Source organism: Eumetopias jubatus, unplaced genomic scaffold (genome assembly GCF_037043125.1).
Source record: "Eumetopias jubatus isolate StellerSeaLion01/CBP00866 unplaced genomic scaffold, mEumJub1_p1.0 scaffold_14, whole genome shotgun sequence".
NCBI lineage: Eukaryota > Metazoa > Chordata > Mammalia > Carnivora > Otariidae > Eumetopias > Eumetopias jubatus.
Genome location: NW_028274820.1, coordinates 14,794,461 through 15,371,176, shown reverse-complemented (window position 1 = coordinate 15,371,176; position 576,716 = coordinate 14,794,461). Strand labels below are relative to the sequence as shown.

The 576,716-nt window shown below is 44.2% G+C and overlaps 1 protein-coding gene across 5 annotated transcripts; it reads right to left on the bottom strand.

Annotated features, from left to right (window-relative positions):
- Positions 1-287,629: 287,629 nt before the first annotated feature.
- Positions 287,630-553,452, bottom strand: AMPH (amphiphysin). 5 transcript variants are annotated; one of them, XM_088018243.1, is made up of 23 exons: positions 553,384-553,452; positions 435,583-435,663; positions 402,769-402,823; positions 392,661-392,755; positions 390,428-390,523; positions 376,067-376,174; positions 373,821-373,906; positions 363,942-364,017; positions 363,191-363,273; positions 355,316-355,454; positions 354,109-354,237; positions 330,612-330,728; positions 327,152-327,175; positions 324,925-324,948; positions 324,426-324,662; positions 324,141-324,329; positions 322,144-322,176; positions 316,678-316,734; positions 311,875-312,000; positions 297,800-298,009; positions 295,576-295,818; positions 293,514-293,615; positions 287,630-287,737 (listed from the first exon to the last, which is right to left on the bottom strand). In XM_088018243.1, the coding sequence occupies exons 1-23, from the start codon at positions 553,450-553,452 to the stop codon at positions 287,630-287,632; spliced, it is 2,487 nt and encodes an 828-aa protein (XP_087874369.1). The 5 variants fall into 5 exon arrangements, with proteins under 5 accessions (XP_087874369.1, XP_087874368.1, XP_027964746.1 ...); XM_088018242.1 differs by having other exon boundaries at positions 324,141-324,662; XM_028108945.2 differs by lacking the exons at positions 324,141-324,329; positions 324,426-324,662.
- Between the last annotated feature and the right edge of the window lie 23,264 nt (positions 553,453-576,716).

Below are 576,716 nucleotides of genomic sequence, written 5' to 3'. Positions count from 1 at the left end.
TGAGTCTTCTGGCCATGCCTACGCACAGACATTCACTGCTTGCAGGCTTCCAATGCCTTAGGCCTCCTCAGGCCAACATAGTTCTGAACAGCATTCCCATGGGGCTCTGTGGCCAACACGTCCCCACAGTGACAAAAAATCTTCCAGATCCTCTAGCTGCATGAACAGGATATTGCTCTGAGACACTGGAGCACAAGGCCCACAAGGGGAACCTCGGCAGAAAAACAGCAAGAGGGTGGAAGTGGGTAAATCCTGGGCCAAATGTGTTGATTAGAGATGCGATGAGACACCATGTTTAGATTGAGGTGACTAGGCCCATCTCCTCGCCACCCAATTTTCATTCCCAGGAATGAGAAACCACTGCGGCCTTGGGGAAAGGGAAACCGAGGTCTAGGCCTGGGGGCCCTGTCACCAGGAACTCTGCGTTCTTCTCTTAAAATGAGAGGGACATTTGGCAGTAGTGTTGTGGTGGTGCTGGTGGTGGTTGTGGGTGTGTTTGTTTTGCCCTTCCCATGAATGGATAGAGGCTGCAGTCATTCAGCTATACTAATGGGACTCCCAGGTGATGCTCAAGGTTTCAGATGCAAGCATTGGTGCTATAGTCCTGGAAAGGGCACCTCCTGAACGTACCAGATGCTCCAGCATGCAGCATATGGGTGAACTTCTCTTCCTCAAAAGGAGGGCATCTCAAGGTCAAGGAGAGAAGAGCCACCTTTCCTTTCCTTTGGGCTATCACATAAGGAGAGGCTGACTGAGCACAGGACTGAAGTAGGAACTCACGACCAATCGTTGGGTCCTGGCTGCTTGGGTAGAATCCCCTCCTCGCCGTGCGTAAACCAGCTCTAAATTTTAAAAAGCATCGGCAAGGGCATGGAAATGATTCCAGTGAAGGCCGAAATTTGACAATACAATTGGGACTAGGATACATCTGGTTAGGAAGTGTGTCACTTCATTTCCTTTTACCCAAGAAAGGAGGCCCAGTCCCTCTAAAAACCTGGGGCCAAGCCTGCACAGAAACATTCCTCGCAGGGCACGTCCAAATGGCTTAAGCTCTGAGGTCCCCATAGTTCTGAAAGCCCGTTACAAGGGGCAACGTGCCCCAATCTCTCCCACAGTCACAAGGACTTAGCTGGACCTTCTTAAATAGAGGCTATTACTCTGAGACACTGGATCGGAATGACGCCCAGGGCAATCTTAGATTGAAAAAAGAGCTAGAGGGTGGAAAATGATGCATGGAAGGCCAACGTTCTTCATTAGCGATGAGAATGGGCTAATGTGAAGAAAGCACAGTCTGCTGGCAAGCAGTCTGCCGCAGGGAAAGCGTACACCTGTGGGCTTGGGCCAAGGTCAACGTTCCTGCCCTGCACTTGGGAGCCCTGTCATTAAGAGGCCGGCATTCCTCCTTCAGAAAGCGGAAAGTCTGCTCTTGGTTTTGTTTTCTGTTTTTAAAATGGACCTTACCGTGCATGGGGAGACACAGAAGCAAATGAGGGTGACGCTTTTGTCCTCTTGGCTGATGTTCAAGTGTTCCAAAGCAGGCCTTTGGTGTAGTATTCCTTGAAAGGGCTCTTACTGTGCTGCTTCCTGTCTAATCTTCAGCATAATGGCACCTCAATCATCTAGGGGAGAACTAGAAGCTGGCTATCATTCAGCAGGCTTATGCCCCGAGAGCTCAGAAGCAGCTCAGGAGCAATAGGGCAATCTTCCTTTAGGATATCAGACCCTGAGACTCTCTCCTTGCACAGGACAAGGATGTGAACTTTCCAGCAATCCCTGGGTACGGCCTATGGGAGGAAAATCCCCTGGCTCCTTGAATGTAAAGCTAAACTTAGGAATTCAACAAGGTTTTGGAATTGTCTGGATGGATGGCCAAAAATCAACAATTTAAATGAAAATGCGACCAAGTCCCCAAATGAGAGGTGTCACTTCATTTTCTTTGAGCCCAGAAATAAGGAGAGCTCCTTCTAAATACCCATGGCAGAGCCCATATATAAACACCGTCCGTTGGGCAACTTCAAGTGCATCGGGACTCCAAATGTTAACAGATTTCTTCCAAGAAAAAGAATTTAAATACGACCAATTTAACCTAGAGCGCGTTACTAGGATCAGGGTTAGAATTTAGCGATCCATCTGTTGTGTATAGCACCCAGTGCTAATTACAAGTACTCTCCTTAATGCCCATTCCCCACTTTCCCCATTCCTCACCCACCTTGCTTCCAGCAACCCTCACTTTGTTAGCTGGAGTTAGGATACTCTTACGGTTTGTCTTCCTCTCTGGTCTTGTCTTATTTGATTTTTCCTTCCATTTCCCTTAGGTTCATCGGTTTACTTTTTATTTTTTATTGTATTTTTTCATTTAGACAGCATATAGAACAGCCGAGAATTCTGTCGTAGTGCTCAACAATGATTCCTAAGTTGCCGATAATACTCAGTGATCATGCCAACACCTGCCCTTCTTACTACCCAACACCTGTGTCGGGCTGTTTAGCTTCCCTTTCAACAGGTGTGAGCCCTAGACCACAACTGCTGGTTCCTGTTCCAGTGAGATTTCGAAGAGATCACACGAGATTTGGAGGGAAATCTCACCCGACGTCCATAACATCTCCCGAGTTTTGGAGTGAATTCGCGCCCGATGTCCATGAGATCTCACGGGATTTGGAATGAGATCTCACCCGACATCCAGGAAATCTCAAGAGATTGCAAGTAAAATCTCGACCGCGGTCCATGAGATCTCACGAGATTTACAGTGAAAACTTTTGCAATATCCATGACATCTCACGAGATTTGGACTGAGCTCTCCAAGTTGTGATGAGATCTCACGAGATGTGCAAGAATATCTCGCCCGATGGCCATGAGATCTCACGAGAATTGGTGTGAAATCTCACCCGATATCATTGAGACCACACGAGATTTGGATTTGAATCTCGCCCAATGTCCAGGAGATCTCACGAGATTGGGACTGAAGTCTCCAAGGCTTGGATTGGATCTCACGAGACTTGGAATCAAATCTCGCCCGAACTCCAAGAGATCTCACGAGATTGAGAGTGAAATCTCGCCCAAGGTCCCTGCTATCTCACGAGATTAGGAGTGAAACCTTGCCCAAGGTCCCTGATATCTCTCGAGTTTTGTAGTGAAATCTCGCCCGATGTCATTGTGACCTCAGGACCTATGGAGTGCAGTCTGGCCCAAGGTCCATTATCTCACGAGTTTTGGAGACATATCTCACCCGATGTCCATGACAGCTCCCAAGATTTGGAGTAAAACCTCGCCTGATGTCCTTGAGATCTCACGAGATTTAGATTAAATCTCCATCCATAGCCATGAGATCTCAGGAGATTGGCACTGACGTCTCCAAGGTTTGAAGGAGCTCTCACAAGACTTGGAGTTAAATCTCGCCAAAGACCAAGAGACCTCATGAGGGTTGGAGTGAAATCTCGCCCATGGTCCCTGATATCTCCCGAGATTTGTCATGAACTCTCACCCAATGTCATTGAGACCTCACGAGATTTGGACCGAAATCTCGACCAAGGGCCTTGATATCTCACGAGATTTCTTGAAACCTCGCGCCATGTCATTAGAACCACAGGAGATTTGGAGTGAGTCTCGCCCAATATCCATGAGATCTCGTGAGATTGGGACTGAAATCGCACCCGATGTCCATGGGATCTCACGAGATTTGGTGTCAAAACTCGCCGGATATCCATGAGATCTCACGATATTTCGATTGAATACTCACTCAATATCCATGAGATCTCATTCGATTGGCACTGACGTCTCCATGTTTTGGATGAGATCTCACGAGACCTGGAGTCAAAGCTCACCCACAGTCCAAGAGATCTCGCGACAGTTGGAGACAAATCTCACCCAAAGTCCATGATATCTCAGGAGATTTGAGGTGAAATCTCGCCCGATGTCCCTGTGACCTCAAGGAGATTTGGAGTGAAATCTCGCCCGATGTCCATGAGATCCCAAGATATTTGGAGTGAAATCTCAGCCGATGTCCATGCGATTTCACGAGATTTGGAGTAAATTCTCGCCTGATGTCCATGAGGTCTCACGAGATAAAGATTGAAATCTCGCTCAATATCCACGAGATCTCACGAGATTTGTACTGATGTCTCCAAGGTCTGGAGGAGCTCTCGCGAGACTTGGAGGAAAATACCCCGAATTCCAAGAGAGCTCACCAGAGTTGGAGTAAAATCTCAACCAAGGTTCCAGATATCTCAAGAGATTTCTGCGGAAATCTCGCCCGATGTCATTGGTACCTCACGAGATTTGGAGTGAAATATCGCGCAAGGTCCCTGATGTCTCACGAGATTTGTAGTGAAATCTTGCCCAAGACCCCTGATAGTTCAAGAGAAGTATAGTGAAATCTCGCCCCATGTCATTGTGACCTCAAGAGATTTGGCGTGAAATCTCACCCAATGCCCATGATCTCACGAGATTTGCAGAGAAATCTCACCCGATATCCGTGAGATCTCACGAGATTTGGAGTCAAATCTCTGCTGATGTCATGAGATCTCACGAGGTTGAGATTGAAATTTCGCTCCATATCCATGAGATCTCATGAGATTTGGACTGAATTCTCCAAGGTTTGGATGAGATCTCCGAGACGTGGAGTCAAGTCTCGCTCAACGTCCAAGAGTCCTGGTGAGAGTTGGAGGTAAATCTCGCCCAAACTCCCTGATATCTCACGAGATTTGTAGTGAAATCTCACGCGATGTCATTGAGACCTCGCGAGATTTGGATTGAAATCTCGCCCGAGGTCCCTGAATATTACGAGATATGTAGTGAAATCTCGCCCGAAGTCATCGGGAACTCAGGAGTCGGGAGTGAATTCTCGCCCAATGTCAACGAGATCTCACGAGATTTGGAGGGATATCTCGCCCGATATCCATGAGACCACACGAGATTCAGATGGAAAACTCGCTCGTATCCATGAGAATTCACGAGGTTGGCATTGACGTCTCCAAGGTTTGGAGGACATTTAACGGGATGGGAGTCAAATCTCGCCCACAGACCAGGAGACCTCACGAGAGTTGGGGTGAAATCTCGCCCAAGGTCCTTGATATCTCACGAGATTTGGAAGGAATCTCCCCCGATGTCATTGAGATCTCACGAGATTTGGATAGAAATCTCGCCCAAGGTTGCTGCTATCTCACGAGATCTGTAGTGAAATCTCGCCTGGACTCATTGGGACCTCAGGAGATTTGGAGTGAAGTCGAGCCCAACATCCATGAGCTCTCATGAGATTCGGAGTGAAATCTCAGTCGATGTCCCTGCGATCTCAGGAGATTTGGTGTCACATCTCGGCCGATTTCCATGAGATCTCACGACATTTAGATTGAAACCTCGCCCCGCGTCCCTGATAACTCACGAGATTTGGAGTGAAATCTGCCCGAGCTCATTGAGACCTCAGGAGATTTGGAGTGGAATCTCACCCGATATTCGTGAGTACTCACAAGATTTGCAGTCATCTCGCCTGATGTCCCTCAGTGCTCACAAGATATAGATTGAATTCTCGCTCCCTATCCTGAGATCTCACGGGTTTTGGACTGAAGTCTCCAAGGATTGGATGAGATCTCACGAGACTTGGAGTAAACTATCCGCGAATTCCCAGAGATCTCACGAGAGGTGGAGTGAAATCTCGCCCTAGGTCCCTTTTATCTCACGAGAGTTTAGTGAACTGTCGCCCAATGTCATTGAGACGTCCCGATATTTGGATTGAAATCTCGCCTGAGGTCGCTGATATCTCACGAGATTTGTGGTGAAATCTCGCCCAACGTGATTGTGACCTCAGGCTATTCGGAGTGAAATCTCACCTGATGTCCATGAGATCTCACGAGATTTAGATGGAATCCTCACTCAATATCCATGAGATCTCACGAGAATGGCACTGACCTCTCCAAGTGTTGGACGAGTGCTCATGAGACCTGGAGTAAAATCTCGCCCAAAGTCCAAGAGATCTCACGACATTTGGAGAGAAATCTCACCCAAAGTCCGTGACATCTCACGAGATTTGGAGGGAATTCTCGCCCGGTGTCCATGACATCTCACGAGATTTGGAGGAACATCTCGCCCAATGACCATGCGATATCTCAAAAGTTAGAGTGAAATCTCACCTATTTTCCATGAGATCTCCAGAGATTTGGACTGAGGTCTCCAAATGAGGAAGAGAGCACACGAGAGATGGAGTAAAATCTCAGCTGAATTCCAAGAGATCTCACGGGATTTGGAGTGAAATCTCGCCCAAGTTCCCTGATATCTCACGACATTTGTCGTGAAATCTCGCCCGATGTCATTGGGACCTCAGGATATTCGGAGTGAAATCTCACCCGAATGTCTCTGAGATCTCTCGAGATATGCAATAAAATCTCACCTGATGCCCATCAGTCTCACGATATTGAGATTGAAATCTCGCTCAATACCCAGGAGATCTCACGAGATTGACAGTGACGTCGCCAAGGTTTGGAGGAGATCTCACAAGACTGGGAGTAAAATCGCGCCCAAATTCCAGAGATCTCACGAGAGCGGGAGGGAAATCTCGCCCAAGGTCCCTAGATCTCATGAGATTTGTAGTGACATCTCGCCCAATCTCCTTGTGAGCTCAGGAGGTTTGCAGTGAAATCTCGCCTAAATTCCATGAGATCTCATGAGATTTGGAGTGAAATCTGAACCGAGGTCCATGAGATCTCAGGAGATTTGGTGGCAAATCTCGCCCGATGTCCATGAGATCTCGCGAGGTTTAGGTTGAAAGCTCGCCCACGGTCGTCCCTGATATCTCCCGAGATTTGGACTGAAATCTGCCCGAGGTCATTGAGACCACACGACATTTGGAGTGAAATCAGGTCCAAGGTCCATGACATATCACGGGATTTGGAAAGAATTCTCACCCGATGTCCATAGGATCTCACGAGTGTTGGAATTATCTCGCCTGATATCCATGATTTCTCACGAGAGATAGAGTGAATTCTCCCTCACTATCCTGAGATCTCATGAGATTTGGACTGAAGTCTCCAAGGATCGGATGAGATCTCTCAACACCTGGAGGAATTGATCCCCGAATTCCAAAGGATCTCACGAGAGCTGGAGTGAAATCTCGCCCGATGTCCATGAGATCTCACGAGATTGAGATTGAAATCTCGCTCAATATGCATGAGATCTCATGAGATGGGCACTGACGTGTCCACGTTTTGGATGAGACCTCACCAGACTGGGAGTAAAAGCTCACCCAAACTCAAGAGATATGACCAGCGTTGCAGGGAAATCTCGCCCAAGGTCCCTGCTGTCTCACGAGAATTGTAGTGAAATCTCGCCCGATCTCATTGTGACCTCAGGTGATGTGGAGTGAAATCTGGCCCCAGTTCCATGAGATCTCATGAGATTTGGAGTGAAATCTCAATCTTGTGAGATGATCCCAAGGCTCACGTGAGGTCGGGATAGGACAGAGGTATCTTTCCTTTAGTTACACTGGGGTTGTGAGTTTAGTAGACACACTTCGTGGTTTGAAATCCTTTTTTTTTTTTCATGAAGCATTCTCGTTCCAGGAAGAGAGGATGCTTACAAATGTATGCGTGGAAGCCAAAGGAAGGTGCCAACTACTTAACTCTCAGATATCACACTGTGAGGGAATGCATATTTCAACTACCATCTTGTTTCATGAAGAGAGAAGCGCTTTCTTGGTCTTTTAATAAATTGTACTTTTACTCACCATACAGTACATCATTCGTTTTGGATCTGGGATCCCTGGTTCATTGTTTTCCTAGAACACCCAATGGTCCATTCGATACCTGCCGTCCTTATACCCACCACTGGGTTAACTCATCCATCCACCCGTCCCCTCTAAAACCCTCCATTTCTTGGAGTCCGTACCGTCTCATGGTTCGTCTCCCGCTCCGATTTGCCCCCCTTCATTTTTCCCTTCCTTCTCCTCACGCCCTCCATGCTATTCCTTATGTTCCACAAATCCGTGAAGCCCTATGATATTGGCTTTCTCTGCTCGGCCAATTTCATTGAGCATGCTCTCCCCCAGCCCCATCGATGTTGATGACAAAGTTGGGTATTCATCCTTTCTGATGGGTGAGTATTATTCCCTTGTAGAGATGGACCACATCATCTCTCTCCATTCATCTGTTGAAGGGAATGTCGGCTCTTTCCACGGGTTCGCTCGTGTGGACCTTGCTGCTATGAACATTGGGGTGCATGTGGCCCTTCTTTTCACCCCACCTGTGTCTTGGGGCAAATACCCAGGCGAGCAATTGCTGGGTCAAAAGCTAGCTCTGTTTTGAATTTTCTGAGGAAGCTCCACTCTGTTTCCCAAAACGGCTGTTCCAACGTGCATTTCCAATGCAGGGTTCGATCCCAGGACCTTGTGGTCATGAGCTGAGCCGGAGGCAGACGCTTAATCGACTGAGCCATGCAGGCGTCCCCTTTGCCCTTTGTTCGAACAAGAACTTGAGTCGCCATCAGAGGCCATCGTGCTGTCCCACACGCAGTCAGCACCCAGGGACGGGTGGCCAGTTCCAAGCGTGATCCCGTGCTAAGCAAGAGCTGACGTCCTAAGGGAAGTATGGCTCTCCTGTTCCTGAGCACTTGGACTTTGGCCAGCTAAGTGCCGTGATTCCTAGCCGGCTTCCCCACATCCGCTGGATGATTGAGATGTCTTCATTTTGAAGAACAGACCATCACCACAAGGGCATCGTGTTCCTGGAGCTGGTCAGTGCAGACACAAAATTTTTCAAGGAATATGGCACCAAGAATCAGTTCCCAATACTTGGTCGTCAGGTGGCAGAACCAACAGGCTACCCCTGAATCACTGCTACCTCTAACCACTGATGGAAAAGGGCAAATAACAGCCAGCACCAGGAGCATCCCTTCCCTTTATGGAGGAGGAAGACAGGCCTCGAGCTAAAGCTTACCTGGGGTGGCACATGGCACTTTCCCTGAAGCCAAGTCCACAGCTGATTCTTATTCCCAAAAGTGCCAACCTGTTAGGAGAGTGAGCTAGTCACTTTGTGTCCCATTTGCGGTTGACATGGGACTCTGGCACTCTTTGTGCTGTTTCCCATGGCCTTGCCTGTTTGTTGAACAAAGGCTACGGGCACCTTCATGGGCCAAGGTGTTGTGACTCACCTTTAGAGCACCCAGGGATTGGTGGTGAGTTCCCACTCTGGACCTCTCCTAAGCTAAGACAACCAGAGTCTCCTCTTTGAAAGAAATGTTTGCCCTTCTGGCCCTGAGGACTTGGTACTTGGCCGGCTGAAGACGCACAGAGATGGGGGTCTAGCTTGCCATACTGGCTCCTGGGTGGTGGAGATGCCTTCATTCTCAAGAACAGATGGGATGTGGACGGCCTACTATGCTCTAGGGCCTGTTGAGGGCAGAAATAGCTTTCTTCAAGGAATAATGCTCCAAACACCCATTCCAAACATTGGATCCGCAGCTGGGAGTTGCAGCCTGCCACCTCTGAATCACGGCTGCCTCAAGACACTGATGGAAATGGCGGAAAACCTCCAATGTCAGAAACTTTCCTCTCCTTGGAGAAAGCTCAAGAGATTGGGTGTAGGCATGGCCAGAGGGTTTGGGAGGGAGCTTGCCTCCATTTCTGGGGCAAGGGGAGCTGAAGTTAGACACCTCACTCTCAGATAACTTTCATTCCCATTGGAAGAGTTGAACTTTGGTTTTCCTTGAAGCCATCCCATCCTCTTGCTGATTTGGTAGCTACGTTGTTTCACATGGAGGAATACTCTGGGTGGCATCTCACAACCCGTGTGTCCACCATACACACACGGTTGGTGCAGGTTCCCATTGAGATCCTGTGCTAGGGGAGAGCAATGTGTCTGAGAGCCGAAAGGAACGTTTCCCCTTCTGCCTCGGAGTGCTTGGTTCTTGTCCCGATCTTTGAAATGCTCTGTTTGGCAGCCAGCTGTTCTCCCTCCCCTGGCTGCCAGAGATGCCTTCGTTCGGAAGAGCAGACAGTTGACACATGCGCGGTGTGCTCCGGGACCTCCTCAGTGGAAAAAGAGCTCGTGCCAGGAATGCTCCTCCAATGGCTACTTCCAAACGCATCATCAGCTGGGAGAACCAGTCTGCTAACACTAAAGCGTTTCTGGTTTTGTTGTGTCCCCCCTCCCCGCCACAGACGGAAAGGCAGCAGGAGTGACATCCGATTCCAGGAGATTTCCCACTCTTTACCAAGGAAGAATGAAGGCCTCTTGTTTCTGTGGCTCCCAGGGGGAGGCCCTGGAGTTTTCCCATTGCCAAAGCCAACAGGCCTTTCTGATCCCAGAGACTAACAGGTTTTGCTAGGTATTTTCGTCTCAACATTGGTTTATTCTCAACTCTAGGAAAGTCCGCATTGCCTCTCTGTCCGTTTCCATTCTTTGAACGCTATTTCGAACTAGGTTGTCCAGAACGGAGGCATCTCACCGAGCTAGGGAGGCAGGTGCCTTTCCTACCTGTCTACACACTTACCCAAGGGAGCCACACCACAAGCTCAGGGATAAGAGGGCCAGGGAACTCCCCAGGAATCCTAGGCGCTGCTGTGAGGAAAAGCACCTTCCAGTTGGAATGTGTACCAGGAGCGACATCAACAATCTGCGAGACTACAGGAATGTATATAAGCAGGGCCATTTTAAGTGAGATAAAACTGTAATGAGACATCTAATTTTTTCCCCTCCCGCAAGAAATGAGTCTTCTGGCCATGCCTACGCACAGACATTCACTGCTTGCAGGCTTCCAATGCCTTAGGCCTCCTCAGGCCAACATAGTTCTGAACAGCATTCCCATGGGGCTCTGTGGCCAACACGTCCCCACAGTGACAAAAAATCTTCCAGATCCTCTAGCTGCATGAACAGGATATTGCTCTGAGACACTGGAGCACAAGGCCCACAAGGGGAACCTCGGCAGAAAAACAGCAAGAGGGTGGAAGTGGGTAAATCCTGGGCCAAATGTGTTGATTAGAGATGCGATGAGACACCATGTTTAGATTGAGGTGACTAGGCCCATCTCCTCGCCACCCAATTTTCATTCCCAGGAATGAGAAACCACTGCGGCCTTGGGGAAAGGGAAACCGTGGTCTAGGCCTGGGAGCCCTGTCACCAGGAACTCTGCGTTCTTCTCTTAAAATGAGAGGGACATTTGGCAGTAGTGTTGTGGTGGTGCTGGTGGTGGTTGTGGGTGTGTTTGTTTTGCCCTTCCCATGAATGGATAGAGGCTGCAGTCATTCAGCTATACTAATGGGACTCCCAGGTGATGCTCAAGGTTTCAGATGCAAGCATTGGTGCTATAGTCCTGGAAAGGGCACCTCCTGAACGTACCAGATGCTCCAGCATGCAGCATATGGGTGAACTTCTCTTCCTCAAAAGGAGGGCATCTCAAGGTCAAGGAGAGAAGAGCCACCTTTCCTTTCCTTTGGGCTATCACATAAGGAGAGGCTGACTGAGCACAGGACTGAAGTAGGAACTCACGACCAATCGTTGGGTCCTGGCTGCTTGGGTAGAATCCCCTCCTCGCCGTGCGTAAACCAGCTCTAAATTTTAAAAAGCATCGGCAAGGGCATGGAAATGATTCCAGTGAAGGCCGAAATTTGACAATACAATTGGGACTAGGATACATCTGGTTAGGAAGTGTGTCACTTCATTTCCTTTTACCCAAGAAAGGAGGCCCAGTCCCTCTAAAAACCTGGGGCCAAGCCTGCACAGAAACATTCCTCGCAGGGCACGTCCAAATGGCTTAAGCTCTGAGGTCCCCATAGTTCTGAAAGCCCGTTACAAGGGGCAACGTGCCCCAATCTCTCCCACAGTCACAAGGACTTAGCTGGACCTTCTTAAATAGAGGCTATTACTCTGAGACACTGGATCGGAATGACGCCCAGGGCAATCTTAGATTGAAAAAAGAGCTAGAGGGTGGAAAATGATGCATGGAAGGCCAACGTTCTTCATTAGCGATGAGAATGGGCTAATGTGAAGAAAGCACAGTCTGCTGGCAAGCAGTCTGCCGCAGGGAAAGCGTACACCTGTGGGCTTGGGCCAAGGTCAACGTTCCTGCCCTGCACTTGGGAGCCCTGTCATTAAGAGGCCGGCATTCCTCCTTCAGAAAGCGGAAAGTCTGCTCTTGGTTTTGTTTTCTGTTTTTAAAATGGACCTTACCGTGCATGGGGAGACACAGAAGCAAATGAGGGTGACGCTTTTGTCCTCTTGGCTGATGTTCAAGTGTTCCAAAGCAGGCCTTTGGTGTAGTATTCCTTGAAAGGGCTCTTACTGTGCTGCTTCCTGTCTAATCTTCAGCATAATGGCACCTCAATCATCTAGGGGAGAACTAGAAGCTGGCTATCATTCAGCAGGCTTATGCCCCGAGAGCTCAGAAGCAGCTCAGGAGCAATAGGGCAATCTTCCTTTAGGATATCAGACCCTGAGACTCTCTCCTTGCACAGGACAAGGATGTGAACTTTCCAGCAATCCCTGGGTACGGCCTATGGGAGGAAAATCCCCTGGCTCCTTGAATGTAAAGCTAAACTTAGGAATTCAACAAGGTTTTGGAATTGTCTGGATGGATGGCCAAAAATCAACAATTTAAATGAAAATGCGACCAAGTCCCCAAATGAGAGGTGTCACTTCATTTTCTTTGAGCCCAGAAATAAGGAGAGCTCCTTCTAAATACCCATGGCAGAGCCCATATATAAACACCGTCCGTTGGGCAACTTCAAGTGCATCGGGACTCCAAATGTTAACAGATTTCTTCCAAGAAAAAGAATTTAAATACGACCAATTTAACCTAGAGCGCGTTACTAGGATCAGGGTTAGAATTTAGCGATCCATCTGTTGTGTATAGCACCCAGTGCTAATTACAAGTACTCTCCTTAATGCCCATTCCCCACTTTCCCCATTCCTCACCCACCTTGCTTCCAGCAACCCTCACTTTGTTAGCTGGAGTTAGGATACTCTTACGGTTTGTCTTCCTCTCTGGTCTTGTCTTATTTGATTTTTCCTTCCATTTCCCTTAGGTTCATCGGCTTACTTTTTATTTTTTATTGTATTTTTTCATTTAGACAGCATATAGAACAGCCGAGAATTCTGTCGTAGTGCTCAACAATGATTCCTAAGTTGCCGATAATACTCAGTGATCATGCCAACACCTGCCCTTCTTACTACCCAACACCTGTGTCGGGCTGTTTAGCTTCCCTTTCAACAGGTGTGAGCCCTAGACCACAACTGCTGGTTCCTGTTCCAGTGAGATTTCGAAGAGATCACACGAGATTTGGAGGGAAATCTCACCCGACGTCCATAACATCTCCCGAGTTTTGGAGTGAATTCGCGCCCGATGTCCATGAGATCTCACGGGATTTGGAATGAGATCTCACCCGACATCCAGGAAATCTCAAGAGATTGCAAGTAAAATCTCGACCGCGGTCCATGAGATCTCACGAGATTTACAGTGAAAACTTTTGCAATATCCATGACATCTCACGAGATTTGGACTGAGCTCTCCAAGTTGTGATGAGATCTCACGAGATGTGCAAGAATATCTCGCCCGATGGCCATGAGATCTCACGAGAATTGGTGTGAAATCTCACCCGATATCATTGAGACCACACGAGATTTGGATTTGAATCTCGCCCAATGTCCAGGAGATCTCACGAGATTGGGACTGAAGTCTCCAAGGCTTGGATTGGATCTCACGAGACTTGGAATCAAATCTCGCCCGAACTCCAAGAGATCTCACGAGATTGAGAGTGAAATCTCGCCCAAGGTCCCTGCTATCTCACGAGATTAGGAGTGAAACCTTGCCCAAGGTCCCTGATATCTCTCGAGTTTTGTAGTGAAATCTCGCCCGATGTCATTGTGACCTCAGGACCTATGGAGTGCAGTCTGGCCCAAGGTCCATTATCTCACGAGTTTTGGAGACATATCTCACCCGATGTCCATGACAGCTCCCAAGATTTGGAGTAAAACCTCGCCTGATGTCCTTGAGATCTCACGAGATTTAGATTAAATCTCCATCCATAGCCATGAGATCTCAGGAGATTGGCACTGACGTCTCCAAGGTTTGAAGGAGCTCTCACAAGACTTGGAGTTAAATCTCGCCAAAGACCAAGAGACCTCATGAGGGTTGGAGTGAAATCTCGCCCATGGTCCCTGATATCTCCCGAGATTTGTCATGAACTCTCACCCAATGTCATTGAGACCTCACGAGATTTGGACCGAAATCTCGACCAAGGGCCTTGATATCTCACGAGATTTCTTGAAACCTCGCGCCATGTCATTAGAACCACAGGAGATTTGGAGTGAGTCTCGCCCAATATCCATGAGATCTCGTGAGATTGGGACTGAAATCGCACCCGATGTCCATGGGATCTCACGAGATTTGGTGTCAAAACTCGCCGGATATCCATGAGATCTCACGATATTTCGATTGAATACTCACTCAATATCCATGAGATCTCATTCGATTGGCACTGACGTCTCCATGTTTTGGATGAGATCTCACGAGACCTGGAGTCAAAGCTCACCCACAGTCCAAGAGATCTCGCGACAGTTGGAGACAAATCTCACCCAAAGTCCATGATATCTCAGGAGATTTGAGGTGAAATCTCGCCCGATGTCCCTGTGACCTCAAGGAGATTTGGAGTGAAATCTCGCCCGATGTCCATGAGATCCCAAGATATTTGGAGTGAAATCTCAGCCGATGTCCATGCGATTTCACGAGATTTGGAGTAAATTCTCGCCTGATGTCCATGAGGTCTCACGAGATAAAGATTGAAATCTCGCTCAATATCCACGAGATCTCACGAGATTTGTACTGATGTCTCCAAGGTCTGGAGGAGCTCTCGCGAGACTTGGAGGAAAATACCCCGAATTCCAAGAGAGCTCACCAGAGTTGGAGTAAAATCTCAACCAAGGTTCCAGATATCTCAAGAGATTTCTGCGGAAATCTCGCCCGATGTCATTGGTACCTCACGAGATTTGGAGTGAAATATCGCGCAAGGTCCCTGATGTCTCACGAGATTTGTAGTGAAATCTTGCCCAAGACCCCTGATAGTTCAAGAGAAGTATAGTGAAATCTCGCCCCATGTCATTGTGACCTCAAGAGATTTGGCGTGAAATCTCACCCAATGCCCATGATCTCACGAGATTTGCAGAGAAATCTCACCCGATATCCGTGAGATCTCACGAGATTTGGAGTCAAATCTCTCCTGATGTCATGAGATCTCACGAGGTTGAGATTGAAATTTCGCTCCATATCCATGAGATCTCATGAGATTTGGACTGAATTCTCCAAGGTTTGGATGAGATCTCCGAGACGTGGAGTCAAGTCTCGCTCAACGTCCAAGAGTCCTGGTGAGAGTTGGAGGTAAATCTCGCCCAAACTCCCTGATATCTCACGAGATTTGTAGTGAAATCTCACGCGATGTCATTGAGACCTCGCGAGATTTGGATTGAAATCTCGCCCGAGGTCCCTGAATATTACGAGATATGTAGTGAAATCTCGCCCGAAGTCATCGGGAACTCAGGAGTTGGGAGTGAATTCTCGCCCAATGTCCACGAGATCTCACGAGATTTGGAGGGATATCTCGCCCGATATCCATGAGATCACACGAGATTCAGATGGAAAACTCGCTCGTATCCATGAGAATTCACGAGGTTGGCATTGACGTCTCCAAGGTTTGGAGGACATTTAACGGGATGGGAGTCAAATCTCGCCCACAGACCAGGAGACCTCACGAGAGTTGGGGTGAAATCTCGCCCAAGGTCCTTGATATCTCACGAGATTTGGAAGGAATCTCCCCCGATGTCATTGAGATCTCACGAGATTTGGATAGAAATCTTGCCCAAGGTTGCTGCTATCTCACGAGATCTGTAGTCAAATCTCGCCTGGACTCATTGGGACCTCAGGAGATTTGGAGTGAAGTCGAGCCCAACATCCATGAGCTCTCATGAGATTCGGAGTGAAATCTCAGTCGATGTCCCTGCGATCTCAGGAGATTTGGTGTCACATCTCGCCCGATTTCCATGAGATCTCACGACATTTAGATTGAAACCTCGCCCCGCGTCCCTGATAACTCACGAGATTTGGAGTGAAATCTGCCCGAGCTCATTGAGACCTCAGGAGATTTGGAGTGGAATCTCACCCGATATTCGTGAGTACTCACAAGATTTGCAGTCATCTCGCCTGATGTCCCTCAGTGCTCACAAGATATAGATTGAATTCTCGCTCCCTATCCTGAGATCTCACGGGTTTTGGACTGAAGTCTCCAAGGATTGGATGAGATCTCACGAGACTTGGAGTAAACTATCCGCGAATTCCCAGGGATCTCACGAGAGGTGGAGTGAAATCTCGCCCTAGGTCCCTTTTATCTCACGAGAGTTTAGTGAACTGTCGCCCAATGTCATTGAGACGTCCCGATATTTGGATTGAAATCTCGCCTGAGGTCGCTGATATCTCACGAGATTTGTGGTGAAATCTCGCCCAACGTGATTGTGACCTCAGGCTATTCGGAGTGAAATCTCACCTGATGTCCATGAGATCTCACGAGATTTAGATGGAATCCTCACTCAATATCCATGAGATCTCACGAGAATGGCACTGACCTCTCCAAGTGTTGGACGAGTGCTCATGAGACCTGGAGTAAAATCTCGCCCAAAGTCCAAGAGATCTCACGAGATTTGGAGAGAAATCTCACCCAAAGTCCGTGACATCTCACGAGATTTGGAGGGAATTCTCGCCCGGTGTCCATGACATCTCACGAGATTTGGAGGAACATCTCGCCCAATGACCATGCGATATCTCAAAAGTTAGAGTGAAATCTCACCTATTTTCCATGAGATCTCCAGAGATTTGGACTGAGGTCTCCAAATGAGGAAGAGAGCACACGAGAGATGGAGTAAAATCTCAGCTGAATTCCAAGAGATCTCACGGGATTTGGAGTGAAATCTCGCCCAAGTTCCCTGATATCTCACGACATTTGTCGTGAAATCTCGCCCGATGTCATTGGGACCTCAGGATATTCGGAGTGAAATCTCACCCGAATGTCTCTGAGATCTCTCGAGATATGCAATAAAATCTCACCTGATGCCCATCAGTCTCACGATATTGAGATTGAAATCTCGCTCAATACCCAGGAGATCTCACGAGATTGACAGTGACGTCGCCAAGGTTTGGAGGAGATCTCACAAGACTGGGAGTAAAATCGCGCCCAAATTCCAGAGATCTCACGAGAGCGGGAGGGAAATCTCGCCCAAGGTCCCTAGATCTCATGAGATTTGTAGTGACATCTCGCCCAATCTCCTTGTGAGCTCAGGAGGTTTGCAGTGAAATCTCGCCTAAATTCCATGAGATCTCATGAGATTTGGAGTGAAATCTGAACCGAGGTCCATGAGATCTCAGGAGATTTGGTGGCAAATCTCGCCCGATGTCCATGAGATCTCGCGAGGTTTAGGTTGAAAGCTCGCCCACGGTCGTCCCTGATATCTCCCGAGATTTGGACTGAAATCTGCCCGAGGTCATTGAGACCACACGACATTTGGAGTGAAATCAGGTCCAAGGTCCATGACATATCACGGGATTTGGAAAGAATTCTCACCCGATGTCCATAGGATCTCACGAGTGTTGGAATTATCTCGCCTGATATCCATGATTTCTCACGAGAGATAGAGTGAATTCTCCCTCACTATCCTGAGATCTCATGAGATTTGGACTGAAGTCTCCAAGGATCGGATGAGATCTCTCAACACCTGGAGGAATTGATCCCCGAATTCCAAAGGATCTCACGAGAGCTGGAGTGAAATCTCGCCCGATGTCCATGAGATCTCACGAGATTGAGATTGAAATCTCGCTCAATATGCATGAGATCTCATGAGATGGGCACTGACGTGTCCACGTTTTGGATGAGACCTCACCAGACTGGGAGTAAAAGCTCACCCAAACTCAAGAGATATGACCAGCGTTGCAGGGAAATCTCGCCCAAGGTCCCTGCTGTCTCACGAGAATTGTAGTGAAATCTCGCCCGATCTCATTGTGACCTCAGGTGATGTGGAGTGAAATCTGGCCCCAGTTCCATGAGATCTCATGAGATTTGGAGTGAAATCTCAATCTTGTGAGATGATCCCAAGGCTCACGTGAGGTCGGGATAGGACAGAGGTATCTTTCCTTTAGTTACACTGGGGTTGTGAGTTTAGTAGACACACTTCGTGGTTTGAAATCCTTTTTTTTTTTTCATGAAGCATTCTCGTTCCAGGAAGAGAGGATGCTTACAAATGTATGCGTGGAAGCCAAAGGAAGGTGCCAACTACTTAACTCTCAGATATCACACTGTGAGGGAATGCATATTTCAACTACCATCTTGTTTCATGAAGAGAGAAGCGGTTTCTTGGTCTTTTAATAAATTGTACTTTTACTCACCATACAGTACATCATTCGTTTTGGATCTGGGATCCCTGGTTCATTGTTTTCCTAGAACACCCAATGGTCCATTCGATACCTGCCGTCCTTATACCCACCACTGGGTTAACTCATCCATCCACCCGTCCCCTCTAAAACCCTCCATTTCTTGGAGTCCGTACCGTCTCATGGTTCGTCTCCCGCTCCGATTTGCCCCCCTTCATTTTTCCCTTCCTTCTCCTCACGCCCTCCATGCTATTCCTTATGTTCCACAAATCCGTGAAGCCCTATGATATTGGCTTTCTCTGCTCGGCCAATTTCATTGAGCATGCTCTCCCCCAGCCCCATCGATGTTGATGACAAAGTTGGTTATTCATCCTTTCTGATGGGTGAGTATTATTCCCTTGTAGAGATGGACCACATCATCTCTCTCCATTCATCTGTTGAAGGGAATGTCGGCTCTTTCCACGGGTTCGCTCGTGTGGACCTTCCTGCTATGAACATTGGGGTGCATGTGGCCCTTCTTTTCACCCCACCTGTGTCTTGGGGCAAATACCCAGGCGAGCAATTGCTGGGTCAAAAGCTAGCTCTGTTTTGAATTTTCTGAGGAAGCTCCACTCTGTTTCCCAAAACGGCTGTTCCAACGTGCATTTCCAATGCAGGGTTCGATCCCAGGACCTTGTGGTCATGAGCTGAGCCGGAGGCAGACGCTTAATCGACTGAGCCATGCAGGCGTCCCCTTTGCCCTTTGTTCGAACAAGAACTTGAGTCGCCATCAGAGGCCATCGTGCTGTCCCACACGCAGTCAGCACCCAGGGACGGGTGGCCAGTTCCAAGCGTGATCCCGTGCTAAGCAAGAGCTGACGTCCTAAGGGAAGTATGGCTCTCCTGTTCCTGAGCACTTGGACTTTGGCCAGCTAAGTGCCGTGATTCCTAGCCGGCTTCCCCACATCCGCTGGATGATTGAGATGTCTTCATTTTGAAGAACAGACCATCACCACAAGGGCATCGTGTTCCTGGAGCTGGTCAGTGCAGACACAAAATTTTTCAAGGAATATGGCACCAAGAATCAGTTCCCAATACTTGGTCGTCAGGTGGCAGAACCAACAGGCTACCCCTGAATCACTGCTACCTCTAACCACTGATGGAAAAGGGCAAATAACAGCCAGCACCAGGAGCATCCCTTCCCTTTATGGAGGAGGAAGACAGGCCTCGAGCTAAAGCTTACCTGGGGTGGCACATGGCACTTTCCCTGAAGCCAAGTCCACAGCTGATTCTTATTCCCAAAAGTGCCAACCTGTTAGGAGAGTGAGCTAGTCACTTTGTGTCCCATTTGCGGTTGACATGGGACTCTGGCACTCTTTGTGCTGTTTCCCATGGCCTTGCCTGTTTGTTGAACAAAGGCTACGGGCACCTTCATGGGCCAAGGTGTTGTGACTCACCTTTAGAGCACCCAGGGATTGGTGGTGAGTTCCCACTCTGGACCTCTCCTAAGCTAAGACAACCAGAGTCTCCTCTTTGAAAGAAATGTTTGCCCTTCTGGCCCTGAGGACTTGGTACTTGGCCGGCTGAAGACGCACAGAGATGGGGGTCTAGCTTGCCATACTGGCTCCTGGGTGGTGGAGATGCCTTCATTCTCAAGAACAGATGGGATGTGGACGGCCTACTATGCTCTAGGGCCTGTTGAGGGCAGAAATAGCTTTCTTCAAGGAATAATGCTCCAAACACCCATTCCAAACATTGGATCCGCAGCTGGGAGTTGCAGCCTGCCACCTCTGAATCACGGCTGCCTCAAGACACTGATGGAAATGGCGGAAAACCTCCAATGTCAGAAACTTTCCTCTCCTTGGAGAAAGCTCAAGAGATTGGGTGTAGGCATGGCCAGAGGGTTTGGGAGGGAGCTTGCCTCCATTTCTGGGGCAAGGGGAGCTGAAGTTAGACACCTCACTCTCAGATAACTTTCATTCCCATTGGAAGAGTTGAACTTTGGTTTTCCTTGAAGCCATCCCATCCTCTTGCTGATTTGGTAGCTACGTTGTTTCACATGGAGGAATACTCTGGGTGGCATCTCACAACCCGTGTGTCCACCATACACACACGGTTGGTGCAGGTTCCCATTGAGATCCTGTGCTAGGGGAGAGCAATGTGTCTGAGAGCCGAAAGGAACGTTTCCCCTTCTGCCTCGGAGTGCTTGGTTCTTGTCCCGATCTTTGAAATGCTCTGTTTGGCAGCCAGCTGTTCTCCCTCCCCTGGCTGCCAGAGATGCCTTCGTTCGGAAGAGCAGACAGTTGACACATGCGCGGTGTGCTCCGGGACCTCCTCAGTGGAAAAAGAGCTCGTGCCAGGAATGCTCCTCCAATGGCTACTTCCAAACGCATCATCAGCTGGGAGAACCAGTCTGCTAACACTAAAGCGTTTCTGGTTTTGTTGTGTCCCCCCTCCCCGCCACAGACGGAAAGGCAGCAGGAGTGACATCCGATTCCAGGAGATTTCCCACTCTTTACCAAGGAAGAATGAAGGCCTCTTGTTTCTGTGGCTCCCAGGGGGAGGCCCTGGAGTTTTCCCATTGCCAAAGCCAACAGGCCTTTCTGATCCCAGAGACTAACAGGTTTTGCTAGGTATTTTCGTCTCAACATTGGTTTATTCTCAACTCTAGGAAAGTCCGCATTGCCTCTCTGTCCGTTTCCATTCTTTGAACGCTATTTCGAACTAGGTTGTCCAGAACGGAGGCATCTCACCGAGCTAGGGAGGCAGGTGCCTTTCCTACCTGTCTACACACTTACCCAAGGGAGCCACACCACAAGCTCAGGGATAAGAGGGCCAGGGAACTCCCCAGGAATCCTAGGCGCTGCTGTGAGGAAAAGCACCTTCCAGTTGGAATGTGTACCAGGAGCGACATCAACAATCTGCGAGACTACAGGAATGTATATAAGCAGGGCCATTTTAAGTGAGATAAAACTGTAATGAGACATCTAATTTTTTCCCCTCCCGCAAGAAATGAGTCTTCTAGCCATGCCTACGCACAGACATTCACTGCTTGCAGGCTTCCAATGCCTTAGGCCTCCTCAGGCCAACATAGTTCTGAACAGCATTCCCATGGGGCTCTGTGGCCAACACGTCCCCACAGTGACAAAAAATCTTCCAGATCCTCTAGCTGCATGAACAGGATATTGCTCTGAGACACTGGAGCACAAGGCCCACAAGGGGAACCTCGGCAGAAAAACAGCAAGAGGGTGGAAGTGGGTAAATCCTGGGCCAAATGTGTTGATTAGAGATGCGATGAGACACCATGTTTAGATTGAGGTGACTAGGCCCATCTCCTCGCCACCCAATTTTCATTCCCAGGAATGAGAAACCACTGCGGCCTTGGGGAAAGGGAAACCGTGGTCTAGGCCTGGGAGCCCTGTCACCAGGAACTCTGCGTTCTTCTCTTAAAATGAGAGGGACATTTGGCAGTAGTGTTGTGGTGGTGCTGGTGGTGGTTGTGGGTGTGTTTGTTTTGCCCTTCCCATGAATGGATAGAGGCTGCAGTCATTCAGCTATACTAATGGGACTCCCAGGTGATGCTCAAGGTTTCAGATGCAAGCATTGGTGCTATAGTCCTGGAAAGGGCACCTCCTGAACGTACCAGATGCTCCAGCATGCAGCATATGGGTGAACTTCTCTTCCTCAAAAGGAGGGCATCTCAAGGTCAAGGAGAGAAGAGCCACCTTTCCTTTCCTTTGGGCTATCACATAAGGAGAGGCTGACTGAGCACAGGACTGAAGTAGGAACTCACGACCAATCGTTGGGTCCTGGCTGCTTGGGTAGAATCCCCTCCTCGCCGTGCGTAAACCAGCTCTAAATTTTAAAAAGCATCGGCAAGGGCATGGAAATGATTCCAGTGAAGGCCGAAATTTGACAATACAATTGGGACTAGGATACATCTGGTTAGGAAGTGTGTCACTTCATTTCCTTTTACCCAAGAAAGGAGGCCCAGTCCCTCTAAAAACCTGGGGCCAAGCCTGCACAGAAACATTCCTCGCAGGGCACGTCCAAATGGCTTAAGCTCTGAGGTCCCCATAGTTCTGAAAGCCCGTTACAAGGGGCAACGTGCCCCAATCTCTCCCACAGTCACAAGGACTTAGCTGGACCTTCTTAAATAGAGGCTATTACTCTGAGACACTGGATCGGAATGACGCCCAGGGCAATCTTAGATTGAAAAAAGAGCTAGAGGGTGGAAAATGATGCATGGAAGGCCAACGTTCTTCATTAGCGATGAGAATGGGCTAATGTGAAGAAAGCACAGTCTGCTGGCAAGCAGTCTGCCGCAGGGAAAGCGTACACCTGTGGGCTTGGGCCAAGGTCAACGTTCCTGCCCTGCACTTGGGAGCCCTGTCATTAAGAGGCCGGCATTCCTCCTTCAGAAAGCGGAAAGTCTGCTCTTGGTTTTGTTTTCTGTTTTTAAAATGGACCTTACCGTGCATGGGGTGACACAGAAGCAAATGAGGGTGACGCTTTTGTCCTCTTGGCTGATGTTCAAGTGTTCCAAAGCAGGCCTTTGGTGTAGTATTCCTTGAAAGGGCTCTTACTGTGCTGCTTCCTGTCTAATCTTCAGCATAATGGCACCTCAATCATCTAGGGGAGAACTAGAAGCTGGCTATCATTCAGCAGGCTTATGCCCCGAGAGCTCAGAAGCAGCTCAGGAGCAATAGGGCAATCTTCCTTTAGGATATCAGACCCTGAGACTCTCTCCTTGCACAGGACAAGGATGTGAACTTTCCAGCAATCCCTGGGTACGGCCTATGGGAGGAAAATCCCCTGGCTCCTTGAATGTAAAGCTAAACTTAGGAATTCAACAAGGTTTTGGAATTGTCTGGATGGATGGCCAAAAATCAACAATTTAAATGAAAATGCGACCAAGTCCCCAAATGAGAGGTGTCACTTCATTTTCTTTGAGCCCAGAAATAAGGAGAGCTCCTTCTAAATACCCATGGCAGAGCCCATATATAAACACCGTCCGTTGGGCAACTTCAAGTGCATCGGGACTCCAAATGTTAACAGAGTTCTTCCAAGAAAAAGAATTTAAATACGACCAATTTAACCTAGAGCGCGTTACTAGGATCAGGGTTAGAATTTAGCGATCCATCTGTTGTGTATAGCACCCAGTGCTAATTACAAGTACTCTCCTTAATGCCCATTCCCCACTTTCCCCATTCCTCACCCACCTTGCTTCCAGCAACCCTCACTTTGTTAGCTGGAGTTAGGATACTCTTACGGTTTGTCTTCCTCTCTGGTCTTGTCTTATTTGATTTTTCCTTCCATTTCCCTTAGGTTCATCGGTTTACTTTTTATTTTTTATTGTATTTTTTCATTTAGACAGCATATAGAACAGCCGAGAATTCTGTCGTAGTGCTCAACAATGATTCCTAAGTTGCCGATAATACTGAGTGATCATGCCAACACCTGCCCTTCTTACTACCCAACACCTGTGTCGGGCTGTTTAGCTTCCCTTTCAACAGGTGTGAGCCCTAGACCACAACTGCTGGTTCCTGTTCCAGTGAGATTTCGAAGAGATCACACGAGATTTGGAGGGAAATCTCACCCGACGTCCATAACATCTCCCGAGTTTTGGAGTGAATTCGCGCCCGATGTCCATGAGATCTCACGGGATTTGGAATGAGATCTCACCCGACATCCAGGAAATCTCAAGAGATTGCAAGTAAAATCTCGACCGCGGTCCATGAGATCTCACGAGATTTACAGTGAAAACTTTTGCAATATCCATGACATCTCACGAGATTTGGACTGAGCTCTCCAAGTTGTGATGAGATCTCACGAGATGTGCAAGAATATCTCGCCCGATGGCCATGAGATCTCACGAGAATTGGTGTGAAATCTCACCCGATATCATTGAGACCACACGAGATTTGGATTTGAATCTCGCCCAATGTCCAGGAGATCTCACGAGATTGGGACTGAAGTCTCCAAGGCTTGGATTGGATCTCACGAGACTTGGAATCAAATCTCGCCCGAACTCCAAGAGATCTCACGAGATTGAGAGTGAAATCTCGCCCAAGGTCCCTGCTATCTCACGAGATTAGGAGTGAAACCTTGCCCAAGGTCCCTGATATCTCTCGAGTTTTGTAGTGAAATCTCGCCCGATGTCATTGTGACCTCAGGACCTATGGAGTGCAGTCTGGCCCAAGGTCCATTATCTCACGAGTTTTGGAGACATATCTCACCCGATGTCCATGACAGCTCCCAAGATTTGGAGTAAAACCTCGCCTGATGTCCTTGAGATCTCACGAGATTTAGATTAAATCTCCATCCATAGCCATGAGATCTCAGGAGATTGGCACTGACGTCTCCAAGGTTTGAAGGAGCTCTCACAAGACTTGGAGTTAAATCTCGCCAAAGACCAAGAGACCTCATGAGGGTTGGAGTGAAATCTCGCCCATGGTCCCTGATATCTCCCGAGATTTGTCATGAACTCTCACCCAATGTCATTGAGACCTCACGAGATTTGGACCGAAATCTCGACCAAGGGCCTTGATATCTCACGAGATTTCTTGAAACCTCGCGCCATGTCATTAGAACCACAGGAGATTTGGAGTGAGTCTCGCCCAATATCCATGAGATCTCGTGAGATTGGGACTGAAATCGCACCCGATGTCCATGGGATCTCACGAGATTTGGTGTCAAAACTCGCCGGATATCCATGAGATCTCACGATATTTCGATTGAATACTCACTCAATATCCATGAGATCTCATTCGATTGGCACTGACGTCTCCATGTTTTGGATGAGATCTCACGAGACCTGGAGTCAAAGCTCACCCACAGTCCAAGAGATCTCGCGACAGTTGGAGACAAATCTCACCCAAAGTCCATGATATCTCAGGAGATTTGAGGTGAAATCTCGCCCGATGTCCCTGTGACCTCAAGGAGATTTGGAGTGAAATCTCGCCCGATGTCCATGAGATCCCAAGATATTTGGAGTGAAATCTCAGCCGATGTCCATGCGATTTCACGAGATTTGGAGTAAATTCTCGCCTGATGTCCATGAGGTCTCACGAGATAAAGATTGAAATCTCGCTCAATATCCACGAGATCTCACGAGATTTGTACTGATGTCTCCAAGGTCTGGAGGAGCTCTCGCGAGACTTGGAGGAAAATACCCCGAATTCCAAGAGAGCTCACCAGAGTTGGAGTAAAATCTCAACCAAGGTTCCAGATATCTCAAGAGATTTCTGCGGAAATCTCGCCCGATGTCATTGGTACCTCACGAGATTTGGAGTGAAATATCGCGCAAGGTCCCTGATGTCTCACGAGATTTGTAGTGAAATCTTGCCCAAGACCCCTGATAGTTCAAGAGAAGTATAGTGAAATCTCGCCCCATGTCATTGTGACCTCAAGAGATTTGGCGTGAAATCTCACCCAATGCCCATGATCTCACGAGATTTGCAGAGAAATCTCACCCGATATCCGTGAGATCTCACGAGATTTGGAGTCAAATCTCTCCTGATGTCATGAGATCTCACGAGGTTGAGATTGAAATTTCGCTCCATATCCATGAGATCTCATGAGATTTGGACTGAATTCTCCAAGGTTTGGATGAGATCTCCGAGACGTGGAGTCAAGTCTCGCTCAACGTCCAAGAGTCCTGGTGAGAGTTGGAGGTAAATCTCGCCCAAACTCCCTGATATCTCACGAGATTTGTAGTGAAATCTCACGCGATGTCATTGAGACCTCGCGAGATTTGGATTGAAATCTCGCCCGAGGTCCCTGAATATTACGAGATATGTAGTGAAATCTCGCCCGAAGTCATCGGGAACTCAGGAGTCGGGAGTGAATTCTCGCCCAATGTCCACGAGATCTCACGAGATTTGGAGGGATATCTCGCCCGATATCCATGAGACCACACGAGATTCAGATGGAAAACTCGCTCGTATCCATGAGAATTCACGAGGTTGGCATTGACGTCTCCAAGGTTTGGAGGACATTTAACGGGATGGGAGTCAAATCTCGCCCACAGACCAGGAGACCTCACGAGAGTTGGGGTGAAATCTCGCCCAAGGTCCTTGATATCTCACGAGATTTGGAAGGAATCTCCCCCGATGTCATTGAGATCTCACGAGATTTGGATAGAAATCTCGCCCAAGGTTGCTGCTATCTCACGAGATCTGTAGTGAAATCTCGCCTGGACTCATTGGGACCTCAGGAGATTTGGAGTGAAGTCGAGCCCAATATCCATGAGCTCTCATGAGATTCGGAGTGAAATCTCAGTCGATGTCCCTGCGATCTCAGGAGATTTGGTGTCACATCTCGGCCGATTTCCATGAGATCTCACGACATTTAGATTGAAACCTCGCCCCGCGTCCCTGATAACTCACGAGATTTGGAGTGAAATCTGCCCGAGCTCATTGAGACCTCAGGAGATTTGGAGTGGAATCTCACCCGATATTCGTGAGTACTCACAAGATTTGCAGTCATCTCGCCTGATGTCCCTCAGTGCTCACAAGATATAGATTGAATTCTCGCTCCCTATCCTGAGATCTCACGGGTTTTGGACTGAAGTCTCCAAGGATTGGATGAGATCTCACGAGACTTGGAGTAAACTATCCGCGAATTCCCAGAGATCTCACGAGAGGTGGAGTGAAATCTCGCCCTAGGTCCCTTTTATCTCACGAGAGTTTAGTGAACTGTCGCCCAATGTCATTGAGACGTCCCGATATTTGGATTGAAATCTCGCCTGAGGTCGCTGATATCTCACGAGATTTGTGGTGAAATCTCGCCCAACGTGATTGTGACCTCAGGCTATTCGGAGTGAAATCTCACCTGATGTCCATGAGATCTCACGAGATTTAGATGGAATCCTCACTCAATATCCATGAGATCTCACGAGAATGGCACTGACCTCTCCAAGTGTTGGACGAGTGCTCATGAGACCTGGAGTAAAATCTCGCCCAAAGTCCAAGAGATCTCACGAGATTTGGAGAGAAATCTCACCCAAAGTCCGTGACATCTCACGAGATTTGGAGGGAATTCTCGCCCGGTGTCCATGACATCTCACGAGATTTGGAGGAACATCTCGCCCAATGACCATGCGATATCTCAAAAGTTAGAGTGAAATCTCACCTATTTTCCATGAGATCTCCAGAGATTTGGACTGAGGTCTCCAAATGAGGAAGAGAGCACACGAGAGATGGAGTAAAATCTCAGCTGAATTCCAAGAGATCTCACGGGATTTGGAGTGAAATCTCGCCCAAGTTCCCTGATATCTCACGACATTTGTCGTGAAATCTCGCCCGATGTCATTGGGACCTCAGGATATTCGGAGTGAAATCTCACCCGAATGTCTCTGAGATCTCTCGAGATATGCAATAAAATCTCACCTGTTGCCCATCAGTCTCACGATATTGAGATTGAAATCTCGCTCAATACCCAGGAGATCTCACGAGATTGACAGTGACGTCGCCAAGGTTTGGAGGAGATCTCACAAGACTGGGAGTAAAATCGCGCCCAAATTCCAGAGATCTCACGAGAGCGGGAGGGAAATCTCGCCCAAGGTCCCTAGATCTCATGAGATTTGTAGTGACATCTCGCCCAATCTCCTTGTGAGCTCAGGAGGTTTGCAGTGAAATCTCGCCTAAATTCCATGAGATCTCATGAGATTTGGAGTGAAATCTGAACCGAGGTCCATGAGATCTCAGGAGATTTGGTGGCAAATCTCGCCCGATGTCCATGAGATCTCGCGAGGTTTAGGTTGAAAGCTCGCCCACGGTCGTCCCTGATATCTCCCGAGATTTGGACTGAAATCTGCCCGAGGTCATTGAGACCACACGACATTTGGAGTGAAATCAGGTCCAAGGTCCATGACATATCACGGGATTTGGAAAGAATTCTCACCCGATGTCCATAGGATCTCACGAGTGTTGGAATTATCTCGCCTGATATCCATGATTTCTCACGAGAGATAGAGTGAATTCTCCCTCACTATCCTGAGATCTCATGAGATTTGGACTGAAGTCTCCAAGGATCGGATGAGATCTCTCAACACCTGGAGGAATTGATCCCCGAATTCCAAAGGATCTCACGAGAGCTGGAGTGAAATCTCGCCCGATGTCCATGAGATCTCACGAGATTGAGATTGAAATCTCGCTCAATATGCATGAGATCTCATGAGATGGGCACTGACGTGTCCACGTTTTGGATGAGACCTCACCAGACTGGGAGTAAAAGCTCACCCAAACTCAAGAGATATGACCAGCGTTGCAGGGAAATCTCGCCCAAGGTCCCTGCTGTCTCCCGAGAATTGTAGTGAAATCTCGCCCGATCTCATTGTGACCTCAGGTGATGTGGAGTGAAATCTGGCCCCAGTTCCATGAGATCTCATGAGATTTGGAGTGAAATCTCAATCTTGTGAGATGATCCCAAGGCTCACGTGAGGTCGGGATAGGACAGAGGTATCTTTCCTTTAGTTACACTGGGGTTGTGAGTTTAGTAGACACACTTCGTGGTTTGAAATCCTTTTTTTTTTTTCATGAAGCATTCTCGTTCCAGGAAGAGAGGATGCTTACAAATGTATGCGTGGAAGCCAAAGGAAGGTGCCAACTACTTAACTCTCAGATATCACACTGTGAGGGAATGCATATTTCAACTACCATCTTGTTTCATGAAGAGAGAAGCGCTTTCTTGGTCTTTTAATAAATTGTACTTTTACTCACCATACAGTACATCATTCGTTTTGGATCTGGGATCCCTGGTTCATTGTTTTCCTAGAACACCCAATGGTCCATTCGATACCTGCCGTCCTTATACCCACCACTGGGTTAACTCATCCATCCACCCGTCCCCTCTAAAACCCTCCATTTCTTGGAGTCCGTACCGTCTCATGGTTCGTCTCCCGCTCCGATTTGCCCCCCTTCATTTTTCCCTTCCTTCTCCTCACGCCCTCCATGCTATTCCTTATGTTCCACAAATCCGTGAAGCCCTATGATATTGGCTTTCTCTGCTCGGCCAATTTCATTGAGCATGCTCTCCCCCAGCCCCATCGATGTTGATGACAAAGTTGGGTATTCATCCTTTCTGATGGGTGAGTATTATTCCCTTGTAGAGATGGACCACATCATCTCTCTCCATTCATCTGTTGAAGGGAATGTCGGCTCTTTCCACGGGTTCGCTCGTGTGGACCTTGCTGCTATGAACATTGGGGTGCATGTGGCCCTTCTTTTCACCCCACCTGTGTCTTGGGGCAAATACCCAGGCGAGCAATTGCTGGGTCAAAAGCTAGCTCTGTTTTGAATTTTCTGAGGAAGCTCCACTCTGTTTCCCAAAACGGCTGTTCCAACGTGCATTTCCAATGCAGGGTTCGATCCCAGGACCTTGTGGTCATGAGCTGAGCCGGAGGCAGACGCTTAATCGACTGAGCCATGCAGGCGTCCCCTTTGCCCTTTGTTCGAACAAGAACTTGAGTCGCCATCAGAGGCCATCGTGCTGTCCCACACGCAGTCAGCACCCAGGGACGGGTGGCCAGTTCCAAGCGTGATCCCGTGCTAAGCAAGAGCTGACGTCCTAAGGGAAGTATGGCTCTCCTGTTCCTGAGCACTTGGACTTTGGCCAGCTAAGTGCCGTGATTCCTAGCCGGCTTCCCCACATCCGCTGGATGATTGAGATGTCTTCATTTTGAAGAACAGACCATCACCACAAGGGCATCGTGTTCCTGGACCTGGTCAGTGCAGACACAAAATTTTTCAAGGAATATGGCACCAAGAATCAGTTCCCAATACTTGGTCGTCAGGTGGCAGAACCAACAGGCTACCCCTGAATCACTGCTACCTCTAACCACTGATGGAAAAGGGCAAATAACAGCCAGCACCAGGAGCATCCCTTCCCTTTATGGAGGAGGAAGACAGGCCTCGAGCTAAAGCTTACCTGGGGTGGCACATGGCACTTTCCCTGAAGCCAAGTCCACAGCTGATTCTTATTCCCAAAAGTGCCAACCTGTTAGGAGAGTGAGCTAGTCACTTTGTGTCCCATTTGCGGTTGACATGGGACTCTGGCACTCTTTGTGCTGTTTCCCATGGCCTTGCCTGTTTGTTGAACAAAGGCTACGGGCACCTTCATGGGCCAAGGTGTTGTGACTCACCTTTAGAGCACCCAGGGATTGGTGGTGAGTTCCCACTCTGGACCTCTCCTAAGCTAAGACAACCAGAGTCTCCTCTTTGAAAGAAATGTTTGCCCTTCTGGCCCTGAGGACTTGGTACTTGGCCGGCTGAAGACGCACAGAGATGGGGGTCTAGCTTGCCATACTGGCTCCTGGGTGGTGGAGATGCCTTCATTCTCAAGAACAGATGGGATGTGGACGGCCTACTATGCTCTAGGGCCTGTTGAGGGCAGAAATAGCTTTCTTCAAGGAATAATGCTCCAAACACCCATTCCAAACATTGGATCCGCAGCTGGGAGTTGCAGCCTGCCACCTCTGAATCACGGCTGCCTCAAGACACTGATGGAAATGGCGGAAAACCTCCAATGTCAGAAACTTTCCTCTCCTTGGAGAAAGCTCAAGAGATTGGGTGTAGGCATGGCCAGAGGGTTTGGGAGGGAGCTTGCCTCCATTTCTGGGGCAAGGGGAGCTGAAGTTAGACACCTCACTCTCAGATAACTTTCATTCCCATTGGAAGAGTTGAACTTTGGTTTTCCTTGAAGCCATCCCATCCTCTTGCTGATTTGGTAGCTACGTTGTTTCACATGGAGGAATACTCTGGGTGGCATCTCACAACCCGTGTGTCCACCATACACACACGGTTGGTGCAGGTTCCCATTGAGATCCTGTGCTAGGGGAGAGCAATGTGTCTGAGAGCCGAAAGGAACGTTTCCCCTTCTGCCTCGGAGTGCTTGGTTCTTGTCCCGATCTTTGAAATGCTCTGTTTGGCAGCCAGCTGTTCTCCCTCCCCTGGCTGCCAGAGATGCCTTCGTTCGGAAGAGCAGACAGTTGACACATGCGCGGTGTGCTCCGGGACCTCCTCAGTGGAAAAAGAGCTCGTGCCAGGAATGCTCCTCCAATGGCTACTTCCAAACGCATCATCAGCTGGGAGAACCAGTCTGCTAACACTAAAGCGTTTCTGGTTTTGTTGTGTCCCCCCTCCCCGCCACAGACGGAAAGGCAGCAGGAGTGACATCCGATTCCAGGAGATTTCCCACTCTTTACCAAGGAAGAATGAAGGCCTCTTGTTTCTGTGGCTCCCAGGGGGAGGCCCTGGAGTTTTCCCATTGCCAAAGCCAACAGGCCTTTCTGATCCCAGAGACTAACAGGTTTTGCTAGGTATTTTCGTCTCAACATTGGTTTATTCTCAACTCTAGGAAAGTCCGCATTGCCTCTCTGTCCGTTTCCATTCTTTGAACGCTATTTCGAACTAGGTTGTCCAGAACGGAGGCATCTCACCGAGCTAGGGAGGCAGGTGCCTTTCCTACCTGTCTACACACTTACCCAAGGGAGCCACACCACAAGCTCAGGGATAAGAGGGCCAGGGAACTCCCCAGGAATCCTAGGCGCTGCTGTGAGGAAAAGCACCTTCCAGTTGGAATGTGTACCAGGAGCGACATCAACAATCTGCGAGACTACAGGAATGTATATAAGCAGGGCCATTTTAAGTGAGATAAAACTGTAATGAGACATCTAATTTTTTCCCCTCCCGCAAGAAATGAGTCTTCTGGCCATGCCTACGCACAGACATTCACTGCTTGCAGGCTTCCAATGCCTTAGGCCTCCTCAGGCCAACATAGTTCTGAACAGCATTCCCATGGGGCTCTGTGGCCAACACGTCCCCACAGTGACAAAAAATCTTCCAGATCCTCTAGCTGCATGAACAGGATATTGCTCTGAGACACTGGAGCACAAGGCCCACAAGGGGAACCTCGGCAGAAAAACAGCAAGAGGGTGGAAGTGGGTAAATCCTGGGCCAAATGTGTTGATTAGAGATGCGATGAGACACCATGTTTAGATTGAGGTGACTAGGCCCATCTCCTCGCCACCCAATTTTCATTCCCAGGAATGAGAAACCACTGCGGCCTTGGGGAAAGGGAAACCGTGGTCTAGGCCTGGGAGCCCTGTCACCAGGAACTCTGCGTTCTTCTCTTAAAATGAGAGGGACATTTGGCAGTAGTGTTGTGGTGGTGCTGGTGGTGGTTGTGGGTGTGTTTGTTTTGCCCTTCCCATGAATGGATAGAGGCTGCAGTCATTCAGCTATACTAATGGGACTCCCAGGTGATGCTCAAGGTTTCAGATGCAAGCATTGGTGCTATAGTCCTGGAAAGGGCACCTCCTGAACGTACCAGATGCTCCAGCATGCAGCATATGGGTGAACTTCTCTTCCTCAAAAGGAGGGCATCTCAAGGTCAAGGAGAGAAGAGCCACCTTTCCTTTCCTTTGGGCTATCACATAAGGAGAGGCTGACTGAGCACAGGACTGAAGTAGGAACTCACGACCAATCGTTGGGTCCTGGCTGCTTGGGTAGAATCCCCTCCTCGCCGTGCGTAAACCAGCTCTAAATTTTAAAAAGCATCGGCAAGGGCATGGAAATGATTCCAGTGAAGGCCGAAATTTGACAATACAATTGGGACTAGGATACATCTGGTTAGGAAGTGTGTCACTTCATTTCCTTTTACCCAAGAAAGGAGGCCCAGTCCCTCTAAAAACCTGGGGCCAAGCCTGCACAGAAACATTCCTCGCAGGGCACGTCCAAATGGCTTAAGCTCTGAGGTCCCCATAGTTCTGAAAGCCCGTTACAAGGGGCAACGTGCCCCAATCTCTCCCACAGTCACAAGGACTTAGCTGGACCTTCTTAAATAGAGGCTATTACTCTGAGACACTGGATCGGAATGACGCCCAGGGCAATCTTAGATTGAAAAAAGAGCTAGAGGGTGGAAAATGATGCATGGAAGGCCAACGTTCTTCATTAGCGATGAGAATGGGCTAATGTGAAGAAAGCACAGTCTGCTGGCAAGCAGTCTGCCGCAGGGAAAGCGTACACCTGTGGGCTTGGGCCAAGGTCAACGTTCCTGCCCTGCACTTGGGAGCCCTGTCATTAAGAGGCCGGCATTCCTCCTTCAGAAAGCGGAAAGTCTGCTCTTGGTTTTGTTTTCTGTTTTTAAAATGGACCTTACCGTGCATGGGGTGACACAGAAGCAAATGAGGGTGACGCTTTTGTCCTCTTGGCTGATGTTCAAGTGTTCCAAAGCAGGCCTTTGGTGTAGTATTCCTTGAAAGGGCTCTTACTGTGCTGCTTCCTGTCTAATCTTCAGCATAATGGCACCTCAATCATCTAGGGGAGAACTAGAAGCTGGCTATCATTCAGCAGGCTTATGCCCCGAGAGCTCAGAAGCAGCTCAGGAGCAATAGGGCAATCTTCCTTTAGGATATCAGACCCTGAGACTCTCTCCTTGCACAGGACAAGGATGTGAACTTTCCAGCAATCCCTGGGTACGGCCTATGGGAGGAAAATCCCCTGGCTCCTTGAATGTAAAGCTAAACTTAGGAATTCAACAAGGTTTTGGAATTGTCTGGATGGATGGCCAAAAATCAACAATTTAAATGAAAATGCGACCAAGTCCCCAAATGAGAGGTGTCACTTCATTTTCTTTGAGCCCAGAAATAAGGAGAGCTCCTTCTAAATACCCATGGCAGAGCCCATATATAAACACCGTCCGTTGGGCAACTTCAAGTGCATCGGGACTCCAAATGTTAACAGAGTTCTTCCAAGAAAAAGAATTTAAATACGACCAATTTAACCTAGAGCGCGTTACTAGGATCAGGGTTAGAATTTAGCGATCCATCTGTTGTGTATAGCACCCAGTGCTAATTACAAGTACTCTCCTTAATGCCCATTCCCCACTTTCCCCATTCCTCACCCACCTTGCTTCCAGCAACCCTCACTTTGTTAGCTGGAGTTAGGATACTCTTACGGTTTGTCTTCCTCTCTGGTCTTGTCTTATTTGATTTTTCCTTCCATTTCCCTTAGGTTCATCGGTTTACTTTTTATTTTTTATTGTATTTTTTCATTTAGACAGCATATAGAACAGCCGAGAATTCTGTCGTAGTGCTCAACAATGATTCCTAAGTTGCCGATAATACTGAGTGATCATGCCAACACCTGCCCTTCTTACTACCCAACACCTGTGTCGGGCTGTTTAGCTTCCCTTTCAACAGGTGTGAGCCCTAGACCACAACTGCTGGTTCCTGTTCCAGTGAGATTTCGAAGAGATCACACGAGATTTGGAGGGAAATCTCACCCGACGTCCATAACATCTCCCGAGTTTTGGAGTGAATTCGCGCCCGATGTCCATGAGATCTCACGGGATTTGGAATGAGATCTCACCCGACATCCAGGAAATCTCAAGAGATTGCAAGTAAAATCTCGACCGCGGTCCATGAGATCTCACGAGATTTACAGTGAAAACTTTTGCAATATCCATGACATCTCACGAGATTTGGACTGAGCTCTCCAAGTTGTGATGAGATCTCACGAGATGTGCAAGAATATCTCGCCCGATGGCCATGAGATCTCACGAGAATTGGTGTGAAATCTCACCCGATATCATTGAGACCACACGAGATTTGGATTTGAATCTCGCCCAATGTCCAGGAGATCTCACGAGATTGGGACTGAAGTCTCCAAGGCTTGGATTGGATCTCACGAGACTTGGAATCAAATCTCGCCCGAACTCCAAGAGATCTCACGAGATTGAGAGTGAAATCTCGCCCAAGGTCCCTGCTATCTCACGAGATTAGGAGTGAAACCTTGCCCAAGGTCCCTGATATCTCTCGAGTTTTGTAGTGAAATCTCGCCCGATGTCATTGTGACCTCAGGACCTATGGAGTGCAGTCTGGCCCAAGGTCCATTATCTCACGAGTTTTGGAGACATATCTCACCCGATGTCCATGACAGCTCCCAAGATTTGGAGTAAAACCTCGCCTGATGTCCTTGAGATCTCACGAGATTTAGATTAAATCTCCATCCATAGCCATGAGATCTCAGGAGATTGGCACTGACGTCTCCAAGGTTTGAAGGAGCTCTCACAAGACTTGGAGTTAAATCTCGCCAAAGACCAAGAGACCTCATGAGGGTTGGAGTGAAATCTCGCCCATGGTCCCTGATATCTCCCGAGATTTGTCATGAACTCTCACCCAATGTCATTGAGACCTCACGAGATTTGGACCGAAATCTCGACCAAGGGCCTTGATATCTCACGAGATTTCTTGAAACCTCGCGCCATGTCATTAGAACCACAGGAGATTTGGAGTGAGTCTCGCCCAATATCCATGAGATCTCGTGAGATTGGGACTGAAATCGCACCCGATGTCCATGGGATCTCACGAGATTTGGTGTCAAAACTCGCCGGATATCCATGAGATCTCACGATATTTCGATTGAATACTCACTCAATATCCATGAGATCTCATTCGATTGGCACTGACGTCTCCATGTTTTGGATGAGATCTCACGAGACCTGGAGTCAAAGCTCACCCACAGTCCAAGAGATCTCGCGACAGTTGGAGACAAATCTCACCCAAAGTCCATGATATCTCAGGAGATTTGAGGTGAAATCTCGCCCGATGTCCCTGTGACCTCAAGGAGATTTGGAGTGAAATCTCGCCCGATGTCCATGAGATCCCAAGATATTTGGAGTGAAATCTCAGCCGATGTCCATGCGATTTCACGAGATTTGGGGTAAATTCTCGCCTGATGTCCATGAGGTCTCACGAGATAAAGATTGAAATCTCGCTCAATATCCACGAGATCTCACGAGATTTGTACTGATGTCTCCAAGGTCTGGAGGAGCTCTCGCGAGACTTGGAGGAAAATACCCCGAATTCCAAGAGAGCTCACCAGAGTTGGAGTAAAATCTCAACCAAGGTTCCAGATATCTCAAGAGATTTCTGCGGAAATCTCGCCCGATGTCATTGGTACCTCACGAGATTTGGAGTGAAATATCGCGCAAGGTCCCTGATGTCTCACGAGATTTGTAGTGAAATCTTGCCCAAGACCCCTGATAGTTCAAGAGAAGTATAGTGAAATCTCGCCCCATGTCATTGTGACCTCAAGAGATTTGGCGTGAAATCTCACCCAATGCCCATGATCTCACGAGATTTGCAGAGAAATCTCACCCGATATCCGTGAGATCTCACGAGATTTGGAGTCAAATCTCTCCTGATGTCATGAGATCTCACGAGGTTGAGATTGAAATTTCGCTCCATATCCATGAGATCTCATGAGATTTGGACTGAATTCTCCAAGGTTTGGATGAGATCTCCGAGACGTGGAGTCAAGTCTCGCTCAACGTCCAAGAGTCCTGGTGAGAGTTGGAGGTAAATCTCGCCCAAACTCCCTGATATCTCACGAGATTTGTAGTGAAATCTCACGCGATGTCATTGAGACCTCGCGAGATTTGGATTGAAATCTCGCCCGAGGTCCCTGAATATTACGAGATATGTAGTGAAATCTCGCCCGAAGTCATCGGGAACTCAGGAGTTGGGAGTGAATTCTCGCCCAATGTCCACGAGATCTCACGAGATTTGGAGGGATATCTCGCCCGATATCCATGAGATCACACGAGATTCAGATGGAAAACTCGCTCGTATCCATGAGAATTCACGAGGTTGGCATTGACGTCTCCAAGGTTTGGAGGACATTTAACGGGATGGGAGTCAAATCTCGCCCACAGACCAGGAGACCTCACGAGAGTTGGGGTGAAATCTCGCCCAAGGTCCTTGATATCTCACGAGATTTGGAAGGAATCTCCCCCGATGTCATTGAGATCTCACGAGATTTGGATAGAAATCTTGCCCAAGGTTGCTGCTATCTCACGAGATCTGTAGTCAAATCTCGCCTGGACTCATTGGGACCTCAGGAGATTTGGAGTGAAGTCGAGCCCAACATCCATGAGCTCTCATGAGATTCGGAGTGAAATCTCAGTCGATGTCCCTGCGATCTCAGGAGATTTGGTGTCACATCTCGCCCGATTTCCATGAGATCTCACGACATTTAGATTGAAACCTCGCCCCGCGTCCCTGATAACTCACGAGATTTGGAGTGAAATCTGCCCGAGCTCATTGAGACCTCAGGAGATTTGGAGTGGAATCTCACCCGATATTCGTGAGTACTCACAAGATTTGCAGTCATCTCGCCTGATGTCCCTCAGTGCTCACAAGATATAGATTGAATTCTCGCTCCCTATCCTGAGATCTCACGGGTTTTGGACTGAAGTCTCCAAGGATTGGATGAGATCTCACGAGACTTGGAGTAAACTATCCGCGAATTCCCAGAGATCTCACGAGAGGTGGAGTGAAATCTCGCCCTAGGTCCCTTTTATCTCACGAGAGTTTAGTGAACTGTCGCCCAATGTCATTGAGACGTCCCGATATTTGGATTGAAATCTCGCCTGAGGTCGCTGATATCTCACGAGATTTGTGGTGAAATCTCGCCCAACGTGATTGTGACCTCAGGCTATTCGGAGTGAAATCTCACCTGATGTCCATGAGATCTCACGAGATTTAGATGGAATCCTCACTCAATATCCATGAGATCTCACGAGAATGGCAATGACCTCTCCAAGTGTTGGACGAGTGCTCATGAGACCTGGAGTAAAATCTCGCCCAAAGTCCAAGAGATCTCACGAGATTTGGAGAGAAATCTCACCCAAAGTCCGTGACATCTCACGAGATTTGGAGGGAATTCTCGCCCGGTGTCCATGACATCTCACGAGATTTGGAGGAACATCTCGCCCAATGACCATGCGATATCTCAAAAGTTAGAGTGAAATCTCACCTATTTTCCATGAGATCTCCAGAGATTTGGACTGAGGTCTCCAAATGAGGAAGAGAGCACACGAGAGATGGAGTAAAATCTCAGCTGAATTCCAAGAGATCTCCCGGGATTTGGAGTGAAATCTCGCCCAAGTTCCCTGATATCTCACGACATTTGTCGTGAAATCTCGCCCGATGTCATTGGGACCTCAGGATATTCGGAGTGAAATCTCACCCGAATGTCTCTGAGATCTCTCGAGATATGCAATAAAATCTCACCTGATGCCCATCAGTCTCACGATATTGAGATTGAAATCTCGCTCAATACCCAGGAGATCTCACGAGATTGACAGTGACGTCGCCAAGGTTTGGAGGAGATCTCACAAGACTGGGAGTAAAATCGCGCCCAAATTCCAGAGATCTCACGAGAGCGGGAGGGAAATCTCGCCCAAGGTCCCTAGATCTCATGAGATTTGTAGTGACATCTCGCCCAATCTCCTTGTGAGCTCAGGAGGTTTGCAGTGAAATCTCGCCTAAATTCCATGAGATCTCATGAGATTTGGAGTGAAATCTGAACCGAGGTCCATGAGATCTCAGGAGATTTGGTGGCAAATCTCGCCCGATGTCCATGAGATCTCGCGAGGTTTAGGTTGAAAGCTCGCCCACGGTCGTCCCTGATATCTCCCGAGATTTGGACTGAAATCTGCCCGAGGTCATTGAGACCACACGACATTTGGCGTGAAATCAGGTCCAAGGTCCATGACATATCACGGGATTTGGAAAGAATTCTCACCCGATGTCCATAGGATCTCACGAGTGTTGGAATTATCTCGCCTGATATCCATGATTTCTCACGAGAGATAGAGTGAATTCTCCCTCATTATCCTGAGATCTCATGAGATTTGGACTGAAGTCTCCAAGGATCGGATGAGATCTCTCAACACCTGGAGGAATTGATCCCCGAATTCCAAAGGATCTCACGAGAGCTGGAGTGAAATCTCGCCCGATGTCCATGAGATCTCACGAGATTGAGATTGAAATCTCGCTCAATATGCATGAGATCTCATGAGATGGGCACTGACGTGTCCACGTTTTGGATGAGACCTCACCAGACTGGGAGTAAAAGCTCACCCAAACTCAAGAGATATGACCAGCGTTGCAGGGAAATCTCGCCCAAGGTCCCTGCTGTCTCACGAGAATTGTAGTGAAATCTCGCCCGATCTCATTGTGACCTCAGGTGATGTGGAGTGAAATCTGGCCCCAGTTCCATGAGATCTCATGAGATTTGGAGTGAAATCTCAATCTTGTGAGATGATCCCAAGGCTCACGTGAGGTCGGGATAGGACAGAGGTATCTTTCCTTTAGTTACACTGGGGTTGTGAGTTTAGTAGACACACTTCGTGGTTTGAAATCCTTTTTTTTTTTCATGAAGCATTCTCGTTCCAGGAAGAGAGGATGCTTACAAATGTATGCGTGGAAGCCAAAGGAAGGTGCCAACTACTTAACTCTCAGATATCACACTGTGAGGGAATGCATATTTCAACTACCATCTTGTTTCATGAAGAGAGAAGCGCTTTCTTGGTCTTTTAATAAATTGTACTTTTACTCACCATACAGTACATCATTCGTTTTGGATCTGGGATCCCTGGTTCATTGTTTTCCTAGAACACCCAATGGTCCATTCGATACCTGCCGTCCTTATACCCACCACTGGGTTAACTCATCCATCCACCCGTCCCCTCTAAAACCCTCCATTTCTTGGAGTCCGTACCGTCTCATGGTTCGTCTCCCGCTCCGATTTGCCCCCCTTCATTTTTCCCTTCCTTCTCCTCACGCCCTCCATGCTATTCCTTATGTTCCACAAATCCGTGAAGCCCTATGATATTGGCTTTCTCTGCTCGGCCAATTTCATTGAGCATGCTCTCCCCCAGCCCCATCGATGTTGATGACAAAGTTGGGTATTCATCCTTTCTGATGGGTGAGTATTATTCCCTTGTAGAGATGGACCACATCATCTCTCTCCATTCATCTGTTGAAGGGAATGTCGGCTCTTTCCACGGGTTCGCTCGTGTGGACCTTGCTGCTATGAACATTGGGGTGCATGTGGCCCTTCTTTTCACCCCACCTGTGTCTTGGGGCAAATACCCAGGCGAGCAATTGCTGGGTCAAAAGCTAGCTCTGTTTTGAATTTTCTGAGGAAGCTCCACTCTGTTTCCCAAAACGGCTGTTCCAACGTGCATTTCCAATGCAGGGTTCGATCCCAGGACCTTGTGGTCATGAGCTGAGCCGGAGGCAGACGCTTAATCGACTGAGCCATGCAGGCGTCCCCTTTGCCCTTTGTTCGAACAAGAACTTGAGTCGCCATCAGAGGCCATCGTGCTGTCCCACACGCAGTCAGCACCCAGGGACGGGTGGCCAGTTCCAAGCGTGATCCCATGCTAAGCAAGAGCTGACGTCCTAAGGGAAGTATGGCTCTCCTGTTCCTGAGCACTTGGACTTTGGCCAGCTAAGTGCCGTGATTCCTAGCCGGCTTCCCCACATCCGCTGGATGATTGAGATGTCTTCATTTTGAAGAACAGACCATCACCACAAGGGCATCGTGTTCCTGGACCTGGTCAGTGCAGACACAAAATTTTTCAAGGAATATGGCACCAAGAATCAGTTCCCAATACTTGGTCGTCAGGTGGCAGAACCAACAGGCTACCCCTGAATCACTGCTACCTCTAACCACTGATGGAAAAGGGCAAATAACAGCCAGCACCAGGAGCATCCCTTCCCTTTATGGAGGAGGAAGACAGGCCTCGAGCTAAAGCTTACCTGGGGTGGCACATGGCACTTTCCCTGAAGCCAAGTCCACAGCTGATTCTTATTCCCAAAAGTGCCAACCTGTTAGGAGAGTGAGCTAGTCACTTTGTGTCCCATTTGCGGTTGACATGGGACTCTGGCACTCTTTGTGCTGTTTCCCATGGCCTTGCCTGTTTGTTGAACAAAGGCTACGGGCACCTTCATGGGCCAAGGTGTTGTGACTCACCTTTAGAGCACCCAGGGATTGGTGGTGAGTTCCCACTCTGGACCTCTCCTAAGCTAAGACAACCAGAGTCTCCTCTTTGAAAGAAATGTTTGCCCTTCTGGCCCTGAGGACTTGGTACTTGGCCGGCTGAAGACGCACAGAGATGGGGGTCTAGCTTGCCATACTGGCTCCTGGGTGGTGGAGATGCCTTCATTCTCAAGAACAGATGGGATGTGGACGGCCTACTATGCTCTAGGGCCTGTTGAGGGCAGAAATAGCTTTCTTCAAGGAATAATGCTCCAAACACCCATTCCAAACATTGGATCCGCAGCTGGGAGTTGCAGCCTGCCACCTCTGAATCACGGCTGCCTCAAGACACTGATGGAAATGGCGGAAAACCTCCAATGTCAGAAACTTTCCTCTCCTTGGAGAAAGCTCAAGAGATTGGGTGTAGGCATGGCCAGAGGGTTTGGGAGGGAGCTTGCCTCCATTTCTGGGGCAAGGGGAGCTGAAGTTAGACACCTCACTCTCAGATAACTTTCATTCCCATTGGAAGAGTTGAACTTTGGTTTTCCTTGAAGCCATCCCATCCTCTTGCTGATTTGGTAGCTACGTTGTTTCACATGGAGGAATACTCTGGGTGGCATCTCACAACCCGTGTGTCCACCATACACACACGGTTGGTGCAGGTTCCCATTGAGATCCTGTGCTAGGGGAGAGCAATGTGTCTGAGAGCCGAAAGGAACGTTTCCCCTTCTGCCTCGGAGTGCTTGGTTCTTGTCCCGATCTTTGAAATGCTCTGTTTGGCAGCCAGCTGTTCTCCCTCCCCTGGCTGCCAGAGATGCCTTCGTTCGGAAGAGCAGACAGTTGACACATGCGCGGTGTGCTCCGGGACCTCCTCAGTGGAAAAAGAGCTCGTGCCAGGAATGCTCCTCCAATGGCTACTTCCAAACGCATCATCAGCTGGGAGAACCAGTCTGCTAACACTAAAGCGTTTCTGGTTTTGTTGTGTCCCCCCTCCCCGCCACAGACGGAAAGGCAGCAGGAGTGACATCCGATTCCAGGAGATTTCCCACTCTTTACCAAGGAAGAATGAAGGCCTCTTGTTTCTGTGGCTCCCAGGGGGAGGCCCTGGAGTTTTCCCATTGCCAAAGCCAACAGGCCTTTCTGATCCCAGAGACTAACAGGTTTTGCTAGGTATTTTCGTCTCAACATTGGTTTATTCTCAACTCTAGGAAAGTCCGCATTGCCTCTCTGTCCGTTTCCATTCTTTGAACGCTATTTCGAACTAGGTTGTCCAGAACGGAGGCATCTCACCGAGCTAGGGAGGCAGGTGCCTTTCCTACCTGTCTACACACTTACCCAAGGGAGCCACACCACAAGCTCAGGGATAAGAGGGCCAGGGAACTCCCCAGGAATCCTAGGCGCTGCTGTGAGGAAAAGCACCTTCCAGTTGGAATGTGTACCAGGAGCGACATCAACAATCTGCGAGACTACAGGAATGTATATAAGCAGGGCCATTTTAAGTGAGATAAAACTGTAATGAGACATCTAATTTTTTCCCCTCCCGCAAGAAATGAGTCTTCTGGCCATGCCTACGCACAGACATTCACTGCTTGCAGGCTTCCAATGCCTTAGGCCTCCTCAGGCCAACATAGTTCTGAACAGCATTCCCATGGGGCTCTGTGGCCAACACGTCCCCACAGTGACAAAAAATCTTCCAGATCCTCTAGCTGCATGAACAGGATATTGCTCTGAGACACTGGAGCACAAGGCCCACAAGGGGAACCTCGGCAGAAAAACAGCAAGAGGGTGGAAGTGGGTAAATCCTGGGCCAAATGTGTTGATTAGAGATGCGATGAGACACCATGTTTAGATTGAGGTGACTAGGCCCATCTCCTCGCCACCCAATTTTCATTCCCAGGAATGAGAAACCACTGCGGCCTTGGGGAAAGGGAAACCGTGGTCTAGGCCTGGGAGCCCTGTCACCAGGAACTCTGCGTTCTTCTCTTAAAATGAGAGGGACATTTGGCAGTAGTGTTGTGGTGGTGCTGGTGGTGGTTGTGGGTGTGTTTGTTTTGCCCTTCCCATGAATGGATAGAGGCTGCAGTCATTCAGCTATACTAATGGGACTCCCAGGTGATGCTCAAGGTTTCAGATGCAAGCATTGGTGCTATAGTCCTGGAAAGGGCACCTCCTGAACGTACCAGATGCTCCAGCATGCAGCATATGGGTGAACTTCTCTTCCTCAAAAGGAGGGCATCTCAAGGTCAAGGAGAGAAGAGCCACCTTTCCTTTCCTTTGGGCTATCACATAAGGAGAGGCTGACTGAGCACAGGACTGAAGTAGGAACTCACGACCAATCGTTGGGTCCTGGCTGCTTGGGTAGAATCCCCTCCTCGCCGTGCGTAAACCAGCTCTAAATTTTAAAAAGCATCGGCAAGGGCATGGAAATGATTCCAGTGAAGGCCGAAATTTGACAATACAATTGGGACTAGGATACATCTGGTTAGGAAGTGTGTCACTTCATTTCCTTTTACCCAAGAAAGGAGGCCCAGTCCCTCTAAAAACCTGGGGCCAAGCCTGCACAGAAACATTCCTCGCAGGGCACGTCCAAATGGCTTAAGCTCTGAGGTCCCCATAGTTCTGAAAGCCCGTTACAAGGGGCAACGTGCCCCAATCTCTCCCACAGTCACAAGGACTTAGCTGGACCTTCTTAAATAGAGGCTATTACTCTGAGACACTGGATCGGAATGACGCCCAGGGCAATCTTAGATTGAAAAAAGAGCTAGAGGGTGGAAAATGATGCATGGAAGGCCAACGTTCTTCATTAGCGATGAGAATGGGCTAATGTGAAGAAAGCACAGTCTGCTGGCAAGCAGTCTGCCGCAGGGAAAGCGTACACCTGTGGGCTTGGGCCAAGGTCAACGTTCCTGCCCTGCACTTGGGAGCCCTGTCATTAAGAGGCCGGCATTCCTCCTTCAGAAAGCGGAAAGTCTGCTCTTGGTTTTGTTTTCTGTTTTTAAAATGGACCTTACCGTGCATGGGGTGACACAGAAGCAAATGAGGGTGACGCTTTTGTCCTCTTGGCTGATGTTCAAGTGTTCCAAAGCAGGCCTTTGGTGTAGTATTCCTTGAAAGGGCTCTTACTGTGCTGCTTCCTGTCTAATCTTCAGCATAATGGCACCTCAATCATCTAGGGGAGAACTAGAAGCTGGCTATCATTCAGCAGGCTTATGCCCCGAGAGCTCAGAAGCAGCTCAGGAGCAATAGGGCAATCTTCCTTTAGGATATCAGACCCTGAGACTCTCTCCTTGCACAGGACAAGGATGTGAACTTTCCAGCAATCCCTGGGTACGGCCTATGGGAGGAAAATCCCCTGGCTCCTTGAATGTAAAGCTAAACTTAGGAATTCAACAAGGTTTTGGAATTGTCTGGATGGATGGCCAAAAATCAACAATTTAAATGAAAATGCGACCAAGTCCCCAAATGAGAGGTGTCACTTCATTTTCTTTGAGCCCAGAAATAAGGAGAGCTCCTTCTAAATACCCATGGCAGAGCCCATATATAAACACCGTCCGTTGGGCAACTTCAAGTGCATCGGGACTCCAAATGTTAACAGAGTTCTTCCAAGAAAAAGAATTTAAATACGACCAATTTAACCTAGAGCGCGTTACTAGGATCAGGGTTAGAATTTAGCGATCCATCTGTTGTGTATAGCACCCAGTGCTAATTACAAGTACTCTCCTTAATGCCCATTCCCCACTTTCCCCATTCCTCACCCACCTTGCTTCCAGCAACCCTCACTTTGTTAGCTGGAGTTAGGATACTCTTACGGTTTGTCTTCCTCTCTGGTCTTGTCTTATTTGATTTTTCCTTCCATTTCCCTTAGGTTCATCGGTTTACTTTTTATTTTTTATTGTATTTTTTCATTTAGACAGCATATAGAACAGCCGAGAATTCTGTCGTAGTGCTCAACAATGATTCCTAAGTTGCCGATAATACTGAGTGATCATGCCAACACCTGCCCTTCTTACTACCCAACACCTGTGTCGGGCTGTTTAGCTTCCCTTTCAACAGGTGTGAGCCCTAGACCACAACTGCTGGTTCCTGTTCCAGTGAGATTTCGAAGAGATCACACGAGATTTGGAGGGAAATCTCACCCGACGTCCATAACATCTCCCGAGTTTTGGAGTGAATTCGCGCCCGATGTCCATGAGATCTCACGGGATTTGGAATGAGATCTCACCCGACATCCAGGAAATCTCAAGAGATTGCAAGTAAAATCTCGACCGCGGTCCATGAGATCTCACGAGATTTACAGTGAAAACTTTTGCAATATCCATGACATCTCACGAGATTTGGACTGAGCTCTCCAAGTTGTGATGAGATCTCACGAGATGTGCAAGAATATCTCGCCCGATGGCCATGAGATCTCACGAGAATTGGTGTGAAATCTCACCCGATATCATTGAGACCACACGAGATTTGGATTTGAATCTCGCCCAATGTCCAGGAGATCTCACGAGATTGGGACTGAAGTCTCCAAGGCTTGGATTGGATCTCACGAGACTTGGAATCAAATCTCGCCCGAACTCCAAGAGATCTCACGAGATTGAGAGTGAAATCTCGCCCAAGGTCCCTGCTATCTCACGAGATTAGGAGTGAAACCTTGCCCAAGGTCCCTGATATCTCTCGAGTTTTGTAGTGAAATCTCGCCCGATGTCATTGTGACCTCAGGACCTATGGAGTGCAGTCTGGCCCAAGGTCCATTATCTCACGAGTTTTGGAGACATATCTCACCCGATGTCCATGACAGCTCCCAAGATTTGGAGTAAAACCTCGCCTGATGTCCTTGAGATCTCACGAGATTTAGATTAAATCTCCATCCATAGCCATGAGATCTCAGGAGATTGGCACTGACGTCTCCAAGGTTTGAAGGAGCTCTCACAAGACTTGGAGTTAAATCTCGCCAAAGACCAAGAGACCTCATGAGGGTTGGAGTGAAATCTCGCCCATGGTCCCTGATATCTCCCGAGATTTGTCATGAACTCTCACCCAATGTCATTGAGACCTCACGAGATTTGGACCGAAATCTCGACCAAGGGCCTTGATATCTCACGAGATTTCTTGAAACCTCGCGCCATGTCATTAGAACCACAGGAGATTTGGAGTGAGTCTCGCCCAATATCCATGAGATCTCGTGAGATTGGGACTGAAATCGCACCCGATGTCCATGGGATCTCACGAGATTTGGTGTCAAAACTCGCCGGATATCCATGAGATCTCACGATATTTCGATTGAATACTCACTCAATATCCATGAGATCTCATTCGATTGGCACTGACGTCTCCATGTTTTGGATGAGATCTCACGAGACCTGGAGTCAAAGCTCACCCACAGTCCAAGAGATCTCGCGACAGTTGGAGACAAATCTCACCCAAAGTCCATGATATCTCAGGAGATTTGAGGTGAAATCTCGCCCGATGTCCCTGTGACCTCAAGGAGATTTGGAGTGAAATCTCGCCCGATGTCCATGAGATCCCAAGATATTTGGAGTGAAATCTCAGCCGATGTCCATGCGATTTCACGAGATTTGGGGTAAATTCTCGCCTGATGTCCATGAGGTCTCACGAGATAAAGATTGAAATCTCGCTCAATATCCACGAGATCTCACGAGATTTGTACTGATGTCTCCAAGGTCTGGAGGAGCTCTCGCGAGACTTGGAGGAAAATACCCCGAATTCCAAGAGAGCTCACCAGAGTTGGAGTAAAATCTCAACCAAGGTTCCAGATATCTCAAGAGATTTCTGCGGAAATCTCGCCCGATGTCATTGGTACCTCACGAGATTTGGAGTGAAATATCGCGCAAGGTCCCTGATGTCTCACGAGATTTGTAGTGAAATCTTGCCCAAGACCCCTGATAGTTCAAGAGAAGTATAGTGAAATCTCGCCCCATGTCATTGTGACCTCAAGAGATTTGGCGTGAAATCTCACCCAATGCCCATGATCTCACGAGATTTGCAGAGAAATCTCACCCGATATCCGTGAGATCTCACGAGATTTGGAGTCAAATCTCTCCTGATGTCATGAGATCTCACGAGGTTGAGATTGAAATTTCGCTCCATATCCATGAGATCTCATGAGATTTGGACTGAATTCTCCAAGGTTTGGATGAGATCTCCGAGACGTGGAGTCAAGTCTCGCTCAACGTCCAAGAGTCCTGGTGAGAGTTGGAGGTAAATCTCGCCCAAACTCCCTGATATCTCACGAGATTTGTAGTGAAATCTCACGCGATGTCATTGAGACCTCGCGAGATTTGGATTGAAATCTCGCCCGAGGTCCCTGAATATTACGAGATATGTAGTGAAATCTCGCCCGAAGTCATCGGGAACTCAGGAGTTGGGAGTGAATTCTCGCCCAATGTCCACGAGATCTCACGAGATTTGGAGGGATATCTCGCCCGATATCCATGAGATCACACGAGATTCAGATGGAAAACTCGCTCGTATCCATGAGAATTCACGAGGTTGGCATTGACGTCTCCAAGGTTTGGAGGACATTTAACGGGATGGGAGTCAAATCTCGCCCACAGACCAGGAGACCTCACGAGAGTTGGGGTGAAATCTCGCCCAAGGTCCTTGATATCTCACGAGATTTGGAAGGAATCTCCCCCGATGTCATTGAGATCTCACGAGATTTGGATAGAAATCTTGCCCAAGGTTGCTGCTATCTCACGAGATCTGTAGTCAAATCTCGCCTGGACTCATTGGGACCTCAGGAGATTTGGAGTGAAGTCGAGCCCAACATCCATGAGCTCTCATGAGATTCGGAGTGAAATCTCAGTCGATGTCCCTGCGATCTCAGGAGATTTGGTGTCACATCTCGCCCGATTTCCATGAGATCTCACGACATTTAGATTGAAACCTCGCCCCGCGTCCCTGATAACTCACGAGATTTGGAGTGAAATCTGCCCGAGCTCATTGAGACCTCAGGAGATTTGGAGTGGAATCTCACCCGATATTCGTGAGTACTCACAAGATTTGCAGTCATCTCGCCTGATGTCCCTCAGTGCTCACAAGATATAGATTGAATTCTCGCTCCCTATCCTGAGATCTCACGGGTTTTGGACTGAAGTCTCCAAGGATTGGATGAGATCTCACGAGACTTGGAGTAAACTATCCGCGAATTCCCAGAGATCTCACGAGAGGTGGAGTGAAATCTCGCCCTAGGTCCCTTTAATCTCACGAGAGTTTAGTGAACTGTCGCCCAATGTCATTGAGACGTCCCGATATTTGGATTGAAATCTCGCCTGAGGTCGCTGATATCTCACGAGATTTGTGGTGAAATCTCGCCCAACGTGATTGTGACCTCAGGCTATTCGGAGTGAAATCTCACCTGATGTCCATGAGATCTCACGAGATTTAGATGGAATCCTCACTCAATATCCATGAGATCTCACGAGAATGGCACTGACCTCTCCAAGTGTTGGACGAGTGCTCATGAGACCTGGAGTAAAATCTCGCCCAAAGTCCAAGAGATCTCACGAGATTTGGAGAGAAATCTCACCCAAAGTCCGTGACATCTCACGAGATTTGGAGGGAATTCTCGCCCGGTGTCCATGACATCTCACGAGATTTGGAGGAACATCTCGCCCAATGACCATGCGATATCTCAAAAGTTAGAGTGAAATCTCACCTATTTTCCATGAGATCTCCAGAGATTTGGACTGAGGTCTCCAAATGAGGAAGAGAGCACACGAGAGATGGAGTAAAATCTCAGCTGAATTCCAAGAGATCTCCCGGGATTTGGAGTGAAATCTCGCCCAAGTTCCCTGATATCTCACGACATTTGTCGTGAAATCTCGCCCGATGTCATTGGGACCTCAGGATATTCGGAGTGAAATCTCACCCGAATGTCTCTGAGATCTCTCGAGATATGCAATAAAATCTCACCTGATGCCCATCAGTCTCACGATATTGAGATTGAAATCTCGCTCAATACCCAGGAGATCTCACGAGATTGACAGTGACGTCGCCAAGGTTTGGAGGAGATCTCACAAGACTGGGAGTAAAATCGCGCCCAAATTCCAGAGATCTCACGAGAGCGGGAGGGAAATCTCGCCCAAGGTCCCTAGATCTCATGAGATTTGTAGTGACATCTCGCCCAATCTCCTTGTGAGCTCAGGAGGTTTGCAGTGAAATCTCGCCTAAATTCCATGAGATCTCATGAGATTTGGAGTGAAATCTGAACCGAGGTCCATGAGATCTCAGGAGATTTGGTGGCAAATCTCGCCCGATGTCCATGAGATCTCGCGAGGTTTAGGTTGAAAGCTCGCCCACGGTCGTCCCTGATATCTCCCGAGATTTGGACTGAAATCTGCCCGAGGTCATTGAGACCACACGACATTTGGCGTGAAATCAGGTCCAAGGTCCATGACATATCACGGGATTTGGAAAGAATTCTCACCCGATGTCCATAGGATCTCACGAGTGTTGGAATTATCTCGCCTGATATCCATGATTTCTCACGAGAGATAGAGTGAATTCTCCCTCATTATCCTGAGATCTCATGAGATTTGGACTGAAGTCTCCAAGGATCGGATGAGATCTCTCAACACCTGGAGGAATTGATCCCCGAATTCCAAAGGATCTCACGAGAGCTGGAGTGAAATCTCGCCCGATGTCCATGAGATCTCACGAGATTGAGATTGAAATCTCGCTCAATATGCATGAGATCTCATGAGATGGGCACTGACGTGTCCACGTTTTGGATGAGACCTCACCAGACTGGGAGTAAAAGCTCACCCAAACTCAAGAGATATGACCAGCGTTGCAGGGAAATCTCGCCCAAGGTCCCTGCTGTCTCACGAGAATTGTAGTGAAATCTCGCCCGATCTCATTGTGACCTCAGGTGATGTGGAGTGAAATCTGGCCCCAGTTCCATGAGATCTCATGAGATTTGGAGTGAAATCTCAATCTTGTGAGATGATCCCAAGGCTCACGTGAGGTCGGGATAGGACAGAGGTATCTTTCCTTTAGTTACACTGGGGTTGTGAGTTTAGTAGACACACTTCGTGGTTTGAAATCCTTTTTTTTTTTTCATGAAGCATTCTCGTTCCAGGAAGAGAGGATGCTTACAAATGTATGCGTGGAAGCCAAAGGAAGGTGCCAACTACTTAACTCTCAGATATCACACTGTGAGGGAATGCATATTTCAACTACCATCTTGTTTCATGAAGAGAGAAGCGCTTTCTTGGTCTTTTAATAAATTGTACTTTTACTCACCATACAGTACATCATTCGTTTTGGATCTGGGATCCCTGGTTCATTGTTTTCCTAGAACACCCAATGGTCCATTCGATACCTGCCGTCCTTATACCCACCACTGGGTTAACTCATCCATCCACCCGTCCCCTCTAAAACCCTCCATTTCTTGGAGTCCGTACCGTCTCATGGTTCGTCTCCCGCTCCGATTTGCCCCCCTTCATTTTTCCCTTCCTTCTCCTCACGCCCTCCATGCTATTCCTTATGTTCCACAAATCCGTGAAGCCCTATGATATTGGCTTTCTCTGCTCGGCCAATTTCATTGAGCATGCTCTCCCCCAGCCCCATCGATGTTGATGACAAAGTTGGGTATTCATCCTTTCTGATGGGTGAGTATTATTCCCTTGTAGAGATGGACCACATCATCTCTCTCCATTCATCTGTTGAAGGGAATGTCGGCTCTTTCCACGGGTTCGCTCGTGTGGACCTTGCTGCTATGAACATTGGGGTGCATGTGGCCCTTCTTTTCACCCCACCTGTGTCTTGGGGCAAATACCCAGGCGAGCAATTGCTGGGTCAAAAGCTAGCTCTGTTTTGAATTTTCTGAGGAAGCTCCACTCTGTTTCCCAAAACGGCTGTTCCAACGTGCATTTCCAATGCAGGGTTCGATCCCAGGACCTTGTGGTCATGAGCTGAGCCGGAGGCAGACGCTTAATCGACTGAGCCATGCAGGCGTCCCCTTTGCCCTTTGTTCGAACAAGAACTTGAGTCGCCATCAGAGGCCATCGTGCTGTCCCACACGCAGTCAGCACCCAGGGACGGGTGGCCAGTTCCAAGCGTGATCCCATGCTAAGCAAGAGCTGACGTCCTAAGGGAAGTATGGCTCTCCTGTTCCTGAGCACTTGGACTTTGGCCAGCTAAGTGCCGTGATTCCTAGCCGGCTTCCCCACATCCGCTGGATGATTGAGATGTCTTCATTTTGAAGAACAGACCATCACCACAAGGGCATCGTGTTCCTGGACCTGGTCAGTGCAGACACAAAATTTTTCAAGGAATATGGCACCAAGAATCAGTTCCCAATACTTGGTCGTCAGGTGGCAGAACCAACAGGCTACCCCTGAATCACTGCTACCTCTAACCACTGATGGAAAAGGGCAAATAACAGCCAGCACCAGGAGCATCCCTTCCCTTTATGGAGGAGGAAGACAGGCCTCGAGCTAAAGCTTACCTGGGGTGGCACATGGCACTTTCCCTGAAGCCAAGTCCACAGCTGATTCTTATTCCCAAAAGTGCCAACCTGTTAGGAGAGTGAGCTAGTCACTTTGTGTCCCATTTGCGGTTGACATGGGACTCTGGCACTCTTTGTGCTGTTTCCCATGGCCTTGCCTGTTTGTTGAACAAAGGCTACGGGCACCTTCATGGGCCAAGGTGTTGTGACTCACCTTTAGAGCACCCAGGGATTGGTGGTGAGTTCCCACTCTGGACCTCTCCTAAGCTAAGACAACCAGAGTCTCCTCTTTGAAAGAAATGTTTGCCCTTCTGGCCCTGAGGACTTGGTACTTGGCCGGCTGAAGACGCACAGAGATGGGGGTCTAGCTTGCCATACTGGCTCCTGGGTGGTGGAGATGCCTTCATTCTCAAGAACAGATGGGATGTGGACGGCCTACTATGCTCTAGGGCCTGTTGAGGGCAGAAATAGCTTTCTTCAAGGAATAATGCTCCAAACACCCATTCCAAACATTGGATCCGCAGCTGGGAGTTGCAGCCTGCCACCTCTGAATCACGGCTGCCTCAAGACACTGATGGAAATGGCGGAAAACCTCCAATGTCAGAAACTTTCCTCTCCTTGGAGAAAGCTCAAGAGATTGGGTGTAGGCATGGCCAGAGGGTTTGGGAGGGAGCTTGCCTCCATTTCTGGGGCAAGGGGAGCTGAAGTTAGACACCTCACTCTCAGATAACTTTCATTCCCATTGGAAGAGTTGAACTTTGGTTTTCCTTGAAGCCATCCCATCCTCTTGCTGATTTGGTAGCTACGTTGTTTCACATGGAGGAATACTCTGGGTGGCATCTCACAACCCGTGTGTCCACCATACACACACGGTTGGTGCAGGTTCCCATTGAGATCCTGTGCTAGGGGAGAGCAATGTGTCTGAGAGCCGAAAGGAACGTTTCCCCTTCTGCCTCGGAGTGCTTGGTTCTTGTCCCGATCTTTGAAATGCTCTGTTTGGCAGCCAGCTGTTCTCCCTCCCCTGGCTGCCAGAGATGCCTTCGTTCGGAAGAGCAGACAGTTGACACATGCGCGGTGTGCTCCGGGACCTCCTCAGTGGAAAAAGAGCTCGTGCCAGGAATGCTCCTCCAATGGCTACTTCCAAACGCATCATCAGCTGGGAGAACCAGTCTGCTAACACTAAAGCGTTTCTGGTTTTGTTGTGTCCCCCCTCCCCGCCACAGACGGAAAGGCAGCAGGAGTGACATCCGATTCCAGGAGATTTCCCACTCTTTACCAAGGAAGAATGAAGGCCTCTTGTTTCTGTGGCTCCCAGGGGGAGGCCCTGGAGTTTTCCCATTGCCAAAGCCAACAGGCCTTTCTGATCCCAGAGACTAACAGGTTTTGCTAGGTATTTTCGTCTCAACATTGGTTTATTCTCAACTCTAGGAAAGTCCGCATTGCCTCTCTGTCCGTTTCCATTCTTTGAACGCTATTTCGAACTAGGTTGTCCAGAACGGAGGCATCTCACCGAGCTAGGGAGGCAGGTGCCTTTCCTACCTGTCTACACACTTACCCAAGGGAGCCACACCACAAGCTCAGGGATAAGAGGGCCAGGGAACTCCCCAGGAATCCTAGGCGCTGCTGTGAGGAAAAGCACCTTCCAGTTGGAATGTGTACCAGGAGCGACATCAACAATCTGCGAGACTACAGGAATGTATATAAGCAGGGCCATTTTAAGTGAGATAAAACTGTAATGAGACATCTAATTTTTTCCCCTCCCGCAAGAAATGAGTCTTCTGGCCATGCCTACGCACAGACATTCACTGCTTGCAGGCTTCCAATGCCTTAGGCCTCCTCAGGCCAACATAGTTCTGAACAGCATTCCCATGGGGCTCTGTGGCCAACACGTCCCCACAGTGACAAAAAATCTTCCAGATCCTCTAGCTGCATGAACAGGATATTGCTCTGAGACACTGGAGCACAAGGCCCACAAGGGGAACCTCGGCAGAAAAACAGCAAGAGGGTGGAAGTGGGTAAATCCTGGGCCAAATGTGTTGATTAGAGATGCGATGAGACACCATGTTTAGATTGAGGTGACTAGGCCCATCTCCTCGCCACCCAATTTTCATTCCCAGGAATGAGAAACCACTGCGGCCTTGGGGAAAGGGAAACCGTGGTCTAGGCCTGGGAGCCCTGTCACCAGGAACTCTGCGTTCTTCTCTTAAAATGAGAGGGACATTTGGCAGTAGTGTTGTGGTGGTGCTGGTGGTGGTTGTGGGTGTGTTTGTTTTGCCCTTCCCATGAATGGATAGAGGCTGCAGTCATTCAGCTATACTAATGGGACTCCCAGGTGATGCTCAAGGTTTCAGATGCAAGCATTGGTGCTATAGTCCTGGAAAGGGCACCTCCTGAACGTACCAGATGCTCCAGCATGCAGCATATGGGTGAACTTCTCTTCCTCAAAAGGAGGGCATCTCAAGGTCAAGGAGAGAAGAGCCACCTTTCCTTTCCTTTGGGCTATCACATAAGGAGAGGCTGACTGAGCACAGGACTGAAGTAGGAACTCACGACCAATCGTTGGGTCCTGGCTGCTTGGGTAGAATCCCCTCCTCGCCGTGCGTAAACCAGCTCTAAATTTTAAAAAGCATCGGCAAGGGCATGGAAATGATTCCAGTGAAGGCCGAAATTTGACAATACAATTGGGACTAGGATACATCTGGTTAGGAAGTGTGTCACTTCATTTCCTTTTACCCAAGAAAGGAGGCCCAGTCCCTCTAAAAACCTGGGGCCAAGCCTGCACAGAAACATTCCTCGCAGGGCACGTCCAAATGGCTTAAGCTCTGAGGTCCCCATAGTTCTGAAAGCCCGTTACAAGGGGCAACGTGCCCCAGTCTCTCCCACAGTCACAAGGACTTAGCTGGACCTTCTTAAATAGAGGCTATTACTCTGAGACACTGGATCGGAATGACGCCCAGGGCAATCTTAGATTGAAAAAAGAGCTAGAGGGTGGAAAATGATGCATGGAAGGCCAACGTTCTTCATTAGCGATGAGAATGGGCTAATGTGAAGAAAGCACAGTCTGCTGGCAAGCAGTCTGCCGCAGGGAAAGCGTACACCTGTGGGCTTGGGCCAAGGTCAACGTTCCTGCCCTGCACTTGGGAGCCCTGTCATTAAGAGGCCGGCATTCCTCCTTCAGAAAGCGGAAAGTCTGCTCTTGGTTTTGTTTTCTGTTTTTAAAATGGACCTTACCGTGCATGGGGTGACACAGAAGCAAATGAGGGTGACGCTTTTGTCCTCTTGGCTGATGTTCAAGTGTTCCAAAGCAGGCCTTTGGTGTAGTATTCCTTGAAAGGGCTCTTACTGTGCTGCTTCCTGTCTAATCTTCAGCATAATGGCACCTCAATCATCTAGGGGAGAACTAAAAGCTGGCTATCATTCAGCAGGCTTATGCCCCGAGAGCTCAGAAGCAGCTCAGGAGCAATAGGGCAATCTTCCTTTAGGATATCAGACCCTGAGACTCTCTCCTTGCACAGGACAAGGATGTGAACTTTCCAGCAATCCCTGGGTACGGCCTATGGGAGGAAAATCCCCTGGCTCCTTGAATGTAAAGCTAAACTTAGGAATTCAACAAGGTTTTGGAATTGTCTGGATGGATGGCCAAAAATCAACAATTTAAATGAAAATGCGACCAAGTCCCCAAATGAGAGGTGTCACTTCATTTTCTTTGAGCCCAGAAATAAGGAGAGCTCCTTCTAAATACCCATGGCAGAGCCCATATATAAACACCGTCCGTTGGGCAACTTCAAGTGCATCGGGACTCCAAATGTTAACAGATTTCTTCCAAGAAAAAGAATTTAAATACGACCAATTTAACCTAGAGCGCGTTACTAGGATCAGGGTTAGAATTTAGCGATCCATCTGTTGTGTATAGCACCCAGTGCTAATTACAAGTACTCTCCTTAATGCCCATTCCCCACTTTCCCCATTCCTCACCCACCTTGCTTCCAGCAACCCTCACTTTGTTAGCTGGAGTTAGGATACTCTTACGGTTTGTCTTCCTCTCTGGTCTTGTCTTATTTGATTTTTCCTTCCATTTCCCTTAGGTTCATCGGTTTACTTTTTATTTTTTATTGTATTTTTTCATTTAGACAGCATATAGAACAGCCGAGAATTCTGTCGTAGTGCTCAACAATGATTCCTAAGTTGCCGATAATACTCAGTGATCATGCCAACACCTGCCCTTCTTACTACCCAACACCTGTGTCGGGCTGTTTAGCTTCCCTTTCAACAGGTGTGAGCCCTAGACCACAACTGCTGGTTCCTGTTCCAGTGAGATTTCGAAGAGATCACACGAGATTTGGAGGGAAATCTCACCCGACGTCCATAACATCTCCCGAGTTTTGGAGTGAATTCGCGCCCGATGTCCATGAGATCTCACGGGATTTGGAATGAGATCTCACCCGACATCCAGGAAATCTCAAGAGATTGCAAGTAAAATCTCGACCGCGGTCCATGAGATCTCACGAGATTTACAGTGAAATCTTTTGCAGTATCCATGACATCTCACGAGATTTGGACTGAGCTCTCCAAGTTGTGATGAGATCTCACGAGATGTGCAAGAATATCTCGCCCGATGGCCATGAGATCTCACGAGAATTGGTGTGAAATCTCACCCGATATCATTGAGACCACACGAGATTTGGATTTGAATCTCGCCCAATGTCCAGGAGATCTCACGAGATTGGGACTGAAGTCTCCAAGGCTTGGATTGGATCTCACGAGACTTGGAATCAAATCTCGCCCGAACTCCAAGAGATCTCACGAGATTGAGAGTGAAATCTCGCCCAAGGTCCCTGCTATCTCACGAGATTAGGAGTGAAACCTTGCCCAAGGTCCCTGATATCTCTCGAGTTTTGTAGTGAAATCTCGCCCGATGTCATTGTGACCTCAGGACCTATGGAGTGCAGTCTGGCCCAAGGTCCATTATCTCACGAGTTTTGGAGACATATCTCACCCGATGTCCATGACAGCTCCCAAGATTTGGAGTAAAACCTCGCCTGATGTCCTTGAGATCTCACGAGATTTAGATTAAATCTCCATCCATAGCCATGAGATCTCAGGAGATTGGCACTGACGTCTCCAAGGTTTGAAGGAGCTCTCACAAGACTTGGAGTTAAATCTCGCCAAAGACCAAGAGACCTCATGAGGGTTGGAGTGAAATCTCGCCCATGGTCCCTGATATCTCCCGAGATTTGTCATGAACTCTCACCCAATGTCATTGAGACCTCACGAGATTTGGACCGAAATCTCGACCAAGGGCCTTGATATCTCACGAGATTTCTTGAAACCTCGCGCCATGTCATTAGAACCACAGGAGATTTGGAGTGAGTCTCGCCCAATATCCATGAGATCTCGTGAGATTGGGACTGAAATCGCACCCGATGTCCATGGGATCTCACGAGATTTGGTGTCAAAACTCGCCGGATATCCATGAGATCTCACGATATTTCGATTGAATACTCACTCAATATCCATGAGATCTCATTCGATTGGCACTGACGTCTCCATGTTTTGGATGAGATCTCACGAGACCTGGAGTCAAAGCTCACCCACAGTCCAAGAGATCTCGCGACAGTTGGAGACAAATCTCACCCAAAGTCCATGATATCTCAGGAGATTTGAGGTGAAATCTCGCCCGATGTCCCTGTGACCTCAAGGAGATTTGGAGTGAAATCTCGCCCGATGTCCATGAGATCCCAAGATATTTGGAGTGAAATCTCAGCCGATGTCCATGCGATTTCACGAGATTTGGGGTAAATTCTCGCCTGATGTCCATGAGGTCTCACGAGATAAAGATTGAAATCTCGCTCAATATCCACGAGATCTCACGAGATTTGTACTGATGTCTCCAAGGTCTGGAGGAGCTCTCGCGAGACTTGGAGGAAAATACCCCGAATTCCAAGAGAGCTCACCAGAGTTGGAGTAAAATCTCAACCAAGGTTCCAGATATCTCAAGAGATTTCTGCGGAAATCTCGCCCGATGTCATTGGTACCTCACGAGATTTGGAGTGAAATATCGCGCAAGGTCCCTGATGTCTCACGAGATTTGTAGTGAAATCTTGCCCAAGACCCCTGATAGTTCAAGAGAAGTATAGTGAAATCTCGCCCCATGTCATTGTGACCTCAAGAGATTTGGCGTGAAATCTCACCCAATGCCCATGATCTCACGAGATTTGCAGAGAAATCTCACCCGATAACCGTGAGATCTCACGAGATTTGGAGTCAAATCTCTCCTGATGTCATGAGATCTCACGAGGTTGAGATTGAAATTTCGCTCCATATCCATGAGATCTCATGAGATTTGGACTGAATTCTCCAAGGTTTGGATGAGATCTCCGAGACGTGGAGTCAAGTCTCGCTCAACGTCCAAGAGTCCTGGTGAGAGTTGGAGGTAAATCTCGCCCAAACTCCCTGATATCTCACGAGATTTGTAGTGAAATCTCACGCGATGTCATTGAGACCTCGCGAGATTTGGATTGAAATCTCGCCCGAGGTCCCTGAATATTACGAGATATGTAGTGAAATCTCGCCCGAAGTCATCGGGAACTCAGGAGTTGGGAGTGAAATCTCGCCCAATGTCCACGAGATCTCACGAGATTTGGAGGGATATCTCGCCCGATATCCATGAGATCACACGAGATTCAGATGGAAAACTCGCTCGTATCCATGAGAATTCACGAGGTTGGCATTCACGTCTCCAAGGTTTGGAGGACATTTAACGGGATGGGAGTCAAATCTCGCCCACAGACCAGGAGACCTCACGAGAGTTGGGGTGAAATCTCACCCAAGGTCCTTGATATCTCACGAGATTTGGAAGGAATCTCCCCCGATGTCATTGAGATCTCACGAGATTTGGATAGAAATCTCGCCCAAGGTTGCTGCTATCTCACGAGATCTGTAGTGAAATCTCGCCTGGACTCATTGGGACCTCAGGAGATTTGGAGTGAAGTCGAGCCCAATATCCATGAGCTCTCATGAGATTCGGAGTGAAATCTCAATCGATGTCCCTGCGATCTCAGGAGATTTGGTGTCACATCTCGCCCGATTTCCATGAGATCTCACGACATTTAGATTGAAACCTCGCCCCGCGTCCCTGATAACTCACGAGATTTGGAGTGAAATCTGCCCGAGCTCATTGAGACCTCAGGAGATTTGGAGTGGAATCTCACCCGATATTCGTGAGTACTCACAAGATTTGCAGTCATCTCGCCTGATGTCCCTCAGTGCTCACAAGATATAGATTGAATTCTCGCTCCCTATCCTGAGATCTCACGGGTTTTGGACTGAAGTCTCCAAGGATTGGATGAGATCTCACGAGACTTGGAGTAAACTATCCGCGAATTCCCAGAGATCTCACGAGAGGTGGAGTGAAATCTCGCCCTAGGTCCCTTTAATCTCACGAGAGTTTAGTGAACTGTCGCCCAATGTCATTGAGACGTCCCGATATTTGGATTGAAATCTCGCCTGAGGTCGCTGATATCTCACGAGATTTGTGGTGAAATCTCGCCCAACGTGATTGTGACCTCAGGCTATTCGGAGTGAAATCTCACCTGATGTCCATGAGATCTCACGAGATTTAGATGGAATCCTCACTCAATATCCATGAGATCTCACGAGAATGGCACTGACCTCTCCAAGTGTTGGACGAGTGCTCATGAGACCTGGAGTAAAATCTCGCCCAAAGTCCAAGAGATCTCACGAGATTTGGAGAGAAATCTCACCCAAAGTCCGTGACATCTCACGAGATTTGGAGGGAATTCTCGCCCGGTGTCCATGACATCTCACGAGATTTGGAGGAACATCTCGCCCAATGACCATGCGATATCTCAAAAGTTAGAGTGAAATCTCACCTATTTTCCATGAGATCTCCAGAGATTTGGACTGAGGTCTCCAAATGAGGAAGAGAGCACACGAGAGATGGAGTAAAATCTCAGCTGAATTCCAAGAGATCTCACGGGATTTGGAGTGAAATCTCGCCCAAGTTCCCTGATATCTCACGACATTTGTCGTGAAATCTCGCCCGATGTCATTGGGACCTCAGGATATTCGGAGTGAAATCTCACCCGAATGTCTCTGAGATCTCTCGAGATATGCAATAAAATCTCACCTGATGCCCATCAGTCTCACGATATTGAGATTGAAATCTCGCTCAATACCCAGGAGATCTCACGAGATTGACAGTGACGTCGCCAAGGTTTGGAGGAGATCTCACAAGACTGGGAGTAAAATCGCGCCCAAATTCCAGAGATCTCACGAGAGCGGGAGGGAAATCTCGCCCAAGGTCCCTAGATCTCATGAGATTTGTAGTGACATCTCGCCCAATCTCCTTGTGAGCTCAGGAGGTTTGCAGTGAAATCTCGCCTAAATTCCATGAGATCTCATGAGATTTGGAGTGAAATCTGAACCGAGGTCCATGAGATCTCAGGAGATTTGGTGGCAAATCTCGCCCGATGTCCATGAGATCTCGCGAGGTTTAGGTTGAAAGCTCGCCCACGGTCGTCCCTGATATCTCCCGAGATTTGGAGTGAAATCTGCCCGAGGTCATTGAGACCACACGACATTTGGAGTGAAATCAGGTCCAAGGTCCATGACATATCACGGGATTTGGAAAGAATTCTCACCCGATGTCCATAGGATCTCACGAGTGTTGGAATTATCTCGCCTGATATCCATGATTTCTCACGAGAGATAGAGTGAATTCTCCCTCACTATCCTGAGATCTCATGAGATTTGGACTGAAGTCTCCAAGGATCGGATGAGATCTCTCAACACCTGGAGGAATTGATCCCCGAATTCCAAAGGATCTCACGAGAGCTGGAGTGAAATCTCGCCCGATGTCCATGAGATCTCACGAGATTGAGATTGAAATCTCGCTCAATATGCATGAGATCTCATGAGATGGGCACTGACGTGTCCACGTTTTGGATGAGACCTCACCAGACTGGGAGTAAAAGCTCACCCAAACTCAAGAGATATGACCAGCGTTGCAGGGAAATCTCGCCCAAGGTCCCTGCTATCTCACGAGAATTGTAGTGAAATTTCGCCCGATCTCATTGTGACCTCAGGTGATGTGGAGTGAAATCTGGCCCCAGTTCCATGAGATCTCATGAGATTTGGAGTGAAATCTCAATCTTGTGAGATGATCCCAAGGCTCACGTGAGGTCGGGATAGGACAGAGGTATCTTTCCTTTAGTTACACTGGGGTTGTGAGTTTAGTAGACACACTTCGTGGTTTGAAATCCTTTTTTTTTTTTCATGAAGCATTCTCGTTCCAGGAAGAGAGGATGCTTACAAATGTATGCGTGGAAGCCAAAGGAAGGTGCCAACTACTTAACTCTCAGATATCACACTGTGAGGGAATGCATATTTCAACTACCATCTTGTTTCATGAAGAGAGAAGCGCTTTCTTGGTCTTTTAATAAATTGTACTTTTACTCACCATACAGTACATCATTCGTTTTGGATCTGGGATCCCTGGTTCATTGTTTTCCTAGAACACCCAATGGTCCATTCGATACCTGCCGTCCTTATACCCACCACTGGGTTAACTCATCCATCCACCCGTCCCCTCTAAAACCCTCCATTTCTTGGAGTCCGTACCGTCTCATGGTTCGTCTCCCGCTCCGATTTGCCCCCCTTCATTTTTCCCTTCCTTCTCCTCACGCCCTCCATGCTATTCCTTATGTTCCACAAATCCGTGAAGCCCTATGATATTGGCTTTCTCTGCTCGGCCAATTTCATTGAGCATGCTCTCCCCCAGCCCCATCGATGTTGATGACAAAGTTGGGTATTCATCCTTTCTGATGGGTGAGTATTATTCCCTTGTAGAGATGGACCACATCATCTCTCTCCATTCATCTGTTGAAGGGAATGTCGGCTCTTTCCACGGGTTCGCTCGTGTGGACCTTGCTGCTATGAACACTGGGGTGCATGTGGCCCTTCTTTTCACCCCACCTGTGTCTTGGGGCAAATACCCAGGCGAGCAATTGCTGGGTCAAAAGCTAGCTCTGTTTTGAATTTTCTGAGGAAGCTCCACTCTGTTTCCCAAAACGGCTGTTCCAACGTGCATTTCCAATGCAGGGTTCGATCCCAGGACCTTGTGGTCATGAGCTGAGCCGGAGGCAGACGCTTAATCGACTGAGCCATGCAGGCGTCCCCTTTGCCCTTTGTTCGAACAAGATCTTGAGTCGCCATCAGAGGCCATCGTGCTGTCCCACACGCAGTCAGCACCCAGGGACGGGTGGCCAGTTCCAAGCGTGATCCCGTGCTAAGCAAGAGGTGACGTCTTAAGGGAAGTATGGCTCTCCTGTTCCTGAGCACTTGGATTTTGGCCAGCTAAGTGCCGTGATTCGTAGCCGGCTTCCCCACATCCGCTGGATGATTGAGATGTCTTCATTTTGAAGAACAGACCATCACCACAAGGGCATCGTGTTCCTGGAGCTGGTCAGTGCAGACACAAAATTTTTCAAGGAATATGGCACCAAGAATCAGTTCCCAATACTTGGTCGTCAGGTGGCAGAACCAACAGGCTACCCCTGAATCACTGCTACCTCTAACCACTGATGGAAAAGGGCAAATAACAGCCAGCACCAGGAGCATCCCTTCCCTTTATGGAGGAGGAAGACAGGCCTCGAGCTAAAGCTTACCTGGGGTGGCACATGGCACTTTCCCTGAAGCCAAGTCCACAGCTGATTCTTATTCCCAAAAGTGCCAACCTGTTAGGAGAGTGAGCTAGTCACTTTGTGTCCCATTTGCGGTTGACATGGGACTCTGGCACTCTTTGTGCTGTTTCCCATGGCCTTGCCTGTTTGTTGAACAAAGGCTACGGGCACCTTCATGGGCCAAGGTGTTGTGACTCACCTTTAGAGCACCCAGGGATTGGTGGTGAGTTCCCACTCTGGACCTCTCCTAAGCTAAGACAACCAGAGTCTCCTCTTTGAAAGAAATGTTTGCCCTTCTGGCCCTGAGGACTTGGTACTTGGCCGGCTGAAGACGCACAGAGATGGGGGTCTAGCTTGCCATACTGGCTCCTGGGTGGTGGAGATGCCTTCATTCTCAAGAACAGATGGGATGTGGACGGCCTACTATGCTCTAGGGCCTGTTGAGGGCAGAAATAGCTTTCTTCAAGGAATAATGCTCCAAACACCCATTCCAAACATTGGATCCGCAGCTGGGAGTTGCAGCCTGCCACCTCTGAATCACGGCTGCCTCAAGACACTGATGGAAATGGCGGAAAACCTCCAATGTCAGAAACTTTCCTCTCCTTGGAGAAAGCTCAAGAGATTGGGTGTAGGCATGGCCAGAGGGTTTGGGAGGGAGCTTGCCTCCATTTCTGGGGCAAGGGGAGCTGAAGTTAGACACCTCACTCTCAGATAACTTTCATTCCCATTGGAAGAGTTGAACTTTGGTTTTCCTTGAAGCCATCCCATCCTCTTGCTGATTTGGTAGCTACGTTGTTTCACATGGAGGAATACTCTGGGTGGCATCTCACAACCCGTGTGTCCACCATACACACACGGTTGGTGCAGGTTCCCATTGAGATCCTGTGCTAGGGGAGAGCAATGTGTCTGAGAGCCGAAAGGAACGTTTCCCCTTCTGCCTCGGAGTGCTTGGTTCTTGTCCCGATCTTTGAAATGCTCTGTTTGGCAGCCAGCTGTTCTCCCTCCCCTGGCTGCCAGAGATGCCTTCGTTCGGAAGAGCAGACAGTTGACACATGCGCGGTGTGCTCCGGGACCTCCTCAGTGGAAAAAGAGCTCGTGCCAGGAATGCTCCTCCAATGGCTACTTCCAAACGCATCATCAGCTGGGAGAACCAGTCTGCTAACACTAAAGCGTTTCTGGTTTTGTTGTGTCCCCCCTCCCCGCCACAGACGGAAAGGCAGCAGGAGTGACATCCGATTCCAGGAGATTTCCCACTCTTTACCAAGGAAGAATGAAGGCCTCTTGTTTCTGTGGCTCCCAGGGGGAGGCCCTGGAGTTTTCCCATTGCCAAAGCCAACAGGCCTTTCTGATCCCAGAGACTAACAGGTTTTGCTAGGTATTTTCGTCTCAACATTGGTTTATTCTCAACTCTAGGAAAGTCCGCATTGCCTCTCTGTCCGTTTCCATTCTTTGAACGCTATTTCGAACTAGGTTGTCCAGAACGGAGGCATCTCACCGAGCTAGGGAGGCAGGTGCCTTTCCTACCTGTCTACACACTTACCCAAGGGAGCCACACCACAAGCTCAGGGATAAGAGGGCCAGGGAACTCCCCAGGAATCCTAGGCGCTGCTGTGAGGAAAAGCACCTTCCAGTTGGAATGTGTACCAGGAGCGACATCAACAATCTGCGAGACTACAGGAATGTATATAAGCAGGGCCATTTTAAGTGAGATAAAACTGTAATGAGACATCTAATTTTTTCCCCTCCCGCAAGAAATGAGTCTTCTGGCCATGCCTACGCACAGACATTCACTGCTTGCAGGCTTCCAATGCCTTAGGCCTCCTCAGGCCAACATAGTTCTGAACAGCATTCCCATGGGGCTCTGTGGCCAACACGTCCCCACAGTGACAAAAAATCTTCCAGATCCTCTAGCTGCATGAACAGGATATTGCTCTGAGACACTGGAGCACAAGGCCCACAAGGGGAACCTCGGCAGAAAAACAGCAAGAGGGTGGAAGTGGGTAAATCCTGGGCCAAATGTGTTGATTAGAGATGCGATGAGACACCATGTTTAGATTGAGGTGACTAGGCCCATCTCCTCGCCACCCAATTTTCATTCCCAGGAATGAGAAACCACTGCGGCCTTGGGGAAAGGGAAACCGTGGTCTAGGCCTGGGAGCCCTGTCACCAGGAACTCTGCGTTCTTCTCTTAAAATGAGAGGGAAATTTGGCAGTAGTGTTGTGGTGGTGCTGGTGGTGGTTGTGGGTGTGTTTGTTTTGCCCTTCCCATGAATGGATAGAGGCTGCAGTCATTCAGCTATACTAATGGGACTCCCAGGTGATGCTCAAGGTTTCAGATGCAAGCATTGGTGCTATAGTCCTGGAAAGGGCACCTCCTGAACGTACCAGATGCTCCAGCATGCAGCATATGGGTGAACTTCTCTTCCTCAAAAGGAGGGCATCTCAAGGTCAAGGAGAGAAGAGCCACCTTTCCTTTCCTTTGGGCTATCACATAAGGAGAGGCTGACTGAGCACAGGACTGAAGTAGGAACTCACGACCAATCGTTGGGTCCTGGCTGCTTGGGTAGAATCCCCTCCTCGCCGTGCGTAAACCAGCTCTAAATTTTAAAAAGCATCGGCAAGGGCATGGAAATGATTCCAGTGAAGGCCGAAATTTGACAATACAATTGGGACTAGGATACATCTGGTTAGGAAGTGTGTCACTTCATTTCCTTTTACCCAAGAAAGGAGGCCCAGTCCCTCTAAAAACCTGGGGCCAAGCCTGCACAGAAACATTCCTCGCAGGGCACGTCCAAATGGCTTAAGCTCTGAGGTCCCCATAGTTCTGAAAGCCCGTTACAAGGGGCAACGTGCCCCAATCTCTCCCACAGTCACAAGGACTTAGCTGGACCTTCTTAAATAGAGGCTATTACTCTGAGACACTGGATCGGAATGACGCCCAGGGCAATCTTAGATTGAAAAAAGAGCTAGAGGGTGGAAAATGATGCATGGAAGGCCAACGTTCTTCATTAGCGATGAGAATGGGCTAATGTGAAGAAAGCACAGTCTGCTGGCAAGCAGTCTGCCGCAGGGAAAGCGTACACCTGTGGGCTTGGGCCAAGGTCAACGTTCCTGCCCTGCACTTGGGAGCCCTGTCATTAAGAGGCCGGCATTCCTCCTTCAGAAAGCGGAAAGTCTGCTCTTGGTTTTGTTTTCTGTTTTTAAAATGGACCTTACCGTGCATGGGGAGACACAGAAGCAAATGAGGGTGACGCTTTTGTCCTCTTGGCTGATGTTCAAGTGTTCCAAAGCAGGCCTTTGGTGTAGTATTCCTTGAAAGGGCTCTTACTGTGCTGCTTCCTGTCTAATCTTCAGCATAATGGCACCTCAATCATCTAGGGGAGAACTAGAAGCTGGCTATCATTCAGCAGGCTTATGCCCCGAGAGCTCAGAAGCAGCTCAGGAGCAATAGGGCAATCTTCCTTTAGGATATCAGACCCTGAGACTCTCTCCTTGCACAGGACAAGGATGTGAACTTTCCAGCAATCCCTGGGTACGGCCTATGGGAGGAAAATCCCCTGGCTCCTTGAATGTAAAGCTAAACTTAGGAATTCAACAAGGTTTTGGAATTGTCTGGATGGATGGCCAAAAATCAACAATTTAAATGAAAATGCGACCAAGTCCCCAAATGAGAGGTGTCACTTCATTTTCTTTGAGCCCAGAAATAAGGAGAGCTCCTTCTAAATACCCATGGCAGAGCCCATATATAAACACCGTCCGTTGGGCAACTTCAAGTGCATCGGGACTCCAAATGTTAACAGATTTCTTCCAAGAAAAAGAATTTAAATACGACCAATTTAACCTAGAGCGCGTTACTAGGATCAGGGTTAGAATTTAGCGATCCATCTGTTGTGTATAGCACCCAGTGCTAATTACAAGTACTCTCCTTAATGCCCATTCCCCACTTTCCCCATTCCTCACCCACCTTGCTTCCAGCAACCCTCACTTTGTTAGCTGGAGTTAGGATACTCTTACGGTTTGTCTTCCTCTCTGGTCTTGTCTTATTTGATTTTTCCTTCCATTTCCCTTAGGTTCATCGGTTTACTTTTTATTTTTTATTGTATTTTTTCATTTAGACAGCATATAGAACAGCCGAGAATTCTGTCGTAGTGCTCAACAATGATTCCTAAGTTGCCGATAATACTCAGTGATCATGCCAACACCTGCCCTTCTTACTACCCAACACCTGTGTCGGGCTGTTTAGCTTCCCTTTCAACAGGTGTGAGCCCTAGACCACAACTGCTGGTTCCTGTTCCAGTGAGATTTCGAAGAGATCACACGAGATTTGGAGGGAAATCTCACCCGACGTCCATAACATCTCCCGAGTTTTGGAGTGAATTCGCGCCCGATGTCCATGAGATCTCACGGGATTTGGAATGAGATCTCACCCGACATCCAGGAAATCTCAAGAGATTGCAAGTAAAATCTCGACCGCGGTCCATGAGATCTCACGAGATTTACAGTGAAAACTTTTGCAATATCCATGACATCTCACGAGATTTGGACTGAGCTCTCCAAGTTGTGATGAGATCTCACGAGATGTGCAAGAATATCTCGCCCGATGGCCATGAGATCTCACGAGAATTGGTGTGAAATCTCACCCGATATCATTGAGACCACACGAGATTTGGATTTGAATCTCGCCCAATGTCCAGGAGATCTCACGAGATTGGGACTGAAGTCTCCAAGGCTTGGATTGGATCTCACGAGACTTGGAATCAAATCTCGCCCGAACTCCAAGAGATCTCACGAGATTGAGAGTGAAATCTCGCCCAAGGTCCCTGCTATCTCACGAGATTAGGAGTGAAACCTTGCCCAAGGTCCCTGATATCTCTCGAGTTTTGTAGTGAAATCTCGCCCGATGTCATTGTGACCTCAGGACCTATGGAGTGCAGTCTGGCCCAAGGTCCATTATCTCACGAGTTTTGGAGACATATCTCACCCGATGTCCATGACAGCTCCCAAGATTTGGAGTAAAACCTCGCCTGATGTCCTTGAGATCTCACGAGATTTAGATTAAATCTCCATCCATAGCCATGAGATCTCAGGAGATTGGCACTGACGTCTCCAAGGTTTGAAGGAGCTCTCACAAGACTTGGAGTTAAATCTCGCCAAAGACCAAGAGACCTCATGAGGGTTGGAGTGAAATCTCGCCCATGGTCCCTGATATCTCCCGAGATTTGTCATGAACTCTCACCCAATGTCATTGAGACCTCACGAGATTTGGACCGAAATCTCGACCAAGGGCCTTGATATCTCACGAGATTTCTTGAAACCTCGCGCCATGTCATTAGAACCACAGGAGATTTGGAGTGAGTCTCGCCCAATATCCATGAGATCTCGTGAGATTGGGACTGAAATCGCACCCGATGTCCATGGGATCTCACGAGATTTGGTGTCAAAACTCGCCGGATATCCATGAGATCTCACGATATTTCGATTGAATACTCACTCAATATCCATGAGATCTCATTCGATTGGCACTGACGTCTCCATGTTTTGGATGAGATCTCACGAGACCTGGAGTCAAAGCTCACCCACAGTCCAAGAGATCTCGCGACAGTTGGAGACAAATCTCACCCAAAGTCCATGATATCTCAGGAGATTTGAGGTGAAATCTCGCCCGATGTCCCTGTGACCTCAAGGAGATTTGGAGTGAAATCTCGCCCGATGTCCATGAGATCCCAAGATATTTGGAGTGAAATCTCAGCCGATGTCCATGCGATTTCACGAGATTTGGGGTAAATTCTCGCCTGATGTCCATGAGGTCTCACGAGATAAAGATTGAAATCTCGCTCAATATCCACGAGATCTCACGAGATTTGTACTGATGTCTCCAAGGTCTGGAGGAGCTCTCGCGAGACTTGGAGGAAAATACCCCGAATTCCAAGAGAGCTCACCAGAGTTGGAGTAAAATCTCAACCAAGGTTCCAGATATCTCAAGAGATTTCTGCGGAAATCTCGCCCGATGTCATTGGTACCTCACGAGATTTGGAGTGAAATATCGCGCAAGGTCCCTGATGTCTCACGAGATTTGTAGTGAAATCTTGCCCAAGACCCCTGATAGTTCAAGAGAAGTATAGTGAAATCTCGCCCCATGTCATTGTGACCTCAAGAGATTTGGCGTGAAATCTCACCCAATGCCCATGATCTCACGAGATTTGCAGAGAAATCTCACCCGATAACCGTGAGATCTCACGAGATTTGGAGTCAAATCTCTCCTGATGTCATGAGATCTCACGAGGTTGAGATTGAAATTTCGCTCCATATCCATGAGATCTCATGAGATTTGGACTGAATTCTCCAAGGTTTGGATGAGATCTCCGAGACGTGGAGTCAAGTCTCGCTCAACGTCCAAGAGTCCTGGTGAGAGTTGGAGGTAAATCTCGCCCAAACTCCCTGATATCTCACGAGATTTGTAGTGAAATCTCACGCGATGTCATTGAGACCTCGCGAGATTTGGATTGAAATCTCGCCCGAGGTCCCTGAATATTACGAGATATGTAGTGAAATCTCGCCCGAAGTCATCGGGAACTCAGGAGTTGGGAGTGAAATCTCGCCCAATGTCCACGAGATCTCACGAGATTTGGAGGGATATCTCGCCCGATATCCATGAGATCACACGAGATTCAGATGGAAAACTCGCTCGTATCCATGAGAATTCACGAGGTTGGCATTCACGTCTCCAAGGTTTGGAGGACATTTAACGGGATGGGAGTCAAATCTCGCCCACAGACCAGGAGACCTCACGAGAGTTGGGGTGAAATCTCACCCAAGGTCCTTGATATCTCACGAGATTTGGAAGGAATCTCCCCCGATGTCATTGAGATCTCACGAGATTTGGATAGAAATCTCGCCCAAGGTTGCTGCTATCTCACGAGATCTGTAGTGAAATCTCGCCTGGACTCATTGGGACCTCAGGAGATTTGGAGTGAAGTCGAGCCCAATATCCATGAGCTCTCATGAGATTCGGAGTGAAATCTCAATCGATGTCCCTGCGATCTCAGGAGATTTGGTGTCACATCTCGCCCGATTTCCATGAGATCTCACGACATTTAGATTGAAACCTCGCCCCGCGTCCCTGATAACTCACGAGATTTGGAGTGAAATCTGCCCGAGCTCATTGAGACCTCAGGAGATTTGGAGTGGAATCTCACCCGATATTCGTGAGTACTCACAAGATTTGCAGTCATCTCGCCTGATGTCCCTCAGTGGTCACAAGATATAGATTGAATTCTCGCTCCCTATCCTGAGATCTCACGGGTTTTGGACTGAAGTCTCCAAGGATTGGATGAGATCTCACGAGACTTGGAGTAAACTATCCGCGAATTCCCAGAGATCTCACGAGAGGTGGAGTGAAATCTCGCCCTAGGTCCCTTTAATCTCACGAGAGTTTAGTGAACTGTCGCCCAATGTCATTGAGACGTCCCGATATTTGGATTGAAATCTCGCCTGAGGTCGCTGATATCTCACGAGATTTGTGGTGAAATCTCGCCCAACGTGATTGTGACCTCAGGCTATTCGGAGTGAAATCTCACCTGATGTCCATGAGATCTCACGAGATTTAGATGGAATCCTCACTCAATATCCATGAGATCTCACGAGAATGGCACTGACCTCTCCAAGTGTTGGACGAGTGCTCATGAGACCTGGAGTAAAATCTCGCCCAAAGTCCAAGAGATCTCACGAGATTTGGAGAGAAATCTCACCCAAAGTCCGTGACATCTCACGAGATTTGGAGGGAATTCTCGCCCGGTGTCCATGACATCTCACGAGATTTGGAGGAACATCTCGCCCAATGACCATGCGATATCTCAAAAGTTAGAGTGAAATCTCACCTATTTTCCATGAGATCTCCAGAGATTTGGACTGAGGTCTCCAAATGAGGAAGAGAGCACACGAGAGATGGAGTAAAATCTCAGCTGAATTCCAAGAGATCTCACGGGATTTGGAGTGAAATCTCGCCCAAGTTCCCTGATATCTCACGACATTTGTCGTGAAATCTCGCCCGATGTCATTGGGACCTCAGGATATTCGGAGTGAAATCTCACCCGAATGTCTCTGAGATCTCTCGAGATATGCAATAAAATCTCACCTGATGCCCATCAGTCTCACGATATTGAGATTGAAATCTCGCTCAATACCCAGGAGATCTCACGAGATTGACAGTGACGTCGCCAAGGTTTGGAGGAGATCTCACAAGACTGGGAGTAAAATCGCGCCCAAATTCCAGAGATCTCACGAGAGCGGGAGGGAAATCTCGCCCAAGGTCCCTAGATCTCATGAGATTTGTAGTGACATCTCGCCCAATCTCCTTGTGAGCTCAGGAGGTTTGCAGTGAAATCTCGCCTAAATTCCATGAGATCTCATGAGATTTGGAGTGAAATCTGAACCGAGGTCCATGAGATCTCAGGAGATTTGGTGGCAAATCTCGCCCGATGTCCATGAGATCTCGCGAGGTTTAGGTTGAAAGCTCGCCCACGGTCGTCCCTGATATCTCCCGAGATTTGGAGTGAAATCTGCCCGAGGTCATTGAGACCACACGACATTTGGAGTGAAATCAGGTCCAAGGTCCATGACATATCACGGGATTTGGAAAGAATTCTCACCCGATGTCCATAGGATCTCACGAGTGTTGGAATTATCTCGCCTGATATCCATGATTTCTCACGAGAGATAGAGTGAATTCTCCCTCACTATCCTGAGATCTCATGAGATTTGGACTGAAGTCTCCAAGGATCGGATGAGATCTCTCAACACCTGGAGGAATTGATCCCCGAATTCCAAAGGATCTCACGAGAGCTGGAGTGAAATCTCGCCCGATGTCCATGAGATCTCACGAGATTGAGATTGAAATCTCGCTCAATATGCATGAGATCTCATGAGATGGGCACTGACGTGTCCACGTTTTGGATGAGACCTCACCAGACTGGGAGTAAAAGCTCACCCAAACTCAAGAGATATGACCAGCGTTGCAGGGAAATCTCGCCCAAGGTCCCTGCTATCTCACGAGAATTGTAGTGAAATTTCGCCCGATCTCATTGTGACCTCAGGTGATGTGGAGTGAAATCTGGCCCCAGTTCCATGAGATCTCATGAGATTTGGAGTGAAATCTCAATCTTGTGAGATGATCCCAAGGCTCACGTGAGGTCGGGATAGGACAGAGGTATCTTTCCTTTAGTTACACTGGGGTTGTGAGTTTAGTAGACACACTTCGTGGTTTGAAATCCTTTTTTTTTTTTCATGAAGCATTCTCGTTCCAGGAAGAGAGGATGCTTACAAATGTATGCGTGGAAGCCAAAGGAAGGTGCCAACTACTTAACTCTCAGATATCACACTGTGAGGGAATGCATATTTCAACTACCATCTTGTTTCATGAAGAGAGAAGCGCTTTCTTGGTCTTTTAATAAATTGTACTTTTACTCACCATACAGTACATCATTCGTTTTGGATCTGGGATCCCTGGTTCATTGTTTTCCTAGAACACCCAATGGTCCATTCGATACCTGCCGTCCTTATACCCACCACTGGGTTAACTCATCCATCCACCCGTCCCCTCTAAAACCCTCCATTTCTTGGAGTCCGTACCGTCTCATGGTTCGTCTCCCGCTCCGATTTGCCCCCCTTCATTTTTCCCTTCCTTCTCCTCACGCCCTCCATGCTATTCCTTATGTTCCACAAATCCGTGAAGCCCTATGATATTGGCTTTCTCTGCTCGGCCAATTTCATTGAGCATGCTCTCCCCCAGCCCCATCGATGTTGATGACAAAGTTGGGTATTCATCCTTTCTGATGGGTGAGTATTATTCCCTTGTAGAGATGGACCACATCATCTCTCTCCATTCATCTGTTGAAGGGAATGTCGGCTCTTTCCACGGGTTCGCTCGTGTGGACCTTGCTGCTATGAACACTGGGGTGCATGTGGCCCTTCTTTTCACCCCACCTGTGTCTTGGGGCAAATACCCAGGCGAGCAATTGCTGGGTCAAAAGCTAGCTCTGTTTTGAATTTTCTGAGGAAGCTCCACTCTGTTTCCCAAAACGGCTGTTCCAACGTGCATTTCCAATGCAGGGTTCGATCCCAGGACCTTGTGGTCATGAGCTGAGCCGGAGGCAGACGCTTAATCGACTGAGCCATGCAGGCGTCCCCTTTGCCCTTTGTTCGAACAAGATCTTGAGTCGCCATCAGAGGCCATCGTGCTGTCCCACACGCAGTCAGCACCCAGGGACGGGTGGCCAGTTCCAAGCGTGATCCCGTGCTAAGCAAGAGGTGACGTCTTAAGGGAAGTATGGCTCTCCTGTTCCTGAGCACTTGGATTTTGGCCAGCTAAGTGCCGTGATTCCTAGCCGGCTTCCCCACATCCGCTGGATGATTGAGATGTCTTCATTTTGAAGAACAGACCATCACCACAAGGGCATCGTGTTCCTGGACCTGGTCAGTGCAGACACAAAATTTTTCAAGGAATATGGCACCAAGAATCAGTTCCCAATACTTGGTCGTCAGGTGGCAGAACCAACAGGCTACCCCTGAATCACTGCTACCTCTAACCACTGATGGAAAAGGGCAAATAACAGCCAGCACCAGGAGCATCCCTTCCCTTTATGGAGGAGGAAGACAGGCCTCGAGCTAAAGCTTACCTGGGGTGGCACATGGCACTTTCCCTGAAGCCAAGTCCACAGCTGATTCTTATTCCCAAAAGTGCCAACCTGTTAGGAGAGTGAGCTAGTCACTTTGTGTCCCATTTGCGGTTGACATGGGACTCTGGCACTCTTTGTGCTGTTTCCCATGGCCTTGCCTGTTTGTTGAACAAAGGCTACGGGCACCTTCATGGGCCAAGGTGTTGTGACTCACCTTTAGAGCACCCAGGGATTGGTGGTGAGTTCCCACTCTGGACCTCTCCTAAGCTAAGACAACCAGAGTCTCCTCTTTGAAAGAAATGTTTGCCCTTCTGGCCCTGAGGACTTGGTACTTGGCCGGCTGAAGACGCACAGAGATGGGGGTCTAGCTTGCCATACTGGCTCCTGGGTGGTGGAGATGCCTTCATTCTCAAGAACAGATGGGATGTGGACGGCCTACTATGCTCTAGGGCCTGTTGAGGGCAGAAATAGCTTTCTTCAAGGAATAATGCTCCAAACACCCATTCCAAACATTGGATCCGCAGCTGGGAGTTGCAGCCTGCCACCTCTGAATCACGGCTGCCTCAAGACACTGATGGAAATGGCGGAAAACCTCCAATGTCAGAAACTTTCCTCTCCTTGGAGAAAGCTCAAGAGATTGGGTGTAGGCATGGCCAGAGGGTTTGGGAGGGAGCTTGCCTCCATTTCTGGGGCAAGGGGAGCTGAAGTTAGACACCTCACTCTCAGATAACTTTCATTCCCATTGGAAGAGTTGAACTTTGGTTTTCCTTGAAGCCATCCCATCCTCTTGCTGATTTGGTAGCTACGTTGTTTCACATGGAGGAATACTCTGGGTGGCATCTCACAACCCGTGTGTCCACCATACACACACGGTTGGTGCAGGTTCCCATTGAGATCCTGTGCTAGGGGAGAGCAATGTGTCTGAGAGCCGAAAGGAACGTTTCCCCTTCTGCCTCGGAGTGCTTGGTTCTTGTCCCGATCTTTGAAATGCTCTGTTTGGCAGCCAGCTGTTCTCCCTCCCCTGGCTGCCAGAGATGCCTTCGTTCGGAAGAGCAGACAGTTGACACATGCGCGGTGTGCTCCGGGACCTCCTCAGTGGAAAAAGAGCTCGTGCCAGGAATGCTCCTCCAATGGCTACTTCCAAACGCATCATCAGCTGGGAGAACCAGTCTGCTAACACTAAAGCGTTTCTGGTTTTGTTGTGTCCCCCCTCCCCGCCACAGACGGAAAGGCAGCAGGAGTGACATCCGATTCCAGGAGATTTCCCACTCTTTACCAAGGAAGAATGAAGGCCTCTTGTTTCTGTGGCTCCCAGGGGGAGGCCCTGGAGTTTTCCCATTGCCAAAGCCAACAGGCCTTTCTGATCCCAGAGACTAACAGGTTTTGCTAGGTATTTTCGTCTCAACATTGGTTTATTCTCAACTCTAGGAAAGTCCGCATTGCCTCTCTGTCCGTTTCCATTCTTTGAACGCTATTTCGAACTAGGTTGTCCAGAACGGAGGCATCTCACCGAGCTAGGGAGGCAGGTGCCTTTCCTACCTGTCTACACACTTACCCAAGGGAGCCACACCACAAGCTCAGGGATAAGAGGGCCAGGGAACTCCCCAGGAATCCTAGGCGCTGCTGTGAGGAAAAGCACCTTCCAGTTGGAATGTGTACCAGGAGCGACATCAACAATCTGCGAGACTACAGGAATGTATATAAGCAGGGCCATTTTAAGTGAGATAAAACTGTAATGAGACATCTAATTTTTTCCCCTCCCGCAAGAAATGAGTCTTCTGGCCATGCCTACGCACAGACATTCACTGCTTGCAGGCTTCCAATGCCTTAGGCCTCCTCAGGCCAACATAGTTCTGAACAGCATTCCCATGGGGCTCTGTGGCCAACACGTCCCCACAGTGACAAAAAATCTTCCAGATCCTCTAGCTGCATGAACAGGATATTGCTCTGAGACACTGGAGCACAAGGCCCACAAGGGGAACCTCGGCAGAAAAACAGCAAGAGGGTGGAAGTGGGTAAATCCTGGGCCAAATGTGTTGATTAGAGATGCGATGAGACACCATGTTTAGATTGAGGTGACTAGGCCCATCTCCTCGCCACCCAATTTTCATTCCCAGGAATGAGAAACCACTGCGGCCTTGGGGAAAGGGAAACCGTGGTCTAGGCCTGGGAGCCCTGTCACCAGGAACTCTGCGTTCTTCTCTTAAAATGAGAGGGAAATTTGGCAGTAGTGTTGTGGTGGTGCTGGTGGTGGTTGTGGGTGTGTTTGTTTTGCCCTTCCCATGAATGGATAGAGGCTGCAGTCATTCAGCTATACTAATGGGACTCCCAGGTGATGCTCAAGGTTTCAGATGCAAGCATTGGTGCTATAGTCCTGGAAAGGGCACCTCCTGAACGTACCAGATGCTCCAGCATGCAGCATATGGGTGAACTTCTCTTCCTCAAAAGGAGGGCATCTCAAGGTCAAGGAGAGAAGAGCCACCTTTCCTTTCCTTTGGGCTATCACATAAGGAGAGGCTGACTGAGCACAGGACTGAAGTAGGAACTCACGACCAATCGTTGGGTCCTGGCTGCTTGGGTAGAATCCCCTCCTCGCCGTGCGTAAACCAGCTCTAAATTTTAAAAAGCATCGGCAAGGGCATGGAAATGATTCCAGTGAAGGCCGAAATTTGACAATACAATTGGGACTAGGATACATCTGGTTAGGAAGTGTGTCACTTCATTTCCTTTTACCCAAGAAAGGAGGCCCAGTCCCTCTAAAAACCTGGGGCCAAGCCTGCACAGAAACATTCCTCGCAGGGCACGTCCAAATGGCTTAAGCTCTGAGGTCCCCATAGTTCTGAAAGCCCGTTACAAGGGGCAACGTGCCCCAATCTCTCCCACAGTCACAAGGACTTAGCTGGACCTTCTTAAATAGAGGCTATTACTCTGAGACACTGGATCGGAATGACGCCCAGGGCAATCTTAGATTGAAAAAAGAGCTAGAGGGTGGAAAATGATGCATGGAAGGCCAACGTTCTTCATTAGCGATGAGAATGGGCTAATGTGAAGAAAGCACAGTCTGCTGGCAAGCAGTCTGCCGCAGGGAAAGCGTACACCTGTGGGCTTGGGCCAAGGTCAACGTTCCTGCCCTGCACTTGGGAGCCCTGTCATTAAGAGGCCGGCATTCCTCCTTCAGAAAGCGGAAAGTCTGCTCTTGGTTTTGTTTTCTGTTTTTAAAATGGACCTTACCGTGCATGGGGAGACACAGAAGCAAATGAGGGTGACGCTTTTGTCCTCTTGGCTGATGTTCAAGTGTTCCAAAGCAGGCCTTTGGTGTAGTATTCCTTGAAAGGGCTCTTACTGTGCTGCTTCCTGTCTAATCTTCAGCATAATGGCACCTCAATCATCTAGGGGAGAACTAGAAGCTGGCTATCATTCAGCAGGCTTATGCCCCGAGAGCTCAGAAGCAGCTCAGGAGCAATAGGGCAATCTTCCTTTAGGATATCAGACCCTGAGACTCTCTCCTTGCACAGGACAAGGATGTGAACTTTCCAGCAATCCCTGGGTACGGCCTATGGGAGGAAAATCCCCTGGCTCCTTGAATGTAAAGCTAAACTTAGGAATTCAACAAGGTTTTGGAATTGTCTGGATGGATGGCCAAAAATCAACAATTTAAATGAAAATGCGACCAAGTCCCCAAATGAGAGGTGTCACTTCATTTTCTTTGAGCCCAGAAATAAGGAGAGCTCCTTCTAAATACCCATGGCAGAGCCCATATATAAACACCGTCCGTTGGGCAACTTCAAGTGCATCGGGACTCCAAATGTTAACAGATTTCTTCCAAGAAAAAGAATTTAAATACGACCAATTTAACCTAGAGCGCGTTACTAGGATCAGGGTTAGAATTTAGCGATCCATCTGTTGTGTATAGCACCCAGTGCTAATTACAAGTACTCTCCTTAATGCCCATTCCCCACTTTCCCCATTCCTCACCCACCTTGCTTCCAGCAACCCTCACTTTGTTAGCTGGAGTTAGGATACTCTTACGGTTTGTCTTCCTCTCTGGTCTTGTCTTATTTGATTTTTCCTTCCATTTCCCTTAGGTTCATCGGTTTACTTTTTATTTTTTATTGTATTTTTTCATTTAGACAGCATATAGAACAGCCGAGAATTCTGTCGTAGTGCTCAACAATGATTCCTAAGTTGCCGATAATACTCAGTGATCATGCCAACACCTGCCCTTCTTACTACCCAACACCTGTGTCGGGCTGTTTAGCTTCCCTTTCAACAGGTGTGAGCCCTAGACCACAACTGCTGGTTCCTGTTCCAGTGAGATTTCGAAGAGATCACACGAGATTTGGAGGGAAATCTCACCCGACGTCCATAACATCTCCCGAGTTTTGGAGTGAATTCGCGCCCGATGTCCATGAGATCTCACGGGATTTGGAATGAGATCTCACCCGACATCCAGGAAATCTCAAGAGATTGCAAGTAAAATCTCGACCGCGGTCCATGAGATCTCACGAGATTTACAGTGAAAACTTTTGCAATATCCATGACATCTCACGAGATTTGGACTGAGCTCTCCAAGTTGTGATGAGATCTCACGAGATGTGCAAGAATATCTCGCCCGATGGCCATGAGATCTCACGAGAATTGGTGTGAAATCTCACCCGATATCATTGAGACCACACGAGATTTGGATTTGAATCTCGCCCAATGTCCAGGAGATCTCACGAGATTGGGACTGAAGTCTCCAAGGCTTGGATTGGATCTCACGAGACTTGGAATCAAATCTCGCCCGAACTCCAAGAGATCTCACGAGATTGAGAGTGAAATCTCGCCCAAGGTCCCTGCTATCTCACGAGATTAGGAGTGAAACCTTGCCCAAGGTCCCTGATATCTCTCGAGTTTTGTAGTGAAATCTCGCCCGATGTCATTGTGACCTCAGGACCTATGGAGTGCAGTCTGGCCCAAGGTCCATTATCTCACGAGTTTTGGAGACATATCTCACCCGATGTCCATGACAGCTCCCAAGATTTGGAGTAAAACCTCGCCTGATGTCCTTGAGATCTCACGAGATTTAGATTAAATCTCCATCCATAGCCATGAGATCTCAGGAGATTGGCACTGACGTCTCCAAGGTTTGAAGGAGCTCTCACAAGACTTGGAGTTAAATCTCGCCAAAGACCAAGAGACCTCATGAGGGTTGGAGTGAAATCTCGCCCATGGTCCCTGATATCTCCCGAGATTTGTCATGAACTCTCACCCAATGTCATTGAGACCTCACGAGATTTGGACCGAAATCTCGACCAAGGGCCTTGATATCTCACGAGATTTCTTGAAACCTCGCGCCATGTCATTAGAACCACAGGAGATTTGGAGTGAGTCTCGCCCAATATCCATGAGATCTCGTGAGATTGGGACTGAAATCGCACCCGATGTCCATGGGATCTCACGAGATTTGGTGTCAAAACTCGCCGGATATCCATGAGATCTCACGATATTTCGATTGAATACTCACTCAATATCCATGAGATCTCATTCGATTGGCACTGACGTCTCCATGTTTTGGATGAGATCTCACGAGACCTGGAGTCAAAGCTCACCCACAGTCCAAGAGATCTCGCGACAGTTGGAGACAAATCTCACCCAAAGTCCATGATATCTCAGGAGATTTGAGGTGAAATCTCGCCCGATGTCCCTGTGACCTCAAGGAGATTTGGAGTGAAATCTCGCCCGATGTCCATGAGATCCCAAGATATTTGGAGTGAAATCTCAGCCGATGTCCATGCGATTTCACGAGATTTGGGGTAAATTCTCGCCTGATGTCCATGAGGTCTCACGAGATAAAGATTGAAATCTCGCTCAATATCCACGAGATCTCACGAGATTTGTACTGATGTCTCCAAGGTCTGGAGGAGCTCTCGCGAGACTTGGAGGAAAATACCCCGAATTCCAAGAGAGCTCACCAGAGTTGGAGTAAAATCTCAACCAAGGTTCCAGATATCTCAAGAGATTTCTGCGGAAATCTCGCCCGATGTCATTGGTACCTCACGAGATTTGGAGTGAAATATCGCGCAAGGTCCCTGATGTCTCACGAGATTTGTAGTGAAATCTTGCCCAAGACCCCTGATAGTTCAAGAGAAGTATAGTGAAATCTCGCCCCATGTCATTGTGACCTCAAGAGATTTGGCGTGAAATCTCACCCAATGCCCATGATCTCACGAGATTTGCAGAGAAATCTCACCCGATAACCGTGAGATCTCACGAGATTTGGAGTCAAATCTCTCCTGATGTCATGAGATCTCACGAGGTTGAGATTGAAATTTCGCTCCATATCCATGAGATCTCATGAGATTTGGACTGAATTCTCCAAGGTTTGGATGAGATCTCCGAGACGTGGAGTCAAGTCTCGCTCAACGTCCAAGAGTCCTGGTGAGAGTTGGAGGTAAATCTCGCCCAAACTCCCTGATATCTCACGAGATTTGTAGTGAAATCTCACGCGATGTCATTGAGACCTCGCGAGATTTGGATTGAAATCTCGCCCGAGGTCCCTGAATATTACGAGATATGTAGTGAAATCTCGCCCGAAGTCATCGGGAACTCAGGAGTTGGGAGTGAAATCTCGCCCAATGTCCACGAGATCTCACGAGATTTGGAGGGATATCTCGCCCGATATCCATGAGATCACACGAGATTCAGATGGAAAACTCGCTCGTATCCATGAGAATTCACGAGGTTGGCATTGACGTCTCCAAGGTTTGGAGGACATTTAACGGGATGGGAGTCAAATCTCGCCCACAGACCAGGAGACCTCACGAGAGTTGGGGTGAAATCTCACCCAAGGTCCTTGATATCTCACGAGATTTGGAAGGAATCTCCCCCGATGTCATTGAGATCTGACGAGATTTGGATAGAAATCTCGCCCAAGGTTGCTGCTATCTCACGAGATCTGTAGTGAAATCTCGCCTGGACTCATTGGGACCTCAGGAGATTTGGAGTGAAGTCGAGCCCAATATCCATGAGCTCTCATGAGATTCGGAGTGAAATCTCAATCGATGTCCCTGCGATCTCAGGAGATTTGGTGTCACATCTCGCCCGATTTCCATGAGATCTCACGACATTTAGATTGAAACCTCGCCCCGCGTCCCTGATAACTCACGAGATTTGGAGTGAAATCTGCCCGAGCTCATTGAGACCTCAGGAGATTTGGAGTGGAATCTCACCCGATATTCGTGAGTACTCACAAGATTTGCAGTCATCTCGCCTGATGTCCCTCAGTGGTCACAAGATATAGATTGAATTCTCGCTCCCTATCCTGAGATCTCACGGGTTTTGGACTGAAGTCTCCAAGGATTGGATGAGATCTCACGAGACTTGGAGTAAACTATCCGCGAATTCCCAGAGATCTCACGAGAGGTGGAGTGAAATCTCGCCCTAGGTCCCTTTAATCTCACGAGAGTTTAGTGAACTGTCGCCCAATGTCATTGAGACGTCCCGATATTTGGATTGAAATCTCGCCTGAGGTCGCTGATATCTCACGAGATTTGTGGTGAAATCTCGCCCAACGTGATTGTGACCTCAGGCTATTCGGAGTGAAATCTCACCTGATGTCCATGAGATCTCACGAGATTTAGATGGAATCCTCACTCAATATCCATGAGATCTCACGAGAATGGCACTGACCTCTCCAAGTGTTGGACGAGTGCTCATGAGACCTGGAGTAAAATCTCGCCCAAAGTCCAAGAGATCTCACGAGATTTGGAGAGAAATCTCACCCAAAGTCCGTGACATCTCACGAGATTTGGAGGGAATTCTCGCCCGGTGTCCATGACATCTCACGAGATTTGGAGGAACATCTCGCCCAATGACCATGCGATATCTCAAAAGTTAGAGTGAAATCTCACCTATTTTCCATGAGATCTCCAGAGATTTGGACTGAGGTCTCCAAATGAGGAAGAGAGCACACGAGAGATGGAGTAAAATCTCAGCTGAATTCCAAGAGATCTCACGGGATTTGGAGTGAAATCTCGCCCAAGTTCCCTGATATCTCACGACATTTGTCGTGAAATCTCGCCCGATGTCATTGGGACCTCAGGATATTCGGAGTGAAATCTCACCCGAATGTCTCTGAGATCTCTCGAGATATGCAATAAAATCTCACCTGATGCCCATCAGTCTCACGATATTGAGATTGAAATCTCGCTCAATACCCAGGAGATCTCACGAGATTGACAGTGACGTCGCCAAGGTTTGGAGGAGATCTCACAAGACTGGGAGTAAAATCGCGCCCAAATTCCAGAGATCTCACGAGAGCGGGAGGGAAATCTCGCCCAAGGTCCCTAGATCTCATGAGATTTGTAGTGACATCTCGCCCAATCTCCTTGTGAGCTCAGGAGGTTTGCAGTGAAATCTCGCCTAAATTCCATGAGATCTCATGAGATTTGGAGTGAAATCTGAACCGAGGTCCATGAGATCTCAGGAGATTTGGTGGCAAATCTCGCCCGATGTCCATGAGATCTCGCGAGGTTTAGGTTGAAAGCTCGCCCACGGTCGTCCCTGATATCTCCCGAGATTTGGAGTGAAATCTGCCCGAGGTCATTGAGACCACACGACATTTGGAGTGAAATCAGGTCCAAGGTCCATGACATATCACGGGATTTGGAAAGAATTCTCACCCGATGTCCATAGGATCTCACGAGTGTTGGAATTATCTCGCCTGATATCCATGATTTCTCACGAGAGATAGAGTGAATTCTCCCTCACTATCCTGAGATCTCATGAGATTTGGACTGAAGTCTCCAAGGATCGGATGAGATCTCTCAACACCTGGAGGAATTGATCCCCGAATTCCAAAGGATCTCACGAGAGCTGGAGTGAAATCTCGCCCGATGTCCATGAGATCTCACGAGATTGAGATTGAAATCTCGCTCAATATGCATGAGATCTCATGAGATGGGCACTGACGTGTCCACGTTTTGGATGAGACCTCACCAGACTGGGAGTAAAAGCTCACCCAAACTCAAGAGATATGACCAGCGTTGCAGGGAAATCTCGCCCAAGGTCCCTGCTATCTCACGAGAATTGTAGTGAAATTTCGCCCGATCTCATTGTGACCTCAGGTGATGTGGAGTGAAATCTGGCCCCAGTTCCATGAGATCTCATGAGATTTGGAGTGAAATCTCAATCTTGTGAGATGATCCCAAGGCTCACGTGAGGTCGGGATAGGACAGAGGTATCTTTCCTTTAGTTACACTGGGGTTGTGAGTTTAGTAGACACACTTCGTGGTTTGAAATCCTTTTTTTTTTTTCATGAAGCATTCTCGTTCCAGGAAGAGAGGATGCTTACAAATGTATGCGTGGAAGCCAAAGGAAGGTGCCAACTACTTAACTCTCAGATATCACACTGTGAGGGAATGCATATTTCAACTACCATCTTGTTTCATGAAGAGAGAAGCGCTTTCTTGGTCTTTTAATAAATTGTACTTTTACTCACCATACAGTACATCATTCGTTTTGGATCTGGGATCCCTGGTTCATTGTTTTCCTAGAACACCCAATGGTCCATTCGATACCTGCCGTCCTTATACCCACCACTGGGTTAACTCATCCATCCACCCGTCCCCTCTAAAACCCTCCATTTCTTGGAGTCCGTACCGTCTCATGGTTCGTCTCCCGCTCCGATTTGCCCCCCTTCATTTTTCCCTTCCTTCTCCTCACGCCCTCCATGCTATTCCTTATGTTCCACAAATCCGTGAAGCCCTATGATATTGGCTTTCTCTGCTCGGCCAATTTCATTGAGCATGCTCTCCCCCAGCCCCATCGATGTTGATGACAAAGTTGGGTATTCATCCTTTCTGATGGGTGAGTATTATTCCCTTGTAGAGATGGACCACATCATCTCTCTCCATTCATCTGTTGAAGGGAATGTCGGCTCTTTCCACGGGTTCGCTCGTGTGGACCTTGCTGCTATGAACACTGGGGTGCATGTGGCCCTTCTTTTCACCCCACCTGTGTCTTGGGGCAAATACCCAGGCGAGCAATTGCTGGGTCAAAAGCTAGCTCTGTTTTGAATTTTCTGAGGAAGCTCCACTCTGTTTCCCAAAACGGCTGTTCCAACGTGCATTTCCAATGCAGGGTTCGATCCCAGGACCTTGTGGTCATGAGCTGAGCCGGAGGCAGACGCTTAATCGACTGAGCCATGCAGGCGTCCCCTTTGCCCTTTGTTCGAACAAGATCTTGAGTCGCCATCAGAGGCCATCGTGCTGTCCCACACGCAGTCAGCACCCAGGGACGGGTGGCCAGTTCCAAGCGTGATCCCGTGCTAAGCAAGAGGTGACGTCTTAAGGGAAGTATGGCTCTCCTGTTCCTGAGCACTTGGATTTTGGCCAGCTAAGTGCCGTGATTCCTAGCCGGCTTCCCCACATCCGCTGGATGATTGAGATGTCTTCATTTTGAAGAACAGACCATCACCACAAGGGCATCGTGTTCCTGGACCTGGTCAGTGCAGACACAAAATTTTTCAAGGAATATGGCACCAAGAATCAGTTCCCAATACTTGGTCGTCAGGTGGCAGAACCAACAGGCTACCCCTGAATCACTGCTACCTCTAACCACTGATGGAAAAGGGCAAATAACAGCCAGCACCAGGAGCATCCCTTCCCTTTATGGAGGAGGAAGACAGGCCTCGAGCTAAAGCTTACCTGGGGTGGCACATGGCACTTTCCCTGAAGCCAAGTCCACAGCTGATTCTTATTCCCAAAAGTGCCAACCTGTTAGGAGAGTGAGCTAGTCACTTTGTGTCCCATTTGCGGTTGACATGGGACTCTGGCACTCTTTGTGCTGTTTCCCATGGCCTTGCCTGTTTGTTGAACAAAGGCTACGGGCACCTTCATGGGCCAAGGTGTTGTGACTCACCTTTAGAGCACCCAGGGATTGGTGGTGAGTTCCCACTCTGGACCTCTCCTAAGCTAAGACAACCAGAGTCTCCTCTTTGAAAGAAATGTTTGCCCTTCTGGCCCTGAGGACTTGGTACTTGGCCGGCTGAAGACGCACAGAGATGGGGGTCTAGCTTGCCATACTGGCTCCTGGGTGGTGGAGATGCCTTCATTCTCAAGAACAGATGGGATGTGGACGGCCTACTATGCTCTAGGGCCTGTTGAGGGCAGAAATAGCTTTCTTCAAGGAATAATGCTCCAAACACCCATTCCAAACATTGGATCCGCAGCTGGGAGTTGCAGCCTGCCACCTCTGAATCACGGCTGCCTCAAGACACTGATGGAAATGGCGGAAAACCTCCAATGTCAGAAACTTTCCTCTCCTTGGAGAAAGCTCAAGAGATTGGGTGTAGGCATGGCCAGAGGGTTTGGGAGGGAGCTTGCCTCCATTTCTGGGGCAAGGGGAGCTGAAGTTAGACACCTCACTCTCAGATAACTTTCATTCCCATTGGAAGAGTTGAACTTTGGTTTTCCTTGAAGCCATCCCATCCTCTTGCTGATTTGGTAGCTACGTTGTTTCACATGGAGGAATACTCTGGGTGGCATCTCACAACCCGTGTGTCCACCATACACACACGGTTGGTGCAGGTTCCCATTGAGATCCTGTGCTAGGGGAGAGCAATGTGTCTGAGAGCCGAAAGGAACGTTTCCCCTTCTGCCTCGGAGTGCTTGGTTCTTGTCCCGATCTTTGAAATGCTCTGTTTGGCAGCCAGCTGTTCTCCCTCCCCTGGCTGCCAGAGATGCCTTCGTTCGGAAGAGCAGACAGTTGACACATGCGCGGTGTGCTCCGGGACCTCCTCAGTGGAAAAAGAGCTCGTGCCAGGAATGCTCCTCCAATGGCTACTTCCAAACGCATCATCAGCTGGGAGAACCAGTCTGCTAACACTAAAGCGTTTCTGGTTTTGTTGTGTCCCCCCTCCCCGCCACAGACGGAAAGGCAGCAGGAGTGACATCCGATTCCAGGAGATTTCCCACTCTTTACCAAGGAAGAATGAAGGCCTCTTGTTTCTGTGGCTCCCAGGGGGAGGCCCTGGAGTTTTCCCATTGCCAAAGCCAACAGGCCTTTCTGATCCCAGAGACTAACAGGTTTTGCTAGGTATTTTCGTCTCAACATTGGTTTATTCTCAACTCTAGGAAAGTCCGCATTGCCTCTCTGTCCGTTTCCATTCTTTGAACGCTATTTCGAACTAGGTTGTCCAGAACGGAGGCATCTCACCGAGCTAGGGAGGCAGGTGCCTTTCCTACCTGTCTACACACTTACCCAAGGGAGCCACACCACAAGCTCAGGGATAAGAGGGCCAGGGAACTCCCCAGGAATCCTAGGCGCTGCTGTGAGGAAAAGCACCTTCCAGTTGGAATGTGTACCAGGAGCGACATCAACAATCTGCGAGACTACAGGAATGTATATAAGCAGGGCCATTTTAAGTGAGATAAAACTGTAATGAGACATCTAATTTTTTCCCCTCCCGCAAGAAATGAGTCTTCTGGCCATGCCTACGCACAGACATTCACTGCTTGCAGGCTTCCAATGCCTTAGGCCTCCTCAGGCCAACATAGTTCTGAACAGCATTCCCATGGGGCTCTGTGGCCAACACGTCCCCACAGTGACAAAAAATCTTCCAGATCCTCTAGCTGCATGAACAGGATATTGCTCTGAGACACTGGAGCACAAGGCCCACAAGGGGAACCTCGGCAGAAAAACAGCAAGAGGGTGGAAGTGGGTAAATCCTGGGCCAAATGTGTTGATTAGAGATGCGATGAGACACCATGTTTAGATTGAGGTGACTAGGCCCATCTCCTCGCCACCCAATTTTCATTCCCAGGAATGAGAAACCACTGCGGCCTTGGGGAAAGGGAAACCGTGGTCTAGGCCTGGGAGCCCTGTCACCAGGAACTCTGCGTTCTTCTCTTAAAATGAGAGGGAAATTTGGCAGTAGTGTTGTGGTGGTGCTGGTGGTGGTTGTGGGTGTGTTTGTTTTGCCCTTCCCATGAATGGATAGAGGCTGCAGTCATTCAGCTATACTAATGGGACTCCCAGGTGATGCTCAAGGTTTCAGATGCAAGCATTGGTGCTATAGTCCTGGAAAGGGCACCTCCTGAACGTACCAGATGCTCCAGCATGCAGCATATGGGTGAACTTCTCTTCCTCAAAAGGAGGGCATCTCAAGGTCAAGGAGAGAAGAGCCACCTTTCCTTTCCTTTGGGCTATCACATAAGGAGAGGCTGACTGAGCACAGGACTGAAGTAGGAACTCACGACCAATCGTTGGGTCCTGGCTGCTTGGGTAGAATCCCCTCCTCGCCGTGCGTAAACCAGCTCTAAATTTTAAAAAGCATCGGCAAGGGCATGGAAATGATTCCAGTGAAGGCCGAAATTTGACAATACAATTGGGACTAGGATACATCTGGTTAGGAAGTGTGTCACTTCATTTCCTTTTACCCAAGAAAGGAGGCCCAGTCCCTCTAAAAACCTGGGGCCAAGCCTGCACAGAAACATTCCTCGCAGGGCACGTCCAAATGGCTTAAGCTCTGAGGTCCCCATAGTTCTGAAAGCCCGTTACAAGGGGCAACGTGCCCCAATCTCTCCCACAGTCACAAGGACTTAGCTGGACCTTCTTAAATAGAGGCTATTACTCTGAGACACTGGATCGGAATGACGCCCAGGGCAATCTTAGATTGAAAAAAGAGCTAGAGGGTGGAAAATGATGCATGGAAGGCCAACGTTCTTCATTAGCGATGAGAATGGGCTAATGTGAAGAAAGCACAGTCTGCTGGCAAGCAGTCTGCCGCAGGGAAAGCGTACACCTGTGGGCTTGGGCCAAGGTCAACGTTCCTGCCCTGCACTTGGGAGCCCTGTCATTAAGAGGCCGGCATTCCTCCTTCAGAAAGCGGAAAGTCTGCTCTTGGTTTTGTTTTCTGTTTTTAAAATGGACCTTACCGTGCATGGGGAGACACAGAAGCAAATGAGGGTGACGCTTTTGTCCTCTTGGCTGATGTTCAAGTGTTCCAAAGCAGGCCTTTGGTGTAGTATTCCTTGAAAGGGCTCTTACTGTGCTGCTTCCTGTCTAATCTTCAGCATAATGGCACCTCAATCATCTAGGGGAGAACTAGAAGCTGGCTATCATTCAGCAGGCTTATGCCCCGAGAGCTCAGAAGCAGCTCAGGAGCAATAGGGCAATCTTCCTTTAGGATATCAGACCCTGAGACTCTCTCCTTGCACAGGACAAGGATGTGAACTTTCCAGCAATCCCTGGGTACGGCCTATGGGAGGAAAATCCCCTGGCTCCTTGAATGTAAAGCTAAACTTAGGAATTCAACAAGGTTTTGGAATTGTCTGGATGGATGGCCAAAAATCAACAATTTAAATGAAAATGCGACCAAGTCCCCAAATGAGAGGTGTCACTTCATTTTCTTTGAGCCCAGAAATAAGGAGAGCTCCTTCTAAATACCCATGGCAGAGCCCATATATAAACACCGTCCGTTGGGCAACTTCAAGTGCATCGGGACTCCAAATGTTAACAGATTTCTTCCAAGAAAAAGAATTTAAATACGACCAATTTAACCTAGAGCGCGTTACTAGGATCAGGGTTAGAATTTAGCGATCCATCTGTTGTGTATAGCACCCAGTGCTAATTACAAGTACTCTCCTTAATGCCCATTCCCCACTTTCCCCATTCCTCACCCACCTTGCTTCCAGCAACCCTCACTTTGTTAGCTGGAGTTAGGATACTCTTACGGTTTGTCTTCCTCTCTGGTCTTGTCTTATTTGATTTTTCCTTCCATTTCCCTTAGGTTCATCGGTTTACTTTTTATTTTTTATTGTATTTTTTCATTTAGACAGCATATAGAACAGCCGAGAATTCTGTCGTAGTGCTCAACAATGATTCCTAAGTTGCCGATAATACTCAGTGATCATGCCAACACCTGCCCTTCTTACTACCCAACACCTGTGTCGGGCTGTTTAGCTTCCCTTTCAACAGGTGTGAGCCCTAGACCACAACTGCTGGTTCCTGTTCCAGTGAGATTTCGAAGAGATCACACGAGATTTGGAGGGAAATCTCACCCGACGTCCATAACATCTCCCGAGTTTTGGAGTGAATTCGCGCCCGATGTCCATGAGATCTCACGGGATTTGGAATGAGATCTCACCCGACATCCAGGAAATCTCAAGAGATTGCAAGTAAAATCTCGACCGCGGTCCATGAGATCTCACGAGATTTACAGTGAAAACTTTTGCAATATCCATGACATCTCACGAGATTTGGACTGAGCTCTCCAAGTTGTGATGAGATCTCACGAGATGTGCAAGAATATCTCGCCCGATGGCCATGAGATCTCACGAGAATTGGTGTGAAATCTCACCCGATATCATTGAGACCACACGAGATTTGGATTTGAATCTCGCCCAATGTCCAGGAGATCTCACGAGATTGGGACTGAAGTCTCCAAGGCTTGGATTGGATCTCACGAGACTTGGAATCAAATCTCGCCCGAACTCCAAGAGATCTCACGAGATTGAGAGTGAAATCTCGCCCAAGGTCCCTGCTATCTCACGAGATTAGGAGTGAAACCTTGCCCAAGGTCCCTGATATCTCTCGAGTTTTGTAGTGAAATCTCGCCCGATGTCATTGTGACCTCAGGACCTATGGAGTGCAGTCTGGCCCAAGGTCCATTATCTCACGAGTTTTGGAGACATATCTCACCCGATGTCCATGACAGCTCCCAAGATTTGGAGTAAAACCTCGCCTGATGTCCTTGAGATCTCACGAGATTTAGATTAAATCTCCATCCATAGCCATGAGATCTCAGGAGATTGGCACTGACGTCTCCAAGGTTTGAAGGAGCTCTCACAAGACTTGGAGTTAAATCTCGCCAAAGACCAAGAGACCTCATGAGGGTTGGAGTGAAATCTCGCCCATGGTCCCTGATATCTCCCGAGATTTGTCATGAACTCTCACCCAATGTCATTGAGACCTCACGAGATTTGGACCGAAATCTCGACCAAGGGCCTTGATATCTCACGAGATTTCTTGAAACCTCGCGCCATGTCATTAGAACCACAGGAGATTTGGAGTGAGTCTCGCCCAATATCCATGAGATCTCGTGAGATTGGGACTGAAATCGCACCCGATGTCCATGGGATCTCACGAGATTTGGTGTCAAAACTCGCCGGATATCCATGAGATCTCACGATATTTCGATTGAATACTCACTCAATATCCATGAGATCTCATTCGATTGGCACTGACGTCTCCATGTTTTGGATGAGATCTCACGAGACCTGGAGTCAAAGCTCACCCACAGTCCAAGAGATCTCGCGACAGTTGGAGACAAATCTCACCCAAAGTCCATGATATCTCAGGAGATTTGAGGTGAAATCTCGCCCGATGTCCCTGTGACCTCAAGGAGATTTGGAGTGAAATCTCGCCCGATGTCCATGAGATCCCAAGATATTTGGAGTGAAATCTCAGCCGATGTCCATGCGATTTCACGAGATTTGGGGTAAATTCTCGCCTGATGTCCATGAGGTCTCACGAGATAAAGATTGAAATCTCGCTCAATATCCACGAGATCTCACGAGATTTGTACTGATGTCTCCAAGGTCTGGAGGAGCTCTCGCGAGACTTGGAGGAAAATACCCCGAATTCCAAGAGAGCTCACCAGAGTTGGAGTAAAATCTCAACCAAGGTTCCAGATATCTCAAGAGATTTCTGCGGAAATCTCGCCCGATGTCATTGGTACCTCACGAGATTTGGAGTGAAATATCGCGCAAGGTCCCTGATGTCTCACGAGATTTGTAGTGAAATCTTGCCCAAGACCCCTGATAGTTCAAGAGAAGTATAGTGAAATCTCGCCCCATGTCATTGTGACCTCAAGAGATTTGGCGTGAAATCTCACCCAATGCCCATGATCTCACGAGATTTGCAGAGAAATCTCACCCGATAACCGTGAGATCTCACGAGATTTGGAGTCAAATCTCTCCTGATGTCATGAGATCTCACGAGGTTGAGATTGAAATTTCGCTCCATATCCATGAGATCTCATGAGATTTGGACTGAATTCTCCAAGGTTTGGATGAGATCTCCGAGACGTGGAGTCAAGTCTCGCTCAACGTCCAAGAGTCCTGGTGAGAGTTGGAGGTAAATCTCGCCCAAACTCCCTGATATCTCACGAGATTTGTAGTGAAATCTCACGCGATGTCATTGAGACCTCGCGAGATTTGGATTGAAATCTCGCCCGAGGTCCCTGAATATTACGAGATATGTAGTGAAATCTCGCCCGAAGTCATCGGGAACTCAGGAGTTGGGAGTGAAATCTCGCCCAATGTCCACGAGATCTCACGAGATTTGGAGGGATATCTCGCCCGATATCCATGAGATCACACGAGATTCAGATGGAAAACTCGCTCGTATCCATGAGAATTCACGAGGTTGGCATTGACGTCTCCAAGGTTTGGAGGACATTTAACGGGATGGGAGTCAAATCTCGCCCACAGACCAGGAGACCTCACGAGAGTTGGGGTGAAATCTCACCCAAGGTCCTTGATATCTCACGAGATTTGGAAGGAATCTCCCCCGATGTCATTGAGATCTGACGAGATTTGGATAGAAATCTCGCCCAAGGTTGCTGCTATCTCACGAGATCTGTAGTGAAATCTCGCCTGGACTCATTGGGACCTCAGGAGATTTGGAGTGAAGTCGAGCCCAATATCCATGAGCTCTCATGAGATTCGGAGTGAAATCTCAATCGATGTCCCTGCGATCTCAGGAGATTTGGTGTCACATCTCGCCCGATTTCCATGAGATCTCACGACATTTAGATTGAAACCTCGCCCCGCGTCCCTGATAACTCACGAGATTTGGAGTGAAATCTGCCCGAGCTCATTGAGACCTCAGGAGATTTGGAGTGGAATCTCACCCGATATTCGTGAGTACTCACAAGATTTGCAGTCATCTCGCCTGATGTCCCTCAGTGCTCACAAGATATAGATTGAATTCTCGCTCCCTATCCTGAGATCTCACGGGTTTTGGACTGAAGTCTCCAAGGATTGGATGAGATCTCACGAGACTTGGAGTAAACTATCCGCGAATTCCCAGAGATCTCACGAGAGGTGGAGTGAAATCTCGCCCTAGGTCCCTTTAATCTCACGAGAGTTTAGTGAACTGTCGCCCAATGTCATTGAGACGTCCCGATATTTGGATTGAAATCTCGCCTGAGGTCGCTGATATCTCACGAGATTTGTGGTGAAATCTCGCCCAACGTGATTGTGACCTCAGGCTATTCGGAGTGAAATCTCACCTGATGTCCATGAGATCTCACGAGATTTAGATGGAATCCTCACTCAATATCCATGAGATCTCACGAGAATGGCACTGACCTCTCCAAGTGTTGGACGAGTGCTCATGAGACCTGGAGTAAAATCTCGCCCAAAGTCCAAGAGATCTCACGAGATTTGGAGAGAAATCTCACCCAAAGTCCGTGACATCTCACGAGATTTGGAGGGAATTCTCGCCCGGTGTCCATGACATCTCACGAGATTTGGAGGAACATCTCGCCCAATGACCATGCGATATCTCAAAAGTTAGAGTGAAATCTCACCTATTTTCCATGAGATCTCCAGAGATTTGGACTGAGGTCTCCAAATGAGGAAGAGAGCACACGAGAGATGGAGTAAAATCTCAGCTGAATTCCAAGAGATCTCCCGGGATTTGGAGTGAAATCTCGCCCAAGTTCCCTGATATCTCACGACATTTGTCGTGAAATCTCGCCCGATGTCATTGGGACCTCAGGATATTCGGAGTGAAATCTCACCCGAATGTCTCTGAGATCTCTCGAGATATGCAATAAAATCTCACCTGATGCCCATCAGTCTCACGATATTGAGATTGAAATCTCGCTCAATACCCAGGAGATCTCACGAGATTGACAGTGACGTCGCCAAGGTTTGGAGGAGATCTCACAAGACTGGGAGTAAAATCGCGCCCAAATTCCAGAGATCTCACGAGAGCGGGAGGGAAATCTCGCCCAAGGTCCCTAGATCTCATGAGATTTGTAGTGACATCTCGCCCAATCTCCTTGTGAGCTCAGGAGGTTTGCAGTGAAATCTCGCCTAAATTCCATGAGATCTCATGAGATTTGGAGTGAAATCTGAACCGAGGTCCATGAGATCTCAGGAGATTTGGTGGCAAATCTCGCCCGATGTCCATGAGATCTCGCGAGGTTTAGGTTGAAAGCTCGCCCACGGTCGTCCCTGATATCTCCCGAGATTTGGAGTGAAATCTGCCCGAGGTCATTGAGACCACACGACATTTGGAGTGAAATCAGGTCCAAGGTCCATGACATATCACGGGATTTGGAAAGAATTCTCACCCGATGTCCATAGGATCTCACGAGTGTTGGAATTATCTCGCCTGATATCCATGATTTCTCACGAGAGATAGAGTGAATTCTCCCTCACTATCCTGAGATCTCATGAGATTTGGACTGAAGTCTCCAAGGATCGGATGAGATCTCTCAACACCTGGAGGAATTGATCCCCGAATTCCAAAGGATCTCACGAGAGCTGGAGTGAAATCTCGCCCGATGTCCATGAGATCTCACGAGATTGAGATTGAAATCTCGCTCAATATGCATGAGATCTCATGAGATGGGCACTGACGTGTCCACGTTTTGGATGAGACCTCACCAGACTGGGAGTAAAAGCTCACCCAAACTCAAGAGATATGACCAGCGTTGCAGGGAAATCTCGCCCAAGGTCCCTGCTATCTCACGAGAATTGTAGTGAAATTTCGCCCGATCTCATTGTGACCTCAGGTGATGTGGAGTGAAATCTGGCCCCAGTTCCATGAGATCTCATGAGATTTGGAGTGAAATCTCAATCTTGTGAGATGATCCCAAGGCTCACGTGAGGTCGGGATAGGACAGAGGTATCTTTCCTTTAGTTACACTGGGGTTGTGAGTTTAGTAGACACACTTCGTGGTTTGAAATCCTTTTTTTTTTTTCATGAAGCATTCTCGTTCCAGGAAGAGAGGATGCTTACAAATGTATGCGTGGAAGCCAAAGGAAGGTGCCAACTACTTAACTCTCAGATATCACACTGTGAGGGAATGCATATTTCAACTACCATCTTGTTTCATGAAGAGAGAAGCGCTTTCTTGGTCTTTTAATAAATTGTACTTTTACTCACCATACAGTACATCATTCGTTTTGGATCTGGGATCCCTGGTTCATTGTTTTCCTAGAACACCCAATGGTCCATTCGATACCTGCCGTCCTTATACCCACCACTGGGTTAACTCATCCATCCACCCGTCCCCTCTAAAACCCTCCATTTCTTGGAGTCCGTACCGTCTCATGGTTCGTCTCCCGCTCCGATTTGCCCCCCTTCATTTTTCCCTTCCTTCTCCTCACGCCCTCCATGCTATTCCTTATGTTCCACAAATCCGTGAAGCCCTATGATATTGGCTTTCTCTGCTCGGCCAATTTCATTGAGCATGCTCTCCCCCAGCCCCATCGATGTTGATGACAAAGTTGGGTATTCATCCTTTCTGATGGGTGAGTATTATTCCCTTGTAGAGATGGACCACATCATCTCTCTCCATTCATCTGTTGAAGGGAATGTCGGCTCTTTCCACGGGTTCGCTCGTGTGGACCTTGCTGCTATGAACACTGGGGTGCATGTGGCCCTTCTTTTCACCCCACCTGTGTCTTGGGGCAAATACCCAGGCGAGCAATTGCTGGGTCAAAAGCTAGCTCTGTTTTGAATTTTCTGAGGAAGCTCCACTCTGTTTCCCAAAACGGCTGTTCCAACGTGCATTTCCAATGCAGGGTTCGATCCCAGGACCTTGTGGTCATGAGCTGAGCCGGAGGCAGACGCTTAATCGACTGAGCCATGCAGGCGTCCCCTTTGCCCTTTGTTCGAACAAGATCTTGAGTCGCCATCAGAGGCCATCGTGCTGTCCCACACGCAGTCAGCACCCAGGGACGGGTGGCCAGTTCCAAGCGTGATCCCGTGCTAAGCAAGAGGTGACGTCTTAAGGGAAGTATGGCTCTCCTGTTCCTGAGCACTTGGATTTTGGCCAGCTAAGTGCCGTGATTCCTAGCCGGCTTCCCCACATCCGCTGGATGATTGAGATGTCTTCATTTTGAAGAACAGACCATCACCACAAGGGCATCGTGTTCCTGGACCTGGTCAGTGCAGACACAAAATTTTTCAAGGAATATGGCACCAAGAATCAGTTCCCAATACTTGGTCGTCAGGTGGCAGAACCAACAGGCTACCCCTGAATCACTGCTACCTCTAACCACTGATGGAAAAGGGCAAATAACAGCCAGCACCAGGAGCATCCCTTCCCTTTATGGAGGAGGAAGACAGGCCTCGAGCTAAAGCTTACCTGGGGTGGCACATGGCACTTTCCCTGAAGCCAAGTCCACAGCTGATTCTTATTCCCAAAAGTGCCAACCTGTTAGGAGAGTGAGCTAGTCACTTTGTGTCCCATTTGCGGTTGACATGGGACTCTGGCACTCTTTGTGCTGTTTCCCATGGCCTTGCCTGTTTGTTGAACAAAGGCTACGGGCACCTTCATGGGCCAAGGTGTTGTGACTCACCTTTAGAGCACCCAGGGATTGGTGGTGAGTTCCCACTCTGGACCTCTCCTAAGCTAAGACAACCAGAGTCTCCTCTTTGAAAGAAATGTTTGCCCTTCTGGCCCTGAGGACTTGGTACTTGGCCGGCTGAAGACGCACAGAGATGGGGGTCTAGCTTGCCATACTGGCTCCTGGGTGGTGGAGATGCCTTCATTCTCAAGAACAGATGGGATGTGGACGGCCTACTATGCTCTAGGGCCTGTTGAGGGCAGAAATAGCTTTCTTCAAGGAATAATGCTCCAAACACCCATTCCAAACATTGGATCCGCAGCTGGGAGTTGCAGCCTGCCACCTCTGAATCACGGCTGCCTCAAGACACTGATGGAAATGGCGGAAAACCTCCAATGTCAGAAACTTTCCTCTCCTTGGAGAAAGCTCAAGAGATTGGGTGTAGGCATGGCCAGAGGGTTTGGGAGGGAGCTTGCCTCCATTTCTGGGGCAAGGGGAGCTGAAGTTAGACACCTCACTCTCAGATAACTTTCATTCCCATTGGAAGAGTTGAACTTTGGTTTTCCTTGAAGCCATCCCATCCTCTTGCTGATTTGGTAGCTACGTTGTTTCACATGGAGGAATACTCTGGGTGGCATCTCACAACCCGTGTGTCCACCATACACACACGGTTGGTGCAGGTTCCCATTGAGATCCTGTGCTAGGGGAGAGCAATGTGTCTGAGAGCCGAAAGGAACGTTTCCCCTTCTGCCTCGGAGTGCTTGGTTCTTGTCCCGATCTTTGAAATGCTCTGTTTGGCAGCCAGCTGTTCTCCCTCCCCTGGCTGCCAGAGATGCCTTCGTTCGGAAGAGCAGACAGTTGACACATGCGCGGTGTGCTCCGGGACCTCCTCAGTGGAAAAAGAGCTCGTGCCAGGAATGCTCCTCCAATGGCTACTTCCAAACGCATCATCAGCTGGGAGAACCAGTCTGCTAACACTAAAGCGTTTCTGGTTTTGTTGTGTCCCCCCTCCCCGCCACAGACGGAAAGGCAGCAGGAGTGACATCCGATTCCAGGAGATTTCCCACTCTTTACCAAGGAAGAATGAAGGCCTCTTGTTTCTGTGGCTCCCAGGGGGAGGCCCTGGAGTTTTCCCATTGCCAAAGCCAACAGGCCTTTCTGATCCCAGAGACTAACAGGTTTTGCTAGGTATTTTCGTCTCAACATTGGTTTATTCTCAACTCTAGGAAAGTCCGCATTGCCTCTCTGTCCGTTTCCATTCTTTGAACGCTATTTCGAACTAGGTTGTCCAGAACGGAGGCATCTCACCGAGCTAGGGAGGCAGGTGCCTTTCCTACCTGTCTACACACTTACCCAAGGGAGCCACACCACAAGCTCAGGGATAAGAGGGCCAGGGAACTCCCCAGGAATCCTAGGCGCTGCTGTGAGGAAAAGCACCTTCCAGTTGGAATGTGTACCAGGAGCGACATCAACAATCTGCGAGACTACAGGAATGTATATAAGCAGGGCCATTTTAAGTGAGATAAAACTGTAATGAGACATCTAATTTTTTCCCCTCCCGCAAGAAATGAGTCTTCTGGCCATGCCTACGCACAGACATTCACTGCTTGCAGGCTTCCAATGCCTTAGGCCTCCTCAGGCCAACATAGTTCTGAACAGCATTCCCATGGGGCTCTGTGGCCAACACGTCCCCACAGTGACAAAAAATCTTCCAGATCCTCTAGCTGCATGAACAGGATATTGCTCTGAGACACTGGAGCACAAGGCCCACAAGGGGAACCTCGGCAGAAAAACAGCAAGAGGGTGGAAGTGGGTAAATCCTGGGCCAAATGTGTTGATTAGAGATGCGATGAGACACCATGTTTAGATTGAGGTGACTAGGCCCATCTCCTCGCCACCCAATTTTCATTCCCAGGAATGAGAAACCACTGCGGCCTTGGGGAAAGGGAAACCGTGGTCTAGGCCTGGGAGCCCTGTCACCAGGAACTCTGCGTTCTTCTCTTAAAATGAGAGGGAAATTTGGCAGTAGTGTTGTGGTGGTGCTGGTGGTGGTTGTGGGTGTGTTTGTTTTGCCCTTCCCATGAATGGATAGAGGCTGCAGTCATTCAGCTATACTAATGGGACTCCCAGCTGATGCTCAAGGTTTCAGATGCAAGCATTGGTGCTATAGTCCTGGAAAGGGCACCTCCTGAACGTACCAGATGCTCCAGCATGCAGCATATGGGTGAACTTCTCTTCCTCAAAAGGAGGGCATCTCAAGGTCAAGGAGAGAAGAGCCACCTTTCCTTTCCTTTGGGCTATCACATAAGGAGAGGCTGACTGAGCACAGGACTGAAGTAGGAACTCACGACCAATCGTTGGGTCCTGGCTGCTTGGGTAGAATCCCCTCCTCGCCGTGCGTAAACCAGCTCTAAATTTTAAAAAGCATCGGCAAGGGCATGGAAATGATTCCAGTGAAGGCCGAAATTTGACAATACAATTGGGACTAGGATACATCTGGTTAGGAAGTGTGTCACTTCATTTCCTTTTACCCAAGAAAGGAGGCCCAGTCCCTCTAAAAACCTGGGGCCAAGCCTGCACAGAAACATTCCTCGCAGGGCACGTCCAAATGGCTTAAGCTCTGAGGTCCCCATAGTTCTGAAAGCCCGTTACAAGGGGCAACGTGCCCCAATCTCTCCCACAGTCACAAGGACTTAGCTGGACCTTCTTAAATAGAGGCTATTACTCTGAGACACTGGATCGGAATGACGCCCAGGGCAATCTTAGATTGAAAAAAGAGCTAGAGGGTGGAAAATGATGCATGGAAGGCCAACGTTCTTCATTAGCGATGAGAATGGGCTAATGTGAAGAAAGCACAGTCTGCTGGCAAGCAGTCTGCCGCAGGGAAAGCGTACACCTGTGGGCTTGGGCCAAGGTCAACGTTCCTGCCCTGCACTTGGGAGCCCTGTCATTAAGAGGCCGGCATTCCTCCTTCAGAAAGCGGAAAGTCTGCTCTTGGTTTTGTTTTCTGTTTTTAAAATGGACCTTATCGTGCATGGGGTGACACAGAAGCAAATGAGGGTGACGCTTTTGTCCTCTTGGCTGATGTTCAAGTGTTCCAAAGCAGGCCTTTGGTGTAGTATTCCTTGAAAGGGCTCTTACTGTGCTGCTTCCTGTCTAATCTTCAGCATAATGGCACCTCAATCATCTAGGGGAGAACTAGAAGCTGGCTATCATTCAGCAGGCTTATGCCCCGAGAGCTCAGAAGCAGCTCAGGAGCAATAGGGCAATCTTCCTTTAGGATATCAGACCCTGAGACTCTCTCCTTGCACAGGACAAGGATGTGAACTTTCCAGCAATCCCTGGGTACGGCCTATGGGAGGAAAATCCCCTGGCTCCTTGAATGTAAAGCTAAACTTAGGAATTCAACAAGGTTTTGGAATTGTCTGGATGGATGGCCAAAAATCAACAATTTAAATGAAAATGCGACCAAGTCCCCAAATGAGAGGTGTCACTTCATTTTCTTTGAGCCCAGAAATAAGGAGAGCTCCTTCTAAATACCCATGGCAGAGCCCATATATAAACACCGTCCGTTGGGCAACTTCAAGTGCATCGGGACTCCAAATGTTAACAGAGTTCTTCCAAGAAAAAGAATTTAAATACGACCAATTTAACCTAGAGCGCGTTACTAGGATCAGGGTTAGAATTTAGCGATCCATCTGTTGTGTATAGCACCCAGTGCTAATTACAAGTACTCTCCTTAATGCCCATTCCCCACTTTCCCCATTCCTCACCCACCTTGCTTCCAGCAACCCTCACTTTGTTAGCTGGAGTTAGGATACTCTTACGGTTTGTCTTCCTCTCTGGTCTTGTCTTATTTGATTTTTCCTTCCATTTCCCTTAGGTTCATCGGTTTACTTTTTATTTTTTATTGTATTTTTTCATTTAGACAGCATATAGAACAGCCGAGAATTCTGTCGTAGTGCTCAACAATGATTCCTAAGTTGCCGATAATACTCAGTGATCATGCCAACACCTGCCCTTCTTACTACCCAACACCTGTGTCGGGCTGTTTAGCTTCCCTTTCAACAGGTGTGAGCCCTAGACCACAACTGCTGGTTCCTGTTCCAGTGAGATTTCGAAGAGATCACACGAGATTTGGAGGGAAATCTCACCCGACGTCCATAACATCTCCCGAGTTTTGGAGTGAATTCGCGCCCGATGTCCATGAGATCTCACGGGATTTGGAATGAGATCTCACCCGACATCCAGGAAATCTCAAGAGATTGCAAGTAAAATCTCGACCGCGGTCCATGAGATCTCACGAGATTTACAGTGAAAACTTTTGCAATATCCATGACATCTCACGAGATTTGGACTGAGCTCTCCAAGTTGTGATGAGATCTCACGAGATGTGCAAGAATATCTCGCCCGATGGCCATGAGATCTCACGAGAATTGGTGTGAAATCTCACCCGATATCATTGAGACCACACGAGATTTGGATTTGAATCTCGCCCAATGTCCAGGAGATCTCACGAGATTGGGACTGAAGTCTCCAAGGCTTGGATTGGATCTCACGAGACTTGGAATCAAATCTCGCCCGAACTCCAAGAGATCTCACGAGATTGAGAGTGAAATCTCGCCCAAGGTCCCTGCTATCTCACGAGATTAGGAGTGAAACCTTGCCCAAGGTCCCTGATATCTCTCGAGTTTTGTAGTGAAATCTCGCCCGATGTCATTGTGACCTCAGGACCTATGGAGTGCAGTCTGGCCCAAGGTCCATTATCTCACGAGTTTTGGAGACATATCTCACCCGATGTCCATGACAGCTCCCAAGATTTGGAGTAAAACCTCGCCTGATGTCCTTGAGATCTCACGAGATTTAGATTAAATCTCCATCCATAGCCATGAGATCTCAGGAGATTGGCACTGACGTCTCCAAGGTTTGAAGGAGCTCTCACAAGACTTGGAGTTAAATCTCGCCAAAGACCAAGAGACCTCATGAGGGTTGGAGTGAAATCTCGCCCATGGTCCCTGATATCTCCCGAGATTTGTCATGAACTCTCACCCAATGTCATTGAGACCTCACGAGATTTGGACCGAAATCTCGACCAAGGGCCTTGATATCTCACGAGATTTCTTGAAACCTCGCGCCATGTCATTAGAACCACAGGAGATTTGGAGTGAGTCTCGCCCAATATCCATGAGATCTCGTGAGATTGGGACTGAAATCGCACCCGATGTCCATGGGATCTCACGAGATTTGGTGTCAAAACTCGCCGGATATCCATGAGATCTCACGATATTTCGATTGAATACTCACTCAATATCCATGAGATCTCATTCGATTGGCACTGACGTCTCCATGTTTTGGATGAGATCTCACGAGACCTGGAGTCAAAGCTCACCCACAGTCCAAGAGATCTCGCGACAGTTGGAGACAAATCTCACCCAAAGTCCATGATATCTCAGGAGATTTGAGGTGAAATCTCGCCCGATGTCCCTGTGACCTCAAGGAGATTTGGAGTGAAATCTCGCCCGATGTCCATGAGATCCCAAGATATTTGGAGTGAAATCTCAGCCGATGTCCATGCGATTTCACGAGATTTGGGGTAAATTCTCGCCTGATGTCCATGAGGTCTCACGAGATAAAGATTGAAATCTCGCTCAATATCCACGAGATCTCACGAGATTTGTACTGATGTCTCCAAGGTCTGGAGGAGCTCTCGCGAGACTTGGAGGAAAATACCCCGAATTCCAAGAGAGCTCACCAGAGTTGGAGTAAAATCTCAACCAAGGTTCCAGATATCTCAAGAGATTTCTGCGGAAATCTCGCCCGATGTCATTGGTACCTCACGAGATTTGGAGTGAAATATCGCGCAAGGTCCCTGATGTCTCACGAGATTTGTAGTGAAATCTTGCCCAAGACCCCTGATAGTTCAAGAGAAGTATAGTGAAATCTCGCCCCATGTCATTGTGACCTCAAGAGATTTGGCGTGAAATCTCACCCAATGCCCATGATCTCACGAGATTTGCAGAGAAATCTCACCCGATATCCGTGAGATCTCACGAGATTTGGAGTCAAATCTCTCCTGATGTCATGAGATCTCACGAGGTTGAGATTGAAATTTCGCTCCATATCCATGAGATCTCATGAGATTTGGACTGAATTCTCCAAGGTTTGGATGAGATCTCCGAGACGTGGAGTCAAGTCTCGCTCAACGTCCAAGAGTCCTGGTGAGAGTTGGAGGTAAATCTCGCCCAAACTCCCTGATATCTCACGAGATTTGTAGTGAAATCTCACGCGATGTCATTGAGACCTCGCGAGATTTGGATTGAAATCTCGCCCGAGGTCCCTGAATATTACGAGATATGTAGTGAAATCTCGCCCGAAGTCATCGGGAACTCAGGAGTTGGGAGTGAAATCTCGCCCAATGTCCACGAGATCTCACGAGATTTGGAGGGATATCTCGCCCGATATCCATGAGATCACACGAGATTCAGATGGAAAACTCGCTCGTATCCATGAGAATTCACGAGGTTGGCATTGACGTCTCCAAGGTTTGGAGGACATTTAACGGGATGGGAGTCAAATCTCGCCCACAGACCAGGAGACCTCACGAGAGTTGGGGTGAAATCTCGCCCAAGGTCCTTGATATCTCACGAGATTTGGAAGGAATCTCCCCCGATGTCATTGAGATCTCACGAGATTTGGATAGAAATCTCGCCCAAGGTTGCTGCTATCTCACGAGATCTGTAGTCAAATCTCGCCTGGACTCATTGGGACCTCAGGAGATTTGGAGTGAAGTCGAGCCCAACATCCATGAGCTCTCATGAGATTCGGAGTGAAATCTCAGTCGATGTCCCTGCGATCTCAGGAGATTTGGTGTCACATCTCGGCCGATTTCCATGAGATCTCACGACATTTAGATTGAAACCTCGCCCCGCGTCCCTGATAACTCACGAGATTTGGAGTGAAATCTGCCCGAGCTCATTGAGACCTCAGGAGATTTGGAGTGGAATCTCACCCGATATTCGTGAGTACTCACAAGATTTGCAGTCATCTCGCCTGATGTCCCTCAGTGGTCACAAGATATAGATTGAATTCTCGCTCCCTATCCTGAGATCTCACGGGTTTTGGACTGAAGTCTCCAAGGATTGGATGAGATCTCACGAGACTTGGAGTAAACTATCCGCGAATTCCCAGAGATCTCACGAGAGGTGGAGTGAAATCTCGCCCTAGGTCCCTTTAATCTCACGAGAGTTTAGTGAACTGTCGCCCAATGTCATTGAGACGTCCCGATATTTGGATTGAAATCTCGCCTGAGGTCGCTGATATCTCACGAGATTTGTGGTGAAATCTCGCCCAACGTGATTGTGACCTCAGGCTATTCGGAGTGAAATTTCACCTGATGTCCATGAGATCTCACGAGATTTAGATGGAATCCTCACTCAATATCCATGAGATCTCACGAGAATGGCACTGACCTCTCCAAGTGTTGGACGAGTGCTCATGAGACCTGGAGTAAAATCTCGCCCAAAGTCCAAGAGATCTCACGAGATTTGGAGAGAAATCTCACCCAAAGTCCGTGACATCTCACGAGATTTGGAGGGAATTCTCGCCCGGTGTCCATGACATCTCACGAGATTTGGAGGAACATCTCGCCCAATGACCATGCGATATCTCAAAAGTTAGAGTGAAATCTCACCTATTTTCCATGAGATCTCCAGAGATTTGGACTGAGGTCTCCAAATGAGGAAGAGAGCACACGAGAGATGGAGTAAAATCTCAGCTGAATTCCAAGAGATCTCCCGGGATTTGGAGTGAAATCTCGCCCAAGTTCCCTGATATCTCACGACATTTGTCGTGAAATCTCGCCCGATGTCATTGGGACCTCAGGATATTCGGAGTGAAATCTCACCCGAATGTCTCTGAGATCTCTCGAGATATGCAATAAAATCTCACCTGATGCCCATCAGTCTCACGATATTGAGATTGAAATCTCGCTCAATACCCAGGAGATCTCACGAGATTGACAGTGACGTCGCCAAGGTTTGGAGGAGATCTCACAAGACTGGGAGTAAAATCGCGCCCAAATTCCAGAGATCTCACGAGAGCGGGAGGGAAATCTCGCCCAAGGTCCCTAGATCTCATGAGATTTGTAGTGACATCTCGCCCAATCTCCTTGTGAGCTCAGGAGGTTTGCAGTGAAATCTCGCCTAAATTCCATGAGATCTCATGAGATTTGGAGTGAAATCTGAACCGAGGTCCATGAGATCTCAGGAGATTTGGTGGCAAATCTCGCCCGATGTCCATGAGATCTCGCGAGGTTTAGGTTGAAAGCTCGCCCACGGTCGTCCCTGATATCTCCCGAGATTTGGACTGAAATCTGCCCGAGGTCATTGAGACCACACGACATTTGGAGTGAAATCAGGTCCAAGGTCCATGACATATCACGGGATTTGGAAAGAATTCTCACCCGATGTCCATAGGATCTCACGAGTGTTGGAATTATCTCGCCTGATATCCATGATTTCTCACGAGAGTTAGAGTGAATTCTCCCTCATTATCCTGAGATCTCATGAGATTTGGACTGAAGTCTCCAAGGATCGGATGAGATCTCTCAACACCTGGAGGAATTGATCCCCGAATTCCAAAGGATCTCACGAGAGCTGGAGTGAAATCTCGCCCGATGTCCATGAGATCTCACGAGATTGAGATTGAAATCTCGCTCAATATGCATGAGATCTCATGAGATGGGCACTGACGTGTCCACGTTTTGGATGAGACCTCACCAGACTGGGAGTAAAAGCTCACCCAAACTCAAGAGATATGACCAGCGTTGCAGGGAAATCTCGCCCAAGGTCCCTGCTATCTCACGAGAATTGTAGTGAAATCTCGCCCGATCTCATTGTGACCTCAGGTGATGTGGAGTGAAATCTGGCCCCAGTTCCATGAGATCTCATGAGATTTGGAGTGAAATCTCAATCTTGTGAGATGATCCCAAGGCTCACGTGAGGTCGGGATAGGACAGAGGTATCTTTCCTTTAGTTACACTGGGGTTGTGAGTTTAGTAGACACACTTCGTGGTTTGAAATCCTTTTTTTTTTTTCATGAAGCATTCTCGTTCCAGGAAGAGAGGATGCTTACAAATGTATGCGTGGAAGCCAAAGGAAGGTGCCAACTACTTAACTCTCAGATATCACACTTTGAGGGAATGCATATTTCAACTACCATCTTGTTTCATGAAGAGAGAAGCGGTTTCTTGGTCTTTTAATAAATTGTACTTTTACTCACCATACATTACATCATTCATTTTGGATCTGGGATCCCTGGTTCATTGTTTTCCTAGAACACCCAATGGTCCATTCGATACCTGCCGTCCTTATACCCACCACTGGGTTAACTCATCCATCCACCCGTCCCCTCTAAAACCCTCCATTTCTTGGAGTCCGTACCGTCTCATGGTTCGTCTCCCGCTCTGATTTGCCCCCCTTCATTTTTCCCTACCTTCTCCTCACGCCCTCCATGCTATTCCTTATGTTCCACAAATCCGTGAAGCCCTATGATATTGGCTTTCTCTGCTCGGCCAATTTCATTGAGCATGCTCTCCCCCAGCCCCATCGATGTTGATGACAAAGTTGGGTATTCATCCTTTCTGATGGGTGAGTATTATTCCCTTGTAGAGATGGACCACATCATCTCTCTCCATTCATCTGTTGAAGGGAATGTCGGCTCTTTCCACGGGTTCGCTCGTGTGGACTTTGCTGCTATGAACACTGGGGTGCATGTGGCCCTTCTTTTCACCCCACCTGTGTCTTGGGGCAAATACCCAGGCGAGCAATTGCTGGGTCAAAAGCTAGCTCTGTTTTGAATTTTCTGAGGAAGCTCCACTCTGTTTCCCAAAACGGCTGTTCCAACGTGCATTTCCAATGCAGGGTTCGATCCCAGGACCTTGTGGTCATGAGCTGAGCCGGAGGCAGACGCTTAATCGACTGAGCCATGCAGGCGTCCCCTTTGCCCTTTGTTCGAACAAGATCTTGAGTCGCCATCAGAGGCCATCGTGCTGTCCCACACGCAGTCAGCACCCAGGGACGGGTGGCCAGTTCCAAGCGTGATCCCGTGCTAAGCAAGAGCTGACGTCCTAAGGGAAGTATGGCTCTCCTGTTCCTGAGCACTTGGAATTTGGCCAGCTAAGTGCCGTGATTCCTAGCCGGCTTCCCCACATCCGCTGGATGATTGAGATGTCTTCATTTTGAAGAACAGACCATCACCACAAGGGCATCGTGTTCCTGGAGCTGGTCAGTGCAGACACAAAATTTTTCAAGGAATATGGCACCAAGAATCAGTTCCCAATACTTGGTCGTCAGGTGGCAGAACCAACAGGCTACCCCTGAATCACTGCTACCTCTAACCACTGATGGAAAAGGGCAAATAACAGCCAGCACCAGGAGCATCCCTTCCCTTTATGGAGGAGGAAGACAGGCCTCGAGCTAAAGCTTACCTGGGGTGGCACATGGCACTTTCCCTGAAGCCAAGTCCACAGCTGATTCTTATTCCCAAAAGTGCCAACCTGTTAGGAGAGTGAGCTAGTCACTTTGTGTCCCATTTGCGGTTGACATGGGACTCTGGCACTCTTTGTGCTGTTTCCCATGGCCTTGCCTGTTTGTTGAACAAAGGCTACGGGCACCTTCATGGGCCAAGGTGTTGTGACTCACCTTTAGAGCACCCAGGGATTGGTGGTGAGTTCCCACTCTGGACCTCTCCTAAGCTAAGACAACCAGAGTCTCCTCTTTGAAAGAAATGTTTGCCCTTCTGGCCCTGAGGACTTGGTACTTGGCCGGCTGAAGACGCACAGAGATGGGGGTCTAGCTTGCCATACTGGCTCCTGGGTGGTGGAGATGCCTTCATTCTCAAGAACAGATGGGATGTGGACGGCCTACTATGCTCTAGGGCCTGTTGAGGGCAGAAATAGCTTTCTTCAAGGAATAATGCTCCAAACACCCATTCCAAACATTGGATCCGCAGCTGGGAGTTGCAGCCTGCCACCTCTGAATCACGGCTGCCTCAAGACACTGATGGAAATGGCGGAAAACCTCCAATGTCAGAAACTTTCCTCTCCTTGGAGAAAGCTCAAGAGATTGGGTGTAGGCATGGCCAGAGGGTTTGGGAGGGAGCTTGCCTCCATTTCTGGGGCAAGGGGAGCTGAAGTTAGACACCTCACTCTCAGATAACTTTCATTCCCATTGGAAGAGTTGAACTTTGGTTTTCCTTGAAGCCATCCCATCCTCTTGCTGATTTGGTAGCTACGTTGTTTCACATGGAGGAATACTCTGGGTGGCATCTCACAACCCGTGTGTCCACCATACACACACGGTTGGTGCAGGTTCCCATTGAGATCCTGTGCTAGGGGAGAGCAATGTGTCTGAGAGCCGAAAGGAACGTTTCCCCTTCTGCCTCGGAGTGCTTGGTTCTTGTCCCGATCTTTGAAATGCTCTGTTTGGCAGCCAGCTGTTCTCCCTCCCCTGGCTGCCAGAGATGCCTTCGTTCGGAAGAGCAGACAGTTGACACATGCGCGGTGTGCTCCGGGACCTCCTCAGTGGAAAAAGAGCTCGTGCCAGGAATGCTCCTCCAATGGCTACTTCCAAACGCATCATCAGCTGGGAGAACCAGTCTGCTAACACTAAAGCGTTTCTGGTTTTGTTGTGTCCCCCCTCCCCGCCACAGACGGAAAGGCAGCAGGAGTGACATCCGATTCCAGGAGATTTCCCACTCTTTACCAAGGAAGAATGAAGGCCTCTTGTTTCTGTGGCTCCCAGGGGGAGGCCCTGGAGTTTTCCCATTGCCAAAGCCAACAGGCCTTTCTGATCCCAGAGACTAACAGGTTTTGCTAGGTATTTTCGTCTCAACATTGGTTTATTCTCAACTCTAGGAAAGTCCGCATTGCCTCTCTGTCCGTTTCCATTCTTTGAACGCTATTTCGAACTAGGTTGTCCAGAACGGAGGCATCTCACCGAGCTAGGGAGGCAGGTGCCTTTCCTACCTGTCTACACACTTACCCAAGGGAGCCACACCACAAGCTCAGGGATAAGAGGGCCAGGGAACTCCCCAGGAATCCTAGGCGCTGCTGTGAGGAAAAGCACCTTCCAGTTGGAATGTGTACCAGGAGCGACATCAACAATCTGCGAGACTACAGGAATGTATATAAGCAGGGCCATTTTAAGTGAGATAAAACTGTAATGAGACATCTAATTTTTTCCCCTCCCGCAAGAAATGAGTCTTCTGGCCATGCCTACGCACAGACATTCACTGCTTGCAGGCTTCCAATGCCTTAGGCCTCCTCAGGCCAACATAGTTCTGAACAGCATTCCCATGGGGCTCTGTGGCCAACACGTCCCCACAGTGACAAAAAATCTTCCAGATCCTCTAGCTGCATGAACAGGATATTGCTCTGAGACACTGGAGCACAAGGCCCACAAGGGGAACCTCGGCAGAAAAACAGCAAGAGGGTGGAAGTGGGTAAATCCTGGGCCAAATGTGTTGATTAGAGATGCGATGAGACACCATGTTTAGATTGAGGTGACTAGGCCCATCTCCTCGCCACCCAATTTTCATTCCCAGGAATGAGAAACCACTGCGGCCTTGGGGAAAGGGAAACCGAGGTCTAGGCCTGGGGGCCCTGTCACCAGGAACTCTGCGTTCTTCTCTTAAAATGAGAGGGAAATTTGGCAGTAGTGTTGTGGTGGTGCTGGTGGTGGTTGTGGTTGTGTTTGTTTTGCCCTTCCCATGAATGGATAGAGGCTGCAGTCATTCAGCTATACTAATGGGACTCCCAGGTGATGCTCAAGGTTTCAGATGCAAGCATTGGTGCTATAGTCCTGGAAAGGGCACCTCCTGAACGTACCAGATGCTCCAGCATGCAGCATATGGGTGAACTTCTCTTCCTCAAAAGGAGGGCATCTCAAGGTCAAGGAGAGAAGAGCCACCTTTCCTTTCCTTTGGGCTATCACATAAGGAGAGGCTGACTGAGCACAGGACTGAAGTAGGAACTCACGACCAATCGTTGGGTCCTGGCTGCTTGGGTAGAATCCCCTCCTCGCCGTGCGTAAACCAGCTCTAAATTTTAAAAAGCATCGGCAAGGGCATGGAAATGATTCCAGTGAAGGCCGAAATTTGACAATACAATTGGGACTAGGATACATCTGGTTAGGAAGTGTGTCACTTCATTTCCTTTTACCCAAGAAAGGAGGCCCAGTCCCTCTAAAAACCTGGGGCCAAGCCTGCACAGAAACATTCCTCGCAGGGCACGTCCAAATGGCTTAAGCTCTGAGGTCCCCATAGTTCTGAAAGCCCGTTACAAGGGGCAACGTGCCCCAATCTCTCCCACAGTCACAAGGACTTAGCTGGACCTTCTTAAATAGAGGCTATTACTCTGAGACACTGGATCGGAATGACGCCCAGGGCAATCTTAGATTGAAAAAAGAGCTAGAGGGTGGAAAATGATGCATGGAAGGCCAACGTTCTTCATTAGCGATGAGAATGGGCTAATGTGAAGAAAGCACAGTCTGCTGGCAAGCAGTCTGCCGCAGGGAAAGCGTACACCTGTGGGCTTGGGCCAAGGTCAACGTTCCTGCCCTGCACTTGGGAGCCCTGTCATTAAGAGGCCGGCATTCCTCCTTCAGAAAGCGGAAAGTCTGCTCTTGGTTTTGTTTTCTGTTTTTAAAATGGACCTTACCGTGCATGGGGAGACACAGAAGCAAATGAGGGTGACGCTTTTGTCCTCTTGGCTGATGTTCAAGTGTTCCAAAGCAGGCCTTTGGTGTAGTATTCCTTGAAAGGGCTCTTACTGTGCTGCTTCCTGTCTAATCTTCAGCATAATGGCACCTCAATCATCTAGGGGAGAACTAGAAGCTGGCTATCATTCAGCAGGCTTATGCCCCGAGAGCTCAGAAGCAGCTCAGGAGCAATAGGGCAATCTTCCTTTAGGATATCAGACCCTGAGACTCTCTCCTTGCACAGGACAAGGATGTGAACTTTCCAGCAATCCCTGGGTACGGCCTATGGGAGGAAAATCCCCTGGCTCCTTGAATGTAAAGCTAAACTTAGGAATTCAACAAGGTTTTGGAATTGTCTGGATGGATGGCCAAAAATCAACAATTTAAATGAAAATGCGACCAAGTCCCCAAATGAGAGGTGTCACTTCATTTTCTTTGAGCCCAGAAATAAGGAGAGCTCCTTCTAAATACCCATGGCAGAGCCCATATATAAACACCGTCCGTTGGGCAACTTCAAGTGCATCGGGACTCCAAATGTTAACAGATTTCTTCCAAGAAAAAGAATTTAAATACGACCAATTTAACCTAGAGCGCGTTACTAGGATCAGGGTTAGAATTTAGCGATCCATCTGTTGTGTATAGCACCCAGTGCTAATTACAAGTACTCTCCTTAATGCCCATTCCCCACTTTCCCCATTCCTCACCCACCTTGCTTCCAGCAACCCTCACTTTGTTAGCTGGAGTTAGGATACTCTTACGGTTTGTCTTCCTCTCTGGTCTTGTCTTATTTGATTTTTCCTTCCATTTCCCTTAGGTTCATCGGTTTACTTTTTATTTTTTATTGTATTTTTTCATTTAGACAGCATATAGAACAGCCGAGAATTCTGTCGTAGTGCTCAACAATGATTCCTAAGTTGCCGATAATACTGAGTGATCATGCCAACACCTGCCCTTCTTACTACCCAACACCTGTGTCGGGCTGTTTAGCTTCCCTTTCAACAGGTGTGAGCCCTAGACCACAACTGCTGGTTCCTGTTCCAGTGAGATTTCGAAGAGATCACACGAGATTTGGAGGGAAATCTCACCCGACGTCCATAACATCTCCCGAGTTTTGGAGTGAATTCGCGCCCGATGTCCATGAGATCTCACGGGATTTGGAATGAGATCTCACCCGACATCCAGGAAATCTCAAGAGATTGCAAGTAAAATCTCGACCGCGGTCCATGAGATCTCACGAGATTTACAGTGAAAACTTTTGCAATATCCATGACATCTCACGAGATTTGGACTGAGCTCTCCAAGTTGTGATGAGATCTCACGAGATGTGCAAGAATATCTCGCCCGATGGCCATGAGATCTCACGAGAATTGGTGTGAAATCTCACCCGATATCATTGAGACCACACGAGATTTGGATTTGAATCTCGCCCAATGTCCAGGAGATCTCACGAGATTGGGACTGAAGTCTCCAAGGCTTGGATTGGATCTCACGAGACTTGGAATCAAATCTCGCCCGAACTCCAAGAGATCTCACGAGATTGAGAGTGAAATCTCGCCCAAGGTCCCTGCTATCTCACGAGATTAGGAGTGAAACCTTGCCCAAGGTCCCTGATATCTCTCGAGTTTTGTAGTGAAATCTCGCCCGATGTCATTGTGACCTCAGGACCTATGGAGTGCAGTCTGGCCCAAGGTCCATTATCTCACGAGTTTTGGAGACATATCTCACCCGATGTCCATGACAGCTCCCAAGATTTGGAGTAAAACCTCGCCTGATGTCCTTGAGATCTCACGAGATTTAGATTAAATCTCCATCCATAGCCATGAGATCTCAGGAGATTGGCACTGACGTCTCCAAGGTTTGAAGGAGCTCTCACAAGACTTGGAGTTAAATCTCGCCAAAGACCAAGAGACCTCATGAGGGTTGGAGTGAAATCTCGCCCATGGTCCCTGATATCTCCCGAGATTTGTCATGAACTCTCACCCAATGTCATTGAGACCTCACGAGATTTGGACCGAAATCTCGACCAAGGGCCTTGATATCTCACGAGATTTCTTGAAACCTCGCGCCATGTCATTAGAACCACAGGAGATTTGGAGTGAGTCTCGCCCAATATCCATGAGATCTCGTGAGATTGGGACTGAAATCGCACCCGATGTCCATGGGATCTCACGAGATTTGGTGTCAAAACTCGCCGGATATCCATGAGATCTCACGATATTTCGATTGAATACTCACTCAATATCCATGAGATCTCATTCGATTGGCACTGACGTCTCCATGTTTTGGATGAGATCTCACGAGACCTGGAGTCAAAGCTCACCCACAGTCCAAGAGATCTCGCGACAGTTGGAGACAAATCTCACCCAAAGTCCATGATATCTCAGGAGATTTGAGGTGAAATCTCGCCCGATGTCCCTGTGACCTCAAGGAGATTTGGAGTGAAATCTCGCCCGATGTCCATGAGATCCCAAGATATTTGGAGTGAAATCTCAGCCGATGTCCATGCGATTTCACGAGATTTGGGGTAAATTCTCGCCTGATGTCCATGAGGTCTCACGAGATAAAGATTGAAATCTCGCTCAATATCCACGAGATCTCACGAGATTTGTACTGATGTCTCCAAGGTCTGGAGGAGCTCTCGCGAGACTTGGAGGAAAATACCCCGAATTCCAAGAGAGCTCACCAGAGTTGGAGTAAAATCTCAACCAAGGTTTCAGATATCTCAAGCGATTTCTGCGGAAATCTCGCCCGATGTCATTGGTACCTCACGAGATTTGGAGTGAAATATCGCGCAAGGTCCCTGATGTCTCACGAGATTTGTAGTGAAATCTTGCCCAAGACCCCTGATAGTTCAAGAGAAGTATAGTGAAATCTCGCCCCATGTCATTGTGACCTCAAGAGATTTGGCGTGAAATCTCACCCAATGCCCATGATCTCACGAGATTTGCAGAGAAATCTCACCCGATATCCGTGAGATCTCACGAGATTTGGAGTCAAATCTCTCCTGATGTCATGAGATCTCACGAGGTTGAGATTGAAATTTCGCTCCATATCCATGAGATCTCATGAGATTTGGACTGAATTCTCCAAGGTTTGGATGAGATCTCCGAGACGTGGAGTCAAGTCTCGCTCAACGTCCAAGAGTCCTGGTGAGAGTTGGAGGTAAATCTCGCCCAAACTCCCTGATATCTCACGAGATTTGTAGTGAAATCTCACGCGATGTCATTGAGACCTCGCGAGATTTGGATTGAAATCTCGCCCGAGGTCCCTGAATATTACGAGATATGTAGTGAAATCTCGCCCGAAGTCATCGGGAACTCAGGAGTTGGGAGTGAAATCTCGCCCAATGTCCACGAGATCTCACGAGATTTGGAGGGATATCTCGCCCGATATCCATGAGATCACACGAGATTCAGATGGAAAACTCGCTCGTATCCATGAGAATTCACGAGGTTGGCATTGACGTCTCCAAGGTTTGGAGGACATTTAACGGGATGGGAGTCAAATCTCGCCCACAGACCAGGAGACCTCACGAGAGTTGGGGTGAAATCTCGCCCAAGGTCCTTGATATCTCACGAGATTTGGAAGGAATCTCCCCCGATGTCATTGAGATCTCACGAGATTTGGATAGAAATCTCGCCCAAGGTTGCTGCTATCTCACGAGATCTGTAGTGAAATCTCGCCTGGACTCATTGGGACCTCAGGAGATTTGGAGTGAAGTCGAGCCCAATATCCATGAGCTCTCATGAGATTCGGAGTGAAATCTCAATCGATGTCCCTGCGATCTCAGGAGATTTGGTGTCACATCTCGGCCGATTTCCATGAGATCTCACGACATTTAGATTGAAACCTCGCCCCGCGTCCCTGATAACTCACGAGATTTGGAGTGAAATCTGCCCGAGCTCATTGAGACCTCAGGAGATTTGGAGTGGAATCTCACCCGATATTCGTGAGTACTCACAAGATTTGCAGTCATCTCGCCTGATGTCCCTCAGTGCTCACAAGATATAGATTGAATTCTCGCTCCCTATCCTGAGATCTCACGGGTTTTGGACTGAAGTCTCCAAGGATTGGATGAGATCTCACGAGACTTGGAGTAAACTATCCGCGAATTCCCAGAGATCTCACGAGAGGTGGAGTGAAATCTCGCCCTAGGGCCCTTTTATCTCACGAGAGTTTAGTGAACTGTCGCCCAATGTCATTGAGACGTCCCGATATTTGGATTGAAATCTCGCCTGAGGTCGCTGATATCTCACGAGATTTGTGGTGAAATCTCGCCCAACGTGATTGTGACCTCAGGCTATTCGGAGTGAAATCTCACCTGATGTCCATGAGATCTCACGAGATTTAGATGGAATCCTCACTCAATATCCATGAGATCTCACGAGAATGGCACTGACCTCTCCAAGTGTTGGACGAGTGCTCATGAGACCTGGAGTAAAATCTCGCCCAAAGTCCAAGAGATCTCACGAGATTTGGAGAGAAATCTCACCCAAAGTCCGTGACATCTCACGAGATTTGGAGGGAATTCTCGCCCGGTGTCCATGACATCTCACGAGATTTGGAGGAACATCTCGCCCAATGACCATGCGATATCTCAAAAGTTAGAGTGAAATCTCACCTATTTTCCATGAGATCTCCAGAGATTTGGACTGAGGTCTCCAAATGAGGAAGAGAGCACACGAGAGATGGAGTAAAATCTCAGCTGAATTCCAAGAGATCTCCCGGGATTTGGAGTGAAATCTCGCCCAAGTTCCCTGATATCTCACGACATTTGTCGTGAAATCTCGCCCGATGTCATTGGGACCTCAGGATATTCGGAGTGAAATCTCACCCGAATGTCTCTGAGATCTCTCGAGATATGCAATAAAATCTCACCTGATGCCCATCAGTCTCACGATATTGAGATTGAAATCTCGCTCAATACCCAGGAGATCTCACGAGATTGACAGTGACGTCGCCAAGGTTTGGAGGAGATCTCACAAGACTGGGAGTAAAATCGCGCCCAAATTCCAGAGATCTCACGAGAGCGGGAGGGAAATCTCGCCCAAGGTCCCTAGATCTCATGAGATTTGTAGTGACATCTCGCCCAATCTCCTTGTGAGCTCAGGAGGTTTGCAGTGAAATCTCGCCTAAATTCCATGAGATCTCATGAGATTTGGAGTGAAATCTGAACCGAGGTCCATGAGATCTCAGGAGATTTGGTGGCAAATCTCGCCCGATGTCCATGAGATCTCGCGAGGTTTAGGTTGAAAGCTCGCCCACGGTCGTCCCTGATATCTCCCGAGATTTGGACTGAAATCTGCCCGAGGTCATTGAGACCACACGACATTTGGAGTGAAATCAGGTCCAAGGTCCATGACATATCACGGGATTTGGAAAGAATTCTCACCCGATGTCCATAGGATCTCACGAGTGTTGGAATTATCTCACCTGATATCCATGATTTCTCACGAGAGATAGAGTGAATTCTCCCTCATTATCCTGAGATCTCATGAGATTTGGACTGAAGTCTCCAAGGATCGGATGAGATCTCTCAACACCTGGAGGAATTGATCTCCGAATTCCAAAGGATCTCACGAGAGCTGGAGTGAAATCTCGCCCGATGTCCATGAGATCTCACGAGATTGAGATTGAAATCTCGCTCAATATGCATGAGATCTCATGAGATGGGCACTGACGTGTCCACGTTTTGGATGAGACCTCACCAGACTGGGAGTAAAAGCTCACCCAAACTCAAGAGATATGACCAGCGTTGCAGGGAAATCTCGCCCAAGGTCCCTGCTATCTCACGAGAATTGTAGTGAAATCTCGCCCGATCTCATTGTGACCTCAGGTGATGTGGAGTGAAATCTGGCCCCAGTTCCATGAGATCTCATGAGATTTGGAGTGAAATCTCAATCTTGTGAGATGATCCCAAGGCTCACGTGAGGTCGGGATAGGACAGAGGTATCTTTCCTTTAGTTACACTGGGGTTGTGAGTTTAGTAGACACACTTCGTGGTTTGAAATCCTTTTTTTTTTTTCATGAAGCATTCTCGTTCCAGGAAGAGAGGATGCTTACAAATGTATGCGTGGAAGCCAAAGGAAGGTGCCAACTACTTAACTCTCAGATATCACACTGTGAGGGAATGCATATTTCAACTACCATCTTGTTTCATGAAGAGAGAAGCGGTTTCTTGGTCTTTTAATAAATTGTACTTTTACTCACCATACAGTACATCATTCGTTTTGGATCAGGGATCCCTGGTTCATTGTTTTCCTAGAACACCCAATGGTCCATTCGATACCTGCCGTCCTTATACCCACCACTGGGTTAACTCATCCATCCACCCGTCCCCTCTAAAACCCTCCATTTCTTGGAGTCCGTACCGTCTCATGGTTCGTCTCCCGCTCTGATTTGCCCCCCTTCATTTTTCCCTACCTTCTCCTCACGCCCTCCATGCTATTCCTTATGTTCCACAAATCCGTGAAGCCCTATGATATTGGCTTTCTCTGCTCGGCCAATTTCATTGAGCATGCTCTCCCCCAGCCCCATCGATGTTGATGACAAAGTTGGGTATTCATCCTTTCTGATGGGTGAGTATTATTCCCTTGTAGAGATGGACCACATCATCTCTCTCCATTCATCTGTTGAAGGGAATGTCGGCTCTTTCCACGGGTTCGCTCGTGTGGACCTTGCTGCTATGAACACTGGGGTGCATGTGGCCCTTCTTTTCACCCCACCTGTGTCTTGGGGCAAATACCCAGGCGAGCAATTGCTGGGTCAAAAGCTAGCTCTGTTTTGAATTTTCTGAGGAAGCTCCACTCTGTTTCCCAAAACGGCTGTTCCAACGTGCATTTCCAATGCAGGGTTCGATCCCAGGACCTTGTGGTCATGAGCTGAGCCGGAGGCAGACGCTTAATCGACTGAGCCATGCAGGCGTCCCCTTTGCCCTTTGTTCGAACAAGATCTTGAGTCGCCATCAGAGGCCATCGTGCTGTCCCACACGCAGTCAGCACCCAGGGACGGGTGGCCAGTTCCAAGCGTGATCCCGTGCTAAGCAAGAGGTGACGTCTTAAGGGAAGTATGGCTCTCCTGTTCCTGAGCACTTGGATTTTGGCCAGCTAAGTGCCGTGATTCCTAGCCGGCTTCCCCACATCCGCTGGATGATTGAGATGTCTTCATTTTGAAGAACAGACCATCACCACAAGGGCATCGTGTTCCTGGAGCTGGTCAGTGCAGACACAAAATTTTTCAAGGAATATGGCACCAAGAATCAGTTCCCAATACTTGGTCGTCAGGTGGCAGAACCAACAGGCTACCCCTGAATCACTGCTACCTCTAACCACTGATGGAAAAGGGCAAATAACAGCCAGCACCAGGAGCATCCCTTCCCTTTATGGAGGAGGAAGACAGGCCTCGAGCTAAAGCTTACCTGGGGTGGCACATGGCACTTTCCCTGAAGCCAAGTCCACAGCTGATTCTTATTCCCAAAAGTGCCAACCTGTTAGGAGAGTGAGCTAGTCACTTTGTGTCCCATTTGCGGTTGACATGGGACTCTGGCACTCTTTGTGCTGTTTCCCATGGCCTTGCCTGTTTGTTGAACAAAGGCTACGGGCACCTTCATGGGCCAAGGTGTTGTGACTCACCTTTAGAGCACCCAGGGATTGGTGGTGAGTTCCCACTCTGGACCTCTCCTAAGCTAAGACAACCAGAGTCTCCTCTTTGAAAGAAATGTTTGCCCTTCTGGCCCTGAGGACTTGGTACTTGGCCGGCTGAAGACGCACAGAGATGGGGGTCTAGCTTGCCATACTGGCTCCTGGGTGGTGGAGATGCCTTCATTCTCAAGAACAGATGGGATGTGGACGGCCTACTATGCTCTAGGGCCTGTTGAGGGCAGAAATAGCTTTCTTCAAGGAATAATGCTCCAAACACCCATTCCAAACATTGGATCCGCAGCTGGGAGTTGCAGCCTGCCACCTCTGAATCACGGCTGCCTCAAGACACTGATGGAAATGGCGGAAAACCTCCAATGTCAGAAACTTTCCTCTCCTTGGAGAAAGCTCAAGAGATTGGGTGTAGGCATGGCCAGAGGGTTTGGGAGGGAGCTTGCCTCCATTTCTGGGGCAAGGGGAGCTGAAGTTAGACACCTCACTCTCAGATAACTTTCATTCCCATTGGAAGAGTTGAACTTTGGTTTTCCTTGAAGCCATCCCATCCTCTTGCTGATTTGGTAGCTACGTTGTTTCACATGGAGGAATACTCTGGGTGGCATCTCACAACCCGTGTGTCCACCATACACACACGGTTGGTGCAGGTTCCCATTGAGATCCTGTGCTAGGGGAGAGCAATGTGTCTGAGAGCCGAAAGGAACGTTTCCCCTTCTGCCTCGGAGTGCTTGGTTCTTGTCCCGATCTTTGAAATGCTCTGTTTGGCAGCCAGCTGTTCTCCCTCCCCTGGCTGCCAGAGATGCCTTCGTTCGGAAGAGCAGACAGTTGACACATGCGCGGTGTGCTCCGGGACCTCCTCAGTGGAAAAAGAGCTCGTGCCAGGAATGCTCCTCCAATGGCTACTTCCAAACGCATCATCAGCTGGGAGAACCAGTCTGCTAACACTAAAGCGTTTCTGGTTTTGTTGTGTCCCCCCTCCCCGCCACAGACGGAAAGGCAGCAGGAGTGACATCCGATTCCAGGAGATTTCCCACTCTTTACCAAGGAAGAATGAAGGCCTCTTGTTTCTGTGGCTCCCAGGGGGAGGCCCTGGAGTTTTCCCATTGCCAAAGCCAACAGGCCTTTCTGATCCCAGAGACTAACAGGTTTTGCTAGGTATTTTCGTCTCAACATTGGTTTATTCTCAACTCTAGGAAAGTCCGCATTGCCTCTCTGTCCGTTTCCATTCTTTGAACGCTATTTCGAACTAGGTTGTCCAGAACGGAGGCATCTCACCGAGCTAGGGAGGCAGGTGCCTTTCCTACCTGTCTACACACTTACCCAAGGGAGCCACACCACAAGCTCAGGGATAAGAGGGCCAGGGAACTCCCCAGGAATCCTAGGCGCTGCTGTGAGGAAAAGCACCTTCCAGTTGGAATGTGTACCAGGAGCGACATCAACAATCTGCGAGACTACAGGAATGTATATAAGCAGGGCCATTTTAAGTGAGATAAAACTGTAATGAGACATCTAATTTTTTCCCCTCCCGCAAGAAATGAGTCTTCTGGCCATGCCTACGCACAGACATTCACTGCTTGCAGGCTTCCAATGCCTTAGGCCTCCTCAGGCCAACATAGTTCTGAACAGCATTCCCATGGGGCTCTGTGGCCAACACGTCCCCACAGTGACAAAAAATCTTCCAGATCCTCTAGCTGCATGAACAGGATATTGCTCTGAGACACTGGAGCACAAGGCCCACAAGGGGAACCTCGGCAGAAAAACAGCAAGAGGGTGGAAGTGGGTAAATCCTGGGCCAAATGTGTTGATTAGAGATGCGATGAGACACCATGTTTAGATTGAGGTGACTAGGCCCATCTCCTCGCCACCCAATTTTCATTCCCAGGAATGAGAAACCACTGCGGCCTTGGGGAAAGGGAAACCGTGGTCTAGGCCTGGGAGCCCTGTCACCAGGAACTCTGCGTTCTTCTCTTAAAATGAGAGGGAAATTTGGCAGTAGTGTTGTGGTGGTGCTGGTGGTGGTTGTGGGTGTGTTTGTTTTGCCCTTCCCATGAATGGATAGAGGCTGCAGTCATTCAGCTATACTAATGGGACTCCCAGCTGATGCTCAAGGTTTCAGATGCAAGCATTGGTGCTATAGTCCTGGAAAGGGCACCTCCTGAACATACCAGATGCTCCAGCATGCAGCATATGGGTGAACTTCTCTTCCTCAAAAGGAGGGCATCTCAAGGTCAAGGAGAGAAGAGCCACCTTTCCTTTCCTTTGGGCTATCACATAAGGAGAGGCTGACTGAGCACAGGACTGAAGTAGGAACTCACGACCAATCGTTGGGTCCTGGCTGCTTGGGTAGAATCCCCTCCTCGCCGTGCGTAAACCAGCTCTAAATTTTAAAAAGCATCGGCAAGGGCATGGAAATGATTCCAGTGAAGGCCGAAATTTGACAATACAATTGGGACTAGGATACATCTGGTTAGGAAGTGTGTCACTTCATTTCCTTTTACCCAAGAAAGGAGGCCCAGTCCCTCTAAAAACCTGGGGCCAAGCCTGCACAGAAACATTCCTCGCAGGGCACGTCCAAATGGCTTAAGCTCTGAGGTCCCCATAGTTCTGAAAGCCCGTTACAAGGGGCAACGTGCCCCAATCTCTCCCACAGTCACAAGGACTTAGCTGGACCTTCTTAAATAGAGGCTATTACTCTGAGACACTGGATCGGAATGACGCCCAGGGCAATCTTAGATTGAAAAAAGAGCTAGAGGGTGGAAAATGATGCATGGAAGGCCAACGTTCTTCATTAGCGATGAGAATGGGCTAATGTGAAGAAAGCACAGTCTGCTGGCAAGCAGTCTGCCGCAGGGAAAGCGTACACCTGTGGGCTTGGGCCAAGGTCAACGTTCCTGCCCTGCACTTGGGAGCCCTGTCATTAAGAGGCCGGCATTCCTCCTTCAGAAAGCGGAAAGTCTGCTCTTGGTTTTGTTTTCTGTTTTTAAAATGGACCTTACCGTGCATGGGGAGACACAGAAGCAAATGAGGGTGACGCTTTTGTCCTCTTGGCTGATGTTCAAGTGTTCCAAAGCAGGCCTTTGGTGTAGTATTCCTTGAAAGGGCTCTTACTGTGCTGCTTCCTGTCTAATCTTCAGCATAATGGCACCTCAATCATCTAGGGGAGAACTAGAAGCTGGCTATCATTCAGCAGGCTTATGCCCCGAGAGCTCAGAAGCAGCTCAGGAGCAATAGGGCAATCTTCCTTTAGGATATCAGACCCTGAGACTCTCTCCTTGCACAGGACAAGGATGTGAACTTTCCAGCAATCCCTGGGTACGGCCTATGGGAGGAAAATCCCCTGGCTCCTTGAATGTAAAGCTAAACTTAGGAATTCAACAAGGTTTTGGAATTGTCTGGATGGATGGCCAAAAATCAACAATTTAAATGAAAATGCGACCAAGTCCCCAAATGAGAGGTGTCACTTCATTTTCTTTGAGCCCAGAAATAAGGAGAGCTCCTTCTAAATACCCATGGCAGAGCCCATATATAAACACCGTCCGTTGGGCAACTTCAAGTGCATCGGGACTCCAAATGTTAACAGAGTTCTTCCAAGAAAAAGAATTTAAATACGACCAATTTAACCTAGAGCGCGTTACTAGGATCAGGGTTAGAATTTAGCGATCCATCTGTTGTGTATAGCACCCAGTGCTAATTACAAGTACTCTCCTTAATGCCCATTCCCCACTTTCCCCATTCCTCACCCACCTTGCTTCCAGCAACCCTCACTTTGTTAGCTGGAGTTAGGATACTCTTACGGTTTGTCTTCCTCTCTGGTCTTGTCTTATTTGATTTTTCCTTCCATTTCCCTTAGGTTCATCGGTTTACTTTTTATTTTTTATTGTATTTTTTCATTTAGACAGCATATAGAACAGCCGAGAATTCTGTCGTAGTGCTCAACAATGATTCCTAAGTTGCCGATAATACTCAGTGATCATGCCAACACCTGCCCTTCTTACTACCCAACACCTGTGTCGGGCTGTTTAGCTTCCCTTTCAACAGGTGTGAGCCCTAGACCACAACTGCTGGTTCCTGTTCCAGTGAGATTTCGAAGAGATCACACGAGATTTGGAGGGAAATCTCACCCGACGTCCATAACATCTCCCGAGTTTTGGAGTGAATTCGCGCCCGATGTCCATGAGATCTCACGGGATTTGGAATGAGATCTCACCCGACATCCAGGAAATCTCAAGAGATTGCAAGTAAAATCTCGACCGCGGTCCATGAGATCTCACGAGATTTACAGTGAAAACTTTTGCAATATCCATGACATCTCACGAGATTTGGACTGAGCTCTCCAAGTTGTGATGAGATCTCACGAGATGTGCAAGAATATCTCGCCCGATGGCCATGAGATCTCACGAGAATTGGTGTGAAATCTCACCCGATATCATTGAGACCACACGAGATTTGGATTTGAATCTCGCCCAATGTCCAGGAGATCTCACGAGATTGGGACTGAAGTCTCCAAGGCTTGGATTGGATCTCACGAGACTTGGAATCAAATCTCGCCCGAACTCCAAGAGATCTCACGAGATTGAGAGTGAAATCTCGCCCAAGGTCCCTGCTATCTCACGAGATTAGGAGTGAAACCTTGCCCAAGGTCCCTGATATCTCTCGAGTTTTGTAGTGAAATCTCGCCCGATGTCATTGTGACCTCAGGACCTATGGAGTGCAGTCTGGCCCAAGGTCCATTATCTCACGAGTTTTGGAGACATATCTCACCCGATGTCCATGACAGCTCCCAAGATTTGGAGTAAAACCTCGCCTGATGTCCTTGAGATCTCACGAGATTTAGATTAAATCTCCATCCATAGCCATGAGATCTCAGGAGATTGGCACTGACGTCTCCAAGGTTTGAAGGAGCTCTCACAAGACTTGGAGTTAAATCTCGCCAAAGACCAAGAGACCTCATGAGGGTTGGAGTGAAATCTCGCCCATGGTCCCTGATATCTCCCGAGATTTGTCATGAACTCTCACCCAATGTCATTGAGACCTCACGAGATTTGGACCGAAATCTCGACCAAGGGCCTTGATATCTCACGAGATTTCTTGAAACCTCGCGCCATGTCATTAGAACCACAGGAGATTTGGAGTGAGTCTCGCCCAATATCCATGAGATCTCGTGAGATTGGGACTGAAATCGCACCCGATGTCCATGGGATCTCACGAGATTTGGTGTCAAAACTCGCCGGATATCCATGAGATCTCACGATATTTCGATTGAATACTCACTCAATATCCATGAGATCTCATTCGATTGGCACTGACGTCTCCATGTTTTGGATGAGATCTCACGAGACCTGGAGTCAAAGCTCACCCACAGTCCAAGAGATCTCGCGACAGTTGGAGACAAATCTCACCCAAAGTCCATGATATCTCAGGAGATTTGAGGTGAAATCTCGCCCGATGTCCCTGTGACCTCAAGGAGATTTGGAGTGAAATCTCGCCCGATGTCCATGAGATCCCAAGATATTTGGAGTGAAATCTCAGCCGATGTCCATGCGATTTCACGAGATTTGGGGTAAATTCTCGCCTGATGTCCATGAGGTCTCACGAGATAAAGATTGAAATCTCGCTCAATATCCACGAGATCTCACGAGATTTGTACTGATGTCTCCAAGGTCTGGAGGAGCTCTCGCGAGACTTGGAGGAAAATACCCCGAATTCCAAGAGAGCTCACCAGAGTTGGAGTAAAATCTCAACCAAGGTTCCAGATATCTCAAGAGATTTCTGCGGAAATCTCGCCCGATGTCATTGGTACCTCACGAGATTTGGAGTGAAATATCGCGCAAGGTCCCTGATGTCTCACGAGATTTGTAGTGAAATCTTGCCCAAGACCCCTGATAGTTCAAGAGAAGTATAGTGAAATCTCGCCCCATGTCATTGTGACCTCAAGAGATTTGGCGTGAAATCTCACCCAATGCCCATGATCTCACGAGATTTGCAGAGAAATCTCACCCGATATCCGTGAGATCTCACGAGATTTGGAGTCAAATCTCTCCTGATGTCATGAGATCTCACGAGGTTGAGATTGAAATTTCGCTCCATATCCATGAGATCTCATGAGATTTGGACTGAATTCTCCAAGGTTTGGATGAGATCTCCGAGACGTGGAGTCAAGTCTCGCTCAACGTCCAAGAGTCCTGGTGAGAGTTGGAGGTAAATCTCGCCCAAACTCCCTGATATCTCACGAGATTTGTAGTGAAATCTCACGCGATGTCATTGAGACCTCGCGAGATTTGGATTGAAATCTCGCCCGAGGTCCCTGAATATTACGAGATATGTAGTGAAATCTCGCCCGAAGTCATCGGGAACTCAGGAGTCGGGAGTGAAATCTCGCCCAATGTCCACGAGATCTCACGAGATTTGGAGGGATATCTCGCCCGATATCCATGAGATCACACGAGATTCAGATGGAAAACTCGCTCGTATCCATGAGAATTCACGAGGTTGGCATTGACGTCTCCAAGGTTTGGAGGACATTTAACGGGATGGGAGTCAAATCTCGCCCACAGACCAGGAGACCTCACGAGAGTTGGGGTGAAATCTCGCCCAAGGTCCTTGATATCTCACGAGATTTGGAAGGAATCTCCCCCGATGTCATTGAGATCTCACGAGATTTGGATAGAAATCTCGCCCAAGGTTGCTGCTATCTCACGAGATCTGTAGTCAAATCTCGCCTGGACTCATTGGGACCTCAGGAGATTTGGAGTGAAGTCGAGCCCAACATCCATGAGCTCTCATGAGATTCGGAGTGAAATCTCAGTCGATGTCCCTGCGATCTCAGGAGATTTGGTGTCACATCTCGGCCGATTTCCATGAGATCTCACGACATTTAGATTGAAACCTCGCCCCGCGTCCCTGATAACTCACGAGATTTGGAGTGAAATCTGCCCGAGCTCATTGAGACCTCAGGAGATTTGGAGTGGAATCTCACCCGATATTCGTGAGTACTCACAAGATTTGCAGTCATCTCGCCTGATGTCCCTCAGTGCTCACAAGATATAGATTGAATTCTCGCTCCCTATCCTGAGATCTCACGGGTTTTGGACTGAAGTCTCCAAGGATTGGATGAGATCTCACGAGACTTGGAGTAAACTATCCGCGAATTCCCAGAGATCTCACGAGAGGTGGAGTGAAATCTCGCCCTAGGTCCCTTTTATCTCACGAGAGTTTAGTGAACTGTCGCCCAATGTCATTGAGACGTCCCGATATTTGGATTGAAATCTCGCCTGAGGTCGCTGATATCTCACGAGATTTGTGGTGAAATCTCGCCCAACGTGATTGTGACCTCAGGCTATTCGGAGTGAAATCTCACCTGATGTCCATGAGATCTCACGAGATTTAGATGGAATCCTCACTCAATATCCATGAGATCTCACGAGAATGGCACTGACCTCTCCAAGTGTTGGACGAGTGCTCATGAGACCTGGAGTAAAATCTCGCCCAAAGTCCAAGAGATCTCACGAGATTTGGAGAGAAATCTCACCCAAAGTCCGTGACATCTCACGAGATTTGGAGGGAATTCTCGCCCGGTGTCCATGACATCTCACGAGATTTGGAGGAACATCTCGCCCAATGACCATGCGATATCTCAAAAGTTAGAGTGAAATCTCACCTATTTTCCATGAGATCTCCAGAGATTTGGACTGAGGTCTCCAAATGAGGAAGAGAGCACACGAGAGATGGAGTAAAATCTCAGCTGAATTCCAAGAGATCTCCCGGGATTTGGAGTGAAATCTCGCCCAAGTTCCCTGATATCTCACGACATTTGTCGTGAAATCTCGCCCGATGTCATTGGGACCTCAGGATATTCGGAGTGAAATCTCACCCGAATGTCTCTGAGATCTCTCGAGATATGCAATAAAATCTCACCTGATGCCCATCAGTCTCACGATATTGAGATTGAAATCTCGCTCAATACCCAGGAGATCTCACGAGATTGACAGTGACGTCGCCAAGGTTTGGAGGAGATCTCACAAGACTGGGAGTAAAATCGCGCCCAAATTCCAGAGATCTCACGAGAGCGGGAGGGAAATCTCGCCCAAGGTCCCTAGATCTCATGAGATTTGTAGTGACATCTCGCCCAATCTCCTTGTGAGCTCAGGAGGTTTGCAGTGAAATCTCGCCTAAATTCCATGAGATCTCATGAGATTTGGAGTGAAATCTGAACCGAGGTCCATGAGATCTCAGGAGATTTGGTGGCAAATCTCGCCCGATGTCCATGAGATCTCGCGAGGTTTAGGTTGAAAGCTCGCCCACGGTCGTCCCTGATATCTCCCGAGATTTGGACTGAAATCTGCCCGAGGTCATTGAGACCACACGACATTTGGAGTGAAATCAGGTCCAAGGTCCATGACATATCACGGGATTTGGAAAGAATTCTCACCCGATGTCCATAGGATCTCACGAGTGTTGGAATTATCTCGCCTGATATCCATGATTTCTCACGAGAGATAGAGTGAATTCTCCCTCACTATCCTGAGATCTCATGAGATTTGGACTGAAGTCTCCAAGGATCGGATGAGATCTCTCAACACCTGGAGGAATTGATCCCCGAATTCCAAAGGATCTCACGAGAGCTGGAGTGAAATCTCGCCCGATGTCCATGAGATCTCACGAGATTGAGATTGAAATCTCGCTCAATATGCATGAGATCTCATGAGATGGGCACTGACGTGTCCACGTTTTGGATGAGACCTCACCAGACTGGGAGTAAAAGCTCACCCAAACTCAAGAGATATGACCAGCGTTGCAGGGAAATCTCGCCCAAGGTCCCTGCTGTCTCACGAGAATTGTAGTGAAATCTCGCCCGATCTCATTGTGACCTCAGGTGATGTGGAGTGAAATCTGGCCCCAGTTCCATGAGATCTCATGAGATTTGGAGTGAAATCTCAATCTTGTGAGATGATCCCAAGGCTCACGTGAGGTCGGGATAGGACAGAGGTATCTTTCCTTTAGTTACACTGGGGTTGTGAGTTTAGTAGACACACTTCGTGGTTTGAAATCCTTTTTTTTTTTTCATGAAGCATTCTCGTTCCAGGAAGAGAGGATGCTTACAAATGTATGCGTGGAAGCCAAAGGAAGGTGCCAACTACTTAACTCTCAGATATCACACTGTGAGGGAATGCATATTTCAACTACCATCTTGTTTCATGAAGAGAGAAGCGCTTTCTTGGTCTTTTAATAAATTGTACTTTTACTCACCATACATTACATCATTCATTTTGGATCTGGGATCCCTGGTTCATTGTTTTCCTAGAACACCCAATGGTCCATTCGATACCTGCCGTCCTTATACCCACCACTGGGTTAACTCATCCATCCACCCGTCCCCTCTAAAACCCTCCATTTCTTGGAGTCCGTACCGTCTCATGGTTCGTCTCCCGCTCTGATTTGCCCCCCTTCATTTTTCCCTACCTTCTCCTCACGCCCTCCATGCTATTCCTTATGTTCCACAAATCCGTGAAGCCCTATGATATTGGCTTTCTCTGCTCGGCCAATTTCATTGAGCATGCTCTCCCCCAGCCCCATCGATGTTGATGACAAAGTTGGGTATTCATCCTTTCTGATGGGTGAGTATTATTCCCTTGTAGAGATGGACCACATCATCTCTCTCCATTCATCTGTTGAAGGGAATGTCGGCTCTTTCCACGGGTTCGCTCGTGTGGACTTTGCTGCTATGAACACTGGGGTGCATGTGGCCCTTCTTTTCACCCCACCTGTGTCTTGGGGCAAATACCCAGGCGAGCAATTGCTGGGTCAAAAGCTAGCTCTGTTTTGAATTTTCTGAGGAAGCTCCACTCTGTTTCCCAAAACGGCTGTTCCAACGTGCATTTCCAATGCAGGGTTCGATCCCAGGACCTTGTGGTCATGAGCTGAGCCGGAGGCAGACGCTTAATCGACTGAGCCATGCAGGCGTCCCCTTTGCCCTTTGTTCGAACAAGATCTTGAGTCGCCATCAGAGGCCATCGTGCTGTCCCACACGCAGTCAGCACCCAGGGACGGGTGGCCAGTTCCAAGCGTGATCCCGTGCTAAGCAAGAGCTGACGTCCTAAGGGAAGTATGGCTCTCCTGTTCCTGAGCACTTGGAATTTGGCCAGCTAAGTGCCGTGATTCCTAGCCGGCTTCCCCACATCCGCTGGATGATTGAGATGTCTTCATTTTGAAGAACAGACCATCACCACAAGGGCATCGTGTTCCTGGAGCTGGTCAGTGCAGACACAAAATTTTTCAAGGAATATGGCACCAAGAATCAGTTCCCAATACTTGGTCGTCAGGTGGCAGAACCAACAGGCTACCCCTGAATCACTGCTACCTCTAACCACTGATGGAAAAGGGCAAATAACAGCCAGCACCAGGAGCATCCCTTCCCTTTATGGAGGAGGAAGACAGGCCTCGAGCTAAAGCTTACCTGGGGTGGCACATGGCACTTTCCCTGAAGCCAAGTCCACAGCTGATTCTTATTCCCAAAAGTGCCAACCTGTTAGGAGAGTGAGCTAGTCACTTTGTGTCCCATTTGCGGTTGACATGGGACTCTGGCACTCTTTGTGCTGTTTCCCATGGCCTTGCCTGTTTGTTGAACAAAGGCTACGGGCACCTTCATGGGCCAAGGTGTTGTGACTCACCTTTAGAGCACCCAGGGATTGGTGGTGAGTTCCCACTCTGGACCTCTCCTAAGCTAAGACAACCAGAGTCTCCTCTTTGAAAGAAATGTTTGCCCTTCTGGCCCTGAGGACTTGGTACTTGGCCGGCTGAAGACGCACAGAGATGGGGGTCTAGCTTGCCATACTGGCTCCTGGGTGGTGGAGATGCCTTCATTCTCAAGAACAGATGGGATGTGGACGGCCTACTATGCTCTAGGGCCTGTTGAGGGCAGAAATAGCTTTCTTCAAGGAATAATGCTCCAAACACCCATTCCAAACATTGGATCCGCAGCTGGGAGTTGCAGCCTGCCACCTCTGAATCACGGCTGCCTCAAGACACTGATGGAAATGGCGGAAAACCTCCAATGTCAGAAACTTTCCTCTCCTTGGAGAAAGCTCAAGAGATTGGGTGTAGGCATGGCCAGAGGGTTTGGGAGGGAGCTTGCCTCCATTTCTGGGGCAAGGGGAGCTGAAGTTAGACACCTCACTCTCAGATAACTTTCATTCCCATTGGAAGAGTTGAACTTTGGTTTTCCTTGAAGCCATCCCATCCTCTTGCTGATTTGGTAGCTACGTTGTTTCACATGGAGGAATACTCTGGGTGGCATCTCACAACCCGTGTGTCCACCATACACACACGGTTGGTGCAGGTTCCCATTGAGATCCTGTGCTAGGGGAGAGCAATGTGTCTGAGAGCCGAAAGGAACGTTTCCCCTTCTGCCTCGGAGTGCTTGGTTCTTGTCCCGATCTTTGAAATGCTCTGTTTGGCAGCCAGCTGTTCTCCCTCCCCTGGCTGCCAGAGATGCCTTCGTTCGGAAGAGCAGACAGTTGACACATGCGCGGTGTGCTCCGGGACCTCCTCAGTGGAAAAAGAGCTCGTGCCAGGAATGCTCCTCCAATGGCTACTTCCAAACGCATCATCAGCTGGGAGAACCAGTCTGCTAACACTAAAGCGTTTCTGGTTTTGTTGTGTCCCCCCTCCCCGCCACAGACGGAAAGGCAGCAGGAGTGACATCCGATTCCAGGAGATTTCCCACTCTTTACCAAGGAAGAATGAAGGCCTCTTGTTTCTGTGGCTCCCAGGGGGAGGCCCTGGAGTTTTCCCATTGCCAAAGCCAACAGGCCTTTCTGATCCCAGAGACTAACAGGTTTTGCTAGGTATTTTCGTCTCAACATTGGTTTATTCTCAACTCTAGGAAAGTCCGCATTGCCTCTCTGTCCGTTTCCATTCTTTGAACGCTATTTCGAACTAGGTTGTCCAGAACGGAGGCATCTCACCGAGCTAGGGAGGCAGGTGCCTTTCCTACCTGTCTACACACTTACCCAAGGGAGCCACACCACAAGCTCAGGGATAAGAGGGCCAGGGAACTCCCCAGGAATCCTAGGCGCTGCTGTGAGGAAAAGCACCTTCCAGTTGGAATGTGTACCAGGAGCGACATCAACAATCTGCGAGACTACAGGAATGTATATAAGCAGGGCCATTTTAAGTGAGATAAAACTGTAATGAGACATCTAATTTTTTCCCCTCCCGCAAGAAATGAGTCTTCTGGCCATGCCTACGCACAGACATTCACTGCTTGCAGGCTTCCAATGCCTTAGGCCTCCTCAGGCCAACATAGTTCTGAACAGCATTCCCATGGGGCTCTGTGGCCAACACGTCCCCACAGTGACAAAAAATCTTCCAGATCCTCTAGCTGCATGAACAGGATATTGCTCTGAGACACTGGAGCACAAGGCCCACAAGGGGAACCTCGGCAGAAAAACAGCAAGAGGGTGGAAGTGGGTAAATCCTGGGCCAAATGTGTTGATTAGAGATGCGATGAGACACCATGTTTAGATTGAGGTGACTAGGCCCATCTCCTCGCCACCCAATTTTCATTCCCAGGAATGAGAAACCACTGCGGCCTTGGGGAAAGGGAAACCGTGGTCTAGGCCTGGGAGCCCTGTCACCAGGAACTCTGCGTTCTTCTCTTAAAATGAGAGGGACATTTGGCAGTAGTGTTGTGGTGGTGCTGGTGGTGGTTGTGGGTGTGTTTGTTTTGCCCTTCCCATGAATGGATAGAGGCTGCAGTCATTCAGCTATACTAATGGGACTCCCAGGTGATGCTCAAGGTTTCAGATGCAAGCATTGGTGCTATAGTCCTGGAAAGGGCACCTCCTGAACGTACCAGATGCTCCAGCATGCAGCATATGGGTGAACTTCTCTTCCTCAAAAGGAGGGCATCTCAAGGTCAAGGAGAGAAGAGCCACCTTTCCTTTCCTTTGGGCTATCACATAAGGAGAGGCTGACTGAGCACAGGACTGAAGTAGGAACTCACGACCAATCGTTGGGTCCTGGCTGCTTGGGTAGAATCCCCTCCTCGCCGTGCGTAAACCAGCTCTAAATTTTAAAAAGCATCGGCAAGGGCATGGAAATGATTCCAGTGAAGGCCGAAATTTGACAATACAATTGGGACTAGGATACATCTGGTTAGGAAGTGTGTCACTTCATTTCCTTTTACCCAAGAAAGGAGGCCCAGTCCCTCTAAAAACCTGGGGCCAAGCCTGCACAGAAACATTCCTCGCAGGGCACGTCCAAATGGCTTAAGCTCTGAGGTCCCCATAGTTCTGAAAGCCCGTTACAAGGGGCAACGTGCCCCAATCTCTCCCACAGTCACAAGGACTTAGCTGGACCTTCTTAAATAGAGGCTATTACTCTGAGACACTGGATCGGAATGACGCCCAGGGCAATCTTAGATTGAAAAAAGAGCTAGAGGGTGGAAAATGATGCATGGAAGGCCAACGTTCTTCATTAGCGATGAGAATGGGCTAATGTGAAGAAAGCACAGTCTGCTGGCAAGCAGTCTGCCGCAGGGAAAGCGTACACCTGTGGGCTTGGGCCAAGGTCAACGTTCCTGCCCTGCACTTGGGAGCCCTGTCATTAAGAGGCCGGCATTCCTCCTTCAGAAAGCGGAAAGTCTGCTCTTGGTTTTGTTTTCTGTTTTTAAAATGGACCTTACCGTGCATGGGGAGACACAGAAGCAAATGAGGGTGACGCTTTTGTCCTCTTGGCTGATGTTCAAGTGTTCCAAAGCAGGCCTTTGGTGTAGTATTCCTTGAAAGGGCTCTTACTGTGCTGCTTCCTGTCTAATCTTCAGCATAATGGCACCTCAATCATCTAGGGGAGAACTAGAAGCTGGCTATCATTCAGCAGGCTTATGCCCCGAGAGCTCAGAAGCAGCTCAGGAGCAATAGGGCAATCTTCCTTTAGGATATCAGACCCTGAGACTCTCTCCTTGCACAGGACAAGGATGTGAACTTTCCAGCAATCCCTGGGTACGGCCTATGGGAGGAAAATCCCCTGGCTCCTTGAATGTAAAGCTAAACTTAGGAATTCAACAAGGTTTTGGAATTGTCTGGATGGATGGCCAAAAATCAACAATTTAAATGAAAATGCGACCAAGTCCCCAAATGAGAGGTGTCACTTCATTTTCTTTGAGCCCAGAAATAAGGAGAGCTCCTTCTAAATACCCATGGCAGAGCCCATATATAAACACCGTCCGTTGGGCAACTTCAAGTGCATCGGGACTCCAAATGTTAACAGATTTCTTCCAAGAAAAAGAATTTAAATACGACCAATTTAACCTAGAGCGCGTTACTAGGATCAGGGTTAGAATTTAGCGATCCATCTGTTGTGTATAGCACCCAGTGCTAATTACAAGTACTCTCCTTAATGCCCATTCCCCACTTTCCCCATTCCTCACCCACCTTGCTTCCAGCAACCCTCACTTTGTTAGCTGGAGTTAGGATACTCTTACGGTTTGTCTTCCTCTCTGGTCTTGTCTTATTTGATTTTTCCTTCCATTTCCCTTAGGTTCATCGGTTTACTTTTTATTTTTTATTGTATTTTTTCATTTAGACAGCATATAGAACAGCCGAGAATTCTGTCGTAGTGCTCAACAATGATTCCTAAGTTGCCGATAATACTCAGTGATCATGCCAACACCTGCCCTTCTTACTACCCAACACCTGTGTCGGGCTGTTTAGCTTCCCTTTCAACAGGTGTGAGCCCTAGACCACAACTGCTGGTTCCTGTTCCAGTGAGATTTCGAAGAGATCACACGAGATTTGGAGGGAAATCTCACCCGACGTCCATAACATCTCCCGAGTTTTGGAGTGAATTCGCGCCCGATGTCCATGAGATCTCACGGGATTTGGAATGAGATCTCACCCGACATCCAGGAAATCTCAAGAGATTGCAAGTAAAATCTCGACCGCGGTCCATGAGATCTCACGAGATTTACAGTGAAAACTTTTGCAATATCCATGACATCTCACGAGATTTGGACTGAGCTCTCCAAGTTGTGATGAGATCTCACGAGATGTGCAAGAATATCTCGCCCGATGGCCATGAGATCTCACGAGAATTGGTGTGAAATCTCACCCGATATCATTGAGACCACACGAGATTTGGATTTGAATCTCGCCCAATGTCCAGGAGATCTCACGAGATTGGGACTGAAGTCTCCAAGGCTTGGATTGGATCTCACGAGACTTGGAATCAAATCTCGCCCGAACTCCAAGAGATCTCACGAGATTGAGAGTGAAATCTCGCCCAAGGTCCCTGCTATCTCACGAGATTAGGAGTGAAACCTTGCCCAAGGTCCCTGATATCTCTCGAGTTTTGTAGTGAAATCTCGCCCGATGTCATTGTGACCTCAGGACCTATGGAGTGCAGTCTGGCCCAAGGTCCATTATCTCACGAGTTTTGGAGACATATCTCACCCGATGTCCATGACAGCTCCCAAGATTTGGAGTAAAACCTCGCCTGATGTCCTTGAGATCTCACGAGATTTAGATTAAATCTCCATCCATAGCCATGAGATCTCAGGAGATTGGCACTGACGTCTCCAAGGTTTGAAGGAGCTCTCACAAGACTTGGAGTTAAATCTCGCCAAAGACCAAGAGACCTCATGAGGGTTGGAGTGAAATCTCGCCCATGGTCCCTGATATCTCCCGAGATTTGTCATGAACTCTCACCCAATGTCATTGAGACCTCACGAGATTTGGACCGAAATCTCGACCAAGGGCCTTGATATCTCACGAGATTTCTTGAAACCTCGCGCCATGTCATTAGAACCACAGGAGATTTGGAGTGAGTCTCGCCCAATATCCATGAGATCTCGTGAGATTGGGACTGAAATCGCACCCGATGTCCATGGGATCTCACGAGATTTGGTGTCAAAACTCGCCGGATATCCATGAGATCTCACGATATTTCGATTGAATACTCACTCAATATCCATGAGATCTCATTCGATTGGCACTGACGTCTCCATGTTTTGGATGAGATCTCACGAGACCTGGAGTCAAAGCTCACCCACAGTCCAAGAGATCTCGCGACAGTTGGAGACAAATCTCACCCAAAGTCCATGATATCTCAGGAGATTTGAGGTGAAATCTCGCCCGATGTCCCTGTGACCTCAAGGAGATTTGGAGTGAAATCTCGCCCGATGTCCATGAGATCCCAAGATATTTGGAGTGAAATCTCAGCCGATGTCCATGCGATTTCACGAGATTTGGGGTAAATTCTCGCCTGATGTCCATGAGGTCTCACGAGATAAAGATTGAAATCTCGCTCAATATCCACGAGATCTCACGAGATTTGTACTGATGTCTCCAAGGTCTGGAGGAGCTCTCGCGAGACTTGGAGGAAAATACCCCGAATTCCAAGAGAGCTCACCAGAGTTGGAGTAAAATCTCAACCAAGGTTTCAGATATCTCAAGCGATTTCTGCGGAAATCTCGCCCGATGTCATTGGTACCTCACGAGATTTGGAGTGAAATATCGCGCAAGGTCCCTGATGTCTCACGAGATTTGTAGTGAAATCTTGCCCAAGACCCCTGATAGTTCAAGAGAAGTATAGTGAAATCTCGCCCCATGTCATTGTGACCTCAAGAGATTTGGCGTGAAATCTCACCCAATGCCCATGATCTCACGAGATTTGCAGAGAAATCTCACCCGATATCCGTGAGATCTCACGAGATTTGGAGTCAAATCTCTCCTGATGTCATGAGATCTCACGAGGTTGAGATTGAAATTTCGCTCCATATCCATGAGATCTCATGAGATTTGGACTGAATTCTCCAAGGTTTGGATGAGATCTCCGAGACGTGGAGTCAAGTCTCGCTCAACGTCCAAGAGTCCTGGTGAGAGTTGGAGGTAAATCTCGCCCAAACTCCCTGATATCTCACGAGATTTGTAGTGAAATCTCACGCGATGTCATTGAGACCTCGCGAGATTTGGATTGAAATCTCGCCCGAGGTCCCTGAATATTACGAGATATGTAGTGAAATCTCGCCCGAAGTCATCGGGAACTCAGGAGTTGGGAGTGAAATCTCGCCCAATGTCCACGAGATCTCACGAGATTTGGAGGGATATCTCGCCCGATATCCATGAGATCACACGAGATTCAGATGGAAAACTCGCTCGTATCCATGAGAATTCACGAGGTTGGCATTGACGTCTCCAAGGTTTGGAGGACATTTAACGGGATGGGAGTCAAATCTCGCCCACAGACCAGGAGACCTCACGAGAGTTGGGGTGAAATCTCGCCCAAGGTCCTTGATATCTCACGAGATTTGGAAGGAATCTCCCCCGATGTCATTGAGATCTCACGAGATTTGGATAGAAATCTCGCCCAAGGTTGCTGCTATCTCACGAGATCTGTAGTGAAATCTCGCCTGGACTCATTGGGACCTCAGGAGATTTGGAGTGAAGTCGAGCCCAATATCCATGAGCTCTCATGAGATTCGGAGTGAAATCTCAATCGATGTCCCTGCGATCTCAGGAGATTTGGTGTCACATCTCGGCCGATTTCCATGAGATCTCACGACATTTAGATTGAAACCTCGCCCCGCGTCCCTGATAACTCACGAGATTTGGAGTGAAATCTGCCCGAGCTCATTGAGACCTCAGGAGATTTGGAGTGGAATCTCACCCGATATTCGTGAGTACTCACAAGATTTGCAGTCATCTCGCCTGATGTCCCTCAGTGCTCACAAGATATAGATTGAATTCTCGCTCCCTATCCTGAGATCTCACGGGTTTTGGACTGAAGTCTCCAAGGATTGGATGAGATCTCACGAGACTTGGAGTAAACTATCCGCGAATTCCCAGAGATCTCACGAGAGGTGGAGTGAAATCTCGCCCTAGGGCCCTTTTATCTCACGAGAGTTTAGTGAACTGTCGCCCAATGTCATTGAGACGTCCCGATATTTGGATTGAAATCTCGCCTGAGGTCGCTGATATCTCACGAGATTTGTGGTGAAATCTCGCCCAACGTGATTGTGACCTCAGGCTATTCGGAGTGAAATCTCACCTGATGTCCATGAGATCTCACGAGATTTAGATGGAATCCTCACTCAATATCCATGAGATCTCACGAGAATGGCACTGACCTCTCCAAGTGTTGGACGAGTGCTCATGAGACCTGGAGTAAAATCTCGCCCAAAGTCCAAGAGATCTCACGACATTTGGAGAGAAATCTCACCCAAAGTCCGTGACATCTCACGAGATTTGGAGGGAATTCTCGCCCGGTGTCCATGACATCTCACGAGATTTGGAGGAACATCTCGCCCAATGACCATGCGATATCTCAAAAGTTAGAGTGAAATCTCACCTATTTTCCATGAGATCTCCAGAGATTTGGACTGAGGTCTCCAAATGAGGAAGAGAGCACACGAGAGATGGAGTAAAATCTCAGCTGAATTCCAAGAGATCTCCCGGGATTTGGAGTGAAATCTCGCCCAAGTTCCCTGATATCTCATGACATTTGTCGTGAAATCTCGCCCGATGTCATTGGGACCTCAGGATATTCGGAGTGAAATCTCACCCGAATGTCTCTGAGATCTCTCGAGATATGCAATAAAATCTCACCTGATGCCCATCAGTCTCACGATATTGAGATTGAAATCTCGCTCAATACCCAGGAGATCTCACGAGATTGACAGTGACGTCGCCAAGGTTTGGAGGAGATCTCACAAGACTGGGAGTAAAATCGCGCCCAAATTCCAGAGATCTCACGAGAGCGGGAGGGAAATCTCGCCCAAGGTCCCTAGATCTCATGAGATTTGTAGTGACATCTCGCCCAATCTCCTTGTGAGCTCAGGAGGTTTGCAGTGAAATCTCGCCTAAATTCCATGAGATCTCATGAGATTTGGAGTGAAATCTGAACCGAGGTCCATGAGATCTCAGGAGATTTGGTGGCAAATCTCGCCCGATGTCCATGAGATCTCGCGAGGTTTAGGTTGAAAGCTCGCCCACGGTCGTCCCTGATATCTCCCGAGATTTGGACTGAAATCTGCCCGAGGTCATTGAGACCACACGACATTTGGAGTGAAATCAGGTCCAAGGTCCATGACATATCACGGGATTTGGAAAGAATTCTCACCCGATGTCCATAGGATCTCACGAGTGTTGGAATTATCTCACCTGATATCCATGATTTCTCACGAGAGATAGAGTGAATTCTCCCTCATTATCCTGAGATCTCATGAGATTTGGACTGAAGTCTCCAAGGATCGGATGAGATCTCTCAACACCTGGAGGAATTGATCTCCGAATTCCAAAGGATCTCACGAGAGCTGGAGTGAAATCTCGCCCGATGTCCATGAGATCTCACGAGATTGAGATTGAAATCTCGCTCAATATGCATGAGATCTCATGAGATGGGCACTGACGTGTCCACGTTTTGGATGAGACCTCACCAGACTGGGAGTAAAAGCTCACCCAAACTCAAGAGATATGACCAGCGTTGCAGGGAAATCTCGCCCAAGGTCCCTGCTATCTCACGAGAATTGTAGTGAAATCTCGCCCGATCTCATTGTGACCTCAGGTGATGTGGAGTGAAATCTGGCCCCAGTTCCATGAGATCTCATGAGATTTGGAGTGAAATCTCAATCTTGTGAGATGATCCCAAGGCTCACGTGAGGTCGGGATAGGACAGAGGTATCTTTCCTTTAGTTACACTGGGGTTGTGAGTTTAGTAGACACACTTCGTGGTTTGAAATCCTTTTTTTTTTTTCATGAAGCATTCTCGTTCCAGGAAGAGAGGATGCTTACAAATGTATGCGTGGAAGCCAAAGGAAGGTGCCAACTACTTAACTCTCAGATATCACACTGTGAGGGAATGCATATTTCAACTACCATCTTGTTTCATGAAGAGAGAAGCGGTTTCTTGGTCTTTTAATAAATTGTACTTTTACTCACCATACAGTACATCATTCGTTTTGGATCAGGGATCCCTGGTTCATTGTTTTCCTAGAACACCCAATGGTCCATTCGATACCTGCCGTCCTTATACCCACCACTGGGTTAACTCATCCATCCACCCGTCCCCTCTAAAACCCTCCATTTCTTGGAGTCCGTACCGTCTCATGGTTCGTCTCCCGCTCTGATTTGCCCCCCTTCATTTTTCCCTACCTTCTCCTCACGCCCTCCATGCTATTCCTTATGTTCCACAAATCCGTGAAGCCCTATGATATTGGCTTTCTCTGCTCGGCCAATTTCATTGAGCATGCTCTCCCCCAGCCCCATCGATGTTGATGACAAAGTTGGGTATTCATCCTTTCTGATGGGTGAGTATTATTCCCTTGTAGAGATGGACCACATCATCTCTCTCCATTCATCTGTTGAAGGGAATGTCGGCTCTTTCCACGGGTTCGCTCGTGTGGACCTTGCTGCTATGAACATTGGGGTGCATGTGGCCCTTCTTTTCACCCCACCTGTGTCTTGGGGCAAATACCCAGGCGAGCAATTGCTGGGTCAAAGGCTAGCTCTGTTTTGAATTTTCTGAGGAAGCTCCACTCTGTTTCCCAAAACGGCTGTTCCAACGTGCATTTCCAATGCAGGGTTCGATCCCAGGACCTTGTGGTCATGAGCTGAGCCGGAGGCAGACGCTTAATCGACTGAGCCATGCAGGCGTCCCCTTTGCCCTTTGTTCGAACAAGATCTTGAGTCGCCATCAGAGGCCATCGTGCTGTCCCACACGCAGTCAGCACCCAGGGACGGGTGGCCAGTTCCAAGCGTGATCCCGTGCTAAGCAAGAGCTGACGTCCTAAGGGAAGTATGGCTCTCCTGTTCCTGAGCACTTGGACTTTGGCCAGCTAAGTGCCGTGATTCCTAGCCGGCTTCCCCACATCCGCTGGATGATTGAGATGTCTTCATTTTGAAGAACAGACCATCACCACAAGGGCATCGTGTTTCTGGAGCTGGTCAGTGCAGACACAAAATTTTTCAAGGAATATGGCACCAAGAATCAGTTCCCAATACTTGGTCGTCAGGTGGCAGAACCAACAGGCTACCCCTGAATCACTGCTACCTCTAACCACTGATGGAAAAGGGCAAATAACAGCCAGCACCAGGAGCATCCCTTCCCTTTATGGAGGAGGAAGACAGGCCTCGAGCTAAAGCTTACCTGGGGTGGCACATGGCACTTTCCCTGAAGCCAAGTCCACAGCTGATTCTTATTCCCAAAAGTGCCAACCTGTTAGGAGAGTGAGCTAGTCACTTTGTGTCCCATTTGCGGTTGACATGGGACTCTGGCACTCTTTGTGCTGTTTCCCATGGCCTTGCCTGTTTGTTGAACAAAGGCTACGGGCACCTTCATGGGCCAAGGTGTTGTGACTCACCTTTAGAGCACCCAGGGATTGGTGGTGAGTTCCCACTCTGGACCTCTCCTAAGCTAAGACAACCAGAGTCTCCTCTTTGAAAGAAATGTTTGCCCTTCTGGCCCTGAGGACTTGGTACTTGGCCGGCTGAAGACGCACAGAGATGGGGGTCTAGCTTGCCATACTGGCTCCTGGGTGGTGGAGATGCCTTCATTCTCAAGAACAGATGGGATGTGGACGGCCTACTATGCTCTAGGGCCTGTTGAGGGCAGAAATAGCTTTCTTCAAGGAATAATGCTCCAAACACCCATTCCAAACATTGGATCCGCAGCTGGGAGTTGCAGCCTGCCACCTCTGAATCACGGCTGCCTCAAGACACTGATGGAAATGGCGGAAAACCTCCAATGTCAGAAACTTTCCTCTCCTTGGAGAAAGCTCAAGAGATTGGGTGTAGGCATGGCCAGAGGGTTTGGGAGGGAGCTTGCCTCCATTTCTGGGGCAAGGGGAGCTGAAGTTAGACACCTCACTCTCAGATAACTTTCATTCCCATTGGAAGAGTTGAACTTTGGTTTTCCTTGAAGCCATCCCATCCTCTTGCTGATTTGGTAGCTACGTTGTTTCACATGGAGGAATACTCTGGGTGGCATCTCACAACCCGTGTGTCCACCATACACACACGGTTGGTGCAGGTTCCCATTGAGATCCTGTGCTAGGGGAGAGCAATGTGTCTGAGAGCCGAAAGGAACGTTTCCCCTTCTGCCTCGGAGTGCTTGGTTCTTGTCCCGATCTTTGAAATGCTCTGTTTGGCAGCCAGCTGTTCTCCCTCCCCTGGCTGCCAGAGATGCCTTCGTTCGGAAGAGCAGACAGTTGACACATGCGCGGTGTGCTCCGGGACCTCCTCAGTGGAAAAAGAGCTCGTGCCAGGAATGCTCCTCCAATGGCTACTTCCAAACGCATCATCAGCTGGGAGAACCAGTCTGCTAACACTAAAGCGTTTCTGGTTTTGTTGTGTCCCCCCTCCCCGCCACAGACGGAAAGGCAGCAGGAGTGACATCCGATTCCAGGAGATTTCCCACTCTTTACCAAGGAAGAATGAAGGCCTCTTGTTTCTGTGGCTCCCAGGGGGAGGCCCTGGAGTTTTCCCATTGCCAAAGCCAACAGGCCTTTCTGATCCCAGAGACTAACAGGTTTTGCTAGGTATTTTCGTCTCAACATTGGTTTATTCTCAACTCTAGGAAAGTCCGCATTGCCTCTCTGTCCGTTTCCATTCTTTGAACGCTATTTCGAACTAGGTTGTCCAGAACGGAGGCATCTCACCGAACTAGGGAGGCAGGTGCCTTTCCTACCTGTCTACACACTTACCCAAGGGAGCCACACCACAAGCTCAGGGATAAGAGGGCCAGGGAACTCCCCAGGAATCCTAGGCGCTGCTGTGAGGAAAAGCACCTTCCAGTTGGAATGTGTACCAGGAGCGACATCAACAATCTGCGAGACTACAGGAATGTATATAAGCAGGGCCATTTTAAGTGAGATAAAACTGTAATGAGACATCTAATTTTTTCCCCTCCCGCAAGAAATGAGTCTTCTGGCCATGCCTACGCACAGACATTCACTGCTTGCAGGCTTCCAATGCCTTAGGCCTCCTCAGGCCAACATAGTTCTGAACAGCATTCCCATGGGGCTCTGTGGCCAACACGTCCCCACAGTGACAAAAAATCTTCCAGATCCTCTAGCTGCATGAACAGGATATTGCTCTGAGACACTGGAGCACAAGGCCCACAAGGGGAACCTCGGCAGAAAAACAGCAAGAGGGTGGAAGTGGGTAAATCCTGGGCCAAATGTGTTGATTAGAGATGCGATGAGACACCATGTTTAGATTGAGGTGACTAGGCCCATCTCCTCGCCACCCAATTTTCATTCCCAGGAATGAGAAACCACTGCGGCCTTGGGGAAAGGGAAACCGAGGTCTAGGCCTGGGGGCCCTGTCACCAGGAACTCTGCGTTCTTCTCTTAAAATGAGAGGGAAATTTGGCGGTAGTGTTGTGGTGGTGCTGGTGGTGGTTGTGGTTGTGTTTGTTTTGCCCTTCCCATGAATGGATAGAGGCTGCAGTCATTCAGCTATACTAATGGGACTCCCAGGTGATGCTCAAGGTTTCAGATGCAAGCATTGGTGCTATAGTCCTGGAAAGGGCACCTCCTGAACGTACCAGATGCTCCAGCATGCAGCATATGGGTGAACTTCTCTTCCTCAAAAGGAGGGCATCTCAAGGTCAAGGAGAGAAGAGCCACCTTTCCTTTCCTTTGGGCTATCACATAAGGAGAGGCTGACTGAGCACAGGACTGAAGTAGGAACTCACGACCAATCGTTGGGTCCTGGCTGCTTGGGTAGAATCCCCTCCTCGCCGTGCGTAAACCAGCTCTAAATTTTAAAAAGCATCGGCAAGGGCATGGAAATGATTCCAGTGAAGGCCGAAATTTGACAATACAATTGGGACTAGGATACATCTGGTTAGGAAGTGTGTCACTTCATTTCCTTTTACCCAAGAAAGGAGGCCCAGTCCCTCTAAAAACCTGGGGCCAAGCCTGCACAGAAACATTCCTCGCAGGGCACGTCCAAATGGCTTAAGCTCTGAGGTCCCCATAGTTCTGAAAGCCCGTTACAAGGGGCAACGTGCCCCAATCTCTCCCACAGTCACAAGGACTTAGCTGGACCTTCTTAAATAGAGGCTATTACTCTGAGACACTGGATCGGAATGACGCCCAGGGCAATCTTAGATTGAAAAAAGAGCTAGAGGGTGGAAAATGATGCATGGAAGGCCAACGTTCTTCATTAGCGATGAGAATGGGCTAATGTGAAGAAAGCACAGTCTGCTGGCAAGCAGTCTGCCGCAGGGAAAGCGTACACCTGTGGGCTTGGGCCAAGGTCAACGTTCCTGCCCTGCACTTGGGAGCCCTGTCATTAAGAGGCCGGCATTCCTCCTTCAGAAAGCGGAAAGTCTGCTCTTGGTTTTGTTTTCTGTTTTTAAAATGGACCTTACCGTGCATGGGGAGACACAGAAGCAAATGAGGGTGACGCTTTTGTCCTCTTGGCTGATGTTCAAGTGTTCCAAAGCAGGCCTTTGGTGTAGTATTCCTTGAAAGGGCTCTTACTGTGCTGCTTCCTGTCTAATCTTCAGCATAATGGCACCTCAATCATCTAGGGGAGAACTAGAAGCTGGCTATCATTCAGCAGGCTTATGCCCCGAGAGCTCAGAAGCAGCTCAGGAGCAATAGGGCAATCTTCCTTTAGGATATCAGACCCTGAGACTCTCTCCTTGCACAGGACAAGGATGTGAACTTTCCAGCAATCCCTGGGTACGGCCTATGGGAGGAAAATCCCCTGGCTCCTTGAATGTAAAGCTAAACTTAGGAATTCAACAAGGTTTTGGAATTGTCTGGATGGATGGCCAAAAATCAACAATTTAAATGAAAATGCGACCAAGTCCCCAAATGAGAGGTGTCACTTCATTTTCTTTGAGCCCAGAAATAAGGAGAGCTCCTTCTAAATACCCATGGCAGAGCCCATATATAAACACCGTCCGTTGGGCAACTTCAAGTGCATCGGGACTCCAAATGTTAACAGATTTCTTCCAAGAAAAAGAATTTAAATACGACCAATTTAACCTAGAGCGCGTTACTAGGATCAGGGTTAGAATTTAGCGATCCATCTGTTGTGTATAGCACCCAGTGCTAATTACAAGTACTCTCCTTAATGCCCATTCCCCACTTTCCCCATTCCTCACCCACCTTGCTTCCAGCAACCCTCACTTTGTTAGCTGGAGTTAGGATACTCTTACGGTTTGTCTTCCTCTCTGGTCTTGTCTTATTTGATTTTTCCTTCCATTTCCCTTAGGTTCATCGGCTTACTTTTTATTTTTTATTGTATTTTTTCATTTAGACAGCATATAGAACAGCCGAGAATTCTGTCGTAGTGCTCAACAATGATTCCTAAGTTGCCGATAATACTCAGTGATCATGCCAACACCTGCCCTTCTTACTACCCAACACCTGTGTCGGGCTGTTTAGCTTCCCTTTCAACAGGTGTGAGCCCTAGACCACAACTGCTGGTTCCTGTTCCAGTGAGATTTCGAAGAGATCACACGAGATTTGGAGGGAAATCTCACCCGACGTCCATAACATCTCCCGAGTTTTGGAGTGAATTCGCGCCCGATGTCCATGAGATCTCACGGGATTTGGAATGAGATCTCACCCGACATCCAGGAAATCTCAAGAGATTGCAAGTAAAATCTCGACCGCGGTCCATGAGATCTCACGAGATTTACAGTGAAAACTTTTGCAATATCCATGACATCTCACGAGATTTGGACTGAGCTCTCCAAGTTGTGATGAGATCTCACGAGATGTGCAAGAATATCTCGCCCGATGGCCATGAGATCTCACGAGAATTGGTGTGAAATCTCACCCGATATCATTGAGACCACACGAGATTTGGATTTGAATCTCGCCCAATGTCCAGGAGATCTCACGAGATTGGGACTGAAGTCTCCAAGGCTTGGATTGGATCTCACGAGACTTGGAATCAAATCTCGCCCGAACTCCAAGAGATCTCACGAGATTGAGAGTGAAATCTCGCCCAAGGTCCCTGCTATCTCACGAGATTAGGAGTGAAACCTTGCCCAAGGTCCCTGATATCTCTCGAGTTTTGTAGTGAAATCTCGCCCGATGTCATTGTGACCTCAGGACCTATGGAGTGCAGTCTGGCCCAAGGTCCATTATCTCACGAGTTTTGGAGACATATCTCACCCGATGTCCATGACAGCTCCCAAGATTTGGAGTAAAACCTCGCCTGATGTCCTTGAGATCTCACGAGATTTAGATTAAATCTCCATCCATAGCCATGAGATCTCAGGAGATTGGCACTGACGTCTCCAAGGTTTGAAGGAGCTCTCACAAGACTTGGAGTTAAATCTCGCCAAAGACCAAGAGACCTCATGAGGGTTGGAGTGAAATCTCGCCCATGGTCCCTGATATCTCCCGAGATTTGTCATGAACTCTCACCCAATGTCATTGAGACCTCACGAGATTTGGACCGAAATCTCGACCAAGGGCCTTGATATCTCACGAGATTTCTTGAAACCTCGCGCCATGTCATTAGAACCACAGGAGATTTGGAGTGAGTCTCGCCCAATATCCATGAGATCTCGTGAGATTGGGACTGAAATCGCACCCGATGTCCATGGGATCTCACGAGATTTGGTGTCAAAACTCGCCGGATATCCATGAGATCTCACGATATTTCGATTGAATACTCACTCAATATCCATGAGATCTCATTCGATTGGCACTGACGTCTCCATGTTTTGGATGAGATCTCACGAGACCTGGAGTCAAAGCTCACCCACAGTCCAAGAGATCTCGCGACAGTTGGAGACAAATCTCACCCAAAGTCCATGATATCTCAGGAGATTTGAGGTGAAATCTCGCCCGATGTCCCTGTGACCTCAAGGAGATTTGGAGTGAAATCTCGCCCGATGTCCATGAGATCCCAAGATATTTGGAGTGAAATCTCAGCCGATGTCCATGCGATTTCACGAGATTTGGAGTAAATTCTCGCCTGATGTCCATGAGGTCTCACGAGATAAAGATTGAAATCTCGCTCAATATCCACGAGATCTCACGAGATTTGTACTGATGTCTCCAAGGTCTGGAGGAGCTCTCGCGAGACTTGGAGGAAAATACCCCGAATTCCAAGAGAGCTCACCAGAGTTGGAGTAAAATCTCAACCAAGGTTCCAGATATCTCAAGAGATTTCTGCGGAAATCTCGCCCGATGTCATTGGTACCTCACGAGATTTGGAGTGAAATATCGCGCAAGGTCCCTGATGTCTCACGAGATTTGTAGTGAAATCTTGCCCAAGACCCCTGATAGTTCAAGAGAAGTATAGTGAAATCTCGCCCCATGTCATTGTGACCTCAAGAGATTTGGCGTGAAATCTCACCCAATGCCCATGATCTCACGAGATTTGCAGAGAAATCTCACCCGATATCCGTGAGATCTCACGAGATTTGGAGTCAAATCTCTGCTGATGTCATGAGATCTCACGAGGTTGAGATTGAAATTTCGCTCCATATCCATGAGATCTCATGAGATTTGGACTGAATTCTCCAAGGTTTGGATGAGATCTCCGAGACGTGGAGTCAAGTCTCGCTCAACGTCCAAGAGTCCTGGTGAGAGTTGGAGGTAAATCTCGCCCAAACTCCCTGATATCTCACGAGATTTGTAGTGAAATCTCACGCGATGTCATTGAGACCTCGCGAGATTTGGATTGAAATCTCGCCCGAGGTCCCTGAATATTACGAGATATGTAGTGAAATCTCGCCCGAAGTCATCGGGAACTCAGGAGTCGGGAGTGAATTCTCGCCCAATGTCCACGAGATCTCACGAGATTTGGAGGGATATCTCGCCCGATATCCATGAGACCACACGAGATTCAGATGGAAAACTCGCTCGTATCCATGAGAATTCACGAGGTTGGCATTGACGTCTCCAAGGTTTGGAGGACATTTAACGGGATGGGAGTCAAATCTCGCCCACAGACCAGGAGACCTCACGAGAGTTGGGGTGAAATCTCGCCCAAGGTCCTTGATATCTCACGAGATTTGGAAGGAATCTCCCCCGATGTCATTGAGATCTCACGAGATTTGGATAGAAATCTCGCCCAAGGTTGCTGCTATCTCACGAGATCTGTAGTGAAATCTCGCCTGGACTCATTGGGACCTCAGGAGATTTGGAGTGAAGTCGAGCCCAACATCCATGAGCTCTCATGAGATTCGGAGTGAAATCTCAGTCGATGTCCCTGCGATCTCAGGAGATTTGGTGTCACATCTCGGCCGATTTCCATGAGATCTCACGACATTTAGATTGAAACCTCGCCCCGCGTCCCTGATAACTCACGAGATTTGGAGTGAAATCTGCCCGAGCTCATTGAGACCTCAGGAGATTTGGAGTGGAATCTCACCCGATATTCGTGAGTACTCACAAGATTTGCAGTCATCTCGCCTGATGTCCCTCAGTGCTCACAAGATATAGATTGAATTCTCGCTCCCTATCCTGAGATCTCACGGGTTTTGGACTGAAGTCTCCAAGGATTGGATGAGATCTCACGAGACTTGGAGTAAACTATCCGCGAATTCCCAGAGATCTCACGAGAGGTGGAGTGAAATCTCGCCCTAGGTCCCTTTTATCTCACGAGAGTTTAGTGAACTGTCGCCCAATGTCATTGAGACGTCCCGATATTTGGATTGAAATCTCGCCTGAGGTCGCTGATATCTCACGAGATTTGTGGTGAAATCTCGCCCAACGTGATTGTGACCTCAGGCTATTCGGAGTGAAATCTCACCTGATGTCCATGAGATCTCACGAGATTTAGATGGAATCCTCACTCAATATCCATGAGATCTCACGAGAATGGCACTGACCTCTCCAAGTGTTGGACGAGTGCTCATGAGACCTGGAGTAAAATCTCGCCCAAAGTCCAAGAGATCTCACGACATTTGGAGAGAAATCTCACCCAAAGTCCGTGACATCTCACGAGATTTGGAGGGAATTCTCGCCCGGTGTCCATGACATCTCACGAGATTTGGAGGAACATCTCGCCCAATGACCATGCGATATCTCAAAAGTTAGAGTGAAATCTCACCTATTTTCCATGAGATCTCCAGAGATTTGGACTGAGGTCTCCAAATGAGGAAGAGAGCACACGAGAGATGGAGTAAAATCTCAGCTGAATTCCAAGAGATCTCACGGGATTTGGAGTGAAATCTCGCCCAAGTTCCCTGATATCTCACGACATTTGTCGTGAAATCTCGCCCGATGTCATTGGGACCTCAGGATATTCGGAGTGAAATCTCACCCGAATGTCTCTGAGATCTCTCGAGATATGCAATAAAATCTCACCTGATGCCCATCAGTCTCACGATATTGAGATTGAAATCTCGCTCAATACCCAGGAGATCTCACGAGATTGACAGTGACGTCGCCAAGGTTTGGAGGAGATCTCACAAGACTGGGAGTAAAATCGCGCCCAAATTCCAGAGATCTCACGAGAGCGGGAGGGAAATCTCGCCCAAGGTCCCTAGATCTCATGAGATTTGTAGTGACATCTCGCCCAATCTCCTTGTGAGCTCAGGAGGTTTGCAGTGAAATCTCGCCTAAATTCCATGAGATCTCATGAGATTTGGAGTGAAATCTGAACCGAGGTCCATGAGATCTCAGGAGATTTGGTGGCAAATCTCGCCCGATGTCCATGAGATCTCGCGAGGTTTAGGTTGAAAGCTCGCCCACGGTCGTCCCTGATATCTCCCGAGATTTGGACTGAAATCTGCCCGAGGTCATTGAGACCACACGACATTTGGAGTGAAATCAGGTCCAAGGTCCATGACATATCACGGGATTTGGAAAGAATTCTCACCCGATGTCCATAGGATCTCACGAGTGTTGGAATTATCTCGCCTGATATCCATGATTTCTCACGAGAGATAGAGTGAATTCTCCCTCACTATCCTGAGATCTCATGAGATTTGGACTGAAGTCTCCAAGGATCGGATGAGATCTCTCAACACCTGGAGGAATTGATCCCCGAATTCCAAAGGATCTCACGAGAGCTGGAGTGAAATCTCGCCCGATGTCCATGAGATCTCACGAGATTGAGATTGAAATCTCGCTCAATATGCATGAGATCTCATGAGATGGGCACTGACGTGTCCACGTTTTGGATGAGACCTCACCAGACTGGGAGTAAAAGCTCACCCAAACTCAAGAGATATGACCAGCGTTGCAGGGAAATCTCGCCCAAGGTCCCTGCTGTCTCACGAGAATTGTAGTGAAATCTCGCCCGATCTCATTGTGACCTCAGGTGATGTGGAGTGAAATCTGGCCCCAGTTCCATGAGATCTCATGAGATTTGGAGTGAAATCTCAATCTTGTGAGATGATCCCAAGGCTCACGTGAGGTCGGGATAGGACAGAGGTATCTTTCCTTTAGTTACACTGGGGTTGTGAGTTTAGTAGACACACTTCGTGGTTTGAAATCCTTTTTTTTTTTTCATGAAGCATTCTCGTTCCAGGAAGAGAGGATGCTTACAAATGTATGCGTGGAAGCCAAAGGAAGGTGCCAACTACTTAACTCTCAGATATCACACTGTGAGGGAATGCATATTTCAACTACCATCTTGTTTCATGAAGAGAGAAGCGCTTTCTTGGTCTTTTAATAAATTGTACTTTTACTCACCATACAGTACATCATTCGTTTTGGATCTGGGATCCCTGGTTCATTGTTTTCCTAGAACACCCAATGGTCCATTCGATACCTGCCGTCCTTATACCCACCACTGGGTTAACTCATCCATCCACCCGTCCCCTCTAAAACCCTCCATTTCTTGGAGTCCGTACCGTCTCATGGTTCGTCTCCCGCTCCGATTTGCCCCCCTTCATTTTTCCCTTCCTTCTCCTCACGCCCTCCATGCTATTCCTTATGTTCCACAAATCCGTGAAGCCCTATGATATTGGCTTTCTCTGCTCGGCCAATTTCATTGAGCATGCTCTCCCCCAGCCCCATCGATGTTGATGACAAAGTTGGGTATTCATCCTTTCTGATGGGTGAGTATTATTCCCTTGTAGAGATGGACCACATCATCTCTCTCCATTCATCTGTTGAAGGGAATGTCGGCTCTTTCCACGGGTTCGCTCGTGTGGACCTTGCTGCTATGAACATTGGGGTGCATGTGGCCCTTCTTTTCACCCCACCTGTGTCTTGGGGCAAATACCCAGGCGAGCAATTGCTGGGTCAAAAGCTAGCTCTGTTTTGAATTTTCTGAGGAAGCTCCACTCTGTTTCCCAAAACGGCTGTTCCAACGTGCATTTCCAATGCAGGGTTCGATCCCAGGACCTTGTGGTCATGAGCTGAGCCGGAGGCAGACGCTTAATCGACTGAGCCATGCAGGCGTCCCCTTTGCCCTTTGTTCGAACAAGAACTTGAGTCGCCATCAGAGGCCATCGTGCTGTCCCACACGCAGTCAGCACCCAGGGACGGGTGGCCAGTTCCAAGCGTGATCCCGTGCTAAGCAAGAGCTGACGTCCTAAGGGAAGTATGGCTCTCCTGTTCCTGAGCACTTGGACTTTGGCCAGCTAAGTGCCGTGATTCCTAGCCGGCTTCCCCACATCCGCTGGATGATTGAGATGTCTTCATTTTGAAGAACAGACCATCACCACAAGGGCATCGTGTTCCTGGACCTGGTCAGTGCAGACACAAAATTTTTCAAGGAATATGGCACCAAGAATCAGTTCCCAATACTTGGTCGTCAGGTGGCAGAACCAACAGGCTACCCCTGAATCACTGCTACCTCTAACCACTGATGGAAAAGGGCAAATAACAGCCAGCACCAGGAGCATCCCTTCCCTTTATGGAGGAGGAAGACAGGCCTCGAGCTAAAGCTTACCTGGGGTGGCACATGGCACTTTCCCTGAAGCCAAGTCCACAGCTGATTCTTATTCCCAAAAGTGCCAACCTGTTAGGAGAGTGAGCTAGTCACTTTGTGTCCCATTTGCGGTTGACATGGGACTCTGGCACTCTTTGTGCTGTTTCCCATGGCCTTGCCTGTTTGTTGAACAAAGGCTACGGGCACCTTCATGGGCCAAGGTGTTGTGACTCACCTTTAGAGCACCCAGGGATTGGTGGTGAGTTCCCACTCTGGACCTCTCCTAAGCTAAGACAACCAGAGTCTCCTCTTTGAAAGAAATGTTTGCCCTTCTGGCCCTGAGGACTTGGTACTTGGCCGGCTGAAGACGCACAGAGATGGGGGTCTAGCTTGCCATACTGGCTCCTGGGTGGTGGAGATGCCTTCATTCTCAAGAACAGATGGGATGTGGACGGCCTACTATGCTCTAGGGCCTGTTGAGGGCAGAAATAGCTTTCTTCAAGGAATAATGCTCCAAACACCCATTCCAAACATTGGATCCGCAGCTGGGAGTTGCAGCCTGCCACCTCTGAATCACGGCTGCCTCAAGACACTGATGGAAATGGCGGAAAACCTCCAATGTCAGAAACTTTCCTCTCCTTGGAGAAAGCTCAAGAGATTGGGTGTAGGCATGGCCAGAGGGTTTGGGAGGGAGCTTGCCTCCATTTCTGGGGCAAGGGGAGCTGAAGTTAGACACCTCACTCTCAGATAACTTTCATTCCCATTGGAAGAGTTGAACTTTGGTTTTCCTTGAAGCCATCCCATCCTCTTGCTGATTTGGTAGCTACGTTGTTTCACATGGAGGAATACTCTGGGTGGCATCTCACAACCCGTGTGTCCACCATACACACACGGTTGGTGCAGGTTCCCATTGAGATCCTGTGCTAGGGGAGAGCAATGTGTCTGAGAGCCGAAAGGAACGTTTCCCCTTCTGCCTCGGAGTGCTTGGTTCTTGTCCCGATCTTTGAAATGCTCTGTTTGGCAGCCAGCTGTTCTCCCTCCCCTGGCTGCCAGAGATGCCTTCGTTCGGAAGAGCAGACAGTTGACACATGCGCGGTGTGCTCCGGGACCTCCTCAGTGGAAAAAGAGCTCGTGCCAGGAATGCTCCTCCAATGGCTACTTCCAAACGCATCATCAGCTGGGAGAACCAGTCTGCTAACACTAAAGCGTTTCTGGTTTTGTTGTGTCCCCCCTCCCCGCCACAGACGGAAAGGCAGCAGGAGTGACATCCGATTCCAGGAGATTTCCCACTCTTTACCAAGGAAGAATGAAGGCCTCTTGTTTCTGTGGCTCCCAGGGGGAGGCCCTGGAGTTTTCCCATTGCCAAAGCCAACAGGCCTTTCTGATCCCAGAGACTAACAGGTTTTGCTAGGTATTTTCGTCTCAACATTGGTTTATTCTCAACTCTAGGAAAGTCCGCATTGCCTCTCTGTCCGTTTCCATTCTTTGAACGCTATTTCGAACTAGGTTGTCCAGAACGGAGGCATCTCACCGAGCTAGGGAGGCAGGTGCCTTTCCTACCTGTCTACACACTTACCCAAGGGAGCCACACCACAAGCTCAGGGATAAGAGGGCCAGGGAACTCCCCAGGAATCCTAGGCGCTGCTGTGAGGAAAAGCACCTTCCAGTTGGAATGTGTACCAGGAGCGACATCAACAATCTGCGAGACTACAGGAATGTATATAAGCAGGGCCATTTTAAGTGAGATAAAACTGTAATGAGACATCTAATTTTTTCCCCTCCCGCAAGAAATGAGTCTTCTGGCCATGCCTACGCACAGACATTCACTGCTTGCAGGCTTCCAATGCCTTAGGCCTCCTCAGGCCAACATAGTTCTGAACAGCATTCCCATGGGGCTCTGTGGCCAACACGTCCCCACAGTGACAAAAAATCTTCCAGATCCTCTAGCTGCATGAACAGGATATTGCTCTGAGACACTGGAGCACAAGGCCCACAAGGGGAACCTCGGCAGAAAAACAGCAAGAGGGTGGAAGTGGGTAAATCCTGGGCCAAATGTGTTGATTAGAGATGCGATGAGACACCATGTTTAGATTGAGGTGACTAGGCCCATCTCCTCGCCACCCAATTTTCATTCCCAGGAATGAGAAACCACTGCGGCCTTGGGGAAAGGGAAACCGTGGTCTAGGCCTGGGAGCCCTGTCACCAGGAACTCTGCGTTCTTCTCTTAAAATGAGAGGGACATTTGGCAGTAGTGTTGTGGTGGTGCTGGTGGTGGTTGTGGGTGTGTTTGTTTTGCCCTTCCCATGAATGGATAGAGGCTGCAGTCATTCAGCTATACTAATGGGACTCCCAGGTGATGCTCAAGGTTTCAGATGCAAGCATTGGTGCTATAGTCCTGGAAAGGGCACCTCCTGAACGTACCAGATGCTCCAGCATGCAGCATATGGGTGAACTTCTCTTCCTCAAAAGGAGGGCATCTCAAGGTCAAGGAGAGAAGAGCCACCTTTCCTTTCCTTTGGGCTATCACATAAGGAGAGGCTGACTGAGCACAGGACTGAAGTAGGAACTCACGACCAATCGTTGGGTCCTGGCTGCTTGGGTAGAATCCCCTCCTCGCCGTGCGTAAACCAGCTCTAAATTTTAAAAAGCATCGGCAAGGGCATGGAAATGATTCCAGTGAAGGCCGAAATTTGACAATACAATTGGGACTAGGATACATCTGGTTAGGAAGTGTGTCACTTCATTTCCTTTTACCCAAGAAAGGAGGCCCAGTCCCTCTAAAAACCTGGGGCCAAGCCTGCACAGAAACATTCCTCGCAGGGCACGTCCAAATGGCTTAAGCTCTGAGGTCCCCATAGTTCTGAAAGCCCGTTACAAGGGGCAACGTGCCCCAATCTCTCCCACAGTCACAAGGACTTAGCTGGACCTTCTTAAATAGAGGCTATTACTCTGAGACACTGGATCGGAATGACGCCCAGGGCAATCTTAGATTGAAAAAAGAGCTAGAGGGTGGAAAATGATGCATGGAAGGCCAACGTTCTTCATTAGCGATGAGAATGGGCTAATGTGAAGAAAGCACAGTCTGCTGGCAAGCAGTCTGCCGCAGGGAAAGCGTACACCTGTGGGCTTGGGCCAAGGTCAACGTTCCTGCCCTGCACTTGGGAGCCCTGTCATTAAGAGGCCGGCATTCCTCCTTCAGAAAGCGGAAAGTCTGCTCTTGGTTTTGTTTTCTGTTTTTAAAATGGACCTTACCGTGCATGGGGAGACACAGAAGCAAATGAGGGTGACGCTTTTGTCCTCTTGGCTGATGTTCAAGTGTTCCAAAGCAGGCCTTTGGTGTAGTATTCCTTGAAAGGGCTCTTACTGTGCTGCTTCCTGTCTAATCTTCAGCATAATGGCACCTCAATCATCTAGGGGAGAACTAGAAGCTGGCTATCATTCAGCAGGCTTATGCCCCGAGAGCTCAGAAGCAGCTCAGGAGCAATAGGGCAATCTTCCTTTAGGATATCAGACCCTGAGACTCTCTCCTTGCACAGGACAAGGATGTGAACTTTCCAGCAATCCCTGGGTACGGCCTATGGGAGGAAAATCCCCTGGCTCCTTGAATGTAAAGCTAAACTTAGGAATTCAACAAGGTTTTGGAATTGTCTGGATGGATGGCCAAAAATCAACAATTTAAATGAAAATGCGACCAAGTCCCCAAATGAGAGGTGTCACTTCATTTTCTTTGAGCCCAGAAATAAGGAGAGCTCCTTCTAAATACCCATGGCAGAGCCCATATATAAACACCGTCCGTTGGGCAACTTCAAGTGCATCGGGACTCCAAATGTTAACAGATTTCTTCCAAGAAAAAGAATTTAAATACGACCAATTTAACCTAGAGCGCGTTACTAGGATCAGGGTTAGAATTTAGCGATCCATCTGTTGTGTATAGCACCCAGTGCTAATTACAAGTACTCTCCTTAATGCCCATTCCCCACTTTCCCCATTCCTCACCCACCTTGCTTCCAGCAACCCTCACTTTGTTAGCTGGAGTTAGGATACTCTTACGGTTTGTCTTCCTCTCTGGTCTTGTCTTATTTGATTTTTCCTTCCATTTCCCTTAGGTTCATCGGCTTACTTTTTATTTTTTATTGTATTTTTTCATTTAGACAGCATATAGAACAGCCGAGAATTCTGTCGTAGTGCTCAACAATGATTCCTAAGTTGCCGATAATACTCAGTGATCATGCCAACACCTGCCCTTCTTACTACCCAACACCTGTGTCGGGCTGTTTAGCTTCCCTTTCAACAGGTGTGAGCCCTAGACCACAACTGCTGGTTCCTGTTCCAGTGAGATTTCGAAGAGATCACACGAGATTTGGAGGGAAATCTCACCCGACGTCCATAACATCTCCCGAGTTTTGGAGTGAATTCGCGCCCGATGTCCATGAGATCTCACGGGATTTGGAATGAGATCTCACCCGACATCCAGGAAATCTCAAGAGATTGCAAGTAAAATCTCGACCGCGGTCCATGAGATCTCACGAGATTTACAGTGAAAACTTTTGCAATATCCATGACATCTCACGAGATTTGGACTGAGCTCTCCAAGTTGTGATGAGATCTCACGAGATGTGCAAGAATATCTCGCCCGATGGCCATGAGATCTCACGAGAATTGGTGTGAAATCTCACCCGATATCATTGAGACCACACGAGATTTGGATTTGAATCTCGCCCAATGTCCAGGAGATCTCACGAGATTGGGACTGAAGTCTCCAAGGCTTGGATTGGATCTCACGAGACTTGGAATCAAATCTCGCCCGAACTCCAAGAGATCTCACGAGATTGAGAGTGAAATCTCGCCCAAGGTCCCTGCTATCTCACGAGATTAGGAGTGAAACCTTGCCCAAGGTCCCTGATATCTCTCGAGTTTTGTAGTGAAATCTCGCCCGATGTCATTGTGACCTCAGGACCTATGGAGTGCAGTCTGGCCCAAGGTCCATTATCTCACGAGTTTTGGAGACATATCTCACCCGATGTCCATGACAGCTCCCAAGATTTGGAGTAAAACCTCGCCTGATGTCCTTGAGATCTCACGAGATTTAGATTAAATCTCCATCCATAGCCATGAGATCTCAGGAGATTGGCACTGACGTCTCCAAGGTTTGAAGGAGCTCTCACAAGACTTGGAGTTAAATCTCGCCAAAGACCAAGAGACCTCATGAGGGTTGGAGTGAAATCTCGCCCATGGTCCCTGATATCTCCCGAGATTTGTCATGAACTCTCACCCAATGTCATTGAGACCTCACGAGATTTGGACCGAAATCTCGACCAAGGGCCTTGATATCTCACGAGATTTCTTGAAACCTCGCGCCATGTCATTAGAACCACAGGAGATTTGGAGTGAGTCTCGCCCAATATCCATGAGATCTCGTGAGATTGGGACTGAAATCGCACCCGATGTCCATGGGATCTCACGAGATTTGGTGTCAAAACTCGCCGGATATCCATGAGATCTCACGATATTTCGATTGAATACTCACTCAATATCCATGAGATCTCATTCGATTGGCACTGACGTCTCCATGTTTTGGATGAGATCTCACGAGACCTGGAGTCAAAGCTCACCCACAGTCCAAGAGATCTCGCGACAGTTGGAGACAAATCTCACCCAAAGTCCATGATATCTCACGAGATTTGAGGTGAAATCTCGCCCGATGTCCCTGTGACCTCAAGGAGATTTGGAGTGAAATCTCGCCCGATGTCCATGAGATCCCAAGATATTTGGAGTGAAATCTCAGCCGATGTCCATGCGATTTCACGAGATTTGGAGTAAATTCTCGCCTGATGTCCATGAGGTCTCACGAGATAAAGATTGAAATCTCGCTCAATATCCACGAGATCTCACGAGATTTGTACTGATGTCTCCAAGGTCTGGAGGAGCTCTCGCGAGACTTGGAGGAAAATACCCCGAATTCCAAGAGAGCTCACCAGAGTTGGAGTAAAATCTCAACCAAGGTTCCAGATATCTCAAGAGATTTCTGCGGAAATCTCGCCCGATGTCATTGGTACCTCACGAGATTTGGAGTGAAATATCGCGCAAGGTCCCTGATGTCTCACGAGATTTGTAGTGAAATCTTGCCCAAGACCCCTGATAGTTCAAGAGAAGTATAGTGAAATCTCGCCCCATGTCATTGTGACCTCAAGAGATTTGGCGTGAAATCTCACCCAATGCCCATGATCTCACGAGATTTGCAGAGAAATCTCACCCGATATCCGTGAGATCTCACGAGATTTGGAGTCAAATCTCTGCTGATGTCATGAGATCTCACGAGGTTGAGATTGAAATTTCGCTCCATATCCATGAGATCTCATGAGATTTGGACTGAATTCTCCAAGGTTTGGATGAGATCTCCGAGACGTGGAGTCAAGTCTCGCTCAACGTCCAAGAGTCCTGGTGAGAGTTGGAGGTAAATCTCGCCCAAACTCCCTGATATCTCACGAGATTTGTAGTGAAATCTCACGCGATGTCATTGAGACCTCGCGAGATTTGGATTGAAATCTCGCCCGAGGTCCCTGAATATTACGAGATATGTAGTGAAATCTCGCCCGAAGTCATCGGGAACTCAGGAGTCGGGAGTGAATTCTCGCCCAATGTCCACGAGATCTCACGAGATTTGGAGGGATATCTCGCCCGATATCCATGAGACCACACGAGATTCAGATGGAAAACTCGCTCGTATCCATGAGAATTCACGAGGTTGGCATTGACGTCTCCAAGGTTTGGAGGACATTTAACGGGATGGGAGTCAAATCTCGCCCACAGACCAGGAGACCTCACGAGAGTTGGGGTGAAATCTCGCCCAAGGTCCTTGATATCTCACGAGATTTGGAAGGAATCTCCCCCGATGTCATTGAGATCTCACGAGATTTGGATAGAAATCTCGCCCAAGGTTGCTGCTATCTCACGAGATCTGTAGTGAAATCTCGCCTGGACTCATTGGGACCTCAGGAGATTTGGAGTGAAGTCGAGCCCAACATCCATGAGCTCTCATGAGATTCGGAGTGAAATCTCAGTCGATGTCCCTGCGATCTCAGGAGATTTGGTGTCACATCTCGGCCGATTTCCATGAGATCTCACGACATTTAGATTGAAACCTCGCCCCGCGTCCCTGATAACTCACGAGATTTGGAGTGAAATCTGCCCGAGCTCATTGAGACCTCAGGAGATTTGGAGTGGAATCTCACCCGATATTCGTGAGTACTCACAAGATTTGCAGTCATCTCGCCTGATGTCCCTCAGTGCTCACAAGATATAGATTGAATTCTCGCTCCCTATCCTGAGATCTCACGGGTTTTGGACTGAAGTCTCCAAGGATTGGATGAGATCTCACGAGACTTGGAGTAAACTATCCGCGAATTCCCAGAGATCTCACGAGAGGTGGAGTGAAATCTCGCCCTAGGTCCCTTTTATCTCACGAGAGTTTAGTGAACTGTCGCCCAATGTCATTGAGACGTCCCGATATTTGGATTGAAATCTCGCCTGAGGTCGCTGATATCTCACGAGATTTGTGGTGAAATCTCGCCCAACGTGATTGTGACCTCAGGCTATTCGGAGTGAAATCTCACCTGATGTCCATGAGATCTCACGAGATTTAGATGGAATCCTCACTCAATATCCATGAGATCTCACGAGAATGGCACTGACCTCTCCAAGTGTTGGACGAGTGCTCATGAGACCTGGAGTAAAATCTCGCCCAAAGTCCAAGAGATCTCACGACATTTGGAGAGAAATCTCACCCAAAGTCCGTGACATCTCACGAGATTTGGAGGGAATTCTCGCCCGGTGTCCATGACATCTCACGAGATTTGGAGGAACATCTCGCCCAATGACCATGCGATATCTCAAAAGTTAGAGTGAAATCTCACCTATTTTCCATGAGATCTCCAGAGATTTGGACTGAGGTCTCCAAATGAGGAAGAGAGCACACGAGAGATGGAGTAAAATCTCAGCTGAATTCCAAGAGATCTCACGGGATTTGGAGTGAAATCTCGCCCAAGTTCCCTGATATCTCACGACATTTGTCGTGAAATCTCGCCCGATGTCATTGGGACCTCAGGATATTCGGAGTGAAATCTCACCCGAATGTCTCTGAGATCTCTCGAGATATGCAATAAAATCTCACCTGATGCCCATCAGTCTCACGATATTGAGATTGAAATCTCGCTCAATACCCAGGAGATCTCACGAGATTGACAGTGACGTCGCCAAGGTTTGGAGGAGATCTCACAAGACTGGGAGTAAAATCGCGCCCAAATTCCAGAGATCTCACGAGAGCGGGAGGGAAATCTCGCCCAAGGTCCCTAGATCTCATGAGATTTGTAGTGACATCTCGCCCAATCTCCTTGTGAGCTCAGGAGGTTTGCAGTGAAATCTCGCCTAAATTCCATGAGATCTCATGAGATTTGGAGTGAAATCTGAACCGAGGTCCATGAGATCTCAGGAGATTTGGTGGCAAATCTCGCCCGATGTCCATGAGATCTCGCGAGGTTTAGGTTGAAAGCTCGCCCACGGTCGTCCCTGATATCTCCCGAGATTTGGACTGAAATCTGCCCGAGGTCATTGAGACCACACGACATTTGGCGTGAAATCAGGTCCAAGGTCCATGACATATCACGGGATTTGGAAAGAATTCTCACCCGATGTCCATAGGATCTCACGAGTGTTGGAATTATCTCGCCTGATATCCATGATTTCTCACGAGAGATAGAGTGAATTCTCCCTCACTATCCTGAGATCTCATGAGATTTGGACTGAAGTCTCCAAGGATCGGATGAGATCTCTCAACACCTGGAGGAATTGATCCCCGAATTCCAAAGGATCTCACGAGAGCTGGAGTGAAATCTCGCCCGATGTCCATGAGATCTCACGAGATTGAGATTGAAATCTCGCTCAATATGCATGAGATCTCATGAGATGGGCACTGACGTGTCCACGTTTTGGATGAGACCTCACCAGACTGGGAGTAAAAGCTCACCCAAACTCAAGAGATATGACCAGCGTTGCAGGGAAATCTCGCCCAAGGTCCCTGCTGTCTCACGAGAATTGTAGTGAAATCTCGCCCGATCTCATTGTGACCTCAGGTGATGTGGAGTGAAATCTGGCCCCAGTTCCATGAGATCTCATGAGATTTGGAGTGAAATCTCAATCTTGTGAGATGATCCCAAGGCTCACGTGAGGTCGGGATAGGACAGAGGTATCTTTCCTTTAGTTACACTGGGGTTGTGAGTTTAGTAGACACACTTCGTGGTTTGAAATCCTTTTTTTTTTTTCATGAAGCATTCTCGTTCCAGGAAGAGAGGATGCTTACAAATGTATGCGTGGAAGCCAAAGGAAGGTGCCAACTACTTAACTCTCAGATATCACACTGTGAGGGAATGCATATTTCAACTACCATCTTGTTTCATGAAGAGAGAAGCGCTTTCTTGGTCTTTTAATAAATTGTACTTTTACTCACCATACAGTACATCATTCGTTTTGGATCTGGGATCCCTGGTTCATTGTTTTCCTAGAACACCCAATGGTCCATTCGATACCTGCCGTCCTTATACCCACCACTGGGTTAACTCATCCATCCACCCGTCCCCTCTAAAACCCTCCATTTCTTGGAGTCCGTACCGTCTCATGGTTCGTCTCCCGCTCCGATTTGCCCCCCTTCATTTTTCCCTTCCTTCTCCTCACGCCCTCCATGCTATTCCTTATGTTCCACAAATCCGTGAAGCCCTATGATATTGGCTTTCTCTGCTCGGCCAATTTCATTGAGCATGCTCTCCCCCAGCCCCATCGATGTTGATGACAAAGTTGGGTATTCATCCTTTCTGATGGGTGAGTATTATTCCCTTGTAGAGATGGACCACATCATCTCTCTCCATTCATCTGTTGAAGGGAATGTCGGCTCTTTCCACGGGTTCGCTCGTGTGGACCTTGCTGCTATGAACATTGGGGTGCATGTGGCCCTTCTTTTCACCCCACCTGTGTCTTGGGGCAAATACCCAGGCGAGCAATTGCTGGGTCAAAAGCTAGCTCTGTTTTGAATTTTCTGAGGAAGCTCCACTCTGTTTCCCAAAACGGCTGTTCCAACGTGCATTTCCAATGCAGGGTTCGATCCCAGGACCTTGTGGTCATGAGCTGAGCCGGAGGCAGACGCTTAATCGACTGAGCCATGCAGGCGTCCCCTTTGCCCTTTGTTCGAACAAGAACTTGAGTCGCCATCAGAGGCCATCGTGCTGTCCCACACGCAGTCAGCACCCAGGGACGGGTGGCCAGTTCCAAGCGTGATCCCGTGCTAAGCAAGAGCTGACGTCCTAAGGGAAGTATGGCTCTCCTGTTCCTGAGCACTTGGACTTTGGCCAGCTAAGTGCCGTGATTCCTAGCTGGCTTCCCCACATCCGCTGGATGATTGAGATGTCTTCATTTTGAAGAACAGACCATCACCACAAGGGCATCGTGTTCCTGGACCTGGTCAGTGCAGACACAAAATTTTTCAAGGAATATGGCACCAAGAATCAGTTCCCAATACTTGGTCGTCAGGTGGCAGAACCAACAGGCTACCCCTGAATCACTGCTACCTCTAACCACTGATGGAAAAGGGCAAATAACAGCCAGCACCAGGAGCATCCCTTCCCTTTATGGAGGAGGAAGACAGGCCTCGAGCTAAAGCTTACCTGGGGTGGCACATGGCACTTTCCCTGAAGCCAAGTCCACAGCTGATTCTTATTCCCAAAATTGCCAACCTGTTAGGAGAGTGAGCTAGTCACTTTGTGTCCCATTTGCGGTTGACATGGGACTCTGGCACTCTTTGTGCTGTTTCCCATGGCCTTGCCTGTTTGTTGAACAAAGGCTACGGGCACCTTCATGGGCCAAGGTGTTGTGACTCACCTTTAGAGCACCCAGGGATTGGTGGTGAGTTCCCACTCTGGACCTCTCCTAAGCTAAGACAACCAGAGTCTCCTCTTTGAAAGAAATGTTTGCCCTTCTGGCCCTGAGGACTTGGTACTTGGCCGGCTGAAGACGCACAGAGATGGGGGTCTAGCTTGCCATACTGGCTCCTGGGTGGTGGAGATGCCTTCATTCTCAAGAACAGATGGGATGTGGACGGCCTACTATGCTCTAGGGCCTGTTGAGGGCAGAAATAGCTTTCTTCAAGGAATAATGCTCCAAACACCCATTCCAAACATTGGATCCGCAGCTGGGAGTTGCAGCCTGCCACCTCTGAATCACGGCTGCCTCAAGACACTGATGGAAATGGCGGAAAACCTCCAATGTCAGAAACTTTCCTCTCCTTGGAGAAAGCTCAAGAGATTGGGTGTAGGCATGGCCAGAGGGTTTGGGAGGGAGCTTGCCTCCATTTCTGGGGCAAGGGGAGCTGAAGTTAGACACCTCACTCTCAGATAACTTTCATTCCCATTGGAAGAGTTGAACTTTGGTTTTCCTTGAAGCCATCCCATCCTCTTGCTGATTTGGTAGCTACGTTGTTTCACATGGAGGAATACTCTGGGTGGCATCTCACAACCCGTGTGTCCACCATACACACACGGTTGGTGCAGGTTCCCATTGAGATCCTGTGCTAGGGGAGAGCAATGTGTCTGAGAGCCGAAAGGAACGTTTCCCCTTCTGCCTCGGAGTGCTTGGTTCTTGTCCCGATCTTTGAAATGCTCTGTTTGGCAGCCAGCTGTTCTCCCTCCCCTGGCTGCCAGAGATGCCTTCGTTCGGAAGAGCAGACAGTTGACACATGCGCGGTGTGCTCCGGGACCTCCTCAGTGGAAAAAGAGCTCGTGCCAGGAATGCTCCTCCAATGGCTACTTCCAAACGCATCATCAGCTGGGAGAACCAGTCTGCTAACACTAAAGCGTTTCTGGTTTTGTTGTGTCCCCCCTCCCCGCCACAGACGGAAAGGCAGCAGGAGTGACATCCGATTCCAGGAGATTTCCCACTCTTTACCAAGGAAGAATGAAGGCCTCTTGTTTCTGTGGCTCCCAGGGGGAGGCCCTGGAGTTTTCCCATTGCCAAAGCCAACAGGCCTTTCTGATCCCAGAGACTAACAGGTTTTGCTAGGTATTTTCGTCTCAACATTGGTTTATTCTCAACTCTAGGAAAGTCCGCATTGCCTCTCTGTCCGTTTCCATTCTTTGAACGCTATTTCGAACTAGGTTGTCCAGAACGGAGGCATCTCACCGAGCTAGGGAGGCAGGTGCCTTTCCTACCTGTCTACACACTTACCCAAGGGAGCCACACCACAAGCTCAGGGATAAGAGGGCCAGGGAACTCCCCAGGAATCCTAGGCGCTGCTGTGAGGAAAAGCACCTTCCAGTTGGAATGTGTACCAGGAGCGACATCAACAATCTGCGAGACTACAGGAATGTATATAAGCAGGGCCATTTTAAGTGAGATAAAACTGTAATGAGACATCTAATTTTTTCCCCTCCCGCAAGAAATGAGTCTTCTGGCCATGCCTACGCACAGACATTCACTGCTTGCAGGCTTCCAATGCCTTAGGCCTCCTCAGGCCAACATAGTTCTGAACAGCATTCCCATGGGGCTCTGTGGCCAACACGTCCCCACAGTGACAAAAAATCTTCCAGATCCTCTAGCTGCATGAACAGGATATTGCTCTGAGACACTGGAGCACAAGGCCCACAAGGGGAACCTCGGCAGAAAAACAGCAAGAGGGTGGAAGTGGGTAAATCCTGGGCCAAATGTGTTGATTAGAGATGCGATGAGACACCATGTTTAGATTGAGGTGACTAGGCCCATCTCCTCGCCACCCAATTTTCATTCCCAGGAATGAGAAACCACTGCGGCCTTGGGGAAAGGGAAACCGTGGTCTAGGCCTGGGAGCCCTGTCACCAGGAACTCTGCGTTCTTCTCTTAAAATGAGAGGGACATTTGGCAGTAGTGTTGTGGTGGTGCTGGTGGTGGTTGTGGGTGTGTTTGTTTTGCCCTTCCCATGAATGGATAGAGGCTGCAGTCATTCAGCTATACTAATGGGACTCCCAGGTGATGCTCAAGGTTTCAGATGCAAGCATTGGTGCTATAGTCCTGGAAAGGGCACCTCCTGAACGTACCAGATGCTCCAGCATGCAGCATATGGGTGAACTTCTCTTCCTCAAAAGGAGGGCATCTCAAGGTCAAGGAGAGAAGAGCCACCTTTCCTTTCCTTTGGGCTATCACATAAGGAGAGGCTGACTGAGCACAGGACTGAAGTAGGAACTCACGACCAATCGTTGGGTCCTGGCTGCTTGGGTAGAATCCCCTCCTCGCCGTGCGTAAACCAGCTCTAAATTTTAAAAAGCATCGGCAAGGGCATGGAAATGATTCCAGTGAAGGCCGAAATTTGACAATACAATTGGGACTAGGATACATCTGGTTAGGAAGTGTGTCACTTCATTTCCTTTTACCCAAGAAAGGAGGCCCAGTCCCTCTAAAAACCTGGGGCCAAGCCTGCACAGAAACATTCCTCGCAGGGCACGTCCAAATGGCTTAAGCTCTGAGGTCCCCATAGTTCTGAAAGCCCGTTACAAGGGGCAACGTGCCCCAATCTCTCCCACAGTCACAAGGACTTAGCTGGACCTTCTTAAATAGAGGCTATTACTCTGAGACACTGGATCGGAATGACGCCCAGGGCAATCTTAGATTGAAAAAAGAGCTAGAGGGTGGAAAATGATGCATGGAAGGCCAACGTTCTTCATTAGCGATGAGAATGGGCTAATGTGAAGAAAGCACAGTCTGCTGGCAAGCAGTCTGCCGCAGGGAAAGCGTACACCTGTGGGCTTGGGCCAAGGTCAACGTTCCTGCCCTGCACTTGGGAGCCCTGTCATTAAGAGGCCGGCATTCCTCCTTCAGAAAGCGGAAAGTCTGCTCTTGGTTTTGTTTTCTGTTTTTAAAATGGACCTTACCGTGCATGGGGAGACACAGAAGCAAATGAGGGTGACGCTTTTGTCCTCTTGGCTGATGTTCAAGTGTTCCAAAGCAGGCCTTTGGTGTAGTATTCCTTGAAAGGGCTCTTACTGTGCTGCTTCCTGTCTAATCTTCAGCATAATGGCACCTCAATCATCTAGGGGAGAACTAGAAGCTGGCTATCATTCAGCAGGCTTATGCCCCGAGAGCTCAGAAGCAGCTCAGGAGCAATAGGGCAATCTTCCTTTAGGATATCAGACCCTGAGACTCTCTCCTTGCACAGGACAAGGATGTGAACTTTCCAGCAATCCCTGGGTACGGCCTATGGGAGGAAAATCCCCTGGCTCCTTGAATGTAAAGCTAAACTTAGGAATTCAACAAGGTTTTGGAATTGTCTGGATGGATGGCCAAAAATCAACAATTTAAATGAAAATGCGACCAAGTCCCCAAATGAGAGGTGTCACTTCATTTTCTTTGAGCCCAGAAATAAGGAGAGCTCCTTCTAAATACCCATGGCAGAGCCCATATATAAACACCGTCCGTTGGGCAACTTCAAGTGCATCGGGACTCCAAATGTTAACAGATTTCTTCCAAGAAAAAGAATTTAAATACGACCAATTTAACCTAGAGCGCGTTACTAGGATCAGGGTTAGAATTTAGCGATCCATCTGTTGTGTATAGCACCCAGTGCTAATTACAAGTACTCTCCTTAATGCCCATTCCCCACTTTCCCCATTCCTCACCCACCTTGCTTCCAGCAACCCTCACTTTGTTAGCTGGAGTTAGGATACTCTTACGGTTTGTCTTCCTCTCTGGTCTTGTCTTATTTGATTTTTCCTTCCATTTCCCTTAGGTTCATCGGTTTACTTTTTATTTTTTATTGTATTTTTTCATTTAGACAGCATATAGAACAGCCGAGAATTCTGTCGTAGTGCTCAACAATGATTCCTAAGTTGCCGATAATACTCAGTGATCATGCCAACACCTGCCCTTCTTACTACCCAACACCTGTGTCGGGCTGTTTAGCTTCCCTTTCAACAGGTGTGAGCCCTAGACCACAACTGCTGGTTCCTGTTCCAGTGAGATTTCGAAGAGATCACACGAGATTTGGAGGGAAATCTCACCCGACGTCCATAACATCTCCCGAGTTTTGGAGTGAATTCGCGCCCGATGTCCATGAGATCTCACGGGATTTGGAATGAGATCTCACCCGACATCCAGGAAATCTCAAGAGATTGCAAGTAAAATCTCGACCGCGGTCCATGAGATCTCACGAGATTTACAGTGAAAACTTTTGCAATATCCATGACATCTCACGAGATTTGGACTGAGCTCTCCAAGTTGTGATGAGATCTCACGAGATGTGCAAGAATATCTCGCCCGATGGCCATGAGATCTCACGAGAATTGGTGTGAAATCTCACCCGATATCATTGAGACCACACGAGATTTGGATTTGAATCTCGCCCAATGTCCAGGAGATCTCACGAGATTGGGACTGAAGTCTCCAAGGCTTGGATTGGATCTCACGAGACTTGGAATCAAATCTCGCCCGAACTCCAAGAGATCTCACGAGATTGAGAGTGAAATCTCGCCCAAGGTCCCTGCTATCTCACGAGATTAGGAGTGAAACCTTGCCCAAGGTCCCTGATATCTCTCGAGTTTTGTAGTGAAATCTCGCCCGATGTCATTGTGACCTCAGGACCTATGGAGTGCAGTCTGGCCCAAGGTCCATTATCTCACGAGTTTTGGAGACATATCTCACCCGATGTCCATGACAGCTCCCAAGATTTGGAGTAAAACCTCGCCTGATGTCCTTGAGATCTCACGAGATTTAGATTAAATCTCCATCCATAGCCATGAGATCTCAGGAGATTGGCACTGACGTCTCCAAGGTTTGAAGGAGCTCTCACAAGACTTGGAGTTAAATCTCGCCAAAGACCAAGAGACCTCATGAGGGTTGGAGTGAAATCTCGCCCATGGTCCCTGATATCTCCCGAGATTTGTCATGAACTCTCACCCAATGTCATTGAGACCTCACGAGATTTGGACCGAAATCTCGACCAAGGGCCTTGATATCTCACGAGATTTCTTGAAACCTCGCGCCATGTCATTAGAACCACAGGAGATTTGGAGTGAGTCTCGCCCAATATCCATGAGATCTCGTGAGATTGGGACTGAAATCGCACCCGATGTCCATGGGATCTCACGAGATTTGGTGTCAAAACTCGCCGGATATCCATGAGATCTCACGATATTTCGATTGAATACTCACTCAATATCCATGAGATCTCATTCGATTGGCACTGACGTCTCCATGTTTTGGATGAGATCTCACGAGACCTGGAGTCAAAGCTCACCCACAGTCCAAGAGATCTCGCGACAGTTGGAGACAAATCTCACCCAAAGTCCATGATATCTCACGAGATTTGAGGTGAAATCTCGCCCGATGTCCCTGTGACCTCAAGGAGATTTGGAGTGAAATCTCGCCCGATGTCCATGAGATCCCAAGATATTTGGAGTGAAATCTCAGCCGATGTCCATGCGATTTCACGAGATTTGGAGTAAATTCTCGCCTGATGTCCATGAGGTCTCACGAGATAAAGATTGAAATCTCGCTCAATATCCACGAGATCTCACGAGATTTGTACTGATGTCTCCAAGGTCTGGAGGAGCTCTCGCGAGACTTGGAGGAAAATACCCCGAATTCCAAGAGAGCTCACCAGAGTTGGAGTAAAATCTCAACCAAGGTTCCAGATATCTCAAGAGATTTCTGCGGAAATCTCGCCCGATGTCATTGGTACCTCACGAGATTTGGAGTGAAATATCGCGCAAGGTCCCTGATGTCTCACGAGATTTGTAGTGAAATCTTGCCCAAGACCCCTGATAGTTCAAGAGAAGTATAGTGAAATCTCGCCCCATGTCATTGTGACCTCAAGAGATTTGGCGTGAAATCTCACCCAATGCCCATGATCTCACGAGATTTGCAGAGAAATCTCACCCGATATCCGTGAGATCTCACGAGATTTGGAGTCAAATCTCTCCTGATGTCATGAGATCTCACGAGGTTGAGATTGAAATTTCGCTCCATATCCATGAGATCTCATGAGATTTGGACTGAATTCTCCAAGGTTTGGATGAGATCTCCGAGACGTGGAGTCAAGTCTCGCTCAACGTCCAAGAGTCCTGGTGAGAGTTGGAGGTAAATCTCGCCCAAACTCCCTGATATCTCGCGAGATTTGTAGTGAAATCTCACGCGATGTCATTGAGACCTCGCGAGATTTGGATTGAAATCTCGCCCGAGGTCCCTGAATATTACGAGATATGTAGTGAAATCTCGCCCGAAGTCATCGGGAACTCAGGAGTTGGGAGTGAATTCTCGCCCAATGTCCACGAGATCTCACGAGATTTGGAGGGATATCTCGCCCGATATCCATGAGATCACACGAGATTCAGATGGAAAACTCGCTCGTATCCATGAGAATTCACGAGGTTGGCATTGACGTCTCCAAGGTTTGGAGGACATTTAACGGGATGGGAGTCAAATCTCGCCCACAGACCAGGAGACCTCACGAGAGTTGGGGTGAAATCTCGCCCAAGGTCCTTGATATCTCACGAGATTTGGAAGGAATCTCCCCCGATGTCATTGAGATCTCACGAGATTTGGATAGAAATCTTGCCCAAGGTTGCTGCTATCTCACGAGATCTGTAGTCAAATCTCGCCTGGACTCATTGGGACCTCAGGAGATTTGGAGTGAAGTCGAGCCCAACATCCATGAGCTCTCATGAGATTCGGAGTGAAATCTCAGTCGATGTCCCTGCGATCTCAGGAGATTTGGTGTCACATCTCGCCCGATTTCCATGAGATCTCACGACATTTAGATTGAAACCTCGCCCCGCGTCCCTGATAACTCACGAGATTTGGAGTGAAATCTGCCCGAGCTCATTGAGACCTCAGGAGATTTGGAGTGGAATCTCACCCGATATTCGTGAGTACTCACAAGATTTGCAGTCATCTCGCCTGATGTCCCTCAGTGCTCACAAGATATAGATTGAATTCTCGCTCCCTATCCTGAGATCTCACGGGTTTTGGACTGAAGTCTCCAAGGATTGGATGAGATCTCACGAGACTTGGAGTAAACTATCCGCGAATTCCCAGAGATCTCACGAGAGGTGGAGTGAAATCTCGCCCTAGGTCCCTTTTATCTCACGAGAGTTTAGTGAACTGTCGCCCAATGTCATTGAGACGTCCCGATATTTGGATTGAAATCTCGCCTGAGGTCGCTGATATCTCACGAGATTTGTGGTGAAATCTCGCCCAACGTGATTGTGACCTCAGGCTATTCGGAGTGAAATCTCACCTGATGTCCATGAGATCTCACGAGATTTAGATGGAATCCTCACTCAATATCCATGAGATCTCACGAGAATGGCACTGACCTCTCCAAGTGTTGGACGAGTGCTCATGAGACCTGGAGTAAAATCTCGCCCAAAGTCCAAGAGATCTCACGACATTTGGAGAGAAATCTCACCCAAAGTCCGTGACATCTCACGAGATTTGGAGGGAATTCTCGCCCGGTGTCCATGACATCTCACGAGATTTGGAGGAACATCTCGCCCAATGACCATGCGATATCTCAAAAGTTAGAGTGAAATCTCACCTATTTTCCATGAGATCTCCAGAGATTTGGACTGAGGTCTCCAAATGAGGAAGAGAGCACACGAGAGATGGAGTAAAATCTCAGCTGAATTCCAAGAGATCTCCCGGGATTTGGAGTGAAATCTCGCCCAAGTTCCCTGATATCTCACGACATTTGTCGTGAAATCTCGCCCGATGTCATTGGGACCTCAGGATATTCGGAGTGAAATCTCACCCGAATGTCTCTGAGATCTCTCGAGATATGCAATAAAATCTCACCTGATGCCCATCAGTCTCACGATATTGAGATTGAAATCTCGCTCAATACCCAGGAGATCTCACGAGATTGACAGTGACGTCGCCAAGGTTTGGAGGAGATCTCACAAGACTGGGAGTAAAATCGCGCCCAAATTCCAGAGATCTCACGAGAGCGGGAGGGAAATCTCGCCCAAGGTCCCTAGATCTCATGAGATTTGTAGTGACATCTCGCCCAATCTCCTTGTGAGCTCAGGAGGTTTGCAGTGAAATCTCGCCTAAATTCCATGAGATCTCATGAGATTTGGAGTGAAATCTGAACCGAGGTCCATGAGATCTCAGGAGATTTGGTGGCAAATCTCGCCCGATGTCCATGAGATCTCGCGAGGTTTAGGTTGAAAGCTCGCCCACGGTCGTCCCTGATATCTCCCGAGATTTGGACTGAAATCTGCCCGAGGTCATTGAGACCACACGACATTTGGAGTGAAATCAGGTCCAAGGTCCATGACATATCACGGGATTTGGAAAGAATTCTCACCCGATGTCCATAGGATCTCACGAGTGTTGGAATTATCTCGCCTGATATCCATGATTTCTCACGAGAGATAGAGTGAATTCTCCCTCACTATCCTGAGATCTCATGAGATTTGGACTGAAGTCTCCAAGGATCGGATGAGATCTCTCAACACCTGGAGGAATTGATCCCCGAATTCCAAAGGATCTCACGAGAGCTGGAGTGAAATCTCGCCCGATGTCCATGAGATCTCACGAGATTGAGATTGAAATCTCGCTCAATATGCATGAGATCTCATGAGATGGGCACTGACGTGTCCACGTTTTGGATGAGACCTCACCAGACTGGGAGTAAAAGCTCACCCAAACTCAAGAGATATGACCAGCGTTGCAGGGAAATCTCGCCCAAGGTCCCTGCTATCTCACGAGAATTGTAGTGAAATCTCGCCCGATCTCATTGTGACCTCAGGTGATGTGGAGTGAAATCTGGCCCCAGTTCCATGAGATCTCATGAGATTTGGAGTGAAATCTCAATCTTGTGAGATGATCCCAAGGCTCACGTGAGGTCGGGATAGGACAGAGGTATCTTTCCTTTAGTTACACTGGGGTTGTGAGTTTAGTAGACACACTTCGTGGTTTGAAATCCTTTTTTTTTTTTCATGAAGCATTCTCGTTCCAGGAAGAGAGGATGCTTACAAATGTATGCGTGGAAGCCAAAGGAAGGTGCCAACTACTTAACTCTCAGATATCACACTGTGAGGGAATGCATATTTCAACTACCATCTTGTTTCATGAAGAGAGAAGCGCTTTCTTGGTCTTTTAATAAATTGTACTTTTACTCACCATACAGTACATCATTCGTTTTGGATCTGGGATCCCTGGTTCATTGTTTTCCTAGAACACCCAATGGTCCATTCGATACCTGCCGTCCTTATACCCACCACTGGGTTAACTCATCCATCCACCCGTCCCCTCTAAAACCCTCCATTTCTTGGAGTCCGTACCGTCTCATGGTTCGTCTCCCGCTCCGATTTGCCCCCCTTCATTTTTCCCTTCCTTCTCCTCACGCCCTCCATGCTATTCCTTATGTTCCACAAATCCGTGAAGCCCTATGATATTGGCTTTCTCTGCTCGGCCAATTTCATTGAGCATGCTCTCCCCCAGCCCCATCGATGTTGATGACAAAGTTGGGTATTCATCCTTTCTGATGGGTGAGTATTATTCCCTTGTAGAGATGGACCACATCATCTCTCTCCATTCATCTGTTGAAGGGAATGTCGGCTCTTTCCACGGGTTCGCTCGTGTGGACCTTGCTGCTATGAACATTGGGGTGCATGTGGCCCTTCTTTTCACCCCACCTGTGTCTTGGGGCAAATACCCAGGCGAGCAATTGCTGGGTCAAAAGCTAGCTCTGTTTTGAATTTTCTGAGGAAGCTCCACTCTGTTTCCCAAAACGGCTGTTCCAACGTGCATTTCCAATGCAGGGTTCGATCCCAGGACCTTGTGGTCATGAGCTGAGCCGGAGGCAGACGCTTAATCGACTGAGCCATGCAGGCGTCCCCTTTGCCCTTTGTTCGAACAAGAACTTGAGTCGCCATCAGAGGCCATCGTGCTGTCCCACACGCAGTCAGCACCCAGGGACGGGTGGCCAGTTCCAAGCGTGATCCCATGCTAAGCAAGAGCTGACGTCCTAAGGGAAGTATGGCTCTCCTGTTCCTGAGCACTTGGACTTTGGCCAGCTAAGTGCCGTGATTCCTAGCCGGCTTCCCCACATCCGCTGGATGATTGAGATGTCTTCATTTTGAAGAACAGACCATCACCACAAGGGCATCGTGTTCCTGGACCTGGTCAGTGCAGACACAAAATTTTTCAAGGAATATGGCACCAAGAATCAGTTCCCAATACTTGGTCGTCAGGTGGCAGAACCAACAGGCTACCCCTGAATCACTGCTACCTCTAACCACTGATGGAAAAGGGCAAATAACAGCCAGCACCAGGAGCATCCCTTCCCTTTATGGAGGAGGAAGACAGGCCTCGAGCTAAAGCTTACCTGGGGTGGCACATGGCACTTTCCCTGAAGCCAAGTCCACAGCTGATTCTTATTCCCAAAAGTGCCAACCTGTTAGGAGAGTGAGCTAGTCACTTTGTGTCCCATTTGCGGTTGACATGGGACTCTGGCACTCTTTGTGCTGTTTCCCATGGCCTTGCCTGTTTGTTGAACAAAGGCTACGGGCACCTTCATGGGCCAAGGTGTTGTGACTCACCTTTAGAGCACCCAGGGATTGGTGGTGAGTTCCCACTCTGGACCTCTCCTAAGCTAAGACAACCAGAGTCTCCTCTTTGAAAGAAATGTTTGCCCTTCTGGCCCTGAGGACTTGGTACTTGGCCGGCTGAAGACGCACAGAGATGGGGGTCTAGCTTGCCATACTGGCTCCTGGGTGGTGGAGATGCCTTCATTCTCAAGAACAGATGGGATGTGGACGGCCTACTATGCTCTAGGGCCTGTTGAGGGCAGAAATAGCTTTCTTCAAGGAATAATGCTCCAAACACCCATTCCAAACATTGGATCCGCAGCTGGGAGTTGCAGCCTGCCACCTCTGAATCACGGCTGCCTCAAGACACTGATGGAAATGGCGGAAAACCTCCAATGTCAGAAACTTTCCTCTCCTTGGAGAAAGCTCAAGAGATTGGGTGTAGGCATGGCCAGAGGGTTTGGGAGGGAGCTTGCCTCCATTTCTGGGGCAAGGGGAGCTGAAGTTAGACACCTCACTCTCAGATAACTTTCATTCCCATTGGAAGAGTTGAACTTTGGTTTTCCTTGAAGCCATCCCATCCTCTTGCTGATTTGGTAGCTACGTTGTTTCACATGGAGGAATACTCTGGGTGGCATCTCACAACCCGTGTGTCCACCATACACACACGGTTGGTGCAGGTTCCCATTGAGATCCTGTGCTAGGGGAGAGCAATGTGTCTGAGAGCCGAAAGGAACGTTTCCCCTTCTGCCTCGGAGTGCTTGGTTCTTGTCCCGATCTTTGAAATGCTCTGTTTGGCAGCCAGCTGTTCTCCCTCCCCTGGCTGCCAGAGATGCCTTCGTTCGGAAGAGCAGACAGTTGACACATGCGCGGTGTGCTCCGGGACCTCCTCAGTGGAAAAAGAGCTCGTGCCAGGAATGCTCCTCCAATGGCTACTTCCAAACGCATCATCAGCTGGGAGAACCAGTCTGCTAACACTAAAGCGTTTCTGGTTTTGTTGTGTCCCCCCTCCCCGCCACAGACGGAAAGGCAGCAGGAGTGACATCCGATTCCAGGAGATTTCCCACTCTTTACCAAGGAAGAATGAAGGCCTCTTGTTTCTGTGGCTCCCAGGGGGAGGCCCTGGAGTTTTCCCATTGCCAAAGCCAACAGGCCTTTCTGATCCCAGAGACTAACAGGTTTTGCTAGGTATTTTCGTCTCAACATTGGTTTATTCTCAACTCTAGGAAAGTCCGCATTGCCTCTCTGTCCGTTTCCATTCTTTGAACGCTATTTCGAACTAGGTTGTCCAGAACGGAGGCATCTCACCGAGCTAGGGAGGCAGGTGCCTTTCCTACCTGTCTACACACTTACCCAAGGGAGCCACACCACAAGCTCAGGGATAAGAGGGCCAGGGAACTCCCCAGGAATCCTAGGCGCTGCTGTGAGGAAAAGCACCTTCCAGTTGGAATGTGTACCAGGAGCGACATCAACAATCTGCGAGACTACAGGAATGTATATAAGCAGGGCCATTTTAAGTGAGATAAAACTGTAATGAGACATCTAATTTTTTCCCCTCCCGCAAGAAATGAGTCTTCTGGCCATGCCTACGCACAGACATTCACTGCTTGCAGGCTTCCAATGCCTTAGGCCTCCTCAGGCCAACATAGTTCTGAACAGCATTCCCATGGGGCTCTGTGGCCAACACGTCCCCACAGTGACAAAAAATCTTCCAGATCCTCTAGCTGCATGAACAGGATATTGCTCTGAGACACTGGAGCACAAGGCCCACAAGGGGAACCTCGGCAGAAAAACAGCAAGAGGGTGGAAGTGGGTAAATCCTGGGCCAAATGTGTTGATTAGAGATGCGATGAGACACCATGTTTAGATTGAGGTGACTAGGCCCATCTCCTCGCCACCCAATTTTCATTCCCAGGAATGAGAAACCACTGCGGCCTTGGGGAAAGGGAAACCGTGGTCTAGGCCTGGGAGCCCTGTCACCAGGAACTCTGCGTTCTTCTCTTAAAATGAGAGGGAAATTTGGCAGTAGTGTTGTGGTGGTGCTGGTGGTGGTTGTGGGTGTGTTTGTTTTGCCCTTCCCATGAATGGATAGAGGCTGCAGTCATTCAGCTATACTAATGGGACTCCCAGCTGATGCTCAAGGTTTCAGATGCAAGCATTGGTGCTATAGTCCTGGAAAGGGCACCTCCTGAACGTACCAGATGCTCCAGCATGCAGCATATGGGTGAACTTCTCTTCCTCAAAAGGAGGGCATCTCAAGGTCAAGGAGAGAAGAGCCACCTTTCCTTTCCTTTGGGCTATCACATAAGGAGAGGCTGACTGAGCACAGGACTGAAGTAGGAACTCACGACCAATCGTTGGGTCCTGGCTGCTTGGGTAGAATCCCCTCCTCGCCGTGCGTAAACCAGCTCTAAATTTTAAAAAGCATCGGCAAGGGCATGGAAATGATTCCAGTGAAGGCCGAAATTTGACAATACAATTGGGACTAGGATACATCTGGTTAGGAAGTGTGTCACTTCATTTCCTTTTACCCAAGAAAGGAGGCCCAGTCCCTCTAAAAACCTGGGGCCAAGCCTGCACAGAAACATTCCTCGCAGGGCACGTCCAAATGGCTTAAGCTCTGAGGTCCCCATAGTTCTGAAAGCCCGTTACAAGGGGCAACGTGCCCCAATCTCTCCCACAGTCACAAGGACTTAGCTGGACCTTCTTAAATAGAGGCTATTACTCTGAGACACTGGATCGGAATGACGCCCAGGGCAATCTTAGATTGAAAAAAGAGCTAGAGGGTGGAAAATGATGCATGGAAGGCCAACGTTCTTCATTAGCGATGAGAATGGGCTAATGTGAAGAAAGCACAGTCTGCTGGCAAGCAGTCTGCCGCAGGGAAAGCGTACACCTGTGGGCTTGGGCCAAGGTCAACGTTCCTGCCCTGCACTTGGGAGCCCTGTCATTAAGAGGCCGGCATTCCTCCTTCAGAAAGCGGAAAGTCTGCTCTTGGTTTTGTTTTCTGTTTTTAAAATGGACCTTACCGTGCATGGGGTGACACAGAAGCAAATGAGGGTGACGCTTTTGTCCTCTTGGCTGATGTTCAAGTGTTCCAAAGCAGGCCTTTGGTGTAGTATTCCTTGAAAGGGCTCTTACTGTGCTGCTTCCTGTCTAATCTTCAGCATAATGGCACCTCAATCATCTAGGGGAGAACTAGAAGCTGGCTATCATTCAGCAGGCTTATGCCCCGAGAGCTCAGAAGCAGCTCAGGAGCAATAGGGCAATCTTCCTTTAGGATATCAGACCCTGAGACTCTCTCCTTGCACAGGACAAGGATGTGAACTTTCCAGCAATCCCTGGGTACGGCCTATGGGAGGAAAATCCCCTGGCTCCTTGAATGTAAAGCTAAACTTAGGAATTCAACAAGGTTTTGGAATTGTCTGGATGGATGGCCAAAAATCAACAATTTAAATGAAAATGCGACCAAGTCCCCAAATGAGAGGTGTCACTTCATTTTCTTTGAGCCCAGAAATAAGGAGAGCTCCTTCTAAATACCCATGGCAGAGCCCATATATAAACACCGTCCGTTGGGCAACTTCAAGTGCATCGGGACTCCAAATGTTAACAGAGTTCTTCCAAGAAAAAGAATTTAAATACGACCAATTTAACCTAGAGCGCGTTACTAGGATCAGGGTTAGAATTTAGCGATCCATCTGTTGTGTATAGCACCCAGTGCTAATTACAAGTACTCTCCTTAATGCCCATTCCCCACTTTCCCCATTCCTCACCCACCTTGCTTCCAGCAACCCTCACTTTGTTAGCTGGAGTTAGGATACTCTTACGGTTTGTCTTCCTCTCTGGTCTTGTCTTATTTGATTTTTCCTTCCATTTCCCTTAGGTTCATCGGTTTACTTTTTATTTTTTATTGTATTTTTTCATTTAGACAGCATATAGAACAGCCGAGAATTCTGTCGTAGTGCTCAACAATGATTCCTAAGTTGCCGATAATACTCAGTGATCATGCCAACACCTGCCCTTCTTACTACCCAACACCTGTGTCGGGCTGTTTAGCTTCCCTTTCAACAGGTGTGAGCCCTAGACCACAACTGCTGGTTCCTGTTCCAGTGAGATTTCGAAGAGATCACACGAGATTTGGAGGGAAATCTCACCCGACGTCCATAACATCTCCCGAGTTTTGGAGTGAATTCGCGCCCGATGTCCATGAGATCTCACGGGATTTGGAATGAGATCTCACCCGACATCCAGGAAATCTCAAGAGATTGCAAGTAAAATCTCGACCGCGGTCCATGAGATCTCACGAGATTTACAGTGAAAACTTTTGCAATATCCATGACATCTCACGAGATTTGGACTGAGCTCTCCAAGTTGTGATGAGATCTCACGAGATGTGCAAGAATATCTCGCCCGATGGCCATGAGATCTCACGAGAATTGGTGTGAAATCTCACCCGATATCATTGAGACCACACGAGATTTGGATTTGAATCTCGCCCAATGTCCAGGAGATCTCACGAGATTGGGACTGAAGTCTCCAAGGCTTGGATTGGATCTCACGAGACTTGGAATCAAATCTCGCCCGAACTCCAAGAGATCTCACGAGATTGAGAGTGAAATCTCGCCCAAGGTCCCTGCTATCTCACGAGATTAGGAGTGAAACCTTGCCCAAGGTCCCTGATATCTCTCGAGTTTTGTAGTGAAATCTCGCCCGATGTCATTGTGACCTCAGGACCTATGGAGTGCAGTCTGGCCCAAGGTCCATTATCTCACGAGTTTTGGAGACATATCTCACCCGATGTCCATGACAGCTCCCAAGATTTGGAGTAAAACCTCGCCTGATGTCCTTGAGATCTCACGAGATTTAGATTAAATCTCCATCCATAGCCATGAGATCTCAGGAGATTGGCACTGACGTCTCCAAGGTTTGAAGGAGCTCTCACAAGACTTGGAGTTAAATCTCGCCAAAGACCAAGAGACCTCATGAGGGTTGGAGTGAAATCTCGCCCATGGTCCCTGATATCTCCCGAGATTTGTCATGAACTCTCACCCAATGTCATTGAGACCTCACGAGATTTGGACCGAAATCTCGACCAAGGGCCTTGATATCTCACGAGATTTCTTGAAACCTCGCGCCATGTCATTAGAACCACAGGAGATTTGGAGTGAGTCTCGCCCAATATCCATGAGATCTCGTGAGATTGGGACTGAAATCGCACCCGATGTCCATGGGATCTCACGAGATTTGGTGTCAAAACTCGCCGGATATCCATGAGATCTCACGATATTTCGATTGAATACTCACTCAATATCCATGAGATCTCATTCGATTGGCACTGACGTCTCCATGTTTTGGATGAGATCTCACGAGACCTGGAGTCAAAGCTCACCCACAGTCCAAGAGATCTCGCGACAGTTGGAGACAAATCTCACCCAAAGTCCATGATATCTCAGGAGATTTGAGGTGAAATCTCGCCCGATGTCCCTGTGACCTCAAGGAGATTTGGAGTGAAATCTCGCCCGATGTCCATGAGATCCCAAGATATTTGGAGTGAAATCTCAGCCGATGTCCATGCGATTTCACGAGATTTGGGGTAAATTCTCGCCTGATGTCCATGAGGTCTCACGAGATAAAGATTGAAATCTCGCTCAATATCCACGAGATCTCACGAGATTTGTACTGATGTCTCCAAGGTCTGGAGGAGCTCTCGCGAGACTTGGAGGAAAATACCCCGAATTCCAAGAGAGCTCACCAGAGTTGGAGTAAAATCTCAACCAAGGTTCCAGATATCTCAAGCGATTTCTGCGGAAATCTCGCCCGATGTCATTGGTACCTCACGAGATTTGGAGTGAAATATCGCGCAAGGTCCCTGATGTCTCACGAGATTTGTAGTGAAATCTTGCCCAAGACCCCTGATAGTTCAAGAGAAGTATAGTGAAATCTCGCCCCATGTCATTGTGACCTCAAGAGATTTGGCGTGAAATCTCACCCAATGCCCATGATCTCACGAGATTTGCAGAGAAATCTCACCCGATAACCGTGAGATCTCACGAGATTTGGAGTCAAATCTCTCCTGATGTCATGAGATCTCACGAGGTTGAGATTGAAATTTCGCTCCATATCCATGAGATCTCATGAGATTTGGACTGAATTCTCCAAGGTTTGGATGAGATCTCCGAGACGTGGAGTCAAGTCTCGCTCAACGTCCAAGAGTCCTGGTGAGAGTTGGAGGTAAATCTCGCCCAAACTCCCTGATATCTCACGAGATTTGTAGTGAAATCTCACGCGATGTCATTGAGACCTCGCGAGATTTGGATTGAAATCTCGCCCGAGGTCCCTGAATATTACGAGATATGTAGTGAAATCTCGCCCGAAGTCATCGGGAACTCAGGAGTTGGGAGTGAAATCTCGCCCAATGTCCACGAGATCTCACGAGATTTGGAGGGATATCTCGCCCGATATCCATGAGATCACACGAGATTCAGATGGAAAACTCGCTCGTATTCATGAGAATTCACGAGGTTGGCATTGACGTCTCCAAGGTTTGGAGGACATTTAACGGGATGGGAGTCAAATCTCGCCCACAGACCAGGAGACCTCACGAGAGTTGGGGTGAAATCTCGCCCAAGGTCCTTGATATCTCACGAGATTTGGAAGGAATCTCCCCCGATGTCATTGAGATCTCACGAGATTTGGATAGAAATCTTGCCCAAGGTTGCTGCTATCTCACGAGATCTGTAGTCAAATCTCGCCTGGACTCATTGGGACCTCAGGAGATTTGGAGTGAAGTCGAGCCCAACATCCATGAGCTCTCATGAGATTCGGAGTGAAATCTCAGTCGATGTCCCTGCGATCTCAGGAGATTTGGTGTCACATCTCGCCCGATTTCCATGAGATCTCACGACATTTAGATTGAAACCTCGCCCCGCGTCCCTGATAACTCACGAGATTTGGAGTGAAATCTGCCCGAGCTCATTGAGACCTCAGGAGATTTGGAGTGGAATCTCACCCGATATTCGTGAGTACTCACAAGATTTGCAGTCATCTCGCCTGATGTCCCTCAGTGCTCACAAGATATAGATTGAATTCTCGCTCCCTATCCTGAGATCTCACGGGTTTTGGACTGAAGTCTCCAAGGATTGGATGAGATCTCACGAGACTTGGAGTAAACTATCCGCGAATTCCCAGAGATCTCACGAGAGGTGGAGTGAAATCTCGCCCTAGGTCCCTTTAATCTCACGAGAGTTTAGTGAACTGTCGCCCAATGTCATTGAGACGTCCCGATATTTGGATTGAAATCTCGCCTGAGGTCGCTGATATCTCACGAGATTTGTGGTGAAATCTCGCCCAACGTGATTGTGACCTCAGGCTATTCGGAGTGAAATCTCACCTGATGTCCATGAGATCTCACGAGATTTAGATGGAATCCTCACTCAATATCCATGAGATCTCACGAGAATGGCACTGACCTCTCCAAGTGTTGGACGAGTGCTCATGAGACCTGGAGTAAAATCTCGCCCAAAGTCCAAGAGATCTCACGAGATTTGGAGAGAAATCTCACCCAAAGTCCGTGACATCTCACGAGATTTGGAGGGAATTCTCGCCCGGTGTCCATGACATCTCACGAGATTTGGAGGAACATCTCGCCCAATGACCATGCGATATCTCAAAAGTTAGAGTGAAATCTCACCTATTTTCCATGAGATCTCCAGAGATTTGGACTGAGGTCTCCAAATGAGGAAGAGAGCACACGAGAGATGGAGTAAAATCTCAGCTGAATTCCAAGAGATCTCCCGGGATTTGGAGTGAAATCTCGCCCAAGTTCCCTGATATCTCACGACATTTGTCGTGAAATCTCGCCCGATGTCATTGGGACCTCAGGATATTCGGAGTGAAATCTCACCCGAATGTCTCTGAGATCTCTCGAGATATGCAATAAAATCTCACCTGATGCCCATCAGTCTCACGATATTGAGATTGAAATCTCGCTCAATACCCAGGAGATCTCACGAGATTGACAGTGACGTCGCCAAGGTTTGGAGGAGATCTCACAAGACTGGGAGTAAAATCGCGCCCAAATTCCAGAGATCTCACGAGAGCGGGAGGGAAATCTCGCCCAAGGTCCCTAGATCTCATGAGATTTGTAGTGACATCTCGCCCAATCTCCTTGTGAGCTCAGGAGGTTTGCAGTGAAATCTCGCCTAAATTCCATGAGATCTCATGAGATTTGGAGTGAAATCTGAACCGAGGTCCATGAGATCTCAGGAGATTTGGTGGCAAATCTCGCCCGATGTCCATGAGATCTCGCGAGGTTTAGGTTGAAAGCTCGCCCACGGTCGTCCCTGATATCTCCCGAGATTTGGACTGAAATCTGCCCGAGGTCATTGAGACCACACGACATTTGGAGTGAAATCAGGTCCAAGGTCCATGACATATCACGGGATTTGGAAAGAATTCTCACCCGATGTCCATAGGATCTCACGAGTGTTGGAATTATCTCGCCTGATATCCATGATTTCTCACGAGAGATAGAGTGAATTCTCCCTCATTATCCTGAGATCTCATGAGATTTGGACTGAAGTCTCCAAGGATCGGATGAGATCTCTCAACACCTGGAGGAATTGATCCCCGAATTCCAAAGGATCTCACGAGAGCTGGAGTGAAATCTCGCCCGATGTCCATGAGATCTCACGAGATTGAGATTGAAATCTCGCTCAATATGCATGAGATCTCATGAGATGGGCACTGACGTGTCCACGTTTTGGATGAGACCTCACCAGACTGGGAGTAAAAGCTCACCCAAACTCAAGAGATATGACCAGCGTTGCAGGGAAATCTCGCCCAAGGTCCCTGCTATCTCACGAGAATTGTAGTGAAATCTCGCCCGATCTCATTGTGACCTCAGGTGATGTGGAGTGAAATCTGGCCCCAGTTCCATGAGATCTCATGAGATTTGGAGTGAAATCTCAATCTTGTGAGATGATCCCAAGGCTCACGTGAGGTCGGGATAGGACAGAGGTATCTTTCCTTTAGTTACACTGGGGTTGTGAGTTTAGTAGACACACTTCGTGGTTTGAAATCCTTTTTTTTTTTCATGAAGCATTCTCGTTCCAGGAAGAGAGGATGCTTACAAATGTATGCGTGGAAGCCAAAGGAAGGTGCCAACTACTTAACTCTCAGATATCACACTGTGAGGGAATGCATATTTCAACTACCATCTTGTTTCATGAAGAGAGAAGCGCTTTCTTGGTCTTTTAATAAATTGTACTTTTACTCACCATACAGTACATCATTCGTTTTGGATCTGGGATCCCTGGTTCATTGTTTTCCTAGAACACCCAATGGTCCATTCGATACCTGCCGTCCTTATACCCACCACTGGGTTAACTCATCCATCCACCCGTCCCCTCTAAAACCCTCCATTTCTTGGAGTCCGTACCGTCTCATGGTTCGTCTCCCGCTCCGATTTGCCCCCCTTCATTTTTCCCTTCCTTCTCCTCACGCCCTCCATGCTATTCCTTATGTTCCACAAATCCGTGAAGCCCTATGATATTGGCTTTCTCTGCTCGGCCAATTTCATTGAGCATGCTCTCCCCCAGCCCCATCGATGTTGATGACAAAGTTGGGTATTCATCCTTTCTGATGGGTGAGTATTATTCCCTTGTAGAGATGGACCACATCATCTCTCTCCATTCATCTGTTGAAGGGAATGTCGGCTCTTTCCACGGGTTTGCTCGTGTGGACCTTGCTGCTATGAACATTGGGGTGCATGTGGCCCTTCTTTTCACCCCACCTGTGTCTTGGGGCAAATACCCAGGCGAGCAATTGCTGGGTCAAAAGCTAGCTCTGTTTTGAATTTTCTGAGGAAGCTCCACTCTGTTTCCCAAAACGGCTGTTCCAACGTGCATTTCCAATGCAGGGTTCGATCCCAGGACCTTGTGGTCATGAGCTGAGCCGGAGGCAGACGCTTAATCGACTGAGCCATGCAGGCGTCCCCTTTGCCCTTTGTTCGAACAAGAACTTGAGTCGCCATCAGAGGCCATCGTGCTGTCCCACACGCAGTCAGCACCCAGGGACGGGTGGCCAGTTCCAAGCGTGATCCCATGCTAAGCAAGAGCTGACGTCCTAAGGGAAGTATGGCTCTCCTGTTCCTGAGCACTTGGACTTTGGCCAGCTAAGTGCCGTGATTCCTAGCCGGCTTCCCCACATCCGCTGGATGATTGAGATGTCTTCATTTTGAAGAACAGACCATCACCACAAGGGCATCGTGTTCCTGGACCTGGTCAGTGCAGACACAAAATTTTTCAAGGAATATGGCACCAAGAATCAGTTCCCAATACTTGGTCGTCAGGTGGCAGAACCAACAGGCTACCCCTGAATCACTGCTACCTCTAACCACTGATGGAAAAGGGCAAATAACAGCCAGCACCAGGAGCATCCCTTCCCTTTATGGAGGAGGAAGACAGGCCTCGAGCTAAAGCTTACCTGGGGTGGCACATGGCACTTTCCCTGAAGCCAAGTCCACAGCTGATTCTTATTCCCAAAAGTGCCAACCTGTTAGGAGAGTGAGCTAGTCACTTTGTGTCCCATTTGCGGTTGACATGGGACTCTGGCACTCTTTGTGCTGTTTCCCATGGCCTTGCCTGTTTGTTGAACAAAGGCTACGGGCACCTTCATGGGCCAAGGTGTTGTGACTCACCTTTAGAGCACCCAGGGATTGGTGGTGAGTTCCCACTCTGGACCTCTCCTAAGCTAAGACAACCAGAGTCTCCTCTTTGAAAGAAATGTTTGCCCTTCTGGCCCTGAGGACTTGGTACTTGGCCGGCTGAAGACGCACAGAGATGGGGGTCTAGCTTGCCATACTGGCTCCTGGGTGGTGGAGATGCCTTCATTCTCAAGAACAGATGGGATGTGGACGGCCTACTATGCTCTAGGGCCTGTTGAGGGCAGAAATAGCTTTCTTCAAGGAATAATGCTCCAAACACCCATTCCAAACATTGGATCCGCAGCTGGGAGTTGCAGCCTGCCACCTCTGAATCACGGCTGCCTCAAGACACTGATGGAAATGGCGGAAAACCTCCAATGTCAGAAACTTTCCTCTCCTTGGAGAAAGCTCAAGAGATTGGGTGTAGGCATGGCCAGAGGGTTTGGGAGGGAGCTTGCCTCCATTTCTGGGGCAAGGGGAGCTGAAGTTAGACACCTCACTCTCAGATAACTTTCATTCCCATTGGAAGAGTTGAACTTTGGTTTTCCTTGAAGCCATCCCATCCTCTTGCTGATTTGGTAGCTACGTTGTTTCACATGGAGGAATACTCTGGGTGGCATCTCACAACCCGTGTGTCCACCATACACACACGGTTGGTGCAGGTTCCCATTGAGATCCTGTGCTAGGGGAGAGCAATGTGTCTGAGAGCCGAAAGGAACGTTTCCCCTTCTGCCTCGGAGTGCTTGGTTCTTGTCCCGATCTTTGAAATGCTCTGTTTGGCAGCCAGCTGTTCTCCCTCCCCTGGCTGCCAGAGATGCCTTCGTTCGGAAGAGCAGACAGTTGACACATGCGCGGTGTGCTCCGGGACCTCCTCAGTGGAAAAAGAGCTCGTGCCAGGAATGCTCCTCCAATGGCTACTTCCAAACGCATCATCAGCTGGGAGAACCAGTCTGCTAACACTAAAGCGTTTCTGGTTTTGTTGTGTCCCCCCTCCCCGCCACAGACGGAAAGGCAGCAGGAGTGACATCCGATTCCAGGAGATTTCCCACTCTTTACCAAGGAAGAATGAAGGCCTCTTGTTTCTGTGGCTCCCAGGGGGAGGCCCTGGAGTTTTCCCATTGCCAAAGCCAACAGGCCTTTCTGATCCCAGAGACTAACAGGTTTTGCTAGGTATTTTCGTCTCAACATTGGTTTATTCTCAACTCTAGGAAAGTCCGCATTGCCTCTCTGTCCGTTTCCATTCTTTGAACGCTATTTCGAACTAGGTTGTCCAGAACGGAGGCATCTCACCGAGCTAGGGAGGCAGGTGCCTTTCCTACCTGTCTACACACTTACCCAAGGGAGCCACACCACAAGCTCAGGGATAAGAGGGCCAGGGAACTCCCCAGGAATCCTAGGCGCTGCTGTGAGGAAAAGCACCTTCCAGTTGGAATGTGTACCAGGAGCGACATCAACAATCTGCGAGACTACAGGAATGTATATAAGCAGGGCCATTTTAAGTGAGATAAAACTGTAATGAGACATCTAATTTTTTCCCCTCCCGCAAGAAATGAGTCTTCTGGCCATGCCTACGCACAGACATTCACTGCTTGCAGGCTTCCAATGCCTTAGGCCTCCTCAGGCCAACATAGTTCTGAACAGCATTCCCATGGGGCTCTGTGGCCAACACGTCCCCACAGTGACAAAAAATCTTCCAGATCCTCTAGCTGCATGAACAGGATATTGCTCTGAGACACTGGAGCACAAGGCCCACAAGGGGAACCTCGGCAGAAAAACAGCAAGAGGGTGGAAGTGGGTAAATCCTGGGCCAAATGTGTTGATTAGAGATGCGATGAGACACCATGTTTAGATTGAGGTGACTAGGCCCATCTCCTCGCCACCCAATTTTCATTCCCAGGAATGAGAAACCACTGCGGCCTTGGGGAAAGGGAAACCGAGGTCTAGGCCTGGGGGCCCTGTCACCAGGAACTCTGCGTTCTTCTCTTAAAATGAGAGGGAAATTTGGCAGTAGTGTTGTGGTGGTGCTGGTGGTGGTTGTGGTTGTGTTTGTTTTGCCCTTCCCATGAATGGATAGAGGCTGCAGTCATTCAGCTATACTAATGGGACTCCCAGGTGATGCTCAAGGTTTCAGATGCAAGCATTGGTGCTATAGTCCTGGAAAGGGCACCTCCTGAACGTACCAGATGCTCCAGCATGCAGCATATGGGTGAACTTCTCTTCCTCAAAAGGAGGGCATCTCAAGGTCAAGGAGAGAAGAGCCACCTTTCCTTTCCTTTGGGCTATCACATAAGGAGAGGCTGACTGAGCACAGGACTGAAGTAGGAACTCACGACCAATCGTTGGGTCCTGGCTGCTTGGGTAGAATCCCCTCCTCGCCGTGCGTAAACCAGCTCTAAATTTTAAAAAGCATCGGCAAGGGCATGGAAATGATTCCAGTGAAGGCCGAAATTTGACAATACAATTGGGACTAGGATACATCTGGTTAGGAAGTGTGTCACTTCATTTCCTTTTACCCAAGAAAGGAGGCCCAGTCCCTCTAAAAACCTGGGGCCAAGCCTGCACAGAAACATTCCTCGCAGGGCACGTCCAAATGGCTTAAGCTCTGAGGTCCCCATAGTTCTGAAAGCCCGTTACAAGGGGCAACGTGCCCCAATCTCTCCCACAGTCACAAGGACTTAGCTGGACCTTCTTAAATAGAGGCTATTACTCTGAGACACTGGATCGGAATGACGCCCAGGGCAATCTTAGATTGAAAAAAGAGCTAGAGGGTGGAAAATGATGCATGGAAGGCCAACGTTCTTCATTAGCGATGAGAATGGGCTAATGTGAAGAAAGCACAGTCTGCTGGCAAGCAGTCTGCCGCAGGGAAAGCGTACACCTGTGGGCTTGGGCCAAGGTCAACGTTCCTGCCCTGCACTTGGGAGCCCTGTCATTAAGAGGCCGGCATTCCTCCTTCAGAAAGCGGAAAGTCTGCTCTTGGTTTTGTTTTCTGTTTTTAAAATGGACCTTACCGTGCATGGGGAGACACAGAAGCAAATGAGGGTGACGCTTTTGTCCTCTTGGCTGATGTTCAAGTGTTCCAAAGCAGGCCTTTGGTGTAGTATTCCTTGAAAGGGCTCTTACTGTGCTGCTTCCTGTCTAATCTTCAGCATAATGGCACCTCAATCATCTAGGGGAGAACTAGAAGCTGGCTATCATTCAGCAGGCTTATGCCCCGAGAGCTCAGAAGCAGCTCAGGAGCAATAGGGCAATCTTCCTTTAGGATATCAGACCCTGAGACTCTCTCCTTGCACAGGACAAGGATGTGAACTTTCCAGCAATCCCTGGGTACGGCCTATGGGAGGAAAATCCCCTGGCTCCTTGAATGTAAAGCTAAACTTAGGAATTCAACAAGGTTTTGGAATTGTCTGGATGGATGGCCAAAAATCAACAATTTAAATGAAAATGCGACCAAGTCCCCAAATGAGAGGTGTCACTTCATTTTCTTTGAGCCCAGAAATAAGGAGAGCTCCTTCTAAATACCCATGGCAGAGCCCATATATAAACACCGTCCGTTGGGCAACTTCAAGTGCATCGGGACTCCAAATGTTAACAGATTTCTTCCAAGAAAAAGAATTTAAATACGACCAATTTAACCTAGAGCGCGTTACTAGGATCAGGGTTAGAATTTAGCGATCCATCTGTTGTGTATAGCACCCAGTGCTAATTACAAGTACTCTCCTTAATGCCCATTCCCCACTTTCCCCATTCCTCACCCACCTTGCTTCCAGCAACCCTCACTTTGTTAGCTGGAGTTAGGATACTCTTACGGTTTGTCTTCCTCTCTGGTCTTGTCTTATTTGATTTTTCCTTCCATTTCCCTTAGGTTCATCGGCTTACTTTTTATTTTTTATTGTATTTTTTCATTTAGACAGCATATAGAACAGCCGAGAATTCTGTCGTAGTGCTCAACAATGATTCCTAAGTTGCCGATAATACTCAGTGATCATGCCAACACCTGCCCTTCTTACTACCCAACACCTGTGTCGGGCTGTTTAGCTTCCCTTTCAACAGGTGTGAGCCCTAGACCACAACTGCTGGTTCCTGTTCCAGTGAGATTTCGAAGAGATCACACGAGATTTGGAGGGAAATCTCACCCGACGTCCATAACATCTCCCGAGTTTTGGAGTGAATTCGCGCCCGATGTCCATGAGATCTCACGGGATTTGGAATGAGATCTCACCCGACATCCAGGAAATCTCAAGAGATTGCAAGTAAAATCTCGACCGCGGTCCATGAGATCTCACGAGATTTACAGTGAAAACTTTTGCAATATCCATGACATCTCACGAGATTTGGACTGAGCTCTCCAAGTTGTGATGAGATCTCACGAGATGTGCAAGAATATCTCGCCCGATGGCCATGAGATCTCACGAGAATTGGTGTGAAATCTCACCCGATATCATTGAGACCACACGAGATTTGGATTTGAATCTCGCCCAATGTCCAGGAGATCTCACGAGATTGGGACTGAAGTCTCCAAGGCTTGGATTGGATCTCACGAGACTTGGAATCAAATCTCGCCCGAACTCCAAGAGATCTCACGAGATTGAGAGTGAAATCTCGCCCAAGGTCCCTGCTATCTCACGAGATTAGGAGTGAAACCTTGCCCAAGGTCCCTGATATCTCTCGAGTTTTGTAGTGAAATCTCGCCCGATGTCATTGTGACCTCAGGACCTATGGAGTGCAGTCTGGCCCAAGGTCCATTATCTCACGAGTTTTGGAGACATATCTCACCCGATGTCCATGACAGCTCCCAAGATTTGGAGTAAAACCTCGCCTGATGTCCTTGAGATCTCACGAGATTTAGATTAAATCTCCATCCATAGCCATGAGATCTCAGGAGATTGGCACTGACGTCTCCAAGGTTTGAAGGAGCTCTCACAAGACTTGGAGTTAAATCTCGCCAAAGACCAAGAGACCTCATGAGGGTTGGAGTGAAATCTCGCCCATGGTCCCTGATATCTCCCGAGATTTGTCATGAACTCTCACCCAATGTCATTGAGACCTCACGAGATTTGGACCGAAATCTCGACCAAGGGCCTTGATATCTCACGAGATTTCTTGAAACCTCGCGCCATGTCATTAGAACCACAGGAGATTTGGAGTGAGTCTCGCCCAATATCCATGAGATCTCGTGAGATTGGGACTGAAATCGCACCCGATGTCCATGGGATCTCACGAGATTTGGTGTCAAAACTCGCCGGATATCCATGAGATCTCACGATATTTCGATTGAATACTCACTCAATATCCATGAGATCTCATTCGATTGGCACTGACGTCTCCATGTTTTGGATGAGATCTCACGAGACCTGGAGTCAAAGCTCACCCACAGTCCAAGAGATCTCGCGACAGTTGGAGACAAATCTCACCCAAAGTCCATGATATCTCAGGAGATTTGAGGTGAAATCTCGCCCGATGTCCCTGTGACCTCAAGGAGATTTGGAGTGAAATCTCGCCCGATGTCCATGAGATCCCAAGATATTTGGAGTGAAATCTCAGCCGATGTCCATGCGATTTCACGAGATTTGGGGTAAATTCTCGCCTGATGTCCATGAGGTCTCACGAGATAAAGATTGAAATCTCGCTCAATATCCACGAGATCTCACGAGATTTGTACTGATGTCTCCAAGGTCTGGAGGAGCTCTCGCGAGACTTGGAGGAAAATACCCCGAATTCCAAGAGAGCTCACCAGAGTTGGAGTAAAATCTCAACCAAGGTTCCAGATATCTCAAGCGATTTCTGCGGAAATCTCGCCCGATGTCATTGGTACCTCACGAGATTTGGAGTGAAATATCGCGCAAGGTCCCTGATGTCTCACGAGATTTGTAGTGAAATCTTGCCCAAGACCCCTGATAGTTCAAGAGAAGTATAGTGAAATCTCGCCCCATGTCATTGTGACCTCAAGAGATTTGGCGTGAAATCTCACCCAATGCCCATGATCTCACGAGATTTGCAGAGAAATCTCACCCGATATCCGTGAGATCTCACGAGATTTGGAGTCAAATCTCTCCTGATGTCATGAGATCTCACGAGGTTGAGATTGAAATTTCGCTCCATATCCATGAGATCTCATGAGATTTGGACTGAATTCTCCAAGGTTTGGATGAGATCTCCGAGACGTGGAGTCAAGTCTCGCTCAACGTCCAAGAGTCCTGGTGAGAGTTGGAGGTAAATCTCGCCCAAACTCCCTGATATCTCACGAGATTTGTAGTGAAATCTCACGCGATGTCATTGAGACCTCGCGAGATTTGGATTGAAATCTCGCCCGAGGTCCCTGAATATTACGAGATATGTAGTGAAATCTCGCCCGAAGTCATCGGGAACTCAGGAGTTGGGAGTGAATTCTCGCCCAATGTCCACGAGATCTCACGAGATTTGGAGGGATATCTCGCCCGATATCCATGAGATCACACGAGATTCAGATGGAAAACTCGCTCGTATCCATGAGAATTCACGAGGTTGGCATTGACGTCTCCAAGGTTTGGAGGACATTTAACGGGATGGGAGTCAAATCTCGCCCACAGACCAGGAGACCTCACGAGAGTTGGGGTGAAATCTCGCCCAAGGTCCTTGATATCTCACGAGATTTGGAAGGAATCTCCCCCGATGTCATTGAGATCTCACGAGATTTGGATAGAAATCTTGCCCAAGGTTGCTGCTATCTCACGAGATCTGTAGTCAAATCTCGCCTGGACTCATTGGGACCTCAGGAGATTTGGAGTGAAGTCGAGCCCAACATCCATGAGCTCTCATGAGATTCGGAGTGAAATCTCAGTCGATGTCCCTGCGATCTCAGGAGATTTGGTGTCACATCTCGCCCGATTTCCATGAGATCTCACGACATTTAGATTGAAACCTCGCCCCGCGTCCCTGATAACTCACGAGATTTGGAGTGAAATCTGCCCGAGCTCATTGAGACCTCAGGAGATTTGGAGTGGAATCTCACCCGATATTCGTGAGTACTCACAAGATTTGCAGTCATCTCGCCTGATGTCCCTCAGTGCTCACAAGATATAGATTGAATTCTCGCTCCCTATCCTGAGATCTCACGGGTTTTGGACTGAAGTCTCCAAGGATTGGATGAGATCTCACGAGACTTGGAGTAAACTATCCGCGAATTCCCAGAGATCTCACGAGAGGTGGAGTGAAATCTCGCCCTAGGTCCCTTTAATCTCACGAGAGTTTAGTGAACTGTCGCCCAATGTCATTGAGACGTCCCGATATTTGGATTGAAATCTCGCCTGAGGTCGCTGATATCTCACGAGATTTGTGGTGAAATCTCGCCCAACGTGATTGTGACCTCAGGCTATTCGGAGTGAAATCTCACCTGATGTCCATGAGATCTCACGAGATTTAGATGGAATCCTCACTCAATATCCATGAGATCTCACGAGAATGGCACTGACCTCTCCAAGTGTTGGACGAGTGCTCATGAGACCTGGAGTAAAATCTCGCCCAAAGTCCAAGAGATCTCACGAGATTTGGAGAGAAATCTCACCCAAAGTCCGTGACATCTCACGAGATTTGGAGGGAATTCTCGCCCGGTGTCCATGACATCTCACGAGATTTGGAGGAACATCTCGCCCAATGACCATGCGATATCTCAAAAGTTAGAGTGAAATCTCACCTATTTTCCATGAGATCTCCAGAGATTTGGACTGAGGTCTCCAAATGAGGAAGAGAGCACACGAGAGATGGAGTAAAATCTCAGCTGAATTCCAAGAGATCTCCCGGGATTTGGAGTGAAATCTCGCCCAAGTTCCCTGATATCTCACGACATTTGTCGTGAAATCTCGCCCGATGTCATTGGGACCTCAGGATATTCGGAGTGAAATCTCACCCGAATGTCTCTGAGATCTCTCGAGATATGCAATAAAATCTCACCTGATGCCCATCAGTCTCACGATATTGAGATTGAAATCTCGCTCAATACCCAGGAGATCTCACGAGATTGACAGTGACGTCGCCAAGGTTTGGAGGAGATCTCACAAGACTGGGAGTAAAATCGCGCCCAAATTCCAGAGATCTCACGAGAGCGGGAGGGAAATCTCGCCCAAGGTCCCTAGATCTCATGAGATTTGTAGTGACATCTCGCCCAATCTCCTTGTGAGCTCAGGAGGTTTGCAGTGAAATCTCGCCTAAATTCCATGAGATCTCATGAGATTTGGAGTGAAATCTGAACCGAGGTCCATGAGATCTCAGGAGATTTGGTGGCAAATCTCGCCCGATGTCCATGAGATCTCGCGAGGTTTAGGTTGAAAGCTCGCCCACGGTCGTCCCTGATATCTCCCGAGATTTGGACTGAAATCTGCCCGAGGTCATTGAGACCACACGACATTTGGAGTGAAATCAGGTCCAAGGTCCATGACATATCACGGGATTTGGAAAGAATTCTCACCCGATGTCCATAGGATCTCACGAGTGTTGGAATTATCTCACCTGATATCCATGATTTCTCACGAGAGATAGAGTGAATTCTCCCTCATTATCCTGAGATCTCATGAGATTTGGACTGAAGTCTCCAAGGATCGGATGAGATCTCTCAACACCTGGAGGAATTGATCTCCGAATTCCAAAGGATCTCACGAGAGCTGGAGTGAAATCTCGCCCGATGTCCATGAGATCTCACGAGATTGAGATTGAAATCTCGCTCAATATGCATGAGATCTCAAGAGATGGGCACTGACGTGTCCACGTTTTGGATGAGACCTCACCAGACTGGGAGTAAAAGCTCACCCAAACTCAAGAGATATGACCAGCGTTGCAGGGAAATCTCGCCCAAGGTCCCTGCTATCTCACGAGAATTGTAGTGAAATCTCGCCCGATCTCATTGTGACCTCAGGTGATGTGGAGTGAAATCTGGCCCCAGTTCCATGAGATCTCATGAGATTTGGAGTGAAATCTCAATCTTGTGAGATGATCCCAAGGCTCACGTGAGGTCGGGATAGGACAGAGGTATCTTTCCTTTAGTTACACTGGGGTTGTGAGTTTAGTAGACACACTTCGTGGTTTGAAATCCTTTTTTTTTTTTTCATGAAGCATTCTCGTTCCAGGAAGAGAGGATGCTTACAAATGTATGCGTGGAAGCCAAAGGAAGGTGCCAACTACTTAACTCTCAGATATCACACTGTGAGGGAATGCATATTTCAACTACCATCTTGTTTCATGAAGAGAGAAGCGGTTTCTTGGTCTTTTAATAAATTGTACTTTTACTCACCATACATTACATCATTCATTTTGGATCTGGGATCCCTGGTTCATTGTTTTCCTAGAACACCCAATGGTCCATTCGATACCTGGCGTCCTTATACCCACCACTGGGTTAACTCATCCATCCACCCGTCCCCTCTAAAACCCTCCATTTCTTGGAGTCCGTACCGTCTCATGGTTCGTCTCCCGCTCTGATTTGCCCCCCTTCATTTTTCCCTACCTTCTCCTCACGCCCTCCATGCTATTCCTTATGTTCCACAAATCCGTGAAGCCCTATGATATTGGCTTTCTCTGCTCGGCCAATTTCATTGAGCATGCTCTCCCCCAGCCCCATCGATGTTGATGACAAAGTTGGGTATTCATCCTTTCTGATGGGTGAGTATTATTCCCTTGTAGAGATGGACCACATCATCTCTCTCCATTCATCTGTTGAAGGGAATGTCGGCTCTTTCCACGGGTTCGCTCGTGTGGACTTTGCTGCTATGAACACTGGGGTGCATGTGGCCCTTCTTTTCACCCCACCTGTGTCTTGGGGCAAATACCCAGGCGAGCAATTGCTGGGTCAAAAGCTAGCTCTGTTTTGAATTTTCTGAGGAAGCTCCACTCTGTTTCCCAAAACGGCTGTTCCAACGTGCATTTCCAATGCAGGGTTCGATCCCAGGACCTTGTGGTCATGAGCTGAGCCGGAGGCAGACGCTTAATCGACTGAGCCATGCAGGCGTCCCCTTTGCCCTTTGTTCGAACAAGATCTTGAGTCGCCATCAGAGGCCATCGTGCTGTCCCACACGCAGTCAGCACCCAGGGACGGGTGGCCAGTTCCAAGCGTGATCCCGTGCTAAGCAAGAGCTGACGTCCTAAGGGAAGTATGGCTCTCCTGTTCCTGAGCACTTGGAATTTGGCCAGCTAAGTGCCGTGATTCCTAGCCGGCTTCCCCACATCCGCTGGATGATTGAGATGTCTTCATTTTGAAGAACAGACCATCACCACAAGGGCATCGTGTTCCTGGAGCTGGTCAGTGCAGACACAAAATTTTTCAAGGAATATGGCACCAAGAATCAGTTCCCAATACTTGGTCGTCAGGTGGCAGAACCAACAGGCTACCCCTGAATCACTGCTACCTCTAACCACTGATGGAAAAGGGCAAATAACAGCCAGCACCAGGAGCATCCCTTCCCTTTATGGAGGAGGAAGACAGGCCTCGAGCTAAAGCTTACCTGGGGTGGCACATGGCACTTTCCCTGAAGCCAAGTCCACAGCTGATTCTTATTCCCAAAAGTGCCAACCTGTTAGGAGAGTGAGCTAGTCACTTTGTGTCCCATTTGCGGTTGACATGGGACTCTGGCACTCTTTGTGCTGTTTCCCATGGCCTTGCCTGTTTGTTGAACAAAGGCTACGGGCACCTTCATGGGCCAAGGTGTTGTGACTCACCTTTAGAGCACCCAGGGATTGGTGGTGAGTTCCCACTCTGGACCTCTCCTAAGCTAAGACAACCAGAGTCTCCTCTTTGAAAGAAATGTTTGCCCTTCTGGCCCTGAGGACTTGGTACTTGGCCGGCTGAAGACGCACAGAGATGGGGGTCTAGCTTGCCATACTGGCTCCTGGGTGGTGGAGATGCCTTCATTCTCAAGAACAGATGGGATGTGGACGGCCTACTATGCTCTAGGGCCTGTTGAGGGCAGAAATAGCTTTCTTCAAGGAATAATGCTCCAAACACCCATTCCAAACATTGGATCCGCAGCTGGGAGTTGCAGCCTGCCACCTCTGAATCACGGCTGCCTCAAGACACTGATGGAAATGGCGGAAAACCTCCAATGTCAGAAACTTTCCTCTCCTTGGAGAAAGCTCAAGAGATTGGGTGTAGGCATGGCCAGAGGGTTTGGGAGGGAGCTTGCCTCCATTTCTGGGGCAAGGGGAGCTGAAGTTAGACACCTCACTCTCAGATAACTTTCATTCCCATTGGAAGAGTTGAACTTTGGTTTTCCTTGAAGCCATCCCATCCTCTTGCTGATTTGGTAGCTACGTTGTTTCACATGGAGGAATACTCTGGGTGGCATCTCACAACCCGTGTGTCCACCATACACACACGGTTGGTGCAGGTTCCCATTGAGATCCTGTGCTAGGGGAGAGCAATGTGTCTGAGAGCCGAAAGGAACGTTTCCCCTTCTGCCTCGGAGTGCTTGGTTCTTGTCCCGATCTTTGAAATGCTCTGTTTGGCAGCCAGCTGTTCTCCCTCCCCTGGCTGCCAGAGATGCCTTCGTTCGGAAGAGCAGACAGTTGACACATGCGCGGTGTGCTCCGGGACCTCCTCAGTGGAAAAAGAGCTCGTGCCAGGAATGCTCCTCCAATGGCTACTTCCAAACGCATCATCAGCTGGGAGAACCAGTCTGCTAACACTAAAGCGTTTCTGGTTTTGTTGTGTCCCCCCTCCCCGCCACAGACGGAAAGGCAGCAGGAGTGACATCCGATTCCAGGAGATTTCCCACTCTTTACCAAGGAAGAATGAAGGCCTCTTGTTTCTGTGGCTCCCAGGGGGAGGCCCTGGAGTTTTCCCATTGCCAAAGCCAACAGGCCTTTCTGATCCCAGAGACTAACAGGTTTTGCTAGGTATTTTCGTCTCAACATTGGTTTATTCTCAACTCTAGGAAAGTCCGCATTGCCTCTCTGTCCGTTTCCATTCTTTGAACGCTATTTCGAACTAGGTTGTCCAGAACGGAGGCATCTCACCGAGCTAGGGAGGCAGGTGCCTTTCCTACCTGTCTACACACTTACCCAAGGGAGCCACACCACAAGCTCAGGGATAAGAGGGCCAGGGAACTCCCCAGGAATCCTAGGCGCTGCTGTGAGGAAAAGCACCTTCCAGTTGGAATGTGTACCAGGAGCGACATCAACAATCTGCGAGACTACAGGAATGTATATAAGCAGGGCCATTTTAAGTGAGATAAAACTGTAATGAGACATCTAATTTTTTCCCCTCCCGCAAGAAATGAGTCTTCTGGCCATGCCTACGCACAGACATTCACTGCTTGCAGGCTTCCAATGCCTTAGGCCTCCTCAGGCCAACATAGTTCTGAACAGCATTCCCATGGGGCTCTGTGGCCAACACGTCCCCACAGTGACAAAAAATCTTCCAGATCCTCTAGCTGCATGAACAGGATATTGCTCTGAGACACTGGAGCACAAGGCCCACAAGGGGAACCTCGGCAGAAAAACAGCAAGAGGGTGGAAGTGGGTAAATCCTGGGCCAAATGTGTTGATTAGAGATGCGATGAGACACCATGTTTAGATTGAGGTGACTAGGCCCATCTCCTCGCCACCCAATTTTCATTCCCAGGAATGAGAAACCACTGCGGCCTTGGGGAAAGGGAAACCGAGGTCTAGGCCTGGGGGCCCTGTCACCAGGAACTCTGCGTTCTTCTCTTAAAATGAGAGGGAAATTTGGCAGTAGTGTTGTGGTGGTGCTGGTGGTGGTTGTGGTTGTGTTTGTTTTGCCCTTCCCATGAATGGATAGAGGCTGCAGTCATTCAGCTATACTAATGGGACTCCCAGGTGATGCTCAAGGTTTCAGATGCAAGCATTGGTGCTATAGTCCTGGAAAGGGCACCTCCTGAACGTACCAGATGCTCCAGCATGCAGCATATGGGTGAACTTCTCTTCCTCAAAAGGAGGGCATCTCAAGGTCAAGGAGAGAAGAGCCACCTTTCCTTTCCTTTGGGCTATCACATAAGGAGAGGCTGACTGAGCACAGGACTGAAGTAGGAACTCACGACCAATCGTTGGGTCCTGGCTGCTTGGGTAGAATCCCCTCCTCGCCGTGCGTAAACCAGCTCTAAATTTTAAAAAGCATCGGCAAGGGCATGGAAATGATTCCAGTGAAGGCCGAAATTTGACAATACAATTGGGACTAGGATACATCTGGTTAGGAAGTGTGTCACTTCATTTCCTTTTACCCAAGAAAGGAGGCCCAGTCCCTCTAAAAACCTGGGGCCAAGCCTGCACAGAAACATTCCTCGCAGGGCACGTCCAAATGGCTTAAGCTCTGAGGTCCCCATAGTTCTGAAAGCCCGTTACAAGGGGCAACGTGCCCCAATCTCTCCCACAGTCACAAGGACTTAGCTGGACCTTCTTAAATAGAGGCTATTACTCTGAGACACTGGATCGGAATGACGCCCAGGGCAATCTTAGATTGAAAAAAGAGCTAGAGGGTGGAAAATGATGCATGGAAGGCCAACGTTCTTCATTAGCGATGAGAATGGGCTAATGTGAAGAAAGCACAGTCTGCTGGCAAGCAGTCTGCCGCAGGGAAAGCGTACACCTGTGGGCTTGGGCCAAGGTCAACGTTCCTGCCCTGCACTTGGGAGCCCTGTCATTAAGAGGCCGGCATTCCTCCTTCAGAAAGCGGAAAGTCTGCTCTTGGTTTTGTTTTCTGTTTTTAAAATGGACCTTACCGTGCATGGGGAGACACAGAAGCAAATGAGGGTGACGCTTTTGTCCTCTTGGCTGATGTTCAAGTGTTCCAAAGCAGGCCTTTGGTGTAGTATTCCTTGAAAGGGCTCTTACTGTGCTGCTTCCTGTCTAATCTTCAGCATAATGGCACCTCAATCATCTAGGGGAGAACTAGAAGCTGGCTATCATTCAGCAGGCTTATGCCCCGAGAGCTCAGAAGCAGCTCAGGAGCAATAGGGCAATCTTCCTTTAGGATATCAGACCCTGAGACTCTCTCCTTGCACAGGACAAGGATGTGAACTTTCCAGCAATCCCTGGGTACGGCCTATGGGAGGAAAATCCCCTGGCTCCTTGAATGTAAAGCTAAACTTAGGAATTCAACAAGGTTTTGGAATTGTCTGGATGGATGGCCAAAAATCAACAATTTAAATGAAAATGCGACCAAGTCCCCAAATGAGAGGTGTCACTTCATTTTCTTTGAGCCCAGAAATAAGGAGAGCTCCTTCTAAATACCCATGGCAGAGCCCATATATAAACACCGTCCGTTGGGCAACTTCAAGTGCATCGGGACTCCAAATGTTAACAGATTTCTTCCAAGAAAAAGAATTTAAATACGACCAATTTAACCTAGAGCGCGTTACTAGGATCAGGGTTAGAATTTAGCGATCCATCTGTTGTGTATAGCACCCAGTGCTAATTACAAGTACTCTCCTTAATGCCCATTCCCCACTTTCCCCATTCCTCACCCACCTTGCTTCCAGCAACCCTCACTTTGTTAGCTGGAGTTAGGATACTCTTACGGTTTGTCTTCCTCTCTGGTCTTGTCTTATTTGATTTTTCCTTCCATTTCCCTTAGGTTCATCGGTTTACTTTTTATTTTTTATTGTATTTTTTCATTTAGACAGCATATAGAACAGCCGAGAATTCTGTCGTAGTGCTCAACAATGATTCCTAAGTTGCCGATAATACTCAGTGATCATGCCAACACCTGCCCTTCTTACTACCCAACACCTGTGTCGGGCTGTTTAGCTTCCCTTTCAACAGGTGTGAGCCCTAGACCACAACTGCTGGTTCCTGTTCCAGTGAGATTTCGAAGAGATCACACGAGATTTGGAGGGAAATCTCACCCGACGTCCATAACATCTCCCGAGTTTTGGAGTGAATTCGCGCCCGATGTCCATGAGATCTCACGGGATTTGGAATGAGATCTCACCCGACATCCAGGAAATCTCAAGAGATTGCAAGTAAAATCTCGACCGCGGTCCATGAGATCTCACGAGATTTACAGTGAAAACTTTTGCAATATCCATGACATCTCACGAGATTTGGACTGAGCTCTCCAAGTTGTGATGAGATCTCACGAGATGTGCAAGAATATCTCGCCCGATGGCCATGAGATCTCACGAGAATTGGTGTGAAATCTCACCCGATATCATTGAGACCACACGAGATTTGGATTTGAATCTCGCCCAATGTCCAGGAGATCTCACGAGATTGGGACTGAAGTCTCCAAGGCTTGGATTGGATCTCACGAGACTTGGAATCAAATCTCGCCCGAACTCCAAGAGATCTCACGAGATTGAGAGTGAAATCTCGCCCAAGGTCCCTGCTATCTCACGAGATTAGGAGTGAAACCTTGCCCAAGGTCCCTGATATCTCTCGAGTTTTGTAGTGAAATCTCGCCCGATGTCATTGTGACCTCAGGACCTATGGAGTGCAGTCTGGCCCAAGGTCCATTATCTCACGAGTTTTGGAGACATATCTCACCCGATGTCCATGACAGCTCCCAAGATTTGGAGTAAAACCTCGCCTGATGTCCTTGAGATCTCACGAGATTTAGATTAAATCTCCATCCATAGCCATGAGATCTCAGGAGATTGGCACTGACGTCTCCAAGGTTTGAAGGAGCTCTCACAAGACTTGGAGTTAAATCTCGCCAAAGACCAAGAGACCTCATGAGGGTTGGAGTGAAATCTCGCCCATGGTCCCTGATATCTCCCGAGATTTGTCATGAACTCTCACCCAATGTCATTGAGACCTCACGAGATTTGGACCGAAATCTCGACCAAGGGCCTTGATATCTCACGAGATTTCTTGAAACCTCGCGCCATGTCATTAGAACCACAGGAGATTTGGAGTGAGTCTCGCCCAATATCCATGAGATCTCGTGAGATTGGGACTGAAATCGCACCCGATGTCCATGGGATCTCACGAGATTTGGTGTCAAAACTCGCCGGATATCCATGAGATCTCACGATATTTCGATTGAATACTCACTCAATATCCATGAGATCTCATTCGATTGGCACTGACGTCTCCATGTTTTGGATGAGATCTCACGAGACCTGGAGTCAAAGCTCACCCACAGTCCAAGAGATCTCGCGACAGTTGGAGACAAATCTCACCCAAAGTCCATGATATCTCAGGAGATTTGAGGTGAAATCTCGCCCGATGTCCCTGTGACCTCAAGGAGATTTGGAGTGAAATCTCGCCCGATGTCCATGAGATCCCAAGATATTTGGAGTGAAATCTCAGCCGATGTCCATGCGATTTCACGAGATTTGGGGTAAATTCTCGCCTGATGTCCATGAGGTCTCACGAGATAAAGATTGAAATCTCGCTCAATATCCACGAGATCTCACGAGATTTGTACTGATGTCTCCAAGGTCTGGAGGAGCTCTCGCGAGACTTGGAGGAAAATACCCCGAATTCCAAGAGAGCTCACCAGAGTTGGAGTAAAATCTCAACCAAGGTTCCAGATATCTCAAGCGATTTCTGCGGAAATCTCGCCCGATGTCATTGGTACCTCACGAGATTTGGAGTGAAATATCGCGCAAGGTCCCTGATGTCTCACGAGATTTGTAGTGAAATCTTGCCCAAGACCCCTGATATTTCAAGAGAAGTATAGTGAAATCTCGCCCCATGTCATTGTGACCTCAAGAGATTTGGCGTGAAATCTCACCCAATGCCCATGATCTCACGAGATTTGCAGAGAAATCTCACCCGATAACCGTGAGATCTCACGAGATTTGGAGTCAAATCTCTCCTGATGTCATGAGATCTCACGAGGTTGAGATTGAAATTTCGCTCCATATCCATGAGATCTCATGAGATTTGGACTGAATTCTCCAAGGTTTGGATGAGATCTCCGAGACGTGGAGTCAAGTCTCGCTCAACGTCCAAGAGTCCTGGTGAGAGTTGGAGGTAAATCTCGCCCAAACTCCCTGATATCTCACGAGATTTGTAGTGAAATCTCACGCGATGTCATTGAGACCTCGCGAGATTTGGATTGAAATCTCGCCCGAGGTCCCTGAATATTACGAGATATGTAGTGAAATCTCGCCCGAAGTCATCGGGAACTCAGGAGTTGGGAGTGAAATCTCGCCCAATGTCCACGAGATCTCACGAGATTTGGAGGGATATCTCGCCCGATATCCATGAGATCACACGAGATTCAGATGGAAAACTCGCTCGTATTCATGAGAATTCACGAGGTTGGCATTGACGTCTCCAAGGTTTGGAGGACATTTAACGGGATGGGAGTCAAATCTCGCCCACAGACCAGGAGACCTCACGAGAGTTGGGGTGAAATCTCACCCAAGGTCCTTGATATCTCACGAGATTTGGAAGGAATCTCCCCCGATGTCATTGAGATCTCACGAGATTTGGATAGAAATCTCGCCCAAGGTTGCTGCTATCTCACGAGATCTGTAGTGAAATCTCGCCTGGACTCATTGGGACCTCAGGAGATTTGGAGTGAAGTCGAGCCCAATATCCATGAGCTCTCATGAGATTCGGAGTGAAATCTCAATCGATGTCCCTGCGATCTCAGGAGATTTGGTGTCACATCTCGCCCGATTTCCATGAGATCTCACGACATTTAGATTGAAACCTCGCCCCGCGTCCCTGATAACTCACGAGATTTGGAGTGAAATCTGCCCGAGCTCATTGAGACCTCAGGAGATTTGGAGTGGAATCTCACCCGATATTCGTGAGTACTCACAAGATTTGCAGTCATCTCGCCTGATGTCCCTCAGTGCTCACAAGATATAGATTGAATTCTCGCTCCCTATCCTGAGATCTCACGGGTTTTGGACTGAAGTCTCCAAGGATTGGATGAGATCTCACGAGACTTGGAGTAAACTATCCGCGAATTCCCAGAGATCTCACGAGAGGTGGAGTGAAATCTCGCCCTAGGTCCCTTTAATCTCACGAGAGTTTACTGAACTGTCGCCCAATGTCATTGAGACGTCCCGATATTTGGATTGAAATCTCGCCTGAGGTCGCTGATATCTCACGAGATTTGTGGTGAAATCTCGCCCAACGTGATTGTGACCTCAGGCTATTCGGAGTGAAATCTCACCTGATGTCCATGAGATCTCACGAGATTTAGATGGAATCCTCACTCAATATCCATGAGATCTCACGAGAATGGCACTGACCTCTCCAAGTGTTGGACGAGTGCTCATGAGACCTGGAGTAAAATCTCGCCCAAAGTCCAAGAGATCTCACGAGATTTGGAGAGAAATCTCACCCAAAGTCCGTGACATCTCACGAGATTTGGAGGGAATTCTCGCCCGGTGTCCATGACATCTCACGAGATTTGGAGGAACATCTCGCCCAATGACCATGCGATATCTCAAAAGTTAGAGTGAAATCTCACCTATTTTCCATGAGATCTCCAGAGATTTGGACTGAGGTCTCCAAATGAGGAAGAGAGCACACGAGAGATGGAGTAAAATCTCAGCTGAATTCCAAGAGATCTCCCGGGATTTGGAGTGAAATCTCGCCCAAGTTCCCTGATATCTCACGACATTTGTCGTGAAATCTCGCCCGATGTCATTGGGACCTCAGGATATTCGGAGTGAAATCTCACCCGAATGTCTCTGAGATCTCTCGAGATATGCAATAAAATCTCACCTGATGCCCATCAGTCTCACGATATTGAGATTGAAATCTCGCTCAATACCCAGGAGATCTCACGAGATTGACAGTGACGTCGCCAAGGTTTGGAGGAGATCTCACAAGACTGGGAGTAAAATCGCGCCCAAATTCCAGAGATCTCACGAGAGCGGGAGGGAAATCTCGCCCAAGGTCCCTAGATCTCATGAGATTTGTAGTGACATCTCGCCCAATCTCCTTGTGAGCTCAGGAGGTTTGCAGTGAAATCTCGCCTAAATTCCATGAGATCTCATGAGATTTGGAGTGAAATCTGAACCGAGGTCCATGAGATCTCAGGAGATTTGGTGGCAAATCTCGCCCGATGTCCATGAGATCTCGCGAGGTTTAGGTTGAAAGCTCGCCCACGGTCGTCCCTGATATCTCCCGAGATTTGGACTGAAATCTGCCCGAGGTCATTGAGACCACACGACATTTGGAGTGAAATCAGGTCCAAGGTCCATGACATATCACGGGATTTGGAAAGAATTCTCACCCGATGTCCATAGGATCTCACGAGTGTTGGAATTATCTCACCTGATATCCATGATTTCTCACGAGAGATAGAGTGAATTCTCCCTCATTATCCTGAGATCTCATGAGATTTGGACTGAAGTCTCCAAGGATCGGATGAGATCTCTCAACACCTGGAGGAATTGATCTCCGAATTCCAAAGGATCTCACGAGAGCTGGAGTGAAATCTCGCCCGATGTCCATGAGATCTCACGAGATTGAGATTGAAATCTCGCTCAATATGCATGAGATCTCAAGAGATGGGCACTGACGTGTCCACGTTTTGGATGAGACCTCACCAGACTGGGAGTAAAAGCTCACCCAAACTCAAGAGATATGACCAGCGTTGCAGGGAAATCTCGCCCAAGGTCCCTGCTATCTCACGAGAATTGTAGTGAAATCTCGCCCGATCTCATTGTGACCTCAGGTGATGTGGAGTGAAATCTGGCCCCAGTTCCATGAGATCTCATGAGATTTGGAGTGAAATCTCAATCTTGTGAGATGATCCCAAGGCTCACGTGAGGTCGGGATAGGACAGAGGTATCTTTCCTTTAGTTACACTGGGGTTGTGAGTTTAGTAGACACACTTCGTGGTTTGAAATCCTTTTTTTTTTTTTCATGAAGCATTCTCGTTCCAGGAAGAGAGGATGCTTACAAATGTATGCGTGGAAGCCAAAGGAAGGTGCCAACTACTTAACTCTCAGATATCACACTGTGAGGGAATGCATATTTCAACTACCATCTTGTTTCATGAAGAGAGAAGCGGTTTCTTGGTCTTTTAATAAATTGTACTTTTACTCACCATACATTACATCATTCATTTTGGATCTGGGATCCCTGGTTCATTGTTTTCCTAGAACACCCAATGGTCCATTCGATACCTGGCGTCCTTATACCCACCACTGGGTTAACTCATCCATCCACCCGTCCCCTCTAAAACCCTCCATTTCTTGGAGTCCGTACCGTCTCATGGTTCGTCTCCCGCTCTGATTTGCCCCCCTTCATTTTTCCCTACCTTCTCCTCACGCCCTCCATGCTATTCCTTATGTTCCACAAATCCGTGAAGCCCTATGATATTGGCTTTCTCTGCTCGGCCAATTTCATTGAGCATGCTCTCCCCCAGCCCCATCGATGTTGATGACAAAGTTGGGTATTCATCCTTTCTGATGGGTGAGTATTATTCCCTTGTAGAGATGGACCACATCATCTCTCTCCATTCATCTGTTGAAGGGAATGTCGGCTCTTTCCACGGGTTCGCTCGTGTGGACTTTGCTGCTATGAACACTGGGGTGCATGTGGCCCTTCTTTTCACCCCACCTGTGTCTTGGGGCAAATACCCAGGCGAGCAATTGCTGGGTCAAAAGCTAGCTCTGTTTTGAATTTTCTGAGGAAGCTCCACTCTGTTTCCCAAAACGGCTGTTCCAACGTGCATTTCCAATGCAGGGTTCGATCCCAGGACCTTGTGGTCATGAGCTGAGCCGGAGGCAGACGCTTAATCGACTGAGCCATGCAGGCGTCCCCTTTGCCCTTTGTTCGAACAAGATCTTGAGTCGCCATCAGAGGCCATCGTGCTGTCCCACACGCAGTCAGCACCCAGGGACGGGTGGCCAGTTCCAAGCGTGATCCCGTGCTAAGCAAGAGCTGACGTCCTAAGGGAAGTATGGCTCTCCTGTTCCTGAGCACTTGGAATTTGGCCAGCTAAGTGCCGTGATTCCTAGCCGGCTTCCCCACATCCGCTGGATGATTGAGATGTCTTCATTTTGAAGAACAGACCATCACCACAAGGGCATCGTGTTCCTGGAGCTGGTCAGTGCAGACACAAAATTTTTCAAGGAATATGGCACCAAGAATCAGTTCCCAATACTTGGTCGTCAGGTGGCAGAACCAACAGGCTACCCCTGAATCACTGCTACCTCTAACCACTGATGGAAAAGGGCAAATAACAGCCAGCACCAGGAGCATCCCTTCCCTTTATGGAGGAGGAAGACAGGCCTCGAGCTAAAGCTTACCTGGGGTGGCACATGGCACTTTCCCTGAAGCCAAGTCCACAGCTGATTCTTATTCCCAAAAGTGCCAACCTGTTAGGAGAGTGAGCTAGTCACTTTGTGTCCCATTTGCGGTTGACATGGGACTCTGGCACTCTTTGTGCTGTTTCCCATGGCCTTGCCTGTTTGTTGAACAAAGGCTACGGGCACCTTCATGGGCCAAGGTGTTGTGACTCACCTTTAGAGCACCCAGGGATTGGTGGTGAGTTCCCACTCTGGACCTCTCCTAAGCTAAGACAACCAGAGTCTCCTCTTTGAAAGAAATGTTTGCCCTTCTGGCCCTGAGGACTTGGTACTTGGCCGGCTGAAGACGCACAGAGATGGGGGTCTAGCTTGCCATACTGGCTCCTGGGTGGTGGAGATGCCTTCATTCTCAAGAACAGATGGGATGTGGACGGCCTACTATGCTCTAGGGCCTGTTGAGGGCAGAAATAGCTTTCTTCAAGGAATAATGCTCCAAACACCCATTCCAAACATTGGATCCGCAGCTGGGAGTTGCAGCCTGCCACCTCTGAATCACGGCTGCCTCAAGACACTGATGGAAATGGCGGAAAACCTCCAATGTCAGAAACTTTCCTCTCCTTGGAGAAAGCTCAAGAGATTGGGTGTAGGCATGGCCAGAGGGTTTGGGAGGGAGCTTGCCTCCATTTCTGGGGCAAGGGGAGCTGAAGTTAGACACCTCACTCTCAGATAACTTTCATTCCCATTGGAAGAGTTGAACTTTGGTTTTCCTTGAAGCCATCCCATCCTCTTGCTGATTTGGTAGCTACGTTGTTTCACATGGAGGAATACTCTGGGTGGCATCTCACAACCCGTGTGTCCACCATACACACACGGTTGGTGCAGGTTCCCATTGAGATCCTGTGCTAGGGGAGAGCAATGTGTCTGAGAGCCGAAAGGAACGTTTCCCCTTCTGCCTCGGAGTGCTTGGTTCTTGTCCCGATCTTTGAAATGCTCTGTTTGGCAGCCAGCTGTTCTCCCTCCCCTGGCTGCCAGAGATGCCTTCGTTCGGAAGAGCAGACAGTTGACACATGCGCGGTGTGCTCCGGGACCTCCTCAGTGGAAAAAGAGCTCGTGCCAGGAATGCTCCTCCAATGGCTACTTCCAAACGCATCATCAGCTGGGAGAACCAGTCTGCTAACACTAAAGCGTTTCTGGTTTTGTTGTGTCCCCCCTCCCCGCCACAGACGGAAAGGCAGCAGGAGTGACATCCGATTCCAGGAGATTTCCCACTCTTTACCAAGGAAGAATGAAGGCCTCTTGTTTCTGTGGCTCCCAGGGGGAGGCCCTGGAGTTTTCCCATTGCCAAAGCCAACAGGCCTTTCTGATCCCAGAGACTAACAGGTTTTGCTAGGTATTTTCGTCTCAACATTGGTTTATTCTCAACTCTAGGAAAGTCCGCATTGCCTCTCTGTCCGTTTCCATTCTTTGAACGCTATTTCGAACTAGGTTGTCCAGAACGGAGGCATCTCACCGAGCTAGGGAGGCAGGTGCCTTTCCTACCTGTCTACACACTTACCCAAGGGAGCCACACCACAAGCTCAGGGATAAGAGGGCCAGGGAACTCCCCAGGAATCCTAGGCGCTGCTGTGAGGAAAAGCACCTTCCAGTTGGAATGTGTACCAGGAGCGACATCAACAATCTGCGAGACTACAGGAATGTATATAAGCAGGGCCATTTTAAGTGAGATAAAACTGTAATGAGACATCTAATTTTTTCCCCTCCCGCAAGAAATGAGTCTTCTGGCCATGCCTACGCACAGACATTCACTGCTTGCAGGCTTCCAATGCCTTAGGCCTCCTCAGGCCAACATAGTTCTGAACAGCATTCCCATGGGGCTCTGTGGCCAACACGTCCCCACAGTGACAAAAAATCTTCCAGATCCTCTAGCTGCATGAACAGGATATTGCTCTGAGACACTGGAGCACAAGGCCCACAAGGGGAACCTCGGCAGAAAAACAGCAAGAGGGTGGAAGTGGGTAAATCCTGGGCCAAATGTGTTGATTAGAGATGCGATGAGACACCATGTTTAGATTGAGGTGACTAGGCCCATCTCCTCGCCACCCAATTTTCATTCCCAGGAATGAGAAACCACTGCGGCCTTGGGGAAAGGGAAACCGAGGTCTAGGCCTGGGGGCCCTGTCACCAGGAACTCTGCGTTCTTCTCTTAAAATGAGAGGGAAATTTGGCAGTAGTGTTGTGGTGGTGCTGGTGGTGGTTGTGGTTGTGTTTGTTTTGCCCTTCCCATGAATGGATAGAGGCTGCAGTCATTCAGCTATACTAATGGGACTCCCAGGTGATGCTCAAGGTTTCAGATGCAAGCATTGGTGCTATAGTCCTGGAAAGGGCACCTCCTGAACGTACCAGATGCTCCAGCATGCAGCATATGGGTGAACTTCTCTTCCTCAAAAGGAGGGCATCTCAAGGTCAAGGAGAGAAGAGCCACCTTTCCTTTCCTTTGGGCTATCACATAAGGAGAGGCTGACTGAGCACAGGACTGAAGTAGGAACTCACGACCAATCGTTGGGTCCTGGCTGCTTGGGTAGAATCCCCTCCTCGCCGTGCGTAAACCAGCTCTAAATTTTAAAAAGCATCGGCAAGGGCATGGAAATGATTCCAGTGAAGGCCGAAATTTGACAATACAATTGGGACTAGGATACATCTGGTTAGGAAGTGTGTCACTTCATTTCCTTTTACCCAAGAAAGGAGGCCCAGTCCCTCTAAAAACCTGGGGCCAAGCCTGCACAGAAACATTCCTCGCAGGGCACGTCCAAATGGCTTAAGCTCTGAGGTCCCCATAGTTCTGAAAGCCCGTTACAAGGGGCAACGTGCCCCAATCTCTCCCACAGTCACAAGGACTTAGCTGGACCTTCTTAAATAGAGGCTATTACTCTGAGACACTGGATCGGAATGACGCCCAGGGCAATCTTAGATTGAAAAAAGAGCTAGAGGGTGGAAAATGATGCATGGAAGGCCAACGTTCTTCATTAGCGATGAGAATGGGCTAATGTGAAGAAAGCACAGTCTGCTGGCAAGCAGTCTGCCGCAGGGAAAGCGTACACCTGTGGGCTTGGGCCAAGGTCAACGTTCCTGCCCTGCACTTGGGAGCCCTGTCATTAAGAGGCCGGCATTCCTCCTTCAGAAAGCGGAAAGTCTGCTCTTGGTTTTGTTTTCTGTTTTTAAAATGGACCTTACCGTGCATGGGGAGACACAGAAGCAAATGAGGGTGACGCTTTTGTCCTCTTGGCTGATGTTCAAGTGTTCCAAAGCAGGCCTTTGGTGTAGTATTCCTTGAAAGGGCTCTTACTGTGCTGCTTCCTGTCTAATCTTCAGCATAATGGCACCTCAATCATCTAGGGGAGAACTAGAAGCTGGCTATCATTCAGCAGGCTTATGCCCCGAGAGCTCAGAAGCAGCTCAGGAGCAATAGGGCAATCTTCCTTTAGGATATCAGACCCTGAGACTCTCTCCTTGCACAGGACAAGGATGTGAACTTTCCAGCAATCCCTGGGTACGGCCTATGGGAGGAAAATCCCCTGGCTCCTTGAATGTAAAGCTAAACTTAGGAATTCAACAAGGTTTTGGAATTGTCTGGATGGATGGCCAAAAATCAACAATTTAAATGAAAATGCGACCAAGTCCCCAAATGAGAGGTGTCACTTCATTTTCTTTGAGCCCAGAAATAAGGAGAGCTCCTTCTAAATACCCATGGCAGAGCCCATATATAAACACCGTCCGTTGGGCAACTTCAAGTGCATCGGGACTCCAAATGTTAACAGATTTCTTCCAAGAAAAAGAATTTAAATACGACCAATTTAACCTAGAGCGCGTTACTAGGATCAGGGTTAGAATTTAGCGATCCATCTGTTGTGTATAGCACCCAGTGCTAATTACAAGTACTCTCCTTAATGCCCATTCCCCACTTTCCCCATTCCTCACCCACCTTGCTTCCAGCAACCCTCACTTTGTTAGCTGGAGTTAGGATACTCTTACGGTTTGTCTTCCTCTCTGGTCTTGTCTTATTTGATTTTTCCTTCCATTTCCCTTAGGTTCATCGGCTTACTTTTTATTTTTTATTGTATTTTTTCATTTAGACAGCATATAGAACAGCCGAGAATTCTGTCGTAGTGCTCAACAATGATTCCTAAGTTGCCGATAATACTGAGTGATCATGCCAACACCTGCCCTTCTTACTACCCAACACCTGTGTCGGGCTGTTTAGCTTCCCTTTCAACAGGTGTGAGCCCTAGACCACAACTGCTGGTTCCTGTTCCAGTGAGATTTCGAAGAGATCACACGAGATTTGGAGGGAAATCTCACCCGACGTCCATAACATCTCCCGAGTTTTGGAGTGAATTCGCGCCCGATGTCCATGAGATCTCACGGGATTTGGAATGAGATCTCACCCGACATCCAGGAAATCTCAAGAGATTGCAAGTAAAATCTCGACCGCGGTCCATGAGATCTCACGAGATTTACAGTGAAAACTTTTGCAATATCCATGACATCTCACGAGATTTGGACTGAGCTCTCCAAGTTGTGATGAGATCTCACGAGATGTGCAAGAATATCTCGCCCGATGGCCATGAGATCTCACGAGAATTGGTGTGAAATCTCACCCGATATCATTGAGACCACACGAGATTTGGATTTGAATCTCGCCCAATGTCCAGGAGATCTCACGAGATTGGGACTGAAGTCTCCAAGGCTTGGATTGGATCTCACGAGACTTGGAATCAAATCTCGCCCGAACTCCAAGAGATCTCACGAGATTGAGAGTGAAATCTCGCCCAAGGTCCCTGCTATCTCACGAGATTAGGAGTGAAACCTTGCCCAAGGTCCCTGATATCTCTCGAGTTTTGTAGTGAAATCTCGCCCGATGTCATTGTGACCTCAGGACCTATGGAGTGCAGTCTGGCCCAAGGTCCATTATCTCACGAGTTTTGGAGACATATCTCACCCGATGTCCATGACAGCTCCCAAGATTTGGAGTAAAACCTCGCCTGATGTCCTTGAGATCTCACGAGATTTAGATTAAATCTCCATCCATAGCCATGAGATCTCAGGAGATTGGCACTGACGTCTCCAAGGTTTGAAGGAGCTCTCACAAGACTTGGAGTTAAATCTCGCCAAAGACCAAGAGACCTCATGAGGGTTGGAGTGAAATCTCGCCCATGGTCCCTGATATCTCCCGAGATTTGTCATGAACTCTCACCCAATGTCATTGAGACCTCACGAGATTTGGACCGAAATCTCGACCAAGGGCCTTGATATCTCACGAGATTTCTTGAAACCTCGCGCCATGTCATTAGAACCACAGGAGATTTGGAGTGAGTCTCGCCCAATATCCATGAGATCTCGTGAGATTGGGACTGAAATCGCACCCGATGTCCATGGGATCTCACGAGATTTGGTGTCAAAACTCGCCGGATATCCATGAGATCTCACGATATTTCGATTGAATACTCACTCAATATCCATGAGATCTCATTCGATTGGCACTGACGTCTCCATGTTTTGGATGAGATCTCACGAGACCTGGAGTCAAAGCTCACCCACAGTCCAAGAGATCTCGCGACAGTTGGAGACAAATCTCACCCAAAGTCCATGATATCTCACGAGATTTGAGGTGAAATCTCGCCCGATGTCCCTGTGACCTCAAGGAGATTTGGAGTGAAATCTCGCCCGATGTCCATGAGATCCCAAGATATTTGGAGTGAAATCTCAGCCGATGTCCATGCGATTTCACGAGATTTGGGGTAAATTCTCGCCTGATGTCCATGAGGTCTCACGAGATAAAGATTGAAATCTCGCTCAATATCCACGAGATCTCACGAGATTTGTACTGATGTCTCCAAGGTCTGGAGGAGCTCTCGCGAGACTTGGAGGAAAATACCCCGAATTCCAAGAGAGCTCACCAGAGTTGGAGTAAAATCTCAACCAAGGTTTCAGATATCTCAAGCGATTTCTGCGGAAATCTCGCCCGATGTCATTGGTACCTCACGAGATTTGGAGTGAAATATCGCGCAAGGTCCCTGATGTCTCACGAGATTTGTAGTGAAATCTTGCCCAAGACCCCTGATAGTTCAAGAGAAGTATAGTGAAATCTCGCCCCATGTCATTGTGACCTCAAGAGATTTGGCGTGAAATCTCACCCAATGCCCATGATCTCACGAGATTTGCAGAGAAATCTCACCCGATATCCGTGAGATCTCACGAGATTTGGAGTCAAATCTCTCCTGATGTCATGAGATCTCACGAGGTTGAGATTGAAATTTCGCTCCATATCCATGAGATCTCATGAGATTTGGACTGAATTCTCCAAGGTTTGGATGAGATCTCCGAGACGTGGAGTCAAGTCTCGCTCAACGTCCAAGAGTCCTGGTGAGAGTTGGAGGTAAATCTCGCCCAAACTCCCTGATATCTCACGAGATTTGTAGTGAAATCTCACGCGATGTCATTGAGACCTCGCGAGATTTGGATTGAAATCTCGCCCGAGGTCCCTGAATATTACGAGATATGTAGTGAAATCTCGCCCGAAGTCATCGGGAACTCAGGAGTTGGGAGTGAAATCTCGCCCAATGTCCACGAGATCTCACGAGATTTGGAGGGATATCTCGCCCGATATCCATGAGATCACACGAGATTCAGATGGAAAACTCGCTCGTATCCATGAGAATTCACGAGGTTGGCATTGACGTCTCCAAGGTTTGGAGGACATTTAACGGGATGGGAGTCAAATCTCGCCCACAGACCAGGAGACCTCACGAGAGTTGGGGTGAAATCTCGCCCAAGGTCCTTGATATCTCACGAGATTTGGAAGGAATCTCCCCCGATGTCATTGAGATCTCACGAGATTTGGATAGAAATCTCGCCCAAGGTTGCTGCTATCTCACGAGATCTGTAGTGAAATCTCGCCTGGACTCATTGGGACCTCAGGAGATTTGGAGTGAAGTCGAGCCCAATATCCATGAGCTCTCATGAGATTCGGAGTGAAATCTCAATCGATGTCCCTGCGATCTCAGGAGATTTGGTGTCACATCTCGCCCGATTTCCATGAGATCTCACGACATTTAGATTGAAACCTCGCCCCGCGTCCCTGATAACTCACGAGATTTGGAGTGAAATCTGCCCGAGCTCATTGAGACCTCAGGAGATTTGGAGTGGAATCTCACCCGATATTCGTGAGTACTCACAAGATTTGCAGTCATCTCGCCTGATGTCCCTCAGTGCTCACAAGATATAGATTGAATTCTCGCTCCCTATCCTGAGATCTCACGGGTTTTGGACTGAAGTCTCCAAGGATTGGATGAGATCTCACGAGACTTGGAGTAAACTATCCGCGAATTCCCAGAGATCTCACGAGAGGTGGAGTGAAATCTCGCCCTAGGGCCCTTTTATCTCACGAGAGTTTAGTGAACTGTCGCCCAATGTCATTGAGACGTCCCGATATTTGGATTGAAATCTCGCCTGAGGTCGCTGATATCTCACGAGATTTGTGGTGAAATCTCGCCCAACGTGATTGTGACCTCAGGCTATTCGGAGTGAAATCTCACCTGATGTCCATGAGATCTCACGAGATTTAGATGGAATCCTCACTCAATATCCATGAGATCTCACGAGAATGGCACTGACCTCTCCAAGTGTTGGACGAGTGCTCATGAGACCTGGAGTAAAATCTCGCCCAAAGTCCAAGAGATCTCACGAGATTTGGAGAGAAATCTCACCCAAAGTCCGTGACATCTCACGAGATTTGGAGGGAATTCTCGCCCGGTGTCCATGACATCTCACGAGATTTGGAGGAACATCTCGCCCAATGACCATGCGATATCTCAAAAGTTAGAGTGAAATCTCACCTATTTTCCATGAGATCTCCAGAGATTTGGACTGAGGTCTCCAAATGAGGAAGAGAGCACACGAGAGATGGAGTAAAATCTCAGCTGAATTCCAAGAGATCTCCCGGGATTTGGAGTGAAATCTCGCCCAAGTTCCCTGATATCTCACGACATTTGTCGTGAAATCTCGCCCGATGTCATTGGGACCTCAGGATATTCGGAGTGAAATCTCACCCGAATGTCTCTGAGATCTCTCGAGATATGCAATAAAATCTCACCTGATGCCCATCAGTCTCACGATATTGAGATTGAAATCTCGCTCAATACCCAGGAGATCTCACGAGATTGACAGTGACGTCGCCAAGGTTTGGAGGAGATCTCACAAGACTGGGAGTAAAATCGCGCCCAAATTCCAGAGATCTCACGAGAGCGGGAGGGAAATCTCGCCCAAGGTCCCTAGATCTCATGAGATTTGTAGTGACATCTCGCCCAATCTCCTTGTGAGCTCAGGAGGTTTGCAGTGAAATCTCGCCTAAATTCCATGAGATCTCATGAGATTTGGAGTGAAATCTGAACCGAGGTCCATGAGATCTCAGGAGATTTGGTGGCAAATCTCGCCCGATGTCCATGAGATCTCGCGAGGTTTAGGTTGAAAGCTCGCCCACGGTCGTCCCTGATATCTCCCGAGATTTGGACTGAAATCTGCCCGAGGTCATTGAGACCACACGACATTTGGAGTGAAATCAGGTCCAAGGTCCATGACATATCACGGGATTTGGAAAGAATTCTCACCCGATGTCCATAGGATCTCACGAGTGTTGGAATTATCTCACCTGATATCCATGATTTCTCACGAGAGATAGAGTGAATTCTCCCTCATTATCCTGAGATCTCATGAGATTTGGACTGAAGTCTCCAAGGATCGGATGAGATCTCTCAACACCTGGAGGAATTGATCTCCGAATTCCAAAGGATCTCACGAGAGCTGGAGTGAAATCTCGCCCGATGTCCATAAGATCTCACGAGATTGAGATTGAAATCTCGCTCAATATGCATGAGATCTCATGAGATGGGCACTGACGTGTCCACGTTTTGGATGAGACCTCACCAGACTGGGAGTAAAAGCTCACCCAAACTCAAGAGATATGACCAGCGTTGCAGGGAAATCTCGCCCAAGGTCCCTGCTATCTCACGAGAATTGTAGTGAAATCTCGCCCGATCTCATTGTGACCTCAGGTGATGTGGAGTGAAATCTGGCCCCAGTTCCATGAGATCTCATGAGATTTGGAGTGAAATCTCAATCTTGTGAGATGATCCCAAGGCTCACGTGAGGTCGGGATAGGACAGAGGTATCTTTCCTTTAGTTACACTGGGGTTGTGAGTTTAGTAGACACACTTCGTGGTTTGAAATCCTTTTTTTTTTTCATGAAGCATTCTCGTTCCAGGAAGAGAGGATGCTTACAAATGTATGCGTGGAAGCCAAAGGAAGGTGCCAACTACTTAACTCTCAGATATCACACTGTGAGGGAATGCATATTTCAACTACCATCTTGTTTCATGAAGAGAGAAGCGGTTTCTTGGTCTTTTAATAAATTGTACTTTTACTCACCATACAGTACATCATTCGTTTTGGATCTGGGATCCCTGGTTCATTGTTTTCCTAGAACACCCAATGGTCCATTCGATACCTGCCGTCCTTATACCCACCACTGGGTTAACTCATCCATCCACCCGTCCCCTCTAAAACCCTCCATTTCTTGGAGTCCGTACCGTCTCATGGTTCGTCTCCCGCTCTGATTTGCCCCCCTTCATTTTTCCCTACCTTCTCCTCACGCCCTCCATGCTATTCCTTATGTTCCACAAATCCGTGAAGCCCTATGATATTGGCTTTCTCTGCTCGGCCAATTTCATTGAGCATGCTCTCCCCCAGCCCCATCGATGTTGATGACAAAGTTGGGTATTCATCCTTTCTGATGGGTGAGTATTATTCCCTTGTAGAGATGGACCACATCATCTCTCTCCATTCATCTGTTGAAGGGAATGTCGGCTCTTTCCACGGGTTCGCTCGTGTGGACCTTGCTGCTATGAACATTGGGGTGCATGTGGCCCTTCTTTTCACCCCACCTGTGTCTTGGGGCAAATACCCAGGCGAGCAATTGCTGGGTCAAAGGCTAGCTCTGTTTTGAATTTTCTGAGGAAGCTCCACTCTGTTTCCCAAAACGGCTGTTCCAACGTGCATTTCCAATGCAGGGTTCGATCCCAGGACCTTGTGGTCATGAGCTGAGCCGGAGGCAGACGCTTAATCGACTGAGCCATGCAGGCGTCCCCTTTGCCCTTTGTTCGAACAAGATCTTGAGTCGCCATCAGAGGCCATCGTGCTGTCCCACACGCAGTCAGCACCCAGGGACGGGTGGCCAGTTCCAAGCGTGATCCCGTGCTAAGCAAGAGCTGACGTCCTAAGGGAAGTATGGCTCTCCTGTTCCTGAGCACTTGGACTTTGGCCAGCTAAGTGCCGTGATTCCTAGCCGGCTTCCCCACATCCGCTGGATGATTGAGATGTCTTCATTTTGAAGAACAGACCATCACCACAAGGGCATCGTGTTTCTGGAGCTGGTCAGTGCAGACACAAAATTTTTCAAGGAATATGGCACCAAGAATCAGTTCCCAATACTTGGTCGTCAGGTGGCAGAACCAACAGGCTACCCCTGAATCACTGCTACCTCTAACCACTGATGGAAAAGGGCAAATAACAGCCAGCACCAGGAGCATCCCTTCCCTTTATGGAGGAGGAAGACAGGCCTCGAGCTAAAGCTTACCTGGGGTGGCACATGGCACTTTCCCTGAAGCCAAGTCCACAGCTGATTCTTATTCCCAAAAGTGCCAACCTGTTAGGAGAGTGAGCTAGTCACTTTGTGTCCCATTTGCGGTTGACATGGGACTCTGGCACTCTTTGTGCTGTTTCCCATGGCCTTGCCTGTTTGTTGAACAAAGGCTACGGGCACCTTCATGGGCCAAGGTGTTGTGACTCACCTTTAGAGCACCCAGGGATTGGTGGTGAGTTCCCACTCTGGACCTCTCCTAAGCTAAGACAACCAGAGTCTCCTCTTTGAAAGAAATGTTTGCCCTTCTGGCCCTGAGGACTTGGTACTTGGCCGGCTGAAGACGCACAGAGATGGGGGTCTAGCTTGCCATACTGGCTCCTGGGTGGTGGAGATGCCTTCATTCTCAAGAACAGATGGGATGTGGACGGCCTACTATGCTCTAGGGCCTGTTGAGGGCAGAAATAGCTTTCTTCAAGGAATAATGCTCCAAACACCCATTCCAAACATTGGATCCGCAGCTGGGAGTTGCAGCCTGCCACCTCTGAATCACGGCTGCCTCAAGACACTGATGGAAATGGCGGAAAACCTCCAATGTCAGAAACTTTCCTCTCCTTGGAGAAAGCTCAAGAGATTGGGTGTAGGCATGGCCAGAGGGTTTGGGAGGGAGCTTGCCTCCATTTCTGGGGCAAGGGGAGCTGAAGTTAGACACCTCACTCTCAGATAACTTTCATTCCCATTGGAAGAGTTGAACTTTGGTTTTCCTTGAAGCCATCCCATCCTCTTGCTGATTTGGTAGCTACGTTGTTTCACATGGAGGAATACTCTGGGTGGCATCTCACAACCCGTGTGTCCACCATACACACACGGTTGGTGCAGGTTCCCATTGAGATCCTGTGCTAGGGGAGAGCAATGTGTCTGAGAGCCGAAAGGAACGTTTCCCCTTCTGCCTCGGAGTGCTTGGTTCTTGTCCCGATCTTTGAAATGCTCTGTTTGGCAGCCAGCTGTTCTCCCTCCCCTGGCTGCCAGAGATGCCTTCGTTCGGAAGAGCAGACAGTTGACACATGCGCGGTGTGCTCCGGGACCTCCTCAGTGGAAAAAGAGCTCGTGCCAGGAATGCTCCTCCAATGGCTACTTCCAAACGCATCATCAGCTGGGAGAACCAGTCTGCTAACACTAAAGCGTTTCTGGTTTTGTTGTGTCCCCCCTCCCCGCCACAGACGGAAAGGCAGCAGGAGTGACATCCGATTCCAGGAGATTTCCCACTCTTTACCAAGGAAGAATGAAGGCCTCTTGTTTCTGTGGCTCCCAGGGGGAGGCCCTGGAGTTTTCCCATTGCCAAAGCCAACAGGCCTTTCTGATCCCAGAGACTAACAGGTTTTGCTAGGTATTTTCGTCTCAACATTGGTTTATTCTCAACTCTAGGAAAGTCCGCATTGCCTCTCTGTCCGTTTCCATTCTTTGAACGCTATTTCGAACTAGGTTGTCCAGAACGGAGGCATCTCACCGAGCTAGGGAGGCAGGTGCCTTTCCTACCTGTCTACACACTTACCCAAGGGAGCCACACCACAAGCTCAGGGATAAGAGGGCCAGGGAACTCCCCAGGAATCCTAGGCGCTGCTGTGAGGAAAAGCACCTTCCAGTTGGAATGTGTACCAGGAGCGACATCAACAATCTGCGAGACTACAGGAATGTATATAAGCAGGGCCATTTTAAGTGAGATAAAACTGTAATGAGACATCTAATTTTTTCCCCTCCCGCAAGAAATGAGTCTTCTGGCCATGCCTACGCACAGACATTCACTGCTTGCAGGCTTCCAATGCCTTAGGCCTCCTCAGGCCAACATAGTTCTGAACAGCATTCCCATGGGGCTCTGTGGCCAACACGTCCCCACAGTGACAAAAAATCTTCCAGATCCTCTAGCTGCATGAACAGGATATTGCTCTGAGACACTGGAGCACAAGGCCCACAAGGGGAACCTCGGCAGAAAAACAGCAAGAGGGTGGAAGTGGGTAAATCCTGGGCCAAATGTGTTGATTAGAGATGCGATGAGACACCATGTTTAGATTGAGGTGACTAGGCCCATCTCCTCGCCACCCAATTTTCATTCCCAGGAATGAGAAACCACTGCGGCCTTGGGGAAAGGGAAACCGAGGTCTAGGCCTGGGGGCCCTGTCACCAGGAACTCTGCGTTCTTCTCTTAAAATGAGAGGGAAATTTGGCAGTAGTGTTGTGGTGGTGCTGGTGGTGGTTGTGGTTGTGTTTGTTTTGCCCTTCCCATGAATGGATAGAGGCTGCAGTCATTCAGCTATACTAATGGGACTCCCAGGTGATGCTCAAGGTTTCAGATGCAAGCATTGGTGCTATAGTCCTGGAAAGGGCACCTCCTGAACGTACCAGATGCTCCAGCATGCAGCATATGGGTGAACTTCTCTTCCTCAAAAGGAGGGCATCTCAAGGTCAAGGAGAGAAGAGCCACCTTTCCTTTCCTTTGGGCTATCACATAAGGAGAGGCTGACTGAGCACAGGACTGAAGTAGGAACTCACGACCAATCGTTGGGTCCTGGCTGCTTGGGTAGAATCCCCTCCTCGCCGTGCGTAAACCAGCTCTAAATTTTAAAAAGCATCGGCAAGGGCATGGAAATGATTCCAGTGAAGGCCGAAATTTGACAATACAATTGGGACTAGGATACATCTGGTTAGGAAGTGTGTCACTTCATTTCCTTTTACCCAAGAAAGGAGGCCCAGTCCCTCTAAAAACCTGGGGCCAAGCCTGCACAGAAACATTCCTCGCAGGGCACGTCCAAATGGCTTAAGCTCTGAGGTCCCCATAGTTCTGAAAGCCCGTTACAAGGGGCAACGTGCCCCAATCTCTCCCACAGTCACAAGGACTTAGCTGGACCTTCTTAAATAGAGGCTATTACTCTGAGACACTGGATCGGAATGACGCCCAGGGCAATCTTAGATTGAAAAAAGAGCTAGAGGGTGGAAAATGATGCATGGAAGGCCAACGTTCTTCATTAGCGATGAGAATGGGCTAATGTGAAGAAAGCACAGTCTGCTGGCAAGCAGTCTGCCGCAGGGAAAGCGTACACCTGTGGGCTTGGGCCAAGGTCAACGTTCCTGCCCTGCACTTGGGAGCCCTGTCATTAAGAGGCCGGCATTCCTCCTTCAGAAAGCGGAAAGTCTGCTCTTGGTTTTGTTTTCTGTTTTTAAAATGGACCTTACCGTGCATGGGGAGACACAGAAGCAAATGAGGGTGACGCTTTTGTCCTCTTGGCTGATGTTCAAGTGTTCCAAAGCAGGCCTTTGGTGTAGTATTCCTTGAAAGGGCTCTTACTGTGCTGCTTCCTGTCTAATCTTCAGCATAATGGCACCTCAATCATCTAGGGGAGAACTAGAAGCTGGCTATCATTCAGCAGGCTTATGCCCCGAGAGCTCAGAAGCAGCTCAGGAGCAATAGGGCAATCTTCCTTTAGGATATCAGACCCTGAGACTCTCTCCTTGCACAGGACAAGGATGTGAACTTTCCAGCAATCCCTGGGTACGGCCTATGGGAGGAAAATCCCCTGGCTCCTTGAATGTAAAGCTAAACTTAGGAATTCAACAAGGTTTTGGAATTGTCTGGATGGATGGCCAAAAATCAACAATTTAAATGAAAATGCGACCAAGTCCCCAAATGAGAGGTGTCACTTCATTTTCTTTGAGCCCAGAAATAAGGAGAGCTCCTTCTAAATACCCATGGCAGAGCCCATATATAAACACCGTCCGTTGGGCAACTTCAAGTGCATCGGGACTCCAAATGTTAACAGATTTCTTCCAAGAAAAAGAATTTAAATACGACCAATTTAACCTAGAGCGCGTTACTAGGATCAGGGTTAGAATTTAGCGATCCATCTGTTGTGTATAGCACCCAGTGCTAATTACAAGTACTCTCCTTAATGCCCATTCCCCACTTTCCCCATTCCTCACCCACCTTGCTTCCAGCAACCCTCACTTTGTTAGCTGGAGTTAGGATACTCTTACGGTTTGTCTTCCTCTCTGGTCTTGTCTTATTTGATTTTTCCTTCCATTTCCCTTAGGTTCATCGGTTTACTTTTTATTTTTTATTGTATTTTTTCATTTAGACAGCATATAGAACAGCCGAGAATTCTGTCGTAGTGCTCAACAATGATTCCTAAGTTGCCGATAATACTGAGTGATCATGCCAACACCTGCCCTTCTTACTACCCAACACCTGTGTCGGGCTGTTTAGCTTCCCTTTCAACAGGTGTGAGCCCTAGACCACAACTGCTGGTTCCTGTTCCAGTGAGATTTCGAAGAGATCACACGAGATTTGGAGGGAAATCTCACCCGACGTCCATAACATCTCCCGAGTTTTGGAGTGAATTCGCGCCCGATGTCCATGAGATCTCACGGGATTTGGAATGAGATCTCACCCGACATCCAGGAAATCTCAAGAGATTGCAAGTAAAATCTCGACCGCGGTCCATGAGATCTCACGAGATTTACAGTGAAAACTTTTGCAATATCCATGACATCTCACGAGATTTGGACTGAGCTCTCCAAGTTGTGATGAGATCTCACGAGATGTGCAAGAATATCTCGCCCGATGGCCATGAGATCTCACGAGAATTGGTGTGAAATCTCACCCGATATCATTGAGACCACACGAGATTTGGATTTGAATCTCGCCCAATGTCCAGGAGATCTCACGAGATTGGGACTGAAGTCTCCAAGGCTTGGATTGGATCTCACGAGACTTGGAATCAAATCTCGCCCGAACTCCAAGAGATCTCACGAGATTGAGAGTGAAATCTCGCCCAAGGTCCCTGCTATCTCACGAGATTAGGAGTGAAACCTTGCCCAAGGTCCCTGATATCTCTCGAGTTTTGTAGTGAAATCTCGCCCGATGTCATTGTGACCTCAGGACCTATGGAGTGCAGTCTGGCCCAAGGTCCATTATCTCACGAGTTTTGGAGACATATCTCACCCGATGTCCATGACAGCTCCCAAGATTTGGAGTAAAACCTCGCCTGATGTCCTTGAGATCTCACGAGATTTAGATTAAATCTCCATCCATAGCCATGAGATCTCAGGAGATTGGCACTGACGTCTCCAAGGTTTGAAGGAGCTCTCACAAGACTTGGAGTTAAATCTCGCCAAAGACCAAGAGACCTCATGAGGGTTGGAGTGAAATCTCGCCCATGGTCCCTGATATCTCCCGAGATTTGTCATGAACTCTCACCCAATGTCATTGAGACCTCACGAGATTTGGACCGAAATCTCGACCAAGGGCCTTGATATCTCACGAGATTTCTTGAAACCTCGCGCCATGTCATTAGAACCACAGGAGATTTGGAGTGAGTCTCGCCCAATATCCATGAGATCTCGTGAGATTGGGACTGAAATCGCACCCGATGTCCATGGGATCTCACGAGATTTGGTGTCAAAACTCGCCGGATATCCATGAGATCTCACGATATTTCGATTGAATACTCACTCAATATCCATGAGATCTCATTCGATTGGCACTGACGTCTCCATGTTTTGGATGAGATCTCACGAGACCTGGAGTCAAAGCTCACCCACAGTCCAAGAGATCTCGCGACAGTTGGAGACAAATCTCACCCAAAGTCCATGATATCTCACGAGATTTGAGGTGAAATCTCGCCCGATGTCCCTGTGACCTCAAGGAGATTTGGAGTGAAATCTCGCCCGATGTCCATGAGATCCCAAGATATTTGGAGTGAAATCTCAGCCGATGTCCATGCGATTTCACGAGATTTGGGGTAAATTCTCGCCTGATGTCCATGAGGTCTCACGAGATAAAGATTGAAATCTCGCTCAATATCCACGAGATCTCACGAGATTTGTACTGATGTCTCCAAGGTCTGGAGGAGCTCTCGCGAGACTTGGAGGAAAATACCCCGAATTCCAAGAGAGCTCACCAGAGTTGGAGTAAAATCTCAACCAAGGTTTCAGATATCTCAAGCGATTTCTGCGGAAATCTCGCCCGATGTCATTGGTACCTCACGAGATTTGGAGTGAAATATCGCGCAAGGTCCCTGATGTCTCACGAGATTTGTAGTGAAATCTTGCCCAAGACCCCTGATAGTTCAAGAGAAGTATAGTGAAATCTCGCCCCATGTCATTGTGACCTCAAGAGATTTGGCGTGAAATCTCACCCAATGCCCATGATCTCACGAGATTTGCAGAGAAATCTCACCCGATATCCGTGAGATCTCACGAGATTTGGAGTCAAATCTCTCCTGATGTCATGAGATCTCACGAGGTTGAGATTGAAATTTCGCTCCATATCCATGAGATCTCATGAGATTTGGACTGAATTCTCCAAGGTTTGGATGAGATCTCCGAGACGTGGAGTCAAGTCTCGCTCAACGTCCAAGAGTCCTGGTGAGAGTTGGAGGTAAATCTCGCCCAAACTCCCTGATATCTCACGAGATTTGTAGTGAAATCTCACGCGATGTCATTGAGACCTCGCGAGATTTGGATTGAAATCTCGCCCGAGGTCCCTGAATATTACGAGATATGTAGTGAAATCTCGCCCGAAGTCATCGGGAACTCAGGAGTTGGGAGTGAAATCTCGCCCAATGTCCACGAGATCTCACGAGATTTGGAGGGATATCTCGCCCGATATCCATGAGATCACACGAGATTCAGATGGAAAACTCGCTCGTATCCATGAGAATTCACGAGGTTGGCATTGACGTCTCCAAGGTTTGGAGGAGATTTAACGGGATGGGAGTCAAATCTCGCCCAAAGACCAGGAGACCTCACGAGAGTTGGGGTGAAATCTCGCCCAAGGTCCTTGATATCTCACGAGATTTGGAAGGAATCTCCCCCGATGTCATTGAGATCTCACGAGATTTGGATAGAAATCTCGCCCAAGGTTGCTGCTATCTCACGAGGTCTGTAGTGAAATCTCGCCTGGACTCATTGGGACCTCAGGAGATTTGGAGTGAAGTCGAGCCCAATATCCATGAGCTCTCATGAGATTCGGAGTGAAATCTCAATCGATGTCCCTGCGATCTCAGGAGATTTGGTGTCACATCTCGCCCGATTTCCATGAGATCTCACGACATTTAGATTGAAACCTCGCCCCGCGTCCCTGATAACTCACGAGATTTGGAGTGAAATCTGCCCGAGCTCATTGAGACCTCAGGAGATTTGGAGTGGAATCTCACCCGATATTCGTGAGTACTCACAAGATTTGCAGTCATCTCGCCTGATGTCCCTCAGTGCTCACAAGATATAGATTGAATTCTCGCTCCCTATCCTGAGATCTCACGGGTTTTGGACTGAAGTCTCCAAGGATTGGATGAGATCTCACGAGACTTGGAGTAAACTATCCGCGAATTCCCAGAGATCTCACGAGAGGTGGAGTGAAATCTCGCCCTAGGTCCCTTTTATCTCACGAGAGTTTAGTGAACTGTCGCCCAATGTCATTGAGACGTCCCGATATTTGGATTGAAATCTCTCCTGAGGTCGCTGATATCTCACGAGATTTGTGGTGAAATCTCGCCCAACGTGATTGTGACCTCAGGCTATTCGGAGTGAAATCTCACCTGATGTCCATGAGATCTCACGAGATTTAGATGGAATCCTCACTCAATATCCATGAGATCTCACGAGAATGGCACTGACCTCTCCAAGTGTTGGACGAGTGCTCATGAGACCTGGAGTAAAATCTCGCCCAAAGTCCAAGAGATCTCACGACATTTGGAGAGAAATCTCACCCAAAGTCCGTGACATCTCACGAGATTTGGAGGGAATTCTCGCCCGGTGTCCATGACATCTCACGAGATTTGGAGGAACATCTCGCCCAATGACCATGCGATATCTCAAAAGTTAGAGTGAAATCTCACCTATTTTCCATGAGATCTCCAGAGATTTGGACTGAGGTCTCCAAATGAGGAAGAGAGCACACGAGAGATGGAGTAAAATCTCAGCTGAATTCCAAGAGATCTCCCGGGATTTGGAGTGAAATCTCGCCCAAGTTCCCTGATATCTCACGACATTTGTCGTGAAATCTCGCCCGATGTCATTGGGACCTCAGGATATTCGGAGTGAAATCTCACCCGAATGTCTCTGAGATCTCTCGAGATATGCAATAAAATCTCACCTGATGCCCATCAGTCTCACGATATTGAGATTGAAATCTCGCTCAATACCCAGGAGATCTCACGAGATTGACAGTGACGTCGCCAAGGTTTGGAGGAGATCTCACAAGACTGGGAGTAAAATCGCGCCCAAATTCCAGAGATCTCACGAGAGCGGGAGGGAAATCTCGCCCAAGGTCCCTAGATCTCATGAGATTTGTAGTGACATCTCGCCCAATCTCCTTGTGAGCTCAGGAGGTTTGCAGTGAAATCTCGCCTAAATTCCATGAGATCTCATGAGATTTGGAGTGAAATCTGAACCGAGGTCCATGAGATCTCAGGAGATTTGGTGGCAAATCTCGCCCGATGTCCATGAGATCTCGCGAGGTTTAGGTTGAAAGCTCGCCCACGGTCGTCCCTGATATCTCCCGAGATTTGGAGTGAAATCTGCCCGAGGTCATTGAGACCACACGACATTTGGAGTGAAATCAGGTCCAAGGTCCATGACATATCACGGGATTTGGAAAGAATTCTCACCCGATGTCCATAGGATCTCACGAGTGTTGGAATTATCTCGCCTGATATCCATGATTTCTCACGACATATAGAGTGAATTCTCCCTCACTAACCTGAGATCTCATGAGATTTGGACTGAAGTCTCCAAGGATCGGATGAGATCTCTCAACACCTGGAGGAATTGATCCCCGAATTCCAAAGGATCTCACGAGAGCTGGAGTGAAATCTCGCCCGATGTCCATGAGATCTCACGAGATTGAGATTGAAATCTCGCTCAATATGCATGAGATCTCATGAGATGGGCACTGACGTGTCCACGTTTTGGATGAGACCTCACCAGACTGGGAGTAAAAGCTCACCCAAACTCAAGAGATATGACCAGCGTTGCAGGGAAATCTCGCCCAAGGTCCCTGCTATCTCACGAGAATTGTAGTGAAATCTCGCCCGATCTCATTGTGACCTCAGGTGATGTGGAGTGAAATCTGGCCCCAGTTCCATGAGATCTCATGAGATTTGGGGTGAAATCTCAATCTTGTGAGATGATCCCAAGGCTCACGTGAGGTCGGGATAGGACAGAGGTATCTTTCCTTTAGTTACACTGGGGTTGTGAGTTTAGTAGACACATTTCGTGGTTTGAAATCCTTTTTTTTTTTCATGAAGCATTCTCGTTCCAGGAAGAGAGGATGCTTACAAATGTATGCGTGGAAGCCAAAGGAAGGTGCCAACTACTTAACTCTCAGATATCACACTGTGAGGGAATGCATATTTCAACTACCATCTTGTTTCATGAAGAGAGAAGCGCTTTCTTGGTCTTTTAATAAATTGTACTTTTACTCACCATACAGTACATCATTCGTTTTGGATCTGGGATCCCTGGTTCATTGTTTTCCTAGAACACCCAATGGTCCATTCGATACCTGCCGTCCTTATACCCACCACTGGGTTAACTCATCCATCCACCCGTCCCCTCTAAAACCCTCCATTTCTTGGAGTCCGTACCATCTCATGGTTCGTCTCCCGCTCCGATTTGCCCCCCTTCATTTTTCCCTTCCTTCTCCTCACGCCCTCCATGCTATTCCTTATGTTCCACAAATCCGTGAAGCCCTATGATATTGGCTTTCTCTGCTCGGCCAATTTCATTGAGCATGCTCTCCCCCAGCCCCATCGATGTTGATGACAAAGTTGGGTATTCATCCTTTCTGATGGGTGAGTATTATTCCCTTGTAGAGATGGACCACATCATCTCTCTCCATTCATCTGTTGAAGGGAATGTCGGCTCTTTCCACGGGTTCGCTCGTGTGGACCTTGCTGCTATGAACACTGGGGTGCATGTGGCCCTTCTTTTCACCCCACCTGTGTCTTGGGGCAAATACCCAGGCGAGCAATTGCTGGGTCAAAAGCTAGCTCTGTTTTGAATTTTCTGAGGAAGCTCCACTCTGTTTCCCAAAACGGCTGTTCCAACGTGCATTTCCAATGCAGGGTTCGATCCCAGGACCTTGTGGTCATGAGCTGAGCCGGAGGCAGACGCTTAATCGACTGAGCCATGCAGGCGTCCCCTTTGCCCTTTGTTCGAACAAGATCTTGAGTCGCCATCAGAGGCCATCGTGCTGTCCCACACGCAGTCAGCACCCAGGGACGTGTGGCCAGTTCCAAGCGTGATCCCGTGCTAAGCAAGAGCTGACGTCCTAAGGGAAGTATGGCTCTCCTGTTCCTGAGCACTTGGATTTTGGCCAGCTAAGTGCCGTGATTCCTAGCCGGCTTCCCCACATCCGCTGGATGATTGAGATGTCTTCATTTTGAAGAACAGACCATCACCACAAGGGCATCGTGTTCCTGGAGCTGGTCAGTGCAGACACAAAATTTTTCAAGGAATATGGCACCAAGAATCAGTTCCCAATACTTGGTCGTCAGGTGGCAGAACCAACAGGCTACCCCTGAATCACTGCTACCTCTAACCACTGATGGAAAAGGGCAAATAACAGCCAGCACCAGGAGCATCCCTTCCCTTTATGGAGGAGGAAGACAGGCCTCGAGCTAAAGCTTACCTGGGGTGGCACATGGCACTTTCCCTGAAGCCAAGTCCACAGCTGATTCTTATTCCCAAAAGTGCCAACCTGTTAGGAGAGTGTGCTAGTCACTCTGTGTCCCATTTGCGGTTGACATGGGACTCTGGCACTCTTTGTGGTGTTTCCCATGGCCTTGCCTGTTTGTTGAACAAAGGCTACGGGCACCTTCATGGGCCAAGGTGTTGTGACTCACCTTTAGAGCACCCAGGGATTGGTGGTGAGTTCCCACTCTGGACCTCTCCTAAGATAAGACAACCAGAGTCTCCTCTTTGAAAGAAATGTTTGCCCTTCTGGCCCTGAGGACTTGGTACTTGGCCGGCTGAAGACGCACAGAGATGGGGGTCTAGCTTGCCATACTGGCTCCTGGGTGGTGGAGATGCATTCATTCTCAAGAACAGATTGGATGTGCACGGCCTACTATGCTCTAGGTTCTGTTCAGGGCAGAGATAGCATTCTTTAAGGAATAATGCTCCAAACACCCACTCCAATCATTTGATCCGCAGCTGGGAGTTGCAGCCTGCCACCTCGGAATCACGTCTGCCACAACACTGTTGGAAATGGTGGAAAACCTCCAATGTCAGAAGCTTTCCTCTCCTTGAGGATAGCTCAAGAGATTGGGTGTAGGCATGGCCAGAGGGTTTGGGAGGGAGCTTGCCTCCATTTCTGGGGAAAGCGGAGCTGAAATTAGACACCTCACTCTCAGATAACTTTCATTCCCATTGGAAGTGTTGAACTTTGGTTTTCCTTGAAGCCATCCCATCCTCTTGCTTTTTTGGTAGCTACGATGTTTCACATGGAGGAATACTCTGGGTGGCATCTCACAACCCGTGTGTCCACCATACACACACGGTTGGTGGCAGGTTCCCATTGAGATCCTGTGCTAGGGGAGAGCAATGTGTCTGAGAGCCAAAAGGAAAGTTTCCCCTTCTGCCTCGGAGTGCTTGATTCTTGTCCCGATCTTTGAAATGTTCTGTTTGGCAGCCAGCCGGTCTCCCTCCCCTGGCTGCCAGAGATGCCTTCGTTCGGAAGAGCAGACAGTTGACACATGTGCGGTGTGCTCCGGGACCTCTTCAGTGGAAAAAGAGCTCGTGCCAGGAATGCTCCTCCAATGGCTACTTCCAAACGCATCATCAGCTGGGACAACCAGTCTGCTAAAACTAAAGGGTTTCTGGTTTTTTTGTGTTCCCCCTCCCCGCCACAGACGGAAAGGCAGCAGGAGTGACATCCGATTCCAGAAGATTTCCCACTCTTTACGAAGGAAGAATGAAGGCCTCTTGTTTCTGTGGCTCCCAGGGGGAGGCCCTGGAGTTTTCCCATTGTCAAAGCCAACAGGCCTTTCTGATCCCAGAGACTAACACGTTTTGCTAGGTATTTTCGTCTCAACATTGGTTTATTCTCAACTCAAGGAAAGTCCGCATTGCCACTCTGTCCGTTTCCATTCTTTGAACGCTATTTCGAACTAGGTTGTCCAGAACGGAGGCATCTCACAGAGCTAGGGAGGGAGGTGCCTTTGCTACCTGTCTACACACTTACCCAAGGGAGCCACACCCCAAGTTCAGGGAAAGGAGGGCCAGGAAATTCCCCAGGAATCCTAGGCGCCTCTGTGAGGAAAAGCACCTTCCAGTTGGAATGTGAACCAGGAGCGACATCAACAATTTTGAGACTACAGGAATGTATATAAGCAGGGCCATTTTAAGTGAGATAAATCTGTAATGAGACATCTAATTTTTTCCCCTTCCGCAAGAAATGAGTCTTCTGGACATGCCTATGCACAGACATTCACTGCTTGCAAGCTTCCAATGCCTTAGGCCTCCTCAGGCCAACATAGTTCTCAACAACATTCCCATGGGGCTCTGTGGCCAACACGTCCCCACAGTCACAAAGAATCTTCCAGATCCTCTAGCTGCATGAACAGAATATTGCTCTGAGACACTGGAGCAGAAGGCCCACAGGGGGAACCTCGGGCAGAAAAACAGCAAGAGGGTGGAAGTGGGTAAATCCTGGGCCAAATGTGTTGATTAGAGATGCGATGAGACACCACGTTTAGATTGAGGTGACTAGGCCCATCTTCTCGCCACCCAATTTTCATTCCCAGGAATGAGAAACCACTGCGGCCTTGGGGAAAGGGAATACATGGTCTAGGCCTGGGAGCCCTGTCACCAAGAACTCTGCGTTCTTCTGTTAAAATGAGAGGGAAATTTGGCGGTAGTGTTGTGGTGGTGCTGGTGGTGGTTGTGGTTGTGTTTGTTTTGCACTTCCCATGAATGGATAGAGGCTGCAGTCACTAATCTATACTAATGGGACTCCCAGGTGATGCTCAAGGTTTCAGATGCATGCATTGGTGCTATAGTCCTGGAAAGGGCACCTCCTGAACGTACCAGATGCTCCAGCATGTGGCATATGGGTGAACTTTCTGTTCCTCAAAAGGAGGGCATCCCAAGGTCAAGGAGAGAAGAGCCACCTTTCCTTTCCTTTGGGCTATCACATAAGGAGAGGCTGACTGAGCACAGGACTGAAGTAGGAACTCACGACCAATCGTTGGGTCCTGGCTACTTGGGTAGAATCCCCTCCTCGCCGTGCGTAAACCAGCTCTAAATTTTAAAAAGCATCGGCAAGGGCAAGGAAATGATTCCAGTGAAGGCCGAAATTTGACAATACAATTGGGACTAGGATACATCTGGGAAGGAAGTGTGTCACTTCATTTCCTTTTACCCAAGAAAGGAGGCCCAATCCTTCTAAAAACCTGGGGCCAAGACTACACAGAAACATTCCTCGCAGGGCACGTCCAAATGGCTTAAGCTCTGAGGTCCCTATAGTTCTGAAAGCCCGTTACAAGGGGCAACGTGCCCCAATCTCTCCCACAGTCACAAGGACTTAACTGGACCTTCTTAAATAGAGGCTATTACTCTGAGACACTGGATCTGAATGACGCCCAGGGCAATCTTAGATTGAAAAAAGAGCTAGAGGGTGGAAAATGATGCATGGAAGGCCAACGTTCTTCATTAGCGATGAGATTGGACTAACGTGAATAAAGCACAGTCTGCTGGCAAGCAGACTGCTGCAGGAAAATCGTACACCTCTGGGCTTGGGCCAAGGTCAACGTTCCTGCCCTGCACTTGGGAGCCCTGTCATTAAGAAGCCGGCATTCCTCCTTTAGAAAACGGAAAGTCTGCTCTTGGTTTTCTTTTATGTTCTTAAAATGGACCTTACCGTGCATGGAGAGGCACAGAAGCAAATGAGGGTGACGCTTTTGTCCTCTTGGCTGAAGTTCAAGTGTTCGAAAGCAGGCCTTTGGTGTAGTATTCCTTGAAAGGGCACTTACTGTGCTGCCTCCTGTCTAATCTTCAGCATAATGGCACCTCAATCATCTAGGGGAGAACTAGAAGCTGGCTTTCATTCAGCAGGCTTATGCCCCGAGAGCTCAGAAGCAGCTCAGGAGCCATAGGGCACTCTTTCTTTAGGATAGCAGACCCTGACACTCACTCCTTGCACTGGACAAGTATGTGAACTTTCCAGCAATCCCTGGGTACAGCCTATGGGAGGAAAAGCCCCTGCCTCCTTGAATGTAAAGCTAAACTTAGGAATTCAACAAGGTTTTGGAATTGCCTGGATGTATGACCAAAAATCAACAATTTAAATGAAAATGCGACAAGTCCACAAATGAGAGGTGTCACGTCATTTTCTTTGAGCCCAGAAATAAGGAGAGCTCCTTCTAAATACCCATGGTAGAGCCTATATGTAAACACCGTCCGTTGGGCAACCTCAAGTGCCTCGGGACTCCAAATGTTAACAGATTTCTTCTAAGAAAAAGAATTTAAATACGACCAATTTAACCTAGAGCGCGTTACTAGGGTCAGGGTTAGAATTTAGAGATCCATCTGTTGTGTATAGCACGCAGTGCTAATTACAAGTACTCTCCTTAATGCCCATTCCCCACTTTCCCCATTCCTCACCCACCTTGCTCCCAGCAACCCTCACTTTGTTATCTAGAGTTAGGAGTCTCTTACGGTTTGTCTTCCTCTCTGGTCTTGTCTTATTTGATTTTTCCTTCCATTTCCCTTAGGTTCATCGGTTTACTTTTTATTTTTTATTGTATTTTTTCATTTAGACAGCATATAGAACATCCGAGAATTCTGTCGTAGTGCTCAACAATGATTACTTAGTTGCCGATAATACTCAGTGATCATGCCAACACCTGCCCTTCTTACTACCCAACACCTGTGTCATGCTGTTTACCTTCCCTTTCAACAGGTGTGAGCCCTAGACCACAACTGCTGGTTCCTGTTCCAGTGAGATTTCGAAGAGATCACATGAGATTTGGAGGGAAAACTGACCCGACGTCCATAACATCTCCCGAGTTTTGGGGTGAATTCGCGCCCGATGTCCATGAGATCTCACGAGACTTGGAATGAGATCTCACCCGACGTCCAGGAATTCTCAAGAGATTGCAAGTAAATTCTCGACCAATGCCCATGAGATCTCACGAGATTTAAAGTGAAATCTCTTGCAATATCCATGACATTTCACGAGATTTGGACTGAGCTCTCCAAGGTTTGATGAGACCTCACGAGATGTGCAGGAAAACCTCGCCCGATGGCCATGAGATCTCACGAGAATTGGTGTGAAATCTCGCCCGATATCATTGAGACCTCGCGAGTTTTGGATTGGAATCTCGCCCAATGTCCAGGAGATCTCACGAGATTTGGACTGAAGTCTCCAAGCTTGGATTGGATCTCATGAGACTTGGAGTCAAATCTCGCCCGAACTCCAGGAGATCTCACGAGATTGAGAGTGAAATCTCGCCCAAGGTCCCTGCTATCTCACGAGATTAGGAGTGAAACATTGCCCAAAGTCCCTGATATCTCTCGAGTTTTGTAGTGAAATCTCGCCCGATGTCATTGTGACCTCAGGAGATTTGGAGTGTAATCTCGCCCAAGGTCCATTATCTCACGAGTTTTGGAGACATATCTCACCCGATGTCCATGACAGCTCCCAAGATTTGGAGTAAAACCTCGCCTGATGTCCTTGAGATCTCACGAGATTTAGATTAAAACTCCATCCATAGCCATGAGATCTCACGAGATTGGCAATGACGTCTCCAAGGTTTGAAGGAGGTCTCACAAGACCCGGAGTAAAATCTCGCCAAAGACCAAGAGACCTCACGAGGGTTGGAGTGAAATCTCGCCCATGGTCCCTGATATCTCACGAGATTTGTAATGAACTCTCACCCAATGTCATTGAGACCTCACGAGATTTGGACCGAAATCTCGACCACGGGCCCTGATATCTCACGAGATTTCTTGAAACCTCGCCCGATGTCATTAGAAACACAGGAGATTTGGAGTGAGTCTCGCCCAATATCCATGAGATCTCATGACATTGGGACTGAAATCGCACCCGATGTCCATGAGATCTCACGAGATTTGGTGTCAAAACTCGCCGGATATCCATGAGATCTCACGATATTTCGATTGAATACTCACTCAATATCCATGAGATCTCATTCGATTGGCACTGACGTCTCCATGTTTTGGATGAGATCTCACGAGACCTGGAGTAAAATCTCACCCAAAGTCCAAGAGATCTCGCGACAGTTGGAGACAAATCTCACCCAAAGTCCATGATATCTCACGAGATTTGAGGTGAAATCTCGCCCGATGTCCCTGTGACCTCAAGGAGATTTGGAGTGAAATCTCGCCCGATGTCCATGAGATCCCAAGATATTTGGAGTGAAATCTCAGCCGATGTCCATGCGATTTCACGAAATTTGGAGTAAATTCTCGCCTGATGTCCATGAGGTCTCACGAGATATAGATTGAAATCTCGCTGAAAATCCACGAGATCTCACGAGATTTGTACTGATGTCTCCAAGGTCTGGAGGAGATCTCGCGACACTTGGAAGGAAATACCCCGAACTCCAAGAGAGCTCAGGAGAGTTAGAGTAAAATCTCAACCAAGGTTCCAGATATCTCAAGAGATTTCTACTGAAATCTCGCCCGATGTCATTGGTACCTCACGAGATTTGGAGTGAAATATCGCGCAAGGTCGCTGATGTCTCACGAGATTTGTAGTGAAATCTTGCCCAAGACCCCTGAGAGCTCAAGAGCAGTATAGTGAAATCTCGCCCCATGTCATTGTGACCTCAAGAGATTTGGAGTGAAATCTCGCACAATGCCCATGATCTCACGAGATTTGGAGAGAAATCTCACCCGATATCCGTGAGATCTCACGAGATTTGGAGTCAAATCTCTCCTGATGTCATGAGATCTCACGAGAGTGAGATTGAAATTTCGCTCCATATCCATGAGATCTCACGAGATTTGGACTGAATTCTCCAAGATTTGGATGAGATCTCCGAGACGTAGAGTCAGGTCTCGCTCAACGTACAAGAGTCCTCATGAGAGTGGAGGTAAATCTCACCCAAACTCCCTGATATCTCACGAGATTTGTAGTGAAATCTCACGCGATGTCATTGAGACCTCACGAGATTTGGATTGAAATCTCGCCGGAGGTCCCTGAATATTACGAGATATGTAGTGAAATCTCGCCCGAAGTCATCGGGACCTCAGGAGTTGGGAGTGAAATCTCGCCCACTGTCCACGAGATCTCACGAGATTTGGAGGGATATCTCGCCCGATATCCATGAGATCACACGAAATTTAGATGGAAAACTCGCTCGTATCCATGAGAACTCACGAGGTTGGCATTGACGTCTCCAAGGTTTGGAGGAGATTTAACGGGATGGGAGTCAAATCTCGCCCAAAGACCAGGAGACCTCACGAGAGTTGGAGTGAAATCTCGCCCAAGGTCTTTGATATCTCACGAGATTTGGAAGGAATCTCCCCCGATGTCATTGAGATGTCACGAGACTTGGATAGAAATCTCGCCCAAGGTTGCTGCTATCTCACGAGATCTGTAGTGAAATCTCGCCTGGACTCATGGGGACCTCAGGAGGTTTGGAGTGAAATCTAGCCCAATATCCATGAGCTCTCATGAGATTCGGAGTGAAATCTCAATCGATGTCCATGCGATCTCAGGAGATTTGGTGTCACATCTCGCCCGATTTCCATGAGATCTCATGACATTTAGATTGAAACCTCGCCCCGCGTCCCTGATAACTCACGAGATTTGGAGTGAAATCTGCCCGAGGTCATTGAGACCTCAGGAGATTTGGAGTGAAATCTCACCCGATATTCGTGAGTACTCACAAGATTTGCAGTCATCTCGCCCGATGTCCCTCAGTGCTCACAAGATATAGATTGAATTCTCACTCCATATCCTGAGATCTCACGGGTTTTGGATTGAAGTCTCCAAGGATTGGATGAGATCTCACGAGACTTGGAGTAAAATATCCACGAATTCCCAGAGATCTCACGAGAGGTGGAGTGAAATCTCGCCGTAGTTCCCTTTTATCTCACGAGAGTTTAGTGAACTGTCGCCCAATGTCATTGAGACGTCCCGATATTTGGATTGAAATTGGTCCGAGGTCGCTGATATCTCACGAGATTTGTGGTGAAATCTCGCCCAATGTGATTGTGACCTCAGGAGATTCTGAGTGAAATCTCACCTGATGTCCATGAGATCTCACGAGATTTAGATGGAATCCTCACTCAATATCCATGAGATCTCACGAGAATGGCACTGACCTCACCAAGAGTTGGACGAGTGCTCATGAGACCTGGAGTAAAATCTCGCCCAAAGTCCAAGAGATCTCACGAGATTTGGAGAGAAATCTCACCCAAAGTCCGTGACATCTCACGAGATTTGGAGGGAATACTCGCCCGATGTCCATGACATCTCATGAGATTTGGAGTAAAATCTCGCTCAATGACCATGCGATATCTCAAAATTTAGAGTGAAATCTCACCTATTTTTCATGAGATCTCCAGAGATTTGGACTGAGGTCTCCAAGTTACGAAGAGAGAACACGAGAGATGGAGTAAAATCTCAGCTGAATTCCAAGAGATCTCACGGGAGTTGGAGTGAAATCTCGCCCAAGTTACCTGATATCTCACGACATTTGTAGTGAAATCTCGCCCAATCTCCTTGTGAGCTCAGGAGGTTGCAGTGAAATCTCGCCTAAATTCCATGAGATCTCATGAGATTTGGAGTGAAATCTGAACCGAGGTCCATGAGATCTCAGGAGATTTGGTGGCAAATCTCGCCCAATGTCCATGAGATCCGCGAGGTTTAGATTGAAAGCTCGCCCACGTTCGTCCTTGATATCTCACGAGATATGGAGTGAAATCTGCCCGAGGTCATTGAGACCACACGACATTTGGAGTGAAATCAGGTCCAATGTCCATGACATATCACGGGATTTGGAAATAGTTCTCACCCGATGTCCATAGGATCTCACGAGTGTTGGAATTATCTCACCTGATGTCCATGATTTCTCACAAGATATAGAGTGAATTCTTCCTCAATATCCTGAGATCTCATGAGATTTGGACGGAAGTCTCCAAGGATTGGATGAGATCTCTCGACACCTGGAGGAATTGATTCCCGAATTCCAAAGGATCTCACGAGAGTTGGAGTGAAATCTCGCCCGATATCCATGAGATCTCACGAGATTGAGATTGAAATCTCGCTCAATATGCATGAGATCTCATGAGATGGGCACTGACGTGTCCATGTTTTGGATGAGACCTCACCAGACTGGGAGTAAAAGCTCACCCAAACTCAAGAGATATGACCAGCGTTGCAGGGAAATCTCGCCCAAGGTCCCTGCTATGTCACAAGAATTGTACTGAAATCTCGCCCGATCTCATTGTGACCTCAGCTGATGTGGAGTGAAATCTGGCCCCAGTTCCATGAGATCTCATGAGATTTGGGGTGAAATCTCAATCTTGTGAGATGATCCCAAGGCTCACGTGAGGTCGGGATAGGACAGAGGTATCTTTCCTTTAGTTACACTGGGGTTGTGAGTTTAGTAGACAAACTTCGTGGATTGAAAAACTTTTTTTTTTTTTTCATGAAGCATTCTCGTTCCGGGAAGAGAGGATGCTTACAAATGTATGCGTGGAAGCCAAAGGAAGGTGCCAACTACTTAACTCTCAGATATCACACTGTGAGGGAATGCATATTTCAACTACCATCTTGTTTCATGAAGAGAGAAGCGCTTTCTTGTTCTTTTCATAAATTGTACTTTTACTCACCATACAGTACATCATTCGTTTTGGATCTGGGTTCCCTGGTTCATTGTTTTCCAAGAACACCCAATGCTCCATGCGATACCTGCCGTCCTTATACCCACCAATGGGTTAAATCAACCATCCACCCGTCCCCTCTAAAACCCTCCATTTCTTGGAGTCCGTACCATCTCATGGTTCGTCTCCCGCTCCGATTTGCCCCCCTTCATTTTTCCATTCCTTCTCCTCTTGCCCTCCATGCTATTCCTTATGTTCCACAAATCCGTGAAGCCCTATGATATTGGCTTTCTCTCCTCGGCCAATTTCATTGAGCATGCTCTCCCCCAGCCCCATCGATGTTGATGCCAAAGTTGGGTATTCATCCTTTCTGATGGGTGAGTATTATTTCCTTGTGGAGATGGACCACATCATCTATCTCCATTCATCTGTTGAAGGGAATGTCGGCTCTTTCCACGGGTTCGCTCGTGTGGACCTTGCTGCTATGAACATTGGGGTGCATGTGGCCCTTCTTTTCACCCCACCTGTGTCTTGGGGCAAATACCCAGGCGAGCAATTGCTGGGTCAAAAGCTAGCTCTGTTTTGAATTTTCTGAGTAAGCTCCACACTGTTTCCCAAAACGGCTGTACCAACGTGCATTTCCAATGCAGCTTTCGATCCCATGACCTTGTGGTCATGAGCTGAGCCGAAGGCAGACGCTTAATCGACTGAGCCACGCAGGCGTCCCCCTTGCCCTTTGTTCGAACAAGGTCTTGAGTCGCCGTCACAGGCCATCGTGCTGCCCCACACGCAGTCAGCACCCAGGAACGTGTGGCCAGTTCCAAGCGTGATCCCGTGCTAAACAAGAGCTGACGTCCTAAGGGAAGTATGGCTCTCCTGTTCTTGAGCACTTGGATTTTGGCCAGCTAAGTGCCGTGATTCCTAGCCGGCTTCCCCACATCCGCTGGATGATTGAGATGTCTTCATTTTGAAGAACAGACCATCACCACAAGGGCATCGTGTTCCTGGAGCTGGTCAGTGCAGACACAAAATTTTTCAAGGCATATGGCACCAAGAATCAGTTCCCAATACTTGGTCGTCAGGTGGCAGAACCAACAGGCTACCCCTGAATCACTGCTACCTCTAACCACTGATGGAAAAGGGCAAATAACAGCCAGCACCAGGAGCATCCCTTCCCTTTATGGAGGAGGAAGACAGGCCTCGAGCTAAAGCTTACCTGTGGGGCACATGGCACTTTCTCTTAAGCCAAGTCAACAGCTGATTCTTATTCCCAAAACTGCCAACCTGTTAGGAGAATGTGCTAGTCAATTTGTGTCCCATTTGCGGTGGACATGGGACTCTGGCACTCTTTGTTGTGTTTCCCATGACCTTGCCTGTTTGTTGAACAAAGGCTACAGGCATCTTCATGGGCCAAGGCGTTGTGACTCACTTTTAGAGCACCCAGGGATTGGTGGTGAGTTCCCACTCTGGACCTCTCCTAAGCTAAGACAACCAGAGTCTCCTCTTTGAAAGAAATGTTTGCCCTTCTGGCCCTGAGGACTTGGTACTTGGCCGACTGAACACGCACAGAGATGGGGGTCTAGCTTGCCATACTGGCTCCTGGGTGTTGGAGATTCCTTCATTCTCAAGATCAGATGGGATGTGCACAGCCTATTATGCTCTAGGTCCTGCTCAGGGCAGAGATAGCTGTCTTCAAGGAATAATGCTACAAACACCCACTCCAAACATTTGATCTGCAGCTGGGAGTTGCAGCCTGCCAGCTCTGAATCACGGCTGCCACAAGCAATGTTGGAAATGGCAGAAAATCTCCAATGTAAGAAGCTTTCCTCTCCTTGGAGAAAGCCCAAGAGATTGGGTGTAGCCATGGACAGAGGGTTTGGGAGGGAGCTTGCCTCCATTTCTGGGGAAAGGGGAGCTGAAATTAGACACCTCACTCTCAGATAACTTTCATTCCCATTGGAAGAGTTGAACTTTGGTTTTCCTTGAAGCCATCCCATCCTCTTGCTGTTTTGGTAGCTACGATGTTTCACATGGAGGAATACTCTGGGTGGCATCTCACAACCTGTGTGTCCACCATACACACACGGTTGATGGCAGGTTCCCATTGAGATCCTGTGCTAGGGGAGAGCAATGTGTCTGAGAGCCGAAAGGAAAGTTTCCCCTTCTGCCTCGGAGTGCTTGGTTCTTGTCCCGATCTTTGAAATTCTCTGTTTGGCAGCCAGCGGGTCTCCCTCCCCTGGCTGCCAGAGATGCCTTCGTTCGGAAGACCAGACAGTTGACACATGTGCGGTGTGCTCCGGGACCTCCTCAGTGGAAAAAGAGCTCGTGCCAGGAATGCTCCTCCAATGGCTACTTCCAAACGCATCATCAGCTGGGAGAACCAGTCTGCTAAAACTAAAGCGTTTCTGGTTTCTTTGTGTCCCCCCTCCCCGCCACAGACGGAAAGGCAGCAGGAGTGACATCCGATTCCAGAAGATTTCCCACTCTTTACGAAGGAAGAATGAAGGCCTCTTGTTTCTGTGTCTCCCAGAGGGAAGCCCTGGAGTTTTCCCATTGTCAAAGCCAACAGGCCTTTCTGATCCCAGAGACTAACACGTTTTGCTAGGTATTTTCGTCTCAACATTGGTTTATTCTCAACTCTAGGAAAGTCCGCATTGCCTCTCTGTCCGTTTCCATTCTTTGAACGCTATTTCGAACTAGGTTGTCCAGAACGGAGGCATCTCACCGAGCTAGGGAGGGAGGTGCCTTTGCTACCTGTCTACACACTTACCCAAGGGAGCCACACCACAAGCTCAGGGATAAGAGGGCCAGGGAACTCCCCAGGAATCCTACGCGCTGCTGTGAGGAAAAGCACCTTCCAGTTGGAATGTGAACCAGGAGCGACATCAACAATCTGCGAGAATACAGGAATGTATATAAGCAGGGCCATTTTAAGTGAGATAAATCTGTAATGAGACATCTAATTTTTTCCCCTTCCGCAAGAAATGAGTCTTCTGGACATGCCTATGCACAGACATTCACTGCTTGCAAGCTTCCAATGCCTTAGGCTTCCTCAGGCCAACATAGTTCTGAACAGCCTTCCCATGGGGCTCTGTGGCCAACACGTCCCCACAGTCACAAAGAATCTTCCAGATCCTCTAGCTGCATGAACACGATATTGCTCTGAGACACTGGAGCAGAAGGCCCACAGGGGGAACCTCGGCAGAAATACAGCAAGAGGGTGGAAATGGGTAAATCCTGGGCCAAATGTGTTGATTAGAGATACGATGAGACACCATGTTTAGAGTGAGGTGACTAGGCCCATCTTCTCGCCACCCAATTTTCATTCCCAGGAATGAGAAAGCACTGCGGCCTTGGGGAAAGGGAAAACGTGGTCTAGGCCTGGGAGCCCTGTCACCAAGAACTCTGCGTTCTTCTCTTAAAATGAGAGGGAAATTTGGCGGTAGTGTTGTGGTGGTGCTGGTGGTGGTTGTGGGTGTGTTTGTTTTGCCCTTCCGATGAATCGATAGAGGCTGCAGTCATTCAGCTATACTAATGGGACTCCCAGGTGATGCTCAAGGTTTCAGATGCAAGCATTGGTGCTATAGTCCTGGAAAGGGCACCTCCTGAACGTACCAGGTGCTCCAGCATGCAGCGTATGGGTGAACTTTCTGTTCCTCCAAAGGAGGGCATCTCAAGGTCAAGGAGAAAAGAGCCACCTTTCCTTTCCTTTGGGCTATCACATAAGGATAGGCTGACTGAGCACAGGACTGAAGTAGGAACTCACGACCAATCGTTGGGTCCTGGCTACTTGGGTAGAATCCCCTCCTCGCCGTGCGTAAACCAGCTCTAAATTTTAAAAAGCATCGGCAAGGGCATGGAAATGATTCCAGTGAAGGCCGAAATTTGACAATACAATTGGGACTAGGATACATCTGGGAATGAAGTGTGTCACTTCATTTCCTTATACCCAAGAAAGGAGGTCCACTCCTTCTAAAAACCTGGGGCCAAGCCTGCACAGAAACATTCCTCGCAGGGCACGTCCAAATGGCTTAAGCTCTGAGGTCCCCATAGTTCTGAAAACCCGTTACAAGGGGCAACGTGCCCCAATCTCTCCCACAGTCACAAGGACTTAGCTGGACCTTCTTAAATAGAGGCTATTACTCTGAGACACTGGATCTGATTGACGCCCAGGGCAATCTTAGATTGAAAAAAGAGCTAGAGGGTGGAAAATGATGCATGGAAGGCCAACGTTCTTCATTAGCGATGAGAATGGGCTAATGTGAAGAAAGCACAGTCTGCAGGCAAGCAGTCTGCCGCAGGAAAATCGTACACCTGTGGGCTTGGGCCAAGGTCTACGTTCCTGCCCTGCACTTGGGAGCCCTGTCATTAAGAGGCCGGCATTCCTCCTTCAGAAAGCGGAAAGTCTGCTCTTGGTTTTCTTTTCTGTTCTTAAAATGGCCCTTACCGTGCATGGAGAGGCACAGAAGCAAATGAGGGTGATGCTTTTGTCCTCTTGGCTGATGTTCAAGTGTTCCAAAGCAGGCCTTTGGTGTAGTATTCCTTGAAAGGGCTCTTACTGTGCTGCCTCCTATCTAATCTTCAGCATAATGGCACCTCAATCATCTAGGGGAGAACTAGAAGCTGGCTATCATTCAGCAGGCTTATGCCCCGAGAGCTCAGAAGCAGCTCAGGAGCCATAGGGCACTCTTTCTTTAGGATATCAGACCCTGAGACTCACTCCTTGCACAGGACAAGGATGTGAACTTTCCAGCAATCCCTGGGTACTGCCTATGGGAGGAAAAGCCCCTGCCTCCTTGAATGTAAAGCTAAACTTAGGAATTCAACAAGGTTTTGGAATTGTCTGGATGTATGACCAAAAATCAACAATTAAAATGAAAATGCGACAAGTCCACCAATGAGAGGTGTCACGTCATTTTCTTTGAGCCCAGAAATAAGGAGAGCTCCTTCTAAATACCCATGGCAGAGCCTATATGTAAACACCGTCCGTTGGGCAACTTCAAGTGCCTCGGGACTCCAAATGTTAACAGATTTCTTCTAAGAAAAAGAATTTAAATACGACCAATTTAACCTAGAGCGCGTTACTAGGATCAGGGTTAGAATTTAGAGATCCATCTGTTGTGTATAGCACGCAGTGCTAATTACAAGTACTCTCCTTAATGCCCATTCCCCACTTTCCCCATTCCTCACCCATCTTGCTTCCAGCAACCCTCACTTTGTTATCTAGAGTTAGGATTCTCTTACGGTTTGTCTTCCTCTCTGGTCTTGTTTATTTGATTTTTCCTTCCATTTCCCATAGGTTCATCGGTTTACTTTTTATTTTTTATTGTATTTTTTCATTTAGACAGCATATAGAACATCCGAGAATTCTGTCGTAGTGCTCAACAATGATTCCTTAGTTGCCGATAATAATCAGTGATCATGCCAACACCTGCCCTTCTTACTACCCAACACCTGTGTCGTGCTGTTTAGCTTCCCTTTCAACAGGTGTGAGCCCTAGACCACAACTGCTGGTTCCTGTTCCAGTGAGATTTCGAAGAGATCACACGAGACTTGGAGAGAAATCTCACCCGACGTCCATGACATCTCCCGAGTTTTGGGGTGAATTCGCGCCCGATGTCCATGAGATCTCACGAGATTTGGAATGAGATCTCACCCGACGTCCAGGAATTCTCAAGAGATTGCAAGTAAAATCTTGACCAATGTCCATGAGATCTCACGAGATTTAAAGTGAAATCTCTTGCAATATCCATGACATCTCACGAGATTTGGACTGAGCTCTCCAAGGTGTGATGAGATCTCACGAGATGTGCAGGAAAATCTCGCCCGATGGCCATGAGATCTCACGAGAATTGGTGTGAAATCTCGCCTAATATCATTGAGACCTCACGAGATTTGGATTGGAATCTCGCCCAATGTCCAGGAGATCTCACGAGATTTGGACTGAAGTCTCCAAGGCTTGGATTGGATCTCACGAGACTTGGAGTCAAATCTCGCCCGAAGTCCAAGAGATCTCACGAGATTGTGAGTGAAATCTCGCCCAAGGTCCCTGCTATCTCACTAGACTAGGAGTGAAACCTTGCCCAAGGTCCCTGATATCTCTCGAGTTTTGTAGTGAAATCTCGCCCGATGTCATTGTGACCTCAGGAGATATGGAGTGCAATCTCACCCAAGGTCCATTATCTCATGAGTTTTGGAGACATATCTCACCCGATGTCCATGACAGCTCCCAAGATTTGGAGTAAAACGTCGCCTGATGTCCTTGAGATCTCACGAGATTTAGATTAAATCTCCATCCATAGCCATGAGATCTCACGAGTTTGGCACTGACGTCTCCAAGGTTTGAAGGAGCTCTCACAAGACTTGGAGTAAAATCTCGCCAAAGACCAAGAGACCTCACAAGGGTTGGAGTGAAATCTCGCCCATGGTCCCTGATATCTCACGAGATTTGTAATGAACTCTCACCCAATGTCATTGAGACCTCACGAGATTTGGACCGAAATCTCGACCAAGGGCCCTGATATCTCACGAGATTTCTTGAAACCTCGCCCGATGTCATTAGAACCACAGGAGATTTGGAGTGAGTCTCGCCCAATATCCATGAGATCTCATGAGTTTAGGACTGAAATCGCACCCGATGTCCATGAGATCTCACGAGATTTGGTGTCAAAACTCGCTGGATATACATGAGATCTCACAATATTTAGATTGAATAGTCACTCAATATCCATGAGATCTCATTCGATTGGCACTGAGGTCTCCATGTTTTGGATGAGATCTCACGAGACCTGGAGTAAAATCTCACCCAAAGTCCAAGAGATCTCGCGACATTTGGAGATAAATCTCACCCAAAGTCCATGATATCTCACGAGATTTGAGGTGAAATCTCGGCCGTTGTCCATGTGACCTCAAGGAGACTTGGAGTAAAATCTCGCCAAAGACCAAGAGACCTCACGAGGGTTGGAGTGATATCTGGCCCATGATCCCTGATATCTCACGAGATTTGTAATGAACTCTCACCCAATGTCATTGAGACCTCACGAGATTTGGACCGAAATCTCGACCAAGGGCGCTGATATCTCACGAGGTTACTTGAAATCTCGCCCGATGTCTTTAGAACCACAGGAGATTTGGAGTGAGTCTCGCCCAATATCCATGAGATCTCATGACATTGGGACTGAAATCGCACCCGATGTCCATGAGATCTCACGAGATTTGGTGTCAAAACTCGCCGGATATCCATGAGATCTCACGATATTTCGATTGAATACTCACTCAATATCCTTGAGATCTCATTCGATTGGCACTGACGTCTCCATGTTTTGGATGAGATCTCACGAGACCTGGAGTAAAATCTCACCCAAATTCCAAGAGATCTCGCAATAGTTGGAGACAAATCTCACCCAAAGTCCATGATATCTCACGAGATTTGAGGTGAAATCTCGCCCGATGTCCCTGTGACCTCAAGGAGATTTGGAGTGAAACCTCGCCTGATGTCCATGAGATCCCAAGATATTTGGAGTGAAATCTCAGCCGATGTCCATGCGATTTCACGAAATTTGGAGTAAATTCTCGCCTGATGTCCATGAGGTCTCACAACATATAGATTGAAATCTCGCTCAATATCCACGAGATCTCATGAGATTTGGACTGAAGTCTCCAAGGTCTGGATGAGATCTCATGAGACTTGGAATAAAATTCCCCGAATTCCAAGAGAGCTCATGAGAGTTGGAGTGAACTCTTGCCCAAACTACAAGAGATCTCACGAGAGTTGGAGTAAAATCTCAACCAAGGTTCCAGATATCTCAAGAGATTTATACTGAAATCTCACCTGATATCATTGGTACCTCATGAGATTTGGAGTGAAATATCGCCCAAGGTCCCTGATATCTCACGATATTTTTAGTGAAATCTTGCCCAAGACCCCTGATAGCTCAAGAGAGGTATAGTGAAATCTCGCCCCATGTCACTATGACCTCAAGAGATTTGGAGTGAAATCTCGCCCAATGCCCATGATCTCACGAGATTTGGAGAGAAATCTCATCCGATATCCGTGAGATCTCACGAGACTTAGAGTCAAATCTCTCCTGATGTCATGAGATCTCACGAGATTGAGATTGAAATTTTGCTCCATATCCATGACATCTCATGAGATTTGGACTGAATTCTCCAAGGTTTGGATGATTTCTCCGAGACGTGGAGTCAAATCTCGCTCAACGTCCAAGAGTCCTCATGAGAGTTGGAGTGAAATCTCGCCCAAACTCCCTGATATCTCATGAGATTTGTAGTGAAATCTCACGCGATGTCATTGAGACCTCACGAGATTTGGATTGAAATCTCGCCCAAGGTCCCTGAATATTACAAGATTTGTAGTGAAATCTCGCCTGAAGTCATTGTGACCTCAGAAGTTGGGAGTGAAATCTCGCCCAATGTCCATGAGATCTAACGAGATTTGGAGTGAAATCTCACCCGACGTCCATGAGATCTCACGAGATATGGAGTAAAATCTCGCCCAATATCCATAAGATCACACGAGATTTAGATGGAAAACTCGCTCATATCCATGAGAACTCACGAGTTTGGCATTGACGTCTCCAAGTTTTGGATGTGATTTAACGGGATGGGAGTAAAATCTCACCCAAAGACCATGAGACCTCACGAGAGTTGGAGTGAAATTTCGCCCAATGTCCATGAGATCTCATGAGATTTGGATTGAGGTCTGCAAGTTTTGGTTGGGATCTCACGAGATTTGGAGTAAAATCTCACCTGATGTCCATGAGATCTCATGGGAATTAGATTGAAATCGTGCTCAATATCCATGAGATCTCACGAGATTTGGGCTGAAGTCTCCAAGGTTTGGATGAGATCTCACGAGACTTGGAGGAAAATATCCCCAAATTCCAAGAGATCTCACGAAATCTGGAGTGAAATCTCGCCCAAGGTCCCTTTTATCTCATGAGAGTGTAGTGAAATCTCACCCGATTCCATTGAAACCTCACGAGATTTGGATTGATATTTCGCCGAAGTTCGCAGATATCTCATGAGATTTGTAGTGAAATCTCACCCGTGTCATTGGGACCTCACATGTTTTGATTGAAATCTCACTCAAAGTCCATGAGATCTCATGAGATTTGGACTGAGGTCTGCAGGGTTTGGATGAAATCTCATGTGATTTGGAGTAAAATCTCGCCTGATTTCCATGTGATCTCATGAGATTTAGATTGCTTACTCGCTCAATATCCATGAGATCTCACGAGATTGGCACTGATGTCTCCAAGGTTTGGATGAGATCTCACGAATCTTGGAGTAAAATCTCGCCCAAATTCCACGAGATCTCATGAGATTTGGAGTGAAATCTCGCCCAAGGTCCCTGATATCTCACAAAATTTGGAGTGAAATCTCGCCCCATGTCATTGAGACTTCTCGAGATTTCGATTGAAACCTCGCCCAAGTCTCTGATATCTCACGATATTTGGAGTGAAATCTCACCTGATGTTCTTGAGACCTCACGAGATTTGGATTGTAATCTCGCCCAAGGTCCCTGATATCTCACAAGGTTTGGAGTGAAATCTCACCCGATGTCCAAGAGATCTCTTGAGATTTGGAATGAATTCTTGCTCGATGTCCATGACATCTCAGGAGTTTTCGCCCAGTTTGAGCATGATTTGGATGAGGTCTTGCGAGGTTTGGACTGAGGTCTCAGAGGTTTGGGTGAGATCTCACAAGATTTGGATGGAAAGCTGGTGAGATTTTTCCCCAGGATGACGAGAGGTCTGTATCAGGACAGAGGTACCTTTCCTTTGATTTCTGTGGTGTTATAAGTTTAGTACAGAGAGCCTTCATGTTTGGAAGCTTGAGAAACTCCCTGAGGAGCCTGGCTCTGTGTTTTCTCATCCTGTCCACGTGGGAGGGTGGGCACATTGCTCCTCCCATCCTTACCTACCCTCCCCTTCTTGGCACTACATGTTGCATGTGAATAAGTGTGCACCAGGCCCATTCATCGTGATTTCATGCTCCCTTCCTACCTGCTCTACACCAACGAATCTGAAACACCTGGGTTTTCAGTGTGAGACCCCTTATATCTTCCTGCAGTTCATGTGGGAGCAATTAAGAAATGGGACATATTGGAAGTCCTGCCCATTCCTGGCATATGCAGTTCCTACTGACATAAGGTGGGCAAAGTTTGTTCTGCTGGAGCATGCCAGTTCCTCCCACGGGTCCTGGTGTTTGGCTCCAGGTACAATAGGTGTTGGCCCTCGATCTCAATTTCTGGGCCTGAGACATCTCGAGATATGGCTGAGATTTCACGAGGTTGGGCCTGAGATCTCTTGAGGTTTTCCTCACGCTAATGTGTGGTCTGGTTCTGAAAAGAGGTATATTTACAAGTTTTTCTAGGTTTTTGTGAATAATACTTCATCCTTCATGTTTTCAATGACTGGAAAAACTCCCAGGGAGCCTGCTTGTGCGTTCACTTGTCCTGCTTGGGGACAGATGGCTTCTTCCTTCCCCTCCTGCCCTCCTGTTCTATCACTGCCAGTTGAGTGTGAATAAGAGTCCACAGGGCCCATTCATCCTGACTTCAGGTCTCCCTTCTTACTGGCTCTTCAAGCCAGATACTGAAACCCCAGGGATTTAGGTTGAAACACTTTGTGTTTTCCTGCAGGTCGTGTCTGGGAGCAATTGTGAAACCAGAAATGGTTTAAGTTCTGCCTAAACTCGGCAAGTCCATCCTTACTGACATAGGGTTGGCTAAGCAGGCTCCGCAATGGAGTGCATGATCCTCAAAATGGCCTGGGATTTTGGCCACAGCTCCAGCGGGATTAAGCCCTAGACCTCTCGGACAGGGCCTGAGATACCATGAGATTTTGTCCAAAATCTCACAAAATTTCGACGAGAGCTCATGAGATTTGGATGAAGATCTTGTGAGATTATCCCAAGGCTCACGTGAGGTCTGGATAGGACAGAGGTATCTTTCCTTTGTTTTGGTGGGGTTGTGAGGTTAGTAGACAACCTTCGTGTTTTGAAATCCTATTTTTTGCATGAAGCATTCTTGTTTCATGAAGATAGGATGTTTACAAATGTATGTGTGGAAGCCAAAGGAATGTGCCACATACTTAACTCTCAGATATCACACTGTGGGGAATGAATATTTCAACTACCATCTTGTGTCATGAAGAGGGAAGCGTTTTCTTGCTCTTTTTTTTAAATTGTATTGTTAGTTACCATACAGTACATCATTAGTTTTTGATTTGGGTTCCATGGTTCATTGTTTTCATATAACACCCAGTGCTCCATGCAATAAGTGCCCTCCTTAATACCCATCACTGTGTTAACTCATCCCTCCACCTCCTCCCCTCTGAAACCCTCAGTTTCTTGGAGTCCATACTCTCTGATGGTTCGTCTCCCGCTCCGATTTGCCCCCCTTCATTTTCCCCTTCCTTCTCCTAATGCCCTCCATGCTATTCCTTATGTTCTACAAATAAGTGTAGGCCTATGATATTAACTTTCTCTGCTTGGCTTATTTCATTTAGCATGCTCTCCCCCAGCCCCTTCTATGTTGATGCAAAAGTTGGGTATTCATCCTTTCCAATGGCTGAGTAATATTCCCTTGTAGAGATGGACCACATCTTCTTTATCCATTCATCTGTTGAAGGGAATCTCAGCTCTTTCCATCAGGTAGCTATTGCGGACACTGCTGCTATGAACATTGGGCTGCATGTGGCCCTTCTTTTCACTACACCTGTGTCTTGGGACAAATACCCAGTAGAGCAATTCCTGGGTCATAAGGTAGCTCTATTTTTAATTTTTTGAGGCACATCCACACTGTTTTCCAAAGTGGTTGTACCAACTTGCATTCCCACCAACAGTGGAAGAGGGTTCCCCTTTCTCCACAACCTCTCCAACATTTGTTGTTTCTTGCCTTGTCAATTTTAGCCATTCTAACTGGTGTAACATGGTATCTCAATGTGGTTTTGATTTGAATTTCCCTGATGGCTAATAATGATGAACATTTTTTCATGTGTCTTTTAGCCACTTCTATGTCTTCTTTGAGAAGTGTCTGTTCATACCTTCTGCCCAATTATTGACTTATTTGTCTTTTTAGCAATGAGTTTGAGAAATTCTTTATAGATATTGGATACCAGCCCTTTGACTGTACTGTCATTTGTCAAAATCTTCTCCCATTCCGTGGATTACCTCCTTGTTTTGTGGACCTTGTTTTGTTTGCTTTGTTGTACAAAAGCTTTTTATCTTGGTGAAGTCTCAAAAGTTCATTATTGCTTTGTTTCCCTTGCCTTTGGGGACATGTCTTGAAAGAAGTTGCTGTGGCTGACATCAAAAGGCTTACTACCTATGTTCTCCTCTAGGATTTTGATGGATTCCTGTCTCATATTGAGGTCTTTCATCCATTTTCAGTTTATCTTTGTGTATGTTGTTAGGGAATGGTCGAGTTTCATTCTTCTGTATATAGCTGTCCAATTTTTCTAGCACCTTTTATTGATGACACTGTCTTTTTTCCATTGTATATTTTTTCCTGCTTTGTCAAAGACTGACCATAAAGTTGAAGTTCCATATCTGGGCTCTCTGTTCTGTTCCATTGGTCTATATATCTGTTTTTGTGCCAGTACCATGCTGTCTTGGTGATCACAGCTTTGTAATATGGCTTGAAATCAGGCAACATGATGCCCCAGCTTTGTTTTTCTTTTTCTACATTCCCTTGGCGATTCGGGATCTTTTCTTGTTCCATACAAATTTTAGGATTGTTTGTTCAAGCTCTTTGAAAAATGTCATTGGAATTTTGATCGGGATGGCATTGAAGGTATAGATTGCTCTGGGTAGCATAGACATTTTAACAATGTTTTTTCTTCCAACCCATGAGTATGGAGTTTTTTTCCACCTTTTTGTATCTTCTTCAATTTCTTTCATGAGTGTTCTGTAGTTCCTAGAGTATAGATCCTTTACCTCTATGGTTAGGTTTATTCCGAAGTATCTTATGGTTTTTGGTGCTATTGTAAATGGAATCGTTTCTTTAATTTCCCTTTCTACAGTTGCACTGTTATTGTATAATAAAGCAACTGATTTCTGTGCATTGATTTTGTATCCTGCCACATTACTGAATTGCTGTATGAGTTCTAATAATTTGGGGGTAGAGTCTTTTGGATTTTCCTCATAAAGTATCATGAAATCGGGCGCCTGGGTGGCTCAGTTGGTTAAGTGACTGCCTTCAGCTCAGGTCATGATCCTGGAGTCCCGGGATCGAGTCCCACATCGGGCTCCCTGCTCAGCAAGGGGTCTGCTTCTCCCTCTGACCATCTTCCCTCTCGTGCTCTCTCTCATTCTCTCTCTCTCAAATAAATAAAATCTTTAAAAAAAAGTATCATGAAATCTGTGAAGAGAGAGAGTTTGACTTTTTCTTTGCCAATTTGAATACCTTTTATTTCTTTTTGTTGTCTGATTGCTGTTGCTAGGACTTCTGGTACTACGTTGAACAAGAGTGGCAAGAGTGGGCATCCTTGTCGTGTTCCTGATCTTAAGGGAAAGGCTCTCAGCTTTTCCCCATTGAGGATGATATTGGTTGTGGGTTTTTCACAGATGGATTTTATTATCTTGAGGAATGTTCCCTCTATCCCTATACTCTGAAGAGTCTTAATCAGGAAATGATGTTTTGTTTTCTCTAATGCTTTTTCTGCATCAATTGAGAGGACCATTCGTTCTTCTCTCTCCTCTTTCTAATGTGTTCTATCACATTGATTGACTTATGAATGTTTAATCACCCTTGCATCCCGGGAATAAATCCCAATTGGTCATGGTGGATGACCTTTTTAATGTATTGTTGGATCCTATTAGCAAGGATTTTTTTTAGAAATTTTGAATCCATATTCTCAGGGACATCGGTCTGAAGTTCTTTTTGATGTGGTCTTTGCTTGGTTTGGGGATCAAAGTAATGTTGGTCTCATAGAATGGGTCTGGAAGCTTTCCTTCTGTTTCTTTCTTTCTTTTCTTTTTCTTTTTTTTTGAAACAGCTTCAGGTGAACAGGTATTATTTCTTCTTTGAATGTTTGGTAGAATTCCCCAGGTCCATCATGCCCTGGACTCTTGTTTTTTGAGAGGTTTTTGATCACTGCTTCAATCTTGTTACTGGTTATTGGCCTATTCAGATTGTCTTTCTTCCTGTTTCAGTCTTGGGAGTTTATAGGTTTCCAGGAAGACATCTATTTCTTCCAGGTTGCTCAATTTATTGGCATATAGTTATTGATAATAATATCTAATAATTGTTTCTATTTCCTTGGTGTTATTCGTGATCTCTCCCCTTTCATTCATAATTTTTTTTTAAAGATTTTATTTATTTATTTGACAGAGAGAGACACAGTGAGAGAGGGAACACAAGCAGGAGGAGTGGGAGAGGGAGAAGCGAAGCAGGCTTCCCGCAGAGCAGGGAGCCCGATGTGGGGCTCGATCCCAAGACCCTGGGATCATGACCTGAGCCGAAGGCAGACGCTTAACGACTGAGCCACCCAGGCGCCCCCATAATTTTATTTCTTGTGTCCTTTCTCTTCTTTTGGGTAAGTCTCAACAGTGCCTCCAAAAAGAGGCACCCCAAAAGTTCGATATCTTATTAATTCTTTCAAAGAACCAACTTCTAGTTTCGTTGATCTGATCTACTGTGTTTCTGGTTTCTAATTCATTGATCTCTGCTCTAATCTTAATTATGTCTCTTCTAATGCATGGCCTGGGCATCATTTTTTTGCTTTTCTCCAGTTCTTTAAGGCGTAGAGTTAGTTGGTGAATTCGGGATTTTTCTTTTTTTTCTTTTTTTTTTTTTTTTTGAGTGAGGCTTGGATGGCTATGTATGTCCCCCCTAGTACTGCCTTTGCAGTATCATGACACAGTTTCATGGCATCATTTATTTTTCTAAATCTGTTTTCATGGATTTTAAGCTGTTTTCATGTTTTCTAAACCTGTTTTCATGGATTTTAAGCTGTTTTTCGCAGGCCTTCTCATTTTCCTTTTCTATCAGGTTGTCCTCTAGATCACCAATTCATTCTTATTCCACCTTTACCTTGGACTCTTACTAGATTTGATTGGATGTCATTGATATCATTTTTAAGTTTGACAGTTCAGATCTCCCTTCTCTCCTTAGATACTCTAGGTTGCTATTCATGGATTTCTCCATTCTAGCGTCGTCTTCATAACTGTTACCCTGAACTTTATTTCTGACATCTTGTTTTTTATCTATATCCATTTGTAAATCTGTGGCAGAAGTCACATTTCCTGAGTCTTTCCTTTATTGGGGAATCCTCTTCTTAGTCATACCATTAAGTGGTTGAGGGAATGTACAGAGTCCAAATTATAGACCACAACCCAAGCAAGAAGCACCTGATTTATATGGACCTTAGGATTGTTGGCCTCTTGTTCTCCCAGCCTATCTTCTGGAGGTCGGGACCTGCCCTCCTGTTACTCAGGCAACCTTATTTGGGCAGTATTGACCAGACCCCTGTAAGGGGCATGAGCTCAGTGAAAACCGTTGGTGGAGTGCTTTTCTTCTATGGTGGTTTTCCCTGGCAGCTTTCCAAGTTGGTGCCTGGGTCCCCACTCAGTCTCCCTGCAACAGTGAAGTTAATAGTTGGACTCACTCGCTCAGCAAGACTAGGGGTGTCCTAAACCATGGCAAAAAGAGGCACCCCAAAACAAAGGACGAAAAAAAGAAAGAATTGCTCCCATACCACCAGACCAGAGGAAGTGCTAGGCAGGAATGGGAGCAGAAAGGGATTCCTGACACCATGGCTGCACGTCCTCAGGCAGTGTCTGGGGGTGAGGATGCATGGGGGCAAGGAGTGTTTGGGGGAAGCCTTGTTCAGCAAGGGAGGTGGTAGAGGCAAAGGGAGAGGAAGTGAAGCCAAAGGGGAAAGAAAAAAGAAAAGGAAAAAGCAAATAAAACCCCCAGCATCAAGTATTCCCAGGTGGTCTCCCATCCAAGTCCTAACCAGGCCCAACCCTGGTTAGCTTCTGAGACCAGACGAGATGCACTGCCTTCAGGCTGGTGTGGCCATAGATGTGAGTGGCTCTCACTGGGCACCCCAAGAACCAGCTGCGTGCCTCCCAGCCACAGTGCGTGCTGCTCGTCACCCCCTCCACCTGCCCTGGGCCTTGCACCTGCCTGTCTGCGAACTTGCCCAGGGACAAAGCGCCTCCAAAACCTTGCAGTCACAGAAGTCTGGGCACTCTCTGGTCCGGGGACTCCCTAGCCCTCCCTCCCCCGCCGCCGCCACCATGGCGGTTTTGCACCGGAGATGGCAACAGGGAGCTTTCAGTCACGGGGGACATTGCCCCATGGTGTTCAGCGCCCCACACCCCACACCTGCCACCCTGGGGCTGGCTCGGCTTGCCACTTGGCCTTTCCTCCTCTCCACCCCGCTTTGCTCAAAGGCAACACGGAGCCATGGTCGCCACCAGAGACACTCCTCAGCAGCCCAACCTTGTGGCCCTTCCTCTGCCACCCTTCCCCTGCCCACCAACCGACACCAGGACCCGACTGAGAGACCCGAAAGAACGGCTGACATAGACAGACACACAGGGAAAGACAGAGAGAGACATGGAGGGGTAGTCGTAGACAGTGAGGAAGAGAGAGACAGAGTATCCAACACACAGACCCGCTCTGATCCCGAACAGACACAGGGAGACCCTGACCTTGATGCGGATAAGGACAAGAACAGAGACACAGACACACACTGCACACACAGGGGGCTGTTCTGGCGAGGTAGCTATTCCACTGGAGGGTTGTCGTGCTTCGGCGGAGTGAGGAATTCTTTCTTTGGTCTCATCATCCTTTATTTTCGGGGCCTTTTTACCCCGTGTGACTGTCATCTCCTCTCTTGCTGAACAAGTGAGCCTCGCTGTTGGCTTCACCATTGCAGGGACTGAACACAGACTCGGGGACCAACGGTGCATGAGGTCTGAGTTTTTAGCCATCTTGAGTCCTGGGTGAAGGGAGCATGGACCCCAGGGCCCAGGGGCAAACTGACACTGGTCAGCGGGAAGGAAGGGACTGCCCTTTATGCTGGAGCCCAGCGCAGTGCTGCTGGGAAGAAGGTGTAACCGGGCCTGGGCATAAGGTGGGGCCCGTTGTCCGTTGGCTTGTATGTTCAGGCCAGTCCATGTGAATTGTTGGGGCTCCGGGGTGTTGGCTGGGAGGAAGGGCAGAGGCCAAGAACTGAGGGAGAGCATCCCTGTGGAAACTGGATCACGGTCCACTGCCGCTCCCCCCATCCTCACCTAGGTCCTTGCAGTAGGCCCCCTTTTCCTCCCTCCACCCTTACTATCCCTTCCACCATCTCCGCCCTCCTCCTCTTCCCAACCCGCCCCACTGGATCAGGTGCGGTTAGGCGTTGTGTCTCTGAGGTGTAAAGGCTGGGTTGTGGCCGCCTGCCAGTGCAGCAGGCACCCATAGAGGGCCAGGGAACCACGGTTGGGTGCACGGGTGGTGAGGGAGGGGGCAGGGGGTGTTTGGAGGTAGCCGCATTGGGCAAGGAGGGCCAGTGGCCGCAAAGGGAGAGGAAGGCAGGCAGAATGGGAAAGAAAAGAAAAAAATTTCAGAAAAGAACAAAAGCCTACCTCATGCGGTATTCCCATGCAGTCTCCTATCCAAGTACAAATCCCACCACTAGAATCGAAGCCCCCGAGACCTTCCAGTATAAATCTTGTGAGATCTCATCCAAATCTCTCCTGGTCTTGGGTGAAATATCGTGAGGTCTCAGGTGTTTCCAACTAGATTTTGAGCCAATTTTCACCAACCACATCCAAGACTCCAAGACCTCATAGACCAAATATCATGAGATCTCGCCCAAATCTCAACCCATCATCGCCAAAATATTGTAAGATCTCACAAAGCTCAGGTGAGATTTTGCTACAAATACTGGGACCTGGAATCGAAGCCCCCGACGCCTCTCAGTCCAAGTCTCATGAGATTGTGCCAAATTCACACTCAGTCTTGGGCGAAATCTGAAGACATCCCACGGAGCTCAGGCGAGAGTTTGTGCCAAATCATGCCAAGTGGCTTCCAAGCCACTGGGACCTTGCAGTCCAATTCTCATGAGATATTGCCAAAATCATGCCCCAGCTCGGGTGAAATCTCACATGATCTCACAGAATTCGGGCGAGATTTCGGGCCAAATACCACCAGCTCACATCCAAGGATGCGAGACCTCACACTCCAAATCTCATGAGAGCTCACCAATATCTCGCTCAGTCTTGAGCACAATCTCATGAGATATCATGGAGCTCAGGTGAGATTTTGAGCCAAATCCCACAAGCATCATCCAAGGATCTGAGCCCTCGCAGTCCAAATCACATGAGATGTCAGGCAGAATCTTGTGAGATCTCACAGAGCTTGGAGGAGATATCTTGCAAAATAACACCAGCTCACATTCAAGGATCTGAGACCTCACAGTCCAAATCTTGTGAAATATCACCCAATTCTCACCACGTCATGGGCAAAATCTCATGAGATCTCATGGATCTCGGGCAAGATTTTGCCCCAAATCCCACCAGCTCACATCCAAGGATCCGAGATTTTGCAGTCCAAACCTTGTGAGATCTCTCCAATATCTCACTCAGTCTTGGGTGAAATCTTGTGAGATCACACAGAGCTTGGTGAGATTTTGCACTAAATCCCGTGAGCTGGAATCCAAGCACCCAAGACCTCTCAGTACCAATGTCATGAGATCTCACCCAAATCTCTCCCCATCATCAGTGAAATCTCGTGAGATCTCATGGAGCTCTGGTGTGATTTTGTGCCAAATACTGGTCACATCCAATCCTCCCTTACCTTGCAGGCCAAATCTCATGAGGTCTCACGGAAATCTGGCCCTGTTTTGAGCAGTCTCATGAGATCTCACAGAGCTAGGGTAAGATTTTGGGCCAAATCCCACCAGCACACATCCAAGGATGCGAGACCTCACACTACAAATCTTGTAAGAGTTCACTGATATCTCGCTCAATCTTGAGTGAAATCTTGTAAGATATCACAGAGCTCAGGTGTTATTTTGAGCCAAATCCCACAAGCATCATCCAAGGCTCCAAGACCTTGCTGGTCAAATCTCATGAAATTTCAGCCAAATCTGACTCTGCCTTGGGCAAAATCTCATGAGATCCCACAGAGCTCAGGTGAGAGTTCGTGCCAAATCCTGCCAGCTCGCATCCAATACCCCAAGACCTCGCAGTCAAAATCTCTTGAGATCTCACGGATCTTGGGGGAGATTTCACACCAAATCCTGCAAGATGCATCCAAGCATCTGAGACCTCGCAGTCCAAATCTTGTGAGATCTCACCAATATCTCACCCAGTCTTGGATAAAATTTCATGAGATCTCATGGAGCTCAGGCGAGATTTCAGGCTAAATCCTGCCAGCTGGCATACAAGCCCCTGAGACCTTATAGGCCAAATCTTGCGAGAACTCTCCAAATCTCGCCCTGTCTTGGGCAAAATCTCACGAGATCTCATGGAGCTTGGGTGAGATTCCACACCAAATATCATCAGCTGGCATCCAAATCCCCAAGACCTTACAATACAAATCTTAGGTGATTTCACCAAAATCACGCTCAGTGTTGGGTGAAATCTCGTGAGATCCCATGGAGCTCAGGCAAGAATTCACACCAAATTCTACCATCTTGCAATCAAGGCCCTGATACTATGCAGTCTAATACTCGTGGGATCTTGCCAATATCTCACCCAGTCTTGGGTGAAATCTCATGAGATCTCCCAGAGCTCAGGTCTCATCCAATGATCTGAGACTTGCAGACCAAATCTCTTGAGATGTTGCCCAAATCTCACCTTGTCTTGGGTGAAAGCTCATGTGATCTCATGGAGGTCTGGTGAGACTACACTCGAAATCACAACAGCTTGTATGCCTGCCTCCAAGAACTCGCATTAAAAAATTTGTGATATGTCAACAAATTCTTACCACTCACGGGCAAAAATAGTGAGAACTCTCAGACCTTGGGAGAGATTTTGTGCCAAATCCCAGCAGCTGCACCCAAGCCTCTGTGAACTCGAAGTTCAAATCTTAGGAGCTCTGGTCCAAATCTCATCCAGTATTGGGCATAATATTGTGAGATCTCATTCCAAATATTGTGGGATTTGATGGACATCTTGCCAGATTTCAACCCAAATATCGTTATATCTAAGTACAAATCTTGTGAGATCTCAGTCCACATCTTGTAAGATTTTAGTCAAATCTCAAGAGAATTCATTGAACTTTCAGAGACTTCAGTCCAAATCTCATGAGGACTCACATGTATCTTGTGAGATTTCTAGGCAAATCTCCTGAGATATGAGTCCAAATCTCATGGTATCTCAGTCCACATCTCGTGAGATTTTATTCCAATCTCGAGAGAACTCATCAAAATTTCAGAGAACACAGTCCAAATCTCGTGAGATCTCACACATATCTTGTGAGATTTCTACCAAATTTTGTGAGCTATGAGTCCAAATCTCGAAGGAACTCAGTCAAATCCTGGAAGAACTCACTCCAAATCTCCTGATATCTTCAGGCATGTCTAGAAAGATTTTGACCCATGTCTCGTGAGAACTCAGTCCAAATCTCAAGAGATCAGTCCAACTTTCATTGGAACTCAGTCCAAATCTCACCAGATCTTAGCCCAAATCTCCTGAGATCTCACATACAACTCGTTACATTTCTACACAAACCTCATGCATTCTCATGTCAAATTTCACGTGGTCTCATCGAAATCTCACAAATCTCTAAGTCTCAAGAGAACTCAAACAAATCTCATGAGAAATCAGTCCAAATCTTGAGAGATCTCTTCCAAATCTCACCAGATCTCTGTTCAAATCAAGTTAGATCTCCAACCAAACATCATTTGAACTCAGTCCAAATCTCACCAGATCTCAGTCGTAATCTGAGTACTCACACGTATCTTGTGAGATTTCTAGCCAAATCTCATGAGAACTGAATAAAATCTACTGAGGACAGCATTTGAATCTTGTATGATCTCATTCCAAATATCGTGAGAACTCACACACTTCTCACCAGATTTCTCCCAAATCTCATCAGATCTTAGTAAAAATCTCCTGAGATCTGTCTACATCTTGTGAGATTTAGTCAGATCTCAAAAGAATTCATAGAAATTTCAGAGTCAGTCCAAATCTTATGAGCTTTCACAAATATCTTACGAGATTTCTAGGCAAATCTCATGAGATTCGAGTCCAAAGTTCATATCTCAGTAGACATCATGAGATCTTATTCCAAATCTTGAGAGAACTCATTGAAATTTCAGAGAACTCGGTCCAAATCTCATGAGATCTCACACATATCTTGCGAGATTTCTAACCAGATCTTGTGAGATCTGAGTCCAAATCTTGAGAGAACTCAAAGACCGAAGAACTCACTCTAAATCTTGTGATATCTTTAGGCACGTCTAGAAAGATTTCAACCCAAATCTGGTGAGAACTCAGTCCCAATCTCAAGAGATCTCAGTCCAAGTCTCGTTGGAACTCAGTCCAAATCTCCGGAGACCTCACACACAACTCATAACATTTCTACCCAAATCTTGTGTGTTCTCACTCAAAATCTCATGTGGTCTCTTCAAAATCTTTCCATTCTCTTTCCAAATCTCAAGAGAACTCAACCAAATTTTGTGAGAAATCAGTCCAAATCTTGAGAGATCTCTTCTAAATCTCACCAGATCTCAGTTCAAATCTCATGAGATCTTTGTCCAAATCTCATGTGATCTCAGTCAAAATCTTGTGAGATCTCAGTCCAAACTTTGTTTGAACTCAGTCCAAATCTCACCAGATATCAGTCCAAATCTCATAAGATCTCGCACATACCTTGTGACATTTCTAGCCAAATCTCATGAGAACTGAGTAAAATCTCATGAGAACAGTGTGCAAATCACGTATGATCTCATTGTAAATATCATGAGATCTCACAAACATCTCTCCAGATTTCTACCCAAATCTCATCAGATATTAGTACAAATCTATTGAGATCTCAGTCCACATCTCGTGAGATTTTAATACAAATCTCAGGAAAACTCTGCAATTTCAGAGAACTCAGTCCAAATCCCATGGATCTCACACATATCTTGGGGGATTTCTGGGCGATTTGGGTGAGATCTGAGTTCAAATCTCATGAGATCTCAGTCATCTCTTGAGATCTTAGTCAATCTCGATTAAAATTGCAGAGAACTCCACGCAAATCTCATGAGATCTCACATATATCTTGTGAGATTTCTAGTCAAACCTCGTGAGATTTGCATCCAAATCTTATAAGATCTCAGTCCACATCTCGAGAGATCTTAGTCAAAACTCAAGAGAACTCATTGAAATTTCAGGGAACTCGGTCCAAATCCCATATCACACATATCTTGACAGATTTCTAGCCAAATCTCATGAGATCTGAGTCCAAATCTTGAGAGAACACAGTCAAATCCCTTATGACCTCACTCCAAATCTTCTGATAACTTCAGGCATATCTCATGACATTTTGACCCAAATCTCGTGAGAACTCAGTCCATATCTCAAGAGATCTCAGTCCAAATTACATTGGATCAGTCCCAATCTCATGAGATCTCAGTCTAAATCTCCTGAGATCTCACACACAACATGTCACATTTCTACCCAAATCTCATGCATTCTCAATTCAAATCTCATGCGATCTCATCCAAATCTTGCCAAACTCTGTCCAAATTTCAAGAGAAATGAACAAAAATCTCCTGAGAACTCAGTCCAAATCTTGAGAGATCTCTTCCAAATCTAGACAGATCTCAGCCCAAATCTCATGAGATCTCACAAATATCTTGCAACATTTCTAGCCCAATCTCATGAGAACTGAGAAATATCTCATGAGAAGTGTCCAAATCTTGAATGATCTCATTCCAAATATTGTGAGATCTGACACACATCTCCCCAGATTTCTACGCAAACCTCGGCAGATCTTAGTACAAATCTCATGAGATCTCAATCCATATTTGTTAAATATTAGTCAAATCTTGAGAGAATTCATTGAAATTTTAGAGAACTCAGTCCAGCACTCATGTGATCTCACCTATATATGTCTTGTGAGGTTTCTAGGCAAATCTCATGTGATCTCAGTCCAAATCTTGTAAGATCCCAGTCCAAACTTCATTTGAACTCAGTCCAAATCTCACCAGACCTCAGTCCAAATCTCATGAGATCTCACACATATTTTCCGAGATTTCTAGCCAAATCTCATGAAAACAGTAAAATTTCGTGAGAACAGTGTCCGAATCTCGAATGATCTCTTTCCAAATATCATGATACCTGGTACACATCTTGCCAGATTTCTACCTAAATCTCGTCAGATCTTAGTACAAATCTTGTGAGATCTCAGCCTACATCTCGTGAGATCTTAGTCAAATCTCGAGACAATTTATCAAAATTTTAGAGAACTCAGTCCAAATCTTGAGAGATCTCACACATATATGCATCATTTCTTGCCAAATCTCTTGAGAACTGAGTAAAATCTCAAGAGAACAGTGTCCGAAAATGGTGTGATCTCATTCCAAATATCGTGAGATCTCACACACAACTCGTCACATTTCTACCCATATCTGATGTGTTCTCATTCCAAATCTCAGGCGATCTCATCCAAATCTTGCCAATTGTCTAAATCTCAAGAGAACCACCTCCCATGATAACTCAGTCCAAATCTTGAGAGATCTATCCAAATCTCACCAGATCTCAGTCCAAATCTCCTGAGATCCCAAACACAACTAATCACATTTCTACCCAGATCTAAGCTCAACTCTCATGAGCTCTCAGTCCACATCTCATGAAATCATAGTCAAATCTCAAGCGAATTCATCAAAATTTCTGAGTACATGGTCCAAATCTCATGAGACTCAGATACATATTGTGAGATTTCTAGCCAACTCTCATTGGATCTCAGTCCACATCTTGTGAAATCTTAGTCCAAATCTTAAGAGAACTCACTGAAATTTTAGAGAACTCGGTCCAAATCTCGTGAGATCTCACACATATCTTGACAGATTTCTAGCTAAATCTCGTGAGATCTGAGTCCAAATCTCAAAAGAACTTAGTCAATACCCATAAGATCTCACTCCAGGGGAGGAAGGAAAGATGGCAGAGGAGTAGGGGACCCTATTTCAACTGTTCCCTGGAATTGAGCTGGATATCTACCAGACCACTCTGAGCACCCATGAAATCAGCCTGTTTGTAGAGATCTGGATCTCTACAAACAGAATATTGCAGACAGTTAGTTTCAAGGTATGAAGCGGGGAGCCATGATTCTGTGGGCAGATATCAGAGGATAAACGGCAATGGGAGGGAGCTTGGCTGTGGGGATCCTACACTACCAGTGAGTGACAGCCTCGCATGCTGGGGACAGGGCACAGACTCACAGACCAGTAGCAGCGGGGAAAGGACTTTAAGGCAGCCCCTGGGGCAAAAACCCGGAGTGGTAGGGTCGTGTATGCAAACTGGGAGCGGCTGGTGGTTTTAGAAGCACAAAAGGCAGAGATGTGCTCCGACCTGGAGGCAGAACTGGGAGTGCTGCGGAGGGGCGCACAACCCAGGACACTGCAGTTTATAGCAGCACAGACAGAAACGGAGACAGTGTGGCCTGGAGAGCTCACTGAAGAACAGACTGCGATCTCCCTGAGGCAGAGGGTTAGAAACGGTCTCTTCCACGACTCAGACGTGGAAACCCATCAGGGAAAGCCACCAGAGAACAAAAGCCCCCAAAACTGATTCCCACTGAGCCCATCCCCCATCACATGGGGGCAGGGCAACTCCACCCAAACAGGGTTGCCTGAGTAACAGCATGGCAGGCCCCTCCCCCAGAAGACGGGCTGGGAAAACAAGAGGCCAGCAACCCTAAGGTCCCAAGAAAACAGGTGCATCTTGCTTGGGTTCTGATCAATAATTTGGACTCTATACATTCCCTCAACCACCCACCAACAGAATGACTAGGAGGAGGAACCCCCAAAATAGAAAAGACTCAGAGATTATGACTTATGCCTCAGATTTATAAATGGATGCAGATATAACCAAGATGTCAGAGTTGGAATTCAGGTTAGCAATTGTGAAGACAATAGCTAGAGTGGAGAAATCAATTAATGACAACAAAGAGTCTCTAAGGGCAGAAATGAAAGGTGAATTGGCAGAACTTAAAAATGCTATCAATGAGATCGAATCCAATCTAGATAATCTAACAGGTAGGATAAGTGAGGCAGAAGAACAAATAAGCAAACTGGAAGACAATATAGTAGATAAAAAGGGAAAAGAGGAGGCCAGGGAAAAACAACTCAGAATCCATGAAAATAGAATCAGAGAAATAAGTGACACCATGAAGCATTCCAATGTCAGAATAATTAGAATCCCGGAGGGAGTGGAGAGAGAGAGAGGACTAGAAGATGTATTTGAGCAAATCGTGGCTGAGAACTTCCCAAATCTGGGGAATGAAACAAACATTAGCGTCCTAGAGGCAGAGAGGACCCCTCCCAAGATCAAGGAAAACGGGCCAACACCCTGGCGTCTAATAGTAAAACTTGCAAATCTTAGAACCAAGGAAACCATCTTAAGGGCAGTTAGGGAGAAGAGATTCCTTATGTACAGAGGGAGGAACATCAGAATAACATCATACTTATCCACAGAAGCCTGGCAAGCCAGAAAGGCCTGGCAAGACATATTCAGGGTACTAAATGAGAACATGCAGCCAAGAATACTTTATCTGGCAAGCCTGTCATTTAGAATGGATGGAGAGATGCAGAGCTTCCACGACCAGCAGAAACTGAAAGAATATGTGACCACTAAGCTGGCCCTGCAAGAAATATTAAGGGGGGTTCTATAAAAGAAGAAAGACCCCAAGAGTGATATACAACAGAAATTTACAGTCACAATCTATAAAAACAACATCTTCACGGGCAACATGATGACAATTAATTCATATCTTTCAATAATCACTCTCAACGTGAACGGCCTAAATGCTCCCATAAAATGGCACGGGGTTGCAGATTGGATAAAAAGACAGGACCCATCCATATGCTGCCTACAAGAGACTCATTTTGAACCTAAAAATAAATCCAGACTGAAAGTGAAGGGATGGAGATCCATCTTCCATGCCAGCGGACCTCAAAAGAAAGCTGGGGTAGCAATTCTTATATCAGACAAATTAGATTTTAAAATAAAGTCTGTAATTAGAGACACAGAAGGACACTATATCATTCTTAAAGGGTCTATCCAACAAGAAGATCTAACAATTGTAAATATCTATGCCCCCAACATGGGAGCAGCCATCTACATAAGCCAACTGTTAACCAAAATAAAGAGTCATATTGATAACAATACATTAATTTTAGGAGACTTCAATACTCCACTCTCAGCAATGGACAGATCATCTAAGCAGAAAATCAACAAGGAAACAAGAGCTTTGAATGATACACTAGACCAGATGGACCTCATAGATATTTACAGAACATTCCACCCTAAAACAACAGAATACTCATTCTTCTTGAGCGCACATGGAACTTTCTCCAGAATAGACCACATACTGGGTCACAAATCAGGTCTCAACCGATACCAAAAGATTGAGATTATTCCCAGCATATTCTCAGACCGCAATGCTTTAAAACTGGAACTCAATCACAAGAAAAAATTTGGCAGAAATTCAAACACTTGGAAGCTAAAGACCACTCTGCTCAAGAATGTATGGGTCAACCAGGAAATCAAAGAAGAACTTAATTCATGGAAACCAGTGAGAATGAAAACACATTGGTCCAAAACCTATGGGATACTGCAAAGGCGGTCCTAAGGGGGAAATACATAGCCATCCAAGCCTCACTCAAAAAAATAGAAAAATTCCGAATTCACCAACTAACTCTACACCTTAAAGAACTAGAGAAAAAGCAACAAACGATGCCTAAGCCACGCATTAAAAGAGAAATAATTAAAATTAGAGCAGAGATCGAGGGGGCAGAGCAAGATGGCGGAGGAGTAGGAGACCTAGATTTCGTCTGGTCTCAGGAATTCAGCTGAATAGGGATCAAACCATTCTGAACACCTACGAACTCAACAGGAGATCAAAGAGGAGAGTAGCAACAACTATCTGAACAGAGAAGCGACCACTTTCTGGAAGGTAGGACGTGCGGAGAAGTGAATCCGAGGCAATATTCGGGAGGATAGACGGCGGGGGAGGGGCCTCCGCCGGCCGCTTCTGGCAAGTGATAGAGCTGCCGAGCACAAAATCGGACATTTTAGAAGTCGGCTCCGCTGAGGGACGTCGCTCCAGTGGCTAAGAGGGGGTAGAACCCTCGCGGGACAATGGGGTCTCAGGACCCTTAGGGTCACAGAAAGACCGGGGGAGCCTGAGTGCGGCAGAGCTCCCAGGTATCGGAGCGGGGAAGCCAGCTGCAGAGACAGAGCTGAGGCGCGGGCTCTCAGCTTGCGGTTGCCATAAACTGTGATCCGCGGCCCAGTCGGGCCACTGCTCCTGCAGCAGGGACCCAACAGGCAGCAGATCCGGGGAGACTCCCCTTCCTCCCGGGGAAGAGCGGCGCGGGAACGCACCGCAGGGATCTGCTGGGTTTGGGGACTCCACACGGGGTAGGGTGCCACAGATACAAACGCTCGGTCACAGGCTGGGTGAGCACGGAGTGCTGCCAGAGACCAGGGACAAGGGAGTGACTGCTTTCCTCTGGGGGCGCACTGAGGAGCGGGGCCCCGAGTTCTCAGCTCCTCCGGGCGGAGATTGGGAGGCCACCATTTTGCCCTGGTCCTCCAAGGCTGTACGGAGAGCTTGCAGGGAACAAAAGCTCCTGAGATCAAACCCGAGCAGCTTGCTTAGCCCGGACCGACAAGGGCGGGGCAATTCCGCCTCCGGCAAAGACATTTGGAAACCACAGCAACAGACCCCTCCCCCCAGAAGATCAGCACGAACAGCCAGCAAGCCAAGACCAAGTTTACCAATCAAGGAGAACGGGAGAACTCCAGCGCTAGGGGAATACTGCACATAGACTTCATGGCTTTTTTTTTACCATGATTCATTAGTTCATCAAAGTTAATTTTTGTTAACTGTTTTTTTTTTTTCTTTTTCTTTTTCCCTTTTTCAACCAACATCTTATCAATCTCTTTTAAAAAAAACATTTTTTATTTTTCATTTTTAGAGTCATATTTTATCCCTTCATAATAGTTAGCCTTATTTTTGGCATATATATATAAGTTGTTCTCTCTTTAAAATTTTGAGATACAGTTTCTTCTAACAGATAAAAATATACCCTAAATCACTAGTGTATGGCTCTGTTCTAGTCTCCTGCCTGATCACATTCTCTCCCTTTTTACTTTCTTTTTTTTTTAAATCTTCTTTCTTTTTTAAAACAACTTATCTTATCAAGTCCTTTTATAAAATCTTTTATAATTTTCATCTTTACAGTCATCTTCTGTCCCTTCATTGTATCAACCCTTATTTTGTACATATATATCTTTCTTCCTTTAAAATTTTAGGAGGAACTTTTTTCTAACAGACCAAAATACGCCCAAAATCTAGTGTGTGGCACTGATCTATGCACTAGCCTGATCATATTTGATCATATTCTGCTTTTTTTGTATTATTCTGTTTTTGTATTTACCTTTTTTTTTCTTTTTTTTTCTCTATTTCTTTTTTCTTTCTTTCCCTTTCTTTTCCCCTGGTTTCAGGTCTTTTCGGATTTGTATACAGTATATTTGCTGGGGACGTTGTAAACCTGTTAGCATTTTGTTCTCTCATTCATCTATTCTCCTCTGGACAAAATGACAAGACGAAAAAAATCACCTCAGCGAAAAGAAAAAGAGGTAGTACCATCAGCCAGGGACCTACTCAATACAGACATTAGTACGATGTCGGACCTAGAGTTCAGTATCATGACTTTAAAGATACTAGCTGTGCTTCAAAAAAGCGTGGAAGTTATTAGAGAAACCCTTTCTGGAGAAATAAAAGAACTAAAATCTAACCAAGTCGAAATCAAAAAGGCTATTGATGAGGTGCAATCAAAAATGGGGGCATTAACTGCTAGGATAAATGAGGCAGAAGAGAGAATCAGTGATATAGAAGACCAAATGATGGAAAGTAAAGAGGCTGAGAAAAAGAGGGAGAAACAACTACAGGACCACGAAGGCAGAATTCGAGAGATAACTAATTCGATAAGATGAAACAACATTAGAATAATTGGGATCCCAGAAGAAGAAGAAAGAGAGAGAGGGGCAGAAGGTATATTGCAGCAAATAATAGCAGAGAAATTTCCTAATGTGAGGAAGGAAACAGGCATCAAAATCCAGGAGGCACAGAGAACCCCTCTCAAAATCAATAAAAATAGGTCAACACCCCGACATCTAATAGTAAAACTTACGAGTCTCAGAGACAAAGAGAAAATCCTGAAAGCAGCTCGGGAGAAGAGATTTGTAACCTACAATGGTAAAAATATTAGATTGGCAACAGACCTATCCACAGAGATCTGGCAGGCCAGAAAGGACTGGCAAGATATCTTCAGAGCACTAAACGAGAAAAATATGCAGCCAAGAATACTATATCCAGCTAGGCTGTCATTGAAAATAGAAGGAGAGATAAAAAGCTTCCAGAACAAACAAAAACTAAAGGAATTTGCAAACATGAAACCAGCCCTCCAAGAAATATTGAGAGGGGTCCTCTAAGCAAAGAGAGAGCCTAAAAGCAGCAAAGATCAGAAAGGAACACAGACAACATACAGTAACAGTCACCTTACAGGCAATACAATGGCACTAAATTCATACCTTTCAATAGTTACCCTGAATGTAAATGGGCTCAATGCCCCAATCAAAAGACACAGGCTATCAGATTGGATTAAAAAACAAGACCCATCCATATGCTGTCTGCAAGAGACTCATTTTAGACCCAAAGACACCCCCAGACTGAAAGCGAGGGGGTGGAAAACCATTTACCATGCTAATGGACACCAAAAGAAAGCTGGGGTGGCAATCCTTATATCAGACAAACTAGATTTTAAAACAAAGACTGTAATAAGAGATGACAAAGGACACTATATCCTACTTAAAGGGTCTATCCAACAAGAAGATCTAACAATTGTAAATATCTATGCCCCAAACATGGGAGCAGCCAATTATATAAGGCAAATAATAACAAAAGCAAAGAAACACATTGACAACAATACAATAATAGTGGGGGACTTTAACACCCCCCTGACTGAAATGGACAGATCATCTAAGCAAAAGATCAACAAGGATATAAAGACTTTAAATGACACACTGGACCAAATGGACTTCACAGACATATTCAGAACACTCCATCCCAAAGCAACGGAATACACATTCTTCTCTAGTGCCCATGGAATATTCTCCAGAATTGATCACATCCTAGGTCACAAATCAGGTCTCAACCGGTACCAAAAGATTGGGCTCATTCCCTGCATATTTCCAGACCACAATGCTTTGAAACTAGAACTCAATCACAAGAGGAAAGTCGGAAAGAACTCAAATACATGGAGGCTAAAGAGCATCCTACTAAAGAATGAATGGGTCAACCAGGAAATTAAAGAAGAATTTAAAAAATTCATGGAAACCAATGAAAATGAAAACACAACTGTCCAAAATCTTTGGAATACAGCAAAGGCAGTCCTGAGAGGAAAGTATATAGCAATACAAGCCTTTCTCAAGAAACAAGAAAGGTCTCAAATACACAATCTAACCCTACACCTAAAGGAGCTGGAGAAAGAACGGCAAATCAAGCCTAAACCCAGCAGGAGAAGAGAAATAATAAAGATCAGAGCAGAAATCAATGAAATAGAAACCAAAAGAACAGTAGAACAGATCAACGAAACTAGGAGCTGGTTCCTTGAAAGAATTAACAAGATTGATAAACCCCTGGCCAGACTGATCAAAAAGAAAAGAGAAATGACCCAAATCAACAAAATCATGAATGAAAGAGTAGAGATCACAACCAACACCAAAGAAATACAAACAATTATAAGAACATATTATGAGCAACTCTATGCCAGCAAATTAGATAACCTGAAAGAAATGGGTGCATTCCTAGAGATGTATCAACTACCAAAACTGAACCAGGAAGAAATAGAAAACCTGAACAGACCTATAACCACTAAGGAAATTGAAGCAGTCATCAAAAATCTCCCAAGAAACAAAAGCCCAGGGCCAGATGGCTTCCCAGGGGAATTCTATCAGACATTTAAAGAAGAATTAATACTTATTCTCCTGAAACTCTTCCAAAAAATAGAAACGGAAGGAAAACTTCCAAATTCATTTTATGAGGCCACCATTACCTTGAACCCCAAACCAGACAAAGATCCCATCAAAAAGGAGAATTACAGACCAATATCCTTGATGAACATGGATGCAAAAATTCTCACCAAAATACTAGCCAATAGGATCCAACAGTACATTAAAAGGATTATTCACCACGACCAAGTGGGGTTTATCCCTGGGCTGCAAGGTTGGTTCAACATCCGCAAATCAATCAATGTGATACAATACATTAACAAAAGAAAGAACAAGAATCATATGATCCTCTCAATAGATGCAGAAAAAGCATTTGACAAAGTACAGCATCCTTTCTTGATCAAAACTCCTCAGAGTATAGGGATAGAGGGTACATACCTCAATATCATAAAAGCCATCTACGAAAAACCTACAGCGAATATCATTCTCAATGGGGAAAAGCTGAGAGCTTTTCCCCTAAGGTCAGGAACGCGGCAGGGATGTCCACTCTCACCACTGCTATTCAACATAGTATTAGAAGTCCTAGCCACGGCAATCAGACAACAAAAAGAAATCAAAGGCATCCAAATCGGCAAAGAGGAAGTCAAACTCTCACTCTTTGCAGATGATATGATACTTTATGTGGAAAACCCAAAAGACTCCACCCCAAAACTGCTAGAACTCATACAGGAATTCAGTCAAGTAGCAGGCTATAAAATCAATGCACAGAAATCAGTGGCATTCCTATACACCAACAACAAGACAGAAGAGAGACAAATCAAGGAGTCGATCCCATTCACAATTGCACCCAAAACCATAAGATACCTAGGAATAAATTTAACCAAAGAGGCAAAGGATCTGTACTCGGAAAACTATAAAATACTCAGGAAAGAAATTGAAGAAGACACAAAGAAATGGAAAAACGTTCCATGCTCATGGATTGGAAGAACCAACATTGTGAAGATGTCAATGCTACCTAGAGCAATCTACACATTCAATGCAATCCCCATCAAAATACCATCCACTTTGGGGGGCGGAGCAAGATGGCGGAGGAGTAGGAGACCTAGATTTTGTCTGGTCTCAGGAATTCAGCTGAATAGGGATCAAACCATTCTGAACACCTACGAACTCAACAGGAGATCGAACAGGAGAGTAGCAACAACTCTCTGAACAGAGAAGCGACCACTTGCTGGAAGGTAGGACGTGCGGAGAAGTGAATCCGAGGCGATATTCGGGAGGATAGACGGCGGGGGAGGGGCCTCCGCCGGCCGCTTCTGGCAAGTGATAGAGCCGTGGAGCACAAAATCGGACCTTTTAAAAGTTGGCTCGGCGGAGGGACGTCGCTGCAGTGGCTAAGCGGGGGGTGGAATCCTCCCGGGACAGTGTGGTCTCAGGACCCTTGGGATCACAGAGAGACCGGGGGTGCCTGAGTGCGGCAGAGCTCCCAGGTGTCGGGGCGGGGAAGCCGGCTGCAGATACGGAGCAGAGTCACGGGCTCTCAGCTCGGGGTTGCCATAAACTGTGATCTGCGGCCCAGTTGGGGCACAGCTCCCCCAGCAAGGACCCAACAAGCAGCAGATCCGGGGAGACTCCCCTTCCTTCCTGGGGAGGAGCGGTGCGGGAACGCACTGCAGGGATCTGCTGGGTTTGGAGACTCCGAGCGGGGTCAGGTGCCAGAGATAGCAACGCTCGATCACAGGCCGGGTGAGCACGGAGTGCGGCCAGAGACCGGGGACACGGGAGTGACTGCTTTTCTCTGGGGGCGCACTGAGGAGTGGGACCCCGAGTTCTCGGCTCCTCCGGGCGGAGACTGGGAGGCCGCCATTTTCGCCCTGGTCCTCCAAAGCTGTACCGAGAGCTTGCAGGGAACAAAAGCTCCTGAGAGCAAACTGGAGCAGCTTCCTTAGCCCGGACCGACAAGGGTGGGGCAATTCCGCCTCCGGCAAAGACATTTGGAAACCACAGCAACAGGCCCCTCCCCCAGAAGATCAACACAAACAGCCAGCAAGCCAAGACCAAGTTGATCGATCAAGGAGAATAGGAGAACTCCAGCGCTAGGGGAATACTGCACATAGATTCATGGCTTCTTTTTTTTTTTTTTTTTACCATGATTCATTATTTCATCAAAGTTAATTTTTGTTGACTTTTTTTTTTATTTTTCTTTTTCCCTTTTTCAACCAACATCTTATAAATCCCTTTTTTTAAAAAAAAAAATTTTTTTTATTTTTTTTTTCATTTTTAGAGTCATATTTTATCCCTTCATAGTAGTTATCCTTGTTTTTGGCATATATATATAAGTTGTTCTCTCTTTAAAATTTTGAGGTACAGTTTCTTCTAACAGATCAAAATATACCCTAAACCATTAGTGTATGGCTTTGTTCTAGTCTCCTGCCTGAACACATTCTCTCCATTTTTCCTTTTTTTTTTCCTTAAATCTCCTTTCTTTTTTCAAACAACTTATCTTACCAAGTCCTTTTATAAAATCTTTTATAATTTTCATCTTTACAGTCATCTTCCATCACTTCATTGTATCAACCCTTATTTTGTACATATATGTCTTTCTTCCTTTAAAATTTTAGGAGGCACTTTTTTCTAACAGACCAAAATACGCCCAAAATCTAGTGGGTGGCACTGATCTATGCACTAGCCTGATCATATTTGATCATATTCTGCCTTTTTTAAATTGTTTTGTTTTTGTTTTTATCTTTTTTTTTCTTTTTTTTTTCTTTTTCTCTTTCTTTTTTCTTTCTTTCCCTTTCTTTTCCCCTGGTTTCAGGTCTTTTCGGATTTGTATACAGTATATTTGCTGGGGACGTTGTAAACCTGTTAGCCTTTTGTTCTCTCATTCATCTATTCTCCTCTGGACAAAATGACAAGACGAAAGAAATCACCTCAGCAAAAAGAACAAGAGGTAGTACCGTCAGCCAGGGACCTACTCAATACGGACATTAGTACGATGCCGGACCTAGAGTTCAGAATCATGACTTTAAAGATACTAGCTGTGCTTGAAAAAAGCGTGGAAGTTATTAGAGAAACCCTTTCTGGAGAAATAAAAGAACTAAAATCTAACCAAATCGAAATCAAAAAGGCTATTGATGAGGTGCAATCAAAAATGGGGGCACTAAATGCTAGGATAAATGAGGCAGAAGAGAGAATCAGCGATATAGAAGACCAAATGATAGAAAATAAAGAGGCTGAGAAAAAGAGAGAGAAACAACTACAGGATCACGAGGGCAGAACTCGAGAGATAAGTGATACGATAAGACGAAACAACATTAGAATAATTGGGATCCCAGAAGAAGAAGAGAGAGAGAGAGGGGCAGAAGGTATATTGGAGCAAATTATAGCAGAGAACTTCCCTAATGTGAGGAAGGAAACAGGCATTAAAATCCAGGAGGCACAGAGAACCCCTCTCAAAATCAATAAAAATAGGTCAACACCCCGACATCTAATAGTAAAACTTACGAGTCTCAGAGACAAAGAGAAAATCCTGAAAGCAGCTCGGGAGAAGAGATATGTAACCTACAATGGTAGAAACATTAGATTGGCAACAGACCTATCCACAGAGACCTGGCAGGCCAGAAAGGACTGGCAAGATATCTTCAGAGCACTAAACGAGAAAAATATGCAGCCAAGAATACTATATCCAGCTAGGCTATCATTGAAAATAGAAGGAGAGATCAAAAGCTTCCAGAACAAACAAAAACTAAAGGAATTTGCAAACACGAAACCAGCCCTCCAAGAAATATTGAGAGGGGTCCTCTAAGCAAAGAGAGAACCTAAAAGCAGCAAAGAGCAGAAACGAACACAGACAACAGACAGTTAACAGTCACCTTACTGGTAATACAATGGCACTAAATTCATACCTTTCAATAGTTACCCTGAATGTAAATGGGCTCAATGACCCAATCAAAAGACACAGGCTATCAGATTGGATTAAAAAACAAGACCCATCAATATGCTGTCTGCAAGAGACTCATTTTACACCCAAAGACACCCCCAGATTGAAAGTGAGGGGGTGGAAAACCATTTACCATGCTAATGGACACCAAAAGAAAGCTGGGGTGGCAATCCTTATATCAGACAAACTAGATTTTAAAACAAAAACTGTAATAAGAGATGAGGAAGGACACTATATCCTACTTAAAGGGTCTATCCAACAAGAAGATCTAACAATTGTAAATATCTATGCCCCGAACATGGGAGCAGCCAATTATATAAGGCAATTAATAACAAAAGCAAAGAAACACATTGACAACAATACAATAATAGTGGGGGACTTTAACACCCCCCTGACTGAAATGGACAGATCATCTAAGCAAAAGATCAACAAGGATATAAAGACTTTAAATGACACACTGGACCAAATGGACTTCACAGACATATTCAGAACATTCCATCCCAAAACAACGGAATACACATTCTTCTCTAGTGCCCATGGAACATTCTCCAGAATTGATCACATCCTAGGTCACAAATCAGGTCTCAATCGGTACCAAAAGATTGGGATCATTCCCTGCATATTTTCAGACCATAATGCTTTGAAACTAGAACTCAACCACAAGAGGAAAGTCGGAAAGAACTCAAATACATGGAGGCTAAAGAGCATCCTACTAAAGAATGAATGGGTCAACCAAGAAATTAAAGAATTAAAAAAATTCATGGAAACCAATGAAAATGAAAACACAACTGTTCAAAATCTTTGGGATACAGCAAAGGCAGTCCTGAGAGGAAAGTATATAGCAATACAAGCCTTTCTCAAGAAACAAGAAAGGTCTCAAATACACAATCTAACCCTACACCTAAAGGAGCTGGAGAAAGAACAGCAAAGAAAGCCTAAACCCAGCAGGAGAAGAGAAATCATAAAGATCAGAGCAGAAATCAATGAACTAGAAACCAAAAGAACAGTAGAACAGATCAACGAAACTAGGAGCTGGTTCCTTGAAAGAATTAACAAGATTGATAAACCCCTGGCCAGACTGATCAAAAAGAAAAGAGAAATGACCCAAATCAACAAAATCATGAATGAAAGAGGAGAGATCACAAGCAACACCAAAGAAATACAAACAATTATAAGAACATATTATGAGCAACTCTATGCCAGCAAATTAGATAACCTGGAAGAAATGGGTGCATTCCTAGAGATGTATCAACTACCAAAAATGAACCAGGAAGAAATAGAAAACCTGAACAGACCTATAACCACTAAGGAAATTGAAACAGTCATCAAAAATCTCCCAAGAAACAAAAGCCCAGGGCCAGATGGCTTCCCAGGGGAATTCTATCAGACATTTCAAGAAGAATTAATACCTATTCTCCTGAAACTGTTCCAAAAAATAGAAATGGAAGGGAAACTTCCAAACTCATTTTATGAGGCCAGCATTACCTTGATCCCCAAACCAGACAAAGACCCCATCACAAAAGAGAATTACAGACCAATATCCTTGATGAACATGGATGCAAAAATTCTCACCAAAATACTAGCCAATAGGATCCAACAGTACATTAAAAGGATTATTCACCACGACCAAGTGGGATTTATTCCTGGGCTGCAAGGCTGGTTCAACATCCGCAAATCAATCAACGTGATACAATACATTAACAAAAGAAAGAACAAGAATCATATGATCCTCTCAATAGATGCAGAAAAAGCATTTGACAAAGTACAACATCCTTTCTTGACCAAAACTCTTCAGAGTATAGGGATAGAGGGTGCATACCTCAATATCATAAAAGCCATCTACGAAAAACCTACAGCGAATATCATTCTCAATGGGGAAAGGCTGAGAGCTTTTCCCCTAAGGTCAGGAACGCGGCAGGGAGGTCCACTCTCACCACTGCTATTCAACATAGTATTAGAAGTCCTAGCCACAGCAATCAGACAACAAAAAGAAATCAAAGGCATCCAAATTGGCAAAGAGGAAGTCAAACTCTCACTCTTTGCAGATGATATGATACTGTATGTGGAAAACCCAAAAGACTCCACCCCAAAACTGCTAGAACTCATACAGGAATTCAGTCAAGTAGCAGGATATAAAATCAATGCACAGAAATCAGTGGCATTCCTATACACCAACAACAAGACAGAAGAGAGACAAATCAAGGAGTCGATCCCATTTACAATTGCACCCAAAACCATTAGATACCTAGGAATAAATCTAACCAAAGAGGCAAAGGATCTGTACTCAGAAAACTATAAAATACTCAGGAAAGAAATTGAGGAAGACACAAAGAAATGGAAAAACGTTCCATGCTCATGGATTGGGAGAATCAACATTGTGAAGATGTCAATGCTACCTAGAGCAATCTACACATTCAATGCAATCCCCATCAAAATACCATCCACTTTTTTCAAAGAAATGGAACAAATAATCCTAAAATTTGTATGGAACCAGAAGAGACCCAGAATAGCCAGAGGAATACTGAAAAAGAAAAGCAAAGCTGGCGGCATCACAATTCCGGACTTCCAGCTCTATTACAAAGCTGTCATCATCAAGACAGTATGGTACTGGCACAAAAACAGACACATAGATCAATGGAACAGAATTGAGAGCCCAGAAATGGACCCTCAACTCTATGGTCAACTTATTTTTGACAAAGCAGGAAAGAATGTCCAATGGCAAAGAGACAGTCTCTTCAACAAATGGTGTTGGGAAAATTGGACAGCCACATGCAGAAGAATGAAACTGGACCATTTCCTTACACCACACACAAAAATAGACTCCAAATGGTTGAAAGACCTAAACGTGAGACAGGAGTCCATCCAAATCCTAAAGGAGAACACAGGTAGCAACCTCTTCGACCTCAGCCGCAGCAACTTCTTCCTAGAAACATCGTCAAAGGCACGGGAAGCCAGGGCAAAAATGAACTATTGGGATTTCATCAAGATAAAAAGCTTCTGCACAGCAAAAGAAACAGTCCACAAAACCAAAAGACAACCGACAGAATGGGAGAAAATATTTGCAAATGACATATCAGATAGAGGGCTAGTATCCAAAATCTATAAAGAACTTATCAAACTCAACACCCAAAGAACAAATAATCCAATCAAGAAATGGGCAGAAGACATGAACAGACATTTCTCCAAAGAAGACATCCAAATGGCCAACAGGCACATGAAAAAGTGCTCAACATCGCTTGGCATCAGGGAAATCCAAATCAAAACCTCAATGAGATACCACCTCACACCCGTCAGAATGGCTAAAATTAACAAGTCAGGGAATGACAGATGTTGGCGGGGATGTGGAGAAAGGGGAACCCTCCTACACTGTTGGTGGGAATGCAAGCTGGTGCAAACCCTCTGGAAAACAGTATGGAGGTTCCTCAAACAGTTGAAATTAGAGCTACTGTTCGATCCAGCAATTGCACTACTGGGTATTTACCACAAAGATACAAATGTAGGGACCCGAAGGGGTACGTGTACCCCAATGTTTATAGCAGCAATGTCCACCATAGCCAAACTGTGGAAAGAGCCAAGATGCCCATCGACAGATGAATGGATAAAGAAGCTGTGGTATATATACACAATGGAATATTATGCAGCCATCAAAAGGAATGAGATCTTGCCATTTGCAACGACGTGGATGGAACTGGAGGGTGTTATGCTGAGTGAAATAAGTCAATCAGAGAAAGACATGTATCACATGACCTCACTGATATGAGGAATTCTTAACCTCAGGAAAGAAACTGAGTGTTACTGGAGTGGTTGGGGGTGGGAGGGATGGGGTGGCTGGGTGATAGACATTGGGGAGGGTATGTGCTACGGTGAGCACTGTGAATTGTGCAAGACTGTTGAATCACAGATCTGTACTTCTGAAACAAATAATGCAACATATTTTAAGAAAAAAGAAAAAGAAGAAGATAACAGGAGAGGAAGAAAAGGGGAGTATGTCAGAGGGGGAGACGAACCATGAGAGATGATGGACTCTGAAAAACAAACTGAGGGTTCTAGAGGGGAGGGGGGTAGGGGGATGGGTTAGCCTGGTGATGGGCATTGAGGAGGGCACGTTCTGCATGGAGCACTGGGTGTTATGAACAAACAATGAATCATGGAACACTGCACCAAAAACTAATGATGTAATATATGGTGATTAACATAACAATAAAAAAATTAAAAAAAAATACCATCCACTTTTTTCAAAGAAATGGAACAAATAATCCTAAAATTTGTATGGAACCAGAAGAGACCCCGAATAGCCAGAGGAATATTGAAAAAGAAAAGCAAAGCTGGCGGCATCACAATTCCGGACTTCCAGCTCTATTTCAAAGCTGTCATCATCAAGACAGTATGGTACTGGCACAAAAACAGACACATAGATCAATGGAACAGAATCGAGAGCCCAGAAATGGACCCTCAACTCTATGGTGAACTTATCTTTGACAAAGCAGGAAAGAATGTCCAGTGGAAAAATGACAGTCTCTTCAACAAATGGTGTTGGGAAAATTGGACAGCCACATGCAGAAGAATGAAACTGGACCATTTCCTTACACCACACACAAAAATAGACTCCAAATGGTTGAAAGACCTAAACGTGAGACAGGAGTCCATCCAAATCCTAAAGGAGAACACAGGTAGCAACCTCTTCGACCTCAGCTGCAGCAACTTCTTCCTAGAAACATCACCAAAGGCACAGGAAGCCAGGGCAAAAATGAACTATTGGGATTTCATCAAGATAAAAAGCTTTTGCACCGCAAAAGAAACAGTCCACAAAACCAAAAGACAACCGACAGAATGGGAGAAAATATTTGCAAATGACATATCAGATAAAGGGCTAGTATCCAAAATCTATAAAGAACTCATCAAACTCAACACCCAAAGAACAAATAATCCAATCAAGAAATGGGCAGAAGACATGAACAGACATTTTTCCAAAGAAGGCATCCAAATGGCCAACAGACACATGAAAAAGTGCTCAACATTGCTCGGCATCAGGGAAATCCAAATCAAAACCTCAATGAGATACCACCTCACACCCGTCAGAATGGCTAAAATTAACAAGTCAGGGAACGACAGATGTTGGCGGGGATGTGGAGAAAGGGGAACCCCCTACACTGTTGGTGGGAATGCAAGCTGGTGCAACCCCCCTGGAAAACAGTATGGAGGTTCCTCAAACAGTTGAAATTAGAGCTACCATTCGATCCAGCAATTGCACTTCTGGGTATTTACCCCAAAGATACAAATGTAGGGATCCGAAGGGGTACGTGCACCCCAATGTTTATAGCAGCAATGTCCACAATAGCCAAACTGTGGAAAGAGCCAAGATGTCCATCGACAGATGAATGGATAAAGAAAATGTGGTATATATACACAATGGAATATTATGCAGCTTCAAAAGGAATGAGATCTTGCCATTTGCAACGATGTGGATGGAACTGGAGGGTGTTATGCTGAGTGAAATAAGTCAATCAGAGAAAGACATGTATCATATGACCTCACTGATATGAGGAATTCTTAATCTCAGGAACAAACTGAGGGTTGCTAGAGTGGTCGGGGTGGGAGGGATGGGGTGGCTGGGTGATGGACATTGGGGAAGATATGTGCTACAGTGAGCACCGTGAATTGTGTAAGACTGTTAAATCACAGATCTGTACTTCTGAAACAAATGATGCAACATATTTTAAGAAAAAAGAAAAAGAAGAAGATAGCAGGAGAGGAAGAATGAAGGGGAGTAAGTCAGAGGGGGAGACGAACCAGGAGAGATGATGGACTCTGAAAAACAAACTGAGGTTTCTGGAGGGGAGGAGGGTGGGGGGATGGGTTAGCCTGGTGATGGGTATTGAGGAGGGCACATTCTGCATGGAGCACTGGGTGTTATGAACAAACAATGAATCATGGAACAGTACACCAAAACAAATTATGTAATATATGGTGATTAACATAACAATAAAAAAAGAAAAAAAATTAGAGCAGAGATCAATGAATTAGAAACCAGAAACACAGTAGATCAGATCAACGAAACTAGAAGCTTGTTCTTTGAATTAATAAGATCGATAAACCACTGGCCAGACTTATCCAAAAGAAAAGAGAAAGGACCCAAATTAATAAAATTGAATGGAAGGGGAGAGATCACGACTAACACCAAGGAAATAGAAAGAATTATTAGAAATTATTATCAACAACTATATGCTAATAAACTGAGCAATCTGGATGAAATGGAGGCCTTCCTGGAAATCTATAAGCTGCCAAGACTGAAACAGGAAGAAATCGACAACCTCAATAAGCCAATAACCAGTAATGAGATTGAAGCAGTGATCAAAAACCTCCCAAAAAACAAGAGTCCAGGGCCTGACGGATTCCCTGGGGAATTCTACCAAACATTCAAAGAAGAAATAATAACTGTTCTGCTGAAGCTGTTTCAAAAAATAGAAAGAGAAGGAAAACTTCCAAATGCATTCTATGAGGCCAGCATTACCTTAATCCCCAAACCAAGCAAAGACCTCATCAAAAAGGAGAATTTCAGAACTGTATCCCTGATAAATATGGATTCCAAAATCCTCAACAAAATCCTAGCTAATAGGATCCAACAATACATTAAAAGAATCATCCACCATGATCAAGTGGGATTTACCCCGGGATGCAAGGGTGGTTCAACATTCGCAAATCAATCAGTGTGATAGAACACATTAATAAGAGGAGGGAGAAGAACCATATGGTCCTCTCAATTGATGCAGAAAAAGCATTTGACAAAATACAACATCGTTTCCTGATTAAAACTCTTCAGAGTATAGGGATAGAAGGAACATTCCTCAAGTTCATAGAATCCATCTATGAAAAACCCACAGCAAATATCATCCTCAATGGGGAAAACCTGAGAGCCTTTGCCTTAAGATCAGGAACGTGTCAAGGATGCCCACTCTCACCACCACTGTTCAACATAGTACTAGAAGTCCTAGCAACAGCAATCAGGCAACAAAAAGAAATAAAAGTATTCAATTGGCAAAGAAGAAGTCAAACTCTCTCTCTTCACAGACGACATGATACTTTATGTGGAAAACCCAAAAGACTCCACCCCCAAGTTACTAGAACTCATACAGCAATTCAGTAATGTGGCAGGATACTAAATCAATGCACAGAAATCAGTTGCTTTCTTATACACTAACAACGCAACTGTAGAAAGAGAAATTAGAGAACGATTCCATTTACAATAGCACCAAATCCATAGGATACCTCGGAATAAACCTAACCACAGAGGTAAAGCAACTATACCCTAGGAACTACAGAACACTCATGAAAGAAATTGAAGAAGACACAAAAAGATGGAAAAATATTCCATGCTCATGGGTCAGAAGAAGAAACATTGTTAAAATGTCTATGCTACCCAGAGCAATCTATACCTTCAATGCCATCCCGATCAAAATTCCAATGACATTTTTCAAAGTGCTGGAACAAACAAGCCTAAAATTTGTATGAAATCAGAAAAGGCCCTGAACCACCAAGGAAATGTTGAAAAAGAACAAACAAACCTGGGGGCATCATGTTGGCCGATTTCAAGGTATATTACAAAGCTGTGATCACCAAGACAGCATGGTACTGGCACAAAAACAGACATATAGACCAATGGAACAGAATAGAGAACCCAGATATGGACCCTCAACTCTATGGTCAAATAATCTTTGACAAAACAGGAAAAAACATGCAATGGAAAAAAGACAGTCTCTTCAATAAATGGTGCTGGGAAAATTGGACAGCCACATGCAGAAGAATGAAATTCAATCATTCTCTAACACCATTCACAAAGATAAACTCAAACTGGATGAAGGACCTCAATGTGAGACAGGAATCCATCAAAATCCTAGAGGAGAACATAGGCAGCAACCTCTTTGACATCGGCCACAGCAACTTCTTTCAAGATACATCTCCAAAGGCTAGTGAAACAAAAGCAATAATGAGCTTTTGGGACTTCATCAAGATAAAAAGCTTCTGCACTGCAAAGGAAACAGTCAACAAAACAAAGAGGCAAACCACAGAACGGGAAAAGATATTTGCAAATGACACTACAGATAAAGGGCTGGTATCCAAGATCTATAAAGAACTTCTCAAACTCACCACCCAAAAAACAAATAATCAAGTCAAAAAGTGGGCAGAAGATATGAAAAGATACTTGTCTGAAGAAGACATACAAATGGCTAACAGACACATGAAAAAATGTTCATTATCATTAGCCATCAGGGAAATTCAAATCAAAACCACATTGAGATACAACCTTACACCAGTTAGAATGGCAAAAATGGACAGGGAATGAAACAACAAATGTTGGAGAGGTTGTGGAGAAAGGGGAACCCTCTTCCACTGTTGTTGGGAATGCAAGTTGGTACAACCACTTTGGAAAACAGTGTGGAGGTGCCTCAAAAATTTAAAAATAGAGCTACCCTACGACCCAGCAATTGCACTCCTGGATATTTACTCCAAAGATGTAGTGAAAAGAAGGGCCATATGCACCCCAATGTTCATAGAAGCAATGTCCACAATAGCCAAACTGTGGAAAGAGCCAAGATGCCCTTCAACATATGAATCGATAAAGAAGATGTGGTACATATATACAATGGAATATTACTCAGCCATCGGAAAGGATGAATACCCAATTTTTACACCAACACAGATGGGACTGGAGGAGATTATGCTAAGTGAAATAAGTCAAGCAGAGAAAGTCAATTATCATATCGTTTCACTTATTTGTGGAACATAAGGAATACCATGGAGGACATTAGGAGAAGGAAGGGGAAAATGGAGGGGGAATTGGAGGGAGAGATGAACCATGAGAGACTATGGACTCTGAGAAACAAACAGGGTTTTAGAGGGGAGGGTGGAAGGGGGATTGGTTAGCCCGGTGATCGGTATTAAGGAGGGCACATACTGCATGGAGCACTGGGTGTTATATGAAAACAATGGATCGTGGATCACCACATCAAAAACTAATGATGTATTTTATGGTGACTAATATAACATAATAAAATTTAAAAAACTAATGATGTAATGTATGGTGATTAACATAACATAATAAAATTAAATTTAAAAAAACCCTATGAGATGACACAGGTGTTTAAATGTGAAAAATAAAATAAAATGAAATTAAAATAAAAAAATAAAAGGTGATCAATGTGGGGGCTGAGAAATTGGGTGAACTCTTTTCTTCCTACTTTCTCTTGTTTCTAGATTTTCACCAATAAGAAAAATCTTCCTTTGGGGGAGAAATTTGACAACCTCTATTCTTTTATGAAAATAAATTTTTTGTCACATTGTCAGTCTTCAAAACTCTGTTTCTCTCAAATACTGTTCCCATTTGTCTTCAAATATTGCTGACATTAAAGACAACACCTGTTGTCCATGACCAATCTGTGTGCTGAAAGGTTATGCTTCTCTGAAATTGACACAGGTTTAAAAAAATAGTAGGAGAAAAATCTTGAGCAGCGCAGAAAGAATAACCAAGGCTTCCCCCCACCAAACCCTCATGTGAGAGTGCAGGTTTCTGAGCAAGACCCTTCTGATCCCCAGGAAGAGAGAAATCAGGTGGCTCTTGAGGGACCAGCACTTCTTGTCCCCCCAGGTCATCCCACTGCTGCCATGAATGAAACTGTTCTGATGGCCCCAGACCTCACCCCCAAGGGAGAGACAGGGGTTGGGGGTCGGAGCAGGTGCGGACTCAGGCAGACTTAAGCAGCTGAGGCAGGATTAGAACACCCACCCCCTTCTCTCTCCTCTGCGCACCTCTCATTGAGTGGACCTGGCATTTCAAACTCAGTCACTACATGCAGAGCACCCATTACATGTCAGGTAGTAGGCCTGTCTTCAAGCATTAACCTCATTTTTTTAACCCCTGCAAAGAACACAATTCTGTGAGGCACACATTCTTAGTCAATAGATTATGACAGGCTCCTTGGACATTACTCGCATTGGACTTTTTCAAATAGGTGAACAAATCTGATGTGACTGAACTAGCTTTATTAGAAGAAATTAAGATCACTTATGTTGGTCTACTTTTGACTCTCCTCAAAGATATATAGGGGTGTGTGTGTGTGTGTGTGTGTGTGTGTGTGTGTGTGTGTATCCAAACAGGTGCATAGCAAATGAACTTCACAGAGAATTTCTTTTGCTCCTCAAGTAAAAATGCAGCCTCACATACAGTTGCCAGATATAATGGAAAAAAGTTTCAAAGTGCAATGCATTATTAGGACATAAACTACAAAATTGTTTGTTGTTTATCTGAAGTTCATGGAAATATAAATCAAATCCACAATGAGATATCACTCATACCTGTTAGAATGGCTCTTTCCAAAAAGAGTACAAATAACAAGTGTCATCACAGAAGCTGGGAGGTGAGGAAGCACAAGGACTTGCAGGGACCGTCCTTTGCTCAGGGACCCCATGTGCTGGGGACAGGAGGCTGCCCCAGGAGCAGCTCAGAGAGCAGACACTCCCAGGCAAGCTCAGTGTCTTGCAGTCCCGGAAAATCCTTGCTGGGACAGAATCTCATGGTTTCAAAGTTAAGAAAGTATAAAACTGTCTTCACACTAGAGCACAAATAGATTTCATAAAACTAACAAGTAACAGGAAAAATCTCTTCCACCAGAATGGTAGAGAAACCATAAAGCTCCAGCATGAAAGGAGGGCACTGGTGACACCAGATTCATGGAGCACAAGGGACCCAGGAGACTGTGAAGGGAGAGGGGAAGAGAGAAATCTTAAATTTCATCCTCTGGGCCTGTATTGTTACTGGTGATTATAATTTGTGTATATTTATATTTTAAAATTAATATTGATAGTGTTAGGCAGCAAGATGTCAGTGTAAGGGGAAAATGCAAATATACAATTTTTAATGATTAGTAAAAACTCTGTGATTTGTTATTTGAATTCATGTCTCTAACTATGACTCTTTTTGTAGATATCCACTGAAAAAAAGGGAAACAATAATAACCCGGTAGTGAGCACTCCCAGTGTCTCTATTGTGGTATCAAATACCCTTTCTTACTCCACGTACCAGGGCTCAGTTGAGAAATGGATGAAAACAGAAATAACACAATCATAAAAGAATCAACCATTTATCTGCCTGTTTTCATACAGACTCTGTTTCAGGCTACACAGAGCTTATGAATGATAGCTCTTCTCTATGGAATTATTACCACCAGTAAGTGCAGGAAGAATCAGAGAGAAATCAAGCATTAGGAAATCGCCCCCATGTCTCTAATGAGACACTGGATCAGACACATGTCACCAGGGAGTCCCCAGCTCCCTCAGTGGCACTGGTGCTGCTCCCTCGGCCCTTCTGTGTCCCTCACCCCACTGCTCCCCCCTCCTGACCTCCCTCCGTCCCCATGGCTGTGTCCATGTTCTTGGTCTCCTGTCCTGTTGCTGTCTGTCCCTCTGCGTCTTTCTCCGTCTCCCGTTCTAGCTGGGTCTCCTTCTCCTGCTTTATTTCTCTTTATCTCTCCTCCATCTCCATCCTGATCTCTTTCTCTGTGTCTCTCATCTGTCTCTGTATTTCTGTCTCCCGACGTCTGTCTGCCCATCTCTACTCCCTAGTTCTTTCATCTATTGACATCTCTCTTATCTATTTCACATTCTCTCTCTCTGTACCTCTCTTTCCATAGTCACAGTAGCTACTTTAAATTCTATGTCATTCCATCTGTGTCATCTCTCTGTCTTCTGATGACCACAGTCTGCTTCTCTCAGTGCCCTCTTCATATGAGCCTCTTCCGTCCATTGTCCTTTTCTTCTCTCTGGTCCTCTTGTCGGGTCTCCTGGGGCCTGTGGGATGCAGGTCTGTGCTCGCTATGTTGATGGGATGGGAACAAGCTCACAGATATACATTTACTCCCTCGCCTTCTCCTGATGATCGCACCTGCTGCACACCAAGAGATCAGAACGATGATGGCATGATCACGGTGATAGACTCTCACCAGCATTGCTGCCCTGGGGACACGGTTATCATATACACACTAGTGCTTATGTTTCTATCTCAGCTGGCTGTGAGATGAGGGGCTACCTAGGAACCATGTGGGAAATAGTCTATTTATCATGAATTATTAGAATGTCCTATGATTTCATGACCTGAATGGGTCTCTCTCTCTCTCTCTCTCTCTCTCTCTCTCTGTTGTTTTGTGACCACAGTGAGCCAGGTCAGTAGTGTTCTTAATGAGCTTTGTGGGGACACATACCTTTGTATGGTGAGCACTCAGACAAAGCCCTGGAAGATGCTAGATGTTTAATATATATGCATGAGATAATGTTTCATGTGTTTGTTTTAGAAGATTCTTATAAATGTGTCAATAAAATTGAATTACATATTGTGTCTTTCTTGCATAGATGATTAGAAGAAACTGTTGTGAACAGAATTTTCATGCAGTCAGTCTGGGCTGAAACTTGGATGCGAACATGACACTATACAAATCATGAGTCAACACAATGGACTAAAATAGGGGTTGACAGTGGAGGAAAGAGGAAGCCAGACGAGGGCCCAGTTTCTGCTCCTGGGCCCAGTGCTCCTTGGTGCTGCTCCGCAGCTTCCCAGAAAGTAGCCCCATCTCCAGCTACTGCTGTAGCAAGGCTGGGCCAGGACAGTTTCCAGAAGAGTCAAGGGGAGCCCAGAACCCTCAGCCAAAGCTTCACATCTGCCTGCTTTTCCCACAGGCTCTGAGGCTGCCAAGTGCTCACAGTCATCAGGAAATGGTGGGTTCAGACTGACTCCATGTGCCTGCCAGCCTTCCAGACCTGCTGGCCTCAGGAATGGTCCAGTCATGGGCCCATCCTGATGCCCAGCTTTCTGCACGGCCAACAATGTCATCTGATCAATGGTGCACTGAGGGGAGATGTCCTTCTCAATACGGAGTTTCAAAATGGGACACCTGGGAGAGTCTGAATGATACCTCCTAACTCTGGGAGGATTTATTGCATTGGCAGGACAGAATGACCACTCTAGTCCAAGCCCTGCCACTTGGAGGATGTGTGTCCTTGGGAAGGTCCCTGTAAATGGGAATAATAATGCTCACTCTGCAGACACCGTCCACCATGGGCCTGGGATTGGGCCAAATTGGTTGCTTTGTAAATAAATACTATCAGTAAGTCTTATATATAGTATATTCTTTATAGCAATTTATTCTTCAAATAACACATCAACACAGTGATAATAACCAAATTTGGCAGAGCAGCTAATTGAAATCTTAAAATGTTTCACCTATGCAGAATCACATAAGTAATGGAGCCTTGATTCAAACCCAAGTCTAAAAAAGTCCAAAACCTGTCACACCATCCATTCCATATATTTAGAATTTAATATATATTATATACAATTTCCTTTAAGCTCTAAAGTGTAAGAGATCATGAGGGAAATTTTAGAGAGGTTGCAGAACTCAAGAATACCTCTTACATGTCAGGGAGCAAAGAGCATAAGCTGTTCTTGAAGAGCAGTCATTCAAGTAACAGTACTGGACCTCAGAACATAGTAGAAATTTTTCTAGCGCTGGTGAGTTAATAGTTGCTTGCCTTTTGTGAAAGACTAATTTTTTTAAGGTCATAACAAAAATCATCAATCCAGTAAATAATATCAAATACACCTTGAGCATCCAACATTGTACATATTGATTCTTTCCCTGAATGCATAAAGCAGGGGTTATTCATCCCATTCTGCAGATGACACAGAGGCTTAGGGAGGTTGAGTCACTTACTTGACATTGTTCAGCTAAGACAGACCATATGGAATGAACTTCAGGTTGGCCAGGCTCTCGAAGCCTGTGCCCTACGTAACCTGCTCGGATGTTTGTGAGTCAGGAATTAATTTCTGTCCTCATTGAGCTGTTGCTTTGAATACAAAAACGTGATCTGGTTAGACTTGCCATTTGTTTGGAATTCTGTGTTTCCTGCGTGAAAAGTACAGTATTTTGACTGCATTGTTACACTAACTTCTAGCACCCTCTGTTGGCCATTTCAGTTATATCATACTCCTTATAGTCTTTATTGCTCCCCAGGTAAGTGAAGTCTATTACAGCAAAAGATCAGCTTAGTGAGTGGAAAGGCCCGGAAATACAATGCAGGAAACCTGTTTTACCAATTGTATAATCAGTGTGCTTGGTCATTTTAGTAAGTAGCTTCTTCTTGCAGGTTTCCCTTTTCCCCAGCCTCAAATGAAAGGATTTTGTTATGTTTGGTGTCTTATGTACCTGATAAAACTAGAGTATTGCTTGTAAATAACGCATCTTTATATTTATACAAATGACATACTGTTCCTGTCAGCCCATCTCTGTCCATCTGTCTGTATACCTACGTCACTGCTCTTTTCTGCTCTCAGCCACTGCGCTAATTCATCCACTGACAGTGACAGACGCTCGTACTGCTGCCCAGGCTGGCTTCACCAGCAAGGCTGTCACCAACAGCTCAGGGGCTCTGCATGCTGGGAGTATGCATTTCCCCGGGAATCTGATCCCATGGTTGCTGGTCCCGGGAAATACACATCCACGTTCTCGATAAACACTGCCCATCCTGTGTTATCTGACAGCGAAGTTCTTACCAACCTGATGGCACCCACACAGCATCATGTTGTTTGAGGAGGTTCTGGGCTCCTGTCTGATGATGAGGAAGCTGAGGGTTTCTGTTTACACCAAGTGTCCATGAAATGTCTCCCTCAGAGACGAGCTTCTCCGTGTGCTTTAGGTGCAGCAAAGGGGAAGCTGGCTTGCAGAGGCTACAGTGCACAGCAGAGCCAGGCTCCTGCGCTGTTGCCGGGCCCCCCATGTCCTGCCTGTGAGCCCTGGAGTCAGTGCTCCTGCTGCTGTTTCTCAGCTCTTCATCTGCAGACAGGAAAAGCAGCAGCCACCTCAAAGGTTCATGAAAATTAAATAATGTACTACATGCAGAATATTTAGGAGCGTGTTGGGCAAATAAAACTGTTCGTTATTATTACATTTCCTATTAACAGTAATTTATTAATATTATAAATAAAAATAAAGATAATAAAATGATATAAGCATTACATTATTAAAATTAATTCAGATCATAAGATGAATTTATGTCTTCTAGATATTTATCCCTTGTGAGTTTAGGCTATTACAAATATCCTCAGCTAATGTATCATCTGTCTAAACTTTGTCTAAAGCATTTTCATTAAATAGATTTCTCAATTTTGTAGTCACATTTTGCATACTTTGGAGTTTCATTTAAGAAAGGGTTTTTCCCTCTCTAACATCACAAAAGCATTCTCTCATTTATTGTTATCTGCAGTTCCAGATTTTAGCCCGTACTGACCCTGAGATTAGCGTGTCTATACTTCTCTGAATTAATCCATCTCTCAGTCTCTCCTTTATTTGAACCAGTGCACTTGAACATAAGGTCCATGGGGCAGATTCAGAATACAGAGACTTCATCAGTTAGTGGAGGGAGGGAAGGGGAACTTACATCATGTTTACACTGAATGCAGAGAACTGAATGGGTGCGGGCAGAGGAGTGAGCTGCTGGTGAAGGCTTTATTGAGGAGGTGGGACAGGAGGGCAGGGGGCTGCCCCAGGGTGAGCAGAGTGTAGAGGTGTGGTGGGAGGGCAGCAGGGGCAGTGTGGAGACTCCTCTGAGAGAAGCAGAGGACAAGTACTGGGGAAGATGTGGAGGCCACTGAAAGCCGACCAGAGGCCTGGGGATTAGATACGAAACGCAGAAAATCATCCTTAGTGCATGTGTGTATGGGAGAGAGAGAGGAGGAGAGTGGTCCCATTTTGACACCAGAGTTTGCAAACTGGTTTGGGGACTGCAGGCAAACTGGGAAAAAGGGAAGCAGGGAGGTCGGGGGACCACAAGGACCGGGGTCTTCCTTGGCAGGGAGGAGGGCCCTCCCAGATCAGGTTGCAGGGATTACGGGACTCTGTGAGGGAAGAGACGCAGGCAGGGGTCTGTCATCTGGCAAATGAAGCACAGCAGGGGGCTCCCACGTTTGCAGGCCCAAGGCTCTGAAGAAAGGGGGACCCTCGGGGGTGCACAGCAGTGGCATTTTGAAAGAAATTCATTGATGCGATGTCTCAGGGAATGTGGTCCCCGTGCGCAGTAATGGACACTGAGCAAGAGCTTGACAAATATTTAATGAATAAATGCACATGTGGGCTTGGGAGCCCTAATCAGACACTCTGAAGGAAACATTCTCTGGACAGCTGGAACACACACCGAGGAATTGAGGATAACGGAGACCCACCCGACACCCCCCCATCCAGCACCCACTGGAGAAGCAAGAAAAATTAGTAAAGGTGACAGAGAAGGAACAGAGCAGGAAAACAAGAAAATGCTTTCTTGGGCTTAGGGTTTGGAGAGATTTGGTGGCATCATCAAATGCCACAGAAATCACTTGGTGGTCACGGGCAGGTTTCTGCAGAGCACAGGACACAGAGTGTAACAGTATTTATCCCCAGGGCAGAGAGGACATGAGGGCATCTGCCAGGCGGCAGTGTCCTTGGACACCGCGCTCCTGCCCTGCACCTGCTTTCTGTGGCTTTCCCACGCATTAACAAGTGTTCCTACAGAACTCAGAGCAGTCCCACCCTGGTGGGTGCCAGGCAAGTAAGCTCACAACTCTGACCCAACCTATAAGAACAAGACCACCTGAGTATTGGACCTAAGTTCCCAGGGGACTGGGAATGTGCTGGATTCTAGGAAACAAGAGAAGGTTTAGATATCCTTTGAAAGAACTTCAGGGTACCTGGCCTTCCTCTTGATTTGCACTGATTTAAGGGTCATGTCTCAATCAGCATTTAAGCTGAAACAGTCACCATGTGCTGCCATTAAGCAAATTAGAAACAGTTAAACCGGGAGGCACAGACGATTTGGATGGGCTCGTAAGCTTACTCCGGCACACGCTGTGTGGCTTCTATGAACAATGTATCAGATACCTTGCTGTGTGCCTTGAGCCCCGCGGGCAGCTGCCAGGGTTCGACTCAGGGGGGCGCCACATGCAGGATAAGGAGAAAGTAGGTCCGACTCAGGCCAGGGTCAAGGATGAATAGAAGCCCATGGCTGTTGACTTCCTAGGTTTGCTGAGAGAATATCAGTCGCTGGCTTCTCCATTCAGCCAACAGATGTCCACTTCCATTTATCCGAGTCCCAGGAAGACCGTGGCTGCGCCACCTTGCAGGAGGATGCATGACACTCATCTCCAAAGTCTGGCACGTCATGTTTATAAGCTACTCAGCCGGATTCCAGGTAGACACCAGAAGGCAGCTTGGGGCTCCTCTGGAAAGATCGATGGGAGTCCCATGAAGGCACACCAGCCTGTGTGGAAGGCTTCCAGGTGTTCGGCCAAGTGACACGTGTGGCATCATCACTGAGCTGCAGGCCTCTGTACCTCACTGATCACTCACAAACTTTACAGTTTCCCCAAGGCTGTTTCTTTGCTGGGCCATCGCCATGGGCCGTGGGGTCCTGCTGGGAATTTTCCAACAGCCTGATTGCAGGCTTCTGTATGTGATACAAGAGAGCTCAGCGTTCTGGGCTGGCACCCCGTTTCCCCACAGCAAAGGCCACGGTGGAGACCGTGGCGGTGTTCTGGCTCCCTCAGAGGCTGTCCCCGTCATGTCAGGAGGAGCAGGCCATGGTGGAAGCAGTGTGACTATATGGTGCATGGAGCTGTGCCCATCCCTGGGCTGCAGTTGTGCTGAGATACTACTGAAAATCCACACTGAGAGAGGGCTTGCTTGGCAATTATAAACATCACTCAGGTTTAAATGAGAGTCTGGGGGCACCTGGGTGGCTCAGTCATTAAGCATCTGCCTTCGGCTCAGGTCATGATCCCAGGGGTCCTGGGATCAAGCCCCGCATCAGGCTCCCTGCTCGGCGGGAAGCCTGCTTCTCCCTCTCCCACTCCCCCTGCTTGTGTTCCCTCTCTTGCTGTGTCTCTGTCAAATAAATAAATAAAATCTTTAAAAAAAAATGAGAGTCTGTTTCTGATATTGGTGGGAATGCCAGTTGGGTGGCTGTTCAATAAAAACCACAGGCTGGCTCTATGTGATTCTTTGAAGGCCCCTGGTACTATTCGAAGGTCCACATGCCCCTGGGTTTGAAAGAGAAATCAGAAAACACAAAGAGTGGGTGTGGGTAGGGCTTGCTGGGTCAAGGCCCAGCATTTGGAATAAAGCATTGCTACAGATTAGCCACCATATGACCAAGGAATGTGCCTACGATGGTTTGGTGACCTCAGAACTTGAGTCAGACTGAGAGAAGTGAAAAGAGCTTCCACACTAGTAACCCCATGCCCTAGAAAATGCATTGAGTGGAAAAGAAAATTCACACCCTATCTATCTGTAGACATTTCTGGAGAAGATCACTTTCCCATCCCCCTCCCTCTCAGCCTCTTTATTTACAGGGCTTTGGACAATCAAGGATCTTGAAAATTCCTGAAACAAATAATCTGATTATTTGATGTTGAAAGTTTTTTCAAGGGCTCTACACCAGGACAAAATGACTAAGTAAACACCTGCCATTTTGGAAGGACTTGTTAAATTCATCTAGGAATGTTACAGGTGTCGGCAGAACCTACCTAAGGAACCGTGTCCTGCCAAGCTGTGCACCAGGAGAGCCACTGTGGACTTGCGGGGAGTGTGAGAGGGATTTCAGAGTAACTGCTCCAGGAGAGGCAGCTATTATCTTTCAAGAACATTAGGTGCATTTTATCACAAGAACTGAAATTTCAGTCTCATCTTTAACTCTCCCATGCCCTCCAATGTCAGGAGCGGCTTCCTATTATCAGTCTTACGTTGCTGCAATTTATTTGTTGAACTATTAGCTATGCCACTGGGCAGCATTTGTTATTTTCTTGCACTAAAGGAACATTTGTGATGATCCATCTTCCCTGTCAATTAGCCCCTGGAAAAATCCTGGGTCAATAACAGCTAATTCCCTGTTAGGAAACCTGAAAGTCGGTAACCCGCCAAGAGAACTGGCACCACGAATCAGAAACACGTAGCAAATTCAGAAGACTAATAATGCCCATTGTTGACCAGCTTACATTGTGTACGGGATTATACCGGCAGAAAAGAGAAAAGAGTAAATCGAATGAAAGATGTTTAAGAATTCTCTTCTCTGAAGAGTGGCCCAGCGAACTGACTTTTCTCTTCCAGGTGATCTATTTGATATACCTACGCATCAACATGTCAGCAAGAAAAGTGACCCAAAAAATGAGCTGGTGGGAGAGCAAAGTGCTGATTATGAGGTCGTCAAATTTTCAGTGATACACAGTTGGTCAACAGCCAGCACCTGCCAGGGGCCTCAGTCCACAGCTGTTATTTGTGCTGCAGTCATTGCTGGGTGAGCAGCAATGACTGGGAGGAAGGGCTTTGGGGAAGGGAGGTGGGGTCTGGAGCACAACCCGGAGGAACAAGCATATTTCCGCACAAATAACAACCCCAACGTACACTGTTCCAAGGAGTGCCTCTGACTGAACGGAGGTTTCTGAAACAAATGACTCCACAGAAGGAATTAGGTCATTGCTGGAGGTTTCCAGAGGTTTATTTGTAATGACACAGCACTGAAAACATAACTCTTACAGATGATTTGTGCATACAGCATACATCGCCTATCTTATTTTAGGACAATCTGGGAAGATGAGTTGCATAAAGAGTTGGAAATTTATAGGAGCTTTTTTTTTATAGTGTTCTTTGAGGGTGGACTTTGATGCCCCATCAACCAGCCAATCTGTGAAAGGCATAAGGTAACACCATAGAGCTGCTCATCCCGACTAGCTTACCTCCAGCTTCAGCAGCTGGACCCTAGATAACGAGGCTCTGCTTTTCCAAAGGGACAAGGAGCCTTGACATGCTATCTGTCATCACATCCTGACAAATGCACAGTACCCAACGCAGATACTGTCGACCGTTTTGGCAATGGGATGGTTGGTTTTGCCCTGAGGCAAAACCGCCACTGTAATGCCAGACAGAGCAAGAGCAATGCATGTATCAATGACACTCGAGAGGCAAAGAATACAATGGAACGAAAGGAAGCAACTATGTATATGTAGCTTTGTGCATACACATAGATCTTGGAGTGATGGGAACTAGCATGTGGAACCGCGTGGCCATATACACAGAGAGAGAGGTGTTGGAAAAGAACCTTTTGTGTAGCAGTTGAGTTTGAAACACAGCTTGAAAGGGAGAGAGATCACGTGCTCACACCTGTGCAGGGGAAGGAGATAATCTCGTACTACAGGATAATTCATCGAGTCTTCCGCAGGGCAGGCACTCAGGAACCATACACTTGGTGTTCAGAAATGAAGGTTCTGGTCTGGAGAAAGCTACTTTGGAAACGGTGGGAGGGGATCAAGTACAAGAGTCTCCACAGCTTGGACAAAGCACAAAGAAACCTGTTATGGATAACGTGGGAACCAGTGAGGACTTTATCTGTAATTTACTTGTTTTTCTTTTTTTTTTTTTTTTTTTTTTTGCACACATGCTCCATTGATATATCTTTCCAAGCTTTGCCTGGCACCAGCCTGTAAATCATTAAGAGTGTAATAGCAAAAGTGAACTCTTCGGGTTTTCACGGAGGTTTAAAAACCCAATTAACGAGGCTCTTTCTACAATACTCTTGGCCCTAATCCAGGCGCCGGGTGAAGTTCTCTGGAAAGAGGCCTTTGTAGGTGGCAAGGTCTCTGTACTGAAGCCAGTCTGATTCCTTCACTCCTACCAGCCAACCTGCATCCTGCAAGACAAAGACAGGGCATTCAAGGTCCAAGGGTCTACTGGAAAAATCTGCAAATAAGTTGTTAGGTAAAACAAAAAATAACAGTAAACATTTGAAATGATTTATTTTCTGGATCTGGGAAAGCTAACTGAACATTAAAACAAATAGTATAATTTTGTCTAAAGTACAGCTCGTAGAGGTTAACTGGATTACGACATGAGTTCTTAAGGAAGAGAAAAGGATTAGAATGCTAGCCAGGGCAAAGAGAGGACACCACGTGAAAACATGTCATGCACAGGAACGCTCCCTATTCTGTGCGTCACAGTGCAAAAGTGACATGAGGACCCAGGTCAGACCCTGGTCCATAGTGTGGACCAGGCCATGGGAGTCTCGTATTCCATCCTGAACCACTCGCTTATAGGAAAGAACTCTGTGCCCCCAGCTCAAATCATGTGACCCAAATAAACGAGCATACACAAGGCTTATCATGTAATAGCTGCTACATCTGGATACCTGCTCTCGCCATTCTGTCTGTTGTTGCTGTTATAATATTTCATTTTTCAAGTTTATATGAACTATGAAGCAGTTTGTTGTCATGGCATTCTTGCTGGAAACATTCATATATTCTTTATGTATTTTTTTATCAACTATTCCTCCTAAACATCAGTCTGTCTTACAGGAGCACCATCATAAAAATGAGACATTTAGCCACAGAAAGGAAACAGAAGCCACCATGTATGGCCATTCAGCTCAAGAGACAATACGTAAAACGGAGAATGGAGGCTGCAATTTGCCCTTGGCCTCTTGCAGATAAGCAAAGCCTGGTTGGAAAAGGCTGAGTGGAAGTAACAGCATGAAACATAGACTGTATGATGCAAAAAATAGTGGGAAATGACTTGTCTTGATTATGTTAACCAGTCCACGAAAGAGATCCCACTTAGGATGAGGAATGGCCAGATTTAATCTGAAGCAATTCCCAACAGAGTTCAAGTACATCAGATAAAATGAGGTCTCCAAAATTAAATAAAGAAGTTGAATACATTCCCGTTTGATGTAATCTGAGACTATAAACTGATGCTGCTATATAGACGAACAATATAAGCATTCAGACAGGCTAATTTTTGAAGGTGGAAAAAAAAACTGGGGAAAAAGATAACTCAATAAAATGACTGATAATATCCTGGCTAGGAGGAAGAGTGTCCTCTTTAAAATTATGATGTTATATATGTGAAGGGCAAAGTTATACTTAAAGTAAGAGATGATAACTCAATTTTTTCTGAACCTCCGGCAGCATCTAAAAGGCCGTATTTTCCCCCACAAATGTCTATATTTGACTTTATTTACAATGAGGGAAAAATCTAATGGAGCCAAGCAGAGTCATGCATTTTAAAATTGTTTCAATAAAGAAAAAAAGTTAAGAACTGGCACAAACTCAGGATCAAGATATATTCTAACATGTATGTTCTGAAATACAATTTATATAGTAAAGTGAAAAATATTAGCCAATATCAATCTCTCGCTGAGGCAAATAGGGAAAATTAAATGTTAACTGTTTAAAATATGTGGTAGATGAAAGACTTACAGTTTTGGCAATGGCAAAATCGCTTGTATGAGATAAGTGCTTCTGCGCAGAACCCTTATAAACACTAGAATAACTATATATCTACATATACATAACTACACATCTATATATACCTATGCGTACATATATGCAACTATTTATATATAGAAATGACATAAAATATCTAACATAAAAAGTTATATAATGGGATTGTTACAAACAACAAGGTGGACATATGTAACAACTATTTGAAGGCACTGGCAGTGACCAAAAGCAGGCAAAAATTAGAGAATATTTAACCCCTAAAAGTAGGAAATTGCAGTGAATGAGATCCGTGCTAATACTAATACAGCTTTCCCTTGAGTATTATCCTCAGTCTGAGTGATGCAGGGCATTCAGAGGAAGAGTGGAGGGCATCCAGAGTAGCTGTATGTTTTTTAATTTTATTTATTTATTAGAGAGAGAGAGCACGACCAGGGGGAGGGACAGAGGGAGGAAGAGAGAGAATCTTAGCAGGCTCCACACCTAGCACAGAGCCCAACATGGGGCTCAATCTCATGACACTGAGATCATGACCTGAGCTGAAATCAAGAGTTGGATGCTTAAACCCAGGCACCCTGAGCAGCTGTATTTTTAAGGGGAATATTTTGAAAAGAAGAGATGTACAGAGGCAGTTTACCAAATATGTAGAGAAACTTCCCTAAAATCCTGAACTACCCCCACAAGCTATGAATATACAGGGGTCCCCCAAGGAGTCTGGGAGAAAGCAACAGGAGGAAGGCAGAACAGCCAAGGGGAGATTTAAGCCCTGCCAATGGAGGGGAGGCAGAGTTTAGAGCCTGACTCCCACCAAGTTAGGAGGCTTGGTCAACGCTTCAGGATTTCTACTGAAATCCCAGAAGGGCCATTCTTGGAAGTAAAAGATGACTCAGGACTAAGAATTCATCCTAAAAGTAAAGGCAAAATTGAAACAGAATCATCCTAACAAAGTATAAAACAAAACTTCCATGAATTCAAGCTAATTATCTAGTAACTTCCATGTCTGCTAGGGGGAAAAAGAAACAAGCTTCAGAAACAGAAGATGGAATCCAGACTCTGCAATGTGTCCAGTATCAGTAAACAATTACTAGATATGAGAAAAAAGAGGAACATATCTCCGGCAGACAAAAGGCAACTGATATAAATGTGTGCTGAGATGAACTAGTTTTTTGGAATTAGCAGTAGGAAATTAATGCAGCTATTGCAAATATGTACAAGTACCTAACACTGCAAGTGGCAATAATGAAAGAATAGATGGGAAATCTCAGGAAAGAAATGGCAAGTAAATTTAAAAAAACAAAACAAAACACATGAATATTATAGAACTGCAAATGTATAGCAACTGAAATGAAAAAGACACTGGATAAGCTTCACAACCAATTTTAAAGTAGCAGAAGAAAGCCTCACTGTACTTGAAGACAAACCAATAAAAATGATCCAACCTGAGTACCAGAAAGAAATACATAGTGCATAAAAGGAACAGTCTTAGACATCGAGAAGTCCAACAGATGTATAATTAGAGAATCATTAAAAAGAGGAAAAAGAGAATGAGGCAGCAAAGAATTTAAGAAAAATTAGCCAGAAGTCTTCCAAATGTAATGAAAAACATCAGTTTACAAATCTAAGCACCTCAGTGAACCCCAAGCATGAAAACTACAAAAAAACACAAGACCTAAGCACATTATATTGAACCTATGAAAACTAAAGATACAGAGAAATTCTTAAAAGCAGTCAGGGAAAAAGGCACATTGGATACCCAGAAACAACAGTAAACAAATGGCAGCTGATTTCTAGTCAGAAACAGCAGAAAACAGAAAACAATGGAACATCTTAAAGAGTTGAAAGAAAAAAAGTCAACTCAGAATTCTTTCTCTTGGGAAAAGATCTTTAAAAAATGAAGATGAATAAAGAGATTTTCAGATAAACAGAAGCTGAGAGTATTTATTGCCAGCAGATTAGCACTATAGAAATTAGTAAAGAAAATTTTTTGGGTGCCTGGGTGGCTCAGTTGGTTAAGCATCTGCCTTAGGCTCAGGTCATGATCTGAGGGTCCTTGGATCGAGCCCCGCATCGGGTTCCCTGCTCGGTGGGGAGCCTGCTTCTCCCTCTCCTTCTGCCCCTCCTGATGCTCATGCTCTCTCTCTCTCTCTCTAATAAATAAATAAAATCTTAAAAAAAAAAAAAAGAAAGGAAAAAATTGTTTTCAGGCAGGGGCACCTGGCCGGCTCAGAGCATGGGACTCTTGATCTCAGGGTTGTGAGTTTGAGCCCCACACTGGGTGTAGAGATTACTTAAAAATAAAATCTTAAAAAAAAAAGCAAGAAGGAAAAAGAAAAGGCACTCTGAAAAACAGTATTTAAAATAAGAAAAAGAAAGAAGGAAAATTTTTCAGGTGGAAAGACATGAGACCAGATGGAAATTCAGATCTGTAGGAAGAACCAGGAAGAGCACAGGAAATGGTAAAGATGTTGGTAGACATAAAGACTAGTTTTTTCCTCTTAATTTCTTTAAAAGATAACTTTTGGTTAATGCAAAAAATATTAGTTTATATAATGGAGTTTGGGTTTTTTTTTTTAAGATTTTATTTATTTATTTGACAGAGAGAGACACAGTGAGAGAGGGAACACAAGCAGGGGGCAGTGGGAGAGGGAGAAGCAAGCTTCTCACAGAGCCGGGAGTCCGATGCGGGGCTCAATCCCAGGACCCTGGGATCATGACCTGAGCCAAAGGCAGATATTTAATGACTGAGCCACCCAGGCACCCCTATAATGGAGTTTTTAATGATTTTTAGATATGTAACCACTTTTGCCTGATACTAGTAATTAATGCTTTGTCACTTTTTGTGTGTGTACTTGAAGAGTACATCTGAGGTTTTAACAATTTCATTAATTCTTTCAAAGAACTAACTTTTGGATTTATTAGCTTTCTCCATTGTGCATCTTTTAGTGCAATCTTTTGTGCATTTATTTTTATTATTTCTTCCTTCCATGTGCTTTGTACTTAATTGGATCTATTTTTTTATCTTCTTGGACTAAAAACTTAGAAATTGATGATCACCAGGAAATATTTTTTTTTAATTTACACTATGATTTCTTTGGTCTAGATTATTCAGAAGTATATTTTTAAATTTTTTAAATACTTAGAGTTTTTAAAGCTATATTGTTGTTATTGATCTCTAATTGAATTTTATTGTGGTAGAGACTTTGTTTGTTTGACCCAGCACCTGCTCTATCTTTTAAATGTACTATCAAGAGAAAGAACAAAATGTGGGGCCATGGGAAACCTTAACCTCTAAGGTAGTGACCTTATTTTGGGGGAAGATTTCTTAAAGAAATCTCCTTAAGAATATTATAGAGATTAGAGCTCTTCTCTCCAGAAAAACATGTTAATAGGCACATTTACATATTTTGCATATGATTTAGGGACTCACAAATCCTACGAATAAGAACAAAGAACAAAATGAAATTCTCAGCATTTTCACAACAGGACACTATGCTCAAAGGTGATTTATTTTAAGAGTCTTTCAAAATTGAGGTATAATTTCAATCCTGGGTAATGCAAACATCATTTAGGTATACACTTTAGTCAGTTTTGACAAATGCATACACACATGTAATCCACATCACTATTCAGATAGAAAACATTTCCATCCCCAGAAAGTTCCCTCATGTTCCTTCCTGGTCAGTCTCTATACCCCTAGAGGCAACTACTTTTAAAAGGGATTTTGACCATACAATACATCATTAGTTTTTGATGTAGTGATCCATGATTCATTGTTTTCAGATTAACACCCAGTGCTCCATGCAGTACATGCCCTCCTTAATACCCATCACTGGTGACTAACATAACGTAACAAGATAAAATTAAAAAAAAAGGGGGGGTGATTTTGAGTGCACATGAATAGTCGCTATATTTCCTAAAAACTGATGTATCAGAGACAATAACCCTAGAAAGTGGATGCAAAGTAAGAAATGGTCATCTATTAAGAAACAATATAACAGTATCCCAAAAGAGGTGTCCTAAAAAGCTACAGTTAGCCATGTCCTGTGCTCATAAGCCCTAAATCCTTTTCAGAGGTGCCTTGCAGCATTTCAGAAAATAGAAATGTCTTCAGTTACCACTGTGTCCCAGTGACCCTCAGGAAAAAAAAAAAAAAAAACATAGTCCATAGAACCTTTCAATCTCACTCTTTACCTGGTCAGCTTCTGAATCTGAGGGGACCACCAACACCACGTCACCCCTTTGTAAGGTAAGTTCATCAGAATTTGCTGCTTCAAAATCATGCAGTGTTTCCACCTGCAAAAGATTTTTAAAGAATTTACTAATTTTTAAAAAGAAAAGGAAATGTAACATTGAAGTCTTCCAGCCAGATTATCAGCAAGTACTTGTAGGCTTTCCAAGCTAGGTAAAGACAATGATCCCAGCATACCCCAAGGAAGAAGACCTTTAATCATAGAAAGGAAGTCCTGTTTACTTAAAACATCCAATTCTTGAAGACTGATATTAAGACAATTTGGATATACGTTTAGTAATGCAATGCCTCTGCAAGAGTTGACATGTAGTGCATTAATTAAATTCTAATTCGTCATATTTTTGTTAGATATTTTCATTTTATTATCACTCATGTTTTATTATTGTTCTTAAACTTGAACTAATAATGCCTAGTGGAAAATTCCTCTAACCTCACTTCTGTTGAATAATTAATAATTCGAAAAATCAGGGGCACCTGGGTGGCACAGTCGGTTAAGCATCAGACTCTTGATTTTGGCTCTCAGATCATGATCTCAGGGTAGTGAGATCGAGCACCAGGCTGGGTTTCACACTGAGCGTGAAGCCTGCTTAAGATTCTCTCTCCCTCTCTCTCTGCTGCTCCCCTGACTCCTCCCACCAATAAAATTACAATTAAATAAAATAGTACATATAACATTTTAAAAAATAATGGGAAAAATCATCACTTCCCATATTTTATGGGAATTACTACTTATTTAAACCCTGTGATCAATTTCTTTAAAAACTTCCTATCTTAACCTTTAAACCATGCCAATCTGTTTCTTTTCTTTCTCTTTTCTTTCTTTCTTTTTTTTTTAAATTGAAATATATTTGGAGTGCCTGGCTGGCTTAGTTGGAAGAGCATGCGACTCTTGATCTTGGGGTTGTGAGTCTGAGCCCCAAGTTGGGTGTAGAGATTACTTAAATAAATAAATAAAATTTAAAAACCAAAATAAATTTGACATATATTGTGCAAATTTCAAGTGTACAGCATGCTAATTTGATACATTTGTATACTGTAGTATGATGCCATTATAGCAATACTGAGCACCTCTATCACGTTATGTAATTATCATTTGTTTCTAGTGGCTAGAATAATTAAGATCTAGTCTCTGAGCAAATTTGATGATTATGATACAGTATTGTCTATATTCACCATGCTGTGCATTAGATCTCTAGGGCTTATCTACTACTCACTGTGAGTTTATACCCTTAAACAATACTGTCCTCTCCCCCTACCCTTTTTCTCCTTTTTTTGAAAGATTTCTTTAAAATTTAATCATAAAAATTTTTGAGAAACAAAAGCAGAAAGAGTAATATAATGACCCAGGTACTCACCCAACTTGAGCAACTACTCAGTCATGGAGGGTTTATTTCTCCATGTCCCTCTCCTCAGCCCTACCCCCTGAGATTAAGTGATTGGCTATTAAAATGTATATTTTTTTACATAGAATCATAAAATGCCAGAGCTGGAAATGACAATCTTATTCCCCAATTCACAGAGTGAGGAGTGATGTTCCTCAGGCCACACTGCAGTTAGGGAGGGAAGCCGGGGTGCGTCCAGGCAGGCTGGTGTATAATCCAGCCCCAAGCAGATGCATACACGGAGGATTTCAAAGGCCTGGTCTGAGCCCAGGGCTGGAGGGACTCACAGGGCTGGGAGAGAAGCACGGGAGGGCACATAGGGGGTGGGTTGGGGGGGGGTTCACCCATTCACTACCAAGGGGCATATCATTTGTCCTGTGGCAAACAATCTTTAACTATGGATTGCAGAAAAATGGAAAGTAATTACTGTCGTTTCTGCTTGCCCAGCAGCCCGGAAATCCTATCATTTTACCCTGTGACGTGGGGAAAGCAGTACTGAGAAAGAATACGTATCGCAAAATGCAAACGGAAACATCCGAAAACCAAAGGTTCCAGCAAAAGGGTCTCAAAGCCAAGGAAGGACGAATGGCCCCCAGATTAAAACAAGACAAAATGACAAGACCTTGTACAGGAAGCCAGGAGGCACTTCCTGAGCCACCTCGCTTGCAGATGGAGTGGAGGGCAGTGGCTGGGAGTCCTGGCCCGCCTCGGGCTCTGCGGCCAGTTCTGGCAGCTCACTGGCGGGGCCCGGAAGAGCCGCGGCATTGGGGGTCTCCACCGACTCTGCACCTGCCGGCTCTTCGTGATCTCCCTCCCCTTCATTGTTGGAGGCGGGCTCTATGACGACTGAAGGGATCACTTTCTCCTGGAGGGAGAAAAATGTGGCGGTGCTGAGCAGGTGCTGGGAAGACAGACTTCTACGTCCTCCCGTGCGCTGTGCACTGCTTCCGTCCCTGACACACCCTCCTTGGCTCCCACGTTCCCCACCTCCCCCATTCCACAAAATGCCCGCCGTTCCCCAAACCTGGCCCAAACCTTTGGGCCTCAAGCCTTGCAAGACCTTCCTCCTGGCATGGTCGCCTTCCTCACTCTCCTGAGACAGAAACCCTTAGTGGGATTAATTTCTGGATCCTTGAGCAGTCAGGCCGTTTGCAAAGAGTGGGTTTCTGTGGAAATTGGGAAAAGGCATAGGAGACTGCGGCGGGTGGGGGGGGGAGTACTGTGGGGGTGGGGAGACCATCCTGAAGGGGAACGTCATAGGGTCCCAAGAATGGCCTCATTTTTGCCGTGGTCCACTCTTGTCCCACTGAATACTAACACTCTTTGAAGCTGACATTTAACCTCCTGTGACTGCTTTTCTCCCAGAGACCCACGGGACTCCTGACTAGCCTGTAACCGTATTGTTTGTACAGATCTGGCTGGTGTTTGGAGAAAATCCAGGTCTGTTTTGTTTGCTGATTATCACAGAGCCCACACTGCAGTTAGAGCTGGAGGGATGACAGTTCCCACCAACCACTCCTCCGAGGACTCTACACTGGGGGGCGGGGAGGGGAGCTGAACCAAAGGATCAAGATCTCCTTTTTATTTTGTAACAAAGATGCGAGAGGAGACGAATTTCACTAGCATAATGGAAGCCTGGAGATGTTTATTGCCTTTCAGATCAAGTTCTCTATTCCCTCAGATATCAGTGGGCTTAAGCACTTCCATTCTTCAATTTGGAGAAAATAATACACTTTTTCAAGTCTAACAATATAATACAAAAACACTTCTGGCGTTGTGACAAGAAAAATCTCATGAACAAATGGCACATATTTTTGTGTTATTTCTCCAAATACCAATACTACCTGATGTTTTTCTAGTGGGATGAAAGGAAGCATTTATTTTCAAGCTTTGAGTAACCCTGAAGAGATCTGGGGGAAATTTCTTATGAGTAAACTAATCAGGACAAAGGAGAGCATCACATCGAGAGCCCACTTTTGTTACCCTTCTGGAATCCAGACCAAGTGTGAGGTTTAGAAGACCTGCCCTTGCTGTGTGTGCCCCCCACATCATGGAATATATGGATTTGTGGACTTTGAACAAACACTTCTCTGAAGAAGTGAGGAGCTGGGGCTAGTCCAATGACTTCATGTATGTATTTAATGACCTGTTGGCCTCCTGAACGTGCCAACAGTAATGGACTTTTGCTGAAAGGAGCTCCCCAATGGTGAATTTGGGGCGCTTTGGTGATAATAACAATCCCCAAATACTACTAATAATGATAGGACATAACTATTAATATTGGGTTCTCCCTGCGTGCCTGCCACTGGGCAAAGCACTGGATGGCTATTTCCTCACGTAATCGGCACAATCCGCCATCCAGTCACATTCTCTTCCTCACGCTTACATCATCTGTGCTTTTTTCTTTTCCTCCATCACTGGGGGCCTGTGTGAACCTCGCAATGCTAACGCTGGGAGAAAGCCCGGCTCAGACTCTTGCTGACAATCTTATATGCAAATACATAAATAATAAATAAAAATATAAAGAACACATATATAATAAATTTAAAATATAAAAAATTCTACAAATGTATGTAATTATATTATCTATGTAGAATTTTATTTTAAATTTATTTTATGTCTATATAATTGTATATTGTTTAATAGTATATATGTAATTGTATACTGTATATTGTGTATGTGTATGTATGTATGTGTATATATAAAATTGTATTTGGTGAAGCAGGGTACCATGTAATGGCCACAAACCTGTTCTGCACCCAGAGTTGTTACCAGCACTCACAAATAAACCACATTCCACCCTGGGCACCGCCTCCCTAGAACTTCCATTTCCCTGGGATACTCACTTGAGGGGCAGCTGCTTCTGGTTCTTCCGGTTGAGATCGGTCACTATCTACAGGCTGTGTGGTATCAGCGTCAGTCCTGGCCTCCTCCACACCTGCTCCTTCCCCAGCAGGAAGAGCTGCCTTCTCTGTCTCTGCTTCCTCCACTGGGGCCTCCTCAGCGGCTGACACCACGGTTCCAACAGCCACATCGGCGTCCGTTCCAGGTATGACCTGCAGCCCGGACACCAGACAGGCCATGTCTGTATCTGCACAGGGCCTCAAGAAGAGCCAGCCCCAGCCCTTTCACCTCCGGCCCCTCTGTGGAAGCTCATCAGGTGTGGAAAGCTCTGTGGAAGGTACCGAAGCTCAGGATTCCGGCAAGGCAGAGTCTGCCCTCCGTCCATCAGAACTGACTGCTCTTCCCCCGGAATGCAGGGCACAGCACAGGGAACCTAGCCAATGGTACTGTAAGAGCACTGTAGGGTGCCAGATGGTGGCTCCACTTGAGGTGAGCGGAGCATAACATACAGACCTGTGCAATCACTATGCTGTACACAAGAAACTAAGAGAACATTACGTGTCAACTCTACTTCAGTTAAAAAAAAAAAAAGAAACAAACAAACAAACAAAAACACCCATCCTTTCTGGGCCCCCAACGAGGCTACATTCCTCTGCTTTCCTTGCAGTCAGGTTCAGCAAATGGAATTTGAGTGGAAGTGACCTAAGTCATTCAAGAGACATGGCTTTTAAGGGTTGGGTGGTCCCCTTCACAAGCTGTTTCTACTTTGGTTGCCTGAAAGCTGATGGTCACAAAACTCTTGAAGACATCAGAGTCACAAAATGGAAGGGGCCTTGCCCCAAAACCTGCGTCATGGAAGAAAGCTCCGTAAGAAAGGCATCCTCATCATGCACAGTCAGAATTTAGAAAAACCACATTTCAGTATAAACTCTAAAATCTTCATGGGGAAGGTCCCAGAAGCTAAATCACATTCATGAAAAAAAAATACACTGGGGAGTTTTCTCAATGAGACTTCTTGAGAATGAAGGGCAAATAATTTTTGTCATGAAATATGCATTATAATAAAAACTCAAATCAGATTTTGAGTTAATAGAAGTGAAAAAGAAAAAAATGAGTATTTTCTAAAGTTGCAGGCAGTCCAAAGAAGAGCCTGTAAGTAGTGTTTAAAACTTGCACTACTTAAATAAAGAAAGTGCAGTCAGAAGTTTTAACTTTAGGCAGATTGGTTGCAGAGCACACATCTAAGACTCTAACATCAGTGTGGCAGGCCTGATTTGAGAAGCTCAAATCAGAAAAGACTGAGGAAGAAGAATATTCGATTGAGCTTATATAATATACCCAGGACACGTATTCCAAAAATTGATCTTGCTATCTTGGTGTGATTAGCATTAGCCATTCCTCTTCTCTATTGAATAAATTCTACCCAGTTTGTCCTGTTGGGTTAGGAAAGCTCCAGTGTTGTTGATACTGACTCTCGGACAGAGAGCAGGGGATGGACAATGCCTGCCGAGTGGGCATCAGAAGTGGGAGATAGAGAACGTGAGCCACATACCTACTCTCAAAGCAGCACATTTTTAAAAAAAACCTTCCTTCTGACTCAAATTTATAGGTAATAAATTAAAGAGAAATGACCTGCCACCGAATACATTTTTCTACAACATAATATTTTACTTTAGGGATGAAAAATAGTGCTAACAGCAATACTATTTGTTATATGGCCAAAGATTATTCATATTCTTAGACCTTTACTTGTCTCTCATAGAAATTTGGCTCATGCAGAATGTGCAATGATCCAAAATGTCGTCACACCCATGACGTACCGTTTCTTTTTCTTTTCTTTCCACCCTGTCTTTAAGTTACTGGGTTCAGAAAAGTAATTCTTTATGTGAATTGTAATATATTCATTTAAAGCAAATTTAAATGCTAACAGTTATTGAAGTGGGGATTCATATTTTGGTGAATGACTGACAATCCCCCTAATAGAAAGTTTAAAAATTTAAGAGAATTACATCTCTTGTTTTAAATAAACATGGTCTTTGTATGGATGTACCGTTGATATTGTCAAGAGAGTAATGTGAAAACATAAATTAGCAGGGCATCTCCATTCCAAGAAGAGCAGTGAACAATTGCTCATAGCTTTATTGTTGAAGAAATCAACAGGCTTTCTCCAGGACCCTAAGGATTACCTAGCAAAGTTCTTCCACATCAGAACTATACATAAAGACAACATGCATACAATGGACTTTCAGGCTCAAATGTAGAAAGCAAGTTGTGTTATCAGAATTCCAAGTTATTTATGCTTTCCATCTGCTTGGAAAATCACACCATGGAGTGAATATCCCCCTGGTTTCAAGAGCATCAAACCAGATGGACTATATATCATGCAGATGGTACGGGCAAACAGAACAGTACACACCACCACACACACATAACACACATACACATAGTTACAGGAAAGCAACCACTCTGTGGTTTAATAGGCTACTCCTCCAAGTGATTATGCATAAATCCTTCCATACATATATGTGCCAAGCACATACTATTAGTGATTGGATTTTACTCTCAACTGAATTGATATATGTCCAGAAGAGAATATATTTCTGTGAAGTATTAATGGTGTTGCCAAAAATAATTTAACTCTCTCCATACAAATAGAATGTTAATGATGAGTCCCTGATTTACCTCTAGCACTCTAAGTAGCTATGAATTTGATTGCATCCGATTTTACTACTGCAAGATGTACCTTGCAATATGTCATCATCTTGCCTTTGCTAAGTAAGTTAAACAGGCGTCTTTGGCTGGATGTGATTTAGACCAGACAGTGTGGCTGCTGTGATGCTGGCCACCAGCAGGGGGAGGCCAAAGGCTCTGTCTGTCCACACCCTGATGTTTGCTGAACTCAAAAAGCACAAATAGCCCAGCTTCTACCTGTCAGCAATCTACCTGACCTCTGTAGCATACACAAAAAGGGATGAAAGGATGATGGCCAATAAATATCACCAAAAGATTGAAATTAACAATGCTAGTAAAGGCGGGGCACCAAGGAAACTGGCACTTTGACTACAGAGCAGAATAAACCAAACATTTTGAATGACCTACTTGGAAAAGGGAAGAAATTAACATCCCTCCCTTCTCTGAGTCCATTAGCAATGAATTCCTATTTCTCTAGCCAAATACAACACTTTGATTTTACAGACCTTAAAAAGGTTACAGAAACAGAAGGACTGTCTGCTACCTATATTCCCTCCTATCTTTTTGCCTCCAGAATTGCTCTGAAAATCAGGGGTCCCCAATGTTGCTCCCTTTATGCCTGGAATCTGTTGCACATTTTCTGCTCTTTACCAAAATATTTCCAATGCATATTTACCAACTGCAATAACAGAACCACATAAAAATACAACAGAAAATAGGACTCCCATTTGCTCGGATTAAGTGTTAGCTCCAGATCGAAAAGAGTTTCAGCGACAGAGTTATCCTTCTTTTTGTTATTATTTTTATGGAGTCCAATTTGTTAGCTATTCATAGATTGAGAAACGGAAAACATTTTCTGGACTCTGTTTGCTACCAGAGATGTTACACCTGCTAGGAAAAACCACAAAGATTCATGACTTCTATTTTTTTTTTAAGTGTCATCCAGGGAGACCAGACGAATGAAACCATGGAAAGTATTTCAAGCCTTTGATGTTCAATTTTTCTTGTTCCTCCAAATGTTAAAGGAAACACCATTATCTTATCCTCTGCCCAGACTGTACTGTCTGTTGGCCAAATATATTTTTGCGGGGAGGGGGGGAGACATATAATGCAGAGAGACATTAAAAAGTTCTCCCTGCCCTCAGGCACGTTTACTGTATCCACAAAGCCCATGAGGCACAGACACCCTATTGCAATTTGCACGTGCATCACACAAACCACAAGGACCAGCATGGGACGTCTTTGAGGTGAATGGCTCTCGCTTTATCACACCACACAGATCTTACTGCTTTCTTCAACTTCTGCCTCAACAAACTCCTTGATGAAAAGCGATGTGGTCATGGCATTCATGTCAGTGTCCTCCCAAACACCTCTTAGCAAAATTTCTGGAGGTGGGATAAAATGAATGCATGCAACAATGGCCTGTGTATCCTGCAAAGTAGGGAGACACAACAGGATGACAGAGAAGAGCCAAGACCTCCAGGAGACGGCGCCCTGAAGGCAGGTCAACAGGGACCCAGACTCCAGATGAGCAGTGATTGGCTATGCGAGAATTTGTGATCTTTGGGCTTTGTGTAATTTATGGATTCATTTTATTTACTGTTTGTTTCCTTGGCAATGTGGGCTCTGAGCAATGCCTGAGAAGCCACCTGCCAGTAACTGGTCTGGGTGAGGACAACCCTGGTATAAAATTCCATATGTATCTATTGGCTAGGTTATTTCAACTGAAATTCCTCTGATTAAAAAAAAAATGGAGACCATGGGTTTAAAGATAATAAAAGAAGTAACATTTATTTATTTTCAATCATTTTCTGGACCTAGTGGGGCTTTATTGTCTGTTTTTTTATAACACAGGGATCTTGTTTCTTAGAAAAATTATATCAATGGCCTATATAATTTGTACTTTATTGTGTTTTCTATTTGACAACTTATTTATATCATTTTTGTCATTGAACACTAGTTGGTTTCTAGCTTTTAAATGTTATAATACTCCGAAGGGAGATCTTGGTTTGTAACCATATTAATAGCAATTGGTTAGACTGTACATTTAAATAATTTAAATACTAAACACTAATCCTTTTATTCATTTATAATGTTTCTATTAAGGACTGTTTTTGAGTTTTTGCCCAGCATTTTATTATAACAGTCAATACAGAGAAAATAAAAAGAACCAGGCAGTGAACATCCAAATACCTACCATCTGGTAGCTTCAAATGACATGTTACATTTGCCTTATTCTTTCCATCCATGATGACTTTGAGTCATCTTTCGGTCTATCACAATACATCTTCATAAAATGTTTTTCAGGAATTCTCTGGTGATTCTATAGCCTTTCTATATTTGATAATATCTCTCTGCTGCTTTCACATGTGACCAAGTACACTGTCTTGGGGTAAAACGGCTACAATGTGATTTTTTGTGTGTTCAAAGTCGGCCAGGTGTTCCAAGAGCTCCTGAGCTTTAGCTCAGGGGAGGGCGTGTCTGAGGTCCACCTGATTGTTCTTTGCTAGCATGTTCTTTCCCCCCAGTCGAAACACTTGCAGAACTTTCTTGTAAACTCTGAATTTAAAATTTTAAAAGAATACATTCAGATGTTAGTCTGTCATTAATTCTGCCTTTTGTTGGTGATTTCTCATGATCTGCAGGCAGGAATCCCTTCAACTAGAAAAATGTTTCTTGCATGGGGCTGGCTGGTGGGGCGGCTACTCCTTTCTTCACGGTTCCTTCTTGGCAAACTGATTAGCAGTGCGTCCTTTCCTCAGTCTTTGGCCCCCACGCCTACCATCTTTCCTTATGATTTTCCTCTTTGTGTTGGAAGAGCTCCACCAGTCTACCTATCACTTCTCTACACTGTGGCGTCTGGTCTTCACCCCTTCATCCACAAGTTTTAATTCTAGTATTACATCTCCTCCCCTTAAAGTTGTTTCTTATGTCATGGAGCTCCCTTTTCATATGTCTCAGAAGTAGCTTCCTTATCTCAATGTGGTTACCTTATCACCCCTCTTTCAATTTTGTTTCCCATGATGAAGGTCATCTTGGAATTTTACTGACAAAAAAAAAATCTGGTAATTTTTTGTTGTTGTTCTCTAAAGAAAATTTGAACTCTACAATGCAATTCCTTCCTTCTTTTGTGATGCTCTTTCTATAGGCTCTATGACATTTTATTTTATTTTAAATATTTTATTTATTTATTTGACAGAGACAGACACAGCAAGAGAGGGAACACAGGCAGGGGGAGTGGGAGAGAGAGAAGCAGGCCTCCCGCCGAGCAGGGAGCCTGATGCGGGGCTTGATCCCAGGACCCTGGGATCATGACCTGAGCAGAAGGCAGATGCTTAACGACTGAGCCACCCAGGCGCCCCTCTATGCCATTTTAAAAACATGTTTGTTTCATGATTTAAAATGAGGTGAGATCCCTCCAGGCCTGATCAGCGGACATAGGATCATTTTCTTTGTTCCTTTTCCTCCCCGGGTAGGCATTTTAGATGTTCTTTTCAGAACAGCAGCTGGGGAGTGATTCACCAAGCATCTACACACAAACATCGGTCTTGAATGCCCCAATGGATGTGTCAAAGAGTGAGCTGCTGTGAGAAAAGCAGCAGGCCGAAGAGGACCTGGGTGCTTTGGACCGATGCCCCATGCTCACAGTGGGCTGGATACCAATCGTCTTTCTACCTGAACTGGATGGATGAAGCTGTCACATATTTATCCATGCCAGGCTCCGTGATTGTTATTTAAAGATCTGTTCCAGCCTCGGTTTGTGCAAAATCCTCCTGGGCTTGGCCAGTATTTCTAGAATATAGTACAACTGAAACTTTCACTTTTTTTGTATAAAGTATAAGGAGCATTAAAATAAAAAAACCTAGTAATAGTGAATCTGATATAATTTTTTGTGATTTATTTTTTAATGTTTTCAGGTTTCTCATTTAATTTTCCGTTACATGCTCCTGGGATGCATTTCATTTTCATTAAAATACTCCTGGGGCAAGTGACACAAATGATAAGTAAAGGATGTAAGAAATGCACTGTATATTGTTAATTTGGTTAAAGAACACTTTATACTGGAGTCAGAGAGTGCCCATCTTCTAGACATTTGCTCTTGGAAGAGGTGCTTGACTGAAAGATCACTGAATTCTAGGTTCACCAATTTACCCCAAGCATGGCGTAATCATTCTGATCCAGATGCAGGCTTCTGTTCGACAGTTTCAATGTATGCACATTCTGCAGCCCATGGGGGAAACCAACCTTTCCTGTGACTCTAGGGCTCTCTAGGCCTTATCCCGGATGTGTCCCATTTACTGCATAATATGTGCCCAACATCCCTATTAGGTATCATTCCCATTTTCTACACAAGTCAGCTAACTCTAAGAGATCAAGTAACTCAGGCTGTCAGCAAATCAGGACTGACGCAGTCTGTCTAACTCTAAATTCCATGTTTTATCATACCATCCTGTATCCAAGAAGACAACGCTCCTCTCGAATCAGAGTTCTGTAATGATCCTAAGACGTGGAGCGTCCCCACGGACCCACTGCTCCCTCTGGACAACCCCAAGCAAGGGATGCTTGATAAAGAATACGAGTGGAATTTCATAAACTAGAATACATTCACTTACAGTCTTGGAATGCTACTCTTTAAAATGAGATTCATAGTTTATAAATAAAATACTCATTTACATGTACTATTGGGTATCTAAGCAAACATGTCATAAAATCCTTCTTAATTAAGAGCTAATTACATGATAGAAAGTTAACGAGAAGTGCTTGGTCGGAGAGAATTTCCCTTAACATTAGTTTTGCCCATTGGCCCACAGATTCATTGTTTAGAAAAATATGTGTGGAATGGGAAAGTAAAAGATCAACCATCTCCTGGCTTTATCCATTGCACTGCAGAGTTAGAAATTTGGCACCTGGACATTCATAGTTGTGTTCACAGGTTAGAGATGAGTAGGCTCCCAAAGCTGGAAGGACCACAGGACTCACCTAACCCATCCTACAGGGCAGGAGACAGGATAGAATGAAGTACCACTGCAGTGACAACCGGGGATCCGAGTTTTAGTTATGATTCTTGCACTCATCAGCATGAGAGATGGAGTGACCCCTGAGCCCCTCTGGGAAGTACAAAGGGAGATAAATTATATCACAGAGGGAATCCTAGTCATAGGCGATCCTTGCCTTTTCCTGGCCATCCCTTAATCTGGATCCAATGTGAGTCCTTGGTTTGTCTGAAGAGCCAAGCATTTCTATGGAAATACAGGATTTTCCTCCAGATGCATTTTAAAGAAAAGCCTAAGAGGCAGCTAGCCTCATTACAGCCCTGGAGACTGATGTACCGAGCCATGGGCTGGTGGCCAGTACTCCTCTTCACACAAACTCTACTTAGGACAGCTCAGGTCCTCAGCTTCCTTCAGCAGGATGGCAGAGGTGAGCCCTCCCCCAGAACACCAGGCCTCCAATGGTGCTCCTGTCCAAGGTGGCAGCTGGTATTACAAACTTCATTTGATATAACCATGGGCGTCCCTTTCTAATAAAGGAAGTTAGTGGTTTTCTTCCCCTTGACCATCTCAATCATCTTTTTTCAATCTACTCCCTGAGTACTGCCTGCAGTGCCATCATGAACCTTCAGCAGCCGGGTCCCAGCACAGCTTGGCCACTGGCAGCACTGTTGCCATGGCAACGCCTGTCTGAATTAGCACCACACTTTTCTGCAGAACTTCAGATCTTCAACGTTAATGAATTTTTGGTGAATCTGGCCTTTCAGGTCATGGCCAAATATCCAATAATGATACACAGTAGAACACGGAAGGTTAAATTAGAGGTTTGTTTGCAAAGTCTATGAAAGACGTGGATAGGAAAGGTGGATTTCTCTTTCAAAGCAAAGGTGAATGCAGTGTGTTGTGCACTCTCAAGAGATGGCACCATGAGTAAGATCTAGTTTCCAAAGTAGCCAGTCACAAAAACAGCCTCATTAAGGAAAATGCCTTTACACTGCAAATGAACAGTTGACCTTGCCCCTGGCCCCATTATCTTTGAATGATCCATGAAGCATTTGTTGCCACTGCTCAGACTGCCTTCTTGTGAGCGGACCCAGGCTTGGGGTGGCAGAAGGTGGGTCCGCCAGACCCACCCAGAGACTAGACCAAAAATGGTGATCTGCAAATCACCTAAATGTCATCATGGTCTGTCGGCAAAACTCCCACCCTGACCCTGCCAAAAACCACATGCACCTTTCGGGGCAGCCTAGAACCCACCCAGATGACAGACTAGAGCCTGAATCTTGAGGAAGGGTAGGCAGCGGATGGTGGCCCTTGGAAGACCCAACTGCCAACCCTCTGGTTTTTGTAGCCTTTGAATAGCTTGTGGCATTGGTAAGTAAAACCTATGCTGGGATGATCTGTCATGTCAATTGCCTAGCAAATATCACAAGGGATTTGGAAATCCTTAATTTTTTAATGTAATAAGTTGTAGATTTTTGAACACAGGAAGAGAACATAGAGTTTAACAGGTACAGCACTCTTACAGGGGTGAAAACTGGCAGAGAAGGGTGAAATGATTTCTCCAGGGCCACCTCACTGGTTAACCATGGAAACAATGCTCCAGACTCTCAATTCAGGGGTCTTTCTTTTACATCCTCTTTGATACTTGCTTTGCATCCAAAGTAGGGGATTAGAACACACGTTCCTTCTGAGAAGCTCAAGGCTAAGCCTGCACAAGCATTTCTGCTTTCATTTTGCCCCTTCAGCTACAAACCAGGTACTTCCACTGATCTAAATATTGGTTGTAGGATGTGCTGATGTCAGCATGGACAGATTTCAGCCTAGCTGTGACCCCGATGGCTTTAGTAAACTGGTCTATAAATATACTTCTGGAAAGCCTGCCCTTTTAAAAAAACATAGCATCTGGTGTAGTCAATAGATGGTTGTCTATGGATTAAGTTGCCAGGATTTGAATTTCATGTTACCACTTTCTGGGTGTGTTCTTGGTTAAATCACTTAAACTCTGTGTCTCCGTTTCCTTAGCCTGTAAAATGGGGCAACAATTTCCCAGGGCTGCTGTGAGAGAACACGTCAAACATCAGCCCTCAGTGCTGTCTACGATTACAATATGACCCCTGTGTACTTTAACTTTGCTCTCCTGCTGTTCCAGTCAGACCTCCTTTCCTTTCGGACCACACAAAGTAGGCCTCAAAGAAAGCATCTGAGCCACTTGGGACTTGCGAGAACAGAAGGCAATTTGTCAGAGAAAATTTCCCTGATCTCAAAAAGAACATTTTTTCCTGATCATACATTTGGTTCCAAATCGTGTCCACTCATGAGGAGTGGTCCATGTAAGGGGCCCTTCTGCCCTGGGGGGAGCTGGGAGGATAGACCAAACAAGAAAGGTCAAGAAGCAGACACAGAATGGGAACACATGCTGGTCTGGTTGTTCAGCTCCACATTATCCACGGACTAGATAAATCTCCACGCTGTCACCCATAGAGTGAGAGGGATGAGCCAGCAGAAGTTGTCTCTAAGGCTCTGCCATGTCTCTGCCACGTCTAACTCTGACGTATGGGGAGGGACAGGGATTGAGGTTTGCAGGGGGAGAGGAGGTGGGCATTACTGTCAAAAACTTGAATGGGTCTGGTCTTACACAGGCTGTACAAGTGTGCTGATGGCTAGGAATGGTTTCCATGTGGGCTTGTGAATTGGACCAACACACACTAAGAAGAGAGAATAGGAGAGGGTTTTTTTTTTTTTTAATCCCAGTTAATTACAACCAAAGCCCTGTTAAAAATGTCAAGCCAAAACACAAGATGTCCTATGTGACAAAAAGATTACACCAAGACAGACAAAACGTTACTCATTGTATGATTCCATTTATACGAACCTTGCTCTCCTGCTGTTCCAGTAAGACCACCTTTCCCTTCGGGCCACACAAAGTAAGTCTCAAAGAAAGCATCTGAGCCACTTGGGACTTGGACCCAGAAAGCATATCGGCAGTTACCAGGGGCTGGCGGAGGGGATGGAGTAACTGCTTAATGGGTAGGAGGTTTGCGGTAATGACGATGTTTTGGAACCAGACAGAGGTTAACAGTTGTACAACATTATGAATATACTAAAGCCAAACTGTTCACTTTAAATGGATTCATTTTGTATTACGTGAATTTCACCTCATTTTTTAAAAAAAGCACACATCAAGACTAACACTTAAAAAATCACTAGGCACCCATCATCTACAAAGAGCTCCTCAACAATGGAAGAACCACCTGAAACCTGATATTCACCTCTAAGTATCACACTTAGAACAAACGATAATAGTGCACAACCCTCACCCAGGCCTGTTCAAGAAGCGGCTTTGTTTTTCCTGAGGAAGATAGTAAGGTACATCATTTCCAAGGCATATGTATATTTAATTTAATTTACAGCATGCTTCAGAGTGAGCACTTTGAGTCTGGACATAATTCTACGACCATGAAGGACAGACAAAAAATCAAGCTCCTCTGGCTTTCCGTGATCTTAGGTCTTCTTCTGACCTATTGGGAGCTCATACCTGGAGGCACAGTGGGAGCCCTGCTCTCATGTTTACTCCACACAAGGAGAAAACTCAAATGCTCTTTCCCATGCACATGACCATCCCCAAGGAAATCCCGATGGCTGTGCAGTCTTGGCCTCCTCCACCACCAGTGTTTGTGAACAAGGGTGGCAGGAGCCGTGCCTACTGCCTGCATCACTGTCTCCCCTAGATTGGAACAAAGCCTGACATCTACAGAGAACTCAAATTATACTTGTCAACTGAATGAAGGAAGAAACGAGCACATGCCTTCGATTCAAGTCGACAGGAATCTTCCTGGCACAATGAAGTTCATAGACTGTGGTCTGGCATATATACATATATATTTGGTGGTTGAAAGTGGTCTTGACAAGTCAGCTTAAGTCTGGTGATGTTTTCAAAAAATCAAACGCAGTGAACACAAAAGTAGTCCCCAAAATAATAGGCCAGTGTTTCATCTTCCAGGATTCTCCACCAATTCTAAAAACATCTTTATCTTGATCTTTTTCCCATTTATGGTTTAGAAATGATGATAACCCTAAATTGAATTGCAGTGTATTTCTTTAAAAACAACAGGCCAAAAAAAAAAAAAAAAGAAAAAAACAACCCAAAACAAAACATGCTTTGGTCCAGTTCAAGTCAAAATACAGGAGCTGACAGAAATTTAGAAAAAAATAGAGTATGACTCTCTACAAGAAAATGGAATCAATGACCTAAGCCAAAGGCAGGTGCTTAACCAACTGCGCCACCCAGGTGCCTCTGTACTGTACACTTCGTTAAATGTTTTTAAAATCATCCTTGGTTAAAAAGATTCTAAATCTTTATAGTAGGTATGATATAGTAGCTACTTAAATGACTGGTAGCTATTTATATTGTTTACTGGAAAACCAATGAATTTGGAGTCTGAAAAAACAAAAACCTACTTCTATACGTCTGTTATAATGAGGGTAGGTGCACGAGGTACGAAGCCAGGGCCCTCGGAGAGGTGATCATGGACAATCAACATTCCAGCCCATATTTAACATGTGAGCTTGTCTATTTCACACCTCCTAGCTACTGCACAACATCAAACAGCTTTGCTCAAAACCATGGGTGTTTTGGCATTAAGCCTTACACTGAGTAGTCTGGGCCATGGAACCAATGTGGTTTAAAAGCACTGGTGAAGATGAAGTCTGTGCTACTTTTCAAAATAGAAACTGGTAAGAACTTTTTGGAAGCGAAGCAATTTTTAAATCAACATCTAAACCTCATCAGTATCTTTCTAACTCCCTGGTATCATCCGTATTCTTTAAAAAATCACATCTCTTTTTTAATTATAACAGTAGTAAAACAAAATCAACAGTATCTTTCCCTTCCTTTGTTATTAAATAATCTTAAAGCTAAGTTGGAGGACATCACAATCAGACACCAAACAAAAGGGTTCCCTCTGTACTGAGATATGGAGATCACTAGTGAATCTGGGAGAAAAAGTGGACGCTGGAGCCTGGAGCCTCAGCACTCCCCAATTTACAGTCTGTGCAAGCAGCACTTCCAAGAGGGACTTAAACTAGAACACCACATTTCTTATTTTCCCTACAGGACTTGGTTTCTTTATCTCTGTATCTTTAAATGGAAAACATGATCATTTTGCTTGAGTTATTCTTAATCTGTATTTCCCATCACTATCTTGCCCTACTATTTATTTTTCTACTCTATTAATAAACTACAGATTTGACAGATGACCTAACCTCTTCCCAGTAAAACAACAACAAATAAGAGCAAAATATAACTTATATTTCTCTAGTTACCTAATCTAGTCAATGTTGTTTTGAGGGAGAGGGAGACTGGTTTTCATCTCTGTACAGATTCTATAAAGGCTGTAGGAAATGGTAACCTGATTGAGATTCTTGGGAGATATTTTAACTGTATTTCGTCAACAAACTATTTTTCACTCTCCATGAATTATTTTTTTTTAAGTAGGCTCCATGCCCAGCGTGGAGCCCAACGTGGGGCTTGAACTCACGACCCTGAGATCAAGACATGAGCTGAGATCAAGAGTCAGATGCCCACCCAGGTGCCCCTCTCCATTAGTATTTTGAATTTAAGTTTCCTTAGTATTATCCTACAATTTCCTGAGTGTTACACTATCCAATTCAACATGGTGCACATAGAGCTCATCCCAGTTTGTGTGTGATGTGGTGTGGTATATGGCTGTATGGAACAGGGTAAGAACAGGTTTCCAAGCAGACAAAGAGTTCCCACCCTCTACATCCTCAAGGTCCCTCTTTTTGTAAGAGCCAGTATCAGACATGATATTGAAGAAATGGTTATACAACACACAGGAACCTTTATAGATTCAAGGATTTTTAATATGGGATTTTAATCCCTTGTCAGGACTTAACCAACCTACAAAACTAGTATTGTAAGAAATCAATATGTAGACACAAGCAACAAAGTTATGATCCTTCTGTTCATCACCTGCAGGTTGGTCCCTCACTGGAGGCACTTCTCTACCAATCACAGGTAGAGCACAGCACTAACAAGGCTGGTTATTTGTGAGTTCTACAACTATCTACCATGAATGAGAGCATCTCAGAAGAGAATGGAGGCATCCTTTTTTGAGAACCAGCCTGTGGCTATGTGACATTTCTCTCTAGTTCGTAAGATCAGGTCTCTGGATATCTTCCTCTTAAAAACATAAAAGAGAATGAAGTTTCACTGTCAAAGGCACAAGGACTATTTGAATCTGGGGAGCCATGGCGGATGAGGAGGTGATTTGGCCCAAGTGGAACATAGATGAGAAGGGAGAAATGAGATCATGAGATGAGCAGGGCTGTGGCAGGGGAAGCAGGGGAGGGTGAGGGGGGGTGGTGCTCACCACTGCCCCCTCCACTGGCTCCTCAGCCTGGGTGTCCAGTCCAGAGTCCAGCCCAACAGCAAGTGCGGCAGCGACAGGGGGCTCCTCTGCTTTCGGCTCTGTGGGTGGAGCCTGTTCAGAGTCAGGCTTTGATTGTTTGTTTTGAGGGTTAAAGGAAAAAGATTCAACACGTGAACAGATAAACATCACAGAATATTAGGCAATTAAGACTTTCTTCATCATCCTATAGGCAACTAGCTTCATTAAATCTGTGCTGGAAAAAAGCCCCACATTTGGCATCATGAGCCCTTCACTGAAAAGTCTAGACATGGACTCTTATTAAGCCTCTCTTTCACATCACCAAGCACTGTCGTTTCCCTTGAAGTTAGACAAAGACTTACCATTTTGGTTACTCATTGTACTTACTTGCAACTTGATGACATCTATAAGAGATCCTAAAGTGGCACTCTCTGCTATTTGGCAGAGAGAGAGGAGAACCTAGGAGCTCCCCACCTCTGCCAGTTGAAAGGAGGAAGAGCTCAGAGGCACGTGGTTTGGGGACCTCCCAGTTCTGCTGATATGCACTGCATCCAAAATTGAGGGGTCATCCCAATATTCAGATCAAAATGCATTCATCTGCATGAGTAGGTCGTTACAAAGCCATTGTTGCCACTGCTCTGGCTGGGAGGTGGCAAGTAGCCACCACAATCACAGATACTTTCCTGTTCAGCTTCTTATTCCATTTCTCCCCTGCCCCCAACAAATTCTTAGCAATCCATTTCTTTTCCTACAATACACTAATTCCATAAAGAACCACAGGGTCGTATTCTCTCTGGTACCAATTAGGCACTTTTAATTGTGTGGACAAGAGTGACGTCTTTCCATCCCACTGTGACCTTTACTCATAGACATCTTCCAATTATATGCTGAATCAACCTCTGGACTCTTAGCTGTGGACTTTGTTCGTTTTAAAATTAGTGCTATTATGTCACAACAGGCCATTAAAACCACCACAGCCAACACAGTCACCACAGCTACTGAAAATGTTTCCTCTTTTTCAATTTTGACCAACATAAGCACGTTTATTTAGCAGCATTACTTCACTAAATGGATGGCCATGAGAAAGCACATTAAGGTTCTTTCCCATCAGGACATTCAAACTGTAAGAAAGTTGAAAAACATTTTCCTAGAGGAGTAAGAAGTCTCCAATAAATACTGTGATTGGAGAAATCAGTTCACTTCTGTCAGACTCTCACCAGAAGCAATGAAGAGCCTCCTCTAGCTCTCTCTTATACCTGCTCACAGAGGTTGGTGCACATGGCAAGTTCCATATAGACGGGATGGGGAAGTGTGACTGAGATTACAGGAAATGAGTAACAAATAGCTTAGTGTTGGATAAATACGCAAAATGTTTCTCTTGTGCCCCCCACCAAACCCTCCATTGTGATTCATGCCTTGATCCCACACCGACCTTCCCTTTACAAGAGCATAATAAAAAAGAAAGGACACTCTGGTAGATAAGTGTGCAGAGATTTGATATTTTTATGGGCTTTTATAACCTTTAAGAGGTGATCTGACACAATTTTTAAGAAAGAATGAGATAAAATTCACTCTAATATACTTTCAGGAACTTTTATGGGAAAAGATTTCACTTTTATTGTTCAACAAGAATTATCTTCGTAATGGAACATGGTTTCGAGAGCAGCAAAGAGATACTGTAAGGTCTCAGGATATGACCTTACAGTTTGGAAGTCAAGGTGATTTGCTATGAGAGGATGGTATCAAATGACCTACACAACAAGGACAGGAAGGGTAATTTGACAAAGCACCAAGAAATCCATATGCAGAGGGCTGTCCCCCTGTGGGCTGAGTGTCTAAGGAGAAAGCCTAAAGCCAGATAAGGAGCCAAGAGAAATTTCAAAATAGGAGTCAAATAAATACATCATTGGACATAAAAAAAAAGATAACTTAAAATGAAAAAATATCTGTATCAGAGCCTGGATTTCCTGGAAGTCCAGAGAAATTTTCAAGTTTTATGTAAGGCAACAATAAGTAAGTGATTTTGCATAGGAGCTGAATTGCATTTGCTTGCTGAAATCAGACAATGCAACAGAAGCATAACAGAAAAGAATGTAGGATTGGTTATGTCCCCACAAGTCACCACATTTCCCCTATATTAGCATATCACAGTAGATATTACCATATAGCTATGCAATTAAACAACTTAAATTCTAGGGGGACAAATATAACTCACTCAATGATGAGGAAGGATCAAACATGATAGCATGATTGCACATAAAATCAACTACTCCAAATTAGAAATAGAAGTCACCCTTCGATTCCTTCTAAGATAATGTAAAATTGTAAATATATTGTCAAGACAGAAGAAAAGCAAAGGTAAATTGTGAACCACATCTCATGGAAAAATCTAAGATAGTCCTGTCAGAATTATACCTCTGAAACAAATAATACAGTATATGTTAAAAAAAAAAAAAAAGAAGATAGGAGGAGGGGAAGAATGAAGGGGGGGCAATCAGAGGGGGAGATGAACCATGAGAGACAATGGACTCTGAAAAACAAACTGAGGGTTCTAGAGGGGAGGGGGGTGGGAGGATGGGTTAGCCTGGTGATGGGTATTAAAGAGGGCATGTTCTGCAGGGAGCACTGGGTGTCATGCACTAACAATGAATCATGGAACACTACATCAAAAACTAATGATGTAATGTATGGTGATTAACATAACAATAAAAAAAAAATTAAAAAAAGAATTATGCCCTGCTTCTACCCACATTTTTCCTACAAGATGCCTCTCTGAAGAGACCTTGCAAATGGGTTGATGGCATGCCATCCCCATTTGGGAGCGCTGGTGATCATTTCCTATTGTTTGCTGGGGTGGCGATCATCACACAAAGGAAAAGTATACTCTAAATTTATTGGAGGCAGTGGGATGTCACAATGGTTTGACTCTGAGATACAGAAATGGAATTCTTCCTTTAGAACAAAATGAGAAGTGGAGCCTCACTGCACATTTTCCAGTATCCTCTGTCCTAAGATGGAAAGCAGGTCATTGCCCACGAAGGACATAGGTTGGGAGTGGGCATAAGAGTCTAGTCACACTCCAGGATGGCACTTACCTTAGAGTCCTGCTTTTCCAAACTTGGGAGAGCTAATTCAGTGAGAACTGCAAAGGGCCATCGAGGTAACTGAGCCCTGAACAAGGTTTGCAGAGTTTAAACTTATACTCAAGGGATGTCCTGTGGGGCCATAAAAATGCAGACTAAGGACATGTGCAGTCAACTACCAACTTCAGCCTTCACCTTGCTCAGTCAGTGAACCAAATGTTGGGAAACTGTCCTGCTCCTGGGATGATCCTATAGAATCATAACACAGTGGGAGACGTGGTTTAGCTATGATTTCGAATGGCTTAGCTAATATTAGCAGCATCTGCAATGCTGGGCATGACAAAGCCAAGTTCCACAATAGAAAGAAGGTGCAAAATGTCTGGTTCAGAGAACACATATCCACAGAAGGGAAGGGCAGCCAATGGAAGTTCTCACAAGAAGCTGTGGACAGTAGGAAGATGGTTTAAGAAATTTAAAAACCACTGGATTCTATGCCTGGATTTTTGCATCAAAGTAATAGGTGTGAGTTTAATTATGATCCACTGCCTTTCTTTTTATACCAGTATGTCTCCATTTTTCTCTTGACCCATTCACAACTGATAATTAAAAATCTCATCCTCCAGTGTTGGTATAACCCTTACTCCACCACCCAGGCTGACAATCACCAATGAAACATGACAAATAAGTCTCTCTGGTTCCATTATCAACACCAACATAATTGTACTTTAAACATTTAAATCTTTACTTGCAGGCCACATAGACTCCACTTCTCACCTGGTTGCCCAAAAGGCCAAAGTATGACAATCGATCAACAAGGTACTACAGACATACTGACCTTTGAGAAATTATCAAAGTAACCTTTAAGACAAACTTTCCAGAACAGAATTCCTTACTTAGAAGTGAAATCATCTTAAAAAAAAAAAAAAATTTCTTCTACTGAAATCTAATTCTAAGCTTCCAATGTGAAAGCCAGGAGCTGGGATAATTATATCCCATTCCTAGGGGAAAGCCAATGACTACGAATAACGCTCATGAACGCCCCGTCCCGTGTAGCCTATAGCCACCAAGCTCACAAGTGACATCACCCAAGGCCTCTTCCTTCAACTTCCCTAGTAAGCTACCACAGCAAAGGTTTCCCATGATAACTGCAACAACGATCGTGTTAGAATCTCCTCTTACATCAAGAGTAATCCTGTTGGCTCCTACTCACTCCCTAGCTAAGCTTTGTCCTCATGTCCTTTGGCAGCAACAGAGGAATCACATCTCTATTACGGGTGACTTCTTTTGACAACTCACACAATGGAGGGAGGAGATGAGAAATGAGGTAGCTTCAGGATGGAGAAGCAAGGGATCTATCCCGAAGCATGAATTCTTGAGGTGATTTCATTTCCAATCCTGTGGAGTAAGTTACACTCAGGTGGAAACATCCATGCCGTTGATGGATTTACGGGGCTCCACTGAAGCCCAGAACTAGGAGACTTTTGTTTTTTGCTGGGATCACTGTGCCTTTATAAACAGAAGCAACCAAAATCAAAGTCACAGTGAGATTTTTCAGAAGTTTTCCTTCCTCTTTTCTAGAAAAGAAAGGGCTGCAGAAACCACATTCTGGATATTCAAGCTCTCGATAATCTAGAATGATCGACCCTAGAATGTTCAGCAGTAACTAACAATGCCCCCAAAACACACACCAAAGTCAACTTACCAAGTTACAGATCATGCTCTGGTCTGTCTGCATTGTGAATAATGAAGTGTCCTGGGGCTGAAAATTGGGGAGAAAACAGAAAATGAAAAATTATGAAGGTTCCAGCTTAATTTGCTAAAAAGAACAAAAAAGATACCATTTCAATTAGCTTCTATCAATTGTATAAATACATTATAAAGTTTTTAAAAGTCTTTTACTTTAAATCAGAAAAGCAGATAATACAAAAGTAATTTTAACAGTAGATGTTCTAAACCTAACTGTGGGCTAGTGTGATACCACACAATAGTACAGTAAGAGTCATTTTATTTATTTATTTAGTTTTTTAAAGATTTTATTTATTTATTTGACAGAGAGAGACAGTGAGAGCAAGAACACAAGCAGGGGGAGTGGGAGAGGGAGAAGCAGGCCTCCCGCTGATCAGGGAGCCCAATGCGGGACTTGATCCCAGGACCCCGGGATCATGACCTGAGCCGAAGGCAGACACCTAACAACTGAGCCACCCAGGTGCCCAGAGCCATTTTAAAAAACGGGTCATTTTTGTTCTGCAGCTTCTCTTCTGGACATCTACACTGAATTGGAATTTAGTGGCTCTAAACTACAAATTCACACTTTTTAAATATTAGAAATTCAATCTTACTCTATCACATAGGTGTGACTTCTATATGGGTTAATAATAAGCCATAACTTAAAAATGTTATACCATGTATTCAATGGCCTAAAAAAAAATCAAGCTGGAATAAATCTAAGGGAAGAGTGACCTTGAAGACAATATTCATCTCTCGTTATGCTAGTAGCCAGGCTTATACCCACCAGAGAGAAGACCAGAAGAGTCTTTCCTGGTTAATCTGACCAGTTGAAGACAAAAAAAAAAAAAAAAGGACCCACAGAATTTGATATCAGGGCTCCCCAACAGAACAGATGAGGCAATGACAGTTGGTTAAAGATGTATTGAGGCAATTATCTGTTACCTCCAGAATCCAAACTAAACAATAAAGGGAATTTCATAAAGCAAATTTAAAAAGGCATAAATCCATGAGCATAAAAAGAATGGGAAGAAAGATAAGAGCAGTAACATTTCTGAAACTGAAAAGCAGACCAAAGAAGAAGTAACTTGGTGGACCCCCCAAAAATCTGTATCCTAAGGTGATGTAAGAAATGCCAAAAACACAACCCAGTGTATTACTCAGAACTCCCAAAGGATCAAGAATTAGAAACATGGGGACCAAGGGAAATGGAAGCTGGGTGGTGCTAAAGAGGGGGAATTGGCTGGCAGTCTTTGAAAAAGTAAATGGACCTCAAGATTCTTTCATGTATCCGAAAACCAAGCTATATCCATTTATCATAGCACAAGACTTGACATTACTTCCACAGAGGCTGAAACAGAGGGCCTCTGGACTGGGGAACACAGAGGCATATTAGGAAAGTAGCAGGCTTAAGTGAGCATTTACATAATAAATACTGAGAGCCTGGGGCCCCTCCCCCCAAACCCCAACTTCTTTCCCATCCATTTCCCATTATACCCACCAGACAGGAGACCAGAAGAGCTAGAAATTTAACCAGCCCAAGAAAAATGCCTATAGAATTTCACACCAGGGGCTCCTCAATAGGAAAAATGAACCAGAAAATTCCAGAACAATACCTATAGTCATGAGCTCTACTTACCTATACAAATTTCCCATCAGCTTTTAAGTGGACATAAACATGAGTAGACAGCCAAGATCACCAGGCATTTAGGGAAAGTCTCAAATATTAAAGGGAAAAGCTGAATAGTTTTAAAAAAAAGGGAAGTAGAAGAAACAAAGACTTTCTACATGGAAAAAGACCTTCAAAAATGGCCATGGTTATTTTTTTTTCGAAGATTTTATTTGAGAGAGAGACAAAGAGTGTGAGAGAGAGAGAAAGCATGAGCAGGGGGGAGGGGCAGAGGGAGAGGGAGAAGCAGACTCCCCTGCTGAGCAGGGAGCCCAACTCAGGGCTCGATCCCAGGACCCTGGGATCATGATCTGAGCCGAAGGCAGATGCTTCACCAACTGAGCCACCCAGGCGCCCCAATGACCATGATTATTAATACTTCCAGAGAATGTAATGAAGTGTTGTATTCATGACATAAGAAGAGGATGCTATTAAAAAACAAATATTCAGTAAACAAAAACAGCTCTTGGAAATTAAAAACAAAATAGTAGTGAAAAATCTGTTGAAAAGCTGGTAAGCAGAGAAAGATGACCAAGAAAAGGAAAAAGCAAGGAAAACAATGAGTAATATTCCATTGTATATATATCACCTCTTTATCCATTTACCTGAAACTAACATAAGATTGTAGGTTTATTATATTGGAATTAAAATAAAAACTTAAGAAAAGGCAAATACCTATCATTTCCCAGTAATTTTTAATACTTCAGTCTCTATACAAATACAAATTGCCTGCAAATTGAAATTAAAATTTTGATATAAGATAGAGAATTTCTAGTAGTAGATCTAAGCGATGTTGGAGAACCATTATAGTATTACACAAAGTCATTGAAAATTAATGGTTATGCTCAATTAAAGTCCAGCTAACAAATGAAAAGAAGAACCAACAAGGATAATGACCTAACAGATACTTGGAATGAGAATGCTATTTATTTTATTTATATTTATTTTTAAATTAATTAATTTATTTGAGAGAGTGTGAGTGCAAGGGGTGAGGGGAGTAGCAGAGGAGAAGGAGAGAGAAACCCTAAGCAAACTCTGTGCTGAGTGCAGAGCCTGACGAGGGGCTGGATCTCATGACCCAGAGATCACGACCTGAGCAGAAACCAAGACTCAGATGCTTAACCGAATGTGCCACGCAGACAACCAGAGAATACTATTTAATTAGTTATATTCAAGATTAAGAAAGGCCTTTGGAAAAAAACCTACAAAATGCTCAAATATTAATTCAAAATCTATTTTTGGAAAGACGACTCTATAATCCTGCTATAAGAGTCAAATGAAGTAAAAGTTATTGTTTGTGGAATATTTTTGTTGGAAAATTGTTTATTCTAAAAATTAGCATGGAGTTTTCTTAATTTTATTAAAACTAAGATTAATTTTTTAAAAAGAATCAAAACAACAGTCTCTCAGTGGCAACATTAGGAGGTAGAAATGGATGGAGCAATGGCTTCAAAATTCTAAGGGAAAAATTATTTTTTTCTTTTTTTTAAAGATTTTATTTATTCATTTGAGACACAGAGATAGAGAGAGAGAAAGCATGAGCAGGGAGAGAGGCAGAGGGAGAAGCAGGCTCCTCACTGAGCCAGGAGCCTGATGTGGGGCTCAATCCCATGACCCTGGGATCATGACCTGAGCCGAAGGCAGACGCTTAACCATCTGAGCCACCCAGGCACCCCAGGAAAAATTATTTTCTAATATGATATCCAATCTAACAGATCATTATGTATCTAAAGACATTTTCAGATGTACAAGGTCACAAATATATACTCCTCATGCATACTTTTCTTAGGAAGCTACTAGAGAATATGCTTTAATTTATGGATGAAGATGTGTTTTAATATGTGGAATTAAACCACAAATGAGGAAGATTTGTGTCCAGAAAAGAATAGATTGACGTAAGAAGAGAGGTGAATGTGGGGCACCTGGGTGGCTCAGTTGTTCAGCGTCTGCCTTTGGCTCAGGTCATGATCCCAGGGTCCTGGGATCGAGCCCCACATCGGGCTCCCTGCTCCGTGGGAAGGCTGGTTATCCCTCTCCCACTCCCCCTGCTTGTGTTCCCTCTCTCGCTGTGTCTCTCTCTATCAAATAAATAAATAAAAAATCTTAAAAAAAAAAAAAGGGAGAGGTGAAGACAATGCCTAGGATAGGCCTGTGGGAACAGCTGTGACAGCAGGTGTCGCCAAAGAGAGCCCAGTTCAGACAGAGCAGTCCAAGAGAGACAAGCAAATTCTTCAGGAAGATGAAACTGACCAAATGCTTAATATTTTCCAACAAAACGAGGGGAGATTTATATAACTAACTACAGAGTATGAGACTGAATTAGTGATAAGTCCCTAAAACACAAAGCAAACGAACCAACAAGCAAACAAATAAGACTCTGCAATTATTTCCTCAAAAGAGAACAGAAAGTCAGCATAAAACTAAAGGTAAACTTCATGGTGGGGGCGCCGACAGTATTGATATCATTTTACTATTACCACACATTGGATGGATGGCTATCTGGGACTATAGAAGAGGAATGGCAGGAAGGAAAGGGAGGGCGAGCTGAGGGGGCGCGTCTGAGGGCACATTAAGTCTGCATCTTCCAGAGAGATGAGTCAATAGATAATGCTATAGAGACCAAGAAGTAGCATTATAAGCAAGTCATGCACACACGTGACTGAGATCAGACAATATGGAAAAGGAGTAAAAGTATTTACCTCTAAGAAACAGGAAACGGAGGAGGTGTATGACAGTCTGAACTTTTTATATAAAACGCTCTAATACAATTTTGTTACTCTTTACATGATGTGCATTTATAACTGATAAACATACACATTTAAAAAAATGAGTAATGAGTATTCTTATGACATGACCTTTCAAAAGAGTTTTATGCAGACTGAAGAGATGCATTATCTTCTCCCTCCATGTCTGTGTGTACCTGTATTTGGATGTGGGCGGACTTTATCATTTTACAGGTAACATGGGGGAAAGTAGTCAAACTTTTAAATAGGGAAATTCTAAATGCTAAAATTAGAAATTGTTCATCTCTAATATTCTGAGACAAAGCATTCAGCACAGACAAGCCTCTGTTTGAAGTCTCCTTTGAAGTTTTCAGAACTTACTCCATGGGCTTGAGAGTGGCATGGCCTTGTCCTTATGTGGGTTACAACTGTCCATCTGTTGGGTCATACAGAGTGATGGGACAGTCCACCTTGTGGCTCCTCTTCCACCAACACCCAAGGGAAATTCTGCCTTATTGATCAGAGCCAATTTACCGTTTCTGATCCTCAAACAGCTCCTTCCTAAAGAATGACTGAAGAGGTAAGGTTCTATGCAGTAGGGCTCTTATATGAATCTGCATAAGGAGGCTCCTAAAAACCATTTCTATTTTCTAAAGACCCATCCCATTGGTTCAAAGCAATCCTATCTCCTCTTTTCTAACAGCTGAATCTAGTGGATCTCTCAGATCAGGAGAACTTCTCATTTCCAGTAGAGGAATGAGCATAATTCCACAGCAGGGCTAACAATATTAATAGCTAGTACAGCTGGGAAGCCCTTAGTAGGCGCTGGGCTACTGGGCAAAGTGCTCTGCATGCATGTCTCATTGACTCTTCACAACACCCTACAGTGTTGCCACTATTACTGCTTCCATTACTGAACTTGAAAGTTGTAGGGTCAAGTTTTGCACCGACACGCTTCAACATTATGCTATTCCCGTGACGTTGAGGTCCATATTTTAACAATTTGCATCATTCTCCGCAGACAGAATGTGCCAGTGAATTGATCTCTTACCTGGGTGAATCCATTAAATGTACCACCAGAAGCCTAAACAGAGAGGGAAATCAAGTACGTTATGTTTTATCATTTTTGTGGGATCAGTAAATGTCCATCAGACAAGTTGGAAAGTGAAGACCACCACATGTTTTAAAATAATACAAAAGGTTGCTGTGCATGAAAGTGTTTAGGAAATGCAAAAGGCCACTGTATTATTTTAAATAGGCTGACAAAGATTATTTTTACAAATAATAATTTCTACTGTCATGTGGCTCAGTGTTAACCAAAGCCCACTTTCTCAATAATCAGAAGATGATTCCAGAGAAAAGCCATGAGCGGTTAAATAGCTCCTTTTTTAGGCCACTGATAGAATCTAGAAGCATTTTCAGTATTTCTCTAGTATATCATTTGGATGAACAGCAATTAGGAGAGTCTATAGTTTCGGGGGGCCTGTGTAGAAACATTTCATGTGCTCTTACTTCTATAAAATCACTTTAGGAAGAGTAAATTAGTCTGTTCTACATATTTTTAGTGTTTGAACAGTAAAAATGAAAGTAGAATAAACACATTAAATGGGATGGTAAAATAGACTCATTAGTTCCCAATACAAAGATCCTGTTTTGTAATTTTTTTTTGTCAACCTATTTGTGTTTGGTTTGTACAGATTTCAAGGAGATGAGGCAGGCCTCAGAGAAGACAGTGATGGATGGATAATGAAGTAGGTGGGAAACATTAGGAAAAAAAGAACCTACAGAAGTCTTTGGCTAGTCTATACTACATACTGGGGTAAGTACCTCTTCTTTATCAGGCTCTATTTCTTGGTACAACAATCCATATCTCTGGTTAGCAATTTCATCTTCAGATAAATCTGAGTTGCTGATGTCATTGTCTTGGGGACTAGCAGAACTCTTGGTGCTAGCATTGTGGGAGGTGCCCAGAACCAACGGTCTAGCTATCTCTCGGCTTTGTTCCCAACAGTTGGCAATGGCTTGTTCCCCATATACATCTGCTGCTAAGTCCACATCCAGCCCTCTCTCACCTTCAACTATATCTAAATGTTCCCAGCAATTATCTAAGCCTCCTGTATCTCTGATAGGCCAGTGGTTAACAGGATCAAGCCAACTGGCAAATCCACTTACTTGGCCATCCTGTATACTAGGGAATTCTAGTATACCCATACTATTCACTACTGAATCCAAGCTTGGCTGCCAGATTTGGCCTGGATCTGTTGCCCAAGAGTCTGTTTTTACAATTGTTGGCAAGTTAATGGTATGGCTACAGTTCCCAGTCACTGTACTTTCAGACCCCTCTAGTAATGAATCTTCTGCCTTACACAAACACCAATCTCTTCTGTTTGCATTAGTTCCCAGAGAATAATTAAGATCTGTCCTAGACTGAGCTGTCACTTCATGTTTTATTGATAAAACAACAGCCTGATTTTCATTCCTGTCAACCCCAGGAGTATGTAACACAGCCTCATGCTGAATCTCTTCAGCATCTGCACTGCCTTGTCCTGAGTGATATATTATATCCTGGTTAGGAGAGTCTATTAAATTTTTCCTTATGTCTTTTCTAGCTAAACCCCATCCCTCAGAGCTGGCATTTTCAAGATTAGATACAGAATCAGTCTGGAGACGCAGATTCAAAATATCTGTGTGATGGGCAGGTTTAGCTCCAGAGCCCTCTATAATTTCACAATTATTAATTACTACTTGATTCCCTTCATCTAGCCCTTGGCTTCTGTCACTAAATTCAGCTGCCATATCTACTCTTTCCAGGTCTTCTTCTAATACACCAGTCTTATTAAAATACTTTTCATTGGTCTTTTCACTTTCCTTACAACTAGCTCTTAAATCTTTCATCATTTCCTCTTTATTGACTGCTAAGGTCTCCTGGTCTTGCTTTCCTATTTTCTTAAGAAGATCTACTAGCCTGTCTCCTCTACATTCACACGGTTTCTCTTCAAATTCCTCTGTACCTTCTAGTGCCTTGATATCAATAGCTCCAGTGTCTACCTTTTCACACGTCTCCACACCTGCCCACATAGAATCTTCTATCTTCTCTTTCTCTTCCTCTTCTTCTGACTGTTTAACACCTTCTTGACTTTCATTGACCAGGCCACCAGTTTCTGTGGCTGCCATCTCTGAGGCAGGTAAGTCATGAGGCTGCTCCATCTCCGTACCAGCTGCTGTGGCAAATTCAGCCTCAGGCACAGGCTTTGGGTACATCTGTTCATTTCCACACAGAGGGGCTGGCCCCACGACATGTTCACCCTGTTCAGCTACAGTGTGCCAGTCAGCAGAAGAAGGAATTCCAGTGGATAATCCAATGTCTTGCTCTGCTTCAGAGAGACATGAAGAGTCTTCCTCAGACCCACCTTGGGTAACTTCCTGGCTGATACTCTCTGTACTAGCATCAGGGCCCCAAATAAAAGCACCTAGGTCAATCTGAGATCTTTGAATTTCTTCGGCCAACCCACTCTCTGGAGTTTCCTCCATGATCAGGTTACACAGGGAAAGATTTTTTGAAGAGTCAGTCTTTAGAGTATGCAGAATAGCAAAGAAAAAAAAACAGAAGATGAAACAGATCATGGTAAGATATGATGAGAAACACAAAGCTCTTCAGTAGGGTGACAGCAGTTAAACAAATCTAGAGAGCATTTAAATTAAATGGCTTGAGGTTAAATCTGCGACTAGCAATGCCATGAGAAAAAAAAAAGCTCATTCTACATAATATCCATGTATATAGCGCACATAAAATATTTTTTAAAAATCCAGAATGTTCTGGATATTTACCTACCGGCTGTACCAAATCAGTGCTTGTCTGTATGAGTAAAAAAAAAAAATGACAATCAATAATAATAATAACAACAACAACAACAACAGGGCAAAAGAAGTAAATTCCCTAGCATATTAAAATCCCATGCTGTCCAGAGTCAACATTCTCCTGAAAGCTGTAGCTTTTACTGGTTTGAGATTAAATTTTACAACTTGTTTTTTGATAGGAATGAGTTTTGTTTCAATACCGTTTATGACTACACAGTTGAAACATGAAGAAAGCCTTTCTCATTTCCTAGTCAACAAGGATGTTTCAGGGCTATTACAAGACTTCTGCTTCAGCAGACTCTGAAACACAAAGTTTCAAATAAAAAAGCAAACCTGAGAACATCAGAGTAAGACCAAGCCCTAGCAGCCACAAAAGTATACAGTATTATATGCTCTGACACAGTATCAGAATAAATCTTTCCCCAAACTCACCCCACACTTGCTTCTTCCTCTGAGGTAGTGTTTATATGGAGGATGATCTGATACTAACCACTCTGGACGATTCTCCTCACATTCTCCCCCCAGCCTAGAAGCCTTGTCTGCACACAAACAAACAACCCTGGGGGACTGAGAGGATCAAGGAACGCCAGCAATTGTGTCCAGGGAGCTATTGTTTTGCAATTTTGTCACTGCTACTATTCTTAGCAGGTTTGTCCTCTGAAATAATCCATGATCCTTCTAGATGATACCTTCATCTTCACCATACCCTTCCCAGCTACGGAAGGAAAAATGTTATTATGACTCCAACTAAAGATATGAAATACTGGAATAATAAAACATCAGCACTGTGTTCTTGGTCGTCAAGACCATTAACACAGAGTTGTGGCTAGAATTCAAATGTCCTGAACGTCAGTCCATGTATCCCTTTTTGTGATTATACAAGCAAGGCCAGCTTTCAATTAACATCTTTTAGCTCTTCTCTCAAGAGCCTTCCATGATGCTTCAAGCATCCTAAGTATTAGTGCAGTATAAACCCACTCCTGTGGAAGGGAAGGGGGCAGTCATCTTTCTGTTTTAAGATAAAAGAATAGCAGTGTCACTTCAGAAGACCAGGCCCATGAATAGCTAGATCTAGCTAACTTTCCTGTTGCTGTCTCACTAAAAAGACAGCACAAAATTCAATAGCTGAGTTCTGAAGACCATGTGACCAGAGCTTTTCCAAGACAGGGCAGACAAAATGCCCTGCCCCTGAAGGGTGTGAAGCTCCACATGGGTATGGCCACCCTCCAAATCCCACAGCACACATGCTGCACCATAAACCTCTGTTCGTGTCTTTTTCCCAACTCTAACTGCTGGAAGTGCCCATCCTTGCACGTCAGATTAGCTGAATACACACCATTAGTAGTAACAGCTACCTTTTATTGATATGTATCAGACATGGAGTTAAGCATTCTACAAATATTATCTACTTCATCCTCACACAACCCTCTGCGCTAGGCATCATTACCCTTATTTTATGGATGAGAAATGCAGAGACTGAAAGAAGTTCATAAATTGCTCAAAATCATATTGTTGTAAGAGGTAGAGTCTGGACTCAAATCCAGGGCTGTCTGGCTCTAAAGCTCAAATTCTTATTGATGAAGCTTCATTATCATTGGAAATAATAGTAAGAAAGAGGTTCCCTGTGCAGAGTAGCCTGCCCCTTACATTTTCTCATGCATGTTTCTGTTTTGTTTAAAAGCAACCAAAAATGTGCCTGCCCTTCACTACAACATTTCAGTAGCCACCAATAACCAGAGGAAGCATAAAGGGGCATAACACCAAATTCTTGCTTCTCCAGGCGTCTGGCACACTGACACTATTTTCCTCACCATTGTTTCCAGGTGCTGGTAATGCTTGGAACCATCAGGGAGCTGATAATTGTTCTAGGGGACTACACTGTCATTAAAAATGTCTAGGTCGGGCGCCTGGGTGGCTCAGTCGGTTAAGCGACTGCCTTCGGCTCAGGTCATGATCCTGGAGTCCCGGGATCGAGTCCCGCAACGGGCTCCCTGCTCAGCAGGGAGTCTGCCTCTCCCTCTGACCTTCTTCCCTCTCATGCTCTCTCTCTACCATTCTCTCTCTCTCTCAATAAATAAATAAAAATCTTAAAAAAAAAATGTCTAGGTCTTCTTCCCACCACAGGTGAATTAAAATATAACAGAGTTTCCAAATTTCTAGGGATCCAGATACATCAAAATACAAACTTTTAGCACTCTTACCGTCCATAGGTCCCAGGGCAATGTCTGAAAGCAAACAGACAAATAAAAATATGGTTAGTATACATCTCCCAAGCATGCAAAAAATACTGAGATGACAAAAGTTCTTGAAGTAAAACATTTTGAAACACTTAGTATAGCACTGTTCAACAGAAATTTCTTTGGTGATGACAAAGCTCCATATCTGTGCCATCCGATATGGCAGCCACTAGTCACATGTAGCTACTGAGCACTTGAAATGTGCTAGTGTAAAGTAACCAAATCTTAAGTTTTACATAATTTTATTTAATTTCAATTGGAATAGCCAAATGTGGCTTGTGGCTACCATACTGGACAGTAGAGGACCAGTAAATCTGCTTTTCACTATAAAAAGGAGAAAGCTGTATCTGAAAACATGATGAATGGGTGTACTTTAGAGCATGCAAGTACACACACACACACACACACACACACACACACACACACACACACACTTAAAATGAAGTACAACGTGTCCTGATATTAGAATTTCTCACATCTTTGAGGACATGCAGTCCGAATCATTGCTAATGCTACTTCTTCCCCTCCCGCCACCATATTCAAGAGGTTGCATTATGACCAGTTTGATGGTAAATGAACCCCAGAAAAAGAGTTCTTCAATATGTTGAATTTGATGATAACACAGCTCAACTAACAGATCATCATGCAAATTAGCAGGGTGCCCCCTAAGACATATGGATGAATTAGACTTACTACTGGCATTTTAATTATCAAGCCCATTGATCCCAGGGAATGAATCCAGATGGTTCAAGTGACTTCCACTGTGTGTTTGGGAAAGTGAAGGAGACCTCTCTTTCTCATTTCCTTTGTGACTGAGAATTGCTGCCAAGGCCACATCCTTTTCTGCCTTTGTCTTTATGACTAGATCAGATCTGTTTATGAACTTGTTTTGAATCACTAAACGAGTGGCAAATTAAAAAGCCTGGCACTCCCATCTAAGAATATGGGAGTTTCCAGATGGGGTCACAGGCGTCTCATTAGGATTCTATACTACAGAACATGGGCCCTGTGGTTCTGAGTGAGCCCACCCCCCTGGTCTGGGCCTGCTCTGACCGTCCAGCCCCAGCCACCCAGCATCTCTGTGCAGCCTGGCTGGTCTCTGGGTTAGCACCCACCTGTCGAATGACTAAGAAAGGAGAGCAGAACAGCTGCATGGGAAGCCACAGTTATTTGTATGTGGACTCCTTCTGCAACTAATATTCACGTTCTGATTATTCAGATGGTTTGGATATTCCTGCTTCCCGGCCCCTTAAGAATCACAGCCCCTAAAAGCTACTCCATATCCCTGCATAATGCAGACAGCACTGGTATCTTCTCCAAAGGAAGGCAGCAATGTGAAACGGCATGTTTATCAGTCCTCAGGATCATGAAATGATGTGTGGACACTGCGGAGATCACAGGTGAGGTGTTCCGCTAGCAGCAAGAACATCCATTTAAAACATGGGGTCAGGTGATGGGTAAGGGATATCATTCTGAGCGAAGGGGAAGGCAGGCCAGTAGAATCTGATGGCTTTGTTATTTTTGCTACCACAGCCTAAGACTGCCCTTGGTGAAACGGAGATGTGATTAGAGCCGGCTCACGGGATTCCTCTGCCATGAAGTGACTCATTAGAGCTACCGGAGGGGGACGGTTGATTACCCCGCCTGAGGGAGAACGCAGGGCACATGTGGCTTTTCCTAACTGCAGTGATGCATTTTCTTCCGAAGACTTTTGAAGCTTAACTGAGGTCATTTTTTTTTAATTCTGAAAGAATTTTTGTTCTAAATCTACACAAAGTTCCATGATCTGTGGATTTATTTAATCATGAATTGATATAGAAGAGGTTTCTCTCTCGATTCAGACTCACAGACAGAAATGCTGTGGCATATCACCCACTGACCACGACAGCACCCACTGCAGAGACCTGCCTTCTGTCACTAGAGCAGTGAATGCTGAAGAGCGAGGCAGAGGAAGGCCCATGAATTCTGCACAATGAGGAAGCCCTGATGGGGAAGTGTTCTGAATGAGATGTCCTGCTTTCCTGGGCCACCAAGGCAGAACCCTGAAAACTTGCTGACAATTACTATGTTAGCATTTCCCAAAGTATGTCTTAGAGAACATTCCAATGATTATTAAGAAACTTTCATTAAAACAGGTTTCTGTGGTCAAATTTGGGAAACTCTAAGTTAAAAAAGTCTACAGAGTTTTTTCTTTTAGTTGCAGAACTTCTTGGAGCCTTTAATATTCCAATGCATATCGTGACTCTCTTTTTAAAAGAGAGTTAATAGAACTTTCCCAAACATTTATCTAAGAGACCCATTTTTTGCAAGTATCTTTAAGGCTGGTATCTGATCTGCTTATTAATTACCTGCTTTATTGACATCTCAGATATTTATTGTTCCCAAATTACAACAGGGAGGCCTTTAGAAACCCAATCACATTCTAGAAGAAAGCATGGATTAGAAGCTTTATTTATCGAGGTTTATATTGAGCTGATAGTGGTTTACTGTAAGGTATCACAAGACTTCAAGACCAGAAAATTGAGTGAGGTCTCAATTCTCAACTTCAGTTTTATAATACACCTCCATTAATTAATTTGAAGTATATTCTAACATCTCTGGATTTGCCCAAATTCAAATGTGAGCTCCCAAGCACATTAAAAATACGGATATAAACAATTTGTTTGGCCAAATTTTGAGTTAACTTCCTTTTGTGAGCATAGACAATTGCAAAGGAAGTCTACTGCAGAGGAATCATCCAGAAGTCATTACAGTGCCCACCTCCAGGACCCCTCTGATGGAGAACACTGTGCGATCACTATTGGAGTGAGGAAATGTTGAGGGTGAGGAAGTGATGAGCAAGGACAAGCTGGATAAGCAAGGCCAACTCTGGCCATAGTCAAGATCACATAAGGGAAGCTTCTGCAATGTGGAGGAGAACAAGGTCTTCGAGTTCAAAACTACCATGAATGGAAAACATTTCTGTTGAGGCATAATTTCAAGGTTATTTCTAACATGCTTTAATATGCAAAATGTGAGGAAGGAAAGTAGAGAAACCAGTAAGAAGATTAAGCCCAGGGCCAAAGAAAGAGCTTCATTTAGAGAAGCCAGAAAATGTACTGTCTGAAGCTGAACACTCTGAGTGCAAACTAATACTAATAATGACAATTACTCTGAAATGGAGGATTCCTGGACAAGCCAGAATGGATGACTATCCCAGCTTTATGGATAAAGAGCGCTAATGGTGGGGGGGAGCTTTGGAATGAGAGCTATGGACAATCCTCTTTCTACTCTTCCTTCCCATTGGGGAATGTTTGTCAACCCCAAAGAAAAGTGAATAGTCACTTGAAATGGACAGAGGTCCCTGACAGACATTTGCTGCATCATAGAGCTTATTCAAGTTTATGAAATGTCATCCCCAAACAACAGAACTGCCCCTGGCTACCTGTGACATGGGGGAGTGGGTCACTCCGGCAGAACCTGCAGGTGCCACCTCAGGCTTGAAAGGGTCGAAGTCCAGATCCAACAATGTCTCCTCTTTCTTCACCTCAGGGGCTTCGTTCTGTTAAAATAAAACAAAGTATGAGACTTTATGATATAATCCATGTATGATCCTCAACACCACTGGACATCTCCAAAACAGACTCAGATAGTTTACCAGTTAGGTGGCTCACCCATAAGCTCCCAGAGTCACCAGCTAAATGTGGCAAAGGGGGAAATAACCAACTCTGGCCAGCTATCATCTAAGACACCCAGGAATGTGACCCAGGCTTTTAGTTCCTCTCCTTTGTCCAGCTCCGAATCCAGCCAACGAAGAGAATGTCTGAGAGGTATATCCTGATGCCACCAAGATCCAAGGATTCCCCTCTGCTAGTTCAGAAATCTCGGGTCAAGAATTATAGATGACCAGATGGATAAAATGGGCAATAAAATAGGACAACTCCCCAATATCTAGTAGTAAAACTTACGAGTCTCAGACACAAAGAGAAAATCCTGAAAGCAGCTCGGAGGAAGAGATACGTATCCTACAACGGTAGAAATATTAGACTGGCGACAGACCTATCCACAGAGACATGTCAGGCGAGAAAGGACTGGCAAGATATCTTCAGAGCACTAAACGAGAAAAATATGCAGCCAAGAATACTATATCCAGCTAGGCTGTCATTGAAAATAGAAGGAGAGATAAAAAGCTTCCAGAACAAACAAAAACTAAAGGAATTTGCAAACACGAAACCAGCCCTCCAAGAAATATTGAAAGGGGTCCTCTAAGCAATGAGAGAGCCTAAAAGCAGCAAAGATCAGAAAGGAACACAGACAACATACAGTAACAGTCACCTTACAGACAATACAATGGCACGAAATTCATACCTTCCAATAGTTACCCGGAATGTAAATGGGCTCAATGCCCCAATCAAAAGACACAGGCTATCAGATTGGATTAAAAAACAAGACCCATCCATATGCTGTCTGCAAGAGACTCATTTTAGACCCAAAGACACCCCCAGATTGAAAGCGAGGGGGTGGAAAACCATTTACCATGCTAATGGACACCAAAAGAAAGCTGGGGTGGCAATCCTTATATCAGACAAACTAGATTTTAAAACAAAGACTGTAATAAGAGATGACGAAGGACACTATATCCTACTTAAAGGGTCTATCCAACAAGAAGATCTAACAATTGTAAATATCTATGCCCCGAACATGGGAGCAGCCAATTATATAAGGCAATTAATAACAAGAGCAAAGAAACACATTGACAACAATACAATAATAGTGGGGGACTTTAACACCCCCCTGACTGAAATGGACAGATCATCTAAGCAAAAGATCAACAAGGAAATAAAGACTTTAAATGACACACTGGACCAAATGGACTTCACAGACATATTCAGAACATTCCATCCTAAAGCAACGGAATACACATTCTTCTCTAGTGCCCATGGAACATTCTCCAGGATTGATCACGTCCTAGGTCACAAATCAGGTCTCAACCGGTACCAAAAGTTTGGGCTCATTCCTTGCATATTTTCAGACCACAATGCTTTGAAACTAGAACTCAACCACAAGAGGAAAGTCGGAAAGAACGCAAATACATGGAGGCTAAAGAGCATCCTACTAAAGAATGAATGGGTCAACCAGGAAATTAAAGAAGAATTTTAAAAATTCATGGAAACCAATGAAAATGAAAACACAACTGTCCAAAATCTTTGGGATACAGCAAAGCTAGTCCTGAGAGGAAAGTATATAGCAATACAAGCCTTTCTCAAGAAACAAGAAAGGTTTCAAATACACATCCTAACCCAACACCTAAAGGAGCTGGAGAAAGAACAGCAAATAAAGCCTAAACCCAGCAGGAGAAGAGAAATAATAAAGATCAGAGCAGAAATCAATGAACTAGAAACCAAAAGAACAGTAGAACAGATCAATGAAACCAGGAGCTGGTTCTTTGAAAGAATTAACAAGATTGATAAACCCCTGGCCAGACTGATCAAAAAGAAAAAGAGAAATGACCCAAATCAACAAAATCATGAATGAAAGAGGAGAGATCACAACCAACACCAAAGAAATACAAACAATTACAAGAACATATGATGAGCAACTCCATGCCAGCAAATTAGATAACCTGGAAGAAATGGGTGCATTCCTAGAGATGTATCAACTACCAAAACTGAACCAGGAAGAAATAGAAAACCTGAACAGACCTATACCCACTAAGGAAATTGAAGCAGTCATCCAAAATCTCCCAACAAACAAAAGCCCAGGGCCAGATGGCTTCGCAGGGGAATTCTATCAGACATTTAAAGAAGAATTAATACCTATTCTCCTGAAACTGTTCCAAAAAAATAGAAAGGGAAGGGAAACTTCCAAATTCATTTTATGAGGCCGTCATTACCTTGATCCCAAAACCAGACAAAGATGCCATCAAAAAGGAGAATTACAGACCAATATCCTTGATGAACATGGATGCAAAAATTCTCACCAAAATACTAGCCAATAGGATCCAACAGTACATTAAAAGGATTATTCACCACGACCAAGTGGGATTTATCCCTGGGCTGCAAGGGTGGTTCAACATCCGCAAATCAATCAACGTGATACAATACATTAACAAAAGAAAGAACAAGAATCATATGATCCTCTCAATAGATGCAGAAAAAGCATTTGACAAAGTACAGCATCCTTTCTTGATCCAAACTCTTCAGAGTATAGTGATAGAGGGTACATACCTCAATATCATAAAAGCCATCTATGAAAAACCTACAGCGAATATCATTCTCAATGGGGAAAGGCTGAGAGCTTTTCCCCTAAGGTCAGGAACGCGGCAGGGATGTCCACTCTCACCACTGCTATTCAACATAGTATTAGAAGTCCTAGCCACGGCAATCAGACAACAAAAAGAAATCAAAGGCATCCAAATCGGTAAAGAGGAAGTCAAACTCTCACTCTTTGCAGATGATATGATACTGTATGTGGAAAACCAAAAAGACTCCACCCCAAAACTGCTAGAACTCATACAGGAATTCAGTCAAGTAGCAGGATATAAAATCAATGCACAGAAATCAGTGGCATTTCTATACACCAACAACAAGACAGAAGAGAGAGAAATCAAGGAGTCGATCCCATTTACAATTGCACCCAAAACCATTAGATACCTAGGAATAAATTTAACCAAAGAGGCAAAGGATCTGTACTCGGAAAACTATAAAATACTCATGAAAGAAATTGAAGAAGACACAAAGAAATGGAAAAACGTTCCATGCTCATGGATTGGAAGAACCAACATTGTGAAGATGTCAATGCTACCTAGAGCAATCTACACATTCAATGCAATCCCCATCAAAATACCATCCACCTTTTTCAAAGAAATGGAACAAATAATCCTAAAGTTTGTATGGAACCAGAAGAGACCCCGAATAGCCAGAGGAATATTGAAAAAGAAAAGCAAAGCTGGCGGCATCACAATTCCGGACTTCCAGCTCTATTACAAAGCTGTCATCATCAAGACAGTATGGTACTGGCACAAAAACAGACACATAGATCAATGGAACAGAATCGAGAGCCCAGAAATGGACCCTCAACTCTATGGTCAACTTATCTTTGATAAAGCAGGAAAGAATGTCCAATGGCAAAAAGACAGTCTCTTCAACAAATGGTGTTGGGAAAATTGGACAGCCACATGCAGAAGAATGAAACTGGACCATTTCCTTACACCACACACAAAAATAGACTCCAAATGGTTGAAAGACCTAAACGTGAGACAGGAGTCCATCAAAATCCTAAAGGAGAACACAGGTAGCAACCTCTTCGACCTCAGCCGCAGCAACTTCTTCCTAGAAACATCGCCAAAGGCAAGGGAAGCCAGGGCAAAAATGAACTCTTGGGATTTCATCAAGATAAAAAGCTTTTGCACAGTAAAAGAAACAGTCCACAAAACCTAAAGACAACCGACAGAATGGGAGAAAATATTTCCAAATGACATATCAGATAAAGGGCTAGTATCCAAAATGTATAAAGAACTTATCAAACTCAACACCCAAAGAACAAATAATCCAATCAAGAAATGGGCAGAAGACATGAACACACATTTTTCCAAAGAAGACATCCAAATGGCCAACAGGCACGTGAAAAAGTGCTCAACATCGCTCGGCATCAGGGAAATCCAAATCAAAACCTCAATGAGATACCACCTCACACCCGTCAGAATGGCTAAAATTAACAAGTCAGGGAACGACAGATGTTGACGGGGATGTGGAGAAAGGGGAACCCTCCTACACTGTTGGTGGGAATGCAAGCTGGTGCAACCCCCCTGGAAAACAGTATGGAGGTTCCTCAAACAGTTGAAATTAGAGCTACCATTCGATCCAGCAATTGCACTACTGTGTATTTACCACAAAGATACTAATATAGGGATCCGAAGGGGTACGTGCACCCTGATGTTTATAGCAGCAATGTCCACAATAGCCAAACTGTGGAAAGAGCCAAGATGTCCATCAACAGATGAATGGATAAAGAGGAGATGGTATATATACATAATGGAATATTATGCAGCCATGAAAAGGAATGAGATCTTGCCATTTGCAAGGACGTGGATGGAACTGGAGGGTGTTATGCTGAGTGAAGTAAGTCAATCAGAGAAAGACATGTATCATATGACCTCACTGATATGAGGATTTCTTAATCTCAGGAAACAAACTGAGTGTTACTGGAGTGGTGGTGGGTGGGAGGGATGCGGTGGCTGGGTGATAGACATTGGGTAGGGTATGTGCTATGGTGAGTGTTGTGAATTGTGCAAGACTGTTGGATCACAGATCTGTACTTCTGAAACCAATAATGCAACATATGTTAAGAAAAAAAAGAAAAAGAAAAAGATAGCTGGAGGGGAAGAATGAAGGGGAGTAAGTTGGAGGGGGAGACGAACCATGAGAGATGATGGACTCTGAAAAACAAACTGAGGGTTCTGGAGGGGAGGGTGGTGGCGGGATGAGTTAGCCCGGTGATGGGTATTAAAGAAGGCACATTCTGCATGGAGCACTGGGTGTTATGCACAAACAATGAATCATGGAACACTACATCAAAAACTAATGATGTAATGTATGGTGATTAACATAACAATAAAAAATTTAAAAAAACTGGCCAGAAGGAAAAGATGTGTTATTTCACAGAGGAACAACCTAAGAATAGCAGATTTATCATCAGAAATAATCCAAGCAAAAAGATGGTGAGGCAGTATCCTTGAGGTACTGAGAGGAAACTTAGAATTCTTTGCCCCTTGAAAATATTTTTGAAAAACATAAATGAGATGACCATTTGTTCATACACACAAAAGCAGAAAGTATTCCCCACCATCAGAGCCACACAACTAATGTGAAAGGACATTTTTCAGGCACAAAAATAATACTAGATGGAAATATGGATCTATACAAGGGAATGACGATCACCAAAGGAATGAGAAATAATAATTATGTAGGTAAGAATATATGAGTTTAGTTATTATTTAAATATCCTTAAAAGATAAGTAACTGCTTAAACAAAGATAATGGCAAAATAACATGAAGTTGCTTTACATTAAAAAGTAAAATCTATAACAAAAATAGTATAAAAATCAGAAGGAGGGAAATGTAAATATACTATTGTGAAGTTCTTATACTATACCTGAAATACTATACCTGAAATGGCATATTACTATTCAAAGGTAGGCTATAACAAATTAAAACATATACTTTAAGCTCTAAAGCAACTACTAAAACAAACAAAACAAAAGAGAGTAATAAAAATAATCAATCTAAAAGAAGGCAGCAAAAAAAAAGAAGGGTTAAAACAGATAGCACAATAGAAAACAAGTATCAAAGTGCTAGATTTAAAGTTCACCATATGAATAACTACCTTGAATGAAACTGGTCTAAATAATATAATGAAAAGCAGAGGTTATTAGATTGGACTAAGAAAGCAAGGCTCAACAGACATTGCCTACAAGAAACTGATTTCAAATAGAGACACAAATAGGTTAAAAGTAAAAGGATGGAGAAAGATATACTATGCCAGCCTAACCAAAAGACAGCTTGAACAGTTATACTAATGTCAAGAAAAGTAGATTTCAAATCAAAGAACATTATTAGGGATAAAGAAGTTCATTTACTAATATGAAAAGGCATTAATTCTAAACATTTATGCATTCAATCACAGAGCATGAAGATACATGAAGCAAGAACCAAGAAAACAGCAAAAAGAAATTTCAAAATGCACAGTTTTGTAGGGGAGATTTCACTAGCCCTCTTTCAATAATTGAAAGGAGAAATAGAAAATCAACAAGGTTATAGAAGATAGAGAAAACATCAAGACCCAATTTGATCTCATTTACACTTAAACACTCCATACAGTAGCAGAATACACATTCTTTTCAAGTGCATGCAGAACATGGAACTAATATAGACACTATTCCAAGGCAACGAACAGGTCTCAATAAATTTAAAAACATTCAAGTCACACAAAGTATCTCTCTGACTACAGTGGAATTAAGTTTTAAATCAGTAAGAGAATTATCTCTAGAAAAATCCACAAATATTTGGACAAAAATAACCTGAGGAAAGACACCAAAAAAAGAGAAAAATCAAAAGAAAGAAGAAATCAAAGGGGAAATTATAAGAATAAAGACAACACACCAAAATTTGTGAGATGTTGCTCAAGCAGTATTTAGAGAAAATTTACAGCACTAAATCCCTATATAAGAAAAGAAGGAAGGTCTCAAATCAGTAACTTCAGCTTCTACCTTGCAAATTAGGGGAAAAAAATACACACAGCAAATAAAATTCTAAGTAGAAATGGGGAAAATTATGCAGATCAGAGTGGAAATGAATAAAATAGAAAATAAGAGAGAGAGAGAATATCCATAAAACCAAAAGGAAGTGCTTTGAGAGGATTAATAAAATTGATAAACCTCCAGCCAGACTGATCAAGGGGGTGGAGGGGAGAAAGAGAGAGCACAAATTATCAATATCAGGAATGAGAGAGGGGGCATCACCACAGATAATAAAAAAGAACAATAAGGAAGATTTATAAGCCACTTAGTTCCAGTACACTTAACAATTTAGATGAAAGAGACAAATTTCTTGAGAAATACAAACCTACCACATATAGAGAAGCTGAATCACTATATTGTACACCTGAAACTAATGTAACATTGTATGTCAACTATACCCAAATAAAAAAAAATTAAGAAAAAACAAACCAAAAAATCCCCACAGGCACAGATGGCTCCTCCAGTGAATTCTACCAAAGGGTTAAGGAAGAAAAAAATACCAATTCTACACAACTGAAGAGCAGTGAATATTTCCCGACTCATTCTATGAGAAAAGCATTACCCTGGTACTAAAATCAAATCAGATAATGACATTATTAAAAATAACACCCTATGGACTAATTAATGTTCTTCATCAACACAGATGCGAAAATGCTAGGGAAAGCTATTTAGCAAACTGAATGAAAATATATATAAAAATTAATTGCATAATGACCAACTGAGCTTTACCTCAGGAATGCATGATTGACTTGCCATTTGAAAACTCATGAATGTAATTCATCATATTAACAAACTAAAAAAGAAAACTCATACAATCATCTTGATAGATGTGCAAAAAGTATTTGAAAAAATCCACATCCATTTCTGTTCAAAACTCTCAGTGAAGTAGGAAAAAAAGGCAATTTCCTCAACCTGATAAAAGTATCTATGAAAACCTACAGCTATCACTATGTTTAATTATGAAAAACTGGAAGATTTTCCCCTAAGATCAAGACAAGGATGGCTCCCTCACCACTTCCACTCAACAATACTGGTAGTACTAGACAGTGAAATTAAAATAAGCAGAAAAAAGAAATAAATGGCATCCAGAGTAAAAAGAAAAAAGTAAAACTAATCTTTGTTCACAGAAGATATGACCACTAATATAGAAAAATCCAAGGAAATCTATAAAAAAGCTACAGGAACTAATATTGAGGTTAGCAAGGCTGCAGGATATAGCATTAATATACAAAAATCGGTTGTATTTATATATAACAGTATGAACAACCAGAAACTGAAATTTTAAAAATGCAACTTACAAAAGCTCTAAAAATATGAAATATTCAGGAATAAACCCAACCAATGACAAGAAATACCTGTACACTCAATACTACAAAACACGGCAAAGATAAATTAGAGAAGACCTAAATAAAGGGAGAGCTATACAGTGTTTATGGGTCACACAACTCAGTATAATTAATATGTCAATGCTCCCAAAACTGATCTACAGATTCAGTGCAATACCAATCAATATCTGTACTGGGTTGAATACTGTGCGCCTCTCTCCATGCCCCCAAAATTCATGATCATAAGGAACCTGTGAATGTGATGTTATTTAGCAATAGGGCCTTTGCAAATTTAATGAAATTAAGATGCGGTCATACTGGGGCGCCTGGGTGGCTCAGTTGTTAAGCATCTGCCTTCGGCTCAGGTCATGATCCTAGGGTCCTGGGATCGAGCCCCGCATCTGGCTCCCTGCTCGGTGGGAAGCCTGCTTCTCCCTCCCCCACTCCCCCTGCTTGTGTTCCTGCTCTCGCTGTGTCTCTCTCTGTCAAATAAATAAATAAAATCTTAAAAAAAAAAAAAGATGTGGTCATACTGAATTAGGATGGGCCTTAATGCAATGACCAGTGAGCTTATAAAAACAGGGAAATTTGGATACACAAACACAAAGAGAATGCCATGTGCGGATACAGAGCACAGAGCACACAGACACACATTATTGGAATAATGTTCTAGGTGCCAAGGAACACCAAAGACTGCCAGCAATCACCAAGAGAGAGAGGCAAGAAAGGATCCACCCCCTAGACCTTCAGAAGCATGGCCTTGCTGATCTCAGACTTGATCATGACCTTGATCTCGGATGTATAGCCTCCAGAACTGTGAGAGAATAAATGTCTGTTGGTATAAGCCACCCAGTTCATGGTTCTTTGTTAAAACAGCCCTAGGAATCTAATAAAATACCCCAGAAGGTGTTTTTGTAGAAATTTACATATCGATTCTAAAATTCATATGGAAATTCAAAGGATCTAGAATAGGCAAAAGAACTCTGAAAAAGAATAACAAAGTTGAAGGACTAACCTTATCTGATTTCAAGACAGCTTTCCATAAGGTGACAGTAATCAAGGTAATATGGTACTGGCATAAAAGGTAGGCAAATGGATCAATGGAAAACCACAGAGTTCAGAAATAGAACCACATACATAGGGATAACTGATTTTCCACAAAGGTACAAAGGAATTCAGTAGAATAAGGATAGACTTTTCAACAATCACACATCATTTATAAAGAAATAAATAAACTTCAACCTGTATTAAAAAATTAACTCCAAATTGGTCACAGACCCTAACTATAAAACCTTACACCATAAAACTTCTAGAAGAAAACACAGGAAACAACCTTTTTGGCCCTGGCTAGGCAAAGACTTTTTCAGATGTGACATGAAATGTCTAATTCTTAAAAAAGAAATAAAGGGATAAATTGGACTCCAACAAAATATACACCTTCTACTCTTCAAAAAAGCACTAAGAGAATGACAAGATAAGCCACACACTGAGAGTAAATATTTATAAATCATCTATCTGACAAAAGACTTGTATCCAGAATATATAAGGGAGTCTCAAAACCCAATCAATCAAATAAATACATACATACATACATAAATACATCAGCAAAAGTTTTTCACAGATACCAGGGATGATATACTGATGTCATAATACCCTCTAGACTCATCCACATTGTCACAAATGGCAGGATTTACATTTTTAAGGCTGAATAATATTCCCCTGTGCATATATACCACATTTTCTTTACTCATTCATCCACTGATGGACAGTTAGGTTGTTTCCATGTATTGTCCATTGTGAATAATGCCGCAGTAAACATGGCAGTGCAGCTATCTCTTTGAGATACTAATTTCATTTCCTATAGATAAATACCCAGAAGTGGGATTGCTGGATCATAAAGTAGTTCTACTTTTAATTTTTTGAGGAAACTCCATACTGTGTTCCTTAGTACTTCTACCAATTTCTATTCCCATCAGGAATGTACAAGGATTCCCTTTTCTCCACATCTTCACCAACATTTGTTATTTTTTGTTTCTTTGATGATAGTCGTTCTAACAGGTGTGAGGTGATACAGCTCATTGTGATTCTGATTTACATTTTTCTGATGGTCAGTGGTGTTGAGCACCTTTTTATATGCCTGTTGGCAATCTGTATGTCTTCTTTGGAGAAATGTCTATTTGGGTCCCTTATCCATTTTTAAATCCAAATATTTGATTTTATTTTTTGCTATTGAGTTGTAGGAGTTCCTTATATATTTCAGACAGATGATTTGCCAGTATTTTCTCCCATTCCTTAGGTTGCCTGTTACACTCTTGTTTCCTTTGCTGTGCAGAAGTTTTTATGCTAAGTAAATCAAGCCAGACACAGAAAAATAAATGATCTCACTTATATGTGGAGTCTAAAACAGTAAAAATCATGGAAGTAGAGAGTAGAATGGTGGTTGCCAGGGCTTAGGAGGAGGGGAAATAGGGAGATGTTGGTCAAGGGGTATACAATTTCAGTTAAGCAAGTCCTAAAGATCTATAATGTTCAGCATGGCGACTATAAGTAAAAATAGTATATTATACACTTGAAATTTGCCAAAAATATAGATATTAAGTGTTCTCACATCAAGAACAATAATAACCAAAAAAAGGGGTAACTATGTGAAGAGATGGATATGTTAATTACCTGGATTGGGGAGAATACATCACAGTGTGTACCTATATCAAAACATCAAATTGTATACTTTAAATACATACAATTTTTATTTGTCAACTATACCTCAGTAGAGCTGGGGGGAAAAGAAGATAAGCGGATGTCAAATGAGTACGTGAAAAGATGTTTAACATCATTAGCCATTAGGGAAGTGCAAACTAAATTGCAATGAAATAACACTATACACTTACCAGAACAGCCAAAATTTTTTAAAAAGATTTTGTTTATTTATTTGACAGAGAGATAGAGAGCACAAGTGGGCAGAGCAGCAGGCAGAGGGAGAGGGAGAGGGAGAGGGAGAAGCAGACTCCGCACTGAGCAGGGAGCCGGATGCGGAACTCAATCCCAGGACCCTGGAATCATGACCTGAGCCGAAGGCAGATGCTTAACCAACTGAGCCACCCAGGTGCCCCCAGAACAGCTAAAATTAAAAAGATTAACCAAAGTAAGTGTTGGCAAGGATGTAGAAGAACTGGAACTCTTTTGCAATGTGGATGGAAACACAAATAGTATAATCACTTAGAAGTTTGGCAGTTACTTAGAAAGTTAAACTCATTCCTCCCATATGATCCAGCCAGTTTACCCTCAGAAACTTACCCAAGAGAAATAAAAGCATGTGTACACACAAAGATTTGTACACAAATGTTCACAGTACCTTTATTTATAAGAGCCAAAAACTGGAAACCCAAATATCCATCAATAGATGAAAAATCCCCCAAACCCTGATGTGTCCATACAATGAGGTACTACTCCACAGTGAGAAGAAATGAGCTGCTGATACATGCTACAAAATGGATGAACTTCATAATAATTATGCCGAATAAAAGATGCCAGACCAAAAAGGGTACACACACTGTATGATTCCATCTATATAAAATTCTAGGAAATTCAAACGAATATATGGGAACAGAAAGAGGAGTGTCTGCCTGGAGGGTGCATTATGTGGAGAGGAACAGGAGCGATTACAGACTCAAAGAAACTCTGGGGGTGACAGGTATATTCATTATCTTGATCCTGGTGATGGTTTCACGGGTGTACATATATTTCAAAACTTATCAAAATGTATACTTCGGGGGCACCTGGGTGGCTCAGTTGGTTAAGCATCCGACTCTTGATTTGGGCTCAGGTCATGATCTCAGGGTTGTGACATCAAGCCCTGCATCAGGCTCTGGGCTGGACATGGAGCCTGCTTAAGAGTCTCTTTCTCCTCTCCCTCTACCCCATGACAAAAAGTACATTAGCAAGAGTGGTTTTGCTGGGAAACATCACTATGCTTTTAAATTTTTACTTTTTGCTTCTCTGTAATTTATTAGTTTTTTGTGTTAACAATGCATCCTTTATGGCATTATTCTTAAAGCGCATCAGGTAACAGAGATATCATTTTATAGCCATAGACACAAAACATTTAGAGTCTCCAAACTGCAGGCAGGCAGGCAGACACATACACATACACATACACACACACACACACACACACACACACACACACGATTTCTTACAGATAACACAATACTTTAATATAGCTTGAAATCAGGAAACGTGATGCCACCAGTTTTCTTTTTCTTTTTCAACATTTGCTTGGCGATTTGGGGTCTTTTCTGATTCCATATAAATTTTAGGATTGTTTGTTCCAGCACTTTGAAAAATGTCACTGGAATTTTGATCGGGATGGCACTGAAGGTATAGATTGCTCTGGGTAGCACAGACATTTTAATAATGTTTATTCTTCCGATCCATGAGCATGGAATATTTTTCCATCTTTTTGTGTCTTCTTCAATTTCTTTCATGAGTGTTCTGTAGTTCCTAGAGTATAGATCCTTTACCTCTTTGGTTAGGTTTATTCCAAGATATCTTATGGTTTTTGGTGCTATTGTAAATGGAATCATTTCTCTAACTTCTCTTTCTATAGTTGCACTGTTAGTGTATAAGAAAGCAACTGATTTCTGTGCATTGATTTTGTATCCTGCCATATTTCTGAATTGCTGTACGAGTTCTAGTAATTTGGGGGTGGAGTCTTTTGGATTTTCTACATAAAGTATCATGTCATCTGCAAAGAGAGAGAGTTTGACTTCTTCTTTGCCAATTTGAATATTTTATTTTTTGTTGTTGTTGTCTGATTGCTGTTGCTAGGAATTCTAGTACTATGTTGAACAACAGTGGCGAGAGTAGGCATCTTTGATGTGTTCCTGATCTTAAGGGAAAGGCTCTCAGCTTTTCCCCATTGAGGATGATATTTGCTGTGGATTTCTCATAGATGGATTTTATGAACTTGAGGAATGTTCCCTCTATCCCTGTATTCTGAGGAAAGCAGTGATCACCAAGACAGCATGGTACTCGCACATAAACAGACATATAGGCCAATGGAAAAGAATAGAGAGCCCAGATATGGACCCTCAACTCTATGGTCAAATAATCTTTGACAAAGCAGGAAAGAATGCGCAATGGAAAAAAGACAGTCTCCTCAATAAATGGTGCTGGGAAAATTGGACAGCCGCATGCAGAAGAATGAAACTCGACCATTCTCTAACACCATTCACAAAGATAAACTCAAAGTAGATGAAAGACCTCAATGTGAGACAGGAATCCATCAAAATCCTAGAGGACAACATAGGCAGTAACCTCTTTGACATCGGCCACAGCAACTTCTTTCAAGATACATCTCCAAAGGCTAGTGCAATAAAAGTAAAAATGAACTTTTGGGACTTCATCAAGATAAAAAGCTTCTGCCCACTGCAAAGGAACAGTCAACAAAACAAAAAGGCAACCCACAGAATGGGGGAAGATATTTGCAAATGACACTACAGATAAAGGGCTGGTATCCAAGATCTATAAAGAACTTCTCAAACTCAACACCCAAAAAACAAATAATCAAGTCAAAAAATGGGCAGAAGACATGAACAGACACTTGTCCAAAGAACACATATAAATGACTAACAGACACATGAATAAATGTTCACCATCATTAGCCATCAGGGAAATTCAAATCAAAACCACATTGAGCTACCACCTTACACCAGTTAGAATGGCAAAAATGGACAGGGAATGAAACAACAAATGTTGGAGAGGTTGTGGAGAAAGGGGAACCCTCTTCCACTGTTGGTGGGAATGCAAGTTGGTACGGCCACTTTGGAAAACAGTGTGGAGGTTCCTCAAAAATTTAAAAATAGAGCTACCCTACGACCCAACAATTGCACTACTGGGTATTTACCCCAAAGACATGGATGTAGTGAAAAGAAGGGCCATGTGCACCCCAGTGTTCATAGCAGCAATAGCCAAATGTCCGCAATAGCCAAACTGTGGAAAGAGACGAGATGCCCTTCAACAGATGAATGGATAAAGAAGATGTGGTCCATATACACAGTGGAATATTACTCAGCCATCAGAAAGGATGACTACCCAACTTTTACATCAACATGGATAGGGCTGGAGGAGATTATGCTAAGGGAAATAAGTCAAGCAGAGAAAGTCAATTATCATATGGTTTCATTTATTTGTGGAACATAAGGAATAGCAGGGAGGACATTAGGAGAAGGAAGGGAAAAATGAAGGGGAGGGGGGAATCGGAGGGGGAGATGAACCATGAGAGACTATGGACTCTGAGAAACAAACTGAGGGTTCTAGAGGGAAAGGGGGTGGGGCAATGGGTTAGCCTCGTGATGGGTATTAAGGAGGGCAAGTACTGCATGGAGCACTGGGTGTTATATGAAAACAATGACTCATGGATCACTACATCAAAAACCAAGGATGTTTTGTATGGTGCCTAACATAATAAAATAAAATAAAATTTTAAAAAATTATAACACAATATTTCAGTGAGCTGGATGACAATAAAGCCGTAAGTACTATTTCTTCCCAAGAGTTTTTTTATTTTTTAATCTCTTACTAAGTTTATTTTGAGGACATTTACTCTATTCTAAATATGATGCAGGACACTTATAACTTCCCAATAAGGCAGGGGAGGTCAGATAGAAACGCTAAAATAGTACAATGAAGATCCATTTACCCATGACCTAGACTTGTCACAAATGTTACATTTGCTCTATGTGCCTACCTACGTTTATATAATCCAGCAAATGCTCTCGTGAGCTGACACACAGCAAACTAAACTTTCTAAGGAACTGTTTCCCTAGGTGGGATGGTTTGGTTTTTATTGGAACAGGTTGGTAGATGGTACAACCATCCTTAGTGTAGCATGTCATGAGTTTGCTCATTGGCCTTGCATACACTCTGAGCAAGAGTGTAACAGCTGACAGTACTGAGAAGAGGGACAGAGGGGAGAGGGCTAGAACCTGTGCTTACAGTGACCTTCTGTGATGACCACTGGATGAACAAAGACCCTCCTACCACCGCATCTGGAATTTAATAATATCGCTGATATGTAACAACCTGAAGGACATTGCTAATATCGAAAACCCAGAGACGTTTCTCGATAACATGCATCCTGAACATTAAGGAGAGAAAGAGTTAAGATGGACTTGTTCAATTAACTGGACATCTAGTATCCACTATCTCTCAGGTGCTTAAGATGCTGGCACCCACAGTCTACAGGCTTCTGCTTTCCACATCTGCCCAGGGAGCCACAGTATGGCAGAAAGATGACAAGTCTGCACAACTTTAGAGTAGGGATTAATGGCCTGTAAATCACAGGAATGATGTCAAGACTCAATCGAGGAAGACTTTGCATAGAACATGCTCAGTCACGTGCTTCCCCAACAGGAGCTCCTTCCCTTCTCCCCAACTCATTCTTCTGTGTTCCCCTTCCCCCCTTCCTCTGCTGGCCTCTTGGCACCAGCTAACCCCCGCTCTCTGTCCATATCTCAAACCATGTTCAAAAATACAGAATCTCAAAAAAGCTTTACACCATAAGATGCTTTGTAGAGGGGTAGAATATAAAATGCAAAACAGGGAAAGTGCAAAAAGTCTAGGCATTTTAGACGTTAGGAGTCTGAGAACCTGAGAAGGTTGTGAGGCCAACTTACACAATGATTTAAGAATATTGTCAGGGCCCCAGATGAAAAATAAACCGCACTGCATGGCTACCACTGCTGAAGGAACCCACAGTGCCACGGGTGACCCACCAGGGCAATAGACGGACCAAATCGAGGCTTGAAATGCAATTTTCTTCCTTCCAATTTCCGTATTCCTAATTCTTTCTGTGTTACAAGAATGCTAACATGTTTACTTTGAAAAAATATCAACTGAAGGAAGAGGCAGCTGGTCCAGAAATATAGCTACGGTTGAAAAGAAAAGCCAGGGCAATATTCAAAACCAGGTGACAGATACCTGGGAAATGAGGGGTGCGCACACACAGGATTGCAGGATGGCCTCTGTCTGGATTGACCAGACAAAAAAGACCCTTTTGCGAACTTATTAAGCAAGCTGAAAATCTACTTCCATTTGATTGGGTAGGAAAAACAGGACGATTTCATGAACTTAAAATGTGAGATGTAGCATTTGGCCAGAGAGCGGAATTGTAAGGGTATCACAGTTAATGGTGCTAACGTGACACCCACAGCCCCATGACTGCAAGGCTGTGCCGTTGTCTTGCCTTCCCCCACTGCAGGTACTCCCAGCAAGAACGGCAATATGGGCCTGGAGGAATAAACTGGGATGGTCAAAAGATAATTCATCTGGGTTTGTAAAGGAGAATGCTATATGAAAGAGAGAAAATGAGCAACATCGTTGTTGGGAAAAAATTTAGGCAAAATACCTGAAGGTTACCTGCTATGAAAAAAAATTCTGAAAATAGGTAATCTCTTCTGAGTCATAGATAGGCAAGCAGGAACCCTGCCCCTAGCCCTGCCCCTCTGGGTGCCCCCACCCTTTTGAGCACCTTTCCTGGTATTTTCTGAGTCCTCTTTTGGTGGTGGTAGCTGTGGCTAGCAAGGCTATCCAGTCAGGGCACCCCAAGTCTGCACCAGGACCACGTGGGCCTGGCCCACCCCCTCCTCTTTGGAGCACTCTGTGACCCTACTCTATATGGAGGAACTCTGGGGCTCATGTCCACCCAGTCATCCTGGAACGTGGTGCCCAGGTTTGTTTCCAAGAGGGCAGCTGGTGAGCAGACTAGCATGGCATTTTGTGCATGGAATCCCGTGAGACTGACCACCAGAATGTTGCTGATATGCTCACTTCAAGAGACTCAAACTGGTTATATGGACAGAGTCCTCCACCCAGCACCCCCCAAGCAAAACTATTTGCTCAGAGCCGCAGTCCCTATGGAAAGCCCTGGTGGGAAAGGAGGGTGAACCTGGAGGAATTAGAAGAGAAGGCAGTCCAAAACACTGTTTGAAGGAAAAAGAAACAACCCTGCATGTGTACATATCTATGTGTATATATACACGATTGCTTTTTCTGTCTTGATCTGTTAAAATCCTATTTATATGCCATAAAATTGGTTTCCAGGGACATAATACCTTCTAAATCTTCCTTTTAAAAAATGTTTCACCCATTTCTTCATTGGATTATTTGTTCTTTGGGTGTTGAGTTTGATAAGTTCTTTATAGATTTTGGATACTAGCCCTTTATCTGATATATCATTTGCAAATATCTTCTCCCATTCTGTCGGTTGTCTTTTGGTTTTGTGGACTGTTTCTTTTGCTGTGCAAAAGCTTTTTATCTTGATGAAATCCCAAGAGTTCATTTTTGTCCTTGCTTCCCTTGCCTTTGGCGATGTTTCTAGGAAGAAGTTGCTGTGGCTGAGGTCACAGAGGTTGCTGCCTGTGTTCTCCTTTAGGATTTTGATGGACTCCTGTCTCAAGTTTAGGTCTTTCAACCATTTGGAGTCGATTTTTGTGTGTGGTGTATGGAAATGGTCCAGTTTCATTCTTCCACATGTGGCTGTCCAATTTTCCCAACACCATTTGTTGAAGAGACTGTCTTTTTTTCCATTGGACATACTTTCCTGCTTTGTCAAAGATTAGTTGACCATAGAGTTGAGGGTCCATTTCTGGGCTTTGTATTCTGTTCCATTGATCTATATGTCTGTTTTTGTGCCAGTACCATACTGTCTTGATGATGACAGCTTTGTAATAGAGCTGGAAGTCCGCAATTGTGATGCCACCAGCTTTGCTTTTCTTTTTCAACATTCCTCTGGCTATTCGGGGTCTTTTCTGGTTCCATACAAATTTTAGGATTATTTGTTCCATTACTTTGAAAAAAGTGGATGGTATTTTGATGGGGATTGCACTGAATGTGTAGACTACTCCAGGTAGCATTGACATCTTCACAATGTTTGTTCTTCCAATCCATGAGCATGGAACGTTTTTCCAATCAAGAAATGGGCAGAAGACATGAACAGACTTTTTTCCAAAGAAGACATCTAAATGGCCAACAGGCACATGAAAACGTGTTCAACATCACTCGGCATCAGGGAAATCCAAATCAAAACCTCAATGAGATGCCACCTCACACCAGTCAGAATGGCTAAAATTAACAAGTCAGGAAACGACAGACGTTGGCGGGGATGTGGAGAAACGGGAACCCTCCTACACTGTTGGTGGGAATGCAAGCTGGTGCAACCACTCTGGAAAACAGTATGGAGGTTCCTCAAAAAGTTGAAAATAGAGTTACCATACAATCCAGCAATTGCACTACTGGGTATTTGCCACAAAGACACAAATGTAGGGACCAGAAGGGGTATGTGTACCCCAGTGTTTATAGCAGCAATGTCCACAATAGCCAAACTGTGGAAAGAGCCAAGATGTCCATTGACAGACGAATGGATAAAGAAGATGTGGTATATATACACAATGGAATATTATGCAGCCATCAGAAGGAATGAGATCTTGCCACTTGCAACGACACGGATGGAACTGGAGGGTGTTATGCTGAGTGAAATAAGTCAATCAGAGAAAGACATGTATCATATGACCTCACTGATATGAGGAATTCTTAATCTCAGGAAACAAACTGAGTGTTGCTGGAGTGGTGGTGGGTGGGAGGGATGGGGTGGCTGGGTGATAGACATTGGGGAGGGTATTTGCCATGGTCAGTATCGTGAATTGTGCAAGACTGTTGAATCACAGATCTGTACCTCTGAAACAAATAAAGCAATATATGTTAAGAAAAAAAAAAGAAGAAGATAGCAATATATGTTAAGAAAAAAAAAGAAGAAGGAGGGGAAGAATGAAGGGGGGGAAATCAGAGGGGGAGACGAACCATGAGAGACGATGGACTCTGAAAAACAAACTGAGGGTTCTAGAGGGGAGGGGGGGTGGGTGGATGGATTAGCCTGGTGATGGGTATTAAAGAGGGCACGTTCTGCGTGGAGCACTGGGTATTATGCACAAACAATGAAACACTACATCAAAAACTAATGATGTAATGTATGGTGATTAACGTAACAATAAAAAAAAATTAAAGATGAAAAAAAATGTTTCACCAAACGCCCATTTCCTTGGAACAGGTAGTACTTTGGGAGGAAAGGGAGACTGTTTGAGAAACTCTTATTTAAACAAACAGGGCTTTTGTTGAACTTCTCAGAGCCTTGAACACACTGACATAAACTATGTAAAGGAAAAGGGGATGCAGCCCCTCCCAGCCTCCTATGACCAGGAACCACTTTTCACATCATCTTATGGGACCTGATGGAAAATGCTGTTTTAAAAGAATAATGCAGGAACACACACAAACACACACCTAAACACACAGGAGATTTCTTCCTATTTAGTTTCTTGGGAGGGAAAAATAGAGAGGGCTGGGTTTGTCCTCTGGCAGTTCCATTTTTGTAAACACAGAACCAGAGAAGCAAGGTCAGCCCTTTGGTGTTGACACACAGACCTCTCCCTGTAAGCAGGCAAGGCTATCTCACAGAGAAGATTCTATGATAGAGTTAAGGTCTGGGGCCATTAAAGGGCTCTGCAGGTCTGATTGATTTGTTTCGAATCCCATGACACACTCAGGAGAGACTGTCACTGTAATGAAGCTTGGTGGACGAGACATACAAATCTGTCAGTGGTGAGGAATATCTCAGTCACCACATCTGGAGCTTATGGGTGGGATTAATACAAACGCTGTTCTTCCCCACTGAGCTCAGGATAAAAATAGCAAACTGGGGACATAAACCTATCTGTTCAATGTAGAATGACTTAATATCCTTTGTGAAAATATCAAAATAAAACTGAAACGTTGGGGAGGGTATGTGCTATGGTGAGCACTGTGAATTGTGCAAGACTGTTGAATCACAGATCTGTACTTCTGAAACAAATAACGCAACATATTTTAAGAAAAAAGAAAAAGAAGAAGATAACAGGAGAGGAAGAATGAAGGGGAGTAAGTCAGAGGGGGAGAGGAACCATGAGAGATGATGGACTCTGAAAAACAAACTGAGGGTTCTAGAGGGGAGGAGGGTAGGGGGATGGGTTAGCCTGGTGATGGGTATTAAAGAGGGCACATTCTGCATGGAGCACTGGGTGTTATGAACAAACAATGAATCATGGAACACTACATCAAAAACTAATAATGTAATATATGGTGATTAACATAACAATAAAAATTTAAAAAAATAAATAAATAAAGTATTTCCAGTGAGGGAAAAAGAAAAAGAACAAAAAAACTGAAACGGACCACTCCCTATTATTATAAATGCATGTATCTGGGAGAAAATCTTTTCAGCTACATCTCAGCTTGCTAGCTTCCAATACTCTGATTCCATACAGCTGGTATTTCTATTTATTCGTTTTCACTGTTTACCTGTGCATGTCTAAAAACATCATAATCCCAGGGGCAACGCTCTTGGGCCCCCTCCCTCTTCCGGAGCTTTGTACTATCACTTTGCTATCGCTCAATAAACCTTGCTTTGCTGCCCAACAAATAAATAAATAAAATAAAAATAAAATAAAAACATAGTCCTGATGAGACAGTCTATTCACTTAGAATATGCAGCTTGACATATAATCTGATCAACACATCTGATATTACAAGCATGCACATATGTGTATGTGTGAGTTCAACGGTCAGAAATATGGAGTATTTCCAGTCATGCAGCTTTTAAGTGGAGCAGTTATAAATGGTCAATCAAGATAAACCCTTGACTCAGCTGGATATTTCCCTGGAAGAAATCTGTTCATTCACTGTGGTACTTTGTTCATGGCCATACATTTGGAAATCCTGGCCAACAACAGTGCTTCTCACAGCGTGATCCCACAACGTGTGGCATCAGCATCACTGGGGGGCTTGTGAGGAATACAGATTCTTGGCCCCCACTCCAGATCTGCTGACTCAGAAACTCTGCTGCATGTGACCCCAAAGGGATGAAGGAACACAGATCTGTGGATATCTACAGAGGAACAAGCAACTGAGGAAGGAGTCAAGAAGCTCCAGGGAAAGGCAGTATCTGTGGACTTTTAAGTAAAGCTAGATCATATCACTCAATAAGTGAGAAAGTGGACTGAGACATAAATCCCTGTCTCACGCCATCTCTTGACATGGTGACATGAGATGAACAGCCACTTAGTCAACAGAGAAGCTTATGGTCACACACTGCGGTCCACCGCGGGAGCCTCACTGCTTCAGATGCAGAAAAAAAAAACAGAGAAACCCCCTTCTCCCTCCACCCGATGAAAAGAAAACAATATAAATGAAGCTGAGCCCCCAAAATGCACCCCCACAAGGTCTCTGATGGTTAGTTCTTTCAAAACCACCCAGCACACCCAACCAGCGTTTATAAAAGGTCCTCCCCAGGGCCGTGGAATGGTGCGCCAAGACCAGCCAGGCTGGGGCAGGCGGCCCTCCAGCCAACTGCGTCACTGCAGCAGCCCCAGTCTGAGCCCCTTCTGCTTTGAAAGGTGCCGGCTCTCCCTCTGTCCCCGACTCTTGACTTTTCCCGCGACTGCTACTCAACAGTATCGCGGAAGTTCACGCTCTTAGAAGTACCTCAGGGCTCTTGTAGCATTTGTAATTTAAAAAGTGCTTTCTTTTTTTTTCCTACCACGAAGGACCCTTATGTGAGCCATCCAACAGCAAATAACAAAACATTTTAAAGGAAAGAACACTTTTGAACACGAGCTTTGCTTTAGAACTTGTCTACGTGCCATGTTGCCTCAACTTCAGTTGCCTCGGGCACTAAACGGAGGGGTCTTCAGCCAAGGACATGTGGCTTCTAGCTGAGCGCACACTGTATTAGTGGATGGGACTGAGAGCATGTTCTTCAAGGGTGCAGGGGAAAGCAACTTGAATAAGGATATGATCACCCTAAAACACTCTCAGTCTGAAAACTGATATAACGAAAAAGAGAAGGAAGCCGAGCTGTTAGCCAATCAAAGGGACGGGGCGAGGTTGGAAATGAAAACTGTTGGAGTTTGGGGCCCATGCAATGGCAGGTGCCAGGAAGAGCCCTGGCTCTGAGACCACTATCCCTGGAGGCATCTATGTAGCCACAGAGATTATCTGTCCGTGTGCTCATCAACATGCAAGGCTCCCTCCTCAAAGGAGCTGCTAAATCACATATCAAGGCCCCGTTACCTTACCAAACTCACCATCTCCTACCAAAAACAGAAGAAGAAAAACAGTAGCTAAAAGCTATTGCGCCTTACTGATAAACGCCCTTAAAAGCAATGACACATTACGATTTGCCACTGCGTTGCTTCTGAGTTTCTATTTCCTGAGCTCTCTGTGATTAGTACATCATTCCTGTCATTATCAACAGGATGTGATTGTAATTGGCATGTCGTACACAGTGTTATTATGGATGTACTCAGTAATTACAGCACTGTGTTCACACCTCTTGCAAAATGTAGGTATTATTTCTGACCCTGAGAACACTGGGAGCAAGTGATACTGGCAGGATGTTTCTGGGGACTTTCACTCTTAAAGAAATGGCTTCAGTGGCATGAGGAACAGCTCTGGAGGTGAAGAATCTTCATTCTCGAGGCAACGGGACAACCAAGTGGCCAGCAGAGAGGGCTGTGCCACCTACCAAGGGAGCTGCAGCTGGAGCATGTGCACCCAGGTGTCTCTGCCAAATCATGCAAATGGATAGAGTTACTTGTGCTGAAGGGCAAAAGGCTTAAAATATTCACCTCTTTTAATTTCATTTTCCTATTCTCTACCAGGAAGCAATATAAAAGAAGTAACTGAGGGTGTAAACATGAATTAACATATATTTATGTTCGCAGAAGTGCTGGTGAAGAAACAGGAAAACGGGAAGCGACCTGTGACTGCGATCACGGGCTAGTCCAACCATCAGATGGAATACTCTGCCTACACATTTTCTTTTGAAAAGACAGTATTATGACATGAAAAAAAACGTTCAATATGATTAAGTAGAAAAGTCAGGAATCCATAACAATACAATCTGAATGTTGTGGTACAGAATCAATACATATACCTAGAAACCAAAGCCTGAAGGAAAATACACCAAAGTGCATTAGTGGCTATGTGAGAGCAGTATGATATAAGTGATTGTTAAAATTCTTCATTTTACACTTTTCAGTATTTCCAAATACTGTGTGTACACCTCCCATTTGAGAATGCTTTAGACATACCACATGATTAAAGCCAACCTGGATGAGACCGGAAATGATGCTGCCGGCTCTAACTTCTGCCACCTTGAAAGCTGGTCCCTGAGAGTCCCTCTGCCTTGGTACCTGTGTGTTCATCCCAGCTTCGCAGCAGGCTCTTACCTGTGAAGGTGTCGTCACACTGATTTCTGGAACAAAGTTGTCCTCGAAGAAACTGATGATGTTCTCCTGCTGGAGTTCCTTTGTTGGAGTGACTTTAGGCAGAGGTGGGACGGGAGGCCCCTTCCTTGTCTACAAAACATCAGAGACACAAGCAAACTAATTCGGCCAAAGACGGCACGTGAGATGTGTAGAAATGCCACATGAACAGCACTGGGCGGACATATTGGTCACTGACATTTAGATATGCACAGAGAAATAAGGGACCTGACTGAGTAGAGAATGCTGTCTCCCTTGGTGGCTCTGGGAGCACCAATAAGCAAGGGCCCCCCGAGAAACACTCAGGCAAGGTGACCCCATCCACCTCAATGTCAATGCTACACGCAGGGCTGCAAGGCCAGGTGCCCACGCTTCTCACAAGTTAAACTAGGGCGACCCCTTTGTGAAGTCAACTGAAACGGATTCCTCATTTCAGCAAGAAATTCGAATTTTAACACTACAATCAGGAAACCTTTTCACTGGACTCAGTGAAACCACCCACAGACAGCACGAACTTCAGTTTCCACTAAAGTGTTTTGAGAAGTAAGAAATTCACAGATCTATTCCATGGATCTTCTCACCACTTTCCTTAGTTTCAAAGACTTGAACTTCAAGTCTTGTTGTAAGAATTTTATCTTCACCCCAAGTGGGGAAGACAAGGGTGGCAATGTTTCTCTATATTGACTTTTTCCAGCCCTTACTGTGTCTCTCAATCGCTTGCTCCAGATGCTTTTGTTGAGTGTCTACTCACGTGCCACATCCTGTGGGTGATACCAAAAATGTGAAGTGGCATATAAACATCATGGCTTTTTGGCCATACTTGCTCCAAGTGTAACCTTAATTGCTAGAGGAGGGAATGTCCAGGGAGAAGGTGAGATTGATCAGAGCCTTCTGAGAGCAAGAGGTGGGAGGTGAGGAGGGCATGCAAGCCTAAGGAAGCTGAGGTTGTGGAGAGAAGTCTCAACCCAACCAAAGATAGGGTATGTGAGGAAACAGGAATCCAAATTGGAGAACTAAGTTGATTCCTTAGTGACCATCACAATGCCTACAGCCTCAAAGCCTCCCCAACTGGAAACTCCTTTCAGTGCCCTAGCACCATGGGATTATCCCAGATGGGGTCACCTCACCACGAATTCTTCCATTCTCCCCAGTGTATTTGACCTCTTCCTACCTGTGAAGGTGACCTAGGCCTTGCTGGTGCAGGAGATGCAGGTGTCAGCGTGTGATTGGGACTAGCTGTTGGGCTCGGGATGGGTGAAGGCTCCTCAGGTGGTGAGGGTGTCTTTGCGATGCGGAGAGGACCAGAATCGCTAAATGAACACACGAGAGTCAGCAATGAGCCTTCTAAAGAACAGCACTTACTTTCCAGGGGTCTTCTGTCCCAGAGGAATCCTGAGGCACTTCTGGTTCTGTCAGGCATCTAGCCCCCTTCTAAGTTAATTCTGATGGTTATTAACAGTGTTGGTGATACTGGTACCATTTATCGTCTGTGGTCTGTGTGCTGGACCCCATTCACATATATTCTCTCTAACCATCACAACACCCTTGCATCACTGTCCCCACTTTACAGGTAGTAAAGTGGGGCACAGAGAGGTTAAAAATGCCTAAAGTCACTCAGCAATTTGGTGGGTCTGAATTCAGGCCGTGGGAATGCAAACCCCCTGTTCTTTCCATTGTGCCAAACAGACTCTGCAAGATTCTTCCAAATATAAGCTGACTTAGCTGAACTACCTTCATTTTTGATTTACAAGAGAATCTTGCTATGCCATAATGTATAGAAAAACCTACCCTGAAAATTATAAATCTGATATTAAAGGCATCCTCAGGATAGTGTTAAGATTTTATAGAAGTCAGGGGTGCCTGGGTGGCTCAGTGGATTAAGTGTCTGCCTTTGGCTCAGGTCATGATCTCAGGGTCCTGGGATCGAGCCCCACATGGGGCTCCCTGCTCAGCAGGGAGCCTGCTTCTCCCTCTGCCCATCCTCCCTCTTGTACATACTTTCTCTCTCAAATAAATATTTTATAGGAGTCTTTTCTGATAACATTTGGAAACAAATTCATTAGTTATTCCTCTAACTACACCTTATAAAACAAAGACTCGGCTCAGACACCTTGACATGTACAAACAAATTATGTGAAGGCAGAGAATCAGTAATACTTCCTGAGAGCCCACTGCATTCCTGGCACTGGGCCAGATGCCTGGAACCAGCCCAGATGCAATGAGCAGGAGGGCACTTGGGACACATCCTACTCTCTAAGTCTTTCTAATGTCTACAGATTGAGGAAGTAGGGTCTGTACCCCAAAATAAATAAGCACATACACCACAGCATGGTCTACATAGCCAAGGGAGTGGGTCCTGCGGAGAACACGGATGAGCCGCATGATTGAGGCTGTGCCAGCAATCATGGCCTCTGCCGGGAAGCGTGGCCCAATCTATGCTCAATAGGGAGTCCACTGAGCTCACTCACCACCTCGTTCTGCAGAGGAATGATGAAAAAAATGAAAGGAACATTTGTTAACCTGCCATGGTCCCATTTTCTCTGATTCAGCAATATTGAGATTTTCATGTTGTCCCTTTCATGTCTCTATGAGGGAGTAACTCTTAACTTTTTCATGTATGTCATTGCTAAAACACCCAATGTCATTTTGATGTTCTTATTACAAATTTTTCTTTATTCCAAGTTCATATTATATTGGAAACAGTAGTCCTTTCCTGTATTCTTTTAGGGAATGCTCTTTCCCTTAGAAAGATAAGAGATACTAAATGCTTACTTTGCATAGCGACTGTAGCAGAGACTAATATGAGTACAGCAAATACAGAACATCAAATAAGAAAATTAGCTCTCTCCAGAGAGATCTCAACATATGGTGATGGGGGCACCTGTGCAGGAGTTTGTGTTTTTATAAATGTGTGTGTATGACTGGTTATGTTGATTGACATTAAAAATGTAAATATTAACTTAGAAGCCATTTAGTTCAATACCATCTCTTTTTTCTGTTGATTAAAAAAATGAGATCTTTAACGAGAGGATTAATTGGATGCACTTAAGGAAGGCAAAGTAAGTTAACTGGAGAGTCATAAACTGGAAAGCTGGATCTTTTGACTTCCAGCCCAAGGCTCATTAGCCTGCGTTCCTTGAGTACATAATGCCTGAGAAGGATGGACTAAAGGGATTCCAAAATCACAGGAGAAAGTTGGTGGGAAGCCAACTCCTGGAAAGGTAGACAATTCACTTACAGATCGCTGGGCCTTTGGTATATGTGACTGGCATACTCACAATAACAATGTGCAACAGAATCAAAACAATGCCGTATTGGGAGGGGAGGAGCAAGATGGTGGAGTAGGAGACCTAAATTTTGCCTGGTCCCAGGAATTCAGCTAGATAGGAATCAAACCATTCTGAACACCTATGAACTCAACAGGAGATCGAAGAAAAGAATAGCAGCAGCTCTCTGAACAGAAAGGCAACCACTTTCTGAAAGGTCTCTTCTGATTTGTTTAGTGTATATTTTTCAGGTGATGTTGTTACCTGTTAGCATTTTGTTCTCTCATTCATCTATTCCCCTCTGGACAAAATGACAAGACGGAAAAAATCACCTCAATAAAAAAGAACAAAAGGTAGTGCCGACTGCCAGGGACCTAAATCAATATGGACATTTGTAAGATGTTGGAACTAGAGTTCAAAATGACAATCGTAAAGATACTAGCTGGGCTTGAAAAAAGCCTAGAAGATATCAGAGAAACCCTTTCTGGAGAAATAAAAGAACTAAAATCTAACCGATTCAAAATCAAAAAGGCTATTTAATGCAGTGCAATAAAAAATGGAGGCTCTCACTACTAGGACAAATGAGGCAGAAGAGAGAAATAATGATATAGAAGACCAAATGATGGAAAATAAAGAAGCTGAGAAAAAGAGAGATAAACAACTACTGGATCACGAGGGCAGAATTCGAGAGATAAGCGATACGATAAGACAAAACAACATTAGAAAAATTGGGATCCCAGAAGAAGAAGAGAGAGAGAGAGGGACAGAAGGTATAGTGGAGCAAATTATAGCAGAGAACTTCCCTAGTGGGGAAGGAAACAAGCATAGGCAAAGAGAACCCCCCTAAAATCAATAAAAATAGGTCAACACCCCGACATCTAATAGTAAAACTTATGAGTCTCAGAGACAAAGAGAAAATCCTAAAAGCAGCTTGGGAGAAGAGGTATGTAACCTACAATGGTAGACACATTAGACTGGTGACAGACCTATCCACAGAGACCTGGCAGGCCAGAAAGGACTGGCATGATATCTTCAGAGCACTAAATGAGAAACATATGCAGCCAAGAATACTATATCCAGCTAGGCTGTCACTGAAACTAGGAGAGATAAAAAGCTTCCAGGACAAACAAAAACTAAAGGAATTTGCAAACACGAAACCAGCCCTACAAGAAATATTGAAAGGGGTCCTCTAAGCAAAGAGAGAGCCTAAAAGTAACATATCAGAAAGGAACACAGACAATATAGAGTAACAGTCACCTTACAGGCAATACAATGGCACTAAATTCATACCTTTCAATAGTTACCCAGAATGTAAATGGGCTCAATGCCCCAATCAAAAGACACAGGCTATCAGATTGGATTAAAAAACAAGACCCATCAATATGCTGTCTGCAAGAGACTCATTTTAGACCCAAAGACACCCCCAGATTGAAAGTGAGGGGGTGGAAAACCATTTACCATGCTAATGGACACCAAAAGAAAGCTGGGGTGGCAATCCTTATATCAGACAAACTAGATTTTAAACCAAAGACTATAATAAGAGATGAGGAAGGAGACTATATCCTACTTAAAGGGTCTATCCAACACGAGGATCTAACAATCGTAAATATCTATGTCCCTAACATGGGAGCAGCCAATTATATAAGGCAATTAATAACAAAAGCAAAGAAACACATCAACAACAATACAAAATAGTGGGAGACATTAAAACCTCCCCACTGAAATGGACAGATCATCTAAGCAAAAGATCAACAAGGAAATAAAGACTTTAAATGATGCACTGGACCAAATGGACTTCACAGATATATTCAGAACATTCCATCCCAAAGCAACAGAATACACATTCCTCTCTAGTGCCCATGGAACATTCTCCAGAATAGATCACATCCTAGGTCACAAATCAGGTCTCAACTGGTACCAAAAGATTGGGATCATTCCCTGCATATTTTCAGACCACAATGCTTTGAAACTAGAACTCAATACAAGAGGAAAGTTGGAAAGAGCTCAAATACATGGAGGCTAAAGAGCATCCTACACAAGAATGAATGCGTCAACCAGGAAATTAAAGAAGAAATAAAAAAAAAATTCATTGAAACCAATGAAAATTTAAACACAATTGTTCAAAATCTTTGGGATGCAGCAAAGGCAGTCCTAAGAGGAAAGTATATAGAAATACAAGCCTTTCTCAAGAAACAAGAATGGTCTCAAATACACAACCTAACCCTACATCTAAAGGAGCTAGAGAAAAAACAGCAAATAAAGCCTAACCCTGCAGGAGAAGAGAAATAATAAAGTTCAGAGCAGAAATCAATGAACTAGAAACCAAAAGAACAGTAGAACAGATCAACGAAACTAGGAGCTGGTTCTCTGAAAGAATTAACAAGATTTATAAACCCCTGGCCAGACTTATCAAAAAGAAAAGAGAAATGACCCAAGTAAATAAAATCATGAATGAAAGAGGAGAGATCACAACCAACACCAAAGAAATACAAACAATTATAAGAACATATGATGAGAAACTCTATGCCAGCAAATTAGATAATCTGGAAGATATGAATGCATTCCTAGAGATGTATCAACTACCAAAATTGAACCAGGAAGAAATAGAAAACCTGAAGAGATCTATAACCACTAAGGAAATTGAAGCAGTCATAAAAAATCTCCCAACAAACAAGAGCCCAGAGCCAGATGTCTTTCCAGGGGAATTCTACCAAACATTTCAAGAACAATTATACCTATTCTTCTAAAACTGTTCCAAAAAATAGAAATGGAAGGAAAACTTCCAAACTCATTTTATGAGGCCACCATTACCTTGATCCCCAAACTAGACAACGACCCCATCAAAAAGGAGAATTACAGACCAATACCCTTGATGAACATGGATGCAAAAATTCTCACCAAAATACTAGCCAATATGATCCAACAGATTATTCACCACAACCAAGTGGGATTTATCCCTGGGCTGCAAGGTTGGTTCAATATCCGCAAATCAATCAATGTGATACATTAATAAAAGGAAGAACAAGAACCATATGATCCTCTCAAAAGATGCAAAAAAAGCATTTGACAAAGTACAGCATCCTTTCTTGATCAAAACTCTTCAGAGTATAGGGATAGAGGATACATACCTCAAATCATAAAAGCCATCTATGAAAAACCCACAGTAAATATCATTCTCAATGGGGAAAAGCTGAGAGCTTTCCCCCTAAGGTCAGGAACGTGGCAGGGATGTCCACTATCACCACTGTTATTCAACACAGTATTAGAAGTCCTAGCCACAGCAATGAGACAACAAAAAGAAATCAAAGGCATCCGAATTGGCAAAGAAGTCAAACTCTCACTCTTTGCAGATGATAAGATACTTTGTGTGGAAAATCCAAAAGACTCCACCCCAAAACGGCTAGAACTCATACAGGAATTCAGTAAAGTAGCAGGATATAAAATCAATGCACAGAAATCAGTGGCATTCCTATACACCAACAACAAGACAAGAAAGAGAAATCAAGGAGTCGATCCCATTTACAATTGCACCCAAAACCATAAGATACCTACGAATAAATCTAACCAAAGAGGCAAAGGATCTGTACTCAGAAAACTATAAAATACTCGTGAAAGAAATTGAGGAAGACACAAAGAAATGGAAAAACGTTCCATGCTCATGGATTGGAAGAACATATATTGTGAAGATGTCAATGCTACTTAGAGGAATCTACACATTTAAGGCAATCCCTGTCAAAACACCATCCACTTTTTTCAAAGAAATGGAACAAATAATCCTAAATTTGTATGGAACCAGAAAAGACTCCGAATAGCCAGAGGAATGTTGAAAAAGAAAAGCAGAGCTGGTGGCATCACAATGCCGGACTTCAAGCTCTATTAGAAAGCCGTAATCATCAAGACAGTATGGTACTGGCACAAAAACAGACACATAGATCAATGGAACAGAATACAGAGCCCAGAAATGGACCCTCAACTCTATGGTCAACTCATCTTCAACAAAGCAGGGAAGAATGTCCAATGGAAAAAAGATAGTCTCTTCAACAAATGGTGTTGGGAAAATTGGACAGCCACATGCAGAAGAATGAAACTGGACCATTTCCTTATACCACACACAGAAGTAGACTCCAAATGGTTGAAAGACCTAAACGTGAGACAGGAGTCCATCAAAATCCTAAAGGAAAACACAGGCAGCAACCTCTGTGACCTCAGCCGCAGCAACTTCTTCCTAGAAACATCGCCAAAGGCAAGGGAACCAAGGGCAAAAATGAACTACTGGGACCTCATCAAGATAAAAAACTTTTGCACAGCAAAAGAAACAGTCCACAAAACCAAAAGACAACCGACAGAATGGGAGAAGATATTTGCAAATGACATATCAGATAAAGGGCTAGTATCCAAAATCTATAAAGAACTTATCAAACTCAACACCCAAAGAACAAATGATCCAATCAAGAAATGGGCAGAAGACATGAACACACATTTTTCCAAAGAAGACATCCAAATGGACAACAGACATATGAAAAAGTGCTCAACATCACTCGGCATCAGGGAAATCCAAATCAAAACCTCAATGAGATACCACCTCACACCCGTCAGAATGGCTAAAATTAACAAGTCAGGAAACGACAGATGTTGGCAGGGATGCGGAGAAAGGGGAACCCTCCTACACTCTTGGTGGGAATGCAAGCTGGTGCAACCACTCTGGAAAACAGTATGGAGGTTCCTCAAACAGTTGAAAATAGAACTACCAAATGACCCAGCAATTGCACTACTGGGTATTTACCCCAAAGATACAAATGTAGGGATCCGAAGGGGTACGTGCACCCTGATGTTTATAGCAGCAATGTCCACAATAGCCGAACTATGGAAAGAGCCAAGATGTCCATCAACAGATGAATGGATAAAGAAGATACGGTATATATATACAATGGGATATTATGCAGCCATCAAAAGGAATGAAATCTTGCCATTTGCAACAACGTGGATGGAACGAGAGGGTGTTATGCTGATCAAGATAAGTGAATCAGAGAAAGACATGTATCATATGACCTCACTGATATGTGGAATTCTTAATCTCAGGAAACAAAGGTTCCTGGAGTGGTGGGGGGTGGGAGGGATGGGGTGGCTGGGGGAAAGACATTGGGGAGGATATGTGCAATGGTGAGCACTGTGAATTGTATAAGACTACTGAATCACAGACCTGTACCTCTGAAACAAATAATATATTACATGTTTAAAAAAAAAAAAGATAGCAGGAGGGGAAGAATGAACGGGGGGGGAATCAGAGTAGGAGACGAACCATGAGAGATAGGGACTCTGAGAAACAAACTGAGGGTTCTAGAGGGGAGAGGGTGGAGGGATGGGTTAGCCTGGTGATGGGTATTAAAGTTGGCACAAACTGAATGGAGCACTGGATGTTATACGCAAACAATGAATCATGGAACACTACATCAAAAACTATTGATGTAATGTATGGTGATTAACATAACATGAAAAAAGTTTACACCACTGCTGACAGGTCCCATGGAAAATGGAGAAAGGCAGATAGCTAATTCTATTGTGACCATGACAGACGTCCACACTGAGTAAATCTGAAGGCTAAAGGTCAATGTACAAGCACAGAATGAGGCTGCTGTCAGCCTCTATGTGGAAAGGCTCCTTAGTTTTAGCTTTTTCTAGAATGAGTAAAATAGCACAGGCTGGTGCAGACTACAGAAGTTGCAACAAGCATTGTGTTTAAGGTGAACGGACATGACTTGGCTCCAATGAAGATGGCCTACCTGGGAGCTCCTTGAATGGTGAAGGCCTTGTCAGCGTGCTGGTCACCCAGCTTCGTCATCACTTCATACAATTTATGGCAAAGCTAGAGGGACAGAGACCATTTGTCTATTAGCTGTAAGTCATTCTGGTGCCAATTCAGGCTTATGCTCCAAGAAAGGAACTGTCTATTGAGAATCTTACAGGAGTGTGAATTGTCTCAGGATAACTTAAATTCTGCGAATGGGAAATTTAAAACTCATGTCAAAAATGAAAGGCCACAAACATAAAAAAACAAAATATATTAATTAATCAGAGGATAGAACAGAAAACGAAAACTTATTGCTCCCATTGACTCTACTAGAGATAAAGTCATATGACCGACCCTGCTGAACTCAGACATTAACTGCTGATTGTTCGAGTGTTCAGACACTCATTTCTCCTCAGCCTAAAAAGTACCGCTTGAATGCCAACTTTCAAAGCTGACAAAGCAAACAAGACTGTGAGACTGGGACACAGAGAAAAAGCATCTCAGAAGAGAAATGGAAACAGCCTGTGATTCCTGAGAGCGGGTTGGTACAACCAAAGATAAAATCTGGACAAAATAGAGAGAACTATGTGGTCACTACACAACACTGGAGAAACAGCACTGGGTGTAATAACGCACCATGGAAACAAACACACAGGTGACGATGCCACGCCATTTCATTCGTGTTCAGAAAAAAAAGTCATTTATTTTATATTCCGCAAGTAAAAATAATCATCATCACTCACCACTGCAATTTCCTTATGAAACTTGGCCTCGAGGCTGGAAACGTTTTTGAAAGTGTTGACATAAAACCCGACTCGTCTACCACGTGGAGACACAAAGGGGAAAGAAGAGTAGGGAAAGATCAGTCAGCAAAACTGCAGTTTTAATGGCAATAAAATGCATTAGGGACAGGTTTTCTCTTTGTAATGTTGAGTAACATTGGACCGAATCTTCCGGCATGGAGCAGAACCTCTCCTAATGCAGCTGACGCCCAGAGACAGTGATGCGCACCTGGGAGGTGTGTTTCTGATTCACCAGTTGTCAGGTGGGGGACGGAGGATTTGCATTTCTCATAAGCTCTAGGTGACACTGACGCTGGTGCAGAGAGAACGCTTTCGGAAGCGTGGCCCTGAGTGAGTTTTTATTTTAGAGGTATGTCTTGTAAAGGGCTGGAAATAGAGAAGTTTACCATTAATTTTTATACCCTGTGCAGGGTCTCATTTTGGATTCTGAAATATGTTTGATAGGGGGAAACAGAAAACTACCAGTTCATTACAGTTCCTCAGCTAAAGTAAGAGTGCTTTCACTGAGCAAACAGAAACACAAGCTGTCCATTCATAATATCATGAACATATTTGTGAAGCAAAACCATGGGGTGAGGGTGTTCTGGGATGGGAGAGTTTTAGGTCCCTAACAGTAAGCACACCCAACAGCACTGTGGATTCAGCCTAGTACCTCCTGTATAGGCTCCCTTTTCTCTAAATGAGGGCCCTTTGGACTCTATTAATTCAACCCTTCTGAATCCATCTAGTAAATTACTACTTTGATTTAATGCATGTTCTTGTTTCAGTAACATTCTCAAAAATAACTCCAGAATCCTGATTGGTTCATTTGATTCCAAATCCCAAGTAAGGACTTAGGTGCCAGAAACATTAGATAGGCTGCATATATGGAATAAACATATACTCAGGGGGTGAGGGGGTTGTAATAAGAATATTTATTTTGGGGCAGTAAGAATGTGCCTGTACACAATAGGACCCCTCTTATTTAAACAATGACATGAGGGGTGCCTGGATGACAATGGTAATGACAGTTAAATGTCCGATCCTTGATTTTGGCTCAAGTTATGATCTCAGGGTCATGGGATCAAGCCCTGCATGGGGCTCCATGCTCAATATGGAGTCAGCTTGAGACTCTCTCCCTATCCCTCCTTCTGTCCCTCCCCTGGTTCGTGTTTGTTCGCTCGCTCTCTCTCTAATAAATGAATAAAATCTTTAAACAATGACATGAAAGGATAGAGAAAAGGGGGCTTCCCGTTTCCCTGTGCATTGTAATGAGCAGGATTCCAATAAGCAAAGGTGGACGAATGTTCCATCATCATTAAAGCCGACAGAAAGAGCAGCCATCTAAACACTTTACATATTCCCTCACTTAATTCTGGTAACTACCCCCGGGGAGGTGAGCCTCAGTTTATATTCTGGTCAACTGAGGCACAGAGAGATTAACTGTCCAAGGTCTTGCAATTAGTAAGTGGAGACCCTTTGGACCCAAAAGGAGGAAAACCAATAGAAAAACATGCACTGTTAGCCAAGAAATTCTGCTTAAGTATGAATATCATTATTTCTGTGCTTTCTGATGAAATTAGGTGATTTAGAATTTTAATAAAATAAAAGATAAAAATCGAGATTCAGAGATGAAATAATAGGTAAAGTACTATGTGTATCCCACCAGTAAGACTTACTTTTTCTGTGGCTTAAATTACTGTACCTTAATTTCCTACCACGTTCCACTTACATTTTTTACTTTTTGTAAGACGGGTTTATTTGGGTTTCCTTCATTTTTTTCAGTTTTATTGAGGTTTTACTGACAAAATGTAAGATATTAAAATTGCACATTGTGGTGACTTGATATACAATCGACAGGGATTCTCCCTATAAGGTGACACAGCTATCACCTCATACATTTATCTTGTGTGTGAACATTTCTACTCTGTTAGCAAATTTCAATTATATAATATAGTGTTATCAACTATACTCACCATGTTTTACGTTAGATGCTCAGACCTTATGCATCTCATAGCTGTGGATATCCTTTCACCAACCTCTCCCTATTTTCCCCACCTCCTAGTCCTGATACCCACTTTTCTACTTCCAATTTCTATGAGTTTGCCTTTTTTTCTTCAGATTCCACATATAAGTGATATCATGCAGTATCTCCTCACACCTGTTAGAATGGCTATCATCAAAAAGACAAGAGATAACAAGTATTGGCGAGGATGTAGAGAAAAGGGACCCCCATGCACTGTTGGTGGGAAGATAAGTGGGTACAGCCACTATGGAAAATTCCTCAAAAAGTTAAAAACAGAACTACCACTGGATCCAGCAATCCCACTGCTGGACAGATTTCTGAAGGAAATGAAAACAGGATCTCGAAGAGATGCAGGCACTGCCTTGTTCATGGCAGCATTCTTCACAGTAGCCAAGATATGAAAGCAATCCAGGTGTCCATCAACTGGTGAATGCTTAAAGATGGGATATGTATATACACACACAAACATATAGGTCATTATGTATGTTATTTCACAGCAAAATAAAAAAGAGAATTCAGGGACACATGGTCACTGTAGGTATTGAACATTACAATTAAGTGGGACATATGTCCTTTTCTGTCTGGTTTATCTCACTCAGTATGATACCCTAAAGGTCCACCCATGTTATCCCAAATGGCAGAATCTCCTTCTTTCCTATGACTGAATAATATCCCATTGTGTGTATGTGTGTGTCTATGTGTATGTATCTATAGATACATAGATACACATACATATATTAATAAAGAAAATCCTGGCACAAGGTATTCGGGGAGGGTCAGACCAGAAGCCTGGGAGAGGAGAGCCTAGTGAGGCAGGCAGACCTGCACTCTGGGGCCGAGGATCTTCCAGACCATTTGCAGGCCATGGTTGCTTGCAGCTCCTAGCCCTGTCTGAGAGAGGGGGATGGAGAGTACCTGCACAGGAGGAAGCTGACTAAAGCAGCAGCTGGGTGGAAGGAGAGACTGCAGATGCTCAGACAACACCGCAGGGGGACCAGCTCAATGTCCTGTTTGCAGGCAAGTCTTTCTGGGGCACTTCAAGTGCCAACCCAGGACCCCTTCTCTGGGACCCCCATCAACCACTCATTCCTCATACTTTCCCCCTCATTCAATTACTCAACAAAGGGCCTATCCACTCTGGGTTCATGCCTAGTGGTGGGCTCCGGGGGCTCCAGGAACGACAGTCCAGGTAGAGGAGCACCTGAGCGCAGATTCCTGAACACACGTTCTGTCATTCTGGTAAGTCAAAGAAGCCGACTTCAAGACAGCATGTGAATGTTAAAAGTTACCACAAAAGGGCACCCACAATGAAATATCAAAAATGAGTAGATTCAGACAAAAATAGCTAAAGGCACTGAGAAGAGAGGGGAATTAACAGGCCCTGTGCCAGGTGAGAACATCTGCTTGAGAGGATAAACTTAGGCTGCCCTGAGGAAGGGTCAAATTTAAATAGAAGGCAGAAGATGCGTGGATGGAGGGGATTAGATGGGGGGGGGTGTAGATGGACAGAGGGGGATGTAGGTGGACGGAGGGGTGGAGACGGATGGGGATGTAGATGGATGGGGTATGGATGGCCTGGTGGTATAGATAGACAGGGGGTATAGATGGATGGGGGATGTAGATGGAGGAGGGTGTAGGTGGATGGAGGAGTGTAGATGGGACAAGGCGGGTGTAGATGGATGGGAGGGTGTGGATGGATGGGGTGTAGAGGGATGGGGGTGTAGATGGATGGAGGTATGGATGGATGGGGGTACAGATGGACGGGGGTATAGATGGATGGGGGATGTAGAGGGGGGGTGTAGGGTGTAGTTGAACTTCATTGGTGAGTATTGTTTTTATTTTCACTGATTTTTTACTATGATAAACAAAACCCTAATGAAGATCTATGAATTAAGACTTGGTGCACAGCTCTACTCTTTCCTTAGAATAAGTTTCTTGAATGTAAATGCTGTGTGAGAGGCACAGACCATAGAAGATTTGATGAGCAATGCCAAGCTGTTCCCACCTGGGCTGGGTCCTTAGACTCCCTCAGCTTTCAGTATGAAGTTACACAAAACCGTTGTAAATTTGATAGGCAAGAGTTAACACCTTGCTGACTTTTACATTTTTATTCAATTAAAGTTGATACTTTTTTAAAATTTTATTTTGTTATGTTAGTCCCTATATATCATTAGTTTTTGATGTAGTGATCTTATTTCATTTATTTATTAAGCCATTTGTATTTCTTCTTTTGTGAGTTACCTATTCATATTTTGGGTTTATTTCTTAGTGCTTGCTTTTTTATTGTTTATTTGTAAAGGAATTGCTAAAAAACCTATTGATCCTTTGACACATTTAGCAAAAACAAGAATTCCCAATCTTCTATCTTTAAATTTTGTTTTCTGATATATAGTGATCTTGTTTATGTCAATTACTATTGGGGCATCCGGGTGGCTCAGTGGGTTAAGCATCCGACTCTTGATTTCAGCTCATGTCATGATCTCAGGGTAGTGAGATCGAGCCCTGCATCAGGCTTTGTGCTCAGTGGGGAGTCTGCTTGAGATTCTCTCTCTCTCCCCTCTGTCCCTCCATGCCACCCTACTCCCATTCTCTCTCTCTAGAAAAAAATTATTTAGAGAAATAATTGGTGTGGTGCCAGAAATACCTTGTTTAGAATGACTAAACAAATATCAAGTAATATTTTTATGGTTTATTTTAGAAATTAAGTCAACTAGGATATATTTAACTTAGAGAAAAAGTGCTGAACATTTTTGATGCAATTCATCAGATAATGGTTTTCTTCAATTTATGTAATCAGAGACTCACTCTTTCAAAGTAGGGACTGCCTCTGACTCATTCACTACCATAGGCCTAGCACCTAATACAGCACTTGGTCAGAGCAGGCATGCAGTAAATATTCAATGAATGAATGAATGAATGCACAAACGATTGTGCACTCATTCCACTGTAAAGGCATATTCTGACTGTACATGGGTACCGTGGCTTTTAGAAAACTGACATCACTGTATGGCAGTGAGACATACATCCACAAAGAGTACCAGGCTGTGAGTACGGATATTATCTGTTCAGGAAGTTTCACTTCACAAGCTCTTCATAAACAAGGGGCTTTGAGACATTACCATTTCCCTGAAGGACTCCTCTGAGGCATCCTCAGGCCCCTTCTGGTTAGCCATCAAGACCAACTTAATTTCTTTAAGATGGTTCTTTGTCCTTGGAAACAGTGGGAAGGATTAACAACTGAGCTATCACCACCAAGGTGTGCAGGCCAGGACACTCTCCCCTTGGCAATGCCCTAAGGGAAGCCTGTGGCAGTCTGGGTGGGGGTCACTGTTTCCCCCTGAGCCCCTTGCAATGGAGGAAGCATCCTCTGCCATCCCTCACTTACCAGTGGCGTGGAGTGGGAAGAGCGCACTGACATACCCTCCTCTGAGATTTAAACCACACGTATTCAGCCCCCATACAGCTCATCTCTCAACCTCCCGGCCCGCACCCTGTTCACTGTGCACACGGTACATGTCTCATGATTTCCCTCTCCCCCCTTCACCAAGTCCTAACACGAACACAGCAGATCCCCACAACCATATGACTGTCCGACCTCACAAACTCCTAACTCACTGACCTCGTGACCCCAGCATGTTTATTCACACACATTCTGCTGCACATCCTGGATCTTGCCATCACTCACAACCGAGATGAGACCATTCAGTGGCCTACTCCCTAACCTCACTTCCTGGACCACAAGATCCTTCATTCATTCATTTCCGTTCCACCTGCTGATTTTTTTAAATCTCTCTGAGATCACTGGCCCTTTTCTTCCAGGCTACTGTCCCCTCAGGCTCAGCATCTTGCTTTATCAAGCATAGGCCTCTCAACACTGGGTACCCACTGGGTGGCCAGCTCCACCAACACCTTGTCATTAGAGGGTAAGGGGTTACCCTCTACTTACTCCGGACATCTTCAGTCCTACATCATCCCCCCTGTGCCGCTGCCACTGTCAGCTTCTCAAAATAATAATGGTTATTTTAAAAGGTTTCCCTTGCCCTCTCACCCCCCTGTATCTGCTGCCACGATTCCTCAGGCCCATCAGAGTCAAGATCCTACTTCATCAACCACAGTGTCTCCAGCACCTGCAGTCAGGCTTCTGACCCCGCCCTCAGCTGGAACCTAGCTGGAAGCTCCCCGGAAGCAATACACCCTTCATCTCCTCTGCTTGACCTCTGTCTTGTAAATGATTCTCCCAGCACTCCTTCACTTTTAAAATTCTCTCCATTCTTGGCTTCTTAAGATCCTACTCTTCTGGGTCTTCTTCTACATCTGTGATTGTTTCCTCTCAGGCTCTGCTGCAGGCCCCCCTTCTGGCACGTTCCTCAAATACTGGTGCTGTCAGTACTCCTCTCATGACAGGAGGGGGCACGGAAGACACAAAGTACTAACTTCAGTCTCAAGATGGAGTGATAGGGCTGGGAAGAAAACATGGATTGATAAAACGATTTTCTGAAATAATCTTTATTTATGGAAGTCTGCATACAGTCTCACTGTATGTAAGGAGAAGTCCTGCATCAGACATCAGGACTTATAGGAGGTACCACAGAAGTGTGTTAAAGTGCCAGCTTTAGGATTTATAAACCTTACAATATTAAGCAAAGTGTTTAACCAGTATCATCCCCGGCTTCCTCATTTGTAAGATGGGGGTATATGTAATTGTGATAATTAGAGATTACACATGTAAAGTGCATAAGATGCTACCTGGAAAATAGAGAGTATTCAATAATAAACGAATTATCTCTTTTTCTCTCATACAAACACACAATACACACAATTATTGCTGTTGAATAATGTAGGTCTAGTCAAAAAACACAATATATATATAGAGAGAAAGGCCTAACTAAAATTGACAAGTCAGGAAACGACAGATGTTGGCGGGGATGCGGAGAGAGGGGAACCCTCCTACACTGTTGGTGGGAATGCAAGCTGGTGCAGCCACTCTGGAAAACAGTATGGAGGTTCCTCAAACAGTTGAAAATAGAGCTACCATACAATCCAGCAATTGCACTACTGGGTATTTACCCCAAAGATACAAATGTAGTGATCCAAAGGGGCACCTGCACCCCAATGTTTCTAGCAGCAATGTCCACAATAGTCAAACTATGGAAAGAGCCCAGATGTCCATCAACAGATGAACAGATAAAGAAGATGTGGTGTGTGTGTGTATGTGTATATATATATATACATACATACATACACAAAATGGAATATTACAAAGCCATCAAAAAACTGAAATTTTACCATTTGCAATGATGTGGACAGAGCTAGAGGGTATTATGCTAAGTGAAATAAGTCAGAAAAAGATTTCACTCATGTGCAGAATTTAAGAAGTAAAACAGGATCATAGGGGAAGAGAGGGAAAAATAAAATAAGACAAAATCAGAGAGGGAAACAAACCATAAGAGACTCTTAACTCTAGGAAACAAACTGAGGGTTGCTGGAGGGGAGGGGGCTGGGGTAATGGGGTAACTGGGTGATGGGTATGAAGGAGGGCACGTGATGTAATGAGCACTGCGTGTTATATGCAACTGATGAATCACTGAACTCTACCTCTGAAACTAATAATATACTACATGTTAATTAAATTTAAATAAAATAAAAAAAATTTTAAAAGGCCTAAAACTAGGTTTCCGTCAGTATGACCTGACTGACATACAAAGGGGTAAGCCTTGAGTGTGGGAATAAGTCACAGTGGATTAAAAAGCACTGAAGTATTGAGATTGCATTTGGCCAGATAAGGGGAAAGTTTTCCCTCCAATCTTTGTCCTTCAAATATTCCCATTGTGTTTAAGTTCCTATAAAGTCTTCATATTACAAGATACTCTGACAGTTACTTATACTGAATGACCAAATACTACTTGGGGAAGACACATAAGCCTGAACAACATCAGTCAATGCTGGTTTTGAATGCTTACAGAGTATATGAGGAAAAAGAAATTTGTTACATACCCAACACATATTAAGGCAAGTAATTACTGTCTTTTGGCAGTTTTGGCTATTTTCCCAGGAGTATTATCTCATAATTGGGAGTGTTGAGCACTGTGGTACCTTAGCTCTTGCAAAGATCAGTTTAAAAAGCAAGTGAGTAAGTAATTATATTTGAGACCACAAAAATTCCTTTAGAGGGGAAATGAACAGGGTAACTGTCCAAATTGTATGCAAATGACAACTTGTTTGGGATGGGATATCTGTTGAGGAAGATGAGAAGCTCTGGAGAACTACCAGCTGACTTGATGAGTGTCCTTAATGAGGATGAAGACATGGAGGACAAAGATGGATATAAAGATTTTGGATACAAGTATTTCTTGACATATGAGTATATAATAATTTTCTTAAAAAACAATTTCATATAATTCATGATTTTAAATAGGCATAAATAACTCAATTAAAATTATGAATAGATTTGTCTCATCTGTATCCCTAGAAGTTTTATATATTCAGGCTGCTCAAAATCCTCTTCTTTGGGCAACACAGTAGGTTCCTCTGCAGACCACAGAGATTTGTCAAGGCAGAGCTTCTGAATGAAGAGGTGTACAGGATGAGGTCAAGACCACCACCATAACTCACAGGGGGATAGTGAGGGTAAATGTGGGAGCAGTGAGAATAAGGAGAGAGAGAGACCAATCCAGAAGATCACAGAGAGAAAGGATGGATTGATTCCTAGGATGGTCCTCTGGTTTTCTATAGTTACTGACTCCACAGTTTGCAGCCTGGGAGCCCAAGAATGATAGTACCACAAAGTGAAATGCAGATGTTGAAAGAATGAGTAAATTCAGATGAGCGATGAGTTAATTTCACTCATGTTAAACTTCGGGTTATGGCTGGATATTGAAGTGGACATGCCCTACAGGCTGATTTAATCGTGAACTAGCCAAAATTTCCTCTAGATATTTCAGTAGTTCAAAAATAAACATGGAGTGCCTACTCTACACAAAAAATTGAGGCAAACTCAATTTTTTGGACAAACTCCACTCTAGACCCTCAAAATGCTCACAATTTTAGAGGATAAGTAGAAAATCCAGAATTTCCACGGAGGAAGGTTTTAGGGGATGCCAATCTGGTTGGAAGCTGGGCTAGAGGGTTTGTCTTAACTTAAAGCAGGGTTGCACAGTGAACACAATTTGGTGTGGGAGCATGAGGCACTGATGGAAATTGCGAGACATAAGGACCCACTTCATCCAACAACTTCTTGGTTCTACCAATGAGTGGAAAAAATAAGACAAAGGATGGACAATGCTCTTAATGCCACAGGAAACACAGAGTACCCATAAGAAGAAGAATATTTAGCACTTCAAATGGGAATGAAGTTCAGGTTAAAAGGTGAGAGCTGAAAGGAGAGGTTTGGCATCAAAGCTGGAAGACTAGATAACCTCTCAGAATAAATGGAGTCCTGCCAAGAGCTAAAAGGTATTCTGTGAATTTCAAAGTTAAGGGCACTTCTCCCCATGCCTCTGATTGAGATCTGGAGCTCCACTTGAGAAACAGATCAAGGTCTAAAACTCTGCCATCAATATAATAGCTGTTAGCCCCATGTTGTTATTTAAATTCAAATGAATCCAAACAAAAGAAATTAAATCTAAAATTCAGTTCCTCCACCATACTAGCCATAGTCCAAGTGTGCAACAGTGCACCACATGTGGTATATAGCCACCATGCTGAAAAGCACAGAAATGGAACACTTCTCTTGGATGGTGCTTTAGCATTAATGGCAATAAAGACAAGAGAAGAGATATCCCTGTTCTTGATCTTCTGTACAGAAACAACTTTACCTTGACCATAATGACGGTAACTCCTCTTGTAAGTCAACGTTAAACTCTTCAAACACTTTCTGTGCTTTCTGAAATTCCTCTTCTGCCTAGAAATGACACATAACAAGTGTTTACGCTAAAAAATATCATCGAAACACAAGCCATTTCTATATACAACAACAGCATTTAACATAAAATGGGAATAGCTTTATTGCATCCAAGAAACATTTTGAGGACGGAAATTTGTCTGGTTAAAAATCCACATAATTTTGGTGGGGGGGTGCCTGGATGGTTCAGTTGGTCAAGCATCTGACTCTTGATTTTAGCTTAAGTCATGATCTCAGGGTAGTAAAGTTTGAGACCCTTAAGAGTCTCTCTCTCCCTCCACCCCTCCTCTTCTCACATGCACACACACACACTCTCTCTCAAAAACAAACAAACCAAAAAACAAATAAAATCCACATAATTTTTTTCAATAACTGAAATATTAAGTCTTATTAAGACACGAAAACTGGCTTGATTACAATGGTTGCTTTTGTAGTCTGGCAGATTCTGGCAACAAAAACGTGTTAACTGCCTGTCCCATACACTGCTCTGCTCTGCATACTGGACATGGATGCTTCCCAAAGAAATTCCCCATGTCTAGTCAGAAGTCTAAATAATTACACTACAAACTAGTGCTTACAAACTGTTGTGGTGCATGCTATTGGGGAAAATGGTAGAGAAACAGAGAAGGTTCCACAGGGAAAGTGACATTCTAAAGGAATCTTAAAGAATCAGCAAAGGTTCACTGAAGAAGCAGGTGGAGAGGTACTACAACACAAAAAGATGGTGTTCCCTGGGTTAGAATTCTAGCTTACTGATTGTGTCAACTTGTGAGATTGGTTTTAACTTTCTTCATCTCCGATACCTCACTGATAAAAACAAGACACTAATGCCTACTTTCACAGGTATTGTAAGTATTAAGAAATGATGGCATAGCTGAGCATGGTGCCTGGCACCTATGGTGTCTTACATGACAGGCAGCTCTTATCGTGGCTGCTCAGGAACTGCTGTGTGGGCCACGAAGCTCTAGTTTAGGATGTGCATATGAAAGAAGGAGGAGAGGAGAAAGAAGATTCAAAAGTTGATTAGGATGAATAGGTGAGTCATAACCAAGTTGTGCGGGTCTTATATGCATGCTGAGAAATTGAGATTTGTTTTCTATAGGCAATGTGAGCCACTAAAAGACAAGCAGTGGAGAAACTATCTAGATATGTGATGTAGAAAGACTATTCAGACAGCTGTGTGTAGGCAGATAGGAGGCAAAGACTGGAAGCAAAGGGAATAGTTAGCAGGTGTCAGTTGGCATCTGTAAGTGCCTGGCACACATAGTAAAACGGGTTTTCTAAAAGAAAACGAATGTTCTACAAATCCAGCACATGTCTGCACTCTCTGGCAACCACAGGTTATGTCTTAGTATTTCAAATTTGTTTTCTATCTGAATCTGCCTTTTAGCTTCAAATACGGACCCCAAACACAGAACAAAATGGAGAAACACATTACTTTCACTGACCCTTTGGTATTGTCGGGGGCCAAGGTTTACTCTGACCAAAATGTGTGAGTCAGTGTCAGCCATGTGAACTCTATAATCACATGAAAAACCTTATTAAAAATTTGGGAAAGCAGCCCACAAATACCATGTTTCAGTTTAAATTCTGTCCTAATTCCAACCTCCTTAAAGAAAATAACAGGTATACTTTGTTTTGCTGTGCTTTACTTCACTGGGCTTTGCAGACACTAAATTTTTTTACAAATTGAGGTTTGGGGCAACCCTGCATCAGGTAAGCCTGTAAGTAACATTTTTCCAGCAGCATTTGCTCACTTCATGTCTCTGGGTCACATTCATATAATTCTTGCAATATTTGAGCATTTTCATTACCATATTTGTTATAATCTGTGATTAGTGATTATGACTTGCTGAAAGCACAGATAATAGCATTTTCTAGAAATAAAGTGTTTTTAATTAAGGTATGCATGCTGTGTTTTTAAACATAATGCTATTGCACACTTAAGAGACTATGGTACAGTGTAAACATAACTTTTGCATACACTGGGAAACTAAAAAATTCATTTGAATGGCTTTATTAAAATATTTGTTTTATTGCCATGGTTGGGAACTGAACCCACAATATCTCTGAGTTATGCTTGTATTTAATTTTAAAAAGCAATATTGTTATAGATCGTAGAATATGGAGAGTGGTGTCAACAGTGGGATCAGTCCTTACCTTAGAGATTCGACTTTCATCCTTCCTCTTGGAGCTCTGCAAAGCTTCCAGATGGTGGCGAGCACTGTCATAGTCCACCAGCTTCCTGCTGCGCTTTGCAATGCGATTCTGCCAACAAGAAAATGTATGCATGGTTATAGATTCTCTTTTTGATTGCTAAAAGGCTTCCATTGTCCAGAGTAACTGAGGATCCTGACTGGAGACTGAAGTGAACCAGAATTTCAGCCAACAAATGATACCTGGAAATCACACAACCACCTCCAATTCTTTATGTAAAAACCATCAGGTAAATATCTTTCCTTCTGATAATAATTAGGCCAACCATGAAGAGTGGAAGGTAGAATTTGTAGTCAAGATCAGAAAAATTCCAAAACTCGTTGAGGGGAGCAAGAAACCTATATACTATCTTTTAGCCTCTATTCTAAATCTTTCAATGTTCTATTTCGAAGATCATGGAAGACTCTATTAGGCTTTGGTTTTAGAATTCTAATAACACACCAACAGAAGTTCTATAAAGCAGATTTACTTCCTAAAAAATCCTTTCTCTTAGAAGTGTTCCTCAATCCTTTTGTTCATTAGAAGCATCTGAGGAGACTTAAAAATACATGGCTTCTTAGAGACCCCACTTCCATTTAGGATACAGACACCTGCAATGAATGTCACTCTTACACTGACAAGAAAAAACCCAGATAATCTATAAAAGGATAACTCTCCTTGATTCTTTCAGAGACCTAAGGGTCACAAGGAAGCAAAATAATCTGAATTCTTTTATTTGGGAAGAAGGACAATGTCCTCCAAGGAGAGACAAGACAACAAATTATTTGTGCCAAAAAAGCAGGGTACCAGTAGAAGTTGTGGACATGAAGAGGTGAGCCAAAATTTCAACAAAATGTTAGAGGCCTAGGGCGCCTGGGTGGCTCAGTTGGTTAAGCGACTGCCTTCAGCTCAGGTCATGATCCTGGAGTCCCGGGATCGAGTCCCGCATTGGGCTCCCTGCTCAGCAGGGAGTCTGCTTCTCCCTCTGACCCTCTTCCGTCTCGTGCTCTCTATCTCTCATTCTCTCTCTCTCAAATAAATAAATAAAATCTTCAAAAAAACAATGTTAGAGGCCTAATGTGGGCTAATGTATCACTTTGGAAAGCTTGGTGCCCAAGACACAAGGGCAAATTGCACTTATGGGTAAGCTCTTCCCTTCAGCCCCCACTGGATGCTATAAGAAAGTCTGGGAAGAAGACACTCCTTTGCAGTACAGGAGAGAATAAGGTGAGCTATGGCTGCTACAGGGTAGGCACTGAGCCCTGCCCATTTCATGCACCTTTTTCTCTTACAAGGCAAAAGCTTTAAGCTGCTTAAGGAGGGAGCCCATAGAGACCAGGCAAAGGTACACAGCATGAATGGGAGAGGAACAGAAGCAAAACCAATCTGGCTCTGGGGGAGGATTAAGAAACCCTTCTGGCCCCTATGATATATGCAAAGATCATTGTTATACAAGGAAGGATAGAAGAAAAAATCTCTACTGATTAGGGAGGGGCATAAAACCTTCTTGGGCCCATGGTCTGGCTGGCTCCTTTAACAAGCAGCGGTCTGTTTCCACTTGAGAAGGGGCAGGAAACTGCTGCCCAAGGCCAACCACAGTATGAGGCTGAGTGTGCTTAAGACAGGCCAAGAACTCTGTCTTGTCTCTCTCTCTCCCTCTCTACAAAAAAAAAAAAAAAAAAAAAAAAGGACAGACCAAGGAAGTATAACAAAAAACAGCAATGTCCCCATTACAAGTTTAACAGTCAACAATAAGTGATAGCTGCCTACCACTGGAGGGAGGGCAAGTGTATAGAGAGAGGCCCCTTCCGCAGTACAGCCATACAAGGAACTAAGATCTGATGGGGAAAAGACATGGAGGATAATTCTCTAGCATTCAAGGACCTACCTTATGTGGAACAAAGGGGAGGCAAAAACCAGACTTCAACCCAATTCTGAAAACATTATAGATGTTAGAAGATAAGCACAAGGCATTAGCAGCCCAATTCTAGAGGAATGTGAAAGCCATACTGTAATGAAAGTAATAATAGTAAAATCATAATAACCAACAAACCTAAATCCAGCTCAATTCATGATCAGATTGATTTGCACTGCCACACTACTGGCCTGAAAAAAGGCATGTCCATTTCAAGGAATTAATATTACTTCAGTCTTCACTATACATGATGTCTGGGATTCAGTCTAAAATTATGAAACACACACACAAAGAAAACCCATGAGAAAAGATAAAGCAATCAACTGAACCAGAATCAGACATGACCCAGATGCTCGAAATACCAAACAAATTTTAAAGTGACTAAGACTAATGGGGCGGCTGGGTGGCTCAGTGGTTAAGCGTCTGCCTTCAGCTCAGGTCATGATCCCAGGGTCCTAGGATCGAGCCCTGCATCGGGTTCCCTGCTCAGCAGAAAGCCTGCTTCTCCCTCTCCCACTCCCCCTGCTTGTGTTCCCTCTCTTGCTGTGTCTCTGTCAAATAAATAAAATCTTAAAAAAAAAAAAATCTATGAAAATGTATCAAGACAAATTATTCCTATTAAAACACAAAGAGAAATGAGTTGAAAAATAACAGAATCAAGCATACAAGACCTGCAATACAATATTAAATGGTCCAACATGATCTAACTGGAGTTTTCAAAAGACATGAGAGGTTAAGTCAGAAGAAATATTTAAAGAGATACTGGCTGAGGGGGCAGAGCAATATGGCGGAGGAGTAGGAGACCTGGATTTCGTCTGGTCTCAGGAATTCACCTGGATAGGGATCAAACCATTCTGAACACCTACAAACTCAAAAGGAGATCGAAGAAAAGAATAGCAACAACTCTCTGAACAGAAAAGCAACCACCTACTGGAAGGTAGGACATGCGGAGAAGTGAATCCGAGGATATTTGGGAGGACAGACGGCGGGGGAGGGGGCCTCCATTGGCCGCTTCTGGCAAGTGATAGAGCCGCAGAGCACAAAATCGGAACTTTTACAAGTTGGCTCTGCTGAGGAACTCGCTCCAGTGGCTAAGCGGGGGGTGGAACCCTCGTGGGACAGTGTGGTCTCAGGACCCTCAGGGTCACAGAAAGACCAGGGTGCCTGAGTGCAGCAGAGCTCCCAGGTATCGGAGCGGGGAAGCCGGCTGCAGAGACGGAGCCAAGGCGCAGGCTCTCAGCTCAGGGTTGCCATGAACTGTGATCAGTGACACAGTCAGGCCACTGCTCCTCCAACAGGGACCCAATAAGCGGCAGAGCCGGGGAGACTCCCCTTCCTCCCCCGGGAGGAGTGGCGTGGGAGCGCACCGCAGGGATCTGCTGGGTTTGGAGACTCCACACGGGGTCAGGTGCCAGAGAAAGAAACACTCGGTCACAGGCCAGGTGAGCACGGAGTGCGGCCGGACACCGGGGAGACGGGAGTGACTGCTTTTCTCTGGGGGCTTACTGAGGAGTGGGGCCCCAAGTTCTCGGCTCCTCCACAGTGGAGATTGGGAGGCCGCCATTTTCACTCTCCTCCTCCAAAGCTGTACCGAGAGCGTGCAGGGAACAAAAGATACCGAGACCAAACCCGAGCAGATTACTTAGCCAGGACGGACAAGGGCGGGGCAATTGCGCCTCCCGCAAAGACATCTGGGAACCACGGCAACAGGCCCCTCCCCCAGAAGATCAGCAGGAACAGCCAGCCAAGACCAAATTTACCGATCAATGAGAGTGGCAGAACTCCAGCACTAGGGGAATACTGCACATAGAATTCCTGGCTTTTTTACCATGATTCTTTAGTCTTTCAAAGTTAATTTCTGTTTTTAACTTTTTTTCTTGATTTTTTTTTTCCCTTTTTCAACCAACATCTTATCAATCCCTCTTTTAAAAAAGCATTTTTATTTTTTCTTTTTAGAGTCATATTCTATTCCTTCATAGTAGTTACCCTTATTTTTGGCATATATATATATATATATATATATATATATAGTTCTCTCTTTAAAATTTTGAGATACAGTTTCTTCTAACAGATCAAAATATACCCTAAATCTCAAGTGTATGGCTTTGTTCTAGTCTCCTGCCTGATCACATTCTCTCCCCCTTTTTTCTTTCTCTTTCTTTTTTTAATCCTCTTCTTTCTTTTTTCAAACAACTTCCTATCTTACCAATTCCCTTTATAGAATTTCTTATAATTTTCATCTTTACAATCATATTCCATCCCTTCATCATATCAACCCTTATTTTGCACATGTATAAGTCTTTCTTTAAAATTTTGGGAGGCACTTTCTTCTAACAGACCAAAGCACACCCAAAATCTAGTGTGTGACACTGATCTATGCACCAGCCTGATGATATTTGATCATATTCTGTTTTTTCCATTTTGTTCTGTTTTTGTTTGTTTTTATCTTTTTCTTTTTCTTTTTCTTTTTTTTTCTTTCTTTCCCTTTCTTTTCCCCTGGTTTCAGGTCTTTTCTGATTTCTTTAGAGTGTATTTTCTGGGAACGTTATTACCCTGTTAGCATTTTGTTTTCTCATTCATCTATTCCTCTCTGGACAAAATGACAAGAAGGAAAACATCACCTCAACAAAAAGAACAAAGGGTAGTACCGTCTGCCAGGGACCTACTCAATACAGACATTAGTACGATGTTGGACCTAGAGTTCAGAATGATGATTTTCAAGATACTACCTGGGCTTGAAAAAAGTATGGAAGTTATTAGAGAAACGCTTTCTGGGGAAATAAAAGAACTAAAATCTAACCAACTTGAAATCAAAAAGGCTATTAATGAGGTGCAATCAAAAATGGGGGCACTAACTGCTAGGATAAATGAGGCAGAAGAGAAAATCAGTGATATAGAAGACCAAATGATGGAAAATAAAGAAGCTGAGAAAAAGAGATAAAAAACTACTGTATCACGAGGGCAGAATTCGAGAGATAAGTGATACCACAAGACGAAACAACATTAGAATAATTGGGATCCCAGAAGAAGAAGGGGGGGGGGCAGAAAGTATATTGGAGCAAATTATAACAGAGAACTTCCCTAATGTGGGGAAGGAAACAGGCATCAAATCCAGGAGGCACAGAGAACCCCCCTCAAAATCACTAAAAATAGGTCAACACCCCGACATCTAATAGTAAAACTTATGAGTCTCAGAGACAAAGAGAAAATCCTAAAAGCAGCTTGGGGGAAGAGATATGTAACCTACAATGGTAGAAATATTAGATTGGCAACAGACCTATCCACAGAGACCTGGCAAGCCAGAAAGGACTGGCATGATATATTCAGAGCACTAAACGAGAAAAATATGCAGCCAAGAACACTATATGCAGCTAGACTGTAACTGAAAATAGGAGAGATAAAAGCTTCCAGGACAAACAAAAACTAAAGGAATTTGCAAACACAAAACCAGTCCTACAAGAAATATTGAAAGGGGTCCTCTAAGCAAAGAGAGAGCCTAAAAGCAGCACAGATCAGAAAGGAATGCAGACAATATACAGTAACAGACACCTTACAGGCAGTACAATGGAACTAAATTCATATCTGTCAATAGTTACCCTGAATGTAAATGGGTTAAATGCCCCAGTCAAAAGACACAGGCTATCAGATTGGATTAAAAAACAAGACCCACCGATATGCTATCTGCAAGAGACTCATTTCAGACCCAAAGACACACCCAGATTGAGAGTGAGGGGGTGGAAAACCATTTACCATACTAATGGAAACCAAAAGAAAGCTGGGGTGGCAATCATTACATCAGACAAATTAGATTTTAAACCAAAGACTATAATAAGAGATGAGGAAGGACACTATATCCTTCTTAAAGGGTCTATTCAACACGAAGATCTAACAATTGTAAGTATCTATGCCCCTAACATGGGAGCAGCCAATTATATAAGCCAATTAATAACAAAAGCAAAGAAACACATAGACAACAATACAATAATAGTGGGGGACTTTAACACCCCCCCTCACTGAAATGGACAGATCATCTAAGCAAAAGATCAACAAGGAAATAAAGACTTTAAATGACACACTGGACCAAGTGGACTTCACAGATATATTCAGAACATTCTATCCGAAAGCAACAGAATACACATTCTTCTCTAGTGCCCATGGAACATTCTCCAGAATAGATCACATCCTAGGTCACAAATCAGGGTCACAAATCAGGTCTCAACCGGTACCAAAAGATTGGGCTCATTCCCTGCATATTTACAGACCACAATGCTTTGAAACTAGAACTCAATCACCAGAGGAAAGTAGGAAAGAACTCAAATACATGGAGGCTAAAGAGCATCCTACTAAAGAATGAATGGGTCAACCAGGAAATTAAGAAGAATTTAAAAAATTCATGGAAACCAATGAAACTGAAAGCACAACTGTTCAAAATCTTTGGGATACAGCAAAGGCAGTCCTGAGAGGAAAGTATATAGCAATACAAGCCTTTCTCAAGAAACAAAAAAGGGTCTCAAATATACAACCTAACCCTACACCTAAAGGAGCTAGAGAAAAAACAGCAAATAAAGCCTAAACCCAGCAGGAGAAGAGAAATAATAAAGGTCATAATAAAGGTCAGAGCAGAAATCAATGAAATAGAAACAAAAAGAACAGTAGAACAGATCAACGAAACTAGGAGCTCATTCTTTGAAAGAATTAACAAGATTGATAAACCCCCGGCCAGACTTACCCAAAAGAAAAGAGAAATGACCCAAGTAAATAAAATGATGAATGAAAGAGGAGAGATCACAACCAACACCAAAGAAATACAAACAATTATAAGAACATATGATGAGCAACTCTATGCCAGCAAATTAGATAACCTGGAAGAAATGGGTGCATTCCTAGAGATGTATCAACTACCAAAACTGAACCAGGAAGAAATAGAAAACCTGAACAGACCTATAACCACTAAGGAAATTGAAGCAGTCATCAAAAATTTCCCAAGAAACAAAAGCCCAGGGCCAGATGGCTTCCCAGGGGAATTCTACCAAACATTTCAAGAATTAATGCCTATTCTCCTGAAACTGGTCCAAAAAATAGAAATGGAAGGAAAACTTCCAAACTCATTTTATGAGGCCACCATTACCTTGATCCCCAAACCAGACAAAGACCCCATCAAAAAGGAGAATGACAGACCAATATCCTTGATGAACATGGATGCAAAAATTCTCACCAAAATACTAGCCAATAGGATCCAACAGTCCATTAAAAAGATTATTCACCACGACCAAGTGGGATTTACCCCTGGGCTGCAAGGTTGGTTCAACATCCGCAAATCAATCAACATGATACAATACATTAACAAAAGAAAGAACAGGAATCATATGATCCTCTCAACAGATGCAGAAAAAGCATTTGACAAAGTACAGCATCCTTTTTTGATCAAAACTCTTCAGGGAATAGGGATAGAGGGTACATATCTCAATATCATAAAAGCCATCTAAGAAAAACCTACAGCGAATATCATTCTCAATGGGGAAAAGCTGAGAGCTTTTCCCCTAAGGTCAGGAGTGCGGCAGGGATGTCCACTCTCACCACTGCTATTCAACAGAGTATTAGAAGTCCTAGCCACAGCAATGAGACAACAAAAAGAAATCAAAGGCATCCAAATCGGCAGAGGAAGTCAAACTCTCACTCTTTGCAGATGATATGATACTGTATGTGGAAAACCCAAAACACTCCACCCCAAAACTGCTAGAACTCATACAGGAATTCAGTAAAGTAGCAGGATATAAAATCAATGCACAGAAATCAGTGGCATTCCTATACACCAACAACAAGACAGAAGAGAGAGAAATCAAGGAGTCGATCCCATTTACAATTGCACCCAAAACCATAAGATACCTACGAATAAATCTAACCAAAGAGGCAAAGGATCTGTACTCAGAAAACTATAAAATACTCATGAAAGAAACTGAAGAAGACACAAAGAAATGGAAAAACGTTCCATGCTCATGGATTGGAAAAACAAACATTGTGAGGATGTCAATGCTACCTAGAGCAATCTACACATTCAATGCAATCCCCATCAAAATGCCATCCACTTTTTTCAAAGAAATGGAACAAATAATCCTAAAATTTGTATGGAACCAGAAGAGACCCAGAATAGCCAGAGGAATCTTGAAAAAGAAAAAGCAAAGCTGTCGGCATCACAATTCCAGACTTCCAGCTCTATTACAAAGCTGTCATCATCAAGACAGTATGGTACTGGCAGAAAAACAGACACATAGATCAATGGAACAGAATCGAGAGCCCAGAAATGGACCCTCAACTCTATAGTCAACTAATCTTTGACAAAGCAGGAAAGAATGTCCAATGGAAAAAAGACAGTCTCTTCAACAAATGGTGTTGGGAAAATTGGGACAGCCACAGGCAGAAGAATGAAACTGGACCATGTCCTTACACCACCCACAAAAATAGACTCCAAATGGTTGAAAGACCTAAACGTGAGACAGGAGTCCATCAAAATCCTAAAGGAGAACACAGGTAGCAACCTCTTCGACCTCAGCCGCAGCAACTTCTTCCTAGAAACATCACCAAAGGCAAGGGAACCAAGGGCAAAAATGAACTATTGGGATTTCATCAAGATAAAAAGCTTTTGCACAGCAAAAGAAACAGTCCACAAAACCAAAAGACAACCAACAGAATGGGAGAAAATATTTGCAAGTGACATATCAGATAAAGGGCTAGTATCCAAAATCTATAAAGAACTTATCAAACTCAACACCCAAAGAACAAATGATCTAATCAAGAAATGGGCAGAAGACATGAACAGACATTTTTCGAAAGAAGACATCCAAATGGCCAACAGACATATGAAAAAGTGCTCAACATCGCTCGGCATCAGGGAAATCCACATCAAAACCTCAATGAGATACCACCTCACACCAGTCAGAATGTCTAAAATTAACAAGTCAGGAAACGACGGATGTTGGCGGGGATGTGGAGAAAGGGGAACCCTCCTACACTGTTGGTGGGAATGCAAGCTGGTGCAACCACTCTGTAAAACAGTATGGAGATTCCTCAAACAGTTGAAAATAGAGCTAACATACAATCCAGCAATTGCACTACTGGGTATTTACCCCAAAGGTACAAATGTAGGGATCCCACGGGTTATGTTCACCCCAATGTTTATAGCAGCAATGTCCACAATAGCCAAATTGTGGAAAGAGCCAAGATGTCCATCGACAGATGAATGTATAAAGAAGATGTGGTATATATACACAATGGAATATTATGCAGCCATCAGAAGGAATGAGATCTTGCCATTTGCAACGACGCGGATGGAACTGGAGGGTTTTATGCTGAGTGAAATAAGTCAATCAGAGAAAGACATGTATCATATGACCTCACTGATATGAGGAATTCTTAATCTCAGGAAACAAACTGAAGGTTGTTGGAGTGGTGGGGGGCAGGAGGGATGGGGTGGCTGGGTGATAGACATTGGGGAGGGTATGTGCTATGGTGAGCGCCGTGAATTGTGCAAGAGTCTTGAATCACAGATCTGTACCTCTGAAACAAATAATGCAATATATGTTAAGAAAAGAAAAAAAAAAAGAAGAAGATAGCAGGAGGGGAAGAATGAAGGGGAGTAAGTCGGCGAGGGAGACAAACCATGAGAGACGATGGACTCTGAAAAACAAACTGAGGGTTCTAGAGGGGAGGGGGCTGGGGGGATGGGTTAGTCTGGTGATGGGTATTAAAGAGGGCACATTCTGCATGGAGCACTGGGTGTTATGCACAAACAATGAGTCACGGAACACTACATCAAAAACTAACGATGTAATGTATGGTGATTAACATAACAATAAAATTTTTAAAAATCAAATAAATCTTAAAAAAGGAAGTATAACTAATAAGCAAATAATAAGCAAATTTATTTAGTCTAATGCAAGGCCTATGCATTTGGCCTTTTTGAAAAGCCCCCTAGTGGTTCAGTTATACCCAGCTAGTCCAATTGGAGAACTACTACAGGAGGAGACCCTTAAAAAACTTTATTTTTATATGGTAGAAAGAAGAAAACAACACTAGCATGTTTATGGCATACAAACACAGTCACAACTCACAGATCCTCAGCAACCTACATTATGGGTATTGCAGGGATTATTCCCATTTTACAAGTAGAGAATCTCCAGTTGCATGAGATTAACTTCTAACTTGTCCAGAATTGCTCAGAAAGTCTGTGGCAGAGATGAATTAGAGGTCAGCCAACCCTCCCACCACACACCAACCAGTACCAGGAGTAGAATGAGGCACATTGAGACACCTAGGGCACAACATCTAAGAAGGCCTTTACTCTCAGGTACACATACCTGCGGGGTCAACAACCAAGAGTAGGTGCCTCCTTATATCTTGAACTCTAGTGCCCTGACCTGCCTCATCCAGTCCCCGCCCTCCTCCTGACTCTTGGTCAGTCCTCTTAACTGCTCCCATATTTCTCTGACCTACCCCATCATTCAATTACCACCTGTCACTCTATGCTATTCCTCTATACCCCCTTCGGGAAGGGTGAGAGGTGGGTTGGGGCAGTTACTCTCATTTAGCCGCTTCCAATCTCTTCACCCTCTACACCTACCACTTCCAACTGGTGTTAGTGGAAAGCATGGCTGATCACATTTTCTTAAAGATAGGGGATGAATTAGTCTAGGCAGGATGAAGGGAGGCCCTTGAGGGCACTCTAGTGGGGAGAGTGTGCCTATGAGGTGACCAACTCATTATTTGTAGCAAACATCTAACTACTATCCTCAAAGGAACACTGTTCCTTGAAGCAGTGGACTTGTGTAACTCTGTGTATCTCTGATAAAGCTCTGCTTCATGGACTTGTAGGGGAGGGGTTGGGGTGGGGAGCTCTTCTTTAGTATCTTCCAAGAAGCCAATCTTGATTCTTTGAAGATGAATGCAATTTTTTTGAAAAGGGTCAAAATTCAATGACTTCCAAGCCTGGGAATAAGGTGGAAGAGTACACTGGGTCATTTTTTTTTGTTCAAAAACAAGAAGTGAAATAAATAATATGACTCATTTTCTTGGGTAACTGACAAGTCAATTACAGAGCAGGGCTTACCATAGTAGAAGGGCCTGTTTTGAAGGCCATCACTCATTTTGATTCACACAATTTTGTGTTGGAAATACAAATCAATCTTATTTCCTTACCTATCTGATACTTGAAAAACTTGAAGAAAGAATCAAATCTTCTAAGTAAGGGTAGAGTTAATCCACCTTAGCTTTTATATGGGAAATAACACAATTCTTATTTAACCATCCAGTAATAAATTTAAGTAAATTTACTAGTTTAACAATAAAGAGTTTAATGATATGGTTCAATTGAAATTTCTCCAAATTTCCCACTGCACACTGACCTTATACAGTAAAAAAATTAATTTATTGTATTTTTTTTAAATGTCAATAATAACCCCAACTTGGAATTCACTATGGCACACTGTTGTAAACATATGTTTAGGTGCTTATGCATGGCTGCCAAGATAGAATCTAAACTACATTTTACAGTATCTGCTCACAGCTGTAAGCCTGCCTGGGTTGAGGACAAGCTGGCTCTTATTATAACATTGATTTTAGATGTCACAGTGCTGCATAATAAGAACTATAACACCGGGTGCCCTGCCAATCACAGTTGGAAAAGTCAAACATCATTCCCTCATGAATGGTACGCCATAGTCCTTGCTGGTGAGCAGCAGTAAATATTTGGAAATTTGCCTGACATGTTAACTACACATGGACTGTTTGATTTTAATGGAAGTCAGGGAAGTCAGTTGTGTTCCATGCTTTGAAAATTCTCCACACAGTATTTTTAATCATTAGCTTCCTTTCGATCAATAACCCATTCATTACATAATCATTCAGCACTAACTTGACAAAGTGATAGAGTCTACATCCACTTCTACCTTCCATTCAGACACAGAGAATAACTTAAGTGTATCTTCACAGAAAAAAATGTCTTTCAAATATTAGAAACAGCTACTGTGTCTACTCTCCAATTCCAAATAGCTTCCTTTCCTAGTTCAACACTGCTGTGTCCTCAACTCTTTGTCATATGAAACGGTTTCACAATTGTCCACCTTGGTTGAAACGCTATTCTAAATGTGACTTCAGAGAAAGAGAGATTATTTCAGCCTCTTTCCATGACACAGGCAACCCCATGACATATATTTTATTTATTTTAAAGACACCCAGCTAGATGACATTATTCCCAAATCTCTAGTGTAAAGATGGTTCAGTCACTGGAGGATCATCTTTGCGCATGACCTGAACCGTGGACCTCAAGAAAAGAATTGCTTAAGCAAAAGTTCTACTGAGTTCTTCATCTTTCTGATGTGGAACAAACTGAAGACAGTCCATATCATCCATTATGATTTTATTTAATTAGTTAATTAATTTAAATATTTATTTATTTATTTTTAGAAAGAGAGAGAGCATGAGTAGGCAGAAGGGCAGAGGAAGAAGGAAGAGAATCCACAAGCAGACTCCCCACTGAGCATGGAGTCTGACACGGGGCTTGATCTCATGACTCTGAGATCATGACCTGAGCTGAAACCAAGATTTAGACACTTAACCAACTGAGCCACCCAGGTGCTGCCATCATGATTTTATTTTGATCTATGTTTCAATGCAGGTACTTCTGGGTGTTTTTGTCTTCTAAAATTATATGCTCCTAGAGAATATGGTCAATTTCCAAATTACTATGGCTGGGCAGTACCATAACAACCAAGATCCTCCACATTTTTCTAATGATACCAAGTTTTTGTTCCTGAAGCTGAACAACTTTTCAACTGTGTTCTTCTCTGGTCAATCACAGCCTTCATTTGCTTAGTTAAATCATACTGTTAATGTATATTATATGAATAATTTAGACTAGTTGCAAACTGCTTTGGAATTTTCAAGTATGAAGTCAAAGTTTTCCCATATCCCCTTCTGATTTATTAGGGACTGATTTTTATGGAGATTAAATTACCACGCAACAAATGATATTCTGAAGTGTGATAATGATTCGGAGACTCTTTGCTCCACAAATGTTACAAATTCTAAGACAAATGTGACTGTCCACCAAATAATCTGAAGATATCCCAAGACACATTCTCTATAGGCTAGTGCATGGCAGCCTCAGAGAATCCTAAAATTTTTTCAATTTAATTTTTAAATCTCTCAGAAAATTTTAAAAAGCCAACTTACACCTTTTAATGAGGATACATCATACAATGGCTCATGAAAGTGCTCTCCTGCCTATTATGATAACGTCATTGAGAATCCATCGTTTGGATTTGTTCTCTGTGACATTCTGCCACCAAGGCTAATTAATGTACCTAGTCTGGTCCACTGAGGCTTTTTGTCTGGTGCCCCTGTGTCCCAAAACACACTTGGGATGTTGGCCAATTAGTTTAGGTATCATGTATGGGACCAAGGAAATTGACATCATTGACAGGAGTGCTGCTCTGGCTGAGAAGCTTCACTATGTTTCATGGCCAAGGCCAGTGCACGTCACTGCAGCTAGTGTCCTGGTATTTGGCAATGGCTACAAAGCAGACTAGAGAAAAGTGGAGCTTCACATCAGAAGTCACCTAATTAAGGCTCTGCAGATGAATGGATGCTGGTTCACGGCCTCCTTCACCCTATAAGACGGGCAGCACCGTGGTACTTACCTGGTATTCCTCCTTGAGGAGGAAAAACAACTGGGTGCAGATCTATTCATGCTACCATGTGCTATGTACAGCCCTGATGGTTTAAAAACCATCTCTACCTCCAAGGTCAATTCTAAATCTACGATGTTCAATCCTCCGCTTATATATTTCCCATCAATGAATCCAAGTGTCAAATAAGACAAATGTTTTAGATGAGATATTTTTAGACCCAGTTGTAAATGTATTTGAAATGCTTCTATCTTAACAGTTCAATCTGAACCAGGAAATTTTAAGGACAGAAAACATATGCAGGTGTGCTCTGAACAGTAAATAAGGAAAGACTGAATCTTGCTCTCAGGTTTGCAGTGAAGTTTCTCCTTTCTTGGAGACTGCTGTTTATTCTAATGAAAATTCTTATCAAATGCTATACAATAAAAAGGTTGAAACACAAAGAAGATTGGAATTTTTGGTATCTGGTTTGCAATTTTATATCTAGAGTATTAAAAAGATGTCTGTAGAGAAACGAAAGCTGAAGCAGTTCGCTAAAGGGGAAAATGTGATTTCTGTGGCTACATTTCATTTCAAAAGATAGGATAAAATTTCCATGCTTAAATAAATGAAAAGTGACCGTGTTTGATGTCAGTTTGAGGACTCTGAATTCCACTTATCTCTTGCCCACGTTTCAATAAGTACATAGAACCATACAATTCTTCCCTTTATAGACACAAAGTAAAATACCTTTATGTCAGGAAATTGGCCCAGATAGGTATCCAGTGTCAGCAAGGACCCATCCACTAGTTTTTGATGAAAGTCTTCCCATAGGACATCACATTTCTGAAAGAAGAAGAGAAACAAAGAGATAACTGCTGAATGATTTTGATTGCTGAACTTCTAAAAAAAATCAGGAATGATAAAATTAGATAAATAGTACTTCCTTGGATAATAGATGTTAAAAAAACATGGATTATTTAATAATACAATAAAATTTCAAGGCAATTTGGCTACAAGTTTTTTTTTTTATTATGTTATGTTAATCATCATACATCACATCATTAGTTTTTGATGTAGTGTTCTATGATTCATTGTTTGTGTATACTACTCTCCCAGTCCACTTAGCTCCACAGGAACCAACCTAGCCTTGGCTACCAGTTCTAATCGACAATATAGGCTACCGAGGATACAGACTACATTTTCCAGCCTGTGTCACAGCTAAGGTCTGGGCAAAGGGATGAACTTTCAGGAAGTGTCCCTAAAATGAGGCTAGTCTTCCCTGCTTCCTCCTTTTGCCGACCGGAGTGCTAAAATGAGAGCCGATGGCCAGTGCTCAGAGAGTCATACTGAACGTGGATGAAACAGCAAGGATGGCAAACATGGGTCCCTGATGTCCCCATACCTGGGCTGCTCACTTCGAAGTCTTTTACGAGAGAGAGATAACTTTCTATCTTTGGAAAGCCACTTTCGGGGGCTTATTTGCTTTTGTTTCTTTTTTCACACTTCAAATACAGATCCTCATTGTTACAGATCCCAATTCAAGAAATTTATGCCAACAAAAAAATTTAAATCCTCCATATGAAAGGGTTCATCTTCTGATGTGAATAGACGCTCTGAACATGGAGTGTTCAGCTCCTTCACCAGCAAAAGAGCCCATATTTGGATCTGCAACTAAAGGTTCCAAAAATCCTGGGAGGCCCTCCAAGGACCAAGGTGGGACCGCAGTCATTTTCTGAAGGAACAAACGCCAACAGTGAAATCTGTTCCACACACAAGGTAACGTGGTGCTCTGAAAAGCTATTAATGTAAGTTTCTTTTATTCCCTTAAAAATTCTTTTCTTGACGAATTTTTAATCATACACCATTCATCAGAAACGTGTAATATGAGGTAAACATTTAACAACGTGATGTTGAAATGGTGTCTTTATATAGGAGAAAGGTGACAAGAACTTTTCTCATAAATACATCTCTGGGCTTTTTTTTCTCTTAAAAAGATTATGAAGATCAATGCGGGGATGTCAGAATTTTCACGGAGCAGCCTGGGGCTGCACTGTTAACCCATCTTTCCAAAGATCGCATGGATGGTCAGTGCATCACACCTCAGACCTTCTCCCGAGCTGGGGCGGCTGTATTCCTTAGGTCTTCTGTGCCTCAGTGTGCATCAGTGGGCTCATGTCAAGTGGTTATGACAAACACCGTTCATTAACAAAGACCTTGGACACAAGAGAAGCCCTGACAGGCAGTTTGCTAACATCAGTAATAATGACATATACTGAACATCATGCCAATAATGTGAATACATAGGCTTTAAATGTGTTATTAGTTGGTACAATTCTTATTCTCACTCTGAAGATGAGGAAGCTAAAGCCTGAGAAGTTGAAGAACTCATCCAATATCATACAGAGGTCACTCTTGGTCTCTACCCCATTAGGCCTTCTGCAAAGCGGAAAATACCCACTTCCTCACTTCTCGCCAGCCAGATGGTCCTCGGTTGCAAATTGGATTTCAGGTGTTAAGACATGTCTAGGGACAAAGGCTTCTGGAAGTTACATTCCTGACCACAGGCTGACCACATCTGTCCTTAGGCTCTGCAGACCAGTGAATGGACCAGTGGTATTTAAGTGAAATAGATGCTTTTCACACCTCCTAACCCTGCTTTCAAGACAGGATGGGGGGAGAAGGGATACAGGGGTGAAGTTCTGCCCTGGGCCAGTTCTGCTGCTGAGATGAGCTAAGATGTGTAGAAAGGGTTGGTAAAACAGTATTCTTATTTTGAAGAAAAATCACCTTTAACTAAAGCACAGCTTTATACCTCTAGTTTTATAATGGCTCACTAATCAGTATGAGTTTGGGCTGATCTGGATGGCAGAATAGTACGGTGTCTTCTGGGTACATGGTGCCCCATCATGATTTAGCGGAATGTGCTGGAACCCTGGCAGAAGTGCCCCAGGCCTCCTGTGGTCTGTGATCCTGATCTTACCTCGCCAACCACCTTCACATCTTCCCGCCCATACCAGTCAGGCTCATAGACTTCATGCAGCGACTCGGTGAGCTTCATTGAGGCTTCTTGCATGCCTAGTGTTGGAGAAAAACAACTCTGGTTGGACAGACATGGGTGAGGTGCCCCTTCCTGTGTCCCCTACTTTTCTAAGACAGAAAAACCTTGAGTTATCCACTAATCATTGAAGGAAAAATCATAAAGTCACGACTGTTACTTGCATCTGTATTCACAACTGCCCTGTGAGGGTCTCTAACGTATCTGATTACATTGTGCATTTTCTATTATTTTCATGATAATGGCAGATACTGAGTCTTGAAAAAAATCAACAAGGTGTCCTGTTCTGAAAACAACAATAGTAATGTGTTCTATTATGTATGCCATCACGTATGACATGGCACAGGACCATAAATACACAGAACACCTAAAATAACACATCCATAAGACTACGGAGCTCAAAAAATAAAATTAATCCTAAATGACTTTAAATATAAAAAATAAAGCCTTCCACAGAAGCAGGCTGAAGCAAAATTAACAGGATTCTAGGGCAAAACAGCTGGAAGTAGTTTAAGTGGCCTGTTTTCGAAAGAAAAAAGAAAAAAAGTTTTTCTTTTTCTAAAGTTATTAAAAGTTACATATATAGTTTTAAATCAGAACTCTCAGAAAGCTTAGAGTTCTTAACTCTGCGGGTCAGAATTTCCATTAGACTTACATTTGGTGTGTGTTGCAAAAACTATGGTTGTTAAATAGCAGGAAGGATATAAAGTGTCCTTGTGCAACACACAGATGGAAAGTATCACCAAGTCTTTTCCAGTCTCTGCTCTGCCCCTCCTTCAAACCATGGAGGATACAGTGCACATTGGGTGGAGACAGCGCAGGGCTGAGAACAGTCCCTAGTGCGTTCTTTGGCTGGTGACTTGGAGAAGCTCCCCTTCTGGCACCAAACCCTCCCTAATGACTGGAAGCTGAGACCTGGCCCAGTTGGTGTCTTGGCTTTTGTCACTAGGGGATATGAAATTTTCCTTACAAACGAAAAGCATCTCATAAAACTCAATGCCCATGACTCCACAAAGGAAAGTTTTCATGAAACTGAAAGCTGCAACCATCTAGACTCAACTAGATGCTTGTTGGATTTAAGGGCATCGGTTCTGGTTTCAACTATGAGAGAACAAAATAAAAGATGTGTGAAGTGACAGAAGTAAATCCTTGAGGAGTAGGTACAAAAGTCAGCATGGTATTTCATAGTACAGTTTCTCTCTAGGCAGGGAACACCCCCACTCTCCTTCCTCCAGTAAGATGCAGATACAGATTTGGTCTATGCACTTGAGAAATGTGAAGGTTTCCAGGACACATGAAGTAGGAAAGCCTGCAAACCCTCTCTCCATGAAGCAAATCACTGAGCACACTAAAGGATCTCCCAACAACATCCTGTATGGCCCACACCAGCTGAAAAGACTTGGTGACCAAAAGCAGTGATGACATGAAAGCATGTAGGTGTAGAGACAGCCAAAAATTAATGCAAAACCTGCAAGTGTCCTCTAGCACTCTGAATGAATCCCCTAGTGAGAATGTTCCCTCTTGTATGTGCAGTTACTGCTGAGGTGGACCAACATGACCTCCAGCATCTCCATTGGCTCCTCCCCAAGGACAAGCAAGCCTCTACTAAGAACTGTACCCCTCGAATGTCAGTCACTGGTTGACACCCTTCCATAACTCAGATGCCAAAAGGCTTCTGAAGGTTTCTCTTAAATCTTTGTCGTAAGCCCGACGAAATTATAAATAGCTGGGTAGACAAGTTCTTAAGGTCTTAAGAGGAAGAAAAAGAAATGATGGTGCTGTAGGACAAATAACCTTTGTGGTGAAAAATAAAACTGTGAATGTAAGCTTAAAATAAAATTATACAAGACCTTACTCATTGGGGCTAAAAGCACAATGTTGCAGTAAATATCCCTCCTAGCAGCCAAAAATAACCACTAATTGCTGTGTGGATAAATAGTGATGGAAAATTTGGAAAGAGTCCATTTTGACATAGAAATTGTTTCTAGAATATTCCATAGGAAGCACTTGGATGGACACATAAGTGAACAAGACACAAGCTTTGGTCTTAAGGGGCCTAAAGAATGGCAAAGATTTTAGGGATTTAGAACCTACTCTGCTGACAGAGCATAAGAGAAAAAAAAAAAAAAGCCAAAACCCAAGTTCCCTTCAAAGTAGCTTGGCAACATTAAAGCAGAGAAGATGTTGTAATGTATGGTGATTAACATAACAATAAAAAATTATTTAAAAAAAGCAGAAAAGATGTTAAATGCTACCTCTGGCATTTAATAATATCTATATCCAGTATTTTCTTAAAAGATTAGTGATTTCCAAAACTGCAAGACAGGCGTCATGCATAGAATTATTATTTTACTACTGGATAGGAAGCACTTCCCTTGCTTTAAAATTTTGGACCTTCTCCAAGGCATTTACTGCAACATCCTCTTTCCCTCTGCAACCAAATTTGCAAGCTTCTATTCTCATCCTCTAAGATTTGTTGCAGAGATTACACTGCTACAAGAGTCCTCTTTGTACAACCTGAGGGTGTACATTTTAGTTAAAAATAACATCAGCTAAAATACATTATGACAATAACCAGCAGCAACCATAAACCATTACAAGAGTATCTACAATATTGTAAGTATCTGGCAGCTCTGCCCATTATTTAGAAGAGAGCTGTTTAAGAAGCCAGCAGTTGGCTCAGAGGAAAGCAGGATGGGAAGTCTTTCTCCTAGAGATTTCAGGAGAGCAAATATAGGAACAAGAGTTGGGGGGGTAGGCAGAGTGTGAGATGGCTCAAAGACAGTCAACCCTCCCGCTGGGTCATGCTCACACATAACAAGCACATACAACTAACAAGTACCGATGCCACCATCTGGGCCATGCTCCGTGGAGAGGAGTTCTTGTGTGTTCATTATCCCAGTGTCTGGCCTCCATGGCCACCCCCATGCCAGTGACTCCTGATTCCAAATCCCTACTGGACATCTCCACGTGGATGTGCTTCTGGTTCCCCACGCTTCACATGCCCAAAACCAACTCAGAACTTCCTGACAAAACCTCTACTCCTCTTCCCAATCCTCATGAATGTCACCCGGTAGTCCCAGTTAGAAAACTGGATTCATCCTCCCAAAGTGAGTATGCCACCAAGGCACACCAGTCCTGCCTGAAGCCCCTTGCTTCCATGCCCACTGCCACAGCCCTCAATTGCATATCCATCATCTGTCATTTGGATTAGATGAAATAATGTAAACGGTTGAGCAAAGTACTTCTACAAAGTTAACATTCAAATGTCAGCCACCATTATGAAAAACTTTTTAGAAGGCACTGTGGCATAATAATTAAAACTATTATTTGCAATCCATCAGCCTTTGTTAAAATCTGGTTGCCAACACATGTCATCTGTGTGACCTTAGGCAAGTTATCTAACCATCCTAGACTTCAGTTTTCCAAAGTGTACACACGACTTTTCAATGATAGTACGTGCTGTGGCCATAGTTAAAATTGTATGAAATGAGACAGGAAAAGCTTACATCAGTGCCTTGCACAAAAGTGCTCAATAAATGTTAGCTTTTTTCACTATCATTATTAAATCCTGGACTAGATTTCTAAGAAGTCTCTTGCAGCTTCATCTCCTCTAGCCTGAATCCCACAAAACCACAGTAACTATTTTTCTAAAATGCTAATCGGATCATGTGACTCATTCCCTTGCCTACAGTGATGTAATGACTCCCTTCTGCACTGAAAGACCAAAACTCCAATATGATAGGATACATAAGCATACCTACCTTACCACATCTCATCCATCTCAGATTCTTGCTTACACTCAATTATCTACTTGTTCCCTAAAGAGCCCAAGCTTCTTCCTGCCTCCTGGACCTTTGTATATGTAGCTTCTTCTACCTGGAAAGTCCTTCCAACATCAACCGCAGTCTCCAGCATATCTTTTTTCTTTTGTTTTAATTTTATTTTATTATGTTATGTTAGTCACCATACAATACATCATTAGTTTTTGATGTAATGATCCATGATTCATTGTTTTCGTATAACACCCAGTGCTCCATGCAGTACAGTCTCCAGCATATCTTATCACCTGGTAACTAGTTATACTCCCTTCCTAGGTCCATTTAAGCATAAGTCCCTTGGAAGGCCCAACCTGGTCTCCTGTCCTTCGGGCGGGGGGGGGTCCTGTCCTCTGTTGTGATGCACATAAGGCACACTTCTGTTAAAGTTTGTATTACTATGTATCTTTGGCCTTTTTGTTTATTTAACTTTCTCCCCATCTCTGCTGCCAGCTCCATCAGAGTAGGCACTGTGTCTTATTCGTCTCTGCATCTCCACTCCGAGAACAGCGCTGCACCCATAAATGGGGCTCAATGCAACATTTGCTGCTAAAATAAACGAGAACAAAGATCTACCTTGCAAAGCCTAAGCATCAGCAGAAATAATAGTTACCTACAGAGGTGAATGGCACCCTGTGATCATAAGACGAAGAATAACCTTATTCCCCAGAGTTTTAGTAGTAGAGATTTGGAGGGCTTCTGACAGCACCTGGATGGATGAGGAACACCAGGTAGCTGAGAGCTTGGTGATCTTCCTACCACTGACCCTGGGACCAGACCCAGGGGCCATCACTCTAGGGCCAGATCTCCTTCCTCCATAATGCTGCCTGCATTACAATACAGTTAGTTAGCTAGTGTTCTTTTTTTGTGAAAGCCAGAAAAATTGGCCATGAAAGCCCCTTGAAAATCCAAATTATGATTTATTTAACACCTACCCACTGTCTGTCTTTCCTTGTGTTCCCCAAAACCCAAACTGTGCTCCAAGGAACCCTAATTCTTGGTATAACTTTGAGAAGAGGAAAGCATTCCATCGTCAAATACCTGGTAAAAACTGCCCACCCACCCACAGGGCTTCTGGAGATTATATTAACATATTAAGGGCCCCACAGTAATTATGTTCTGTTGGAGAATTCACTCCAACCAGCCTTGACCAAAGTAATATAGACATAGGTCCCTTTCATGGAGTATCATTCGTTAACAAAATGTGTTGGGGAAGAGTTGCTGGCAAGTCCTCTCTCCTACCTATGGGGATGTGACCATTAGCAGTGGAAGCAGGACACAGTCTACAACATTGAAAGGCTGCTTTGATGCTGCACCAGTGTCTCTCTGGAGCTAATTCTTCCCTCAGTGGATGCTCCTAGACCCTAGTAAGGAAAAGAATTATTCCATCTTGTTTAAAACAGCAGTCTTCCTACTAAGGATGTAAAACTGACCAAAATACAGAGACTTGAGAAGGAGATTGAATTCACTCCTTCATTCAATACATTTATCCACATTAAAAAAAAATCAGCCAACATTGAATAAAAAAAAAAAATCAGCCAACATAAAGAAAATCCTGTGGGGGCATCTGGGTGGCTCAGTCGGTTAGGCGACTGGCTCAGGTCATGATCTCATGGTCCTGGGATCAAGCCCCACATCAGGCTCCATGCTCAGCGGGGAGTGTGCTTGAGGATTCTCTCTCTTCCTCTCCCTCTGCCCCTCTCTCCACTCGTGTGCATGCTCTCTTTCTAAATCTTTTTTAAAAAAATCCTGTGCTTGAAATAATATATGACATCTTGTGTTCAAATCCTAAACCAATAGTAAAAGAAATACCTAGAGTGCTTTCTATTTTCTGACTGAATTGTTATAAATACTTAGGGTTAATTTTTTTAGAACAGTGAAGTATGAGCTCTATGAATTTGTGAAAGTTGTCTGAGCCTTACTTCTTTACAAATGTCAACGAAGGTTGTCATGTATCATATAACTGTGTTGGGTGGTTACAAAGAGGTAATAAGCCTATGCTTAACTCACAGCCCAGCACACAGGAAGTGCTCATTCTAAAGTAATAGTAGTAAGTTATCATTACTCCACTGTACAGATGAACTCAAATTTGTGAAATCAATGCCCTACCAACAGTCATATAGTTCAAAGGCTGGATAAGACAGTGGATAAAAAAAAGGAAGGCCACAGGGACACTTGGGTGGCTCAGTCGGTTAAGCATCTGCCTTGGGCTCAGGTCATGATCCCAGTGTCCTGGGATTGAGTCCCACATCGGGCTCCCGGCTCAGTGGGAAGTCTGCTGCTCCCTCTGCCTGCCATGCCCCCCACCCCCGCTTGTGCTCTCTCTCACTCTCTCACCCTCTGACAAATAAATAAACAAAATCTTAAAAAAATTTATTAAAAAAAAAAGCAAGCCCACAACAAGGATGGACCTAGAGGGTATTAAGTGAAATAAGTCAGACAGAGAAAGACAAATACCGTACGATTTCAGTCATATATGGAATTGAAGAAATAAAACAAATGAACAAAGGGGAAAAAAGAGACAAAAACCAGACTCTAACACACAGAGAACAAACTGGTGGTTGTCAGAGGAGAGGTAGGTGGGGGGATGTGGGAAACAGATGAAGGGAATTAAGAGTTCACTTATCATGATGAGCACTGAGTAATGTGTAGAATTGTTGAATCACTGTATTGTACACTTGAAACTAATATACCACTGTATGTTAACTATACTTCAATTTACAAAAAGCAATGCATTAGGAGCATGTGGATGAGAGTTTGTATCTTGGCACTACTGTTTACTAGTTCATGACCCTGAACAAGCTATTTAACCTCTCTGGGCCTCACTTTGTCATCTATAACATGAAGATGATGGGAGTACTTACATCAGAGTTGTCATAAGAATTAAAATTATATGCCTGGCCTATACAAGCTTAAATATCATTTAGTTTAAAAATCAATTTCACCAATGTTTTATTATTATGACTATTTTTTTATTCTTAAGATTATTATTTTATTACTTATCACGATCTTTGAAACAATTTCACACTTCCACAATGAGATGGCTAGAGTAAGTTCTTGGAACTGGTACTACTGTGTCAAAAGGGATGCCCCCTCCCCCCAAAAATAGACACTTAGAGGCTTTTGCCAAATTGCCCAGGAAAGCTGTCTTACCAGCAGTGTATAAAAGGGGTCTGCTGCGGGGGTGGGGGGGAGAAGATGGTGGAGGAGTAGGGGACCCTATTCCAACCAGTCCCAGAACTGAGCTGCATATCTTCAGTGCCATCCCGATCAAAACTCCAATGGCATTTTTCAAAGTGCTGGAACAAACAATCCTAAAATTTGTATGAAATCAGAAAAGACCGCGAATCGCCAAGGAAATGTTGAAAAAGAAAAACAAAGCTGGGGGCAACACGTTGCCTGATTTCAAGCTATATTACAAAGCAGTGATCACCAAGACAGCGTGGTACTGGCACAAAAACTAGACATATAGACCAATGGAACAGAATAGAGAGCCCAGATATGTACCCTCAACTCTATGGTCAAATAATCTTCGACAAAGCCGGAAAAAAAACATGTATGGAAAAAAGTCTCTTCAATAAATGGTGCTGGTAAAATTGGACAGCCGCATGCAGAAGAATGAAACTGGACCATTTCCTTACACCATACACAAAGATAAACTCAAAATGGATGAAAGACCTCAATGTGAGACAGGAATCCATCAAAATACTAGAGGAGAACATAGGTAGTACCCTCTTTGACATTGGCCACAGCAACTTCTTTCAAGATTCATCTCCAAAGGCTAGTGAAACAAAAGCAAAAGTGAACTTTTGGGACTTCATCAAGATAAAAAGCTTCTGCCCACTGCAAAGGAAACAATCAACAAAACAAAGAGGTAACCCACAGAATGGGAGAAGATATTTGCAAATGACACTACAGATAAAGGGCTGGTATCCAAGATCTATAAAGAACTTCTCAAACTCAACATCCAAAAAACAAATAATCAAGTCAAAAAATGGGCAGAAGACATGAACAGACACTTCTCCAAAGAAGACATACAAATGGCTAACAGACACATGAATAAATGTTCATCATCATTGGCCATCACGGAAATCCAAATCAAAACCACATTGAGATACCACCTTACACCAGTTAGAATGGCAAAAATTGACAAGGCAAGAAACAACAAATGTTGGAGAGGTTGTGGAGAAAGGGGAACCCTCTTACACTGTTGGTGGGAATGCAAGTTGGTACAGCCACTTTGGAAAACAGTGTGGAGGTGCCTCAAAATATTAAAAATAGAGCTACCCTATGACCCAGCAGTTGCACTCCTGGGTATTTACCCCAAAGACACAGATGTAGTGAAAAGAAGGGCCATATGCACCCCAATGTTCATAGCAGTGTCCACAATAGCCAAACTGTGGAAAGAGCCGAGATGCCCTTCAACAGATGAATGGATTAAGAAGATGTGGTCCATATATATAATGGAATATTACTCAGCCATCGGAAAGGATGAATACCCAACTTCTTTTACATCGACATGGATGGGACTGGAGGAGATGATGCTAAGTGAAGTGAGTCAAGCAGAGAAAGTCAATTATCATATGGTTTCACTTATTTGTGGAACATAAGGAACAGCATGGAGGACATTAGGAGAAGGAAGGGAAAAATGAAGGGGGGCAAATCGGAGCAGGAGACGAACCAGGAGAGACTATGGACTCTGAGAAACAAACTGAGGGTGTTAGAGGGGAGGGGGGTGGGGAGATGGGTTAGCCCAGTGATGGGTATTGAGGAGGGCATGTACTGCATGGAGCACTGGGTGTTATACAAAAACAATGAGTCGTGGATCACTACATCAAAAACTAATGATGTACTGTATGGTGACTAGCATAACATAATAAAATAAAATAAAATAATAAAATAAAAAAAATAAATAAAAGGGGTCTGCTCCCCACAGCTTTCCAATGCTATGTATTATGGTCTTTTTAATCTTAATGTCTCTAAACATTTGGAAGAAAAATGACAGTATCTCCCTTTTGATTTTACTTAATATTCTTTGATTATCCGTCCAGGAGGATAAGTGAAAACTCTTTTTGAAACTTGAAACTATTTTTTCACACTTATTACCCATCTCCAAGTTCTTCTCTGGCTAATTTTTTCTTCATATGTTCTACCTATTTTTTCTTTTAATCAACTGATATTCATTTAGCATACTTACGGAGCTCACTTTCATCAAATACGTTGTCAAAATAATTTTTTTAAACATATACATAAATTTGATATATTTATGAGGTCAAATCTCTCAATCTTTCCCTTTATGGTGTCTGTCTTTTGGGTTGCCCTTGTAAAGACCTTGTCAACCAAGACTAGAGACTAAGTCTACTGTATTTTATTCTAGTACTTTAGGACATGTCTTTGTATGCATATTTAACTCTTTACTAGATCTATAACTGAGAAGGAGGGAGTAGAGAATGAGCTTGAGGATCTTACTTTTTTCTGGGTATTTCGCTAGTTGATGCAAGACCCCTTGCAGACGATCCATTCTCCCCCCGACTAATCTGGAAGTCTGCCTTGTGATCCATCACATCCATGGGTGCACCTGGATCCGTCTCAGTGCAGGCAGCTGTATAAGGTACAGCAGGCAGGAACAGAGCACACCTCCCTACTGCCCTCTCCTCCCTCCACCACCCACCTCAATTCTTTGCCTTGCATGGCTGAGGCCAGAAACCAATGTCACAGCCTCTCAGTCTACATCCAGTGGCAGGGCTGCAAGTGCAGCTGGTCCCCATAAGTCACAGGTAGTCCAGGTCCTTGATTTCTGATAACCCTCCACCTGCCTCTGCCATAACTCCTTGCCCCTTGCAGCTAGAGGGCTGAAGTGTGAGTCTGTGAGTGGTCTACTCTTGGGACATGCTCTCCCTTAGGATATACCAGCTGCAAGTTTTCTTAAACAAGGTCTCAAGCTCGCTCTACCTCACAAAGCTTCCTAGAAGTCTCTGGTGTAGGAAGCACTTATTCCTCATTGCCAACATAACAGTAGACATTTTTTTCTTGTATATTCTGATTATCATTTCAATGGGAATTTGGGGGTGGGTGGAATGAGCACCTGTGCTCAAGTATGCATCTTGCCAGAAAACCAAACAGCTTTGTAATTAACACTTAATCCCGCCACTCATGAATATCAAGAACAATCTGTGCTTGGTAAGGTAACATGCAGTAAATGACTCACACATTACCTTTGATAGCTGCTAAATATCCCCGGAGTTCTCGCTGAAGCCTGGTACCCTCCGCCTGAAAGACACACAAACACAGAGATGCTAAGCATCTTGTCTATATTTTGCATGGAAACACTTGTGAGGCAGTAAGTCTTGGAGCTATTATTACCCGAGACTCATTCTTGAAAGAATATAAATATGTACACACAGCCTAAACAAGGCACCCATCAGTGTAAACATTTACAGAGATTTTATTCAGCTTAAAAGTAAAGGCAAGTAAGATTTTGCTGAGAACAGAAACTATGACCCACCAGACAGCCTCCTATATACTCAAGAGCCAGCAAATCCCTAAATTTTGATGTATGGAATACAGCAGTCGGAAATTGATCATCACTGTTCAGTATGGTAGCTACTAGCTACATGTGGATGAGTGCTTGCAACGTGGCTTGTCCAAGTGGAGATGTACTGTAAATGTAAAATACCAGATTTCAGAGACTTAGTTCCAAAAAATCTAATTAATAGGTTTTATATCGATTGCATGTTAAAGTGGTAATAGTTGGGATATACTGATGATGTGGTTTTGGAATATAGGTGAGGTTTGGTGGGGTGGGGTCTGGGGCCAACAGCCAAGAAAGAATTCTTTAGACGTCTTTGGCACAAAATGGTGGTTTTATTAAAGTACAGGGACAAGACCCGTGGGCAGGAAGAGCTACACTGGGATTGTGAGGAGCAACTGATTTTATACTATGGGGTTGGGGGAGGTAAAGAAAAAGGGAGGTTTCCAAAAGAACTTTCATATGCTGAAGAGGACCACCTACAAAGTACCAGAGGCCTTGCCATTGTCAAGTTAAGGTTGTTTTTCCCTCTAGTAAAGCAATAACATTAAGACAGTTGGGGGCTTCCTGGAAGAGTATCACAAATATCCTAGCTAGGAGTTGGGGGCTGGGGGGAGGTTGCAGGGTGTCAGCTTATGCTTTGTCTTCGGCTAGCCTTCTGCTCTCTCATCACTGAGTTAAATAAATTATATTATTAAAATGAATTTCACTCTTTCTTTTCACTTTATAAAATGTGGCCACTAGAAATTTTGAAACTACATTTGCGGTTTGCGTTTTATTATTATTGGACATCACCAAAACGGAGAAACTCTGAAATCGTAAATTTTGACATATAAATCTTTGTTTTGGTTTGGATTAGCCTTAGAAACTCTGAGACTAAGATTAGATTGCCAGTAGTAGAGAAATGAGGCAGGCAGGGGATAAGCACCAACGCAGGGTACATGATCAAGCAAGTTACCAGGGTGGGCATCCCAGCCTTAGTCCCACAGGGGAGCTTTCGGAGAAAATGTCAGACACCCTTTAAATATCTTAACTGGGGAGCAAGGGAGGTGGGGCATTCATGCCGCTCTTGGGGGATGCCAGAGAAAGCACTCAGGCAAAAAGCTGCCCTCTTGGACAATAGCAACAAAATCCAGCGGGCTCGGAAAGGGTAGGTCTAGGGCACTGCAATTGAAAATATTTTTAAAATGTGCATTTTAACTGCAGAATCATTTAATAAACTTGCAGAGAGCTAGCACACAGAATGACTCTACCTTGGTAATTAATAAAATAGCAACTATAATAGTCACATACTACTCAACAAGCATGTGTTAGCATTTAGCAACAATAAAAGGGGGGTTAGGTATGAAGGGAAAAAATAACCTACTTCCTTCAGTAAATTACAGTCTAGTAGAGGAACTGAAGTATCGAAATAAAAATTGCATTGCAAGCAGGTTACATTTAGCTCTGCAATAACCATTCCAAGTATTCGGGGGTACAAAGTAAAGACAAAATGCTCATCACATTTAAAGACAGACAGTGATTAATACAAAGAAACTCTGAAAAGGAGTGTTTAAGGATATAGCTGGACCTCAAAAGGGCTTCTGGATGCGATTATTAACTTACATGGTATAGTATATATAGTGTCTCCACATGGTTTAAAATCAAAACTCTACGTTTCCCTTGTTTTGCTGAACAATCCAGAAATAATCATGTGAAGGCAACTGTCACAAGCTAGATTAAAAACAAAACAAAACAAGAAAACAGTCTGGATTTCTGAAACATCAACGTAGAATGGAAAACTGTAGAGAAAGGATGAGGAGAATGAATAGAAAATACTGATGATCAACACTTAGGTAAATGTAGAGGATGAAGAGGATCCAGAGAAGAAACAGATGGAGTTAGGCTGAGGTTGTTAATACCACCACAAAAAGCATTTGGGGAAGAAAGAAGTACATCTTCCCCATACTTAATATCTATCATCGGACAGGCACTATGTCTGATTCTGAGTATCTAAACTGAAATGATAAGGCTGTGGGAGGCTGTATCATTGTCAAATCTACTCTGCCTCCCTGGAGACCTGATCTGATTTGGGGGAGGATTACACTTCTTGCCCATCAACATCAGCCTTGGCCAATGATACGTCCTATTCCCGAGCAGCCAAGAGCCATCATGCAGTGCTCCCATTTCTTTTCCCTCTACCCTGAGTTCTGTGACACTCCAGATGTGAGCTGCTTCTCTGGACCGGATCACGGAGTGGAGAGAACATGGAGCACAGCTGCCGTTCATAGTTTCACGAGCGAGAAATCAACCTCTGTGGCCGAAAGCCACTAAGGTAGTGCTGCCACAGCATCCCCTGCCCTAAATGGCCTGAAAAAATGGTTCATCATCAATACCGGAAATGCTGAAAGATGGAGAAGGTTGAAATCTAACAGGAAAAAAAAGTCAATAGAGTTAGCAGAAAAGCAGAAACATTTCAGAAAGTAAATCCAGTTGGAAGGATTAAGGACAAAGTGGATGGTTTAGCAAATGGAAGCCCAAGTGCTGGTCAATTGATAGAAAGAGGTGAACAGTATGAAGAGAGAAGAAGCAAGGCCCAGGATCCTGTGTCCTAACAGATGGCATTTAATTTAGAGAGAATATCCGCAGATATGTGATTACCTGGACAGATCTAGACCCAGATCAATCTAAAGTCTACAGCCCTAAGAGGTGCAATCAGGAGGCTCTGAATCCCCTAAGGCCACATTTCTCAGAACAGTTAAGTGTACACCTTGGGGGTACTTAATGGTCTGTCTAGGGCACAGAGAGCCACAAAATACACCTAAAGCATCTCTCTGGAACATCAATTTACTGAGAGTGGAGGGGAAAAAATGGAGAAGAAACCATTCTTTTATAACCACTAAGCCACCTGTTATGATGTACAAAGAAGAACGACACAGAGATTAAACACAGAACTGCACTGACATCCCCTGTTTTCAGCTATCCACTTCAGAGGTCTGCTCTCCCACCCTTTGTGTGCAAGGCCCTGAGCTAGACAGGGCTTGTTTCTCACCCAGAAGGAGGTTTTCCCCTCAGACAGCCATATAAAGCCTGCTGCTGCAACTGATGGTTATGAGTCACCACAACCGCTCAGGGTTTCTGGAAATCGCAAAAAAGTAGTGAGGAAGGGTATTCTTTTCCCAAATATTTAAGAAATAAAGCATATCAACTTAATCCCACAATTGCCTTTTCTTTCCAAACAAGAGAGAGCATGAAATAAATTCTGTCTTCACTCCAGACACTGCATTCCCCTAGCCCAAGGGAAGAAATAAACATTTTTAAAAAATGAAATAAGAATCCCAGAAGAAATTTTTTAGGTATCTAAGAGGGGCAGAAGGTTCAAATTAGACAATAATGGCTTAAATAGATGAGTTCAATTTAAGCAGATAAACTGAAAGGCTGATTTAAATAACTTTCTTCTTTTCCAATTATTAAAATTCTTAATTTTCCTTCATGATCATTAAGGTTCATAAATCATTTTGGTAATAACCATATTAAATTTCATCTAAAATTCTGCCTGAGTCAAAAAAGTAAAAGGCTCTGGAGAGAAATTTCTCATCTACAATATGCCACAGAGTAGTTCTTCTGCAAAACCAACTGCCTAATAAAATTTTCTTAACATCATTATTCTATGTGAATCACAAAGAGGTTTTAAATTAGAAATAAATTCTTACAGCAATGCTCAGATTTCACTGCATCTGAAATTTGTTCCATATTCTTCTGAAAATTACCATTTCAGTAATTCAGCCTTGAATTATGTATTGCACAGAAAACAGATTCAAAATTCCACAATCTACACTACATATTTTCCCTTCGGTTTCTTTATCTTGTTCTCTATAAGGTAAGATGAAATTATTATTCTAACTTGTGGTCACATTCTCCTCAGGGCTTAAGGCAACATGAGGCCAAGTGAGTCTATTATAATTAGGTTGTCTGATTGCCAACTAATACTCCTTCTTGGACAAGATCTAAGTATTTGTGCCTACAAAATTCCTTGCCCTGGCATATAATATAATAATGTGGCTCTGGTGTTGGAGGTTCTTCATTTATTTTTTCAATTGAATCATTTATCAGTGTCAGCAGCTGCTGCTTCTCCAGCCCAGACAGTGCCGGGCCTCACTTTCTTCCCACACAGCCCAAGGGAGTTGGCCTGCTTTTCCTTCCTCATTAAAGCTACTTCTACCCATGCATGCCCTTGGGTGTCACACTCTTGTAAGCCTAGGGAGAAGGAAAGAGTCTCCCTAGTTCCCTGCTTCCCAGCTGTCCTGGAAAACAAGACAGGGTCATTTTGGGTTTCATCATGGAGATAATAAAAAATCAACAGGCATGCAAAAAGTATACATGGTTTTAAAACCTTACAAAGGTCTGAGAATCACTGCGTCTAGTCAAAAAAATCTCTTTATTCCCTTGCTGAGTGGTATCTTGAAGCTGTTGCTTTCTTCCCTTCCTCCTGTAAGCACTGCTCATGAGAGCCACAGCCTCCCTCAAGGATTAAAGTGAAACTTAAAATCTAATTAAATAGTTAGAGGAAGAACACAGCAGCCACAGCATCATGGAAGGTTTCAGATATCTGTGTTACTCAATACAAAAAAATCACATTCTATACTTAATTAAATGTGTTTCCAAATTGTTTGACATCAGATTGGTCCTCAGTAGAACCAATTCCTTAATTATTTGTATATATGTTTTGGGGTAGATGGAGGAGGCAAGGGAGAGAGGGGTCGGTTCCCTGACACGTTGGGCTTCTGGACAGATTTCATTTAAAGTCTCTCTTCAGCACCTTGGACAGCCCCATTCTTCAAAAAAAGAATTTAACCTATATAGTATCAAAGGACCATTACTGCATCAAAGTTTCCTACTGCATTCTGGTAAGTGAACAGATGAATTTTAAACAGGTTTCCTTCAAAGTGAGCCATGTTCCTGGTAAGAAGAGCTACCACAGACTCTGAAACTCTGAAGTGTCTCAAAGTCCTATAAGGCATCAGGCTTAAAAACAAGGCTGCATTCAGCTGTAATGAAGGACATTTGATGATTTATGAACCAAATTGTTTATTGTTTAGATATGCTAAATTCTGAAGCATTAAAAATAATTAATATTTATTAATACTTATGCCTAAAGCTTCAGGAGCCATAAAGAGGTATAATTTTATTAGCTTTCCTTTAACCCTCTTACTTCTTTCTGCCAAGAAAGAAGCCACAATTGAGGCATTAATTTGATTGAATTTTAGACACAATGCATAAAATGAATTAATAATTTCTAAGGAACTAAACTCAGGGCAGCAATCACTGAAAATTCAGGGGCATGCCCACATACCATCATGTACATGATCCCCCTGTGCAAGGGCATGTACCATTACAGCCCTGATTGTACTTGCAAAATCAAACCTAGTGGATTTTATTTGTAAGGTTATGCAAATCTAGCCAAACACCTTAAACAATAGGTATTCATTACCTATTAAAGAAACAAGGACTTTTTGAGTTGACTTGTTAAAATATGGCAAAAGTAGTACTGATTACACTTATAGGTAACTTTTGTCATAAAAAAAAGAGGAGCGCCTGGGTGGCTCAGTCATTAGGCATCTGCCTTTGGCTTGGGTCATGATCTCAGGGTCCTGGGATCAAGTCCCGCATCGGGCTCCCTGCTCTGTGGGAAGCCAGCTTCTCCCTCCCCCACTCCCCCTGCCTGTGTTCCCCCTCTCTCTTTGTCTCTGTTAAATAAATAAATAAAATCTTAAAAAAAAAAAAAAGATGGACAGGAGAAAGAAAACACCACACACATTACAGAAATATTTTCATTAACTAGCCTCTCAGAAACTGTGAGTTGATGCTTAGGTAGAAAGCCAACAGTACTGACATGTAAGAGTTGGATGTGAAGAGATATAATGTCACAAAGTTGTGATTTCACAAAGGTAAGTCTTGTCATCTCATCCATGATCATGAGCCTATAGAAGTTCCCATAGTTACATTATTAGTTTTGGCCTTTCCTGACATTTTTCTCATGAAAAGGCTAAGTAACATTACCAAGTTAAAATTGGCCCAATTTTTCAGAGTTCAGACAAGTTAACTCAATCTTAAAAGCAACGCTAATAAGATTTCTTATCATTTTTGAAGATTAGAAATTAGATTATCAAGGAGATGAGGTTTAATAAGGCCATCATAATCAGCACCTTGATTAACAGATGACTAACCGATGAATCCACTTATGATCAAAGATAATGTTAGGCTACTGAACACTACAGGCACTCTCAGTCTGTGAAGAAACAGAGCTCTCTCCCTATGTCAAGTTCAGATGTACTTAAATTGGAAGATGATAAATTTTCAAAGGTAAATGCGGGAGGGTCTCTAAAATTTACATTTTTGTTTTCTTGCTTTGAGCTCTTTGTAGTTAACAGGAGCCATCATTAAGAACCTAGCACTGATTTCATAAAAAAATTTCCCCATTTAAATAATTTGCTTTTGGCAGATATTAATGTAAAAGATATAAGAGAGAGAGGAAATCTAAATGGGTTTTGAAATCTGGGCTGATGGCAGTGGGGGGGTAGAGGGTACAGGGACGTGTAACGGACAGCAGAGAACATCTCAGTTTCCACAATTTTATCCCAGATTCCTGGCCCAATTTCCAACTACCCTTGTCAGCAATTCCAAGAATACTTATAATCTGAAAAACAAATCTAATATATTTTTTACCTTTCAACAAAACAAAACTAACAATCTAGCTACTAGTAATTCCATATACAAATTTTCCATAGAATTCCCTTAACTTGAGTTCATACAGATCTCTATTCTGGTCTTATGGTAAGCTAACCCATTGTGTGTACAAGGGGACAGAAGTGTCTAGTTAGAACTATTAAAGTCACCACACGCAGGCTGGATATAATGTGAAGATATGACTTATTGCCTTTCCATAATTCAGTTTGTGATCCCTGAAAAGTCATTCCATTTTTTTTCTGTGCATGTGTGCACATGTGTGTGTGTAGATGTGACTCATGCTTTAGGAGTATTATATAAACATCTTTTCAACCTTTGCCTTAATACCTAGAGCACAGTATTTTAATAAAGTGGGGAGGAAACCAACCCAGAAATTTAGGGAAATTAATTAAGGGAAACTCCATGGGAATCCCACCCCAACAATGGCTTATTGTTCAGTGTCCCTTTCTGTGGGTGTGGATGTCTATGATGTTGCATTGTTACCAAACTGGACAGGCGGTAGAAGTATGAGAAAAGCAACTGCTGTTTCAAGTTAGTAATGAGAAGTATTAATGAGAGAGAAGGGAGTACCCTGTCAATCATTACACTAGTCACAGTGTAACATGCAGAATATTCCTAAAACTGCCATTTATGATGTATTAGGTTTTTAGAGCTGCCATAACAAAATACTACAAACTGCATGTCTTAAACAACAGAAATTTATTTCTTCACAGTTCTGGGAGCTCAAAGTCCAAGACCAAGGCACTGGCAGGTTTGGCTTCTCCTGAGGCCTCACTCCTTGGCTTGCAGACTGGTAGCCTTTGTATGCATGTATCCTTGTTGTCTCCTACACCTTATAAAGACATCCGGTCATACTGGATTAGGACCCACCCAGATGACCTCATTTAATCTTAACTGCCTCTCTGATGTCCCAGTCTACAAATACAGTCACAACTCACAACTCTGAAGTGTCCTGGACTTCAAAATATAAATTTAGGGGTATACAATTCAACCCCTAATGATATTCTCAAAGCAAGTCTGTAGTACAGCAACAGGATCCTGAAGTCTAACACCAAGTGGTCCCTTTGTTCCAGATGCTGTCCCAAGGGCCGCAGCCCGATTAACTCATCATCCTCAAATTAACTCCATGAACTCAGCACACTTTTATCAAAGAAAAGACTGAGGCACAGAGGCTGAACAACTTGCCCAAAGGTCACACCGTTGGTAGACAGCAAGCCAGTACTGGAGCCGGGGTAGTCTGTGTGATTCAGACTCCATAATCTGCCTCCAGAGCCCATGTGCCTCACTGCCCTCCACCACCTCTGTGCTCCTAGGCTACAAATGCACGGATGACAGCTGGGGATAAATGAGGCTGTCCACGAAGAATCAACTGTTGATCAGTGAGAATAATTTAATGCGAGACACCATTTTCTGTGTTCTCGTGACACAGCCCTAATTTTGAAATTAAAATACCAACTGTTCACTTGTTTCTCTCAAAAGGTCACAATTCCCAGAATATATTCCATGGGGTTCATATAGCACAGTGGTTAAATGGGTGGGTTCTGGGACCACACTGCCCGTCTTTAAAATCTGAGCTCTGTTACTTCTAACTGTAACTTTGGGCAAACCACCTAACCTCTCTAGGCCTATGATTCCCTATCAGTAAAAGAAAGATGATAATAGTACTTACTTCCAAGAGCTATCATGATGATTGAGGGAGCCAGTCCATGGAAAGTATCAGTACAGAGCCAGGCACACAGTATGCATTCCATAAATGTTGGATGCCATTATTATTATTCTACAAAATATTTTTAAGAGGAGCTGCAAAGAGTAGGTATTTCATAGATGTTTGACTCACCTAAGTTCTGCTACATATTATATTACAAAGGAGTATTTTCATGAGGAATATGCAAAACCTCCCCAAAACAAGCTACTTGGGAATTTAGAATGCATCCTTTATGTGTACTTCTGTTTCAAATACATAGTTTTGTTTTTCAGAAAGATTTTTGTGATAGCTTTAAATGGTGCAGTAATAGAGGATCCTAAAGTGCATGGGAATAATTTATGCAGATATCTAAGAGCCACTTAACAACAGATATGAGAAAAATCAAGCCAATATGATAAATTACTGTAAGGAAACAAGACAGCATGGATAGCACTGGACAAAAGAATAATCAGGTTCATGTCCAAAATGAAAGCTTTTGTGACATATACTCAGTTTTCTCATATGCAAAGCAAAATTATAATGATGGGCTGCTATGAGAATCAAGTGAGACAATGTTTTGTGCAAAACACTTTATAGATACCTAAGCCTACTTGTGGGAAGTCTTCATAATAAAAACACTTCATCACTGCTTTTACCTAAGCCAGCCAGATGTGGCTTGGAAATGTGTCAATTCTTAAAGCTCCTTGGAAGATTCCTATAATTGTCCAGGTTAGGAACATATTCAAATAGATGTGCAATTAAGGAAGCCATTGTCTTTACTATATTGATATAATCTCAGGCTTGCATCCAAGTTAGTACTATCGTATGATGGCTCTTTAGAGCTGGTTCAGAAGTCCGAATGGGGACCCAGGATTGTTATAAGGCCTCCAGGTGATTCTGATGGTTATTTGGGAATCCCTAGTGCAGTCTGTCACTGTGTCTATACTGTAATTGACACTTAGTGTGTTGAGATAGCGGTTATAAGATGGCATCTGATAGCCAAAAAGACAGTTAAAAATATGTGTGGCTCCAGGTTTCAGTCTGTCAGCATCAGACAATGGGAACCAAGAATACTGATGAAAACCTGAAAAAACTGCAACATGTACGTCTAGGCAGATTTTCATGACCATTTCAGTCTTCATGTGCTTAATTCTCTCCATCCCATTACCACAACAATACAGTCAATCCGGGGATCCTTTAGACAGGAACATCCAAACTAGGTAACAAGCTTACTTCACAAGGGGAGGTAGGAGACATATGGAATTGGTCTCTCACTGAAGGCTGAGAAATGGGATACGAAACCCTCCCCAGTTGGCACGGTTAATTAATGTAGTAAGGAAAAATACAGCTCAAGAGAGCTAACAGCACAAGATAGATGAAAAGAAACCATCAGAGTGATAATACAAAGAGCTTTCTCTGGGAGAGATTTCTTAACTGGGGAACAGGCACCACAGGGAGTGCACGAACTGATACCTGGAATGTCTGTAGTTTGGGTCAAATTTTGGTGAGGTTTCAACTAAATCTTTTTATTTATATACTATGCCATACCTGAAGAAATATTCTTGTAGATATAATAAAACAAGTAGGAGTAAAGAGGATAAAACATGGACAGGTTTTCCAATGCACGTTTTTGCTTCCTTCCCCTCTAGCACTATGGACAGCAACACTTGAATATTCCCAAGAAGCAGGCAAACTCATCTTGTTCCTTAAAAGCCAAAGATGTGATATATACACAATGGAATATTATGCAGCCATTAAAAAAAAATCTTGCCATCTGCAACAATGTGGATGGAACTAAAGGGTATTATGCTAAGCAAAATAAGTCAATCAGAGAAAGACATGTATCATATGATCTCACTGATATGAGGAATTCTTAATCTCAGGAAACAAACTGAGGGTTGCTGGAGTGGTGGGGGGTGGGAGGGATGGAGTGGCTGGGTGATAGACATTGGGGAGGGTATGGACTATGGTGAGCACTGTGAATTGTGTAAGACTGTTGAATCACAGACCTGTACCTCTGAAACAAATAATACGTGATATGTTAAAAAAAAAAAAAGGAAGAAGATAGTAGGAAGGGAAAAATGAAGTTGGGTGAATTGGAGGGGGAGATGAACCATGAGAGATTATGGACTCTGAGAAACAAACTGAGGGTTCTAGAGGGGAGGGGGTGGGGGGATAGGTTAGCCTGGTGATGGGTATTAAAGAGGGCACGTTCTGCATGGAGCCCTGGGTGTTATACGCAAACAATGAATCATGGAACACAGCATCAAAAACTAATTGTAATGTATGGTGATTAACATAATAAAATAAAATTTAAAAAAAGAGTCAATGAGCAAAACAGAGGAGGATGAATGGATGTGTCAGAAATGAAATAGACAGACTATAGAGAAATGTAGGGGAATTTGTAGAGCAAGGGCCAATCCATTCTCTTGACACCTACAGATTTCCACTCTCTATTCCCTCCCACAAAAGTCAATTGTAGTGGCAATCATGGTGGGCTATACTTATCAAGAAAGGACTCTAAATCAAGGCTGTACACATAAAACCCATATTTTCCATGAAAACAATATTACCAAGGAGGCTGACAGTCTTAACTAGGGGCTTAGTGGCTAGGATTATATTCCCTTGCTCTTTGCCATAGAGTGAACGTACTACATGCAAATCAGTTAAACTAAAAGTCTCATAGCTGAGCACATAACCATTTCATGGATATTTAACACACTATGTGAGCTGTGCTAGAGAGTCTTTGCAGCAACAACTGGTAGACACCCATCGAGCCTAGGAAGTCTAACTGGAAATGGGACTGCGGGAAGTTGCAGAAATCATTTTTTCTCAGAATACCAATTGAGTGAGAGTAATTGTGTACTAATGTTAAGTGGTGAAACTAGGATACCCAAATGCATCATTTTTTAAAAAGATTTTATTTATTTATTTGACAGAGAGAGACACAGCGAGAGAGGGGACACAAGCAGGGGGAGTGGGAGAGGGAGAAGCAGGCTTCCTGCTGAGCAGGGAGCCCAATGCAGGGCTCGATCCCAGGACTCTGGGATCATGACCTGAGCCAAAGGCAGACACTTAACAAATGAGCCACCCAGGTGCCCACCCAAATGCATCATGATAGAAGTACAGGAACTGTACTTTTTCAGAATCTTGTGTGTTTTTCTACCACTTTAACTGCTTAAAAAGAAAGATGACTTTTGCACCCTAGACCACCAGCTTGACAAAGACAAGAACTATGACTGATGTAGTTATCATTTTGTTTCCAATGCCTTGTGCATAGTAGACACTCAATAATTATGTGTTAGGTCAGCCAAGAAATGCTTTCAATATACACTTATCCACAGGGAAGCTCTATCTGGCCTGTTACATATTACCTTCAATGAGGTGTCCAGCTCCTAACTCATGGCAGTCCCTCCAGCTGTGTACAAGATCCTTTCTCCTCCTGCGTACTCAAGGACATGAGTCAGCTGTTCTTCCCTTTCTCTGTGATTCATTTTCCTTCTATGATAAATGAGTCCCACTAGTATACGTGTATTTTTGCCATCTTAAGAAAAATGTTCTCTTGACCCAACTTCTTCCCCCAAACTACAGTTTTATTTACTTGCTCCCCTTTAAAGCAAAACTTGAAATTTGCTGTTTCCAAGCCTCCTGATACCTTTCACCTTGCTCTATGTATTGTCTACTTACACAAAAAAACTTTTTTTTTTATAATTCTCATCATTTTCTAGAAGACAATGTAATCTGCTTATTTATTTTTTTAAGATTTTATTTATATATTTGAGAGCGGGGGAGAGGGGGGGGAGAGAGAGAGAGAGAGAGAGAGAGAGAGAGAGTGTGTGTGTGTGTGTGTGTGTGTGTGTGTGGAGAGGGATGAGGGGCAGAGGGGGAAGGAGAGAGAATCTCAAGCAGATTCCATGCTGAGCACAGAGTCGGATGCAGGGCTCGATTCCACGACCCTGAGATCATGACCTGAGCTGAAACCAAGAGTCAGCCGCTCAAATGACTGAGCCAGCCAGGTGCCCTGTAATCCTATTTATTACGTTTGGTTTATTGTCTGCTTCCATGTTTTGGAATATAAAATCCACAATGGGAGTGAATCTTTGTTTTCACTGAAGTTTCCCAAAGACCTAGATACATTCCTGGCAAGTGGAAGACACTCGATAAATGTAAGCCAGATGGATGTCTAAACAGTTATATATTATTGTTCTAAAGGTGCATCCACATGCCATCATCTATCAACCTACAATATTCTTTGAAAGTTGATATTAAGTGAGAATATTTTAAGTTTTGGAAAATTTTGCACACTAAGATGGTTTTCAATATTACAGAATTCTCACAGAAACTTACAGCTAGCTAGAACTAGGAGTATCTCTAGGGAAACTTTATTTCCAGAGATGCAAACAACACATACAAATTCTTTTACAGAATACTCTGCGGTCACTGAGTTTAAACTTTAATGGAAACCCAGTATAAATTCAAGCAACAAGACTCAACAATTACATTTCTCAGAAGCAATTAACTGGTATCACTTCAATATATTAATGCTCTGTGGTAAAAACGCTATCCTATCAGAGAAGAGTGAGCTTGCTCCAAAATACAATACATGAAGGAAAAAAAATTAAAACTGGAGAACATAACTGGGATTCAAGGACTGAAAAACATCCTTCTGCATAATTAAAATTACTTATTATATTAAGTTAGTAAGTGTAGGCAAGGCTCTTGGAAGACTGAAAATAATGTATGTACCAGCTGATATTTATGGAGTAGCCTGGAACTAGGGCCGCTTCAGAATCCAGGGAGGGGCCAGAGCTTTACTCTAGTCTTGATAATCCAGGTTGGAATCAATTCCAGGCCATATGAGACATTCTCCAAGGACTATTTTGCTGCCAAAAATTAAGATAAAATAGGAAAAGTGAATGACAATGAAGAGGGGCTCTGATACTGAATGAGTGAGGAGGCATGGAATATCCAACACAAAGAGTAAAGACAGAATATGTGTGACAAGGAGGCATATATTTACTAAGTATCTACCTAATAGGTGCTAGAGGGCATGGAAAAGTTTTTTAAATGACTAAGACAGGATGTCTTCCTTTAAATATTTCATAATCTAATAAGAACATAGATATACTGTCATATAAGAGAAATGGAACAAGAGTTATCAGATGAACTACAAAGATGTACTACAGGAGTATATAGAGGAAGAAAGATGCTGACTGAGGAGACTGGAAAGACCTCATGCAGGAAATACTTGTTAGCTGACTAGTAAGAGAAGGTGGGATTGGAACACATGGAGATGGTGGGTCAGGCAAGGGTGGTTCAATCCTAGGGAAGCACTTGCAGTGGGTGAAGTGGAAGAAGAGCTTGGAAGTAAGCAGTCTAGTCCCTAAATGACACCATCAGATGCGGGCCACCAACTATTCACTCCACCAGCTTCCTTTCTGCCTTTCATTACACCAGAGCAACTGGATTCCAATCAGTCTCCTTAATGTGGTACCTAAAGAGAAAAGCCATCTGCATCACTGATAGGCTGTACCTGCCACATACTACAAAGGACAGTCAATCAGGGTATGACTAAAGAAAGTCTTAGTGGTCTGAATGTGAGAAGAAACCCAAACGCAATTTGCAGCTACAAATAATTCATGTCATACCGAACAGGGGACTGAATAAAGACCAAGACTAATGAAGCAGAATTTTCTCTAAGTCATGCAAATACATATTCTTAAAAGGCTAACTTAAGGGAATTACTCCAGACAGAAGATCAGGGATTTTTCTGAGTTAGAGTGTAGGTATAGAGGGTAGGTATGGAGTCATATTTTATTTTTTTTCAGACATATTTTTAAAGAACAGAAGTGAGTTATTGGTAGAGAAGTTTTCAGGTAGGTGCAGACTGAATATAAAACACTGCCCCACATATCACTCTTACTTTATTAGACTTCATTAAAGGAAATGAAAACTTACCACCACCCCATTTCTTTTTTTTTTTTAAAGATTTTATTTACTTATTTGACAGAGAGAGACAGCGAGAGCAGGAACACAGGCAGGGGGCGTGGGAGAGGGAGAAGCAGGCTTCCCGCTGAGCAGGGAGCCCGATGCAGGACTCGATCCCAGGACCCTGGGATCATGACCTGAGCCTAAGGCAGACGCTTAACGACTGAGCCACCCAGGCGCCCACCACCACCCCATTTCTATGTTGTTTTCTTGACCTACAGACTATTCATTCTCTGCTGGAGAAGTTTCATGAGCCATGACTTTCAGTAGGCGCCTCCCTAACACACTCTTTGCTGAAATGTCACTAGAATTCTGTCCTGATGGTCTGCCATGTCCACATAAGATTTTGGCAGGTCTTCACCCAGCATCAAAAGACTTCCTTTCTCTCTATTTGACCGCCTTGTCCATTATATAAAGGACCCACAGATAAGTCTGACTAATTTAAATCTTGTTGTGTTCTGCTAAAAGATATCAAACAATGGGCAATAAACTGAATGTGAAGGCAATCAGCCCCGTATCTCAGCCTTAATTTCACACCATTAATGAATGTCATGAACATCATAACTGCATTTCAAATAGTTTGACCTCTGTGATCTTAAATAGCTCTCTATCTCTACCTTAACACAATTTAAACATGTTATTTTTCCATGTTTGCTGGCCCTGAACAAATGGTTTCTCAAATACATAACCTGGAATAATGCTTAGTTTAAATGGAAGTATTAAAACCAGACAATAGAGGAACATGCTCTATGAATAAAAACCTGTAATCTGCACCAGAGCTGCCCTGAAATGAGTGAGCCCTCATCCCAGTGTGGAGAATTCTTCCCTGACTTCTTTCAGTGGCCACAATGGAGCCAACATCATTAAGGCCAATTCTACCACCCTGTGAAATGTATTACTACACTTCTCATAAGGAATTCCTGAGAAGGTGGGGGGAACTACATTTGAATTCTTTAGGGACAATACAAACAAACCACATCTTTTTAATTGATAACTGTCATTCTATTAAAGTCTAAAAAGAAGACGATCCAATAAGTTAATAGACTATATTAACTGCTACCTTTCCTTTAGGATAAAAATAATGCTTATTATTTGGTATACTTGTATGTATAATACTGTTTATATATTTGGTACAATGTAGCCCATGGGTCATCCCATACACATGGATATTTTTATAGACTCCATTATAAAACTGAATTAGATGCCAACATTTAATAACTGAGTTATTTCCACTGGTGCACAGTCAAAGTTAGTGGGGATAGGAGAGAAACTCTTAGAAGTCAGGTGCCAGAAGCCAGAACAGAGAACTTTTAGCAGGCACACCACTATGCAAGGGGCATGCCAAGTGGGTGATGAGTCTTGGCCAACAGGCATAGAGTAGAGGGGAAGAGAAAAGTGCAGGCCAATGTGAATCAGCCCACAGCGAAAGAGCAGAGAACACTCTGGACTGGTACAACACAGGAGATGAGGAGACGGCCCACATGGTCAGGAGATTGGTTACATAAAGGGTATTGCACAAATAAATACATATTGGGAATAATGGAAGCCAGATCCCTCGCTCTCAAAGAAGGAGGTACAAATGTGAAGAGAGGGAAGACTCAAAGCAGGAGATACTGAACTGTAATTAGAGATGCCATGGTTTCAGAGAGATAGATGAGAAAAAACACAGAGTGTGTAATACATACATGTGTGTGTGTTTATTCTGTTCCATTAGAAGACTTACAAGCATGATACCCTAGAACCAAAGAATATACCCAGCACTCAGGTCTTAGTTTCCAAATGCTATTCTCCACTTAAGAAAACAACAAATCCAGGACTCTTTAAAGAAACAACTCATTTGAAGGCTAAGTAGGGCAAGCACAACATGAACCTAGAACATTCTGAAAGTTCTCAAACAATAATGGGGACACATTACTACCAACAGTTCCCCCATTGGCTAAATTTAGGGCAATTGTGCTTCAAAACAACTAGCAATAATGTATTATAACCCACTGAGTAAAACAGGAATCTCTAAGTCCATACTAATATAATTAATTAATTAGGAGAGCTGGGAACATTTTACCATGGAGTAGAATGCTAAGTAATAAGTGTAGAAGGAATCAGGGGGAAAAAACTCACCATTTAGCAACCATCAGAGTAATAGCTGATTTAGACAAGAAGCTTCAATGGATAAAACTAGTAGGTGAAAGTTTGCAGGAGGAATAAGATATTTACAGAGTCTCAAAGTCTATCTCCACAAAATACTTAGGTTACTTACTAATTTAAAACTAAGTACTAGAGCAATCCAGCAGATAGCCTCTTTCTAAACAAATGATAAAAGTTGACATCCATAGTAAAGGCACAAATCAGAACCATGTGTGTCCTGATATCATACACTGGGAAGATCCTGCCAGTGAGGATCACATGAAGCTAATCACAAGAGATTATCAGGCAAACCCAAGTCAAGGGACACTACAATTAAACACTGCTCTGTACTCAAAGATCTGAAGATCATGAAAGACAAGGAAAGACTGAAGAACTCCTTCAAGTTTAAAGCGTCTAATGGGACTTGACAACTAAATGCAAATATGACTGTGGAATGGCCCCTGGACCTTGAACATAAGTGGACAATATGTTGCAAATGATTTCTGCCAGTCTGTAGCTTGTCTTTTCACTCCCTTAACAGGGTTTTTCCCAGAGCAAAATCTTTGCCACAGGCAAAAAGCGGGGTTTGTAAATTAGGTGGTAATATGGGATCGATGGTCATTCACTGATATTGATGGATGAACTGTGGCTCTGTAGGAGAGTGTCCTCTTTTTTGTACTAGATAGATAATAGGTGCATGGATGGATGGATGGTTGAGTGGCTGCGTAGGTGGATGGACGGACAGAGAGAATGATAAAATAATTGGAAAATCTAGGTAAAGGGTATTCAACAGTTCTGTGTACCCTTTTATAACTTTTTGTAAGTTCAAAATTATTTAAAAATATAAAATATACCAAATCAATTGGGGAGATTTCATGTAAAATATGGATTTGATCTTTTCTGGGAAATCAGATGTGGCAACCCTGGGCCCCATTCTCATGTGACAGATGTGAGCTGGAGCTGATACCTATTTTCTTTTACACCCTATGTATTCTGTAATTCAGCCCAAACCTCACCACTCCTTGTTTCTCACCTTGCCTACTTCCTCATTTATGTTCCCTCCCTATCTTTATAACAATGTGAGTCTCTGACTCTTACCTAAGAGCACTTTTATCTGATACAAAGAGTAGGCAGTAAGCTTTTTCTAAGTAAAGTGTGAAAGGGGATGTTTTTCAACAGAAATTTTTTTGAGGTAATTGCAGAATCACATGCAGTTGGAAAAAGTAACACAGAGATCCTTGATCCTGTACCTAGTTTCCCCCACTGTTGCAACAACTATAGTAAGAACAATATCACAACATAGATGCAATTCTCTAGTCTTACTCCCCCAGTTTTTACTTGTACTCATGCGTATGTGTATTTAGTTCTGTACAATTTCATCACATGTATAATTTCATGTATCCATCCCCACAGTTAGGATACAGAACCCATTCCACCAGGACAAGGATCACTCGTGTTAACTTTTGTAACCACACCCTGTCCCCTTTCCCTTCCCTAACCCCTGGCAAGTATTCTTCCCTCCCATTCAGCCATTTTGTCAGGTCAATAATGTTTGTTACAAATGGAATCAGAACATGTAACCTGTAGGACTGGCTTTTTTTCACTCATCCAAATTACCTAGAGATTCATCCAGGTTACCATATCTACCAGTAATTTCACTTCATGAATATTCAGTAATATTCCATGCTGTGGACATACCACAGTTTGTTTAACCATTCACCTGTTAAAAGATATCTGGGATGTTTCCAATTTGGGGCTATTAAAAATAAGGCTGCTATAAGCATTTGCGTTTATATAGGGTTTGTATGAACATAATTTTTCATTTCTATGGGATAAATTCTGAAGAGTACAGTTGTTGAGTTATATGACAGCTGCATGCTTTTTACAGAAATTTTTAAAGAAATAGTCAAAATGTTTTCCAGTGGAGTTGTATCATTTCACCCAATGTATGAGTGATTCAGTTTCTCCACATCCTTGCCAGCATTAATGTTGTTTAGTGTCATCACTAATTTTTATTTTAGCCATTCTGAGGTGTATAGTGATGTTATATTTTTAGTTTGCATTTGTCTGATGGCTAAATATATGTTAAATATATTTTTATGAATGGCTTCTCTGCCATCCAGATATCCTTTTCAGTGAAATGTCTATTCATAGCTTTTGACTCTTTTCTAATTAGATTGTGTTTTTTTGCTGTTTTGAGAGTTCTTTATATGTTCTAGATACTTGTCTTTTTATCCTCTTAAGAGTTCTTTCACAGAGCAAAAGTTTTTTTTAATTTTGATGAGATCCAATTTATCAAATTTTCCTTTTTTGGATTGTGCTTTTGGAGCCAACTTTAAAAATTCTGCTTATTCCTAGATTCTGAAGACTTTCTCCTATTCATTTTTCCAAAAGTTTTAAAACTTTATGTTTACATTTAAGTCCTTGATCCACTCTGAGTTTAATATTGTATAAGAGTTAGGTTTGGGTCAAGGTTCATTTTTTTGTCTATAGATGTCCAATTACTACAGCACTATTTATTAAAAGACTGTCTTTCTTCTACTGAATTGTCTTTACCTTTGTCAAAAATCAGTTGAATATATTTGTGTGGCTCTATTTCTGGGTTATCTGTTCTGTTCCATTATTTGTCTATCCTGCTGATACCATACTGTCTTGATTACTACAGCAATATAATAGGACTTAATACTGAAATAGAGTGATTCTTCCCACTTTATTCTTCTTATCTCTGTTTTAACTATTCTAGGGTCTGCACGTTTCCATATATATTTTAGAATAAGCTTGTGTATATCTTTTAAAAAGCTGCTGTAAGAACTGCATTAAATTTCATTAAACCTATAGACCAATTTGGTAAGAACTGACATCTTTACTATGCTGTGTCTTCCAATCCATGAACATGGTATGTTTTTTCATTTATTTAGTTCTTTGATTTTTTTCATTAGCATATTATAATTTTCAGCATATAGACATTGTATGTATTTTGGGAAGTATGTACATAAACATTTCATTTCTTAGGAATGTTACTATGTTTTTAACTTTGGTTTCCACACGCTCATTGTTAATATATAGAAATGTGATTGATTTTGGGATGTTGATCTTGTATCCTGTGACCTAGCTGAACTCACTTATTAGTTCTAGGAGGTTTTGTTGAGGTCTTGGGATTTTCTTTGTACACAATGTATCTGCAAATAAATAGTTTTATACCTTCCTTTCTGATCTGTATGCCTTTTATTTCCTTTTTTTTCCTCTTTATTGCGCCAGCTAGAACTTTTAGGTCTACATTGGACAACATTGGTTGAGTGCAGACATCCTTGACTTGTTCCCAATCTTAGGGGAAAACCATTCAGTCTTTTCCCATTAAGTATGGTGTTAGCCTTAGTTATTTTGTATATACTCTTTATCAAGTTGAGCTAATTCCCTTCTATTCCTATTTGCTGAACATTTTCATTATGAATGTGTGTTAGATTTTTGTCATATATTTTTTCTACATCAATTAGTATGATCATATGTTTTTTTCTTCCTTACCCTGTCTAAATGGTGGATTACACTGATTGATTCTGGAATGTTAAACCAGACTCACATATCTAGAATAAATCCTACTTGGTCACGGTTATAATTCCTTTCATACATTGTTGGTTTGATTTGTTGATACTCTGTTAAGAATTTATATGTCTAAGTTCATGAAAAATACTGATCTTCAGTTTTCTTTTTTCACACTGTCATTGTCTGGTTTTGGTAGTAAGGTAATACTGGCCACATCTACTTTCTGTAAAAGACTGCATAAAATTGGTGCTAATTCTTCTTTAAATATCAGAATTCCTCACTGAAAACACCTGGACCTGAAGATTTCTTCTGTAGATTTTAAATTTCAAATTTAATTTCTTTAATGGTTACAGGACTATTCAGATAGTCTATTTTATTTTTATTACATTTTGGCAGCTTATGCTCATTGAGGAATTAGTCCATTGTGGTTATCAAATCTAAAAGTATTTAAAGTTATACATCAAATTAAAAGAGACTGCATCAAATTAAAAAACTTCTGTACAGCAAAGGAACCACCAACAAAATAAAAAAGCAGCCTACAGAATGGAAGAAAATATTTGCAAACCATATATCTGAAAAGGGGTTAATATCCAAAGTATATAAAGAACTCTTACAACTCAACAGCAACAAACAAATAATCCAATTTTTAAAATGGGCACAGGAACTGAATAGACCTTTTTCTAAATAAGACATACAAACAGCCAAGAGGTCCACGGAAGGGTGCTCAACATCACTAATCATAAAGTAAATACAAATCAAAACCACAATGAGATGTCACCTCACATGTAAGAATGACAATCATCAAAAGGCCAAGAGATTACAAGTGCTCGCAAGGATGTGGAAAAAAGGGAACCCTTTGGCACTGTTGGCAGGAATGTAAATTGGAGCAACCACTGAAACAGTATAGAGGTTGTTCAAAAAAAAAAATTGAATTACCTTATCCAGCAATTCCACTTCTGGGTATATATCCAAAGGAAATGAAAACAAGATCTCAAAGAAATAACTTTGCATCATTATTCACAGTACTCAAGATATGGAAATAACCTAAGTGTCCATCAATGAATGAATGGATAAAAAAGATGTGGAGTGTATGTATGTGTATGTGTGTGCATGTGTGTGTGTGTGTGTGTGTGTGTGTGTGTAATGGAACATATGTATGGAATACTATACATATAATGTTTATATATTTACATATGGGTGCATATAAATATATATATACATATATATAATGAAATATTATTCCATGAGAAAGGACATCCTGCCATTTGCAACAACATACATAGACCTTGAGCACATTATGCTAGGCAGAGTAAGTCAGACAAAGACAAATACACCGTATAACATATGTAGAATCTAAAAGAGCCAAACTCATAGAAACAGAGACTGGAATGATGGTTACCAGGGTCTGGAGGGTAGGGTAAAGGGCAGATATGAATCAAAGGGTAAAAACTTCCAATTATAAGATGAATAAGTTCTGGGGATCTAATGTGCAGCACAGTGATTGCAGTTAATAATACTGTGGTATACACTTGAGGTTGCTAAGAGACTAGATCTTAAATGTTCTTACCACAAAAAAGAAAAGAAAGAAATAGTAAATAGGTGGTGTAACACTATAATGGTAATCATTTTGCAATACATAAGTGTGTTAAATCAATATTTTGCACACCTTAAACTTGCACAGTGTTATATGTCAATTATATCTCAATAAAGCTGGTGGAAAAAAAGAAAGAAGAAAGGAGGGAGGGAGGGAGGGAGGGAAGGGGACAGGAAGGGGGAAGGAAGGGAGGGAGGAAGGAAGGAAAGAAGAGAGGGAGGAAGGCCCTTCATGGCCCATTTACCTACCCAGCTCATCTCCACCCTCACTTCCCTGACTCAGCTCTTAGCGTTAATATTAGTAAATCATATGCAATTTTTCAAAGGTGGCATTCTCTTTCTAAACTTCTGGGTTTTATATATGCCATTCTCTTTCTTGAATGACTCTTCTCTGCTGTCCTTGTTATAAACAAACAAACAAAGCTGTTCATCTGTTGATTGTCCTTTTCATGGCTATAAGATCTATAGTGGTTACAGGGTCTATAGTGATATCCTTTGTTTCATTCCTAACATTGATAATCTGTGTCTGTTTGGGGGTCAGTCTTGCTAAAGATTTATCAAATTTATTAATTTTTTCAAAGAATCAGCTTTTTATTTATTTTCTCTATTCTTGTCCTATTTTCAGTTTCATTGATTTCTGCTTTCTATATTTCCTTATATTTCCTTCCTTCTGCTTGCTTTGGGCTTATTTCGTTCATCCTTTTTTGAGTTTCTTTTTGTTTTTAAAGATTTTATTTATTTACTTGAGAGAGAGAATGAGAGAGAGAGAGCACATGAGAGGGGGGAGGGTCAGAGGGAGAAACAGACTCCCTGCTGAGCAAGGAGCCCGATGTGGGACTCGATCCCGGGACCCCAGGATCATGACCTGAGCCGAAGGCAGTCGCTTAACCAACTGAGCCACCCAGGCGCCCCCTTTTTTGAGTTTCTTGAGGTAGGAACTTAGACTATTGATTTCTTTCCTCTCTTTGTATCCAATATAAGCATGTAATGCTATAAATTTCCCTTCAGCTGCTTTGAAACATTTTATTGTCAAGGCCTTATATCTGGGGGTCAGATAAATACTCTTCATTTCTCCTCAGGATCCTACATCTGGAGTCTAATACTGTGAATACTGTCCCCTATTAAGCCTGACTATCTAGAAAAAGCCTGACTAAACTCATTCTCATTAAGGTCTGAGCAGCACATATTTTCTCTCATGCAGGGGCATGTGTATTTTCACAGGGCATACAGCTTCCAGGATTAACAACCCTGGGAAGAAGGGAACTCTGCCCTGCCCCCAAAATCACAGAGCTAAGATCCTCTCTGTAGATTGCAGGTATGCAGATCACAGATACTTCAGGGCACGGCCACCAAATCTCTCTCCATATTTTGTCATAAAGACACTAAAATGGCTATCAAACGGAGGGTTAGGAATTCCAAGAATTAATCAGAGGAAGTGCTTGAAGACAAGTATATGAATAGAAACAAAGCACGGGTCCTCAGTTTGTTGCCCCCAGACCAGCCCTGTGGCCATCTTCTGGGACCCTGTCACAAATGCACATTTCCAGGCCTCACCCCCGACCTGCTGAACTGGAAACTCAGGGGTGGGACCCAGGCATCTGTGCTGTGATTCTGAGACAGCTCAAGTTTGAAAAACACTGCTCTGGTGGGCACCAGATTTGCCCCCTGAAGTTCTTGCTCAGAATCTAAGTGTGACAGGAGGCTCTGTAGGCTGGCTGAGGTTCTCCACACTCTGGGCTAGGACACTGTCCTTTAGAATTGAATCATTACCCCAGACAGACAAACGGGCTCACATTTACTCAAAGCAGTGGTTCCTTCAGAGGAAGGCCACTATTGATATAATAAAAGGTGGATACACTAACATATTCAGATCATGGTTATTTGTGGTAAAAAGAAATAGTTCTAAATACCTGCTGAGCCCATATGCTCAAGTATATGCTCAAGAAAATTCAAAAGATTTTCAGAAGGCAAATGTAATCTGCCATATAAAAATTTTATCCACACACTAACACACTGTGGGAGTATATTTATATTTACATTTTTTAAACTTCTATAAGTTTTATTTTTACTTACATGCATATGTATTAAAAAATGCCATGAAACTGCTTACAAAAATTCACATATTCAACATCTTTTCCATCCCATAAATAAACACATGCTCTAAGAATGTGCTCTAAATGATCATTCCAGGGCGCTTGGGTGGGTCAGTCAGTTAAGTGTCTGCCTTCAGCTCAGGTCATGAGCTTGGGGTCCTGGGATGGAGCCCCTCGTTGGGCTTCCTGCTCAGCTGGGAATCTGCTTCTCCCTCTTCCTCTGAACCTCCATGGCCACCCCCCAACTCATGTTCGCTCTCTCACTCAATCTCTCTCTCAAATAAAATCTTTATAAAAAAATTCTTTTTAATTATCATTTCCGGGGCACCTGGGTGGCTCAGTCAGTTAAGCATATGCTTTCAGCTCAGGTCATGATCCTGGGGTTGCAGGATCGAGTCCCGCATCAGGCCCCTGCTCAATGGGGAGTCCACCTCTCCCTCACCCAACTCGTGCTCGCTCACTCTCTCAAATAAATAAATAAAATCTTTTAAAAAAATTATCATTTCTGGAGCAAGATGGCGGAGGAGTAGGAGACCTAGATTTCGTCTGGTCTCAGGAATTCAGCTGAATAGGGATCAAACCATTCTGAACACCTACGAACTCAACAGGAGATTGAAGAAAAAAATAGCAACAACTCTCTGAACAGAAAAGCGACCACTTACTGGAAGGTAGGACCTGCGGAGAAGTGAATCCGAGGTGTTTCAGGAGGATAGACAGTGGGGGAGGGGGCCTACATCAGCCGCTTCTGGCAAGTGATAGAGCCGCGAAGCACAAAATCGGAACTTTTAGAAGTTGGCTCGGCTGAGAGACATCACTCCAGTGGCTAAGCGGGAGGTGGAACCCTCGCAGGAGAGTGGGGGCTCAGGACCCTCAGGGTCACAGAAAGACCAGGGATGCCTGAGTGTGACAGAGCTCCCAGGTATCAGAGCGGGAAAGCCGGCTGCAGAGACGAAGCCAAGGTGCAGGCTCTCAGCTCGGGGTTGCCATAAACTGTGATCCGCGAACCAGTCAGGCCACTGCTCCTCCAGCAAGGACCCAACAAGTGGCAGAATTGGGGAGACTCCCCTGCCTCCCCCGGGAGGAGCGGCATGGGAGCGCACCGCAGAGATCTGCTGGGTTTGGAGACTCCACGCGGGGTCAGGTGCCAGAGATAGAAACATTCATTCACAGGCCAGGTGAGCACAGAATGCGGCTGGAGAACGGGGAGACGGGAGTGACTGACTGCTTTTCTCTGGGGGCACACTGAGGAGCGGGGCCCCGAGTTCTCAGCTCCTCTGAGTGGAGACTGAGAGGCTACAATTTTCACTCTGGTCCTCCAAAGCTGTACCGAGAGCTTGCAGGGAACTAAAGCCCCTGAGAGCAAACCCAAGCAGACTGCTTAGCCCCCCACCAACAAGGGTGGGGAAATTCCGCCTCCAGCAAAGACATTTGGGAACCATGGCAACGGGCCCCTCCCCCAGAAGATCAGCACAAACAGCCAGCCAAGACCAAATTTACCAATCAAGGAGAACAGGAGAACTCCAGCGCTGGGGGAATACTGCACATAGAATTCATGGCTTTTTTACAATGATTCATTAGTTTCTCAAAGTTAATATTTTTACCTGTTTTTTTTTATTTTTCTTTTTCCCTTTTTCAACCAACATCTTATCGATCCCTTTTTTAAAAAAACATTTTTTATTTTTCATTTTTAGATTCATATTTTATCCCTTCATAGTAGTTACCCTTATTTTTGGCGTATATATATAAGTTGTTCTCTCTTTAAAATTTTGAGATACAGTTTCTTCTAACAGATCAAAATATATCCTAAATCACTAGGGTATGGATTTGTTCTAGTCTCCTGCCTGATCACATGCTATCCCTTTTTTTCATTTTTTTAAATCTTCTCTTTTTTGAAATAACTTCTTATCAATTCCTTTTATAAAATCTTATACTTTTCATCTTTACATTCATCTTCCATCCCTTCATTGTATCAACCCTATTTTGTACATATATGTCTTTATTCCTTTATAATTTTAGGAGGCATTTTCTTCTAAAAGACAAAAATATGCCCAAAATCTAGTGTGTGGCACTGATCTATGCACTAGCCTGATCACATTTGATCATGTTCTGTTTTTTTTGTTTTGTTCTGTTTTTGTTTGTTTGTTTTTCTTTTTTTTTTTTTCTCTTTCTGTTTTCTTTCTTTCTCTTCCTTTTCCCCTGGTTTCAGGTCTTTTCTGATTTGTATAGAGTGTATTTGCCGGGGACGTTGTTAACCTGTTAGCATTTTGTTCTCTCATTCATCTATTCTCCTCTAGACAAAATGACAAGACGAAAATAATTACCTCAGCAAAAAGAACAACAGGTAGTAGCGTCTACCAGGGACCTACTCAATACAGACATTAGTACGATGTTGGACCTAGAGTTCACGATGATGATTTTAAAGATACTAGCTGGGCTTGAAAACAGCGTGGAAGTTATTAGAGAAACCATTTCTGGAGAAATAAAAGAACTAAAATATAACCAAGTCGAAATCAAAAAGGCTATTAATGAGGTGCAATAAAAAATGGGGGCACTAACTGCTAGGATGAATGAGGCAGAAGAGAGAATCAGCGATATAGAAGAACAAATGATGGAAAATAAAGAGGCTGAGAAAAAGAGGGAGAAACAACTACAGGATCACGAGGGCAGAATATGAGAGATAAGTGATACAATAAGACGAAACAACATTAGAATAATTGGGATCCCAGAAGAAGAAGAGAGAGAGAGAGGGGCAGAAGGTATATTGGAGCAAATTATAGCAGAGAACTTCCCTAATGTGAGGGGGGAAACAGGCATTAAAATCCAGGAGGCACAGAGAACCCCTCTCAAAATCAATAATAATAGGTCAACACCCCAACATCTAATAGTAAAATTTACGAGTCTCAGAGACAAAGAGAAAATCCTGAAAGCAGCTCGGGAGAAGAGATATGTAACCTACAATGGTAGAAACATTAGATTGGCAACAGACCTATCCACAGAGACCTGGCAGGCCAGAAAGGACTGGCAAGATATCTTCAGAGCACTAAACGAGAAAAATATGCAGGCAAGAATAATATATCCAGCTAGGCTATCATTGAAAATAGAAGGAGAGATAAAAAGCTTCCAGAACAAACAAAAACTAAAGGAATTTGCAAACACGAAACCAGCCCTCCAAGAAATATTGAGAGGGGTCCTCTAAGCAAAGAGAGAACCTAAAAGCAGCAAAGATCAGGAACGAAGACAGACAACAGACAGTTAACAGTCACCTTACAGGTAATACAATGGCACTAAATTCATACCTTTCAATAGTTACCCTGAATGTAAATGGGCTCAATGGCCCAATCAAAAGACACAGGCTATCAGATTGGATTAATAAACAAGACCCATAAATATGCTGTCTGCAAGAGACTCATTTTAGACCCAAAGACACCCCCAGATTGAAAGTGAGGGGGTGGAAAACCATTTACCATGCTAATGGACACCAAAAGAAAGCTGTGGTGGCAATCCTTATATCAGACAAACTAGATTTTAAAACAAAGACTGTAATAAGAGATGACGAAGGACACTATATCCTACTTAAAGGGTCTATCCAACAAGAAGATCTAACAATTGTAAATATTTATGCCCCGAACATGGGAGCAGCCAATTATATAAGGCAATTAATAACAAAAGCAAAGAAACACATTGACAACAATACAATAATAGTGGGGGACTTTAACACCCCCCTGACTGAAATGGACAGATCATATAAGCAAAAGATCAACAAGGATATAAAGACTTTAAATGACACACTGGACCAAATGGACTTCACAGACATATTCAGAACATTCCATCCCAAAGCAACGGAATACACATTCTTCTCTAGTGCCCATGGAACATTCTCCAGAATTGATCACGTCCTAGGTCACAAATCAGGTCTCAACCGGTACCAAAAGATTGGGCTCTTTCCTTGCATGTTTTCAGACCACAATGCTTTGAAACTAGAACTCAATCACAAGAGGAAAGTCGGAAAGAACTCAAATACATGGAGGCTAAAGAGCATCCTACTAAAGAATGAATGGGTCAACCAGGAAATTAAAGAAGAATTAAAAAAATTCATGGAAACCAATGAAAATGAAAACACAACTGTCCAAAATCTTTGGGATACAGCAAAGGCAGTCCTGAGAGGAAAGTATATAGCAATACAAGCCTTTCTCAAGAAACAAGAAAGGTCTCAAATACACAACCTAACCCTACACCTAAAGGAGCTGGAGAAAGAACCTCAAATAAAGCCTAAACCCAGCAGGAGAAGAGAAATCATAAAGATCAGAGCAGAAATCAATGAACTAGAAACCAAAAAAACAGTAGAACAGATCAATGAAACTAGTAGCTGGTTCTTTGAAAGAATTAACAAGATTGATAAACCGCTGGCCAGACTTATCAAAAAGAAAAGAGAAATGACCCAAATCAACAAAATCATGAATGAAAGAGGAGAGATCACAACCAACACCAAAGAAATACAAACAATTATAAGAACATATTATGAGCAACTCTATGCCAGCAAATTAGATAACCTGGAAGAAATGGGTGCATTCCTAGAGATGTATCAACTACCAAAATTGAACCAGGAAGAAATAGAAAACCTGAACAGACCTATAACCACTAAGGAAATTGAAACAGTCATCAAAAATCTCCCAAGAAACAAAAGCCCAGGGCCAGATGGCTTCCCAGGGGAATTCTATCAGACATTTCAGAAGAATTAATACCTATTCTGCTGCAAGTGTTCCAAAAAATAGAAATGGAAGGGAAACTTCCAAACTCATTTTATGAGGCCAGCACTACCTTGATCCCAAAACCAGACAAAGACTCCATCAAAAAAGAGAATTACAGACCAATATCCTTGATGAACATGGATGCAAAATTCTCACCAAAATACTAGCCAATAGGATCCAACAGTACATTAAAAGGATTATTCACCATGACCAAGTGGGATTTATTCCTGGGCTGCAAGGCTGGTTCAACATCCGCAAATCAATCAACGTGATACAATACATTAACAAAAGAAAGAACAAGAATCATATGATCCTCTCAATAGATGCAGAAAAAGCATTTGACAAAGTACAACATCCTTTCTTGATCACAACTCTTCAGAGTATAGGGATAAAGGGTACATACCTCAATATCATAAAAGCCATCTATGAAAAACCTACAGCGAATATCATTCTCCTTGGGGAAAGGCTGAGAGCTTTTCCCCTAAGGTCAGGAAGGCGGCAGGGATGTCCACTCTCACCACTGCTATTCAACACAGTATTAGAAGTCCTAGCCACAGCAATCACACAACAAAAAGAAATCAAAGGCATCCAAATCGGCAAAGAGGAAGTCAAACTCTCACTCTTTGCAGATGATATGATACTGTATGTGGAAAACCCAAAAGACTCCACCCCAAAAGTGCTAGAACTCATACAGGAATTCAGTGAAGTAGCAGGATATAAAATCAATGCACAGAAATCAGTGGCATTCCTATACACCAACAACAAGACCGAAGAGAGAGAAATCAAGGAGTTGATCCCATTTACAATTGCACCCAAAACCATAAGATACCTAGGAATAAATCTAACCAAAGAGGCAAAGGATCTGTACTCAGAAAACTATAAAATACTCAGGAAAGAAACTGAAGAAGACACAAAGAAATGGAAAAACGTTCCATGCTCATGGATTGGGAGAATCAACATTGTGAAGATGTCAATGCTACCTAGAGCAATCTACACATTCAATGCAATCCCCATCAAAATACCTTCCACTTTTTTCAAAGAAATGGAACAAAGAATCCTAAAATTTGTATGGAACCAGAAGAGACCCAGAATAGCCAGAGGAATACTGAAAAAGAAAAGCAAAGCTGGCGGCATCACAATTCCGGACTTCCAGCTCTATTACAAAGCTGTCATCATCAAGACAGTATGGTACTGGCACAAAAACAGACACATCGATCAATGGAACAGAATCGAGAGCCCAGAAATGGACCCTCAACTCTATGGTCAACTTATCTTTGACAAAGCAGGAAAGAATGTCCAATGGCAAAAAGACAGTCTCTTCAACAAATGGTGTTGGGAAAATTGGACAGCCACATGCAGAAGAATGAAACTGGACCATTTCCTTACACCACACACAAAAACAGACTCCAAATGGTTGAAAGACCTAAACGTGAGACAGGAGTCCATCCAAATCCTAAAGGAGAACACAGGTAGCAACCTTTTCGACCTTAGCCGCAGCAACTTCTTCCTAGAAACCTCGCCAAAGGCACGGGAAGCCAGGGCAAAAATGAACTATTGGGATTTCATCAAGATAAAAAGCTTTTGCACAGCAAAAGAAACAGTCCACAAAACCAAAAGACAACCGACAGAATGGGAGAAAATATTTGCAAATGACATATCAGATAAAGGGCTAGTATCCAAAATCTATAAAGAACTTATCAAACTCAACACCGAAAGAACAAATCATCCAATCAAGAAATGGGCAGAAGACATGAACAGACATTTCTCCAAAGAAGACATCCAAATGGCCAACAGGCACATGAAAAAGTGCTCAACATCGCTCGGCATCAGGGAAATCCAAATCAAAACCTCAATGAGATACCACCTCACACCCGTCAGACTGGCTAAAATTAACAAGTCAGGGAACAACAGATGTTGGCGGGGATGTGGAGAAAGGGGAACCCTCCTACACTGTTGGTGGGAATGCAAGCTGGTGCAACCCCTCTGGAAAACAGTATGGAGGTTCCTCAAACAGTTGAAATTAGAGCTACCGTTCGATCCAGCAATTGCACTACTGGGTATTTACCACAAAGATACAAATGTAGGGACCCGAAGGGGTACGTGTACCCCAATGTTTATAGTAGCAATGTCCACCATAGCCAAACTGTGGAAAGAGCCAAGATGCCCATCGACAGATGAATGGATAAAGAAGATGTGGTATATATACACAATGGAATATTATGCAGCCATCAAAAGGAATGAGATCTTGCCATTTGCAAGGACGTGGATGGAACTGGAGGGTGTTATGCTGAGTGAAATAAGTCAATCAGAGAAAGACATGTATCACATGACCTCACTGATATGAGGAATTCTTAATCTCAGGAAACAAACTGAGTGTTACTGGAGTGGTTGGGGGTGGGAGGGATGGGGTGGCTGGGTGATAGACATTGGGGAGGGTATGTGCTACAGTGAGCGCTGTGAATTGAGCAAGACTGTTGAATCACAGATCTGTACTTCTGAAAGAAATAACGCAACATATTTTAAGAAAAAAGAAAAAGAAGAAGATAACAGGAGAGGAAGAAAACGGGAGTATGTCAGAAGGGGAGACGAACCATGAGAGATGATGGACTCTGAAAAACAAACTGAGGGTTCTAGAGGGGAGGGGGGCAGGGGGATGGGTTAGCCTGGTGATGGGTATTGAGGAGGGCACGTTCTGCATGGAGCACTGGGTGTTATGAACAAACAATGAATCATGGAACACTGCATCAAAAACTAATGATGTAATATATGGTGATTAACATAACAATAAAAAATTTAAAAAAAAAGAGTTTCTTTCTTTATGCATGTGTCTATTGAACACACAGCAGCCCATCAAAGGAACAAACATCACAAACCATGTTTCTCAACCTTTTTCCTCATTATCACTCCCCTCAAGGAGACTTTATAGACATTTTTTTCCTCATCACACACCCCCATGAAATTTTAATACCATAGATATACTACATATCTTTTTATGTGATATATACACATAAAAAGAATACAATTTTTTTTATCCACAAAGAACCAATTTTCAGCCTCTTGGGGGAGATATAACCCCTGTTAAGAATGCCAAACTGTGGAAAGAGCTGAAATTCCCTTCAACAGATGAATGGATAAAGAAGATGGGGTCCGTATATACAATGGAATATTACTCAGCCGTCAGAAAGGATGAATACCCAACTTTCGCATCAACATGGATGGGACTGGAGTAGATGATGCTAAGTGAAATAAGTCAAACAGAGAAAGTCAATTATCATATGGTTTCACTTATTTGTGGAACATAAGGAATAACATGGAGGACACTAGGAGAAGGAAGGGAAAAATGAAGAGGGGGGAAATCAGAGGGAGAGACGAACCATGAGAGACTACGGACTCTGAGAAACAAACTGAGGGTTTTAGAGGGGAAGGGGGTGGGGGGATGGGTTAGCCCGGTGATGGTTATTAAGGAGGGCATGTACTGCATGGAGCACTGGGTGTTATACAAAAACAATGACTCGTGGATCACCACATCAAAAACTAATGATGTATTGCATGGTGACTAACATAACATAATAAAATTTAAAATAAACAAACAAGCAAACAAATAAATAAAAGAATGTATGATCTTGAATCATGCAGCAATTAAAATAATTATGCCAGAAATATCTAACTCCTGTTTCCCTAATACTATACCATACTAAGACTATAATCACCCAAAACAGCATCTTTCTTTTAGATCAATAATCTGTACTGAAGAGCCCCAGACAAGCAAAACCTTGATCTCTGGAGAGTCTCCTGAGAGTCTAAAACACAAATCTTCCTGTGGTCCCTACTGCCTCTTCCTTCACCTGCCACCAAAAAAGCCTTCAGAATTAGCAAGTGTCACCCTCAGGTTAACACCAACCCCAAAGAAAGTTCTTTCTTCAACCTTAACATATTTTAGTTATATACTAAAACACAAACACAGTCAACCCGTTTCCCTCTCCGGACTAGATAAACCTACTTACCTCTTGCCGTTTGAAGTTCTGGACATATTCTTCAAACTGTTCATCTTTTGTCTCATCAGCTTTCCCAAGCTTCTGAAGGACCTAGTTTACAAATAAAACAAAAATGGTGTGATTAATAATGTCTTCAAATAACAGGCAGAGCAAGGCTGTTGTTTTGCTCTTCTGAGGAGATGTCACTCAGCACAGCTAGTTTTTCTCTTCTGGAAGCATCTCGGCTTGATGGCTTGGGGTTGATCAGACTTGGATTTTAACCACAGTTCTGCCACTCACAGGCTGAACAATGTAATGCTACATTGCATTTATTGACTTACATATCTGTTTCTTCCAGTAGGCTGTACATGATTTATAAGCCAAAGCTCTGCCTTGTCTTCTCGTCCAAAGCATCTGGCACAATGCTGAATGCATAACAGGCACATAGTTGTTTGTTAAACAGTGAACCAAAGTTATTCTACTAAAGAATTAGCCTACTTTATAGGGATGGTATTAGAATTACTGGAGCCAGACACATGGCAAATTCTCCCCCACCACCTTCCAATATGCCCTTCACTTCCCTAAAACCTCAAAGAGGCCCTGGATAGGGCCTGGATGTTAGCAATATCCAAAGAATTAGGGAATGCTCTGTGGAGCTTATTCAAACTGTGCTGGAAACACTGGCAGACAGGGATGTGGCCGACTACATTCCAGCCAAAGAAGTAGCCTCAGCAGAGATGACTGGAAAAATCATTATATATTGTGGGAGTGGACAGGAGTTGTTTTGTCTTCCTAAAGCACAGGATTGGGTATTGGGAGGAGGAGTTCAAGCAGAAAGTTACTTGGGGACAGAGCAGAAGGATCCTGAGAGCCATAACTGGGTTCCCTATTCAAAAATCCCAATCAAGTATCTAAAACACCAGGTCATTTGAGAATTAAAAAAAAAATCTCTATAAACACTGCCTTAATTGAAAATTATTTATATGAAAATGTTGTCTTTAACTTTTGAAAAACTGTAACAACAGGATTAAAAGTGTTTTGTAAATGCAAGATATTGTTACTATTATTTTTGTTGTTACCATTGTCATAAGAGCAAGAGGGCAAAGCAAAATTATACAGGCCACGGTTGCTAGAGAAGGAAATTCAATGACAGGGATTCTTGGCCTTGTTATAAGATCTCCTCCCATCCACTCCCATATTTTTTGTTCCAAAGTAAAAATAACTTTAAGAAAGAAGTTGCTTGCTTTTTTATTCCATCTACCTTTTAAAAATTTTTTCATTTTAAAGCTAGGTCTCCCCAAAGGACCTCTTGCCACACACATAAACACTAAGAGTAATGGGGGAAGATACGTAGCATTTACTATGTGACCCTTCCCCCCTAATTCTTAACATTTACTATTTCATAAATGTTTGGCTACTCTAGAGCAGGTACGTCTTTCAGAAGTGGCAACACTTCATCTGATGGCAGCAGTTCCCAAAAGCCAAGAAAGGCTGTCAAACTGTCCTGAGCAAGCAACCTTGGCCCTGCCACTTTCCATGCAATGCAAAGGCACTGTGGTCTCAGGAGTGGGAGAAAAGAGAAAAATGTTTATGGAGCCTCCACTATGCACCTGAAACCATAGGAAGTGATTTACATGTTATGTCTTTCATTCTCACAACACTCCTAGCTGCTTATTCTATCCATATGGCGGCTGAGGAAATAGGACAGAGTAAGTGGCTTACTAGGGACCCTCTGGAAAATTCCCCTTTTGAGGCCTGGTATCCCTGTCCCCACCCACAGATAGCCTGTCCATTCTTGTGGGAAGCAAATGGGATTTACACATTCTAACTGTCATTCTCATGTTCTCATCTGAGATTCCTGGAGGCCACCATACTCTGAGAAAGACCAATCTTCAACAGTGTATATCTACCACTGTGATGGGGATTTTCCACAGATCCTTTGCTGAAAATCTGTTATTTAAATTTTAAATCACAACACCTTGCCTTTCATATTTCTAGAAATTGTTCAGTATAATTAATGTAGAAAAAACAACCCAAAAAACTGCTCCTAGTGTCAAAGAGAGATAGAATTATAATTGGCTGATGCTGTAAGCCCACACTCTCTCTTCTAAGGAAAGTCATAAAGGACCCAGGCCTCTGTGAGTTACAGCACACCCACATCTTGATGGCAGCAACAAAGGAGAGAAGGGAAAGGCACAGGTCAGGGGCCATAAAGGATCTGGCCTTTGCTAAGAACCTTCTCCATGCCAGTCACTATGTTAGGGAATTCTGTCTGTTATTTCAGCTGATTCTCACAGGAGCCTGCTCATTCTTATTTTAATTGCATCAACAGTATAAACTTCCATTGACAAAAAGGGGGGGTGGATATTGGATGTATTTCATGATGAGAATCAAGATTCACAAAAAGACCTTTTCTAGCAAGATGATATTCAACTGGGATAAAATTTAGGTCAAAAATAGAATTGTAAGGGCGCCTGAGTGCCTCAGGTTAAGTGTCGGCCTTTGACTCAGGTCATGATCCCAGGCTCCTGGGATCGAGTCCCGCATCAGGCTCCCTGCTCAGCGGGGAACCTGCTTCTCCCTCTGCCTGCTGCTCCCACTGCTTGTGCTCTCTCTCTTTGACAAATAAATAAATAAATCTTAAAAAAATGTATTTGTACAAGTACTGAATTTATATCAACTTTCAACCAATATGCAACACAACAGATGCTAGGACTATGTGGCTTCCACCCTTTGGGAGAAATAAGGGATGACTCTTCATGGATACTTAATACAAGTCGACAAAGTGATGTTGCTGGAAAGCTCCTCAGGCCACATGAGAGCAACTGGGAGAGCAGGACTGAAGGTTTCTCTGCTGTGGACAAGGTGGTGAGCACAGAAATTCACAGACAACCTGGAGGAGTCCCCAAAAAAGCAGAGAGAATTGATTACCTGAGGTGAGAGGAAAATTTGATATAATTGCGGATATTACCAGGGGGAAGAAAAAAAAAAAGGAAGAGAGTGCAGTTGTCTTCAAAGATCTGAAGGGTCATCACAATAAAGAAGGATCAGACTTGTTCATTCAGAAACCAAGATCAAGAACTAACATTGGGAGATAAAAGCTATATATAAAAAATTTTGCACAAATTTATCAAAGTTTTCTGGAAAATAAATAGTTTGTTGGTAGAGGTAATGAGCTCACTGTCCTGGCCGTTATCTGAGCTTAACCAGTAGTTAGAGGTGCCAGAGAAGAGATTTATTCATCCGACAGGTGAGCAAAATAAATATCTTCTAGTACAAATTCGAATTCTAATTTCAGATATCTTCTAATTCTTGAATCCATAATAAATGTATCAAGTTTTACATTTACCCTACAAAAGAACACAAATCACCATGATGAGTAGGCAGAGAAGAAAGTCTATTCACTTCAGTCTCCAACTGAAGTTGACATACTGGAGACCAAATGCCAAACTCAATGCAAGGGGCTGTGGAAAGGGGGGCCGATTCTATGGACCGTGAGTGTGGTGGTCCTGAGGCATAAGGTGCAAGAAGGAGAGCTGGGGTAGACGAGGCTGGTGTGGGAGGAAGATGGCAGATTACAGAGGGGCTTAGTCTGCAAGACTAAAGACTTTTAATTTTCTCCTCTAGACGATGGCAACCAATGAGGTGTTTCCCTAGAGGGGGCCACCCGATTAGACCTGTGCCCCTGGGTGATAATGATCAGGACAGATTAAAAGACAGTGGGACCAGTTAAGAGACTACACAGTCAGGCAACGTGACTGAGCCTGAGCTAGGGGACAGATGGGCTAGACCCTTACGAAGTGCAATCCACGGTACTTACTGGCTTATGAGACGGGCAGGGTAGGGACAGAGAAGACATGAAGATGACCTCAGGTTTCTGCTGCGGCAGCCAGGGACCTAGGTTGTGGTTAAGACGCCAGAGAGGGAAATGGTCCAGATGTGGGATTAGGAAAGGTAAGAACTGGAAACATGCACCAGGACTTTTGGATGAAACTGAAGGCCCAGCTAGAAAACTCATTTCAGCGGTTTTGTCATTTTTCTCCAGCAGCCTCGAAACTGGTGGTAAAATTGATCTGCTACATTAACAATTTCTTAAGGTGACAAAATTACTGAAACCTGGAACTGAGAGGATTAAGAATATTTTCTACCTTGGGGCGCCTGGGTGGCTCAGACGTTAAGCGTCTGCCTTCAGCTCAGGTCGTGATCCCAGGGTCCTGGGATCGAGCCCCACGTCGGGCTCCCTGCTCCGCGGGAAGCCTGCTTCTCCCTCTCCCACTCCCCCTGCTTGTGTTCACTCTCTGTGTATCTCTCTGTCAAATAAATAAATAAAATCTTTAAAAAATATATCTTCTACCTTGTTTAATGTCACAATATCTGACAGTTTCTGGCTTAAGTGGCCTCTCAAATTCCCTGTCCACTGGCCACCTTGAAAATATCAATTAAGCCTGTGCGGTTTGGCACCACTGATGTTACAGGGTGATTACTATCCATTCATGGATCTGGTATTTATTTTCTGACAACACAAAAACATCTTCCACCTACAGGCAAGGGGCAGACAATGCTGTGCTCATGCATTGTGTTTTAGGACAATTTCATTTGCATTGACACTTTACTATTATGAAACAATAGGATTTTTTTATTAATTTTTTATTGTTATGTTAATCACCATATATTACATAATTTGTTTTGATGTAGTGTTCCATGATTCATTGTTTGTTCATAACACCCAGTGCTCCATGCAGAATGTGCCCTCCTCAATACCCATCACCAGGCTAACCCATCCCCCCACCCTCCTCCCCTCCAGAAACCTCAGTTTGTTTTTCAGAGTCCATCATCTCTCCTGGTTCCTCTCCCCCTCTGACTTACTCCCCTTCATTCTTCCTCTCCTGCTATCTTCTTCTTTTTCTTTTTTCTTAAAATATGTTGCGTTATTGAAACAATAGGATTTTGTTGTTACTTTTGTTGCTACTGTTTCCAAATTGCCTTCCTGAGGGTGAGATTCAGAAACATCCCCCTAGGGCAGCTTGGGTCATGCTCCTGCCTCTGCCTGAGTTCAGAAGTTCTGATTTCATCATGAAAGACAGCATGACCTAGGTGAATGAAAAATTAAATAGGCAGGAAAAGCAGGAATATGGTAGCTCAGAATATTTCCACTAATAAATCTTCTTTCAAGTGTCTCCTAAAGCAGTCAGTTTCCCAGCACGGTTTGCACGGGCTGCTCCAAAGATGAGAGTCTCACATTCTTTTTTTAGAGCGATTCTCTAGAGCAGTTAATTGTTCATCAAGTGGTCAAGTAAGGTCCCTAAAAATTCAGAATGCTTTGATTTGGGCAGTTTCCCCATACCGTAAAGCTGCTATTCTGATCAAGGTTCAAATCCTCATAGTCTAGAGCAAATAAGTACTGACTGCTGTAGTAGGAACAGAAGAATTGTCCTCTCTTAATATTTCTAAATTAGGGTGGAATGCTATGTTGGTGGCTTTCAAAAAAGGTAGTTGTCATTTGAAGGAAAAGACAAACTTCGCTATCTTCCATTGCACGTGGAAATGACGGGATGTGAAGGAGCTGGTGCAAGGAAAGGATGAAGACCACAGGTATTTCAAGGGGAATGGTTCAAAGAATTCTGCAGCATGGACCACTGGGGTTCCTGAAAGAGAATCATGCTTTGGATGAGGGATCAGACTGGACAAACTTCCAAGTCTGGGGGATTGATGCTTCCTTACTCCAGACTGTAAAAGTCAAGGAGAAAACTGCACAATTCAGTCTTCTCTCAACAGTGAGGCATGCCTCTCTTCACACTCTCTGTATGAAAAAAAAAAGAAGTGAAAAGAAAAAAGAGAAGAAAAGAAGAAGAAGAAAGAAGAAAGAGGAAAGAGGAAAGAAGGAAGAAGGAAGAAAGAAGTCCACATAAAATTATCCACAGACTCCAGGAGTCAACTGCATGGGATGACCGTGGTCTCTTCTTGTCTGGATAAGACGTGGAGAGTTGGTCTTCCCCCAGCCCCCACACACACCCATGTGCAGATGATTCATTCACTCATCTGTCCAGACACTCACATGTCCATGTGCAAATTCAGAGGGCATTTATGAGGGGCTCACTCTGCCTCTGTGCAAAGTTCCACCACCTTGGACTGGAGGGAGGCCATCAGGTCCATGCAAGTATGGGGTAGCTGCTTGTGCTTTAGGATCCTATGGGCAGGCACTGCATTGTGTTAACACCCAAACTTCAGGGTCCTAAGAACTTTGACCTCTTTCTGGCTATGTTCCAAGACTTAAAGAAGTAGTTTTTAAGGTGCCCTAACTTGAGAGGAACAAGATGAATCATCCTTTGGTGTGGTTCACGTACCTATCAAGGTCCTGTACTTTGCTCTCTATCTGGTCCTTTATAGATTTATGTCTGTGTCATTATGGCATCCACCCCTTGCTCGGGCAGATTTCAATAATACATTAGCCATAGTGGCCTCCAAGCCTCTGGGAGGCTGGCATGGGCCTTCCTCTAATTCTGGGAAACACTTTTGGGGAGGTAAGCAAAAATAGGTGAGAGAGGGGATGCTCCCAGCCTTCTGTCCATTTGAGTGAACTTCAGACTTCAGAAGTTGGAGGATAACATATGGGAGAAAGTACAAATCTCACATATGAGGAGCAGGTTTATCCTAGGTGTAACAGAGCCAATGGAATTAGAGCACGGTGGAGGAAAGAAAGTTCTGGAGCCTGGAAGGGAAACAGAGGTAAGTGAGAAGGGTCCCCAGAATGCAGATACAGGAAGCAGCAATCAAGCTGCTTTCAGCCACTCATTGACCTGGTCAGGTATCACTCTCTCCAAGTCTACTCTCCTCTATCCTTCCCAACTTTGAAAGTCGAGGACATCTTAGTTCTCCAACTTAAAAAAATAATTCTTGGTGGAAAAAAATAGCCCGAGGAATATTGATTGATGAACGATGAACAATGAATGGATTGTGGGCCCTGGCATCCAAGACCCTCTTCTTCTCAAGGTGCCTGTTCTCTCCCGCCAGGTTGGCCACTATGTCTCTGAGCTACCTTTCTAGGAAACCGGATACCTCCAGTACCCAACCCAGAATACAGCATTTACACCAAAATTCAGCGACACAGAAGTGTACTAAAGTCTTCAAGTCATCTTGACACCCTGAGAGAGACTAGATTTTCCTTCTTCAGTGGCCACCATGAAGGATATGCCAACAGTGCTCAGGGTCATACAATGATCCTCCAACCTCATTACGACATTTAAATTAATCCTCCTGCTCCTGAGCCAGGGGAAGATATTCCTCCATTTACCCCTGTCCAGGTGTTTGAGAGAAAGCATGTCTGCTGAAATGGTGGCGATCCACCCGCAGAAGAGCTGCTAAAATGTATGTGGTTATGGGAGCCAGGGAGGGCTCTACACCCAGGCAACTTGCCAGGGAGCAGTTCTGTTACTGATCCCTTTATACACACTCCTCAGGCCGTCTTGGTGACCTCAGTCACCCACTGTACCAGCAGAAGATGAATCAGCAACATGAAAACATGGACCTACAGTATAAAGATGAAAGATATTGGCTTAGGTAGAACAAAAAGTTCACAAAGCTCTACCCAGGAGTTCAGGATTTCAACAGGGACTATAAACTGCCCAAGTCAAGAGCAGGCTGGCTGTTAGCGCTGATGGGTATGAAACTGGTGAAAAGAAGTACAGAGAGGAAAAAAAGGAAATGATCTTGCTTCTCCTCCTCTTATGAAAAGGCCCCACCTTAATAACTCCATAATTCCCTAATTTATTAGGTATCATCTATGGAAATTTAAAATATATCAAGCACAGTTCTATATACATTTCATCTAAAATGAATTTTAGCAATCAGGGCTTAAGAATGTTAGTTATTAGAATCACTGACTTCCTAACACATGATACTGGACAATCTTGAAGGACCTGACAGTAGGGGCTTGTGGATGACTCCTGAGGCACACATCTATCCTGAGATCCAAGGATTCTACAGCTACTCCCTAGAGGTAACCTTCCCTTTGTTTGATGAAGATACACACAGAGGAACAATCACAGCAACAGAGTGTCTCCGAGACCTAAAGAGTGAATAACATGTACACGGGCTGTGGGTCTCCCTTGAAGAGAACAAAGATGATCATGGCCTCTCTTTAGGCAAGGGGCTCTCCATCTAGGTCCACAGATAGATTCCATGGTGTCCATGGATGACCTGAAATTATATGCCTGATACAGTTCGTATGTGTCTTTTATTCAAAGGGGTTCATGGCTTCCATCAGATGAAGAACTACTGCTCTCAATTCTAAGACACCACACGGGCACAGCAGAAAGAAAAGGACCCAAGTCAAATGAAACAGGACCCCACGTGATCACCTATGAGACCTGGATGACCTCTGCAAAACTTTTAACATCATTAAGCTTTAGTTTCCCCATCATTAGAACAGGGAGAATACCAATTCTAGGAAGATTAAATGAGAACATGAGCAAAAGAGCCTAATTTGATGCCTGAATCCAAAAGATGCTTTTTAGTAAAGGTTCATTCTTTTCGTTTTAATATCTTCATCTTAAACTGCAATGTGAAGAGGCTGACAGGGAGCATGGATTTCATGCAATCTAACTTGCTCATCCAACAGATGAGAGTCTGAGGAAAGTGTATTGTCAAGGTCACATCTTCAGCCTTCAACGATACAGAGGGCTCTTTCGTGGCTAATGGGACACTGTGAAGACTATGAAACCATCTTCATTGAGAGTATGATTTGCTGGCAGCTCTCTTTCTACAGCTCAGTAAATGCTTATTGGGCAATTCTCCAACTCCAAGAAACACACATATGTCAGCAACATTGCCAAGGCAACCAAGAGTTGCCTAGAGTAGATGTCTAGGTTCCCAGAAACTGTCTTTATTAGCAACTCTTCCATATTACTGAAGCTTCTGAGGATGGAATTCTTCCATGTGACTCCCGTTCAAACCAGAAGACCAAATGCCACTATCAGATCTGCTAATGTAGCTCCTAAATCAGGAAAATCTGTGCCAAGGGACTGAGGGTGGAATCTGGGCTAATACCAAGAGCAGCTTGCTTTTTCCCTGTTTAGGTTTTATTTTCAAGACTAAAAGTTATTTAAAAGTGTAGCATTTTTTGTTGGAAAGAACAGTCTGACCAGAATCCTCACACTGAATTTCCCATTGCAGTCCGCCTGGGGTCACTGAGTGACATCAAGGCCACTCATCTTCTTAAGCAAACTCCCCTCCTTTTTAATTAAATGGCGACTTTTGGTAACTTCCCTCTTCCTGACTTGCAAACACATTGTGAAAGAAGGAGAAAGGCTACTGGGTGCTTAGAGAACTTCTCAAAACATGCTCTGCCTCATCTCAGATTGGAGTACCACCAAAATACCAAAGGTTTTTAAATGGTTCTCCAAAGCCATGAAGTATATATACTCCAAATGCCAGGCTCACCATCACAAAGGATTTTGGATGCATCCAAAAGGATATGTAGCCAACAGATGATTTCACTGGTGGTTCTATCTTTAATGTTTATTGCTCCAAAAGTAATGATAATCTGATTTTAAAAACCCGGATTTTATAGAAATTACAGGTTTGAATGGAAGTTTAAAAATAAAGGAGATTGCTAATAGACTGAAAACCAAATGTCCTTTCTCTGGAAATGAGTCCTGACATAGGGCTGGACATAGTGTTTTCAGTTCAGTTTGTTCCTGTGGTCGTTTTCTAAAGATCTATGCTCAAGAAGGAATCCTGAGTGCCTTCATAACCTTTCTTTAAAGAGCACTGGAACAGAGGGACAACATAAAGTACTGGGGGCACTTGGGTGAGGAAGAGACTGCTCCTCTGGCAGCCTGCAGGTTGCCTGTGTCAGAGCATGGCCTCATGCTCCTGGCCACTCAGAGCTGAAAATATTTCTCAATACAGAACATGCAATCACCACAAGCAAAGAAATTATAAACAAACAAAGAAGAAAAGTAAATAGTGTAGCACTAATAATTTTTGCACATTTATTTTCATTTTATGCATTTAAAAAAAGCATTGATTTTCAGTTTTCTACAGCCATTTTTAAAGTGTGACCAGCATGAAGGAAATATATTGAAGAAGAGAAAGTATTAAGCACAGTTTTGTAGAAGGCCTGCTCTTCCCAGATTTAATTTGGGATTTCCTGAGCCAGAATTACCCTGTTCCTATGGTTAACATGGATATTTTATGACATGGAATGTACACTTTGTATAAGTTTTTAAAATCAAATCAAGACTGTGCTAATCATATGCTGCTTTGGGTTATATCACCAGACTCTTACCTGCCACTTAGGCATATTTTAGGGGGATGTTCTTAGAAACAGTCTGGTGACTGAGGATTATTATATGACAGAATGGGTGAGAAGAACACAACTGTTTCTGGAGACCCTGATATTCATACAATACTTGCATTGGTGAAAAATACTTCTGGAATAGCCTTTCACTAGCTGTTCACACCATCTGTAAATACAGCACCCACCCCACCCGCATCCACAGTTTGATTTTCTGCAGTTTCCGTTACCTGAGGTCAACCACAGTCTAGAAGATGATCTTCCTCTAACAATACTGTCAGGCCGATCGTAGCCTAATGCTACGGCACAATGCCTATGTCATTCCCCTCCCCTCATCTCATCCCACAGGCATTCTATCATCCACATCATCACAGGAAGAAGGGTGAGTACAGCACAACACTTTGTACGAGAAAGACCATATTCACATAACTTTTCTTATAGTATGTTATTATAATTGTTCTATTTTATTATGTTATTGTGGTTAATCTCTTACTGTGACTAATTTATAAATTAAACTTTATTAAAGGTATGTATGCATAAGGAAGAACATAGCATATACTATACATATACTATCACCCGCTTGTGCGGTAACCTCCATCCTCTCTCCGTGGCATCTCCCAACAAGTATGTCTCCCCTCTCTGAGTTTTCATAGTAGCTCCCTCCTCTTCTGCTTCAGGCCAGGAAGTAAGAGGTCACCAGCACCCCCACTGCTGCTGGCCCCAGGGGCCTTCCAACCCCACATCCCTTGACCGTTCCCCTTAACCCTCCCCACAGGGCATCTTGGAATAGAATTTGGGTCTCAAAATGTCCAGCTCAAAATCTCCCAGTATCTTGAAACCTCATAACCAGGGGAAATAGTGAATTCAACAATCCAACACTCTTCTAAAAAAGTAGCACTGTGTGTCACCCCGTGGGAATGATCTAAAAAAAAAAAAAAACAGTACGATTCATCTTACCAGAAACAATGTGCACAATAAGCAAGTCTAAGTATACTAAGCCCACAACAATGGGGTTTTGCCAACGACAACAGTTTTCAGGAACATAAGCCCTATAGTTGCCAAAGGATAATTATCATTAAAAAGTGTTTAGTAGGATGTTTTTAGCCTTCAACTGAAGGCATCTCAAAAGGCAGAAGTTGCTTTTTCCTTTCAAAAGGTTGTAGGACTTTTAAGCCAGGAGTTGTCAACACTGTTTCATCAATGTTAAGACGTCCATTTTTCCTCCATTGAGAATTCCAGGTAGTCACAGCCAAATCCTAGCAGGCTTTTTTGAAGAAACTAACAAACTAATTCTAAAATTAATCTGGAAATGTAAAAGACACAGAATAGACTGTGAGACAAAACAAATTTTGAGAAAAGGAGAATTAAAAATAAAAAGATGCTACATCCCACACCAAAGCTCTTTAGAGACATTAAGTCAAACTTCCAGAATAGAAAACTAAAAATTGGATGGCTGATTTCTGTCCTACAGGAATGGTAGTTTCCTTCAAAATCCTCAAGCTAGTAAATCTTGACCACAGTAACAGAAAGCAACACCTACAAACAACCAGCTTCCACATCCATGGAGAAATCAAATTCCACGGAGGGTCCGTGGTGTAGAACACAGAGGCTACAAGATAGAAACCAACAGAGAAAAAAGGGAGGACTGTGTTTCTGGAAACATTAATTGGCTGTATTTCTAGGGTAAAACCACTCCCCACAGACTGTACATTCATGAGATAATTCCTTTAGATTCACTGGAGACACTGGTTCCATACTTTATTATATGCAATATTGTAGAAGTATTTCTTAGCCTTCTATTTTAAAAGATTCAGATATGAGTTTGCTTTCAAAAATGTTGGTTCTTTCCCTTCTGCTCCTGAGTGTACCTGTTAAACAAGCCATAATATATAATACCTGATATTTGGTTAGTCAGAAAATTGAAAGAATACTGTAGTCTGATCAATATCAATGTCAGGTTAACTGAAAGAAGGAACCTATAAACACTTTCAAATCTTACTGCATCGCTTCCAAGAATTAGTCATCTTGATGAAGGTATTAAGCAATAGGTAAAACTGATTCCTTATTTGATGGAGTCCTTTCGTCCTATTTACATTTCCTATTCTCAAAACTTGCCAACCAAAGTGGATCTTCATATCAGCAGCACCAATGTCACCTGGCAGTTTGCTAAAATTCAGAATCTGGGCTTATCCCAGATCCAGTGAATTGGAATCTGCACTTTAACAATATCCCCAGGCAATCCATTTGCACATTCAAGGAGGCCTGCTCTAAAAATTACAAACTCAGTGTCAAATCCCATAGGTAAATGAAAGAATCGAAGTCGTCACTCTGGGCATTTGTTGAAGATGCAGAAAAAGAAATCAAGATCATCAGACTGAAGCTGTTATGGTCACAGGATACACCCTAACTGCTGGTTATTAAAATGAATGCATGATCTCTGCTTAGCCCCCACTCTCTTAAAGGAGATGACTGAAAATTTTCCAAATGGTTAAATGCTCTGGACGGCTGACTAGGTTCTGGTTGTTTCCAGTTTAATTTGCATTTTCATGAAGTCATCACAATTAGAATTTTATAAGATGATTCTGCAAACCACTCCATAGGAAATACATTCATCCCGATTAGTCACATTTTCATCCACAATACGTGAATTCAACGCAAGTTTCTGGCTCAGTCACATTCAACTTCATATAAATGAAACGGATAATCCATAAACTTTTTCCTGGCCACCCCCCAAAATGATAAGTAACCGCTGGCTTGCTCAAAATCCCTAATGGATGCTCTTGCCCTTTCATGCAGAAACAACAACTGAAACCAGATGAGCAGCATCTGGTTTTGGATATCAGAACCAAGGCTTCAAGCACCTCGGGACTGCAGGCAGGGGATTTTAACATCAGAAAATCACAGCTGTGAATAAGAACAAATCTATTTCTATATAAATGTCCTATAATGATTTTCTACATAAAATAAGAAATAGGCTTTAACTCAGTGGTTTGCATGCCACGGCACCATTAACACTGAACTGATCTTTGCTTCTTCCTCCAAAACCTAATGAGCAATCAGAACCCAATGCCTGCTCAGCACCTGATCCTCTATCAGATACCACATCTAGCCTTATAAAGATCATCTCCAAACACTGACAATACTCACTGCCTCCTTTGCACATAATTGTGGCAAATGGGGATTTTCTCTCCCCTTTGTTGCTTCTTTCCTCTTTCTTTTCCCTCCTCACCTCTCACTGGAAGTTTTGTAACAGACTTTGTAAGCATGAAGTATACTTAAATTATGCTGTGAAAAGTAGCCAGCAAGAAGAAGTTTCATTTTTCTAAGAAGCGTCTCTCCAAAGAATGTGAAGGAGGTAATTTTCTTCAAAGGATTCCAGGACCTCAAAAACTCGAATTCCCCCTCCTTCCAATGAACCCAGGACCCTGGGGGAAGAGCCAAAGGAATGGTGAGGGAAGAAAAGAGAGAGAGGGAGAGAGAGATGCACAGCTACACATCCTAGGTAGGTTGCTTATGAAATGTTACAAACTTAGGAAATGAGAAAAGTATAAAGAAATGTCTGCACCGTACTCAGGTCTCGAGGTAAGGGCATGGGCAACTAAAATGAGTTTTCTTTGTGAATACGGACTGTACAGATGCACTCTCCTGGGCATTGAGGGCCAAATAAAATGGTTACGTAACTAGTTGGAAAGACAAAAGATACACTTCAACGTACATTTAAATAACCGCTCACTCTTAAAATGATCCAGAAAACCAGATGACTTCATATAGCCTTATATGCCAAGTCCATTTTGAATCTCCAAGAGGGAGATGCAGAATGTAGTACTGTCCAAAATTTTTTTGGAGCAGAGAAACTTTTTGTCAAAGAAGTAGCTCGCAAGACTGACGCTCTACACCTGGACAAACTCTGAGCCATACTATAGAGTTCTAGACCTGGGGATCTCCTCAACCTGGCCGGCATCAGGATCATCTGGCAGGCTATTTTAACTTAATACCAAATTTACACGGCACCCAAAAGTGAAGCATCTCTCAAAACATACACCAATCATTAGACGTCCTGGTTCAGCCAGGTCTAAGCTCTATCACCCTATAGGTCACAGAGATTCCAGACATCTCCCTTCCCTGACTATCTGCTGCCCACCAACAGGGTCCTGAAGATCATTTGTTCCCCAGAAGAATCCCTACATTGTAACCCCTGTCGGGTGTAAGCTTACATTACTGGGATACACACATCAGTATCACTAATTGCCCTGTATGAATAATTCAGTATAAACCAGGTTCAAATAATGGGGAGGGGGGTGCGAGAGGGAAGTGCTTTGGTTCATGCCTCAACTCGGCCAAGTATAAGCTCAAGCCTTCTCACCTCTTCTTCTCCACTGCCCTCTCACCATTTAGAGGACTATTAATGAAATAAAACCATCATGTAACACATTCACAACAAGACCCTTCAGAGACCTAACCATCCGCTGACCTCAAACCCATTCTCTAGAGTTCCCTGCACCTGCTGGGATGGACCCAATGGACGGAATCACCCAAGCTCCAGTGCCTGTAACTCTTGAGGCCAATGGAAGGCAGCTGCAGGGGAGGAAAGAAAGGTCTGTCCCAGCTCAGTTGTGTTTGCAGCAGGGCTCATGTCCCTCCATCGCTGTAACTCCTGGTCCAGAGACCTCTCCTTTATGACTCCAGCTCTCACTGGATCTGGTTGCCCCATTTTCTCCCCTTGCCCCTTTAAGATAGCAGTGGTTACAGCTTCTTGCCGTTGGTACCTGCCTCTGGTGAGTCCCTTAACAGTTCCTGCACTTCTGCAAACAGTCCATTCATGAATGCCTCTTGAACCACTGGAGCTGAATTCTGCTTCCTGCCAGGCCCTGGTTGATGGCATGAGCCCATCTCTGGCTCTGGTGATCTAACTATTCTTCTGTGCCCATCCTGAACCCATGGAGAGGGGCTAGTATTTGCAGTTGCAAAGCACACACACACATGTATGCATAGTCACAGACCAAAACTGGCCTCTCAGAACAGGTTGCAGAGGGTCCAAATGATGTCATCGTAATACACACCAAGTAGTGTGCATTTAAATATATATTAGATTGAGTCAAAGTTCTAAAGCTCCAGTTGTAAAGCAAGCCTGTGCCCTAGGAAGGGTAATAAATATTGACTCAGAGTAAGGTCCTTAAAAATTGTCATCACGAGCTTTTGCTAGGGATGATGGAGTCTCAAGCGCTGCCAAAATTTGATTTCTATAAAATAAAAATTCCAAAACTCAAATTGATAGAAAATGGAACCTGATGGTTTTCAAAAGCAAGGCCCTCTGAACTAGAACCACATGCTTGGAGTCGCATCCCCCAGCTATACAGCCTGGAAAGGGGTTTTTGCTTTTGCTACAGAAGAGGTGGCTGGTCATTAACCAGCTGTCAAGGGTACCAAGCTTAGTGAAATTACAGCCTCCAAAAGATTCTGGAGTCTGCCTCCAAAAGAAGCGTTTCTCATAACATGCTGGAGGTGCTAGACCTTTCTGCAGCATCACCCCTATTACTCATATTCCTCCTCTTTACCCACCTGACCAGAAGTGGCTTCCTGAAACCAGGAAGATACCGAGAGCCACATTCCAGACATTTTCATGAAGCCCAATTTACCCTTTTTTCCTTTGAAGCCCAAGAGGGAAGTTTGATTTGTGTTAGTGAGGATTTCTGGTGGTCTCCCATGTTCAGTAGAAAACAAAGTAAATGTGAGACTTGAGTACCACCCAGGACATCCTGCGCTTCCTGTCTGTGCCATATACTAGCCTCAGAAGAATGAAGTCATGTCCTCTAGAGGCCTTAAAATAAACAAGTGAGCACTGTTGTGAGGGTACAATCTCATTCAGTCTCTTCTGGAATACAGTTTGGCACCATCTATCAAAATCCTTAAAAATATCTATATTCATTGATGCAGCAATTCTGCTTCTATGAATACACAAAGGAATAAATCAGAGATATTTCCAAAAATTTCTCTACAAGAATGCTCATTATAATTTTATTCACCATAGCAAAACAGGAGAGACAACATAAATATCCCAAAATAGAGAATTATGTTAAATATGTTACTGGCATTTCTATTTCTTACACTATGGTGGGCTAGACATCTAAAACAACCCTCCCACCCCAAATTTCCAGATAAAATATAACAAACTCTGTTTTCAAAGTGTTGCTGAGCCGGGGGAGAAGTAAGGAAATCAAAGAGGCCAGTAGGAATGGTCTGGGAGGCCTTAGTTCCAAAAGCAGACAGCAGCTCTGGTTAGACCAACTAGAGATAAAGCTTAGCTGGGGCTAGCCCAGGGTGGAGAGTCTACCAGGAGACCCCAACACTCCCTTCCCCAGCCCTGCATAAGGCTGGGACCCCAAAGGGCTATGTTTGCAGAGTCACAGTGAATTAAAACTCTACCTGTCCCAGAAGAACATGTTTGACCTGGTTATTAGGAGGGAGTGGGAAAAACCCATTCCTTGAAATGGTGAGCCCCATTTGGCCTCATTGCATTCAAACCTCATAGCTCCATTATCTATGGGGTCAAGGGGACAAAATCTCAAGCCAAGAATTTTATCTAAAGCAATCCTTCTGGGGCACCTGGGTTACTCAGTTGGTTAAGCATCTGCCTTTGGCTCAGGTCAGGATCTCAGGGTCCTGAGATCGAGCCCAGCATCAAGCTCCTTGTTCAGTGGGGAGTCTGCTTCTCCCTCTCCCTCTGCCCCTCACCTCCACTCGTGCTCTCTCTCTCTCAAATAAATAAAATCTTTAAAAATAAATAAATAAAAATAAAGCAAGCCTTGTTTGATGGAGCCATGGTTCCTGTGCCTGAAGGTGCCGGTGGGGGCCTGGCTGTGGCAGACATAAACCTTTTCCAGAGGAAATGAACTTCAGCCCTGTCCTCAAAGATTTCCTGTAGGTCAAGTTCTAAGGACTCTTATGGTAAAGAATATTATATTAATGATTCTAGTACCAATTCCAAAGTGTATATGTATGTGTTGGGGGTGGGGAGGGGGATTCTCCACAGCAACAAGCAATTCTCCAACTCCGACTGGGTATTCTACAATTCAACTCAATTCTGAGACTATCTACCTGCAGGTACTGTCAGATCCCACAGGTTAAGGGTATAGTCCCACAAGACTGTCCCTCACCCCCAACCTCAAACACAAATCACAAGTCCAGGCTACTAACTGCACTTCTGACCCACAACCCCCTCCTTGGGTTCAATTAATTTGCTCACAGGTGGCTCACAGAACTGAGAGAAATATTTCACTTACTAGATTACCGGTTCGTTATAAAAAGCTGTAACTCAGGAAGAACCTGATGGAAGAGATACATAGGGCAAGATATCTGAGCTCCCATACCCTCTCCAGGCACACCACTCATCCCAAGCCCCCAAGTGTTCACCAACCCAGAAGCTCTTTGAACCTTGTCCTTTTGGGTTTTCATACAGGCTTCATCACATACTCATAAATGATTAAATAATTGGCCATTGTGGGGGTGCGACTGAAAGTTTACTCTAATCAGGTGGTTGGTTCTCCTGAGTACAAGCTCCCATCCTTAGGTGCCATACATGAGTCACCTCATTAACATAACAAAAGAAACCTTTGTTGCCCTAACAAAGAAATTCTGACAGTCTTAGGAACTCTGCACTGGGAACTGGGATGAAAACCAAATATAATATTTTTTTAATTTTTTTATTGTTATGTTAATCCCCATACATTACATCATTAGTTCTTGATGTAGTGTTCCATGACTCATTGTTTGTGCATAACGCACACTGCTCCACGCAGACTGTGCCCTCTTTAATACCCATCACCAGGCTAACCCGTCCCCCCACCCTCCTCCACTCTAGAACCCTCAGTTTGTTTTTCAGAGTCCATCGTCTCTCATGATTCGTCTCCCCCTCCAACTTACTCCCTTTCATTCTTCCCCTCCTGCTATCTACTTCTTTATCTTTTTTCTTAACATATGTTCATTATTTGTTTCAGAAGTACATATCTGTGATTCAACAGTCTTGCACAATTCACAGCGCTCACCATAGCACATACCCTACCGAATGTCTATCACCCAGCCACCCCATCCCTCCCACCCCCCACCACTCCAGCAACACTCAGTTTGTTTCCTGAGATTAAGAATTCCTCATATCAGTGAGCTCATATGATACATGTCTTTCTCTGATTCACTTCTTTCACTCAGCATAACAACCTCCAGTTCCATCCACGTCGTTGCAAATGGCAAGATCTCATTCCTTTTCATGGCTGCATAATATTCCATTGTGTACAAATACCACCTCTTCTTTATCCATTCATCTGTCGATGGACATCTTGGCTCTTTCCACAGTTTGGCTATTGTGGACATTACTGCTATAAACATTGGGGTGCACGTACCCCTTCGGATCCCTACATTTGTATCTTTGGGGTAAATACCCAGTAATGCAATTGCTGGATCGTATGGTAGCTCTATTTTCAACTTTTTGAGGAACCTCCATACTGTTTTCCAGAGGGGTTGCACCAGCTTGCATTCCCACCAACAGTGTAGGAGGATTCCCCTTTCTCCGCATCCCCGCCAACATCTGTCGTTTCCTGACTTGTTAATTTTAGCCATTCTGACTGGTGGGAGGTGGTATCTCATTGAGGTTTTGATTTGGATTTCCCTGATGCGGAGTGATGTTGAGCACTTTTTCATGCATCTATTGGCCATTTGGATGTCTTCTTTGGAAAAATGTCTGTTCATGTCTTCTGCCCATTTCTTGATTGGACTATTTGTTCTTTGGGTGTTGAGTGTGATAAGTTATTTATAGATTTTGGATACTAGCACTTTATCTGATATGTCATTTGCAAATATTTTCTCCTATTCTGTCGGTTGTCTTTTGGTTTTGTGGACTGTTTCTTTCGCTGTGCAAAAGCTTTTTATCTTGATGGAATCCCGATAGTTCATTTTTACCCTGGCTTCCCTTGCCTTTGGCGATGTTTCTAGGAAGAAGTTGCTGCGGCTGAAGTCAAAGAGGTTGCTACCTGTGTTCTCCTTTAGCATTTTCATGGACTCCTGTCTCATGTTTAGGTCTTTCAACCGTTTGGAGTCTATTTTTGTGTGTGGTGTAAGGAAATGGTCCAATTTCATTCTTCTGCATGTGGCTGTCCAATTTTCCCAACACCATTTGTTGAAGAGACTGTCTCTTTTCCATTGGACATTCTTTCCTGCTTTGTCAAAGATGAATTGACCATAGAGTTGAGGGTCCATTTCTGGGCTCTCAATTCTGTTCCACTGATCTATCTGTCTGTTTTTGTACCAGTACCATACTGTCTTGATGATGACAGCTTCGCAATAGAGCTGGAAGTCCGGAATTGTGATGCCGCCAGCTTTGCTTTTCTTTTTCAACATTCCTCTTGCTATTCGGGGTCTCCTCTGGTTCCATACAAATTTTAGGATTATTTGTTCCATTTCTTTGAAAAAAGTGGATGGTATTTTGATGGGGATTGGATTGAATGTGTAGATTGCTCTAGGTAGCATTGACATCCTCACAATGTTTGTTTTTCCAACCCATGAGCATGGAACGTTTTTCCATTTCTTTGTGTCTTCTTCAATTTCTTTCATGCGTATTTTATAGTTTTCTGAGTACAGATCCTTTGCCTCTTTGGTTAGATTTATTCCTAGGTATCTTATGCTTTTGGGTGCAATTGTAAATGGGATCGACTCCTTGATTTCTCTCTCTTCGGTCTTGTTGTTGGTGTATAGGAATGCCACTGATTTCTGTGCACTGATTTTACATCCTGTTACTTTACTGAATTCCTGTATCAGTTCGAGCACTTTTGGGGTGGAGTGTTTTGGGTTTTCCACATACAGTATCGTATCATCTGCAAAGAGTGAGAGTTTGACTTCCTCTTTGCCGATTTGGATGCCTTGGATTTCTTTTTGTTGTCTGATTGCTGTGGCTAGGACTTCTAATACTATGTTGAATAGCAGCGGTGACAGTGGACATCCCTGCTGTGTTCCTGACCTTAGGGGGAAAGCTCTCAGCTTTTCCCCACTGAGAGTGATATTTGCTGTAGGTTTTTCATAGATAGCTTTTATGATATTGAGGGATGTACCCTCTATCCCTATACTCTGAAGAGTTTTGATCAAGAAAGGATGCTGTACTTTGTCAAATGCTTTTTCTGCATCTATTGCGAGGATCATATGATCCTTGTTCTTTCTTTTGTTAATCTATTGTATCACGTTGATTGATTTGCGGATGTTGAACCAACCTTGCAGCCCAGGGATAAATCTCAATTGGTCATAGTGAATAATCCTTTTAATGGACTGTTGGATCCTATTGGCTAGTATTTTGGTGAGAATTTTTGCATCCATGTTCATCAAGGATATTGGTCTGTAATTCTCCTTTTTGATGGGGTCTTTGGTTTTGGGATCAAGGTAATGTCCCAAATGAAATGTTTGGTAGAATTCCCCTGGGAAGCCATCTGGCCCAGGGCTTTTGTTTGTTGGGAGATTTTTGATGACTGCTTCAATTTCCTTACTGGTTATAGGTCTGTTCAGGTTTTGTACTTCTTCCTGGTTCAGTTTTGGTAGTTGATACATCTCTAGGAATGCACCCATTTCTTCCAGGTTATCTAATTTGCTGGCATAGAGTTGCTCATCATATGTTCTTATAATTGTTTGTATTTCTTTGGTGTTGGTTGTGATCTCTCCTCTTTCATTCATGGTTTTGTTGATTTGGGTCATTTCACTTTTCTTTTTGATCAGTCTGGCCAGGGGTTTATCAATCTTGTTAATTCTTTCAAAGAACCAGCTCCTAGTTTCGTTGATCTGTTCTACTGTTCTTTTGGTTTCTAGTTCATTGATTTCTGCTCTGATCTTTATTATTTCTCTTCTCCTGCTGGGTTTAGGCTTTATTTGAGGTTCTTTCTCCAGCTCCTTTAGGTGTAGGGTTAGGTTGTGTATTTGAGACCTTTCTTGTTTCTTGAGAAAGGCTTGTATTGCTATATATTTTCCTCTCAGGACTGCCTTTGCTGTATCCCAAAGATTTTGAACAGTTGTGCTTTCATTTTCATTTGTTTTCATGAATTTTTTAAATTCTTCTTTAATTTCCTGGTTGACCCATTCATTCTTTAGTAGGATCCTCTTTACCTCCATGTATTTGAGTTCTTTCCGACTTTCCTCTGCTGATTGAGCTCTAGTTTCAAGAATTGTGGTCTGAAACCATGCAGGGAATGATCCCAATCTTTTGGTACTGGTTGAGACCTGAGTTGTGACCTAGGATGTGATCAATTCTGGAGAATGTTCCATGGGCACTAGAGAAGAATGTGTATTCTGTTGCTTTGGGATGGAATGTTCTGAATATGTCTGTGAAGTCCATTTGGTCCAGTGTGTCATTTAAAGTCTTTATTTCCTTGTTGATCTTTTGCTTAGATGATCTGTCCATTTCACTCAGAGGGATGTTAAAGTCCCCCACTATTATTGTATTTTGGTCACTGTGTTTCTTTGCTTTTGTTATTAATTGCCTTATATAATTGGCTGTTCCCATGTTAGGGGCATAGATATTTACAATTGTTAGATCTTCTTGTTGGACAGACCCTTTAAGTAGGATATAGTGTCCTTCGTCATCTCTTATTACAGTCTTTGTTTTAAAATCTAATTTGTCTGATATAAGGATTGCCACCCCAGCTTTCTTTTGGTGTCCATTAACATGGTAAATGGTTTTCCACCCCTCACTTTCAATCTGGGGGTGTCTTTGGGTCTAAAATGAGTCTCTTGCAGACAGCATATTGATGGGTCTTGTTTTTTAATCCAATCTGATAGCCTGTGTCTTTTGATTGGGGCATTTAGCCCATTCACATTCAGGGTAACTGTTGAAAGATATGAATTTAGTGCCACTGTATTGCCTGTAAGGTGACTGTTACTGTATATTGTCTGTGTTCCTTTCTGATCTATGCTGCTTTTAGGCTCTCTCTTTGCTTAGAGGACCGCTTTCAATATTTCTTGGAGGGCTGGTTTTGTGTTTGCAAATTCCTTTAGTTTTTGTTTGTCCTGGAAGCTTTTTATCTCTCCTTCTATTTTCAATGAGAGTCTAGCTGGATATAATATTCTTGGCTACATATGTTTCTCATTTAGTGCTCTGAAGATATCATGCCAGTCCTTTCTGGCCTGCCAGGTCTCTGTGGATAGGTCTGTTGCCAATCTAATGTTTCTACCACTGTAGGTTACATATCTCTTCTCCCGAGCTGCTTTCAGGATTTTCTCTTTGTCTCTGAGACTCGTAAGTTTTACTATTAGATGTCGGGGTGTTGACCTATTTTTATTGATTTTGAGAGGGGTTCTCTGTGCCTCCTGGATTTTGATGCCTGTTTCCTTCCTCACATTAGGGAAGTTCTCTGCTATTATTTGCTCCAATATACCTTCTGCCACTCTCTCTCTTTCTTCTTCCTCTGGGATCCCAATTATTTTATGTTGTTTCATCTTATCGTATCACTTATCTCTCGAATTCTGCCCTCGTGATCCTGTAGTTGTTTCTCTCTCTTTTTCTCAGCCTCTTTATTTTCCATCATTTGGTCTTCTATATCGCTGATTCTCTCTTCTGCCTCATTTATCCTAGCAGTTAGTGCCCCCATTTTTGATTGCACCTCATTAACAGCCTTTTTGATTTCGACTTGGTTAGATTTTAGTTCTTTTATTTCTCCAGAAAGGGTTTCTCTAATAACTTCCACGCTTTTTTCAAGCCCAGCTAGTATCTTTAAAGTCATGATTCTGAACTCTAAGTCCGACATCATACTAATGTCCATATTGAGTAGGTCCCTGGCTGACGGTACTATCTCTTGTTCTTTTTGCTGAGGTGATGTTTTTCGTCTTGTCATTTTGTCCAGAGGAGAATAGATGAATGAGAGAACAAAATGCTAACAGGTTAACAACGTCCCCAGCAAACATACTCTATAGAAATCAGAAAAGACCTGAAACCAGGGGAAAAGAAAGGGAAAGAAAGAAGAAAGAAAAAAAGAAAAACAAAAAGAAAAAGATAAAAACAAAAACAGAATACAAAAAAAAAAAAACAGAATATGATCAAATAAAATCAGGCTAGTGCATAGATCAGTGCCACACTCTAGGTTTTGGGCGCATTTTGGTCTGTTAGAAAAAAGTGCCTCCTAAAATTTTAAAGGAAGAAAGACTTATATATGTACAAAATAAGGGTTGATACAATGAAGGGACAGAAGATGATTGTAAAGATGAAAATTATAAAAGATTTTATAAAAGGAATTGATAAGATAAGAAGTTCTTTGAAAAAAGAAAGAAGAAGATTTAAAAAAAAAGGGAGAGAATGTGATCAGGCAGGAGACTAGAACAAAGCCATACGTTAGTGATTTAGGGTATATTTTGATCTGTTAGAAGAAACTGTATCTCAAAATTTTAAGAGAGAACAACTTATATATATATGCCAAAAATAAGAGTAACTACTATGAAGGGATAAAATATGAATCTAAAAATGAAAAATAAAAAATGTTTTTTTAAAAAAAGGGATAAGATGTTGGTTGAAAAAGGGAAAAAGAAAAATTTTTAAACACAAAAAAAAATTAACTTTGAAAAACTAATCAATTATGGTAAAAAAAAAAGCCATGAATTCTATGTGCAGTATTACCCTAGTGCTGGAGTTCTTCCGTTCTCCTTGATTGGTAAACTTGGTCTTGGCTGGCTGTTTGTGCTGATCATCTGGGGGAGGGGCCTGTTGCCATGGTTCCCAAATGTCTTTGTTGGAGGCAGAATTGCCCCACCCTTGTCCGTCTAGGCTAAGCAAGCTGCTTGGGTTTGCTCTCCGGAGCTTTTGTTCCTTGCAAGCTCTGGTACACCTTTGGAGGACCAGGGTGAAAATGGTGGCCTCCCAATCTCCACTCAGAGGAGCTGAGAACTTGGGGCCCCGCTCCTCCATGTATCCCCAGAGAAAAGCAGTCACTCCCGTCTCCCTGGTCTCCGGCCGCACCGCGTGCTCACCCGGCCTGTGATGGAGCATTTCTATCTCCGGCACCCGACCCCGTGTGGAGTCACCAAACCCAGCAGATCCCTGTGGTGCACTCCCGCGCCGCTCCTCCCAGGGGAGGGAGGGGAGTCTCGCCGGATCTGCTGCTTGTTGGGTCCCTGCTGGAGGAGCAGTGGCCCGACTAGGCCACGGATCACAGTTTATGGCAACCCCGAGCTGAGAGCCCACACCTCGGCTCCGTCTCTGCAGCCGGCTTCCCCGCTCCGATACCTGGGAGCTCCTCTGCACTCAAGCACCCCCGGTCTTTCTGTGACCCCGAGGGTCCTGAGACCACACTGTCCCGCAAGGGTTCCACCCCCTGCTTAGCCACTGAGCGACATCCCTCAGCAAAGCCGGCTTCTAAAAGGTCCGATTTTGTGCTCCGCGGCTCTAGCACTTGCCAGAAGCGGCCGACGGAGGCCCCCTCCCCCGCCGTCTATCCTCCAGACTATCACCTCGGATTCACTTCTCTGCACGTCCTACCTTCCAGTAAGTGGTCGCTTCTCTGTTCAGAGAGTTGTTGCTACTCTCTTCTTCGATCTCCTCTTGAGTTCGTAGGTGTTCAGAATGGTTTGATCCCTATTCAGCTGAATTCCTGAGACCAGACGAAATCCAGGTCTCCTACTCCTCCGCCATCTTGCTCCGCCCCTCCCCAAATATAATTTCTTACTATAATCACAATATCACATATACTTAATAATAAATAAATACATGTTCAGAATCTTCAAAAACGGGGAAATATTCACAGCATTCTATTGTGTAAAAAAAAAGTTGTAAGACAGCAAGAAAATTATGATCCGATGTGTATGTGTACACACACGCACGCGCGCACATGCACACACGTGTTCACACATAAAGGCTTTGTGGCAAATATATTAGCAGAGAGAGAATTACGGGTTTTTTTTTTACTTCTGTCTTCATAATTTTCACAGTTTTCCGTATTTTCTAAAACGCACATATACTTTGGAAGTTAGATACAAGTTACTGAACAAAACAACCTAGAAAAGAGCATTCCAACTTTTAAGAAAACACTGGATCTAATACTTGCCTTTCTTCAGTTATCCTGAAGTAAAATACTATCAGAAGCACTTATGTAAGCGTCACAGACCTTTTACTTTTACTATCATTAGACACCAGCTGTATGCCAGACATAAGAGAAACAAAGATAGGCAGGTCTAAATCCCAGCCTTCACAGGTTGGATGGGCATTCAGAAACATGACAATTATAAATCCAGCCATGTGTGATGGGCTCCCACACCAAGTATTGAGGAAGATCTGGGAGGGTCCCACCCTCTGTGTGGGCCAGCAGTCTGGGAAGGCTTTCAGGGGAGAAATGAGCCCAGATATTCATCTTGAAAGACAAACGGGAGCTCGTCTCAACAAAAAAAGAATGCATGTCACCCCCCCCACCCCTTCCCTCTTGGCTCCCCGCTCCGCTTTGCCTCTCTTTATAGCAAATTTTCTTATTTTATTATTTATGCAGTGCTTGTTATCTGCTTCCTCCATTCCATTCAAATTCCATAAGAAAAAGGTTTTGTCTTCTGGACTGCTATATCTTCAGTATCTAGAACAGGGTCTAGCACATAATAAGCATGCAAACATTTCTTGAATAAATAAATTAAAGACATAGAAGCAAGAAACAAAAGTGTGAGTGCTGAATAATGACATTCTTCAGTTCATGGTTGCTGGAGTGTGGGGCACAACTTGCCCCAGGATGAGGCTGGAAGGAGGCATGGGCCAGACAACAGAGGGTCTGTGCACCTTTATCCCGAGAGTGATGTGGGTCCTTGGAGGATGCAGGTCCTTGCGGGTCCTTGGAGGACCTTCGAGGTCCATGGTCTAGGACTGCAGTGCAGAGGCAGCTTGAGGGCTGGACAATAAGGAAGCAGGAAACAACTGAGATGGCAAGGAATAAAAATGTGGATGGAACCAAATGTGTAACAGGCATTTCCATTCATTCATTCCCCCATTACTGACCGTCCCCACTATTGTATACTGCAGTCATGGCCATAGTACTATGACCGTAGCTTTCAATGTGCCGGATCCTGCACCAGGCACTGCTCCAATCTCTGGGGATACAGCTGAAACCGCTGCTTTGCAATTAAAGTTCTACTTTTAACTGGGGCGCCTGGGTGGCTCAGTCAGTTGAGAGTCTGACTACTGATTTTGGCTCAGGTCATGATCTCAGGGTTATGAGACTGAACCCCGAGTTGGGCTTGAATTGGGCAAGCCTGCTTAAGATACTCTCTCCCTCTCCCTCTGCCCCTCTCCACCCTTTCCCCGTGTCTAAACAAATTTTTTAAAAACCTTTAAAGTTTTACTTTTAATCTACTTTTAATCTAAGGCTAAATTATTGTGGCCTCTGTTTAGGGTAGACAGAGGGAAGTAGACTATAACCTAAGGCCTGTTTCTTCTCACAACAGAAGTTCCAACTGCCTGCTTCTGAGCAGCCCCAGCCTAGGTAATGTTCCATAAGACTTTGTACCTGCTTCTATGGATGAAATCTCTCTGACATACAAGTCACAAGATATTTGCTTAGGTTGTCTTCCAGAAGCTAAGAGGCTCACTTCAATCCAATTTAAACCAGTTGAGACCACCGACCTAGTTACTGGGTCTGCACAAATGTCCGATAGGTGACCTTTTGAAGTCAAGGAGCCTGCAATCTCCACGCCCTGGTCATGTCAATGCCACCATCTTTGAGCATGCGACCTATGAAGAAGCACGATGATCCACCGCTCCTGGTGGACCAATGCTTACCTCACCTTTACCTCACCCTTTCTAGCTTCCAATCACATTCCCCTGCACCACCTCTCCCTAAAAGCCCATAAAGACTCAAGACCTCATTTTCAGAGAAGCATTTTTTTAGGTTATTTTTTTACCCTTGTCTCCTCATTCAGCTGCCTTGCAAATTAAACTTCTTTCTCTGCTGCAAACCTGGTCTCAGTGTTTGGCTCTGCTGTGCATGGGGCATGGGGATGCTCCTTCGGTTACACAGCCATGGACAAGACGGACAAAGGTCCTTCCTTCATGGGATTTATTCTATTGTGAGTCAGTACAAAATAAAACACAAAACAAAAATAGTTTCGGATGGCATTCTGTGCTACGAAGAAAAATACAAAAGGAAAGGAGAAAAGACAAAGAGTCATGAAACACTGGAGAGGTAAAAACCACAAGACAAGGTGACTAGCCGGCTGCCTGGGAAACTCTCAGAATGCTCAACACTGACTTAATTGCTGAAGCAAATCATGAACCTAATCATGGATCTTTCTGGAACCTTTCTAAGTGTAGACCCTAGAGAAAGGCCATCTAAACAAGAACCAGTCCAGAGAAAGGATTGCACAGCACACAACTCAAGGACCATGAGCAGCCAGGTGTGGTCACTGATGGTTTGGGGCGGCCATATGACGGGCTTTGCACCTCATAAACATGATAAATTCAGGTGGGGAACCACCTGGCCAAAACCTGACCCCCACCCTTTGACAGTTCCGTCCTGCAAGTAGGGACCTAGTTTTAAATTTGCATCTTGGCCTGCTGAGAGAACAGAAAATTGTTTCTGGACTTAAAAAGTGGTCTGCCTCACCAAACTTTCCTCTGATTAAATCTGAGGAATCATTCAAACACTTCAATTAATGCTATTTTTAGTCCTTGGGGAGGTGGAAAGAAAATAAATTTGCTGTGGAGGAGGGAAGAGGCTGGTGAGTCCATATCGGGTTGAGAAAGAAAGTATTTCATTTCAAGGAGATGTTTGTAGGTTAAGAGATAGGAAACAACATGTTATGTAACAATTCTCACATCTTGAAAAACGTTCCCTTAAAAAGATACCGGTGAGTGCTGGGTGTTAGTCCTGTGACACTCCACAGCCACCCAGTGACCTGGATAGTACCCCCCAGGGGGTAAAAGATGGAAGGAAGTAACAATGCTCATTGTTTTTATAATTGGTACCTAGGTGACAAACAGGCCTTTGGCTTCTTTTGCTTTCTTCCACTGGAAGTCACTGCCCTTAGTTTATCCAGGCAGGGACACACCAGTGGGGAAACAGTGAGATGTAATGAAAGTATATAGACGCCGAAACCAAGAACAGTTTGTTCCATGAAAAACTAAAGTCATAGAGGACATGCCCTTTGCATGTTTGTGTTGTCAAGATGTATAATTCATGTGTTTTCCAGCCTCCTCGGGTTTCTAGTAGGCACCAGACACGCAGCTCACCAGCTGCCAGCACTCTGCCATCCAGCCCTTGGGCAAACCCAGCAGGCGCACCACTGAACTCACATCAGGTACCAGCCACACTTCTCCAGCTCATCTCTCAATTATGACGACAGCAAATGGCAAAGCAGTCAAAGGCCTGCTGAATGTACAGCTCGCCTATGCAAGGTGAATATAGATGATGGACTAAGAGGGCCAAACCTAATTTTTAGGCTGGCAGCAAGAGACAGTGGCTTCTACAGAATGTCCTGGAAGAAAGCCAGAGCTGTGGTTTCACCTGATGGAATGGGGAGCCAGGGATCCCAGCAACGTGCCAGGTGGCCTTCACCGACAGGAGGCTCCAGTGCTCAGCTGGATCCATGAGTTACATCAAATGGGAGTTCCATCCTGTCTCTCCGACAAGGGGGATTGTCTAGTTACGACAACTTCGGGTGCCGAATATTCATGCTGTGCCAAGAACTGTGCTGTGTGCTTTATTTCATTCAACCTTCATGAAAAACCCTCTAATGTAGGTACCATTATTAGCCCCATTTTACAGATGAGAAAACTGAGGCTTACAGGTCTTGAATAAATGGCCCAGTGTCATATAGCTAAGAAAGTGCGAGAGCCAGTACTAAAAGCCCAGACCTTGTGCTCTTGTTAACCTCCTGTTCGCGATGCTGAGTTGTGCATTATCTCAAGTCAAGAGACCACGTATTCCTTGTGCAAAGCTGATAGGCATGGCATCTGTGCACAGGAGTAGCTGGTCAGGCTCTCTTAACAAGGCCTTGGTGAAGTTATTGTAAATCCACTTGAAATACAAAAGTAATTATTATAGTAAGGTGTATGTCCACAGACAATTCTTCTGTTTCATACGGAATGCTGCTAATTGGAATTATGACAAAGGGCCCACAAAAATCTCTCCTTTTCCTGTATGCATACTACTTTGCCTTGTTACCGGCAACTCTTCCTTCCCATCAAGGGGTGGAAGCTGTGGAGCGCCTGGGTGGCTCAGTCAGTTGAGCCTCCGACTCTTGGTTTTGGCTCAGGTCATGATCTCAGGGTCTTGAGATCCAGTCCCATGTCAGGGCTCCACGGTCAGCAGGGAGTCTGGTTGAGATTCTCTCTCTCTTCCTCCCCCTCTCTCATGCTTTCTTCTTTTCTCTCTCTCCCTCTCAAATAAATAAATAAATCTTTAAAAAAAAAAAAAAAAGAAGTGGAGACTGTTCCTCCAACCCCTAAATTTTAACTTGGCCATGTGATTTGCTTTGGCCAAAAAGTTAGTAAACTTCAGGTAAATTAAGATTTGAAAGTCTCTACTCAAGAGCATGCCTTCTTTTGCTTGGCAACTCTGGGCCCACCTCTCCATGAACAAATCCAGGCTCATTTGTTGGATGAGGCACCACAGGCAGCCAAGTCATTCCCTGCCCCCCGCTGCTCAACAGGTTACATGTAGTCAAGAAGAGAGCCTGTCTGCTTAGTTTTGTTTTGTATTCTTTGTGGCCTGCCTCATTCCACTGATAGCTCCTCATTCCACTGGTGGTCTGGTCATTCAACAGAATCGCCTCAGATGCTTCTAAAACATCTTGATGCGTTAGACCCATCCTCAGAGATTCTGATTTCATCGGGCTGGGGTAAGACAGCAGTGTGGCATTGTATCCTCCAGAACCACACTATGAGGGTTTGAATTCCAGCTCTGCCACCAACTACTGGACATGCTATTTTTACCTCTAACTCGCTCAAACTCGGGCTATAAGAAACACCTTAAAAGCTCGTCCATTCATTAAAGAAAGTTAACCTGTTCACTAAGAAAAGTTCTCTTCAATGAAGACTCATTGTCCTTTCCGTAGCCCACTTTGATTGGTGGTATTGAGAGGCCCAGCAGCCCAAGGCTATCCATAGGCATGTGCTTAAGCTCACAGGGCAGGTGTGTGGCTACCTCTGCAGGAGATCACAGGCAAGTCATTTAGCCACACCTGGAGCCATTTTTCCCACATGGAAATAAGTGTTGAATAATGAGCCACTACGTCTCCGTCCAGCTCTGAAAGCATGATGGTAGTCACCAACATTCCATCTAAACAATCACTGCCTGGTCCTTCTTGGGAGGCTAGACCATCTCGCCTTCTGGAAAGTGTCACGCACACAGCCCTGAGAGCAGCAAGCACATGGATCATGCTCGGTCACTGACTCGGTCAAGAAAGGCTGATGCTGACCGTATGCCTAGCATTGTGCCAGACACTGCACAACAGAGATTAGGCAAATGAGGGGGCTCTGGAGCTGCTCATGTTTACAGAGAAGCAGAGGAGATCAGGTAAATCTGCAGCACCAAGGGACTGGTACTTGTGTGAACCCTAAAGGAAGGAGGAGGGCAGAAAGACTCTGGTGCAGGTGAAGAAAGAAGATGCTGTGGACTGAACGCGCCCCCAAAATACAGGTTGTGGGTGGGGCTTTGTGTTGGTGATCAGAGTTAGAGGAGGTCATGAGGGTGGAGCCCCCATGATGGGATTAGGGCCCTTATAAGCAGAGGACAGATCAGAGCCCTCTCTCTAATGGGAAGAGGAAGCAGGTGCCTCGAAGCCAGGAGGAGGGTCCTCCCCAGACAGCAAATCTGCGGGCACCTTGATCTTACACTTTCCAGCCTCCAGAACCGAGAAAAATAACTGTCTATTGTCTGAGCCACTCAGACTATGGTACTCGGTTAGAGCAGTCCGAGCTGATGAATGCAGAAGGCTTTCCAGTATGGACAGGATGTCAGCTGAGGGGCCACGTGGGCAATAGCACAAGGAAGTTGGATGGACGGAAACAGAGGGGGGGAGAAAAAGAAGAAAGTCATTCTATGGATGGAAAGACTGGAAGAGAAAGAAAAAAGATCAGCAGGGCAAGTAAGGAGCAACTGGGGAATATAGAAGGAAAAACCATCCCGTTTTATCCTAAGCAAATTGCACTGGCACTTCCAATTCTTTCCAGCAGACCCTGACATTCAAAAGAGAAAGTCATCATCACCTAGCAGACCCAGGCAGCAGTCTGACAACGTGAGGGGTGAGGTCGTGCTCACCGCTCTGTTGTTTCCTTTTCTCTTTAAATCAATTAATTTTAAAACACGTCTTAAATTGAAGTGATGTCATTTACACAATCCCGAGACAGCATCAGGATGGAATCGGTAGTTCATAAATATTTATTATCACCTGCTGGCGGAGCAGAGGAAGGGAAAATGGAAGAAACATGTACGGGCCTCCCACACCGCTGACGTGACAGGAGACACGCAAAAGTCACACCCGTGAAGGGGTCATCGAGATTCATAGACTCAACCTTGGAGGCAACAGTGGGTTTGTCACAAATAGAGGAATCGTGATGTGGTTACAAAAAGAAGCAGAAGAGGAGAGAGGCAAGAGAGGAGAGGGGTGTGCAGAAAGGGGAGTAGGGAGCTAAGGGAAAGGGGAGAGGAAACCAAATGCATCCTTTATTTGTGATCTGCTATTAAAAGAATACAGCAGCAGAAAGAATCAACAGACAAAACCAACAATGCAAGGGGGTGTGTCTTCACACCTCTTCCCCTTCTTTTAAGAGAGCAAACTTCACTTGAAACAGAATGGAAAGCGATCATTAGCCTCTTTGAGCAGCTTCTTTGAGCACTTCTGTATTTTCTCCTTATAACAAGCACAGCCAGCAAGATCAGAATTCGACAGCAGTCACTTGAGGTCAACTACCTAACCAATTGTTAAGCAGTTTAAGCTTTCCTACTTGAATTAAAATGTATTTCGTGGGGAAAAGGCATCAGAAGGCCTATCATTATACATATTAGATGCTCATGAAGTATGGAATGATGAATGAATTCATGAGCAAATGAGTGACTGCAGGAATGGGGTGGGTCCATGGTTCACCAAGGGGTAGCTTTGTTAATTACACACATAAATGCCCCAAAGAACGAACCTATCTCTCCCCCCCAGGGGAGAAGACTTTCTAAATCTGTCTTCTTTCACCCATTTATATTTCAATCATTTATTCTCAAATGCTAGTTGAGAATTCAGTCGGCCAGACAGCAATAATAAATACATCATGATCAAATTATTTCATTTCATGGCATTTGGTAAGTATCCAGGCCACACACTTCCCAGGAGGCTATATGCACTCCCCTAGGGAAAACAGTCTGAGGGAACTTTCCAAGTAGCGAGCAGCCAACAGGTCAAACAGCTGAGCTTTGATCCAGAGCCTGAACTTCTCAGGTGATGAACTATACAGTAAATACTTGTTGAATGGAAAGTGTACATAAATATGTGATCTGCAACTTTGAAACACCCTGATGAGAGCAATACACAATAATGCATTTCTTTATGAATCATTACTTGAAAACAGTAAAAACAGTCCCCAAATCATTAGGAATAAATCTGATTTAGCTCTAAATGCTCTGTTACAGAAACCATGGTAAGTCTAAAGAAAATAAAAATCTCTCATCATCTCAGCAACCAGCAAAAAACACTATTAGCATCTAGTGTATGTCCTTTTTTTTCCCACTGCAATCACTTGTTTATTTTTTATATTACTGAAATCATATTTTTCTTAAAAATACATCTTGAGGGTTTTATCACCTTGCCACACAGTTTTCAAGCATCTATGGTTTAATCACTCCATAGTATTTTATCACCGAACAGACTGGTGTGCTCATTCTCATGTTGATAACGGTTACCTCCAATTCTTTACAATAATAAATAATGTTTTCAGAACATGCTTCTCAACAGGTTTCGTGTAGTTTCTCTACTTCATCCCTAGATGTAATTGAGATAAAATATCTCCCCAAATGTCAGCCAAACATAACATCAGGGATATCACTAGGGTTTAGATGTTGTCTAGCTCCAAAGGGTTGGTCTAAGCTCCTGCCATCTCCATCACCTGGGGCTTCAGGTGGGGATGAAGAGACAAAACCCTGACATACATCACAGGGAGTTCAGGAACTCTATGGACTGGGGCTCACTTCTCCAGAGTAATGGAGGCAGCGCAGGCCTACGAACATTCTGGAGCTGCAGAACAAAGTCTTCGAGTGTCCGAGGGGTGGCCATGTGGCCTTGATAAGAGGGCTGTGGTCTAGAACAGAGCCCAGGAGGGGCAAGAAGAACAAGGGCCTCGGGACTAGAGGGCTGATGCCTAAAGATGATGAGGGACAAACTCTATGTCGATGCCATGACCAAGAACCAAGGATGGCACAAAACCATCCTTGGACTAGCATGAGAGAATCCCTCAGATCCTCAGTTCACTAGAAAAAGTAAGATTCATCCCAGGGAAGGTAAGATTTTTTTTTCACAGTATGGCAATTATAGATGAGACTTGCGTTTAGTATGGTAGGGCTTCTTTACTACCATAAACCTCCAAATAGCCATCTTTAATTCAATAAAGACAATATAATCAAGTATTGGAAAGGAGACATGTTATCATTTCTCCTAGATGGCAGTTCAGGTCCAGCCTCTATTAGATAATCAGAGTGAAACGTTATGAGTCAATTTTACCTCAACAACAACAACAGCAAAGAGGTAAAGCTTCTTCACTATGACCAAAAAAAGAAAAACTAATGGTGTGGGGAAACGCACCTTGAGATGAAAACATCTCATCCTCATGTTGTCAGGCTATGGAGGAGCCCAAACTCTCTTGAAGCTCCTTAGCTTTAAAGATACACAAAGAACAGAGTTATTATGATAAAGCATTGCTACCTGTAAATCCTTCAGATCATATTCTGTGAGAACTTCTGCCCATGCAGAATCATGCTGTCAACAACTGGGTTTTACCAACTCAGCCTTCCATGCAGGAAAACTTTACATATTGGCTGCTTTGCCCTGCTCAGAAAGATCTTAAGTTAAAAATATTTAGAATAGTTTGTAAACCAGGAAATGGAGTTTCCATGTCGCCCAAAACCCACCAGAAGAAGAAGGAGGAAGAGGAAGAAGAAATGGGAATATTATGAGTCACCTTTTCAATCTGTGCTGAAAATATTTATACACAATTTTTGTACCATTTCAGGAACCATTTCGGGAACAATCAATAATTAAACCTGCATTTTATTTTTTTATTTTTTTAAAGATTTTATTTATTTATTTGAGAGAGAGAGAGAATGAGAGATAGAAAGCACGAGAGGGAAGAGGGTCAGAGGGAGAAGCAGACTCCCTGCTGAGCAGGAAGCCCGATGTGGGACTCGATCCCAGGACTCCAGGATCATGACCTGAGCCGAGGGCAGTCACTTAACCAACTGAGCCACCCAGGCGCCCTAAACCTGCATTTTAATTTTGATCTAAAATGTATGGGGATACTATAAAAGGTATAAATGGGAATCCCCATATATTCTATTATTTATATGTTATATTTTTTTCTACTATCCATTATTTTGATCTACATTTCATTGAAATTGCCTCTAAAATTTTATAGATACATTAAACATGGTTCCAAATTAACTTTCCCCAGTATCTTTGCACTTCCTGAGATTTTAAGAGACACTAACTTTAGGGGGGCCTGGGTGGCTCAGTTGGCTAAACCACTAATTCTTGGTTTTTGACTCAGGTCATGAGATCAAGCCCTGCATAGTGTCAGGCCCCCTGATCAGCAAATTAAAACAATTTAGGTAGCCCATTTATATAATGTGTAATTGCTAATATAGAAATAATCCTTCCTTCAAAAGTCCTGGCTACTCCATAATGGATTTGAACTAAGTCAAGTGCAGATTTTACACTTACAGTACATTTCAATTCTACTGACTGAATTTTAAATACTTAATAGGCACATGTGGCTAGTGGCTACCACACTGGGCAGCACAGATCTAAACAGCGAGTGATATAAATGCCCCTACTATTGAGTATAGAGAAACCAATGCTTAGAAAGGCCCAAGGTCACACACCAGGGTGGGGAATGATACTCAAATCCAGGTCTGTCCAAACACAAAGCCCATGTTCTTAACTGGTAACTATATTGCCACTAGAAGATACGTGTTTTAAATTATACTACAAAATGGGGGCACCTGGCTGGCTCAGTTGTTAAGAGCCGACCTTCCTGGGATAGAGCCCTGCACTGGGCTCCCTGCTCAGCAGGAAGCCTGCTTCTCCCTCTCCCACTCCCCCTGCTTGTGTTCCCTCTCAGCTGTCTCTCTCTCTGTCAAATAAATACAATCTTAAAAAAAAATTATACTACAAAATGGTAACATGGTTTAATAATCCAAACCTCATCTATTTTGGTTGATAAATAAAATCTGCTTAATATGATCATTGAGAAATATTCTATGCTACCTAAAACAACAGTCTAAAACCCAACAATCATTTTATGCATAAATACTCTCATCATAACATTATTGGTAAAGAGAAAAAGAAATGCCCCCAGATTGGTGAACCACCAAATAAGTACTACACAACATTATGTATTTTATAATCATAAAAAGTATTTTTTAAATTACCATACAGTAAAAAACTTCTAATGCTAACATTTTGTTTTTTAAAGGTTTTTATTTATTTATTTAAGAGAGAGAAAACATGAGTGGGGGAGGGGCAGAGGGAGAAGCAGACTCCCCGCTGAGCAGGGAGCCCTATGCAGGAGAGGCTCCATCCTGGGACCCTGAGATCATGACCTCAACTGAAGACAGACGCTTTAACCAATTGAGCCACCCAGGTGCCCCGCTAGCTAACATTTGAATATAAGTGGCTTAAGTTTATGTACATGGTTTTTGTATCTATTTATAATGCAAACACCATATTTCTGTGCTAGTAATAAATACCAACTCACATTATATGAAAAACAGAACCACTTGAGAGAAGTACCTGCCATTAGCACAAAGTCTAGTCAAACTGAGAGGGGGTGGGGGGCAGGCCAAGTAACATAATAATAATGGTGGGGAGAGGGCCGCTTCCATTTTCTATTGATCAGCTTATATACAAGAATACGGAATGGCTTTTTTTTTTTTTTAAGAAATTTGCAGGGCGGTCAGAATTCAGAAAGGCTTTGAACAAAACACAAATCTGGGCTCAGAGGTCTGCAGGAGGAGAGGTAGGACCAGAGGAATCCCTGGGAGAGGCTGGTTATTGGTGCCTCTCTGCGTGGACGAGATGATAGAAAAGTTGCACGTATGTGTCTTCTGAGACATTCTTTATTTGTTCTTTTTTTACTAATATAGAAAGGGAAGCAATCTTCTTAAAACAGAAAAACAAAATGTCCCAATTATGCTACATTTGTAAGGCCATTAAGTTTCTTGGGAATAGATGACTGAAACAAATGAGTTACATTTCTCCAATCTAAATGGTAATTCTCCAGGACAGAACAAATTTTACATAATGCTGTCCAAAGTGCAAATGGATGTTCAAGTAGACTCTAACACGCCGCCTGCCTGGAAATTGCCCTAATGAATCCTGGAAATCAGAGGTCTTGGACTCCCAGCCGGTTGGCAAGGCTTAATCTCAACCCAAAGCAGCCCTATGGTGAAGAAAGCCTACTCAAGGAAGGAACATAAAGACGACTTTTATAAAAAGTAATGCATTCCACATTAGGCTAGCTGGTGAGGCTGGTTTTATTATACTGATTAGTGAAAAGATATAGATCATCATCCAGAATCCAGCCAGATCAATTGAGAGCTGATGTCTCCATGAGTCAGAAAAACAGAAACGGTTTCGCCTATTTACTAGATAGGAGGAGGAGCTGAGAAGTCAAAGGGGCACAGTGAGGTATTGCAAAGACTAGCAACCGTGGGAAGCGGCTCTCCACCTGGGTGGGAGAGACACAGGGAGGAGGTGATGTCATGACCAGGGGCTAAGGTCACCAGACAGAAGCTGCACCATTGAAGCCACCCCAGGCGGAGTGGGAGGGAAATACCCAGGTAGCTCCCTTCCACCCACTCTCCAACTTCCTAACTGTGCCTTCCATTGGCCAATCCCAGCAGGAAGCCAACTGAGGGATCCTGGGAAATGCAGCCTGCAGCATCTGGCCTTTCCAACACAGACAGCAGAGGAAGGGGAGCATCTGCCCCAAAGGAAGGCACCTGAGGGCAAGCCGGCCCAGGACCCATGTGGTACCTGAACTGCATCACAGTATCACCGTCCTCAACTCCGAGAAATCACTTCCCTGTGATCTGTTTTGCTATGGTGCCAGTGGCCCATAAAGAAAGAATGAAATGCATCATCACCATCAGCACTAGTAACAGTAACAAAATGCTCTCAAGATGGCTGTTCATTCTATTACCATTTGATGACTGTGAGGAAAAATTTTTCTGCTGTTCTCAGCATCAAAACTCTTTGCACATCCCTTAAGTAATCAGGTATTTTGGACTTAGAGACGCTGGATGAGGAAACTGCCCTGGCTTCTTACTTATCAATCACAGTTGCACTGTGGCTGGACCTCAACCTCCCGACTCTATCTTCTTTCCTCCTATTTTTAAAATGTGCTATTTGGCACTTTTTACATTATTGTAAGCTGACTTAAATCATTTATAGAACAAGCAGGAAGGAAATATGTACATGTATCACTCATATAAGTGTATGTGCATAATTCTGAACACGAGCTAATGGCAATGATAATATAATAAAACATAAATCCAAGGACTGAGCTTTGGTATCGTTCCAAATCAGATTTGAAGCCTAACTATTATTTGTCAAATATATTTCAACTATTTATTCTGTTTTTTATTTACTTTTTAAAATTGTAAATATACTTTCCTTTGTTGACTTATCCAATACAGACATTAATGTTTATGTAAATTTATCAGTCTTTTGTAGTTTCTTGCACTGACTGCATGCTTAAGGGAGGCTTTTCCAAATTTAAGATCAGATAAATATTAATTTCTCTTTCCTCCTGGTTATCTTGTGATTTCTTTAAATACAAATATATATAAACCATTAGGAAGGGAAAAATGAAGGGGGGGAAATTGGAGGGGGAGACAAACCATGAGAGACTACGGACTCTGAGAAACAAACTGAGGGTTTTAGAGGGGAGGGGGGTGGGGGGATGGGTTAGCCTGGTGATGGTTATTAAAGAGGGCACGTTCTGCATGGAGCACTGGGTGTTATACGCAAACAATGAATCATGGAACACTACATCAAAAACTAATGATGTAATGAATGGTGATTAACATAACAGAATAAAATAATTTTTTTTAAAAAAACCATAATAATAGTAGCATAGTGAACAATTACCCTAAAAGTCACAAACACAATAGCAAACATAATGATAATAGGAAACAACTGTATGGAACCTGCTTTGTGCCAGATACTGTTCTAATTTATAAATAGCAACTAATAAACTAACGCATTTAATTCTCACAAATACCTCCAAGGTAGCTACTATTATCAACCCCATTTTACAGATGAGAAAAAATGGATGCATACAGAAGTGAAGTAACTTGACCTAAGTCGTACAGCCAGTAAGTGGCAGCGCCGGGATTTGAACCCAAGGAGTTGGGCACTAGACTTACAGTGCTGAACACAGCCACACGGGGTCTCTGGGATGGATCTGGATGGACAGTGGGCCACAAGGATCTAAAGTTCTTTTTTTCCTTCCTGAGTAGTCAGCTAACAATCCCAGCAACATTAGTGAATCATCCTTCTTTCCCACAATTAGTCATGTCAACTTCATCACATATATTCTTATTTTCCTTGACATCACAAATGTGTGAGACAATGGGGAAGAAGCCGGGCTGTGCTCTCTCATCACACACTCACAGATTTGGTGAGGAAGACATCTGAGAAGGGGATTTACAAAATCCCATAGCTGGAGACTTCTGCCCCATGGTATCTGGCTGGCAGACGAATAGATCCCTCTCAAATGGTAAGATCTCAGGACACAAGTGAACACTCGTAACATCACCCAAGATCAGAATTGTGGCCAACTATTGCTCTCCTTAGGATTTCCACAAATTACAAGATTTAGGAAATGGAACGGAGACGGACAGTCAGCAGCTGATGTTTACACAGCTTCTGTCCCTTGTAAAGGGGAATCGCTGGCCTGAAAACTGTGATAACAAACCAAAAACCCTACTTGTTACAAAAATAAGTGTTTAGAGGACAAAAGAATGGCAAGTGGTTACCAACTTTATCTTTAGGAGACAGGGCTATGGGTGAGGTTTCTATTCTATTTTTTTCCCTAGGCTTTCCAACTTTCTGTAATTAACATTCACTTACCTAAACAAAAAATCACAACACTTGACACTGAATGGTGTCAATAAACTCAGATCCCAGGTTTCCTGCCGCATCCTTCATCTGTGAAAAATGTGCTTTGGCCCTATTCTGTGTAGGCCCTCCAAAGGGCACTGGGAATAGAGGACAAAAAGTGTTTAGTCTTCTCTGTAATAATTTGATTTTTTTAACCTGGGAAATATAATCATGAGCATGTCTCTTTGGAAAAGTCTAATGGAAGCTAAGAAAGAAGGAAGGGAGGGAGGGAGGGAGGGAGGGAGGGAGAAAACAAAATAAAAACTCCCTAATTCCACAATTCATGCTCGTAATTTCTCTTTATTAGTTCCCCTAGTTGATCATTTCAGGGCAGAACTAACCCCTTCTCCACATGATAGCCCTTCAAATGTTTGATTTAATATCCTCAGATATTAAATTGTGGCAATTTTCCTTATAATGTGTTACTGTTCTGTCTTCATTGTTCATTCTGTTTTCATACTTACTCACCTGCGAATACCTGGAATGAACCATCCAGGGTTTTCCAGGAAATCATCCGGAGTGAGAATTAATGGCCAGACAACGATCATCTTATTTATCAACTCAGAATATATAAGACAAAAGGCAAAAGGATGGGGGGCATAGAGAGTCGTTCATCATTCTTCCCCATTTGTTTTTCTGAGAAAATGTTAAAGAGTGGGACAGAAGCTCCAACCTCATGCCTGAGAGATCTGCACTTAAATCTCTCCTGTGTCCAGTATAAGGAAAATGTGGGGCACAGCACAGCACGCAGTTACGAACAGGGACTCAGAGATGGATTCTGGACTCTGTCATGTAATAGTGGTGTGATCTAGGGCAAATCACCTAACCTTTCTGGAATTACTTTCCTCACCTATAAAATGGAAATGAGGGGCAGCACCGGGGTGGTTCAGTCTGGTAAGCATTCAACTCCTGATCTCAGCTCAGGTCATGATCTCAGGGTTATGAGATCGAGCCCTGCATCGGGCTCCACACTGGGTGTGCAGCCTGCTTAAGATTCTCTCTCTCCCCCTCTGTTCGCACTCTCTCTCTCAAGGAAAAAAAAACAAAAAGGAAATGATAAAATCTACCTGAGAAGGTTGCTTTGAGAAGTCGAACGAAACAGTATGTATAAGGCTTACAATATGCTCTCAATATCAAATAGCTATTATTATTATTATTTCCTAAGGAACATATGATGGGGTTCTGGCCTTCCATTTTAGTCTCTTCTAGATTACACACAGATCATCTTTACCAGAGTGTAAGGAATTTGGAAATACATTTTTTTATGTGCAGGAAGAGCCAAAAGATATGCTACTTCCAGCACAAAACTTCATTATAGCTAAAAAAAAAAAAAAAAAAAATGCCACTAAACAAATGATATCCAAAAACTCATTTTTGAAAACCTAAAGGAGCAAACAGAACAGGCCATATTGTGGATGGATGCACTCTCATGGCACACCGTGTGTCCAAGGTCACAAGCAACGGACACAAATCACCTCACTCCCAGGGCTTCCCTCCTCATCCCCGGACCTGTCAGCTACAGGTTTGCATAGCAGCCCTCCTTTCTCCGTAGGCAGATGCTAAGAAATAGAATCTACTGGAAAGGACAGTCCTCCACGGCAAATTAATGCATTTCCATTCTCATTTGTGTTTCATTCTCTTGTGAGCTTGATCAGCACAAGTCGACTACAAAGAATTCTGGGATACAGATCAAGTTCCCTGAAGGCAGAAACATCACTTTTGTGTTGTTTTTTCCTGAAAACTAACAATTACCCCAGTGCCTCATATATTGCAGAATGCAGTGAACAGTTGCTGAACAAATGAGAGAGAGACAGAGGGAAACAGAGACAAAGAGGTCGAGGAGAAAGGAAAGGATGAAGGGAAGGAAGAAGGGAGAAAGGAGAAAATGAATGAATGAATCAATCAATCGATCGATCAATGCCAGTGAGGCCTCTTAGAAGCTAGCCCTATAGCCCTCTCCTAGCAAATTCCAAGGGCTTAACATTGGAAACAGGCACAATCACTGAGCCAGCTGTGCAGATCTGCTAGGAGTGACAAGAGACACAATACTCTATGTCTAGTAATAGATGACAGAGATTGGGCTGAGATCACTTGCTGACTCTGTCCCATGCAACCAGGGAGGCCCTGCCTTCTTATAGGTGGTGCCCTTTAAGTAACCTTCAGCTCTTTCCAGAAGAAAATCACACCCACTACTGCAAAGTCATAAAGACATCGGGAATAACCCAGGGTGTCCTTACTCCTTTGAGCTTGTTCCATTGCCCGCTGAGCTGGCAGTCGATAAGTAAGCAAGAAGAGCCTGTGGTTTCTCTACCCTCCCCCCGGACAAAGAATAGGTGCTAATATAAGCCCTCCCCACAGGACAAGAGATGAGCAGGTAGGGTTGCCAGATTTAGCAAACAAAAATACGTGCAGTGTTTGAAACATACTTACACTAAAAATATTTGTAAAGATCTTTAGTTTATGGAAGTTACATCTACTGATATTTATATTAGGATTTTAACAAAAATATTTTGAATCCATTTAAATAACAATAAACCCATCACATATCAATATAAATAACATATGATGTTTCATGGCTTTTTTTTTTTTTCACAGTTTTGCAAATCCCTTTACTGTCTGGCTTAAAAGAAGACAGTTGTATTCTCACATCTACTTCTGCATTCACTCTGTTGAGATACCAGATGGAAAACTCCACTGCACATATGTAAAAGAATGAGAGTAATAAAAGCAGATCGCATCTTGGTGTAGTTATGAAAATAATGTTGGCCTCACAAAGCCCCCCAAAGGGTCTTGGGCTCTGCTGGAGTCCCTGGACCACAATTTGAGAACCACAACTGTGAGCCAACCAGAGACAAATGCGAAGACTATGAGGTTGTGTGATGTCTACTATTGGTTTCTAGCTGATCTACAGTGTGCACTGACTCATGAGTCACTGTGTATGACAGTGGAAGAGACGGAAATTTCCATTCGTGGCCCTCTCCAGGACTGTTTCCCCTGGAACACCAGTTCCAACAGAAACATGGTCAGTCCCTCTTCACTACCTGTTGGTCCTGCTTGCCCCTCTAGCACCATTCTTCAGAGAACAGTCTTTCAAGCCTCAAAGTGGGGACAGTGACAACTTCACTTCCAAACCCACAGTTCCATAACTGTTTCTTCATATAATAGACATCAAGCGTAGGCTGTCTTCTCCTGGGTGGTGGCTACAACTGCTGGGGCATACTACTGTCTTGACTGATGTTCAGTGATCAGATACTATGTGCTGAGATCTTAAGAGATGATGTGATAGCCTGAGATTTACCAAATACCAGAATGCTCCTTGAGAAAGAAGCAATAACTGTACCATGCACGCAGTAACATTGATGTCAGCGGTTGTTCTCCCAGACTAATTCTTGAAAGGATAAAGAAATAAACAAAATCAATAAATCAAAATCAAGGATAATTTAGAAAGAGATACTAGCTAGACATTTTTCATATTTATAGCTAAATCTGAAGTAATGATTTTATCCCTACACTTAAATTTAACATTGAGCTTTTCTCTCACCAAACCTTTTAAGTAAATTATGCACAAGGAAACAGTAGCTCAAAGGACCAAGATCAGCCCCTGAACGTTGCAGGGAACATTTATGTAATGGAGAATCCCCAAAATGCCAGTCAACCCTTGATGCTCATACACATTTATAGATTCTCATGAAAATACCACTTCAATTAGGTAGGTAAAATATTCTCCTAGACGTTGTTCCCATTTTGGAAAAAACATTTAATTACAAGACCTTTCTACTTAATTAGTATGTCTTTCTCTTCCTAGTTGGCAGCCAGAGGAAAGATGAAAAAAAAAATGTAACGTATATAAACAGTAAAGGCTCATTACTATACTCATGAGTTCCCCCGATGAACTGCTACGAGAGCAAAAGGCTCTGTGTCCCAATAAGTATACACTACAGGAAGAAACACAACAACCTACATTTCCTTCTTAGAGGTTTACAATGCACAAGAGCAAAAGGAAGGCACCAGGAAAAGCAGAAACTCTAATTGATTACTTCCCAAATTATCTTGAACCTCTCCCATTTTTGCATAATATCAACTGACACTGCCAAACCCTCACAGCTGTCTGGATGGTAGCCTCTGAAATATCAAACCTGGGGTGTAAAATCCCAGGGGTGTTAGACATTATGCCCTGGACGGATGGACTGAACCTCTGGCTAGGTTTTTTTCCCTCCCTCAACGAGTACTCTAAGGAGCCTGGAACAGTCACCCTCCGTATCAGTGCTTTTATCTGAGTATGAGAAGGTGTAAGATAAATGCGATGATGATGATGATGATGGTGATGATGATAAGGATAGCTGCACTCATTCTCAAAGCAGAGTCCCAGCACTGAAGTTCCTCCACCACAAAATCAGTTTGTGCCTAAGCATCTAATCATGTACTTATGAGATTATACTTTAACCTCAATGTGTAATTTGGGTCTTCCTAAAATCAAAGTCACATCCCATTCTAAAATATTACACATGATTTTGAATATTCTGTGAAATTTTAGAGTTTAGAATTAACTAACTCTACTGACCTTTGATATTTTCAATCCTTTCTCAATCTGAGGAGATGAAACCCAGTTTACTTCCCACTCATTCATTCATTTAACAAATATTTACTGAGAGTCTAGAATATGGTAGGCACAGGCTAGGTGCTGAATAGCCGTAGAAGAAACAGATAAAATGAACTGCTGCCTTAATAGATTTTTCAGCTGTGGCTGGAGAGAAGACGAACCTTTTCTTTCTTTTTTTTTAATTCCAGTGTAGTTAACATAGAGTGTTATGTTAGTTTCAAATGTACAATATAGTGATTCAACACTTCTACATATTACTCAGTGCTTATCATGATAAGTGAGTCTTAGTCCCCTTCACCTCTTTTCCCCATGCCCCCACCCACCTCCCCTCTGGCGACCATCAGTTTGTTCTCTATAGTTAAGAGTCTGTTCCTTGGTTTCTCTTTTTCCTTTGCTCGTTTATTTCTTAAATTCCACATATGAGTCAAATCATATGGTATTTGTCCTTCTCTAACTGGCTTATTTCACTAAGCATTATTCTCTACAGATCCATCCTTGTTGTTGCAAATGGTAAGATTTCATTCTTCTTTAGATTTTGTTATAGATAGATAGATGTGTGTGTATACATCTTCATCTATTGATGGACATTTAGCATTTGGGCTGCTTCCATAATTTGGCTATTGTAAATAATGCTGCAATAAACATAGGGGTGCATAATATCATTCTAAATTAGTGTTTTCATATTCCTTAGGTTAATAGCCAGTAGTGGAATTACTGGACCTTCTAGTAATTCTATTACTCATTTTTTGAGGAATCTCCATACTGTTTTCTACAGTGGATTCACCAGTTTGCATTCCCACCAGCAGTGCAAGAGGGTTTCTTTTTTCCACATCCTCATCAACACTTATTATTTCTTGTGTTTTTATTTTACCCATTCCGACAGGTGTGAGAGGATATCTCATTGTGATTTTGATTTACATTGCCCTGCTGTAGTGATGTTGAGCATCTTTTCATATGTCTGTTGACCATCTGTGTGTCTTCTTTGGAGAAATGTCTATTCGTGTCTTCTGCCCATTTTTAATTGATTATTTGGCGTTTTGGTGTTGAGCTGTAGAAGTTCTTTATGTATTTTGGTACTAACCCTATATCAGATATGTCATTTGCAAATATCTTCTCTCATTCAGTAGGCTTTTAGTTTTACTGATTGTTTCCTTTGCCATGCAGAAGCTTTTTATTTTGATGCAATCCCAATAATTTATTTTTGCTTTTGTTTCCCTTGCCTCAGGAAAAATATTTACAAAATATTGCTATGCCCAATGTCAGAGAGATTACTGCCTGTGCTCTCTTCTAGGATTTTTATGGTTTCATGTCTCACATATAGGTCCTTAATCTGTTCTGAGTTTATCTTTGTATATGGTGTCAGAAAGTGGTCCAGTTTCATTCTTTTGCACATAGCTGTCCAGTTTTCACAACACCATTTGTTGAAGAGACTCTTTTTCCCACTGCCTATTCTTGTCTACTTTGTTGAAGATTAATTGACCATATAACCATGGGTTAATTTCTGGGCTATCTATTCTGTTCCATTGATCTCTGTGTCTGTTTTTGCGCCAGTACCATACTATTTTGATTACTATAGCTTAGTAGTATATCTTGAAATCTGGGATTGTGATATCACCAGTTTTGGTCTTCTTTTTCAAGACTGTTTTGGCCGCTTGGGGTTTTTTGTGGTTCCATTCAAATTTTAGGATGGTCTGTTCTAGTTCCGTGAAAAATCCTATTGGTATTTTGATAGGTATTGTATGAAGCCTGTAGTTTGCTTTTGGTAGTATGGATATTTTAAAAATATCTGTTCTTCCAATCCATCAGCATAGAATAGAATATCTTTACATTTGTTTCTGTCATCTTCAATTCCTTTCATCAATGTTTTATAGTTTTCAGAGTTTACAGGTGTTTCACTTCCTTGGTTAAATCTATTCCTAGGAGTTTCATTATTCGAGGGGTAATTCTCAATGGGATTATTTTCTTAATTTCTCCTTCTGTTGCTTCATTGTTAGTGTACAGAAATGCAATGGATTTCTGTGTATTGATTTTGTATCCTGAGACCTTACTGAAGTCCATTTATCAGTTCTAGTATTTTTCTGGTGGAGTCTTTAGGGTTTTCTATCTATAGTATCATGTCATCTGCAAATAGTGACAGTTTTACTTCTTCCTTACCAATTTAGATGCCTTTTATTTCTTTTTGTGGTCTGATTACTGTGGCTAGGACTTCCAGTGCTATGTTAAATAAAAGTGGTGAGCGTGGGCATCCTTGTCTTGTCCCTCCCTGACCTTAGGGGCAAAGCTCTCGGTTTTCCCCATTTAGTACGATATTAATTCTAAGTTTTCCACATATGGCCTTTATTATGTTGAAGTATGTTCTCTCAAAACCTACTTTGTTGAGGATTTTTATCACGAATGGAAGTTACACTTTGTCAAATGCTTTTACTAAATCTATTGAAATGATCATATGGATTTTACCCTTTCTCTTATTGATGTGATGTATCATACTGACTCATTTACATATATTGAGCCACCCTTGCATCCATCCCAGGAATAAATCTCACTTGATCACGGTGAATGATCTTTTTAACGTGTTGTTGAATGTGGTTTGCTAATATTTTGTTGAGGATTTTGCAACATGTTCATCATAAATACTGGTTTATAGTTCTTTTTGTGACGTTTTTATCTGGTTTTGGTTTCAGAGTAATGCAAGCCTCATAGAATTAATTTGAGAGTTTTCCTTCCTCTTCTAATTTTTGGAATATTTTGAGGAGAATAGATACAACTCATCTTTAAATATTTGGTAGAATTCACCTATGAAGCCACCTGGTCCTGGACTTTTGTTTGTTGGGAGTTTTTTGATTACTAATTCAATTTCATTGCTGGTAATTGGTCTGTTCAAACTTTCTATTTTTTCCTGATTCAGTTGCGGAATGTTATATGTTTCTAGGAATTTAGCCATTTCTTCTAGGTTGTTCAATTTGTTGGCATCTAATTTTTCATAATATTCTCTTATAATCCTTTGTATTTCTGTGGTGTGGGTTATTATTTCTCCTCTTTCATTTCTGATTTTATTTGACTCCTCTCCTTCTCTCCATCTCCCTCCTGCCCTCTAAGTCTTGCTAGAGTTTTTCAATTTTGTTGATCTTTTCAAAGAACCAGCTCCTGGTTTCATTGATTTGATCTACTGATTTTTTGTTTTGCTTTTAGTTTCTGTTTTGTTTATTTCTACTCTCATCTTTAATATTTCCTTCCTCCTACTGGTTTAGGGTTTCGTTTGTTCTTTTTTTCTAGCTCCTTTAGGTGTAAAGTTAGGTTGTTTCTTTGAAATTTTTCTTACTTCTTGAGGTAAGCTTGTATTGCTATAAACTTTCCTGTTAGAACAGCTTTTGCCAAACCCCAAAGATTTTGGACCATTGTGTTTTCATTTTCATTTGTTCCCATGTATTTTTTATTTCCTCTTTCATTTCTTGGTTGACCCATTCATTGTTTAGTAGCATGTTACTTAACCTCCATGTATTTGTGCTCTTTCCAGATTTTTTTCTGGTGGTTGATTACCAGTCCATAGTATTGTAGTCAGAAAAGATGAATGGTCTGACTATGATCTTTTTCATTTTGTTGAGACTTGTTTTGTAGTTTAGTATGTAATCTATTCTGAAAAATGTTCTGTGTGCACTTGAAAAGAATGTATACTCTGCTATTTGGGGATGAAATGTTCTGAATATATCTGTTAGATCCATCTGATACAATGTGTCATTCAAAGTCACTGCTTCTTTGGTGATTTTCTGTTGGATGACTTATCCATTAACATCAGTGGGTATTAAAATTCCCTACTATTATTGTATTACTATTGATTATGTTTGTCATTACCTACTTTATGTATTTAGTGCTCCCATGTTGGGTGCATAAATATTTGCAATTGTTCTATCTTCTTGTTGGATTGTTCCCTTTATGGTTATATAGTGTCTTTCTTTGTCTCTTGTTACAGGGTCTGCTTTTGTTTTTTGTTTTGTTTTTTTTTTTTTTTTACAGTCTCTGTTTTAAAGTCTATTTTATCTGATGTTGGTATTGCTACTCTGGCTTTCTTTTCACTTGAATTTGCATAATAAATGTTTCCCTTCACTTTCAATTTGCATGTGTCTTTAGGTCTATAGGTCATTCTTTACTCCTCTTCTCCCCCCATTTTAGATATATGGTGTCATATTTTACATCCTTTCACTTTGTGAATCCTTTGACTGATTTTTATAGATATACTTAATTTTACTGCTTTTGAGTCTCCTACTTTTCTTACTCCTACTTATGGTCTTTTCTTTCCATTCAAAGAGTTCTCTTTAATATTCCTGTAGGGCTGGTTTAGTAGTCATGAATTCCTTTAACTTTTGTTTGGGAAATTCTCTCTCTCTCCTTCTATTCTGAATGATAGCCCTGGTGGATAGAGTATTCTTAGCTGCAGGGTTTTAGGTTTTGTTTTGTTTTTACCTTTCAGCATTTTGAGTACATCATGCCACTCCCTTCTGGCCTAAAAAAGTTTCTGCTGAACATTCAGCTGATACCCTTATGGGATTTCCAATGTATGTAACTGTTTTTCTTTGCTGTTGCTGCTTTTAAAATTCTCTAGCACTACCTTTTGTAATTTAAATGACTGTGTGTCTTGGTGTGGACCTCCTTAGGTTGATTTTATTAAGGGCTCTCTGTGCCTCCTGGATCCAGATTTCTGTTTCCTTCCCCAGATTTGGAAAGTCTTCAGCTATTCAGATAAATCCAGATAAATTATCGGCCCCCTTTTCTCTGTCTTCTTCTTCTGGAACCGCTGTAATGCAAATGTTTTTATATTTAATAATGTCACTGAGTTCTGTTAATCTATTTTCATTTTCTGTTATATTTTTTTTCTGTCTCCTGTTCAGCTTGATTGCTTTCTATTACTCTGTCCTCCAGGCTGCTGATCCATTCTTCTGCTTCCTATAACTACTATTTATTCCATCTAGTGTATTTTTAATTTCAGTTATTGAGTTCTTCATTTCTGGTTGGTTCTTTTTTATGTTTTATATCTCTTTGTTGAGGGTCTCATTGAGGTCCTCCACTCTTTTCTCACATCCAGTGAGTATCTTTATGACCGTACTCTAACTTTTCCATCAGACATATTACTTATTTCTGTATCATTTAGCTCTCTTGTTGGGATTCTGTCCTGTTCTTTCATGTGGGACATATTCCTCTATCTCCTCATTTTGTCTCACTTTTCTTTTTTTAATTTTATTTTATTATGTTATGTTAGTCACCATACAAGACATCATTAGTTTTTGATGTGGTGTGATCCACGATCCATTGTTTTTGTGTAACACCCAGTGCTCCATGCAGTACATGCCCTCCTTAATACCCATCACCGGGCTAATCCATTCCCCCACCCCCCTCCACTCTAGAACCCTCAGTTTGTTTCTCAGAGTCCATCGTCTCTCATGGTTCGTCTCCCTCTCCGATTTCCCCCCCATCATTTTTCCCTTCCTTCTCCTAATGTCCTCCACACTATTCCTTATGTTCCACAAATAAGTGAAACCATATGATAATTGACTTTCTCTGCTTATTTCACTTAGGATCACCTCCTCCAGCCCCATCTGTGTTGATGTAAAAGTTGGGTATTCATCCTTTCCGATGGCTGAGTAATATTCCATTATATATATGGACCACATCTTCTTTATCCATTCATCTGTTGAAGGGAATCTCAGCTCTTTCCACAGTTTGGCTATTGTGGACATTGCTGCTATGAACATTGGGGTGCATGTGGCCCTTCTTTTCACTACATCTGTGTCTTTGGGGTAAATACCCAGGAGTGCAATTGTTGGGTCATAGGGTACTCTATTTTTAATTTTTTGAGGAACCTTTCTGTGTTTGTTTCTATGTATAAAGTTAGTACATGTCCTGCTCTTAAAAGTAGTGGCCTTATGAAGAAGAGATCCTGTAGTGCCCAGCAGTGCAATGTCCCCTGTTCCCCAGAACTTGGTGCTTCAGGGTTGTCTCCTATGTGTGTTGCAATCACCCTACTGTTGTGACTGAGCCACTTTTGCCTTCAGTCCAGTCATCTGCAATGGCTCTTTGCCTGAGGTGGGCAGGGTTTGGTCCCCACATTGTTTGTGGGCCAGTACGGGGCCATCCTTGGTTTGAGTTACATCAGACTAGGCATTTGTGAGAGATGCAGCAGTACTAAACTGCAGGGCACTTTCCCTGCGTTTTTGCCTGAGAAGCTTTCATTGGTGGGCAGGTCCTACAGTCAGACTCATTGTCTGCCCCCACCCCGGTGCAAGGACTGTAGTCAGACTGGTGTGTGTGATGATCTTCCCCTCTCCCAGGGGCAGGAGTTACTTTAGAGTGCTGCTGTCCCATCAGGGCTGCTTGAACGCTGCTGGGCTTGTGCCACCACTTTGTATGGGCTCCAACCAAAAGTGGATTGGAGGGGGAGGGTCCAAAGGAGAATGTGGGGGTGGGGTGGCAGTGTTAGCAAAGTTTGGACAGGTCTGCCGTGGGAGGAGACCTGGATCTGAGGCCTGGCTGGAGGGGGCATGTCCACAGGAAAACACAGGGCAAAGTTAGATGGAGAGTGTTATCACTGCTCTGGTTCCCACAGGTGTCTACATATCTAGGCTGGGTCGTGGGGGATGGAAATGGTGCCAACCAGCTCTTTTGTTCTTGGAGAATTCTCCCAAGGATCCCTACTCCTCCAGTACATGATCTGAGATTAGTAAGCAAATCTCCCCTCCTGTATACACCAGGCATTTTTCCAAACTGCTGCTTCTATGCTGTATCTCCAAGTGGCTGTTTGTTGTGTTCTTTAAGGGCAGGGACTCTGTTTCCTCTTGCCTTCTGGGCTCTCCCAGAGCCAAGCCCACTGATTTTTAAAGTTTCAGGTATTAAGCCTGGCTGATTATAAGAACTCACCAAAATATGCTCCTCTGGTTTTCAAAGCAAAATGTATTGGGATTCATCCTCCCAGTGCGGGTCCCCTGTGCCTGGGGTGGCTGGTCTGGCTATCAGCTCCTCTCCCCTCTCCATGCCCACTGTGTTCCTCCCTCTTGTGGACAGTTCCATGGGTCTGTTTTGCTCCCACTCAAGTCTCTGTCCTTCCTACCTTCTTCAGTGTGGCCTCTTCTCCACTTTTAGCCGTGGAGACTCTATTCTGCCAATCGTCATTTTCTGGGTCTTTTTACCATGTTATGGGTGTTATCTAGTTATATCCATGGGACAAGGTGAGCATAGGATCCTCCTACTCTGCCATCTTCCCAGAACTCAGGACAGACCATTCTTGTAAATAATAAGTGAAATACATAGTACATCAAGTAGGGAAAAGTGCGGTGGAGAAAAATAAAGCAGGAAAGGGTGATGAGGAAAAAGGCTTCACTTGAGAAGGTGATATCTGAATAATGATCTACAGTTGTTATTCTAACAGCTTTATTGAGGTATAAGTGATACTAATAACTGTACATATTTAAGGTGTACAATTTGGTGAGTTTGGACATATGGAGTCATCCTTAATACCATCACCAAAACCAACACATCCCAAAGTTCTCTTTTGTCCCTTTGTTTTTTTGGTAACAGAGTGAACCCTGGAAACAAATGGGGAGGGGTGCTCTAAGAGGAGGCTGTAGGGCAAAAGCCCAGAGCTACCACAAGGATGAAGGTGAGGGTGGATGGAAGTGAGTCACAGGATGGGTCAAAAAAGATAATGGAGCTAGGGGACAGATCATATGGGGATTTGGGCATCTTTTTTAAGGACTTTAAGCTTTCCATCTGAGATGAAAAGTCACTGGAGTGCTTGGAACAGAGGAGGATCATGATCTGACTCACCTTTTAATAGCAACAACCAGTTTACTATGTGAAGAAGAGGTTATAGTGGAGCAAGGGAGGGACCAGGGACAGTCTGGTGGCTCTACAGTAACTCAGGCAAGATATTATGGTGGTGGTAGCAGATGAAGTGATGAAAAGCAGTAGGATTCTAGATCCATTTTAGAACTTGCCCCATATTAGACCACTTGATGGACTGGATGAGAAGTGTGAAAGAGGAGTCGAAAATGACTCCAGGTTTTTGGACAGAGCAACTTGAAAGAAGAGCATTTGCTAAGATGAGGAAGACTATGGAAGAAGTTTTGCAGAACAGGGAGCTTGGGAGGCCCAGTTTCATTAAGTATGAGATGCTATTAGACACCCAAGCAGAGATGTCAAGTAGACAGCTAGAAATACAGACCTGGAGTTCAGGAGAGCAGTCAAGGCTAGAAAGGTGTGCTTGGGAGTATCTGTACAGAATGGTATTTAAAAACAGGAGACTGGGGCGCCTGGGTGGCTCAGATGGTTAAGCGTCTGCCTTCGGCTCAGGTCATGATCCCAGGGTCCTGGGATCGAGTCCCGCATCGGGCTCCCTGCTCCTTGGGAGCCTGCTTCTCCCTCTGCTTCTCTCTCTCTCTCTCTCTCTCCCCCTCTGTTTCTCATGAATAAAGAAATAAAATCTTTAAAAAAAAATAAAATAAAAAAAAATAAAAACAGGAGACTGAGTGAATAACATAGATAAAAAAAAAAAAGACAAGAAGTTGAAAGAGTGATCCATGGGGAGCTCCAACATTAAGTAGCCAAGGAGATAAGGGGGAACCGGCAAAAGAGGAAATGAGTCTGGTAACCAAATGAGGAAAATATCTCAAGGATGAGTAAATGATCAACGGTGTCAATGGTTCAGAGAGGTTATGTAAAGTGATGGCTGAGACCGGACCACTGAACCAGATAATGCAAAGGTTATTGATGGCCTTGACGAGAGCAATTTAAATGGCATGATCAGGTAGAAAGCCTGACTGGAGTGGGTTAAAGAGAGTAAGAGAGAAATAAAAGCCAATTATCAAAATATGGCCCAGGCTCCCTTAAGGAATCCCCAAGGCCTTTCAATGGGTCCATGGGATCAAAAATATTTTCACCCCTATTCTCTCATGTATATAGTGGAGTTTTCTAGAAACTCCATGATAAACGATGACACCTTTACTCTGACAGCTAATGGAACATGTACCTGTATATTCTTATGTTTTAAATTTTTCTGTTTTAATTTCTAATATGGGAAATATCAACGAATATAATCCAAGTAAATCAATTGTTTTTTTAAGAGTTTAAAATGACATACACAAAAATAAACTCCAAATGGATTAAAGACCTAAATGTAAGACCCAAAGCCATAAAAATCCTGGAAAAGAGCACAGGCAGTAATTTCTCTGACATCAGCTGTAGCAAGATTTTTCTAGATATGTCTCCTCAGGCAAGGGAGACAAAAGCAAAAATAAACTCCTGGGACTACATCAAATTAAAATGCTTCTGCACAGCAAAGGAAATCATCAACAAAACAAAAAGACAACATACTGAATGAGAGAAGATATTTGCAAATGATATATCCAATAATGGATTATCCAAAATATATATCCAAAATACGTAAAGAACTCATACAACTCGACACCAAAAAACAATCTGATGAAAAAATGGGCAGATGACCTGAATAGACATGTGTCCAAAGAAGACATACAGATGGTCAACAGACACATGAAAAGATGTTCAACTTATGAATCATTAGAGAAATGCAAATCAAAACCATAATGAGATATCACATTATACCTGTTAGGATGGCTAAAATCAGAAAGACAAGAAGTGACAAGTGTTGGCAAGGTCATGGAAAAAAAGGAACCCTTGTGCACTGTTGGTGGGGATATAAATTGGTGCAGCCACTGTGGATATGGAGGTTCCTCAAAAAAAAAAATTGTAATAATAAAATTACCATAAGATCCAGAAATTCCACCATGGGGTATTTACCCAAAGAAAATGAAAACACTAACTCAAAAAGATATGTGTATCCCTATATTTATTGCAGCACTATTTACAATAGCCAAGAAGACACCTAAATGTCCACTGATAAACAATGGATAAGAAAAATATGGTGTGTGTATATATATATATATATATATTTATATATACACACACACACACGTATATATGTATATACAAGTTTGTATATAAAAGAATCAAGTCTGATTCTGCTTTGTATATACATATGCATATATACATATACATGTACATACATACAAAGCATACATGATATACAAAGCAGAATCAGACTTATAAAAACAGAGAACAAACTGATGGTCGCCAGAGGGAAGGGGGATGAGGAGATGAGCAAAATGGGTGAAGCACAGTGGGAGACAGAGGCTTCTAGGTTTGGAATGAATAAATCCTAGGAATAAAAGGCCCAGCATAGAGAATATAGTCAGTGGTATCATAATAGTGTTGTTTGGTGATAAACGGTAGCTATACTTTTGGTGAGCACAGCATAATGTAGAGAGATGTTGAAACACTATGTTGCATATTTTAATTTTGTGTGTCAACTATACTCACATAAAAATTAAATTTAAAAGTAACACATAAAAAAAGAGTTTAAAATGGTCCTGAGACCAAAAAGTTTGAGAACCAATGACACAGAAAGATGATAGATAGAGAAAGATGACAGAGAGACAGGCACAGACCATGTGGATGAATGCCATGCTCCTCCATACAGCTTCCTATGCCGCATCTCCTTCCAGTCCCATTGTCTCAGGTTCTAAGTCACTCACTCTCACATGTATTTCTTAAGCTACTAATCAACCATCAGCTTGAGAGTGACCCCAGGAGTTGGCATATGGCAAAGCTTTAGCTCAAAGGGGCATGGCAGAAGAGACAGGGCCATAGTCAAATGAAGATTTAGTGCGATCGGACTGTCTGAAAGGCTCTATTCACAGTCTTACTTATTTACGGCCTGATTTTGAAATGCATATGACCATTGAACACTCAAGCACAATTTGGCCCACGGATTCAAATTCTCTTTATCTTCATTAGAACTTTGCCTAAGGGGAAATTCATCTTAGAATGGTTCTCTAAACATGATAGTAAACAATGCAGTCTCATACTAATGGGATCATGATCCCAGGGTCCTGGGATCTAGTCCCACGTCGGGCTCCCTGCTTGGTGGGGAGCCTCCTTCTCCCTCTCCCTCTGCCTGCCTCTTCTCTGCCTACTTGTGCTATCTCTCTATCAAATAAATAAAATCTTTAAAAAAAAGTCACTTTAAAGACTCACTGCTGTCGTTATTTATTTATTCTCAAGGATTATATTCATCAGAGTTCCCCTCAACCAAAACATCCATGAGCCCATGATTACATTTCTGTATCTCTTGTAGTGAAAAGGAGTATAGACTTTGGAGCGCCACAGACCTGAGCTCCGCCACCTCCCAGCTGAGCGACTTGGACAAGTTACTTAACTTGCTTGAGATTTAATTTCTATAAAATAGAGATTTGAGTCTTGGTGGGGGTCAAATATAACAAGCTTTACAAAGTGCCCAAGGAAGAGCCTAGCAAAGGTAGATATTAAATAAATGGTGGATTTTTTTTAAGATTTTATTTATTTTTCTGAGAGAGAGAGAGACAGCGAGAGAGGGAACACAAGTAGGGGGAGAGGGAACACAAGTAGGGGGAGAGGGAGAGGGAGAAGCAGGCTTCCCACCAAGGAGGGAGCCCGATGCAGGGCTTGATCCCAGGACCCTGGGATCATGACCTGAGCCGAAGGCAGACGCTTAACGACTGAGCCACCCAGGCGCCCCCAATGGTGGATTTTTAAAAAGAATTTCAGAAACAGGGTTGGCACAGTCAGTTAAGCATCCAATTCTTGATTTCTGCTCAGGTCATGATCTTGGGGTCCTGAGATGGAGTGCCGCGTTGGGCTCCACACTCAGCGTGGCGTCTGCTTGAGATTTTTCTCTCCCTCTGTCGCTCCTGCTCATGTGTGTGCTCTCTCTCTCTTTCTCTCAAATAAATAAATAAATCTTTAAAAAAAGTATTTCAGTAATTGAGCATAAGCTATACACCTTTAAATAGTAAAATAATATCAGGACATACTCATAAGAAGCAAAAATTTTTTTCAATAAAGGACTTACGGGGAAAATGCATATATAGACATTCATGATGAAGCTTCCTGCATTCAGTTTGAGGATGAATAGGACAGACATAGTCTATGAAGTACTTACTCATTCAACACACATTTGAGTGTTATGATGTGCCAAGCACTGTGGTAGCCAATAGGAATAAAGAGAATAAATCAGAGCCCCTGCTTTCTGGGAAGCTTGCAATCTAATAAAGGAACAACCCTGAACAAAACTATAATATGAAGTAACAATGCTTTGAGGGCCATGACCCAGTGTCATGGAAAGCCGAATGAGGAAGGACAGGAGCCACCAAGTCATGAGGTCTTCTTTGAGTTAACGACCCTTGAAAGTTGTCCCCAAAGAACTTCCCCTTCACCATCACCACAGTCACACCACTAGCTCACTGAGTCCTGATCTATAATGATACAGAGAGAAATGTTTTCAGAGTTTAGGATTTGATCCTCATCTGCCTGGATCCATGAAAAATGACTTGGTTGCAACCAGTTTATCTTCATATGTGCCCATCTTTTTCAACATTTTTAGCATCATTAAGAACCCATTCATGGGGAAGGAAAGATGGTGGAGGAGTAGGGGACTCTATTTCAACTGGTCCCCGGAATTGAGCTGGATATCTACCAGACCACTCTGAACAACCACGAAACCAGCCTGCGATGTAAGAAGATCTGGATCTCTACAAACAGAATATTGCAGGCAAATGGTTTCGAGGTAGGAAGCAGGGAGCCGTGATTCCGTGGACAGATATCGGAGGATAAATGGCAGCGGGAGGGTGCCTGGCCATGGGGATCCTACACTGCCAGTGAGCGACAGCCTCCCACGCTGGGGACAGGGCATAGACTCGCAGACAAGTAGCAGCGGGGAAAGGACTTTAGGGGAGCCCCTGGGGCAGAAACCCAGAGCAGTGGGGTCACGCGTGCGATCTGGTGGTGGCTGGCAGTTTTAGAAGCACAAAGGGCAGAGACGTGCCCCGACCTGGAGGCAGGACTGGGGGCGCTGCAGAGGGGCGCACAACCAAGGATGCTGCAGTTTATAGCAGCACAGACAGAAATAGAGATGGTGTGGCCTGGAGAGCTCACTGAAGAACAGACTGCGGCCTCTCTGCTCTGAGGCAAAGGGTTGCAAACAGTCTCTTCTGCTCTGACTTGCGGAAGAGATGCGGAAAGCCACCAGGGAAAGCCATGAGAGAACAAAAGCCCCAAAAACTGATTCCCGCGGAGCCCATCCCCCGCCACAGGGGGGCAGGGCAACTCCGCCCAAACAGGGTTGCCCGAGTAACAGCGCGGCAGGCCCCTCCCCCAGAAGACAGCCTGAGAAAACAAGAGACCAGCACCCTAAGGTGCCTAGAAAACAGGTGCAGCTTGCTTGGGTTCTGGTCAATAATTTGGACTCTATACATTCCCTCACACACCCATCAACAGAATGACTAGGAGGACGAACCCCCAAAATAGAAAAGACTCAAGAGATTATGACTTATGCTGCAGATTTACAAATGGATGCAGATATAACCAAGACGTCGGAGATGGAATTCAGGCTAGCAATTGTGAAGACAATGGCTAGAATGGAGAAATTGATTAATGGCAACATAGAGTCTCTAAGGGCAGAAATGAAAGTTGAATTGGCAGAATTTAAAAATGCTATCAATGAGATCCAATCCAATCTAGATAATCTAACAGCTAGGGTAACTGAGACAGAAGAACGAATAAGTGACCTGGAAGACAATATAATAGATAAAAAGGGAAAAGAGGAGGCCAGGGAAAAACAAATCAGAATCCATGAAAATAGAATCAGAGAAATAAGTAACACCATGAAGTGTTCCAATGTCAGAATAATTGGAATTCTGGAGGGAGTGGAAAGAGAGAGAGGACTAGAAGATGTATTTGAGCAAATTGTAGCTGAGAACTTCCCTAATTGGGGAATGAAACAAACATTCCCATCCTAGAGGCAGAGAGGACCCCTCCCAAGATCAAGGAAAACATGCCAACACCCCGGCATGTAATAGTAAAAGTTGCAAATCTTAGAATCAAGGGAACTATCTTAAGGGCAGTTGGGGGGAAGAGATTCCTTACGTACAGAGGGAGGAACATCAGAATAACATCAGACCTATCCACAGAGAACTGACAAGCCAGAAAGGCCTAGCAAGACATATTCAGGGTATTAATGAGAAGAACATGCAGCCAAGAATACTTTATCCAGCAAGGCTGTCATTCAGAATGCATGCAGAGCTTCCACAACCAGCAGAAACTGAAGAGTATGTGACCACTAAGCCAGCCCTGCAAGAAATATTAAGGGGGGTTCTATAAAAGGAGAAAGACCCCAGGAGTGATATACAACAGAAATTTACAGGGACAATCTATAAAAACAATGTCTTCACAGGCAACATGATGACAATTAATTCATATCTTTCAATAATCACTCTCAACGTGAGCAGCCTAAATGCTCCCATAAAATGGCATGGGGTTACAGATTGGATAAAAAGACAAGACCCATCCATATGCTGTCTACAAGAGACTCATTTTGAACCTAAAGGTACATCCAGACTGAAAGTGACGGGATGGAGATCCATCTTCCATGCCAGAGGACCTCAAAAGAAAGCTGGGGTAGCAATTCTTATATCAGACAAATTAGATTTTAAATTAAAGTCTGTAATTAGAGACATAGAAGGACACTATATCATTCTTAAAGGGTCTATCCAACAAGAAGATCTAACAATTGTAAATATCTATGCCCCCAACATGGGAGCAGCCATCTACATAAGCCAACTGTTAACCAAAATAAAGAGTCATATTGATAACAATACATTAATTGTAGGAGACTTCAATACTCAACTCTCAGCAATGGACAGATCATCTAAGCAGAAAATCAACAAGGAAACAAGAGCTTTGAATGATACACTAGACCAGATGGACCTCATAGATATTTACAGAACATTCCACCCTAAAACAACAGAATACTCATTCTTCTCGAGCGCACATGGAACTTTCTCCAGAATAGACCACATACTGGGTCACAAATCAAGTCTCAACCGATACCAAAAGACTGAGATTATTCCCGGCATATTCTCAGACCACATGCTTTAAAACTGGAACTCAATCACAAGAAAAAATTTGGCAGAAATTCAAACACTTGGAAGCTAAAGACCACTCTGCTCAAGAATGTATGGGTCAACCAGGAAATCAAAGAAGAACTTAAACAATTCATGGAAATCAATGAGAATGAAAACACATTGGTCCAAAACCTATGGGGTACTGCAAAGGCGGTCCTAAGGGGGAAATACATAGCCATCCAAGCCTCACTCAAAACAATAGGAAAATCACGAATTTACCAACTAACTCTACACCTTAAAGAACTAGAGAAAAAGCAACAAAACGATGCCTAAGCCACGCATTAAAAGAGAAATAATTAAAATTAGAGCAGAGATCAATGAATTAGAAACAAGAAACACATAGATCAGATCACAAAACTAGAAGCTGGTTCTTTGAAACAATTAATAAGATTGATAAACCATTGGCCAGACTTATCCAAAAGAAAAGAGAAAGGACCCAAATTAATAAAATTATGAATGAAAGGGAAGAGATCACGACTAACACCAAGGAAATAGAAACAATTATTAGAAACTATTATTAACAACTATACGCCAATATACTGAGCAATCTGGATGAAATGGAGGCCTTCCTGGAAATCTATAAGCTGCCAAGACTGAAACAGGAAGAAACTGACAACCTGAATAGGCCAATAACCAGTAACAAGATTGAAGCAGTGATCAAAAACCTCCCAAAAAACAAGAGTCCAGGGCCTGATGGATTCCCTGGGGAATTCTACCAAACATTCAAACAAGAATTAATACCTATTCTATTGAAGCTGTTTCAAAAAATAGAGGCAGAAGGAAAACTTCCAAACTCATTCTATGAGGCCAGCATTACCCTAATCCCCAAACCAGGCAAAGACCCCATCAAAAAGGAGAATTTCAGAACGATACCCCTGATGAATATGGATTCCAAAATCCTCAACAAAATCCTAGCTAATAGGATCCAACAGTACATTAAAAGGATCATCCACCACAACCAAGTGGGATTTATCCCCGAGATGCAAGGGTAGTTCAACATTCACAAATCAATCAATGTGATAGAACACATTAATAAGAGGAGGGAGAAGAACTGTATGGTCCTCTCAATTGATGCAGAAAAAGCATTTGACAAAATACAACATCCTTTCCTGATTAAAAGTCTTCAGAGTATAGGGATAGAGGGAACAATCCTCAAGTTCATAAAATCCATCTATGAAAAACCCACAGCGAATATCATCCTCAATGGGGAAAAGCTGAGACCCTTTCCCTTAAGATCAGGAACAAGGGTCAAGGATGCCCACTCTCACCACTATTGTTAACATAGTACTAGAAGTCCTAGCAACAGCAATCAGACAACAAAAAGAAATAAAAGTATTCAAATTGGCAAAGAAGTCAAACTCTCTCTTTTTGCAGATGACATGATACTTTATGTGGAAAACCCAAAAGACTCCACCCCCAAATTACTAACTCATACAGCAATTCAGTAATGTGGCAGGATACAAAATCAATGCACAGAAATCAGTTGCTTTCTTATACACTAACAATGCAACTGTAGAAAGAGAAATGAGAGAAACGATTCCATTTACAATAGCACCAAAAACTGTAAGATACCTCGTAATAAACCTAACCAAAGAGGTAAAGGATCTATACTCTAGGAACTACAGAACACTCATGAAAGAAATTGAAGAAGACACAAAAAGATGGAAAAATATTCCATGCTCATGGATCGGAAGAATAAACATTGTTAAAATGTCTATGCTACCCAGAGCAATCTATACCTTCAGTGCCATCCCGATCAAAACTCCAATGACATTTTTCAAAGTGCTGGAACAAACAATCCTAAAATTTGTATGGAATCAGAAAAGATCCCGAATCACCAAGAAAATGTTGAAAAAGAAAAACAAAGCTGGGGGCATCACGTTGCCTGATTTCAAGCTATATTACAAAGCTGTGATCACCAAGACAGTATAGTACTGGCACAAAAACAAACATATAGACGAATGGAACAGAAGAGAGAACCCAGATATGGACCCTCAACTCTATGGTCAAATAACCTTTGACAAAGCAGGAAAAAACATGCAATGGAAAAAAGACAGTCTCTTCAATAAATGGTGCTGGGGAAACTGGACAGCCACATGCAGAAGAATGAAACTCGGCCATTCTCTAACACCATTCACAAAGATAAACTCAAACTGGATGAAAGACCTCAATGTGAGACAGGAATCCATCAAAATCCTAGAGGAGAACATAGGCAGTAACCTCTTTGACATCAGCCACAGCAACTTCTTTCAAGATGCATCTCCAAAGGCTAGTGAAACAAAAGCAAAAATGAACTTTTGGGACTTCATCAAGATAAAAAGCTTCTGCACAGCAAAGGAAACAGTCAACAAAACAAAGAGGTAACCCAAAGAATGGGAGAAGATATTTGCAAATGACATTACAGATAAAGGGCTGGTATCCAAGATCTATAAAGAACTTCTCAAACTCAACACCCAAAAAACAAATAATCAAGTCAAAAAGTAGGCAGAAGATATGAAAAGACACTTCTCTGAAGAAGACATGCAAATGGCTAACAGACACATGAAAAAATGTTCATCATCTTTAGCCATGAGGGAAATCCAAATCAAAACCACACTGAGATACCACCTTACACCAGTCAGAATGGCAAAAATGGACAAGGCAAGAAACAACAAATGTTGGAGAGGTTGTGGAGAAAGGGGAACCCTCTTCCACTGTTGGTGGGAATTCAAGTTGGTACGGCCACTTTGGAAAACAGTGTGGAGGTGCCTCAAAAAATTAAAAATAGAGCTACCCTATGACCCAGCAATTGCACTCCTGGGTATTTACCCCAAAGACACAGATGTAGTGAAAAGAAGGGCCATATGCACCCCAATGTTCATAGCAGCAATGTCGGCAATAGCCAAACTGTGGAAAGAGCTGAGATGCCCTTCAACAGATGAATGGATAAAGAAGATGTGGTCAATCTCTACAAGGGAATATTACTCAGCCATCAGAAAGGATGAATACCCAACTTTTGCATCAACACAGATGGGACTGGAGGAGATTATGCTAAGTGAAATAAGTCAAGCAGAAAAAGTCAATGATCATATGGTTTCACTTATTTGTGGAACATAAGGAATAGCGTGGAGGACATTAGGAGAAGGAAGGGAAAAATGAAGGGGGGAAATCGGAGGGAGAGATGAACCATGAGAGACTATGGACTCTGAGAAACAAACAGGGTTTTAGAGGGGAGGGGGGAGGGGGGATGGGTTAGCCTGGTGATGGGTATTAAAGAGGGCATGTACTGCATGGAGCACTGGGTGTTATACGAAAACAATGGATTGTGGATCATCACATCAAAAACTAATGATGTACTGTATGGTGACTAACATAACATAATAAAATTTTAAAAAAAAGAACCCATTCATTTTTATGTATTTGATGGCGTTCAATCCACTGTAGTCATTATCCCTTCAATACCCTTATTGTGATGTCTCGGGCCACTGGGAGCACTTTCGAATTGGCATCTGTATTCTTTGGAAGTGACCCCATTTGGTCTTTGATAGTTTCCTTGTTTTAAGAGATCACAAGATATTCCAGACTCATTTTCTACATTTCCTGCCTACACGAGGAACAGCTATATATCCAAGAAGCCCTAGCAGTAGGATAGTATAGTAAGAAATGGGCCACTCTTCCATGAATGTCATTGCTTCTGTGCCTCCTCATTAGACAGCGGTATCCTCATGAGGTGTCTCTGCAGCCAGGTGAGTCATTTACTAACACCTAGCACCTTCCTTTCAGACAATGCCATCCATGAGGGACTCACCTCTGGAGGCTGTTATTCTGCTAAAACTTAGAGCACCTCTTAGGAAGATGCTGTTCCTTCTCTGGTGTGTAATTCTTGGCATTTGCCCAGGAATCGTGTATGTGGTAAAAAAGAGAAAGGACCTCCTAGGAATCTGAAAAGCTGGCTTTGTGATGAGAGACCTGGGAAATCAGTGTTCACAGGCAGCAGGCTTCCTGGAAATTTTCCCTTTGTCCTCTCTTGGGCACACGGCCTGATTCCTTTGCTGTCTCAGCAGAGACATGAGCAGATGGAGCTTGTGTCCTCACATCTTCTACCTAAATAAAACGGACGTTATGTAAAATCTGGGCTTGAATCCAGTGTGCAAGGGCATATGTGTATTCTGGCCAAATAGCCTCGGGGTCCACATTTCCCCCACATGCTTCGGGTTCCAGATTGAAATTTCCTCTCCCTTCCAAGTAAGAATTACAAAATACTTATCTTTGAATTCTCCATGACAACCAAGAGGGATGGCAGTTTCCGACTTTGGGAAGCAGTAAGCTGCATGTTCAAACACCCGGACTTCTGGGTCAGTGATTCATAATTATATTAGTAATGATAATTCACACAATTATTTATTGGGTGCCACTTAAATGAGGAGCTACCGCAGTGCTATGGGGTACATACCGCTATTATTCCCATTTAATGATGAGGAATCTGAGAATTTGTGAGATCATGTGTCACTTAGCTATCAGGAGGCATGCCAGAGACCTAAACTCAGGTCTGTCTGACACCAAGTGCCAGGCTCTAATCCATGACTCTTTGGGAAAGAGTAAACAACTAACCATTTTCCAGCAGGCAAGACAATGGATAGGCACTATAAGGAAGTAACGAGCTTTCAGCTGGAAGGGAGGAGAGATGCATAAACCCTGTTAACTATGGCAGGGCACTCATGGGGCTCCTACAGAGTAAGAAGATGCACTTCAGTGGTGACAGCAAGCCCTGAGGTCATCTGTGGTACCAGGTCCTGCAGGCACACATCTGGCTGAAGAGAAACACACTTTCCACATTAGGATCCTGAAGAAAATGTGACGGAAGTGCTTTATACCAGCTTTATACCACTGATTCGATGTTATTTGCCATACCACAGGTTCAAATTTAGTGTAAGCTTCTAATACATGGATCTACTAAAGAGCCCTGGAGTCCGCTGTGCCAGTGGAATTTTCCTGTCTAACAGTCTATTTAAATGCAGCCAGGGCTAGTTTTGAACATCCTTCATCATTTGAGTGCCATATATGGTAGAATTTCTAAATCTCAATAAGGCTTCAGCACTGATTGCTTCTAATGGGAAAATGAAATATAAATGCATGCTTTAACTAGGGACTCTGGCTACATGGAGGAGCTCGCTGACATAATCCTTAAAGCAGAGGACAGAGAGACTGCAGCTATCCTGAGAGATTGTTCTCCGAGGCACTTTGCATTTAGACATCACTCTCACATTTCTCTGGAAATGAGTCTACGTCCCCTCCTACAAATAATGATATGAAACATTAACTGACACCTAGAAGATAGCTGCAGGAAGTCAGAAATGGCACCAAAACATGTCTATGCCTTCAGAATACTTCCACAGGATGGCAACCAACCCAGAATGTTTTAAATGCAGAAATCTCTTACTCTGGAAATTCTCCAGCATACACAGAATTAGAGAAAGCAGTATAAGAGATCCTCATCTACCCATCACCCAGTGTCTGCGTTCTTGTGTCATGGGTCCATCCCCCCATCACCAGAAGTTCCTGAAAGGGTATTCTCTGGGCGAAACACAACTTACATTAAAATCCCAGTGGTGTCTAAAATGTGGCATCTTGTAACAGCACGATGTGAAATAACAGTTAATTCCTTCAGACTTCTATCTTGAAGTACTAATCATGGAGTATCTCAAACCAAGCATCTGCTCAATTTTGAAACCACTCTAGATAGTAACTCACTTGCAACAAATCAAGATATGAAGGTGCTAATTGCTAGTGAGTCAGCGCTAAGGAACATGGACTGATCCTTTCTCTCACGTTTATGGCATTCATGTAAATCCAAGGGCCAAGATGGGAGGAGTGGGCTAGAGCCAATGCAGTATACCAGATGAAAGCATGTGACCTAAACCAGGAAGATAAATCTGTATGCAGTCTACCTGCTAATGCGCTGGAGTCGAGACCACAGGTTCTAACTTTGCTTATCATCATCACGATTCTCGTTATCATGTACTGCCCACCTACCCTACCCTACTCCTGTGCTAAGCACTCTACCCACAGCTCTTTAATCTCGGCCAAAATATGCGCCTTTGTCATCAATTTGCAGATGGAGAAATGGAGGCTTAGCAAAATTAGATGACTTGTTCAGTGGAATGTGGACGATAAACCAGGTCCTCCTGACATCAAAGTCTGCATTCTTTTCCCTATAACAATGCACTTTGGGCCCAAGTAATAGTGACCTAAGTATCATTAGTTACATAAACACACACACACACACACACACAAATACCACTCTCCGTGTACCACACACACAGTCTGCAACTATTCCAAATCTGCGGGGTGTGAATGAAGGGCATGATCGACATAGTACCTGGTTAAAATCTGAGGTCCTCTGCCAACTGTATAGTTGATGACTCCCTTAAGAGAGAGTAAATAAGGAGCTGAAGCCACACCAGCCTCTCTGCTGGGCTCCACGCCCTTTCTTGCACCTCGGACCACCACAGATACTAGCTAACCACTCTGGGCACCGGCGCTTCCTACAGCAGGTGGGACACAGCGTGGTCTGTTCTCACTGCTTACTGCCATCAAAGAAGAATCTTGACATCATCCTGGAAGTACTTTGGAGGAGGTGCTTCCAAGGGAAATTATCAGTTTAAACGTCATGAGTTCTCAGCGGTGTTTAAGTCCAGGTAATAAAAAAAAAAAAAAAAACCCTCAGATACTTAAATAACATTTTGTATTGAAAAGGGATTTGGAGAGACTCCGACAGTTAACAAATGGAAGTCTGCCAAAGAAAAAACACTACGCTAGATCTAACCTAAGATATTCACCTGGGGCTGGGAAATGCAAAGCAAAGTTCTTTGAGCTTAATTCTCTGCATCAAATACCTAATTAACAATATTCTCAAGCAATGAGCGTAACCTCCCAATGGCACAACAAAGTGGTGACCCTGCTTTCATATACTAAAACATCAGGTCGCAGAGAGATGCCAATGTCTTGGGCCCCTTCCAAAAGGAAATCTGCACAATTACAGTGACTGCCAGTAGGCCCTGCATTATAATCTTCACTCTAATATTGAGCCCCCACATAGTCCCAAGTAATCAGCTGGGCTTCTCAGTTTCAAAATTCTCAGCTTCAGAACAGCTTATTAATCATGATTAGCATTTTCTGTAATATCTTTCATCTTATCTCAGTCTTTTCCCCCAACTTTATTTCTGCACCATTCTCTCAATACCAACACATAATGGACTTCCTCATTATCTTGAATCTTTTCCACTGATTCTGGGGTCCCTACATAGTAAAAAAACAAAGGAACTCCAGACATATATAATCATTATCCTTCTTCCCATCCCTTGGAGAACTGATCTAGGCAAGGAAAGGGCACCATGATTTATGATTCTTTCAATGTCTACTGTATGTGCCAGACATGTTACTGCCACCACATCAAAACAGACCTGTCAAAACGTAAAACTCTCGTTTTTTGCCTATTAATATGCCCTACTGGCATATCTGACCTTATTCAATGCCAAATTGTCTCCCCAATTATGGGAAGCTATACTGGATTGTTATGGGTATTTATTATTTTTATAATCAGGAAAAAATGTATTTTCAGAAAAATTGTTAAAACTGACTCTCACTCTAAAGACTATTATTTCTTTACCACCAAACCATCAATATGAAGAACTCCTATGATACTAAATCTAATATATATTTTACTGAGATTGTGACCATAACTGTTCAGACTTAAAGATTTTGTGGGCACCTGGAGTTCAATACCCTCCACCACAATCCTTCCTGCCCCCGTAAACCACCACTGCCTAACAGATATTTAATCAAATGAGATTAGCATAATAAACCTGTGAAAAGTGTGCCCATTCTCTACATTTTACAATGGAAAGCAGCGTCATTTCAGTCGCTAATCAAATTCCAATTTCAATCGCTAAGTGTTTTAATTGATACCAAAGTATTACTATTAAATATTAAGATAAAAATCACATAATCTAAAATTCAGACCATAAGGTACAGTGTGAGCAGATGCTTCATAGAGAACGAACCGTGTGCCCTTCTGGGATAACTGTGTGCAGTGCACCTGTAGCTGCTGGTTAGGAGGGGTTTCGCCGCCGGGTCATGACTGTCCCCCACACCACCACTGACCCCCATCTCTCATCCCCACACAGGCCTTTGTCCTTGTCTCAGGTTGGAGGGGACTCTAAAGCATAGGCACAGAGTAAACATGACCGTTCTAGGGGCACCTGGGTGGCTCAGTCATTAAGCATCTGCCTTTGGCTCAGGTCATGATCCCAGGGTCCTGGGATCGAGCCCTGCATCGGGCTCCCTGAGTGCTCAGCGGGAAGCCTGCTTCTCCCTCTCCCACCCCCCCTGCTTGTGTTCTCCTTTCGCTGTCTCTCTTGCTGTCAAAAAAATAAATAAAATCTTAAAAAAAAAGATGACTGTTTTATACGCTACTTGGTAAAATTTTTAAGTAGCAAACTGTTTAATGGCTTGGTTTCTAGACAGTTGACTACCCCTAGCATCAAAAGAGCCGCATCTAAACCAAGATGGTCATGTCAAAATGTCACGTATTCTCATCAGCACCTGAGTTCTTGTAGAATGCTGTTTCTGCCTGACCTGAAAATGAGATTTTATTCAACGAAATTAATCTTCCAAGAATAAAGGCCTTGTATTTGGTTGCTTACATAGGATTTCAGATTACAGAGCTCTCAGTTATTAAATGAGAGCAAAAACAGTACAGTTTGGGGTAGACATCCCAACCCGACCCAATATTAATCAATATAAGTTTTGTAGGCTCAGAGAGGGTGCCTGTGAACACATGGTTGCAAATGTTGGAGCTTGTGATAGGGTTCACTTAAAATAATTCTGTGGGTGGGAGTGCCTGGATGGCTCAGTCAGTTGAGCGTCTGCCTTCAGCTCAGTCATGATCCCAGGGTCCTGGGTTCAAGCCCTAGGCCAGGCTCCCTGCTCAGCAGGGAGTCGGCTTCTCCCTCTCCCTCTGCCCCTTCCCCACCACTCATTCTCACATGTGCTCTCTCTTTCTCAAATAAATAAATAACATCTTTAAAAAAAATAATTCTGTGGGTGGGAATTACAAACCATTGCAAGCAGGATGAGTGAAAAATAAAAAATTATCCTAATGGATTCTTGCTGTTTGGAATAAAATTTTCAGGGACAGCATCATACAAGTTTCAAAGCATGCTTTATCTCAAACAATCTTAAGAGAGTGTTGAAATGTTCTGGGAAACTGAGCCAAAAGGTGGCTTCACTGGGAACAAACACACTGAAGTCAAAGATGCACATTATAGGCTAAAAAAAATATTTCATTAAATGTAAGAACAGAAAAAGCTATTTCTCCAAGGTGAGATACAATTTTACATAAGAGGCTTTTAAATATGTTACTAAATTAATACATTAATATTATAAGTTGATATTTGACTATTTTAACTACAACCTTTTAAGTTCATAAATATACAGGGAGTGGTGCCTGGGTGGTTCAGTCAGTTAAGCTCCTGACTCTTGATTTCGACTCAGGTCATGATCTCAGGGTCATGATTCTCAGGGACTTAATATTCTCTCTCTCCCTCTCTCTCTACCACCCCCCGTCCTGTGCTCTCTCTTTCTCAAAAATAAAGAAAAATACACAGGGAAAAATTTGATTCAGGAGAATGTAATACACATCATTACTGTCACTCTAGAGAGGGTGAAACATACCACACAGCTACTCACTGAGGGAGGGGGATCAATGCCCAGGTTGAGCTGTGTCCAAAGCCCAGAATGGTCTTTCCACTATACCACAGGAGCTCTTTCCAAGTGAAGATCCATTATTTTTTCCTCTCCTCAGCTCACAACTAAGCTATCTGTTGACTCCCACCCCAAGCTCACTAGTTTCTAAAGCTAAGGCAATCTCCAAGTAAAAAGTATCCTAACCAAGAGAGAGAATAACATACACATCTTGGAAGCACAATGCCTACACTCCATAAATTCTGCTCTCATAACTTTGAAAGGGTCTCCAAAATGGAGAAATACTGTGAAGTTCCCCACGTTCCCATCCCTTTCCCCTACCCCGTGAACAATACGCCAGCAACCACCCAGCTGGTCTCAGTAGTGAACCCCTTACCACCTCTGTTCTGTTCATTGCCCAACACTGGAGCTCCTTCGAAAGCCAGTCCCTCCAGCTTTCTCTGAGGTCTCTCGAACAGATATGACCCTTCCTTCCTCATGAACCATGCCACCTTCTCAGCCACGTTTGAGTGGAAAGAGAAATGACCTTCTGGTCTAAGGACCTTGTTCACATTCGGTTTCTCCCCCCGCAGGGTCCTACCTGTGGGGTCCTGACCAGTAACTGAAGCTCTCTGCATCTCACCTCACTGGTCACGAGGCAGGAACAGCAGTACCTACCTCCCAGCTGATTAAATAAGGGCAGGTGCTCTCACCTACTCTGAGAACAGCGTCTGGCATCTTCTAAGACCCTGATGACTCAAAGCTCTATCTCTCTCACCGTACTCATACATCTTCTCTTGCAGTTGCTTACAAACCTACAATATCTGACTGAACTGCAAGTTATTCAAGTGTGGACAATGTTTTAATACTTCCCTTTATAGTTTAGAAAACACTTGGCACACAGTAGGGATATAATAAATATGTTCGCTAAATGATATAAAGAAAAGGTTCCTAGAGGGAAAAAAAAAACCATAAAGCATCTTAACAGTGGGTGAAACATTTAATTATTTTTGTATTTATAAAAGGATCTATTTCACTCTGATGAAACCCAACCTGTTCTCCTAGTGTAGAAACGTATCCACTAATTTGCGTTGACATACTTCAAAAAAAAAAAAAAAAAAAGCTGCAGGAGCTCCCAGGGCGCTCTAACAAATGCGTGCTCTAAGGGAGCAAGCACCGCCAAATTAACCAGGGTTACCTCCACAGTGCCAGGGGATGACAAGCAGTGCTCCTGGGCGGCTCTTACATTTAATCAAATAAAAATATGAAAGGACCTGCAATTTTCCCTTTATTGCTTTCAGTTCTATCCCAGGAGTTAAATGCCTCTGTAAAAATAGCAAGCGTTCATTTGCTCCATTACTTCGTAGCTTCACTTTGGGAAGAAGAATGCCACATTAGATCCTACTTGGTAACAGGCTTTCATTAACTTTGCTTCCGTCATCAACAAACGTGTGTGGGGCACCCAATCATGCCAGGTACTGTTGGTGACACTGGGGACAGCGATCACACCGTCAAAACGCCTGCCCAAAGCTTACATGCAACTGGGAGGAGTAATAATCATAAGACAAATAGGTAAAACATATAGTGTGTTAGTAGAAATGCTTATGATGTGATAAGAAACCCAGACAGGAGAGAGAGGGACGAGACAGCTTCGGGGAGGGTGGTAGAAATGAGATGGAAGCGGTCAGGAGAAGCCAGACCACAAGCACAGCTGCGGGACTCGGTGAGAGTGATGGCTTTTCCCCCCGATGACATGGAGAGCTGATGGAGGGTTCTGGAAGAGCCCTGACATGCTCTGCCCTTGGCAAGTTGCTCACCGTGTGGAGCACGGGTTGCAGGGCTCGAGGGCAGGAGCAGGAAGCCAAGTTGGGCAACAACTGCCATAATGCGGCGAGAGATGGCAGAAGCCTGGGTCAGGGAGGGGGATGAGGGGCGGTCGGATTCCAGATACGTTCTGGAAGTAGAGCTGACATGATTTATTGATGGACTGGATGTGGGGTGAGAGAGAGAGAGAGGAGTCTAGAATGACAAGGTTTCTGCCAAGTGTGCACACGAGATACACATATGATCCCAACGAATTCCACGCACCTCCTCTGATGTCCCAAAACACGTTCCCAAAACACACCATCTCCCCTGAAGCTTGTAAACTAACTCTCTGGGGGACAGGAACCCACATTTTCTGCTTGACTACCTCGTATCAGACACTGTGCACATAATCCACACTAAAAACTTGTGAGGGAGGGATTAGGAGCACATTTTCTGGTACAGACCGGCGGGTCGGTTCAGCAGAGAACCCCAACCCGCCTAAAGTTGGACCGAGGGAGGACAGGGCTCATCTAAAGGGTCTGTTCCAGGAGCGCCTGGGTGGCTCAGTCGTTAAGCGGCTGCGTTCGGCTCAGGTCATGGTCCCAGGGTCCTGGGATCAAGCCCCATGTTGGGCTCCCTGCTCAGCGGGAAGCCTGCTTCTCCCTCTGCCCCTCCCCGTTTGTGTTTCCCTCTCTCTCTAACAAATCGTTAAGCATCTGTCTAACAAATAAATAAAATCTTTTTAAAAAATAAAAATAGGGCACCTGGGTGGCTCAGTTGGTTAAGCGACTGCCTTCGGCTCAGGTCATGATCCTGGAGTCCCGGGATCCAGTCCCACATCGGGCTCCCTGCTCAGCAGGGAGTCTGCTTCTCCCTCTGACCCTCTTCCCTCTCGTGCTCTCTATCTCTCATTCTCTCTCTCTCAAATAAATAAAATCTTTAAAAAAATAAAAATAATAAAAACAAAAATAAAAATAAAGGGTCTATTGCCCTCCAGCAGTTTGCTGCTAGGAGAGAAGCCAGGTCAGGTCAGCAAAGCCACATCCTCATGTTCCTCTAGAGAAATCTGAAATCCACTGATGACTGTGGAATCTCCTGATATTTAAATGCACAATTTTGAAAAACTAATACAAAGTGGACTAAACAAGCACACCTGTGTGCCAAATTTCACCTAAGGGTGGTCCATCCTAGCAAGATGGGGAAGTCAATGCTACTTCTAAATTACTTCTAGATTTCTTTTTATTAGGACTATTTTTTTCAAATGATTATCCTAGGTGAAGCAGAGACAATCAAAGAATCTAAGAAGCCCTTCCCAGAAGCAGAAGGCAGGGATGAGAGGAGTCCAGAAAGAGTCACGATTTGAAGAGTGGCTTCTGGGCCACTGGAGTGATAATGTATTACAACCCATGTGTACAAGAGAGAAAGGTCCCAAACACCTTTCCCTCCGGGACAGAAATCTGCCAAGAACTGGGGCAGGAAGACTACAGAGGGACAGGGGTAACAGCCCTCCAGTTACACCTTCAGAACATGAACTCTGATCCCTCTGATGGAATCTGCTTGCTGTCCAGCCTCCGCGCCTACGTGCCCCCTTCCCCTCCTCCAGCTCTGCCCTGATAGCAGGCGGAGTGATGATACAGACACATAGTCTATGCCAGGGTACAGGGTAGCAGGCACAAGGGAAGATGGTCATGTTAAAAAAATGGGCTGTATAAAACCAGAGTGTCCGAGATCTGGGCTGAAACTCGGCAGCCAACATGATAGTCCCTGACACGGTTCTCCTGCAGACAGAAGGGAGGTCAGGATGGCCAGGGAAGTCCAAATACAGAGCAGAGGCCAGGGAGAAGAGCAAGAATCCTCCCAAAGGAATTTAGGACAGACATCAATTGGGGTGTCCAGGAAAGCCCAACTTGAACTTGGACACAAATAAGTGCAAGAAAGGAGCTATTGGGGTGCAGGGTTTGAGGAACACTGGGAAGGAGGCGGGAATGCTTGCCTGTGGGAGGGAAGAGAGGAGTCTCCAGAAGGGCAGAGTTTGTGCATAAGCCACTGCCTTTCAAGAACAGTGGGGAGGGGGGGTGTCCTCCAGCCTCCCCTCTCAGTTCCAGCTCCAGGTGGGAGCATGCAGAACTGGCCCTTTAGACCCAAGGAAAGAGCCCAGGGAGTTCTCAGACCCATCAGAAAAAAAGGTCCCAGACAAGAAGTGTGGCAGCAGGAGGTGAGAATAGTATTTGGTCAGACTCCCAAGAGGTGGGGAAACACAAGATGGAAACAGTTCGTTATTTACACCCAAATCTCAAATTGGGACAATAAACAAGCTCAGAAGGGTGCTTTCCCGTCATGGCTGTAGAATTTCTTGCTGCCCACGAGCATGATCAAACGACACTGGAACTGCCAATCGGGACAACAGGGTAAGAAAGGAGGGGAGCCCAATCCTCCGCCTTCCACATTGACTTTCTCAAATCCGAAGTCTGAGAGTGTCCTGACCATTCCTCTTGTCCACTCCGCATACCAGATCCTGTCAATTCTACCTCCCAAAGCCCCCTCGGTTCTGTCCACCCGTCTCCAGCCCACTGCGATTTCCCCCTTGGCAGATGGTGTCTGCCACGTGTCCCTTCGCCAATGCCTCATCCCCCTGCTTCTGGTCCAACTTAGCTCCCGAATCCGTCCTCCACACTGCAGTCCAAATGGCCCTTCAAACACTTAACTCCACTCACATCCCACTCTGGCTTCAGCAGTTTCCCACTGACTTTAGCATAAAGTCCAATGCCGCCCAGCCCAAAACAAGAACACAACAGTCACTGAATAAATGAAAATTCTATTTCAGGTCATTTCTATGTGTACTACCCTCTTTTGGTCTAAGTATAAACCTCTGAGCTGAAGAGTACAAAGCATACATAGTTCTTTCTCAGCAAGCACGGTGACCTGAAAAAGCCAAAAATAAGCAACATCCATTTCCTCCTGTGATTCTGAGACAATAAATACTTAAATAAAAGGTTCAGATTCATAGTCATCCCTCTTGTTTATCTGTGAAACTGCACGGCATTTACAATCATCAGAATTCATGCATATTTATGTATTATTATACGTCCTTTTTTTCTTTTCAGTAACACGCTGTTATTGAATCTTTACTATGTTCAACAAATATTAGTGGTAAAAATCAGTATTTTTTTTTGTACTTCCTTTTGATAAGACTTCATAACGGAAGTCCTATCATGTCAAATTACTGCTCTGTATTGAATATTTGCCACATAAGAGTAATGGAAGCAGAGCTCTGATGAATCACTAAGTTCAGCAGATCCTGCACTTGACCTACATGGGTCTGAATCAGCTCTGTAACTAGGAGTTTGAGGTTAAAAAAAATATTTTTTATACATTCAATTGTAAATATTTTTTTTCTAAAATTCTTTATTGTTATGTTAATCACCATACATTATATCATTAGTTTTTGATGTAGTGTTCCATGATTCATTGTATCTGCATAACACCCAGTGCTCCATGCAGAACGTGCCCTCTTTAATAACCATCACCAGGCTAACCCATCCCCCCACCCTCCTCCCCTCTAGAACCCTCAGTTTGTTTTTCAGAGTCCATCGTCTCTCATGGTTCATCTCGCCCTCTGACTTACTCCCCTTCATTCTTCCCCTCCTGCTATCTTCTTTTTTTTTCTTAACATATATTGCATTATTTGTTTCAGAAGTACCAATCTGTGATTCAACAGTCTTGCACAATTAACAGTGGTCACCATAGCACATACCCTCCCCAATGTCTATCACCCAGCCACCCAATCCCTCCCACCCCCCACCACTCCAGCAACCCTCAGTTTGTTTCCTGGGATTAAGAATTCCTCATATCAGTGAGGTCATATGATACATGTCTTTCTCTGATTATTTCACTCAGCATAACACCCTCCAGTTCCATCCATGTCGTTGCAAATGGCAAGATCTCATTCCTTTTCATGGCTGAATAATATTCCATTGTGTATATATACCAGTTCTTCTTTATCCATTCATCTGTCGATGGACATCTTGGCTCTTTCCACAGTTTGGCTATTGTGGACATTGCTGCTATAAACATTGGGGTACACGTACCCCTTCGGATCCCTACATTTGTATCTTTGGGGTAAATACTCAGTAATGCAATTGCTGGATCGTATGGTAGCTCTATTTTCAACTGTTTGAGGAACCTCCATACTGTTTTCCAGAGTGGTTGCACCAGCTTGCATTCCCACCAACAGTGTAGGAGGGTTCCCCTTTCTCCGCCTCCCCGCCAACATCTGTCCTTTCCTGACTTGTTAATTTTAGCCATTCTGACTGGTGTGAGGTGGTATCTCATTGAGATTTTGATTTGGATTTCCCTGATGCCGAGCGATGTTGAGCACTTTTTCATGTGTCTGTTGGCCATTTGGATGTCTTCTCTGAAAAATGTCTGTTCATGTCTTCTGCCCCTTTCTTGATTGGATTATTTGTTCTTTGGATGTTGCGTTTCATAAGTTCTTTTTTTTTCTTTTTCAAAGATTTTATTTATTTATTTGAGAGAGTGAGAATGAGAGAGAGAGCACATGAGAGGGGGGAGGGTCAGAGGGAGAAGCAGACTCCCTGCTGAGCAGCAGAGAGCCCGATTGGGACTCAATCCCGGGACTCCAGGATCATGACATGAGCCGAAGGCAGTTGCTTAACCAATTGAGCCACCCAGGCGCCCTCCTAGGTTCTTTATAGATTTGGATACTAGCCCTTTATCTGATATGTCATTTGCAAATATTTTCACCATTCTGTCAGTTGTCTTTTGGTTTTGTGGACTGTTTTTTTTTTGCTGTGCAAAAGCTTTTTATCTTGATGAAATCCCAATAGTTCATTTTTGTCCTAGCTTCCCTTGCCTTTGGCGATGTTTCTAGGAAGAAGTTGCTGCAGCTGAGGTCGAAGAGGTTGCTGCCTGTGTTCTCCTTTAGCATTTTCATGGACTCCTGTCTCACGTTTAGGTCTTTCAACCATTTGGAGTCTATTTTTATGTGTGGTGTAAGAAAATGGTCCAGTTTCATTCTTCTGCATGTGGCTGTCCAATTTTCCCAACACCATTTGTTGAAGAGACTGTCTTTTTTCCATTGGACATTCTTTCCTGCTTTGTCAAAGATGAATTGACCATAGAGTTGAGGGTCCATTTCTGGGCTCTCGATTCTGTTCCACTGATCTATGTGGCTGTTTTTGTGCCAGTACCATACTGTCTTGATGATGACAGCTTTGTAATAGAGTTGGAAGTCTGGAATGGTGATGCCACCAGCTTTGCTTTACTTTTTCAACATTCCTCTGGCTATTCGGGGTTTCTTCTGCTTCCATACAAATTTTAGGATTACTTGTTCCATTTCTTTGAAAAAAGTGGATGGTATTTTGATGGGGATTACACTGAATGTGTAGATTGCTCTAGGTAGCATTGACATCTTCACAATGTTTGTTTTTCCAATCCATGAGCATGGAACGTTTTTCCATTTCTTTGTGTCTTCTTCAATTTCTTTCATGAGTATTTTATAGTTTTCTGAGTACAGATCCTTTGCCTCTTTGGTTACATTTATTCCTAGGTATCTTATCGTTTTAGGTGCAATTGTAAATGGGATCAACTCCTTGATTTGTCTCTCTTCTGTCTTGGTGGTGGTGTATAGGAATGCCACTGATTTCTGTGCATTGATTTTATATCCTGCTACTTGACTGAATTCCTGTATGAGTTCTAGCAGTTTTGGGGTGGAGTCTTTTGGGTTTTCCACATACACTATCATATCATCTGCAAAGAGGAGAGTTTGACTTCCTCTTTGCTGATTTGTATGCCTTTGATTTCTTTTTGTTGTCTGACTGCTGTGGCTAGGAATCTAATACTATGTTGAATAGCAGTGGTGAGAGTGGACATCCCTGCCGCGTTCCTGACCTTAGGGGGAAAGCTCTCAGCTTTTCCCCATTGAGAATGATATTCTCTGTAGGTTTTTCATAGATGGCTTTTATGATATTGAGGTATGTACCCTCTATCCCTATACTCTGAAGACTTTTGATCAAGAAAGGATGCAGTACTTTGTCAAATGCTTTGTCTGCATCTATTGAGAGGATCATATGATTCTTGTTCTTTCTTTTGTTGATGTATTGTATCACGTTGATTGATTTGCGGATGTTGAACCAGCCTTGCAGCCCAGGGATAAATCCCACTTGGTCGTGGTGAATAATCCTTTTAATGGACTGTTGGATCCTATTGGCTAGTATTTTGGTGAGAATTTTTGCATCCATGTTCATCAAGGATATTGGTCTGTAATTCTCTTTTTTGATGGGGTCTTTGTCTGGTTTTGGGATCAAAGTAATAGTGGCCTCATAAAATTAGTTTGGAAGTTTTGCTTCCATTTCTATTTTTTGGAGCAGTTTCAGGATAATAGGTATTTGGTAGAATTCCCCTGGGAAGCCATCTGGCCCTGGGCTTTTGTTTCTTGGGAGATTTTTGATGACTGCTTCAATTTCCTTAGTGGTTATAGGTCTGTTCAGGTTTTCTATTTCTTCCTGGTTCAGTTTTGACAGTTGATACATCGCTAGGAATGCACCCATTTCTTCCAGGTTATCTAATTTGCTGGCATAGAGTTCCTCATCATATGTTCTTATAATTGTTTGTATTTCTTTGGTGTTGGTTGTGATCTCTCCTTTTTCATTCATGTTTTTGTGGATTTGGGTCATTTCTCTTTTCTTTTTGATAAGTCTGAGGAGGGGTTTATCAATCTTGTTAATTCTTTCAAAGAACCAGCTCCTAGTTTCGTTGATCTGTTCTACTGTTCTTTTGGTTTCTAGTTCATTGATTTCTGCTCTGATCTTTATTATTTCTCTTCTCCTGCTGGGTTTAGGCCCTATTTGAGGTTCTTTCTCTAGCTCCTTTAGGTGTAGGGTAGGGTGTGTATTTGAGACCTTTCTTGTTTCTTGAGAAAGGCTTGTATTGCTATATACTTTCCTCTTAGGACTGTCACTGCTGTATCCCAAAGATTTTGAACAGTTGTGTTTTCATTTTCATTTGTTTACATGAATTTTTTAAATTCTTCTTTAATTTCCTGGTTGACCCATTCATTCTTAGTAGGATGCTCTTTAGCCTCCATGTATTTGAGTTCTTTCCGACTTTCCTCTAGTGATTGAGTTCTAGTTTCAAAGCGTTGTGGTCTGAAAACATGCAGGAAATAATCCCAATCTTTTGGTACTGGTTGAGACCTGATTTGTGACCTAGGATGTGATCAATTCTGGAGAATGTTCCATGAGCACTACGGAAGAATGTGTATTCCGTTGCTTTGGGATGGAATGTTCTGAACATGTCTGTGAAGTCCATTTGGTCCAGTGTGTCATTTAAAGTCTTTATTTCCTTGTTGATCTTTTGCTTAGATGATCTGTCCATTTCAGTCAGGGGGGTGTTAAAGTCCCCCACTATTATTTATTGTTGTCAATGTGTTTCTTTGCTTTTGTTATTAATTGCCTTACATAATTGGCTGCTCCCATGTTAGGGGCATAGATATTTACAACTGGTAGATCTTCTTGGTGGATAGACCCTTTAAGTAAGATATAGTGTCATTCTTCATCTCTTATTACAGTGTTTGTTTTAAAATCTAATTTGTCTGATATAAGGATTGCCACCCGAGCTTTCTTTTGGTGTCCATTAGCATGGTAAATCGTTTTCCACCCCCTCACTTTCAATCTGGGGGTGTCTTTGGGTCTAAAATGAGTCTCTTGCAGACAGCATACTGATGGGTCTTGTTTTTTAATCCAATCTGATAGCCTGTGTCTTTTGATTGGGGCATTGAGCCCATTTACATTCAGGGTAACTATTGAAAGGTATGAATGTAGTGCCATTGTATTGCCTGTAAGGTGACTGTTACTGTATATTGTCTCTGTTCCTTTCTGATCTATGCTGCTTTTAGGCTCTCTCTTTGCTTAGAGGACCCCTTTCAATTTTTCTTGTGGGCTGCTTTTCTGTTTGCAAATTCCTTTAGTTTTTGTTTGTCCTGGAAGCTTTTTATCTCTCCTTCTATTTTCAATGACAGCCTAGCTGGATATAGTATTCTTGGCTGCATATGTTTCTCATTTAGTGCTCTGAAGATATCATGCCAGTCCTTTCTGGCCTGCCAGGTCTCTGTGGATAGGTCTGTCGCCAGTCTAATCTTTCTACCATTGTACATTACATATCTCTTCTCCCGAGCTGCTTTCAGGATTTTCTCTTTGTCTCTGAGACTCGTAAGTTTACTATTAGATGTCGGGGTGTTGACCTATTTTTATTGATTTTGAGAGGGGTTCTCTGTGCCTCCTGGATTTTGATGCCTGTTTCCTTCCCCACATTAGGGAAGTTCTCTGCTATAATTTGCTCCAATATACCTTCTGCCCCCCTCTCTCTTTCTTCTTCTTCTGGGATCCTAATTATTCTAATGTCGTTTCATCTTATGGTATCGCTTATCTCTCAAATTCTGCCCTCGTGATCCTGTAGTTGTTTCTCTCTCTTTTTCTCAGCCTCTTTATTTTCCATCATTTGGTCTTCTATAACGCTGATTCTCTCTTCTGCCTCATTTATCTTAGCAGTTAGTGCCCCCATTTTTTACTGCACCTCATTAATAGCCTTTTTGATTTCGACTTGGTTAGATTTTAGTTCTTTTATTTCTCCAGAAAGGGTTTCTCTAATAACTTCCACGCTTTTTTCAAGCCTAGCTAGTATCTTTAAAGTCATGATTCTGAACTCTAGGTCCGACATCGTACTAATGTCTGTACTGAGTAGGTCCCTGGCCGATGGTACTACCTCTTGTTCTTTTTGCTGAGGTGATTTCTTTCGTCTTGTCATTTTGTCCAGAGGAGAATAGATGAATGAGAGAACAAAATGCTAACAGGTTAACAACGTCCCCAGCAAATATACGCTATACAAATCAGAAAAGACCTGAAACCAGGGGAAAAGAAAGGGAAAAAAAGAAAAAAGAAAGAGAAAAAAAAAGAAAAAGATAAAAACAAAAACAGAACAAAACAAAACAAAAAAAACAGAATATGATCAAATATGATCAGGCTAGTGCATAGATCAGTGCCACATACTAGATTTTGGGCGTATTTTGGTCTGTTAGAAGAAAGTGCCTCCTAATATTTTAAAGGAAGAAAGACATATATGTACAAATAAGGGTTGATACAATGAAAGGATGGAACATGACTGTAAAGATGAAAATTATAAAAGATTTTATAAATGGAATTGATAAGAAGTTGTTTTAAAAAAGAAAGAAGATTTAAGAAAAAAAAGCGAGAGAATGTGATCCGGCAGGAGTCTAGAACAAAGTCCTATACTAGTGATTTAGGGTATATTTTTATCTGTTAGAAGAAACTGTATCTCAAAATTTTAAAGAGAGAACATATATATATATATATATATATATATATATATATACGCCAAAAATAAGGGTAACTACTATGAAGGGAGAAAATATGACTCTAAAAATGAAAAATAAAAAATGTTTTTTTAAAAAAGGGATTGATAAGATGTTGGTTGAAAAAGGGAAAAAGAAAAATTCAAAAAGAAAAAAACAGTTAAAAAAATTAACTTTGAAAAACTAATGAATCATGGTTAAAAAAGCCATGAATTCTATGTGCAGTATTCCCCTAGCGCTGGAGTTCTTCCGTTCTCCTTGATCAGTATACTTGGTCTTGGCTGGCTGCTCGGGCTGATCTTCTGGGGGAGGGGCCTGTTGCCGTGGTTCCCAAATGTCTTTGCCGGAGGCGGAATTGCCCCGCCCTTGTGGGTCCGGGCTAAGCAAGCTGCTCGGGTTTGCTCTCAGGAGCTTTTGTTCCCTGCAAGTCTCGGTACAGCTTTGGAGGACGAGAGTGAAAATGGCAGCCTCCCAATCTCCGCCCCGGAGGAGCTGAGAACTCGGGGCCCGGCTCCTCAGTGCACCCCCAGAGAAAAGCACTCACTCCCGTGTCCCCGGTCTCCGGCCGCACTCCGTGCTCACCCGGCCTGTGACCGAGCGTTTCTATCTCTGGCACCCGACCCCGTGTGTAGTCTCCAAATCCAGCAGATCCCTGCGGTGCATTCCCGCGCCGCTCCTCCCAGCGGAAGGAAGGTGAGTCTCCCCGGCTCTGCTGCTTGTTGGGTCCCTGCTGGAGGAACAGTGGCCCAACTGGGCCACGGATCACAGTTTATGGCAACTCCGAGCCAAGAGCCCGCGCCTCGGCTCCGTCCCTGCAGCCGGCTTCGCTGCTCCGATACCTGGGAGCTCTCCCGCACTCAGGCACCCTGGTCTTTCTGTGACCCCGAGGGTCCTGAGACCACACTGTCCCGCAAGGGTTCCACCCCCAGCTTAGCCACTTAGCCATATCCAGGTCTCCTACTCCTCAATTGTGAATATTTTAATTCAAGAGATATGCTTTGAAGTAATACACTGGCTGGGATTTCTTTTTTTTTTCTGTTCAATTAGCCAACATATAGTACATCATTAGTTTTTGATGTAGTGTTCAACGATTCATCAGTTGCATACAACACCCAGTACTCATCACATCACATGCCTTCCTCAATACCCATCACCTGATTACCACCCCCCCTCCACAACCCTCAGTTTGTTTCCAGGAGTCCAGAGTCTTTCATGGTCTGTCTCCCTCTCTGATTTCTTCCCATTCAGTTTTCCCTCCCTTCCCCTGTGTCCTCCACCCTATTCCATGTGTTCCACATATGAGTGAAACCATATGATAATTGTCTTTCTCTGACTGATTTATTTCACGAAGCATAATACCCTCCAGTTCCATCCATGTCAATGTAAATGGTGGGTATTCATCCTTTCTGATGGCTGAGCAATATCCCATTGTATATATGAACCACATCTTTATCCATTCGTCTGTTGAAGGGCATCTCGGCTCTTTCCACAGTTTGGCTGTTGTGAGAAAAAGTGATTGCTTTACATGTTTTTGCATTAAACAGGAAAAGATAAAATTAAATAAAATGAGTTTTTTCTCAGTATAGTTCTGCATGTATCTCATGACTTTTGGTATGTAAGGTACTAAATTACTAATTTCTACATAGTTTCTAAATGTAGTTTTGATTTCCTCTATTTGACTTAAATTACTTAACATAATTCATTGTAATTTTTCAAGTGGTTGAATTGTGGACAAAGCTTTTTAGTTACTTTCTAACTCTGTGAGTTGTGGCAAGAATGTGGTCTATATGATAGCTGCTTTTAGCAATATAATGAAATGATCTTTATAGTTTAATATGGTATTATTTGCCTAAATACTCTTGAAGCACTAAGAAAACACATATATTCTTGATTTATAGGGCACATGAAATTACCCATTTCCTATTTATACATGAACATATATCTGTATTAATTGATATGTTCAGACATAGAAAATTACGTTTAGTCTGTAGCATGCACTTTTACCTAATATTTTATCACTAACATTAAATAGGTTTCAAATATTTTAAATACTTTTTAGATAAATTTTGTACATTTTTTTTTACTTTTTTAAAGTTTTTAATTCCAGTTCCTTAACATACAGTGTTATATTAGTTTCAGGTATAAAATATAGTGAGATTCAACACTTCTACCCAAGTGCACTCCTTAATGTCCATCACCTATTTAACCCAGCCCAGTACATATTATTTTAATAGTAACTTAATTATCAGCAGATCATCATAAATTAACAAAGCTCTGATTTCCCTACACTATTTATTCTAATATTCACTATTAATCATTTCCCTGTCCAAAGCACTGTTACATTAAATATCATAGCTTTTAATTTTGTTATAATCCTAAAAGTGGACTTACTTAATCAAAAGTTGACATTTTTAAGGACTGTGCTCCCAACCAGCAATTTGGGAGAATGACCTTTAACTGAGCCCTCAGCAAGAGGGACTGAGCTGTCATTCTGGGTTTTCCTTCTTTGGGAATATAATCAAGTAAGAGATAAAAATGCCAATTTCAGTGTATTTCTTTTATTACCAGTTACTGATCTTTTTCATATCTTTCTAAATTGTTTTTATTGCTTCTTTTAAGCACCATTTAAACCAGTCATTGGTCCATTTCCCTGCTAGACTACATTAAATATTTCACTTAAATTTTTAAATAATGTACTCTGAATTTAAAGAAGTCATTTAGATTGGCTTTTAAGAGCTTTTGATGTACAAAAACAACTCATATAGGTTGTAAATAATATATTTTAAGTTATTTGCTTTTTTAAAAGATTTCTTTATTTTAGAGAGAGAGTGAGAGAGAACTTACAAACATTAATTTGCGAGAGTATGCAAGAAGGGGGAGGGGAGGGGCAGAGGGAGAGAGAGAATCTCAAGCAGACTCCCTGCTGAACATGGAGCATGAAGTGGGGCTGATCTCATGATCCATGAGATCACGACCTGAGCGGAAACCATGAGTCAGACACCTAACCCACTGAGCCACCCATGTGCCCCAAGTTATTTGCTTTTTAATATTGCTTAATACATTTCAAGCAAATCTACATTTTAAATCTGATGCAATCAAAATTATGTAATTGTTTTGTTGCTTTTATGCTTAGAAATTCATCCCCTTCACAGATTGAGTTATATATTCACCATTAATTTTTATAGGATTGTCTGACTTCATTTCTATACTTAATCCACCTGAAAAATATTTTTGTTTATGGTGTAAGATAAAGACATATAATTCATGGTTGCCCCAATTAGCAGCTTTTTCTATGACCAACTATTGATGATTATTCCTTCCATATATTTTTGGAGTGCTTCCCCTTATCACAGCAATGCTTCTAAGGGGTCTGCCTTTTTTTGAGGTTTGTGTTCTAATCTAACGTGTGCATACATTCTTTAACAAATGCCCCATAGGGTGCCTGAGTGGCTCAGTTGTTAAGCATCTGCCTTCGGCTCAGGTAATGATCCCAGGGTACTAGGATCGAGCCCCACATCGGGCTCCCTGCTCAGTGGGAAGCCTGCTTCTCCCTTTCACACCCCCCTGCTTGTGTTCCCTCTCTCACTGTGTCTCTCTCTGTCAAATAAAATCCTTAAAAAAAAAGCCCCATTGTTTTACTTATATTACAATACATTAAACATGAAGAGGATGAGTCCTCTGGTAGCATGATAAAATCCAAAATATTCATATGTACTTTCATCTGATTATGTTCTGCTAGAATTTTTTTTAATTGAAATTAAGTTGGGAAACATCATCATCTTTAAAACATTCAGTCTTTTGGGTGGCTCAGTCGTTAAGCTTCTGCCTTTGGCTCAGGTCACGACCCAGGGTCCTGGGATCGAGCCCTGCATTGGGCTCCCTGCTCGGCGGGAGGCCTGCTTCTCCCTCTCCCACTCCCCCACTTGTGTTCCTGCTCTCGCTGTGTCTCTCTCTGTCAAATAAATAAATAAAATCTTAAATAAATAAATAAATAAATAAAACATTCAGTCTTTTTAAAAGAACATAGTACATCTTTCTGCGCATTCAGATATTTTTATACCATCACTAAGCTTATAGCTGTGGCTCTTAGTATATAATTTTAATATAATCCCCACACATTGCTTCATAGGTTGTTCAGAGGTCATATTTTTTGTTATGCTACATGAAATTTTTTCTTTTATATCTTCTAAATATTGATGACATTAAGAAAATAGTAATTTTCTTTGTCTCATATGTACTAATGTACTAACTTTACTATAAGTGATTTAAGGAATTACATGAGTTTTAGTTAAATATTTAAATTTTTCTTGTTATCTGTTAATCATGTCACATTCATGTTATTAGTTTACTTATAATTCATGCCTCTTTGAATTAGCCTGGAATTCCAGATCAACATTAAATAATGTTAATTGGGGAATTCTTTTCATATTCCTGATTTTAAATAGAATGGCTATGATGTTCACTGTAAGATTAATATTAATATTTTGTATCATGGGAAGGAAGAAGGTTTCAATCAGGAATGGGTGGTGAATTTTATCATACACTTCTACACACTTATTGAAATTATCACCTATAGATTGTCATTTTTTTATTGTTCAGTGTAAAATGTAGCCAATCTTTGGCCATTTTTAACATGGTAATTTCCCATTGTTCAATGTAACATGTTAAAAGATATGCTAAATATTAAACCATCCCTGCACTTAAAAGACAAATCCCACTTGGTCAGAGGATAATTCCTCTAATGCTCTTCTAAATTCAGTTTGTCATCATATTTCTAAGGGGCTTTTGAATCTTCATTCACTGGCAAGCTTGGGCTAAGCATGCTTTGTTCAATCCTGTTATAAGGCAACTAAAATAAAACATTAAGACACCATTATAAAATGACAGGTACACCACAAACATTTCCCATGCCAGCATTAAGCCAAAGGTACAGCATATTCTTCGGCTAAACAGGGGGAGTTATTCAAACGGTATTGTTCATTATGTCTATTCTTATTAGCACCAAGACTCTGATCTCTCTCAAGTCTCCTTGTCATACATTGGCTCTCCTCTCTAGCTCCAAAGCAGCCTTTCCCACTGTCAATGTGGGGTGCACCTTATTGGCCATGCCCAGCCAAGACCTGTCCTGCTGGGATGGAAATCAAAAGAGAATGCCCAGGCATCCAAACCCAAAGTAGAGTTCACAGTTACCATTATGGGCCCTTCCGGTTCACTCTTGCAAGAGGTGCTCCCACAACTCACCCTGACGCTAACTGGAAGGGCTTCCCCCAGAAGCAAGTGGCTGAATGCATTCCTCTGTCCAGATCTGCTAAAGTCACACCCCATTAAAAGCAGCCTCCCTTGGAAGACGAAGCCGAACACCTCTGTTTCACTTCACACCTAAAATTCATTTGTTTTTCTTTGCACAATCTAACTAAGGTTCCATTTTGTTAGAGGCCCCTTTAAAATCAGGGTGCTTTTTTTTCCCCATAGCCTAGGGCAGTCAAAGATATGTTCAAATAATCAAATTTATAAGATATTTGAGAAGACAAGCTGTGTCTTATTCATCTTCTTATCCTTTGAAGTCCTTACCATGTCGTAAGCACAAAACTACTCATCATATGTTTGCTGGATTAAAAACATTAACATGGTGGGGCACTTGGGTGGCTCAGTCCATTAAGCATTCAACTCTTGATCTCAGCTCAGGTCTTGATCTCAGGATTGTGAATTCAAACCCCACACTGGACTCCACACTGGGCATGGAGCCTACTTAAAAAATAAAATAAAGAAACATTAACATGGTCCCCTTCCTCAGAGGTCAAGTTGTGTAATGAAGAGACTAGAAGCTCAGAGTCCCACAGACCTGCCTTAAAACCCCAGCCCTACTGCATGATTTTGTGCAAGTGACTCCAGCCCTGAATATCTGCTCCTACTCATGTGATATGGGTTCATCATAGCTGCTTCTTCCCACTATGGGCAACTCTCAAGAAGAAAACAAAGGTAAGAGCCAACAAAGAATGCCAGAAAGCTCCAGAGGACCCTGTGGATTACCTAGATCCCAAAAGCAAAACTGGAATTACCTCCAAGTATCAGTATAAAACTACTGGCAAATTTTCCACATCTAAAGGAAAAGGATCTAAAGGAAAGCCCAAATGAAGACTGCAAACAAAAGCTCTGGGAGCCCACTGGTCATCTTAACCTTGCCTATGCAATTCACACTGGAAAATGTTAAGAATGGCCATCTGAGGGTAGCCAGGACCACTGTACTGGCCAACAATGGACTGCGCAGCAGAGCCCATTGAGGATAGGACAGCTGGGGTCCTGAGGGTTGCAGAGGCTCATCCTGATCACCAGGCAGCCCTCCCTTGGAGCTCTTCTTCAGATCATCTCCATGGCCCAGCTGTCTTGGTGGACCTCTGTATCAGTTGCCTGCTTTAACAAATGACCACAAACTCAGTGGCTCAAAACAACACAAATCTATTATTTGTTCTGGAAGTTAGCTGACAATGGGTTTGCTAGTCTAACACGAGGGTGTCAGCAGGGCTGTGTTTCTTCTGGGAGCTCTAAGAAAACATCAGTTCCACTGCTTTTTCCACATCCTAGAGGATGCCCACATGTCGTGGCTCCAGGCCCTGCATCATTACAACCTCTGCTTCCTTCATCCGACTCCTTCTCTGACTCTCCTGTTTCCCTCTTTCCATTATAAGGACCCCTGTGGTGACTTGGGCTCTTCCAAGATAATCTCCCCAGCTCAACAACCTTCACTGAATCACATTTGTGAAGTTCCTTTTGCCAGATAAGGTAAAATACTCGTAAGTTCCAGAAATTAGAATGTGGACATCATGAGGGTGCATCATTCTGCTTACGACGATCTCCAAGACCTTGACATATTGAGAACACGGCAACACTTCTACAGTGTTCCTGACAAAATCATTCGATCACAAGGAGACAAGCATTCTCAAGCTGAGTGGTATTCTACAAACACCTGCCATAGAGTCTTCAAAACTGTCAATATCCTGATGCCAAGGAAGACTGAGAATTGCTTTAGATCAAGGAGACTAAAAAGACGTAGTGCCATAAAGGATACAAGTGGAGAGACGTGAATCGGGTCTCGAGCTTGGGTATTAGTACTGTACCAATTTTCTGATTTTGAACAGCACGCTTACAACTGTTCTATAAATCTGAAGTAATGTCAAAATAAAAAGTTAAAATAAAATAAGGCAGAAGAATATCACATTAAAAGTCATACTAAGAAACATAATTGTTTCTCAAAATTCCAAAGCAAAAGAGTAAGCTACTCTAACCAGTTTTGAGATTCTTTTCTATTTCTTCAACTTCCTTTGGACTCTAGGGGAGTCAGATTCTTTCTAGTGCCTGAACCTCTTTGGTAAGGAGCTAGGTGCAAGTTACAGCTACGAGCATACATGCTTCCATGGTAGCCTAAAACAAGTATAATTTATGGTTTCTAAAGCCCCTTGATTGGGCACCATGGAGTAATTAAAACCACCAGGAGACAAGCCAGGCTTCCAGATCTATCCACCCAGCAGGCTCTGAAATCCGACATGCTAAGGGGCTCGCCAAACCCACTATGGCAGCTCACTGCTAGTGCCCAGCCTCGCACAGCTCTAGCTTTCCCTGCTCATACAACCCGGTCATTTATGTGACACCTCCCTGAGGCCCACGACTATTCCTAGCTTTCAGAGTCGAGAGTGCTACCAGCCGAGTTGTATTTAGGCCCTGCTCTCATCCTGGAAACAAAGACAAGAAAAAGAGATACAGGTTTTGATAAAATCTCACAAAAATGTGAGTATATGACACACAACAGGCAATGTCTTTTCTCTTCAGTGGACACAGGACAGACCATAAAGCATTGAGAGAATATGACAGAAAGAATTAGCTCAATTTGAGAATTATATTCTGTGCCGATTAAGATGTTGAGGAAATTTCCAGACAGCTTCAAAATGAGGCAAATAAGGGCAACTGCACCTGTCTGGAATAGGCCGATGTGGTCATTTATGAAGACCAAAGGTGGTAAATGAACCTTCAAATGTTGGCCCTGATTCACCTGTGCACTAAAATCTTTCTAAATAAGAGATATTTGCACTGTCCCCAAAAAGCACACACAGAAAAAAATTATAGTAAACAGATCTAGAAGACAAAGAATAATCACACATCAGGCACGCAGCCAAATTTTATCCACCAAAGGCTTGAGAGACAAAAGTGGGGGACAAGTGGGAGGACCACACACAGAAGCCTAAGGGTCCTTGAGAAAGAGGTCATAAGACCACTGCTAGACACCTTGCCAGGTAGTCTGCCAAAAATGTCCCCATCCTCCTACAGGCTCCAAGCAGAGCCTTAGATGACAGTAGAATCTAAGACAAATACAAACTACAGGAGGGAAGGAGAGAGTAATAAACCTTCTAGTTCCCCAGACCCAAAACTCTGCCCCTTCTGCATGCCCACTGTGTCTGAGAATGGGGTTAGGTCTGTGTGCTGGAAAGCACCTGGGGGTCTGGGATGGAGAAAGGGGGCACAAGGAATGAGGATGCACACCTCTGCCTGAGGCCCAGCACAGAGAGGGTGAGAGCATGGAATCTCAGTCCCATGGCCTGGGTTGGAATCCAGGCTCAGCCACATTGCACTCATGAGTTGAGCCTCTGGGAACCTCAGTTTCCTCAAGAACTGCCCTATAAGTTTTTTGAGATCTGAGTCAGATTCTCATCCAAAGACCCGGCACTTATTATTATGAGCAAGAATTCTGCCCGTAATACAATTTCCACCACACATCAATTACATTCCTCATCCATCCGGCAGCCTTGTGAGGACTGTCAGCTGAAGCAAATGGGAGCCCCATTCAAAGTTTTTCTCTTTTCTCTCTTTTCTTCTCATTCTTCCCATTCTAAGAATAGCATTTTCTTTTCATTTTTTTTCTAATGGTTTTTTCCTGTTTGGAGGCACAAGGTCATTAATCAAAATAGATTATCATTTTTATTAAATAGCACCTCTCCATCCTTCAGAAAATAATAACAAAGGATTCACAGGTGATTCATTCTAGGCCTAGTGATGATTAATGAAACCTATTTACCACATAAATACAAATTTCCTGCAACAAGGATAAAACCACTAGCTTTTCTTCTTTGAAGTCCAGAACCTTTGGGGGTGCTGAACAGGGGAGTAGGTACTTCTGCAGAACTGAAAAGGCCTGGACAGAGGGTGAATGGGTACACGGTAGGAAGCTCGGGAGCTACATCAAGCGAAGAAGGTAAGAAAAGGAAGCAAGAGAGGAAAGGGAGGAGACAGTGGAGAAGCACGGACGGAAACTCAGGTGTCGGGAGCTAAAGCAAGACGAAGAGAAGGGTGTGTCTGGGAGGGGCTACACCGCCATTATAAATGGGCAGGTGGAAGAGGGATGAGATGAAAAGCATCTCCAGAATGCTCTGCCGGGTATTGCTCAATATACACCACCTCTGGCACCTCTTGAGAGAGTTTAGCAAAGACTTCTAGTACCTCCTAAGGTGTCTTTGGAGGTCATACTGGGTTCTCCACAAAAACCTAAAGGAAGAATGTTCTTAGTATTTCTTTTCATCTTAGATGTTTGACCCAATATTCCTTTAGGACTTACAGTGCTATGTTGAGTGTTTGAAGCCTAAACTCACTAGAAAAGGAAAGCCTAAGCCGTCACCTTAGGCTTCTCACGGTTTTGAATACACAGTATTACATGTAATCCCCACAACTGGGTAAGGTAGAAATCACTACTGTTACCAATGAAGAAACAGAAACTCGGAGAGATTCCCTAACTCAAGAGCCAGGACTCAAACACCTGCTCCCCTGCCCCCCCCCCCCCCGCCAACACTTTTGGGTTTTGTTTTGCTGCTTTTTTTTCTTGTGGTGAAATTCACATAAAATTCACCATTTTAACCATTTTGAAATGGTGTTTAGTACATTCATACTGTGTGTAACCATCACCACTATCTGGTTTCAGAACATTTTCAGCACCCCAAAAAGAAAATCCTGTACCCTTTAAGCAGGGAGACCCCATTCCTTCCTCCCCAGCCCCTGATAGCCACTAATGTGCCTTCTGTCTATACGGACGTGCCTATCTTTGATATTTCATATAAATGGAGTCATCGTTTTTGTCTGGCTTCTTTCACTTAGCATAATGTTTTCTAGGTTCATTCAGGCTGTAGCCTGTGTCAGAATAATAACCCTTTTTAAGACAGTAATATTCCATTGGATAGATATACCACATTTTGTTTATTCATTATGGGACAGATATTTGGACTGTTTCCATCTTTAGCTAAGCTAATATGAATAATGCTGCTATGAATATTCATGTCCAAGTTTTAGTCTGGACAATGGTTTTCAATTCATTTGGGAAATACTTTTAAATACTTTTAATCGTTGCACTGCCCTGACTCTTCAAAATGGGATGGATCCTCATGACAACAACTGTGCTACAAGGTGTCCAAAGAGGCTCAGAAAGTATTTGTTGATGGGACAGTGACAGAAATGACACATTCAGAGAAATGTCCTAAATTCTACCAACTGAACCTTTCTCAATTTCACTACTAATTTCTGAAGTTCCCTATACTTATGTATAGAAGCTATCCCCAATACCAAAGAATTTAACCTGCACTTAAAGTCACCTCATTTTTTAAATTACAAACTCCCATGTAACTCAATGTCCAAAGCAGGACACCCAAAATGCTAAAATAGTTAAATGTGCATTAGGTTATATATTAACAATGCATGTCCAATTTTTGAAAGCAGAGTGTTTGCATGCAATGTTTCAAGCTAATATCGAAGAGTCTCTGGTCAAAAGCAAGAGTGTGAAAAGGTCCTTCCAGAAGCCATCAGGGCCTCCAGTGAAGCAAGAGGTACAGACGGTGAGGAAGGGAGGGGACAGAAACTGGGAGAGTTTGTTTCTATTACTGGAAAATGGTCTAATGTCTGCTAAGTCATCTATTCCCATGACTACATGATGAAATTAAACTGTAGGGGGTCTCGATGTACAAGGAGGAACACCAGCAACTTTGCACCATTTTCCTGGTAATAGATTTCATTTTAATTGCATATACCACTGAAGGTACTGAAAACAGCAATTAATATCCAGGCCTTTGTGGGACTAATTCCTGACATTACAAACATTAAGTCTATTAAAAACTCCATTTATAAAGCATGATGAAAATTACTAAGAGGATGGAACTTTCTTTGATTTCCCCCTTTGGTGAAAAGGCTCATATAAATCAGCCATCTTCTGAGGCTATTCATAAAATCCCTGTGGTCAGAGTTTCTGTGGTATCTGCTTGTATAAGACGCGAGCTTTGCTGGCATGCAGGGCCATGGGCATCTGAGCGTGAATCGTGGGCCAGCTTTCCTAGATGTGGCCCCACGGCCACTGACCACTATTCTGATTATCCTCACTTCATTTCTCTGCACCTCAGGGTCCTCACCTTAAAAATAAGGCTAAAGCTTTTTATCTGCCAGTACTGCTGTGAATATTAAGTTAGATAAATTGCCTCTCTTGCCCCCTCCTCCTACCTCCCCTTCCCTGCGTAGCTCCCCACCCTCGTAATGGATCACGTTGATCCCTGTTGAGGCCTTTCAGGTCTGGAGAAACAGCTATGATCCTCAAAAGCACGCCAAAAAGCCTCAAGACTTACAAGAAGAAGGGCTGATCATTTTATCTCTGTCACAGATCTCTCCAATCCCCCAATATATGATGCCACTAACTGTCCCTACTGACACCAAGTATCAATACTGCCATCAAACCACAGAAACACAGCTGAGGTCTCATACAGAAATAAATCAAGGCGGAAGGGTCTAGTAGCTAGATGCTATCACCCATGCATTAAAGTTTTCTGTTTGCCTCTCTCTTATGCATGATAAAAATGCCTCGGCCGCTACTTACTTTAACCCCCATGCCCAGTCTGCATTGGGAAATAAAATCATGCAAGGTCCATTTTCCCCTGGGCAAGCCTACATTAGGAACGCTCCTACAGAAGAACAGGTGACAAAGAAGATACGTGTTTTCTGAGCAACACAATGGGCAGCTTAGATGAGCTATTCTCTTTCTGTTACTGTATTACCTGTGCTTTATGTAGTCAATAACAACTCATCATGAATCAAAGAGCATTATTTTCAGCAAAAGTAAAGTTTTGGTAGAAGACTCATGGGCTCTTGGCACCAATCCCACTCCCTTGGAAGGTAAGATAAGGTAAAGAGGCAAACCATCAAATTCCTGGACTAAGGGAGGCAGGCTGCCAAAACCAGTCTCTGTTTTCAGGCTGGACCCTTCAGTAGGAACTCTTTTCAGGGCTGGTTAACAGTATCAGCACAAGCTAGAATATGCGGGCAGCACCCACAAGAGCAAGGGGACAGCCATCTTTGGACGAACAAGGGTTCTCTTCTTCAATGGAGGTTTTCTTTTACTTCTGCCTGACTCCATGCTGATAAAGCCCCTCAAAGCCAACTTGAAAGACATCTGTAGACTCTTCTGATGCTTAGTGAGACCCGGAAATCCTCCTGCCGACACTCGGCTGCAGTGGCCACTGGCTCACAACACTTCTAGACACTTCACCAAAAGCATCAGGCACACTACTGCCTGGGGCCATCCCTAGGATTCCAAGAGGGCAATTGGTGAGGAATCTGGCTCAAACATTGGCCCATCCTTATTACAACCACGAACACTGCATTCTTCAAGTGTACTGAACCAAGAATATGGTATAAGCAAAAAAAGATGGAGCTAAAGCCGTCGTCTCTATAATCTCAATTTAAAAGCTTTCTTTCTCAGGGCGCCTGGGTGGCTCAGTCGTTAAGCATCTGCCTTCGGCTCAGGTCATGGTCCCAGCGTCCTGGGATCGAGTCCCGCATCGGGCTCCCTGCTCCACGGGAAGCCTGCTTCTCCCTCTCCCACTCCCCCTGCTTGTGTTCCCTCTCTCGCTGTGTCTCTGTCAAATAAATAAAATCTTTAAAAAAAAAAAAAGTAAAAGCTTTCTTTCTCTTTTTTAACAAAATTGGGGTCAGGTGGCATAGAGTATAGATGCATTTACAAGAGTGGTTATCCCTAGTTAATGGATTGTAGTTTAATTAGTGGATATTCAGCAATTAACATGTAATACATATGTAACTGTAAAGTCGCCCTTTCTTAAAAAGGAAACTTAGTCACAGATCAGATTGAAAACTTTCAAAAGATAATCATTAAATTCATCCCTTCCAGAACCACTTTCTAAAAATTTACTGTTAAAAAACCAGAGTGAAAGGGGGTTAATATAAAATATGAAAGAATATAAAAGAAATCCAGTGATTTACAGAAAATTAAAATCCATAAAAGGGCCCATGCAAGTAAACAGCCAACTTAGCTGAGATTTTTATTCTATGAGGAATGTAAAATGCTCAACTTACATGGTTTAAAAAAATAGTACCCACCACATATGGAGAATTTACTCTAGCCCAGGCACTGTGCTAAATGTTTTACTTGCCTTATCTACTAATCTGTTTAATAGTCCCTTAAGTGTTTCACAAATTTTACAAATGATGGAAGTGAAATTTATGGAGGTTAAATGACTTCTCTCTAGCCAAACGACAAGTAGTTAAAAGAATCACATTTTATTTTATTCTTTTTAGATTTTATTTATTTGAGAGAGAGAGGGAAAGTTCAGAGGGGAGAGGGACAAGCAGACTTCCCACTGAGCAGGAAGCCCCATGTGGGACTCGATCTCAGGATCATGAGATCATGTCCTGAGTAGAAATCGAGTCAGATGCTTAACCGACTGAGTCACCGAGGCACCCCGGGGAGAACCACATTTTAAACACGGGTCTGTCCGCCTTTACCAGCTTTATAAATTTTTTTTAAAGGAATATAAAACATTCAGTAATATAGCAAACAAAAATATCATTTATTCTCATTTTATGAGCTCATATAGAAAAGAGCCAAGGAGGATTATAAGAGCAGCCAAATGAGAGAATAGAAAGGAAGAAAAACAGAAGCAAGGTGAGCAGTACCCAGACATCAGGTCATATATCAGGTTCAATGATCCAGCAATCCCACTTCCAGGTATGTATCCAAAAGAACTGAAATCAGCATCTTCAACAGATATCTACATTCCCTCGTTCCCTGCAGCACTACTCAGAATAGTCAAGAGGTGGAAGCAGCCTCAGTGTCCATCAATAGATGAATGGATAAAGAAAATGTGGTCAATACATACAGTGGAATACTGGGCATTCTTAGAAAAGAAGGAAATTCAGGGCACCTGGGTAGCACAGTCGGTTAAGCGCCTGACTCTTGGTTTCAGCTCAGGTCGTACGTGATCTCAGGGTCAGGGCTATCAAGCCCCATGTCAGGCTCCCACGCTAAGTGTGGAGTCTGCTTGATTCTCTGTCCCTCTCCCTCTGCCCCTGCCCTGCTCTCTCTCTCTCTCTCTCTCTCTCTGGCTCTCTAAAATAAAAAAAATTTAAAAATTTAAAAAGGAATTCGGACATACGGTATAACATGGATGGACCTTGAGGACATTACACAGAGTGAAGCAAGCCAGTCACAAAAGGACAACTACTTCATGAGTCTACTCCTGAGAGATATCTAACATAGTCAAATCCACAGAATGAAAGAGGAGAATGATGGTCACCAAGGGCTGGGGAGAGAGGGGGAATAAGGAGTTGCAAACAAGGGGCATGAAGTTTCCACTAAGCACAATGAACAGGTTCTAGAAAGCCACTCTACATCACTGTACCTGTGTTAACAGTACTTCCTTGTATACTTAAATATATCAAGAGGGCAGATCTCATACTGTGTTCTTATCACAATAAAAAAGTTTTTTAAAAGGAGGTAAATGTCTCTTATCTAGGCCCCGGGATCATTTTTGTTCTACAAAATGATGATTATTTGATGAATCCTTGTGTATCGCTCTGATTCTTAAACCTCCGGTCTACACTGTAGAAGGCACAGCCAACACAGGAAATAGTCTTTCAACTTCTATAGCCTGCCTGTGCAGTGACTCCACAACTGTCACTGGCAGGAGCCCAGGACAAAAGCAACTCCACAAGTGTATTCTAGCCACTGGCCACAGGTAGCCTCACCTAACTGTGTCTCCTTAGATTAGCACGTCTTGTCTACAGGTGTATCAAATATGTTGTACACTGGACTGGAACAGAGGGCTTAATTAATTCCTTATTTCATCAATGTCAGTAATAAGAATTAATTATTAAACCCTTGATTCTACTGAGGAAATAGTCAAGTCACAGAAAAAGAGATGAGCCTGGGTACTACAAATGTAACAGATCCCAAACAGGGTCCGTGTATACACTGTCAGCAGTTGGCTAAACAAATGACACAGGTCTGAGGACACGGATCTAATCACTCACTTCCCTTCCAACTCTCAAACTCGCAGTCTAAGTTCCATGAGGACACTAGTAAGACTGGTTTGGTTTTCCCCCATCACCACCATGAAAATTCCACTAGCATTTCAAAGAGGGTTCAGAGCTTGAAGAGAAGACAAGGTGGATTTCTTTTAAATCTTACCCACAGGATCAAGTTTCTTCCCTATAATCTGAACAGTTTTCTCAAAGGGCCTCACGGCGTCAATATATAGAGAGCTTTTAAGAGGAAATAAAGAGAGAGAACACCTTTCTACCTTGGTCTTACCTAAAGGTGGTTCTCTGCAGGAACAGGAATCAGGGTTTTCAAAAGATTCCATGGGTATGTTTCCCTATAGGTAAGGATGAGGGTCACACACCGCCTGTGAAGTACTCAAAGGAAGACAGATGTCAAATGGTCTATCCTTACCTGTGGTTTTGGGGCACCTCTTTAGCACACTTGCGTGTGACCAAAGGAAACATGTGTTATGTACCAGGAAGCAAGGCGCTTCCCCAGTTGGCCCAAATAGTGTGTGGAGTATATACTTAGATCCTCTTTTTGCCATCTATTCTAAAGGAAGATTAAAAACATGTAAATATAGCACTAATTTGCTACCTTGAGAAAGACACTAAAATCCTAAGAAGTTAAAATAGCTACCTATTTATTCTATGGAAATACAGATTCTAACTGTAGTCTGAAAAATCTGCATCATTATTTGCATTTTACAGAAGTGGAAACAGAGGTTCAGAGAGACATGCCCCAAGACCGCAGAGCTGGGAAGTGAGAAGGTAGGGATTCGAACCCACACCTGACTAATTCCAAAAGCTCTTCCCACCATCCTGAACTGCTTCCAAATCTTAGCAAATCTTTCTGTATTTCTAGCAACACAGCTTCTCTTTTACCAAAGACACCCCTCCTAAGGTATCATGGCTACCTCCAAATAGTCCCTTAATGGCATCTTCGGTGACTACCATCAGCATTGGACCCAAAACAGATGGACCTTTAGCATCACGATTCATAAGAAAATACCACCCAGAGGTCAAACCTCAAAGCCATCCATTGATATACTTGGCCACTGAGGTGGCTGCCTTCCAATTGATTAGAAAAAAAATACTTTGTGATGACTCCAGGGAGGGCTTAACGAAAGAGATCAATCTTCTCAACAGATAGAATCTGGATAATTTCTAAGTAATCAAGCACCTGCTCATCATCCCTTATTCTGAACGGACACTATTTCTCCACCTTGTCTGAGTCATCCTTGCACCTTCCATAAAACAATCTCTCCTTTCACAATATGCCTCCTTAGACAAGAGGCACAAAACTCAATGGGAAAAAAAATGATTAAATGAATGTGTATTCTTAAGTTGAACTGCAGGAAACTGATGATATTCGATACTTTCTGATTCACACACACACACAAAAAGGCAATTTCAAAGGGTTCAAACAAAACCTTAAGACAGAGGTTTAGCTGCAGGTATAAAAGACAAAAGGCATAACAGCTTCTGTAGAGAGAGATTTCCCTTGCTTTGTCATGCACCTGTCCAATGAGTGAGTAACCCAGGCTGTTGTGGCAACTTCTCAGTGGGGTGGACCCTGGCTCCTCCACTCTCATTTTCCTGCCACACTCAGGCTCAGCATATGAGATGGCATGATCATCACTGACTGGTCTCAGGTCTCAACCCCTCCTCCCACCATTCCATCCATATCCCAGACAGTGGAGGCAGAAAGGGAGTGGGGGGGGGGGGCGCAGAGGGGAGGGAGGAGCACAAATCAAGACATAGAGGTTTTACATCTGTGCCTTCTGCCCACCCCCCACTGGGCAGAGGCGACTCACATGGCCACAGCTAGCTGCAAATGAGGTGGGGAAATGCTATCTTTAGCTGGATAATCACATGTGCAGCAAAAATTAGGGTTCTGTTACCAAAGGAGAAGGGAAGAAGTGATACTAGGTCCTACCTACCTGCCATTTCTGTCACACACAGAAAGAATAGGAGCTGGTGGTACACAGTGCTACAGAGTTTCTAGGATAGATCAGATAAAACTTACTGATTTGGGGGGCGCCTGGGTGACTCAGTGGTTAAGCATCTGCCTTCCGCTCAGGTCATGATCTCAGAGTCCTGAAATCGAGCCCTCTGAGGGGCTCCCTGCTGAGCAGGGAGCCTGCCTCTCTCTCTCTCTTGCTCACTCTCTCTCAAATAAATAAATAAATCTTTAAAAAAACAACTTACTGAGTTGGAAGGCTCTGGAAAGATGTAAATGGAGTTTTTCAAGCAAACTGGAATTAAGAGGAACTCACATTCCCAGCATACACAAGTTCCTATGAAGCAGATATAGGTACATCCACAGGTTCACTGATGGCTCAGGAAAAATCTGCCCTTTGTCAGTCTGCGGGAGCACAGGCATCCTTGCTCTGCTCTCTCTGCCCCATCTGTGAGGCCAGGCTTGGTGGCATTTCTTTCTCCTACTCCTGGTGCCCCTCTCCAAGGTGAGCCACAAAGATTGTGTAGGGCATTCATCTTGTAAGAAATGAAATGAATTCACATATTCAAAAATTATTTATGATTTTTCCAAACCCATTTTTCGAGGCACAAGGACCCCAACTTACCAGTGCCTCCTTCAAGTTCCACAAGATTCTGAACATCGCATTCTGAGTGGTTTGAGGTACTCAGATAAAACTACCATCTAACCAAAACCAGGTGATTGTCACATAAGTTTTCCCCAGTTTAAGAAAATATAGTATACAAAATCCAAAAGTTAAAAAGAAGGTAACTGAGGGGCGCCTGGGTGGCTCAGTCAGTTAAGCGGGTAAGTGTCTGCTTTCGGCTCAGGTCAGGATCCCAGGGTCCTGGGATGGAGCCTCATGTAGTCAGGCTCCCTGCTCAGTGGGGAGCCTGCTTCTCCCTCTCCCTCTGCCCTTCCCCCCTGTTCATGCTCGCTCTCTCTCTCTCAAATAAATAAAATCTTAAAAAAAAAAGAAAGTAACTGAGAGGTCCCAGGGTTTAAATATGATGATGCATAAAGCAATGAATGACTCATAAAGGAATGAAACCCTTTTGGATACGAGACCACATAAAACTTCTCCCCGCCCTCGGCCACTACATGAGACCTGACATTTTCTCAACTCCACACTGCAGAAGAACTTGCCCGAACTGATGAAAAAAAAACATCGCTCTGCAAAGTTTTCGGTGATTCCAGAAAATGTGAGCTCTCTGGAACCAAACATCCAAGATCATGTCCCAATTCCATACTGAGCTGGTTAAGTAATCTCAAGCAAACCACCTTGCCTGTTCCTTTCTGGGTTCCAGGCTCCACATCTGTAAACTAGGGATAGTAATAACATCTACTACATAGGCTCACTATGAGGTTAAATTAATATATGCAAATTGTTCATAACCATGCCTAACAAAGTACCCAGTTCTTTTTTTTTGGCTTGTTTAGTGGTTTTTATTCTAATAAATAGTACATAACAAAATTTACCATTTTAACCATTTCTTAAGCGTACAAGTCAGTGGCATCAAGAGCATTCACGGTGTAACCATCACTACTATCCACTTCCAGAACTTTTCACCATCCCAAAGAGAAACTCTACACCCATTAAATAGTAAGTTCCCCTCTCTCCTCAGCTCCTGGATGCCTCTACTATAATTTCTCTTTATGAACATGAAAGCCCCCAATTCTTAATGCAAACCAGATGAGCACAAGACATAGGATGTTTTGAGTGAAAATTTTCCATAATCCTTCATTTCTCTTTTTAGTAGATCAAATGCTAAAGAGGCAAACAAAGCCTGGCTCCTGTAGTCCCTGCCCCTATAGTGGAATAAAATGCCTCCTTCACCATGACAGCAGGGTAAGCTCTGCAGCAGGAAGGTAGAAGAGAAGGAAGAGAAAAGCCATCTCCTCCACAGAGAGGAGAATAAGGGATGGGAGAAAAGTGCATCCCAATTTTCCCCTCTCCTCCCTTTGCAGTGAGGATAACGTCAAGGGCAAAGAAGAGCTTTGGCCCTGACACCCCACGGAACGCTCTAAAGATCACTTCTCAGCCTGCCCTTCTCACCAACTGTGGGCACAGCAACACCACTGCGGCAACACTATTCAACCAGGTGAAAGAGACCCTGAAGTTTAAATTCCCCAAGATGCCCTTGATACTCGTGTGGTGAACACACAGTTCCTTGGAAGTGCGGCCTCTCTTGGCAGATTGGAAGAGAGGCCAGTTACTGGGGCAGTGACCACGTGGCTGGGGATCGGAGCTCAAAGTCAGTCCAGCCAGATGGCAGAGGAACATACACCACCGAAAGAAACCAAGATGAGGCTGTTGGAGTATGCCACTGAGCCTTGCCTGAGCCCAGAGATGCAGATCGTAAGTTACTGAACCACATACACCCACAGAGAAAGCCACTTGTGGGCCAGAGACACTGCTCCTGGAGGATAAGAGACAGAGCAGAGCACACCACAGAACGCTTGCACACTATTTGCACCACAATCTCTGGGCCCACACCCTAACTACACAGACACAATCTGTACACTTCTTCTGCGCATGTGAATTGTACTGAGTTAAAACTGGTGACCACTCCACCAACACCAAGCTTAAATACTGACAGGTTCTTATTCAACATAGTATTAGAAGTCCTAGCCACAGCAATCAGACAACAAAAAGAAATCAAAGGCATCCAAATCGGCAAAGAGGAAGTCAAACTCTCACTCTTTGCAGATGATATGATACTGTATGTGGAAAACCCAAAACACTCCACCCCAAAACTGCTCGAACTCATACAGGAATTCAGTAAAGTGGCAGGATATAAAATCAATGCACAGAAATCAGTAGCATTCCTATACACCAACAACAAGACAGAAGAGAGTGAAATTAAGGAGTCAATCCCATTTACAATTGCACCCAAAACCATAAGATACCTAGGAATAAATCTAACCAAAGAGGCAAAGGATCTGTACTCAGAAAACTATAAAATACTCAGGAAAGAAATTGAAGAAGACACAAAGAAATGGAAAAACGTTCCATGCTCATGGATTGGAAGAACAAACATTGTGAGGATGTCAATGCTACCTAGAGCAATCTACACATTCAATGCAATCCCCATCAAAATACCATCCACCTTTTTCAAAGAAATGGAACAAATAATCCTAAAATTTGTATGGAACCAGAAAAGACCCCGAATAGCCAGAGGAATCTTGAAAAAGAAAAGCAAAGGTGGCGGCATCACAATTCCGGACTTCCAGCTCTATTACAAAGCTGTCATCATCAAGACAGTATGGTACTGGCACAAAAACAGACACATCGATCAATGGAACAGAATCGAGAGCCCAGAAATGGACCCTCAACTCTATGGTCAATTCATCTTTGACAAAGCAGGAAAGAATGTCCAATGGAAAAAAGACAGTCTCTTCAACAAATGATATTGGGAAAATTGGACAGCCACATGCAGAAGAATGAAACTGGACCATTTCCTTACACCACACATAAAAATAGACTCCAAATGGTTGAAAGATCTAAACGTGAGACAGGAGTCCATCAAAATCCTAAAGGAGAACACAGGCAGCAACCTCTGTGACCTCAGCCACAGCAACTTCTTCCTAGAAACATCGCCAAAGGCAAGGGAAGCAAGGGCAAAAATGAACTATTGGATTTCATCAAGATAAAAAGCTTTTGCACAGCAAAAGAAACAGTCCACAAAACCAAAAGACAACCGACAGAATGGGAGAAGATATTTGCAAATGACATATCAGATAACGGGTTAGTATCCAAAATCTATAAAGAACTTATCAAACTCAACACCCAAAGAACAAATAATCCAATCAAGAAATGGGCAGAAGACATGAACAGACATTTTTCCAAAGAAGACATCCAAATGGCCAACAGACACATGAAAAAGTGCTCAACATCACTCGGCATCAGGGAAATCCAAATCAAAACCTCAATGAGATACCACCTCACACCCGTCAGAATGGCTAAAATTAACAAGTCAGGTAACGACAGATGTTGGCAGGGATGCGGAGAAAGGGGAACCCTCCTACACTGTTGGTGGGAATGCAAGCTGGTGTAACCACTCTGGAAAACAGTATGGAGCTTCCTCAAAAAGTTGAAAATAGAGCTACCATACGATCCAGCAATTGCACTGCCCGGTATTTACCCCAAAGATACAAATGTAGGGATCCGAAGGGGTACGTGCACCCCGATGTTTATAGCAGCAATGTCCACAATAGCCAAACTGTGGAAAGAGCCAAGATGTCCATCAACAGAAGAATGGATAAAGAAGAGGTGGTATACCGAAGGGGTATGTGTACCCCAATGTTTATAGCAGCAATGTCCACAATAGCCAAACTGTGGAAAGAGCCAAGATGCCCATCGACAGATGAATGGATAAAGAACATGTGGTATATATACACAATGGAATATTATGCAGCCATCAAAAGGAATGAGATCTTGCCATTTGCAACGACGTGGATGGAACTGGAGGGTATTATGCTGAGTGAAATAAGTCAATCAGAGAAAGCATGTATCACATGACCTCACTGATATGAGAAATTCTTAATTTCAGGAAACAAACTGAGTGTTACTGGAGTGGTTGGGGGTGGGAGGGATGGGGTGGCTGGGTGATGGACATTGGGGAGGGTATGTGCTACGGTGAGCGCTGTGAATTGTGCAAGACTGTTGAATCACAGATCTGTACTTCTGAAACAAATAACGCAACATATTTTAAGAAAAAAGAAAAAGAAGAAGATAACAGGAGAGGAAGAAAAGGGGAGTATGTCAGAGGGGGAGACGAACCATGAGAGATGATGGACTCTGAAAAACAAACTGAGGGTTCTAGAGGGGAGGGGGGTAGGGGGATGGGTTAGCCTGGTGATGGGTATTGAGGAGGGCACGTTCTGCATGGAGCACTGGGTGTTATGAACAAACAATGAATCATGGAACACTGCACCAAAAACTAATGATGTAATATATGGTGATTAACATAACAATAAAAAAATTTAAAAAAAAGAAGAGGTGGTATATATACACAATGGAATATTATGCAGCTATCAAAAGGAATGAGATCTTGCCATTTGCAATGACGTGGATGGAACTGGAGGGTGTTATGCTGAGTGAAATAAGTCAATCAGAGAAAGACATGTATCATATGACCTCACTGATATGAGGAATTCTTAATCTCAGGAAAGAAACTGAGGGTTGCTGGAATGGTGGAGGGGGTGGGAGGGATGGGGTGGCTGGGTGACAGACATTGGGGAGGGTATGTGCTATGGTGAGCGCTGTGAATTGTGCAAGACTCTTGAATCACAGATCTGTACCTCTGAAACAAATAATGCAATATATGTTAAGGAAAAAAAAAAGAAGATAGCAGGAGGAGAAGAATGAAGGGGAGTAAATCGGAGGGGGAGATGAACCATGAGAGACGATGGACTCTGAAAAACAAACTGAGGGTTCTAGCGGGGAGGGGTGTGTGGGGATGGGTTAGCCTGGTGACAGGTATTAAAGAGGGCACGTTCTGCGTGGAGCACTGGGTGTTATGCACAAACAATGAATCATGGAACACTACATCAAAAACTAATGATGTAATATATGGTGATTAACATAACAATAAAAAATTTAAAGGAAAAAATATTGACAGGTTCTTGAGAGAGAAATGTTCCTATGACTATGTGTAAAATCTTAAAGATAAAACCATTTTTGCCTTAAGCAGTACGAGTCCTATGCAGATATAGCTGTGAACAAACACAACTCTGTTGGCAATGCCAAACTTAGCATTTGAAGATACAGACTTTTCAATCTCTCACGACTGCTGATGGGAGTGCAAATTTGGTATACTACTTTGAAAAACTATTTGGTAGTATCTCCTAAAGCTAAATGACACCTACCCTGAGGAACCAGTAATTCTACTCCTAGGTATTAACCCAAGAGAAATTAGTGGTTTTGACCACCAGAAGGCACGTACAAGAATGTGCATAGCAACATTATTCATAAGAGCCAAATCCTAGAAACAAACCAAATGGCTGTCAACTGGAGGATGTCTACATTGGGGGATATTGTGCAATATAATGCTATTCATGAATAAAACAGAATGAACTCCTACACATAGCAACGTGGATGAATCTTATATATATTATAATGAGTGAAAAAAGTAAGACTCAAAAGAGTACACACAGTATGATTCCATTTACACAAATTATAAAGACCAGGGGCACCTAGGTGGCTCAGTCAGGTAGGCATCTGCCTGCAGCTCAGGTCATGATTTCGGGGTCCTGGGATCGAGCCCCTGCTTCTCCCTCTCCCTTTGCCCCTCCCCCGCCCCTGCTCATGCTTGTTCTCTCTTTCTTTCAAATAAACAAATAAAATATTAAATATACATATACATGTATATATAAAGACCAGGTGAAACTAACCTACAGGAGTAGAATCAGAATAGTGGCTCCCTAGTAAAAGGAAGTGAGAAGAGAGGAAGTATTAACTTAGAAGAGGCATGAAGGAGCCTACTGGGTTCTAGAAATGCTCTTCACTTCACCTGTGTGGCAGTTACACAAATTTTATTTTACATATATATGTAAAATTTTACCAAGCTGTACATCTAAGATTTTTGCAACTTAATACATGCATGCCATACCTTATTCTAAAAGTTTCCTAAAAAACCACACATGCACACACACACACACACACACACACACATACACACACTTACATACAAATAGTCTTTCTGTTTCAACTTGAGGAATCACGGTCTTCAGTGATGACAGGAGAGTCAGCAGAGTTACTATGTTACCCCAAAGAAGTTGCTCTACACACATGCTGAAAGGGTCTCCTCTAACGTACTCTGGAGATCAGTGTAGACTTTTTCCTGGTCACCTCCAATAAAGATTCCCTCTTCATTTACCAGGGCCACCTCTACATACAGACCTCTAACTGCTGTGGGATGGACAACTGGAAAAAGGTAGGCTACAGTGACTTGAAGACTGAATTAATTTAAAAAAATTTAAATACTAGATCAAAATAATTATTTTAAACGTGTGTAATAAGGAACCTGGAGTTGTGGGCATGTGCCACACTTTCATGTTGAAACAATCACAGTAACTGGGCTAATATTTTTCTTTTTAGCATACTGATATCATCATCATTATTATTGAAATATAGTTGACCTAACTCCTATTTTATCAGTAAATACATTAAATGTAAATGAATTAAACACCAAAATTAAAAGGCAGAGATTGGCAGAATGGATAAGAAACAACAAACTACATACTGTCTGCAAGAGACACAATTTAGATCCAAAGAAATAAATAGGTTGAAAGTACAAGAATGGGAAAGATATACCACACAAACAGTAACCAAAAGAGAGCTGGAGTGTCTATAATATCAAAAAATAGACTTTAAGAAAAATATTGTTATTAAATACAAAGAAGAATGATTTATAGTGACAAGAAGGTCAATCCATGAAGAAGATATAACAAATAGAAATATTTATGCACCTAATGAAAGTACACCAAAATAAATGAAGCAAAACTGATAGAATTGAAGAGAAGAACACAGAATTCAAAATTAATAGTTGAAGACTCCAATACCTTATTTTCAATACTGGACAGAACAACTAGACAGAAAACAATAAGAAAATAAAAGATTTGAACACCACTATAAACTGAGGAGTCCAAACACACATCTATAGAATACTTCATTCAACAACAGTAGGCTACAATTCTTCTCAAGTGGACATGGAACATCCTTCAGGAGAGATGATAAGTTAGACGAAAAAACAAGTCTCAATAAATTTTTTTTTCTAATTTTACTGAGATACAATTAAGTATGTAATGTTGCATAAGCTTAAGGTGTATAACCTAGTATTTTGATAGATGTATATAGTGCAAAATGATTACCACAAGTTTAGTTAACATCATCATCTCACATAGTTACAAATTTTTTTCTCGTGATGAGAACTTTTAAGATCTACCTTCTTGGCAGCTTTCAAATATAAAATACAGTATTGTATTTTATCACCATCACCAAACAGTACATTACATTCCATAACTTCTTTACCTTATAACTGGAAGTTTGTACCTTTTGATCATCTTCACCCAAATCCCACCCTCAACAAATTTAAAAGAATTGAATCACATACAGTATATTCTCCAACTATGACTCAATGAAATTAGTAACTTATAACAAGGGAGATTTAGAAAATGAAAAAATGTGGAAATAAAACAATGCACTCCTAAATAACCTATGTATCAAAGAAATTCATAAGCGAAATTGGATGTACTTTGAGATAAATGAAAATGAAAACAACCTACCAACACTTATGGGATGCTGCTAAATTTCTTAATGAGAAATTTAGAACTATAAGCACCTATATTAAAAAGATGTCAAATCAATGACTTAGCATTCCATGGTAAACTAAACACAAACTAAACCCTAAGCAATAAGAAGGAAGGAAAAAATAAAGATCAGAGTGGAAATAAATGGAATAGAGAATAAAAATAACAGAGAAAATCAATGAAACCAAAAGTTGGTTCTTTGGCGAGATTAACAAAATTGCCAAGCCTTTAGCTAGACTGGCCAAGAAATAAAGGGAGAAGACTGAAATTACTAAAACCAGGAATGACACAGGTGACATTTCAACTAACCTTACAAACACAAAAAGGAATACTACCACCTAAGAGAATACTATGAACAACTGTATGCCAACAAACTAGATAAACTAGATGAAATGGAAAATTCCTAGAAAGACACAAACTACCAAAACTGACTCAAACCAAACTAGAAAATCTGCTAGATGTAAAACAAAGAGATTTTACTAGCAATCAAAAAGCTTACCACAAATTAAAAAAAAAAAAAAAAAAAAACAAGCTTAGATTACTACATGGGTGAATTCTACAAATATTAAAAGAATTAACACCAATCTTTCACAAACTCTTCCAAAACAACAGAAGGAGAGGGGCCACTTCCCAATTCATTCTTTGAAAGCATTATTACTCAGACACAAAAACCAGACAAAGACATCATAAGAAAGCTATAAAATAATATCCATTAAGAATATAGACACATAGGGGCACCTGGGTGGCTCAGTCATTGAGCGTCTGCCTTCGGCTCAGGTCATGATCCCAAGGTCCTGGGATCGAGCCCCACATCGGGCTCCCTACTCAGCAGAAGCCTGCTTCTCCCTCTCCCACTCCCCCTGCTTGTGTTCCCTCTCTCGCTGTGTCTTTCTCTGTCAAATAAATAAAAAATCTTAAAAAAAAAAAGAATATAGACACATAAATCCTTAACAGAGTATTTTTAAAAAATTAAATTTGGAATCCAATGGTCTAGTCCCTGGCAAATAGGGCTTCTTCCACAGGAGACTAAAATCATCCTGAGTTTTGACCACACTCTCTACTAGGCACTTAAGCAATCTCATTACTATAAATTCCATGATAAAACAGATGAAATCAATGTAATTATAAATAAATCTCTCAAACTCACCCCATCTTCTCTGTCACCGACCAAAAATACGCTGCAGGTTGTTGAGGCATTTCTACTTTTTGTGATTGATGTGTTAACTAGCATCACTCTAAAATTACACTTTTTTTTAACAGAATCAGATTATACAGAATCCAACCTTCCATGCTATCCAACATTCCTAACAAGGAAGACATTTGTCCCTTGATGAAACATTTCCAATATTTCAAACTGACTGATCTCTTTGAAATTTAAGTAAGCTATTTTAAGTATAAGGTTAGGTTTTAAGTATCCCATAAGGGTTCTGCTTTTCACCTTTCTTCTCTATCTTCACTACACTGGAGATAAAATTCATAGTCACTGAGTAGTAGAAGGCTTACTCATCATATTATAACCCTGAAGTGGACCTAGGAGATTATAAGCCACCATAAAATCTCAACCAAACTCCTTTCTCTAAAACAATGTATTTTGCAAACCTCATTAAACCTTTGAATTATCAGAGGAATTTATTAAAAATGCATATTCCCAAGTCTTTCTTAAGAGATTCTGGTGAGTTTGTAACTAGGCCCAGGAATCTGCATTTTAACTCACCCCTTTCCCCAACATTCCTGACTACACTTGGAGAAAACATCGGGCTCGAGGTACTTGACTTCTAGATTCATTCTCTACACTTAACAGGAGCAATTAGGGACCGATACAGATCCGCAGGAAAGCCCTCTCCTGTCCTAACTCCCTGCGTTAGAATGCTAGTGGTCCTCACAGCCACATGCATTTCCTAGAAGGGTGGGAGAAAAAAGTTGGGACATCGTTTTCTAGAGACGCAGAGAAGAACCCACTGAACAGAGAGCAGGCAAGAAACTGGTATTTTACTAGAGAAATACATAGGTTAAAGGGGCAAGATTTCTTGTAACAGATGTCTCAAATATTGAGGAATTACAGGGTGCGTGAAAGGTACCATACAGTTCTAGGCTGTGCTACCACAAAATGGGAGATCCTTCCAAGGCTTAGACTATCTATGCTATTGAACTGTTAGCAACCATTACTACGTAGAGGAAGAGAAAGTCTGCTACAAAAGAGTCTCTTCCAAATTTGATTCCTTCCAAGCTGCATATCACTTCAAACAGATTATTCCTAAATTCAAGACCATGCTGCACAATAATCAAGTCAATGCCCACGACACAGTTAAGTCAACTTGGTATCAGCCTTAACCATGCATGTTCTCTCTGTCCCCTCTCTCTCTCTCTTCTCACTGAATGTTGGGTATCCAAATGCAATCAAACCTCTTGATCAAACCCTTTGTTGGACAGACTCAACTTTGTAGATGTATGCCATTTAAGGACTTTCATTTTTTTAAGTTTCTTTTTATTTTTGTGTTAGAGAGAGAGAGAGACACAGAGAGAGCACAAGCAGGGAGGAGAAGCAGGCTCTCCACTGAGCAGAGAGCTCGACGTAGGGCTCGATCCCAGGGTCCTGGGATCATGACCTGAGCCAAAGGCAGAATCTTAACCAAATGAGCCACCCAGGTGCCCAAGGGCTCTCATTTTTACTTTGAATTTCTGATGGCTTGAGATAAGAGACCCCACAAATCCATGAAAACAGATGGGGTTGGAATTTACAGCTGTTGTACAAAAGGATCTTTGGATGACTATGTATGATTTATGTCTGTATGTATGTATAGTTCAGAGTAACCATAGTTGAACCAGTGTCCTACCCCTGTGTCAAGGAGGAACTTCACCCCACAAGAACCCTTCAACATGTGAGGGTAAAAATCCGATCACACAAAATTGGGATTGCTACTGCAACAGGACCATCCCAATTAGGGTCTACTTTACCTTGCTGAGTATGCAAATGGTAGAAGAAGATAATTTATAAGGCCAATGTGAAGAGTTGATTTCTGATTTCTATATGCCACAGCTCTTATTTCTGTCTCCACAGCTCTTATTCCATATTTCTATGGAATGGTTCCTACTCCCATAATCACTAAACCCTTACCCCATTCCTCTTGCCTGAATATTGCAAAACATCCTTCTGATCTTGGCTTAACATCTACCTTCTTCAGGTAGGTGTGTCCAATCCCTTCACTCTAGGTGGGTTCCCTACTTATATAAAAAAACATTTTTTCTCCCCACAGAATTTTTAATGATGGTTTTTCATTACTAACCATGTAGTTATCATTACATTCAAAGTTTTATCTCTCTACCAACTCCTGCTGGTCAATATGCTCAAGTAGGATGGCTTTGTGGATTGCTATATTACAGATACCTAGCAAGTGTCTTTCACACATTAAATTCTTAATGAATGACTCTGCAAGAATTAATGCATTCTACCAAATGAACTTCACAATAGTATATATAACTTTTAGAGTAAGTAAGTTTAGCCTTTACTCAGTATTAGGTGCTATAACAAGAGTACATTTATGCCTGGGCCCATGTGTTTTTAATTAAATTATTGTAGGCACTTTTAAGTACATATATACATATATATATACACATATATATATATGGCATAGATATATTCAGGTTCTTCCCATGTATGAACTAAACTTTCAACTAAATAACTATATGAGAATAAGGTGAAATGATCAAAATGGTGGTTCTCTTAATTTTTTTGTACATCTCTCCTAAGTTGCTTCAGGGTATATGCCTATAGCATAGCAAATATTTCAAAACTAAGATCTTACCCATGGCTTTATCCAACATCATTCTTAAGAAGAGATTTGCTCAATACACATTCAAGAAATGTATCTACTTAAGTACTACACTTAAATTTAGATTTTGAATCAATAAGAATGAAGTTTCAGCATTTCTATATTAAAAGTTGGCCCATGGATATGTTCTCAAGAAATTGTAATTATTGTCAGTTTAATTTTGCATAATGCTGTGTATATAGTGTTATTATATTCTTTCATGGGTAAATTTTTGAACTCTGTGATGATGGTACTTTCATTTTGTAAGTCTTAGCCATTATCGAGATTATCTGGAACATTGTATCTGCAATACACGAAATCTTTACATGTTTTATTCCCTTCAAAGAGCCCACAGGCCCTTATTTCCTCAGAAGTTCTATTCAGATGGCCCCCTAGAAATTGCTAAAAAAAATTAAAATTGTGTTTGAACAGTAAGGTGAAAATTCTCAGATTTTAAAAAGCCAGAACAATACGGGTGGCCTGACTGGCCCAGTCGGTGGAGCATGTGACTCCTGATCTTGGGATTGTGAATTCAAGCCCCATGTTGGCTGTAGAGATTACTTAGAAATAAAATCTTAAAAAAAAAAATCCAAGACAGTTTGAAACTTAATCATACATACACACACACAGGTACACACATCCACCCGTTCCTGAATGGACTGAAGTGACCTAAAAAAAAGTCAACATATAGGAAAAGATGCTGGAGATCCTCTAGGGTAGTATTTCCACGCTGTAGTCTTGAGATCAATTTGGTATGCTCCCACAAGCATTTTCTTAGAAATGGAACAGAGTGCAGTGGGATGGAATGGATAATCAGTGTTTGATGATATCAAATCTTTCCTAACTTAGGAACTCAGGCATCATGGGAAATCTTGGAACAGGGGAGCTATGCGTGTATATGTGCAGATGTATTTGGAAATGATAAACCCATGGTTAAAGACCTTATACATCTGGAGCTCAGGCATCTGCAGCACAGAGTAACCATAGTTGCGGATAACCTAGAGAGAAAGGCTTCCTGTCCCTGCCATTACTACGGGAACCAATAGTGAGGGTACTGTGTTCCTTGATCACAACAGTGCCCACCCGAGGGACAAGAATGACATCTGAATGCTAGACACCCTTTTGGGACCATTTTCCACAAGACCAGAGGAAAAACCACTGACTCCTTTAGAGAGAGGGAACTCCCCATAGGATTGCTGAACTTCTCCTAAGACAGGAACCCCAAGGGGTAATAAGAGATTCTTACCAAACACTGTATGGGATGCTGAAATCACTTCATCTGACTATTCAAAGAATGGAACCTCATTTTATACCCCAAGTAAAGTGGGCCATATTATTTATATAAGTATCTCAGGTATTTTAAGTTGTATGGGTCCAAAGACAAAGTTGACTTCTAAAGTATGACTTATGAATCCATACATATATAAACTACACATATAATATGCTATTCTGTAAAGGAGAATGCTAATTTCACTAGTGTTAAAATCTGAGTTCCTGTAGTTTTGATTCCCTACTGTATTGATTTCTGGACATTTGAGCGTGTTTTTAAAAAAATGAAAGAAGGAAGCCTTAATCTGTCAAGAATATCCTCGTGTCACTTTTAATTTGGCAGTTTTTAATACACCCAGAGAAAATGATCTTAGTAGAAGGGAAGGCATAAGCTTGTACAATGTAGAAGCAGGCAACAAGAAAGTCTTCAGGGACGCCTCGGTGACTCAGTCGGTTAAGTGTCTGCCTTTGGTTCAGGTCATGATCTCACGGTCCTGGGATCAAGTCCCACGTTGGGCTCTCTGCTCAGTGGGGAGTCTGCTTCTCCCTCTGCCTGTCCTTCCCCCTGCTTGTTCTCGCTCTCTCTCTCTCAAATAAGTAAATAAAATCTTAAAAAAAAAAAAAAAAGTCTTCGGATGACCATGAAAGAGGAAACCCTGGATTGCCTCGGAGACCCTGTCTCCAAAGTGTCTTCAGATGTAAATGTGGTCATAAAAGCTACTCTTCTATGGACAGGGCCCTGGGTCCCATGGAACACTCTCCTGGACAGAGCAAGGTCTTACTTCTCCTATTCTATTTATATATAACACACACAACATAAATACACACATGCACACAAGCACATGCACCCAGAAACACCATCCACATGTTTCTCTTTGAGCACAAACCTAACTGCAGGCATCAGCAAGGCAATATTTTTTTTAAAGACCCACAAGTGTCACATAATTTGATATATGGAAAGAAATGACATTGTTTTTCTCGCTCTATCGCACAATCAATATTGGTTTGAACCACACGACTCTACCAATATTTGACTGTTTGACTTATAAAAATGACAAGTTAGCTCAGTTCAACCTAATATTGTTGCAGTTCTTACCATGTACAGAACCTGTAAGAATAATTTATTTGATGTACTACCTTTACAAAATGACAAGAGAAAATGACAGTGATACACAGTGAATCCCTTATGATAATTTCACAAGAGACAGAGAAAAAATAATGTGGAAGGATGCTTTGCAGGAATGCGATATAAACAAGCAAGAACATAGAAAGTTAAATCTATATATCATCACCAAATATGTACAATTCACAAGACATCTGGTCCTTGTCCTCAAGCATATTCAATTTAGTTGGGAAGATATAATACATGAAAAAAAATTGCATCTGAGACTTATATAATTTTCACTTGGGGCAGATAAACTGGCACAAAGAATATCAAACTGGACACTTCATTAGAATTTAAATACTGTAGGGGTGCCTGGGTGGCACAGTCAGTTAAATGGCCGACTCTTGGTTTTGGCTCACGTCATGATCTCAGGGTAACGAGATCAAGCCCCAAGTCCCGCTCTGCGCTCAGTGCAGAGTCTGTTTAAGATTCTCTCTCCTTCTCCCTCTGAGCTCCCCCTACCCCCGCCACACATACACTCTCTGTCTCTAAAATAAATTTAAAAATCTGTAAAAAAAAATTTAAATAGAGTAATTCCTTACTAAAATGAAACCCAAGCAAAGAAACAAAAACATGTTTAAAGAGATTCATACTATAACATACCAAAAGTTCCTTTGCTCACAAGTCATGTTAAAAAAACATTTAAATCTTTAAAAAATGTTTCAAGTTCTCCACCAATTTAAATATTGCACAGAAGTCAAGGATGGTTAAGACCAAATAAAGGCCACTGGATTTCACAGAAGATGGACAAAAATATAAATCTGAGGGATTAAATATTTAGTAAAAAAGCTTAGAGACAGACAGATTGTGTTTATTTCCATCTCCTCCCAAAACCCAACTAAAATGATAGTAAAGGAATAAAGAAGGTACGAGCAATCAATGACAAAGGCGGGGGGGAGGCATCTTCAGTGGATCAGAGCATTTAATACATATTAAGGGAGCAGAAACGAGGATGGAAGGATGGAAACAACTCAGGAAAACAGAGAGGGGTAAAAAAAAAAAAAAAAGTGCCTGTATAGAGCGATCAATGAAAATGCAGCCAATTCTCTAGTTTTTTAACATAAAAAAAGAAAAAGAAATAAATGTAAATAATGTTCACCAAAAAAAAATTCTTTGATGAAAATGACAGGATATAAATAATTGAAAATAAAAGGATTCTTTCAAAATATGAAAAAAAAGAAGTAGTTATATAAGCATATTTCACAGAGATGTTGTGGTTAGTAATAGCTACCTCTGAGGATCAAGACTAGAGGTTGAGGGAAGGGGACGGGGGTCTGCTACTTTTCATAAGAAGCCCTTTACATTATATTATTTTATTATATTTGATTTTTTAAATGGCATATATTAATTTGGTAGGAAATTTTTAAACAAATGTTAAAATTATAAATTATCAAATATATGATTATTTATATAAACATAGGACAGACAAGGCCTTTTAAGTATGCCTCAGTGGATATTTGGTTTTAAGATTTTATTTCCTTATTTGAGAGACAGAGCAGGGGTGGGGTTCGAGCGGCAAAGGGAAAGGGGAGGGGGACAAGCAGACTCCCCCCTGAGCGCAGAGCCAGCAGTGGGGCTCAATCCCACCACCCTGAGACCGTGACCTGAGCTGAAGTCAGCCGCTTAACTGACTGAGCCACCCAGGCGTCCCTCAGTGGATACTTATTTTGTCAGTGCTGCATTCATTTCCCTTTCTATACTCTGATTCTCCTTCCTTCTCCACCGGCAATCCATTTGGTCCAGGGGGGATTTCTCCATCCCAGCTTCAGTAGTAGTTTGTGACTCAGGCCCAATCCAACCCATGGTCCTGGTCAGAGGGACTTTTTTCCTCCCGGAGAGAAGAACAAGGCACAGTTTAGGCCAATGAGAACTATACTGAGTTCTCTGTAAATGTTGAAGGAAAAACATGCTCTTGTCTAGAGCTGCTGACAGCCATCTTGCCACCAGAAGAGAAAACCTTCCCCAAGAATGAGGCTGACAGAATGAACAGCAGAGACGAAAGCATGTGAGCCCAAATGTCTGTGGTTGAACCTCACGTTCCAATAGGTCTGAGATTTGTCTACCTCAGCCTTTTTCATTAATTATAAGAAGTAGTATCATGTAATGGGAAAACACTGGACTGCCGTGGGTTCAAACTCCACCCTTGCTACCTACTAACTGTGTGACCTTGGGCATGTCACTTTACCCTTTCCTCATCTATAAAATGGGATAGTAATAGTACCTACCTCATAGAATCAAATGAGTGAATATATATAATACACATATGCATATATTTATATATACACATAGGTATAAGAACTACAAATATATATGTTAAAACCTCATTTAGAATTATATGTGCAAGAGCCATATTTTTAATTTTAGTAATTATATTCCCCTTTTTCCTTAAACCAGTTTGAACTGAGTTTTCTGATATTTACAAGTGGCAGGGCCCTGATTATTTCAACACCCAAGAGAGAAGCCATACAAAACCAATTGATAGATTTAAACAGACATACATAAACATAAAACATAACACATAAAACATAAACATAATATAAACCTTCTCTATGGCAGAAAAAAATGATCAAAAAATGAAAAAGTAAATAGAAAAGGAAGAAACCATATTTGCAACCTTACACAGAACAGGGTGGAGATGCTACACAAAATGGGCAAAAATATAAACACACAATTCACAAATAAAAAATTGCAATATAAAAATGTTTGGTTTCTAATAATCAAATGAAATAAACAGGAACTAAATTTTTTCCAGGGACATAGCTAAAGACCATTTTTAAATTTTATTATCCAGTGTTGGCAAGTGTCTCATGTACCCCTGTTGAGAATGTTAATGGATACAACCATTCTGAAAGGCAATCTAGCTATAATAAAAATAAGCATATCTTTGACATAATACTTCTAGCAATTTATCTAAGGAAATACTTCAGGGAGTACGCAAACATTATCCCTACTATGAGCAACCATTTTCCCTACAAGTTTTCCCACGGATTTGTACTTATATACAGGAACATTGGAAACTGAATGTCCAAAAAATAGGAGATTCATTAAAATCCATGTATTTCAATATTGTTCAGTCATTTAAAACATTGACGTTAAATGTGTACATACTCAAGAATGTTCATGATTATTAATAATCATGTAACATGATTATTATGAAATCAGCAGGTCAAAAACCTAAAGGTATGAGCCTGTTTTGTTGTATAAATATATACATGTACATAAGGGAAAAGATCCACTAGACTACCCATCAAATGATAGTGAAATTTCTGGGTAGTAGAATTACGATTGTCCTAATTTGTTACTAGGTTTTTTTTCTCGCTTATATATTGTTCCCTTTTTCTCCACTGAACCTTCACGGACCTTCAATAAGAACAAAATGTATTTTAAATTCATTAAAAAAAACCATAAGACTCCCCCTGAGAGTAGCTTCAGTCATGCGTTTGGAGCTAAAATGCATGCAGCTGTTAGATGTAGTGCAGAGGATGAGAAAGTCAAGGGAGTAGACTCTCTTTTGAGAAAATTTGGTTGTAAAAATGAGCCAAGGTCTCAAGAACACATGTGGCATACAAATAGTGCGATGGAGCACCTGTGCATCAGAAAAGAGGAAGGGTCCAGATATAAGAGAAAGGAATCACTGGCGGAGATGTCCGATGCCTGCAACAGTAACTTGCTGTGTTTTCCACTCTCCGGTAGCTTCTGTTTGGGCTTGGCTGGGCTACCTCAGCTGAATTCCTACATGCCCTTTTCCTTGTGCTGCCCAGGCTCAGGAAAGGGGCAGAAGGTACCCACCGGTAGAACCCATACGCTCAGCCTTTCGGTGTCTTAAACCCCCTAAACTTGGTGCAGCAGGGACTCTTCATCAGCTACTTTCCCCAGAGAAGAAAATAGGATACTTGAAGCCCTATGCAAGCCTCCCTTAGACCTCCACTCCCAGGGAAAAGTAACCACCATCCTCAACGGCAATCGTAACACACACCTGACCTTAGTAATGACAAAGTGAGTTTTCAACAATTCATAAGGGCTTGAATACTCTGTAAGACAGATTACGTTTTCTTTCCATTTATTTCTGGCATATTAACAGCTGGTGACCTAGATTAAGAAATAATTTAATATGTGAAAAGGCAGACTATATCACTAAATTCCTTTGCAGATGGAAAGTGGATTCAATAAAAACCTTCAGACCAAAGATTCAAGTAATTACCGGGAAGTGGAGAGGGGGAGGAATACCTACAAGTGGGTAAAATGAACTATGGAAAAATGATGACAAAACCTGGCTGGGATGCCGGAGGATCCTAGCTACTTTCTGGACAAGTAAGCAGGGACTGGAAGAGGGCAGGAAGCCTTGCTAATTCAGCTGCTGAAGGAGCGGCAGGAGGAGGGTCACGTTAGTGCAGGATGAGCTTGGGTAGATATTAAAAGAAATACAATCCTCTTACTGCAATGACAGTGTGCATGTGTGGAGGGAGGGACTGGAGGCAGCCACAAAGCCTCTGGGCCTAGGGATTGGCAAAGGGATCAGTGGCCCCTCCTGCTCAATTCCTCGAGATCGGTGGGAACTAGGGAGCAGCCTGAGCCAGGGTCTGAAGAGGGAAATTCACTGTCCTTTTGAGCAACGCGGCAAATCTGACTTCCAGTAAAAGAGGAAAACACTAAACACCCCGAATCCCAGAGACGGAAAATACTGCCACATGAAAGAGAACACAGTTCAGCTGATAAAAACCATGGCGCTCAGCGAGCCGGTGTTCATTTTCAAGTGCAGTGCTTAAGCTACAATATGAATGTCCTTTCGCTGGAGACACAAATGAACACCTCAGTGCTGGCAAGGTCTTGATGACAAGCAGCCATCAGGGGATCCCAAAGTCTCGCACAAGACCTCAACTGCTCAGGGCTGTGCTTGGTGTAAACCCAAGCTCTGTGCCCAGCTCTGGGAGAGAAAAATAAATTACTGAGGCGCCAATTTGCTAGGGAGCTTGTAAAACACTAGGAAACCCAACCTGTACGTGCAAATTTTTTAAAGAAATAAAGCGCCCTCCTTTGTGCAGAAATGTGCAGAGAAGAACTGTTAGGTTCAGGTCATATTTATTTTTGACCTTCCAGAGGACACTGGCGTCAAAAGGGACACACACTGAGAGAGACCACCCCCCCCCCAAAAAAGAACAGAAAAAGGAAAGAAGTGTGTATCTAGATCTCTATTTTGAACTCCAGGATTCACTCGACAGCACTGTATTAAAAGCCATTGGTTTTCTGTGATGAGCCCTATCGATCCCTACAGATTTTGAGAGTAGCTTCTGCGCTACCCCCGCCGTTTCTGCTGCACTCGGGTCCTCAGGAAACCCCCCGGAGGGAGGACCGCTGCCGCAATCTCCCGGACCTGCGGGCCGGCGGGGAGCGGGCGCCGCGGGCAGAGAGATGCGCAGGGCACCCGGGCAGGCAGCCGGCGAGCCGCCGCACCTGCCGAAGCTCGCGCCCGCCGCCGCCCGGGAGAGCGAGGAGAGCGGAGAGAGAGGCCGGCCGTGCGGGGGGCGAGCGCGCGGGGAGACTCGGGCGGACCGCGCGCCCCGGCGCTCCCGCCTCCCAGCCCGCGGCCGCCTCGCTGCAGCCGCCGCGGCGCCGGGCAAGGCGTCCCCGCGCCCCCCGGCCCCGGCCCGGCCTCCACCGCTCCCCCAGCCCTCTCGGCCCTCGCCGCCGCGCCCCCGCCCCGCAACCTGCCCCGCCGCCAGCTCTGACCTTTTCCTGCGCGCGGTTGAGTCGCTTCTGCACGTTCTTGGCGAAAATGCCCGTCTTGATGTCGGCCATGGCTGCGGGTCCGGGAGGCGGCGAGGAGCAGAGCGGGCGGCGGGCCGGCTGCGGCGAGGACTAGCGGGAGAGGAGGAGGAGGAGGAGGAGGAGGAGATGGTGGAGGAGGAGGAGCGGGAGAGGAGGAGCGGGAGGGGCGGTGAGGGGCAGCGGAGGAGCGCCAGGAGGGGTGAGGGAGGGGCGCAGCGCGGGGACCGGCTTAAAGCGACAGCGCGGAGGCGGGGCGCTCCGGGCCTGGCGGCGATACGGGGCTGGGTGGCGAGAAAAAGAGAGGGAAGGAGCCCGAAGTCAAATTGCCCAGGGAGGGCGCACAGTGGTGGAAGAGGAGGTCGGGAGGAGAAAGGGGACGAAGCCAAGCAGCAGTCCCAGGGCCCTGAGGCAGCTCCGCGGTTCTTTCAAGGCAGAGTTTGTGTTGGGGGAGGCCAGGAGGGGCCCCATTCTTTCCGGCAAAAAAAAAAAAGAAAGAAAAAGAGGCGCGGGGCGGGGAGTGGTGGGGAAGCCAGCATTGGAGGTGCTCTGACGTGGAGGGGGGTGGATGCACTCGTCCAGAGAGTGCACCCCTCCCCATCTGTGTGTTCCAGAAAGCCGGCCTCGGCCCTGCCTTCGGGAGGCTCACACCAACGGAGGAAAGGGGGCTGGGAAACCAAGTCAGTTCAGGGGTTAGAGCTGCAGTAGTGAGGGACCAAGGTGCACAATGGTTCAAACTTTAAGACGAGATTTGGGGTCCGAGGTAGGGAGGTTGTATGTTGAGAAGGGTCAGTCCCTTTAAGCAAGGTGCTGTGCTTTGGTGATCTGTGTAATTCCTGCCCGGAGCCCATACTCTAGCATGGACACTTACTTCCCCAGAAGTGTTGCCTGGCAGAATCAGGTCCTTTACCGACTCACTTCAACATTGTAAGACCTGGACCTCTTAGCCTGTTGCTTCGTGCAAACCTTCTGGCAACCTTAACAGGGATTTAACTCCTCAGTACGCTGATCAGAAGTAGGAATAATAGGGATACCTTTGTCGTATACCTCACCCAGAGCTCTTGAAGACCCTGGCCAATAGCGAAACTATCCATACTCTGTACTCTCTGAGAGTATGAAGGTGTAAGGCAGGTCACCCAGCAAGCAGGACAGAGGTGAATCAGGCACCTGAATCCTGTGAGTCCAAATGAGCATCCCACTAAACCTGTGGAGTAGACTGTCCCATGTGTAGCCCCCACCCCCATGAACTACCCTTGATACTCCCTTCGAAGTCCCCTCACCTTGATACTACAGTGGCACTGTGACTGGTTTTTGAAATAAGATACAGTGGAAGGACACTGTGCCAGTTGCAGCCTAAGCCTTGAGAACCCAAGCAGGCGTGGCACTCTCGGGAGCCCTGTGCCACCCTGTAGAATGTTCAGCTACCGTGATGTGAAAAGCCCCTTGGAGAGGCCACGTGGAAACGGGAAACCCCAGCCTCCCACTGACCCGCTGCCTAAATGCAGCCAGGCAAACAATCATCAGTAACACCAGAAGAACCGCCCAGCTGATCCCTGCAGAGGGCACAGCGGTGAGTAAACAAAAGGAGAGTGGTTTTAAGCCACTCACTTTTGCAAAGTTTATTACTGAAATACCCCATCTATTCACTTGACTCTTACTTCCTTAGGATGATTGGTCATCCCAGTTTGCCTGGGATGAGCCAGAAAGTCCTGGGTAAACCTGGACGAGTAGGTCACCCTACTTCCAACATCCCAAGTAAATAGGAGTTTACTTCAGAGGGAGGTAAAGAGAATATTCCTCTCTTGGTCAGCATTCCATAGAAAAGACTGCCCAGAAGCCAGGAATTAAAACGGGGGGCTTCAGAACCTCACCTGTGCCCTGAGGTCTTGCCATGACGATACAAGCTGCAGAATGCTGGAACACACCAGAATGTTCTGGAGCACATCAGTCCATGGTACTTTTCATACTATAAGCCCCAGAGCTCCCTCTGCTTCCATGCAGGGCCTGGCTATAGCTTCCCTTGCAGACATCACTACCCTCTTTCTAACAAGCAAGGGACAGAGTTCCAAGCAGTAGGTTTACTTTCCCTCTGGTTACTTAGGGCCCAAGCCATAGTGCCCTCTGCTCCAGCATTTGTCCTTCCTTGTAATTATTCCCCCACCAATTTTTGGCACACAGCAAATATCTTTTGAACTAAAATTACAAATGGCTAACATTTCTCATCATTCAGATGCCCAAATCTAGGTCTGTGATATGTGGATGGAAACAGGAAGCTTGTCATTTCTTGATAATTCTATTTGGAATACATGCTGAGCATGTTACAAAGTTGTTATGCACAAACTTATCAAATCATTTCCCTCCAGCTGAAAGGTAAAATGACATCCGTTTTCAGGTTGTCACGTGGGTCATTCTAGCCAGCCTGGAAAATTGAGGAAGGACTTTAGCTGCTACTTAGTAGGTTCTTTGTAAATATTTGTTGAAAAAAAAATGCGTGTGTACATGAGACTAGATCTTGAGCATCCATCCTTACCTATTTATTCTCCTATTTCTGCAATAATGCTACTGGAATGAGTATAAAAGGGGACCCAACAACGATTTTTAAATATTGTTATGCCATACAGTAGAGGCTTTTTTCATACAAAATCTTATGCAGGACCCAAATACAATAATCAGGTAGACCCCTCGCTGGTTGTGGAGGGTGTGGGGTACCCAGAGCCCCACCCATTAGGCTACCTTTTATTCCCTGCATCTGTCTCTAAGGAAGATCTTCAGCCCTGACATGAACAGACATTTTTCCAAAGATGACATCCAAATGGCCAACAGGCACATGAAAAAGTGCTCAACATCACTCAGCATCAGGGAAATCCAAATCAAAACCTCAATGAAATACCACCTCACACCAGTCAGAATGGCTAAAATTAACAAGTCAGGAAACGACAGATGTTGGTGGGGAGGCGGAGAAAGGGGAATCCTCCTACACTGTTGGTGGGAATGCAAGCTGGTGCAGCCACTCAGGAAAACAGTATGGAGGTTCCTCAAAAAGTTGAAAATAGAGCTACCATACAATCCAGCAATTGCACTACTGGGTATTTACCCCAAAGATACAAATGTAGGGATCCAAAGGGGTATGTGCACCCTGATGTTTATAGCAGCAATGTCCACAATAGCCAAACTGTGGAAAGAGCCAAGATGTCCATCGACAGATGAATGGATAAAGAAGAAGTGGTATATATATACAATGGAATATTATGCAGCCATCAAAAGGAATGAGATCTTGCCATTTGCCACAACATGGATGGAACTGGAGGGTGTTATGCTGAGTGAAATAAGTCAATGAGAGAAAGACATGTATCATATGACCTCACTGATATGAGGAATTCTTAATCCCAGGAAACAAACTGAGGGTTGCTGGAGTGGTGGGGGGCGGGAGGGAGGGGGTGGCTGGGTGATAGACATTGGGGAGGGTATGTGCTATGGTGAGCACTGTGAATTGTGCAAGACTGTTGAATCACAGATCTGTACCTCTGAAACAAATAATGCAATATATGTTAAGAAAAAAAAAGAAGATAGCGGGAGGGGAAGAATGAAGGGGGGGAAATCGGAGGGGGAGACGAACCATGAGAGACGATGGACTCTGAAAAACAAACAGGGTTCTAGAGGGGAGGAGAGTGGGAGGATGGGTTAGCCTGGTGATGGGTATTAAAGAGGGCACATTCTGCATGGAGCACTCGGTGTTATACGCAAACAATGAATTATGGAACCCTACGTCAAAAACTAATGATGGTTTTTTTTCCTCCCCGGCTGCTTGAAGCCTTGCCACCATCATGAATGACACAGAAACTATCTGGACCAGGAAGTTCATGACTAACCGACTACTTCAGTGGAAACAGATGGTCATTGATGTTCTTCACCCTGGAAAGGCAACGGTACCTAAGACAGAAATTCGGGAAAAACTAGCCAAAATGTACAAGACCACCCCAGATGTCATATTTGTGTTTGGATTCAGAACCCATTTTGGTGGTGGCAAGGCAACCGGCTTTGGCATGATTTATGATTCCTTGGATTATGCAAAGAAAAATGAACCCAAACACAGATTTGCAGGACATGGCCTGTATGAGAAGAAAAAGAAATCAAGAAAACAGCGAAAGGAACGCAAGAACAGAATGAAGAAAGTCAGGGGGACTGCAAAAGCCAATGTTGGTGCTGGCAAAAAGTGAGCTGGAGATTGGACAACAGAAGGAGTAAAGATGCTGCAGTGGCTTTATCTGTGGTGGTTGTGCAGATTTTTCATGAGAGGATCAATAAACTAAGAATGTTAATTTAAAAAAACTAATGATGTAATGTATGGTGATTAACATAACAATAAAAAATTTAAAAAAATAAGAAGATCTTCAGCCCTGCAGACCTCCCTGCACTCAGCAGAAGTCCACGGACAAATGATCTCAGAAGCACCTTCCACCTCCAGAGTTATAGGAGCCTTGATTTTGTGTGCATTTCCTTCACCCCCCAACACCACTGGGCCCACCTGCCAACCTTCCTTGCTTGCTTATGTTTCTTCCTCCTAGTTCCCATCCAGTTTTCTCCTCAGTCAAGGGAAAATGTGGCTCATGCCATTCCATGTAGATTTCACCATGAATGAGGAATAACCCCAATTTTTTCCCATGTTGAGGACAAGCTTAGGTGTCAAGTTATATTTAACATTTATTCAGGTAAGTTTCACGGAAAGTATCATGACTCCAACTCTGGATCTTCATCTAAGCCAGGCAGAATTCCTGAATTATTTTTAATTCCAGTTTACTTTCTTTCCTCCTAAATTGCACTTCAGATTGGTTGATAAGTCAAAAATGTGAATTATGATAGGTTTTGATAATTTGGATTAGGCCCAGAATTACTATTGTGTTATCACAGAACCCATTTTCTGTACGTTTTAATGGCACAGAGCTTTATCCTTGCCTATCTTTATATTTTGTAAGTCCAATTAGATCCTTAAGGAAGGAGATTTTTAAATCCGTTTTTAAATGTGTTTTGCTCTTTGCAAGCACTTATAGGGGTTGTGATAGATTCTACATATTCTAATTAGCCACAAACTTTTTGTGCTACTGTATCTAATGAAGGAGGCCTTTCCTTTAAACATTTGGTGGAGCCTAAGTGGAATTTTGGCCCCAACCAAATCAGGAGTAGTTGTTACACTTACCTCTTTGTTCAAAGACTCAGAGGCAATTTTATTTTCTCTCACAAATGTTAAACTAGTAGTGAAAAGAGGATGTTCTGTAAAAATATATATTTTGACCAATTATCTTGTACATTTCAAGTGAAAACATTCAAGTGCGGATTCATAGTCAACTCTTCAAATTAGGCCAACTATTTACATTTTAGTCCCACATACATTTTTACTAAATTTTGCCTGTATGACTGCCCTCTTCTATTCCTAATTTAACCAGGTCTAAAAATAACAACCTCCTCACTACATTAATATTGTATCACTAATGCGTCCCAAAATACTAAATAGGAGGCAAGAGCTTTGTTTTTAATAGAGCCTTTGGCCACTAAGAAAAACAATGACATTGTATTAAATTGCCTAATAACTGTAACGTGTTTTGACACCGTGTTTAATGCTTTTTTGCAAAGTAGATGCAAAATAACTCCCATATCCCAAACAAATGTCTAGAACATCACTTAATAGCTTACAAGCCAATCGAGAGGTCAGAGAGCAAAACAAAATGGAAATTCTAATTAGCTACAGCTCTTTGTGAAGAAGGGGACAAGTTCCTGCAAATATTTTAAGCTATTTTCTATCCACAAATAAGCTATAAAAATTCCATGTACAATGTGGGTATGAGCACATTTGTCTGGGTGACCAAGAGCACTGTCCTAATAGCTTCAAGAGCTGGATTATTTTTTCAGGAATTTTTCAACTTGGACAACCCCAGCTTTGTAGCCGTGATGTACTTTAAAACCTCTTAACAAATACTTAATTTTATCATATATTGGCAGAGATCTTTTTGGTTCAAGGAACTTATTTTTGGTTAAATTTGCCCATATTTGTATTTTAGAAGAATATAGCTATCCAGATGTGCCTGCCTTTGTGTGGTTGCTCCCCCATCCTTACCACCCCGTCACCCCCTGCACTTTTGTCTCCAAGGTGGCTTCTAGAGCTGGGGCCACCAGCACAGTAGAGGTCCTACCTTGGACCATAATTGTCCTTGGATCCCCACATTGTCCACAGTATCCCTCCACTGCAAGCCTGCACTTCAGCCAAAGCCCCTGCCTAAGGAGTCCAATCCAGGGTCATGATATGATTTTATGTGCAGGAAGCCTCCCAAACATCAGCCTGCCTTCTCCCTTACAGTAGAGCCTCCTGTCTCTCCAGAGACCACATGACCTTCTACCTGTTCTCACGTCTCAAAAATCCCCTCACTCCACCTCTCTTCTCTAAAGGCCCCCAACAGGTTGCTGTTTCACGCCACCTCCAAGGAATCAGGCAGGTTGGGTGGGGGTGGTAGGAATAGTTCCTGTAAGTATTACTTTCAGTGTTACAGCTATTGTTCAATATTATCGGGCTTAAACAGGCTTCAGTGAGCTAGTCTAAGACACAGTAGGTCATGGGTTGAATTGAGTCTCTGCGATATTGTGGTTTATAATAAGAAATATTATGTTTGGTCCTTGTCCCTGTTCCTGGCACAGAGCTCCTAAAACCCTTGGAATTTCCCAAGTGGTTAGAGCAAAAAATGTATCTGGTTATTGAAAACAAACCCCTTTCAACCACACCTGAATGTGTGTTAATGAGGTGGCTTTGGGAAAACTATGAGGATGAAAGCTGGTTGTCAGGGTACCCATGTGATTCGAGGGTTGGAACTTTCAAACCACCCCCCACAATGTCCCCTCCTAGGTTGAGTTCAGTCACTTATGGCCAATGATTTAATAATTCATACCTATGTAATGAAGGCTCCATAAAAACCCAAAGGACTAGATCCAGAGAGCCTCTGGGTTGGAGAACACATGGAGATGCTAGGAAAGAGGCAGGCCTGGAGGGGCATGGAAGCTCCGCATCCCTTCCCACATACTTTGCTCTATGCATTTCTTCCATCTGGCTATTCCTGTGTTGTAGCCTTTTATAATAAACCAGCAATCTAGTAAATAAAATATTCTTCTGAGTTCTATGAGATGTTCTAGCAAATTGTTTGAATCCAAGAAGAGGGATGTGGGAAACTCTGATAATCAGTTGGTCAGAAGCACAGGAGACAATCTGGACTTGCAGTTGGTGTCTGAAGTTGGGGGGGGAGTGAAGTCTTGTGGGACTGAGCCCTTAATCTGTGAGATTTGATGCTAACTCCAGGTAGATGGTGTCAGGACTGCATTGAATTGTAGGACACCCAGAGATATTGCAGAATTGTGCGGTGTGGGAACACCTGAGCCCTTCCCCCTATTTGGTGGCCAGAAGTATTAAGAGTAGAGAAGAAACACCCAGGAGTAATTTTTTCTTTACAATTCCCACAAGAGATGAAATCATGACCCTGTGAATTTGACCTTATTTGGAAATAGGGTCTTGACAGTTGCAATTAAGCTGTAAGGTAAGATGAGGTCCTACTGGAGTTGGGTGGACCCTCAATCCAATATAACTGGCGTTGCAGGGTTTTTGACTCACAGAGTTGAAGAAAGAGTTGAAGAATGAATCTCGGGACAAAAGGGTGAAGCAAAGTGAAAGTTTATTAAGGAAAGGTGAGAAGAGAAAAAAAAAAGCTCTCTAGAGGGAGAGTGGTCTGTTCTTTTATAGAAAACTGACCAGGGAACTCGGTAAATATCTTGTCTATAATATTTAAGACAAACAAGGTGGATTTGTGGATATTATGACAATGTCTCATCTATACTTAGAACAAACAAGGTGGATATGTTATCTTCCCTTCTCTCTGGTTAATATCTTGTCTATAACATTTCTCTACACCTGGGATTTCTGGGAGCCTGGTTACTAGCCTTCTACCTGTGGCTCCCTACCTCGCTTCACCTGTCCCTTACTCATTGTTATAAAGAAAGGAGAAGTGATACAGACAGGCCACGTGCAGACAGACAGAAGGAAGTTGGAAGCAGAGATTGAAATAATGCACCCACATGCCAGGAACGCCAAGGACTGCCAGCAAACACAGAAGCCGGGAGAGAGAGCATGGCCCTGTTCACACCTTGGTGGTGGACTTTTAGCCTCCAAACTGAGAGAACACGTTATTTCTCTGCTTTCAAGGCCCAGGTTGTGTTACTTTGTTACAGCAGGCCTAGGAAACAGAAGAAAGGATCCAGTCTCTCTCTTCCTAACAGCCTGAATCCAGGAAAAAATGTATCCCCCAGTCCAAGTGACTGACAAACAGATTTCCAAAAACAAGATTTTCATTAGTTGGAACAGCCTGTGTTCATCTGTTGCTTTCATCTGAAACAATGTATTTTTATAAGTGTATGATTTGCCCTTATTTTCCTGCTTAATTTAGTAGTAAAAGCAGAAGCTTTTGAGGAAGCCCGTTGCAGGTGGGGTTCTCCGGAAGCAGAGACTGAGGTTCAGGTGCAAGCCGACTAGAGCGTTGCATCGTGAGAGGCAGGAGGAGGAAGCAGGTTTGGCAGAGGAGAAAGTCCAGTGGCCAGGCAGGCCTGACGAAACTTTGACCAATCTGGGAGGGGGTCTGTTGTGACCATTGCCGATAGTCCCCATCTGGTTAACGAGGGCAGGGCCCAGTCCCTGAAGAGAGTGGCCCTAGGAGGGGTATGAACTGGGGCCAGGAAGCTCTCTGCTCAGGGCCTGGGCTCCCTCAGACAGAGGCAGCAAGCCTTCTCGAAGGGTGATCCAGGCAGCAGACCCCACTCCTGTTCTCTGTGCTTCAGGGGTAGAGCTCCTCACACGGATGAGGTACATGTTCTTCAGTCTCTGCAAAATAACTATTTTCTGTTCCTTCAACTTCCGGTGTTTTCATGCCCCCTGCCCGCACTGAGGTGTTTCTGAAGGGGCCTTACTACTATCTTGGTTATCCTCCTCGAAGCCCTGATGTTTACATTTAAACGTGGTTCATTTGTCCCTAACTGAAGTCACAGTCCTCTGTGTTGTCAGGTTTCTCCACAATATGTTACTATTTTCCCACTTGTAATACATAAGAAACTTGTAGGTAGATACTCAGAGACCATGTAAATGTGCCGTCTGTTGTCAAACTCTCCCTCTCCCAAGCTGGCAAGCATGACAATTCTTGCCTAAATCTGTCTTTACTAAGGTGATTTTTCAATGGTGATTCTCTAATTCCATCCATTCTACTGTTTATTAATCAGCATTCTACCCTGTCGAAGAACTGTCCCTTTCTTCCCACGTATTTATTAATTTATTATTTATTGTCACTATGGACTCATGGATTTGTGATTTATTCACTCTATTATTGTTCTTATTTACCTTAATGACCAAATTATCCCAGACTTGACCAATGAACGGTCTTTTTATTTTTTCTTAACATATCCTCATCATTCTTCTGACACTTCCTTATTTTCCTGCACAATAAGATATTCCAGGCTCATCTCATATTTGTATTTTCCCTGCCCCAGCCTCTGAGTAAGCCATTTCTCCATAAATTTCTGGTTCATTTCTGTGGAGAATTGTATTTAGCAATGAATGTCTGGGCTCAGGCTCTGCTCATTGCCACTGAGTGTCAGAATATCATTGAAATAATGGATTTATACCAATGCCTCTAATTTGGATCCAACCTAAGTTTTTGCTTGCCTCCCCCCATTCCATATTTCTTATCTGTGTTTCCTATCTTCCATATTGCTCTGGCTCCCAAAAACCTCACTATGGTCCCTCATTTCCCAATTCTGCAATACCCACCAAATAGTTTTGCAATGCTTATATCACTGCAACAAATAAACCTGCTGAAAAGAGTCAAAATTTGTTTACCTTATTTTTCTTTAGATTGAAGTCAAAGTGCTATGTTCAAAACTTATTTGGGGTAATGCGTAAAGACAGACATACAGACCAGTGGAATAGGAGAGAGAGCCCAGAAATAAACCTTCACATATATGGTCATATGATTTTCAAGAAGAGTGCCAAAGCCATACAATGAAGAAAGGACATTCTTTTCAACAAATGGTACTGGGAAAACTGGGTATTGATATGCAAAAAATGAAGTTGGACTCTTTCCTTATACTATATACAAAAAGGATCAAAGACCTAAATGTAAAACCTAAAACTAGAACACTCTTATAAGAAAATATAAGAAGAAAGCATTGTAATATTGGATTTGGCAATGATATCTTGGATATCTCACTAAAATCATGGACAACAAAATTACATAGGTAAGTAAATTGGACTACAACAAAATTAAATGCTTTTGTGCATCAAAATAAACAACAGAGTCAAAAGGCAGACCATGGAATCAGAGAAAATATTTGTTTACTGTATATCTGATAAGGGATTAATATCCAGAACATAAAAGGAACTACAAATCAAGAACAAAAACAACCTGATTAAAAACGGACAAACTGGGCACCTGGGTGGCTCAGTTGGTTAAGCGACTGCCTTCGGCTCAGGTCGTGATCCTGGAGTCCCGGGATCGAGTCCCGCATCGGGCTCCCTGCTCAGCGGGGAGTCTGCTTCTCCCTCTGACCCTCTTCCTTCTTCCCTCTCGTGCTTTCTATCTCTCATTCTCTCTCTCTCTCAAATAAATAAATAAAATCTTTTAAAAAAAAAACGGACAAACTGCTTGAATAGACATTTCTCCAAAGAAGATATAGCCATGGCCAATAAGCACGTGAAAAGATGTTCAGTATCACTTATCATCAGGAAAATGTAAATCAAAACCACAATGAAATTCCACTTTATACCCATTAGGATGGGTATACTATCAAAAATAGAAGATAATTGTTGACAAGGATATGGAGAAATTGGAAACCTTGTGCACTGTTGATGGGAATGTAAAATGGTTCAGCCTCTATGGAAAATAATGTGGTACTTCTTCAAAAAATTAATAACAGAATTACTATATGACCCAGCAGGTCCACTTCTGGATATATATCCCACTTCCAATTAAAGAAGGTCTCAAAAAGATACTTGTACACCCATGTTCATGGCAGCATTATTTGTAACAGACAAGAGGTAGAAACAACTCTAGTGTCCATTGACTAATGGATAAACAAATATGGTGCATGCATACAACAAAGTTTTATTCAGACTCCTAAAAGAAGGAAATGCTGATATGGGCCACAACATGGATAAATCATGAGGCCATAATGCCAAGTGAAACAAGCCTTTCACAAAAGAACAAATACCATATGATTCCACTTATATGAAGTACCTAGAGTAGTCAAATTCCAAAGAGACAGAAAACAGAACAATGGTGCCTAGCACCTAGGTAGCTCAGTGGGTTAAGCATCTGACTCTTAATTTCGGCTCAGATCATGATCTCAAGTTGTGATATCAAGCCCCACGTGGAGCTCCGCACTGAGTGTGGATCCTGCTTAAGATTCTCTCCCTCCCTCTCCCCCTGTCGTTCCCCCTGGCTCACGTGTGCACCAGCATGCTTTCTCTCCCTCTCTCTCTCTAAAAACAAACAAATAAAAAAAAAAAGAAAATAGAACAGTGGTGCCTATAACTGGGGGCAGTGGGGAGTTGCTGTTTAATAGGTACAGAGTTTCAGTTTTGCAAGATGAAGAGAGTTCCACAGATGGGTAGTGGTAATGATTGCACAACAATATGGATGTACTTAATGTGATGGAACTACACACTTAAAAATGGTTAAAATGATAAATTGTATGCTATGTATATTTTACCACAACAAAAAATGAAAAACTTCCTCAGGCAAATCACTTTATTCTTTGGAAATGGTTAGGCTCATTTGTTACTGTTTTCATTTAGTTTGATATTTTCTCTCATTCTTGTTAATGTTATTCAACACGTGGAACATTACAAACACGTGAATTCAGAAGTCAAAATTGTATAGAAAGGTATACTCAGGGAAGGGTCACTCCTTTCCCTATTCCTACAACCTCTTCATCTCCATCACTATGGGTGACCAATTTCATTAGTTTTTGTATTATCATTCTTGTATTTATTTTTTCAAAATTATATGGACATAGGAGCACTTGGGTGACTCAGTCGGTTAAGCATCTGCCTTCCGCTCAGTTCATGATCCTGGGGTCCTGGGATCAAGCTCAGAGGCAGACTCCCTGCTCAGCGGGGAGTCTGCTTCTCCCTCTCCCTCTGCCCCCCCCACTCATGCTCTCTCTCATGTGCTCTCTCTCTCTCAAATAAATAAAATCTTTTAAAAAAATTATACAGATATAAATATACAGATTTAAATTTTCTTCTACTTCTTATAAAAAAGGTAGCATACTACATATATTCTTTTGCATTTTTCACTTAATATATATTCTCAAAATTATTCCTTTTCAGTTCATAGAAATTTTCCTCATTTTTCTTACTAGTTTATACCACTCCGTAGTATGTATTTGCCACAGATTATTTAACCAATTGTTGTCCTGATTTATCTTGATGCTCAAATTATCCCAGACTTAGCTAGTGAAAACAGTCTCCTACAATTGAGCATTTGAATAATCTGCAGTATCTTATTACAAATAATGATGCAATGAATAACTTTTGCATATGTATTTTCATGTTGTTCAAAGTGTATCTTCAGGATAAATTCCTAGAAGTGAAATCTAAAAGTCAAAGAATACAGACATACGTAATTTTGTTCAGCATTGTCAAATTATTTTCCATGGGATAATATTTTTTTTTCATTCCATTCAGCAAGGTATAAAAGTGCCTGTTTCCCCACAGTCTTGCTAATTTTATCAAGCCTTTGGATTTTTGTCACTCTGAAGGCTGAGGAAAAAAACTGAAGGAATTATAAAGCTGAAACAAATGAAAGATTATTTCCCAAATATCTCTCTAAGGTTAAGACAGGAGATTATGAAATTAGTGTCTCTAATTCCAATATCTGGGTCATCTGCATCTGTAGGTCTGATTCTACCAATGTGTTTTTTTATCTAGATTATAGAGCATGTGTCTTACACTTTTATGACAGACATTGCATATAAAAGAGTAGACATTGAAGCAAATAATCTTTTCCTCCAAATTGTATACCCTTTTTTTGTTAAGCAGCTAAGGTAAAAGGCTGATTTCTTTGGTTATACTAGGAGTTAAACTGGATGGGGGATTACTAGCAGCTTCAGATAGTTTCCAGTTTATCTCTGGTCCTCTTGAGAATGAAGTCAGCCCCCTCCCTCCAGCAGGGCCTTGCAAGCAATTCACCAGAATACTATAAGACCTTTAGATCTCTCTTTGCTTTCCAGCTTATACTACTGAGGGACTGACCTCTTTGATCTCACCAGGAGTTGAGCCAGTGGTAGCTGGGGTTTAGATTTCAGTTATCTTTGGTTATCTTCTAGTTTCAAGTGTTTTGAGGTAATGTCAGGCCCCTTCAGCCTGTAACACAGGCACAGTGAGACTAAGAGATATCTCTGTCTTAGCTCCATCACCAGCCATCACTAACTCAGAAAAAGCAGGAGAGAATTGTTGAGTGTAGAGGGCTAGTTTTACATGTGGGACTTGCATTCGTTTTCTATAGTTACTATAACAAATTACCATAGACTTGGTGTCTTAAAACAGCACGAGTGTATTACCTTCTGGTTCTGTAGATCAGAAGTCTGACACAGATTTCAATGCACTAAGATCAAGGTGTCAGCTGGGTGCATCCCTTTCTGGAGGCTCTAGGGGAGAATAAAATTCCTTGTCTTTTCCAGCTTCTGGGATTACATTCCTTGGCTTATGGCCTCTTTCTCCATCCCAGGAGTCAGCAATTTCAATCCCAATCCTTCTGTTCTCACACTGCCATCTGTCTGGTTCTTTTTTCCAACTCCCTCTTCTACTTTTAAGGACACTTGTAATTATATTGAGTGCATCCAAATAATCCAGGGTAATCTCTCCATTTTAAAGTCAGCTGATTAGTGACCTCAGTTCCATTGGCTGTCTTAACTCCCCTTTGCCATGTAACCTGACATAGTCACAGATTCTGGGGATTAGGTCCCTTGATTAGTAACTTCTCCTTTCCCCCTCTCCCCACCAACCCCTGACAACCATCATTACATGGATTCTATGACACGGATCATAGATACCTCATATAAGCGGAATCACGTAGTATTTGTCTTTCTGTGACCAGCTTATTTTCCTCAGCATAGAGTCCTCATGGTTCATGCATGCTGTGCATGTTGCAGAATTTCCTTAGATTTTAAAGGCTAACTAATATTCCATTGTGAGTAGATACCACATATTTTTTCTCCACTCCTGTGTTAATGGACATTTAGGTTGTTGCTTGGCTATTGTGTATAATGCTGCAGTGAACATGGGAGTGCTTATATCTCTTTGAGTTTCTGATTTCAACTCTTTGCAGACGTAAGATTCCTGGATAATATGGTAGTTCTATTAATAATTTTTGAGGAACCTCCATAGTGTTTTCTATAGTGGCTACAGCATTTTGCATTGCCACCAATATTTCTCCACATCCTTTCTAATCTTTGCTGTTTTGTTTTAATAATAGCTGTTCTGACAGGCATGAGGTGATACTGTGGTTTGGGTTTGCATTTCCCTCATGATTAGTGGCAATGGACTCTCTTTTCTGTATACATATTAGCCATTTTTAATCTGTTTTGGAGCAATACCTGTTCAAATCCTTAGCCCATTTTTAATCATGTTATTAGTTTTTTGGCTATTGAGTTGTAGGTGTTCCTTATATATTTTGGAGGTTAACCTCATATCAGATGTATTTGCAAATATTTTCTCCCATTCTCTAGGTTGACTTTTCACTCTGCTGATTATTTTCTTTGCTGTGCAGAAGTTTTTTAGTTTAATGGAGTCTGACTTGTTTATTTTTGTTTTTGTTGCCTATGCCTTTAGTGTCATATTTATTAAATCATTGCCAACGTCAATAGCAAGAAGGTTCTTCCCTGTGTTTTCTGCTGGGAGTTTTATGGTTTCAAGTCTTATGTTTAACTCAATGCATTTTGAGTTGATTTTAGTGTGTGGTATAAGATAGGATCCAATTTCTTTCTTTTGCTTATGGCTATCCAGTTTTCTCAAAACCATTTGTTGAAAGAACTAGTATTTCCTTACCGTGTATTTTTAGCACCTTTGTTGAAGATCAGCTGACTGTACAAGCATAGATTTATTTCTGGGCTTTCTGTTCTATTCCATTGGTCTATATGTCTGTTTATGTACCAGTACTGTTTTGATTATTGTAGCTTTGTAATATGTTTCAAAATCAGAGCGTGTGATGCCTTCAGCTTTATTCATTCTGCTCAGGATGGTTTGGCTACTTAGGATTTTTTTGTGGCTCCCTATGAATTGCAGAATGGTTTTTCTGTAAAAATGCCTTTGGTATTTCAATTGAGATGACATTCTATAGATCATTTTGGGTAGTATGGACATGTTAATAATATTAAGTCTTCCAATTCATGAACATGGGATGCCTTTCCATTTGTTTGTGTCTTCTTTAATTTCTTTCATCAGTGTTTTATAGTGTTTAGTGTACAAATCTTCCACCCCATCAAGTTTATTCCTAAATATTTTATTCATTCTGATGCTGCTGTAAATGGGATTATTTTTCTTATTTCCTTTTTGAATAGTTCATTCTTAATGCATAAATGCAACTGATATTTGTATGTTGATTTTATTATGTTTTGGAGGGTTGTTAAAATTTTTTTAAGCTTAATTTTTTTCCTTTATTTTTTTAAAGTTTTACTTAAATTCCAATTAGTTAACATAGTGTTATATTAGTTTCAGGTGTACAATATAATGAGTCAACATTTCCATACATCACCCGGTGCTCATCACAACAAGTGCACTCCTAAATCCCCATCATCTATCCACCTACCCTGTAACCTACCTGTAAGCATGTTTGTTCTCTATAGCAAAGAGTCTATTTCTTGGTTTGCTTCTCTCTCTCTCTTTTTCCCCCTTTGCTCATTTGATTTGTTTCTTAAATTCCACATATGAGTGAAATCATTTGGTATTTGTCTTTCTCTGACTGACTTATGTCCTCAGCATAATACTCTCCAGCTCCATCTATGCTGTTGCAAATGACAAGATTTGGATTCTTTTTTATGGATGAGTAATATTTCATTATATATATCCCACATCTTTATCCATTCATCAATCGTTAGACATCTGGGCTGTTTCTATAATTTGGCTATTGCAGATAATGCTGCTATAAACATTGGGTTGCAACATATCCCTTTGAGTTAGTATTTTTGTATTCTTTGGGTAAATACCTAGTAGTGCAATTACTGGATGTAGGGTCATATTATTTATAAATTTTTGAGGAACCTCCATACTGTTTTCCAGAATGGCTGCACCAGTTTGCATTCCCACTACAGTACACAAGTGTTCCTTTTTCTCCACATCCTCGCCAACACCTGTTGTTTCTTGTGTTGTTGAATTTAACCATTCTGACAGGTGTGAGGTGATATCTGACTGTGATTTTGATTTGCATTTCCCTGATGATGAGCGATGTTGAGCGTCTTTTCATGTGTCTGTAGGCCATCTGTATCACTTCTTTGGAAAAATTTCCATTCATGTGTTCTGCCCATTTTTTAAATTGGGTTATTTGTTTCTTGTGTGTTGAGTTTTACAAGTTCTTGATATATTTTGGATACTAACCCTTTATCAGATATGGCATTTGCAGCTATCTTCTCACATTCTGTAGGTTGCCATTTAGTTTTGTTGATTGTTTCCTTTACTGTGCAGAAACTTTTTATTTTGATGAAGTCTCAATAGTCTATTTTTGCTTTTCTTTCTCTTGCCTCAGGAGACATATCTGGAAAGAAGTTACTATGGCTAATGTCAAAAAAGTTACTGTGTTCTCTTCTAGGATTTTTATGGTTTGGGGTCTTACATGTAGGTTTTTAATTCATTTTGAATTTAATTTTGTGGATGATATATGAAAGTGGTCTGGTTTCATTTTTTGCTTGTTGCTCTTCAGTTTTACCAACACTGTTTCTTGAAGAGACTGTCTTTTTCCCTCTGGACATTCTTTCCTGCTTTGCCAAAGCTTAATTGACCTTATAATTGTGGATTCATCTATTTTTTTGCCAGTACCATACTGTCTTGATGACTACAGCTTTGTAATATAACTTGAAGTCCAGAATTGTGATGCTTCCCGCTTTGCTTTTCTTTTTCAAGGTTTCTTTGGCTACTTGGGGTCTTTTGTGGTTTCATATAAATTTTAGGATTGTTTGTTCTTTTTTCTTTTTGTTCTAACTCTGTGAAAAATGCTGGTGGTATTTTTTATAGGCATCGCATTAAATGTGTAGATTGCTTCGGGAAGTATAGACATTTTGACAATATTTATTCTTCCAATCCATGAGCATGGAATGTCTTTCCATTTCTTTGTGTCATTTTCAGTTTCTTTCATCAGTGTTTTATAGTTTTCAGAGGACAGTTCTTTCACCTCTTTGGTTAGGTTTATTCCTAGGTATCTTACAGTTTTGGGTGCAATTGTAAATGGGATTGATTCCTTAGTTTCTCTTTTTGCAGCTTCATTATTTTTGTATAGAAATGAAATAGATTCTGTATGTTGATTTTGTATCCTGTGACTTTACTGAATTTGTTGATCAGTTCTAGTAGTTTTCGGTGCAATCTTTAGGGTTTTCTATATAAAGTATCATGGCATCTGCAAATAGTGAAAGTTTGACTTCTTCCTTGCTAATGTAAATGCCTTTTATTTCTTTGTGTTGCCTGATTGCTGAGGCTAGGACTTCCAGTGCTATGTTAAATAATAGTAGTGAGAGTGGATATTCCAGTCTTGTTCTTGACCATAGAGGAAAAGCTCTCAGGTTTTCCCCATTGAGGATATTAGCTGTAGGTTTTTCAAAGATGGCCTTTATTATATTAAGGTATATTTGCTCTAAGCCTACTTTATTGAGGGTTTTTATTATGAATGGATGCTGTACTTTGTCAAAGGCTTTTTCTGCATCTACTGAAAGCATCTTATGGTTCTTATCCTTTCTTTTATTAATGTGGTGTATCACGTTGATTGATTTGTGAATATTGAACCATGCTTGCAACTGAGGAATAAAATCTACTTGATTGTAGTGACTGATTTTTTAATGTATTGTTGGGTTCGGCTTGCTAGTATTTTATTGAAAATTTCTGCATCTGTGTTCATCAGGTATATTGCCTGTAGTTCTCTTTTTTAATGCTGCCTTTATCTGGTTTTGGTACCAAGGTAATGCTGACCTCATAGGATGAACTTGGAAGTTTTCCTTCCTTTTCTATTTTTTGGAATATTTTGAGAAGAATAGGTATTAACTCTTCTTTAAATGTTTGGTAGAATTCACTTGTGAAGCCATATGGTCCTGGAGTTTTGTTTGTTGGGAGTTTTTTTGATTACAGATTCAATTTCTTTGCTGGTTATCAGTCTGTTCAAATTTTCTATTTCTTCCTGTTTCAGTTTTGGTAGTTTATATGTTTCTAGGAATTTATCAGTTTCTTCCAGTTTGTCCAATGTGTTGGCATATAGTTTTTCATAATATTCTCTTATAATTGTTTGTATTTCTGTAGTGTTGGTTATTATTTCTCCTCTCCCATTTGGGATTTTATTTGTTTGGGCCCTTTCTCTTTTATTTTTGGTTGTCTAGTTAGAGATTTATCAATTTTATTAATTTTTTCAAAGATCCAGTTCCTGGTTTCATTGATCTGTTCTACTGTTTTTTTTTTTTTTTATTTCTGTATCATTTATTTCTGCTCTAATCTTTTTTTTTAAGATTTTATGTATTTATTTGGCAGAGAGAGACACAGCAAGAGAGAGAACACAAGCAGGGGGAGTGGGAGAGGGAGAAGCAGGCTTCCCACTGAGCAGGGAGCCTGCTGCAGGGCTCGATCCCAGGACCTGGGATCATGACCTGAGCCGAAGGCAGACGCTTAACAATGACTGAGCCACCCAGGCACCCCTGCTCTAATCTTTATTATTTCCTTCCTTCTGCAGGCTTGAGGCTTCATGTGTTACTCTTTTTCTAACTCGTTTAGGCGTAAGGTTAGGTTGTTTATTTGAGATTTTTCTTGCTTCTTAAGGTAAGCCTGTATTGCTATATACTTCACTCTTAGGACCACTTTTGCTGCATCCCAAAGGTTTTGGACTGTTGTGTTTTCATTTTCATTTGTTTCTGTGTATTTCTTAATTTCCTCTTTGATTTCCTGGGTAACCAAATCACTGTTTCATAGCATGTTGTTTAGCCTCCATGTATTTGTGGTCTTTCCAGATTTTTTCTTGTGGTTGACGTCTAGTTTCATAGCGTTGTGTTCAGAAAAAGTGCACGATACAGTCTTTTTGTGTTTGTTGAAGCCTATTTTGTGACCTAATCTGTGATCTATTCTGGAAAATATTCCATGTGCACTTGAAAAAAAATGTGTATGCTGCTGCTTTAGGATGCAATGTTCTTCTTCTTCTTTCCTTTTAAGTCAACACATTTTCATTAGAAACAAAAAGGGGAAAGGGAAGAGAAATTGATCCACTGATGAGTGAGACACTATGGGCACATTTTTCTTATTTCCATTAAATTGTTTCAGATGTAGTATTTTTTTTATTTTATTTTATTATGTTATGTTAGTCACCATACAATACATCATTAGTTTTTTTAATTTTTTAATTTTATTATGTTATGTTAATCACCATACATTATATCATTAGTTTTTGATGTAGTGATCCATGATTTGTTGTTTTCATATAACACCCAGTTCTCCATGCAGTACATGCCCTCCTTAATACCCATCACCGGGCTAACCCATCCCCCCACCCCCCTCCCCTCTAACACCCTCAGTTTGTTTCTCAGAGTCCATAGTCTCTCATGGTTCATCTCTCCCTCCGATTCCCCCCCTTCATTTTTCTGTTCCTTCTCCTAATGTCCTCCATGCTATTCCTTATGTTCCACAAATAAGTGAAACCATATGATAATCGACTTTCTCTGCTTGACTTATTTCACTTAGCATCATCTCCTCCAGTCCCATCCATGCTGATGTAAAAGTTGGGTATTCATCCTTTCTGATGGCTGAGTGATATTCCATTGTATATATGGACCACATATTCTTTATCCATTCATCTGTTGAAGGGCATCTCAGCTCTTTCCACAGTTTGGCTATTGTGGACATTGCTTCTGTGAACATTGGGGTGCATATGGCCCTTCTTTTCACTACATCTGTGTCTTTGGGGTAAATACCCAGGAGTGCAATTGCTGGGTCATAGGGTAGCTCTATTTTTAATTTTTTGAGGCACCTTCACACTGTTTTCCAAAGTGGCCGTACCAACTTGCATTCCCACCAACAGTGGAAGAGAGTTCCCCTTTCTCCACAACCTCTCCAACATTTGTTGTTTCTTGCCTTGTCCATTTTTGCCATTCTAACTGGTGTAAGGTGGTATCTCAGTGTGGTTTTGATTTGAATTTCCCTGATGGCTAATGATGATGAGCATTTTTTCATGTGTCTGTTAACCATTTGTATGTCTTCTTTGGAGAAATGTCTGTTCATGTCTTCTGCCCATTTTTGGACTTGATTATTTGTTTTTTGGGTGTTGAGTTTGACAAATTCTTTATAGATCTTGGATACCAGCCCTTTATCTATAGTGTCATTTGCAAATATCAGATGTAGTATTTGATGTTATTTTTGACAGTATCTTTCTTACAGGCATATAAATGATGAGTGTTCTGAATGTACATGTTAAGTCTATCTGGCCCTGTCTATGATTCAAAGCCATTGTTTCCTTATTTATTTTTGGTTTAGATGATCTGTCCCTTGATGTAAGTAGGTTATTAAAGTCCCCTACAATTTTTGTATTGTTATCAATTAGTTCCTCTATGTTTATTATTAATTGCTTTATATATTTGGGTTCTCTCTTGTTGGGTGCATAAATATTTACAGTTGTTATATCTTATTGTTGGATTGTACCCTTCATGATTGTATAGTGCCCTTCTTTGTCTCTTGTTACAGTCTTACTTTTAAAGTCTAGTTTTTCTGATACAAGTATTGCTACTCTGGCTTTTTTTTTTTTTTTTTTTTACATCCATGATAAATGTTTGCAAGATAAATGTTTCTCCATCCCTTCATTTTCAATCTGCGGGTGTCTTTATGTTTAAAATGAGTCTCTTGGAGGCAGCATATAGATGGGTCTTGTTTTTTTTTATCCATTCTAATACCCCATGCCTTTTGACTGGGGCATTTAATCCATTTATATTCAAAGTAATTATTGATAGTTATGTATTTATGGCCATTTTATTACTTGTTTTGCCATTGTTTCTGAAGATTTTTCCCTGACTCGTTTTTGTCTTTGTTGCTTTTGGTCTCTCCTTTGCATTCAAAGGATCCCTTTAATATTTCTTGCAGGGCTGCTTTAATGGCTGCTTTAGTGAAATCCTTTAGTTTTTGTGTGTCTGGGAAAATCTTTATCTGTCCTATCCTGAAAGGTAACCTTGCTGGATAGAGTATTCTTGGCTGCAGATTTTCCCACTCAGCACTTTGAATTAACATGCCACTCCCTTCTGGCTTGCCAAGAACCAGAATGAGAATCTCCAGCTAGCCTTATGGGTCTTCCTTTGTAAGTTAAGGACTTCTTTTGCCTTGCTGCCTCTAAGATTTTTTTTTCTCTATCACTATATTTTGCAAATTTATTTACAATATGTCTTGGTGTTGGCCTGCTTTTGTTGATTTTGATGGGAATTCTCCGTGCCTCCTGGACCTAGACATTTGTTTCCTTCCCCAGATTAAGGAACTTTTCTGCTGTTTTTTTCTTCAAATAAGTTTTCTGCCCCCTTTTGTCTCTCTTCTTCTTCTGGGACTTCTATAATATGAATGTCATTCTGTTTGATGGAGTCACCGAGTTCCCTAAATCTATTCTTGTGTTGCATAATTCTTTCTCTTGTTCAGCTTCATTGTTTTCCATTATTTTGTCTTCTAGGTCATTAATTTATTCCTCTGCTTCTTCCAGCCTGCTGTTCATTGCACCAAGCCTGTTTCCAATCCCTTTTATTGCACTCTTTATTCCTGATTGATTCTTTTTAACTTTTTTATCTCTGTGCTAACGTTCTCACTGATGTCTTCTATTCTTTTCTCAGGCCCAGTGAGTATCCTTATGACTCTTGCTTTAAATTATCCATCAAGCCTGACACTTATATCTGTTTCACTTAAATCTCTGGCTGTGGCCTTATCTTGTTCTTTCACTCTTCAGAGTATCTGAATTCCTCTGTCTTCACATTTTGTCTAAGTCTCTGCCTTCTCTGTGTTAGAAAGCCAGCTATGTCTTCTGTTCTTGAAAGTAATGGCCTTATGAAGAGGAGGTCATGTAGTGCCCATGGCTGGCACTTCAGGGAGTGTTTCCAGTGTGTTCTGTGTGCTCTCTGCTGTTGTGTTTTGGCTGTTCTATCCTTTAGGCCAGTTGTCTTGCAAAGGCTCTCTTTGCCTGCTGTCGGCAGTGCTTGGCCCCTGGCTGAAGGTGGTGAGTTTTAAGTAGGTGTGCTCTGGTGGGCTTGTGAAATGAGACCTGACACCACCTCCACCAGAACTGAGGCCCTGCAGAACTCTCTGTTTGAGGCTGTGTTGTGGGCAGGGGTTTGTGCTGGTCTTCTGGGGAGTGGCCTGCCACACTGGGACTGAGGCATATATGACTGAGAAAGGCAGTCCCACCAGAGCACAGGGGGATGGGGCTTGGTGTATGCAAGTTAGGCAGCCAGTGCGGGCACTATTCTGCTTCTCATAGGGGGCTCTCTGATTATGCACAGTAGGGGAGGGAAATGGCTCCAGCCAGTTCCTTTGTTCCTGGAGAGGTGTCCCTATGAATGCTGTCTCTCAGGGATACATTCTGAAGAGTGAAAAAGCTCCCCATTGTGTGCCCCAGGTGCTCTTCAGATCACTCTTTCCATGCTGTCTTTGTCCAGGTTGTTTCCTTACTTAATCCAGGAAGAGCACAGTGCCCTATGAGGATCTATCCCAGCAGAGCCTGCTGACCTTTAAAACTCCAGGCTTTAAGTCCCACTGGTTGCAAGAACTCATGGAATTCAGCCCCTCTCATTTTCCAAGCCAATAGCTTTGGGAAAACATTCTCCTTGGAGGTTCCCCTGTGTGTTCCTCTCTCTCTCACCCTCCTCCATGACCACAGCTCCCTCCCCTCCACAGCACCCTCTATCCATTTCTTCCTTAAATCATGTCTCCATACTTCCTATCTTCTTCTATGTGGCTTTTTCTCTCCATTTAGTTGTGGAGTTTGTTATTTCAGCCTTCAGGTTGATCTCTGGGGTATTTAGGA

Excerpts from the sequence above, each read along its gene's own strand:
- AMPH (XM_088018242.1), bottom strand. The coding sequence starts at position 553,452 with ATGGCCGACATCAAGACGGGCATTTTCGCCAAGAACGTGCAGAAGCGA. Across the intron at positions 435,664-553,383 it reads TCAACCGCGCGCAGGAAAAG|GTCCTTCAGAAGCTTGGGAA; the intron begins GTCAGAGCTGGC and ends TTTGTAAACTAG. Across the intron at positions 293,616-295,575 it reads CTCCTGGCTTCCTGTACAAG|GTGGAAACACTGCATGATTT; the intron begins GTCTTGTCATTT and ends AATCTTTTGCAG.